Source organism: Oryctolagus cuniculus, chromosome 2, assembly GCF_964237555.1.
Source record: "Oryctolagus cuniculus chromosome 2, mOryCun1.1, whole genome shotgun sequence".
NCBI classification, from domain to species: Eukaryota; Metazoa; Chordata; class Mammalia; order Lagomorpha; family Leporidae; genus Oryctolagus; species Oryctolagus cuniculus.
In genome coordinates, this window is record NC_091433.1 from 159,124,804 (window position 1) to 159,697,144 (window position 572,341).

Genomic DNA, 572,341 nt, shown 5'->3' on the forward strand with positions numbered 1-572,341 from the left:
ACTATGCACTCCGAAATGGGATGTGGGTGTCCCAAGCAATGATGTAACCCTAGTGCCAACCCGCCACCCCTCACTAATCTTGCACCCATCATAGTCCCTTCTGAACTAAGTGGCTCCAGTGATGCTTTTTTTTTTTTTAAGATTTATTTATTTGAAAGTCAGAGTTACACGGAGAGAGAGGAGAGGGAGAGGGAGAGGGAGAGGGAGAGGGAGAGGGAGAGGGAGAGGGAGAGGGAGAGAGAGAGAGAGAAAGAGAGAGAGGTCTTCTATTTGATGGTTCACTCCCCAGTTGGCCACAATGGTCGGAGCTGCACCGATCTGAAGCCAGGAGCCAGGAGCCAGGAGCCTCCTCTGGGTCTCCCACATGGGTGCAGGGGTCCATGGATCGGAAGTGGAGCAGCCGGGTCTCAAACGGGTGCCCATATGGGAAGCTGGCACTGCAGGCCAGGGCGTTAACCCGCTGGGCCACAGTGACTGCCCCTCCAGTGATGCTTTATGGATGTAAATTAGATCCTACTGATCTTTGGCTCAAAATGAATCCCCATGTCACTGGAGAGTGAAAATCAAAGTCCTTACAATGACCCGAAGGCTTTACATAATCAGAACTCCCTTGTCTTATTCCTTGCTACTTACTCCCTTGCTCACCTCACTCCTGCCACCCTGACCTCCTTGCAGTTCTCCCAACAGGCAATCTCCTGCCCCAGGTCCTTTGCATTGGATTTCGCCTCTCCGTTCCTACATCACTCCGTTCCTACATCGCTTGCAAATCTTTACTCAGTGATGCCTCCCTGACCATCCTATTTAACAGGCAACAAGTCTCCCCCGTGTCATTTTCCAGCTCCCCACCCCATAGCATTCATCACCTTTTAACCTAAATGTTTATTGTGTTTGTTTCCAACTCCAACCACCATTGTGCGGGCTAAAGAGTGACACTGTCTGTCCCTTAATTTCAAATGGTTCAGTCAGAACCAAAAAGGGCTTCGGATCCACTGAGATCTATGTAATGATCTCAGTGGGACTGAAAAAACAAATTTTTTAAAAAAACTGTAATAATAAAACATTTTACGTGTACTTTACCATAATTAAAGCAGAAATTCAAAGTCTCAGAACCTTTGTGGAGTAACAAATATTTAAGACAATTTTATTTCATTTGTGTTTGTGTACTTATATGTAGTTGGACCCAAAGTAGAATGCATTTCTTACTAGCAGTCCGTTAAAAATATTAGAGAAAATTACTGTAGAGAAAGTTCCACATACACTCATCAGTCGAGATGCACAAGAGTTCAAGAGCAGCACTGTTAGAGGAAAAGCTGGAAATAGCCCACGTGTGCAGGTGGCAGCATGGACACCTAACTGTAGTGTATTAATCGATGGGATAATGAGCAACAGGGAATGACAGAATGACAGCCACCTGCTTTTATGTGGGCGAATCCCAAAAACAATGCTCAAAGGAGCAAACTGCTGGGCAATACACATCCAACTCCAGAAATAAGGCTCAAAACCAAACAAAACTGTATCTGGTTCAGTGACGCAGAAAACAAGGCAACTCAGAGACGCCATCGCTTAAAAAGTCATCATTCTGTCTGAGGAAGATCGGGCGGGGAAAGGATGCTTCCCAGCACTTGCCGAGTTACCGCTGCTCAGATGGCATCGCGTGTTTCCCGATCTTGTCCCTTGCCCCGGCGCCTCGAGGAGTGCGCGGCGCTGTCGCTTATTTCGGAAGGAAAGAATCTGACAACTCGCGCGAGCTGCGTAATACGCGTATCCTAACGCGGGGACGACGCCCCGACCACACAGCTCACGGTCTGCTGAAGGAGCAGGTGCACCCCGGCACACGTCCGTTCATTTGAGCCCAAATTCTTCGCGCCGCTTCGGTTAGGTTCCTGCCCAGTCCTCTTCCCCCAGCTCGCAGGCTCCAAAGGCGCCGGGCTCCTAGTCCCCGCAGCCGGGGCTGGTTTTCTCCCCATCTCCGCGCCGGGTAAACCGCGTGGGAAGAAGGAGGAGGAGGGCCCTGATTGAGGTAGACAGGCTCCTCCACACAAGGTGGGTGCAGAGCCCGCAGTCCAGGCTGCGCAGAAGTCCCGTGGGCGCGGTTCCAGCCCACTCGGTCCGCCCCGGTGGCTCGCCGTCCAATCAAATCCGCTTGTCACGCCCACCAGCGGTGACATCACGGTTGACCGGCCTCCTAATTGGAGGGTCTGCTCCCGCTTCATATCGCGATGAATCCTCCTCCAGGCCCTGCCTCCCTCTCTCCTCGGCGACCCGGTAGTCGATCACAGACCACGTTGCGGGCCACGGAGAAGCGGCAGAACTAGACCAGCTTCCGGGACTCGTCAGGACGGCCGCGGCTCGGCTCGGACGCCCACGGGCACTAGGTTCGGCTCCCAGGCGTGATGCCTGTCAGACCCGCGATGGCGCGCCACTCAATCTTCTCAGCGCAGCCGGCCGGTTTGCTAGGACCATCTGGCGGGTCGCACCAATTCCGGCCTTTTGGTATCGCCCGCGTAGGGCGACTGTGAAACTGATTTCCGGTCGCGTAGATCTCCATGGAGACAGCGCTTTAACCAGTTTGTTCACCTGTCATTCCTCCCACTCCACGTGGTTCGGAAATTGCCCAGAGAATGTTTGTGGGCGTCAGCCAGAAAGGTGTAGGTGGGAGTTAACCGCGTTCTAAAGGGAAGCTGTAAGTGGGACCCAGGAGCAGAGGTTGGTGGGCACCTCCGGCCGCCTAAGCAGGACCTTGGGGTGGAGGCTCAGTTCTCCTGGACACACGTGTGTGACACCCCGTGAGCTCGCATAACCACCGAGTCCATTTCTGTGTCAGTCCCGAGGGTTCCAAGATCAGATCCTGCTACAGCTCATCATTCACCAGAGAGCAGGCTCCCAGGTTGCCTTCTCAGTCCCTTCTCATTTTGTACCGTGGTCACTTCCCTAGGGAGTGAGCCTCAGCCATTCCCCTGGATGTAACTTACTGAATTCCTCCCTGGGCGATGCCAGGCCAGCTGCTTCCAATTTTAGTAGCATTTTTGGTTAAGTGGTTGCTCACATGCTATTAAAGCATTGCTTTACTTTTTCCTTTTTTTTTTTTTTACATCCCAAATGGACCATGGTTTCTTAAGTGTTAGAGCTAAGCATGTCACTTTGATGTAGAGTTGAATTCAGATATCAGATCGTCTACCTTTCTGCGATATATTCCTTCTATGTCGTCTCTGACCATTGTTTGTTAATTGAGTCATTGATTTAGTCATCAAATTTATTAAACACCCACTGTTTGCCAAATGCGGTGTTAGGAATCGAGAATCAAAATGAACAAAACAGATTAAAGTTGCTGCCTTCATGGAGTTTACTGCTAGGGGAGTCAGACAATATGCAATGTATGGGTTATCCCAATTTCAGTAAAGTGCTGTGAAGAAATGGAAGTGGTGTGTGTGTGTGTGTGTGTGTGTGTGTGTGAGAGTGGTGCCGTTTTAGATAGAGCAGTCGTGGAAGACTCTTGGGAGGTGATACGAAGCAGATCTGAGTGATGAGAAGGAGCCAGCCTTGTGCAGATGTGGGAGGATACCTGATTCCCCTTAGGTGGGAATAAGAGCCTCAGGAGGAGGTATGAAGCCCTGAGCTGGTGAAGAGGGGACCGATTTGACAACAAAGAGGAAGGCAAGACCGGATTATTTCCCGGGGGTGGGAAATGTCCATCCTGGGGGCTGTATAAGGCCTGTGAAATCGTTTGGTCTGACCCTGCCAAGGCAGCTGTAGGCAGGATGTGAAATTCAATACGTCTCATATAAGAGGCTAATTTTTTTTTTTTTTTTTGACAGGCAGAGTTAGACAGTGAGAGAGAGACAGAGAGAAAGGTCTTTTTCCGTTGGTTCACTTCCCAAATGGCTGCTACAGCTGCGCCAGCCGCCGCGCTGCGCCAGTCTGAAGCCAGGAGCCAGGTGCTTCCTCCTGGTTTCTCCTGCGGGTGCAGGACCCAAGCACTTGGGCCATCCTCCACTGCCTTCCTGGGCCACAGCAGAGAGCTGGACTGGAAGAGGAGCAACCGGGACACAATCCAGCGCCCCAACCAGGACTAGAACCTGGGGTGCCGGCGCCACAGGCAGAGGATTAAGAGGCTAATTTTTAAGTTGTTCATTTTGTATGACTCTCAAATAATGTTGTAAATATCCAAAAGACCTTTGGTAGAAAAAAAAAGTTTTCCCACCCCTGCTTTTAGGGGCTTGAAAACTAAACTTCTGAGTTTGGGTTTATTTTATTTATTTATTCTGACAGTAACTGGGAGCCTTTGGAAGTTTTTAAGCAAATAGGCAATTTGGCTTGGTTAGTGTTTAAGGTAGATTTGATGACTGGAGAGATGGAGGCCAGTGCAGAAGTGAGGACAGCGTTAGGAGCTCTGTCAGGCATCTGGGGGAAAAAAGTGTTCAGTCAGCTTCTGTTTGGATAGTCCCAGTGCTGGGAGATTCTCTGTTTACAAGGTAGCCCATTCCGTCATGGGACCATAGCGTTCTTTCATGCTGAGCCGGAATCTGTCTCCCTGAACCTTGGGCTGATTTTTCCTTACTCAAAAGAAATTAGTGGGACAAAGGAAATCTACTTGCTTTTGTTGTTCGGAGCTGTCCAGCAGCTGTTGTAAGTCTCCTGGCCTCCTCTTCTCTCCAGGCTCGACACCTTTGCTGTCTGAGCTGTTGACTGAAAGAGATGCCCCCTAGGCCCTTCAGACATCTGCTTGTTCCTCATCACGGCTCATGAAAGTGGCCAGCAGCACGGTCCATAGCGCTCCACGTGTCTCCTGACCTGTGCACGAGACTGAGCACGCAGGCACTGCCTTGGTCAGGCCGTCTGCTCGTGTGGGTTACAGCAGGGATTGAGTGCTTTTGGCTTGCATCTTGAGCTGTTTCAAACCATATTTCACCTCCCTCTGCTTTCCCATTCTGTACTTCAATGTGTGTTTTTCTAAGCTAAATCGAGCATTTTACCTTTATTTCTGTTTCATCTTGGTAAATTTCATATTACTAATTATTCCAATTCATTGAACTGTTTTTTTGTTTTAGGAGTTACTTTATTTATTTGAAAGATAGAGAGAGGGAGAGAAAAAGAGATCTTCCATCTGCTGGTTCATGCCCCAAATGGCTGCAGTGGCCAGGGCTGGGCCAGGCCAAAGCCAAGAGCCAAGAGCTTCTTCTGGGTCTCCCACATGGGTGGCAGGGGCCCAGGGACTTGAGCCACCTTCCACTGCTTCCCCAGGCACATTAGCAGGGAGCTGGATGGGAAGTGGAACAGCCAGGATATGAACTGGTGCTCATGGAATGCCAGCATCACAGACAGTGGCTTTACCTGCTTTGCCGTGACTCAGGCCTGGTTGAACTGTTTTCAGTACTGATTGTGTCATCCATATCCCCACAGCTTTGCGCCTTGTATACGTGCATAATGTTATGTCCTTTGATCTTTGTGCCAACAATCCTAAAAAATGCAAAGTGTGCCAAGATAAGATTCCTGTGGCGTTTCCCTAGTGACTTCTCTCCAGATAGTCTGGAGAGAATAGATTAGTGTATAGTGTATATAGTGGGGCTTGGTTAGCCCGTTCTAAACCCGTTGGTCTGTTGACTTGCAAGTACACTCACAAGCACAGTATACCAAAGTTTCCTTTACCAAAGATTTTGCAGGTATCAGCATACAATGATGTCTCCTGGAATGTCTGTCTAACAAGTCCTGAGATTAGTGTGACTCAACTGAAGTTTGGAAAATCTATGATGGTTTCTTTTGTTTTTATAGAAATGAGGGTTTGCTGTATTATAAAATATAAAGTAGTAGGTAAAAGTAACTTTATATAATAACATACTGTTCTTGAGGTTTCAAAAAATTATTCTTCTACAAAGGAGGAATCTTTGCTCCTCAGGGGGATTTGGAGACAATTTTTTGGTTGTTTCAACTTGGGGAATGGAGAGGAGGAGGGGTCCTGCTGGCATCTTGTGAGGCCAAGGGTGCTGTACACCTCCTACGATGCATAGGACAACAGCCCTCCACAAAGACTGGCCTGGACCAAAATGTCAGTAGTGCTGAGGTTGAGACACCCTACTTTAGACAATGCCTTAAACTCTTCTTTCTTGTAGTGACTGCTGTAAACTCTATTTAAAATGGGTGTGAAGAAGAAGAGAGACATGCAAGTTGCTGCATTGACCATTTGTCATCAAGACCTTGAAACGTTAAGATGTAAGTGATTTCTGATTTCACTTTATTATAAGATTAACATACAATATTTTCTAATTTACAAGCAGTATATTTTAATCTCTGAAGTACCACAGCACATAATGTTTAAACTCTTTCTATTTAATTTTTCTGTGTTTATTAAATTCAGTTTTGGATGTAAAATGGTTTCTAAAAGTTCTATTTCTACACTAAATTCTACCTGTTTTTTGGTTTATAATTTAAAAATTTTGTAAAGTGCATGACAAACAAACTCATTCATAACTGAGGTAAATAATTAAAATTATGTGTGTGTATTCTGTAGCTTTTGCTGATGTGGAAGGGAGAAATCTGGCTTCTTTGCTGTTACAATGTGCACAACTCACAGATGGAGTGTCACAAATCCATTATGTTAAACAGGTAAGGATGGGTTGGTATTCAGGGATACATCTTGAAGATTATCATGCTGCCATGAATTTGAAAAATTTAAATACTGACAATTTTTTTAAAGATTTTATTTATTTATTTGAGAGGCAGAGTTACAGACAGAGTGACAGAGAGAAAGGTCTTCCATCCACTGGTTCACTCCCCAAATGGCCACAATAGCCAAACTTAAGCCTATCTGAAGCCAGGAGCCAGGAGCTTCCTCCGAGTCTCCCACGTTGGTGTAGGGGCCTATGCACCTGGGCCATCTTCTGCTGCTTTCCCAGGCCATAGCAGAGAGCTGGATTGGAAGAGGAGCAGCTGGGACTTGAACCAGCGTCCATATGGGATGCTGGCGCTGTGGGATGGGGCTTTAACCTGCTGTGCCACAGCGCTGGCCCCTAACTGACAGTTTTGGCTCTCAATCATTTAATATCAGTTTATCATAGAGTTTTTCTTTTCTGTTCATTGTAAAAGATCCTTTTATTTAAAGCTATAATAAACGCCATATTCAGACTTTTTCCATAATAGGAGTTGTAAATAGATAGGAGATGCTTGTCTGTTTTTTTTGTGTGTGGAAATATTTTTTTTAAAGATTTATTTATTTATTTGAAAGTCAGAGTTATACAGAGAGAGAAGGAGAGGCAGAAAGAGAGAGAGAGAGGTCTTCCATCCGCTAGTTCACTCCCCAAATTGCCGCAGTGGCTGAAGCTGCGCCGATCTGAAGCCAGGAGCCAGCAGCTTCTTCCGGGTTTCCAACATGGGTGCAGAGGCCCAAGGACTTGGGCCATCTTCTACTGCTTTCCCAGGCCATAGCAGAGAGCTGGATCGGAAGTAGAGCAGCTAGGACTCGAACTGGTATCCAAATGGGATGCTGGCACTGTAGGCGGTGGCTTTACCTGGTATGCCACAGCACCAGCCCGAGAAATAATTTTTTTTAAAGATTTTTTAGTTGTTTGAAAGGCACAGTGACAGAGAGAGAGACACAGATCTTTCATCTACTGGTTCGTTCCCCAAGTGGCTACAATGCAAGGAGCCAAGAACACTATCCTGGTCTCCCACATGGCTGGCAGGGATCCAAACACTTGAGCCATCTTCCACTGCTTTGCCAGGTGCGTTAGCAGGGAGGTGGATCGGAAGCAGAGCAGCTGCGACTCGAACTGACATTCTGATGTGGGATGCTAATGTCATGAGCAGCAGCTGAACCTACTATGCCAATGCAGCAGCCCCTGTGGAGATAAATCTTAAAAAATTAACCTGAATATTCAAAAAATTTTTGCAAGTATATTTAAAGTTTAATTTAAAATATAAAGATTATCCTTATTAGTATTTCAATAGTAGGATTTACCACCTGAGCTTTCATTGTATTGTTTTGGAAAGTAATTAAATGTGTTTCTAGTTTTGTTTTTTTTTAATATTTTTTAAGATTTATTTATTTTATTTGAAAAGCAGAATTATAGAGAGACAGAGAGAGAGAGAGAGGCCGTCTGTCTGCTGGTTCATTCCCCAGATGGCTGTAATGGCTGGACCGGAAGTAGAGCAGCTAAGACTTGAACTGGCGCCCATATGGGATGCCGGCACCGTAGGCAGTGGCTCTACCCACTATGCCACAGCGCTGGCCACAATTTCTAGTTTTTCAATAGTGCTACAGATTTTCTGTACATTAAACCAGTAACAGATCTATGATTCTTTCTGGGTGTATGGATCAAAAAGGTTAATAAATACTAAAATAGATTTTTAAATCAGTTTCCTTAACAGTGCAGCATGGAAAACATGTTGCATCGTAGTGAGAACTTAGGAATATCTGTGACTATGTTACTTTACAATACTTGATATTAGAAAACATTATTTTAAATTTTTTGGTTTATAGATTGTGCCTTTCCTGGAGAAGATAGATAAAAATGGTGCGTGTGATCCCGTGGTTCGAAGTTGCTTCAGTGTTTTAGCAGGCATTTATCTTTCTTTGAGTCTAAAGAATCCCTTGAAGAAAGTATTGGCAAGGTAAGGGAAACTAGAAATTCCGTGTTATAAATGTTGAATTTGACCGAAAGTGACTGAAGTTTCTTCCTTGGTTTTATCAAACTAAACTGAACTATATCACTAAAATTTTATGCAGTCTCTTTCTTTTTTTTATTTTATTTTTTCGCAGAGTGGACAGTGAGAGAGAGAGACAGAGAGAAAGGTCTTCCTTTTGCTGTTGGTTCACCCCACAATGGCCGCCGTGGCCGGCGCGCTGCGGCCAGCGCATCGCACTGATCCAAAGGCAGGAGCCAGCTACTTATCCTGGTCTCCCATGGGATGCAGGGCCCAAGGACTTGGGCCATCCTCCACTGCACTTTCAGGCCACAGCAGAGAGCTGGCCTGGAAGAGGGGCAACCGGGACAGAATCCGGCGCCCCGACCGGGACTAGAACCCTGGTGCCAGTGCCACAGGTGGAGGATTAGCCTATTGAGCCGAGGCGCCGGCCTCTTTCTTTTTTCAATCTGTCTCAACTGTGTGAGAATGTAAAAAACCTTAGAGACAGGCCTTAAAAACAGGCTGTGGGCTTTGTTATGGACATAGATTGCTGACATCCAGCTTGATCCATTTGTATTTATTAGCTATATATTTTTAAACTATTCATTGAAAGGCAGAGTTACAGAGACAGGGAGGTGAGATCTTCCATCTGCTCATTAACTTCTCAAAGGGCCGGGACAAAGCCAGGGACCAGGAACTTCATGGAGGTCTCCCACATGGGGGGCAGGGGCCCAACTTGGGCCATTTTCTGCTGCTTTCCCAGGCACATGTAGCAGGGAGCTGGGCCAGAACTGGAGCAGCTGGGACATGAGCTGGCAGTAATATGGGATTCTGGTGTTGCAGGTGGCAGCTTAACCAGCTGTACCACAACACTGGCCCCAAGTTATGTTTATTTTTAAAATTTTTAAAAATTTTGTTTATTTTAGAAGAAGAGAGGCAGAGGTGGCTCCTGTCAGCTTTTCATTTTCCAAATGCTTGCAATGAGTGGGGCTGGCTAGGGCTGGGCTGGGGCTGAAGCTAGGAGCCTAGTATTCAATATAGTTCTCCTATATGGGAGAATTAGGAACACAAGTATTTGAGGTGTAACCTACTGCCTCCCAGGTGACATATTAGCAGGAAGCTGGAGTCAGGAGCTGGAGACAGGAGTCAAACCTAGGCATTCTGATATGGGACATAGACATCATAACCCACTTCTTAATTGCTAGGCCGGATATCCACCCCAATTTATTGGTTATATTTAAATCTGTCATTTTTTTTCCTCTACTTTTTCTATCTGTTCTTCTTCTTTTTGTAAAAGATTTATTTATTTGAAAGGCAGAGTTACAGAGAGGCAGAGGCAGAGAGAAAGAGAGAGGTCTTCCATCCGTTGGTTCACTCCCTAAATGGCCGCAATGGTCAGAGCTGGTCCAATCTGAGGCCAGGAACCAGGAGCTTCTTCTGAGTCTCCCACGTAGGTACAGGGGCCCAAGAACTTGTGCCATCTTCTGCTGCTTTCCTAGGCCACAGCAGAGAGCTGGATCAGAAGTGGAACAGCTGCCACTCCAACTAGTGCCCATATGGAATGCCGGTTCAATGTGAAAATTTTACACAATATAGAAGGATACAAAATGAAGTGTGAGGCTGCTATTTTACTCTTTCTGGCTTATCTTAGTTTCCTTGATAGTTGTCACTTAAACAATTTTTTTTTACTTAAAATATTCATTCATTAATTTGAAAGGCAGAGATGTCCATCTACTGGTTCACTCCCCAAATTCACATAACAGCTAGGGCTTGACCAGGTTCACCTGGGAGCAGAAATTCAATCCAGGTCTCCCATTTGAGAGGCAGGGACCTAACTGCTTGAGTCCTTACCTGCTATCTTGTGTTCGCATTAGCAGGAAGCTGGAATCAGGAAAGGGGCTGGGATCTGAACCTGTGTTCTCTGATAGGGGAGGCAGGCATCCCAAGTGGTGTCTTAACCACTGCCAAATGCTTACTTCTCACATAACATTTTTTTTTTAAATTTTTATTTATTTATTTTTTGACAGGCAGAGTGGACAGTGAGAGAGAGACAGAGAGAAGGGTCTTCCTTTGCCGTTGGTTCACCCTCCATTGGCCACCGCGGCCGGCGTGCTGAGGCCTGCGCACTGCGCTGATCCGATGGCAGGAGCCAGGTACTTAGCCTGGTCTCCCATGGGGTGCAGGGCCCAAGCACTTGGGCCATCCTCCACTGCACTCCCGGGCCACAGCAGAGAGCTGGCCTGGAAGAGGGGCAACCGGGACAGAATCCAGCACCCCAACCGGGACTAGAACCCGGTGTGCCGGTGCCGCAAGGTGGAGGATTAGCCTAGTGAGCCACGGCGCCGGCCTATCACATAACATTTTGATATCTTTCTAGACCATTTTTGGGGGGCCTTAGCATATATGTGTTATATTTTATTTTTTCTTTTTTGTACAAATGGGCATATACTCTTCATTATACTCTAGAGCTTGTTTTTAAAAAAAAATTTAAAAACATTTATTTATTTGAAAGGTGGAGTTGGAGAGAGGCAGAGAGAGAAAGGTCTTTCATCCAATGGTTCACTCCACAGATGGCCTCAATGGCTGGGCCTGGGCCAAGCCGAAGCCAGGAGCCAGGAGCTTCTTCTGCGTGTCCTGTGTGGGTGTGGGTGACAAGGCCCCCAAACACTTGGTCCATCCTCTGCTGCTTTCCTAAGCACATTTTCAAGGAGCTGGATTGGAAGTGGAACAGGCAGGGCTCCAATTGCCACCCATATCCGATGCTGGCATCACAGGTGTTGGCTTTACCACAGCACTGGTCCCTGCTTTTTTTTCTTAATGAAAGAATATCTTACAGATAATATAACCACCCCTCCACCCCCTTTTTTTCCTAAGTTGAAGTAAAAAACATGTAACTTGGGGTGAAGTGTTTGATGCAGTAATTAAAACAGCTGGGGTGCCAGTGCTGTGGTGTAGCAGGTAAAGCCATTGCCTGCAGTGCCAGCATCCCATATGGGCGCCAGTTCTAGTCCCGGCTGCTCCACTTCCAATCCAGCTCTCTGCTATGGCCTGGGAAAGCAGTGGAATATGGCCCAAGTGCTTGGGCTCCTGTACCTGAGTGGGAGACCCGGAAGAAGCTCCTGGCTCCTGTCTTTGGATTGGCTCAGTTCCAGCTGTTGCAGCCATTTGGGTAGTGAACCAGTGGATGGAAGACCTCCCTGACCCTCTCTCTTTCTCTTTCTTTCTTCCTCTGCCTCTCTGTAACTCTGCCTTTCAAATAAATAAATAAATAAATATTTAAAAAAAAAAAGTACCACCTGGAACATCCACAAACAGCAGGTGATGGCTCAAGCACTTGTGTTTCTCCCACCTACGTGAGAGACCTGGATTAAATTCTCATCTTCTGGCTTAAGCCTGACTCATTTCTGGCTATTTTGGACATTGGGACATGAACCAATGGATGAATGAGCTCTCTTTTTGTCTCTGTCTCTGCCTTTCTTTCTTTTTTTTTTTTTTTTAATATTTATTTATTTATTTGAAAGTCAGAGTTACATAGAGAGAGGAGAGGCCTTCCATCCGATGATTCACTCCCCAGATGGCTGCAACGGCCAGAGCTACGCCGATCCGAAGCCAGGAGCCAGGAGCTTCTTCCAGGTCTCCCACACGGGTGCAGGGGCCCAAGGACTTGGGCCATCTTCTACTGCTTTCCCAGGCCATAGCAGAGAGCTAGACTGGAAGAGGAGCAGCTGGGACTAGAACTGGCGCCCATATGAGATGCTGGTGCTTCAGGCCAGGACGTTTAACCTGCTGCGCCACAGCGCCGGCCCCTCTTTGCCTTTCAAATACAAAAAATTTAAAAAACAATCAAATTTTTGGTAAATATTGCTAGATGGTGCTCCAAAAAGCTATTTTAATCGATACTTTTGCCAACAGTGAATGAGAGTGCCTGTTTCTTCCTATTTTTTCAATTCTAGATAATATCAATCTTTAAATCTAATAGGTAAGATATACTATCTGGTTGTAATTTGCAATTCACAAATTATTAGTATGATTGAACATTTTTTAATATGTGGAGTTTTATTGACTAATTTTAATTTCATCTAATGTACATTTTCTTATTAGAAATGTTTTCTTGATTTGTAAGAGCTGAGTATTAGGTTGTATGTCAGATATATTGTTACTTCTCTTTAGACTTTCTTCATGCTATCTTGTCTTTAAGAAAATTTTTTGTTATGAACACTGCAAATTTTATTTGTACTGTGTATATATCTGAGTTTCATGCTTTGCTGATGTTTGCTTTCTCTAATACAAGATTATAAAGACTTGTTTATTCTCTCTTAGAATACTTTTTTTGTTTTACTTTTTTTTTTTTTTAAAGATGTGTTTATTTATTTGAAAGAGTTACACAGAGAGAGAAGGAGAGGCAGAGAGAGAATCTTCCATCTGCTGGTTCACTTCCCAATTGGCCACAGCTAGTGGAGCTGTGTCAATCCAAAGCCAGAATCCAGGAGCTTCTTCTGGGTCTCTCATGTGGGTGCAGGTGCCCATGGACTTGGGCCATCTTATACTGCTTTCCCAGACCTTAGCAGAGAGCTGGATCGGAAGTGGAACAGCTAGGACTTGAACTGGTGCCATATGGGATGTTGACACTGTAGGTGACGGCTTTACCCACTATGCCATAGCACTGGCCCCATTGTTTTACTTTTAAATCCATCTGAAATTAAGTTTTGACTGTTGGGTGAGGTAGGGATTCAACTTAGTTTTGTTTTCTATGTGGAGAGTCACCTAATCTGAACTGTTGAATAACCCATCTTTCTCTACATTTGGAATGCCATTTTATTATATTATATGTTGTATGCACATGTGCTTGATTTTAAACTTGGGTTCATACACCAAAACAATACTTGTTTCTGTACCATCATTTGATATAGTTTAAAAAAGTACCTATTGCTGCTGGTGCTGCGGCTCACTAGGCTAATCCTCCGCCTGTGGCACCAGCACCCCTGGTTCTAGTCCCGGTTGGGACGCTGGTTCTGTCCCAGTTGCTCCTCTTCCAGTCCAGCTCTCTGCTATGGCCCAGGAAGGCAGTGGAGGATGGCCCAAGTGCTTGGGTGCCTGCACCTGCGTGGGGGACCGGGAGGAAGCACCTGGCTCCTGGCTTTGGATCGGCATAGCGCCAGCCGTAGCGACCACTGGGGGGTGAACCAACGGAATGAAGACCTTTCTCTCTCTCTCTCTCTCTCTCTCACTAACTCTGCCTGTCAAAAACAAACAAACAAACAAACAAAAAAACTATTGCTTTGATTGAGATTGAGGTAAAATTGACATACATTTAATTTATCCATTCAATAGATTTTTATTGACTGCCTACTGTTTCAAGCATTTTTCCAGGAAGTAGAGATACAGAGAATGGAAGAGTCTAGAGCTACTGATGTTCCATTCCCACAGGTAGATAGCAAATAGACTAAATAACACATATAGTGTATTCGCTAGTGTGACTGCTATGGAGAAAAGGAAAGCAGAAGGGGAAAAGGGAGCACTGAGCATGGCTGAGGGTCTGATTTCAAGTGTGGTGGTTACTTTGTACAGTGTTGGTCAGATGTGATAAGGTGATATTGGAGACTGACCTGAGAGGGGAGGCAGTGATTGCTGGGTGTCAGAGGGAAGAGTGTTCTGGGCGGAGGAAATAGCAAGGGCAGTGACTTTGGCCTGTTGTCAGAAGAGAGGAAGGCCTTGTAGCTAGAGCTGTGCGAACAAGGCCCTGAGGTGGGTCAGACAGCTAGCGGTGGGCAGATGGCCTAGCATCTGGCAGGTCATTGTAACCATTTTGGCAGCTACTTTGAGAAGGAAGTTGTTGGAGGCTTTTAGGCAGAGAAGTAACGTGGTGTTTTGGTCGGATCACTTTGACAGCTCTGTTGGTAGTAGTCTAGAGGATGGGAGGGAGGCTAAATGGACTCAGAGACCAGACGAGAGATGGTAGACCAGGGAATTGTAGTAATGGTGGTGTGAAGTTGTACTTTTTTGCCTGTATTTTGAAGGCTGAAGTCAATATTCCTATATTTGTTTGATTCTCCTCCCTCCCTACATATGCAATACTACTAGGTTGTCAGATTTTTAATATTTTGTTCTTTTCTAGTTCACTGAATGGCCTACCTGAATTTTGTCTGACTGAGGCTATATACAGTTTTACTTTTCGTCTTGAGGAGGAGTTGAATACTACTGATGTATATTCTTATAGGAAAGTATTTGACAATCTGTCTTCCTGTATGGAGAGCTTTAACTTGGGTAAGCTTGTGCTTTTCTAGTACTTGTTCTGGCTCACACCAGTCACTACATCATTGCTTTTAAATAAAGTTCCTTTTAGTCCTGAAACTCCTTACCAGTGTTCATTTTTCTCCCTGCAGGCAGAGCGAGTGTTGATAATCTGCTTAAAAGTGGTAAGTCCTATTTGGCTTTGTTCCAAGAGGTGACGGATTATATGAGTCATTTTGGAATTGGCTCATTTGAATTTCTTGTCAATAGATGGAGTACCACAGACAACTGAGTTACATCATGTTCCTGCTTTCTGATTTCTGCTTCTATATTGTGATAACATTTTAGGCCATGGTGATTTAAAATATTTTCTTATACAGGAATTGCAGGTCATGGTTTTAAACTCTTGTTTGTCATTATGATCTCTGTTTCAGTGCTCCATTTTCTGCAGAAGAGTTTAGTTGAGATCCTGGAAGAAAACAGGCAAGTGCTGTGTATTTGCATGCTTGTGTATGTGCATACACACTGAGATTTGTGTATTGACTCTCTACGAGCAAAATCTTCAGAAAGTTCTCAAAACAGGTGTTTCCATCCCTCTTCATTAATATATGACCTGGTTATTTAAATTTATTTTTTAGAAGTTTACCATCTAATTTTAAGAAGTTGAATAGGGGTTAGTGTTGTGGCACAGCTGGTTAAGCCCTGCTTGCATCACTCATATCCCATATCTGAGTGCTGGTTCAAGTCCCAGCTGTTCCACTTCTGATCTAGCTCTGATCTAGCTCCCTGTTACTGTGGCTCCGCTTCTGATCTGGCACGCGGCTATTGTGGCTATCGAATGATGGCTTAAGTGCTTTGGTTCCTGCATTCATGTGTGAGACCTGCATTCATGTGTGAGAATTCCTGGATCCTGGCTTCATTCTGGTCCAGCCCTGGCTATTGTAGCCATTTGGGGAGTGAACCAGAACATGGAAGACTCTCTCTCTCTCTCTCTCTTTCACTCTGCCTGTCAAATAAATAAATCTTAAGAAAAGTCGAATTAATTATGAGAATAAATAAGAAAGGGAAGAGGTCTTTCACCCACTGACCTTTGAACCTTTGAGTTTTTCTTAGCATCCTGTTCTCATTTCGTAGGTAAAGTGTCCTCTGTTATCTCTTTGGGGATATTAATGATCTTCCATCCACTGGTTCACCCTCCAAATGCCTGCAACAACCAGAGCTGGGCCAGACTGAAACCAGGGACCTGGAATTCCATCTGGGTGTTCTGCATATGTGGTAGGGGTCCAAGTACTGGAACCATCATCTGCTGCCTCCTAGGGTGTGCATTAGTAGGAAGTTGGAATTAACCAGGAATTGGTCCCAGGCACTCTGATACGGGGATAGCAGGAGTTGTAAGCACTAGGATTAACGCCTGCCTCATAACATTTTTTTCACGGGATCACCGCGGGTTCTGCTGTGTTGAGAATAAACTGAGAGTGGCAGTGGTGGAAGCTGAGCAGTCAGTAGTCTGAGGGAGAGATGAAAGTGGTTCAGGCCAAGATGGTAGCAGTGGAGGCAATCTGTTTTTGAAGGTGCAACAACAGGATTTTCTTACCAGTGGGATGAAGAAGAAAGAGAAAGTTTGGAGTTGAACGAAAGTTCACGTATTTTGAGACAGCTGTTAGACATCCAAGTGAAGCTACTGCGTAGGCAGTTAGAAACACTCTTAGGGTGTGCATTAGAGATTAGAGAGGTCTGAGTTGGAGATTTTTTGCAATTGTTGTTACAGAGATTATAATTTATGAACTGCAGGAGGTTAGCATCAAGGGAGAGAGATGGAGAATAGAAGAGAACTAAGGACTTAAGGGAGCTTTAGCATAGAGAGAGATGAGCAAGCCCAGGTGTCTGTGAAAGAGCAGCGGTGAAGTAGAACATCCAGCAGAGCCTGACGTCTTGGAAGCCAGGTAAAGAAAGCTGGTTCAAGTTCCAGGCGTGTTGAAATTTGTAAGTTTTACCAGTTTTTCTTGTTTTTTTATACCTTTGTCATGTAAGAGAGAAGCTAAGTTAGTTATTGGTTGAGGAAGAGGAACTTACTGAGGTTATTTCAGAGTGTTGAAATTTGCAGTAAATGTCTGCATAATTGGAACGTTTGTGGGTATGGAAGGTAGAGGTGTAAATGTCTATCATAATCTGAAATTGATTTGGACCCTGTGATTGAGGAACATGTTTATTTTTGAGAAGTATAGAAATGGTGATAGTTTTATTTGAATTTCCTTTTGTAATAATGTCTTCTCTTCTTTGTAGAAAATTTGCTGGAAATCATATTGTTCAAACACAGTTGATGAATGACTTATTGGTAGGCATTAGAGTTTCAGTGATGTTAATACAGAAAGTACAAAGTTTCCAGGGAAATCTTTGGAAGACTTCCAGTTCTCCTGTATGGCAAAGTATGTGTAGGTTGCTGAGTATTTTCACCAAGTTTTTAAGTGACGGTAAGTGTAGCAACAAATGATGGTTACCTTTGGGGATTAATCGGCTTTTCCTAATAATGTTATGAAATATATATATATTATTGTATCTTATATTTGTGTTTATATTGATTGATTGTTGGATATAGTTGACTGAAAGATTGAATTTCTCCTTCCCCAACTTTTCAGAGTAGGGAAAGGCCCTGGATAACATAGTTTTTGTTTTTTTTTTTTTTTTTTTTTTAAAGATTTCATTTATTTATTTGACAGAGTTACAGAGAGAGAGAGAGAGGTCTTCCATCCGATGATTCACTCCCCAATTGTCTGCAATGGCCAGAACTGCCTGATCTGAAGCCAGGAGCCAGGTGCTTCTTCCTGGTCTCCCAGATGGGTGCAGGGGACCAAGCACTTGGGCCACCCTCTGCTGCTTTCCCAGGCCACAGCCGAGAGCTGGACTGGAAGAGGAGCAGCTGGGACTAGAACTGGTGCCCATATCGGATGCCGGTGCCACAGGCGGAGGATTAACCTAGTGTGCCATGGCGCCAGCCCCGATAACATAGTTTTAATTCTTTTTTTCTTTCAAATGTACCGATTCAGCAAGGGGTAATGTTAAATGTTCTTTTTTTTTTGACAGGCAGAGTTAGACAGTGAGAGAGAGAAGGACAGAGAGAAAGGTCTTCCTTTTCCATTGGTTCACCCCTCAAGTGGCTGCTACGGCCGGTGCGTTGTGGCTGGTGCCTGTGTCGATCCGAAGCCAGGAGCCAGGTGCTTCCTCCTGGTCTCCCATGCGGGTTCAGGGCCCAAGAACCTGGGCCATCCTCCACTGCACTCCCGGGCCAAAGCAGAGAGCTGGACTGGAAGAGGAGCAACTGGTACAGAATCCAGCACCCCGACTAAGACTAGAACCCGGGGTGCCAGCGCTGCAGGCGGAGGATTAGCCTAATGAGACGTGGTGCCAGCCAAAGGAGTTTTCTAAGCTGTGTGTATTACATGCAAGAAAGAAAACTACCTTAGTATTTGAAAGCCTCAAGTAGCAAAACAAGTCTTTAGACAAAATTTCCATATACAAAGGGAAGATCTGAAAAGATTGGTGCAACCCATTCAGTTTTCCTTAGCAGCAGGTGTTACAAATAATGACAGTAGTTGCTGATTGTGTGCCTGGTCACAGTATTCCTTCTTATGGCTCATCTAGTTATGTGAACTGTACCCCTAGAAAATTAAGCAGTGTATGAAAGGAAGTGACCATTTATAAAAGTATTTCAATAAATGAATTAAAATGAAGTGATAGAATATCAGTTTTGTAGCCTCCAGTGAACTAACATAGGCATTGAGCATCGATAGTAGCTGATATTACAGAAACAGAAAACCATACAGCATGTGCCTCATAGTCTTCCTGTTCCTACCTATAGCCTTCCCAAAGGGATTGAACTGGAGAATAATGCTGTTTCTGAGTTAGCTGCCAACTTGCAGCACAGGGGAACAGGATCAGTCAGCGACACAGCACCCAGACTCCAGGAAACTGTTCAGTGCCAGTGGCTGGGGGTCCTCAAGAGAGAGATTTTAGTAGAAAGGGACAAAGGGCGGCAGCTTTAGATGAAAGGCATTACATTTTAGAAAATTATCACAGTAACCATAATGTTTAGGAATCCACATTTGATTGCTACAGCTATTGAGGAAACACAAGGAAGTAATTACGGTGAAAAGCAGAAGAGTGAGAGAGGGGATTGTGACTATGAAGAGGTCTAAGAAAGAGCCTTCAGGGCTGGGGACCAAGTTCTGTATTTTGCCTTTGATGGAGGGGACCAGGATGAACACCTAGTAATTTATTAAGCTATACATCATTTTGAGTAATTTTTTGTATCTGTTTTATAGTTCAATAATAAGTTAAATAAAAAGCATTATGTAAAACATACGTAGCTACATGAAAAGCTAAATTATCCTTTCTTCCTTTACCTTCCATTCTAGATGGCAGTGTACATATGAATTTAACTTAATTAAAAGCAAATATTAATTAGCTCTCTTCAGAGCTCTCATTTGTAAAAAACAATAAATGACTGGTTTTGTTAGACTGATTGGGGAAAAAAATAGCATGTCATTGTTTCTATGTTTTTAACCATGGTAAATAGTGAAAGTTCTAGTTACTGCCTAATTATTATTTCCATTTTTCTTTTGCTCAGCATATCAGCTGGATATTAAGAAAAAATGATTAGGCCGGCGCCGCGGCTCACTAGGCTAATCCTCCACCTTGTGGCGCTGGCACACCGGGTTCTAGTCCCAGTCGGGGTGCCGGATTCTGTCCCGGTTGCCCCTCTTCCAGGCCAGCTCTCTGCTGTGGCCCAAAAGTGCAGAGGAGGATGGCCCAAGTGCTTGGGCCCTGCACCCCATGGGAGACCAGGATAAGTACCTGGCTCCTGCCATCGGACCAGCGCGGTGCGCCGGCCGCAGCGCACCAGCCGCGGCGGCCATTGAAGGGTGAACCAACGGCAAAAGGAAGACCTTTCTCTCTGTCTTTCTCTCTCTCACTGTCCACTCTGCCTGTCAAAAAAAAAAAAAAAAAATGATTAACGTTTTCTTAAAATATAACATACAAACAACTTTTCAGAGGATATTTGATTTTTAGAAGAGGAATTTGTTAATCTTTAAAAAAGCTTTAATTGGTTATATGCAGAGAAAACATGATTTCGTATGAGACTGCTCCTTTTCTGAGAAGTTGATGGCACCTAATCTCTGTTATTCTCCTGTATCTTAAAGCTTCATACATCAGTACAATATTTAGCTGCAAAACAGAAAGTTAAACTTAAGGGACTTAAGTAAGTGTGCCTACTTGCTCTTCCCACATAGCAAGTTCAGAGACAGGTGATCCAGAACTGCAGGAGATTCTAAAACCTAAACATCTTCTGTCTTTCTGCTCTGCCTTCTTTAGCATGTTGGTTTTTGCACCCATGTATTTGTTGTCTCATAATTGCCAAATGGCTGCTCTAACTCCAGCTATCATGTCTGTATTCAAGGCAGGAAGAGGGGCTACTTGCATCCTTACCTTTAATCAGGAAAAACCCAGGGTCTTCTGCTTATATCTCAATGGCCTGGATTCTCTCATGCGGCTGGCTTTAGTTGCACTGAAGATTGAGGAAGCAAGTATCCTGTCTTGCTGGGTCTGTCCCAGTCAAAGCCACCGTTTGTTATCGGGGATGAAGGGTACTTCATACATAAATCATAGTGGCTGTCATACTTCTTGTCTAGATTGTGTAAAACATCCTGTTATCATAGGCTAATAGAGATTAATTGCTTTGGGTGCAGTGCTAGTGATAGCAAAGTTTGTAATTAGCATTAATTTGGGTTCGGTACACAAGCCCTGCCATCTCTTTCAGGGAAAGTATTTGCAGATGAGAGTTGGCTGAGGCATCTGTGGAGGGGAGGGCATAGTTGGTATTGCTGCCAGTTGTGCTAGGAGGCAGTGAGTGTGGAGGAAGAGAGTGGATGTTGGAGAAAGGAATCACATTTATTGCATATCAGAAGGTCTGTGTTCATTGTTCATGTAAACATACAGCAGCTGTGTCAGATAGGAGCTCATTTGCCACATTTATGGAGGAGACAGCTGAGTCCCTGGGAGCTGAAATAATTTTGTCTAAAATCTGCTTTAGGAAGTGGTCCAGCTAGAAATTATTCCCAGGACTGTTTGACCCAAAAGCATCTGTTCTTTCCACTGTACCAGGATCTCTTTTAATACATGCTTACTCTTGCTATTTTTTTGCCAAATAGATGACCTCCTACAGACTATTCAGAGCACATCTGGATTAGCTGTTATTCTTTTTGTTAAGACTATGTTTCATCCATCTGAAAAAATTCCTGATTTGGTAAGTGCGTCTCCTTTTTAGAATTGTGCTTTAGGGGCTAATGTGGTGCAGCAGGTAAAGCTGCCAGCTGCAATGCCGACATCCCATATGGGCCACTGTTTTGTGTCCAGACTGTTCCATTTCTGACCTAGTTCCCTGCTAATGTCCTGGGAAAGAAGTGGAGGAGAGCCCAAGCGCCTGAGTCCCTGCCACCCATGTGGGAGACCTAACAGGAGTTCCTGGCTTCCACTTGTCCCAGCACTGGCCATTGCAGCCACCTGGGGAGTGAACCAGTAGATGAAAGATCTCTCTGTCTCTTCTTCTCACTTTGTAACTCTAACTTTCAGAATAAATAAATAAATCTTAAAAGAATTGTGCTTTACTGAGAGTTAGATGTATGTTTAACTTTTTTTTTAAGAAATGAATTGGGGCCGGTGCTGTGGTGCAGTATGTTAATGCTCCGCCTGCAGCACTGGCATCCTGTTTGGGCGCTGGTTTTAGTTCCCTGTGCTCCTCTTCTGATACAGGTCTTTGCTATGGCCTGGGAAAGCAGTGGAAGATGACCCAAGTCCTTGGGCCATGCACCTGTATGGGAAACCTGGAAGAAGCTCCTGGCTCCTGGCTTCAGACTGGCCCAGCTCCAGCCATTTGGGGAGTGAACCAGCAGATGGAAGACCTTTCTCTCTGTCTCTCCATCTGCCTGCCTACAACTCTACTTCTCAAATAAATAAAATCTTAAAAAAGCAATAAATTAAAAAATACATTTTTTACATAGTCTAGATCTTTATAATGGCTCTTTTACAAAAAAGACAGTTCCAAAAATTCATATAAAGCCAAAAAAAAAGTAACACTCACCTGTAAATCTACCTCACAAGGATGATGAATAACAACACATTTGATATATATATCCTTGTTTTCCTAGTGCTGTTATTTCAGTTCCATCTCTCACTAGTATCATAAATGATATTTATGTTACTATATTTATAATGACAATATTATGCAGAGAGTAATATGTGGATATATACAGTAATTGATAAATATGGGCTTTTAATTAAGAATAAATCAAATGCTGTACATTAGAAAATGTGCAAGAGTCAGTTTAGTGTGTTTGATCTACAAAGAAAGTGTTAATTTATAATTTAGGCCACAGTTTTTATATTTACTACTGTAAGTTTTTCCTCTTGATGTATTATCTAGGAACTTGTTTTATCTTTTTACGTAATCTTAAGTAAAATATATATGCATCATTCTGTCACACAAAATAATTATCATTAGATAAAATTGAAAATTTTTCTCAAGTCACTTCTTACAAAACATTCAGCTCTTCCACCTGCAGGTGGCGATGTATTATGTTCTACCAGTACAGTCAGATCAGCAGAAGGATTCATGAACATTGATTTAATTTTTCCCTATTTATTTATTTATTTTGAAAGTCAGGGTTCTGGAGGGAGCAGGAGAGATGAAGAATTTTATATCTGCTGGTTCACTCCCCAGATGGCCACAACAGAGTCAGGAACTTCTAGGTCTCCCTTGTGGGTACAGGGGCCCAAGCAGCTTGGGCCATCTTCTGCTACTTTCCTATGCCATTAGCAGGGCCTTGGATCAGAAGTGGAGCATCCGGGACAGGAATGGGATACCGGCGTCGCAGATAGCAGCTTTACCCTCTGTGCTATAACTCAGGCTTCAATTTTTTCTCTTTTAATATTGAAATAATAATTATAATATTTGTGACTATTTTATCTTTAAGTTTGTTTATTTTTTTCTGTGATGTTTCAGAGGAAAGATATTTTTAGATTTATGTCTTGAAATATCTCTTGGGAAGTTTCAAAGCCTTTATATGCTTTAGTTCTTTTATTCTTTTCCAGATAAGCAGTGTGCTTCTCCGTTCAGTGGACTGCACCAGTGTCCCCGAGTGGTTCATGAGCTGCTGCAAGAGCCTGTGTTGTGCCAGCCTCCCTGCATCAGCTCTCTTATTCCTGTGTCAGGGGACGCTGGCCATGCTGGACTGGCAGGATGGGAGCATGGGCCTGCGTGGGGAGGCCCTGCTCTTAGATACTGCACATGTTTTGTTCACCTTGAATTCACAGTGAGTTCTGATGCTGCTGTATCATGTTTTGTTTTGCTTGTAAGTCATTTAAGAGACGCAGCTGAGCTGGTATTATTAGTATTCAGTGACAGGTGGTCAGGGTAAATCCTAAATTAAAAGTGATACCTGTATAAGGAATGAAATGAGTGTGAAAGAGAAGCTGAGGTGAAGTGAGCAAGAGAATTATAGAAATTATTGGTGCAGGTTCATCTGCAATGAATATTTTTAAAATTAATTTTAACATTTAGGTCTTTGTACTAGTATCTTTGAAAACTATAAAAATTTCAATGCTCGTATGTGAAGTGCTTTAGAATTTCATGAAAAACTGAGATAGGCAATCTAATGTGATCTTCGTGTGTCTGGTAGATAGGATAAGAAGCCTAATTTGTTGAATGAGAAAGTTAAATTTAGGAAGTAATTTATATAAGATCATGTTGCTAATGAGAACTCAAGTTGGGAACTCTGTAACAAGGTCTTATGACTTCAGAGGAGTTTGGTTTTTTTTTTTGGTGTTTTTGAGAATATTGAATGATAGAGCTTGATAGAAATGAAAGTGTGGCTGAAGAAGGAAAGCTGCAATGTTGTAAAAATCATTTTCTATATGTTGGAGCTATAGTTTACATAGGATGCAAGTCATAGCATGTTTTCATCGTTGTAAAAAGAAACTCCATTTCTCCTAACCTTCCTCAACCCTAGACCCTCAGTATATTTTAAATCTCTGGTGAAACCATCGTCACAATTAAAAAATAAATGCTTCACTCACCCTCCCACCCCCATCACCACGTTTCCTTGTGTCCATTTTTGGATTATTTTTTATAAGGTGAGAAGATTCACATACAAATGTGAGATTTGTTTGGGCTTTGTGATTTTTTGTTATGGCAAATTTAATGCAGATTGAATTCCCAGTTCATTCTGTGTATTTAATATTTCTAAAGTCTAAATGATTTTAAGTGAAATTTTTCTTTCTAGTCGGTTTATAGTACTACGTCTCATGGCTTGTTTTTCCTCAGGATTAAGGAAGCGACGCTGGAGATGTTTCTGTCTAGAATCTTGGCATCTTGGACTAATTCAGCCATGCATGTCCTTGAATCAAGCTCCTCAGGCCTCAAGGACAGTCTGAGTGGTAATTCAGGCATCGCTCAGAGCCTTTTGGAATATGTCTATACCCATTGGGAACATCCATTGGATTCTCTGAGACATCAAACCAAAATCATATTCAAAAATCTCCTCCACATGCACCAGCTTACTGCAGAAGGGGCAGATTCAGTCACTGATCCTTTCTTTTTGGAATTGACTGGGAATCTTCTGCGATTGGAATGGCATATTAAAGGAAAGTACACATGCCTTGGCTGTTTGGTAGAGTCTATAGGAATTGAACATATTTTGGCAGTAGATAAAACCATTCCATCTCAAATCTTAGAGGTGATGGGGGACCAGTCATTGGTACCTTATGCAAGTGACCTCTTAGAAACCATGTTTAAAAATCATAAGAATCATTTGAAATCCCAGACTCTCAACAGTGCTTGGATTGATCAGTGGCATGAGACTTGGGTTTCTCCTCTCCTTTTTGTACTGTGTGAAGGACACCTGGATCAAAAATCTTACCTGATTGATTATTACTTGCCAAAATTATTGAATTACAGTCCTGAAAGCTTAAAGTACATGGTCCAGATTCTTCAGGCTTCTATTGATGCTAAAACTGGTAAGAAAAATGAATTTTTATTTCAGTAGTTTCTAGTTATGGTGCTTAAATGTGGGCAGATGTTGACCACGTTCATGTTACCACTTCTTTGAAGAGTAAAGGGAGGTATTATTGGTATCTAGTTCAAGTTGAAACAAATGTTCCTGTTCATAGCTGAATGGAGCTTTCAGGATAAAGTTGTGGCAGTAAGCTAAGGAGTAACTCCAGTAAAGGAAACCATAATAAGGGTTCCTTTATTACCAAGCTTTAATTCATTTAACTAAGTTTTTAGTTTGTTTTTGTGTTGTTAGTCTAGTAAAAGTTTGTGTGCTATATAATTTGCTTATTCAAGTGAGACAGTAATTAAAAATTGTCTTAGTCAAGGTTAAAAAGACAAGTGAATTGGCAGCAGCAAGTTTTTGCATCTGGGGTAGAGTCAACATTTGAAGACATGACCTCAAGAAACAGGCTGTATTGTTTTAGAATAGGATAGGAATTCAGTAACCCTGAAGGACTCAGTGCACTAAAGCAGAATTTGATAATTAATATGTAAGATGGTGATCTGGACTCATATGAATCCTAAAATTAGTGTATTCTGTTTCCAGGCAAGAATTTTGTGTCCTACTGCACAATTTAGGAAATATTTTCAGCTAAAATGGTTAAAAACTTTCAGTATTTCAGAGTTATCATGAGATAACAGGAACATTTGATTTTTGTACACAAAAATAAGCCATTATTTGTCATTGTTAACAATAATTGTTCTTGACTGTTTGAGAAACCATCTAAAATCATGAATCTGTTCTGTAATAAGATTGTCTTAATTTTTATGTCAAGGCACCTTGTGAACCAGGACTCCCTGTTCCCTTAATAATGGCCGATTTCCTAGTCTCTCAATCTGCCAGGTTCTTCGTGAGCCTCTTTTTATCTTCTTTACTAAATAATAACTCCAAAATATGCAGGGAAGTTCAGTGTTTATGTTTAGAGAAATGATAATCTTTGGTCATTGAAATGTTTTTCCTGTTCTTGGAAGAAAGCCATTTTGATTTTTGTGTTATTATTTTTAATGTCTTTACTTGTTCTTTCCCCTAATTCATTTTCTAGTTTAATTCTTTAAAAAAAGATTTATTTATTTGTGTATTTGAGAGGCAGAGTGACAGAGGGAGGAGAGACAGAGAGATTGATCTTCCATTCGCTGGTTCACTCCTCAACTGCCTTTCAACAGCCAAGGCTGGGCCAGATCGAGTTCAGGAGCCTAGTTCATTGTCTAAGTATCAAGGAAAAAATAAAAATAATAGCAGGGGTCAATGCTGTGGCATAGCGGGTAAAGCCGCTGCCTGCAGTGCCGGCATCCCATATGGGTGCTGGTTAAAGTCCTGGCTGCTCTACTTCTGATCCAGCTCTCTACTATGGCCTGGGAAAGCAGTAGAAGATGGCCCAAGTCCATGGGCACCTGCACCCACGTGGGAGACCCAGAAGAAGCTCCTGGCTCCTGGCTTCGGATTGGTGCAGCTCTGGCTGTTGCAGCCAATTGAGGAGTGAACCAGTGGATGGAAGACCTCTCTCTGCCTCTCCTTTCTCTGTATAACTCTTTCAAATAAATAAATAAATCTTTAAAAAAAATTAGCAAATTAGTTGTGATTCCTTTATGTTAATAAGAGAATTATGCTTGTTTGAAATTATTGACATAAGAATAATTAAACCATTTTAGATAATAATTATTTTATGTCCCAGCATTCTGGCACAGTGGGTTTTGCTGCTGCTTACAATGCTGGCATCCCGTTTCAGGATATTGATTCCTATCCTGGCCTCTCTGCTTCTGGTCTAGCTCCCAGCTTATATGTCTGGGAAAGCAGTGGAAGATGGCCCAAGTGCTTGGGCCCCTGCCACCCACATGGGAGACCCAGTTGGAGTTCCGGGCTCCTGGTGTCAGCCTGGTCCAGACCTAACCATTGCAACCATTTAGGGAGTAAACCAGTGGATGGAAGATCTCTCTGTGTCTCTTCCTCAATCTCACTCTGCTGTTCAAATAAATAAGAAAATCTTAAAAACTTACTTAAAAACAGGAAATTCATTTTATTTTTTCAAGGATTTATTTATTTGAAAGAGAAACAGAGAAAGAGGGAGAACCAGAGAGACTGATTGATTGATCTTCCACCTGCTGCTTCCCTCTTCAAATGGCTACAACATCTGGGTCTGGCCCAGGCTGAAGCCTGGAGCCAGGAACTACTGCCTTCTCAGGCACATCAGTGGGAAGGTGGATCAGTAGCAGAGAAGCCAGGACTTGAACCAGCTCTCTGAAATTGTATACCAGTGTCACAAGCAACAACTTAACCTGCTGTGCCAGAATGCCAACCACTAGAATAGAACTTTTAATTTGTGGTAGAATTTAATTTAAAATGTGACTTTGGTGTATTGAAACCTAACTTTCCTTGGAAGCATGACAGTTGACAACTGAAGATTATAGTAGTCACCGCATAACACAGGCATGATCTTTGTTATTGTGCTATTGGGACAAGAGCAGTCTTTTTCATCCTTAGGGTCTTGTAATAGCAGAGGGGCTCTGGGGGCTTTGGTGGCATGTCTGCGAACAGCTAGAGCTCATGGACATCTTCAGTCTGCAACTGATGCTTGGGAGAACCTTGTGTCCAGTGCAAGAATAAAGCAAGGCTTAATTCATCAGCACTGCCAAGTAAGGAATCAAAATAACTGGGAATGAATGTGTGCAATAGATCGCCAACTTTTTCATTCATTTAGCAATCCAATATAGAGACCTCTGTGTTATACCTAGGACTGTTTCCGTGGTCTTTAAAGAGGGTGAATACAAGGTAAAAAGTGTGTACCTTGTACTCAGGCTACTTAAAGTTTGGTTGTGGGGGATAAAAAAAAACTTAAAACAACTGGGGAGTCCTCGAAGACATCAGATGTGCCCTTATGCATGAGGACTTCCTTGGGACACTCTGAAGAGTGTTTGGAGTGAGTGGGTGGTGGGTGACTGGGAAAGTGGTGGATGTGGTTAGAAGAGAGGAAGCACATACAATGGAAGGACCCAAATATGCAAGGACTAGAGGCTGATTACGGACATTGTTTGGCAGAAGTGGAATGTTGTGCATTTTATGGAAAGCTCCAATGCCAGCTGAAGACTTCACTGGTTCCTAGTCTTCAATTGAATAAAAATAATCCAATCAGAGCCACTCAGTCTTCAACAAGGTGATGGCATTAATGGAAACAGAGATGAGTTTCTAATGGGGTAGTAAAAAGAAACCAGGAGACCCAATTGGAATGTACTGTGATGAAGAGCTCCTGGGGTAACGTGGTCAGTGAGAAAAAGGCATGGAGCTGAGCATTACCATAGAATAAGAATGAAAATTCCTTCATTTTTATAAATCTCCAGTTGACTTTTTTTAAAAAAAGATTTATTTTGCTTATTTGAAAGACAGAGTTAGAGAGAGAGTGAGAGGGGGGAGGGTCTTCCATCTGCTGGTTCACTCCCCAGTTGGCTGCAATGGCTGGAGCTGTACCAATCCAAAGCCAGGAGCCAGGAGCCTCCTCTGGGCCTCCCACATGGGTGCAGGGACCCAGGGACCTGGGCCATCTTCTACTGTTTTCCCAGGCCATAGCAGAGAGCTGGATTGGAAGTGGAGCAGCCAGGACTTGAACTGGTGGCCATATGGGATACTGGTGCTGCAGGCCAGTGCTTTAACCTGCTGTGCCACAGTGCTGGCCCCAACATTTTTTAATAATTTTTCTTTTTACGATCTATCTATCTATCTGTCTATCAGTCAGTCAGAGTTACAGAGAGAGAGGGAGAGACAGAATAATCTCCCATCTTCTGGTTCACTCCCCAAATGGCCACAACAGTCGGGCTGGACTTGGAAGCCAGGAGCCAGGAATATCTTCTAGGTCTCCCACATGGGTGCAGGGGCCCAAGGACTTGGGCCATCTTCTACTGCTCTCCCAGGTACATTAGCAGGGAACTGGATCAGAAGTGGAGCAGCTAGGAAACAAACCGGCTCCCAGGTAGGATGCTGGGGCTGCTTGCTATGCCACAGCACTGGCTCCAGGTTGACATATTTAAAAAAATGATGTTATGGGTAATCACTACAGGATCTTTGGGGCTTGGCTGTCCGTCTGAGGTTCATATGGATGGGCAGAAGTTTACTTCTGTCCTTTGGCAGCCCATGCAAATAATGAAACATTTCAAGTGGTTTAGATTTTGCATATGTCCTTAGAAAATTAATATTTTACTGCTTGATGTGTTTTAGGTACGAATAGACACTTTAGGTTTGCTTTGTGAAAGCAATCGAAGCACAGAAATTGTGTCCACAGAAGAAATGCAGTGGATTCAGTTCTTTATCACATACAATCTTAACAGCCAGTCTCCAGGAGTGCGGCAGCAGATTTGCTCTCTCCTTAAAAAGGTAGAAGTTCCCATGAGAAAGTAAAGGGAAATAGTAAACTTTACTCTGGAGATAGTTTTTATAAAGAGCCCCTCTTTTGGGATAGTGTGGGAATGGGCATGAGCTTGGGCTCCAGCATGCCTTTTTTGTGGCCTAGTCTATGACTCCATAAAACTTCTATCTGGGATTAAAATCCAGAGTGAGAAGTCTTTTTCTTTGGCTATAATAAAGTCAACCTTGAGCTCTTTTGTTGAAAGAAATAAAATCTGGAGCTGGATTTCTCAAGGTGTGAAGTGGTTTGAAGATCACTTTTGTAACAGGAGGAAGGATGCATTGTGTTTTTGTAGTATCTCTAAGGGCCTCAAAAAAAGGCCATTTCTGATTAGTTCAGCTTGGGTTAATTATACAGCACACATAAGGGGTGAAGAACTGGTAGAGTATAGAAACGAATATATTCTTTTTGGGTTCCTGCTGATTTAAATGAAATAGAGAAACTAAGGTTTAATGACCATGTTCTGGTTTATATTAGAACTTTTGTTTAAAAAATATAAATGTTAATTTTCTGTTCAAAGGAAACATGATAAATATTAAAGAGTTTTTTTTTTTTTTTTTTAAGAAAAAAATCCTTGTATTTTCCTTGCTTGAAGTTTTATTCTCAAGGATTCTGCCTTTTAGACTGACATTTAGTTTAATGTGTGGCTCACATATGCTTTGTTTTCTTTTCCTCAAAAGTTGTTTTGTAGGATACAGGAAAGTTCTCAGGTACTTTATAAATTGGAGCAAAGTAAATCCAACCATGAACTAGAGAATGAGTCAAGAAAACAGCACCCTTCTGATTCCTTACAGCAGTATAAGGTAGGTGATATGTTTCTAGGCATACAGATTTTTCGGAAACCTAAAAGAATTATGAATAAGGATTAAAAGGGACTCAATGGAAATCTCTTGGTGAACCCCAGTTCTATGCTTTTCTCCTCTATGCTGAGTGTGGCATGTATCTTCATGAGCTTTGGGCTCCTCCTAGGGCAGCCTGGGTCATATTGAGCTGACCTCAGTAACTTGGAGCTTATGTCTGCCAGGTGAATTTAGGACTCTAATGAAAGGTTGTTACTGCCCCTGAACTCCTCGACCTCTCCTGGGTGTAAGACTGCTGTAGCTGGGCCTACTTCCTCTTTAGACTGACCTCACTAGTTCCATGTTAGTGGCTCTTGGCTCATGGTTCAGCTATGGTGGGAGCTTGAAGAGAAGGGCTGTTAATAAATTGGCTGGAACTCCAAGCATGGTAACTCCTGTCTGGACTAGGCCTCATCCTGGCAATTTTCAGTTTCTTTTCAAGAGAACAGAATGAGTCTTTCTCTGGTTTCTTATCCCAAATCTAGCCTCTCAGTAGCAGACTCATTTTCTCCAAAGGCACAGTTGAATGCAAAGCTCATCTACATTATTTTATTTAGGGAAACAGATTTGATAAATTCATGATACATTTCAACTGTGATGTACTCATTGCCTCCTGTAAACATTAATACGCATGGCCTTCGTTTTTAATTTTGTATGTAAAAGATGGAAATCTATTTACTCGGTGTGGACATTTAGCTTAATGGTTAAGATGTCTGTGTCCATGTTGGAGTCCCTGGGTTCATGTGCCGGCTCTGGCTGCCAGTTCCAGCCTCCTGTCAATGTGGACCGGCAGAGGCAGCAGGTGGTGGCTCAGGTGGTTGTATCCCCACCACCCACATGGGACACCGCATTGGGTTTCCTGCCTCTGACATTGGCCTGGCCACTCACAGGCACTGCAGACATTTGAGGAGTAAAGCAGAAGATGGGAGTGCTCTCTGTCTCTCAAAACTCAACCAAAAACAAAACACCATCTATCCAAGAATATTCCTATTTTTATGAAATCAGCTTCATCTTTTTAATTAATTTTTTCCTTTTTTATTTTTAATTAAAAAATTTTTTAAAGTGAATGAATTTCATGTATTTCATGTATGAAGATTTAGGAGCATAGTAATACTTTCCAACCCCCTTCTCCCTCCCACTCTTTAATTTTTCAAAAGATTATTTATATGGCTGAGTGACAAAGAGAACAGAGGAGACAGATACACATACACATACACACAGATACACAGAGAGAGAGATCTTCCATCTGTTAGTTTGTTCTCCAAATGGCCACAATAGTCAGTTCTGGGTCAGTCTAAAGCCAGGAGCCAAGAACTCCATCCTGGTCTCCCACATGGGTGGCAGAGGCCCAAAAATACTTGGGCCATTTTCCCAGGCACATTAACAGGAACCTGGATTTGAAGTGGAGCAGCCAGAACTCAAACCAGTATTCGTGTTGCAAGGAGTGACTTAACTCGCTGCACTACACAGCTTTATCTTTCTAAAATCCCAGCCATGAAGATTAGAAAGTCACAGTCTGAACTTAATGATCCAAGTTTAGTCCTGATTGTGACGCTTTACTAGCTGGCTGATGTAAAAGTCTTCTCAAGTGTAAGTGGAGTTAGTAACATGTCTCCAGAGCCTTACTGGGAATCATTCAAAGGGATTTGGAGTATAAACCTAGCCCCTACTGTAATGTGCCACTTTTTTTTTGGCTTAAATCATCGCTCGATTTAAGAAAACAGCTCTCGGGGCTGGCGCCGTGGCGCTCACTTGATTAATCCCCCGCCTGCAGTGCCGACATCGCATGTGGGTGCTGGGTTCTAGTCCCGGTTGCTCCTCTTCCAGTCCAGCTCTTTGCTGTGGCCCAGTAGGGCAGTGGAGGATGGCCCAGGTGCTTGGGCCCCTGCACCCGTCTGGGAGACCAGGAAGAGGCACCTGGCTCCTGGCTTTGGATTAGCACAGTGCTGGTCGTAGTGGCCATTATGGGAGTGAACCAACAGAAGGAAGACCTTTCTCTCTCTCTCTCTCTCTCTCTCACTGTCTATAACTCTACCTGTCAAATAAATTAAAAAAAAAAAAAACAAAAAACAGCTCCCTTTTGCTTCTTTTCACATGCGGTACAATGACATTTGTGAAATCTCAATTAGGTACTTAGAGACACAGTTGTGAATTGAAGTTCTGAGTTTTAATGTATGCATGGTTTCTTGGTTTGTGCTTGTAGATGTATATCTTTTGAAACTTAGTCCTTAGAGTTCCAACTCTGGATCAGTCCCCTGCGTGTGATAGCTTCTCCTGACTGGCAGATCATCACTGTGGCTCGTGGAGGTTTCGACTTTGGTGCCGTCATCATCCTAACAGTAGGTTCCAGGCACAGTGCCAGTCAGTAGACAAAAGGCTAGGGGAGAAAAGGAAAATGTTAGTTCAGAAAAGAGGTCTTCTTGTCTAGTGGAGATTACTTCATACCTAAATACTATGAATAACTAGAATAGTTTTACATTTGTAAAATGCTTTAAGCCATGTTCTCATATAATACCCAATAAAAATATAATAATCTCCTATAAAAAGACTATAGGGTAAGTATTATTATCCCCACCTGACTAGTAGAAAACTGAAGCTTAGTAAAATTCAGTAACCTGGGCTTCTAATAGGTTAAACCTATGCCTGCAGTACTGGCATCCCATATGGGTGCTGGTTTGAGTCCTGGCTGCTTCACTTGTGATCCAGCTCCTTGCTAATGTGCCTGGGAAGACAGTGGAGAATGGCCCAAGTGCTTGGGCCCTTGCACACATGTGAGAGACCTGTAAGAAGCTCCTGGCTTCGGATCGGCCCAGTTCTAGCCATTGCAGCCATTTGGGGAACCAGCAGATGGAAGACTTCTCTCTCTGCTTCTCCCTCTCTCTATAATTCTGCCTTTCATAAAACAAACAAAAAAAAAGATAAAAGAAAATTCAGTAGTGCACTCAAGGTCCTTCAGCCAGTAAGTAGTAAAGCCAGGATCTAAATCCAGAACTGTCCTTTACTTTAAGGTCTCAATAGTTTTATCATCTAGTGACAGCTTAAGTGAAGGATTGGAAGTGCAAGAAAGCGAGAACTTGGGGAATGGTGAATTTACTGGTGTCAGTGACCTATAAGGTATTTGGGGGAATTGAGGAATTGGACGAGGGAAAATGAGTCAAGAAAATCCAAGAGAGAATGGGATAGTAGAGAATTGTCAATGGTAGGCAGGTTGTTTGGATCCTTACTGGGAGGCATTCAGTGACTAGGGCGTGTATTGAGTTCCCACTGAGTGTGTTGCATGCTGTGCTCAGGACTAGAGATCTAAACTTACATGTGTTTGCTGTCCCCATTGTGGTTATAATCTGCAGGAAATAAAAACTATATCTGAAAATATAAAGGACAATACAATCAGCATAAGATAATTTCTAAAGAAGAATTTGTCATGCTTTAATGTAAATACTGTTTTGTGCATTTATAAGTAAAAACAATGTAAGACATTTTTCAGTAATTGTTTTATTCCTTTGAGACCCAATAGAATTGCTAGACTAATAAAATCTTAGCGCTTAGGGAGCCTATAAGATAAATCCCCAATGCTGCACGTCCTTCACCAGAGACATGAACGCAAGGACATTTTCTAGTTAGCTGGGACTAGGGCTGCTTCTATGCTGTGCTCAGGCATAACGTTAACAGGGTGCTGGAAAATCACAGCTTTTCCTTATTTTTCTCTTCACCTTACACAGAAATTACCTTTGTCTTGTAAAAAGGCAGAGTGAAAGCGAGAGGGAGAAAGAGAGAGAGAGAAAGATCCATCTATCTTTCATCCTTTGCTTCACTCCCTAAATGTTCACAACAGCCAGGGCTAGGCCAGACCGAAGCCAGGAGCCAGAAGTTCCTTCTGGATCTCTCACAGCAGTGGCAGGGGCCCAAATATTTGGACCATCATATGCTTCTACCCAGGTGCACTAACAGGAAGCTGGATTAGAAGTGGAGGACCCGGGACTGGAACCGTAGGTTCCAGTAGGTAGCAGACATCTCAAGCAGCAGCCTAACCCACTATATCACAATGCCTGCCTTTCTTACTTATTTTTTTTTAAAGATTAATTTATTTATTTGTAAGTCAGAGTTATACAGAGAGAGAAGGAGAGGCAGAGGCAGAGAGAAAAAGAGAGAGGTCTACCATCTGCTGGTTCACTCCCCAAATGGCTGCAATGGACGGAGCTGCGCAGATCCGAAGCCAGGAGCCAGAAGCTTCTTCTGGGTCTCCCATGTGGGTGCATGGTCCTTGGGCCATCTTCTACTGCTTTCCCAAGCCATAGCAGAGAGCTGGATTGGAAGTGGAGCAACCAGGACTCGAACTGGCGCCCATATGGGATGCCGGCACTGCAGGTGGCGGCTTTACCCACTACGTCACCGTGCCGGCCCCCAATTTTTTTTTTTAAACAAGAGAAAGAAGACTTTATCCTAAGTTATTTGCTTTTTTAAAATTGTATTTCAGGGCCGGCGCCGCGGCTCACTAGGCTAATCCTCTGCCTAGCGGCGCCGGCACACCAGGTTCTAGTCCCGGTCGGGGCGCCGGATTCTGTCCCGGTTGCCCCTCTTCCAGGCCAGCTCTCTGCTTTGGCCCGGGAAGGCAGTGGAGGATGGCCCAAGTGCTTGGGCCCTGCACCCCATGGGAGACCAGGATAAGTACCTGGCTCCTGGCTCCTGCCATCGGATCAGCGCGGTGCGCCGGCCGCAGCGCGCCGGCCGCGGCAGCCATTGGAGGGTGAACCAACGGCAAAGGAAGACCTTTCTCTCTGTCTCTCTCTCTCACTGTCCACTCTGCCTGTCAAAAAAAAAAATAAATAAATAAAATTGTATTTCATTAAAAGTTTCCATTTTTTTGTCATTGATGTGAACAGAATGATAGAGCAGGGGCCTCAAAGAGGTAAATAGAACACAGGGAATAGTTAGATCTTTGTATCAATTATGTTGTTATAGCCAAATTTGTCAGGTTTTGTGTATTGGATATTTCTTTGGTTATTTTGAAACTTCTAAAAGTATGTGTACCTTTGATGGCTGGATGCCTCTGGTAAGGAAAGTCAGTATGTAGGCAACTCTAGTACAGATTGGAGGCTGAATAGATCTTGTTTTCACAGGGTTCATGAAAGTTGTGGGGTACTTTATGGGAAAGGACGTCAGGCTGAATTATCAAGCAGATTTAACATGCTTTATATTTATTTTTTGAAGGAGCAGTACTTATTGAGATGAATTCAAAGAACAAAGGATTCTTTTTTTTTTTTTTTTTTTTTCCTGACAGGACAGTGAGAGAGAGAGAGGTCTTCCTTTTTTGCTGTTGGTTCACCCTCTAATGGCCGCTGTGGCCAGCGCGCTGCTCTGAAGCCAGGAGCCAGGTGCTTCTCCTGGTCTCCCATGCGAGTGCAGGGCCCAAGGACTTGGGCTATCCTCCACTGCACTCCCGGGCCATAGCAGAGGGCTGGTCTGGAAGAGGAGCAACCGGGACAGAATCCGGTGCCCCGACCGGGACTGGAAGCCGGTGTGCCGGCTCCGCAGGTGGAGGATTCGCCTATTGAGCCGCAGCGCCAGCTAGAACAAAGGCTTTAAAAAGCAGTATCTATTGTTTCCCAGCTGTCAGGTAATCATGATTAAAATTTCTGAGGCTTCAAGCGGTGACAGATTCAGTAGTCTTGTAGGTGACTCCACCTGCTCATTCTATCATTCCAGAGCTTGTAATATGCATTGAGTTGCAGTACCAATTAAGTGGCATCCTCTTTATTTTGCTACCTGTATATTTTAGTAAGCTGAACATCTATGTCTACAAGTGTTACCTTAAATCTTTTTATTTATTTATTTGAAAGAGATTGGGAGAGCCGGCGCCGCGGCTCACTAGGCTAATCCTCTTCCTGCGGTGCCGGTACTCCGGGTTCTAGTCCTGGTTGGGGCGCCAGATTCTGTCCTGGTTGCTCCTCTTCCAGTCCAGCTCTCTGCTGTGGCCTGGGAAGGCAGAGGAGGATGGCCCAAATGCTTGGGCCCTGCACCCGCATGGGAGACCAGGAGAAGCACCTGGCTCCTGGCTTTGGATGTGCAGCGCGCAGGCCATATTGGCCACTTGAGGGGTGAACCAATGGAAAAAGTAAGACCTTTCTCCCTGTCTCTCTCTCTCTCACTGTCTAACTCTGCCTCTCAAAAAAAAAAAAAAAAAAAAAAAAAAAAAAGGCCGGCGCCGCGGCTCACTAGGCTAATCCTCCGCCTTGTGGCGCTGGCACACCGGGTTCTAGTCCAGGCCAGCTCTCTGCTGTGGTCCAGGAGTGCAGTAGAGGATGGCCCAAGTGCTTGGGCCCTGTACCCCAATGGGAGACCAGGATAAGTACCTGGCTCCTGTCATCGGATCGGCGCGGTGCGCTGGCTGGGGCGCGCTGGCTGCGGCGGCCATTGGAGGGTGAACCAATAGCAAAGGAAGACCTTTCTCTCTCTCTCACTGTCCGTTCTGCCTGTCAAAAAAAAAAAAAAAAAAAAAAAGAGATAGGGAGAAACAGAAACAGAGTTCCCATCTGCTGGTTTATTTCCCAGATGCCCATGATGGCTGAGCCTTGGCGGAGGCTGAAGCTGGGAGCTGGGAACTCAATCTGGTCTCTTCTGTAAGTAGCAGGCACCCATTTACCTGAGCTGTTATCTGCCACCCTCAGGGTGTGTGTTAGCAGGAAGCTGGAGTCAGGAACGGAGCTGGGTATGGAATCCAGGCACTCCAGTGTCGCAGGTGGGTGTTTTAACTAGAGTCTTAATGACCAGATTGAATGCTGCCCCTCCAACTTATTTTGACAAAGGAAGATCAATATATTTAATAGTAACTAGGCATAGAAGAAACAGCAGGTAAATAGAAAAAATGTAATGAGGATTGAGAACAGAGTTGTATGTTAGCACTGGCAATGGGACAGTACATCCACAGCTAAAAATAAAATACGGAAATGAAATGTAGCTGAGAATATTATCCCTACTCCCATCCCCAGCATGATGTCAAGAATTAATTTTATGACCTTACTTTGAATTTGCATGAAATGAGGAGTTACGTATTTCTTTTGGAAGTGATATAAACATCTTGAAGCACTAGCCTTATATGTAACCTGACTACTTTCCTGGGAGGTAACACGGGGTGTGTAAGATAAAGATTAAGAGAGAGGGGCCAGTGCGGTGGCGTAGTGGGTTAAGCTGCAGTCTGCAGCGCTGGCATCCCATATGGGTGCCTGTTCAAGTCCTGGATGCCCCACTTCTGATCCAGCTCTCTTGCTAATGGCTTGGGAAAACAGTAGAAGATGGCCCAAGTAGTTGGACCCCTGTACCCGTGTGGGATACCCTGAAGAAGCTCCTGGCTCCTGGCTTTGGATCGACCCAGCTCTGGATGTTGCAACCATTTGGGCTGTGAATCAGCAGATGGAAAATCTCTCTCTCTGTAACTCTGCCTTTCACATAAATACATAAATCTTTAAAAAAAAATCAAGAGAGAATAAAGTACAGAAGGAGACCTGTAAACAAAGCCAGTGACAGAATCCAAGGCCTTCTTCCCCAGTGGGCACTGAATAGACTGTCCTTCAGTGGTTTGTGTGGGTCAGACCTTGAAGATGATCTATACAGAAGCAGCCCATGCTTCATCCCCCCTTGGCTAATCCTGTCTACCGCACTGGTAGCTGGAAACCTTGAAGACTCTCCAGTGTGGTTCTTCCTGCCCTCTGACCTATAAGACAGGCTGAGTTGAAGCTGGTAAGGAGGCTTCAGTTGGCGTTTTTTGGAGTGCTCTTTCCCTGAGGCACCCACTTCCTGTCTCAGGCTTCCAAAGCCAGCCTTCTTCTAAGGGATAGACTGCACCGAGAACTGACTGACCACTCGGCTACTGTGGCAGGAACCGAGTTTTGAAGTAACTGACTGTGATGGGAAAGTAACGTCTACCGGCTGCAGTGTGCTCAGCCTGCTTCCCTGGTGCTGACTTGCAGGTTCCTTTGGGGTGGTTACACATTTCTTCCATTCTCTGTTCTCCTTTCTTAAGATTGACAGTGGTTTGTCCTGGCTGGCTAGCCACTGTCTGCTCTGCCTCTTGCATGGCTACTTCTGCCTGTGTAATTCTGTGCTTATAAAAGATGATGAGATCTGTTTCTTTTGGAAACTCCAGACCCCAGAGGTGTGACTGAAACACTGCGAAGTTGTTTTCTCGTGGCGTTTTGAAGACCGTCTCCTGAGGTTTCAGATTATCAGAAAGAGCAGAGTGATTGCAGACGTTCCTTGAAACAGCACATTTTTCCAGAGTGACACCCCCTCCCCCCGGAAAGTATGGCTACAGCTGGTGACAGTGAAAGGAGCCTAATCTTTTTGGAAATACTGGTAGCAGTGAAACCAGCCCATTCAAAACATCCAGTTCTCCTCACAAGAGCTGGAAATGGCAGGCCAACCAGTTTTGTTTTCAAACCCCTCTGCTCTCTTATAACAAACTAACAAAAACACCCACTCTTAAAGTGTACTCAATTATACTTCTAATTTTCTTTCTTTTTTTTTTTTTCAGAAATTTATGTCATCTATTTGTGACAGTCTTTTCGAAGCATTATTTCCTGGATCTTCCTACTCAACTAGATTTTCAGCTTTAACCATTTTAGTCTCAATAGCTGAAGTTTTTCCTGTTCAAGAAGGTATGTTTTTGTTTTTGATAATGTTTTAAGGAAAAGTTTTTTTTTCCTTTTTTTGGTCAAAATGCATCCTTTTCACATTATGCTTTACTTGCAGTTTCAGTTCTGTTGTCTTTAGATTTCTGCAGGAGGTTTTATTCTTACGATAGAATTCTTTGTATGAAATTAAGTTTACGAGTAAAGAACAGATGGGAGAGAAACTGTCTCCTTTTTCATCGTTGTTACTCACCTACTCGATTTACAGTTTTTATAGATTAGACTTATTGTGGCAAGAGTTCTTACTAATCTCTAATTTTTTTCTTGCTATTTTAAGATAGTGTCTGCTATATTCTTTAAGTTTTAGAAATTAAAGTAATAATCGTCTCTCCTGTGTTTAATATCCCACAGTGAGTCTGTGTGGTAAGTGTGGTTTCCCTTGTGTGCTATCTGTTGTTTTGGAAAGACAATATGAGCATGTCATTTCCAGGCATTCTGGTTTAATGACACTTGTTTTTCCTTCTGAGAGGTACTCACGAAAGTAAGCATTTAATGCCCCTCTTTGAGTAATTTTTTTTGCCTTTTCAACAAGAAATAATTCTCTTTATCCCCATAAATGAGTGTGTGTTTTTTTTGTGGATTTCTTGCTTGTGTTCAATGTTCTTGACTGTGGTCCAACAGGAAAATATCCTTAGCTGCCACTCTTCAGCAGGGGTGACCTGAGGACCAAAGAACTTTACACTGTAGTAGGATTCTCACCTATCTTTAATTATTAGGCAAAATGTAAGTTTTTAATGGGAGGGGGGAAGTTAATTGATGTTGATACAGGCTTGTATCATTTGAGGAAAATCATTTTTCCTCAAGTTTTTAATTTTGGAAAACATTCACACTAATGGCAAAGTTCTAAGAATAGTTCATTGAACAGCTGTGTGCCCTCTACCTGGATTAATCAGTTCATTTTTGCCATATTGACTTTATGTTCCTTAATTGATTTTGCAGCTGTAATGCAGTGATCCAGTTCAGGAAATTTCATGTTGATAAAATGCCATCATCTAGTATACATTCTTTTTTTTTTTTTTTTTTTTTTTTTGACAGGCAGAGTGGACAGTGAGAGAGAGAGAGACAGAGAGAAAGGTCTTCCTTTGCTGTTGGTTCACCCTCTAATGGCCGCCGCGGCCGGCGCGCTGTGGCCAGCGCACCGCACTGATCCGATGGCAGGAGCCAGGTACTTATCCTGGTCTCCCATGGGGTGCAGGGCCCAAGCACTTGGGCCATCCTCCACTGCACTCCCGGGCCATAGCAGAGAGCTGGCCTGGAAGAGGGACAACCGAGACAGAATCCGGCGCCCTGACCAGGACTAGAACCCGGTGTGCTGATGCCGTAAGGCGGAGGATTAGCCTAGTGAGCTGCGGCGCTGGCCTAGTATACATTCTATATTCAGATTTTGCCAGTTGTCCTAACAAATGGCCCACCAAATATTCCCACAATTGGGAACCCAATTCTAGACATACATTGCATTTCATTGTATGTCTCTCGTTAGCCTCTCTTAAGCTGGAAAGTTTCTTTTTTCATGACATTAACATTTTGGAAGAATTTGTCTCATTTGGGGCACTGTCTCATTTTTCCTGATGATATGATTTAGGCTATACATTTTTGTCAAGAATTTTGTCTAGGTGATGTGGTGTTCTTCTCAGGGCATCTTAATGGGCGCCACATAATGTTGTCTTGTCCAGGTACTCATAGTGATTCACATGATCACCTGACTGGCAGGAATGGTAAACTGAAAAATGACCTCAAGTGACATCCATATCAAGTTCTTAGAACCTATGAATGGGCCGGCGCCGCAGCTCAATAGGCTAATCCTCCGCCTAGTGGCGTCGGCACACTGGGTTCTAGTCCTGGTCGGGGCGTCGGATTCTGTCCTGGTTGCCCCTCTTCCAGGCCAGCTCTCTGCTGTGGCCAGGGAGTGCAGTGGAGGATGGCCCAAGTGCTTGGGCCCTGCACCCCATGGGAGACCAGGAGAAGCACCTGGCTCCTGCCTTCGGATCAGCGCGGTGGGCTGGCCAGCCACGGTGGCCATTGGAGGGTGAACCAATGGCAAAAAAGGAAGACCTTTCTCTCTCTCTCTCTCTCTCTCTCTCTCTCACTGTCCATTCTGCCTGTTAAAAAAAGAAAGAAAGAAAGAAAGAAAGAAAGAAAGAAAGAAAGAAAGAAAGAAAGAAAGAAAGAACCTATGAATGTGAAGCTTACCTAGAAAAGGAGGCCTTTGCAGCTGTGATTATATTAAGGCTTTTTTTGTTTAAGGGAAGATTAATTTATTTGGAAGGAAGAGTGACAGAGAGATCCTCCATCCACTCATTCACTTCCTAAATCCCTGCAATATACTAGGCTGGGCCAGATCAAAGCCAGGAACCTGGAACTTAATCTGGATCTTCCACAAGGGTGGCAGGGACCCAAGTACTTGGGCCATCACCTGTCTTCTGAGACTTATTAACAGGTTGCTGGATCGGAAGTGGTGGAGCCGGGACCCAATTGGCACTCCACTATGGAATGTGGTCATTTCAAGCAGTGGCTTAATCTGTTTCACCACAACACCTGCCCTTAAATTATGAATCTTGAATAAGATAATCTGGATTATTTGGATGGCACATAAATGCTATCATAAGTATCATTGAAAGAGAGAGGCAGAGAGAAATTAGACCCACAGGAGAGGAGGCAATGTGACAGTGGAGGTGGGGTGATGGCTCATGGAATGCCAACAGCCAGAAGAAGGAAGAAGCCAATTCTCTAGAACCTCTCCAGTTAATGTGCACCTACTGATACTTTGATTTTGGACTTCTGGCTTCCAGAATGGTGAGACAATAGAAGCCGCCTACTTGTGGTAATTTGGTACAGCTTTCACAGAGAAGGAATATAAGAATATATAACAGTTCAAGGGATTTCCATGAAATTACAACTGAACTTAGATTTTTTTTTAAGATTTATTTTATTTATTTGAAAGGCAGAGTTGCAGCGAGGCAGAGGCAGAGAGAGGTCTTCCCCGCTGGTTCACTCCCCAAATGGCGGCAGTGGCCAGAGTTGTGCCAATCCGAAGCCAGGAGCCTGGACTTTCTTCCAGGTCTCCCATGTGGGTGCAGGGGCCTAAGGACTTGGGCCATCCTCTGCTGCCTTCCCAGGCCATAGCAGAGAGCTGGATTGGAAGTAGAGCAGCCGGGATTCGAACCAGTGCCCATATGGGATGCCGTCGGTGCAGGTGGCGCCATACCGTAGTGCCAGCCCCCTAAACTTAAGATTTTTACCTGAGTGGTTACTTTATTTAACAAAAAATTCTCTGCACATTTCATATACTTTTAACTGTACCTAGGAACAGAAAGCTTAATTAGATTAGTGACTTTTCAGCCCAGATGATGTATATAATTAAAGTAAATATATATTACTTTAAAAGTGGAAAACTTGAGTCAATCACATGTAATTGGGCAGTGACTAATGTTGTAGTAATTATGTTTACTAAGCAACTTAGAGGGAAGGAAGATGGAGCCAGCCATACTCCACCAATGATTGGGAAGTCATCCTTGATTACAAGTGTGGAGATTTTATATTATTTTATAGAACGAGTATGATTTGATATTAGTCAAAATGATTTTTGCCTTCCCTCATGTATATCACAGACCAAGAAGAAGAAGAAGCCACATGCATTTTTCTTAGGTGGAATCAAATGTCACAATACTTATGGTAAAAAATTGTGTTCTTCAATTAGATTAAAAGGGTTTGTCAGCAAATACTAATTTAGCGCTTATTTTAGTATATATATTAGATGTGTATATATATATATATTTCTTAAAGATTTATTTATTTGAAAGTCAGAGTTACAGAAGGAGAGGGGAAGAGTCGGGGAGACACACACACACACACACACACACAGAGAGAGAGAGAGAGAATCTTCCATTCTCTGGTTCACTCCCCAGGTGGCTGCAATAGCCAGGGCCAGGCAAGACAAAGCTAGGAGCCCAGAATTCCGTCTGGGTCTCCTGTGTAGGTGGTAGGGACCCAAGCACTTGAGTCATCACTTACTACCTCCCAGGATGGCACCAGCAGAATGATTCATAGGAAGCAGAGGAGCTGGGACTTGAACCAGGCACTCTAATATAGGATGCAGGTTTCCTAAGTGGTGACTTAACCACTGAGCCAAATGCCCACCTCTAACATTTTTTTATTTTTAAATTTTTTAAAAAGTTTTGTTTATTCAAGAGGTGGAGTTACAGACAGAGAGAGGGAGAGACAGAAAGATCCTGCATCCTCTGGTTCACTCCCCAAATGGCTACAATGGCTGGAGCTGGGCCAATCCAAAGGCAATAGCCAGGAGCTTCTTCCAGATCTCCCATGTGGGTGCAGGGGCCCAAGCACTTGGGCCGTCCTATGCTGCCTTTCCAGGCCATTGTCAGAGAGCTGGACCAGAAGTGGAGAAGCTGGCGCAGCAGAGGCCCAACCCACTCTGCCGCGCCGGCTTACATTTTAGTAAAGAGAGACAAACAGTAGTTGACAATTAATACAGGGGGCCAGCTCTGTGGCATAGCGGGTGAAGCCTCCGCCTGCAGTACCAGCATCCCATGTGGGCGCTGGTTCGGGTCCTGGCTGCTCCACTTCCAGTCCAGCTCTCTGCTGTGGTCTGGGAAGACAGTGGAGGACAGCCCAGGTCCTTGGGCCCCTGCACCCACGTAGAGGACCTAGGGGAAGCTCCTGCCTCCTGGCTTCGGAACAGCGCAACTCTGGCCATTGCGGCCAACTGGAGAGTGAACCAGTGGGAGGAGGATCTCTTTCTCTTTCTGCCTCTCCTTCTTTCTCTGTGTAACTCTCACTTTCAAGTAAATAAATAAATCTTTTAAAAAAACGATACATAGAATTTCAGATGAAGGTAAGTTCTGTGGCAAAATATTTCAAGAAGATAAGGGGGAGGTAGAGAATATCTGAGAAAGTAGAGTGGTGGCTATGTCACGTAGTGGTGTCAGAGAAGGCTTCAGGTCTGAAGTGGGTCAACGAAGAGTCACAGAAGTTAGAAAATACTTTGAGGTAAGTGAGAAGAAAAACAAAACACAGCAAAAGCAGCACTGATAGGGAAATTTGTAGCTATAAATGTCTGTGGTAAAAAATTTCAAGTCAACAAGCTAACTTTGCACCTCAAAGAATTGGAAGGGAGCAAACTTAACCCAGGACTAGCAGAAGGAAGGAAATAAAAGAGATTAGAACAGAGATAAATAAAATAGAGAATCAAAAAACAATGCAGAGAATCATCAAAACCAGAATTTTTTTTAAAGATCAACATGTGATAGTCTGAGCTAGACTAAGAAGAAGGAAAAAGGTGTAAATAATTAAAATCAGAAATGAAAATAAGGACATTTCTGTGTTTGCAGAAGTAAAAAGTGCATGAAATTGACAGATTGCTAGAAATGTGAAAATCATGGACTCAAGAAAAAATAGACAATTTTAACTGACAAATATGTTGAATCAGTAATCAAAAGCCTCCCAACAAAGAAAAGTCTTGTGTGAGTGGCTTCTTTTGTCAATTTCACCAAATATTTAAAAAAAGATCGGGACTGACCCTTGTTATACTCTTTCAGAAAGTAAGAAAAGAGCAAACACCTCCTAACTCATTCTTTGAGGCCACCATTACCCTGATACCAAAGACACTGTAAGAAGGCTCAGACCAATAACCCTTATGAATCTAGGAGCAAAAGCCCTTAACAAAACACTAGCAAAGGGGTCAACGCTGAGGCCTAGTTGCTCAAGCTGCTGCCTACAGTGTCAGCATCTCATATGGATGCTGGTTTGAGTCCCACCTGCTCTACTTCTGATCCAGCTCTCTGCTATGGCCTGGGAAAGTAGTAGAAGATGGCCCAAGTTCTTGGGCCCCTGCACCCATGTGGGTGATCCAGAAGCAGCTCCTGGCTCCTGGCTTTGGCTGTTGCAGCCATTTGGGGAATGAACTGGCGGATGGAAGATCTCTCTCTCCCTCTTTCTCTCTCTACCTTTGCCTCTGCCTCTCTGTAACTCCACCTTTCAAATAAATAAATAAATCTTAAAGAAACCACTAGGAAACCAAATCTAACAGCATATTAAAATATGCTTCATGCCCAAATGGAATTTGTTTGAAGAATGCATCATAGCGTTTAAAAGATATGTCATCATTCTTTATTAATTCATCCTAACATTTGGTAGGACTTTGGATTATAGGTCAATAAGTTTTATGGGGAGTTCCTGGCTACTCCATTTCATCCAGCTCCCTGCTAATGCGCTCAAGGAAGCAGCAGAAGATGGCCCAAGTCCTTGATCTCTTGCCACCCACATGGGAGACCTGAATGGATTTCCAGGCTTCTGGCTTCAACCTGACCTAACCCCAGCCAATGAGGCCACTTGGGGAATGAATCAGAAGATGGACGATCTCTCTCTCTCTTTCTCTCTCTCTCTAACTCTCTCTCACCCTCTCTGTAATTGTGTGTTTCTTTTTTTTTAAAATATTTATTTATTTTTTATTTGAAAGGCAGAGTTACAGAGAGGCAGAGGTAGAGACAGAGAGAGAACGTTTTCCATCTGCTGGTTCGCTCCCCAGATGGCTGCAATGGCTGGAACTGAGCCAACCCAAAGCCAGGAGCCAGGAGCTTCTTCCGGGTCTCCATTGTGGGTGCAAGGGCCCAAGGACTTGGGCCATCTTCTATTGCTTTCCCAGGCCATAGCAGAGAGCTGGATTGGAAGTGGAGCAACCGGGTCTTGAACTGGCACCCATACAGGATGCTGGAACCACAGGTGGTAGCTTTACCCACGAGGCCACAGCGCTGGCCCCATCTGTCTTTCAAATAGATAAATAAATCAAATAAAAAAGATTTATCGGAAGATGTTTTCCTAGAGGCAGGTGTTGTCCGTGGGTTAAGCCACTTGACATGCTTGCATCTCAGGTTGCCAGTTCCAGTCCTGGCTGCTCTGTTTCTGATTTAGTTTTCTGCTAATGTATCGAGGTGGCCGCAGAAGCTAACTCAAGTGCTTGGGTCCTTGCCACCCCCATGTGAGACCAGGATGGAATTCCTGTTTCATGGCTTTGGCCTGGCCTAGCACTAGCTGTTGCAGTTATTTGGGAAGTGAGCCAGTGGATGAAAGAGCTATCACTCTGTCTCTGTTGCTCTGTCTTCCAAATAAATAAAAAGAATAAACATTTTATAAGAAGTTTAAAAATTTTTTATTTTCTAAAATAACTTAGGAAGCTCATGTATGATACCTTTTGAAAGACTGTAATACTTGTTATTTTGTCATTTAAATAATTAATGGAAAAGTTATTTTATGCTCTTGTGGGTAAAGTATGAAGTATGACTTCTTATACTAATTGTTTATAAGTCTGACCAGGTAGCTCGCTTCAGGATGTTGATTTCTTTTTCTTTTAGTTCATTTTTAAATCTCTTTTTTTTGTCCTTAGATGGAGTCCAGACAGTGTATCAGCTGAGTCATGATATTGATGCTGGTCGTTTCCAAGCACTACTGGAATGTTTTACCAGCACTTTTGAGGAAGTGAAAACTTTAGCATTTGATCTTCTGATGAAGTTATCAAAAACAGCTGTGCATTTTCAGGTATTTGTGCTTTTGATGTGCACATGTTTATGTGGTATATATATAAAGATTTTCTGTTTTAGTAGGAGATAAAGGAGTCTAAGGATTATCTTTGTTCTTTACGTCTGCCTGCTTGTGTCTTTTTTTCTTTTTTAACCCTTTTTTTCAGGTATCTTCAATACCTTGCTACTTTTGTGAGATGGTGTGATAGGAGGAAACATTGTAAAATAAAAAATCCAACTCAATTAGGTTTGCTTTTTTATTGCTTTATCAATAGGGGTGTGCAGGAGGCAGTAGATTTTGTGTATATGATTATTGGTGTACTTTAGTTATCTGGGATCTCCCAGTCCCCTTAGACATGTAATGTTTGATTAAAATCCATCACTTGCAATAGCTTGAGTTTTTAAAAGGAATCTCCCTGCCTCGTAGACTGGGAGACTGAGTGTAAACGAGGTAGAGAATGCGATTCTGGACTCCCGTCAAGCAGTGGCTGAGCTGATCCTGAAACCCAGCATACTGGAGGTCAGCACCCCACAAGGTGCTCGGTGTCTTCCAGTGACTACAACAGTGAACTGTCCTTTGTTCCATCTTCTTTAGGACAGGCTATCTGAGTGGCTGTTTGTATGAGTGGGAGATAGGAATCGTTGAGGCAGAATTTCCAGGCTGAGCTGAGTACTTGTTCACCCCACATGGATCTGGAGTGTTTGCAGGAACAGTCTCCCACTGTATTTGTGTTTTCCTCCATTGAGGTAGCTGAATGTAAAGGGGGAAGGGAGAGGGGCAGGCGTGTGGCACCCACATAAATGGAGACCTCAAGAGACAAAAGAAGTCTGCTCTCTGTCACCCTAGAACTTCTGAGGGGAAAAAGTACACTTTTGTGAGAGCAAAATGGATTAAAAAAAAAAGGCTTTATCAAAGTTCAATTTCCCAATTGAAATGATTTTCAAGGCTTTCATCTCTGAACTGATCAATAATAACCATTAAGTACTATGAGAAAACTAACCTTTGTTCAGAAAAGGAATGAATGTTCATATTGAGTTATAGTTATATGGCAGGCAGTGTTTAAAATCAAATTAAATAAATCTTTCTGTGACCGTTACTGAGTGTGTACTTTATTCTAGGATTCCGAGAAGTTGGAAGGCTTGTTCCAGGCAGCACTGGAGCTCAGCACAAGCCCCAAACCATATGACTGTGTCACAGCTTCCTACCTGCTGAACTTCTTAATCTGGCAGGATGCGCTGCCATCATCCCTGCCTGCGTACTTAACCCAGCAAACTGCATGCGAAGGTGGAGATCAGTCTGCTGCTGTGGTGGAAAAGAACGCATTAATGGGTTTGTGTTGAGTAAATGACCTTTTGCTCTTATTTATCAAAACCATTATCTTACTCTCTCACTCTTCATTTTGTTAGCATATCTAATGGTTAAACATTTACTTTGTGGTTTAGTATTTAAGAATTTAACAGCATATAAGAACACTATAAGTTTTATGCAAATAAGCAGATTACTCAGCTGTCATACTTGTGTTGAAACAGAGGATTCCTGTTAATAGATATGCAAATGCATATAAATAAAGCTCTTGTTTTAAAAACTACCAACTCTTTCTCAACCAAATGTGGTTTTCTTGTTTGTTTTGTTTTTGCAGAAAGTTTACCATGGCTGTAAGAGGATCATCTTTGTTATTTCTGTAAGAGCAGGTTTCCTTTGTGGGGGTGCAGGTTCTAACTGTCATACCCCTACACTGTTTTCTTCCCATATAGCCAGTTCTTAACCTAGAGTCTGAGATGGTTTAAATCTAGAGTCTCAGCAAGTATGTGTTGGGGATTCAAGTACTTACTTGTATGCTGGTAAATCTATTTTAGAAGTCTATAGGAAGTAAGAATAGATTTGGATTTAAAAAGATCAGGATGATGTTGTAGCAGTTCAGATGTTGCTCTTCAAATAATTAAAACATTTATTTTTAAAATGGAGGTCAGATACAGGAAGTTGGAAACTATTTTTTCCATGATGGTGGAAAAAGCCATGAAGTAGGGAACTCATAGTGGGAGGAAAGAAGGAGGCTATGGATAGTTCTGTGGGGAGTATGGCCATGTGTCTGGAGATAGAGAGGAAACAGTGCCATTTGAGCTGCTTTCATGGCTGGGTTCAACACAGACCCTGATAAGACCATTGGAGGACTGGGGAGTACATGCTTCACATAGGCTGTCAGTTAAAGACAATTGAGAACTTTGTGAAACATGTCAGGCATACAGAGAATACTTAAATATATAATGTTTAAATAGCAATAAAGGCTTGGGTGTTGGGCATGTTAGTTAAGATGCTGAATCCCATATTGAAGTACTTGGGTTCTATACCCGACTCAAGCTTTCTGCTAATGTTGGACCTGGGAGCCAGTGATGTTGGCTAAAGTAGTTGGGTACTTCTCATTCAAAGAGGTGGCCTGGATTGAGTTCTTGGCTCCCTTCTGGCTTCAGCGTGGCTCACTCATAGCCATTTTCAGTATCTGGGGAGTGAACAAGTGGATGGAAGCTCCTTCTCTGTCACTCTTGTACCCTCTGCTTCTCAAAATAAAAAAGCAATAACATGAAAACATCACAAGTTTATTCATAAGCTCGGTGATATCACTTATTGTAGGAAGTAGAATAGCACTAGTATCCTGGAAGTTTCCCCTTCATTCTACCCTATATTTTATGTTAACCCTTCATAACATATTTTAGGTTAATATTTCACATTTGTGATTTTACCAACTATGTATATATATCATTAAACAGTATATTATTTAGTTTTATGTGATTTTGAATTTTATCTAAATAGTACTTTGTGTATTATACACATTTATCACAATTTGTTAATTCATTCTCATGGTGTTGGACTTGCTGTTTTCTCTAAATACTTGATGCCACTGAACATGCTCATCTAGTTCTAAGGCACATATATGAGAGTTTATGGTAAACCAAAACAGATTTGGTCATAAAGTATGTGGATTTTCAGTTGTATAAGATGATATCAAATACGTTCAAATTATATGCCCATCAGCAAATTATGAGAATTGTGTTACATCACAATATCAGCATAATTTGTTATTGTCGGATTTTAAAAATTTATAGGATATAAATTAATGACTCATTGTGGTTTAATCTGACATTGTTCCGATTGCTAATGTAATTATCTTTTTTATATAGTTATACACTGTTCACTTTCCCCTTTGTAAAATCCCTGTTTGTGTCCTTTCTTCAGTTTTCTATGGGATTGTTTGTCTTTTTCCTATTGATTTTTAGGAGTTCTTTATATATTCTGAAAGTATTAATTTTTTAGTTATACACAATCCTTTTTTTAAAGTTGTCATTTTATTTTTATTTTTTGTTTTATTTATTTAAAAGGCAGAGAGAGAAAGAGGTATAGAGATAGGCAGACATAGACTGTCGGAGAGAGATCTTCATCGGCTGAGTTTACTTCTCAAATGCTGGTGATAGCCAGAGCTTGGCCAGACTGAAACCAGGAACTTAGAGCTCCATCTGTGTTCCCTCAAGAGTGGCAGGGACCCAAGCATTTGAATCATTACCTGCTGCCTTCCAGGGTGCAGGACACTGGATTGGAAGTAGAATAGGGTCTCCAACTCAGGCACTCTGATATGGCATGTGGGCATCTCAACTGCTGGCCAAATGCCCACCCTGGTTATACACAATTCTAAAATTTAAAAGATAACTGGGATACATAGTATCACATGCAAAATGATGAAATTGAACCTACTACTTCACGCTATATAGAAAAGTCAGCTCAAAATGGATTAAATGCTAAATTTAAATGCTAGAAACTATAAAATCCTTGAAGAACCCATGAGTGTCAATTAAAACAGTGGTTCCTTAGATATGACTCTCAAAGCACAAGCAGCAACAACAAAAATACTCAAAGATAAATTGGACTTCATCAAAATGTAAAACTTTTGTGCATCAAAGAATGCCATTAAAAAAGTGAGGAAAAGACAACCTGCAGAATAGGACATTTGCAAATCTTATATCCAATACGAGACTTGTGTCTAGAATAGATAAAGAACTTTTTCAGCTCACTAATAAAAGGACATAACAATTGAAAAAAGACAAAGGGGGCCGGCGCTGTGGCTCACTAGGCTAATCCTCTGCCTTCAGTGGTGGCATCGCATATGGGCTCGAGGTTCTAGTCCTGGTTGCTCCTCTTCCAGTCCAGCTCTCTGCTGTGGCCTGGGCAGTAGAGGATGGCCCAAGTGCTTGGGCCCTGCACCCGCATGGGAGACCAGGAGGAAGCACCTGGCTCCTGGCTTCAGATCGGCACAGCGCCGGCTGTAGCAGCCATTTGAGGGGTGAACCAACGGAAGGAAGACTTTTCTATCTCTTTCTCTAACTCTGTCAAAAAGAAAAAAAGAAAAAAGACAAAGACTCTGAATGACATTTCTCTAAAGAAGGATATGCAAGTTAACAATAAACACATGAAAATTTGCCCAGTATCATTAGCCTTTAGGGAAATACCAATCAAAATCATAGTGAGGATCCTGCACAGCAGGATGGCTATAATAAGAGAGGAAAAAATACATAACAAGTGTTGATGAAGATGTGGAGAAAGGACCCTCATGCATAACTGGTGTGATTGTAAAATGATACCTCTGCTTTGGAAAACAGTCTCTCAGTTCCCAAGAGTTGAAACAGTGTTACCATATGACCACCCTTCCATCCTTAGGCATTGTCATTGTGAACTTGCGCTGCTGTAACAAAATGTCATAGACCAGGTGGGTTAGAAACAGTCATTCCTCCCTTCTAGAGGTGGAGAATGATAAGATCAAGGTGCTGGCAGATTTAGTTCTTGGTATAGGCCATCTTCGAGCTCTCAGGTACCTCTTCACTGTGTGTTAAGGTGGTGCAAAGAGAGAGGGATTGAGTGCACATGTGTATGTGCACCCATCTCTCATTTGCCTCTTATTTGAACATTAATCCCAACATGGGGTTACCCTCATGACGGTTACCTGGTCTAAGTCTCATTACCTTCCAAAAGCTCTATCTTCAGATACTACCACATTGCTGGTTGGGTTTTCAACATGGCAGTATTGAGGATCCAAACATTCAGTCCATAATAGGCATATGAAAACATGTCCACATAAAGACTTGTAGAGGAATGCTTGTAACAGTCTTATTCATAGTAGCCAAAAAATGCAAACAGTCCACACACAGGTCTATCATCTGATGAATGGATAAATAAAATGTGGTATATCCCTACAATGGACTTTTATTCAGCTGTAAGAAAGAATGAACTATTGACCCATGCTGTAGCATAGAAGAACTTAGACATTAAGTGAAGTGAGAGAAGCCAGTCACAAAGACCATGTATATTGTGTGATCCCATTTCTACTCTATGTCCAGAACAGGTAAATCCATACAGGCTGGAAACAGATTAGTGATTACTCAGGCTTGGAGGAGGGTAGAGGGTAGAGTAGAGGGGAGTCACTGCTAACGGGTAATTGTTTTAAAATGGACTGTGGTAATGGTTGCACATGAGTGTGATTATTCTAAAGACCATTGACTTGTGGTATGTGAGATATTTATCTCACTAAAACTGTTGTTAAACAAAAAAACACATCCTCTGTCCAAATAGCACATGCCACAAGGGCCTAGAGGAAGAGTAGGAGGAGTGATTCAGAACTGTAATGGTTCCAGACAGTGAGGGAAAGAAGACACTCAGTTCTACCTTAATTAGAAATGGTCCATGGGCGGGATAACCCTGGAAGATCTCTTTTTGCTTCAGAAAGTCCTGTATAAAGTTTAGTTGACTTGGGGGTTTTCCTAGGAACTGTTTTTGTGTTCTCAAAATTATAAGTGTTTTAAAACTGGATTACTCGTGTTTTTTGTTTGCTTTTTCCAGTTATTAAATGCTTGATGGAAAATCTTGAGGAAGAAGTATCCAGGGCTGAAAACTCTCTGCTTCAGGCAGCCGCAGCGTTTCCAATGTATGGGCGAGTTCACTGCATAACGGGAGCTTTGCGGAAGTTACCGCTAAAGTAAGCGTCTCCACAGCTGTGTCCTGTCTTAGACATGCATGCATTTCTGGTTTTTTGCCTCTTACTGGAATGTGCCCTGGGATAGGAGTCTGTTGCCCTACAGACAGTTGGAAAGTAGATTTGAAAGCCTTCATGTGTGTACATATTTTTATGTCTCAGATATTTCATGTATTGCACAACTTTGAAACGAGTTCTTTCAACTCCTTGTATCTGTTAATTTCCATGTTTTGCTTTGAGTCTTAATTGCTCTCCGATCCCATTGCAGCAGCCTGCATCTGGTGAGCGAGTGGAGACCTGTGGTGGAGACGCTCATCTCTCTATCCTACAGGCTGTCTGCGGTGGTGTCCCCGGTCATTCAGAGCTCCTCCCCTGAAGGCCTTGTCCCCATGGACACTGATTCAGGTCAGCAAACAAAGAAGGCCACAGTACTGTGGTCTGATTCTTAGGTTTTCCTCTCCCTCTTTTTTTTTTTTCCTAGTTATTTCTTTGGAGAAATGCAAAGGCTAAATTGAGGGGTAAAAAAGAAATTATTATTTTTCCATAGTATTTCTATCTTTTTAGTAATAATTTTAATTATTGCAAAATAGCTACAAATACCCAACCCTCAGCACCAGGTGATGGGCAAGGAACTTCCTCCCCTAGGGTCAGTTGGGTTTGATAAGGCATTTTGTGGGAACACAGCCTGCTGGGAAGTTGCTGGGCCTGGGAGACAGGCAGTGTAAATTATGAGGTGAGCAACTAGTGGGAGTCCGGAGCAGGTGAAGACCATTCAGCAGACAAAGACCATTTCATTAAGAAAAGAAATGAGAGGAAACATTCAGCATGTCCCAGATGGAAGTCAGGGACTTTTGTCTTTTTTTCCTCCTCCCAGCTTTGGTGAGTGATCCCGCCAGAGATCGGTCTATGCAAGTCTAAGGCCTCGTGCTGTGTGACATCTCTCCCTTCCTCATATCCAGCCTGTCTCCACAGTCTCTCAGTGTTGCCTTAAGTAGCTCTGAAATTTTTTATTTTCATTCTATGTCTCCATCTTCTCACCTTTTCCCGGCATTTATCCTCTCTTGCTTGGACTCCTCAGGGGCCTCCTGACTCCTTTTCCTGCATCTACTCTCATGCTGTTTTCTTCTTGTTATGATCCAAAGTAGTTTTTTCTAATTCATGATGTTAAACATAATCCTTATGGAACCTTTCTGCCTCCCCCCACTCTACTGCCCCTTCCCCCATTTTGAATACTTTGGTGACCTCCCTGCAGATCCTGTAAGCTCTTCTGCTCTTCCAAGGAGCTTTCTGCCACACGATTGTAATGTGACAGGGCTCTCATCTGTGTTCTCTCTGCTTATTGCACAGTGCCTGGTAGAAGTGGATCCGTGTTAAAAGTTGGTGATGAACACATGGGTGAAGGAACACATCCTTGACAGGACAGGAGCTGAGCTCAGTGCAGGACGCCCTGGGTGGTGTGTGCCTGCACTAAGAGGCCAGAGGGACTGGCGGTGCTCCTTTGAACACACAGAGAGCAATGACTTTACATTTGGTATTGAAGTAGAGTTTGTAAATGCATTTTAGAGTGCAAACGGGAGACTTTTATTAGAACATATGGAGTATTTCATAGACACAGGCTGTTCCATACCTTGAAATACTGGGGGCTGATAGTTAAGGTAATCTTGAGTTGTATGTTTTCCACAGGAAATGTTAGGTTTTATTCTTTACTAAAAACAAATTGGAAGATTGCTGATAATTCATGATACTAAGAAGCAGAGTTGTTTATGTTGGTTGATGTTAGTCTTAGTACGAAATTTTGATCTTTTAGTTTTCTGACTTTAACAGTGGAAGGGAATAAGGAACATGTGATCTTAGAATTGATATGTGGCTCAGGCAAGTAGCAGTATATGCCCGATGAGAAATCATGACTATTTCTATAATGGGTAGAGCCTGTAGAATAGTGTGCTAAAATTTGGTTTGTTATTGAGGAGTTTTAAAATATTCCTTGGCATCAGACCAGGGCCACAGGCTTTTCCTTAATCCTGCCTTTTCTTTTAGATCTTTTCATTTTTCTTGCTCTTTCCCATGTTATCTGCCCTGTATTCTGAATTCCTTGGAAAAAAAAAATCCCCTGAGAACCATAAAATGGATGGATAGGTTCTCAGAATTTTATTCCATCCTCTCCTCTTTTTTTTATCTTGGCTTTGTTGGTTTGTTTTTGGACTAAATGTTACTTTTCATGGCTGTTGAGGTGACAAAATTTCAGGGAGGCAACAAATAAACTAAAGATTTTAGTTGAATGAAATTGATAGCAGTTTGAGTTATTCCTGTGGTGTCTAAAATATTAGTAGAAATAATAGATGTATAACAAATATCTGTTCTTTCACTTGTTAACTGATGTCAGATGAGTACCTGTTGTTATTTTGTTTGAAAAAGGGGGCCTGGCATTATCTGCCTATAGTTGAAGTGACAGAATTTGAAGATATTAAATTAGGTTATAGAATAAATTTTTATTTTGATCAAAATCTTTACTTTGAAAATAAGATTCTCTCCAAAGAATTTCATCTGACTGAGTGATGATCCATCTTCAAAGTCTGCTAACATCAGACGGAAATCTGGAAAGGATTTGACAAAATGTTCAAGTCAAATGCAGAACATAGCCAGCAGGAAGAGGCAGTGTGAGGAACCAGAGAGCTCTACATGGTGTCCTGACCATTCTGCTGCAGGTGCAAATGAGTTAGAGCTCATCAAAGATGATACTTGGCTGAATCCATTATGGTACTACTTGGTTCCTGATACTAATGATGAGTAGGGCAAGGAGAATAAGATGATGATGATGAAGGAGGAGGAGGACTGGGAGACATTGAAGACGGAGTGAGCATGAAGGTGAAGAAGATGATAGAGGGGAAGGAGGGGAAGATGAAGGAGAACACACTGATGTAGTTCAACTTTTTATTTTTATTTTTTCCAGTCTCTGAGAGAAAGTTGCCATCTTATTTTTATTTTTTTTGCTCTTGTGCTTAGTCTCCCTGTTTTTGAAATCTCTTCTCTACACCATGGTTCTTATTGTGGGGAAAATACCTTAAGTAGAATACAGTGGGAAAAGGATCTACCCTTTTCTTTTCCAAATTCGTTTGTATCCCTTCTTACCTTGGCAAATGCCTTACAAAATCAACCCTCCCTGTGCTCTGTGGAAAAAAAAGAAAACCTGACCCTGCTTCCTTCACTCTGCTGGATGCTGGATAGTATTAGGCCCCTGTGTAGTAGAGCACAGAATTCTAGCTGTTACCTCCTTTCTCTGTATATTGGATCAGAGAATCGCACTGTCTCCATGTGACTACAGACACTTGGCATTTACCAACTTGCATCTGCTTGCTTTTTCTTGTTTAAAAAAAAAAAAAAAAAGGTCAGCAGGGGGTGGATTTGAGGTGTTTGGATGGGTTAAGTGAGCGTTTTGACAGCTTGGCTGCTTCTTAAGCATGTTTAATTGTGATGGTTAATGGACATCCTTGCAATTTAAGCTGAAACTTTTTAAAATAAAATTCTCTCCTAATGATGACTTGAGCCCTGCCACTCCATGGGAAAATCAGAATTTGTAAGATCTTATTTGGAACTGATGTTCTCTATTGTAACTTTATTCCTGTTTATTTTTAAATTTTGTTTCACTGGAAAAGAAAGATGATGCTCAGTTGTTGTTTTTTTTTTTTTTTTTACAGAGTTAGACAGTGAGAGGGAGAGACAGAGAGAAAGGTCTTCCTTCTGTTGGTTTACCCCCCAAATGGCCGCTGTGGCCGGTGCTGCGCCGATCCGAAGCCAGGAGCCAGGTGCTTTTTCCTGGTCTCCTTGTGGATGCAGGGCCTCAAGCATTTGGGCCATCTTCCACTGCTTTCCCTGACGTAAACAGAGAGCTGGCTTGTTCATATGGGTGAAGCTCCAGTGCCGTAGGCAGAGGCTTAACCTACTATGCCACAGTGCTGACCCCCATCCATTCATTCTTTAATCTATATTACTGAACCTCTGCTGTGAGCTATTTTTGTTCTAGTGCTGCATCTTAGCAGTGAGCAAAGTTGTGTACTACTGGAAGTTACAGTTCCTCATCCAGTGAGTGAAGTTCAATGAACTAGAACTGTAAATCATACTGAGGAAGCAGTGTATTAAATTGTACATTTCAAAGACACATCTTTTTGTTTTTCTGGGCTGTTAAGTTTGCTTTTGTTGTTGACTTTTTAAAATCTCTTTTTGCCTTTCTGTCTTTAAACCTTGATGCTGTAGATAGAGAAATAACCTCTGAAAGTTTATTGTACTTCTTTCACAAGAGTAAGCACCATATAAATAATTTTCATGTTATTCACCCTGTGAATCCCTTCAAACAGTGCTGATTGTCAAGTCTTAAAAATTACAGCATTTTTGAGGGCAAGTACACCTAAGGGTATTTCATGTGCTATGGAGCCGGGGTTTCATGTGCTCTCGTCTCTCTCCCAAAGAATCAGCAAGCCGCTTACAGATGATTTTGAATGAGATTCAGCCACGAGATACTAATGATTACTTCAACCAAGCCAAAATACTGAACGAATGTGATAACTTTAACTTGGAGGACTTGACTGTCAGTGTGTTGACTCTTGATACTTCTGCAGAAGTCAAAGGTAACAGTAACATGGGTTTTAACCAGAGTTTAAGTAACAGATAAAACTAAGAGCTGGGACCTTAATCCAAGTCTCCATTGTGGGTGGGAGAAACCTAACTGCTTGAGCTATCACTAGTGCCTCTTAGGGTCTGTATTAGCAGGTATCTGGGATCAGGATCCAGAGCTGGAATCAAACCTAGACTCTCCAATTTGAGCAATTTAACCAGCATGCTAACTGGTTGATTAAATGCATGCCCCAATAAAGGGTTTTAAAACTTGGTTTTGGTAATTATTTGATCTTAGGAATGAATTTGTCAGGTTCCTCCCTCACCCCCATTTTATCTGAAAAGCAGAAGAGAGAGGCAGAGATCTTCAAACTGCTGGTTCACTCCCCAAATGCCCTAACAGACAGAGTTGGATCCATCCAAAACCAGGAGCCTGGGAATCAGTCTCCAATGTGGGTCACAGGGACCTAACTATTTGAACCATCATGTGCTGCCTCCCAGGGTGCACATTAGCTGCAAGCTGGATGTGAAGCAGAGTAGTTGGGACTCAAACCAGACACTTGATATGGGTGTGGGTGTTCCAAGCAGTAACTTAGCTGATGCACCAAACACCTGCCCCTCTTTGGCTTTTACCAGAAAAAGAAGTTGTTTTAACAAAAGCCTTTTGCTGGTTCAAGTCCTGGCTGCTCACTTCTGATCCACCTCTCTGCTAAGGCCTGGGAAAGCAATGGAAGATGGCCCAAGTCCTTGGGCCCCTGCACTTGCGTGGGAGACCCAGAAGAAGCTTCTGGCTTCTGGCTTTGGATCAGTGCAGCTCCGGCCGTTGCAGCCATCTGGGGAGTGAACCAGCAGATGGAAGATCTCTCTCTCTCTGCCTCTCCTTTTCTTTCTGTGTAACTCTGACTTTCAAATAAATAAATAAATCTTTAAAAAAACAAAACAGAACAAAAGGCTTTGAGTGCTAAAACCCACTATTACAAGTCAGATGATGTAAGAGGAATGATGTATGCTGAACCTGGGTTGGGCAGCAGTCTCTCCTAGTGGTGTGGTTCATTGTCTGCTGTGTGAGTTCTTAAAGTCAGGAGGCCTTTTAAAGGAACCACACCTTATTACTCAGCAAAATGTGACCTGCCTGGTTGTACCATGCTTCTAGATTTTGCATTCTTACAGCTTGTTTTGGCATTATTTTTGAGTTTCTGCAGTGCTGTAAAAAGTCAGCAGTCATTTAAGGTAATTTATTACATGTTCTACATTCTCCACTAGATGGGGATATTGCTTTATAAAAAGTTCTTGTGATTTTTTAATTATACAAAGTAGCATAGATATATGCTTAATGTAATAGCTTCAAAAAACACAGAGATAAATATACAGTTCTTTTTCATTTCCTCCCCAATCCCATTTCTTTTCTCTCTTTTTTGAGATTGATTTATTTATTTGAAAGAGTTAGAGAGAGAGATACAGGATTACACTATAAATGTCATTTGTTAACTTGCCTTTTTAACTTAGTTTGAAAAAATTTAGCAGTTTGTCTTTTTTTTTTTTTTTAACAGTCAGATTTAGACAGTGTGAGAGAGAGAGACAGAGAAAGAGGTCTTCCATCTGCTGGTTCACTCCCCAGGTGGCCAGAACGGCTAGAGCTGAGCAGATCTGAAGCCAGGAGCTAGGAGCTTCCTCAGGGTCTCCCATGCGGGTGCAGGGTCCCAGGCACTTGGGCCATCTTCCACTGCTTTCCCAGGCCATGGCAGAGAGCTGGATCAGAAGAGGAGCAGCTGGGACCAGAACTGGTGCCCATATGGGATGCCGGCGCTTCAGGCCAAGGCTTTAACCACAGTGCCGCTCCCTCTCCCCCTTTTTAAACATGAATACTAAAATACTCTTAATACTAGAATAAGAGAGTACATAGGGGTAATTATAGTTTATTGACAAGGGGTTTTAATTTTGTTTTGAAAGAAAATTATTGTTTTCTTTGATCTTAAAATTTCTATCCTGAGAGTGGTTGTTTAGTTCATAGTTAAGGCACCTACCTCTCACACTTGGGGAACCTGAGTTTGACAAGCAGCTCTAGTTTTTGACTCCAGCATTCTGCTGATGAAACCATGGGAGCAGAGATGATGGCTCAAGTAAATGGATTCCTGCTTCCCATGTGGGAAACCTGGATTAAGTTCCTGGCCTGTGGATTCAACCCTTGCTATTGCAGACATTTGGAGAATGATCTAGCACACGGGTACTCTCTCCCTCTTTGCCTTTCAATTAAATGAATAAAACCAAAAACGAAGTGTTAAGAAAGGAGTCATTAAAAAAAAGTTCTGCACCTTTACTGCTATAGTAGTTATCCTCAGCAAAATAAATTAGAAAAATTTTTATTATAGTCATCCATGTAATACTTTGTGAGTGATAGAAAGGCAAAGAGAGTTTATTTTATTAATTTCCAAAAATTACAGAGAGGCAGAGGCAGATAGCAGGGTCTTCCATTTGCTGGCTTACTCCCCAGATGGTGGCAATGGCTGGAGCCACCCTGATCTGAAGCCAGGAGCTTCCTCTGGGTCTTCCACACAGGTGTGGGAGCCCAAGGACTTGGGCCACCTTCCACTGCCTTCGCAAGCCACAGCAGAGAGCCGGATTGGAAGTGGAGCAGCCAGGACTCAAACAGGCGCCCATATGGGATGCTGGCACTGCAGACTACACCACAGTGCCAACCCCTAGATAAAGGTTTTAAAACAATATTGTATTTTATTTTTAAATTTATTTTTAAATAATTAAAAAGATAGTGTGATTCCTCCTCTTAGCCTGTACTCATCAATTGTTGCCTTATTTCTCCTGAATAAATTTAACATGTGACAATCTGTTTGTTCAAGCAGGTTATTCTTGGGGAAATTATGAATAAGCTTGTTCTAAGAAAACTGGGGTGAGTAATCAAGAGTGTCTAGTGTTGCAATAGGTTATTATTATTATTATTATTATTATTTTAAGGTAAAGAAGTAAAAACATGTGATGTAACTGCTCAGATGGTCCTGGTATGTTGTTGGAGAAGTATGAAGGAAGTTGCTTTACTTTTAGGCACTCTGTGCCAATTTCTGCCCATACAGTCTGCGCCAGAATCTTCTGATGGATTATTAACAGTGGAGCAGGTAAGGTAGATGTTTGCTCAGCTACACAAAATTTCTGGTCAAAGCATGAATCATAACCTTTTATTTATAATGCATCTTTATAAATAAAGAGTTTGAATTTTTCTTGAATAGAATCTTGCAGAGATCTTAGATTTCTAGATTATAGATGTTACAGATACCAGTTGAAGAAAGTTCATGATAATTTATTATACTAGACTTTGTAATACATTTTAAAACTATGGTATTTTAAGAAACATTTTTATTTAAGTAACTGTAGATTTTACCTTAAACTGCAGTACTATCATTTAAATTTTTATTTCTCCATTTAACATATATTTTAACTTAAATTTTAGCTGAAATTTTCTATGTAGTAAAACTCCACAAATCACTTACATTTTGCAAAGGAGTAACAAGTAACATACTGGTTGATTATGGATCTCATGTTTCCCACTATATTGATGATAAAGTTGTAGTCACTTTGGTGTTTTTGGCTGACTTTTATTTTAAGACCACAAAGTTGGTTCACCATCTGGGACTGTTCAACTGACTTGAGTGCAGTGTTTACAAGAAATTAGCTTACCACAAGCATTTCATTTGGAAATATTTTAGATTTATTAGATTTCTGTTTTTAATTGATTCCCTCTTCCTTTCCATATGGTTTCAACAAATCCATTTCCCACAGTTTTCCAGCAAAAGATATGTAACATGTACTTTCGTTTTTAACCTTTTTCAAATAAAGATAATTTTTTCCCTAGGGTGTTAGAACATTCAAGAACAAAACAAATATTGTAGTATGCTAATACTGATTACTTCTATAATAACCACATGACTGGTTGCATGGAAATAATGCTAATATTTTTATTCTCACACTCTGTGGCTCATGTGCTTCCATCTGGTTAGCAGCTGGGCTTGTGATGTTGCAAGAGCCTGAGATGGAGAAAGGCACAGGCAGCAGTGCACTGTGGGCATCATTGTGTTCTTTTCCAAATCTGATAGGCATTAGTGGCCAGAGCGTTGCTCAGAGTCATTGCTGGTGACTGGCCGGAGTGCTGGTGCCAGCATCTTTGCCAAGGAGTCCAGCCGTGATCAGTGATTGCTTACTGATGGTCGCCATCTTGCTACGAAGTAAACATGTGCTCGTGCCCCTGGACTTCTCACCTTCTCTCCCCAAGGACAAATTAAAATCTCTTGATTTTTGGGTTTGCTGGGTAGTGTTTAAAAACAAATTAAGGGAAACATGTTTTACTTTTACTGTAACCGAGAAAGACTTGAGAGCTTTATCTGAAAATCATTTTGCTTTGACATCTTTTACGTAGTCCCCAAATCTTATGAATTTATGTGGAGTAGCTGTGTTAAAATTAGAAATCAGTGTCAGATCAAAGGTGCATTTGTAAAAATACAAAAAACTAAACAGTAACAAAAAACTTATAAACCATAGGATGCTTCTGGTGACTGCTTGAGTATGAAGTAGAGTCTTGATCGTTTTTCTTTAAAACATCTTTCCCACTGTGATGGAATTGTCAGTGTTCTACGGCACCGTTGTATGGCAGCTTCACATACGTAGGTGAATAAAGAAATGAATGACTGAATGAAGAATCAAAGTATATGATTGCCGTGTTCTGACACTGAAACTCTGCTCTCTGTGGAAAACTTTGTTCCTGATCTTGCCGACTTTAACTAAAGGAATGCCTTGGTTTTGGAGGATGTAGTCAATGAATATCCAAAGTCAGCAAGAAATTAGTGTTATTTACAGTTTCAAAAGGGTGTCTACTTTTAAACATAAGATTTTATGCCACAAAATTCCTTTAAATTAAAAATACTCCCATGTATTTATTTCCTTTTTTTTAAGAATTAAAAATATAAGTGATTGAGAAGAATGTAATTTACATTGAGCTGGCTGAGCCACACATAAGGTACACTGCTTCCTTCCGAGGGCACAGTCACCCTGGCAGCTCTGGTTACCGTCTGCTGTGCCCAATGGCAAAACCAACAGTGTGGGAGTCAACATCTTCAGTGACTGTGACTGCCACAGACCTGGAGAGGCAGGGAAGTGGCTTCCCGACAGAATTCTGTTCTAGTTATGGGACAAAATGTGGACCTTGATTTCTTGTTATTTGGGGACCAACTAATACCTGATCTGCTTTCCTCTTAGTGGGTGAAGGAAGCTGTTTCTCACAGCCTGAAAAACTGGTATTCAGCCTGATGTTCCCTTTCATTCACCCTTTGTTCTTGAAGAAGCAATACCATTCCAGTGTAACAGAAGATTGTAATAGAAGGAAAGGAAGGTTTCTTTAGTACCCCAGTTCCTTTAAGACCTTCCTGGCTTTATGGCCTTTGTTAACTGGATGGCCACTAGGTCCGGTGTACTTGAATAGAATACCAGCAGGCCGACCAAGTGAGACTATAATTTGAGGATTTCTGTTGGCTGTGTGAAGAGGACTGGTGCTGGTTTATGATTCTGAGTTTTCAGTGCTGTCCTCACAAACTGTTAGAGCAGGAAGGGTTGCAAGATTACCCAGCTGCCTTGGACAAGAGGCAGGCGAGGCTTCTGGATGTTACCTGGTTTGCTTGAGATGACAAGGCTGGTTTGTGGCAGCTCTGGGACAGGAATCCAGTCCAGCTTCCCAGCCTGTGTTCTGACATGGCACACTGCTGCATTTGTTCTGAGCTACCCACTTCATTTTTCTTTAAATTGAATTTTCCCTGTGTTTTCAATGCCCAGGCAAATTTTTGCAAGCAGCAAGACAGGAGGACAACTTACTGTTGAACTTTCTAGCAAAGGTTCAGTTTCCCTGAGCACTGCTTGTCAAGCAGCATGCTCTCACTGGCTTCTCCAGGAGGAAAATGTGTTCATTCAGAGGCATGTCTGATTTTCCGCCTGCACTGTAATCACATAACGAAAGGTTCTTTCATAATGTCCCTGTGTCCCTGTGCAAGAGGCAGAGATAAAACCAGCTTTGAGAGGTGGAAGTCCAGACCCTTGAGAGTGAGCGGTGCATACTCCCTTATCTCACAACTTCCCGACTACTTGGTGTGTGTCTCACTTTCACCCTTGATGTTTTGCTGATGTAGAGCTTTTGCTTCATAACGTTTTTTTGGCCTCTTTTCCATGGAGTATTTGATACCTCATGTGTAGTGATGTTTTTAAACCAACTTCCTGTACCTAGAGTATCAACTTATATTTGTATTTTCTCCTTAAATATACCAAAGAAGAAGATCTTTCCATACCTGATTTCCCCCTCTTACTATTTATTGCCATGAAAATCCCATGAATAAAAATAGACTCTTTCTTCAGCTCTTTCTTTGGATTCTGTTGCCATTTGTGTGATGCTCAGTGCTGAGTTGGTACATTCCCTCAGTGTGTTTTGTTACTGTTTTAGATTTACTGTCCTGGACTACAAATGGAATGTACATTTATTAACATTCATAAGTCTTTTTTTTTATAATGCCTTTTTTTTTTTTTTTTTTTGACAGAGTAGACAGTGAGAGAGACAGACAGACAGAAAGGTCTTCCTTTTGCCGTTGGTTCACCCTCCAGTGGCCGCCACGGCCTGCGCGCTGCAGCCGGCGCACCTCGCTGATCCGAAGGCAGGAGCCAGGTGCTTCTCCTGGTCTCCCATGCAAGTGCAGTGCCCAAGCACTTGGGCCATCCTCCACTGCACTCCCTGGCCATAGCAGAGAGCTGGCCTGGAAGAGGGGCAACCGGGACAGAATCCGGCGCCCTGACCGGGACTAGAACCTGGTGTGCCGGCACCGCAAGGTGGAGGATTAGCCTATTGAGCCATGGCGCCAGCCCATTCATAAGTCTTAAGAATTGCCTTTTATATATTTCTTTTGTCAAACTTTAGTTTTTAGAAATTATGAATAAGTACATTGGCTTGTACTGACTGGATGTTACCATTGTTAAGCTTTGAAATGAAGTTGAGTATGAAACCTCATCATTTAGTTAGCTCTTTATTGACTGTCTTACTGCAAGGGTATTGTGGGAACATAAAGAAGTATAACATTTGGTTCTCTGGCCTCAAAGTACTTAGAAATGGAATAGGAGATACAAGAGACAGAAATACATTTTTAGGAAACACTAGACTAAAAAGCAGCAGTTAAAATGTCTCATGGTTAAGAATTTGTTAGAAAGCTAAGAATAAACATTCTGGTATGATGATGTCTGCAAACCCGGAAACTGACCTTTATTTTTATTATGCAGGAGAACAATGTTTGGACTTTGAAAAAAATCCGAAGTGTTAATAAGAAATAACTAGTAGAGAGCACACAGTTTAAAACATTGATGATCTTAGTAGAGTATGAACTTTTGTAAAATGTCCCATTTAACCTAAGTAGAAATAGAAACTCCTGACTGTTGACATGCTCAAGATTTTAAGACGTGACTGTCTCTTAGAGTCAGATTTTAAATTAAGGCTTAAGGATTAAATCTTACTACTGTATAATAAAAACAAAAATGGACATTTTTTTGGTTGCTACTCCATTCCAAGTACTCTGCTAAATACTTGTATGCACAATCGCACTCACTTCTCATAGTAATCCTGTGAAGTAGGTTCTAGTTTGATCTCCCTTTCCCAGGTAAGGGAACTATGCTGCTCCGTTAGTTTGCATTAATAAGGTAATGGAGTCAGTTCTGGTACTCAGTACTGTCAGCTACAGAGCCCAAGAACTTAACTGCACATGCTCTTTGTAGGAACGTCATACGTATATGTATGGATTTAAAACCCTTTGGGCTTATCTAGTTTACAGTGAATGTAATTAGCCTTGATTTTTCTACTCTTTAAAAGGCAAATTGAGAAATGTATTTCCATTTGTCCTTTGTGAGTGTTTTGCTCTAACTGAGCATTTGCCTCCCCTAATTAGTCTGTTGGTGAGTTATAGATGCCTGGAGATATAGCACGGAGCTGTCCTCCCCTGTGGAAATTTGCACCTTGTAAATCCATAAAGTATGTTAATTTGCCTATAGGAGTAGGTTTTATGAAAAGTTAGAGGCAAAATACATTGAATTTAAAAAAAAGACAGTTACTTGAATTTAGCTTTAAGAACAGAAATCAGTGATTGCTTTTTGGTATTTTACTTTAATTCTCTTTCAAACATCCTGAGATGTGTATTACTTATTTTTAAAATATTTTATAAAAGCATCGTCCAAAAAGAAAGCTTTTATGAACTTTATAAATAGGAACCCAATGGCATTTAAAGAAAGGACAGTGAATTGGAGTTTTCAGAGGAGTTTTGCATTTTTCAAATTAAATTTAAAAATTCTGTTTCTTTTTCTGACTCTAGTAATTTTGTAGCTGGTTTGAGTCAGCTGATTATCCACTGGCATGTTGTTAGCAGTGCCCTTCTCCTGCCTAGCTGCTCATAGTCCACACTGCCTAGCTGACTCTTCCCACTCTCTGTTAATGGTTCAGCCCTGTCTTGCAGCCCTGTCTTGCACTGTTCTCTAACATGAAACCTCTAGGTCATTCAACCAGGTTTACTATCCCTAGCTTGTGTGTGCTATATTCATTCAGATAAATAGACCCAGAGAAGTGTCTGGTAGGCAGCAAGTACTTAATGCTTATTCGTTCATACTAGCCTGTGAGTGTCTCTTATATTAATTACCCTCTTCCAATTTTGGTCTACCCAGGTACATTATCTTGTTCAACTTTGGGACATGAAACCTTTTCTAACTATTCAAATGCAGAAGGGTTTTTCATTTCTGGGAACTGTTAGGTTTCCACCTTGCCTACAGATTTTTTCTCCCAGTCTGAACTCCAAAGCCTGCGGAGGACAGACATCTTGTTTTCACCTCCTCCGTCCAGGCCAGCACGGAGCTGCTGAGCCTTTGGCAGGGTGCTAAAAATGCTGCTGACCAACAGGAATTCCGGACGTGCTTCAAAGGGGACGATTCATAGAATCCTGGGTATTACCTTTGTGCATTTGTTGAGTGATGGAAGTGCAAAATGAGAAAGAACTGTATCTCACTTTTGTCCTAAGAGTGTTATTCTGATTTCTGTGCCAGAATTACCCATGGTTGAAATTTATCCTTGATAAGAACACCCAATGGTCATACTTCTGAATTCTTTGATTTTATTATAGGTTCTTAGCTTAGGCTCCATTAAGGGGAGTTAGGATAAAGGGAGCAATGAAAATCTTACTGTTGCTAAAGGAGTAGATTATGAACCATTGTTAAGTCCACAGAGAAGCACGTTGCCATTAATATTTATGTCTTAACATTTTGGGAACAAATTATTAACTAAGGAAGTTAAGCCCTATATCTATCACTTCCTGTTTTTATTTTCTCATGCCTGAAACACATTCCTAGAAAGCTTGGCGGGGGGGGGGGGGGGGGACACTGCCATTGTGGCTTAGTGAGTAAAGCTGCTGCCTGCAGCACTGGCATTCCATATGGGTGCTGGTGCATTCTCCACTTCCAGTGCAGCTTTCTGCTATTGGCCTGGGAAAAGCAGCCTAGGATGGCCCAAGTACTTGGGCCCTGCCACTGCATGGGAGACCTGGATGAAGGTCCTGACTCCTGGATTTGGTCTTACCCAGCCCCCAGCTGTTGTGGCCATCTGGGTAATAAACCAGTGGATGGAAGGTCTTTCTCTGTCTGTATTTCTCCCTCTCTCTGTAACTTAACATTAAATAAATTATTTAAATTAAATAAATCTTAAAAATTGTTCATGGAAAAATTGAATTAAAAGATTAGTTTATTTAAAAAAAGAGCTTGTATTTCTCTAATAATAAAAAATAATGTCACAATGAGTAAGTTTAACCAGTGTTTTTTTTTTTAATCCCCATTTTGTAGGATTAATGAGCTTTAGGTCTGTTTTTAGGTTGAATTCAGATTTGTTTTTTAAGCTTTTATTTATTTACGTGAGAGGTAGAGTTACAGAGAGGAGAGACAGAGAGAAAGGTCCTCCATCCTCTGCTTCTATCTCCAAATGGCCATAATGGCCAGAGCTGGGCTGATCTGAAGCCTGGAGCCAGGAGCTTTTTCTAGGTCTCCCACGTGGTCGCAGGGGCTCAAGGACTTGTCTTTACTATATAGCGATCTGTAGGGAAGACTTAGATCAAGAGATAGCTGATTATATCTTTGGGTCCGAGTGTTATACAAAACCTGAATTTTCTAAAGCCTGTAGTCACCAAATTTAATAGTTTGAAAGCCCAATTTACCTAAACAATTTAACAGTTAATTCAATGTAGTTAATTTATTTTTCAATATTGGGTGGAGAAAGACAACATGCAGCTAAACAATTGGGTAGAATTCAGGCAAATTGCATAGTTTTGACTCAGTAAGCCTGTTCATTTTTTCAAGAGGCCTTTTCTACAAAATCTTGCATTGCCATTAATATTTGTATATCTCTAAAAGGTAATTATGAGGTATCATTTTTTTTAGAAGATTTATTTATTTATTTTCAAGTCAGAGAAAGATGGAGAGACACAGAGATCTTCCATCCATTGGTCATCCCAGATGACCACCAGGAGCCAGGAGCTTCTTTCAGGTCTCCTTTGTGGGTGGCAGGGGCCCAAACACTTGGGCCATCCTTTGCTGCTTTTCCCAGGCCATTAACAGTGAGCTGGATCGTCAGTGGAGCAGCTGGGACACAAACCAGCACCTGCAAGGGATACCAGCATCACAGGGCACGGCTGTACCCACTACGCCACAGTGCTGGCCCCGTAGGTGTTACTGTTTAATAGGTATGAAATTTCAGTTTGGGAAGATGAAGAAGTTCTGCAGATGGATGATAGTGATGGTTGCACAACAGTATGAATATATTTAGTGTTACTGAACTGGACACTTAAAAATGGTTAAAATGGTAAACTTTATATTATGTATATTTTACCACAATAAAAAAGGAAAATACTTGAAAGGCGAAATAAAAGATAAAAATATTTCATCTAGATCTGTGTGCGTGAGCATTGGCACTCTGTGTGATTTGCTGTTTCTGTTGAATAGTAGGAGCTAACGAGGATTCAGTGAGGTTTGGGAAGCTGGCATAGGGAGGCAGTTCTAGTTTGGTAGTTAAAGATGGCTGATTCTAGAGCCAGGCTGCCTGGGCCCATGTCCTGGCTCTACTGCTTCATCCCAGAAAGGCCTTCGTTTCCCCATTGTGAAATAGTGATAATGACAGTACAGATTTCATGAAATTATTTCATGAAGATTAAATGAGATATTGTAAAATTACTTAAAATGTTACCTGTCAAAGAGTAAGTGGGTATCTCGACCTGAGCTCCAACTGATATTATGGATTTAATACATTTATGTAAGCATAAATTGAATATTTTGTTTGAATTTTTTTTAAGGTAAAAGAAATAGGAGGTTACTTTAAACAGCACCTTTTACAGTCCAGGCACAGAGGAGCATTTGAACTGGCTTATACCGGTTTTGTGAAACTCACTGAAATACTAAACAGGTAAAACAAATATCCTTTTGTGTACGTTTTTAAAAGAACTAAATGTACAAACCATGTGCTTGGAGTAGAATTTAGTTGTGTCTTTTGATGTTTAACAGAATAAAGACATGGTTGGCTAAAGAAACTCTTGGGAGAAATTGTTTTCTTAGGGTTCATTGTGTGATTTACTGCAGATGATTGAGTGAAATGTCCAAACTGAGTCGCTGTCTCATTGAAAGGTGATTTGAAGCAAATGCAAAGATTTTGCTAAAAATAGCTTTGGAATTACTTTTTCTTTTCATTGAATGAAATGAATGTTTTGTCTATTTGAAAATTACTTGGCACTTGGCATAAAACAAACCCTGCAGGTTTTTGGATTTGCATGTGTTACACACAGAAACACGTAAGGATTTTGTCTCTTTCTTTGTAATTTTATCTTACATAAAATTTTTAAAGAATAGTAAGTAGGCCAAAGACTATAAAAGATTTTCCCCCCTTACTGGGAAAATGCTTAGGTAGATTTCATGTTTAACCAAATGTATTTTTTTAATTTATAGGTGCTGATAATTTCATTCATTCGTATAATAGATTTCCTCCAAAGAGCTTGTGAGGAAACCTTAAATTACTTAATGACTAAGTGTTCATGGCAAGTGTTCTCTAAATAAAAGGTAGTATTTTCCAGGAAAACATTTCCATTGCCTGGAAACTTTTTGAAATGAAGCGGAGTTCTGCCAGCCTTCTAGCCTCAGCAAACATTTTATTTTGGGCTGTTAAGACATCTACTCCTTGAATGTTTTTGAAACTTTTTTTTACACTCCTGGTAAAAACATGTATAAAACATTTTGGCAGTTATAGGCTGTACATAATGTCTTTGGATGATACTTAAACAAATGTCCTTGATGTCAAACTGCTGATCTTCAAACCATTTTGTGAGTTTTTCAACTTTATGTTTCTAGTATAGACATGACTTATGAGTATTTTTTTCTTACAATGCAACACCCCCCACTCCCTAGCAAATATATATTCAATACTAGCTGTGTGCTTAGTTCTGTGCTTGGTTTGGAGGATATAATGCTTCTTTATAAGACATGGTTCCTGTTATTAAAGAGCTTACGGTTAGTTTGGGAAATAAACAGGGTTGAAATTCAAAATATTTAGCAAAAACCATATCATGGGCACTGACTGGGCAGAACAGACACTGGCTGTGAGTACCCAGCATCACCGTGTATATATGGATGTGTGTTGGCTGAATACCAGCTCAGGAAGTAAGACTAACACCAAATTATGGGTGAAGTTTACAAATCCTGTAGGAACAACAGAGAGAGCAACAGGGATAGGCTATTAGGTCTCACAGAAGAGGTAGAATGTGTGCTAGTGCATAAGTAAGTAGATAGGAAGGAAAAAAAGGAAGCTCTGTGACCAAACGTTCAGAAGCCAGAATCAACTTAGGCGAGTAAATAAGCTAGCCTTCCTAGTGTTGGTGGTTGTGGTGGGGTTGGTAGGAAATAGCATATACCTGGATAGAGTGAGGCCAAATTATGGTGTGTCTTGAAAGTCAGTTTGCTGTAATAGGAACAGAGAGAGACATCAGCAGTTTTTATCTGAAATATATCATAAGCATCGTAGGATAAAGAAATTAGCAGTGATCTGTGACTTAAGCTCTTGGTCCTATTTCTGTTCATTTATTGGCAATGTGGTGCAGTTTTACAAAGTTTAACCTCCTTAGTCTGAACTTGTTCATTTCTAAAGTAAGGAAGAAAATATTTAGTCTAATGACATCTCCCAAGCTTTTGTTGTATGGGTCAAATAAAATAGATATTTTGAAAACTCTTTTGCGTTGTAGAATTTCCTGAAAACACAGACCATTATGAGATTGATGTTGGTTGTAGGGTGGATGTGTAATAGAAGTTTCTCCATTGGAAGTGTTAGTTTAAATAGATTGTAACGATAGATTACAGTGAGTAGAACCTGAGTTCATTTAAAACAATCTAGATCTGATGTCTTCCTCCCTGGTGGTGGCTAAGGGAATAGGGACAAACGTGATATTTCAGTTAACATTCAGCTTGCTGTGGTAACAATTCCATATATGACATATAGAATTATTTCAAGGGGAAGCTGTGGGCACAGCATATTACATTGCTTAATTTTCTTTTTCTAGAATTACAGAGAAGGGTTTAGTCTAGCAGTTAAGATACCCACATCCTATATTGGAGTGCCTGGGTTTGATTGACAGCTGTGGCTCCTGGCTCCAGCTTCCCACTAATGCACGTTACTAATACTGAGAGGTAGCAGTCAGTGATGGCTCAAATGATTGGGTTCCTGCCATCCTTGTAAGATATCCAGATTAGGTTCCTGGCTTCTGGCACTGGCCCTGCCGTTTTCCCTGCTCCAGACATTGTGAACATTTTGGGGGGTGAATCAGGTGAGTTCTCTCTCTATGTCATCTATATGCCTCACTCTCTCAGCCTCTCTTCTACACACACACACACACACACACACACACTGTCTCTCTCTCTCTCTTTCTCACACACACACATACACACACACACACACACAGAATTAGGGCAGGGCTCAGCCATGTGATTCTTCTTAGGTTAATTACTGAGTTTGGTTGGTAGCATTTAGTTGGCAGACTAACTGGTCAGAATGAATCCAAGATAGCTTTGCCTGCCTTTGTGCCCCTTGGTGGAGATAGTTAGAAAACTTGGCCTAGGCCGGTGCCGTGGCTCACTAGGCTAATCCTCCGCCTGAGGCGCCGGCAACCCGGGTTCTAGTCCCAGTCAGGGCACTAGTTCTGTCCTGGTTGCTCCTCTTCCTGTCCAGCTCTCTGCTGTGGCCCAGGAGTGCAGTGGAGGATGACCCAAGTGCTTGGGCCCTGCACCCCATGAGAGACCAGGAAAAGCACCTGGCTCCTGGCTTCGGATCAGCGCAGTGCACCTGCTGCAGTGGGCTGGCCGCAGCGGCCATTGGAGGGTAAACCAGCGGAAAAGGAAGACCTTTCTCTCTGTTTCTCTCTCTCACTGTCTAGCTCTGCCTGTCCAGAGGAAAAAAGAAAACTTTGCCTGGTTGGGACTACATGTGGTCTTGAGGTAGTTGAGCATCTTATATGCAGTAGGCTTCCTGCAGAGAGAATGTACCAGGAGAACCAGGCAAAAACCATGGGATCTCATGCATTGCTTCTGTCACATTCTTTTGGTTATATGTGAGTCTTTAGGCCAGCTTGGGTTCAATCTGCCTACCAATGACAAAGTGGCAAAGATCATATTGTAGAAGTATATGTGGGAGGCCAGCACCGCGGCTCACTAGACTAATCCTCCGCCTTGCGGCACCGGCACACCAGGTTCTAGTCCCGGTCAGGGTGCCGGATTCTGTCTCGGTTGCCCCTCTTCCAGGCCAGCTCTCTGCTGTGGCCAGGGAGTGCAGTGGAGGATGGCCCAAGTGCTTGGGCCCTGCACCCCATGGGAGACCAGGATAAGTACCTGGCTCCTGCCATCGGATCAGCGCGGTGCGCCAGCCGTGGCAGCCAATGGAGGGTGAACCAATGGCAAAGGAAGACCTTTCTCTCTGTCTCTCTCTCTCTCACTGTCCACTCTGACTGTCAAAAAAAAAAAAAAAAAAAAGTGTATGTGGGTGGGAGACATTGTGGTGGTCATCTTTGAAAAATGCAGTCTCGGGGCTGGCATTGTGGCATAGCGTGTAAAGCCACTGCCTGCAATGCCATCATCTCACATAGGTGCTGGATTGAATCCCAGCTGCTCCAGTTCTGGCCCAGCTCCCTGATAATGTGCCTTGGAAAGCTGAAGAAGATGGCCCAAGTGTTTGGACCCCTGTACCCATGTGGGAGACCCAGAAGAAGCTCCTTGCTCCTGGCTATGGACTGACTCAGTTCCAGCCATTGTGGCCATTTGGGGAGTGAACCAGTGGATGAAAGAGCTCTCTCTGACTCTCCCTCTTTCTCTCTGTTACTCTGCCTTTCAAAATAAATAAATAAGTCTTAAAAAAAAAATGCAGTCTGCCATGTGAACCAGTGAATGTGAGCGATAGCAGTCAGCAGGGAGTCCACAAAGGAAGACTAGAATCAATGCTAACAAAGCCAAAGAAACTGCAACAGGGGATTGGTTTGATAAAGATGAGTAAGTTTGCTTTGCATCTGGTAAGTGTGGGATAATGAGGGCATGTCCTGGTGGAAATATTTAAGTTAACAGTTGGAGATAGGGGATTAGTTTGGGTGCTATAACAGAAACAGAGATGTAGATTTGTGAATTTTCTCCATAAACATCATACTTAGGAGTGCAGTCTTTTGGGAAGAGCAGAAAATGAGAAAAGAACAAAGGATGAAGGACAGAGGTTTGTGTCCAACTGTGGTTGAATGATCTAGGTGAAGGCATTTCAGAGAAGTGGAATAGGGAGACTAGTGCCTGCTCTCTCAGCCACTCCTAATCTGATTTAAAGATCTCCTCACGACTGTCAGGATTGGCTTTTAACCAACCTGTCTTGCATTCTCTGCTTCACACCAAGTGGTTCTCAGTCCCTTGGAGATATTTCAAATCTGCTGGACAGAATGTTTTGCAGGGAACATCTTTACAGTGTGTGTGGCTCTTTTGTTTGGTTTTTATTTTTAAAAGAAAATTTGTTTCTTTTGGATTCTTTCTGAAAGCTTTTTGTAAGCTCTTAAGTTATGAGAAAAGTTGTTTAGGCATACAACATTTAAAAAGTTTGCAAAAAGAGATGTGGGCGCTCATGAAGATCTACAGAAATGGAGGCCAACTGCTGGCCACCTCTTGAACCTCAGCTGTGCTAAGGAAGGAAGCACTTAAGGAGATTAATGGATAAATAACTGAAGAGTTAAACATGAGCCACATTGTTTGAATTGGTTTTTAATGGGATTATTCAAAATGTCTTCAAATGTAAACTGACTTCACTATTATAAACAAGCATCTCAGAATAAATGGGAATGGGAGACACTATTCTTTTTTCTGGGAATCTTTTGGAAAAGCCATCCTTGCATACACATAACACATACACAAATAATATGTTGAGTTAATTTTCTGTAATCTGATTTTATTATGTAGTGTTTTCTTTTTAGTATTTGATAAAATATTCATGCTTTCTCTTTTTAAAATTTATTTTTATATATTTGGAAGACAAAGAGAGAGTAAGATCTTCCATCTGCTGGTTTCCTCCCCAAGTGTCTACAGCAGGCAGGGGTGGGCTAGGCTGAAGCTGGAAGCCAGGAGCTCAATCCCGGGCTCCCAGGAGGATAGCAGAAACTCAGTCACTTGAACTATGACTGCTGCCTCCCAGGGTGGGCATTAGCAGGAAGGTGGAATCAGAAGCCCTAGGCAAGTATTAAGTCCAGCCCTCTGATGTGGGATGCGAGTGTTAACTGCTGGCCAAACTCCTCGTATTTTTTTTTTTTTTTTAGCTTTATTTATTTATTTGAAGGGCAGAGTTACAGAGGGGTAGAGGGGAAAGAGGGAGGAGAGAGAGAGATCTTCATCTGCTGGTTTATTCCCCAAATGACTACAGTGGCAGGTGCTGGGCCAGGCCTAATCCAGCAGCCTGGAACTCCATCTGGGTCTCCTGTCTGGGCAGGTACTGGAGTGCCTGGGCCATCTTCTGCTGCTTTTCCCAGGTGCTTTAGCAGGGAACTGAATTGGAGGTGGAGCAACTGAGACTCCAGCCTGTGCTCATATGGGATTCTAGCATTACAGATGGCGACTTAACCCTCTGCAGCACGACAGTGGCCTCCTTATTTTTTTTCTCCTTCCCCCTTCCCCTCTCCTTCCTCCCCCTCCCCCTCCCCCTCCCCTTCCCCCTTCCCCTTTCTCCCTCTCCTGCTCCCCTTTTCTCCTCCCCCCTCCCTCCATGTCTCCCCCCTCCCTCTTCCCTCCCCCTCCCTCCTTCCCTCCCCTCCTCCCTCCCTCCCTCCTTCCTTCCCTCCTTCCTTCCTTCCTTCCTTCTGAGGAGTAATGAGATACAGAGAAAGGGAGTGAAAGGACAGAGAGCTCCTATTGCTGGTTCTCTCCCCAAATGCCCACAATGGCGGGGGCCTGGGGCAGGCTGAAGTTGAAAGCTAGCAGCTCAATCTCCATTTCTCATGCAGGGAACCAACTGCTAAAGCCTGCTGCCTCCCACAGTCTGCTTCACCAAGAAGCTGGAATCAGAAGTCTGCGCTGGAACTTGAACCCGGGGCTGATATGTGACATGGTTGTCCTAATCAGCCACTTAACTGCTAGGCCAAACACCCACATCCTCTTTTTATTTTAAGTGTACTCCTACACAATTAGATACTACCTTCTTTCTGGAACTCTGAACATTCATTTTTACAGCACTTATAATAATATTTTGTCATGTAGACACAATGACAGAGAAACCTTATTCTCAGGGAATAACTTCTAGCTCAGCTTTTTCTGTACAGCTAGTAATAGATCTGATAATAGAGTTTTTGTTGTTGTTGTTGTTGTTGTTGTTTTTACAGGCAGAGTGGACAGTGAGAGAGAGAGACAGAGAGAAAGGTCTTACTTTTCTGTTGGTCACCCCCAATGGCCGCTGCGGCCAGCGCACTGCACTGATCCGAAGCCAGGAGCCAGGTGCTTTTCCCGGTTTCCCTTGTGGGTGCAGGGCCCAAGACTTGGGCCATCCTCCACTGCCCTCCCGGGCCACTGCAGAGAGCTAGACAGGAAGAGGAGTGACCGGGACTAGAACCCAGTGTGCTGGCGCCTCAGGCGGAAGATTAGCCTATTGAGCCATGGCGCCGGCCAGTAGAGTTTTTAATATTACCTTTTTCTCCTTAATCTCTAGGGATAGTCATAGTTAATAATAAGAGAACCAAGTATCTGGTATATCTTTCCAACCTTCATTTACTTATTTATTTTTAAAGATTTATGTTAATTTATTTGAAAGGCAGAGTTAGAAAGAGAAATAGATATCTTCTGTCCATTGGTTCACTCCACAAGTAGCTGCAATAGCCAGCACTGGGCCAGGCTGAAGCCAGGAGCCTGGAACTCTATCTGGGTCTCCCTCGTGGGTGTCAGGCGCCTGTGTACTTGGGCCATCTTCTGCTTTCCGAGGCACATTAGCAAGTAGCTGGATCATAACTGGAGAAGCTAGGACTTGAACTGGCGCCCATGTGAGATGCCTATGTTGCAGACCATGGCTTAATCTGCTGCACAACTCCAGCCCCCAACCTTCTTTTTACCCCCTCTATTGCACCCTTCTCCCCGTGACTCTCTGATTGGTAATTCATTTTTAGATTTGGTCACTGCTGTTGCCTGTGTTTGCAACTGTGGCTTCAGACTAAGCCCCTGATGTTTTAGCCTGCAGTATTTGATGGTGGCAAGGGAGATTAGCATGGCTTCTGTCGATGTGTAACTTTCTCACTGGATCTCACTTGGCCAAATTATTTCTCAGGCTTAGAGTTTCTCTGTGCTTTAGGGTTATGTTCCTTTTAAAAAAATGTGCATGCTGTAGCCTTCCTACACACATCTGTCAGTGTTTAATATATTGAAATAATAAACATGAACCTTGGAATAATAAACAAAATACTTGACCAAAGAATGAATGGAGTGAAGAATTCAGCTTAAGAAATAATTATAAATTGGAAAAAAAATCTCTTAAGTTTGGAAAAAATAACCATACTGTTTGATGAAAAGATGGTAACATTTCTCAGGTAACAACAGTATACAACTAATCAGAAGTTAACAAAAAATAGCTGTGTTACCATTCATGGATGGATGGATGAAGCCATCGGAAAGTGATTTTGTAGTCGGTGCATTTGATTTATAGGCACAAAATAGTCTAATGACCAATTATTTGGGGAAAAATAGCATTTGTAATTTGATTTTGGTCTGTGGGTTTTATGCTTGTCTTAGAATGCTTATCCTGTAGCAGTGAGATAGCTCTGTGGATAGAAGTTGAACTAATCTATTTATGGAACAATAATTTGCTTCAGAGATCAGCTTAAGACAACACAAAGGCCTGAACACCAGAGATATCCTGGCCCATTTATTTCTGTTACTTTTAGTGGGGGTTTAGGCCATATGGCAGTTAGCCTAAGAAAACAACAACACCACCACCTCTTTCCTGTCCATATTTTCTTTTTATTTTAAGAAAAAAAATTTCTTGACCTCTTCTATATCATGATGGACATGAAAATCAGAAGCCCTCCATCTCTCCTCCTTCCCCAGAGTTCCCTGAGCACTCTGCTCAGTGTACAATGCTGCCTTTTAGTGTGCGATTGGGAAAGTCTGGGGATTTAGGGTATGGGAGGTTGAGGGAAATTGGATACATTTTTGGTAAGCTTACTTTAGAACTGGTAAACTGATCTCATAGGGATATTTTGTTCATTAATAACTTTTAGTGGCACTGAGTTGTTTGTGGTGAACTTTGAACCCCTTGTAAGAAAGTTACCATTTTATGATGTACTCAGAGGCTAAAGACACCGTGTATTTAGTATTTATTTGACATGATAGTCAAACAAAAGAGCTTTCAGACAGGATGTCTGCCCTTTGGGTGGAGAGACATTCGCTCACAAAAGCAGGATTTTGGAATTCCCCGTAGTTGTGGTTGGTGACTGCATACAGTTGGCACAGAGAACCTAGGACAGTTTGCCCAAGACCCTTTCCCTTTTCCTTGCTGACCACTAGATTGTGTGATGAGGAACCAAAACACACAACGAGGGTTTGCTGCATTGTTCTTGGGAACCTTGCATGGTTCCATTTTTACCTCTCAATTCCTTCATTATCATAAACACTAGCAACTCTATAGAGTTTTGAAATCGCTTCCTTATAAAGTAGTCTTTCCTTGCTGGGGAGCAGACAGAAGATTCATTGAATAGTCAGAACTCTACATTAGTGTGTTGTGTTATTACAGGTACCATGACCTCACCAACCTTTCTACACAAGCTTTTCAATCTTGTGCCTACCTCAGGCTTAGCTAATGTGCAGGCACTGGCACCAGCCCTAGTTCATTCACCAAAGATTTCTTAAACATTTCCTGTGTGCCTGATGCAGTGTTAGATGAACTTCTTTGGGCATTGAGAGGATGGCGTGGTAAGCAGTTACTGTCAACCTGGAGACAGTTACTAGGCTCTATATCTGAAACCTGGAATTCCTTGGAACTAAGAGGGACATGTGAGAGCCTGAATGAAGACTCAAGGCTTGCCTTGGGCCATGACAAGATGTTGTGGGGCATATTCTCATCAGGAGTTTGGGTACATATGTATTGTATGGTCATTGTTTTCTCTGTTTATAACAGTAACCCAGGGAATAATATCTCATTGAATTTGCAAATCATTTTAATAATGATTTTAATTTCATTCTTGGTTCTTAATAGATCCAATGATTTGCCCATAGCCACACAACTCATTAATGACAGAATGACAGAACCAGTACTAGAATTCAGAATGTTTTTGGAACTTCATTCTGTTTCAGAGATTAGCAGTTAAACAAAGATTTAGTGATCTCCAGGTTTACCTAAGGAATTGTGATAGATTGTCCCTGTAGAAGATAAAAATATTGGTACAACGTGGACCTTGTTCTTAGAGGAACTTCCAGCCTAGCTTTTTGTTGTTGTTGTTGTTTCACTTTTTTTTAAAGACTTATTTGTTTACTTGAAAGTCAGAGTTACACAGAGAGAGAAGGAGAGGCAGAGAAGAGAGAGAGGCCTTCCATCCGCTAGTTCACTCCTCAGATGGCCGCAATGACCAGAGCTCCACCGATGTGAAGCCTGGAGCCAGGAGCCTCCTCCAGGTCTCCCACACGGGTGCGGGGGCCCATGGACTTGGGCCATCTTCTACTGCTTTCCCAGACCATAGCAGAGAGCTGGATCGGGAGTGGAGTAGCTGGGACTCGAACCAGTTCTCATACGGGATGCTGGCACTGCAGGTGGCGGCTTTACCCACTACGCCACAGTGCCAGCCTCCAGCCTAGCTTTTTACTCTTAGATAAATTAGAGAATTTGCAAGGCAGAAATTAAAGACCAAGACAAAAGTTCTACTTGCTGAGCTTTCTGTCCAAGGTGATGAGAATAATAATTAATGCCATTAACTCCCCCACCCCCCAAAATAAAAAAAAAGCAAAGCAAGAAGAAGGGCTTAGTGGGAGGCAGGTTGGTGACTTGGACTTGTTGAGTTTGAGGAGGTGTTAGAAGGCTGCCCTGAGGGACAGTAGACAATTAGAAATGGTCAGAAAACTGGGAGAGAGTGGTTAGGGTAGGAGAAAGTTTGACCTGGAACTCTCTCAGCTTTTTAGCACAGGAAGCCCTGCATTCTGGGAAGCCCTCTGTCCCAGGCAAACAGAGGAGTTGGTTACTCTGGCTGGAGGTCTGTCTTTGAAAGTCAGCCAAAGAAAGGTAAGTTGAAGCTCTGTGCCTGTAGAATGTCTCCCAAAGAGCCGTCAGAGAGAAAGGAAAATGTTGGACTCTTGGACTCACTGTTGTGTCTGTTGTTAAAGCTCAGAGACACTGATGAAATTCAGCATAGTTTCTACTGCATGTTCGCAGGTGTTCATACTTTCTTTAGATAATATTTTACATGAACCTGAACTGTACCTAGGTTTGAACCCTGTAATTTGCTTTGTTCTTGAATCTAGGGAGAAAAATATCTCTTGGCAGCATTTAGGCTAATGGAGTCAGTTTTAAAAGGCTACCTGGAGCTTTCAGTAGGAAATACCTTTTGTGACCTTAATATGCAGAGATTTGCTGAATGTGTTTATACCTGTTCCCAGAAACGAAGGCGCTGACTCACCTGCTGACTTGAATGGTGGCACCTCTTGTCACTGGAAAACAGTTTTGTTTATGCTTTCTTTTCTAATTACTCTGTCCCTTTTCTTTGTCAGTCTGGTTTATTAGACGGCTGACTCAATGGAGTTAGTAAATTCTAGGTCATTCATTCATTCATTCATTCAATAAATATTTATTGAGCTCCCTATTGGGTACCAGACCTTGTTTTAGGTCCTGAGAATGGAAGAAATGGGCAAGAAAAGTGTGTGTTCCTGATATCCTGGAGTTTTAATTTTAAAGGAGATACAGAAAAAAATAAAGAAACTATTAGATAGCAGTATGCGTTTTGACATGATGGAGTTTGATGGTAAGGAAAAGTCTCTTTTCCCTCGTAGACTGAAATAATGTTTAATACAAGGCATGTTGGACAAGAAACAGCAACTTTTTGAGGAAGAGATTTCCAAGCAATGGAAACTCCTGGTGCAAAATCTTTGGTGTATTCAAGAATAGAGCAGGATGAGATGAGATTGAATTAGGTTGTACAAATACATAGAACTTTGTGAGCTAGGATAAGGAGTTTGCATTCTGTTCTCCCTGGAATACAATTTTTTTTTAGTTTCCAACCACATGGGTGTAAAAAATCGAAAGTATCTTGGGAATTATGCAAACATTAATATGTGTAGAGCATAGTAAGTCGCTTTAAGGTTATAAAGAAGTCCACAAATATGTGTAGTAGTGTTGTCTGGATGTTGGGAGAAGACTAGATGGGAAAATGAGAAACTTCCTGAATCTGCCTACAGCATACATGGAGATACTTTCTGTTCCTAGAAAGTGTACTGTTCTTCTCTAAGCTACCGCTATCCTTTCCTGATTTATTTCCTACCTTTACTTGGAACCTTAGATCACTTTGTTCAGTATCATTAGTAGGTGATTTTAGACTAGTGCATGAAATGTTTAAAGTACATAACTTGTGAAAGTAAGCACCATGTTTTGACATGGTAGGTAGATTTTCTTTTCCCAGTTTAAATTTAAATGATATGGTACCCCAATTTAAGGTCTCCCCACACTCCCCCTTCAAAGTAGGTATTCTGTTTGCTTTCTGTGTTAAAGGCAGCTATAAACTTTGTTATGCAAATCTTTAGACTTGGGTAAGTGTAGAATTCCTTATAGCAACCTCAGTAGGATGGAGGTTAGAGGTGATTCTAATATCAGATTTCTTTCCAACTACTTGGCCCTGAAAGCCTTACCCTTCCACCAGTCCCACCCTTCCTTCTTTCTTTCTCTTTTTTCTTTTTTCTTTTCTTTTCTTCTCTTCTTTCTCATCCCCCTTCCCTTCCTTCTCCTCTTCTTCCTCTTCTTCTTCATGTGCAGGTAAGTACATGCTATCCGGTATCCTCTGATTTCCTCTGAATACAAGAACAGAATTCTCATGTCTTTGTGTTGTGTGTGTGTGTGTGTGTGTGTGTGTTAAAGATTTATTTTATTTATTTGAAAGACAGACTTGGCTGGCGCCGCGGCTCAATAGGCTAATCCTCCACCTGTGGCACTGGCACCCTGGGTTCTAGTCCCGGTCGGGGCGCCGGATTCTGTCCCGGTTGCCCCTCTTCCAGGCCAGCTCTCTGCTGTGGCCTGGAAGTGCAGTGGAGGGTGGCCCAAGTGCTTGGGCCCTGCCCACCATGGGAGACCAGGAGAAGTACCTGGCTCTTGGCTTTGGATCAGCGCATTGCGCTGTCCGCAGCGCGCCGGCCGCGGCGGCCATTGGAGGGTGAACCAACAGCAAAGGAAGACCTTTCTCTCTGTCTCTCTCTCTCACTGTCCACTCTGCCTGTAAAAAAAAAAAAAGACAGACTTACAAAGAGAGGTGGAAATAGAGAGAGGTCTTCCATATGCTGGTTCGTTCCCCAAATGGCTGCAGTGGCTGGAGCTGAGCCAATATGAAGCCAGGAGCCAGAAGCTTCTTCTTGGTCTCCCTTGTGGCTACAGGGGCCCAAGGATTTGGGTCATGCTCTGTTGCTTTCCCAGACGCATTAGTAGGGAGCTGGATTGGAAGTGGAGTAGCTGGGCCTCGAACCGGTGCCCATATGCGATTTGGTCACTGTAGGCCAGGGTTGTTTTTTTTTTTTTTTTTTTTGACAGGCAGAGTGGACAGTGAGAGAGACAGAGAGAAAGGTCTTCCTTTTGCCATTGGTTCACCCTCCAGTGGCCGCCACAGCCATTGCGCTGCGGCCGGCACACCACGCTGATCCGAAGGCAGGAGCCAGGTGCTTCTCCTGGTCTCCCATGGGGTGCAGGGCCCAAGCACTTGGGCCATCCTCCACTGCCTTCCTGGGCCATAGCAGAGAGCTGGCCTGGAAGAGGGGCAACCGGGAAAGTATCCGGCGCCCTGAATGGGACTAGAACCCGGTGTGCCGGCGCCGCAAGGTGGAGGATTAGCCTATTGAGCTTCGGCGCCAGCCAGGCCAGGGTTTTAACCCGCTACTGCATAGCACCAGCCCTGTGTATGTGTGTTTTAAGATTTGTTTATTTTTTACTTATTTGAAAGAGTTAGAGAAAAGTAGAGATAGAGATAGATTTTCCATCCACTTGTTCATTCCCTAAATGGCTGCAATGACCGGGGGTGGGTCCGAAGCCAGGAGCCAGGAGCTTCTTACTGGTCTTTTACATGGGTGACAGGGGCCCAAGTGCTTAGGCCATCTTCTACTGCTTTCTCAGGTGCATTAGCAGGGAGCTGGATTGGAAGTGGAGCAGCTGGGACTCATATGGGATACAGGCAACTGCAGGCAGCAGCTGTACCTGCTACACCACAGTGCTGGCCCCTGTATTGTGTTTTGACCAGTACAGATTATTCTCTCCTTGTCATTGCCTATGTCATTTACTCTGTTATGTGTTATATAGTGTTTTCGGAATCTACAGATGTGGTATTGTGTTAAGAATCTGTTTAAATTATTGTTTATTACTGTTTTCAGATGATGATGATGATGGCTGATGATATTGAGCTTGAGTAAACGTGTACCATTATTTGGTACCAGTGTTAGGGACAAATTCTGGTTTTGTCCCCAAAATGAACTCTTTTGTTTTTTTACATTATTCAGATAATTTTTAAATGATTAGCAAATGAAAAATAAAAGAGAATTAAGAACCATGGTAAGGTAAAAAATTATTAACAATCAGCAAATATATAGTTTTGCTTTTATTGATATGTATTTTTTTTTCTTTTAAAAAGATTTATTTTATTTATTTGAAAGCAGAGTTGCAGAGAGAGAGAGAGGGAGAGACAGAGAGAAATTTTCCATCTGCTGATTCACTCCCCAAATGGCTGCAATGGTCAGGACTGGGCCAGGCTGATGCCAGGAGCTTCTTCTGGGTCTCCCACGTGGGTATAGAGGTCAAACACTTGGGCTTTCTTCCTCTGTTTTCACAGGTGCATTAGCAGGGAGCTGTATTAGAAGTAGGGAACAGCTTTGCCCACCATGCCATATTGCCATCCCTGGATTATTCTTAACCCATACAAAATGAAAATCTGGGGGCTGGCATTGTTGCATAATGGGTTAAGCCTCCACCTGTGATGCTGGCATCCCATATGGGTACCAGTTGGAGTCCTGGCTGCCCCACTTCCAACCCACCTCCCTGCTAATGCTAATGCAGTGGAAGATGACCCAAGCACTTGGGCTCCTGCACCCACGTGGGAGACCTGGGGGAAGCCCCTGGTTCCTGGCTTCTGCCAGGCTCAGTCCTAGCTGTTGTAGCCATTAGGAGAGTGAACCAGTGGATAGAAGATCGTCTCTCTTTCTATCTCTCCCTCTCTGTGTAACTCTGCCTTTCAAATAAATAAATGAATCTCTTTTTAAAAAGAGTGAAAGTCTGTTCATGTGGAAGGGACAGGAGTCTCCTCTCTAGTGCTAGAAGCCCTTAGTTATAACAACGTGGTAACTATGGTAAAGAAAGATGTAGACAGAGGCTTCCCCGGACTCAGTTGAGGTTACATAGGATTCATTTCCTGGCAATCCAGTCTTGATAGTTTTCTGGGAAATTTGCTTTGTAGATTGTCTTTCAGTGTACTTCATGTGTTAATTTGAAGTTAGTTGCTTTGTGTTTTCAGGTGAAGTCATTTCTTTAGGCCACCATGAATCATTCAGTTAATATAAGAAAAGACTTGATTAACAGTAATAAACTTCCCTTGTTCCCCAAGGGAGCTGGAGTACTTCCAAAGTGAATGAGGCACAGTTCATTTCAAGTCAGTCATAAGCGAGTTACCCATTGAATGGGTTTTCGGCAGACTGTTTCAGTTCCCCAGCTAGCTTTCCATCCTTTTCACTCAGAACTACTTCAACCCCCACCCTTAGGTAAATATGTAGGGACTGAACTCAATCTGAAAGTAACCTGAATAAAATAGGATTAGGATTAGGATTCTTAAAAAACAATATACTCTGGAAACACCTTCCAAAGCAACCTGAAAATGCTTTCTGAATTATGTGCTGTTTGGAATTTTTATTATAATGATCTGTTTCTAGGGCACAGCATAGTGCAAGGCAAATACCAGGTACTTAATAGATTTTTTTTTTTTAAATGAAAGAATGAAATCCACTGAAGCAAATAATAGAGAGTTGATGGTGTCTTTATCACGAGCCAGATCAAGCCAGATGTGTGACCGAGCATTCCCGGCAGACACCTTGAAGTCAGCCTTTTCACTAAGCAGGGACTTGGGTGCGATCTACGTTTTCATTCTCTCCATCACTTATTCCCTGTATGACCTTGGGCAAATTATTTAATGTCTCCTCCCACATCTTAGAAGGTGTATATTTTTGCCTTTTGGTTTGCTGGCTGTCATTAGAGGCTTCTTTGGTAGCTTTGTTTCTGCTCTGGGATCATTCTTCTCCATCTGAAGCACGAGATCAGATAGCAACATGTTGGATTTCCCACTCCACACTGCTATGGGGACATCACAGATCTAGTTCCTGACTTAGGAACCTGGTCCGCAGTTAGTTCCCTGTGCCCATGACTTTTCCAACTGCTGCAGCCCTGGCAACTGGCAGAGGCCCCTTTTTCAGTCTTTTTTCGTGGAGAGTTTCCTGAGGTAAGGTGAGTTTTTCCACAGGAGCTGGCTTCCTGTCCACCACTCTAATTCTAAACCTGAAGCCTAGTGGGTCTCTGCTATCGGCACGCTTACTGCTTTGCATCTCCCTTCAGTTGTACCCAGATGATTATTTTGTTGTTGAGCTTAGGGGGTTTGTATTTGTACATTTTGGGTCTGACTAATATGTATGTACTGTGTGTTGGAGGATGTGTTGTCAAAATGTAAGCCAGCTGTTCTTTCTCTGTCAGAAGATTAGTTGAAACTTTAAAATTTGCTTTTTTCATGCATAATAGTTTAGAAAACTATTATGGGGCCAGCAATCTGGCACAGTGGGTTAGGCTGCACTTGCAACACTGGTGTCCCATATCAGAGTGCTGCTTTGCCTTCTGGCTGCCCTGTTTCTGGTCTGTCTCCCTGTAAATATGCCTGGGAAAGTAGCTGAGGATGACCCAAGTTGCTTGGTCCCCTGCCACCCTTGTGGGAGACCAGTATGGAGTTCTGGGCCCCTGGCTTTGGCTTGGCCTAGTCCTGGCTGTTGTGGCCATTTGGGGAATTAGTAGATGTCAGAAGATCTCCCTTTCCCTCTCACATTCTCTCCCCCCTCTCTATAACTAACTAACTAACTTTCTTTCTTTCTCTTTGTTTGTTTGTTTCTTTATTTCTTTCTCTCTCTTTGTTTCTTAGTATTTATTTATTTAGTTGAAAGAGTTACACAGAGAGAGAAGGAGAGGCAGAGAGAGAGAGAGAGAGACAGAGAGAGAGAGAGAGGTCTTCCATCCACTGGTTCACTCCCCAGTAGGCCGCAACAGCCAGAGCTGCACTGATCCGGAGCGAGGAACCAGGAGCTTCCTCTGAGTCTCCCACATGGGTGCAGGGGCCCAAGGACTTGGGCCATCTTCTGCTGCTTTCCCAGGTGATAGCAGAGAGCTGGCTTGGAAGTGGAATAGCCGGAACTCGAACCAGTGCCCATATGGGATGCTGGCACTGCAGGTGGCGGCTTTACCTGTTACACCACAGCACTGGCCCAAACTCTGTCTTTCAAATAAATAAATCTTAAAAAAAAAAAAAAAAGACCTTATTATACACATTGCAAAACAAATTCAGTTATTGCTTCCAATGATCTTCATTGTACAGAGCAGGAAAGTGAGAAGTGGAGAGGGGATGTAAATTGCCCTGGATCATACAACTATTTGATGGCAGAGCGGGATTCTGAGCCACATAACTGGGCTCCGCAGCGTGTGTTCCTAACCACTGTGATATACTCCCTCTCATCTGTTGGTTGGGAAAAAATGATACTTGCTCATAGAGCTGTTGTGTTGCAAGGATGAGGTAAGATAAGGTATGAAAACCCTGCTCTTGTAACTGATGTATAGTGAGCATTCAGTAGTCACTGTGGCAGGTAGTATGATAACTTAATTTTTTTTTTTTTCCAGGCAGAGTTAGACAGTGAGAGAGAGAGACAGAGAGAGAGTTATAGACAGTGAGAGAGAGACAGAGAGAAAGGTCTTCCTTCTCTTGGTTCACTCCTCTAATGGCCACTATGGCCAGCACTATACTGATCCGAAGCCAGTAGCCGGGTGCCTCCTCCTGGTCTCACATGCAGGTGCAGGGCCCAAGCACTTGGGCCATCCTCCACTGCCTTCCCGGGCCACAACAGAGAGCTGGACTGGAAGAGGAGCAACCGGGACTAGAACCCAGGGTACTGGCGCTGCAGGTGGAGGATTAGCCAAGTGAGCCACAATGCCGGCCATATGATAACTTAAATAAAACATATACATTAGTTTTGTTTAAAATATAGTGTGCCTCATTTTGGTAAAAAGGGTGGAGATTCTATTATTGGGCTAAATTCTTGATGTAGCTGTGTGGCAAGACTGGCCTGCGAGAGATGCAGAAGTAAGAAGCAAGGGAATCAGGGATATATGATCCAGTGACAAAATCCAAATTGGAAACCAGACAACTAAAGGGTTCTGCATTAATGCTGATTCGATCCTGGGCATTCTAGAGCAGAACAAGGTTTAGACTAGATGGAAGGAGTTGGTGCTTTGAGCATTTCCCACAGCTCCTGAGCTTTCTGAATCCCTGGCCTTGGGCAGAGAGGGCTTTCTTGAGAGCCTTTGCCAGACTTGGCCTTGTAGCACATTCTTCAGGCCTTTGTTTTCAAATTCCCAAAATTAACAAGGAGAATGTGGTCCTTAGTATGTAATACTCAAAGGAATAAATAGGCTTGCATAACTGTTTACAGTTAGAGTAGCCAAGAATCTAAATCAGGGAAGTGCCTCTGGGGCCTTGACTTAAGCTGTTCCCCAGTCATTTCATCTATTTTCTCAGCCGCACATAAATGGGCCTTCCACTATTCTACCTACACACATCCTTCAAAGTCTAGCTCAAATGATATGATACTGTGTAGACCCCTGTTCACCTTATGCCTAGTAGTTGCCGCAAGTAAATTAGCAACTTAGAGAAAGGAAAGGTCCTTGTGAGGTGCAGTATTTGGAAGAAGCTTCAGCAGTTTGAATAAATAAGGATACATGTGGAGACATTCTTAGTTGGGAATATGGAAAAAGAGAGAGAGAGAGAGAGAGAAAGAGAGAGAGAGAGAGAGAGTGTTAGTATGGGAACCAGCAAAGGGAACAGATTTCTATATAGTAGTTTGGTTACATTTAAGTAGCGGGGTTGAGTCTAGGTCATAGGTGACCTTTCAAGCTAAGAGAGTTTGATCGGGATGGAAAAGGAGTTAGATAGATCAAGATTTGGTCATTATTCAAGAGCTAGTTCTTGCATGGAAGGGTGATTCTTGGAGAGAGCAGCCTACTCTGTTCCCAGGCCTGCCTGCCTTCTCTGGTTGGTTGATTGGTTTGTTAGAACCTCTTCTACATGCCCCAAATCTGCCCCTGATGCTGACTTCCTGCTAATGCACACACTGGGAGGCAGCAGTAATTATTTAAATAGTTGAGTCTCCCTGCCACCCACATGGGAGACCTAGATTGAGTTGCTGGCTCTTGGCTCTTGGCTTTGACTCAGCCTGCCCTAAGTTGTTGTGTGTGCTTGAGAAGTGAACCTGCAAATGGGAGCTCTGTCTGTGTTTCTTCCTGTCTAAATAAAATAAATATTTTTTCAAAGTATTTATTTGAGAGGCAAAGAGATAGAGACAAATAGAGGAACAGACCGAGAGAAGGAATGCCTCCCATCTGCTGGTATATTCCCCAAATGTCTCCAGTGGCCAAAAAGCTAAAATTGTGAGGTTGGAACTCAACTCAGGTCTGAGTGGAAGGAACCCAATTAACCTGCACTATCACCACTGCCTTCTAGGGTCTCTGTTAGCAGGAGGCTGGAGTCAGGAGCTGGGACTAGGTATAAACTCAGGCACTTTTATTTGGGATGTAGGGGTCTGAACCATTAGGCCAAATGCCTACCTCTGATTTCAGTTTTTGGTCAGAATACCATGTGAGGATGATACCAAACCAGCAATATTAGTAATAAAGAAATAATTCCAGGATGCTAGTGTTTTGGCACAGCAGGCACATCCCATATCCTGGCTACTCCACTTCCAATCCAACTGTGCTAATGTGCCTGGGAAGCAGCAGATGATGGGTCAAGTACTTGAGTCCCTGTCACCCACATGGGAGACATGGATGGAGTTCCTGGCTCCTGACTTCAGCTTAGCCCATCCCTGACTATTGTGGGCATTTGTAGAGTGATCCAATGCATGGAGGATCTCTTCCTTTCTCTCCTTCCCTGCTCTCCAACCCCTGCTTTTCAGTCTTTAAAAATATAGAAAGAATTATTCCATGAAACACAGGACATTTATCTTGATTTTTTAAAGAAATAAAATCCAGTGGTTGGGAAGTAATTTCAGTTTTCAAAAATGTAAAAGTGTGAGAAATTCACTTCAGTTGTGGAAAATTTCAAATGTAAATGTGTGTGTGTATAAGTACATGTGTATATATATATATAACTATATATATACATAAATACACACACAATCATATTTAAAAGTAGAAAGACTAATATAATAAATTGCTTCTTCCCATTACCCAGATTTTTTTTTTATTAGACAGAGTTAGTGAGAGAGAGAGACAGAGAAAATTCTTCCTTTTTCCATTGGTTCACTCCCCAAGTGGCTGCCACAGCCAGCGCATTGCGGCCAGCATGCTGCGCTGATCCGAAGCCAGGAGCCAGGTGCCTCCTCCTGGTCTCCCATGCGGGTGCAGGGCCCAAGGACCTGGGCCATCCTCCACTGCACTCCCGGGCCACAGAGGAGAGCTGGACTGGAAGAGGAGCAACCAGGACAGAATCCGGCGCCCCAACCGGTACTAGAACCCGGGGTGCGGGCGCTGCAGGCAGAGGATTAGCCTAGTGAGCCGTGGCGCCAGCCAATATGGATGTGTTCTTCTGTGTCCACGATGCTACCGACACATCCTGTGAATAATTCCTTATTGTTATCTAGTACCTAGCACATAACACATTTCCTCTGTTACTTTTTGACATTTGGTTTATTCATATCCAAATATAAACAGGGTTCACACAATGCATTTGATTGTTATGTTTTTGAATCTCTTTTGAGCTAGGGTTCATGTTTGTGATAGGTGGTTTTAGTGGCCAAGGGGGTGAGTGGGAAGAAACAGATTGAGGTGATGTGTTTTAAACGATATTGGAAGGAAGCTTGAAATCGCAGCCAACCGAGACTAGGGAGATTTGATTGTAGCCTATATGGCTGAAATATTTGCTAGGTTCTTAGCAAACTCTTAATGAATCCTTTAAAGTAGTATTATTTATATGTGTTATTCTATATGGAACATACAGCTAAATTTGAGTTATTGTTGTTTTAGTCAGAAACTGAAGTTGTTTATTTTACACTAAACTAGAATAATTGGGAAAAAATTCTAAATATGTATGTATGTTTAAAGATTTATTTATTTATTTGGAAGGCAGAGTTACAGAGAGCCAGAGAAAGAGAGAGAGGTCTTCATCTGCTGGTTCACTCCCCAAATGGCTGCAACAGCTGGAACTGGGCGGATCCAAAGCCAGGAGCCAAGAGCTTCCTTGGGGTCTCCCATATGGGTGCAGGGGCCCAAGGACTTGGGCCCTCTCCTACTGCTTTCCCAGGCCATAGCAGAGAGCTGGATTGGAAGTGGAGCAACCAGGACTTGAACCGGCATCCATATGGGATACTGGCACTGCAGGTGGCAGATTTACCTACTCCTCCACAGGGCTGTTCCCCCCCTCCATGTGTTTTTAAGACATCTAATTCTCAATATTTATTAGAAATCAGATATTTTTCTGGTATCTTTCTCAGTTTAGAAAATATTATTTTTTCCTTTGGACTTTATTTTCATATATTAATTTCAATTAAATTCAGTTATCTTCCTATGATAATTTGTGTACTTATCACTAAATATGCTGTTTCTTCAAATAATAGTATAGAGTCTGGTAGGACATAAGTGTAGATATTAGAAAAGGTAAATTGTGTGTTCTCAAGTGCCATAAATACACTCAATGTGGTAGAGCAGAAGCTCACTCATGCAGTTTTCAGAACAACCTTACAGCGTTCCCGCCTCTCTGCAGTGCACTGGCTTTCTTGATTCTCTCTAGGCTCTGGTTCTCTCTAGGATTTATTTATGGTAGGCCACATTGTGAGAGAGATGAAGTGGTTACTAAGGAATAGTTTAAAATGTTTTATTTGCGTATAATTTCTGTAAGTATAGAACATAAGTCACAGTAAACAATGAAGTTCTGTTTTCTTTGTTGGAAATCTTGAGTCTTAGCAGCATAAGACGTGTGAGGGCTTGACTAGCCTCTTCACAGCACTTGGAGCATGGTTGTGGACCTATGTGTTAAAGCTTCTTTAGCAGTCAGGCACATGCTCCACACACAGAAGTTGTGGAATCTTCAATAACTGAACCCTAAGACCCATGATAAGGAGAGTAGATGGAAAATACAAGGGGGACTTTTTAGTTCCGCACCTCCCACCCAGTGCAAGGGTGACTGTTTCCTGAAGCTGTACTTGTGTCAGCAGCTCGTGCATTTACCTTTTGGTGCTTGATAATTGCTAACGATGTTTACATATGCCTTGTAGGTGCCCTGATGTGAGTCTGCAAAAGCTGCCGGAACAGTGGTTATGGAATGTTTTGGAGGAAATTAAATGCAGTGATCCTTCCTCTAAACTCTGTGCCACAAGGCGCAGTGCTGGAATTCCTTTCTACATACAGGTACTTATCTATAGGACTGCAGTGGCTTGTTTCTTTGTCTTTTGATGGTAGTGTATTCTGATCCACTTAACACATGAGTGCGCATATTGCATGAGGGACATTTCTGTCTTTTCAGTTCTCTGAGACTTTGTTTTGCTGCATGGACAGTGTGTTCCTGTGGCATTTCTGTTCTTGGAACAAACCCTCTAAGAGGTCAATCTTGTAATGTAAACAGAGGGTGGTATAATGAATAATTATACCGCTTATGTATTAAGTAGGGAGACATCACTATGATACATTCATCGCTCCCTTCCAGGAAGTGCATATGTTACATTTTCTTAAAAAAAAAAAAAAAAAGTCTTTAGGGCTGGCAGTTTGGCATAGCAGGTGGATCCATAGCCTGTGATGCTGGCATCTCACTTGGGCGCCTGTTCAAATCCCTGCTGTTCTACTTCCAGTCCAGCTCCCTGCTGATGCTCCTGGGAAAGCATTGGAAGATTGCTCAAGTATTTGGTACCCTGCCACTCCTGTGGGAGACCCGGATGGAGCTCTTGGCTCTTGGTCTTCATTTCAAGACCCTCAAAATTCTTCCTGTAGGCCACCAATGTTAACAGATTCCTTTGACTCCATCCAGAAGATAATCATAATCTCAGTAATAGTTAACATTTATTAGTGGTTATTTCACATATATTACTTTTTTCAATCCTTTCCCTAGCCCTGTGATATAGGTATTGTTAACATCCATATATCCTAGAAGAAGGAGCTAGAGCTCAGAACAGTTAAGTTGCTTTCCAGAGGCCATGGGTATGGTCAAAGCCAGGCTAAGACATGGGTGTAGGCAATCTGACTCCTGAGCCCCTCTTCCTATGAGAATATGTCTGAATTAGTGTGTTTTTCTTTGGACCATAGAAAGAAACACTGTGAGCCCTTGCTTTTTCTCATGGATCATTATACCTTAAAGATGGCTTCGTATTTGCACACTCAGATACTGCTATCAATTGGAAAATATTTATTTTCACAATGTAGAAATTATCACCTTCCCGAACCCAAAAAATAAAAAGCAGTACCCTCACAATATTTAATCTGTCCTGTCTCAAAAGGCCTTTGTTTAATACAGAGTAAAGTCTAGGAATGGTGGAGTATAATAAAAGTAACAAGAAGTGAAATTAAGGCTCTGTGTCGCTAGGGCTCCTATGTCGTTTCCTTCTTTCTCCTATTCCTCCCTCAAAATCCCAAAGTTCCTCCATGGTTATTTTGGTGACAGTGGGTGTGAGTTGCAGAGGTTTTCGACAGAGATCATCGGCTTCGTTTTTCTGGACAGATCTTAGTGACCTTCAGAAATCCCCTTCTCCCTCATCTGGCCCCTGCTGTATTGGTGTAGTTCTCTCTCCTGCTTGTAATTCATTCTGCCCTGGTGTTCATGCCTTCGTTGTCAATCTGGGGATGAGTGTAAAGGAAGGAGCAAGGTCTTGCTGCCTGTTTGTGCTGTGTGCTCATTGTACTCTGATGCTCAGCTAGTTCCAAGTACTGGTTTTAGGGACAGATGATCACGAGGTGTACTTTCTCACCTCAGCCTTGGCACGAGTGTCACAACTTTGCCTACTTCTTTGGGGAAAAAACCCGATCTTCCCCAGAAGGCATTTCAGTAATTGTGTGTAGCTTTCTTATTTAATTTGAATAAAGTCTAAAGGAAAATATGCTTAAAGAGAGTCCCTATTTCTCTTAGCATGATTTAGTAGTAAAGTTATATTGTTTGTTCTGGAAATCTCTGTTTAGCATTAATTGTGGAGAAATATTGCTTAACTTTTGAGTTGACTATTTATGTAGACAGATATAAAATTTTTAAATAGTCTTTCTGAGCATAAATGCACTGTGAGAAATCTCTTTTTTAAAGTTTAAATTACTTATTTGAAATAATAACAGAGGGAAAGAGAGAGATCTTCCATTGCTGGCTCTTTCCCCACATGCCTGCAACAGCCAAGTCTGGGCCAGACCAAAGCCAGACGCTAGGAACTCCATCTGGGTCTCCCATGTGCCTAGCAGGGACCCTAGTACTTAGGCCATCATCTGCTGCCTCCCAAGGTGCACATTATCAAGAAGCTGGATGGGAAGTGGAGGTGGGACTCCTCCAGGCATTCCTAGATGGGATGCGGGCCTGTGGCAACTTGTCCTGCAGCGCCATAACACCAGCCTCAGGAAATTTCTTTTAAACCTCACTATTTTGTGTGTGTATATCTTAATATTCCTCTTTTATGGATTATAAATGCTTCAGAAGAAGCTGAATAAGTTAAAACTGTCATACTTGGGAACCAGTAACTACATACTTATGAAGAGTAGGTGTAGAGGGAGTCTGAAAGTATGGCTAACCTGACTTTTAACAGTTTTTTTGAGATATAACTCACTGTACAATTTGTGCTTTTAACATGCACAGGTCAGTGGTTTTTAGTATATTCGCAGAGCTGCACAACCATCACCACAGTCTGATTTTAGAGCATCATCCCCCCAATCCTCTATCCCCATTAGCAGTTATGCCCCCTTTCTACTCCCAGCCCAAGACAACCACTGTTCTAGCTTCTCTCTTATAGATTTGTCTATTCTGGGTATTTCATACGAGTGGAATCATACAGTATGTGGTCTTTTGCATCTGGCTTCTTTTACTTCGCATCATGTTTTCAAGGTCCATTCTGTAGCATGTGTCAGTATTTCACTACTTTTTGTTGCCTCAAGTGGTTTGATTTCTTATTTTTGTTTATTGCCTGTTGGCAAAGTGTTAGAAACAAGGGGAATGAGCCGCTGCTTGAAAATTCAAATGTAGGAGCCCTGTAGAGCTTGTAGTATTTTCGTCTCCTGGAGTTTCCAGTGCTGTGATTGTGAGTTGATTAGTCCTCCAGGTATACTCTTCTGGAAAGAAGTAAAGAACTGATCAATCTCTAGGGAGCCTCAAAATTATTAGAAGAAATTTAATCCAGTTTTTTTTTTTTTTAAAGAAAAGAAATTTAGAGTGGAATAAATGTGTTACCAAACTGAGTTGCATATTGTGGTTAAGCCCTGCCACCTAATTGAAGTCCTTAAGGAACTGTCAATAAGAGTCATTTCTCAGACTCTTAGAGTTAGGTAATTAGCAAGCAAACTGGAAGTGATCTCAGGAATGATGGGATTTCGCCTTAATCTCATTTTACAATGGTGGGCATTTGGTGCAACAGTTAAGATGCTGGATTTTCTTTCTCTTCTCTCTCTCTTTTTCATTCCCTCTCTCTCTCTTTCCTTTTTTATTTGAAAGGCAAAGATACAGATAGAAAAGGAGAGAGAGAGAGAGATCTTCCATCTGCTGGTTCAGGCCCCAAGTGACTGCAATGGCTGGGACTAGGCCAGGCCAAAGCCAGGAGCCAGGAGCTTCCTCTGGGTCTCCCACAGGAGTGCAGGGGACAAAGCACTTAAGTTCTCCTCTGCTGCTTTCCTAGGTACACTAGCAGGGAGCTGGATTGGAAGTGGAGCAGCTGAGACTAGAACCAGTGCTCTTGTGGGATGCTGACACTGTAGGCAGAGGCTTAATCTTCTGGAGCCACGGAGTCGCCCGTAAGGTGCTGTTTATGTGCCCACGTCCAGAATTGGAGTGCCTGAGTTTGAGTCCCAGCTCTGCTTCTGATTCCAGCTTCCTGCTCATGTGCATTCTGGGAGGCAGCAGGTGATGGCTCAAGAATTTGGGTCCCTGCCACCCACCCATGAGACCCAGATTGGGTCCTAGGCTCGTGAGTTTAGCATGGCCCAACCTGGCTATTCTCAGCATTTGGGGAGTAAACCAGTGGATATGAGATATGTGTCTCTTTTCTGTCTCTCTGCCTTTCAAATTAAATAAATTAAATAAATAAATAAGTAAATAATTTTACAGGTAAAGAATCTGAGTGATGAAGAAGTTAAGCCACTTGCCCAAGGCCACGTAGCTCAACTTGCTTGCCTAGATAACCATTTTTGTAAAGGGGATTTTGCATTTGGGGATTGATTCAGGAGCATGGCAAATAGGTATATGTAAAATAAGAGTCTCGTTAATTTTTGCCTTGTTTTTCCATAGGCGTTGTTGGCATCAGAACCAAAGAAAGGCAAAATGGATTTGTTGAAAATAACAATGAAGGAGTTAATCTCTTTGGCTGGGCCTACAGATGACTCACAGAGCACAATCCCCCAGGTAATAATGGAAATATACAAACCCTGCATGAAAGACAGTGTTTTTAAATCTTCACTGTATTTTTTAAAAATAATCTGCTAAAGATACAGAATTCTTGAAGATGGGCAGCTATTTGAAGTTTATATGGATACTTTTTTGGGTTATTCATCTTTCCTGTTCACAAAAGAAACCATTTCTTTAGTTGATATATTTTAATCTAATACACTATTTTTAACCTAGGATGAAAGCAGTCAACTTACCTAAAATATTTTATAATATTGCTACATCTAAAAGTTAGAAAATGAATATGTTATCACTTGTTTTTTTTGAGTTGGTGTCCATTTTTAACTTTTGGTCTATTCATATTTTAATTTTAGCTGGCATTTCCCTTTTTAGTCACTACTTGTATGTACAAAGTTGAATTAAACACTCCTTACAGCTCCACTCCATTGCTAGGTAGTAAATACCTATCAATTTCTTGTGCTTTGTAGTCTAGGCTTCCTCAGGAAATTCTTCACAGTAGGACCTTCCTATGTAACTGGAGGAGGCCATGTTCAGTCACAGAACTGATTGAGAACTGAAGTACAAGCAGTTTTATTTCAGCGCTTGTGAGCGCTGTTGAAGGGAAGCCCAAGGGCCAGAATGGCGGCTATTGGCAAAGGAAGGGGTTCACAAACATATGGCACGTAGTGGCCAATGACTGTAAGATACAGAATTTCTTGATTTCCTTAAGAAATTTGACTAAACTGTTATCAGTCATCTTTCCTAAATGATCATTTCAAAAAATCTTCCGATGAAGTATGAAAAATATAATTGAATCCATTTTCTTTAACTGTCACTTTAAATATGTACTGTTTTATAAGACCATTTTAAAAAATGGAATTTGGCTTTAAGAAGTTCTGAATAATTATTGCTATACTCTGCCTCAAAGCAATTAATGCCATTCTGGTGATCATTTTTTTATGAAACAGTGAAATTTAAAAATTTTGTCTCTTGACTACTCTTTTAGGCTTTAGTTGTTAATTTACTTTTCTCCCCTCAACTCCCTGGTTTATTTTTTATTATTTTTATTTGTGTTTCTTTGAAACATTTCAGCATACAAAAATGTATAGTATCTAACAAACATCCTTGAAACCAATCCTAGTTTAAGAAATTAAACATTATAGGTAAAATTACACATACCCTGTGGATTTCTGCCAGCCTCATTCATCTTTCTTCCCTGAGCTGTAGCCACTACTGGAGTTAGTGTTGTCATTCCCATGTATTTTTTTTTAAAATGATTTATTTATATATTTGAAAGGCAGAGTTACAGAGTAAGAGAAGGAGAGACAGAGAGAAAGATCTTCCATCTGCTGGTTCACTCCTCAAATGGCTGCAGTTTGGGACAGGTGGAAGCCAGGAGCCAAGACTTTCTTCCTGGTCTCCTACATGAGTGCAGGGGTCATGGGACGTGGGCCATCCTCTGACGCTTTCCCAGATGCACTAGCAGGGAACTGGATCGGGACTAGAGCAGCCAGAACTCGAATTGGATGCCAGTGCTGCTGGCCATGTCATAACCCACTGCACCACAGCACTGGCCCCTCCCATTATTTCTGTCATACATTTATGTCCGCCTTTTACATCTGTAGTATCAAGTACTTATCTTTTTATAGTTTTAGATTTTTCAATAAACATTATTTCTTAAGATTAGAAACTCTAGTTCACTTTGATTTCTTTACAAAATTGTTTCTTTGAGAGGCACACACAGAGAGTGAGGGCAAGACGGCTGCCGTTTTCTGGTTCATTCCTCAGATGCACATGATGGCCCTGGCCGAGCTGCATTTGAAGCCGGGAACCAGAAGCCCAATTACTTGATATTGCTGTGGCCTCCCAGGGTGTGCGTTACCAGGAAGCTGGAGACCGAAGGCCTATGTGTGATATCCGTCAAACCCAAGGACTCTAGCCTGGAATGTGAGCATCTCAGCTGCTAGGCCAAATGTCTGCCCTTCATTTTTTGTTCCTTTTCTGAACAGTGTTTCTTTGAGGGAGTGAACCAGTGGATGGGAGGAAGCACTCTCTACATTTCTCGGACTCTATCTGCCTTTAAATATTTTGTTTGAAAGTAAATAAATAAAAATTTTAAAAAGAATAGTATTTTTAAGAACATTCTTATAAATGGTGAGCATGTGTGTTTATTCTCTTGAATACACATGTAAGAGTGGCTGTTGGCTGTTATGATAGTCAAGTTACACTAGACTCAATAGAATAAGTTTGGGAGTTTTCCTTCTCTGAACATCTTATATAAGATTGTTCTTTCACGGTGCAGGTGCTGTGGCTCACTTGGTTAATCCTCCGCCTGTGGTGCCAGCATCCCATATGTTATCTAGTCCTGGTTGCTCCTCTTCCAGTCCAGCTCTCTGCTGTGACCCAGGAGGGCAGTGGAGGATGGCACAAGTGCTTGGGCGCCTGCACCCTCATGGGAGACCAGGAAGAGGCTCCTGGCTCCTGGCTTCAGATCGGCGCAATGCTGGCAGTAGCGGCCATTTGGGGAGTGAACCAACAGAAGGAAGACCTTTCTCTCTGTCTCTCTCTCTCACTGTCTAACTCTACCTGTCAAATAATTTAAAAAATTTAAAAAAAAAAGATTGTTCTTTCAATGTTTGGAATTCATTGGTAAAATCATATGGATATGTTTATTATTTTTATGGTTAATTCATTGGATTTTTTTTTTTTTTAGTGTCTAGGAGAATTAAAGATTTCTTTTTTTTATTTGAGAGACTTGAAGATGAGAGAGAATTCTCATCTGCTGATTCATTCCCCAAATGCCTGAAATGGCTGGGGCTGGGCTATGAGTGGAGCCAGGAGCCAGGAATATGATTCAGGTCTTCCACATGGGTGTCAGGTATCTCAGTACGTGAGCCGTCACTGCTGCCTCCCAGTGTCTATGTTGGTGGAAGGTTAGAGTCAGGAGCCAGAGCTGGACTCAAACCTAGCTACTCTGTCCTAGCACTTGGGCATCCCAGCTGGTAGCATAACCACTGGACCAAGCACTTGCCCCTCTCGTCTTATTTAATTTTCTTTCTCTCAGTTTTTTCTTCTATCATCTTCATTGGACACTTAGCACATTCGTTTTCAGTGATTTTTTTTTTAAGTTTATTTGACAGGTCGAGTTATAGACAGAGAGAGAGAGAGAGAGACAGAGAGAAAGGTCTTCCTTCTGTTGGTTTACTCTCCAAATGGCCGCTACTGCCGGCGCTGTACTGATCCGAAGCCAGGAGCCAGGTGCTTCCTCCTGGTCTCCCATGTGGGTGCAGGGCCCAAGGGCTTGGGCCATCCTCCACTGCCCTCCCGGGCCACAGCAGAGAGCTGGACTGGAAGAGGAGCAACCAGGACAAAAACCTGGCACTCATATGGAATGCTGGTACCCCAGGTGGAGGATTAACCATGTGAGCCATGGCACCAGCCCATTTTCAGTGATTTTTATAAGTATCAGCATATAAGATCCTATAAATGTTAATGTGTACTAACTTTATTATTCAGCTCTAAGTTTTTTTTTTTTAATTTTCTTTGGCCGTTAATTTAAGATGTGTCAATTTTAGAAGCATTTAAAGCAATATTTATAGCTTAATTCCATTGTGATCAGCATATGATATATTATCACTATTCTTTTGTTGAGACTTTGTGGCTAGATGAATAAAAAATACATATTTCATGTGTGCTTGAAAAGAATGTATTATTTGTTAGGTGCAGGATTCTACATATCTTCATTGTGTCAGGCTTTTTTATTGCATTGTTAAAGTCTAATTTTTTTAAAAAATTTTATTTATTTATTTGCGAGGCAGAGCTACAGAGAGAGGGATAGACAAAGAGAAAGGTCCTGCATCTGCAGGTTCACTCCCCAAATGGCCACAATAGCCAGAGCTGGGCTGATGCAAGTGCAGGTGCAAGGGACAAAGCACCTGGGCCGTGCTCCACTGCTTTCCCAGACCATAAGAAGAGAACCAGATCAGAAGAGGAGCATCTGGGACACAAACCAGCGTCCATATAGGATACCGGTACCATAGGCAGAGGCTCAGCCTACTATGCCACAACGCTGGCCCCCAAAGTCCAATTTTTAAAAAATGGATCTGTCAGTTTTGGGTGTTTTAAAAATTAAATCTGCTATTCCTTTTTTTTTTTTTTTTTTTTGTATTGTCTCTTCTTGCCATTCAGTCATTTTTTTGTTTTCGGGCTGTGCTGTTGGGTATGTACAGATTTAGAATTCTCATAATTTTCAACCTACAACTAATTTTCAGCTCTTTGTTCTAGGTTCATGCTTTAAACATCCTTAGAGCTTTGTTCAGAGATACACGTCTGGGAGAAAATATTATTCCTTACGTTGCTGATGGAGCTAAAGCTGCAATTCTGGGCTTTACATCACCTGTCTGGGCAGTAAGTGCTTTTGTCATTTATTTTCATTGACAGAATTAAGCTTGTTTTAGTAAACTATCCTTTCACTAGATGATAAATATATATATATATATATATATGTACACACTGTGTATTATCAAGGAGGGTTTTTAAAAGATAAACCTTGGTATCATGCTACTTTTTGATTCTTGATATTTTTATGGTTTCATTTATGTTGTTTGTTGGCTTATTAGCCATTACTCTTTTTTTTTATTTATTTATTTTAACTTTTATTTAATGAATATAAATTTCCAAAGTACAGCTTATGGATTACAATGGCTTCCCCCCCATAATGTCCCTCCCACCCGCAACCCTCCCCTTTCCCACTCCCTCTCCCCTTCCATTCACATCAAGATTCATTTTCGATTCCCTTAATAACAGAAGATCAGTTTAGCATACATTAAGTAAATATTTCAACAGTTTGCTCCCACACAGAAACATAAAGTGAAAAATACTGTTTGAGTACTAGTTATAGCATTAAATCTCAATGTACAGCACACTAAGGACAAAGATCCTACATGAGGAGTAAGTGCACAGTGACTCCTGTTGTTGACTTAACAAATTGACACTCTTGTTTATGGCATCAGTAATCACCCTAGGCTCTTGTCATGAGCTGCCAAGGCTATGGAAGCCCTCTGAGTTCACCGACTCTGATCATATTTAGACAAGGCCATGGTCAAAGTGGAAGTTCTCTCCTCCCTTCAGAGAACGGTACCTCCTTCTTTGATGACCCATTCTTTCCACTGGGATCTCACTCGTGGAGATCTTTCATTTAGGTTTTTTTTTTTTTTCCCCAGAGTGTCTTGGCTTTCCATGCCTGCAATACTCTCATGGGCTTTTCAGCCGGATCCGCATGCCTTAAGGGCTGATTCTGAGGCCAGAGTGCTGTTTAGGACATCTGCCATTCTATGGGTCTGCTGTGTATTTCACTTCCCATGTTGGATCGTTCTCTCCCTTTTTTATTCTATCAGCTAGTATTTGCAGACACTATTCTTGTTTATGTGATCCCTTTGGTTGTTAGTCCTATCATTATGATCAATTGTGAACAGAAATTGATCACTGGGACTAGTGAGATGGCATTGGTACATGCCACCTTGATGGGATTGAATTGGAATCCCCTGGTATGTTTCTAACTCTACCATTTGAGGAAAGTCAGCTTGAGCATGTCCCTCTTGGTTTTTTTATTTTAGTGGTTGCTTTAGGGTTTATGGTAGATATTTTTAACTTATTTCAATCTACTCTTATATGATATTTCACCATGTCATTTAAAGTGTAGGAACATAATAACAGTGTACTTCTGTTTCTCTTCTCCCTTTATATTTTTATTGTTCTACATTTTACTTTTATGTATGTTGAAAACCCACACTACATTGTTATTTTTGTTTAAACAGTTACCTTTCTTTTCAGTTTACCATTTAAACCATTTGCAAGTATACCCAATTCGTGTACAATATCTCACCCACACTGGTACATTTTCAGGACTTTTTCATATCCTCAACAGGGCATTAACTCTCCATCTCCCACCCCCTCAACCCCTGGCAACCTCTGTTCTACTTTCTGTATCTGAATTTGCCCGGTCTAATACTTCCTATAAGTGGAAATATAATATTTGTGCTTTTATTGGGTTATTTCACTTGTATAATGTTTTTAAGGTTTATCCACATTGTAGCATGTATCAGAATTTTTTTTTCAAGGCTGAATAATATTCTTTGTATATTTACTACATTTTTGTTTATCTTCTCATTTATTGATGGGTGTTAAAGTTGCGAATAGTACTATAGTGAATATTGATGTACACATGTGTGAGTTTCTGCTTTCAGTTTTTCTGGGTCTATCATAAGATAATTCTATGTCTAGCTTTTTGACGAACTGCCAACCTGTTTTCCACAGCAGCATTATATATGCTATCAGCAATGCACAGAAATGCCAGTTTCTAGACATCGTCACCAACATTTGTTGTTTTCCACTTTATTATAGTAGCCATTAAATTTTAAAATTTTAACTGACACATAACAGTTGTATATAATTATGGGGTGCCATGCAATGCATGTATATAATGTATGATAACAGCTATTTTAATGGGTACAAAGTGGTATCTCATTCTGGTTTTCATTTGCATTTCCCCACTGATGAGTGATGTTGATCTGGAAGCAGACAAATTCTTAGTTTCTCAGTGTGTTTTTTCTTTTGGATGCTATGGCTTCTGTGTATCAATGTGCTGAGTAAACACTATAAATATATTCTATCAGATGTTGAGAAAACAATACATACACTTAAAGGGAGAAATTAAACACTGATCACATTTTCTTTTGCAATATGATCACTGTCCAGAAGTCTTTGGATTCAAAACTCTAAAGATAGTGAATGTTACCCAGTACAATTGTTGAGTTTCAATAAGTAAACTTTTGTTTGTTTTTATCATGAGTCCTAGGAGAAATACCATGGTTCTTCAGTTTTCTTCTTGTGTCTTCTAGAATATAGAACGCATGTGGTTTGTAGATACTTGAAATTTGGCTTTTAAAAAGAAGCATGAAAGAGAGGAGAAGAGAAGCTAGGCCCTAATACATTACCTGCAGAGTGGAGTATTTACTAGAAAGGCCGCTTTCCAAGTAGTGAGCTGCACAAACTGATACCTGCATGATAAGCCTCTGATTGAGTCAGTGTGTTGCAGTGGTTGCCAAAGGCATGCAGTCTCCCAGTGCCAGGAGGGATCCTCAAGGTTGCCAACTCTTGCCTGGAAAATGGTGCATCTTCCTGTAAGACATACAGACTTCTGGAATTCTGTCTAGGAGCATTGCATAAGTGCTCTTGAGGACACTATTTACCTTTTGCATTACAGGAAGCAGAGACTACAGGAAGCAGAGAGGTAGGAATGTGTCTTGACCATCAGGACAGCTAGAGATCATAACACTGATCACCAGAAATAGCACTGTTTTCTTCAAACCATTGATTCCAGATGACCCAGGAAGTAATTTCTGTGAACGGGCTTTCAGAGAGTGAAACCTGGTGATTTTGTCAATGTCTTAGCAAAATCGAATATCAGAAATGAGTGATTCATTTTTTTGAGAAAAGCATTTTTGAGACCCTATGCAGTAACACCCGTGCACTACCTAAATTTTCAAAAGAAAGAAAAGCATATAAGAATAGTAAAAGTTACCTGTTAAACCACCATACAGATATATTATCCCGCTGGTGCATTTTCTTCCCCTTTTTCTGTGTGGCTTTTGTATGTGAATAGCACCCATGTGGACATCTATCCCCCAGAGGCTGCAAAAAAGTCCTTTTGTATAATTGTATTTCTTGAGATACTCCTGTGAGAGAATCTTTAGTTTCTGTTGAGGTTGTTTGTTTTACCAGAGAAAATAAACCTCATACTATAATGATCCATGCTGTTACTTTAATATATTGTTAGGCTTTCTTACCTATAAACCTAATCTAAGGAAGACCAAAATTATAAAGTAACATTTTACAAAAACAGTCTACCTTACCATTTTTATTGTAGTTGTTTAAAGAGTGTTTTCCTTAATACACATGAAGTATGTTTTGATCTGAAGACGTTTGGTTTATACACATCCTCTCAGGAATATGTCTGTGCCTGAAGTTGGCTGCATCTATACTTTTGAACTTGTAGTAAAGGAACAGTTTTCAGAAAACATTTATGTATATATTTAATTTGTTTTCAAGATTCCTCAATTTTTTTGTATTGAGACCATGGAGATCGCTCAATCTTTGCCACCTAATAGGTACTTTTAAAACAGAGGGAAAATGGAAAATTGTATTATTTTAAACGTATTAGGCATTAGGGACATCTACTATGTTGCAGATGATCTATTAAGCCCTCGAAATATAAGAATAAATAAGACATTGTATTTTTCATGTACCCGATATCGTTTACATTTTCTTAGTTCTGTTATCATTGTATCTATCATTTAAAAAAAATATTTATTTATTTCTCTGAAAGAGTTACAGAGAGAAGAGGAGGAGGGGGAGGAGGAGGAGGAGGAGGAGAGAGAGAGAGAATCTTCCATCTGCTGGTTTACTCCCCAAATAGCCTCAATGGCCAGAGCTGGGCTAGGCTGAAGCCAGGAGCCAGGGGCTTCTTTGGTCTCCCACATAGATGTAGAGGCCCAAGCTCTTGAGCAATCTTCTGCTGCTTTCTCAGGCCATTAGCAGGGAGCTGGATTGGAAGTGGAACAGCCGGGATACAAAGCGATGCCAGTATGGGATGCTGGCAGTTGTAAATGGTGGCTTAAACCACTGCAGCACAGCACTGGCCCCTATAATCCTCATTTTATAGATAAGGAAAACAAAGCTCAGAGAGGTGAAATAATTTTAAGGACACACAGCTATTATCTGTCAAATTCTAGAATATGTGCTATTGTAGAGGAAGGAAGGTTTTGCTGTTACAAGAATACAGAGAATGTCCACTTTATTTACCTTGTAGGGTTCTTTTCCTGTTTCCTTAGAAGACAAATGGAATTAGAACCTAGACCCTATGATTTTATTGAGTGATACCAACCCAGAGAAGCCAGAATGAAAGAAAACAAAAAAGAAATAAGGCAAGGAAAGAAGGAAGACATTACCAAGTGGGCCTTAGCCTTGCAGGAAGACTGAACTGATATCATGTCACATGGTACATCTTCCAGCCAGACCATGTGAATCTACCACCTCTTGGAACAACAGTCCTATCTCCCATCTCTCTCTCTCTCTCTCTTGTTAATGTTCACCCCTTGGGGCATTAACATAATCCGAACAGGAATTGGCACTACTACTGGGGAGCTACTAAGGAAGCTAGACACCATGTCCTGTGATGTGATATCTCGTCTGAATCTAGAGATTGCTGGATGAGTCAGAACCTCCATGGGTGTGGTTGGGACAGACATGGGGTTTGAAGCCCTGACTCCCACTGTTGCTGCAAAGCCCTGCATGAGAGAGTTTCCCAGCAGGGGAATGATGAGCTCTGACAGATGTGGTTAAAAGTGGAGACTGGATTGTAAGGTGGTAAGAAGGAAGAAGGAAGACTAGTCAGGAAGCTGTCGAACTAGTTCTGCCAAAATACCATGGGGGCCCACAATAGAGAAGTGATTAGTAGAGAATGAGAGATGATCATTTTGACATATATTTTGGAAACTAGTTAAAAACTTAAGTGACAAAGTAATTTATTGTGTGTGTGTGTGAGTAAACTGCTCAGAAAATTCTCAGATTATATATATTTTTTCTGAGCAGTTTTTTACTTGCAAATATGATTCATTTCTCTTTCTGTTCAGTGATTTTGAGACACCTGATCTTTCCCTGCAGCCTCACTGCAGCATTCAGAAACTCCAGTGAATGTGCCAGCGTCCCTCCAAGTCCCATCCTGGGTTTATATTCTCACCTGGTATATGTTCAGCTTGCTTCCTTCAGGCCAATTCATGAACAGCATGCCGTGGGTTTCAGAGGAGGATAAGAAAAAGGCCCTTTTACAGCTTCCTGGTAGTGCTGTGCATGTCCCCTGTCCCTCTGGCTATCAGTAAGCTGTCTGGTAATTGAGAGGCTATCTCAAGAGTACCTGTCCAAGGGAAGAGGGAGGAGGAGAGGTGGGAGTCTGGGTGGGAGGTGGGTATGGTGGGAAGAATAACTTTATTCCTGAAGTTGTACTTATGAAATGTATATTCCTTAAACACATAAATTAAAAAGAAAATAAAAAGATTACCAGTCAAGGGCTATGTAGTGCTGAAACCTAGCTGTGCTCTGCTCGTTATGCTAAATGCCTAAGCACCCAGAGGAAAATGTCCTTTTCTGCCAATCTACTTGTAGGTGCTCTATTGACTAGTAGAAGCCCTGTTTCTTCTTTTGTCTTCTTGCAAGAGACATGTCTTGGAGCAGGTCACCATGAACTCCAGAACGTGGCTAGCCCTCTCCTCAGAAATCCCAGCACAGTTTTCTTGGCTTAATGGACGAGGCCCTTAAGATCCTTGTTGTAATGTCTCTTTTCAAGGTCCCATGTTAGGAAGTAATGGAAGGCAAATTAGAATCCAAATCTCATTTTTTTTTTCAGAATATATTTGTTATTAACTTGCTTTATATACATTAGGCAAAATATTTTAAATGTCATATATGGATCCTGTCCTAAAGGACTTAACTGTGTATTGAGGGTAAAGATTGAAGGTGTGTAAATGACCACACTAAATACTGACAGTGTATGAGGGGCTCTCCATTCATACTTTTTGGATGTTTGTGAAGGAAGTATTTAGGTTATTTAAGAAAAAAATGTAGCTGGCGCTGCAGCTCACTAGGCTAATCCTCCACCTGCGGCACCGGCACCCTGGGTTCTAGTCCCGGTCGGGGCGCCGGATTCTGTCCTGGTTGCTCCTCTTCCAGTCCAGCTCTCTGCTGTGGCCCGGGAGTGCAGTGGAGGATGGTTCAGGTCCTTGGGCCTTGCACCAGCATGGGAGACCAGGAGGAGGCACCTGGCTCCTGGCCTTGGATCTCTGCCGCAGCAGCCATTTGGAGGGTGAACCAACGGAAAAGGAAGACCTCTCTCTCTCTCTTTCACTGTCTAAATCTGCCTGTCAAAAAAAAAAAAAAAAGTATATACATGTACCTGTGTGTGCACACACACGCATCGTTTTGTATAACCTGATTTTTTTTTTTTTTTTTAAGATTTGCTTATTTATTTGAGAGGCAGAATTAAAGACAGAGAGCAGCAGAGACCGAGAGAGGTCTTCCATCCACTGGTTCACTGCCCAGTTGGCCACAATGGCCGGAGCTGGGCTGATCTGAAACCAGAAGCCAGGAGGTACACCACAGCACCAGCCCCATCCAGATTTTCTTTTCATTTACCTAATTCTTCTGTAACTGACGTAAATCTGTGTAGAAGCTTTTTTGTGAAGGAAAGGAAAGAAAAAATCATTTAAAAGAAAGGAAAGAAAAAGTTCATATCCTCAATGAATATAAGAAAAAACTGGTAGCAGTTGTCATTTGCACCTGAATGGTGGAGGCTTGGTGGAGAAGGCCATGGGCAGCAGGAAGGTTTTTCTGGTTTCTTCCTTGTGTGGAGGATTGATTGTAGCTAGAATTCTGGGACAGCCCTTCTGATATCTCCATTTTCACCTTTGCTGTTCCTTACTCTTTCTGTCTTTACTCTCCTTTTAGCTTGCGTTCCCCTTCATTCACCCTGCCCAAAACTGACATGTTTTCAATGCCACTGCTTATTATGACGTTTTCAAAAAATATTAGTCCTGTTAATGACCTTTTGCTTCGTTCACATTAATATTTACCATCAGTGATTCATATTATCAGTGAGAGTGTGGTTTGTCAGTCACTCACAACCTCTTTCTCAATTCTGTGTCTACTTCGGCTTTCTCCTCATTAACTCCATCGTGGTGTGGGACAGAAAATATGAATGAAATACTAAAACAGGAAAAGCAGTACCTGAAGTAAGTGTCCTTCAGCCATTTAAACTATCATCAGAAGTATAGGGAAACTCTTCTACTATGCTAGTTATTTTGCTCTACATGTATAATAACTCTTTGTAATGTTCTGTGTGTAACTTCTGTGGTTGTAAAAGGGTATATATTTTTAAACAATTGAAAATCAATCTAATATGCCATGTGAATAAATGAAAAAAACCACTTGATTGCTTAAGTAGATTCAGAAAAGGCATTTGACAACTTCCAATATCATTTCATGATAAAAGCACTCAGTAGACTGGAAATGGGAGAGAACTATCTCAAACCAATGAAGGGTATCAATTGAAAACCCATAGCTACCTGGCTCCTGCCATCGGATCAGCGCGGTGCGCCGGCCGCAGCGCGCCGGCCGCGGCGGCCATTGGAGGGTGAGCCAACGGCAAAGGAAGACCTTTCTCTCTGTCTCTCTCTCTCACTGTCCGCTCTGCCTGTCAAAAAAAAAAAAAAAAAAAAGAAAACCCATAGCTAACAACGCACCTGATAGTAAAAGATGGAAAACTTCCATCTAAAATCAGGAGCAGGACAAGAATGTCCTCTCTCGTCACTTCTGTTCAACATTGTACTGGAGATTCTACCAAGGAGAACTAAACAAGCATAAGAAATAGAAGTCACCTAGATTGGGAAGGAAGATGCAAAACTATTTTCTGATGACATGTACTTATACATAGAAAATCTTAAACAACACACACACTACACACACACACACAAATTAGAGCTAATAAACAATTTCAATAAGGTTGCAGGGCACAAGATTGAAACACAAAAATTACTTGCACTTTAGCAATGAAAAATCCAAAAATGAAAATAATTCCTTCCTTCCTTTTTCTTTCTCATTCTTTTTTTCTTAATTTTTGAGATAACATTTTTAATTTATAATCAAAGGCTTAAGAACTACATTATTTATTTTATTATATATCACATAATTACATATGAAATCATAATTATATAATAAAATGGATAATACATTATATTAATAACATGTGATTAATATATGGTATGTAGCATATATTTTATGTAATTATATATTATATGTTATTATATATTACATATTATACATTATATTAATATATTTCACTCCATATTATTTATATATTCCATAGTATATAAACTTTGCATAAAATTATATATTAAATATATATATAAATAATAACTTATGTATAAATTATATATAAATATATAATTGTATAGTTATATAAGATTATATAATTATATATTATATATAATCACATATAATTATAGTATATATGTTTTGTATGTTGTAATATATGAAAATATATGCTATATTATATGTATAATTATTTATTATATAAAATAATTATATGTTACATATAATTATGCTTATATTAATCAAATGTAAATAAAAAGAAAAATAAAATAATTGCACTTATAATAGTTTCAGAAAGTATATATTGTATACTGAAAATTATAAAGCATCATTCAAAGAAATTAAGGTTGAAATAAATAGAAAGATATCCTGTGTTCATCATTGAAAGACCTAATATTGTTATGGTGACAGTGCTCCCCAAATCAATCTACATATTCAACATAATCTCTATTAAAGTCCCATAAGGCTCTTTTGGGAGACAGAAATTGACAAGCTGATTGCAAAATACATATGGAAGTACCAAGGATTCATAACAGATAGAACAATTTTGAAAAACAAAAGCAAAGTTGGGCAATTCACAGGCCTTATGGGACTGGAACTGTAGTGTAGTAGGTAAAACTGCTGCCTGCAGCGCCGGCATCCCATATAGACACTGGTTCAAGTCCCTGCTGCTCCACTTCCAATCTAGCTCCCTGCTAATGCACCTGGGAAAACAGCAAAAGGTGGCCCAAGTACTTGGGCCCCACACCCATACCGGAGAGACAGAAGAAGCTCTTGGCTCCTGGCTTTGGATCAGCCCAGCTCTGGCCATTGTGGCCATTTTCGGGAGTGAATGGGCAGGTAGAAGATCTCCCTGCCCCCCAACTCTGCCTTTCAAATAAATAAATCTTAAAAAAAAAAAAAGATTCACAGGTCCCAGTTTCAAAACGTACTACTGAAACAATAGTAAACAAGGGATTGTGGTTTTTGCATCAGGCTAGATATATAAATCAATGGAACACGATCAACTATCTGGAAATAAACCTCTCAATTAAAAACAGGATTGCCAAGACAGTTTAATGGAGAAAGAACATGCAAAAGAAGGAATTCAGTCTCTTATTTGTTATCATTCAAATGGATCAAAAACTCATGTAAGAGCTAAAACTATGAAACTTTAGAGAAGACCTAAGTATAAGTTTGTGTACCTTGGATTAGATAAGTTTCTTAGATATGACACCTGAAATATAAGCAACAAAAGAAAACAAATCTATAAATTTGATTAGATCAAAATTTAAAATTTGTGATTGAAAGGACATTGTCAACAAAGTGAAAAGACAATCTACAGTGGAAGAAAATAATTATAAATGATGTATCTGTAAAAGCTTACAATCTAAAAATATAACGAACTCTTACAACTCACTAATAAAACAGTCCAGTTTAAAAATGGGCCACAGAGGCATGCATTTAGTCTGGTGGTTATAGATACAAATTATGATGTCCAGGTCCCGTATTCGAGTACCTGGATTTGATGCCCAGCTTCAGCTCCTGACTTCAGCTTCCTGCAAATGCAGACCCGGTGAGGCAGTAGTGATGGCTAAAGTAATTGGGTTCTAGCCTCCCATGTGGGAAAAATGGATTGAATATGTGTCTCCTGGCTTTGGCCAGGCTTAGTCCTGGGTGTTGTGAGCATCTAGGAAGTGAGCCAACAGATGGAAGTTCTCTTTGTCTGTCTTTCTCTGCTGCTCACAAAAGAAACGAGAGAGAGAGAGAGAAACAGAGAGAGAGAGAGAGAGGACACAAATTTGAATACAGTTCTCAAAGCAATTATGCAAATGATTAATAAGCCCATGAAATAATGCTTAACATAAGTCACCAAGGAAATGCAAGTCAGAATCACTATGAGATACCATTTCATGCTCACTAAAATAAAGAGATTGGACATTAACAGGTATTCAGGAAAATATTGAGAAATTTGAGAATTGGCGGTATTGGAACTTCCATACATTTTTGGTGAGATTGTACAGTGGTACCACAACTTCGGCAGTTCCTGTAAAGCAGGAGTGGGGAACATATTTTCTGCCAAAGGCCGTTTGGAGTTTTATGACATACAAAATTATTAGCTTAAAAATTAGCTTGCTATAGGTTTCTTGAATTTTGTGTCCCACCTATAGTTGCCTTAGCAGGGGCAGACCCACTGATTTCATGGGCCTTATACCACCCCCAGGCCAGACATTCTCCCACCCCTGCTCTAAAGGCTGAAGAGTTACTTCATGACCTACCAGTAGCACTTCTTGATGTATACCCAAGAGAAACATGTTCACCTGAAAAACTTGTGCATGAATGTTTGTTACCATCATTTTTCCTAATGGTTGAAAAGTGGAAACAACTCAAATGTTCATCAAATTATGCATATAATTTTTTATTATTTATTTATTTATTTGACAGAGTTATAGACAGTGAGAGAGAGAGGCAGAGAGAAAGGTCTTCCTTCCGTTGGTTCACTCCCCAAATGGCCGCTATGGCCGGAGCTCCGCCAATCCGAAGCCAGGAGCCAGGTGCTTCTCCTGGTCTCCCATGCGGGTGCAGGGGCCCAAGCACCTGGGCCATCCTCCACCTCTGCCCTCTTCCCCCTGGCCACAGCAGAGAACTGGACCAGAAGAGGAGCAACCAGGACTAGAACCCGGCGTCCATATGGGATGCTGGCACCGCAGGCGGAGGATTAACCAAGTGAGCCAGGCGCCGGCCCCATAAATAGAATTTAAAAATGTGATATAAGCTTACAATGGGATATTGAAGAATAGCTTACTTACATATGTTACAATGTGGGCGAGTCTGAGCCTTGATTACATTAAAATGATGACCAATTTAAGATAATGAATTTTATGATATATGCATATATCTCAATGAAAGGAAAAGTAATTTTAAAGATCCTATTAGGAGATGTTCAGGCATAATGGTTCAGAAGCTTTTTGGGATGCTCACATCTCATATCAGAGTGCCTGGATTCAAATCTTAGGTCCATCCCTGATTCCCACCTATTTGGGAGACCCATCTTGAATTTCTAGCTCTTGGCTTTGACCTGGCCCAGCCCTAATCCCACCCCTGGCTATCGTGAGCATTTTGGAAGTGAGCCAGTAGATAGAAGATATTTCTCTCTCTCTCTCTTTCAAATAAATAAATAAACAGATATCCCTATTAAAGAATGAAAATTCAATTACCTTTGGAGGTTGATGTGTTTTGAATTCAGTATTCTGAAAACTGGTGAATATATGGAAAAAATCGTCACTGAATAACAGGGTAGGCAAATAGCTGATGAGAAAAAGCCTTTTTCCAAAAACTATATTTTCTGTGAATAAGTAATGCAGAAGACTACATAGAATATCACCACTTTGTTACACTTATTATAATCATCATTGGCTGTTGCTGCTGGAACTTTATGATTAAAGTCTGTGTGGCTATAATAAAATGTCACAAACGAGGTGACTTACAAACAAATTTATTCCTCACAGTTTTGGAGGCTAGGAAGTTCAGATCAAGGTGCTGGTAGAATTGTTGTCTGGGGAGAGCTTACTTTCCTGATTCAGAGGAGACGTACTTGCTGTGTCCTCACGTGGTATAAGGGATGAAAGATGTTTCTCTTGGGCCTCTTCTATATGGAGACTAATCCCCTTTATGGTGGGATCAGGGGGGAAGGTCCTCCATCACATCCCAAAGGTCCCAACCCCTAATAACATTACCTGAGGGGTTAGAATTTCAACATAGGAATTTGGGGCAGACACAAACATTCAGACTGTATGATAGTCCTGATGCATCTTAACTTTACTATAAGATATCCTATGTTTCCTGTGTCCAGCCTATTGAATCAGTCAAGGTGGTTTTATTTCTGGGGCATGTCCATTCACTTTGTAAATCGGTCCTCTACAGTTTTGCTGAAGGTGTGCATTCTTGACATCTCTGAGTACTCCAGTTTTTAACTTTACAGCATTTGGAAACCTTTGTCAGAAAGTTTTGTTTAGAGCAAGGTGGAGTTTGTGTTTTGGCTTTTCCTTTTGTATTTTTAAGAGATTCATAAAAAGAGACAGAGTCCTAAATATCTTTTTTTTTTTAAAGATTTATTTATTTATTTGAAAGTCAAGAGTCACACAGAGAGAAAAAGAGAGACAGAGGCAGAGAGAGAGACCTTCCATCCACTGGTTCACTCCCCAATTGGCCACAATGGCTGGAGCTGCACCATTTTGAAGCCAGGAGGCATCATTACTTTTGATGACTTTTCTACTTACATTGCTACTGAACATATCATATGGCCACGGCACACCTACCTCATCAGAAGATAAGCTCTGTGATGGCACCAAGTGTGTGTCTTCTAATTCTAGATATTCCCAATGCTGTGGTATAGTGCCTCACACCCTATAGAGAACTTAGTACATACTCATACTCTACTCCAATTTGGCAAGGAAATTGCGGAAGCTTGACAATGCCATGATATTCAAGATGTTTTAATAATATTTCAAAGCATCTTACCTTTGGTTTGGGAAAAGATACATTCATTATCATCTTGGAGAAATGATTCATGTTTATTAATTATATTGCCTTTTTTTGAACCTAGAAATTTTTATTTAAGGTATACAAACTTCATGAACTTCATATACACAAATTTAGGGACGTGGTGATTTTTTCTACCCTACTCTCCCTCCCACCTGCACTTCTACCCTTCTTCCTCTTCCCTCTCCTATTCCTGTTCTTATTTTTTACAAAGAGCTATTTTCAATTAACTTTATATACGTAAGATTAACCCCATCCTAAGTAATGAGTTCAGCCTCTCTTTTGGGTAATCTGTTATTTCAGGTAATTTTAAGGTTAAAATTACTTGAGTAGATTACTGGCATTGTGGAATTAATAAACAACATTTGGGGTTTTACATATTTTCTTGACCATACTAATTATATGGATTCTTTGGAATTAGGTCTTTAGGTATCTTGTAGGTAAATGGTTACAGAAAATACATGGAAGGAGATGAGATATTTTTTGAGTTACTTATGGTCAAGAGGGATATAAAAAATGAATTTGGGGGGCTAGTTGTGGTCTAGCGGGTTAAGATGCCATTTGCTACACTGTCATCCCATATGGGTACCGGTTTGTGGCCCAGCTGCTCCACTTCTGATCCAGCTCTCTGCTGATGTGCCAGGGAAAGCAGCAGAAGATGACTCAAGAGTATGGGCCCCTGCCACCCATGTTGGAGACCCAGATAAACCTCCTGGCTCCAGCCTGGCCCAGCCCTGTTTATTGTGGTTATTTGGGGAATAAACCAGTGGGTGGAAGATCTCTCTTGTGTTTCTCCTTTCTCTCTGTAACTCTATATTTCAAATTAAAAATTTTTTAAAAAAGTGAAGACTGATGTAATATAGCAAGTTAAACTTGTGCCTGTGGTGCCCAATCCCATAGGAGCGCTGGTTTGAGACCAAGCTACCCCACTTCTGATACAGCTCCCTGCTAATGCACTTGGGAAATCAGTGGAAGATGACCCTAGTGCTTGGGCCTCTCATCCATGTGGGAGACCCAGAAGAACCTCTGGGCTCCTGGCTTTGGCCTGGCCCAGCCCCAGCTGTTGAGGCCATCTCGGGAGTGAACCAGCAGATGGAAGATCTTTCTCTCTCTTACTCTGTCTCTCCTCCTTTCTTTGTAACTCTGCTTTTCAAGTAAATGAAAAATAGAACTTTAAAAACAAGTGAATACTTTGAAGTATCATTTGATAGCAAAAAGACATAATGAAAAGAATAGTAATATTAGAATTATGGGGAAAGGGGCTGGCGCTGTGGCTCACTTGGTTAATCCTCTGCCTGCGGTGCTAGCATCCCATGTGGGCGCTGGGTTCTAGTCCTGGTTGCTCCTCTTCCAGTCCAGCTCTCTGCTGTGGCCTGGGAAGGCAGTGGAGGATGGCCCAGGTGCTTGGGCTCCTGTACCTGCATGGGAGACCAGGAAGAGGCACCTTGCTCCTGGCTTCGGATCGGCATAGTGCTGGCTGTTGCGGCCATTTTGGGGGTGAACCAACAGAAGGAAGACTTTTCTCTCTGTCTCTCTCACTGTCTGTAACTCTACCTGTCAAATAAATAAATTTAAAAAATCTTTAAAAAAATAAAATAAAAGAATTACGGGGAAAAGCTGTGTTTTGTGCATCAACTTGGACTGTATGGCTCAGTTTAAGAGGAAGTCATTGAGTCAGTTACTATAGAGTTTTTTTCTGAAAGTTGTCTTGTTTTATGAACACAAACCATATTTTCCTTAGCCCTGTTCTAGCCAATTTTGTAATGATTTCGAATATGTAGTTTGAAAACTGTAAATGCTGTTTTCATGCAATGAATATTTCTTACCCTTACTGTGTGTTTATTTTTACATTAGGTGAGAAATTCATCCACACTTCTCTTTAGTTCCTTGATCACAAGAATTTTTGGAGTTAAAAGAGGAAAGGATGAACTTTCCAAAACAAATAGGTAAGCTCCACCAAATGCTAACTTTACTTTTTATATAATATTATCCTGGCCAAATATAATTTTTGAAATATTGCATACTTTTATAGATTGATCTAGAGCATAAATTATAAAAATACTATAATGAATTAACCTAGGCTGCCAAATTCTAAGCTCTTGAGCAAAAATATCAACTGTTTAATAAGTGGACCTTTCAAAGCAATAAAAATGTAACAAAGTATCAGCAAGGCCTGAAATGTAGAGCTTGTTTCTCCATGTAACAGCTAGGATTTTTATTTTGTTTATTTAATTCATTAATTTATTTTGAATCTTCTTTAAGTATCCATGCAGTATCCTAAATTACTTTTTCTTGATCAAGAAAGCAAGCACTAGCCTGTGCTGTATCATTAATTTTACAGGTGGAAGTTTAAATGTTTATGATAACAGTCATCAGAATAGGTCCCAGATTACCAGTTACCAGGGGGAGTAGTTACAGATGTTGACCATGGGGAACAAACAATGTTCTTTACTTTATGGTCTTTAGTTTACTCTCTAAGATGTTTTTCTCTTTATAAAACTTTTTTTAATGTTTGGAAGGAAACCTATGGAACAATTTGATTGTGGGTAGTTTTAGGTATAATGAACAAGCTCTGTTTGTTTTTAAAGAGAAGCTTTGAATGGTTCTTTAGCAGTTAACAGGACTTAATGGTAATGTGGTCGGCTTGCAGTTGTTAACACTAGATGTCACTGTGGTTGCACGTGTAATTATTTCCTTTCCGGTCCGCTTTGGCCCACTGGTCTTCCTCCTGAGGGTCTGGAGATAAGTTCAGGCCCTGCCAGTCTCCCTGAGAAAGTTACCGCTCTTCACATTTAGAGTCTAAGCTATTCTGTATTCAAAGAAATTTAATTTCTTGTGGTGGAACTAAGTCCTAGGAATTAGACAATGTTATGGAATATAGGAGTTGAAAAGTATTGAGTAAAAGTTTTATTATATGTTTGTTGTAATTCTAATGAAATCTTTGGTAGTTCTGAATTGTCATTTAAATTGCTACTTATCACCTTATAAAATTTTCCAGATATTTCAAAAGAAGGTAACTGGCTATGTCTATGAATCTCTTGAGTGTAATCAGGAAATACCAGAGTTTTATTTTTTTTAACTAAATTGTATTTTGAAAATAACTGAAACGTTATTCTTTTGGATGGATGATTATAATTTTTGCTCTGTTACCTGTTCTTAAATTCTTCCTGTCAGAAACTTAATACCACTAATATTTGTTTCTCCTTAGTTTTGTCTATTTTGTTAATAGCTCTACAGTTGTAAGGTTTAAAATAGTTGCTCCATTAGAAGTAGTTGAATAAATCAAATGTTAGGTTATCAAACAAGTGAAATTAATGTTTAAAACTTAACTTGAAAAGGAAGAAATGCTTTTAGTCCTTACGAAATAATTCTTGAATATGTATGTACATTTTATGAGGTGAGCAAATGATGAGATTTATTTCATGTAGGCTGCCCCTGAGGAGTGTGGAAGAATAAGGCAGTGGTGTCACACAGCTTTAAACTTTTTGCCAAAGTCGTGCTGATGGAAACCTGCATTATAAGTTCATTCCTCTTGGAAAGGAAATGTTGCAAAATATATAACTTTCCTAGAAATAGGTATATGAAATATTTGTATAATTGTTTTGTGTAAAGTTGTAAAGTGAAATGAAGGAATTAGGAAGTGAATAATATTTTTAGTGTGATGAACATTCCCAATAAGAGTCTTTATTTCAGTAATCTGAAGATTGGTGTGTCTCTCTTTATACATAAAGCTTCTATTCTCTGTTTAACCCTTGAAGAGTATATTTCTTGGCAGCTCCCTTTAGATTTGCTCTGCAAAACTTCTATTGTCCTAAATGTGCCATTGTTTGGGATGGTTTGTTTAATTATGTCACTTGTTGAAATGTTTATGTGTTTGTTCCCTATAATACAACCCCCCTAAGGGCAGAACGTTTCCCATCCAGTCTGTGTAGGGCTAATGGTCATTTTAAGAATATTGGTAATAATGATGTCTTGTTGGTTAGTTACTTAGCCACAGACTAACTAAGCTCAGCTGGTGACACCTCACAGACTGTTGAGTTTGCTTTCACAACCATGGATTGCCCTGTGCACACTCTTGAAAACCCTTGCTCTTGGTCAGAAGGGAGCTGGACATAAAAAGAACATCTGCCTTTTCCATCTAGTGGGGAAAAAATGTCTACTTGGAGTAAACAAACTTGGTTTCTAGGCATTTTGCTGCCACTGGAGATGACCTTAATAGACTCTCTTACCGCTTTGTACTTCAGTTTCTCCATCTATATTCCAGGAATAGTAAGATCTGTGCTGGGTACTTGGAAGGCTATTGTGAGGATAAAGCAAACTATTACAAGTTCATTTTCTTTGAAAATATTGGAAGTCCTAGGCATTTAAAAGATATGGTTTGCTTTTTTTTCCTGCTACTGCTGCTTTTATTGTTTCCCTCGTTTTGCCAATAGACTGAATCTTTTGAAAACAGGGTCATTATCTTACGGTTTTTATGTACCTACTGTGTAGCGTAGTGTTTGGCGTAGAGGAGGCACACAGAAATACTTGCTTAACAAATAAGTAAATTTTGTTACAAGACGAGAGATAGGCAATCTGGTTTCTGCTTCTGCCTTTGTTGCCATATACAGGATAACATTAGTTACCTCTCTGGGCTTTGATTTGCTCTTCTGTTAAGAGGTTTGGACTATTCCTGAAGTCTCCTTAAGTAAAGGCTTTCAATCATGTTATGAGAATAATCACAAGTTTGGTAGAATGCTGTATTAACAGTGCCCAGCACATGGTAGGGAGCAGAAGTTCCCATGTCGTTATATAAAGATAGGAGCAGGAGGCCTACTTCTCCACTTGTAAGTATGTGGAATCTATTTGTAGTAATTGAACTTTTGGGCTAATTAGTCTTGTTCTAGATGTGCTTTTTGGATTATTAAGAATGAGAAAAACAATTTTTACTTAAGTGTTTTTCAAATGATACTAAATTTTGATTTTTTAAAGCTCCTTTCTGTTGTTTATTCTCACCTGGCTGACTTGCCTTGAGAATGAATAAGTGATCCTATGTAAAATCAGAGCGAGTGCAGCTCTGTGATCTAGGGCATGTGCTGTGCTTGCTTGCTTGCTTGCTTGCTATTTATTTGAAAGGCACTGTTAGAGAGAGAGAGAAGAATACAGAGAGAGAGGTCTTCCATCCGTTGGTTCACTCCCCTGATGGCCACAATGGTTGGGGCTGGGCCAGGTGGGCCAGGCCAAAGCCAGGAGCTAGGAGCTTTTTTCTGGGTCTCCCATCTGGGTGCAGGGGCCCAAGCACTTTGACCGTCCTCCACTGGTTTCTTGTCATATTAGCAGGGAGCTGGATCGGAAGTCGAGCCGCTGGGACTTGACCCAGCACCCATATGGGGTGGGGGCACAACAGGCAGATGATTAACCCACTGTGCCACAATGCTGACCCCTGTGTGCTGTGCTTTCTTAAATAGCCTCAATCTCATGGGAGCAGGATCACTTTATTATTCCTTATAGGGCCAGAGCTAAACCCCCGTGCTCTTAAAATCTGGGGTTTTCCCTCTGGCCTCTGTTAACCTTCAACTATGCTAGTCCCAGCTAAATGACAGATGCCAATTTATAGCTATCTGAAAAGCTTTATTTTTGACTTGAAGTGTCTGCTTTGCCAAAACTTCAGAAGCTTAGCTCCAGAGGGGTATAGTGTAACTCTTGTGCTACCCTTTCATATTAGATCAGTAAGTGAGCCAGTAAGACCTGGTGAACACTTATCATGAGCTTAGTATTATACATGAGGAATATAAAACTTGGACTTTATTCAAAGAATTTATAGGTCAGCATGGGAGAAAAAAATAGTTGTGAATCAGATGAAAATAGAAGACACCATAAATTAATCACCTACATAATGTGGTATGAGTAATGCATGCCTTAGAAATTCATAAATGGGAGAACTGAATGGAGTATTTGGAGAGAAGCAGTGTTTTTTATAAGTCTGCAGGGATTAGTAGATTTGGAGCACAAGGAAGCAGGTGAAGAGAAACAAAAGAATAAACTTGTTTCCTATGTTAAATTCAATCTGTGTTCTGTCTTATTAAAGAGAGCTCATGTTCAAATTAATAGCTTATAATGGTCTAATACAATTTAAGAAGAAAATGTGTTTGTAAAAGCATCACTAGGTCCAAAGAAAATTATTTCCAGTGACTGTTAGGAGATGTTAAATTTATTTTATTTTCCTGGGTATAAATGACAGAATTATTTTAGTTGTTTTTCCTAACATCTCAGTGGTGTAGGTTTGGAAGGAACCTCCGAAGGGCATCTGACCCAGTTCATCCTGCTTATAGGCAGATTTGGAAGCCGTTTCCAGACAGACTGGCTTGCCTCCTGCTCTTCATGTTTTCTAGGAAAAGAGATTCCACAAGTTTCTGTGGTTACCCACTCCATTGTTTAGGAAAGAATTGGATTCTCAAAACTAAAATTGAGAGCTGTGGGGCACTTGGTTTTTTGTATCTTTTAAAGAATGTAATTATTAAAGAACTTATTTGCTTTGAACTACATAGTAGCTTGTGGCAACTGCCTGTTCAGCCAAATTGAAAATCAGGGTCTCTTTTGACTGTGACCAGGATAATATTAATGCCCGCAGACTCAAAGGATTCTCATTTTCTCCATTTAACACGTATTTGTTATGTTTTTACTCTGTGCCAGGCCCTAGGCTGAGTACTGGCTCCAGAGATGAATCAGGAGTATTCTCTGTGCCAGGGGAACTGACAATCTCCTGGAGAATATGGCAGCTGTGTGTTGTGCTGGAGTCTCTGTTTCACTTGTGTGGAAGGAAGAGAGAAGTTGTGAAGGGAGCAAGTGTTTCTTTAGTGCCTGTTGTCTGCTTGGCACGTGCCACACACTTTGCATGGGTCTAATGTAAGCCTTTTTATCACAGCCTTGGGAGGAAGGTAGTCCCATCCTGATTTCGCAGAGAAGAGCTGAGGCTGGTGAGAGTCAGTTATTTGCCCACAGTCATACAGCTAGAAAGTGGCAGTTCTGGAACACGACCTGAGTGCTGTCTGCAGAGCACGTGCCACACAGCACAGAGCCCCTCTTGAGCCATGAGTCATCGCTTTGGAGTCTGACTTTAGATTTTACATTGTCAAACTCAGTGGGAAATGCCCCTTCATTCACAGCCTGAATGTGGGCCAGTAACCTCCCGTCTCCCTCGTAGTAGGATAATTTTAGCAGGGATGGTAATGGGCCAGAGGAGAAGTTTGCTTTGAGGTGACTTTCATACCCTGTTTCTGGAGGTTAGAAGACAACATGGATTGTGTGCCATTTGGCCCATGACCGGCCTTTTCCTCAGGGAACTGCCCCACGCCTCTCCTCCCCCAGCACTACTGCAGACAGAGATGAGGGAAGAGAAGGTGCCTCAAGGTGTCTAATGTGCTGTAAAAACCAAAGTTAGAAATCTTAGTTTTCTGGTTGACAAATAAGGAATGACACTCCTGAAGGGTAACAGTGTTGGTGCTAAGAAATTCACCAAGATAGTTACCTCTGTGAAAATGGGGAGGGGATTTCAGAGTTTATAGTAATTCTTGATTATGGTGTGATTTCCTCCAGATTTTATCTAATGTTTTTCAGAGTCTGTGTTTGTATTTTTCATCCATATCTTTAATTAAAATGATGCTGATAATAACAATTATCATTATGTGCTTTTATCTTTGACCTAAGAAGTCATTCAGTCATTCTCATTTTACAGATGTGAAAATTGAGGCACAGGGCCATTGTTGTGGTATAGCTACCACTTACAGTGCTGGCATCCCGTATGGGCACTTGTTCATGTCCCAGCTGTTCCACTTCCAATCCGGCTCCCTGCTAATGTGCCTGGGAAAGCAGCGGAAGATGGCCCAAGTGCTTGGGCCTCTGCCACCCGTGTATGAGGCCTGCAAGAGGCTCCTGGTGTTAACCTGGTTGTTGAAGTCATTTGGGAATTGAACCAGTGGATGGAAGATAACTCTCTGTCTCTCCCTTTCCTTCTGTAACTCTGCCTTACAAATAAATAAATAAGCATTTTTTTTTCAAAAGGGGAAAAATTGAGATGCAGAATAGTAAAGTGATTTGCTCAAGGTCACAAAAGCTAGTGCTGCTGATATAATTTAATAGTTACTTTTATTTTTAGTTCAGAGTAATCTCAACTAGAATGCTTCTATTAGCAACAATAATACTAGTTTGAATTATTCTAGTATAGAATATAAGTTCATTCTCCCAGAGAGACATTTTAATCATAGGATCTTTTTTTAAGATATATTTATTCATTTGAGAGGTAGTTACAGACAGAAGGAAGGAAAAACAGAAAGGTCTTCTTTCCAGTGTTTCATTCCTCAAATGGCCACAGTGACCAGAGCTGAGCCGATCCGAAGCCAGGAACCAGGAGCTTCTTCGAGTCCCCCACACAGGTACAGGGTCCCAAGCACATAGACCATCTTTCACTGCTTTCTCAGGCCATAGCAGAGAGCTTGGAGTGGAAGAGGGACGGTTGGGACATGATTCAGCACCCATATGGGGTGCTGGCACCACAGGCAGAGGCTTAGCCCACTACACCACAGTGCTAGCCCATAGGATTTTTTTTAAAGATTTATTTATTTGAGGCCCGTGCCACAGCTCACTAAGCTAATCCTCTGCCTGTGGCACCAGCACCCCAGGTTCTAGTCCCAGTCGGGGTGCCAGATTCTGTTCTGGTTGTTCCTCTTCCATTCCAGCTCTCTGCTGTGGCCCGGGAAGGCAGTGGAGGATGGCCCAAGTGCTTGGGCCCTGCACCTGCATGGAAGACCAGGAGGAAGCACCTGGCTCCTGGCTTCAGATCGGTGCAGCACCGGCTGTAGAGGCCATTTGGGGGGTGGTAGAGGCCATTTGGGGGGTGAACCAACGGAAAGGAAGACCTTTCTCTCTGTCTCTCTCTCTCACTGTCTAACTCTGCCTGTCCAAAAAAAAAAAAAAAAAAAAAAAGATTTATTTATTTGAACGGCAGAGTTGGAGATGGAGATGGAGAGTGAGAGAGAGAGTGAGATCTTCCGTCCACTGGTTTACTCCTCAAATGGCAACAACAGCTGTGGCTATGCCAGGCCGAAGTCAGGAGCCTAGAACTCCATCCAGGTCTCCCATGCGGGTACAGGGCCCCCAGTGCTCAGATCAAATTTTGCTTTCCAGCTTTCCCAGGTACACTTGCAGGGAGCTGAATCAGAAATGGAGTACCTGGGACTTGAACCTGTGCTCATATGGGATGCTGTCATCACAGATGGACGCCTAGCTCACCACACCACAATGCTGGCCCCCGTCATGGGATTTTAAATATTAATTAAATGAAATTAAGAACCACAGTGTTTTGATATGGTCAGGAGATGTTATTTCTGCATTTTCCATAGTTGTTTGTAGAATATTCAGTCTGCCCCCCTCCTCCCTCCCTGCCTCCCTTCCTTCCTTCTGTATTTACTTGAAAGGCAGAGTAACAAAGAAGGAAGGAAAGACACAAACACACACACATACACACACACACACATCTTTCATCTACTGGTTCACTTTCCAAATGCTCACAACAGCCAGGGCTGGGCCAGGCCAAAGCCAGGAATCAGTAACTCCATCTGGGTCTCTCACATGGATGACAAGGACTGAAGTACTTGAGGTATCCCCTGCTACCTCCCTTCCAAGGTGTGCATTAACAGGAAGCTGGATTCAGAAGTGAAGCTGGGGCCAGCGCTGCGGCTCAATAGGCTAATCCTCCACCTGTGGCGCTGGTACCCCAGTTCTAGTCCCGGTTGGGGAGCCAGATTCTATCCCGGTTGCCCCTCTTCCAGTCCAGCTCTCTGCTGTGGCCCGGGAGTGCAATGGAGGATGGCCCAAGTCCTTGGGTCTTGCACCCGTATGGGAGACCAAGAGAAGCACCTGGCTCCTGGCTTCGGATCAGCGCTGTGCGCCGGCCACAGAAGGCTGGCCGCAGCAGCCATTGGGGGGTGAACCAACGGAAAAGGAAGACCTTTCTCTCTGTCTTTCTCCCACTGTCCACTCTGCCTGTCAAAAAAAAAAAAAAAAAAAAAGTGAAGCTGGGACTTGAACTCAGCCCCTCCAATATGGTAAGCAGACATCCAAGTTGGCATCTTAACTGTTGTGCAGAAGACATGCCCCCTCAGTCTGATTCTTTAGGCAGAGTAGATAAATGAGTAATTTGGGAGAATAATTAAGAGGGTTCTTCAAAAAATTCATGGAAAATATGTCTGATGAAAAACCTATGCATGAATTTCAAAGTTTTTTGTGCCAAAGTAAACAATCTATAATTTCATTTTCCGTGTACTTTCTAGAGTATCCTAATAAAGTATCAGGCTTGTGAAACCTTTGTTGAGAAGTTCTTAAAAATAGAGTGAAGTTTATACAGACACTTAGGCCTACTGGAGAGTTTCATGTTTCACTTTTTTATTCATTCTTAGGTTCATGGATTACAGGTTGGAAAACCACAAATAAAATTTTTAACCAAAAAGAAGTTCTTAAAAAGAAATATGTTCATGAACTTGAAGTGGGAATTAGTCATTGTGTTCTTAAATATTGACTTTTGCATGGACTGAATGATCTTTGTTTCTAAGTACTGCTTCAGGCCCTTGCCTTCTTTAATAACTAAGGCATTGTTGCCTCAGTCTGAGCATGTTCTATGGAATTTTGGCAATGCATGCATCCTCTTTCTGCATCTTAGTAAAAGCATGAGTAAATATTTTTTCTTACCTTTGGTATTTTTGTAGCTTACATTTTATATGAGCCAGACTAATATAATGTAATACCAGGATTACATAATTTAAGACGTCAGGATTGCTTCCAGAACTATGAGATGGAGTCTTCATTTATCAGGGGGTTTATAAGCACTATTGTACTTACTACCTGTAGAGAATTGCCACAGAGCTGTTTTCCAGATGCGAAAATGGAGTCAAAGAGGTTAAAGCTAGAGGGAAAAGTGTCTTTAGGACTTGAATAATATTTCTTCTTTGTTCAGAACTTGGTTCTTGTTACTATTGGTTTCAGTAATGTATTGTTTAGAAACTCCAAGAATTTTCAACTAATGTTACACACTGAACTTCTTTTTTATATAGCGTAATCAGTAGAGGTTTTCCACTGAATACTTATTATATACCTTGGCACCCTTGTATGCACAAAAGTAGTTTATGAGATGGTTTTGAATTTCAACAAGTTTATCATTTATTGAAAATAAGACCAACATATGAGTTAGTTTAAGAAATATTAGTATTGGGATCAGTGCTGTTGCGTAGTAGCAGGTAAAGCCACTGCCTGCAGTGCCGGCATCCCATATGGGTGCTGGTTCAAGTCCCAACTGCTCCACTTCTGATCTAGCCCTCTGCTATGGCCTGGGAAAGCAGTAGAAGACACATATTCATTTCGGGTATTTCTTGGTAGGATCAGAATGGCTCAGTGTTATTTGCAGTTAAATATACTATAAATCATCACAACTTGTCAGATAGAAATTTATGGTGTCCTACAAACGGCAGGTGATGGGTATACATGATTGTATGAAAACATCATCATATTAGGCCTTTTAAAATCCTATGATAATTAAAATGCTTCTTTGGGAAAATATACCTCATATTCTACATTAGAATATTCTGCCATTTTGTCAGAAGAAGATTAATATTTACTTTCTCAAAGACTTGATTATTGTTGTGAAGAAAAATTGCCTGCAACATAGTTGATGTGCTGATTAGCAAGTTAGTGGGTAACTTGTCAGACTAGGGTGGCAGCAGGGTTGGGAATAGAGCAGAGAGGAGAGAGACAACAGAAAGAGAGGCCTTCCATCCTCTGGTTCACTCCCCAATTGGCCGCAATGGTTGGAGCTGAGCCGATCTGAAGCCAGGAGCCAGGAGCTTCTTCCTGGTCTCCCATGTGGGTGCAGGGTCCCAAGGACCTGGGCCATCTTCTACTGCTTTCCCAGGCCATAGCAAAGAGCTAGATCAGAAGTGGAGCAGCCGGGGCTGGCGCTGTGTCACAGCAGGTTAAAGCCCTGGGCTGAAGTGCCAGCATCCCATATGGGTGCCGTTACGGCCATCTGGGGAGTGAATCAGTGGATGGAAGACCTCTCTGTCTCTACCTCTCTCTGTAACTCTGTCTTTCAAATAAATAAAATAAATCTTTAAAAAAAAAAAAAAAAGTGGAGCAGCCAGGACTCAAACTGGCACCTGCATGGGATGCAAGCACTGCTGGCAACGGCTCTACCTGCTACACTACAGCGCCGGCCCCTGTTCCACTTCCAATCCAGCTCCCTTCCAATCTAGGTTCCTGCTAATGTGCCTGGGATAAGCAGCAGAAGATGGTCCAAGTTTTTGGGCCCCTTCCATCCACTTGGAAGACCTGGAAGCTCCTAGCTCCTGGCATTGGCCTGGCCCAGCGCTGTACCTTGTGGCCATTTTGGTATTGAACCAGATGAGAAACATCTCTGTCTCTATTTCTCTGTCTCTAACTCTCTCTCTCATTCTGTGTGTTTCCCTCTATCTGTAACTCTGAATTTCAAGCAAATGAAATAAATATATTTTTAAAAAAGGCAATGCAATAGGTAAGAGTTTAAGATCTGCTAGTAGGGCTGGATTCTATACCTTTGGACTGTATGTGTTAAAGTAAATTAACCAGCAGACTGTGTTGTCATCCCTCATCCCCTAAACAATAGTTGTATTTAATATTTAACCTTAGACTCAAAATAATTCATACTTATAGCTGCTAAAATGCTTTAATGTTTTTCTGTAAGTAACAGAAGATTTGAATCAAAATTTAAAGAAGGAAAAATTATCTCACTTACAACCAGTAAGTTTTAAGGGGGATTGATTAATTTTGTCAGTGATTCAGGCTTTTTCTACATTTCTACTGTGTCATCCTTGACGTGATGGCATGGACCATAAGCAAATATCCTTTATGGCTGCAAGATGACTGCAGTTCCATCTCTTGTGTCCCAATGCTATAGTCTATATACAACATCCAATGGGCTTTGTGTGTCTCTATTTCTTTTTAAAAGCAAGAATACCTCTTCCTGTATGTACTTTTATGTTCCCGCCCCACACCTTATAGAAATCACTTCACAAATTGTTGGCCATGCTTAACCTCTTAACATGCTTCAACTTATTCCTGGAGAGGGAAATGGATCCACCGTAATTAGCTTACATTAATCAGGGTTCCCCAATTGAGTTCTAGGATTGGTGCCAGCCCTCCCTGAAGCATATGACTACTTGGAGAAGTGTGAATACCCAACAAAAGTCAAGTTCTACCCAAAGGAAGGGGGAGGTGGGGGAATGAATGTTGATTAGGCAACTAATGATGTCTGCTGCTACATCCTTCAAGGTTATTTCAAAAGCTTTGAAAATGTTTTCTTTAAGAATGATGACTTCGATATAATAAGATATATGTAGTATGTTGGCCTAAATAGGAAAATGTTTTATCTTTTATTTATAATTTCCTTCATGTAGTTTTTATTTTATTTATTTATTATTTTTGACGGACAGAGTGGACAGTGAGAGAGAGAGACAGAGAGAAAGGTCTTCCTTTGCCGTTGGTTCACCCTCCAATGGCTGCCACTGCCGGCGCACTGCGGCTGGCGCACCATGCTGATCCGATGGCAGGAGCCAGGTACTTATCCTGGTCTCCCATGCAGGTGCAGTGCCCAAGCACTTGGGCCATCCTCCACTGCACTCCCTGGCCACAGCAGAGAGCTGGCCTGGAAGAGGGGCAACCGGGACAGAATCCGGCGCCCCGACCGGGACTAGAACCCGGTGTGCCGGCACCGCAGGCGGAGGATTAGCCTAGTGAGCTGCGGCACCGGCCCCTTCATGTAGTTTTAAAAATACATGAAATAGTGAAAGTATCTGGATGTATGATTTTGTCTAATTCTTTTTTATTTTTAAAAATAATTATTCAAATAATGAAGGGCAGAGTTGACAGATAGAGAGAGAGATATCTTCTATCCACTGATCCACTCCCCAGATGGCTGTAACAGCTACGACTGGGGCAGGCCAAAACCAGGAGCTTGGAACTCCATCTGGGTCTCCCAGATAGGTGGCAGGGGCTCAAGCACTTGAGGCATCCTCAACTGCTTTTCTGGGCGCGTTAGCAGGGAGCTGGATTGGAAGTGAAGCATCCGGGACTTGATCCAGTGGGATCATCCAAATGGGATGTCAGCATTGCAGATGTTGGCTTAATCTGCTGTACCACAGCACTGACCCCTATAATTTATTCTTTGTAAGTAGTTTGCATTATAGAAACTTAACCCTGTGTCTTAGTCTATTTTGTGTTGCTGTTTGTGTTGCTGTAATAGAACTCCTAATGATGGGTCATGTGTTAAGAAAATGGATTTAGTTCATGGTTTTGGTGGTTGGATGGTCCAGACAGCATAGAATTGGTGTCCTGATGAGGGGCTTCTGTCTGCATCACAACATGGCAGAGAAGTAGAAAAGGAAATGGCCAAGTGCAGAAGGGCCAACTTCTGTAACAACCAGGTGTGGCCTTGCTCCAAACCCACCCTTCTGAGAACTAATCCAAACCTGTCTAATCCTGTAAGACAGCATTAATCTGTATATGAGATTGGAGCACCCATCCACTAGACCTGCCCCCCCCCCCCTTCTCTAACACCATTCCATTGGGCACCAAGCTTCTAGCATGTAAGTGTTTGGCAGACAGTCCTCATCCAAACCATAGCACCCAGGAATCAAGTATACATCTTTACATGTAAACAAAATATCACAGAACATTAAAATAGAAATTCTGATAGAATGCAATCCACTTCTATGCTCCCAAATGCAATTCTGCAATATGAAATGTTTTACTGGTTCAAAGCTAGTCTCTAACAAGCCAACAGAATGTTAACATTTTTTATTATAAACTCTAATTTACTTTGGAATTTGACCCATGTATTACAGCATTGAGTTTATTGTAAAGCTAAGTGATAGAAAGTCAAATGATTTTTCTAAGTTTCTTGGAATTGGGTTGGGCATTTGGTACAGTGGCTGAGTTGCTACTTGGGAAACCCTTGTTCCATATTGGAGCTCCTGGTTTGAGTCCCGGCTCTTCCACTTCTGATCCAGCTTCCTGCTAGTGCGCACCGTAGGAGGCAGCACATGATGACTGAAGGAGTTGAGTCCTTGCCGCCCATATGGGAGATTCAGTGGAGTTCTTGGGCTTTAGTCTGGCCTAGTGTAGGCTGTTGTGGGCATTTGGATAGTGAACCAGCAGATGGAAGATCCGTCTGTCTGTCTTTCTCTGTCTTTCAGTCTTTCAAATAAAATAAAAATACACGCATTGCTTCATGTAATTCCCATGATGTGACTGCACCTTAGAAAACCTCACCCTCTTTAAACATGTATCTTTTTACAACTCTTCCTCCTTCTATCTCTTCTACTTTTTCTAACATTTTTATTTATTTGTTTTTCTTTACTTGATAGGCAGAAAGGCAAAGGCAGACACAGAGAGACCTTCCATCCACAGCAGTCAGAACTGGGCCAGGCCAATGCCAGGAGCCCAAAACTCAATCCAGTTTTCCCATGTGGTTGGTAGGGACCCAACTACTTGAGCTGTTGTCTGTTGTCTCCCAAGATGCATATTAACAGGAACTGGGGAATTAGAAGCAGAACCAGGACTCCAACCCTGATCCTCTGATATGGGATGCAGGTATCTTAACCACTGTGCCACGCACCTACTCCTAACACTTGACCATTTCTTTATCTTCTGCTTTCTGTTTCTGTCAGAATGACAGTAAGTTATTTGAATTATATAACATCTGATAAGCACAGAGCAATATTGGTGATATTTGGAAATGAAATCATTTGTACTGAAAATGCAGTGTTACTGGTCATTGAGTGGTGAGTGCCTACTTTTCCCAAGAACCCTAGCATGGGTTGTCATCATTATCTTCATGCATTAAGGAAGCCAACTTGTCCTTAGCTTTCAACATTTCAAGGCAATAAATAAGATCCTTCTGATGGCATTCTCTTGTTTTGATCAGTTACCAGTATTGCAGTAACCTCACTTTCAGTTTCTTATCATTATAAAAATACCGTGTTTCAGTGGTGAAGTAAATAATTTCTGTGGGCTCCCTTTGGTGCCTCCATTTGTAACATTTATGTCTTTGGAAAAATGTATCTCAGTTGCCATGTGACTATTTGTAAGTCGTGGCCTTTCCACAGATGGACTTACCCTTCTTAAATACTTGGTTTTTTTTTATCCTTCCTGCTGTCAGCCCTGGCTACCTTCAGAACTGTGCCTTTATTCTGTGCCAAACTGGTTGGCTTGTTCATGACAATGAATTCTATGAGGTTCATGGCATTTCTGTGGATGTTTCCTTTTCTAGAAATCTCTTCTTGCTCCTGCCTCCATGCCCCTTAAATTGAAGTTTGATGATTTTTCAGGGCCAGTATGTACCAACACTCTTTAGAGGATTGAAAAAAAAATCAAGATAATGGATTCATGATTCTTGGCTTATTTATCTAGTCTGTGGTGACTTTGTGGACATGATCTGATATCTACTAATAAACATGTATTGCGCATCAACTCTTTGCTTGACTTAGTGCTAGGCACTAGGAGGGTACAAGAACAACCTATTTTTATTTATTTATTTATTTATTTGAGAGGTAGAACTACAGACAGAGGGAGGGAGAGACAGAGAGGTCTTCCATCTGCTGGTTCACTCCCCAGATGGCCGAAATGGCCAGACGTACGTTGATCTGAATCCAAGAGCCAGGAGCTTCTTCTGGGACTCCACATGGGTGCTGGGGCCTAAGCACTTGGCCCATCTTCCACTACTTTCTCAGTCCATAAGCAAGGGAGCTGGGTTGGAAGAGGAGCAGCCAGGATAAGAACTGGCGCCGATATGCCTCCCTATCCTATTAGGGAGCATACAGTGTGTAGGTAGGTAGTGCAGAGATTAAACTGCCACTCGGGATACCCACTTTCCATACTGGAGTGTCTGCTTACAGTCCCAGTTTCCTTGCTTCCCATATAGATGTCTGCTTAGGCTCCTTCTGGGAAGCTGGATAATGGCTTGAGTACTGGGGTTCCTACTGCCCATGTGGGAGACCTGGATTGAGTTCCAGACTCCTGGCTTTGGGCTGGCTCAGATTTGATGTTGTGGGCATTTCAAGGGTGAACCAGTGGATGGAGGATCTCTTTCTATCTGTCATTCCCTCTGTCTCTCTTCAAACAAAATGAAAATAAATACATCAATTTAAAAAGGCGATTAAAAGACACAAAATAAGGAACAGATAAATCTCATTGTGAAGTGACAGTAGTTATAAGGAAAAGAAGAGAATAATCATTAGGAATCAAATATCATAGTATTGTATCAGTATAACCCAAGAAGTAAGCATTTGATTATTCTTATATATCCTATGAGCTCTGTACCATTGCCTGTAGTTTCGTAATGCTTGGAGCTGTGCTCACCTCTTACAAGTAACTTCTCTGCTTCTCCAGGAAACTTTCTGATTTTTGATGTGTATCCTTTCTAATTAGTTACTCTATGATATGATTTTTGACAGGCAGAGTGGACAGTGAGAGAGAGAGACAGAGAGAAAGGTCTTCCTTTGCTGTTGGTTTACCCTCCAATGGCCTCCGCGGCCTGCGCGCTGTGGCTGGCGCACCACGCTGATCTGATGGCAGAAGCCAGGTACTTATCCTGGTCTCCCATGGGGTGCAGGGCCCAAGCACTGGGGCCATCCTCCACTGCACTCTCTGGCCACAGCAGAGAGCTGGCCTGGAAGAGGGGCAACCGGGACAGAATCCGGCGCCCCGACCGGGACTAGAACCCGGTGTGCCGGCGCCGCAAGGCAGAGGATTAGCCTAGTGAGCCGCGGCACCGGCCCTATGATATGATTTTTAATATTTTTATTCTTCTGGGGAGAACAATAAATGGTAATTTAGTAATAGTCACTGTAAGTTTTTGATCTGCTTACTTAGGAGAACCTTGGGTCTTTAGAGACCTGAGTGTACTTGTGAATGGAAGAAAAACACTTGTGCATTTTCAGTAGGCCTGTAGGCTCTAGCTCTTTTCCCACACCTATTTCTTAACACAGTTGGCCTTTTGTTACTCAGGTCTCTCCTGTTATCAGACCCATGTGTGAGATATTTTTTTCCTTGATTCAAAAAGAGCATTCTCCATCTGGAATTGTCTCCTCTTTGCCGTCAGCGTACTGCTGGTTTTTCAGATGGCTGAGTCTGGTTGGAACCTCAGAATCTTCCAGAGTCATGTGGATGACATGTGTCCTGGAGTCTGCTCTGGACTCTGTGTTTCCCTCTTAGTCTCTTTCTTTACACTGAAAGTATTAAGAAAAAATATGGGGAATATAGAGAAATTAGAAATAATCTTACCTTCTTCACCCATATGCAACCTTCGTTATCATTTTGGTGGATTTTCTTGCCATTTTTTCTAGCCACAAGTATTTAGGTTTTATAAAATGTATTTGTAATTAATTTATGTGCAGGTAGGTTTGTATACACCATTGATCACTTATGGGAAGGCTTTTTCATGTAGTTACATAAGCACCATACATTTTATTTTTTCATATATGCTTAAATTACATTTTTAATAATGGACAAATAATGGTTTACTTGATAATTCTATTAGTATTATTTGGTATTTTGCCCTGTTTTTTAATATTAATAATGGTATAGTAACTATTTATAAGGTACTTTAATATGCAGAGGTATTTCCTCAGACTATGTAATTTCTCAGTCATAGGGTATAACTGGTCTTCAGATTCTGCTTGTGTATTATCAGATTTCTTGACAAATTGATCTTTTTGGAAAATAGTTTTCCTGTGTCACTTTCCTACTCAGAAATTTTCACTAAGTCTCTGTAATAGCCTACAGTCTAAAATCCATACCCTTCTAATTGATTTTTTCCCTTTAAGAAACTTGTTTCTTTTTGTTCAACCAGTTACCTATATTGATATATATATATTTTTAAAGATTTATTTGTTTATTTGAAAGGCAGAGTTAGAGGCAGAGGCAGGGAGAGAGAGAAAAGTCTTCCATTCGCTGGTTCACTCCTCAAATGGTTGCAACGACCAGAGCTGGGCCGATCTGAAGCCAGAAGCCAGGATCCTCTTCCAGGTCTCCCACACAGGTGCAGGGGCCCAAGGGCTTGGGCCATCTTCTGCTGTTTTTTCAGGCCGTAGCAAAGAGCTGGATCAGAAGTGGAGCTGCTAGGACTCGAACCAGTGCCCATATGGGATGCTGGCACTGCAGGCAGTGGCTTTACCTGCTATGCCACAGTGCCGGCCCCTATCATTGAGATCTACATTCTGATTTTCCCACATATTATAAAATAATGCATGGATTATTCTCCCATGCATTTTGGCCTTACTTATGTTTCTGGATTATTTCTTTTGTAAGAAGGGTCAAATAGGAAGATACTAGATTAAAGAATATAAACTGGGAGCCAAGCTTCTTTTAAATATGATGATAACTGTTTACAAATTTAGCATATATGGTATTTCTAGTAGTGTGTGTAATTTTTTTAAATGTAAGCTTAAGGGAATGTGGGTGAGAAAATCCATGTTGTTTCAATTTGCATTGCTTGTATTACTTAGCAAGGTTGAACATTTGCCCATGACATTTGTTGGTTAACTGTATTTTCTTCAGCTTGGCATTCAAGGCCCTATATAATGTGGACTTTCCCCTTTTACCTTATCTCCTGTTGTTCAAACCCACAGATATGTATTAAGCTCCTACCAACTATTTTCTCCTATCCCAACAAATATCCTCTAATTAAGCTAATCTCTCTGTTATTCTCTTGAATATGTTATGCTTTTCCTTTAGGTTCTCTTTTGAAAAAATTGCTTATTTATTTATTTATTTGAAAGGCAGAGAGAGAGAGAGAACGAGATCTCTCATTTAATGATTCACTCCCTAGATACTCACAATAGCCAGGCCTAGACCAGGCCAAAGCCAGGAGCCTGGAACTCAATACAGACGTCCCACATGGGTGGCAGGGACCCAACTACTTGAGCCAGCATCTGCTGCCTCCCAAGGTACACTTTAGCAGGAAGCTGGAATGGAGAGTGAAGCTGGGACTCAAGTCCATCCAAATAGTAGCTTAATTGCTGTGCCAAATGCCCGATCCTCCTTTGAGTGCTTGTGTTCATGTTTTTTCTGTTCCTAAAATTCCTGTCCTTCCTGTCTTCTTACGTATGCTGATTTTCCATCCTTTAGGATCAGCTCAAATCTTTTTTCCTCTGGGAAGTCTTGCCTCTCTTGACTGTGGCTTGCTTGAGAGCAGGGTCTGGGTCTGAGGATCCCGTCGCGTCAGTGCCTGATTCCCGTCGCGTCAGTGCCTGATTCAGGGTCTGCCTTAGGTAGCAGCAAAGAAATACTGTATCCATTGGTGTTTCTGAGAAGGTGCATGCTGAGGTGGGCAGACCTAGATTTAACTTTTGACTCTGGAAAGTTACCAAGTCCCCTGAGCCTTGGCTTCTTCATCATCATAAGATGGGGGTCATGATAGTGTATGTGTCTCGAGGGTTGTGAGGGGCAAATGCTGTCGTGCTCAGCAAGTCCTAGTGTGCTGGTGTTTGAAGTACAGGAAGCTGAGGATTGTTTTAGATTCATAGAGCGCATGAATTGGTCAATCTCGCACTCGTTTTTCTCCCTTTCCTTAGGACTCTTCTTGGCCTGACCCAGACTTTATATACTATCTCTTTTCTGTGAATGAGCTTTGTACTCTCATACACCAAGTTCTTAATGGGAGGGATTGAATTTTGAATTTTTTGCGTGTCCTGAAGCTCTGTGGAATTGCTGATGGAGGGTAGTTGAGTAGCTTTGGTAGCAGTGAAAATGAGGGCAATGCAGGGATGCGGACCTTACTTTCAGTCTTTCACTAAAATCTTTATTGGACCTTTACTGGGAGAACTTTCTCCTAGGGCCTTTAAAAAAATGTTTAGTTTTGGTTTTTGTTCCACCAAATGGAGTTAGTTATTCAGTAGAAAATAGTAAAAAGATCCAAATTATACCACCGGATTTCACTTTTCCATATAGTGTTTCAAAGTGCTGTATTCATTAATATTTGTGAGAAACCTATGGTTAATACCACAAGAAGTCATAAACTAAACCAGATTTTCCCCCTTTTTAACTTTCACATGATTTGGATTAACAACAGTGTTACTCCCTAATTTACACCTGGGATTTCCAAGCATTCTCAAAAAGCTGAAACAATGATTCATGTTTAGTCACCATGTGACTGGCTATTTTCATCTTTTTAAAATATAAACAACCAAAAATATCCTGGATAAAGATCTCCACGTTTTTTAACTAGTGACAGATGCTATGATCAGTATTTCTCCTTAAGTCAGGCATTTTTTACATACACCTCAAGCCTTGCAATTAAGCTTTATGCCTTTCCAAGCATAACAGTTAACCAATAAACCAAAATATCAGCCTGGTCTGGCTTAGCTCAGCGGTCTTTTGATTTCTTCCAGTCTGTTTGATGTGGAGGCTTATTGAGATTTATCTACTGAGCTGTTCATGGTTTGTAGGGCTGAGAGCACTGGCTATATTATATAAGATTCCATTAGTGACAGCAGAGTGTAGACAGTCTCTACAGTGTAGGTAGTTTAGTTAGTTGTGGTGGTCATGGTTTTGCTGAAATTTTTAAGACTGTTGTCGAGCTTTTTTATTAGTACTCAATAATTTTTCTTATTTTTCTCTATATAGTGAGCCTCAAAGCAGATGTGATTTTGTTGGTCCAATCTAATCGAAAGTTCTTAACTTTCAGTCGAAATCTCTATGTATATTTGAAAACTTTTCTAATTATTTGAACCAGTTATCTGTAAGGGAAATAAAAATAGAAATACAGAGCAATCAATCATAAATATTTGCTGTATGGGGAGGTACACCTTATTCCATTGTATTGGCCATTGTAACAGCCGCAGTATACCCCACTGTATAACATGAAAGCTACAAAGGGCTTTCATACTCTTGATTTCATATTTTCCTGGTAGGCAGACACTTGGAATTTAGATTATTAATTTGCCACATGTCACATATCTAAATGTGAAGCAGAGCTGGTGTTCAAATTCAGATACGAATCCTAACCCTGTCATTTTTCCATTATATCAAAGCTTTATTATTCATAGTGTACAGAATTTCTAAAAGTAACCAAGTTCTGCAAGATCACTTTCCAGTGAATGAATCACATCTTTTTTTTTTCCTGAGCAGTAAAGTTACTCAGGGTTACCCTGCTAGAGATAAGAAAATCTAAGGTTTTATTGGAGGAATAATGGGATGCATTCACTCTTTTTGCCTCAGTTCCCACATGTATTCAATGGAGTAAATACCCCAGAGGAGTTTTGTGTGATTAAGTGAGTTAATACTGTGCATGCAAGGAGATTAGGAGAGGGCCTGGCCAGAGTAAATTGCGCCATACATTGAGCTATTGTTAGCATTCATTTACTCAGTGATGTTGATTGACCTGCTGCTGTGTGTCAGATAATGTGCTGGGCATTAGAAGAGAAATGAGTTGAAGTCTTTTTCCAAGGGTCTCAGAATCAAGCCAGTTGCATGAGTATTCTGTTACAGAGGCATGCAAGGAGAGATCTGGAAACACCCAGGGGGGATGAGTTGAGGCCATAAGAGTCAGGGTCTGAGCTTGAAGAGTAAGGAGGAGTCAGACATGTGAAGGAAAACGGTTGGGGGAAGGGGAGCCGGGAGGACAGATGACCATAGTTGAATGGCTGGTGTGAGAAAGTTTCTTCAACTCAGGGTTTCTTGGCAACTTCCAAAAGTGGTTATGCCCTGTGACTCTCCAGACATAGTGTTAGGTACTCGTTTAGAATAGTGAATCGTGGAAACCTTTTTGTGGAATATCTTGGGAAGAACTGTCTTGTAAACACACTTGGAGAAACTCTAGATAGCCCGAGTGGTGAGAAGAGAGGAGTGTGAGTTCTTGTAAGAAAGGGGTGGGCAAGGAGGATGTTGAGGGCAGTATTGATCAGAGAGATTAAGACAGTAGATTCAGCAAGGCATGATGATAGATGAGGGGACAGGGAGGGAGAGAGATTGTGGGATGATAGCAGATTTTTGAGTTGGACCGTTTTCTGGGCTAATAGTACAGCTGACAGAGGCAAGGATTTGGGAGCAGGAAGACACAAGTTCAATGTTACCACCATGTTTTGAGGTGCTTGAAGCACATCCTTTAGAACATAGCCATTTGGCAGTTAGATACTAAGGGTCTGGTGCTGTGAGTGCGGTCTGGTCTAGATGAAGGAGCAGTTTTGCGTAGATGGCCAGCAGAATGAATGAGATCACCCAGATGGGTGAGGATAGACTTCAGGAGGCATCCAACATTGACTTGATATGTGCAGGAAGAGGATCTCTCACCAGAGATTGAGTTTTTCAGTAATCTGGATCTGTGAATGTTTTGTTTGGAAAGTGCCTGAATCCACCCATGCAGGGAAACTTCTTTGTGGGCTACTCCTCCCAAGAATCTGGGTAGTTGTAGAGGAAGCACCGCACCCATACCCTAAGCTCTCCCAGGAGGGCTGCGTGCTGCCCCGCCCAGCCCTTCTGAACTCTGTGGGGGAAGGCTGAGCATGTTGCATTGTGAAGTGTTAGAATGCTAGATCCTTAAATGTAACTGGAGAAATAATGAAAGAGAAGTATTCCACTGGATTAAGCAAGTTCAATGGATTTTAATTTTCCTGATAAACTATTATTAAGAAATTGTTTTGGAGATTTACTCTCAGAGTAGGATTAGCTAACCTACATTTTTCATTTGGATAAGTAGCTCCTTAATTAGAAACCAAGATTTAGGGAATTGTTTCCCATTGCTTTATATAGTTTAGAGAAGGTATGCGAAACTGCCAATGAAGGTTTTCTGCATGATAGTGAGAAGCAGGGAAAACAAGAGGAAATTATAATATGTTAAGGGAAAGAATTCTGTTCTTCCAATGTACTTGCTTTTATCTTTAATTCTAGAAGTCTCTGCTGGCAGTTTTTTTTTTCTTTCCCTCCCTATTCTTGTCATGCCAAGAGTTGCATATTTTTGGCAAAATGTTTATTACTGGCTAGGAGTGCACGAGAAAACCTTTGCCAGAGAATTAAGCAAGCAGAAGTCTGTCAAAACAAATATTCTAGTTTGAAAATATAGTCCTGTGGGGGAAGGAGGTGGGGTGGATAGTGGAGGAGGCCAGGGCATGTTCTGGGGCTGAGTATTTATTTCATAAGAATTCTGGGTTCTGGAAGACTGTGTTTGTAAGAATGCTGGAGGAAGCAGGAGTGTGGCACATTTAGTGTACTGATGAGCGAGGAAGGGTTTTCTGGGAATTTCTGATTTGCTTTTGTGTTTGGTATTCAGTTTGTATGGCAGCCTTAGCTAAGAGTGAAATGTGTTAATAAAACATAGGCCTTTTCATTGAATTCAAGTGATATTTAACAAAACTTATGTTTACATGGAAAAACTCTCAGACCTGAGGATATTAAATACACAAACAAATATGCACATAAACACTAATCTGCTTCATAAGCATTTATTTGGCTAGGAAAGGCCAACTTTTTATCATTTCAATCTTAAAAATATGTGTGGATTAATTAAAAAAAAGCAAATCTTGTTTCTTCCCCTTAAATTTTCTTACTACTTTTATAGATGGGTAAATGCAAAGCCTTTAGATTTCTTTGCTACACAGTTGCTTGATGCCACTATTTTAGGAACTATTTTTCAAATTTGAGACATAGATTGACATAAGTACCCACTGGGGTGGGTGTAGATGCCAACCAGATTAAGCCTCAACCATGAAAACTGTTGCAAGCTGAAAATATTTTAGTTCTTCTATAGGATTTCTTGCTCATATATCTACATGCAACTGTTACTTTCCAAGAGAATTTTAAAAATAAAAAATACTACCTAATCTTGCAATAAATGATCATCCATGGTAGAATGTATTAGTAATGGAGAAAATAATATTAATAAATTATAATCCTGAATATTCTTATCTCCTCCTGGCAAATTTTAGACTTGCTGCCATAAGCAATTCAAGGAATATTTGCCTGCATCCAGAGTACTGGGATGAAGCCTTCCTGTTATTTGATTCCCAGATTTGGTACACTTTAGTTACTGAAAGAAAGATTAATTAATGTAAAATTTCTTTAATTTTAGTAATTCAAAAGAATAAAAGTTTTTTGAGGGCTTGAAAAGATCATGGTGAACCATTGGAATTTGCCTTTAGTAAATGTAACATTTGTTTTCTAAAGAATTATAACAACATACTTAAATTCCAGAACAGTAAGCAAAATAGCTTAAGTTCACTGACTTGAAAAAACATTCTTTTATACTGCACGGTTCTAAAATAAATACTTAAAAGAAACAGAGAGCAAGCCATTCTATCTTGGATTTCATTTTCCTTCAGATAGAACAGCTAGAACAAACATTCTTGCTAGTTAACATTGCCTGTGTTTTTATGAAGTTAATAACTGACCTGTCAATCACGCCCTATATAAATACGGTAGTTGAATGCTTTCTGCTTTAGAAGCACTTTGATTTACAAGAGCTGCCAGCCAAGATTTCCAAAGGACTCCATGGGCTGTTTGCTTTGATCTGTTTTGAGGGCTGGTCTCTTTATACCTGTTGGTTTGCTCTTTATGATACCTTTGTGTAATCAGGTATGGGGAGAGCAGATGTGCCGAATAAACACGTCTTACGGAAACCAAGGCTCAAGAGAAATCATGTAATTATGAACCAACAGCTCTAAAAGAGAGAGAGAGAGAGTATTTTCTTAAATGTTATGACAAGAGAACAGATGTTATGGTACTCTCCCTAGAGAAGCCAGAGATTTTCTCTTACACCTCAGCTGGGAGTGAATGGAGGTGGTGTGTGTACCCCCACCCTTCAAGCTTCTGCTCTCTTTTAAATTTGTAAATTGCTGAGATGGTGCAGCTCTTCTCGGTTGACTTTTGCCTTTGACCTTTTTTCATTTGCTCCTTCCCTAGGAAATGTTTACCACATGTCTTTATCCAAATAATCTGCTCTCCACAGGGATAGTTACCTTTGCAATTCGAACTGGAGATGTTTGTTTCATGATTTTGTTTTGGGGTCCCCCCTGCACACACTGAAAGGAACTGAAAGCCAAATTCATCTCAGTGTCCCCCCAAATACCAGAGCACTTAATGAGTGAAGGAGTGGCAGAAATTAAGAGAAAGAAAAGTTCCTTTGTCCTGTTTCTAAAATGACTTATTCTGAGTTTAACTGCTTTCACCTTTCAATTGAATATCACCCTAATGCTTTTTGTGTGTTATATGTACCTGTTGGTTTTTTCTCCAGAAATGTGTATGCCGGTATATACTGGAGAGGTTGTTAACTGAGTTTGAGATTTAAAAAGCTTTCCTTGCCTTTTTAAAGTTAGAAATGTTACCATCACCTGAATGGTGCTTTGGGAGCAGACGACTGAGAAATTCTCTTTGTGCCTTTTATATTGTTATTACTAATACTTGCTGGTCGCAACTTTCCCTTTGTGACACTGGCATGCACCTTAGGTTTTCAGCGGAAGAGTGCCTGAACATGTCCCAAAGCCTGCAAAGCAGCTCTCAGCAGCCAGAGTTTTCTCCCCTTGCTTTGTTGCTCAGAAAACTTTCAAGCTCTAGTGTCTTTAAATGTCATTAGTGTACTTTATTTGTGCCCTGTTCATGGTTTTCCATTGCTGGCATCTCTGATAATCTACAAGGTCTAAAAAAATGCAGCCCCAAATTAACCTGCTTCAGCAGCTTTCCTTAGCTAATCCCTTGCCAGAATAAAATTATGTGGTAAAGGTAAATTAAAGCTTGATTTTAAACTCTGTGTTCCCTGTACAAAGCCTCTGGGGGTCAGAGGTGGTCAAATTCTGGTGAGCGTGGAGCGGGTATAAACTTGCAGTGTTGAGGCAGAAGCTTCTAAAGGGGCATGGGACCGCCAAAGTTACCTTTGAACATCTTTGTGCCTTTGATTGCAGAACCGTTGTTGGAAGTACTGGTGCAGGGCAGCCAGAGCCGCCAGTAAACCAGGGCCAGCTGTGCCATAGACAACAGGGAAGAAGCTGCCTCCCCAAGTGAGGCATGCAGGGACAGTTCTGAAGGTCACTGGATCTTAAGTCGGCTGAGTAGCAGAGAGAGTCCCCTCCCATAGTTTCATTTTGCATTCATCCAAAGCTCAAACCTGTAATTAAATTTTCTAAACAAAGACCCTATTAACCCACACCATCCAGATTGATGACTAACAGCTCTTCCTTCCAGGTACATAAGGAAATCTGTAATGCTTCAACAAAATAAAGACCCTAGTCAGGTTTGGGGGCATGGCAAAGTGAGAGTCGCATAGCTCTAACTGGATTTGCCTTTCAGAAATCATTTTTCAGTGCTGCTTAAAATGGACCTTTCAGTGGTTACAGCACTTAACTCAAGTATAAGTGATTTACAGAATGATCTAAGACTTAGTCATAGTGTATGATTTTATTTAAATATCTATGAAAATATGCTGGTTTTAAAACTTTTGGCACATTGTTAAAAAAGAAATTCTCGCTCTGATTTTTTTGTGTGGGCAGTGTAGACTTACGTGAAACTTTTTAGGACAGACCCAAACACAGTTCATCATGTTACTCCTTTGCCAAAACTTCAAGTAGATTTCCAGTATTTGAGAAATAAGTTTCCAATTCATTAGCTTGGTGCTAGAGGTCTCCCACAGTCCAGCCTGCTCTCTTTAGAGCCTGCTGCCCTGGCCCTCTCTAGACAGGCCCTGCAGATGTCTGCCTCAGCAGGCCTCATGCCGTCCCTTCTCCACACACTTTCCTCCTCCTCCAGCAGCTTCCCCTTCGCTCTGGGAGAGGTGACTCCTGGCTGTTTTTTAAGGTCAGGACTCACCTAGAGTAGTTTCGGACCTCATCTCCTCTGCTTTTGCAGTCTGTCAGCATCCTGGTAGTGTCACCTCTTGTGAAGCTAGCCTTTCTGGAGCAGCCTCTGTGGGCTCTTCCCTACTGCTTTGACATAACAGTGCTAACCCATCAATTGTGGTGCATTTTGTTTTTCTATTCACTTCTGTCTTGTTCTATAAATTTAATTTTAAGTTCCTTGAGGCTTACAGTTGTATCTGGTAAGTGCAAGTGTCCTCCCGAGCATTTAGCATAACATTCAATACATGTTGGTGGGGCCAGCGCTGTGGCTCACTTGGTTAATCCTCCACCTGCAGTGCCGGCATCCCATGTGGGCGCTGGGTTCTAGTCCCGGTTACTCCTCTTCCAGTCCAGCTCTGTGCTGTGGCCCAGGAGGCAGTGGAGGATGGCCCAAGCACTTGGGCCCTTGCACCCCTGCGTGGGAGACCAGGAGGAAGCACCTGGCTCCTGGCTTCGGAGCAGGGCAGCGCCGGCCAAGGCAGCCATTTGGGGGTGAATCAATGGAAGGAAGACCTTTCTCTCTGTCTCTTTCTCTCTCTCACTGTCTAACTCTATCTGTCAAATAAATAAAAATTTAAAAAAAAAGTGAAAAAAAATACATGTTGGTGAGTTGGCTGATTGATTGGTACATGTCTGAGGCCAGGGCTTGATGAACGAGTGTTTGCAGTCTGGACAGCAAGCTATTTTCAGAACCAGTGGGTACCTTTGTACCAGGTTTACTTATTGGCTTGGTAGTGGATATGTTAGGCCCAGTTCTGTCCAGAAAATCTATTTTCCAAATCTTCGCATGAACAGGATGGTGTTACAGTCACACCCTGGAGCAGTTTTCCCTGAGCACTGCCAACTCTTTCTTATGCTGACTAGCTGACCCACAGGGACTGCTCCTCAGATCTTACTTCACATTTCTGGCTTGTTTTTTATTTTTAATTAAAGGAAAACTTTTTCTAAGACCCTTCTTGGACTAGAGACAAATGAATATTCATTAAATGTTTACTTTCTTGATATTAATTTACTTCAGCAGGTGATAACTCAGATCGGGATTATACCTTGACAGTGATCTGACAAGGTCCTTGTTCATGGTGGTTATTGACTTTTCTGGTGTTAACCTTTTAGATATAGCACGAAGCAAGCATATTGGTTTCCAAACCATATAAGGAACTGGCTTTATTTTAATTTTGTGTTTTGAGTTTGAGGAAGATGCATATTATGCCAAGTTGGGACTTTTGAGATTTTAGTGCTTAGCTCATTTGACCTGAAAATTACTGGTACTACTGCTTTATGTTTTCCAACAGTAAAACTGAGTTTAGAGCCGGTGTCGCGGCTCACTAGGCTAATCCTCCGCCTTGCAGCGCCGGCACACCGGGTTCTAGTCCCGGTCAGGGCGCCGGATTCTGTCCCAGTTGCCCCTCTTCCAGGCCAGCTCTCTGCTGTGGCCAGGGAGTGCAGTGGAGGATGGCCCAAGTGCTTGGGCCCTGCACCCCATGGGAGACCAGGAGAAGCACCTGGCTCCTGGCTTCAGATCAGCGCGGTGCGCCTGCCGTGGAGGCCATTGGAGGGTGAACCAACGGCAAAGGAAGACCTTTCTGTCTGTCTCTCTCTCTCACTGTCCGCTCTGCCTATCAAAAAATTAAAATAAATAAATAAATAAATAAAAAACTGAGTTTCGCTTAGTACTTGCCAGACACAGCATGCGTGAGACTTCTGAGAAGAGATTTTGATATTATGGACTTGTGCACACAGTAGTTGGTTCTTCACATGCACAAAGTGCCTTTTGAAACTCTACTCATCCAACAAGTGATTTTTTTAATGTCTGTTTTTATTTATTTATTTTCATCTATTTGAAAGATGTAGTGACAAAGAGACAAAGTTCTTCCATGTGCTGATCCTCTCAATGCCTGCAACAGCAGGCTTGGGCCAGGCTGAAGTTCTGGGACTCCATCCTCCACCTCCCATGTGAGTGGCAGGGCTGAAGGGCTTGTGTCATCATCTGCTGCCTCCCAGGATGCATTAGCAGGAAGCTGGATTGGTGTTCCAGTATGGGATACGGGCATCCCAAGTAGACACTTAATCCACTGCACCAAGCACCCACTCCATAACAAGTGTTTTCTGAACACCAGGGAGGAGCCAGACATTGTGTTAAGTTCAATAGAATACAATGATAAGCAGTCACTAGATATTTTGTTGTTTTGTTAATATTTTTAACTCAAATTTCTAGTCTGTTTCCATTTACTAGAGTGCTAGTTTCTTGAGGGTAGGTCTTTGCTTCATTCAGTGTTGTTTCTCAGACTCCTAGAACAGTGCCTGACATAAGCAGAAGTTGAGTAAATATTTGTCAAATGCACAAATTCAAGTCCACAATGAGGGGTGTAAGGGTTGCTATAAGAACACATTGGAAATACATGTAATCTGGGCTTGGTAGAATCCAGGGAGACACTCCAGAGCATGAAGGTGATGGCTGAAAGGAAGGCTGTGCAATATGTGGCTGGGAAAGAGAAGCGGAGGTGGAGGTGACTGCTCCTGATGCAAAAGCCTGGGGGTAAAAATGTGCAGAATGCAAGCGGGCAGCCTGGGATGAACTGGGAACTTTGTCAGCCAACTAGAGAGCGTGGAAGCAGAGAAAGTATTTTTTTTTTTATTTTTTATTTTTTTATTTTTTGACAGGCAGAGTGGACAGTGAGAGAGAGAGAGAGAGACAGAGAGAAAGGTCTTCCTTTGCCTTTGGTTCACCCTCCAATGGCCTCCGCGGCTGGCGAGCTGCGGCCGGCGCACCGTGCTGATCCCAAGACAGGAGCCAGGTGTTTCTCCTGGTCTCCCATGGGGTGCAGGGCCCAAGCACTTGGGCCATCCTCCACTGCACTCCCTGGCCACAGCAGAGGGCTGGCCTGGAAGAGGGGCAACCGGGACAGAATCCGGTGCCCCAACCGGGACTAGAACCCGATGTGCCAGCGCCGCAAGGTGAAGGATTAGCCTAGTGAGCCGTGGCGCCGGCCCTCAGAGAAAGTATTTTAAGCATAGGTGCGCAGGATTAGATTTGTTTCAGTATGATCCTTTTGCCTGATATGTAGAGACCATACTGCAGCTGGACTGGAAATTAAAGTTGAAGACCAGGAGATCAGTTTGTTTATTTGAATAGTTTTAGTTGTTAGAATAATGTAGACCTGTGGTACCCAGACTTTTGGATTTCATGAACCAGCAAAAAATTGTTAAAAATTTTTTGAGGATCAACATAATAGTCAGCCTTTTCACTGTGTTAAATAAGGACATTAAAAAACATGCTGTTAGGATCATTTCATAAAATAAAGGGCATGCACTCACATGCATACAAGAGTCACAAATAAATGGAAATAAAAATATTTAAATGGATACCTTTAGCTTTATACAAAATTTATTATGTTGCCCTGATTTTTTTTGCTTTTTCTCATGAATGAACACAGGTGTGTGGTCTGATGTTTGTAAACTTATGATTTAAACTAGGATAAACACGTTGGTAATTGGAATTAGGATAGTGACAATTGAGATGGGAAGTCATGAATAGAACTGAGAGATAGGTGGCATCAGCAGAACTTGGTGATTTCAGAGTCCCTCTGGTCACTTGTCTCACTTGATCCTAATGGTAACCATGTAAAGTAGTTAGGTTACTATAATTATCCCCATTTAATAAATGAGAAAACTGAGACTCATAAGTTAGGTGATGTACCTAAGTCACACATCTGATGAATAGCGGGATTGAAAGCACCATTCAGCTGGCATTGGACTCATGTTATGTGACACTCTACCTTTTCTGTTTGTTGTGTTCACATTTCAGGGAAGAAAGGGAAAGGAATCCTGGGCTCTCTGTGAGTCATGTCTTTTAGGTCAAAACATATGATAGTAAGCCGGCGCCGTGGCTCAATAGGCTAATCCTCCACCTTGCGGCGCCGGCACACCGGGTTCGAGTCCCGGTTGGGGCGCCGGATTCTGTCCCGGTTGCCCCTCTTCCAGGCCAGCTCTCTGCTATGGCCAGGGAGTGCAGTGGAGGATGGCCCAGGTGCTTGGGCCCTGCACCCCATGGGAGACCAGAAAAAGCACCTGGCTCCTGGCTCCTGCCAGGATCAGCGCGGTGCGCCGGCTGCAGCGGCGGCCATTGGAGGGTGAACCAACGGCAAAAAGGAAGACCTTTCTCTCTCTGTCTCTCTCTCTCACTGTCCACTCTGCCTGTCAAAAAAAAAAAAAAAAAAAAAAAAAAAAAACATATGATAGTCTGTCCTTAGAGTAAAACAGTGTTTTAATGATGACTCTTTGATTCATCCTTATCTTGCAACATCATCCATTACCCATTCTTGAACTTGAGTAACCCTATTTAAATTAGGCCAAAGAAAACTAAGAGGCTTCTTTGGCTGTATTTTCATTTTTATCCTGTACTACCCTTTGTCCTTTCTATAAATAAACCTTGGCCACCCTATTTATGGGCTTTTGTTGGGAGGAGGGTTGAAGGCAGTGGGGCTTTGAGTGTATGTAAGGATATTTATCTTCTATCACCACCTTTTATTTTCCAGTTTTCCTTATATGCTTCCAGATTAAAGTAATTTGATGCTTTATAAATTCCAGACAGAATGGAATAGATTCTATAATGGACTACCCCTTGTGGAAGGACAAAGAAAGGAAGTGGAAGAACAAAGCTTAGCTTGAGGAAGGAAAAAATGAAGCAATAACAATTTGAATTGGACAAAAGGAAAAATGTGTTAGAAAATATTTGTGGGTAGGTCCCTTTCAGTGCTTTATAAACAGCGTATTTGATGTATAGTCTTAAAATCCTCTGGCCTATGAAACATCAATTCAGTGTTAGTAATTTAAAATAAAATGGAATGCCAAAATTTACATGTGTAAACTATCAGTGACTAGTCCATCAATTAGTTATTTTTGTTTGTCTTTATATCAGTCATTTTTGTGTGCTCCATTTTTTCTGGCAAATTTGAAAATGTTTTTGGATAAATGTTAGGATGACTTTAAGTTATTTTAGTACAGACTCCACCACTAGGCAGTCCGTTGAAATTGCAAACAGTTATGAGAAATAACAATTTCCTTTTCCAAGGCAGAATATACTGTTGAAGAATCTGCACCTATTTGTGTCTGTGTCTGTGTGTGTGTGTCTGTGTTCAGCTCTGGAAATGTCTGTTGTTACTAATAGAACAAGCACATCAAAAGCAAGTATTGTTTTCTTGTAAGGTGGAAGTGGAAGAGTGTACAGTCTACACTCTTGGAAGTGGCAGTTGCGTATAGTATGTATCACCATTTTCATCTCCTTTAGTCACCATGCACATTGTGAGTATGTGTGTATGTATACTTTAGCTTTCTTCCTGGCTTTTAGTGCACACACACACACACACACCTACACCTAGTATTTAATTCCTGTAATGCATAGGTGTGAACTTGTTCCAGATACTATATAAAATTTTTTAGACCCAACCCAACTGGATTCATAGATTTATTTATTTTAATTTGAGATGCAGAGAAAGAGAGAGAGAGCTTCCATCTGCTGTTTTTCCCCCCAGAACTTGCAGCAGTGGGAGTTGGGCCAAAGTCAGGAGCTGGGAGCTTAATCCAGGTCTGGGTGGCAGGAACTCAACCAGTTGACCCATCCCATCACTGCTGCCTCCCAGGGTTTCCATTAGCAAGAAGCTGGAGTCAGGAGTGGAGCGGGGGCTCAGAAGCAGGCGCTCTGGTATGGGATGTAGGTATTCCAACCAGCAACTTAACTGCTGTGCCCTCCCTACTTTGTGCGTTTTTAAGTTGTTTGTAACCTGGTATCGTTGGATATTAGATATATTAGATATATATTAGATATATTAGATATATATTAGAATCACAGAGTATGTTCACCTTAATGGTGATTTATATTTATCTCCTCTGTTGCTTTCATCTTCTCTTCAAAGTGACTTTAAAGTGATTTCTTTAAAGGGAAAGGAATAGGACTGGGTGGCAGGAGTCATGGCCAAAGAACTGTGTGTGTGTGTATGTTTGTGTGTATGTGAAAGAGAGACAGAGACAGAGACAGATCTGTTGAGAAAGTACAGTGTTAGATTTGTAGATGTATTATCTCGTTTCTCACAGTGATTCCACAGAGTGGACACTATTATTCCCATTTCATAGAAAACAAAATAGAAAGGTACTCAGGAAGGTTGAACAGTCAGTCAACTGAGGTTACACTACCAATTCCTGCTACTTCTCTGGATGAGCTAATTCCAAATCTTTGTTCATTCTCTGCATCATGTTTGCTCATTTCAACCCCACCACAGAATAAACAACCTATGGAACATGGCTTGAGACTTTACTCCATGAAGTAGCAGTCTTTTCTAAAATAAAATCTTACAAAGTTGCCATTGGAAGTAGGCATCATGTTGGCAGATAAATAGTATTTGAACTGCCTTGCTTTATGTGGCACATTGTTACCTTTGTCTGAACCCAAGGCATTATTTTATTTTAAATATGATTATATAATTAAGGTGGGTATTTGACTTAGCATTTGTGAGTTTTACACATTTTTAAAGACTACTTGGAGGTATTTATATACTTCAAATATTTACTGGGAAGTATCTTTGCAAGGTTAGGTAAAACATTTTACCAAACTCCCAGTTTCAATGAGTCTCTGTTGGGAAAGGTTAAATAGCACTGTAGAGTAGTCTTTTGGCATTCAAGCAGTTCCTCTGCTCAAATAACAGCGAATATAATTGACGGTCTTAGTAATAAGGTCATAAAGTCAGAAAGAGTTACCACAGTGTGGTCAACATTGTGACCATAAGGAACAGTATGTAAAAGTTGGTTAGCTGAAGGATTTCCTGCCTCTGTAGAAACTATTGTGTCTCTGTTTCTTTAGAGTAATCACTGAATTGGAAAAAAGAGAAGAATCCTTTAATTTTGTGTTTAGAATTGGAGGACTCTAGATTCACATAGTGGAAAGCTTGAGTGTGAGTATAAAGCAGAACCTGTCCTTTACCTAAATTCGTTGCTGCCGTACTGCTCATTCAGGGTGGCCTTTGCTTGGGCCCTGCTTTCTACCCCTTACTTGACACATGTGGCACTTAATATGGTTCTGTTTTTAATAGACAGAATTGTTCTTTTGTGTTGGTATTTGTATTTGTGTTTGTGTTTGAAGGGAGAGAAGTATTATAGCCATACCAAGAAATACCTGCCACCTAAAATTTATAATCAGTAGTAGAATACAAAAGTTTTTTTTTTTTAAAAAAAGAATTCATAAAAGCAGATATAGGGATGAGAAGAAAACCTAAAAGGCTTTAACAAAAGTAAGTTAACATTTTCAGACTTGTGAGATACAATTGGTTATATTAAATAAGAACAGAATGATATTTTTAAAAGAACAATGTGAGAATAGGAAAGAACTCTCAAGAAATTAAAGATTATGATAGCCCGAGTAAAAGTTTCAACCCATTAATGGAAAGCACAATAAAAGAACTCTGTCAGAGGTTTAACTGGAGAGAGAGATAGAGAGAGAGAGAGAGAGAGAGAGAGAGAGAGAGAAATGGAACATTGAAGAGAAAAAATAGGAAAACTAGAATATTTACTTAAGGCAGTTCAACATTCAGCTTATAGGGATTCAGAAAGGAAAAAGAATAGTGAGAGCTAGAAATTATCAAAGAAATAGCACAAGAAAATTTCCTAGAAGTAAAGAAAGTGACTTCCAGTATATTGAATGAAAAAATAATTCACATCAAGAGACATCATGAAATTTCTAAAATTTTGTAAAGAGGAATAAAAGCAAAGCAATTCAGATATAAAGAATTAAGGATCAAAATGGCAGCAAATTGGAAAGATAGAAGTTAATGAAATACTGTCTTGCAAATTCTGAGAACATATGATTTCCCACTTATGTTTTCATTTGACTAACTTATTATTCAAAGCTGGAGATAAAAGGAAAATAATGTAAATTCATTCAAAAAGTTTTCTTTCAAATAAGGGTAAGGAAAACTACATCTTCTCCCTTTCTCCTTTCAGGACATAAATGAGTATATACCTAAATATTTTTTAAAAGTAAGTTCTGGGCCGGTGCTGCAGCTCAATGAGCTAATCCTCCGCCTGTGGCACCGACACCCCGGGGTTCTAGTCCCAGTCGGGGTGCTGGATTCTGTCCCGGTTGCTCCTCTTCCAGTCCAGCTCTCTGCTGTGGCCCGGGAGTACAGTGGAGGATGGCCCAGGTCATTGGGCCCTGCACCTGCATGGGAGAACAGGAGAAGCACCTGGCTTCTGGCTTCAGATCAGCGCGGTGCGCCGGCCACAGCGGCCATTTGGGGGGTGAACCAACGGAAAAGGAAGACCTTTCTCTCTGTCTTTCTCTCACTGTCCACTCTGCCTGTCAAGAAAAAAAAAAGTAAGTTATGAACAATATGATTCAATACACCTATCTTTGCTACCCCTCCTAAACAACCACATATATTATGTATAATTTATGTATTCTTATAAACTTGTATATAAATTATGTATGTATACATATATATAATACATATGATTATGTATAATTAATGTTTTTCAATTTTTATAGAGGGAAAACTTTCATGTTTTTCATATGTACAGTTTTAAAAGCATAATGGTACTCCCTACCCCCACCCCACTTTGTTTTTATACATTTATAGAAAAAGTATAGAATAGACAGGGTATGATTTCTCTTATTACCTACTCACTTGTATATTGCCTTCTTTTTAAAATGAGCAGATATTCATTGTAATTCACAGAATATATTCCAAAGATATGGAAAAAATAAAGCTGACTTATTCCTTCATTTAAAAACAATGTGGGATGCGCATGTCATGTCCATTCCTTTGGCTAAATGCTATAGAATATATAGTTGAAGTAGCACACACAGCCTTTGCCTTTGAATGCTTATGTTCTGGCTGTTAAGGGGAAACATGCATGGAAGGGAATGGCTCCCAGCCATGTCAAAAGTCTGTGTCTGTGTGATCTCAATGTGTAGGTTGCTCTTGCGGTGGAGCAGATGGCTTTCCAGGGTCTAAGAAGAGGTGGCAGCCTACTAACTTAAGAGTATTTAAAAACCAGCATTCATGAGAACACCAAACACAGGACCCTCATCTTGCATTGTTTAATTTAATAAATTTCATTTGCGTTTATACAGAAACCAACATACTTCCTGCTGCCAACTTCAGGAGCCAGAGGTTAGAATTTTTAATAATAATAACAATAATGAGTTATACTTATTCCAGATTAGTTTTTGGCTCTCCAAAAAACAAATGGCTAAGATGTCCAAAATGTTCCTGTAACAACTCTGCCAAGCTCTGACTTTTCCACTCTGTCTGGAGATCCAGCCAATCTGTTGAAAATTATCCTTTTTTTTTTTGAGTGTTTCCAGGCAGTTTGGATGGAAGACTCAATCCTTCAGTTTCAGATGGACATCTACTAAGTAGGGACTCTTTTCCATACTTCTATACCAGAGGAAAATCACACTTTGTATTCTGAGTTTTACTTATTTTAGTTGTGAATTTAGGAAAATATATATAAACTGGATATCATATCATACCTAGTGTTGGACAACATTGTGTATTAATTGAGAGTGTAACATTTGCCTGGTGGTGGTTTGGTTTTCTAGGGTTTTGTTTTTGTTTTGTTTTTCCTTGTAAATAAGTCCTTGCCTGAGAATATACAGGTTTACAAAAATCATGTTCACTGGGGAAATTAACCACCCATCTTGAATAAGAACAAATATACACTTTTCTGGTTTGATTTGATTTGATTTGATTTGCTTGGGAATTGGAGGTTTTTTAGAGGGTGAGGGATGGTTAGGGAGAATCTAGTGTGTTAGTAAGAGTCTCTTAATTTGAATACAGGAGAGACAGGAGACTTATTGGACCAAATGGAATTATCTGTGGTCCAGTGATCTCAGAAAATGCTTTGTAAGAGCAGATGGGTAGATTTTTAAAGATTAGTTTAGCTGGCAGTTGGCCTGCTCTTCTATCCCCCTTTAAATTCAATGAGTGGGCCTGGCACAGTGTGTGGAAGTAGAAGCTCAGGTGGGAAACGCTAATCAGACTTGACCAGGCTGATTGACAGTGGTGGAGAGATTCCTATATGACCCAACCATGGGGACATGCACTCCTTTGAAAACTAGGCTGTCTGAGTCACAGTGTGTGCTCTGCTTGTTAAGCAGCTGCCTGTAATGGAGATAGATGGATTACCCATGTAATAGAAACCCTGAAACATCCTGTGACTAGACTGGGAAACAGGAGGGTTGGATTCCAGACTTTTATTTGCCCCCAACCTGTATTTTAGCCCTGGGAGACTCAATTCCTTTGACTTAATAGCTTGGTGCATTGGTTTCCTCATCTATAAAGTGAAATGATTGGAGTAGTAGTTCTTTGGGAGTTCTTCTAGTTACAGTAAATTCCTTGATATTTGAGACTCCATTGGCACCTCCTCTTCACTTAAATTATATGAATTGGCAAATTAATAGTAGCTTTAGTAGAAATGTCTGTCTTCGTGGCATAGGGTAGAATCTTGACATAATTAACTGAAGAAAATGTTGGAGTAATATAAACCAAAACATTTATTTTGAAATATGGAACCTTATTCTTAATTAATTCATTAATTTTTAATTTGTGAAAGAAAAATTGCTAGGTGATGTTTTGATGGTATAGTAAATGAGGTAGATGCAGCTTTGTTTGAACGGTTTGCATGTTTAGTGCCTGTTTTGACTAAGGTTTTAATGCTTATGTGAAGGAATTTAGAGTTGCCAAGTGAGAGTTTCTTCAATTTTATACATATCTTCAGAGTCAGGAAGAAAGGATAGGGCCCCTGTGGTTGAAAAGAAGAGAACCCACTGGTAAATGGGACAGGATTTGTGGAAATGGGGTTCTAAGAAAACAATGAGAATGAAGCAGATATGTACTAGACACCATTCTAGGTGCACTGATGGATGGAGTACACATCTCTAAGGCTAACTTTGCCTAGTAAGCTCTGGTTTGTTTAAATTTAATAATGCATTTTTATTGTGAAAAATATACATAATATTAAATTTACCATCTAAACCATTTTAAGTATATAGTTCAGTGGTATTAAGTAAATACTTTCATATTGTTGTACAAATCCATCTCCAGAACTCTTTTTCATCCTGTAAAATCAAACTCTGCACCTATTAAACGATAGCTCCCCATACTCCACACCCTCTCATAATCACCATCCTTTTTTTTTTAAGAGTTATTTATGTATAAATAAGAGTTATTTATGTATTTATGTATTTGAAGAGTTACAGAGAGGCAGAGGCAGAGAGAGATCCAAAGAAAGAGAGAGAGGTCTTATTCTCATTGGTTCACTCCCACAAATGGCTGCAATGGCCGAAGCTGGGCTGATCTGAAGCCAGAAGTCTGGAGATTCTTCCAGGCCCCTCATGTGGGTGCAAGGGCCCAAGGACTTGAGCCATCTTCTGTTGCTTTCCTAAACACATTAGCAGGGAGCTGGATCAGAAGTAGAGCTGCCAGAACTCAAAACACTGTCCATATGGGAGTTCAGCACTGCAGGCAATGGCTTAACCTACTGCTCTACAACATCTGGCCCCAGTAGTCTAATTCTTAACAATTTGACAGATTTAAACAGTTTGGCAAAACACTACATTTGCAGGAAAACTGATATACATAGACATTTTTTCTATTTTTTTTATTTTCTTACTCCTTTATTTATTTGACAGAGTTAGACAGTGAGAGAGAGACAGAAAGAAAGGTCTTCCTTCTGTTGGTTCACCCCCCTAATGGCTGCTATGGCTGGCGCTAAGCCGATCCGAAGCCAGGAGCCAGGTGCTTCCTCCTGGTCTCCCATGCGGGTGCAGGTGCCCAAGCACTTGGGCCATCCTCCACTGCCTTCCCGGGCCACAGCAGAGAGCTGGACTGGAAGAGGAGCAGCCGGGACAAGAACCCTGCCCCCATATGGGGTGCCGGTGCTGCAGGCAGAGGATTAGCCAAGTGAGCCACAGTGCCAGCCCCATGTTTTTTATTTTCTTTGAAAAGTTTAGCTCCCACATATAACAGAGAACATGCAGTATAAGTCTTTCTGTGTCCAACTTATTTCACTCAACCTGATGTCCTCCAGTTGCAATTGTTTTGATGCAAATGATAGAATTTCATTTTTATAGCTGAATAATATTCCATTATAGATATGCCACATTTAAAAATATTTATTTATTTGAAAGGCAGAGTTATAGAGAGGAAGAGGCAGAGAGAGAGAAAGAGAGAGAGAGTCTTCCATCCACTGGTTCACTCCTGAAATGGCTGCAGTGGCTGGAGCTGGGCTGATCTGCAGCCAGGAGCCAGGAACTTCTTCCAGGTCCCCTACGTGGGTGCAGGGGCCCAAGGACTTGGGCTGTCCTCTACTGCTTTCCCAGAAGCATCAGCAGGGAGTTGGATCAGAAGTGGAGCCACCGGGACTTGAAGTGGCACCCATATAGGATGCCAGCACCACAGGTAATGGCTTTATCTGATACACCACAGCACTGGCCCCCACATTTTCTTCATCTGATGATGCACATCTAGATTGATTCAATATTTTGTCTGTTGTGAACAGTGCTGCTATAAACATGGTGGTGCAGATATCTAATGAGTTGCATTCATGTTTTTTGGGTTTGTACCCAGTAGTGAGATGTTGGATCATTAGGGAAGTCTATTTCTAGTTTTAAAGAAATCTCCATGCTCTTTTCCACAGTGGCTGCCCTAAGTTACCTTCCCACCAACAGTGTATGAGTTCCCCTTTCTGCACACTCTGGCCAATATTTACTACTTTATAGACAGAAGGGATTGTATCAAATTCAGAAGCTTCTGCACATCAAAGGAAATATTCAGGAGATTGAAGAGATATCCAACAGAATGGGAAAATAATAGCTACCTATCCTATAAAGGCTTAATATCCAAAACATACCAGCAACTCAAAAACTCAACAACAAAACTCACAGCCAATCTAGTTAAGAAATGGGTAAAAGACCTCAATAGACAGTTCTCAAAAGAAGACGTACAAATGGTTAACAAATACATGAAAAAAATGCTCAGTATCCTCATCCGTCAGGGAAATGCAAATGAAAACCACAGTGAGATATCATCTCCTCACTGTTAGAATGCCTGTTGTCCAAAAGACTTACAGCTTTTTTGTCCATCATTTCATGCATTGCTTTCTTCTTTTGTGTTTATTTTTTACCATGAAATGTTTTTAGTTCCCTTCTCATTTCCTTTTGTGTATGTGTGTATATTGTCTAGGTAGTTTCTTTATGGCTAACATGGAGATTACATTTAACTTCCTAATATTAAGGCATTCTAATTTGAATTTATACCACCTTAACTGCAATAACATGTAGTGACTCTGTTCCTTCACAGGTCTGTGCCCACTTCCCCTTTCACTTAGCTGATGTCACATATTTAAATCTTTATAAATTGTATTACCCAAGACATAAACTAATAGTAAAATTTTTGTTTATTAATTCCAAATTGTATGCAAAGTAAGATGTGAAGTTACAAATAAAAATTACAATAATACTAGCTTTTAACTTAACAACAGTTGTTTAGAAATATATTAGTCTCTTAAACCATATAGAATACCAGAAGTGGAATTATAAACCAAACCTTCAATAATACTAGTTTGATAATTATTCACATATTTGTCTCCACTGGTATCTTTATTTCCTTAGATGATTTCAAGTTATTGTCTAATGTCCTTTAACTTCGACCTACAGGATCTTGTTAGCATTGCTTGCAGAACAGGTCTATTGGTAACAAATGAACCCAAATTTTCTTTTTCCAGGCATGTCTTACTTTCTCCCCTCACTTTGGAAGAATAGTTTTGCCGGATATAGGATTCTTTTTAAATGAGAGGCAGAGAGAGAGAGTGTATGCACGTGTGTGTGAGAGAGAGAGCAAGTGAGCAAGCCAGGAATTGGAAACTCAATCCAGATCTCCCATATGGATGACAAAATCCCAATCACTTGAGCTGTCACCTGCTCTCTTCCAAGATTCGCATCATCGTCTGTCGTAGCAGTTCACTAGGCTAATCCTCCACCTTTGGTGCTGACACCCCGGTTCTAGTCCCGGTTGAGGCGCCGGATTCTGTCCCAGTTGCTCCTCTTCCAGTCCAGCTCTCTGCTATGGCCCAGGAAGTCAGTGGAGGATGGCCCAAGTGTTTGGGCCCTGCACCCGCATGGGAGACCAGGAGGAAGCACCTGGCTCCTGGCTTCAGATCCGTGCAGTGCGCTGGCATTAGCAGCCATTAGGGGAGTGAACCAGCGGAAGAAAGACCTTTCTCTCTCTCTCTCTCTCACTGTCTAACTCTGCCTGTCCAAAAAAAAAAAAAAAAAAAAAAAAAAAAAGATTTGCATCAACAGGAAGGTAGAGTTAGGAGCCTGAGCTGGTTATCAGATCCAGATACTTTGGTATGGTATGCAGGCATCTTAACCAGCATCTTACCTATTAGGCTAAATGACCACCCTCAGATACAGGGCTCTTTATTGACAGTATCTCCCCACCCCTCTTCAGTACTTTGAGCTTATTAGCCCACTACCTTCTGGCTTCTAAAAGTTTCTGATGCGAAATTAATGATTTTATTAAGAATCCCTTGTACCTGATGAGTAGCTTCTCTCTTTGGTTTGATAGTTTGATTATAATGTGTCTTGGATTGGGTCTCTGAGTTCATCCTACTTGGAGTTTGTTGAACTTCTTAGATGTTTATATTCATGTTTCACCAGACTAGGCAAATTTTAACCATATTTCTTTGGATAATCTACCCTTTTTTTCTCTTCTCCTTCTGAAATTTGTAACACATATATTGGTTTACCCAGTAGTGTCCCACAGATCCCTTAGGCTCTGTCCTCATTTTTAAAATCTTTTTTCTTTGTGTTGGTCCTCAGACTCAATAATTTCAGTTATTCTATCTTCAAGGTGTTTGTTCTTCAGCCTGCTTAAAGCTACCTTTCAATCCCTCCAGTGAATTTTTCACTTTTGTTATTGTACTTTTCAGCTCTAAAATTTGTTAGATTTTCTTTCAGTTTTCTTTTTCTTTATTGATCTATTTTATTTATAAAATATTTTTCTTGACTTTCTCTATGCCTTCTTTTATTTCTCTGAGAATCTATAAGACATTTGTTTTTAAGTGTTTCTATAACAAGTCTACCTTCTGATCTTTCTAAGGGACAGCTTTTGTTACCTTTTTTCCACTTTGAGTGGGCCTTACATTGCTATTTGTTTGTATGCCTCTGATTTTTGTTGTTGAAAACTAAGTTTTGAATCTAATAATGTCATAACTGTGGAAATAAGATTCTCTGTTTTACTCAGGATTTGCTGATATTTGTTGTTTTCATTCTTATAGGCTGGGTGTGCTGGGGATTAGCCTGAAATCTAAATTTAATTTCTTTAGAACTTTTAAAAGCCTGTACCTTTCATTGGATGTGTGAGATGGCTTTCTAAATTGTCCTGTATATATGGTTGCTTTGAGTGTTCTAGATCTTAAGAACTTGATTTTCCAAAGGGGAAAAGTAAAAAATGAAGGAGTAAGTTTAAAAAAAAAAAAAAAAGAAAGGAAGAAAAAGGTAATTGCTATTTAAATCTGAGGAATTAGCTTCAGACAGAGAGAGAGGGGTTTGTTGAGGGGGTGTTTGCAACAATGACTGCCAGCCTATGTGATTTTATCCCTAAAATCTGAAGAGTAATTATTGATCAGAACATAGATCCCCTGTTTTTGGAAGATAAGCTCCTTATTGTTCTACAAGCCTTGTGCAAACTACTCCTTGGAGCAAGAAAGCATTTGCCTGCCTTGGAACTCATACTGCTCTAAATTAAAATGGACTAAAATTAATGCAGATTACAACCTTTGAAGCCTTCAGGCAGTCTCTAGAGTTCCAAAATAAGTTACATTAGAAACATTCTGCCAGGAGAGTTGTTGTCTAGGTGAGGAGACAGATGGCTGGTGCTTCCTGTTCAGCCATCTTTACGGAATCCTCTTTTGTTTGCTTTCATGTTTTAAATATTGGGATAATATTTGGAAAAAAAATAGTGGTTCATTGATTCAAAGATTTAGAAAACAACTGCTTTGGAAAAAGTCAGTTATATTCATTCTGTACTCCCTTATCTCTTGTGTCTTAGCAGTTGTTACAGACAGAATAATAGACTTCCGAAGATATCAGGTCCTAATAACTAGAACCTACAAACATTATCTTGTAAGGAAGGGGTGGAGGTCTTTGTGTGTGTGATTACATTAAGGATCAGGGTTGGGGGTGGGGTAGGGTGGTTGTCTTGGGCCGTTGGGATAGGTACTGTTTGTAATAACTAAAGAGAAGGAGCCTTAGGGAGATTTGAAAGAATATGATAGGAAAACAAAGGACAAAGAGGCAGTGATTGGAGTGATGTAACTAGAAACCAGGAAATGTTGTAGCTGCCAGAAGCTGGAAGAGGTGAAAATGGGATTCTCCCAAGAGCCTCCAGAGGTACCCAGCTGACACATTGATTTTGGTACATTTTTATGCTCGTTTCAGATTTCTGGCCTCTGTAACTGTGAGAGAATATAGGTAAAGTCACTTGTGTTTTCCTCGTTATCAGCATCCCTTTTTTTTTTAGTATTAACTTTTTCAGAGACTAATTAAATGTCCTCAATAGGATAACCATGTTTCAGTTATGTATTGTTGCATACCAGGCCATGCCTCAATTTAGTGCCTCAATTTAGTACCAGTGATTTATTGTTTCCCACAATTCTGTGGTTTGGCTCTGGGATCAACTGGGAGGTGGTTCTTCACCATCTGGGGTTACCTGGGATTGCTCAGATGGCTACATTCATCTGAAACCTCACCTGGGGCTGAAATGGCTAACATGGCTTTACAGTCACATTGTCCAAACTGCAAGTTAGGGCATAAATGACTGCAGGTCTCTTCAGCCGGAGGAGTCAGGGCTTGAAGAGGGTGAATAAAGAAGCTGCCATGCTTCTTAAAGCCTAAGCCAGAACTAGCACAGCATACTTCCGCCATCTGTTATCAAAGCAAGTCAAAAGGCATTCTAGAGTCAAGGAGAATAGACCCACCTCTTGAGAGAAGAGTTATCTGTACCTAAGAGAAGATAGTAGTTTGCTGGTCATCTTTAGAAAAAGTCTATTACAAACTGTTAAGAAAATGATTATTGGAAGATTGTATCACATTTAGTAAGGATAACTACTATTTTGCTAAACTTTAATTATGTGCATATGACTTTTGCTTAATTGCGTGTGTGTGTATGTGACATTTATCTAGGTGTACTGGCTTGTAATGTAAAGTGTGATTTTAATTGCAGGTTGTGGTTTAAACATGTTGAGAAATACTGTAGCATAAGATAATGATTATGAGTGATGCAGTTGGGCTGTTCAAGTTTGAATTTCACCTCAGACTCTTCCCAGATGCGTGGCCTGGGTACATTACTGAGCTTTTCAAGCTTCATTTTCTTTCTGTAGAAAATGAGGTTGGGGGCTAGTGTTGTGTGGTAGGTAGAGACGCTACCTGTAATGCCAGCATCCCATATGGGTGCCTGTTTGAATCCCAGCTGCTCCACTTCTGATCCAATTCCTTGCTAATACTCCTGGGAAAGCAGCAGCAGATGGGCTATGTGTTTGGGCCCCTACCACCAACGTAGGAGACCTTGATGAAGCTCCTGGATCCTAGCTTCAGCCTGGCCCACACCTGGATGTTGCGGCCATCTGAGGAGTCCACCACTGGATGGAAGATCTCTCTCTCTCTCTCTCGCTCTCTCTCTCTCTCTCTAACCCTGACTTTCAAATAAATAAATCTTTAAAAGAGGAAAAAAAAAAGAAAATGATTATTGGATGAAACGATTTTAGAGATGATAGGTTACAACAAGAAACGTTTTCTAAGAAATCATTCCTTTCACTTCTTGGCCTTTTGGCTAAGATCAAGTGTAGAAATTATTCCTGATGAAAGAGAATTCATTTAAGCTGCCCGAAAGGAACCTTGTACACATGGGTTCAAGCAATACATGACTCACCAACTGGCTGTGAAATGAGTGGAAATCTGTTTCCAGTCCCACCCTTCCCATGGTGAATGGCTGTGCACTTCCAGAACTAAAACTTTTCACTTTCCTCCCTGGATATAGTACTGTGATAGCCAGTTTAGTAATTGGGAATTCTCTATTTCAAAAGCAGCCCCTGAAAGGGAAGGATTTAGAAAAGCATTCAACAAGTCCAAGAATCTCCCAACTATTTCCAGAGGATCAGAAAGGGAAAATGGGGAGCGTTGAAGGAGGCCTTAACCGAGTCAGTGCAGTCAAAACAGAGACCCTGGTGTCTTTAACTTCCTCCATGGCTTTCCTGAAGGTTACTAAGGGGACTCCTGGTAGATCATCACTGATTACAGTACTTGTTGGGCGTGAGCTTCTGACTATGGGACCTCTGACATTTCCTCTGGAATCACTCATTCTTTGGTTCAGTATTGTTCTAGGGTGACATCCTGATGTCAGCCCAGTCAGAGGTGGGGAGAAGATTCCAAGAACAGGGTCAGAGATGGCCTTTCTGGTGGGGTTCCAGACCCAAATTTCTTTTTATTAGTTGTTTCTATTTTATTAGTTTGCATTTGATCAGATCCTTTGAAACATGTGTGTGCTTTATCTTCCCTGTAGTTTTGTTTCCATTTGGGGGGTATTGTTTTTCTGAAGATGAGCTTGCTGTGTTGTCACAGTCACTGTGGCAAGGAGACAGATCCTTCACTCATTTCTCTCCTCTGGGGAGGTTTTATAGACCAGAATGTAGGCAGTAGCTTGATTTTAATAGTTTGTAGGATTCCCATTTGAAATACCAATTGAACCTCCAAGCTTTTGCCTTTAATATTCATTTCTATGTAATGACCACATGTATGGTGTTTCTTTGCTCCATGGCCTGAAAATAAGTCCTTTTTTTGAAAGATTGGGCCCAATTTTATGCCTTTGCAGCTGTTTACTATGCAGTTCCTTACTCCTGCACGTTTTGCCTGCCTTTGCTAGCTTTCTCTTTTTATGCCTTTGTACAATGACCTGCTGATCCCTATTCCTGAAATGATTGAGAATGATACAGAATGTGTCGTAGGAATTGGGCAATGCAGATACCTTCTTTCTCCTTTATCATGTCCTACCAAATGCTTTTTTCCCCTTTTAATTGCATGATTGTTTTCATCAGGATGTTTTTGTTAAGCTCCAAAGCATGCACTCTGTCATTTTAACTTTTCATATGTAAGTCAAATCTTAAGGCCAGAGTTCCTAAGGCAAATTGAAGTTTGCTTCAAGTAAAGAGTTCTTCAGGCTTTTTCATGGTAGTCTAGATTCAAAGCCTACAAAAATGGCCAAAGAACTAGACCCTCTACATTACCAAGATTAGATGTGGATGTGCAGACGAAGGGAAACTGAACATAGCTAGTGGAGCAAGTGTTCTGGGTTGGTACCCAGAAGCACCTATGGACAGACATGGAGTCAAACATAGGATAGGCAATGGTTTTTTAATTTTTCTTTGCAGTATTTTTTATTTTCCCTCAACACACAGTTGTGCTAGGATGATTTTTGTAAAGCTTTTCAAGTAAAACAGAATGATGCCCAGCAGGCATTTTCATTAATTCAGTGAATTTCTGCTGCCTGATTTCTTTGTTCCAGGCTCTCACTGGGTTGTGAGAATCTAGCACTGGCATAGGGAAGACAGAGGAGTGCTGGGATGGTGGAACTCATAGCTAATCTTGCTCCTGGAACCTTGTACTTTTCTGTTTGTCTTCAGGTGCCTGTCAGGGAGGGGCAAAAATGGCTTCCAATTATACTTGTAGGTTCTTTGGCTGGGCTATGGGTTAAACAGATTAACAGGAGAAAAACTTTTAATTATGTACACATGTATGGGAGACCCATAGAATATGAGACACAAATAAGGGACAGATTGGGGTGGGTATTTGGCCTAGCAATTAAGATGCCTTGAGTTTCATTGCTTACTCCGCTCCTGGCTCCATCATCTTCCTGCTAATGCAGACCATAGGAGGCAATAATCATTGGAGAACCAGTTTGAGTTCCAGGCTTCTGACTTAAGCCTGACCCATCCCTGGCTGTTACAAGCATTTGAAAAGTGAACCAGTAGATGGAAGTTCTTTCTGCCTCTCAAGTAAATAATGATTTAAAAAAAAAAAAAAAGACTACATGATTACAGTTTCTGTTTTTTTTTTTTTTTTTCTTTAAAGAGTTTATTTATTTGAGAGACAGAGTTACAAAGAGAGGGAGAGACAGAGAGAAAGGTCCTCCATCACTAGTTTACTTGTGAAATGTCCCCAATGGGCAGAACTGGGCTGATCAGGAGCCAGGAGCTTCTTCTGGGTCTCCCACACAGGTGCATGGGCCAAGCACTTGAGCCATCCTCTTCCTCTTTCCCAGGCCATAGAAGAAAGTTGGATCGGAAGTGGAGCAGCCCAGACACGAACTGGCACCCATATGGGATGCTGGTGCTGCAGGCAGAGGCTTAACTCACTATGCCACAAAGCCAGCCCCAAAGATTGAAGTTTATATAGCATTCAGATCTATAGATAGGAACAGGGCTTAGGGCTTCTGTGGAAGTCAGAGGCATGTTATGGGAGGGTGAGAAGAAAATATGTATGAACTATAAAGATGGACTTATTACGAAGATCAGTCTCAGTAAAAGTTGTCTCCTACTACAAGTAATTTTGCTAATGTTGATTTCCTTTGTACTTATAGAAACAAATTGCTTTTATTGGAGGACAGCTTTTCAGGGCTACACCTTTGTCTGCAGTTTCTCAAAATAATCAGCTCAAAATATTTCCTAGATGTATATTTTGGCATAACTGGTCTCCTATAATCTTACTTTGGGGTGGTGTGTTCTGAGCTCCACCATGCCTCTCATCTGGTGTGTGTACCCTTTATTGGATAGGATGGGGAATAACACCTTTTGTGTGGTCTTTCAGTTCCCAGTTTAAAGTTCTTCATTCTCATCCTTTTATCCTGACTCGTTTGGTTTCATCTGTGTCTGTCTGGTTTTGTTTCTGTTAACAATTTTTGATGAGCTTTGACTTCCTAGGAGCTTGGAGTTACAGAAGTGCAGTTTTTCCTTTTTTGTTATCACTTCTATTGTTTTCATAAAGTTTCTAGGCTGGGCTTTTGTTTTTTTGGGTGGGGGTGGGGGGAAAGAGAGAGAAACGAACAAGAACAAACAAATTGAACATTCCTGTCTGCTAGTTCACTCTCCGAATGTCTGCAGTGGCTGGGACTAGGTCAGGCTGAAGCTGAGAACTAGAAACTTAATCTGGGTCTCCTACGTGAATGACAGGACAATTACTTAGGCCATCAGCACTGCCTCCCAGGGTTTATTTACATTAGCAGAAAGCTGGAGTCAGGAATCAGAGGTGGGTATTGAATCTAGACACTCTGATATGGGACACTGGCTTCTTAACCAGTAGACCAAATGCCTACCCGATCTGGTCTAGCTTTGACCACGAACATAAACAGATTTGAAACTCCCATCATTGGAGAATTTGCCCCCAGGGCTTGTTATATTGGTAAAACTATGTATAAACCAGTGACACAAGCTTTATTTGTGTTTAAGAAAATGCCAGCCCCTGGTGGGATACTCAGCTTATTGACCCAAATAATGATTCTGAATGCCAGAGATTAGCTAATGATATGCTTTATGAAATTATTATTACCATCTTGAGTATAATTTCTTTTCTCCTTGCCTTTTTTTTTTTTAAGATTTAGTTATTTATTTGAAAGGCAGAGTTACAGACAGAGAGGGAGAGATAGAGAGAGAGAGAGATCTTCTATCCACTGGTTCACTACCCAGATGGCCTCAATGACTGGAGCTGGGCCGGTCTGAAGCCAGGAACCAGAAGATTCTTCCAGGTCTCCCATGGGGGTAAAAGGGCCCAAGTACTTGGGCCATCTTCTGCTGTTTTCCCAGACACATTAGCAGGGAGTTAAATCAGAAGGGAAGCCAGGACTTGAACCAACATCCATATAGGATGCCAGCACTGCAGGTGTTGGCTTAACCCACTATGCACAGTGCCGGCCCCTCCTTGTCTGTCTTAAGGACTCTGTCCTTTTGGCGTTCTTCACTTATTCACCATCTGTTTATTGAACACCAGCTGTGGATTAGATATCATACTTAGTATGGGAGATAGAGATAGCTCTAGGCTGTACCCATGCAGAATGTGTAATCTGCTGGGAGGAGTAAGCAAGTGAACAGGAAACTTCACGTGTGACAGGATGGGCATCTAACCTAGCAATATCAGGCCAGGAATGGGCATGGCAGGATCCCAAGTTTTCAAAATAGGTTAAAAATTATATGTGTTTGTTAATTTGCATTTTTCCTGTGTGCTGCTTTTAAGTCTTGGATTCAATAGAATTGAATAGCGTACATATAGCAGGTTAGGATCCAAGTTTAGTTTTGTCTGTAGATAATTGGTTATCTGTAGATACTGGTTACCTGTAGTCTACAGTATCAGCTCTTTCACAGATCAAATTTGTGTATGACTTTTCTTGTGCTGTCCATTCTAGTCTACTGGCTTACTTTTACCCACAGTGTCCTAATTACTGAAGTTTTATGATATTTCTAGCTATTTCAGTCTTCTAATCTTGTTCCTCAAGATTATCTCTGATAATCTTACTCTTTAAAAAAAAAAAAACAGATTTACTTTATTTATTTGAAAGAGTTACAGAGAGAAGTAGAGACAGAGAGAGAGGTCTTCCATCCACTGATTCACTCCCCAGATAGCCGCAATGGCCAGAGCTGCACCGATCCGAAGCCAGGGGCCAGGAGCTTCCTCCGGGTCTCCCACGTGGGTGCAGGGGCCCAAGGACTTGGGCCATCTTAGACTGCTATCTCAGGCCACAGCAGAGAGCTGGATCAGAAGGGGAGCAGCCGGGACTAGAACCGGTGACCATATGGGATGCCGGCACTTCAGGCCAGGTCTTTAACACACTGCGCCACAGCACCGGCCCCGATAATCTTACTCTTGACTATTGATGTATCTGCATACATTTAAGCATCTACTGAGGACACATGTATACACACACATACATGCATACTATTTTTATTGGAATTATACTTTATAATCAATTTTGGGAGAATTTCTTCTTTCTAATATTGAGTCTTCTAATCCATGAGCATGGCACATCTCTCCTGTTTAAGTCATATCTCTTCTTACAGTGTCTCTCTTAAAAATGATAGGTGATGGTGTTGTGGTACATCAGGTTAAGCTATCGCTTTCAACATTGGCATCCAATATCAGCGCTTTCAGATATGAGTCCACTTCAGATCCAGCTGCCTGTTAATGAGCCTGGGAAAAGCATCAGAAGTTGGCCCAAGTACTAAGGTCCCTGCCTCCCAACTGGGAGACCCAAATAGAGTTCTGGGCTTTTGGCTTTAGCCTGAATGAGCCCCAGCCATTGTGGCCATTTGGAGAGTGAACCAGCAGGTGAAAAATCTCTGTCTCTCCACTCTTTCTGTCACTCTGCCTTTCAAATAAATTAAATAATAAATATTTTAAAAATCTATATCAATCTAGAAGAAAGAACCTTGACCTCTGTTTCACATCACTGGATCACAGACCTGAACATAAAAGCCAAAATTATAGAACACATAGACTGTCTTTGTGACTTTGAAGTAACCAGAGGTTTCTTAGGCCTTAGAAAGCAAGAATCATAAAAGGAAAAAAATTGATAACTTATAGGACTTCATAAAAAAGACATTCTTAAAGACGTATAGGCGAGTGTTTGGGGCAACGGTTAAAATGATGCTTAAGACACCCGCATCCATGTTGGAGTGCCTGAGTTCCAGTTCCAGTTCAGTTTCCCAATTCCAGCTTTGTACTAACACACACTCTAAAACGAAGCAGCTCGAATAGCTGATTTCCTGACACCCATGCACGAGACCTGGACTGAGTTCCCCGCTCCTTGCTTTGTCCGGGCCCAGCCCCAGCTCTTAGTGGCATGTCGAGAACAATCCAGTGGATGGGAAATCTATCTCTGTGTGTCCCTCTTTCCCTTGCTCTCTGTCTTTCCAATAAAATAAATAATTTTAAAAAAAGAAAGCGAAAAGAAGCTGGCAAATCACTTAGGAGAAAGTGTATGCATATACAGGTGTTGAGGAAAAAAGCAACTTATTTAAAATAGGCAGTTCTTGAATAGCTACTTCACAAAAGGCTATGCCAAGGAGCAAAGCACACGAAGAATGCTCAGTTGACATTACTTGCCAAGGAGATACAAATCAAGGTCACAGGGAGGTACTACTGCCCACCCACTGACAATGGCTACAGAGAAAAAGGGATGGGGGAGACAACAGCAAATGTTGGAAAGGTTGTAGAGCCACCAGAACTCTCAGTTGTTGTCATTGGGAGTTTTAAAGTGTTTTTAACTACTTTGGAAAACTGTCAATTTCCTAAAATGTTAAATACAGTGCAACTTTATTCTCAGATTTTAATCCAAGAGCAGTGAAGAACTATGTCCGCAAAAAGCTCTGAACAGAATGTTCATAGCAGCTTTATTCATAATAGCCAAAAATGGAAGGCTCCCATGACTGTCAAAAGAATGAATAGGCAAACTTAAATACTCATACATTGGAAAACTGCTCAAAAGAAATACAATTAAAAATTGATACATCAAATAACATGGATAAATCTCATAAGCTTTATGCTGATTGAAAAAACCCAGACCCCAAAAATTATGTAATATATTATTACATTTGTATGAAATACTAGAATAGACAAAACCAAACTGTGGTGATAGAAATTAACTCAGTGGTTGCTTTGGGGGGACAGGAGTTGGCTGGAAAGGGGCACCAGGGAACGTAATGGCGAATTTTCTCAGTCTTGATAGGTTTGTGGATTACATGAATGTAGGCTGTGCATTTGTGGATCAAATGTCATTCCTAAGATCTGAGCATTTCGCTGTATATAAATATACTTCAGGTTTTTTTTTTTTTTGTACAAAAAATTACATTCTCTGTCTTTATTAATAGGAGCATACATTCAGAGCTTATCCAGGTAGGCAGGTTAGGGAATATTTATGGCTCTCCTTGAAAGTAGTTCTTAAATAGTTATGCTGACAAAATATTTCCTAGTTTCAGATTGAACTTTTTGGTCAGTTGTGTGGTCAGAGGACCTATTTTTAGGACACTGGCAGAGTCCAAGAGTAGTTTCTGGAAAGACGGAAAAGGTACCCCTTACAGTGTTGTCGGGAATTGGATCTCCAGACCCTCACAAGCCAAGTCTGTGCCTCTGATGCCCACACTCCAGACCAGTGGTTGTTAGTCAGGGACCACTTTGTCCCACAGGCTGCTTGGCAGTGTCTGGAGATATTTTGATTGTCGTGACTGAGGAGAAGGTATCATTGGCGCAAGGCTGAGAAATCTTTTTCTAGATATGCCCTTGTCGCTGAAGCTGAGTCTCAATCAGATGTTGACTGTCCTGGTAGTCTGACTCACTTGTGCAAACTTGATGTTTTCACAGATTACATATTTCCTCCCTGATAGACTTGGATATCTGATATTTGTAAACATACATAATGTTAAATTTGAGGTAAAAGTGCATGCTTTAAAGTACTTCCTAAACCTAAATTACATATAACAATTCTGTTGTTAAATTCTTAAGAAATTGTAGGTTTTGTTTAGAACTTTCTTTTGCTAAATATCCAAACAAATGCTTTTGTTATCTCCCTGTAAAACAAAGGCTTTATTATCAGATCAGAGGAAATAAATAATAGAAATGTATCTTTTTTTTTTCTCCCTCTGCAGAATGACAGGAAGACAGTTTTTCTCCCGCTTTCCAGAACTCTATCCTTTTCTTCTCAATCAGTTGGAAACTGTGGCCAATAAAGTGGACAGGTAAGAAAACAGGGTAGGGTGAGTGAAATCACAGGTGTGAGTGACTTCATTAATTAAAATTTTCCTTCTAGGGCAACAAATAATAATCAATTCCTTCCTTGTAATATATAGATAACTTTTTAGAAAATGTGCTTTTTCACAATTGCATCACGTTGGCTATCTTTTGATGGTACTTTTTTACCTGAAAAATTATGCAAAATCTATTTTTATATTTCATGTTTTTAAAAATCCTGTTTTACATTAAATTGTATCAAATTTAATCCTGTCTTCATTGTTATAGGAACTGGCTTCTTAAAAATACATGGTGATTTCTCCTTAAGAATTATTTTCTTGAGGCCGGCACTGTAGCACAGTGGGTTCAGCTACCATCTGCAGTGCCTGTATCTCATATGGGCTCTAATTCAAGTCTCAGCTGCTCTACTTCCAGTCCAGCTCTCTGCTAATATACCTGGGGAAGATGTGGAGGATGGCCTAAGTCCTTAGGCCCCTGCACCCACATGGGAGACCCAGATAAAACTCTTGGCTCCTGGCTCCAATCTGGCCCAGCCTGGGCCATTGCAGCCATTTGGGGAGTGAACCAGTGGATGGAAGATATCTCTCTCTCTCTCTCTCTCTCTCACTCCCCCCAACTCTGCCTTTCAAATAAATAAAATAGATTTTTTTTATTTATTTATTTTTTTTGACAGGCAGAGTTAGTGAGAGAGAGACAGAGAGAAAGGTCTTCCTTCCATTGGTTCACCCCCCAAATGGCTGCTGCGGCTGGTGTGCTGTGCCGATCCAAAGCCAGGAGCCAGGTGCTTCCTCCTGGTCTCCCATGCAGGTGCAAGAACCAAACACTTGGGCCATCCTCCACTGCCTTCCTGGGCAGAGAGCTGGACTGGAATAGGAGCAACTGGGACTGAATCCGGCGCCCCGACCGGAACTAGAACCTGGGGTGCCGGCGCCGCAGGCGGAGGATTAGCCTAGTGAGCCGCGGCACCGGCCTAAAATAAATCTTTAAAAAAAAAAAAAAAAAAGTAATTACTTTCTCCCTCTTTCTTAAATATGTGTGTTTACATATTGAATTTGTTTAATGCAGACCTATCCTTTTTTATTACTAGTCTGTAGTTTGCTATTGTGAAACTGTGCAATTATTATTATTTTTTTTTTTTTGGACAGGCAGAGTGGACAGTGAGAGAGAGGGACAGAGAGAAAGGTCTTCCTTTTTGCCGTTGGTTCACCCTCCAATGGCCACCACGGCCGGCGTGCTGCGGCCGGCGCACCGCGCTGATCCCAAGGCAGGAGCCAGGTGCTTCTCCTGGTCTCCCATGGGGTGCAGGGCCCAAGGACTTGGGCCATCCTCCACTGCACTCCCGGGCCACAGTAGAGAGCTGGCCTGGAAGAGGGGCAACCGGGACAGAATCCGGCGCCCCAACCGGGACTAGAACCCGGTGTGCTGGCGCCGCAAGGTGAAGGATTAGCCTAGTGAGCCACGGCGCCAGCGAAACTGTGCAATTAGCTAACTAATCTGGTCACCTATGATAAGATATGGTACTGATCTACATTATCAAAAATGGCCTGTGACCTAGGAAACACAAAGCACAGCCACTCAGTGGGCTTCCAGTCTCACTGTTGTCCTTTTAATCATATTCTGTAGCTGATAATGGAAATTTTAGGTGGACATCTTATAGCATGGGCTTTGCAGTCTTCTAATGATTTTTATACTTGTTATGAATGTACAGTATCTATAGTGGGAAAGTAAAATTATCAATGGATTATACTTCAGTTTATTATACATTTTCTCCCACTAGTAGTTTGTGCACACAACTTTTCTGGCCCTAATAACTGGCTGCCTGCTGATGCTGTCTTTAACTACATTTGAAAGCTGGAAAGTTTCCCATTTCAAACTCTGGAACCCATTTGCTGGCACCCCTTTGCTGAAGGAACAACTCTTATCGCAACAGCAAACTCTGCTTCAGCATATGGTGAGCTTTGAGAAGAGGATTTTGCACAAAAGCCCAGTCCGCAGTTTCCAGTCATTCCTCGTGATGCACATTAGGAAGATGTACAGTGAATAAAGGAAAAGAAAGAAAGGAAAATAGGCCTCTTGAAGAGAGTCTCACTTCATGCACAGAATTGTTGAATGAGAAGCAGTATTTGAAGATAGTGGCTCCCTTCTTAAGTTTTTAATCTTTGCTGTTCAATAATTGCTTTTCAGTGATGTGGGAGAACCAGACCGTCATCCCAGCATGTTTCTTTTACTTTTGGTGTTGGAGAGACTCTACCCGTCCCCAATGGATGGCACTTCTTCTGCCCTCAGCCTGGCCCCTTTTATTCCCTTCATTATGAGGTAATGTTGCACTGCGTGGAAACACTAGGGGTGGGCGTGGGGGCTTAATGTGAGTGTTTCTCTTGTTCCGATTTCAGAAATTGCAATCTTTTTTTACTTTGAGAGGGGTTTTATGAGTGCAGGGCCTGGGGCTTACTGCCATTGTTTGCAGCTGGTCTGCAGTGTTTCAGAGGACAGTACTTATATCATGGAGCAGGAACTCATTAGAACCTGCTTAAGTGATGTTTTCCTTGGAGCCCTGCCTGCTAATGGGCATGTGGTGTTGATAGGAGATACCCCCTTTGAAAAATATAGCCTGAGTGTTTGCATTATCCCTGTGTCGAGCCTGGCAGGCATGGAGCAGGCTTGGGGCCTGGGTAGATCCTCTGTCTAGGAGTTTTAGGGGCTATCAGGACTCCTGGCTCTTCACCTGGCGGAACCTGCTAAGGGGTGCCTGGAGAAGCTTGTAGACGGCAGTGCCCTGTGGCGCAAATTACCACTCATCTTCTTTTTCAAGCTTAGTAGTAGGGCCAGGCTTTTCTGCTTCTATAACTGATTTACCACTTGATCTGAAACATTTTTTGAGGTATCAGCCACCTTCTAATCACCTTTTTCTTTTTCTTTTTTTTTTTTTTTTTTTAATTTTTTTTTTTAATTTTTTTTTTTTTTATTTTTGACAGGCAGAGTGGACAGTGAGAGAGAGAGACAGAGAGAGAAAGGTCTTCCTTTGCCGCTGGTTCACCCTCCAATGGCCGCCGCTGCAGCCGGCGCACCGCACTGATCCGATGGCAGGAGCCAGGAGCCAGGTGCTTTTCCTGGTCTCCCATGGGGTGCAGGGCCCAAGCACCTGGGCCATCCTCCACTGCACTCCCTGGCCATAGCAGAGAGCTGGCCTGGAAGAGGGGCAACCGGGACAGAATCCGGCGCCCCAACCGGGACTAGAACCCGGTGTGCCGGCGCCGCAAGGTGGAGGATTAGCCTATTGAGCCACGGCGCCGGCTCTTCTTTTCTTTTTTTTTTGGAATATTTATTTTATTTATTTGCAAGTCAGAGTTACACAGAGAGAGGGGAGAGGGAGAGAGGGAGAGAGGGGAGAGAGGGGAGAGAGGGGAGAGAGAGAGAGAGAGAGAGAGAGAGAGAGAGAGAGAGAGAGAGAGATGTCTTCCATCAGCTGGTTCACTCCCCAGTTGGCTGCAATGGCTGGAGCTGTGCTGATCCGAAGCCAGGAGCCAGGTGCTTCTTCCAGGTCTCCCACGTGGGTGCAGGGGCCCAAGCACTTGGGTCATCTTAGACTGCTTTCCCAGGCCACAGCAGAGAGCTGGATTGGAAGCGGAACAGCCGGGACTCAAACCAGCACCCATATGGGATGCCAGCGCTTCAGGCCAGGGCGTTAACCCTCTGCGCCTCAGCACCAGCCCCTGATCACATTTTTCATTTTCAATCGAAGACCTCAATAAGTAGGCCTCCAAAAAGTACTAGCATTTTCTTTTTAAACATTTCAAAAGCCTGTCAGATTAGTTAGCTTTTACCTTTCTGCTTACTACTTGACAAAATAACATCTTCGTTTTTATGTATCTGCTGAAAACTTAAATGGACTTGGAGTAGAAGGATAATACCAAACTCAAGACTCTCTGTTATTTATGTGGTATCCTGGGTTGCACTTCCTGGTTTCACACAGCTGACTTATGCATTTTAATGTGAGAAACCATTAAACACGAGATTCTGGCATGTGATTGCTGTGGGCATTTGTTTGCGCCAAGCCCTGGCTGTGGCTGTCTTATCTTTGATCAGAGATGACTCACTCAGACTGGTTTTTGTTTCCTGATACACAGTTACCAGTCTCCCTCATCCAGCATTTGGTGATTCGTTTTAGGAATTTGGATGGTCAACTTTACTTGCAGAGGCCTTAAATAGTGTTCTTTCGTGAATACCTGGAAAAAAACCCAAGAAATGTTTTCAGAAAACAGATGCAAGGGAGAAAGCCATGTGCACAGAATCACCCCGCATGTTAGAAACAAGATATGCTGCAGAACCTTGTCATCTGTGTTGAGAACATTCAATTTGTAGGAGCTTTTTACTAATCAATCTATTATGTGTTGCATCCCAGAAACCAGAAATTACTACATTAAAAATATCCTTCCAAACTGTTATTTAATTAGCTTACATGCAATCAGAATGCTTTTATTATTATTTTAAAAGCACCAATTATATAAATGATTGCATTAATAGAGAAGATTTAAGTTTTTGCTTTGAAACCAGTGTTCTTACTGTATCATATTATAATGCAAAAGGTACAAATTAAGAAGTTTGCAGTCATCTTGTACTTCCAATGAAAATGCTATGGTCAGTAGTTGCTTTCTACCCAAATTAAGATTCATGGAGCATTACAAAAGCAAGAGTGCCACAACCAATTCCTCAATTAGAGAGTCAATAGCCTCTGATTTATTGAGTGTCCAGGTGTGTTACACAGTAGTATTTTTAAATTCTAAGATGTAAACATATCACCAAGGATCTTGCATATTTTGATTCAATGGGTCTGGGTAGGGGCTGACAGTCTGCCTTTCAGTCTTCCATGCCACTGCTGCTGGTCTGTAGACTACACCTTGAGCAGCAAGATGACGTCTGGGATATTAAACACCATGAGGGTCCGGCGCCGCAGCTCACCTGGCTAATCCTCCACTTGCAGCGCCAGCATCCCGGGTTCTAGTCCCAGTTGGGGTGCCGGATTCTGTCCTGGTTACTCCTCTTCCAGTCCAGCTCCCTACTATGGCTGGGAAGGCAGTGGAGGATGGCCCAAGTGCTTGGGCCTTGCACCCACATGGGAGACCAGGAGGAAGCACCTGGCTCCTGGCTTTGGATCAGCACAGCGTGCCGGCCGTAGCGGCCATTTGGGGGGTGAACCAATGGAAGGAAGACCTTTCTCTCTGTCTAACTCTGCCTGTTTAAATAAATAAAACACCATGATACCCACCCCTTCCTCCAGCATACACATGGTAAATTTTTAAAAAAATATTTCAAATTATTTGGTGACTTGTTATTTATTTATGTAATTTTTAAATTTATTTTATTTGAGAGAGTTACAGACAGTGACAGGGAGAGACAGAGGGAAAGGTCTTCCTTCCATTGGTTCACTTTCCAAATGACTGCAACGACCCAAGCTGCGCTAATCCGAAGCCAGAAGCCAGGTGCTTCTTCCTGGTCTTCCCATGTGGTTGCAGGGGCATAAGCACTTGGGCCATCTTCTGCTGCTTTCCCAAGCCACAGCAGAGAGCTGGACTGGAAGTGGAGCAGCCAGGACTAGAACCGGTGTCCATGTGGGATGCCGGTGCCGCAGGCGGAGGATTAACCTACTGTGCCATGGCACCGGCCCCACTCATGGATAAATTTTATAAACTTGACAGTAGTAGGATTTTACTTGGTTAGGCTGTGTAAGGAGTCTATAAGAAGTAGATTTTAACTCACAGATACAGAGAAAGAGTAAGTATTCTGAGAAATCAGTGGAAAGTAGACCAACCTTTGTCAAGCCCAGACCATTTGCCAGGTACTAAGGCGGGCATTTTTTTATAATGCGTCTGTAAGGAGGTGCCATCATCCTCATTTTCTCATTGAAGAAATTGAGGTTCAGAAAGCAAGCCAGTTAAAGAGCTGGAATGTGAATCCAAGAATACAGAGCTTGTCAAGAGTTTTAGATATATTCTTTCTATTCCACCATAATAACCAGCTCCCTTTTTATGTAGCCAAGAATTTTAGCTACACTGAATGGGCCAGTGTGTTCCTGAAATTTACAACTATGAGATATGGAGAGCTTCTATCAATGGTCAGTGCATATAAGTTCTCGCCATTTTTTAGGATGTAGAATGATGTTCCTACCAGTGATATTTTTATAATAGTAGAGATGGATGATTGCATTGATGAACACACATCTGTGGGACAGTTGCCTGGGGTAATAATGGTGATCCATGGCCAGATACAGAGGGGTACTGGCTCTCCTTTCTTGACCATCTTCTGCTGTGAAATAGAAAGGCCATAGATTTCGAGTTAGAAAATAGATTTGGGTTTCATCAACCTGTTACAAGAACAACCAAGGCTACCCCAGAATTTTTACTGGGGAGATGAACTGTGAATAGACTTTGTGAAAAAAAAAATGATGAATTTGATAAATCTATAAACATTAATGTAAATTATGCCTAAGAACATTATTTATGAAGAAAATTAAAAAATTGATCATAAAACCTGTCATTCCGCGCAGTATTTATGGTTCTAGTCATGATAAAGATGGGGCTGTTTGACTCGGGGCAAAGAGATGAATGTATGCACAGTGGATGCATGGTGTTCTGTTGTTGTAGCATTGTTAATGGTAATACATGTACTTGGAAGAGTCTAATCAGGCTCACACATACTCTGTGTTCATCTCAGAAAATGTTCAGCTAGTGGGGTAATGAGAAGGGTTGCTCAGACCACGCTGAAATGAAGAGTAAAGGCCCCACCCATAGCATTTTATTTTTTTTTTTTGATTTATGTATACTTACCTAGTCAGGTCTTCCTCTCTGTAAAGTATTGGTAAGTATTATTTGTGTCCTTACTCTTCTATCCCACATTTAAGAATATATCAAAGCTTATTTCTCTGTTGATTTTTTTTGTTGACTTGATCTTAGGACTTACTGATTGATAACTTTCCAAAGTCTTGGGTTTGTGTAGCTATGACTGTTGCATCATCTCGAAACAGGAGTAATATTATCCCAATATCTTGTTTACAGACTTAAAAACAATTCTGTGTATTTAATGTGCCTGATGCTGTGCTGGGTGCAGACATACAGCCCTTTCCCATAAGAATATGATGCCTTCAGTTTAAGTTCATTCACCCTTTGGCTCAAATACCTCAAAGCAGAGTAATTCATGCTTTACAAGGAACCCTGACTGGCTTTCTGAATGCAGATCACCATGCCCACTTGTCTGGCTTTCGAGAGACTCAAAAGTTGTTTCAGAGACTTAGAAGTCTCTGGCCTTGCAGCTTTGAATTCCCTTTCAAAAATGAGTTTCAAGTTTCAGCTGAAAAGCCATAGGAAACCCATATGCCCCAAACATATGACCATGGAATCCTGAACAGAACAAAGTCCCAGGACTCAAGAGAGAGGCCTGGTTCTGTTCAGGCTCTTCGCTTACTCACCAGCTGTGACACTTAGGGAGTGCTCTTCTCCCTGTCTGGACCACTGTGGTTAACTGCATCTATGAGGATCAATTGAGAAAGTGCCTCCTGTTGTTGACAGCTGAGACCTTAGCATCCCATCAGTATCAAAGGGGAAGAGCCTTACTGTGCCTTTTATTTGCTTTTCAGGGCACTTTTATTTATTTGTTTATTTTTCCTTTTAAAACTTTTATTTCAAGAGATACCCCCTCCATCTGCTGGCACAGCCCCCAAAGGCCCATAATCGCCAGAGGGCCAAAGGCGGGAGTCAGGGAAGGAAACCTTGGGCCCCCAAGTGGGTGGTAGGGGCCATCACCTCCTGCGTGGGGAGGTGGTAAAGGTGGGGGAGCATTAACAGGAAGCTGGAACAGAAGACTAAGCAGGGACTTGAACAAGGCACTCAAGAGGCAACTTAACTGTTGTTTGAAAGCCCACATCAGTGGCTTCCACCCTTAGCTTGCCTTCCTGTACCCAACTGTGGCTGCAAATTAAGCTGCACTTGAAGATCAGTTCATTCTATTAAGGGAGTTCCGCTCTCCAGAAAGAGTGGCTGGGTTTGATTCCCACCTCCTACTTTACCTACCTAGTATCAGGCCCAAGCTTCTGGATTCTACAACAGAATCATCTGTGTGGGCTTGGGGTTGGGATTGCTGACAACTCTCCAAAGTGGGACTTTAATGTCCAAAGCAGTGTTACTGAGCTACCCTCCCAGGACTCTGGAAAACATCTCTTGGGTTATTGGGACCCCCACAGCAGGATAGGTCGACAGGCCCCCTTGCCCAACCCAAACCAGACCTTGATGTTTCTCCATAAGCTCTGGGAAGAGCCCACCCATCACAGGCAGGTCCAGGAAGCTGCCATCGCCCTCCCTCAACCCCCTCCCCAATATACGGAGCTCATCTGTGGAGCTGAAGGGCTGGTGGCCAGGCCCAGAGTCTCCTGTGGGCAGGAGGCTTCGAGGAGGGCGGATCAGGAAATCCTGGTGAGCCTTCCTCAGCAGTGTTCACCGCACTTTTTTTTTCTTTTTAATATATTCATTTATTTTAGAGGCAGAGTTACAGACAGAGGGAGTGAGAGAGATAATGGTTTTCCATCCACTGGTTCAAATGGCAGCATTGGTCAGAGCTGGGCCAATCTGAAGCCAGGAACCGGGAGCTTCTTCCAGGTCTCCCATGTGGTGCAGAGGTCCAAGTGCTTGGGCCATCTTCTGCTTTCCCAGGCCATAGCAGAGAGCTGGATTGGAAGAAGAGCAGCCAGGACTGAAACCAGCATTCATATGGAATGCTACTCTTAACCCACTACGTCACAGCGCCAACCCTGTCTGAATGAATCTTAATCTTCTTCCATGCAGAAGCTGCCATGGGCTGGTTGGTTGGGTGGTTTTTTCGCTTGTGTGTTTGCTTCCCTGTCTACCCCAGATTTGGGCACAGTGTACGATTGTATAAAATAAAAGTGAAGCTAATTTAGAATTGAGACTTTTGTGTCTAATCAGATTTCTGTGTCTTGAAGTATTCAAGGGACTTGTAGTGCTACAATATTGGAGCCACATTTTGTATCCCTCAGGTTACTGGTTATGTGGCAAAGAGGCCCAGCTGGGTTTTGTGTTTTACTGGCCTCTGAGCAGTCTTGTGTTCTTATGTAAGCTTTGACTTTGCTTATATTGACTTGAATTCTCTGACCCTCTGCTTCCTTTTCTAGCAAGTTAAGGCATTGGACTAGAGGTTACCTATGTCTTCTCTGTCCTCAAGGGCTTGTGGCCCAAGATCTTTCTGAACTGTGAACTGTTCCCTGGCTTCTTCCAGGGAACCCCTGAGGTGGGCCACCCTGCAGTTCCCTGCTACAGGCTTTAAACTACAGCCAAAGGCGAAGAGCCTAGCTTGATTAGAAGGGGTGTAAGGCCGGCACCGCAGCTCACTAGGCTAATCCTCCGCCTTGCGGCGCCGGCAAACTGGGTTCTAGTCCCGGTCGGGGTGCCGGATTCTGTCCCGGTTGCCCCTCTTCCAGGCCAGCTCTCTGCTGTGGCCAGGGAGTGCAGTGGAGGATGGCCCAAGTACTTGGGCCCTGCACCCCATGGGAGACCAGGAGAAGCACCTGGCTCCTGCCATTGGATCAGTGCAGTGTGCCGGCCGCGGCAGCCATTGGAGGGTGAACCAAAGGCAAAGAAAGACCTTTCTCTTTGTCTCTCTCTCTCACTATCCACTCTGCCTGTCAAAAAAAAAAAAAAAAAAAAGGGGGGGGGTGTATGCATGTGTACGTGTGTGCGTGCATGCCATGTTTCTGTTCAGAGGCATAGAATTACAAATCAGCCAGAATATGTGCGGACAACCTCCCTGATGAGTGTAGCATGAATAGAGGAACCATGTAGGAAGGCCCATGTGCTTAAGACTATAGTTCTGTATCAGGGGAATCATCTTGATCACAGTTACCAGATAAGAGCTCCTTGCTGTGATTATTAAGAAAGAGTCTAAGGAGAGGAAGGGGTTAATACTATAATGGTACTAGAGAGTGAGCAGGCTTTTTCAGCCCCTGCTTTGGCTTGTTTCTGCCAGTAAGCTGGCTGGAAGGTCCCGGAGCCAGATCCAGCACTGTGTCCTGTGAGTGGGCACATCCTTGAATTAGGTAGATGGCAGCCTTGGGAACAAGTGAGCCCCGAACCATGTTAGTAAAGTAAGGGAAATGTGCGGCGGGAGTTTTGTGCCAGGAGCTTACAGAAGGATTTTCAAAAAAGAAGGAAAAGGCATATTTTAATACTGACTCAACAGTTGTGTTGATATTGATTGTCTTAGACTGGATCATTAAATGTATCCCTTGCAAGTGCTTCGCACTTTATTTGCTGAGAACTAGGAAGGATTCCCTAAGAATAAGTCACGCCAGAGTCAGCTCATTGTTTTGGTGGGATTACTAGGCTTGTGGATGAAGACAATGCAGCTTTATTCAACATTTGAATTACTCACTTAATTGAAGACAGACTAGATTTCGTGCTTATCAAATTTGTGTATAACATAAATATAATAGGTAAGGGAATCAAAATTCAAAATAATCTTCAACCATGGGAGTGATGAACGCAGTTTCAGGCACTTGGCCATTGCCTGTGTATGGCTGCAGGAGAAAGGGCTGAGGAGCTTTGTACCAGGAACTTTTATTTGCCGTGTGTACTGATGCTAGGCAAATGGTTGAATGTCATATTATTCCTTGTGCTCTTGTTTGTGTGTACATGTATGTCTGATAGTTCATGATTGATAAATAAGATCCAAAATGGCCTTTGAAGGCTGAATTGATGGGCTGAGAACATTAAGGCAATATTTAATAGAGGGATGTATCATTCTGATTTTAAAAAAATCAAAAGTGTACCCATACGAAAAGGGATATCTGGCTTCATAGCAGTTTGTATGGGGGAAAAAAGTCTAGGGCGATGGGATTTTCCTGGAGAGCCACGGGAAAACAACATGCAGTTGTTGCTGCTTCCAAAGAATCCCCTGAACTCTGCTGGTTGGAGCAAACCCACATTATTCTGTTCCGTGCTTTCCGTTTTAGTAGGGTCACTGATAAACTAATATTTATCCCCGGAGGGCGGGGGGGTGTGTGTGACCATGATGAAGAAGAAGCTGAACATCTGGAAACAGTTAGGCTGGAGAAGGCTTGGTTAGAGGCAACATGGGAATGGTCTTCACATACTTGAGAAGCTGCCATATGGCAGACAGCACTTAATTATTCTTTTTTGCTCTTAATGAGAAAGTAGATTTCAGCTTTTAATTTAAAGAATTATTTCATGAAAATCAGTATTCTCCATCAAAGAAATTAACAGACTTCCACATACTGAGCTGCCTGGAAGTGAAAGTAATCAGAACTTTCTAAAGGATGTCTGCAGTGCATCTGTCTAGAATGTCTTATTTCAGAGTGGCCGAACAACTTGGCTATGGGTTCTTGTTGAACAGTGAATGAAATGATAAACCTGCCTCTAAGCCTGTGCGATGTACTTGTACATTATTGTTTATAGGCTCCTCAGTCTCCCATAGAGAAGGAGTTGGGGTGCCATTCTTGGCCTGGCCCACAGGGTCATGGTGGTCTGTTTCTACATGGTGCCCCCCCCCCCCCCCAGGAATTAATCCATTTAAATTTAGCTTCTAAGTAACTTCTATAACTTTGTTCTGGATAGTTCTGAAAACAATTTTTTGGCCTATGTGATGTTATGTCTGAAAAGCATTCCTTATTAATTTAATTATCTTTTTTTGTGGTTGCTGTATTTTTCTTCATTCCAGATGTTGGCTTAAGCCACATTGTTTTCTGACAAGCATACAGAACATCCGAGTCTGAGCAGAGCTGCTTTCCCAAAGACTGACTGAAATAGATAACTCTTCATTGCCCAGACTTCCCAAAGGATCTTTTTTCAGCAGAGATGTCTGGAGAGAGACACAGGAGGAGTCCGCAGGGCTAGCGGTCACCTGAGAATAGGGCTTTTCTGGTGTGGTTAACATAGAACTTCCTCCCCTCTGGCTAGCCTTGAGCTCTGAAAACCTCCACTGCCTGTGGTTACTACTAACTGCCGTGAAGCTCAAAGAAGGGGACTCCAGGGAAGGCGTCTCCCCCACCATCCTAACAGTAGTTGGGTGAAAGAAGGGCCCTGCTGCCTCATCCCTCTGTGAGAAGCCCAGCCCCTTGATTTCAGTGCTGCGAGGGTCTGATAGCAGGTCAGGCTGTGGCGAGATTGTCCAGGTGCAGATGGTCTGTTCCACCACTCAGTTTTCTCCTTTCCTATAGGTGCCTCCTTTCTTTCACAGAATCCTGTAAGTGACCCCATTGTCATCTCCCTGGGGCTATTGGTTATGGAATGGAGAGATACATTTTGAAGAGAAGCCATGCAGCTCTCGTAGTGGCATGTTAGGCCTTACCAAGTGGGGATTGGCAGTGGAGACTAGGAGACTGGAGACTGTTCCCTAGTGCTGCTGAAATTGCAGCTGCCTGCTCCTTTTGACTGTGGCTTTCCTGAGCATCATGTTCATGGCCATCACAGTTTCCAGTCCCCATCCAAGGGTGGCTGAGGTTCAGCATGTGAAATAAAATCATGTTCTCTGTGTTGTATGGCTTTTTTTGCAGAGAGTTCTGGCATAGAAAGATATTCTGTCATCTGTCACCGATTTTTATCTCTCATGTTGCTAGAGAGGGGCCTGGCCAACTTCACTGGTGCCAGATCTCTTTAAGACCATTTTCTAAATATGTTTTTGAGCAAAAGGAGTGAGTAGTTCACCTCTTATGGAATGTATTGACAAAGCAAGCTGGAAAAACAAAACCTGTAGGGACCAGCTTTGCTTCAGTGTTATCTGTTACTTCAACAGGCCAATTCAGGTCATGTTAGAACAAGCAAGTTGATCTACGAATAGTCTCATTCTTAGGTGAAGTTTCTGACAATGATGATAATCCATGGCCTACTGCTGCCAGTCACTTAAAAGTTGGAGTCCAATCAGTTACTTGACTAACCAAGTATTTGTTAAGCATTCATTTTGTCCCCAGCTGCGTTAGGTCTTGTCTAAGATGCAAAGTAAAGAAAAGGTCTTCGTTGATGAAGAACTTACAGTCTGGCTGTCGAGATAGAACATATGCTGGTGAACCTGGCATGGTGTGCACTAGCCACTTAGTTATATGGTATATCCTCTTAAGACCAAGGCTTAGAAAGATGGGGGAGAGCATCCGTGGGTGAAGTCCGGGAAGCTTTCCCCAGTAGCAAGTCCTAGGAAGAATAAGAGGTTTTTAAAGATTCAGGTTTGTTTGTTTGTTTGTTTGTCTGTTTGTTTTGACAGGCAGAGTGGATAGTGAGAGAGAAAAACAGAGAGAAAGGTCTTCCTTTTGGCGTTGGCTCACCCTCCAATGGCCACCACGGCTGGCGCGCTGGGGCCGGCGCCCCGACCAGGACTAGAACCCAACCAGCACTAGAACCCGGTGTGTCGGCGCTGCTAGGTGGAGGATTAGCTTATTGAGCCGCGGCACCGGCCAAAGATTCAGTTGTTTTTATTTGAAAGTCAGAGTTACAGAGAGGGAGAGACAGAGAGATCTCCCATTTGCTGGTTCACTCCCCCAGATGGCTGCAGCAGCCAAGGCTGGACTGGGCCAAAGCCAGGAGCCAGGAGCTTCATCTGGGTCTCCCATGTGTATAGCAGGGACCCAAACACTTGATCCATCTTTTGCCGCTTTTCCCAGGCCATTTGTAGGGAGCTGGACCTGAAGTAGAACAGCCAGGACATGAATGAACTGGCACCCTTATGGGATGCTGTTGTCATAGGTGGAAGCATTACCCACTACGTCACAACACTGGCCCAGTTTTATGGACTTTCAAAAGTCACCCATATAAGATGTCATGTAAGAAATGAGGAGAGTTAGGCTGTCTACTCTGTAAAAGTGGAATCTAGCCAGGGAAAGATTCTGATAGTGAATTACATGTTTGATAACTTGGAGTCAACATAAAGAGCTTTCTTACCATTTAAACAAAGGGTGACTACCCAGAAAATTCACAAAACAAATGGTTTGATGTGTAATAGGAGAAACCATTGATGGTGAGTCTTTGGTAATTTTAATGATAAAAAAAGGATTTGCCATTAAAGGTTGCATTTAAGCCTTGTGCAAATAATGAATAGTAGGGAGTAAAATTTTACATTTAATAATATTTAAAAATTTTTAATATTTTATATTTTTCCATGTGGAGCTTTTATTTCCTTGGTTTTAAATATTTTCTCAAAACTTGTAGCCAAGGTACCCAGAAAGCATTTTTACTGAAGAATTGAAGGATTTCACAGTTCCAAGCTCCAAATGCTGCCTAATATGGAATCATCTTATCAACCTAATAAGGAACATTTTAAGCTCAAAAAATGTATTTTTTCTGTTTAAGCAGAAAATATAAATTGGGGATTAGAATAAGCAGGTAAAAATTAATAATGGTAGACTTACAATGAGGGCAGGGAAAAATAATGACATATTTTGTTTCCCTGGCTGGCTTCTTTTTTCTTCCTCTCTGGGCCTTGAGCTTCTCCAGTCTGTAGTAGTCTCCCCTACTTCTCAGGGATCCATTCTAAGACCCCAAGTGGATGCCTGAAACCACAGTCAGTACTGAGCCCTGTATATGATGTTTTCTCCCATCCTGACACATACTAATTTAAGGCCTTTTCCATCTTAACTAGGTGCGTCTCGTGTACGGTACTGTACCTGTTGCAGCTATTGTGTAGCAGAAACTAGCACAATCATCTCCTTCACAATTTCATGGACAGATGATTTGTTCTTACCATAGTCCTTAGCAGCTTCAACCTATGATTTCTTTTCCTTTCTTTACTAAGTGGAGAACTTCCACCTTTTCATTTAAAAGAAGCACGTTTATGGCTTTTCTTTGGCATATCAGTATGCGGTCCCAAAACAGGCAGTCTAATAGTGAGGTAGCTGTGAAGCGACTAACAAGTGGGTGGTGGATGCAGTGTGAATATGATGGATGGAGGCATGATTCATGTCCCAAGCTGGGCTGCACAACACAGGACAGCTCGAGAGTTCATCATTTTACTTCGAAACTCAGGCAATTTAACACTCAGGAATTATTTATTTCTAGAATTCTCCAGAAAGATTTTCAGACCATGGTTGCCCATGGGTAACAGAAACCACAGAAAGCTATGCCTTGGGTAAGTGAGCTACTATAATTATAGCCCAGATAAAGCAAGTCATGTCGGGCCTCTCATGTGTTTGCATTCTTCCACTACCTACCTGATTTTCCTCACACATCCGGAACATTTAGACTCTTGCCTGTCACCTCCCTCCACACCAGTTGTGGACATCCTCTCCTTTGCCATTTCTTCTCGTCTGTCACTTGATTTTGGGAGCATTGTTCATCACTAGTTCATCTGTCTGTTAAATGTGTTTTCTGAGGTCCTATAGTGTGCCCTTGTTCAATCCACACCATTCCTCTCATCATCGCATGCAAGAGGCCAACAGTCCTGCGCTGCCCGTAGCCCTCTCCATTGTTCCATGGCCAGAAAAGCTGGTCTGTTTGCAGTCTCCACGTGCCTCCCTTTCACTCATTCCTGAAGCCACTGCAGAGCTGTGTCTCGCATGCCTTCATAGAAGGTGCACCTTAGAGGTGAACTAGGAGTGCCCTTCCAGGTACCAAAGCCCTTGGCTGCAGTGCATTCCTCGTTTTTCCTGGTCTTTCTCTGGAGTGTGATGCCATGGTGAGCTTTCTTTTCCGTTACACTCTTTGCTTTCTGTCCTGCTCTGGTTCTTGGTTCTTTTTCCGCAAGGAGAGGTCCCTTCCTCCTGCTGCCTTTCAGACATGGTTGGCCCTCTTTATCCTGCCCTCAGCCCTCTTCCTTTTCTCTTTGTATGTACCCTTGTGGATTGCCACTCCCTATACTGATGAGTCAGGCCTGGATCTGGAGATTGAACAAATCCTTCTTCCTGTCCCACAGACATCCTAAAACTAGCAAGCTCAATTGCCTACGCACACTGAGGTTTGAGCAGCCCTCTCTTAGGGCCTGTACAATGGATGATACTTTGTTTCGCCTGCCTAGCTGTATATGATTAGAATGGGAACCTATCAGAATCAGAACTCAGGGTATGACAGAGGTTCAGCAGTCATTGACTTTTCATGCATACTCAGTAACCAAGGAGCATTGGTGTAAAAAAATCATTGGCAAAAAAATTTACAGTCTATTCTCATATTGCAAATCATTAGGGACAGAGGTCCTACATGAGGAGCAAGTACACAGTGACTACTGTGTTCCTTTAACAATTAACACTTTTTTTTATGATGTTTGTGATCATCTGAGGCTCTTGCCATGGGCTGCCAAGGTTATGGAAGCCTTTTGTCCCATAGACTCCATCAATATTTGGACACGGCCATAAGCAAAGTGGATGTTCTCCCCTCCCTTCAGAGAAGAGTTAATTTTCTTCCCAAACTGTACTCTATATGTTATGTGAGTGCATGGGTGCAAATTGTTGAAGTCTATGCTTAGCATGGAGTTGGTCCTCTGTATATAAAGTCATACTAAAATGAACCATAATGAAGAAGGAGATGGGAGAGGGAGAGGCAGGTGGGATGGGAGCTGGGGGAGGGGGTGGTGGTAAGGGGGAAAGAACCACTATATTCCTAAAGTTATATCTATGAAAAAATGCATTCATTAAATAAAAACTAAAAAAAAAAAATCATTGGCCTTTGGAAGCCCCATCATAAGTTTGAAATATCTGACTTTTTTTTTTTCTTATATTATCTTCAGTGTGAGAAACCACAGGTATTGGTCCCTTTCTCTGGAGATGGAACAGCCAAGGCCTGGAAAGAGTAAACTTAATGTGTTCACAGTCAAAAAGTGACTCATATGAGAGAGTCAGGGATCAATGCATGTATTCCGTCTCTCAGCAGATATTTGTTGATAACATGGATTGTGTGTCGGGTGCTAGAAGTTCTGTGGTGAATCAGACAGATGAAGTTTTTGGCATACTGAAGTATTCTTGTGCTGTGATGCTTCTGGCCCTTTTCTTTTTTGCTCTGATTTTTCCATCCTAATTACTAAGAATTTTTCTAGTAGTTAGCAAATGTTGACTATGGGCCTGGCACTGTTTTAAGACTTTTTATGTGTTAACTCATTCAGTCATCAAGACAGTATTATGAGGTTTTAACCATTGCTATTCCCATTCTACACAGAGAGAAAGTCAGGTGGTATGGAAGTCTAGGAAGGTGCTCTGGGGGTCTTCCTGTTGATAGTGCTCAGACTTGATTTGAACCAGGTGCTTTGGCTCTGGGCCCTGTCCTCACAGCCACTGTCTTGACTGTACCTGCTCCTAACCCCACAGATACACTTCTGCTCACCTGCTTGGGTGTGTCTGTGAAGCAGGACACAGTGGCTCTGAGCATGCCCAGGTTCACCTGTGGTTTCATATAATAGACATTGGGACTCACTCTGCTTTCTTCAGATGTTCCCCTCCTTGGGTATTGCATTGGCATTTGTCTCATTTTCTAATCTACACTCAGCAGAAAAGGAAGAAAAGTCGCAGTTAAACCCAAGTGGTTGTGACACGCTACTAAATACAACTAAAGTTCTGAGATTCTTGTGAAATACTGAGAATTTCTTACAAGAGAAATTTTTCTTATTGTAGGAAATTATGGGTCATTGCACAGTTTCAAGTGTCTTAGTAAAAAGCAAATGTGACTGGAGGCTAGGAAGCATGAAATCTTAATGAGATTATTTGTGGGCTGCTATTTATGCATACTTTGTAAACTTTTAGAAAATGTTTCCTATCCTTGGCTAGTGTGTCATCTTAAGTTTCCACTGCTGCAACTTCACCTAAGTTTTATAATCTTCAGGGTTGCGGAAACACAAAGAAAAAGTAATAGTAGCAAACATTTATGTAAGCATTTGAAGTTTTCAGAGTACTTTCACACCGCATCACTTACTTAATCTTTTTATTCTTAGAAGACAAAATCACAAGGATATCAATGCATGTTCAATTTTTTAAAAATTGCCTATGTTTTATTATGTGGTAATCCTCAGCTGGTTTGGAGGAAAAGTATGAATCAGTGAAGTGTTTAAATTATAGAATATCATGAACTGAAATGTTCATAAATGTTCATACATGTTGCATGGAATTGTCTTAAGGAGCCGCTTTACTGGGTCCCTGTCGATAGCCTCTGGGTAACCCCTCTTAGGAGGCTCTGAAGTGGGTTCACTTGCCCCCTTGTCCCTCTGTTTTGTGTTTCTTGTATGCCTCGTCCCTCTCCTTCCTTCACCAGCCTAAGGTTACCAGTGGAACCTGCCTGGAGAGTACTTTGAGGGTGAAAGGTGCCCTTGGGGACTTGTGCATCAGGGAGGATTCCTGGTCTGGGGCATTTGAGCCCCAACTACCAGCCCCTAAGAAAAGCCACATTTCTCCTCAATTTAAATGAAAACTAACAGTCCTATAGATAAATGTTGTTCAACCCCAGTCTGAATCATCATAAAATCAAAATTAGACATGGCACAATCATGGGGTTTGTCGCTCCCCCTCTTCGTGGAGGAACGACACTAAGCCCTGCCTAGGCTTCATATCCGAGTCACGGCACCATTATGTCGCTCCCCCTCTTCATGGAGGAACGACACAGGACCCTGCGCTGTTCTTTCGTCTGCTCGGCCCTCCCCGGGTTTGCTGCTGGTTCTTCCCGGGTTGGCTACTGTCCCTTCCACCTCCGTGGAAGGGCGGTTCCCCCTGCCACATTCCCCACTTCCGCAGGGGAGCGGCACACCGCCGGCCGGCTCTCTCGGGGGCTGCACAGGTGTTCCCCTTAGATGTTCCCCTTAGATGTTCCTGGTGCATGCCGTCTCTCTCCTCCTTTATAGTCCTCCTCTGCCAATCCCAACTCGGCTGCCCACACGCCGAGTACGCTGCTCTCCTCCAATCAGGAGCAGGTCCTGCTGTTTATTGGTTGAACTGGAGGCAGCTGTGTAGAAGCTGTTTTCTTCTCTCCCAGCGCCATATTGTGGGAGAGCAGATGCATAGAATAAGTCTTAATTCCAGTAACTTAGTCCAGTCCGGATTGCTCCCCACAGGGTTTTTCTGTTCCATCTCTAAAGTGTCCAGAGTATTAACAAAGTATGGATTTGTAGGAGATGTGCTGTGATGGGATTATGCCTGCTCCTTCTTGAGGATTGTAGGTATACAGGAAAAGGCCCTCTGTTTTAGTAGAAGCTGTAGAAATCTATCTAGGTGGCCAAGGGGAGACTGAATTGTTACTGAAGGATTGCCACAGACAAAATGATTTACTATTAAGCAGTGGACAGAAAATATCTTCAAATATTAATCAAGTGAGTCCCTTGGAGAACTGTCCTTTTGTGTGATGGATAAGTGGTGTGAATTTGTTTCCCAAAAGAATCTCTTTTTCCTATGTAACTAGAGTTTAAAACTCAGCTTTGTTTCGGTTTGGATAAAATGAAAAGTAAATTAATTTAATACCAGTTATAACTCTCATAAATTTAGTGAAGAGAAACATAAGAAATGGAATTTTTGTTTTGTAGCTGAGATTCAGTGTCAAAAATTAATATGATTCAATCACTTCTTGCTCTTTTTTTTTTTTTCTGCATGATTTAAGTCATCACAATTTAACTCATAGCCAGAATGAAAGCTGTACTTAGGAAAAACTTGAAAGATTAGAGAGTTGCATTCTGCTGCATGGCTTGAGAGTACCCTGTCCTGACAGAATCCCCCCTTGAAAGCTGGCCAGCAGAACAGCCTCCTTATACCCCCTTCCGTGCCTGGAACACTCAGCTGTCATGAGGCCCTGGATGTGAACCCAGGGACTCCACAGGATTTCTGCATAGCATGACAGAAGGGAACTAGTGTCACCCGGCAATGTGTGCCCTGGTTTAGAAGCCCCAGGCTGTGGGTTTTGGAATTGGCTGGCCACCCTGGCTCAACCTTGGATAAATATTTCTGAGTTCTAAGTAGAATGGGGAATTCAAAGCCTCGTTTTTCCTCAGTTCTTCCACAACCAATCTATGGCATGTTGTTATGAAGTCTGAGTGGAGTAGCCATGTTTGGAGAGGGAATAAGGGGGTACTTTCTACTACCAAGACATACTCCCCTAACAGCTCGCTCCTCTTGCCCTTAGGAATGAAGTCACTTGGAGAGCCAGATATAATCCCACTAGTGATAGCCATTAGCTGGAAGCAGCCTTCCCCTAGGGTAGTTGAAACCTCTATGAAAAGATTTGTAAGATCTAAGCAGTATCCTTACCCCCACCCCCTTTTCTCCTTTCTCCCTTCATTTTGAGCCGCATCTGGAAGAGTCACAGGTCATTCAGCGCATGGTTTTGATCCCTTCTAAAAGGGACTTCTCAGTGGGACATGCATTTGTTTCTTTGTTTTTGACAGGAAGATAAATAGAGCACCTTGGGGAGAAGATGCAGAACTTGGAACAAAGGCAGAAAGCAAGTGCCGTTTTCACCCTTGTGGCGAGGGTGAGGGCTGCAGCGACTTCTCTCTCGGCAGGCTGTGCTCTCCTGCTCTCAGTGAGACAGGCATGGCATTTTCTATTCACCTCTCCCTTCTGGCAGGGAAAGACTTGGAGTTCCTTTTACAGCTTTGACTCTTCCTTACCCCTTCTAGATGTAGTCCCATTTCCTTTCCAAGATGAAAGCTTCTCTTTGTCCCCTCCCAGAATAGTTCCAGGCAGCAGAACACAGTGAATCCTTCCAGATAAAAGACCCTGCTGATAAAATGCCAGATTGTTATCAGAGACTAGAAGTGAGGGAAGTCAAGTCCCTACCATTAATTACCTAGTTACAGCTTTGTTTATATCCTGCTCATTTGGGGCATGTTTTCCTTGGACAGTTTCTTGTCTGTGTTCTGAACTGCAGTCTGAAGTTTGTGAAAATCCCAAAGGTCAGGGAATAGTGGGTTCCTTATTTTCCGAAAGACTTAATGGCAAGGAAGAGAAGATCAAAGTTTCTATCTTCCATCTGGAAGGAAATAGACAAATGCTTGGTTTTATCATTCCTCACCTCAGTATACAAACCCTACTGTTTTCAGTGAATTCTGATTTTTGAATACCTATCCAAGGGGTTACCTGGAAATAAACCGACATTTATCTCTGAGAAGCTGTGAGTATCAACCAGTGGATGACTGGATATCCAGACATTAAGATCAGAATCCAGTGGAATCTAAAATAAAACTACTTGGTCAGTGTGCTGGATGCCACTGAACTGTGCACTTAAGAATAGTGGGGCAGTTATGATTTAAGATGCCAGTTATGATGCCTGTGTCCCTCACCAGAGTGCCTGGGTTCTATAACTGGCCCCTGGTTCCATGCTCTGGCTCCTGATTCCACCTTCCTGCTGATGCGGGCCTTGGGAGGCAGCAGGTGATGGCCCTTGCAGTTGTGTTCCTGCCACCCATGTGGGAGACCTAGACTGAGTTCCTGGGTCCCAGCTTCAGCCCAGACAGTATGGGCTATTGCAGGTATTTGAGGAGTGGACCAGTGAACTGGATCTCTGTCTCTGTGTCTCTGCCTCTCAAGTATTTTTTGAAGAATTGTGTGTAATGTATAACTTACCACAACAAAAATAAACACCTGAGACTTGCTTCCTGGCAGCTCCAGTACTTTGACCACAGATGGAAATACTGTGTGGTTGTGATGCATGGTCTGCATTTTTTGAATGGGATTGCTGTTGAACAGAAGGCATTATTGATCTTTAGGACTGTGAATATAAAATATGATGAACAGACCATTTTGCCACCATCATATGGACATACAGGAAGTGTGGTTTCAGAAGGGAATTCTTTCTGTCTTCAGAATAACTGACTTTAAAACACAAGAGCCACTTTCCTTCTGTAAGTGAATAAAAAGAAGTGGGAATAGGCTCCCTTGATGGTTGGGATAGTAATGTCTATGGCTCTCGTTATCAAATAGTGGCATTGAAATGCCCTATGACTAGAAGTAGTATTAGTAAGGTAACCTCATCTGTGGTATGTGGCAGCCATTAAGTGGCCAAGCACATATTTCTTCACCAAATTAAATTCATGTCTGACATTATGTTATCTTGTTAGGTTCTGTCTGCAGCCCCACCCATCTTTCTAATAAGACAACTGCCATGGGATTTGACCAGCCTTCCCAACTTCACTGCTGGTGGAGGTTGTGAGGGTAGACTCTTGTATTTTTCTCATTAAGCCAAGAAACTTCTCAAACTCTGCAGACATGTTACTTGATGACATAGCTGCAGGATGAATGTTAGGATTAAAAATAGAAAAAGAAAAGGAGGACGCGTGCACACACACACACACACACACACACCTGTACCTATTCCAAATCTTGAAACTTCTTTCTTGCTAACCCTGAAAGCCCTGAGCACAGAGCTGTGACTAAAGGCTGTCTTTTAAAATTTTTTTTTAAAGATTTATTTATTTGAAAGGCAGAGTTACAGAGAGGCAGAGACAAAGACAGAGAGAGGTCTTCCATCTGCTGGTTCACTCCCCAGATGATCGCAACGGGCAGAGCTATGCTGATAGAGAGCCAGGAGCTTCTTCCGGGTCTCCCACATGGGTGCAGGGGCCCAAGGACTTGTGCCATATTCTACTGTTTTCCCAGGCCATAACAGAGAGCACAATTGGAAGTGGAGCAGCTGGGACTTGAACCAGTGCCCATATGGCATTGTTGTCACTGCAGGCAACAGCTTTACCTGCTATACCACAGCGCTGGCTCCTAAAGGCTGTCTTTTGTTCTCTGTGAGTGTTGTGTACAGGAGTATGTGTACCCACGCATAGATGGTAGGTATTCACCATGATCAGCAATGCATTTCTCATGTTTAAACAAAAATTTTCCTTAGAAAATATAGGGACCTGGTAAGAAGTTAAGGTAAATTTAAAATATACAAAAGCTCACTCTGAGTGAAAGCCAGTGAAAACAAGCCCTGACCTTCTCATAGGTAAGACAAATTGGAATTGAAGAAAAAAAAAGTATTATTTAGGAAATAAAGACTTTGCCAGAAATAGCATGAGTGGTTAAAGCAGTCTAGTGTGAAAAGAGCATGTTTTAAAAAATTAGATTTCTTTGCTTTCTTCTTGACTAATTGTTTTGTCAGAATAGCCACTTGGATAATAAGTGAAATGCTTTGAAGTGTATAGGGGAGTGGAAAATCTTTCTGTACCTTGCGTGAACTGGTGATACAGATTATAAACTAAATGATGCCAAATTCCACCAGTTTCCCTAGGATCCAGATACTAGCAACTATAGCCAAAGCCATAGAAATCTACTGATGAAATCATGGAATGAACGGAAGTGATCCAGATTGTTTAATTTTCTTTTGAAATGCTATATTTATTAGACCATAGCACCCAAAAGTTAAACAGTATTAAATTTCACACATAGCACTTTATTTTTAATCTTAGGTTGAAGGTTATGTCCTTGGCGTGATTGAAGAATGACTCATGCATTTTGCACTGACTTTGTTTTATTTTTTTGATAGGCAAGGAGGCAAGGAGGAAATCTGGGGAACAAGATGATACTGAATTGAAGCTAAATTCCAGTGAAATATAAAGTATCTCTTGACAATTAAAAATTAGCAGTGGGAATTAGCAGCGATTTTCTTCTAGCAAATGTCTCAAACCATGTCATAGCTAACACCTTAGGCACATGTACACATCAGAGGATGTGAGTAGTATTCTTTATTGACAAGTTCCCCATCTTAAAATACACTCACATGAAATTAATATAGTAAGCCTTGGTCACAATCCAGGGAAGGACTTGAAAGTAATGTGATTCTCCTCATAATTAGCAACCTAATTAAATGCTAGAGAGCTTTGCCATATAGTAATGTACTATGCTTCTGAACAAAGATAACGCTGCCAATGAAATCGTATACTTGTAACACTAATATATTTTTAATTAGTGGTGGGGTATGTGTGTGTAATCAGTTGTGTTTCCTCTTCAAACCTTGCACAGCAGTCTCCATTGTGCATTCTTCTGGACTATATGAAATAATAGCACATGGAGTTGGCTTCTCTTTTCAGAATTTAGGATTACTTGAAAAACCAAGAGTTGAAAATTGCCATATCACTGTGGAGTAAACAAATTAAAAGGATGTTCCCAAGATGTTAGAAAGCAGGTTTAACCTACTCAAATAAAATGGGGTATTTTTTTTACCGTAATAATTACATGGAATAGTTTGAGTTGTCAAGTGTACTTAAAAATAGTAACATTGAATTTCTTTTAATATATGCTATTGTTGTTCAGTCCCTGTGGTGGTAGAAATATCTCAGAGTACAGACACACTGGTTTTTGCAAGACGGGATCTGGAACCAGATAGACCTGGTTTTGAACTGCAGCTTGTCCCTTTGTGAGCTATGGCAAGTCACTTATTCCCTGTGAGCCTGTCCAGAAGGGCAAGTGGAAGATCTGGAGCATTGTTCCGAAAATATATTTTTGTTTTTGTTTTTTAATTCCTACTTGATGAGTTGTTAGGGTTTGTTTCTTGATTTGGCTTTTTAACGACAGCACAAGAAATTAATTTTGGCCATAGAAGTTTAAAGGAAATAGCTGGGTTTACTTAATTCAAGGAAAAGAAAACTTGGGATACTTTGGAGATAGAGGCTAAGATGAGAAAACAAGAATGGATGTATAACTTAACTTTTCTAATATATGTGAGTTGTTTCTTTTGAAACAACTTTATGGACGTATAATTGACATTAAGTCAACAACACATGCTTAACGTGTGCAATTTGATAAGTTTGTTTACTCATAAAACCATCACCACTGTCAAGATAGTGACCATGTCCATCACCCTTTGTAATCCTTATCCAACCTCCCTTTCCTCCACTCCTCCCCACCTCGCCCCCTAATCCCCTGACTATGGCTGTTCTGTGTTCTGTCACTATAGACTTGTTTGCATTTCTTTGAATTTTATATAAATGGAATCATATACAATGTATTCTATTTTGTGTGGCCTTTTTTTTTAAAGATTATTTATTTGAAAGTCAGAGTTACACAGAAAGAGGAGAGGCAGAGAGAGAGAGAGAGAGAGGGAGAGGGAGGGAGGTCTTCCATCCAATGGTTCACTCCCCAATCAGCTGCAACGGCCGGAGCTGCGCCGATCCGAAGCCAGGAGCCAGGAGCTTCTTCCAGGTCTCCCACGTGAGTGCAGGGGCCCAAGGACTTGGGCCATCCTCTACTGCTTTCCCAGGCCACCACAGAGAGCTGGATCGGAAGTGTTACAGCCTGGACTAGAACCAGTGCCCATATGGAATGCCAGCACTTCAGGCCAGGGCTTTAACACGCTGTGCCACAGCGCTGGCCCTCGTTATGGGCTTTTCACTCAGTATAATTTATTTTGGGTTTCAACTATGTTGTTATATGTATAGGGGAACTTCAAAAAATTCATGGAAAATTGAATGAAAATATAGGTTTGTTTTGGTACCAAGAATATGTAAATGCATGCTTTTTTTTTTTTTTAAGATTTTATTTATTTGAGAGGTAGAGTTACAGACAGAGAGAGGGAGAGACAGAGAGAAAGGTCTTCCATCGGCTGGCTCATTCCCCAAGTGGCGCAGTGGCCAGAGCTGGACCCATCCAAAGCCAGGAACCAGAAGCTTCTTCTGGGTCTCCCATGTGGGTGTAGGGGCCCAAGCACTTGGGCCATCTTCTGCTGCTTTCCCATGCCACAGCAGAGAGCTGGATCAGAAGAGGAGCAGCCGGGACCAGAACTGGTACCATGTGGGACGCCAGCGCTTCAGATGCAGGTTTGGCCTGCTGTACCGCAGTGCCAGCTCTCATGATTATTTCTAATAACATGTTTTTCCCATGAGCCTTTTGAAGACCCTGTTATATGCACTTTCACATTTTTACACCAAAATAAACTTACTTTTTTAATTCCATTTTCCACAAACTTTTTCAAATCCCTTCATATCGTTTGTTTCTTTTTATTGCTAAGCAATATTCCATTGTACAGATATAGCACACAAGTTACTTATGTACTCACTTGCTAATAGACATCTGTATTGTATCCAGTTTGAGCTTTTACAGAAAAGCTGCTATGAACATCATGTACGCACTTTCATTTCTCTAGGGCAAACACATAGGAATGGAATGGGTGGGCTGTATGGCTGACTTTTAAAAACAAACTCCCAAATTGTTTTTTTTTAAAGTGATTGTACCATTGTGTATTCCCACCAGCAGAGTATCAGTTCCAGTTGTTCCATATTCTAGCCAGCACTTGGTATGTTCAGCCTTTTTACTTTTTGCTTTTCTAGTGAAGATGTAATGGTGTCTCATTGGGTTTTAATCTGAACTTCGCTAATGACTAAGGTGTTGAGCAGTTTTGCATGTGTTTCTTTGCCATCCATGCCTTTGCTCAAGTGTCTTTTCAAGACTTTGACCCATTTTTTAAATTGGGTTGTTTGTTTTCTTATTATTTTGATTATATTCTGGACACAAGTCTTTTAGGCACAAATCCATTTATTTTCCTGGCATGTTGAACCAGAAAAACAAAATTAAGTTGCAGCAAGAAGGAGTCTAATTATACTTAAGTAAGTACTTCTTGACTGTGGCAGACTAAACATGGGCATTAGGGCAACCAGAGGAGGAGGTAACGCTTTCCCTGGAGGTGTTTAAAAAAACCAGCCTGGCAGTAATCCAAGATGCTGTAGGCAAGCGGAAGTATGACTCAGTTTACCTAACTGCCATCTTCATATGAGAAGAAAAAAGAAAGGCATTTTTCCTGAGGTGGTTCTGTTCCCAACATCTCAACATCCTTTGCTGTTCTGTGCTATTTTTCTAGGAAAAACAAAGTGAATTTCTTAGAATTTTTCAAAACTTTGCATGTACTTTATGGTTTTTAAAAACGTATTCTTTCTGATCTTAGCTTGAAGTGTTGCTGTGAAACATGAGAAGGGTCATTCAGGACATTAATTAGCTTCAGCAAAAACAAATTGCAACCTCTGCAGAGCACTCATATTAAAAGAGATGCTCAAATTTCTCTCATCCAGCAGTAGCACCCATAATTGTTTTAGCTGATGGTATTGAGAGGATTCCTTTAACTCTCTGTAAAGGCAAAATAATTAGCCCGATTCTAGAGAAAAGGTTCTACATGATTAAAGGAGTTGGGATCGTCGTAGCCGCGGAAGGGAAGGGTAAGGGGTGCTTTAATGACAGGATTCCAATATAGTTAATGAAGGGTTTTCTGTGTGTAGAGAACACTGGTCATTTGTTCGGCAATGCCACGGAGGCTCAAACTAGAGAAAATTGGCTCCAGTTGTAGAGTGGAGGAGTGTGGTTTCGTTAGGCATAAAACTTTTATTATCAGCATCAGTATTATTATGAGATTAAGCAATGGAACAAGTCAAGAGAGGTCATAAAGATATTTTAAAATAAAAAAGATAGCTATCTGCCTGAAATGTTTAAATGTCCATTGAATTACAGGATTTTGTTATCAAGGGGGACTTTGGAGATCACTAATACCACTTTATGGATGAGGATGTGAAAGGACATTATGTAACTTGCCTGTGGCCATGTTGTTAGATACTAATAGTTTAATTTGAGGATGTTTTAAAAGTAGCCTCGCTTGACAGACACAAAGGAAACCATGGGAAGTGTGTCTGCTTCATAGTGGGTTTCACTTCACCACAGTAGTCACTTAATGACGATGATGATGTGTATGTTTTCCCCTTAAGCCCATGAAGATCCTGCCAATGTACTGACTTGTATGCATCTTTCCTTGTCACTAAAAATATTAGATATTTTTATTCTGGGACATTTTGAATTTGTCTCTAAATAAGTATTGTTTTGAGTGCCTGGACATCATGTGACCTGAGCCAATCAATATGGATAGAGGACAATGCAAACCCTCTGGGGAACTTGTCCCAGTGTAATATATGTATAGGACTCTTCATAATTGTTGATTGAAGGCTATGCTGCAAGGATTATAATTTGCAGGGCTGGTGCCATGGTGCAGCGGGTTTAGCAAGCCCTACAGCATGTGGGTGCCAGTTCGAATCTCAGCTGCTCCACTTTGGATCCAGCTCCCTGTTGATATGCCTGGGAGGGCAGCTGATGATGGCCTAAGTCCTTGGACCCCTGCACCCACATGGGAAACCCAGATAAAGCTCCTAGCTCCTAGCTTTGGCCTGGCCCAGCCTCAACCATTGTGGCCATTTCGAGAGTGAACCAGCAGATGGAAGATCTCTCTGTGTTTCTCCTTTCCTCCTTCTCTTTCTGTAGCTCTGTCTTTATTAAAAAAAAAAAAAAAAAAAAAAACAAAACAAAACAAAAAAAAAAACAAAACTATAATTTGACTATAATTTGGTGGATGACTTGGGTCCAAGTCCTGGTCACCAATTTTCCTTTTTGCAGGATAATCCATTATAAATATTCAGGATTTGTTTTACTAAATGCTGGTTAGAGCAGTAGGAAACATATTTAATTTACCAATTCATTATATGTGAGATCTGCAGATATTAATTCTAACATTGGAATTAGTGGAATAAATTTCTTATAAAAGGGCGGGCACTATGGTGTAGCGTGTTAAAGCCCTGGCCTGTAGTGCCAGCATCCCATATGAGTGTCAGTTCGCGTCCTGGCTGCTCTACTTCCAGTCCAGCTCTCTGCTTATGGCTGGGGAAAGCAGTAGAAGATGGCCCAAGTCCTTGGACCGCTGCATCTGGGTGGAAGACCTGGATGAAGCTCTGGCTTCTGGCTTCGGGTCAGCCCAGCTCCAATCATTGCGGCCATTTGGGGAATGAACCAGCAGATGGAAGACCTCTCTCTCTGAGCTTCTGCCTCTCTGTAGCTCTGCCTTTTGAATAAATAATAAATATATCTTTAAAAAATTTCTTATAAAGGATTCCATATCCATGACCACAACAGAAAGAATTGGTACAAGGCACTGTATTTGGTTATGATTGATTTTATTTGGTAACTCATCATTCTGTACCTGTTCTCACTAGACCATCAAGAATGAAAACATACGTCTCCTTGTATTAAGGGGGTTATCTGAGATAAAATATTTGAAAGTACCATTGCCCAACATCTAACAGACACTCAGTAAGGGTTCCTCTCTTCTCTTCTTTTCCTTCCTTGGGTTTTAGCAAGGATATTGTAATCTTTCAGAAATGTAACAGATTCTTCTCAAATGGGAATTAACATAACTGTTCATATTTAAAAGTTTTTTTTAATTAGCAATATGTTGAACACTCACTTGACTTACATGATGCTTTAGTTTTACAAGATTTTAATATAGCATTTCCGAGATAAATAGTCACATAAAAAGTTAAATTGGTCAAAGACAAGGTAAGGGGTTTGGCACAGCAGTTAAGACCTTGCTTGGTATGCCCACATTCCATATTTCAGTGCCTGCTGGCTCTGCTCCCAGTTTTAACTTCTTGCTAATGCACACCCTCAGAGACAGCAGGTGGTGGCTCAAGTGGGTAGGTCTCTGCCACCCATGTGGGAGGCTCAGATTGAGTTCCTGCCTTCTCATTTTGGACTGGTCCTGTCCCAGTTCTTGTGGGCCTTTGGGGAGTGAGCAAGCAGGTGAAAGATCTCTGTCTCTCTGCCTTTCAAATTAAAAAGAAAAAAAAAATGGTCAAAGAAAAGTTTACTTGGCACCTATGATTTGTCCAACCAGTGTTGAGCTAGGTTTAAGATGCTTTGAATGCCAGCATGAGGAACTTGTATTTCATGTAGCAATAGATTTCTTTGTTCCAGGATATTTGAAAGCTGAAAATAAAAAATAAAAATGACTTCTTTTTTTAAAAGTTTATTTATTTATTTGAAAGGCAGATTTACAGAGAGGCAGAAGCAGAGAGAGAGAGGTCTTCCATCTGCTGGTTCACTTCCCAAATAGCTGCAACATCTGTGATGCACCAATCCGAAGCCAGGAGCCAGGAGCTTCTTCTGGGTCTCCTGCATGAATGCAGGGGCCCAAGGACTTGGGCCATCCTCTGCTGCCTTCCCAGGCCATAGCAGAGAGCTGGATCAGAAGAGGAGCAGCTGGGACTAGAACCCATGCCTATATGGGATGCCAGCACTGCAGGTGGTAGCCTTACCCGCTGTGCCACAGTGCTAGCCCCCAAAAAATGACATTTTAAAATGGGAATAAAAACATTCTTTCTAAACCTTTTCCCTAAATATACAGTCAGGTTAAAAAATAAAAAAAAATTAAAAAAAAGTGAGTAAGTTCTGTCTTTACCTTGTGTAGTTTCTTAAATTGATCACCCAGCCCTGTGTGAATTGAAAAACCGCTTGCTATAAATACGGAACCCACTCGTTCTAAAGATTAATGGAGTTTCAACCATATTAAATCACTTTGAGATCTTGGCCTTTGAGTAGTGACCAACACCAAAAGGAGACTCAGCCTGTTGAGGACTGATTCTCAGGCCCTTCCACTACCTGCAAGGAAAGGAGAAGACATGCTACAGCCAGGGACTGCATTCAGGAGCCCTGTAATAGATCCATGGCTGTCTGGGGGTGCTCACTGGTCGGTCCTTTGTGGAGCCAGGAGAGCATCATGGTGAGTGCTTTGTGCCTGGGAGGAATGTGCAGCCCTTTCACTCAGTCTGCAGAAGCTGCCGCCCTCGGCCTCCACCTGCACCCGGCTTGCCCCAGCCAGAGCCCCCAGAGCAGATCCAGAATGCTGCTGCAGCGTTGCTGGAGACCAGCAGACAGGAGACCAGCAGACCGGGTTGCTGCTCACTGATACAGCATCAGAGAGCAGTCGCACAGAGGGACTGCAGGGGAGAATGTGCCGCAGTTTCCAGTGAAATCTAGTGATTACTTTCATTTGATTTGGAAAGTTTTATGTATGTTATGTTAGATCTTTTATATATTTTTCACTTTATAACACTGTTTTACTTTGTGTAAAGACTTAAATTAATGATTTCCTTTCATTTCTAGGAGATTTAATGTCTATGTGTTCGTTGCTATAAAGTCTTGTCCATCTTTTTCCCAGAGTCAAAAAAAGTTGTTGTTATATACATTTCAGTGCTCAGAGAAAAATCTCCTTTCCAGCTGTCTAAAACATATGGGTGGAATCTGAAAAACTTAATTTGAAATTGTATTTGTTGTTGTCTAGGCGAAGAAAGATGAAAGACTTAAATGACATTTCAGATGAGATATAATTTTCATACTTCATTCTGATGTGTTGATATCAGCAAGTAACGAGGGATTAACATTCAGAAATCAGGCATCCTTTCATTTATTGAAGACATATTTGTAATCCTCAGTAACTAAAATGTATGGCCCAGAGCTTTTTAAAGTAAAAACAGATCTCCCGGTTGGGAGTCACCGTTGCATTGCATCTGGGACCCTGTGTCCTTGCCACATTCTGTGGCCCAGTAGAAGTGTAGAGATCTCAAGGTGGTGGAGGCTCATTGCATCACTGAACATTTCCACATCTGGGAATTAACAGCCTGGGTGGGTAAAGGCGTGCTAGCTGAGAGGCGGAGTGCAAGTGACCAGAAAAGGATGCACCTTCTAAGACAAGCTCTGTGGTTAGGCTCGTCCCTAGTGGTCACACATTGCCATTTTCATTTGTTCTGTTGTGACTTACTGTTGTCAGCATTTCTTCAGGAAAATATTTTAATGTTTTGATTAACATTAATTTGCAAAATGCTTTGAGTTTTCCAGTATACACAGATAGGGAAACAGATTATCCTATCTGCAGATATATAGCTTTTTTTGTCCATCTGATCTAGAAATGTACAATTTTTAGCTTAGCTACTGTCTACTGCTCTTATTTTAAAAATTAGGATCAGGCATTTAGCATAGTAGTTATGTTACCACCTAGGATATGCTCATATCAGGGTGCCTGGGTATGAATCCAGGCTCCACTTCTGATTCCAGTTGCCTGTTAATGTGCATCCTGGGAGTCAGCAAGTGATGGCCCAAGTACATGGGTCCCTTGAACAAGCTCATGCTGATGGGAGCTCTCACTCTCTCTCTCTGCCTTTCAAATAAATAAAATAACATTTACATAAAAAAAAAATTTCTAAAAAGTCTTGAACCTATTACTCTTCCAAGAAAATTATTTGAACAAAGTCATGAGTTATGTAGAAGGTAGGATTGCAGTAAATACAACTTTTAAGTGGTAGACCAAGTTGTTCAGGTGAGGCTAGATCAATCCTTTGAGTTGAAAATTGGTACAGGAAGGACAAACAGAGAATCTGGCAACCCACTGCTGAGCTCACCTGAGGATGTAGAAGAGGGACTTCGGTTTGGTAACAAAGACATGCTTCATGGTCACTGGACATGCAGAAATGTCTGCTTTTTCAAACTCACTGAGTACAAACTTTGTTTTTTAGTGGTTTTTCTCTTTCATGCATGCACACATACCCACAACATGTACGTGTTTTCCTGAAGGCAGGATTTGAAGCTTTGAACAAGGAAAAACTCTTGTAGTAGTGCTAGAGTCAACAGAAAGCGGACTTGCCCTGGTCCTAGAGGATAAAGGTGGTGGGCCTCACGCAGACGAGTCAGAGGCCTGGAAGAAGCCAAAGCTGCCACCTCTCCGTCCCAGCTCTTTCAGATGGGAGGCAGAAGGGGGCCCTTTGTGTCTGTTTGGTATGGCACAGCTCTGTTTCCTCAGCTAGTTGTTGAAACAGAACACTGGGAAAAAATAGAGTCTGTATATGTGCTTAAAAGTTTTAAGTCTTTGAATTATCCTACCCACTAGATTTTTTTTAAGATTTTATTTATTTTATTTGAGAGGTAGAGTCCAGACAGCGAGAGGGAGAGACAGAGAAAGGTCTTGATTCCGTTGGTTCACTCCCCAAATGGCCGCAACGGCTGGAGCTGTACCAATCCGAAGCCAGGAGCCAGGTGCTTCTTCCTGGTCTCCCACGTGGGTGCAGGGGCCCAAGCATTTGGGTCATCTTCCACTGCTTTCCCAGGCCACAGCAGAGAGCTGTATTGGAAGATGAGCAGCTGGGACTTGAACTGGTGCCCATAAGGGATGCCGGCGCCACAGGTGGAGGATTAACCTACTGCGCCATGGTGCCAGCCCCAACCCACTAGATTTGATATAGCTACCAGTATTGATCACTTCCTGTCTAACAAAAATGGTGTTTTTACATGCATTATTTCATTTAAGTTTCACAACAGTTCTATTAGGTAAGTACTCTTCCCCATTTTACAGAAAATAAAAATGTAGGAGGTTTTCTGACTTGTTGAAGGTCACATACTAGTATCAGGGCTTAGATTTAAGCTTAGATCTGCTGGATGCCAGGACATGTTCTTAGTTCCTGTCCTATGTGCTCTATAATAAGGCACAGCAGATTAAAGCCCTGGCCTGCAGCACCAGCATCCCATATGGGCACCGGTTTGAGTCCTGGCTGTGCCACTTCCAATCCTGCTCCCTGCTAATACACCTGGGAAAGCAGCAGAAAATGGCCCAAGTCTTTGGGCTCCTGCACCCACGTGGAAGATGGGGAAGAAGCTCCTGGCTCCTGGCTCCTGGCTCCTGACTCCTGGCTTTAGATCAGCTCAGCTCCAGCTGCTGCTATAATGAGCCAGCAATGTGGGGGAGGTATTTAGGGGAGTGAACTAGCAGATGGAAGACTCTCTCTCTCTCTCTTTCAAATAAATAAAAAAAAATCTTAAAAAACAATTTAGAGACCCTGTTTCTCCTCTTAAAGCCTAGTAAACATGATGATGCCTGGGGGTAACTGTGGGGAATGTGAATGAGATGCACCCTCTGCTCTGACAGAGCTGGATATACAGTTGCAGAAAGGCACAGGGAAGGAAGTGATTGATGCCGGCCAGATGAGGTTCAGTTAAAATTCACAAAACAAGGTAATGCCTTGACAGATCTCAGAGAACGGAGAGGGTTCCCCCACAGGCACAAGGGTCAAAAGACATTCATTTCAGTGATAATGAACCTGCAGTGTGCACTAAGGAGTAGTCAACTTACCGAAAAATCGACAGGATGATTTTCTGAAAATAGTATAATAGAAGGCTGGGCCTCCTGCCTCTCTCCCAGCCTTCAGAGATACACTGTAAGCTGGGATTGTCTTGACTTTGGGCTGTGAGTATGGCCATTTCCCAGCTTCAGCTAGCTATCCTGCCTATGAAACAGGCCATGATGATGCGGCACTCTAGGGTGAATTTAGTGTGGAGCTTGAGGGTGGGTTGTTGGCTGGATCCTTAGACCATTCTGAGACTTTGAAGACTCTGGCTCCTGTGAATTTTCTGTCTGCCACTGTGGCTTGTAAGTTTTAAATGATTTGCTACACCCATCACAGAATACCAAGTCTCATCCTAAATCAATGCTCAATAAATGGTAGTGTTGTTGGCATCACTGTTAGTGATGTTAGTGTTCTGCTTCACAGTCTACCAGATAGAGACAGGCTGATTCCATAAATTTTTCATTCATACCTCAGTGTAATTAGGTTGTACAGGTTGCTTTGGAGACATTTGACTTTTCCCAGACTGGGGATTTTGAGGCAGCTGCATTATAAAGTGTTAAGAAGACTGAATCTTGCAGGTGGAATGCCCTGGTTAGAATGCAGGATTTGCCAGTTGCTAGTTTTATAACCCAAGAAATGTGGGGAATTCTCATTTTCTTCATCTTTTTTTAAGGATTTATTTATTTATTTGAAAGAGTTACACAGAGAAGGAGAGGCAGAGAGAGAGGTCTTCCATCTGCTGGTTCACTCCCCAGATGGCCGCAAAGGCCAGAGCTGTGCCGATCTGAAGCCAGGAGCTTCCTCCGGATCTCCCATGCAGGTGTAGGGGCACAAGGACTTGGGCTGTTTTCTGCTTTCCCAGGCCATAGCAGAGAGCTGGATTGGAAGTGGAGCAGCCAGGACACGAACCGGCACCTATATGGGATGCCAGCACTGCAGGAGTCAGCTTTACCCACTACGCCACAGCACCGGCCCCTCCTCATCTTAAAATAAGGATAATAACCCTGACCTTGTAATGAAAATGAGCCAAGTAAATGAAAAAGTATTTCTACAGTACATGGCCATTGCTGGCTCACAGTGGCACTTTGTCTGGTGCACTGAGGGACACTTGGTTCATGTAGGGAAAGGTGTGGGCCTGATGCTCTTGTCAAACCCAGGTGTTCTCAGGCCGACCCACTTAGGCATAGCCAGACATGATCTCCTTTCCACCCACCCTCTTTCTGGGGGAGCCACCTACAACAGCTTGTGTTTGCCTGTCATGGTCCTGAAAGTCTGCATTCCCCTGCCTTTGCCTCTAAACAGGGGAGCTCCTTGTGGCCTAGGCAGTGCCTCTGCTGTTTGACCATCTGGTAGTAACTCTGCGTGCTTGTTCGGTACCGGCAGACTCCCTGTGGTTCGCGGTGGGCAAGGGACACTTGGTGCTGTCCAGCCTCTTAAGCTTTGAAGACTCTCAGGAAAATGAACAGATTGTGCAGGCAGGTAGATGAGGCAAACGTTCAGCCACCACTCGGAAAACAGGTGAGGTCAGGAGGTGACCTCGGCGGAGTGGTCCTGTTCTAGCCCAGAGTCCTGTGTGTTAAACTCCCCTGGATTCCTGGAGTGTTGAATCCAAAGGCATTCTGTGTCCCACATTGGAAGGTCGTTGATCTCCTTCGGAAAGCTGTCCCAGCACTCCCTCCCACTTCCCTTTTTTTTTTGTTTGTTTTAAGGGAAAGGGTTTATTGGGGAAAACCCAGCAGATCGGAGGAAAGAGGCGAAGAAGGGAAAAGAGAAAGAAGGAGGGCGTAAAAGAGACCGAGAGGAGAGAAGAGAGAGAGCAGAGAGGAGCTGAGAGAGAGGGAAAGGAGAGAGGGGAGTGAGAGAAGCCAAGAGAGAGCAGAGAGACAGCGAAAGAGAGAGCAAGAGAGCGAGCAGGAGAGAACAGAGTCCCGCTTCCCTTTTATGTGCCACTCTACACAGGTGTGTGTGTCTCCTGGTGCACCATGGATTTGTGATCAGCAGGCGCTGGAGCGCCTCTAAGCTCAGACTCTCTGAGCGGTGTTGGTAGTCACCATCACTGTGTCTCGTGAAGCAGGACACACAGGTGACAGCCACTCTGTGTAGTCATTTACTGTGTGCAAAGGGACAACTGCAGATTCCTGACCAGGTCCAGGAAACATGCCACAAAGGTTTTGTTTTGTTTAATTTAATGCTTTTGGGGCCATTGTTATGGTGTAGCTGGTAAAGCAACCACCTGTGATGCCAGTATCCCATATGGGCACTGATTTGGGTCCTGACTGCTCTACTTCTAATTCAGCACCCTGCTAATGGCATGGGAAGGGCAGCTGAGGATGGCCCAAGTGTTTGGGCCTCTGCCACTCACCTGGGAGACCCAGACCAAGCTCCCAGCTCCAGGCTTCATTGTGGCCATCCAGGGAGTGAACCAGCAGATGAAAGATCTCTCTATATATCTCCTTCTCTGTAACTCTGACTTTCAAATAAATAAAGAATTCTTAAGAGAAAGGAAGTTTTAATAAAGCCCTATGCAAGGAATCCTTTTAAAAAATTAATCTTTTTCCTGCCTTTTTAAAAAATTTATTTGATAGGCAGTGACAGAGCTCCCATCTACTGGTTCACTCCCCAGATGTCCACAACTGCTTGAACTGAGACCAGACCAGGCCAAAGCTGAGCGCCCAAACCAGGTCTCCCACATGGGTGGCAGGGACCCAGGTACTTGAGCCATCACCACTGCCTCCCATGATCTGCATTAGCAGAAAGCTGGAGTCAGGAATCAGAGTCTGGTATCAAACCCAGGTACTCCAAAGTGGGAATCCCAACCAGTATCCTAACCACCAGGCTAAAGGCCCACCCCAAGAGTTTTGAATGCACATCACAAACTTCCTGAGATTGTATGGGAAATTATGTGTTTATGTTCATAAATCTTTTTCTCTTGTGAGAGAGTCTATGGTTTACATGAAATTCTGAAATGTTTTCATGGTCCTAAAAATGTTAAACAGCAACAAAAGCCACTTATTTGGAGATTTTCCACATACTTATAAGTTAAAGTTTGTGTTTAGATAAGCTAGGGGGTGTTTTTATGTTCCTTCAATTTCCAGGTGTGGGCTACAGCTTGGGGTGGTCAAAGAACTAACTCTGTTAGAACCCTGGACTGTACTTCTGGCCTGGACACTGCTACTTATATATCCTAGAGGGTTCACATAGCCTTTCTGAGCTTCACTTTCTTTTTCATCTTTGAATTTAGGTTTATAATGCCCTCTTGCCCTGCAGGAATATCACATAGTAAAGAGATTATAGGTGTGCAGGCACTTTTTTAATTGCCATGAGCTATACACTTGTGAGACTCAAATACTACTATTACAAGTGTGTCTTTTATCACACAGGGCAGAGAATACAGTGGGCAGTCACTACTTAGGTGGTTAAAATGGACAGGGAACTGGTTTATTATAGTGAGAGGACTGGAGCTTTAAGTACACCAGTGGTGTGTGTGTTTCTTGCAGATTCTGTGGACGCCCATATTCAGGTCCAGAGCACAGCTAGTGCCATTGAGGAACTCATTTTGCAAGAGTGTGAAAAGTAAAAACGAGCTTCGTGACCCTGAGTTCATGTGCTTTGTTTTACAGAAGGATGTGAGATTTAGAGAAGACAGAGGCTGTCCTTGTTTGAGACGGTTTCAGGCTTCACCTCATCATGTTTAATAGAATCCACAGAAAGAACTTCTTTGCTTTCATATCAACTTATTGTCTTACCTTTTAGAAGCATTACAGAATTCACCTCATGGTCTTAATTATCTTGAGTGGGGCCACTTAGAGGCCTGCACTTCCCAGAATATGCTGCTGCTAGACCAGACACAGGCCTGGTATGTTACAAAACCTTGCCCTGTTTGGCTGTCTGTACATGTGGGCTCTGCACATGTAAGCTCAACCAACTGCAGTCCTCAAATACGCCGGTAAAAGACTACATTTGTCTCAAACGTGTACAGATACTTTCTTGTTGTCATTATTCCCTAAACAATGCAGTATAACAACTACTTGCATAGCATTTACCTTGTTTTAGGTCTTACAGATAATTTAGAGAGGACTTACAGTATATGCAAATATGACACAATCTTGTATAAGGGACTTGAACATTCACTGAGCTTGGTAACCACAGGGAGGCCCAGAACCTGTGCCCTCCAGACACTGAGAGACAAGGGTATTTCTTTTGGAGTGTCCTCCACATCACTTCAGAGTCCTGGGGGTGAATTATTGCCAGTTCTGTTACCTGGACTGACTCAGAGAGCTAACTCTGATTTGTCCAGGTCACAAAACTCAGTCTCCAAAGCAGAATGAACACCCAGGTGCTCTAATTTTTTATCCTTAAAACCACTAGATTCTAAAGTGTCTTATTGGACCCTCTTCGTCCCCTAGTAACTGATGACAAAAGTAGATGGAGTTTTTTTTGTTTGTTTGTTTTTTGCTCAATGTACATATATAATACACAAAGGGTTTTCAAAAATGTTATGAAAAAATGTGTTACATATAATAAAAGAAAAAACTTGCACCAAAATAAGCTTATCTTTTAATTTCATTTTGTTGTGAACTTTTGGAAGGCCCCAAGAGAGAGAAAGAGAGTGTTTATAAATTTGACTGTAATCTATCCTTCCATTTAAACAGTTTGTAGTAGAAAGGAGTTTGAAATTACATTTAATCATTGCTTGATAATGAATGTTACTTAAGTATCATTTTAAAAAGCCGCTTTTCTCTCTCTCTCTCTCTCTCTTTTTTTGGTAGTTGCATTACTTTTTGTAAGATGTTTTGTTTGTGATGTTTTGCACCTGGTTGTGTGCATTTGGAAAGTACCCTACCCTAGAATATCTGAAAGCAAAAAAGTCCAGCCCTTTTCCCACTTTCCGTTCTTTCTGCTGTATGGATGCCAGATTCCTCTGGGAAATCATCATTTGCAAGAGGTCAGGAGCAAAAGGAGGGGCATTCTTTAGTGTACAGTTACTGCTAATTGGAAACTAAACATCTGTAACTATGTCAGAGTTATTTGTATTTGAAAAGAAACATTTATATACAAGAGCCTTTTCAGTAACATAAAACACTGTAAGGCAGAGTGTGTGTATGTATGTATGTGTGTGTATGTATGTGTGTGATATAGAGGGGTGGAGGACAGACAGCCGGGGAAGCTTCCGACAGATGCCTGCTGTGCTGAGTGAGATCATTTGCTGATTAAATCGCTAAGCATTTCAGAGTATTTCCTTTGTCAGATGAAATTTTCTTCCCACCCTACCCCAAACCCCTGCAGACCAAAGCAAATGTTTTACTGTGTTTACCAATTACCCATTAAATATTTAATCACGTTAAAGGAAAACTATGCGAGAAAATGTGTGAGTTGATGGAACCTAGTCAAAAAACAGTGGAAACTGCCCAGCCACCTACTGGAACCCTGGCCCTTTTTGTAGTGTGATGTGTCTTCCCACAGAAGGACGTGAAGTGAGCGCTTCTCCATCCTGAAACTACCCATCATTGGTGAAGCTCCCCTCTTGGGAGAAAAGTGACAGTGTCCTCACTTTAACCCTCTAACCCTCCTTCTCCCCACATCCCCTCCTCCCTGCCACTCTCGAGGTGAAATTCCCAGGTGATTGCATTTGTACAGAAATTGTATTTGTATTATCATGTTAGATGGACACTTCTGGGGTGTAACAGTTTGGTCATAGAACTCTATCCTTCTATGTGCTAAGCTTTCATAGACACATGGCCCAGATCAAACCAATGATTTCCTCTTGGACCACTGATTAATTTTGAAAATGGTCAAGAAGCTCTCTCTTCTCCCTGTAGAATTTACCTTCTTTTGATCTTCTCTATCCTAGTTTTGACATCTTAAGACATTTCCATCTGTTGCGTTACTATTTTAATTGGATATAATATCATGAGGTATTGAAAGTTGTGATCAAGAACTTATTTAGCCAGCACTTACCATATTGGCTTTTGCTCTCAGTCAGTCTTCTGTATGTGAAGGCTCCTAAGTGGACAGTTTGAACAAAATGGTTGTAGCTTCTCAGGTTCTGAGTCTTTAGAAACTTCAGATGCCCTTAGATGACCTGCCTTTCTGATGACCTTTGCATAATCTCAAAATACCACTTATCCATGGGTAGGAGTCCAGAAGCAAGGATTGAGGAGTTGGAGGTCCATTTCTCATCCTGTTTCAGTAAGTTCAAACCATGTAGTCTGCCATTTGTGGCACTCTGCAGTATGGCTTGACCCACTTTCCTGTCTTAGCTTCTGCTCTAATTCATAAGCCTTTACTTTAGCCACACACATCTCCCTATACCTTTATTCCTCGAGCATTTCTACCCTTGCTTTGTGCCTCTGTCCTTGGTTGAGACAATTTCCTGGCTTCTCTCAGCCTGCTTGAGCCCCATCTTTCCACGTCTGACTTCCTAGAGCTGTAATGTCAAGAGCACCTGCTTATCATTTTCCCCACACTATGTTGTAGAGAAAAGTACATTTTCAAATGTACTTTTCATCTTGCCAACCACAGCGTGGACTGCTTACAGCCAGTCGTGACTATTTGACTCTTGGCACTTATCACAGTGCTTTTACTCATTGTGAAGTGCCCAATGGATAGTTGTTTGATTATTAAGGGTAAGCCCCTCCCTTCCTCCCTCCCTCCCTCCCTCCCTCCCTCTTTTTTTTTTTTTTTTTTTTTGCTACTACCTATCTGTTGTCTTATTCCCATAGCTTATCTACATGTAATCCCTATGAATAGAATTATATATACTGATGATGTTTTGACAAAAGCAAATTCACCTGTAGAGCTAATGCAAATATGAGTACAAAGGAATGTCATTTGAAATAAGGGAAATATTTATTAAGAAAAAAATCTTTGAAATAAGGAACAGCTCCTGACCTTTGTTCCCCTAGATTTAATATTCCAGCCTGAGCTAAATAGAACATCAATGTATACAAATACACAGATGTGGAGATGAGTATTGAAAAGTCTTGTGTTCTGTTTCTTCCTAGGTGTGGTCACTCACCTGTCTACCGCTCCCGTGAAATGGCAGCTCGTGCCTTGGTCCCATTTGTTATGCTAGATCAAATTCCTAAGACCATCCAAACTCTATTGGCCACACTCCCCAACTGCACTGACCAATGTTTCCGGCAGAACCATATTCATGGGACACTTCTCCAGGTAGGTAAAGTTACTTTGTGGGACTTCTGTCAAATACCATAAGATGAACTTTCATATCTCATGTACTGTTTGATACTTAGGCTTTTACCTTTACCAGTAGAATTTTTTCTACTGCTGAAAGATCAGATATTTCCTTAAGCATGCTTTTGTCATACCGAACACTGTGTTACTCTGTGATTCTGTCACATTGTCTTTTACATTGAATCTTGTGTTTTCGACGATATACTTTCTCATTTAAACTCACCTTTCTGAACCATCTAGAGTTTCTCTTTTCCATCAAATATGTCTACAGAACATTCTGGGCCACTCCCTGTTCAGGGTGAAGCTAAGAGTATTCCTAGACAGAGAAGTTGGCCCAAGAGGCACAAGGAAAATTATACACGAGGCAGAGTATGCCTTGTAGCAAATCTGTACCTCCTGTCTCCTCTGTAGGGCAGAAGAAACTTTATTTTGAATAAGTATATAAATTTTTTTCGTTATTTTTAACATAATACTTCTTTTAGAAAAGACTAAAGCATGGCTGGCGCCGCGGCTCACTAGGCTAATCCTCCGCCTAGCGGCGCCAGCACACAGGGTTCTAGTCCTGGTCAGGGCGCCAGATTCTGTCCCGGTTGCCCCTCTTCCAGGCCAGCTCTCTGCTGTGGCCAGGGAGTGCAGTGGAGGATGGCCCAAGTGCTTGGGCCCTGCACCCAAGGAAGACCTTTCTCTCTCTCTCACTGTCCACTCTGCCTGTCAAAAAAAAAAAAAAAAAGAGAGAGAGAGAGAGACTAAAGCACAACAGATTGACTCCTTATTGAAACTGCTCTATTTAAGTCTTTCCTTGGGGACAGGTAGTGTTGGTGATAGCTTTTGTCCACATGGCTGTTGTGGTCACTCATAATAGGCCCAGGACTAGAGGTGGGATTTAAATGTCAAGTCATGTTCCTGGTCCATGAGCAGAACTGAGAGGTGGCCTTGAGGCCCCAGTTCATGTGGTTAGTTTGAGGTCTGTACTGCTGCCCTACGAGGCGATCTGTAGAGTGGTTCATGGCCTGGGACTCAGAGCCGGACTGCCTGGATAGGAACCTCAGACTCACCCCACACTGCCTGCTCATCAGTGTCTTCATTTTTGAAATGCAGATAATAGTAACGTATACCTCAAAGAGATTCTGCGAAGAGTAAATGAATGCATTTGGAATGGTTAGGATAGTGTCTAGTACATAATGATATACAGACAGTTCTTAGTGCTGTTATGCTTATACTTTGAGTGAGCCTATACTACAATGAAAAGTAATGTGGTTAGTAATTAATTTCCCCTAGGTAAGATTATAATATCAACCTATCATCATTCTTCCTTGGCTGTTTTATACATTCAACAAGTATTTATTGTATGACTGCTATGTACATTTGTGTCACCATCAGAACCATGACTGAGTCAGTCCCTGTGAAGGGGGCTGATGACAAAAGACGACCAAAGATAAGCAGTTGCAGCTCAGTGTGTTAAGTGCCACGTGAGCCCCAGGCAAGACTACCTGGCTTATCTTGGGGAAGTCAGGCAAAGTCCCAGAAAAAGTGCCATCTAAGCAGATACTGAAGGATGGTAGCCGGGTGAAGGAGAGAAAGAGTCCGCAAGGCAGAGTGAGCAGCAGGGAGGGAGACTCCTGGTGGGCAGGAAGTCAGCCCCATCTGGGAATTGCGGGTTGAGTGCACTAAAGTTCTAGGTTGGTGGTTCTCAGATTGGCCTTAGGACCTTTTCACACTCTCAAAAGTTATTGAATGTTCCAAAGAGCTTTTATCTGTCCGTGTCTAACTAGAGAATAGAACTAAGAACTTAGGAAAACACAAGAACTCACAGCATGTATTCCATTAGCCATCAGAGTGTTGACGTCATCACACACCTTGAAGCTTCTGGTAGACTCCACTGTGTACTCATGAGAGCGAAGAGCGAAAACAAAGGAGGGAATTAACATCTTCACATCATTATGAAAATAGTTTGATCCAGCCGGCGCCACGGCTCACTAGGCTAATCCTCCGCCTAGCGGCCCCGGCATACCAGGTTCTAGTCCTGGTCGGGGCGCTGGATTCTTTCCCGGTTGCCCCTCTTCCAGGCCAGCTCTCTGCTGTGGCCAGGGAGTGCAGTGGAGGATGGCCCAAGTACTTGGGCCCTGCACCCCATGGGAGACCAGGAGAAGCACCTGGCTCCTGCCATCGGATCAGCGCGGTGCACCGGCCGCAGCTCGCCAGCCGCGGTGGCCATTGGAGGGTGAACCAACGCAAAGGAAGACCTTTCTCTCTGTCTCTCTCTCTCACTGTCCACTCTGCCTGTCAAAATAAATAAATAAATAAATAAAAAAGAAAATAGTTTGATCCTGTAGACCTGCTGAAAAGATTGCACCAACCTGTGAGGGTCCCAGACTGTACTCTGAGATCCTCTGGTCTGTGTCTCACTCCCTGTGGGGTCTTTGATGGTTTCTTAAGCAGTCATGTCCTCTAAGTCCTCACTGTGTCCCTGTGATGAGGAGAAGGGCAGGGGTTTTGTCTTAGTTTCAAAGATGGGCCACTGAAGCCCACAGTGACCATTTGCTCAAACAACTTCAGTCTTTCGCTGCTGCCACACTCCGCTGCCTCTTTGAGGAGGGGCAGACACTAATGAGTAATGCAGAACAGGCTTGTCAGAGTGTGGGCTGCAGCTGAGTCCGAAGCAAGGCCGAGCGGCAAGGCGATCAGCCGTCAGGTTTCCTTTGCTGGAGATTCCGTCTCGTCCTTTGACCAGCTGTACAATGGGCCTCCCAGCCTGTTTCTCACACCTGCCCCTGACGGATCTGGCCTGTTCCAGACTATTCCACCAGTCTGCCCAGCCATAACACATGGTCCGTGGAGCTGTCTCAGGGCTGCCTTTAACGTGCTCAGATTTGCTTTTTCCCCTGGGTAGACTGTGAAGCCCGGTGGACAGGTGAAAGCCCACTAAGCCCGGGGCCACTGCTCCTCGGCATGGGTGGGACGAAAGGCCTGCTGAGAAAGTCAGTCAGTCGTGTGCTGGTCACCAGATTCCTGTCTTTAGCCAGGTCAGTCCACACTGGCTGGAGAAAAGGTGGCAGCGGCAGGTGACAGGCCTGTCGTGTCCACTCGGGCGCCAGGTCTGGGTTGTAATGGTGCTTTGGCACCCTGTGGTTCTTCGAGAGGAAAGCACAAGGGGTTAAGTTGGGAAGGACTCTGTCTCTTTCCTTTCTACAGCTTAGGGGTTCCTACTCAGCATAAAGCTACCTTTGAAATCAGTCAAAGGCATGCACCTGGAAAAGATGGTGGAGGCTGAAAGGAATGATAATCTCCATGGGACCTTCAGAGCCAGCTAAGTAAATATCAAATTGTTATGTTTTTTTCAAAAGCAGGAAATCTTTTTGTAATCAGAAAACAAATTCTTTCACAGAACATTTTCTTGAATTATACATTTTGACTTCTCTGAAAATGTTTACATAAATATATCAAACCTCAAAGTCTTTCTATAGTGTACCTTGAAAAGAAGAAATGTGCTGATCTCCGACTTTTCTCAGACCAGGGAAGAAAGATTCAGATTACAGGACATGCAAAAAAAAGAAAAAAAGAAAGAAAAGAAAAAACATGTGGGATTCGTTTCTTAATCGTTTTTAAAAACAGAGGCTGACAATTGCAGTGTTGAAATGGATGGGGGTAATGCACATTAGAAAAGGTGAGATTATACAGCAGGTTCATAAGAGCCGGGAGTAAATGACATTAACTCTCCATAAAGGCTAGAGAAGAGCCACGGACATGACCTCATTTGGGAACAGCACTGGCAGCGCTGCCCTGTCTTTGAAGTAGAATTAGCCGTCTGTTTTTGTGGCCAAAATTCTTCCTGTTGGGGACTTAGCCTCATTGCTAGGTTACTTGTCAGTCCTGAGAAATTGTACTGGAGTTCAGAAAGTGCTGTGTGGAGGGAGAGTGTGGCCAACAGTGATGGGAAAGCTTGATTCTGATCGTGGTACTTAATTCACACTTTGAAGTGTCATAAAGAAATGTTTCCCATTTGAAATAAGAGTTTGAATCTTGAGGTTTTTTTTCATTTCCTGTCTCTTTTGGCTATTTTTTCTGATGGTGTAATTACATTAAAGGTGATCCCTGCCCTTTCTTGAATTAAGCTCTTTTGTACAGATAAAGGGAAGTAGACCGTTGTGTTAAAGTAGAAGAACCAGTTTTGCATTTATCTGGCTCTTCTAGGCAAAAGCTCCTTTTATTCTTCAATGAATCCAAATAATTACTCCGCTTCCACACATCTCTTTAATGCTCCAGTCTACACTCTTCTCCTAATTCTGCTGTGGGCGCTTCTCATTTACCAGCGGGACCTTTTGAATACTTTAGTATTTTTGTGTTTTTCCTCCAGTTTGGAGCCTTAATTTCTGAACTTTGAGAATTTGAGTTAAAATCACTTTGTTGGCCGTGAAGCTGAACATCAGTGCTGCTACTTGGTTGACAGGAAATATTCACTGGGGGTGTCTTCCCAGGGCCAGGTCCACACATCTGCAAAGTTTACCATAAGAGAAGTAAAATGAATATTTCAGTCCCTCCTGCAGTCCATTTGAATCCTATGTGTGATTTCATTTTAATTCCCTTAGCAGACAAGCAGGGGAGCAAGATGGGTGTGATACTCTGTGTGTGTGTGTCGGGGAGGTGGGGCTCTGTCTCTAACAGGAAACTGTGGTGAGCCTGAGAGGGTAAGATACTAAGCTCACAAGCCTGTCTTTTTTCTGTAGAACCTGTTGCTTCTCTGATAGTTGATGTGAAGAACAATTTTTTATGGCTAGGGAAACCAAACAAAGAATCTATCGCTGCTCCTTTTTACGTTCTCGTTCAGTTGATCTTAAGTCTGATTGGATTTGATTGGATTTGGAAGCAGAGTAAGTCCATCAGCCCTATAGAGATGGACAGAAGAAGGCAGTGAAACACAGAGAAGCCACAGTGGGTGAAAGACTTCCTGTCTGTCAGCACTTAATCTTTGCTCCTCTGTTTAATACTCCCATCCTGAAAATACGGAATATCCTCTCTCCCCGCTCTGTGATGCAGGCTATGGCCAAGTCCACAGTTACCGTGCCTTCTGTCATCCTTAAATGTTTGACAAAACCTGTCAACCCTGGACAGTTATAGGAATTGTGAATCCCGCTTCTAGGAGCAGATGGAACCTTGTGGAAGTGGTTGAGGTTGGATTTAATTGAGCAGACACTGAGGCGGACTTACCCTGTCCTAGGCGCTGGTGAAAACACAAGCAGTTGCCTCCCAATGTGGGGAGCTGTGGGTTAGAAGCCAAGTGAGCACTCGGGAACTGAGAGCATATGCATGACAGAAATAAAGAGGAAACAGAAGATAAAGTGCCCAGGCACCGGGTTGAGTATAAAAGGAGGCTCTGGAGGCCAGTTCTGCTTTACTCTGGAACACCCCAAATGCTGTGTGTTATGAAGCATCAGGTTAAGCTGTACTCGCAACACTGGCATCTCATATCAGAGTACTAGCTTAAGTCCTGGCTGCTCTACTTCCCAGCCAGCTTCCTGCTAATGTGCCTAGAGGCAGTGGATGCTGGCCCTAGTACTTGGGCCCCTGTCACCCACATGGGAGACCTGGATAGAGTGCCTGGCTCCTTGCTTTGGCCTGGATCAACCCTGGCATTTTTGGCCTTTTGAGGAGGGAACTAGCAGATAGATTTCTCCCTCTCTGTACTCTGCCTTTCAAATAAATACATAAATAAATCAATTTTTAAGTGTGCTGTAGTGTTAAGGCTGGGGTTAGGCTTTTTATGCAGGTGACACAGCGTGAGGTCTAACTTAGAGGCAGGTCACATATTATTTTTGTGCAAATAAAAGCAAAAAACCAGCTAAGAGGTAATGTTAGGCTAATTTTACTGGCTAGTTGTGTGAAGCAATCGCTATTCATGTAGCCAAGGTCGGACCAGCCATCCTTCCTTGCTAAAAAGACCAAAACAGTGGAAGGAAATACAAAATTGGCAATAGAGGGGTAGACAAATAGAGCAGTGGTTAAGCTCCTGCTTCGGATGCTCATATTCTGTGTCAAGAGTGCCTAGTTCACGCCCCTGATACTCTAATTCTAATCCAGCCTCCTGCTCCTGCTGGAAGGCAACAGATGATGGGTCAAGTAGTTAGGTCCCTGCAGCCCACATGGGACACCTGGGTTGAGCTCCTGGCTCCTGGCTTCAGCCTGCCGTGGGCCTGGTTGCTGCAGGTATTTGGGAAATGAACTAATGGATAGATCTTTCTCTGGTTCTCTGCCTTTGAACTAAAATAAAAATAAGTAAAAATATTTGGGGGGAGGGCAGGGAACTGGCAATAAATGTTTAAGTGCACGTTCTGGTAGAATGTCTTAAAAAGAAAAAAATGCTTGTGTCCAGCATCTTGTTGCATCAAGTTAAGCTACCACTTGCAAGCCCAGCATTCCATATGAGAGTACCGCTTCCCATCTAGATCCCTGTTAATGCACTTGGGAAAGCAGCAGAAATGGCCCAACTATGTGGTTCCCTGACACCCATGTGGGAGACCTGGATGGAGTTCCTGGCTCCTGGCTTCAGCTTGACCCAGTCCTGGCTCTTGTAGCCATTTGGGGAATGAACCAGCAAATAAAAGATTCCCCACCCCCGTCTCTTTTTCTGTGTCTCTTTCTCTCTGATGCTCTGCCTCTCAAATAAATAAATAAAAGAGTACATCTTTAAAAAAGAAACAAGTATTTATAGAAAATATTTTTACTGATACTGTTCCATTAAAATTTGTGACTAAGGACCAGCTTTGCCACATAGTGGGTTAAGCTGCTGTCTCTCCTTCTCTCTGTGTAACTCTGTCTTTCAAATGAATACAATTAATTCTTTAAAAAAGAAAATAAGATTTGTGACTAAATATAATTTTAAAGAATTATTTCCATCTTTAAAAAGTATAACCATATAAGACAGTGCTTGATGCATTAAGAATTTTACTTTCTTTTCATGTTTCTTAAAAGAACAAAATTGTGAAACGCAATTGTGCAAAATGTTCAAGCTGTCCAGAAATGGAACATTACTTGATAAGTTCCATTTGGTGACCTAAGATACTGGCCTGTGTCCATTGTTGTTTATTTTATGCCCAGAAAATATAATTTCAGAATGGAAAATCAAGAACAAAAGCATGAAATTATGCTGATGTTGTAGGTTATAAATGGATTGCTGGTCAGTGTGCTTTTTTTCTGGAGTGAGTCATGATGTTAAAGAAAATATTCACTCTTGTCACTCATTGATGGCCAGATTGACCCCTTCTTTTTGAGGACTTGTGTGAGCGGGGAAAGAGAAGACCCTGCGTCTCTGTGAAGATCCCAGGGCTGAGGGAGGTGGAGGTGGAGCTGAAGATGGGCCAAGGTCCCTGCCGATTCCTCAGTTTTCTGGAGTCTGACAGTGGCCCAAGGGTGCTCCTGTGGCTGGGAGCAGCAGCATCTGGTTTATCCTAGGGTTCCAAGGAAAGATTATTTTCTATATATGTCTTGATGTGAAAAGGATTGGGAAGCACTGAGCTTTTAAAAAGAAATTTAAAAAAAGAACTAACTAAACCTTGTTAAATCTTACCTTTTGGCAATATATTCTTTTCTGGATATAAGCCCAGAAAAGTCATTTTTAATTAAAATGCTACTTTTGAAGATGAATTAATCCCTTCCTTATAAACATCTAAAAGCTTTTATTTGGTGTGTGTTACTGAGGGAGCGTTTGCTGGGTGTTGAAGACAGCTGTTCGCTGCCGGCTGCCAGAGCACGGGCTGTCGTGCACCGGGCGATGCCTGCTGCTCTTTTCCGATGCTCTGCACCCTGCTTGCAGGGAGGGCCATGTGCAGCTTAGAGGTCTGGTGGTCGATGTTTCCCCAGCGTCTTGTTACTGCTGAAGATTAAACTAGGGAAAGTCATGAAAAGGGGGCAAGCTGTGTGTGTGTGTGTGTTTGTGTGTGTGTGTGTTACTTCCCACAGTGTATGTGTGTGTGCCAGTTGAGTACCTACATAGGTGCATCTGTGGGGCAAGTGTTACGCCCATCCTACTGATGAGGGAAAGAGAGTGTGAAAGGGTTATGAGATTTCACTAAAGTTAGGCGAGGTAAATGGAATGCAAACCTCAGAGTGATGTGGGAGTGTGTGCAGAAGAGAGGAATAAGTCCATTTTCAGCAGTGTTGACTGTATGTGTTAACATGCTTCCTTCCTCAAGAGGTTCCTCTGGTCAATTGTGATCTTCCCTACCTTCCTATAGATCATATTAAGTATTCCAAGAACTGAAATTCATTCAGATTTTGAAGAGCAGAGTTCTGTCAGTTGTTACTCCTTGCACCTGTTCTGTTTGGAATTACATCTGCTCCCTCAGATCCGAGCAGAAACTTGATGAATCAGAAAAGGAACAGTATCACTCTGTCTCAGACAAAGGACTCTTTTACCATTTGATGGGGGAAAATTGAAGTTCATAAAGTGAAAGGAGATATAGGATCCTCCTGGATAGATTAATCTAGCGCTTTTCAAAGTTCATTTTTCTTCTCCAAACACACGCTTTCCATCCTCTTGGAACCATCCCCCTTTAGTGTTTGTGACTGAAGATCATTCTGAACGCACTTTAAAAACCCAACGAAACAGAGCATCACGGTGTGTGCTCACAGCCGGGCTCGTGTGATTTCTAGAATCCCCCTGAAACATCTGATGGTATGTGGTCTCATTACATTGTGGGATTTGTGTGGTGGTTCCCCATCCAGTGAAAATAGTATTCTTTGCTGCTGTGTGTTTTTAGCATATGCCAATCCATTAGACAAAAAGTAATACCTCATTGTTTTTATTGCGGTACCATCTTTGAGATGGCAGAGAATATGGACTTGTCCCGTAGCCCTGGGATTTATTTAGAGCACCTGGTGTATTTCAGTTGCTGAGGACTCAGTTGGCCACTTAAAAGCACTGCCATTGAGTATAGCCAGACAATTGGCAAGCACCCGAGAGACCTGAGGTAACATCTGCCTCTGGGCCTAAAGAAAAATTAAATACAAAAGCACGTTTCCTAGTTTAAGCCGCATTTTTTCTGCACTGTGTGTCTCCAGCCCTTCCCGTCCTCCCACAGCAGGCGTCTCAACCTCAGCACCGTGGACTCTTTGTCACAGGCAGTGGTAGTGTGTTTGATAGCATCTCCCCTCTGGTCATACATGCACCCCGCCCTTGGGACAACCCCAGATATCTCCAGACATTTCTACATGTTCCCTGAGGGACCAAATTGCCCCTGGTTGAAAACCTTTTGTTCAGTAGTACCTAAAGAGTGCCTATGGGTTTTCTCCATCATCCTTTGGGACTGGGTCTGGATACAGCTCATTTAGTTAGTAATGGTTATGAAAGAAATCATTCTTCTTGTCATCATTCTCTAAAATATAGTATAGCGACTGCTTAAAAGGTTTTATATTAGGTATTATAGGAAACCCAGATGATTTAAGTTATATTTCATAATGTTTTATGTACTATATGAAGAAGTGGAAGAGAAGAGCTCATAGGCTCCAAACACAAAAGAACAAGGAGTAGAAAAGCTGATTACCTGATCTGATCTGTTTATGCTGTGTAGATGTATTGACATATTGCACTGTACCCCATAAAGTGTACAAGTATTGCATGTGAATCGAACATTTAAAATAAATACATAAATGAAAAAAAAAAATACTGACCCAGACACAAGTTGTGGTTCAGTAGAATACACTGAGCTACGCGTAGGAACAAATGAATAGGCGGGCAACAATCAGACTGGAAATCAAAAAGGAATCATCTCTGTGTCTCTCTGCTCCACCCTCTCTCCCTGTGTCTTCTGGGAAAATGCCATGAATATACATATAAGCCAGCTCACTTTAAAAATCCCAGGTTCTTGGGGCCGGCACTGTGACACAGCAGATTAAAGCCCTGGCCTGCAGTGCCCAGCATCCCATATGGATGCCAGTTCTAGTCCCAGCTGCTCCTCTTCCAATCCAGCTCTCTGCTGTGGCCTGGGAAAAGTAGAAGATGGCTCAAGTCCTTGGGCTCCTGCACCCACATGGGAGACCTGGAGGAAGCTCCTGGCTCCTGGCTTCAGATCAGCACAGGTCTGGCCATTGTGGCCAATTGGGGAGTGAACCAGCAGATGGAGGACCTCTCTGTCTCTGCCTCTCCTCTCTCTGTTTAACTCTGACTTTCAAATAAATAAAATAAATCTTTAAAAAAATATCCTAGGTTCTTACAGTTTACTTCACGTCCCTGTCCAAACCTGCCTCTTATCCACTTGCATAATGTTCATTGCATAATGTAGAGTTGAAACTTAATCCTCAGGGAGCATAATAAAATTTTAGGTTCCATTTACACAGAGGAGCTTTGGAATGTAATGCATTAGTAGAATTTTCTCCCTGCTTCTCCTTGAAACACTGATGCGCTGCTGGGCACAGTTGCTGTCTGTGTCATCAAGCCTCTCCTGGAGGCAGTGCAGGGACCTTTCTGGAGAAGTCTTCTAAGAACTGAGGTTGTGCTGAAAATTGTAACCCAGGACATCAAAGCTGAGTTCGAATTGAACATAAATGTTTCTTCAGATTCCCAGATACAAACTTCAAATAGGAAGCTAGTAGATAAATCTAGATGTAGGTGCTAAAATATACATGGAGGTAGTAATTATATGACTTTTATTTTTTTAGAAAAGTCTCTTAAATATTCTATGTGCTTCTATATAAATGCCTAGGAAGCATATAGTAAATTTGACTTGACTCTCAAAAAATGTTATGACATGAAAAGTAAGACTTTTTTTTTTTTTTTTTTTGCCAGGCAGTTAGGCAGTGAGAGAGAGAGACAGAGAGGCCTTCCTTCCGTTGGTTCATTCCCCTAATGGCCTAAACGGCCAGGACTGCGCCGATCCAAAGCCAGGAGCCAGGTACTTCCTCCCAGTCTCCCATGCGGGTGCAGGGCCCAAGGACTTGGGCCATCCTCCACTGCCCTCCTGGGTCACAGCAGAGAGCTGGACTGGAAGAGGAACAACCAGGACTAGAACCCCGGGGGGGCCGACGCCGCAGGTGGAGGATTAGCCTAGTGAGCCATGGTGCCTGCCGAAAAGTAAGACTTTTAAAAACATGTCCTTCAGACTGTTTTTAGAAATTATCTAATAGGAGCCAGTGTTGTGGTGTAGCCGTTGAAGTTGCTGCCTATTATCCTGGCATTCCATATGGATGCCAATTCGTGTCCCAGCTGTTCCACTTCCGATCTAGCTCCTTGATAATGGCCTGGGAAAAGCATCAGAGGATGGCCCAAGCTATGCATGTGGGAGACCCAGATGAAGTTCTTTGCTTTGGCCTGGCTCAGCCCTGGCTGTTACGGCCATCTGGGGAAGGAACCAGCAGGTGAAAGAACTCTCTCTAGCTTGCACTTGCTCGCCCGCTCTCTCTCGCTCTCTCTCTCCATAATTCTAACATTCAAATAAATAAATAAAATCTTTAAAAAAAAATAAGATTTTCTAATAGTATGCATTTATTTGTCTTTTGAAGAAAAGGATAACTGCATAAAGTCTTTGTGTTTTGAATGAACATATGTTCAGAAAAAAATAAGCAAATCAAATCTTTCTTGAATTTCTCTTGTTACTGTCGATAATAAGTACTTTCTTTGCCTTGTTTTCACAGCAGGTGAATAGATTGGCAGTTGAGGTAAGACTTTGTACTTACAGGGGTAGATGTTGTGGCACGGTAGGTTAAGCTGCCACTTGAGATGTCCTGACTGCTCTGCTTCTGATCCAGCCCACTGCTAATGCCCTGGGAGGCAGTGACCTGGATGGAGTTCCTGGTTCCTGGCTTTGGCCTGCCACAGCCCAAACTGTTGCAGGCTTTTGGGTAGTGAATGAGAAGATGGGATATCTCTCTCTCTCTGTCTCTCTCAATCTGCCTTTCCTTCTTTTTTTTCTTTTTTCTTTAAATGTTTATTTATTTGAAAATCAGAGCTACAGAGAAGGAGAGGCAGAGAGAAAGAGAGAGATCTTATATCCACTGGATCACTTCCCAAATGGCCACAAAGACCAGGGTTGGGCGAGGCCAAAGCCAGGAGCCAGGAACTTCATCTGAGTTTTTTTTTTTTTTTTTTTTTTTTTTTTTTTTGTTTGTTTGTTTGTTTGTTTTATAGGCAGAGTGGACAGTGAGAGGAAGAGAGACAGGGGACAGAGAGAAAGGTCTTCCTTTGCTGTTGGTTCACCCTCCAATGGCCACCGCGGCCAGCGCACCACGCTGATTCGATGGCAGGAGCCAGGTGCTTCCTCCTGGTCTCCCATGTGGGTGCAGGGCCCAAGGACTTGGGCCATCCTCCACTGCACTCCCTGGCCACAGCAGAGAGCTGGCCTGGAAGAGGGGCAACCGGGACTAGAACCCGGTGTGCCAGCGCCGCATGCAGAGGATTAACCTATTAAGCCGCGGCGCCGGCCTTCATCTGAGTCTTCTATATGATTGCAGGGGCGTAAGGACTAGGGTCATCTGCTGCTGCTTTCCCAGGTGTACTAGCAAGGAGCTGGACAGGAAGTGGAACATCCAGGACTCAAACTGGTACCCAATATGGGATGCTGGAGCTGTAGGCAGTGGCTTTACCTGCCCTGCCACAGTGCCAACCCCTCAATCTGCCTTTCACATAAATAAATGTTAAAAAAAAAAAGAATTTGTACTTTCAGATTTTTGCCTTTTTTTTTTTTATCAAATGAGGGTAAACTATTGTCTTCCTGTATCTTCTATTTTTCCTTTTCCTTCTTTTCTTTTCTTTTATTTTCTAAGATTTATTTGAAAGTCAGAGTTACACAGAGAGAGAGGGAGGTCTTCCATCTGCTGGTTCACACCCCAGTTGGCCGCAATGGCCAGAGCTACGTGGATCCGGAGCCAGGATCCAGGAGCTTCTTCCCAGTCTCCCACATGGGTGCAGGGGCCCAAGGACTTGGGCCATCTTCTACTGCTTTCCCAGGCCATAGCAGAGAGCTGAATCAGAAGTGGAGCAGCCAGAACTCAAACCGGTGCCCCTATGGGATGCCAGCACTGCAGGTAGCAGCTTTACCTGCTGCACCACAGCACCAGCCCCCTAACATTTATTTGCTTTATGAATGGGACCTGCTTAATAGGCTTAAATTAGTGACACTCTGTAGCAGTTGTTAGGTATATACAGAAACCAGAGCCACATTCATATTGAATAGGTAATCCTCTATTTTCAGAAGAGTCTTAGCCATTTTTCTGTTTGGGATACATCGTTATTCTCCCTAGAGTGAAATTTCTGGTGAGGGGAAATATTTTTCAGTAATTTCTTGAGAATCCTATTTCTAAAAGGGAGGTTCTAAAATTGTTTGGAGTAATTTATAGAATTGTGACTTTGAAGAGTTTACAGGTACCTGAAAATTCCATCACCTTTTGTAATCTTCAAAGTGATCAGTATAATTAATATTTTACATAGGCTTGACTTTTCTTTTTCCTGTTTCACTACTTAAGCTTTTAAAAATTCTTTATTTCTTGTAGATAGTAAAAAAAGGTTTTACATATAAGTGTAAATCCATTTGTGGCAGTTAGACTTTATGCCTTTCCTTTCTTCTTATACATCTTACAGGATTTATAGCAATTTTCTTTTTTGTTTTTAAGATTTATTTATTTGAAAGGCAAAGTTACAGAAAGAGAGAAAGAATCTTCCATCTACTGGTCTACTCCCCAAATGGTCGTAGTGACCAGAGCTGGGCCAGACTGAAGCCAGGAGCCAAGAGCCTCTTCCTGGTCTCCCACATGGGTGCTAATGCTGTTTTCTTGGCACATTAGCAGGTAGGTGGATCAAAAGTGGAGCAGCCTGGACTTCAACCAGCGCTCATGTGGGATGCTAGCTCTACAGGCCATGGCTAAAATCATTGCCAGCTCCAGCAATTTTCCTTTCTAACATATTTCTGAAATACAGTTTCAGCCTCCTGCTTTATCATTTTTTTAAATGTTAAACATTTAGTTGTCCAATTACATAAACTGTTCTTATGCAGAAAAGCAGTATTCATTGTTCAGTTTGAGGGAAAACAGTCATTAGTTTTGATTTGCAGGTGTGTGTTTAGAGAACAGAAACATAGGATAGTGATTTATATTGAAATTCATGGTTGAGGCCGGCGCCGCGGCTCACTAGGCTAATCCTCCGCCTAGCGGCGCCGGCACACCAGGTTCTAGTCCCGGTCGGGGCGCCGGATTCTGTCCCGGTTGCCCCTCTTCCAGGCCAGCTCTCTGCTATGGCCAGGGAGTACAGTGGAGGATGGCCCAGGTGCTTGGGCCCTGCACCCCATGGGAGACCAGGAAAAGCACCTGGCTCCTGGCTCCTGCCATCAGATCAGCGCGGTGCGCCGGCCGCAGCGCGCCGGCCGCGGCGGCCATTGGAGGGTGAACCAACAGCAAAGGAAGACCTTTCTCTCTGTCTCTCTCTCTCACTGTCCACTCTGCCTGTCAAAAAATAAATAAAATAAAAAAATAAATAAATAAAAATAAAAAAAAGAAATTCATGGTTGAACATACAAACTTGTATGTACGTGTGTATACATTTATGATTAAGATACTTGAAATTCGAGTCTCTGTCCTTCAAAGGAAGCTCTTGAGCATGAATTGGACGTGTAATATAATCTGTGCCTCCCACACAAGAGGTGTGAGCTACTAGATTTCTGAAGAAAATCGATCCCAGTACTCTTTTGTCATAATCCCTAAACAGTGAGGGCTCTTCCTATGTATCCCACCCTCTCCTCAAGACCTCTGCAGCTTAATTAAAGAAGGAGGACCCTGATGTTCTGTTAGGTGTGTCTGCAATCATTGATTTGTCTGTTCTGGTTAAATGTGTAATTTATTTTGTGGTATTTTTAAAGTGTATTGATTGTATTTATTTGAAAAGCAGAATGACAGGGGGAGGAAGGGAAGGAGAGAGTGAGTGATACCTTCCTTTTGCTGATTCACTCCCCAAATGCCTGCAACACCCAGGGCTGGCTGGGAGTCAGGAACTATCCAGACATCCCAGGTGGGTGGCAGAGACCATGTACTTAAGCCATCACCTGTTGCCACCCAGGATACACGTTAGCAGGTAGCTGGATTGGAAGTTGAGGCTGGACTTGAACCCAAGCACTCTGGTAGGGTATAGGGGTATCCCCAGTGGCAGCGTAACCTGCTGTGCCACAGTGCCCGCCCCTTTGATTTAGTTTGTTAATTTTTCTTGTCTTAGTTTTTCCTCCTTGATTCTTCTTCTCCCTCCTGAAGGAGAGCACAGGAGTGCAGATGCACAATTACCATCTGTCCACTTCAGAAGTTAAATCATAGCTATCACTGCATTGGCCACAACAAGTTTGGTCATTAAAATTCATGTAGAGAAGGTGCAGGTGGCCTGGTTGTGTTAGAAGTTGAACTGGGAGTGGTGGTAAAGTCCTAAAAACATATACAATATAAGGTTAAAAAAATAAAGCAGAAATAACAGCAAAAAGTTTGCTTCAGAGTTTGTGTTCAAATGAATATTTTTTTGGCATTTTGGTATAGGTTGAAGGATTGACAGCATTTTTCATTGTATGTCTGTCTGTCTTGGTTGAACTATCAGAGGTCCAGTAGTTACGTGGAGTGTTAATCAGCACATATTCCTCGAGGAGGGCAGTCACAGTCTACACATCCTTGTCACTCAGAGTGTTGTGCTGTACCACTGTGGCATTGGACATGACCTAGCATTGGTGAGAAATGCAGAATCCTGGGCCACCCCAGCCTTCTTGAATCAGAATCTGTGTTTTCACAGGACTGCATCTAAACTCCTTTGCTTATTAAAGTTGAACACATACTAACCCAAATGAGCCTTTTTCAGGATGCTCTGCTGGGGTGCCAAACTAGTAGCTAAGTGGTTGGACTGACTGACCTTATCATTCAGTAATCCATTAGGCCTGTGTTCACGTGACCAATGGGGAGGTTCATGTGATGCTAAATATCCTGTGTATTGGTATAAAATACTGTTGGTAACCTTGTAGCTAGTAGTGTAAATCATATATTGTGGGGCCTCCGCTGTAGTGTAGCGGGTAAAGCTTCTGCCTCCAGTGCCGGCATCCCATATGAGCACTAGTTCAAGTCCTGGCTGCTCCATTTCTGATCCAGCTTTCTGTTATGGCCTGGAAAAGCAGTAGAAGATGGCCCAAGTTCTTAGGCCCCTGCACCTACATGGAAGACCTGGAAGAAACTCCTGGCTCCTGGCTGCTAGCTTCGGATCCTCACAGCTCTGGCTATTGTGGCCAGTTGGGAAGTAAACCAGCAGATGGAAGACCTCTCTGTCTCTGCCTCTCCTTCTCTTCTGTGTTACTCTGACTTTCAAATAAATAAATAAATAAATATTTCTTAAAAAAAGAAAAACATATAATGTGTTGTGTTCCTAAATTCTTTAATTTACTGAGAACATACTGAACTCACGGAGCAATAAGAGTGGCACCTTGCTTGTGTGTTGTCTCTGAAACACCAGTCCTAAGCATGTAGTAACCCTAACCCTAGGTTTTTTCATTGATTAGTGGTTTTTTTTGTTGTTGTTGTTGTTTTTGTTTTTTGTTTTTGTTTTTGTTTGTTTTTTTTTTTTTTTTTTTGACAGGCAGAGTGGATAGTGAGAGAGAGAGACAGAGAGAAAGGTCTTCCTTTTGTCGTTGGTTCACCCTCCAATGGCCACCACAGCCGGCGCGCTGCGGCTGGCACACCGCACTAATCCGAAGGCAGGAGCCAGGTGCTTCTCCTGGTCTCCCATGGGGTGCAGGGCCCAAGTACTTGGGCCATCCTCCACTGCACTCCCGGGCCACAGCAGAGAGCTGGCCTGGAAGAGGGGCAACCGGGACAGAATCCGGCGCCCCGACCGGGGCTAGAACCCAGTGTGCCGGTGCCACTAGGCGGAGGATTAGCCTGTTGAGCCGCAGCGCCAGGCTCATTGATTAGTTTTTCTGTGATTTTTCCATCTGCTGGTTCACCCTCAGAATGGCTGCAAAGGTCAGGGGTAGGCAGATAACAGCCAGATGCCTGGAACTCCATCTGGGTCTCCCACATTGGTGGCAGCAGCCCAAGCACTTGGACCATCTTCAGCTGCTTTCCCAGGAACATTAGCAGGGAGCTGGGTCAGAAGTAGAGCAGCTGGGACTCCAGCTGGTGTTCATGTGCTCAGCGTTTCAGGCAGTGGTTTAACTCCAAGTGCCCTAAGGCTGCCCACCTATTATTTCCTTTTTTTAAAAATTTCTTTGAGTGGTGGGCATTGTGGCTCAACAGGTTGAACTGCCTTTTGGGACACCCACATCCCATGTTTGAGTGCCGGTTCAAGTCCTAGATCCTCCACTCCCAGTTGAGCTTATTGCTAATGTTCCTGGGTGGCAGCTGATGGTATCTCAAGTGTTTGGGTTTCTGCCACCCATGTGGAGTTCATGATTCCTGGCTTCAGCCTGACCTAGTCCCAGCTGTTGTGGGCATATGAATGAAATCTTTCTGTCGCTGTCTCTTTCTTAAAGATTTATTTCTTTATTTATTTTGAAAGTCAGAATTACAGAGAATGAGGGAAACACAGAGCTCTTCCATCTGTGGTTCACTCTCCAGATGGCCACAACGACGAGCACTGGGCCAGGCCAAAGCTGAGAATTTCATCCTGGTCTCCCATGTAGGTGGCAGAGGCCATCTTCTGCTACTTTTCACAGGTCATTAGCAGGTGACTGGATTGAAAGTAGAGCTAGAACTCAAAAACAGTGCTAAAATGGTATGCTGGTGTCACAGGCTGCAGCTTTACCCACTATGCCACAATGCCAGCCCTTCATATGACTTATTCTTTAACCATTAATTACTTTTAAAGGTTTAAACATATTTGTATAGAGGTGTGATTGTTAGTTTTTCTTACAATATTAACTTTGTGGTCAAAGAACATAATTTATAATGATATTCCCTCTTTGAGATTTGTTTAGAACAGTTTTTATGGGATGGTAATATTTGTAAGTTGTGTTCTTGAAAAACTATGTAGTATTACTTAAATTTAATAATTTCTCATATGCTTGACTTATAAATTTATAAGCAGCATGTTGAAGTTTCCTATATGTGAATTTGTCTACTTCTTCATTAGTTCTGTGAACTTTAGTGTAGTGGCTTAAATGCTACTCTGGAAGTACTTAAAATCTTCATGATTTTTGTCCTTTTTTTGGAGACTCATTCATTTTATCATTAATTTCCTTTTTTATCCTTACTAATGGCTTTTCTTTAACCATGTTTTTGCCTAATACATTGTTTTAGTTTCAATTCTTTCTTATGAACAGCATGTATCTGATTTTATTTCTATATACAGTTTGATAATCACTGATTTTAAATAAGCTTTTTACTTTAGGATAGCTCTATATATACTAAAAATTTGCAAAAATAGTTCAGAACGTTTCCATGTACCCCTTACACTGTCTTTCTTCTTATTCCCATCATACATTACTATGGGATCATTTGTCACAACTGAGGAAGTAATTATTACATTACTATTAACTAAATTCCACATATTTTATTCAGATTTCACTAGTTCTCACCTAGTGTTCTTTCTCTGCCCATGTTCTCAACCAGGTTACCACATTACATTAGTTGTCATTTCTCTTTATGCTTCTCTGATCTGACAGTTTCTCATCCCTTCTTGTTTTTGATGATTGTAAAGTTGTGTTTTTTTTTTTTTTTTTTTTTTTTTGACAGAGTGGATAGTGAGAGAGAGAGACAGAGAGAAAGGTCTTCCTTTTTGCCGTTGGTTCACCCTCCAATGGCCGCTGGGGTCAGCGCGCTGTGGCCGGCGTGCCGCGCTGATCCGATGGCAGGAGCCAGGTGCTTCTCCTGGTCTCCCATGGGGTGCAGGGCCCAAGCACTTGGGCCATCCTCCACTGTACTTCCCTGGCCACAGCAGAGAGCTGGCCTGGAAGAGGGGCAACCGGGACAGAATCCGGCGCCCCGACCGGGACTAGAACCCGGTGTGCCGGCGCCGCAGGGAGGATTAGCCTAGTGAGCTGTGGCGCTGGCCTATTGTAAAGTTTTAAGGACTGGTGGTCACATATTTTGGAGACAGTGTCTTCATTTGGGCTTATCTGATTTTTTTTTTTAATGGCTAGGCAAGCATACGGATTTTGGGGAGGAAGACCAGGTTTCTCCATGTAGAATCCCTCTCCTCACTGCTCTTTCAACACCCTAACCTTTGGAAATAAGTTGCTAAGTGCAATCCACACTCAAGGGATAGAAAGAGGAATGTTAAGCTGCATATCATGGAAAGGGGAGTATCGTTAATTGTTTGGAACTCTTCTGTGTGGGATATTTGTCTCTTCTCCATTTATCCGTATTTTCAGTCAATCATTTATTTATATCACCATGGAAATATAGTTTTTTTTTATTTTGTACATTGGAGTATAATCTAATATTATGTTATTAATTTTATTGTTGAAATTGTTCCAGTCTTGGCCATTGGGAGCTCTTTCAGTTTGGCGCCTTATGTCCCTTGAACGTACCCCTCTCTATTTGGTATGTTTGTTGTTTCTTTTTTTCTGGTACTACCATGTGTTCTAGACTTACCTTATATATTCCTTTTCCCAGATCTAGTCATTTCTCCAAGGAGCCCTGGTCCCTTTTATTGGAAGATAATGTTAGAAACCAAAATCAAGGCACCTGGTGTGCTCATTGATACTGGGTTGTCATTGTTTCTAGGCCCTGTTAGTGGACAGAGCTAGGAAACATGTATACATATACTAAACCACTTATGCATATGTATCTATAATTATTTCTGTATTGATCCATTTGCCTCTACATAAAAATGTGATAGCTTTGGCTCTAATCCAGTGCTACCTGGTTAATGCTAGCTTTTCCTTTTGATTCTCTGTAATTTCCCTCTCCAACAATGAGAAACCTAGTTCCTATCATCTCTTAGCCATTTATTTATTCCTTCACTCCCAAGATACTTATTTAGATGTTTCAAAATTATTAGCCCATTCTACTGGAAGGCAAAAACATCCTTACCAAAATAGTGCAGTGTTTAAGTACAGTTCTTTTGTGTTTAATCTTTCAGTTTCTAGTCGAAACACCATTTTCCAAAGTTATTTGTAGTACAGCTAAATTGTTTTTCCACAGTTGGATTCTTTTGTCACCCTACCTTTTGGTTGATTTTTGGTTTTAACGTGCATACATTAAAGTTCACTGAGTGCTGAGGTCTGTGTGTTTTGACAAATGTATATAGCATCATGTGTCCGCCATTCCAGTGTCTTACAGATTAGTTCCATAGCCTAAAATATTTCTCGTGTTCTCCCTACTCAGATGCTCGCTTCTGCCCAAGCCTCTGGCAACCATTGATCTGTTTTTCCATCCTATGGTTTTTTTCCTTTTCCAGAATGTCACACAAATGGAATCCTACAGTATGTATAGCCTTTTCATTCTGGATTCTTTTATATAGGAAAATGCATTTAATAGTAATCCATATTTGTTTCTTTTGGATTTTTTTATTTTTATTGCTGAATACTATTTTGTGACTGGATGTACATGAGGGGTCTTCAAAAAGTTCATAGAAAATGCACATGACGGGGGCTGGCACTGTGGCGTGGTGGGTGAAGCCGCTGCCTGCAGTGCCTTCATCCCATATGGGTGCCAATTCGAGTACCAGCTGCTCCACTTCTGATCCAGCTCTCTGCTATGGCCTTGGATAGCAGTAGAAGATGGCCCAAATCCTTGGACCCCTGCACCCACGTGGGAGACCCAGAGGAAGCTCCTGACTCCTGACTTCGGATCGGCACAGCTCCAGCTGTTTGGGCCATCTAGGGAGTGAACCAGCGGATGAAAGACACCTCTCTGTCTCACTCTCTCTCTCAGCCTGTCCTTCTCTCTCTGCATAGCTCTGACTTTCAAATAAAAAAATAAATCTTAAAAACAAAAAAAGAAAAAATGCACATGATGGAAAACTGTGCATGTATTTAAAAATTTTTTGTACTATATAAACTTAGATTTTAATTCCATTTTCTACAAACTTTTTGAAGTACCCTTGTAGAGTTGTGTAAAAATGTTTGATTCTTTTAACCTCTCTACCACTTTTTCCTTTTGCAAGTAATATATCCTGTATCTATCTTGGAAGAGATTACTTTTGAAATTTTGAAGATACTGTCTTTAACTTTCCTCTCCAGAAACTGAGGACCTTGCAGTACTGTAATTCTAAATTTCCTTTTCACTATTGTCCATATTATTGTTATCTGCCGGGCCCACCTTATTTTTTTAATCAGTCATTAGTTTTTATTATTTTGCACCCAGTATTTATGTTTGCCAACATATTTAACTAATTTCTCAGTTTAGTATTTCTTGCATCCCAATCCTTCTTATTTCAATTTCCATCTTATTCAAGTACATCCTCTAGTAAACTTTTCAGCCAACATCTTTGTATAATAAATTCTATTTTTAAGATTTATTTATTTATTTGAAAGGCAGAGTTACTGAGTCGGGGAGGGGAGGGAACATCTTCCATCTGCTGGTTCATTCCCCAAATGGCTGGAATGACCAGAGCTGTGCTGATACGAAGCCAGGAGCCAGGAGCCTTCTCTGGGTCTTGCACTTGGGTGCAGGGGCCCATGGACCTGGCCACCTTCTGCTGCTTTCCCAGGCATATTAGCAGGGAGCTGAATGGGAAGTGGAGCAGCCATGACTCAAACCAGTGCCCATATAGGATGCCAGCATCACAGGTAGAGGCCCAACCCATTGTGCCACAACCTCTGGCCCCATAATAAATTCTTTTAGTCTTTGCAAGTCTGAAAATGCTTTACTCTTACCCCTAAGTGATAAGTTCATGATATAGATTTCTGAGTTGACGCTTGTCCCCCAGTACTTTGAAAATATTGCACTGTCTGTGCTATCTGTTGTCATAATGAGATAGCTATCATCAGTTTGATTGTCATTCCTTTGTAAATTATCTACTTTTGGTGGCTTTTAAGATCTTCTCTTTGTTACTGATGATGATCCTAGGTGTTCATAACTTTCATTATACCCAGAACTTACATCTTGACTCTGAACTTGCATCTTTGTTCATCTCCAGAAAATTCTTTTCCACTCTCTCTTCAGATATGGCCACCAAACACTTCTCTCCGTTTTCTCCTACTGGAACTTTTGTTACATCTGTTCATGCCTCTGAAGTTCTATCTCATACGCATCATTTCTCTATGTCTCTAGGCTCTTGTTATTTCTTCAAATATATTTTCCAGTTTGCTAATTCCGTTTGCAGTTTCCGTGTAGTGACACAGTAAAATAAGTATTTCACTGTGCTGTGAACTTTTCTCCCGCAGTGAAGGGATTTCTTTCAAGCCAAGATTTTTTTTTCTACAAATCTACCTCTTATTTCCTCATGACAATTCTGAGTTTTCTTGTGGCTTTTATTTCTTCCCTATGGTCTTTGACTATTTTATTTCAGTCTTTTTCAAGTTGTTGGTTTCCTATAGTTCCTAGCACTTTTGCCTGTTGCAGTGGCTGGTGCCTTTCCTAAGGATTGTAATTGTTTTCAGCTCAACTTCAGGGATAGTTGTTTTTCCTGGCAGTCCCTTTAGCACTGCTTGGTAGATGTGGTTAGTTCTTTGGGGTAGTTTTGTGTTTAACCTTTTAGAGCCTTCTCTACAGAGTTTATAGGTCAAGACCCAATATTACATTAGTTTCTTGTTCTGAAGAACTCACTTTCCACCTCTGGCTCTAAGGGTAACTAGATTCCTTACCTTATCTGCTGGCCAGTAGATGGGTTTTTTTGGAGAATGGAACAGTTCGAATGATTGCAAGCTTTGTGTGGGGCTCTCAACGGAGGCTCTAACACCCCTATTGGCCATTCTGCCTCGTCTGTCACTGCTCTGCCTCCGACCTCCTTTTTTATATCTGGCACTTGGAGACATTTTTCTCGCCTTTGAGCTTTGTACAGTCATGCATCACTTAACGATGGGGACACACACTGCCGGCTGCTGTCTCTGCTACCTTGTGCCACTCCACCAGCTCTGTCCTGCCTAGTGCTATCTGGCTGACTGATAGAACTTTAAACAAGTGGCGGGTCTTTCAGTTGTGGACTCAGAATGAGAAAACAGGCCTGAGGAGACCTCACTTACGTACGGCTAAGGTCCATGCCTTGTTCACCACTTAAATTCCCAGTGTCTGACACTGACTCTGGTGCCCCAGGGGCTCCTGCATCCCATGTGAGAAATCACAGTCACATGTACAGTTAGGAACCAGAACCACTGAACCTTAATTCTCTGGGGAAGCCCTTTCTAGGGCACTTAGAGGAGCAGACTGTCTTTCTCCAAGTCGTGCAGGGTAGGGGTAAGCATGCTGTGTGTGTCGCGGTAGCCAGAGCCTCTGCAGAGGCCCTTCCCAGGGATAGTAGTTTCAGACAGCTGACTTTGTTCAAGTGCAGTATTTGGGCCTCGGTCAGAAAAATACCAACAGGGTCCTCACTGCTGACTCCAAGCAGGTGTTAGTTTTGCTTCTAAATGGGACAGAATTAGGCTTCATGCATTTAACACATGGCCTTCAGGCACCGAGCTGAATGTTTAGAGTATGGATCTTTATCATGGTCTGAAACCTCCTACTAAATCTTTTCACATCAAGTTTAGTTTGGGAAAAGGGCATTAGTTCTGTGTTTTCAGCTATAGAATCAAAGAGAACTTTGAAAATGGCTGGAGCTAAATGGAAACCATTGAAAAGTAGATGATTTTCTTTCTTCTTTTTCCATGTTGACTCATCGTGAAGAGGGTTTGCTTTAGGGATGCGCGCAGAGAGCGTGGCAGTGTAAATGCAGTGAGACACAGAAGGCACCTTCTGAACTGGATCTGTGTGTGCCCCTAACAAAGTAGACAAGGGCATTGCTGCTTAGGTGTGGAATCCCTGGAGAGGACAGAGAGAAGGGCCAAGCTGTTTTCTGCAGGTATAGCTTTAACTGTGTGGTAAATATTGGCTCTGAGGATTTCACAATGTCGATCAGACTTCAGCAGCCCCTTTGAGTCTAAAATGACTTGCAGTTGGGTGGTGTTTCTTGTACTGGGCTGTGAACACTGACACTGATTTCACAGAATTCTCCTGCAAAATGTTCTGGCTCGCTTACTCCTTTTCAAAGAGTTCTTGCTGGTACAGGCCCTCTGCTGATTTTCTTTTGTTGTCTTACCATGGTCAACAGCTCAGGAATGGAATTAAAAGGGGGAACTCAGTTTCCAAAAATAGAAGTTTAAGAGGTTGACTGCTCAGTAGAGAGAAGTCAGAATAACCCGCATTGTATTCTTTTGGCATACAGATTTTCAGTTCCCTTCGTTGGGGCCCTGTGTATAGAAAATGAAAACAGGCACAAAATGTTCCTCTGTGTAAAATGATATTGAAGTCTGTACCATCTTCCCTTTAGTACTCCTTTTTTGGAGAGAATTTCCTGTAAGGTAGGTTCATCTTGGGTATCATCCAGTAATTGAAATAACAAGAAGCTGCCATAATAAAATGTGTATCAGTGACCCTAAGTGTACTTACCATTTTAAAAGTAAAAACATAGAAAGGAAATCTGTATTTTATTACAGTTACTTCATTCCTATTTGATATGCACAGTTCGTAATCTTGCATTGTTTTTATTGCTTCATTCATAACACTTCATTGGCAAACTATATTATTTTGTGGATAGAGGATGTTAGATTGGGTTTTTGATCCAGGAAGACTTTGACTTTACATTCTCTCCCTCTATTTTCTAGGTATTCAGCCTATGGCAAGTCATTTAAACTCTGAGCTAAAGCTTACTGATTTGCTAACTGGTGATAACATATAATTTGTAAGGTATAAGGAGTAGAGATTTTATATGTACAAATCACCAGTATAGTGGCTGATATGATATAATTTTAATAAATTATAAACATTTATTATAATCATTATTATTTTAAAATACTTCTGTGAAAGTTATATAATATGAAGGGAGTTAAAAATAAATGGACAGTTACTCCATGGATATTTTGATCCCATGATCATCTATTGGAAAAGAAGTACTATCTCCCCGACAGAGAGAGTTTCTGTGTTCTATGCTGATTTCAGTATGTAACTGCTCTTATTATCTAGATTTGTAGTTTCTATTGAACAGTTTGTTCATATACCAGTTGTTCACAGTAGCTTTTTAATATGTTTTACCACATAGAGGAGACTAATTCCCATTATTATTTTTCTTTTTCCATACCCTATTAACTTTTAGTAAGCTTGTCTTTTCCCCCATACACCATTTTTCTTTTTCATTGGGATCCCATTAAATGAATACATTAGCTTATTAACTATATATACTGTCTTTGTTATGCTGGTATCCTATTTAAGGATATGATCTGCCTCTTCATATGTTTGTTTCCTTTTATGCTTCTCAATAACATTACATTAAAAATTTATATATTTATTTATTTGAAAGACATGGAGGCCGGCACCGCGGCTCACTAGGCTAATCCTCCGCCTTGCGGCGCCGGCACACCGGGTTCTAGTCCCGGTCGGGGCGCTGGATTCTGTCCCGGTTGCCCCTCTTCCAGGCCAGCTCTCTGCTGTGGCCATGGAGTGCAGTGGAGGATGGCCCAAGTGCTTGGGCCCTGCACCCCATGGGAGACCAGGAGAAGCACCTGGCTCCTGCCATCGGATCAGCGCAGTGCGCCGGCCACAGCGCACCGGCCGCGGCGGCCATTGGAGGGTGAACCAACGGCAAAGGAAGACCTTTGTCTCTGTCTCTCTCTCTCACTGTCCACTCTGTCTGTCAAAAAAAAAAAAAAAAAAAAAAAAGAGAGAGAAATTTGCTGATTCTCTCAGCAAATGTCCACAACAGCCAGGAATGGGCCACACCAGTTCTAGAAAACTGAAACTCCATTCAAGTTTCCCGTGTGGGTGACAGTGACCCAGCTTGTTAAGCCATCAGCTCCTGCTTCTCAAGGTGCATATTAGCAGGAAGCTAGAATCAGGAGCAGAGCCAGGACGCAAACCCAGGTGCTTTGACATGGAATGCAGGTATCTCAAGTGGTGTCTTAACCTGCACACCAAATGCCCAATAACATTACATTTTAGTTTTCTTCATGTAGAATGTTTATTTCTCCTTGTATATTTTTATTGCTGTTATTAGTGGGTACTTTTTATGTTATATCTCTGACTTGTGCTGCTTTTACTTTTGAAAATGATTGAGGGGCCGGCGCTAAGGCATCGCAGATAAAAGCTGCCGCCTGCAGCACCAGCATCCCATATGGGCGCCAGTGCAAGTCCCAGCTGCTCCACTTTTGATCCAGCTGTCTGCTATGGCCTTCCGGGTCTCCTACATGGGCGCAGGGGCCCAAGCACTTGCACCATCTTCTGCTGCTTTCCTAGGCACATTAGCAGGGAGCTGGATTGGAAACTGAGCAGCCAGGTCTCAAATCAGCATCCATATGGGATGTGGGCTTTACCCACTACGCCACAATGCTGACCCCTCTATTTTCTTTCTAATAATACTTTGTCATCACTTACATATGCACTTACATGTATTTGCTCATTGACTCCTCAGCATAATCCTAGAAACTGAATTCTCTTTTATAATGAGGAAACGAGGCTCTGAGAAGATAACTTGCCCAAGGTTACCTAGCTAGAAAGTGCCAGAGTCAGGGTTCCAGAGCCTGTATTCTTATACCTTATGGTACCCTGGAAGCTCTAATTTTTAACATAATTTGTAAAGATCCTTTCTAATTTGTTTGTTATTGATTGTCTTGGATTTTCCCAAAAAATATTGCATGTTGTAAGTATTATAGTGATGTCAGTACAGACAGTACATTTCTAAAATTCATAGAAAGAATAAATAGTATGCAAATAGACAAAAAATTATTTGGATTGTGTTTTATCTACAGAGCAATTTCAGCGATAATTGACATTATTAAAGTGTAATTTTTATAAAGGGTAAAATCTTTAGTCTCAGGCAAGTATCAAATGAGCAGGTGTTAAATTTTATTTAACTAATAAATTTTTGAAGGAACTAGAAATTGTGATCAATTCAAAAACCATTTGAAAAATTACGATATTTGCAGGTAATTGAACAGGAATGTTAGGAGAAGATTGCTGAGTTAGATATTTTTAGCAGATCATAACTCTTTGGGCCTATCTGTTCTACTCGATAGAAATTATTTGCATTTCTACCCCACAGAAACCTACAAGTTCACAAGTAACTTCACTAAGTCTGGGATCATTAATCAGTAGTGAGCAATGAGATGCACTACATGCACTTCTGCAGACTGAGTATTGGCAAGCCATGGCTGACACGTCAAATTCTGTCCAACTCCTGTTTTGTAAATAAAATGTTATTCAAACACAGGCATGCCTTTGTTTATTAGTTCCTTTCTTTTTAAGGTTTTTATTTATTTCACTTTATTTGTGAGGCAAGAGGTAGATAGAGATCTCCCACCCATTGGTTCACTCCCCCAAGTGCTCATAACAGACAGGCCAACTCAGGCTGAAGCCAATTGTTTGGAACTCAACCCAGGTCACCCAAATGGGTAGCAGGGACTCAAGTACTTGAGTCGTCATCTACTGCCTCTCAGGGTGCCCGTTAGTAGGAAGCTGGATTGAAAGCAAAGTAGCTGGGACTCAAACCAGGCACTCTGATATGGGATGTGAGTATTTCCAAGTGGAGGTGGAGGCATAAGTACTATCCACACACCTGTGCCCACTTACATATTTTCTATGGATGCTTTTACTCTACAGTAGTAAAGTTGTGACACAGGCTATATGATGCATAAAGCCTATTATGTTGACTCTCAGTCCCTTTATGGAAAAGATTGCCAGCTGAGACAAGTCTTGGTTGATGAGTCTTATTTTGTTAGTTCTCTTCCAAAATATTTCATGGTGTTTGATCTTACTAAAAATGATACTGTCTTTAAATTTCAGACTCTTAAGTGTTCATTGTTGCTATGTAGGGAATATAGTTAACTTTTGTATATTAACCTGGTCTCCTTTGACCTTGCTTTACTACATAGATAATTATGTAATCTATGAATAAAGACCATCTTGTTTTTTTCCAGTTGGTATGTGTTTTATTTCTTTCCTTTGTCTTACTGCATTGTTTTGGACCTCCAATATAATGTTGAATACTAATAGAATTAACATTCTTACTTTTTCTTAATTAGGGGAGAAACCACTCAGTCCTTCGTCAATACATGTGACATTAACTATAGAGTTTTCCCTAAATGTAAACTAGCTGATCATCTTGAGACTAACCCTAGAGAAGGTGGTCTCCCCCTCAAGCAACCTCATCTCTCTCCATCCTCTTGAAGCAGGTTCTGAGTCATGTCTTACAGAGGGAGGAAGATTGTCCTTTCTGTTCATACTTTATTGAAAATTTTTGTCATGAATAGTTGTTAAATTTCATCAGCTACTTTTTCTACATCTATTGAGACAATCATTTTTTATTGTTGATATGGTGAATTACATTGATTTTTGTTTGCAAATGTTAAGCTAATGTCACATTGCTGGGAACCATCTTACTTAATCTCTTATTAATAAATTAAATAAAATCTCATATACATGTTCATTTTGTAGTTGTCTGAGAGTAATGATTTTACCTTTAAGAAAATTATACTTTAACAATGTCATTCTCCTCCAAATTGCTCTGAAGATTCAATACATTCTCAGTTAAAATGAATGTATTCTTTTGTTTTTTTTACCTGTTATCCTCTTTATTAATTACCAGATTAGCTCTGCTAATATTACAGGCTTTTGAGTCTAGAAAAAAAATATTTTGAAAAGCAAAGACAATAATTGTAGAGATTGCCATATCAAAATCTAAAACGCGTTGTAAAGCTGTATTAATATTATCATTCTGCATTAATAAAAAAAAAAAAAAAAGCCTGGCACTAAGTCATTAGCATCAGAGGACAAAATGATGAAACTAGAAACAGACCTTGGGTATATGCAAAAGTCAATATGTTATAAAAATATCATTAAAAACCAGTGGAAGGCCGGCACCGCAGCTCACTAGGCTAATCCTCCGCCTTGCGGCACCGGCACACCGGGTTCTAGTCCCGGTCGGGGCGCTGGATTCTGTCCCGGTTGCCCCTCTTCCAGGCCAGCTCTCTGCTGTGGCCCGGGAGTGCCGTGGAGGATGGCCCAAGTCCTTGGGCCCTGCACCCCATGGGAGACCAGGAGAAGTACCTGGCTCCTGCCATCGGATCAGTGCGGTGCGCCGGCCGCAGCGCGCCGGCCGCAGCAGCCATTGGAGGGTGAACCAACGCAAAGGAAGACCTTTCTCTCTCTCTCTCTCACTCACTGTCCACTCTGCCTGTCAAAAATTAAAAAAAAAAAAAACAAAAAAAAAACAAAAAAAAAAAACAAAAAACAAACAGTGGAGACAAATCTACTGAGCCTGTCCCTCTGTAGAGTAATCCTAGCAGCATACAGTCATGTCCCTTGGGAGTGATCTTGAGGTCTTGAGGTGCCTTTGCTTAGAGACTGGTCCTCAAATCCTGTGGGTTACTCCTGTCCTCTGAGTCAAGGGGTTCAGGGACAGCAACAGATTCCACCCTCAAAAAAGACTTTCCAGGATTGCTGTTTTCCTCTCTTTCTCCACTCTGGAATTGAACTGAATGGTCTTCTACTCTCTGCAAAGTGAGACCCAAGGACCCAGAGTAGAGGAAGAAGTTGCTCCTTTGGAGAGAGATGATCCAGCCTAAGAATAGTCTGAGGATGACTAGACTGAATTCCTCATGCAGATAGAGGGTTTTTTTTTTCCCAAAGAAACCTTTTTTTTAAGAAATAAAAACTTCACACATTTCATAAATACAACTTTAGGAACATAGTGATTCTTCCCACCATACCTACACTCCCACCCCCTTCCTCCGCTCTCTTCTATTCCTGGTCTTATTTTTTACTAAGATCTATTTTCAATTAACAAATTGTGTGTATATATATATATATATATATATATATAAACTATTCCTCAATAGTCGAGACAAGGGCTGTTCAAAGTCATTGCATCTCAAAGTTAATTTCACTTTTTTTTTAGAAACATAATTAACTTTAAATAAGAACACAAGAATGATACATCTTTTGCGAGCTCTTAGACATAACTATAACTTATGAGACATAAGAACATCCTCATCTTAATACACTAAAACGAGGGGCCGGCACCATGGCGCAGTAGATTAATCCTCCACCTGTGGCGCCAGCATCCCATATGGGCGCTGGTTCTGGTCCTGGCTGCTCCACTCCTGATCCAGCTCTCTGCCATGGCCTGGGAAAGCAGTAGAAGATGGCCCAGGTCCTTGGGCCCCTGCACCCACATGGGAGACCAGGAAGAAGCTCCTGGCTCCTGGCTTCGGATCAGCACAGCTCCAGACATTGCAGCCATTGGGGGAGTGAACCAACAGAAGGAAGATCCTCTCCCTCTCCCTCTCCCTCTCCCTCTCCCTCTCCCTCTCCCTCTCCCTCTCCCTCTCCCTCTCCCTCTCCCTCTCCCTCTCCCTCTCCCTCTCCCTCTCCCTCTCCCTCTCCCTCTCCCTCTCCCTCTCCCTCTCCCTCTCCCTCTCCCTCTCTGTAACCTCTCAAATAAATAAATAAAATCTTTAAAAAATACACTAAAATGAAGTAAATCTTTTAGAGCAAGTTTTACTACTAGCTCACTTAATACAACTCTTTGAGGATAGAGGTCTTGCATAGGAAGTAAGTGTACGGTGACTCCTATTGTTAATTTAACAATTAATACTCTTATGTATGGCATCAGTGATCACTTGAGGTTCTTGACGTGATCTGCCTAGGCTATGGAAACCTTTGAATCTACAAACTCTTTCAGTATTTAGACAAGGCAATAAGCAAAATGGAAGTTCTCTCCTCCCTTCTGAGAAAAGTACATCCTTCTTTGATGGCCCCTTCTTTCCACTGGGGTCTCACTGACTGAGGTCCTGATAGAAGGATTTACATCCTAGCTGGGAGCCCTTCTTCCTGCCAGCCCTTCCACCTGTGCATCTGAGCCTTGCTGGATTACTTTCCTCCCTCCACCCAGCCTCCCACTTTTCCTTTGGGGTGTTGGAGGACACAGAAACCACTTACCTTTGATTATAAGAATAATTGAAGAAACTTAAATTTGATAAAACAGGATACTAGTAGGAATGAATACGTAAATAACACCTAGTAAATCAAGAAGAAATGAAGAAAAATAGGGGAATGCATTTGGCACACTGGTTAGGTCATTGCTAGGGTTGCTGCATCCTGTATTGGAGTACCTGGTTCGAGTCCCAGTTCCTTTAGTTCTAATCCAGCTTCCTGCTAATGTGTATCCAGGGAGGTGACCTGGAATGAGTTCTGGGCTACTGGCTTCACCTGGCCTAGCCCTGGTTGTTGTGGACATTTGGGGAGTGAACCAGTGAATGGGTGATTTCTGTCTGTCTACCTTTCAAATAAAAGTAAGATAAATGATAAAAAGAGGTGGGGGGAATGAAATGTCTTAACTTGGAAGAACAATATTGGGCAAATAACTGTTTATGCCCAAATATATTGCTATAAGAGAGTTCCAATTCTGAAACATAAACTCTACAATTCTTTTAGCCAGTTCTTTCTAAGTAATGAGTTTTCCAAGAAAAATGGAGGTGTGATCCAAAGAAATGCAAAACCAAAGCAACAGTTCATCATGGAATCATTGACAAAAGGAACATTCCAAAGTTGTGATCTAAGTACCACTCTTTTGCAGTGTAGGGTGTGGGCTCACACATGTTCTTATGCAAAGACACGTGTGTGTGTATGTACACTCATCCCCTGTCTTAGGATTGATCTGCTCTTGTGATTGGTCTATTTGTCACAGCCTCTTACAGTGCCTCACTAAAGATCCTGCCTTAGATATTGTACATAATCTGCTTTCTCCTCTATTCTTTTCTTCAAGGCACCTTTTGACCACTGTAGCTTGGTTACTGATTGCCATGGCTGTCTTTGTCTTGGAGAATGAGACCAGGTGTTTTACCTGCCTAAAAGGCTTCCTCATCTCCTCCAACCTGTTATTCAAGGCATTACATACAATTCAGCTAAAAGAAAGAGTGCTGGCAGAATTCTCAGGATCTCCAACCCCCTCCCCAATACTCGGCTGCCTTGGATCAAAGAAGCAAAAATGTTCTGTCGAAGGGGCAGGTGGCATTATGTGAGTTAAGATACAATTTGGACCCATCTCCTCCAGCCAAATCATACCTGATGTTGGACAGTAAAAGATCTTAGTTCAGCTGCTTTGCCAAAGTACCATAGAATGAGTGGTTTATAAACAATAGAAACTAGGGGCTGGCATTGTGGGTCAGCAGGTTAAATCTCTGTCTATAATGCCATGTCCAGGCACATGTTGGAGTTCCAGCTGCTCCACTTCTGATCCAGCTCCCTGCTAATGTGTCTGGAAAAGCAGCAGAAGATGGCCCAAATGCTCCTCCACATAGGACACCTGGATGAATCTCCTGGCTTTGGCTCAGCCCAGCCCCAGTGATTGTGGCCGTTTAAGGAGTGAACCAGCAGATGGAAGACCTCTCTCTCAATAGACAGACAGACAGACAGATACATGACTTTCAAATAAATAAATAAATTTAAAAAAATGCAGGTGACTCTCACATGTAACTATGGAAGTTTTATAAGTGTAAAAATTTCAGAAAAAAAGCTACATTGAAAATGTTTATAGATTTTACTATTCAAATATTACTTTTTTTACTATTCAAATATTAGCTCTTACATATACTATAAACATTCAAACACTTAAGTAGAAGATTTGCCATATTGTAAATAAATATCAGTATACAGCTATAGATACTTATCTAACTTTCTAGATTTTTTTTTAATAAACCAACCTGTATAGCTTGATGTCTGTTTTTTTTTTTTTAAGATTTATTTATTTACTTGAAAGGTAGAGTTACAGAGAGAGAGGAGAGACAGAGAGATAAAGAGATCTTCTCTCTGTTGGTTCACTCCCCAAATGGCCGCAGTGGCTGAAACTGGGCCAAACCGAAGCCAGGAGCCAGGAACTTCATCTGGGTCTCCCATGTGGATGCAGGGGCCAAGCACTTGATCCATATTCTGCTGCTTTTCCAGGTGCATTAGCAGGTAGCTGGATTGGAAGAGGAGCAGCCAGGACTCACACTGGTGCCCATAAGGGATGCTGGTGCTGCAGGTGCCAGCATAACCTGCTACACCACAGCTCTGGCCCCCTATTTAGTATTTATCTGAAAGGAAACAGTTAGAAATGTTAACAGAATGATTTATCACAGATTTTTTTTATTGTTTTTAAGATTTTATTTATGTATTTGAGAGGTAGAGTTACAGACAGAGAGATACAAGAAGGTCTTCCATCCTCTGGTTCACTCCCCAAATGGCTGCAATGGCCAGGAGCCAGGAGTTCTTCTGGATCTCCCATGCCGGTGCCAAGGCCAAGAACTTGAGACATCTTCTACTGCTTTCCCAGGCCGTAGCAGAGAGCTGGATCAGAAGAGGAGTGTCTGGAACTAGAACCCACTACATCACAGTGCCGGCCCCTATCACAGATTTTAAACTTTTTCCTGTAGGAAACCAAGTCAATAATAAATAATTTTAGATGTAAAGTAGAAATTATTGATGCTAACAATAACATCAAGAGAGGAAGCACTTCTATTAATCTTTAAAATTCACAATTTTCATTGGGATATTAAAAATGTTAGATTTTTTGTTTAAATTCTTGAGTCATTTATGATATGAGGTACATGTTGTGTGTTGTACTTCCACTAGCTGTATAAATTTGTGATTATTTTGTAAAGTGTTTAACCTTAAATCCTTGATACAGGCTTATTGAATGAATTAATTAAATTAATACTTTTTGAATAATTCTCAGGAAATGACAAAGTTTCCTTCATTTCCCCTCTGTTTTCGTGTTGGTGGCATTAGAAATAAGTGTTTCTGGTAATATAGTGTAGGTTTAAGTGCTTATTAGACTGATACTCTGCTTTTGTCCCAGTGGAGGGTGAAGTACAGTTTAGATGGCCTATTTGCTTTTTGGTGACATGGAATGCAATATGGAAACCCATGTTGTAGGGGCTCCCTTCTGTGGGCCATGTTGGTTTGGTAGAGCTTCACACTACCCTGCAGTATAAAATACTCAGGTCATTAGAAACCCTCACTGAGGCTGGCACTGTGGCTTAGTGGGTAAAGTCACCACCTACAATACTGGCATCCCACACGGGCACAGGTTTGAGTTCCAGCTGTTCCACTTCCTGTCCCACTCCCCTCTCTTGCTCTGAGAAAAGCAGCAGTAGATGGCTCAAGTGTTTGGACCCCTGCCACCCACCTGGGAGACCTGGATAAGGCTCCTGCCTCCTGGCATCAGTCTGGCCCTGTCCTGGCTGTTCTGGCCATCAAGGGGATAAACCAGCTGATAAGATGATCTCTCAGTCTCTCCCTCTCTTTCTATAACTCTGACTTTCAAACAAATAAATTAATCTTTAAAAAAAAAATCACTGTAGAAATATAGGCTTAATGGCAGCTTTAATTCTCACTTGTTCATTGCAGCCATTTAGGGAGCAAACCAGCAGATGGAAGACCTCTCTCTGTCTCTCCCTCTGTCTATATTACTCAGCATTTCAAGTCAATGAAATGGATCTTTAAAAAAAAACCTGATTTTTATTTAGGTAGATTTCTTGAGCATTCAGATTGGTCTTTTCCCATTTATTTCGTTGTATCCAGGAAGTGTTAACTGTTTCTTAGATATTTGCCACTGCAGTGTCCTTGTTTGTTTAGCTGAGCACATAGTCATTGTAGCCTCCCAAGGGAGACTTTTTATTTTTAAGACAGTGACAACAGGCAGCCAGAAGATGGGAGAATGTGTTTGGATGAGTGGTGACAAAAATGCAACACCTAGGGACCAAGTTATCTCAACCATGAGAAACCAGGATGAGTTGTATATACTGGCCTGGGCTTGATAATCCATCACTTTGTTCAGGGGAGATAGTTAAACAATGGGGGAAGCTAGCACATAAACGTAGCTGCTGAAATGACAAGTGGTTTCTTAGTGCACCAGGAGAGGCAAGTGGTAGCAGACCCTCTTAGCAATGAAGTGGCCACATTGTGTGTGGAGGTTTGACAAACACTGAAGTAACTCAGTCCATGGACACTAAAACCATTTTAGTTTGAGAAACTGTGATGGTTTGATTTATTTTATTTGCAGAGGAATGGATATTTTCAGGGGTGACTTAGGGAAAGAATCAAAAAGTTTAAATTCATCAACAATCTCCCTTTTGTAGCAAAAGATGCATATTTTGGTTTCTTATTCTTTTGTTAATTTTTTTAAGTACATTTTCTTATTGAATAATTTTAATATTTTTAAAAGAGGTGTATTATTTATTTCTGAGGGTTCTTCACCTACTGCACAGAAAATGAGCACTGCTGTTTCTTATGTTATCAACAGTAAACATCTACTGTTAACATTTTACATCAATGTAGGAATTCCACCTCATATCCACCAATGCAACCGAATGTTGTAACAGACCATTTTAAACAATCATAATATAATCTTATACAATATAATCATTTGTTCAGTTATCTTTTTTTAAAGTTTTTAAGCTTTTAATTTAGTGTAATTATCTCAAGAAAAAACTTCATAATTAGGCATCTGTAAAAGCTCATCAAGCTGTGCACTTCAGCTTTGGCACTTTAAGTTGTATTTCAGTTGAAAAACTTTTAATTAGGAATTGATGGTTAGGGTTTAGGAATTGCGTTTGATAATAGATAATTTGGGGAATATTTCTTTATCCCAAAAAAAAGTTCCTCAAGGATGGAAGCTTATAGTTAATTAAAGAAAGAATTTTTTTTAAATCTACCTTCAATTTACTCTTTGGAATATTTGGCACAATTGTAAGTCCAGTGACTAAAAAAGAGCCTGTTGTGGGCATGTTTTCCAGAGTTCACTTCAAAGCAGAAGTGTAGCGTTCATTAATCTTGTGCTTTGATGGTGATGTTAGCTCTTTTGTTGCTGTAGAGTTTACCTTGGCCTGAGTGCTGGCAGTTAAATGGCACAGTGAAGATTACTGGAAAACATTAACTTGTTATTGTTAGTTGACACGGTGCTGAGGTTGATGGGAAGTAGTTTATAAATAGCTTTGTCTATGCATTGATTCTGAAATCTGCTCAGTTTCAGGGATGAATCTCATCATATGGATCATTCATTATTTACATTTGAAGTTTTTGTTTAACAGGGAATGGTTTCGTCCTTTTGAAAAATGTAGTACTGAATATAGCTGAATACACTTGTGTTTCCAGTATTAACTTCTTAAGTATCATTTGCTTAATTTACCTTTTTTAGATGTTCTAGAAGTGATAATCTCACTATTTAGAAAGGGATCTGCATTTCTTTCTATTTGATGTAACTCATTTATCTTTTAATCTAGAGTGTTCTTCTTGTTCTGAATAAATATGTTTTCAGATAAGCATCCTTGAACATTTGCAGTGTTCCATGTGAAACTTGTATCCGTTTCTGGGCAAGGTGTTCCTGCGTGCCCTTGCCTGAAAGCAGGCCTTCTAACAAGAATTTTTATGCTGCACTGTCAGATGCAAATCATTAACTCCGGGATCTCCCCAGCACAATGGTGGAAAGAACACAGGGTCAAGGCAGTAATCCACAAGGGATGAAAGGAAGTTGACTCTATTATGAGAAATCTAAGCAATCAGACAAGGTATAACAATAGTTTCTAGAAATCTGGCCAAGTCACTAAATAATTGCCATCCTTTTTCAGGCCAAGAGACAAGCCCAAGTTTACACTCAGTTTTCCTTGTTAGCTGACAGTGAGGGAGATTCAGAGCTGCTCAGGTGGTTTTTTTTTTTTTTTTTTTTAGAGCTGTTTAGGTTTTTAGTTGTTGTTAGTTAGGTGGGGACCTTACTGATTAATCAGTAGGATTTTAATTGAATTACAACTAAATGTTCAGTATTGTGCTAATTAAACACAGAATGGATATAAAGCAGGAAAATTCTTAGAGCTTCTCTGGAGTTACACCAACAAACCTGAGACAGGAGAGTTAGAGTGCAGAATCATGTGTTACTGACTTGAAGTCCAGATGACTTTTAAGCTCATACTCAGCATGGCTGGAGTAGCTAGAACTTTCCTGACTAAACACTAGATAACTTAGGCTGTCTGGTTAGGTGTGGTTACAGTGCTGGCTGTCAGGACCTTGACAAAAACAGGAGGATTTGATAGGCTGTCAGTTTTCCCAAACTTACCTGACACAGGGGTTACCTGGGATATTGATTCAGTTAGATTCCCAAGCCCCTGCCCTAGAGATTTTCACCTTGTAGATCTGAGGCCAATCCCCAGATCTGCTCTTTTGATGAGCCACCTTGGTGATTCTGATGATCAGGAATTTGGAAAACACTAGGTTATAGGTGGCAGAGAGGGACATAGTGTAGAAACCTGAGTTAATACAAGAGACAAATCATTCCTGAGTCAGATCCAAAGGATAACAAAAGATTGATCCTGAGAGATGGATCTTATTTGTCACTAGTAATTTGCCTTTGGAGTGAAAGGGCCATAAAGAACAATAAGAACATCCTGAAATTTCTAGCTCAAGCGTTTGATGGACAAAATGTGCTCTAGATTTCGTTTTGCCATTTATTTTCTTCCCCAAACCTGCTCCACTTTAGGAAGGGAGCTACTGGTCATTCCTGTGGAGAGCGGGCAAGAAGACATGAGTAAGGAGGAAACACTTGACGTAGCTCCTGGTGTTAGCTTGGCAGATGCGAGGGGAGACTCTTCCAAGTCTAAAGGGCAGCTGGCGAGACTGCCCAGAGCAGGAATGGAGGAAACAGGAGATTGAGTGAGCAATTTAGTGACATCATGTTTTGTGGTCAAGATCAAGGAGCATGGAGTAAGAGTTGTGGGAAACGAGGGCAGAGATAACAGTAATAATGCTAATCGCTCATGACACATCTTAGAAGGAGTGCATAGAAACTCCTGGTCCTCCTGCAGCCTCATCCTGAGAGATAGAGGGAGGAGGGTAATATCATTTCAGCTCTGCTGCTGGAGACCTAGAGCCATTCAAAGTCTTTGTTAGAGAAAGTAAACTATAGAAGAAAGTAAGAGAATTTGACCCAATAGGTTTTCTGACTTATGATGTTAGGTTGGGTAGGTGTTGGAAGGATGGAGAAGAGTGAAACAACCTTGATAGTGAGTTGAGCTGATGAGTTTAGTTATGGAAATCTTAGCAGATTTCAGCGTGGGCAAATGAAAGAGAGGTTATCGGGTGATTTAAAAAGTGGTGTGGTGTAGTGTAGTGAAGGTGCCGGACTGAAAACGCTGCGAGGGCTCTTAGCTGTGAGCAAAGAGAAGGTAAAAGAGATTGCACGACAAGTAAAGTTGGTAGGTGAACCCAAGTGTATGATAGAAAACAGACCTGTGTACCTCCTAAGATGACTTACAGATGACAACTCTGATCATAACAAAAATCTCAACTATTTCTTCTCCGGTAGGCACAATGCAGTTATGTGCACTGGAGAAAGTATTCAAAAAGTTTAACTTTGCCTAAAATTTTGGACTAAGGCTAAGGCTCTCCCCAACATAGAAGTAAAGTGACTAGAAAAGCAGTGGACTTTAGAAAAGCAATGAAATGTCTTTACCATTTGTTCAGATATTCCATTGTGTGTGTTGCTTAAAAATTGCTCCACCCCCAGTTGCCACTACCTTATAGCTTGCCTCTTTAATGATAGACTTCGCTATTTGTAATCAGCACCGATTACTATTGGGTTTCGGGGTTTTTTTGGTAAGGGGTAAAAAGTCAAAATAGGGTCCTAAGAGCATTTAATTAATTCAGGCGCACAGTACCAGTTGGAAATCTAAAACGTGTAGTTCACCTACAAAGCTTTTTAATAGATGAAGAATTCTATAATCAGAATATTTAAAACATGCCCCGGAAATAATACTGAAGTATTGAACATTGCTCTTTTGAACATAGGAAATATTTTTCTAATATTTATTATTTACTTGAAAGGCAGACTTACAGAGAGGGGAGGAGAAATACACACATGCACACAGGGAAAGATAGCTCTCCCATCCATTTGTTGGGCTGGGCCATGCCATTGAAGTCAGAAACCCAGAGCCTCTTCCAGGTCTCCCTCATGGGTGGCAGGGGCCAAGCACTTGAGCCATCTTCCACTGCTTTCCCAAGTGCATTAGCAGGAAGGGGAGCAGCCCAGTCTTGGAACTGGTGCCCATGGCATGGCAGGTGGAGGCTCAACCTGCTATGTCATAATGCTGGCCCCTATTTTTCTAATTTTTAATTGCAGTAAAATGCATATAGCACACAATGTACCATCTTAGCCATCTGTAAGTGCACAGTTCTATAGTGTTGATTACATTCATGTTGTTGTGCAGCCAGTACTGTTTCCCCAGCACTGTTTCCTCTTGCAATCTGAAACTCTATGGCCATTAACAATTCCTTGTTTCTCCCTCCCCGTAACCCTTAACAACTACCTTTCTGCTCTCTGGGTCTGTATTTGACTATTCTTAGTATTGCATGTAAGTGAGATCATACATGTTTATCTTTTTGTGATTGGCCTACTTCACCTTGCATAAGCGTCTAGCTGTTCATCTATTTTGTAGCATGTGGTAGCATTTCCTTTTTTTTTTTTTTAACTGCTGAATAAAACTTCTCTCTGTGGATGTACCACATTTCATCTGTCAATGAACATTAGGTTGCTTCTACCTTTTGGCTCTTGTAACTAATGCTGCTACAAACATAGCCACGTAAAGACCTCTTTGAACCCTGCTTTCATTTCTTTTGGATGAATCCTGTGGTAATTCTGTTTTTAATTGTTTGAAGAATTGCCATACTGTTTTCCATGGAAATGTAAGGAGTCTTAATTTCTTGTTTTATTCAAATGGCAGCTTCATTGGGAACCTTGGTGCTTTGCTCCTTAACCTCAGGTTTCTCTAACATTGCAAAGTATTGGACATCAACTTCTGCTTTCCTGTCTGTGCCCCTCTGCTCTGTTATAGACTCCTTCCCTTCCTCCCCCACTTTCCTGCCCCAATCCTATTGAAGGCATTCAGTCTCCTACCATATTTTTCACTGAAATTGTTTGAAGATCTGGGAAATTGTTTTGGGATTGGACGCCTGGGTGGCCATAAAGAATAAGTACTAGTTATACATATACAATTCCAAATCTACCCTCGTCATCTTTATCTGTAACCCCACATTCTGGAGCCAGCATTGTGATATAGGTGCTAAAGCCTCTGTCTTCAATGCCAGTACCCCATATGGGCACCAGTTTGTGTCCTGGCTGCTCCACTTCCTGTCCTGCTTCCTGCTAATGGACCTGGGAAAGCAGTGGAAGATGGCCAGAGTCCTTGGACCCCTGCACCCACATGGGAGACCTAGAAGAAGCTCCTGGCTCCTGGCTTCAGCCTGGCCCAGCCCTGGTTGTTGCAGTCATCTGGGGAGTGAACTGGTGGATGGAAGATTCTCTTTGTCTCTTTCTCTGTAACTCTGACTTTAAAATAAATAAATAAATATTTTAAAAACTTTCAAAAATTAAAAAGATAAAACTCAACATTCTTCAATGAGCCTTTGACTCTTTGCCATGCCTTACAAAGATCTATCATTAATTGAATCCCTATTCATCTGTGTATGGTTTTCTTAGTAATCTTCATTTGTTTGTATTTTACTTTTTAAGTTAAGTCAATTTCATTCATTCAAGTGGAATTTATAAGCCTTTTTAACTTGCTAAATCTGTGCCAAGTTAAAAGAACTGAAAGAGAAGCTGAAAGACAGATGCATCCCACATAGGCACCAATTCAGGACCTGGCTACTCCCCTTATCCAGCTCCCTGCTCTTGTGCCTTGGAAAGCAGAAGATGGCCCAAGTACTTGGGCCCGTGCACCCGTGTGGGAGACCCAGATGGTCTTCAGCCTGGCCATTGTGGCCATTTGGTGAGTGAACCAGTAGATGCAGGAATTCTCTGTCTTTCCCTCTCTCTCTAACTCTGCCTTTCAAATAATAAATAAATAAATCTTAAAAAAAAAAAAAAAGGGGAAAGAACTGAGAGAAAACAACTACAATGTAAGTATTGTCTCTTCTGTACATAAGCGTGTGGCCTCGTGGAATGCACGGTGAGGGGGAGTTGGCAAGGCTCTGTCTCTGGCTGTGCTGAATACGATTCACAGGTAGTGTTCACTGCATACAGTGCTTGCCGAAGTCCCTGGCTGTAGACCCTCCTCCCACATAGGATATGACTATTGCCTTGTGTGCCCTCCCCTCAAATAGACCATAAACTCCTGGAAGTAGAGATGATCTTCTTGTTTCACTCTTAAATCAGGCGGCACTGTTTTCCCCTAGGAGCACAGTAAATTCTTCATTTCCCGCTCTGGTCTAGCCGCAAACCTGACCCTCTGCTAATCTTCCTGTTGTCAGTAAATGGCACCACCATTTACCCAGTTTCACGAAAGAAAATCTGGGAAACAAGTTTTGAGAGTTACATCTATCCAAAGCCAGGAACCAGGAGATTGTTCTGGGTCTCCCATGTGGGTACAGGGGCCCAAGGAAGTGGGCCATCTTCCACTGCTTTCCCAGGCCATAGCAGAGAGCTAGATCGGAAGTAGAGCAGCCAGGACATGAACTGGCGCCCATATAGGATGCCGGCACTGCAGGCAATGGCCTAACCCACTACGCCACAGCACTGCCCCAAGAGCTACATCTTCTTTAGCCTGGCTTCTAATCTAGTAGCATCTACCTCTCTACTCTCAATATCTACGCTGCTCTCCTTGTGCACAGTATCCTTATCTTTTGCAAGGGTGATAACATTTATCTCATATCTGGCCTCCCTCCTTACACTCTCTCCCCCTTTAGTCTATTCTTTGTAGAGGGCAGACGGCCCTTTCTGAAATTCAGATGGCTTTAACTGAGTACCTTGCTTAATGCCTGCCTTACTGTCATATTTAAAATAGAAATTTCTTAGCATAGTTTGTCAGGACCAAAATGACCTGACCCAGCTTGCCTCTCCAGCCTCATCTCACACTGGCTTTCTCCTTTCATTCATCCTTACCCCCATGTATTTTCTACTAAATGCCAGGCCTTGTCCTGGCCTAGGGCCTTGAAATGTGCTCTTCTTTCTGTTTAGAAGTCATAGAACCAGGAGGAAGCACCTGGCTCCTGGCTTCGGATCAGTGTGGTGCGCTGGTCGCAGCGCACCAGCCGTAGCGGCCATTGGAGGGTGAACCAATGGAAAAGGAAGACCTTTCTCTCTGTCTCTCTCTCTGTCCACTCTGCTTGTCAAAAAAAAAAAAAAAAAAAAAAAAAAAAAAAGTCATAGAAGTAGTTATCAGCTAATATTTGCTAAGTGAACAGATGGATTAGGAGCTTCATAAACACATAGACCACCCCAGGTGCCAGCTCCCTAAAGCAGATGTAATACATGGTATCAACAAATTGACTAGAATGCCCAATGCAGTGGTGTCCAATCTGGGGCCCTGTTTCCCCACAGGGAACATTTCGTGGTGTCTGGAGATGTTATTGGTTGGCAGTGTGTTATCAGCATGTAATGGGTAAAGGCCAAGGGCCGGCAAACATCCAATAGTGCATACAGCACTATTATTTTTATTTTTTTTTTCAAAGCAGCCCCCGTAACTAAGGATTTTCTGGCCCTAAATGTCAGTAGTCCAAGGTTAAAGTTAGTTCTGCCAGGCTTTTAGTCTATCACGTGACATAAAGAGCTTCTCTGAAGTCCAGGAAAGTGAATCCTCGTGACTGAAGACCCCTCTCCCACCTTGGGACTGCGTGTATTTCCACAGGGGCAAATGCCCCTCGAGCACACAATCAGGAATCAAGATGCCCCTCTTGGTGGGTGTCTTACTCACTTCCTCATGACACTGAGCTGAACTCAGTCTTTCCATTTGTTTTTGTGATGGTCCCCAAAGTAGAAGGCATCCATCTGGATGAGGTAAGAAGTCTGACTCTTTCTCTTCTGCCACTTTTTTTTTTTTTTTTTTTTTTTGACAAGCAGAGTGGACAGAGAGAGAGACAGAGATAAAGGTCTTCCTTTTCCATTGGTTCACCCTCCAATGGCCACTGCGGCCGGCATGCTGCAGCCGGCACACTGCGCTGATCCGAAGCCAGGAGCCAGGTGCTTCTCCTGGTCTCCCATGCGGGTGCAGGGCCCAAGCACTTGGGCCATCCTCCACTGCACTCCCGGGCCACAGCAGAGAGCTGGACTGGAAGAGGAGCAACTGGGACAGAAACCGGTGCCCCGACCGGGACTAGAACCTGGTGTGCCAGTGCCACAGGCGGAGGATTAGCCTATTGAGCCGCGGTGCCAGCCCTCTCTTCTGCCACTTTAAAAGTTTCTGAGCGAACAGTTTTTTTCATGATAGCTAAGATCCTGTTGTTATGGAGACATGATTTTTTTATACTTAGAGTTTACCATTCACTTCAAGAAGATTGGGACTAACTACTATATTACCTTTAAAAACTGTTAGGAGTCTATCAGATTTCATATACATTCACACACATTCATACACCTTTTTTTTTTTTTTTTTCAAAGATTTATTTATTTATTTGAAAGTCAGAGTTACACAGAGAGAGAAGGAGAGGCAGAGTAAGAGAGAGGTCTTCCATCCACTGGTTCATTCCCCAACTGGCCACAACAGCCGGAGCTGCGCCGATCTGAAGCCAGGAGCCAGGAGCCTCTTCCTGGTCTCCCATGCAGGTGCAGGGGCCCAAGAAGTTGGGCCATCTTCTACTGCTTTCCCAGGCCATAGCAGAGAGCTGGATGGGAAGTGGAGCAGCTGGGTCTCAAACTGGCATCTATATGGAATGCTGGCATTGCAGGCAGCGGCTTTACTTTCTATGCCACAGCTCTGGTCCCCATACACCCGTCAATATGACTATGATGTAAGGTCCTAAGGATTCACTATATAAGTGTCCAGGTATCTATTCTGTGAGACTAAAATACCCAGCAAGGGTATTTTACTTTACTTAATTTGAATAAAATAAAAGCAAACTGGCCAGATTCACTCACGTAGTCTGTTTTCCCTTCAAGGCAGTCCAGAGAAGCTAGAAACTACCTCTGGATATGAGAGGTGATGGGGCATGCTCTGTTGCAAAGAATGTCAAGGATAAAACTCTTGTGGGTCATAACTAATAGAACTAATATGTTCAAGGCTCACCAAATTACTCTTCTGAGACACTGAATAACTTAATAACTCTTAAATATAAATCACATACGCAGAAAATTTAGCTTATGACCGAAAGGGCAAACTTGATAACAACTGCTATACTTCCTAAAGCACCTGAGGGATAATCATCATTTATCCTTGTCACTGTTACGGGCTAGAGTAAGATGATTAGTTAGAAAGCACAACTTCTGGGAAAATCATCAGAGACCACTAAGGAAAGGACTGCTAAAGAGCAGTCCTGCAAAAAGCAGGGGTCCAGTGGCCGAGTGGACACACCTGCCTGAGAACAGTGTAAGCAGACAGCTCAGAGGGGTCAGAGAGCTAATGGTGCAGAACCAGGGGACACAGGCGGCTGCAGAGAGGTGCAGTGAGTCTCCTTCCACATTGACTCAAGAGATGCCATAAATTACCCAGCAGAATTAAAACCACACACAAGGCATGCCGTCCCATTAATAAGGGTGACTAGTTTTTAAACAGTAATTACAGAGACGTTTTCACATGAATTATCTCTTGGACTTCACAGTAACCTCATGATGTAAGTTGTATTGCTGGCTCCATTTTATAAACGAGAAAATTAAGGCTCAGAGAGATTAAATGAGTTGCTAAGGTCACCAGGTAAGTCTTGACGACCAAGCCCGTGATCTACCGCTAGGCTGGGGCTTCTCAAGCTTGGTCCTGCCGACGTTTTGAGTGTGCGGATTCTTTGTGTGTGGGATTTAGCTATGCCTGGCAGGATATTTAGCAGCATCACTGACCTCCACCTGCTAGAGACCACTGTAGCTACCCTTTCAGTTGTGATTCTGTGAGACCGATGTTTGGCCTAGAGGATTAAGACACTGGTTAGGGTGCCTGTGTCCCATATCAAGAGTACCTGGGTTCGATTTCTGGTTCTGGCTCCAGATCTCAGCTTTCTGTTGATACAGACCCTGAACGGCAGTGGTGATGGCTCAGTGGTTGGGTTCCCACCACCCACATGGGAAACTTGGACTAATGTCCAGCCTCTGGCTTCAACCTGGCCAAGCCTCCACTATGGCAAGTATTTAGGGGAATGATCCTGTGATGGGAATTCTGTGTGTGTGTGTGTGTGTGTGTGACATATAAATAAATAAAATTTTATGCAAATGTTCTAATTGCCAGACATCTCCCCACGTTAAAATCATGCCAGGTTGAGAACAATTAATCTCAAAATTAAGTTTATCAGGTCAGGTGCTTGGTGCAGCAGTTAAAGTACCACTTGGGGCACCCACATCTCATATCAGAGTGCTTTGTTCAAGTCCCAGCTCCTCCACTTCCATATTCCTGCTAATGTGCATCCTGGGAAGCAGCAGATGATGGCTCAAGTACCTGGGTCCCTGTTACCTACATTGGAGACCCAGAGTGAAATCCAGTCTCCTGGCTTCAGCCTGACCTAGGTGTGTCTTTCCCTCCCCACCTCTCCCTCCCTCTCTCTCCCTCCCTCCACTTTTTAATTGAAATTAAAAGAAACAAAGACTAAAGCTTATCAGTATAGTTTAGTAGGTACCAAGAAGAATGTCTTAGGGCTGGTGTTGTGATATAGCAGGTAAATTTGACACCTGCAATGCTGAGATCCCATATGGGTGCCAGTTCAGGTCTTAGTTGCCCCAATTCCCATCTAACTCCCTGCTAATGGCCTAGGGAAGGCAGCAGAAGATGGCCCAAGTGTTTGAGATCATTCCACCCATGTGGGAGACCCAGATGAAACTCCTGGCTCTTGGCTTCAGCCTGGCTCAGCCGTGGCCATTGCAGACATCTGGGGAGTGAACCGGTAGATGGGAGATTCATTCTGTGTGTGTGTGTGTGTCTGTCTGTCTGTCTGTCTCACCCCATCCCAGACTCTTGACTTTCAAATAAATAAATAAAAATCTTAAAAAAAAAAAAGATACATTTACTTCAGTGCCTGGAAAAAAAGAATGTCTTGTTCGCTCATTGAAGTCAGTCCTAATAATTGGCTGGGAGGGCTTGTTGATAGGGAGAAGAATCCATAGAAACTTCTCTTTGAACTTTCCGAAGCCTGGTCCTCACGGCCTTCTAGCAATATAGTGAAAGGGAAAAAGGCAAATAGTTTATGGCTAGATGGGTGGCATGGTTAACTCAGAAAGTCATTGTTTCACTCTGCTAGTCATTCAGCAAATAAACTTAGTTCTGAGAGAATAGCTTCCTAGAGGTATCAGTGTTTGAGCTGAAACAGGTTCCGAGGGACGGGTTTCCTCAAGATGAGCTCAGAGGATGATGAATTCATATAAATAACATGCCATGTCACTAGGCCAGAAGTAGCACACCGATGACCCATGACACACACACATTGCAGTCTGGAGGAATTGCATTCATTGGTCATCTTACTTTGCATAACAACCCATTTACAAGCAGTCTTGCTGTTTACTTTCACTATTGAGTTAACTATTGCCTTGCAAGTACTGTTTATCTCAGCCCACAGGATAATTGCCTTAAATTTAAAATCAAATCAACAAACTTTTGCACTCCAGCAAGGCTCTGTAGGAGATAAAACGACATGGTTTACATAAAAAGATAAATAGCAATCAGGGCAACATATCTTAGGTGCCAAATGAATGGTTCAGATAATAAATACCATGGATGAGAGGGTGGAGAAATCACTGTGACCTGGAATTGTCAAGGAGAACTTCATAGAGAGACCGCGTGAGCTGAGCCTTAATGGATGTGTAGAAATAATGTGAAATCTGTGGAGTAGACTGAGACTTGTATTTTTGATTAAATCATGCAGCATGCCATGCACAAAAGAACCTTTTAAATGGTTGTTTTAATACCACCTAGATCTCATTATCCTGGAAAATATCTAATAACACATATAAAATCCAGTTGGAAGTTCATTCATGGTGGCTGTCCAGAGTTCACGGTATTAATCTGAGGGATCAAAGGAGGCTCATAAGGATGCATTCCACTGGCCCTTTGGATTAGATCTCTTAGAATCACCATTCTCTGGACAAAGCTTCCCCCTTAGTAAACTGGACTCAGGATTTGGAGAGACCCTCCTGCTTCCTGTCTGTGTGACTTTGGGTATTATACCTACTTAGTAGGACTGGAGAAGGCACAGTTATCGGTGAAAGGGCTACCCAGGCTTTTTGCTTAAGACACTGCCTGATTTACTCCATAAACCCCAGCCATCCAGTAGACTTTTATAATTCCACATAAAATGGATGCAGCAGATGTTCCTCTGCCTCTGCTGGAGGTGTATGAGTGGCAAATGAACAAACAAACTGGGGGAGCGGTGGGGTAGCCGCCTAAGTCTCCATTCCGAGGGGCTTAGAGGAGTCATTTTTTTTCCTTCCTCCATGTGAAAATATAAACAGTCGCTTTATAAACAGTTGTCACTTTCTGACTTTTAAAGAGTCACAGTCTTTTCCTTTTGTTTACTTTGATGACCTTTGAAATAAGCTGCAACTGAAAGAGTAAAAAAAAAATTCCATCATCATTTTTCAAAAAGAGGAGTCTGTGTATTACCACAGTGCCCTGGGAGCCAGCAGACAGCAGCGGCTGGGGCTGCTGGGGCCACGGGGGCAGCTCCTTAAGTCCAGTTGCCCCAAACCCCAGCCTGCACACCAGATGCTGAACGCCAAACAGTGTGCTGTGAGCCAGACTCTTTACAGGGCACATTTTACAGCTGCTCTAAAATCTGGAAAACGCAAATGAATATAATAGCTTTACATTTCCTTTGGCCTTGTTTGCTAAAGAAACAACATTAGAGATATTTATTGCTGCACGTTCCCATCTCCCCTCTGCACAGCCTTCTCCCCTCCATGGAGCTCTGCACAGACCTGCTGTTCTGGCTACACTGACCACAGAACCAAAAAGTCAAAGGAGGAGACCAGGCGGGCCCTGGGAATGTTGGACAATCTTTCCTGTATGACTCCTTGAGAAGGTCCTTTTCTTTCATTTTTATCTTTTGGTGCAAAGTACCACACAACTCCCTGTCCTAAAAATAAGTGTGTGAATTTTCATATTGCATATGGAGTTAGGGAATCCATGACAAAAAGAATGTATTTTAGCTTTTGTTGTTGCTGGTTCCAAACTAACGCAGTCTTCCTTTGCGGTGTTAGGATGGTTCTGTATCTTGATGTGTCATGGTTACATAAATCCATACATGAACTAAAATTGCCCTTCCCCCACAAAGGAAGGTGTGTAAAAAATGGCGAAAACGGAATACGGTATGTGATCTAATTAACAGTAGTGTGGCTATGTCTACTTTCTGATTTTAATATAGGATTATAGTTACATTAGGAATCACCATTGGGGGAAGTTGAATGAAAGGTATACTGACTACCATTTTTGCAATTTATGAATCTGTAATTATTTCAAAATAAAAGGTTAAATAAAACAACACATTCTTCCTGCAAAACTTTCTATAGTGCAAAAGTAATGCAGTGTTGAATGAAAAATCCCACCTGTTAACTTGGCAACGATAAAAATGGTATACTGTTTTTGCAGCTTCCTGTGTACTTAACAATATATAAATCTACAACATTTCTTGTCAGTGGATGTACAGTTTGACCATATATGACAGAATACTTGTGGGAATATCCTGTTTTGTTTTGTTTTGTTTTTTTTAAACTGGTCCACTGGTGCTGAATATCATTCGTGAGCATTTATGTCCCTGCCCACACTTGTCTGCAAAGTAAACTCTTAAAAGTGGGTATTGCAAGACCGAAGTCTTTATCAGTAGTCTCTGCCAGGCTTACAGGTTGCTGCCTTGCCCATCTCCAGTTGGCAGGGTAAAAATGGCATTGTATGTGCAACATGGCTCTACTGGCTACCTTCTTAAAAAGTGACAATTTGTATTCCACCAATGAGGATTGAAAGTGTCTGTTTTCTTACCCAGTTTTTAATTGGATCTAACTTAAAAAAAAAATCTGTGCTAAAGCCATGGGTTAACAAAATAAAACATTATTTTACTACACTTCTTTAAACATTAATAAAATTAAACATTTTCTCATATGTTTACTGGCTATTTGTATTTCATCTGTGAATTTTTTGTTTATATTCTTTGCTAAATATTTGGAGTTCTCAAAAGTATGTGCCAATGCATGAGATATTTTAAATTTGGGGGAGAAGCATAGTGACATTTGCCATCTGTCAGATGTTATGTGAGCTACTGGCTTGAAGTAACTTACAGTCATCAGCATTAGCTCAATACATTCATTTTGATGATGCTGTCTCTTTGAAAATTTGGTTTGATAGTTATTGTGTTGAGGGAGAGAGGGAGAGAGCACGAGCGAGAGAGAGCGAGAGCACAAATACCATGAGGAAATTATTGTGAGCCAGGACTGAGAGTGGTAGAACCCAATGATTATCAAGATTTGGGAAGTTACTAAGTAACCAACAGGTGCTTACAGCCTGTTAGTAAATAATTGTGGCTATTTGAGAATGAAATAATACACATATGTTCTTTTGATTTGTGTGTATGATTTTTCAAACAGCCATTAAGTTGTTAGGGAATAGATACTTAACTGGGTTGTTTGGACCTTGATACTTTATAAATGGAACTCTTACATGTTTCTTTGACCTGGAGCACACCATGGAAAAATTATTGAGGCACTAAAAGTGCTGTGAATTGTGAAAGTTTGGGAATCTCAACATTTTATTCAGTTACTTTTACTTTTGTTATTGATTTGCAAGCCCTTTGTTTCTTAGGGGAATTAATAATATATTACCCCTGGTTTGCCTTTGCTTTTGAATATTTGTAGTAGTTTTATACTTTTTTTTTAATTTGAAAGACAAAGAAAGAGACAGATCTCCTGTCCACTGATTCGCTCCCCAAATGCCTTTAACAGCCAGGATTGATCCATGCTGAACCAGGAGTTGGGAACTCCATGTGTGTGGCAGACACCCAGCTACTGGAACCATCACGTACTGCCTCCCAGGATGCACATTAGCAGGAAGCTGGAATGGGGAACATAGCCAGGACTTGAACCCAGGCACTTCCATGTGGAATGCAGACTTCCCAAGTGGCATTCTTAACTGCTGTGCCAAATACCCACCCCCAAAATTGTTTTTGCTATACAAAAGTTTTTGATTTGGTGGTGAGCATTTGCCTGCATCCCAACTCAGAATGTCTAGATTCTAGTCCTGGCTGCATTTTCTATTCCATTTTTCTGCTAGTGCATACTCTGGGGGGAAGCAGGCGATGGCTATAGTGGTTGTGTCCCTGCTACTCATGTGGGATTGAGTTCTGGGCTCCTGAATTTGGCCCAGCTCCAGCTATTGTAGGCATTTGGAGAGGTGAATCAACAGATGGAAGATGTCTCTATCTCTGTCTCTGCCTTTCAAATACATAAATTTTTTTTAATGTTTTAAGTTAAAAAAAAATGTTTTCAGTTTCAATGTTCTTGTATTTAGACATGCTGTTTCTATTCATGGCTTCATGTCCTTTCTTTAAAAATATATTGTTACTTGAAGATTGTAAAGCATTTCCCTGTTTCCTTCTGGCATTTTTACAGTTTCTTTTCTTTTACATTTGATTCTTTTCTTCTGGAATTTATCTCAGTGCAAGGCTTTAGGGAGGGATCCAACTATATTATTTTCCAAAGGACTGGTGTTTGTGTCTTTACTACTTATTGAATAACTTTTTTAAAAAAAGATTTATTTATCTCGGTCAGAGTTACACAGAGAGTGAAGGAGAGGCAAAGAGAGAGAGACAGAGAGAGGTCTTCCATCTGCTGGTTCACTTCCCAGTTGGCTGCAGTGGCTGGAGCTGCACCAATCCAAAGCCAGGAGCCAGGAGCTTCTTCCAGGTCTCCTACGTGGATGCAGGGACCCTAGAACTTCAGCCATCTTCCACTGCTTTCCCAGGCCATAGCAGAGAGCTGGATCAGAAGTGGAGCAGCCAGGACTCGAACCAGAGCCCATATGGGATGCCGGCACGGCAGGCGGCAGCTTTACGCACTATGCCGCAGTGTTGGCCCCAATGAATAACTCTTATCAGTCTCTCTACTACTGTTTATTTGAATGTCATTTTTAACATCCACTTAATTTCCATATGCAAAATTTCCAGCCGGTTTATTTCTGGAGCCTCTATTCTCTATGTCTCTTATAACACGCAAGTTTTCTTTCTTGAATATCATTTATGTGTGTGTGTGTGTGTGTATTTATTTTTATTTGACAGACAAAAACAGAAGTGGACAGAGAGATTGTCTACTGGTTCACTCTCTAAATGCCTGAGATGTGGCCAGGCTGAAGCCAGGATCTCAGAGTCCAATTCAAGTCTCCTATGTGGATGGCAAGAACCCAATTACTTGAGCCATTACAAGTTGCCTTCCCCGAGTGCATACTGGCAAGAAGCTACAGTTGAAAGCAGAGCCAGGAACCGAACCCAGGCACTCTGACACACAATATAGACATCTCAAGTGGCAGCTGAACTGCCATGCCAAATGCCCACTGCAGTTTGTGTGTCTTATTTCTTATACTACATCACAAGCTCTCCCTAGTTTGATTTCAGTTTTGCATCCTATAGACTTAACTCATCCCTTCTTCCTTCCTTCTCTCTCTAAATCTTTACAACTTTTATTATAGAAAAATTTTAAATATACACAAGCTGTAATGAATCCCTGTAATGAATCACTCAGCTTTAACAACTACTGATTCATGACTAATTTTGTTTCATTTATGCCACTACTTCCCCCCTCCTTTGTTTCTTTAAAATTCACTGTCTTGACTGGAGAAGTGATATGTGTTATTTTTCAGTAATAAGTTGTGTTACATCAAAGAGTTTTTTATTGATTCAGTACTGCCTTTAAGAAAATAGTTGGGGCCTGCATTGTGGAACAACAAGTTGAGCCACCGAGTATGACACCAGCATCCCGTCTGAACACCAGCTCTTCTTCCGGTCCAGCTCCCTGTTAATGACTGTGGGAAAGCAGCAGAAGATGGCCTGAGTACCCATGTAGGAGACCGAGGAGGAAATCCTGGCTCCTGGTTTTGGCCCGGCCCAGCCCCAGCTTTTGCAGCCATTTAGGGAGTGACCATCAGCTGTAAGATCTATCTCTGTCTCTCAAATAAGTAAATTAAAAAATAAAATAAAACCAAAAATGTAGAGCACCAGCCCAGAGATGATCCAAGAAAAATGTATACCCACTCCCTTGTTGATACTATTTCCTTCCAACCCCTTTGGGGAGAATTAAGAAGAGTGGCTTCTAAATTTAGAAGTGCCCCCACCAAAGGAGACTGATAGAATTCCAAATCAGATAAATGCACACTGTATTGAGCCCCTCTCCCTGCCAGACAGGGCTATGAAGAAGTAGAGGTCAGAGTCTTTTCCTTCCATAACAACCCTGATTGTGGGATTTAAAAAGTTAAAAAAAAAAAAAATTCCCATGAGCTGCTGGGCCACGGAAGAGGAAAAGAGTGTGTCTCAGGCCACGTGTATGGTAGTTGATGGAAGGTGTTAGGCTGGACCTGACAGTGCAAATGGAATTTCAGTAGGTCTAAGTGGAGAGGGTGGGGAAGAAATGGAAGGAGCATTCTGGACAGAAAAGGTGTCTGCAAACTGTCAATAATGGGAGATCATCCCCTGAGGCCACGGAATTGGTCCATGAAGTGGAGGAAGTAGGAAGTAAAACTGGAAAGTGAGGTTGAGCCTCAGTGCCAGCAGATTCTTTAGGAAGCCGAAAGTCACTGAAGGTCTGTGAACTTGGGAGCTTGACTTTAGGAAAATTTCTCTGACAGCTGAGTGTAAAATGAGAGTTGGAGGCAAGGAGCAGTCAGTTAAGTTGTTTTCATCATCTGGGTGCAAGGTCTTTTGGCTCCTGAACTGGAACAGTGGAAGTGTTAATAGAAAGGAGGGGATGGATTTGAGACACAAAGTAAATTTCCAGTCGCCCACAGACTCGGTGTTTTTGTACATTTTAGTCCTTAGAGATATTCATGGCCTGCTTCCTGTGATTCTCTTCCTCAGGCTGGAGTCAGCTCGGAAGTAATTACAGTTTGTAGTTAGCATCCTTTTCCTGGCAGCGGTGACACAACACAGTAAGGTGTCACCTTTTGGGAACTTGCCAAGACCTTCCTAAGGGTGTGCTCTCATCTGATAAACAGGCCTGCCCCCCAGCTAGGGTCAGGTTGGTGGGTCAATGTGGATGCCTCCTGCCTCCTTAGCCCTTTCTTCTAGGGCGTGGACAGGTTGAGGAACTCAGGTATCCTGCCTCCAGTCCACACTGACCCACCAACGCTGATAAGAGTTGAGCTCTCAGTAAAATATATATATATATATATATATATATACCCACGACAGAGGCTGGTACATACACCCACCATACATGGTGTCCTGCGTTGTGGAAGTTGGAGGCAAGAGGGACACCCCCAAGAAGCCAAAGGTCCAACTGAGGATCCAATCAATATGCCTAAAGCAGAGACCCAGTTCTGAACCGCATTGTAATGATTAGAAATGAAATACAAGTTGGAGAATGTTCCTCTCTCTTGCTTCCCCGCCTCATCCCACACACACACACACAAACACAATCTGCCTTTGAAATCATTTTTGCTGGTATCCGTTTCCCAGCAGTTATATGATTAGGGTTGTTTCTGTGAATTACAAAGTTTAGATTCCTCCCTCAGCCATCCCCCTTCCCACCCCACCCCCCTTGCAGTCTGACTTAAAGCCATAAAATACCTTCTGCCTGCTGGCCTCTATTTCTGTTTGTATGAATTAAGTCGACAGGATAAATATTCACATTCCCAGCTACAGGCTCAAACAGTGTTTGCCTGTTCTGCCCAGTGAGTCGAGCAAAAAAGGGGGCCTGACATCACCCTATACTGTACATTCCCGGCATAGATCATTTATTTAAGTCCCTGAAAAAATACAGATGTTTTACCAGCCGAAATAAAACCCTGTGTAAACACTGAGCTTGGAAAAATGTGGCAGTGACTTAGAGGGATTGGGGCAGTGCGGGAGGAGCCCGGGCGGAATGGCAGATGCAGGACTTTGAGCGCAGGCTGAGTGCAGCGGGGTCAGAAGTGTTCACCGCAGGCTGCAGGCTGCAAAAGGAAGAAAATAGAAGTTGTTTTTAAGAAAATACAGTTGCAAAAGGGGCTCTGTTGAGCTTCAGAGGTGGGGCTTGTTATCAATTATGGTCCATCCACTCCATTTAGAGATGAGCTTTGGAATAAGCATCTCTTTTCTCATTGGAGTTGTCCCTTGCGTGGCCTGCCTAACCTTGTCCTGTTATTGCTGGATCCTGCTGGTTTCTGGATCTCAGCTGCTGTTGATTTTCTGAGGGGGAAAATCGCCTGGAAGCCATGCTTAGTGAAGAGGAAAACCCATCTCAGTGTTGCATTCCCAAACAGCCATCTATCATCGTGATCTTGTCTAACACAAGTCACTATTTCAGTCTAGCAGCATAAACCAGACATATTTTACGGGTGCAGCACAAGTTTGGTTTTTTTTTTTTTTTTCTTCAGAGAACTGCCTTATGACTCTTTTTTGGCCCGTGGCATTTATTCAAAGAGCATCACATTTGCTATGTGGAGTCACTTAAGATTGGGAGCTGCCAGAGTGGACCCCATGCTTTGCACAGATGCCTGGGGCTCCCCTGAGCCTCTGTGTGTTCAGAGCGGGGGGTGGAAGACAGAGGGTAACTGCTTCCAGGTTCTGCAGACTTTTGCTCAGATCCTCATGGAGTTTCGTTCAAGATTTGCATTTCACACAAGACCCCACCCCCACCCCCCCAGCACTGTGTTTCCTGCACCTTCTCTTCGCTGCTTCTTCGAACAGCCCTCCTCGGGACAGGGCTGCCAGTCCGCCACTTGGCAGCCTCAGGTCTGTACTAGTCACAGTGACGCTCGTGGTTTGCACTCGGTTGTCTCGTGTGCTTTCGCTCTCTGGGTCATAACTGTCTTCAGGCAGTACAGCTTTCTCCTGTCTCTTTGGCTGATGACACCTTGAAATCCACTTCTGGTCCTTGTCCAAGGAGCCTGCTATGGCTCGGGGTACCCGTCTTTCCCCTGTTTATCACAGTGTGATCATTAATAGAGCTCTTGGGGCTGGTGCTGTAGTGTAGCGGGTAAAGCCACTGCCTGCAGTGCCAACATCCCATATGAGTGCAGGTTCGAGTCCTACTGCTCCACTTCTAATCCAGCTCTCTGCTATGGAAAGCAGTAGAAGATGGCCCAAGTCCTTAGATCCCTACACCCTCGTGGGAGACCCGGAGGAAGCTCCTGGCTCCTGGCTCCTAGCTCCTGGCTTCAGATCAGCACAGGTCTGCCCGTTGTGGCCAATTGGGGAGTGAACCAGCAGATGGAGGACCTTTCTCTGTCTCTCCTTCTCTCTCTGTGTAACTCTGACTTTCAAATAAACAAAACAATCTTAAAACACACACACACACACACACACACACACACACACACCAGAGCTCTTCTCCAGAGTATCCCTGTTTTGCACATCAAATTCCCTGACTGGAGCAGTCATCACAGAGATATTCCCAACCATACTTGTTCTGTCACCTTCCCTCATTCCCAGACCTGCTCTGGCTTCTCTTACATCTGGAAAGATGCCCCTTGCTCACCAGCTGCTCTGACCTGACCCCCAGTTCCTTGTCTCTGTCTTCCCCACCATGCCCTGCCTCATCAGCCCCAACAAGTTCTCTCAAATGTGTCTTCCTCTCCAGTCCACTGCTGCTGTGGTGTAGACTGGGGTGGGGTGCAGTATCACTAAATCAGGGTCTGACCTGTACAAGGCAGGTAAATGAACCAAAGGGGATGGGTATAAACACATGGCCTTCCATGTCCATCCTTTGTGTTCAAGCTTTTGATAGGGATTTGGGTTCAGTAAATATTTCATTTCTCTATTGATTCTACAAAAGTTTAAATGTGCAAACTAAGTTTAATGAATGGCCTTAGTGACCAGAATAGTAGTGATGGGGGAAGCAGAGAGCACACCTCTCATCTCAGAGGCCAGTTGACTGATGGCTATAACCAGATCTTTGATATTTCAAAAGAACTTGGTGGTGGCCGGGGGGCAGCATCATTGTGGTGCAGTGGGTTCAGCTTGTGCTTGTGACACTGGCATCTCACATCAGACGCTGGTGAGTTCCCACTCCCGAATCAGTTCCCTGCTAATGTGCCGGGAAAACCAGCAAATAATTGCCCAAGTACTTGGGTCCCTGTCACCCATATGGGAGATTCGGATGGAATTCTGGCTCCTGGTTTTGGCCTGGCCCAGCCCAAGATGCAATGGCCATTTGGGGAGAGAACCAGCAACTGTAAGATCAATCTTTCTCTCTCTCTCTCTCTCTACTATTCACGTAAATAAATTAAACCTAAAAAAAGAAATTCTAAAGTTAGGATGATTTTAACAGGAGATCTCCTCATTCATAAATATTGATTTAGAAGCCCTGCATGGGTTACATACACTTGTGCAGCCTCTGTGGCCCACTGGTGTTGCTCTGAGCCTCTGGCTTCCCCCTCCCCAACTTATCTAGACTCCTGAGCTGGTCCCGGGCTGTCTGCCCTTTGATTCTGCCTCCGAGTTCCAGAGTCCATCACTGAAGGTCTCTCCCCAAAGAGCTCGCCACTGTCTATGGGACGAAGTGCACGTTCCTTCACATCGCCTTTCAGATCTGTCTCGAGCTGACCCCTCTCTCCAGTGTGTCTCCCAGCACTGTGTGTGCACCCTGGCTGTGCTGTCTGCGGTCCCCTGAGCAGCACCAACATTTTTAGAACAATCCCAGATTTATGGAAAAATGGAGCTGGTAGTACAGAGTTCTTAGATATTTCTCTCCTCCCAATTTCCTCTTTGCTATTAATGTCTTGCATTTGCCTGGTACGTTTGTTTATTTTAAATTTTTTTTTTAAGATTCACTTTATTTATTTGAAAGAGTTACAGGGAGAAGTAGACATAGAGAGATCTTCCATCCACTGGTTCACTCCCCAAATTGCTGCAGTGGCCAGGGCTGAGCCGATCCGAAGCCAGAAGCCAGGAGCTTCTTCCAGGTCTCCCACATGGGTACAGAGGCCCAAGCACTTGGGCCATCCTCTGCTGCTTTCCCAGGCCATAGCAGAGAGCTGGATTGGAGGTGGAGTAGCCGGAACTCAAAACGGCACCCGTATGGGATGCTGGCACTGCAGGTTGAGGCTTTAACCCACTGTGCCACAGCACTGGCCCCAGTTACCTGGTATATTTGTTACAGTTAATGAACCACCATTGACACATCATGACTGAAAGTCCATAGTTCACATTAGGTTCATTCTTTTTGTTGGCAATCCCAATATTTTAGTTCCCTTTAGAATCTTTTTTCCTGTCTCCCCTGCTTCTATATTCTTTCCTGGATCATGGTAAGATTTGTTTTCAAGGCCAAATATGAATATCAGTCTTTCTGCAAAGCCGCCTCTGTTTATTTTTGGAATGGGACTGGAAGGGAGGGAGCAGGCAGAACACAGAAGCAAACCAACATTTTGTCAGGTGCCATTTATCAGTGTGCCAAATAGTATGGAGACTCTTTAAAATCTCTCTGTAATCCTGCAGGATAGATATTATTACAGTGGTCTGTCCTTATGAGCAGTTTTAGTCACTGAACTCACCATGGTACAAAAAAATTAAATTAAAAATTCCAGGAATAAACATTTCATAAGTTTTAAATAACTTTTGTTATAATATATTATTATAATTTGCCTTTTTAAAAATTATATATTTATTTTGAAAGAGAAAGAGAGAGGGAGGTATTCCATCTGCTGGTTCACTCCCCAAGTGGCCACAATAGTTAGGTCTGAGCCAGGCAGAAGCCAGTGCTTCATCTGGGTCTCCCACATGGGTGCAGGGACCCAAGCACTTGGACCATCTTCTGCTGCTTTCCCAGGCCTTTAGCAGGGAGCTGGATGCAAAGTGGAGCAGCGGGGACGTGAACTGGTGCCCATATGGGATGCCTGCATCACAGGTGGCAGCTTAACCCAGTACGCCACAGCACCAGCCCTTCTATTTTGTTTTCAGGTACTGTTGTTGATCTCTCACTGTAGCTAATTAATAAGTTAAACTTTGTCATAGGTCTGTATTTCTGTATAGAAAAATACCAGTATTATGAGGTTTAGTACTATCCTTTGGTTTCAGGCCCCTGCAAAGGGCTTGAACATACCCTCATGGATAGGGAGCTGCTGTGTATGCCATTTACCACAGGGAAATAGGCTCAACAAGTTGCCCAAAGCCCCATAGCTAGAAATTGGCCTACACTATGTCTACCTAGTTCCAAAGTGCTTCCTGCCTCCCCCACCCTGCCCCCCAGCTTAAATACGATTTTGGCTCCTGAGCTAGACATTTAAACCCCAGGATGATAAGTTAGGGGTCCTAAAAGGGTACAGTGATGGTGTTTAGGAGGTGGACCTAGCAGGGGGTCTGTGGGGAGCAACTCGGACTAGACTGAGTTACTGGAATTAAGACTTATTCTATGCATCTGCTCTCCCACAATATGGCGCTGGGAGAGGAGGAAACAGCTTCCGCACAGCTGCCTCCAGTTCAACCAATAAACTGTAGGACTTGCTACTGATTGGAGGAGAGCAGCGTACTCGGCGTGTGGGCAGCCGAGTTGGGATTGGCGGAGGAGGACTATAAAGGAGGAGAGAGACGGCATGCACCAGGAACATCTAAGGGGAACATCTGAAGGAACACCTGTGCAGCCCCCGAGAGAGCCGGCCGGCGGTGTGCCGCTCCCCCGCGGAAGTGGGGAATGTGACAGGGGGAACCGCCCTTCCACGGAGGTGGAAGGGTCAGTAGCCAACCCGGGAAGAACCAGCAGCAAACCCGGGGAGGGCCGAGCAGACAAAAGAACAGCGCAGGGTCCTGTGTCGTTCCTCCACGAAGAGGGGGAGCGACAGGGGTCCCCAGGTCACTGGGAGTTGGCCCAGCTGCTCCCTCTGCTTCCTGACTCACTGCGTGATCTCTCCCCTGCACCAGCTCTGCCATTGCTGTCTACCACCCTCATCAGGGCCTCCTGATCTTGGACTTGATCCTCCAAAACTGTGAGCTCAATAAACCTCTCCTCCTGTGCCCACTTTGGCAGCACATATACTAAAATAAACCTCTTCTCTTTATAAAGTCAGTTGCCTCAGGAATTTTATTGTGGTAACAGAAGCTGAGGGCTGCACTCTCCTGTGTGGCTGGGTGCTTATCATTAATCTAGTGTTCCTGCTTCCTGCATCAGATGAGGAATCCCCTGGAGTTAAGAGCTCTGTGTCTCCACTCCAGACACAGAAGTTGGTACCTAACAGTGCAGCTCCTGAACCCACGGTGTATGTCCTGAAGGAGTTAATAAAGAAAGAGGCACCAAATATCAACATGGATTCAACTGGGCAAATGCTTGTTGGGTTTCTGCTCAGCACAGGGTTTGTTGGAGGGTGAGGTCAAGCGTAAAAGGGAAAGTGACGGTGACCTTACCGTGTAGGTTGTGAATCGCCAGCAGGCTGAGTCAGGGAAGCTATTGACTTTCCATTTTTCCAGGACTGGAATGTCATCTGCAAAAGACCAGGGACTGCTTTGTCTCTGCTGCAGTGCCTAGCACAGGGCCTGGTGATGACAGTTGCTTAATGCCTATTTGTTGACTCAGTGTTTAAATCCTGTTGCAAGTTTGGGACCACTAAAATGACACTGCACTCCTCAGAGATCCCGAGTGTATTCAGTTAGTCCTCCTCAGCCTGGCAGCTTTGGCTTCTCTGTGCTTGGTTCACTACAGTCCAGCATGATGGCTGTTTCCAAATGGTCCCAGGCCTGGACCCAGCTACTTTCTCAGCTCAGAAGTTCTCCTGGAGCAGAACTTGAGAAAAGAAGGGAAGAAGGAGAAGCTGACTGCCTCTTGCCACACTTTGAGAGCTGATGGACAAGTGACCCTTCCTGGGAACTGCCTGGCCCTGGCCCTGTGCCCTGGCCTTACCCCAAAGGATGGCCTTGTTTTTCTTGAACCCAACACTCTAAATGTCATGTGAGGATAGTTGTGTACTTAAATATTTTCATTAGCTTTCTGTCTTAAAGAAAAATACCTCCAAAACACTAGCCTGCTTCATACATTTGCCTACAAAACTTTTCTTTCTTCCCCCTCCCTCCGTCTTCACTTCTCCCTCTCCTTCCCTGCCCCATTCTCTGCCTGGACTTCTTGGACCCTGTCCCTCATCCCTGTCTCCTCTTGGTGTTTTTTTTTTTTTTTTTTCCACCGAAGATCTCTGAGTGTACCTGTCTCTCCATTTGTTCCACATAAATGATCACCCCCCGTTCCTGGTGAATAACTGGGATCACAGTTATTATCTGGTGTGTGGCCAAGGTGACAGAATGGATGGACCTGTAGACTGATTTTCATAAGCCAGAGCTACCAAGCATTTCAAAAACAGTCTTGTTTTTGCCAGGTAAGGTGAGCAAATATAGGACTAAGTTTAAACAGCCATCTGGAGTTATTTTTGAAGTGATCGCTTCTAAATAAAAAGCATTTGAAAATCTCACAGCCTTCTTTACAAGTACATTCCAGAGTCATGTATTTTGCTGGTGTCTGCTGATTAATTACGATCCTGTGACACCATGAAAAGCCCTGGTGGTTGGTTTTGTGCAGCTGTGGAGAAAAGAAAGCAAGGCCCAGTGACTTTGCCAGTTCTTTCAGGACAGTGGGGATTGAGGCCGAGGGAGGTATTTTTCCCTCTGGCAGTCACCACATAAGAACAGAAGCCCCAGCCAGCCCCAGTTCTCCAGACTGTGTGCCGGGCGGTTTGGGTCCCTGCGGGGTGTGGTGAAGGAGTGACATCTGATCCTCCGCTCTGGAATAACACGTCCATTATTAGAGAGATCATTGCCAGCCTGCATTCTCCCATGCAGCTAACTTCTGCTTAGAAAAACAGAAGCAGTCAGAATTCATTTGGGTTCTCTAAACAGAAGGTGTTTGACATGTGTTTGGTGTGATGATTGCACGTGTCCCACCCAGGAAAACGTGCCACCTCGCCCGTGAGGTTCAGCTGTAGCGTGTTCTCTTATTGCTTCTCATGACTCCCTTCCTCATCTCTCAATTGTTTGTCAGCTGTGAGCCCAGCCCCTTGTTGATGGGAGAGAAAGAGAAGAACAAAATCGAATCTGGTTACGTAGGAAGAATCCTCTGCTTGAGTGAAGACTACAGTAGGGAAAGAAAACAAATGTCATTAAAACAGACTTGCTGTATTTATCTGTGCTCACTTTGCTCCACCCACCTCTTCCTCTTCATTTAGGTAAGAGGGCTGGAGACAAGGATTTCTCTCACACACATCTCTCTCCTCAGGGCCAGCTAAGGTCAAAGGATCTCTTCCCTACCCTCTGCTCGCCCACCCTCTACTGCAGATTCGTTCTCACAGACGCCTGGCGGGCATCATTGCTGCATGTGTACACACACCCTTTCACACAGTGTGTGCCACTTGACAGTTGAATCTGTGGTCTTCAGTCTAAATCTACACAGCTAGAAAGCTAGGATTTACTTGCTCTGTTTCTTTCTACTACTGCACTTATTCTAGGATACAATGCTGTGGAAAAGTAAGAAAGTGTGCCCCCTCTGCTCCTGACAGCTAAGGACAAATCTGCTCAAGACTCTAAATAGTTACAAATATCACTGCCCAGTATTTGCAAAGGCAGGCATTAGTGCCAACAGCGTACCGATGAACCCAGACTTGTATAAACTAATTTAGACTCTTGGATGGTTGATTTTTCCTACTTTGACTTTAAAAGGCACATCTTATTTTCATGTGAGACTGCTGACATAAAGATGTTTGCAACTGCTTTGCTTAAATCATTGTATAGGTTGTGTGTCGTTAGTAAGCCCTTGTAGCAAATGCTTGGTTGCAGAACAGTCACCAAGTGTTGGAATTGTGCAAAGAGCCCCAAGCTCAGGTACGGACTGTGGACCTAGGTTTCTCACCCACTGCTGTGTGCTCCAAAACTAACATGCGTTTCTGTAAAAAGACCAGAGCCACGTTCTGCATAGCTGTTTGTTTTCTCTGAAGGGACTATTTTGAGGAAACCTGAGAGGGAGGAACTGAGCATTGAGGAAAAATATATTTTCATGGTCCGATACTGCTTTTCTCTTTTTGGTTTAGGTTTTTCATTTGTTGCAAGCCTACTCAGACTCCAGACACAGAACGAATTCAGAGTTCCAGCAGGAGCTGACTGACATCACTGTTTGTACAAAAGCCAAACTCTGGCTGGCCAAGAGGTATGTTAAAACCCCACACAGGCAAGGAGTTAGCAGGGCTAGGAATGCATTGGAGAATTGCTGTTTCTAGTTGTGGGGAGTTTTAAAAGTCATTGGAATGAATTTTCTAAACTTACTGGAGTATTTATTCTTTTAGAACTTTGGGTTGTGGCAAAGAAAGAAAAATATTTTCTTGACAGTTTTGCAAAAACTGCTGAGTGACTGGGGGACATGTTCTATGGCTTTTTATCTGTCTACCAATCAGCGTGTTTTTATTAATATCTGCTATGTGCCTATTCCTGTGTTTGATATTATAACTATGAAAGGCAGTAACTGACTAAATTATGTGGTACAAACTCTTAGTGGCCATGGCAACTTGGAAATGAGACACTGGGGTAAGGCCTGAGCAGCTAGGTATGAATGGGAGGAGAGAATGGGAGTTCTGTTTTTAAGTGGAGAGGAGGGTGGCTTGGATTAAGCAAGGTGAAAAAGGGTGGAAGCATATTTTTTTCTTCCTCCTGGTCATTTTTATTTTGGAACTTAGAGAACATTTCCCATGTGAAAGATGAAGAAGGAAAAAGAATTTCTCAATTAGTAATAGTTAGGGAGTGCTGCCTGCAGCACACTGTTCCAGACTGATGTTGCAGACCTCTGATGTTGGTGGGACGATGTCAGAGCACAGCCCCCTGTACGCTCTCTAAGTCTCAGTAGGTCCCTGAGAGGCCCATGTGCTGTGTCTGGTTAAGACCCAGTATATCGGTTGTCTGATGTATGCAGCTCTCTTTTATTTTTAAAAATAATATATGCTTCTATTCATTTTTGTTGGACGGCTCATCTTAGATGGCAAGACAAGTAATGGACAGGCGGAGGCCTGCAGATCAGTTGAATTCAGCAAAGTACTGTCAAGTACCGGCCGCATGCCAGCCTTTGTGTCAGGAGATGTTGAGGATGCAAAGCCATAAAGGAACTGGTCCTGGCCTTACCTCCCAGCTGGTGGGAGGATATGTAAATAGATAACTTTTGTCCCATATGTTAAGTATAATAACAGATGTATGTAATAGGTACAGGAGTGGATCATAGGAAGAAGGGAAGGGCTGACACCGAACAAGCTGACAAGAGATGAATAGGATTTTGCCAAATGGCCAGCACAGGGAGGGCAATACCAGGTTTAGGCACTAGCATGGGCAGAGACGTGGTGGGATGAAGTGGCATGATGGATGGGGAGAACTATGATGACTTTGGACACGTGTGGCAGAGAGTGAGTCTGAGGAAATATGTGGAGGCCACATAGTAAAAGCTCCCAAAGGAAGCCTGTGCTGAAATGCAGCCAGTGCAAGTTCCCACTGGTGGGTATGGGTGTCTCAATGATTGTCTCAGTACCAGTAGCTTTGGACAACTCCCCGATGGGAAAATTCTGTAGTGTCTAAAATGCTGAAAAAGCTCATGTACTTCTCATTTTTAATCCACTTTTTGTTTTCTCCATTTTATTTGAAAATAGAAGTTGCTTGACCATAAACCATTTCCCTAACCCTCAAACCTTTTGCCTTCTGCTGGGTGCTTAGACAGCCACCCTGGGACATGTGTCCTGGATGAACAGGGAGGACTTGTGGCCACATTTGTACATTTACCAGTTTATCTGCCAATAGTCAGGTCTAGCTATTGTTTCTGGGGACCAGAAGTTGGGACTGTCCAGAAATCACCCTGTTGACCCTGCCCCGGGAATCCTACACTGCCACAAGGAGGAAGTGGCTGCCCTTTAGCTTGCTGCTCCTTCATGGGTCTCGTGGAAAGCATTACCACCGGCTTCCCGATCCATTCATTCCTCTTGGGTGGGAGTGACAGGCCAGCTGTCGAGTGGACCTCCGTGTTGTACGCCGCCTGGCGATGGTGTCCTCCTCAGCTGGAGAAGTCCTCTTGGCCTTTTTAAGCCTTCCCCTGTGGTTCCTGTTGCTTTTCATCATCAGTCTTCCCCGCCCCCCCTCCTCACTGCCCTTCTCTGAGTTTTCTCCATGATTTTTCAGCCCTAGAAAACAAAGGCATGAATCATTGCAATTCACTGGGTTTCTGTCTTCCTAGCCCGGAGTCCAAGAAAACCACTTCTCTGTTTCCAGTACAGTCAACTCTCTATTATCCAAGTGTGAATGTTCCGCTTCATGGGTGGTCTGTGGATGGATGGTTCCTAACACCAGGTTTCCTCTTGCTCCCCAAAACACTTTTACAAGTATTAATCAGGATGTGTTCTGAGCCTGGAATAGAGTTTGGAAGGAAAACATGCTGCCAGAGCACAGTGCATTCCAAAGCTTTGTGTCAGGTTTTCTATATTATCCACATCATCGACAGGGTAGCCTTCAGTTCCTGAATAGGAAATTGCAGAACCGCCCTGCCCTGCCCCTGAGATCCTCCTGCTGAGAGGTGTTTGTCTACACTGGGTCATTCCGTGCTCAGATGAATCCTTGTGGTCCCTTCTCAAAGCAGACCCTGCCTTCACTTTCTCACCTGGCTCTCCAAGAGATGTTAGGATGCAGAGTATTCCAAATTCAACTGCTGAAGAGGCTCCTTTATATCCCTCATAATTTACACATGAAAGAGGAATAAATATTCCTTTGAGCTTACTAAGGATTTTCTGTATCTTTTGAGTATAAGCTATGAAAAATGAATGCTCTTGCAAAAAAAAGTCGGTTTAAATTTTAGAACCAATGCCTTTTTTCTTCTATAATTTATTTGATCAATAGCCTGAGCTGAGTCGAATAAGTACAAAAAAGTTAGTGAATGTGTCATTTATTTGTCCTTTTGTTCCAAATTAAAAAAAAAAAATTCATTGGAAGTCATTGGATAACCAATTCAGTTTTTAAATTTTGACCCTAAAATTGAGGGCACATAAAATAAAGACTTTTGTCCTATATTTGTGTTTTGACTTTGCAAGATTAATAAGGATTTATACGAGGTGGTTTAGCAATAGCCATGGAGTTCCTGGGGAATTTTGGTGATGAACAGCCAGCTGGCAACATGGCCTGAGTAAAGGACTGGGCTCTCTGCTCTTGCAGGCTGCTTTTCATTCCAAGATGTCAGAGCCTTTATGGAAATCAGCTCATTAATCCTTCAAGTCCCTTCCTTCCCCTTTTTCCTCCACCCTCCCTCCTCAGTGCAGGTCGCTGTCTCTCATGGTGCTAAGGCAGTTTACCAACTACTGAAGGGAAGCTAAGCTGCTGACCCAGGCCAGGAACCCACCTAGGATGGGGATCAGCCGCTGGCCTGGACAGGCTGCCTGTGGGCACCGTGAAGGAGGAGCAGCCTCAGGCTGGGATTGCATGCCCGCCATTGTTCTTGCTGTTTGCAGATCCCAGCTGGGACAGTGGGCACAGGCCCTGCCTGAACAGGAAGGGCTTTTAGAAGCCTGGCAAGTAGGACTAAGAGGAGAAAAGATGTACCTTTGGTTGAGAGTTGCAATTACTATTAGAATCCTAAATTTTTTCAGAAATTAATTTGTTTATTGGTATGTCCTTTTATTATAAGAGGAAGAAAAATAAGCGTATGTACCCGTGTATGTGTGCATGTGTGTGCTACATGTGTAGTCCTTTTAATAAGCACAATGAGTTCAGTGTATTATTTGGACTGAATATAACAGAGAAATGATGACCAGAAAGAAAAATGTGTCCTTCTGAAGTTTTCTTCACTTATTGTCACTGAAATGTATGCTTATAATAGAAAATGATCAAATTGGAACTCACGCTGTGGCGTAGTGGGTAAGGCTGCCGCCTGCAGTGCTGACATCCCATATGGGCACCAGTTCCAGACCTGGCTGCTCCACTTCCAATCCAGCTCTCTGCTGTGGCCTATGAAAGCAGTGGAAGATGGCCCAGGTCCTTGGGCCCCTGCAGCCTTGTGGGGGACCCAGAGGAAGCTCCTGGTTCCTGGCTTCAGATTGGCGCAGCTCTAGCGATTTAGGCCATCTGGGGAGTGAACCAGTGGATAGAACACTTCTCTCTCTCTCTCTCTCTCTCTCTCTCTCTCTCTGCCTCTCTGTAACTCTGCCTTTCAAATAAATCTTTTAAAAAAAGTAAATAAACTACAAAACTTGAGAAAGAAGAGAATAAAAGTCTACTCTTCCCACAATCTAGTGGAAACCACTTTTTGTTTTGGAAACCACTATTGTTTAATGGTTTCATGTAGTTACTTCATCTTTTTCCTATGAGTGTTTTTTTACATAGAATAATTCTGTGTATGTGTTAGAGTTTCCTTCTTTCACATGGCAGTCAAAAAAGCATTACCTATTACATTAAAAGCTGTGACATGGCTGCTGTTGAAAACAGTATGGTGTTTCCTCAAAAATATGAGAATAAAATTACTATAGAATCTAGTAGCTCCATTTCTGGGTACATGCTCAAAAGAATTAGCGCAGCCTCAAAGGGCTATTTGTATGACCATATTCATAGCTGCATTATTCACAATGGCTCACACGTGGAAACACCAAGTGAGTGGATGATGAGTGGACAAGGAAGTTCCGACACAGGCTACGACGTGGAGGAATCCTGAGGACAGTTGTGCTAAGTGAGATGAAACAATCACGGAAGAACAAGTGCGGGTTCATGTTTTCTGCAGAAGGTACCCAGAGCTTTCAGATTCTTAGTCAGAGTAGACTGTCGGTTGCCAGGACAGGGCGGTTGTAGGGGGCAAGTATGGAGTTTCAGTATTGTAAAATGAAAAAGTTCTCAAGATTGATTGCACAACTCTGAACATGTGCTTAACATAACTAAACTGCACACTTTAAAATGGTTAAGACAGTAACTTATATATATATATAGCCCAATTTTTTAAAAAGATTAATGACAAATATTTAAAACAGAAAACTTTGTACACTATCACTCCTTTGAGATTATTGTCTTTTTTATGACAATTCTTTGTTTTCTTCCTAGTTTTACCACCCGTGCATCTCTAAACCAAAAATACCCCTGCCTGTTTCTGAATTACACATAAACTTTGAGAATATCGTTTCTTGAAGGTAGTATATTTTTGACATCTGAATAATCGTCATTTTTTTTTTACCTAGTTACTGATCTATTGTTCATCATTCAGGTTTTTCCTCATTTTTAGTGTCCTGAATAATGTTCCAGTAAAAATCTTTCTGTGCAATTGTGTGTATGTTTGTGTGTGTGTGTGAGTGTATGTGTGTGTATACACAAGGATACTTCAGAAAGTTCAAGGAAAATGGAATTATATACAAGTTTAGGGGCCAGCACTATGGCTCAGTGTATTAGGCCACTGTCTGCAGTGCCAGCATCCCATAAGGATGCCAGTTCAAGTCACAGCTGCTCCACTTCCAATCCAACACCCTGCTAATGCACCTGGGAAAGCAGCAAAAGATGGCCCCTGCACCCAGGTGGGAGACCCAGAAGAACCTCCTGGCTCCTGGCTTCCACCTGACCCAGCCGCAGCTGTTACAGCCATTTGGGGAATGAACCAGCAGGTAGAAGATCTATCTGTCTGTCTGTCTGTGTCTCTCTCTCTCTCTGTATTTCTGACTTTCAAATAAATAAATAAACAAATCTCTTTTTTTAAGAAAAAGATAAGTTTATTTTGGTACCAAAAATTTTAAAATCTGTGCATAGTTTTTTGATGGTATGCATTTTCTGTGAACTCTTTGAAGATCCACTTATGTTCATGGGCAAACTTATCTTTAGTTTCATGTTTCACAGACTTTTTTTAAAAAGATTTATTTACTTATTTGAAAAGCAGAGGCAGAGAGAGAGAGAGAGAGAAAGGTTTTCCATTTGCTGGTTCATTCCCCAAATGGCCATAACAGTCAGAACTAAGCCAGCCCAAAACCAGGAGCCTCCTACATATCTTCCATGCAGATACAGGGGCCCAAGGACTTGGGCCATCTTCCACTGCTTTCCCAGGTCATAGCAGAGAACTGGATCAGAAGTGGAGCAGCCAGGACTCGAACCAGCACCCATATGGATGCCAGTACTGCAGGCAGCAGCTTTTACCCACAGCACTGGCCCCTCCACAGACTTTTTGAAGTACTCTCATATCAGTGTGTGTGATTGTGGGTTATTACCTTAGCTTTGATTGCCAGGAGTCGACTAAATTGATCAAGAGGATATAACGATGTTTAAAGGTTTTGATAGACCCCAGATTGTTTTCCAAAAGGGGCCTGTCAGTTCATCTTCCCAACAGCAGTGCACAGGAAACTACCTCCAAAATTTTAACTGAGATTTTAAAAATTAGATTAAGGAAACTTACTTTTTGAATGCCTGCTCTGTACCAAGTTCTGTATGGGAGAGATTTATGAATGTTCTTTCATGAGCTCTTCTCAAATCTCCTGTCGTGTAAGGAAATGTGGTTTTCTACAGTGCAAACAACAGGGAGACACCCAGTATATAAGACACCTGGTTTAGTTATCATTTCAGCTCGCATGAATTAACAAACAAGTCATGCCAGTGTAGTGTGTCTCAGCTAGTTGTGCCTACAGCACAGAAATGCCATCCCTCAGCACTGGGTCATCTCGGCTGTTTAATAAGGAGTATCCTCTGGGTATTGCTCTGGCTGCCGCTGAGGCCCTGGCTTACTGTGCACCCTCAACCACAGGGCTCAGACTGACAGTGCATTCCCATCAATTTGGCCACAGACCTGACTTGTTGGAATTCTGCAAGTTTTAAAGTTTTTTGAAAAAATTATAGTAAGCCAAGATTTTGAGCTCCTTTTTAGAAAACCTGGTAGCACCAGGCCCAAATTGCCACATGGCTGCAGTGGACCAGTGCCCGAAGTGGCTGTTCTGTCTTGATGGAGGGTGTTCACTGGGGTTCACCACTGTCCCCACCCAGTGCGTCTCTCATGAGGTTACCTGCCCATCGCCAGGGAAGCAGGAGTTAGTGGCTCTTGGTATTAGCACTTGTTAAGTACCGTACTGATGGATGGGAGGTTTCACTCCAGGAGGGAATAGTTCGTGCTCATTACTACAAAGCAGAATCCTCGGGTTTTAAAGCCTCACCCCAGAATGTCTAATTTAGATATTTTAAATTCTATCAGTCCCCTCACAAGTGCCCTTTAGGCTCTGGTTGCTTATCCTGGAAGCTCATGACACAGTTTCATTTCTTGAGAAGAGGCTTAGAACAGATTATACCTTCATCATTTCATCCAGCAAATATTTATTGGGCACTACATATGCCAGAGTAGTAACTATTTGTTCAAACCACAATTTCAGTGTCAAGGGGACAACAAAGCAGTCTTATCAAATAGAATCATAGACGTAGGATTTAGAATTGGAAAGAACGATGAAGTTTTATTGTCCACTCCCAGTCTCACTCCCACACACAGGGGAAGCTTCAGTTCAGAGAGGCTAGAGGATTTGTCCATTCTACATAGCTACAGCTGGGCAGAAGTAAGATCCCAGCTGACAGTTACTAGCGTTTCTTGAGGACCTAGCTCCCAGCTTCTTGTCAGGCACTTTCTACTGGACCACACTGCCTCCATCTGTCCAAGGTTTTTATGTCAGAGTTTTGAAAGGTGGTAACTTAAGCAATCTCTGGAACAGTGCTTCTAAGATAGAAAGTGTGCCGCCCGAAGATGAAGACTCTGGTTCTCTGGGCCTGGGGTAGAGCTGAGATCCTACTGGGCCTGAAACAGAAGACACATTTTGAGGAGCAAGGGCCAGAGAGTCAGCCCCTGTGTCCATCCAGCCCAGTTAGAAGAACTGCCACTCTCACACCTTCATACTTAAGGACTTCTGGCCAAAGCTTAGAGCTATACAGTAGGGCTGAGACTACCGAAGGGTTCAACCCAGAATCCTCTCCCCATCTACCCTGGATGACCTGTGTGAAGCGCTGGTGGCCACGAGGCTCACTAGGGGAAGTCTTCACTCCCTTGCCCAGGCAGCCAGCCTGGTGGCGTCAGTGTCTGGTTTATTGGCATGCATCGGGTATTTATCATTTTGAAAAACAGCAGTCTGATATTCTGGTGAGAAAAACAGGCTCTCAAGAATACAGGAATAGGTCCTAAGGTTACTAGGAAAGCAACCTTGGGCATAAACTTTTGAGTAAAATAGTGCTAATGAGAGAGATGGTGACCAATGCTGATGTTTGTTGAAGACCTACTCTGAGTATCATGTATAACATCCAGTGATTTGCTTCCTCAAGTTGATTTTAATTTGCAAAAAAGTAACTGTGTGAGCCATCCACTTGCCTGTACCATTTCCCCTTCCCTCCCCTCGCACCCCTTCCACCCCTTGTGTGCTTTCACTCCTCCTCTGCCTCCCTGGTGTGTTTACTTCCAACCATGTCCCTGTCTCCTCCCCAGCCACCCTGTTATCCGCACTCTTGTCACTTCTCCCTTTTCTCTTGCTTACTGGTCCCCACTAGGCTGAGTGGTGTGCTCCTTGAGGGTCTATGGACTTAAATGTGCAAGGAAAATGTGCTTATAGAGACAAAGCTGAGCCTTACTTTTGTGTGGCAATCCCAGTTCTTCCCTGGGGGCGGGATCTGTGGCCTGCTGCAGGAGTTCTGGTTTAGAATTCTGTTTTGCTTTACAACGGCTGAAGGCAGCATTTATTTTCTAACCACCAGATTTATTCACACAAGAGACTCTACTTCCCAGGCAGAAATGCTGGGGTTTAGGTCTGATTCTGTTTTCCCACTGTCCCTTAGCCCCCTCTCAAATCCCTTGTGCCTTCCGGATGGGCCCCTTCCCCAAGAAAGAGGCCATTCTTTCGCAATGACTTGAAATAATAAGAGACCTCAGCTCTCTGCCACAGCTGCAGGTTGCTGTCTCACTTCCATGCCTCTGAAATGAATCCAGTCCAGAAGGATTGTTAAAATATTCAAATGATCATGTGGCATTTCAAGGGTATCATTTGTGGTCCCTGCCAAAACTGTACAGGAGGCAAGTCTTAACAGGGCTGGTTAGTCACATAGCAGGTTTCCAGACCTCGCTGGGTGTTGTGTTTTGCATTTTTGTTTGTTTCTTCTTTGCCTCTCTCTCTGTCTCTTTTAATTTTGAGGGGGCAAGGGGGAGAGGGGGGTTCTCATTAGGACCCTCCCTTTTGTCCTCCAGCTCAGCCTGTTCAAGTCACTTTGAGCCTCAAGCAGATTCAAAAGATGAGAGAAATGAAGTTGGAGTATTTTAGACCCAAGTTTGTTGACACTTACTTGCTTCTCTTTCAGACTTCTCAGGAATGTTTAAGGTCATGATATCTCAGGATGAGATCCTGTTTATGTTTTTTTAAAAACAGAAAAAAAATTAAGTTATCACATTTCAACCCAAACCAATCAAACAAGGTGCAAAACATTTTCTTCATCAAATATTCCTTTTAAAAATACAGCCTCAAGTTTTAAAGGAATAAGCTATTTGAGATTGAAGTGAAGTTTGAAAATATATGTATTGCTTGTTGACAGGCTGAGCTTAGGGAAACTAGCCTGTGTAAAAGCAGTCAGAAGTGATCAATATATTAGGCTGAGCCTTTGAACAAGGTGCCCAAGATCAAAGCTTCTTCATGTTGCAGCAAGAAATAAAAATAGTCCTTTTACCCAACTTGCACACCAAGAATTTAACCCCAAACTGCTGGTGCCTTCTACTTTTTCAATATGGAAATTTTCAAAACTGACCTGGAGACGGTAATTAGCTCAATAGAGGGCTCAGAAACGCCTGTTTTGCTTTCCTTGCGGCTGATGGCGCACTGGTGTGTTGCTGTTGGAAGACTGGGCGACACTGCCATTGCCTCGCTTGCAAAGGAACGCAGGCTTCCGTCTGCTCAGCACGTTCCCATAATATTATGAGAAGCCCTAACGTCGGGGGTTGTTTTTTCCTTTTAGCATGTAACATGTTCCATGTTTTGGATGAATCAACAGCTTCATTTCCTTCACTGAGCCATTCCCAGTTAATTAAAGTAACTTCAGATTCACAAACACTGCAAGGCAATGTAGTAGGCACAATGGGAAATATAAAAATTAATGATGTCTCTGTTTCAAAAACCATTTGAGAAAGACACAGGTATGGATTTAATTTACTATAACGAAGAGTTTGGTAAATTCTGGAATTAATCAAAGTGTGTAACAGGAGCTGAGAAGAGAGAAAGAAATGCCAGCTTGTAGGGGTACCTTGTTGGGGTATCAGGGAAGAAGGAGGGAGGAATAGTTAAAGGCTGAGTGAGGTTTAATTACTTCTTAGGTTGGAGAATGAGCGAGTTGATGCTGGTGTGGAGCCTTTGTTGCTAAGTGAGTTGTGATAGTCTCATTGGCCAAGTACAAAGAAAGAATCAGTACATTGCTCAGCATGGTGGCAAGTGTCTTGGATATACAGAAAAGGGCCTCAGTTCTCAGAGTTTAGTTATGGTCCATTCTAACTGAAAAGAGAGAACTTAGGCATATGAAATGGCCAACCATGAAGCACATGTAGAAGTACATATAATAAGTCCGAGAATTCAAAGAAGAATGTGGACTGGGATAGTCAGAGAAAGCTTTGCAGAAGTATCTGAGATGAACCTTAGAGCCGGGGTATGATTTGGGGACTCCAGCAGTGATGGGAAAAAAGCATGCCAGGAGGGTGGACACATGTGCAATGGCAGTTGCCAGGCATGCATGTGGTGTATGTGGGCTAGCAGAGAGATAGAATGAAGAAGAGAGGCTGTGTTTTGAGAAGTACAAGATTTGATAAGAGACCAGTTTTGGAAACCCGTAAATGTCAGCCAGAGAAATATGCACTTGATCCAAGAATTAAGAGGAAGTTGGTAAGCTCAGACCAACACTGGTAAGTTGGCTGCTGTCGGTATGCACTTGAAATACAGTGAGGAATGTTTTGAATCTTTCCAGGCTCTTGCAGTGGTCAACAAAATTCCCAGTCTCTCCTGGTGGTACAAAAAGCATCCTTAGTAGTAATCCTCCAGCTACCTGTGCCCGTCACCTGGAAGCCCCATGGCCTGCCTGGGCTGCTAGTAATGAGAACAGAAATACTTGTGTGCCCTTGAGACCACATGGCTTTTGTCTTTCTAACGCTGCTAACAGGGCTAAAGAATCACAAAATTTATACCAGGAAAAGGAATTGAGAGATCGTCTAGTCCAGTGTAATTCTTTCTTCGAACAGGAGCGCGCATAGAAATTTGAGAGGTTGAAGATTGTAGGGGTGGCAAAAATGGTTCAAACTGGAATGGGGCCTGGAGTTCACCTGCGTGGCTTTCCTCCTATTGGGAGCCCCAGAAGGGAATAAGAGAAGCACCCTGACTGCCTGTTTCAAAAGAGAGATCTAATCCAAACTGACATTTTGGAAGAAGTCACACACAAGCGGGCAGACAGCTTCTCTACTTGACAGATAGAGCTGACTCAGAAGGTGCTTGAAGGTAGGGACATAAAGAGCAAGTTTGATTTTCCTCTCCTTCCCTCTTGCTGTTTGATCATCGTAGAAAATCCTATAACCCCATGCACGGGCAGCCCGGAGACCTCTCAGAAGCTGCTCTCTCTGGAAGGGGCCCCAAGCTGCAGACCTTCTTGCCACCAAAACAGCTGTTCTAGGTCTCCTTTCCTCCGAAATCCATTCTCAGTTGGCTGGCTGCCACCCAACCCTACCCAACAAGTCATGCTAACATGGCCTACATTCTAATATGTAAATTAGCTTATTCTCCTGGTCAGAAAACTATTTTTCAGTAGTGATCTTTTGGCGACAGTACCTTTTTTTTTTTTTTTTAAGATTGATTTATTTACTTGAAAGTCAGAATTACACAGAGAGAGGAGAGGCAGAGAGAGTGAGAGAAAGAGGTCTTCTATCCACTGGTTCATTCCACAACTGTCCACAGTGGCCGGAGTTGCGCACATCCAAAGCTGGGAGCCAGGAGCTTCTTCCGGGTTTCCCATGTGGGTGCAGGGGCCCAAGGACTTGGGCCATCTTCTACTGCTTTCCCAGGTCATAGTAGAGAGCTGAAGAGGAAGTGGAGCAGCCAGGACTCGAACTGGCACCTGTATGAGATGCCGGCACTACAGGTGGTGGCTTTACCCGCTGCGCCACAGCACTGGCCCCTGGAGACAGTACCTTTAACTGAAGTCAGTAGCTGTGACCACAGGCCTCTGGCAACACGCAGACCTGGCGCAAGCACTGCTCTGCCCTACTGAGCAGATTCAGGCCTACTCTGTCCTCTCTAGCCAGGCTTTAGGCTGCCTCCAAGAGGGCTTGTGGGGAGCGCAGCCTGGCTTTAGTGAAGTGGCCAAGGGAGCAGCTCTGGGAGGGGCCCAAAAGGCTCACTGTTCTCTCCTCGCTGATTGGAATGGCCTGCAGGCCTCTGGGCAGAACACCTTCCCGCTCAAGGGAACGAACGGGCTCACGCCAGTACTCCCAGAACCAGAGGGGCCTGCGTCAGCCCTTGTGTTCCTGAGTGACCACAGGGAGTGTCACTTCCAGAACTGCTTGGTGAACAGAAAGCCCCCAGCCTAAAAGCACACTGCCCAGAAGCTGAGGCGAGGCAGCACCTACTCAAGGTTGGCAGGCTTGGTCTGGTCCCCCCCGCTCAGCCACTGGCCAGCCTGGCGCGGCCTGTAATTCCTGTAGGCCTCAGTTTTGATCTGTAATGGGAGTGTGAGAGAGATGAGAGTGAGGAGGGCATGAGAAGAGCTAAAGAGATACAGGAAATGTACCGATGGCCAGTAATTAAGTCCTGCTCAACATAGCTGGGCATGCTAGAAATAATGCCTCTTGTTGGACCTCACAGAAACAGCTGTGCCTGGAGCCCTGCTTCTCCCCAGACAGGCAACTAGGACATAGCACCAGCACATGTGGTTGCAAACCAAAATACTCCAATTGCTTGGCAGAGTGTCTCATTTTTCATCTGATTGTGTTTGGGACACATAGATACAATTTGTTTCTCTACAAAACCTTGATTCTATTCTTGGTTCTTGCCCTAATCTTGGGTGGGTCACTTGAGCTATATGAGCAACTTTGTTGATTTGTAAAAGTGAGAATAATAATGCCTATTTTTCTTCCTTCTGAAGAATTTTGTTAAGATAAAAAGAAATGGGAATATTTTTGAAGATAAAACTTTTAATGCAATTCAGTTGATATTGTTATTACCCTTGCCAAGGCTAATTTTCAAGTGTGTGCTCTGCCCTGTTCACAAGGTCACGGGTCTGTTGACTGTGCTGCTAGAAATTCTCACCTTGGGGACCGGCACTGTGGCGTAATGGGTAAAGCCACAGCCTGCAGCACCGGTATCCCATATGGGCACTGGTTTGAGTCCCAGCTGCTCCACTTCCAATCCACCTCCCTGCTAATGTGCCTGGGAAAGTAGCTGAGAATGTCCCAAGTCTCTGCGCCCCTGCACTCACGTGAGAGACCTGGATGAAGGTTCTGGTTCCTAGCTTCAGCCTGGCCCAGTCCTGGCTGTTATGCCCATTTAGAGAGTGAATCGGTGAATGGAAGATCTCTCTCTCTCTCTCTCTCTCTCTCTCTCTCTGTCTCTCTCTCTCTCTCTCAACTCTGCCTTGCAAATAAATACAATAAATCTTAAAAAAAAAAAAGTCTCACCTTATACTGTATACAGACTTTTCATGCAATATCCAGAAGTTTTCGTTCACCTCACTTATTTTTCCTTCTTTATGCTTCTAGAGAGAAGCACAGTTTGAAAAGAAAGGGGGCTTCTGTTGGTACTCTGTATCATAATTGAAGCTATAGATCCTCCAAGCTCCAAACTCCAAACTGTACAATAAAAGTTTTCTTGGATACTACTTTTCTCCCATAATTCCTAGCACATAGCTTATTAAGTTATTAACCAGCAATTTCTCTGGCAGCATATTAAACTTTACTTTTAAACAAGTCACAGAGGGAGGGAAACATGCATCTCTCATAAAAGGAATAAAAAACATACAGCCTCTAACACAGTTTCCCCAGGCTTTGAACAAATCCCAAGCCCCACACAAGGTCTCTTTTTCATCATTCCCTGCACATAGCTGGAGTGTTAGTACATTAATGAGAAAAAGATGCCTAATAGAGCGATGGAAAAATACGAGGGCCTCTGGAGTGTGGGGACGCCCTGGGGGTTCTCTGGAAGGGCAGGTGAGCCTGGCTGGAGGGAAAGGCGAAGCCACGGGGTTGGGGTTGCCGGCTTCCTCTCGAGCGCCAGCATTCCCAGGGGAGACTGTGGCTTCGGCCTCCACTTGAGAAGGGGACCCCAGTGCTCTGTGCAGGCTACCAGTTGCCTCCCTGGGACGCTGGGAAAGTGGCAGAGGCCCTCTGCTTTTACAGATCCCTGCCTAAGGGAAGCCCATTGTGCTGTGGTAGTGCATGGCTGAGGCCTCCGCTCCTTTTCTGGGTAGAGTCACAGCTCATGGTCGCTCACTGTGTGCATGGCAGTGCAGCAAGAATTCCCTAGGAATTGGTCAACCTCCAGAGCAGGGTCCTGAGGACAGCTTCACTTTAACAGGCAAATCCAAGTAGAGGGCTACAGGGCAGTGGATACTTGCAGGTGAGCACTAGCACTTGCAAAGCTCCGTACCAGCAAAGGCTGGCTGGGTGCTGCAGCATGCCATCGAAAACCAGCTCCGCATCACACCTGCCCAGCCGGGGCCAGGTAAGCCACAGGCCTGGAGAGCAGCCAGGCCCTGTGTGCTGCTGGCGGCTGACCCCGTATGCACATCTGAATTCTCCCTGTTCCAGTGGGGGAAATAACTTGTTTAAAAATACATATTCTGCAGTTCACAGCCATTTGGCATTTTAGTTTAAACAAATCCCCTATTGTTTCTCCAGGAATGCCGTGTGATGGTTGCTTGGCTGGAGGCGGGGGGAAATCAGAAGGGGGGGGGGATTCTTTTTATTTAATTTACACTTCCACATTTCTACGGCTTGGTGTGGTCTGCATCAAAGGAGCACTTCCTAAGCACAGCAGCTCTTCCTTTTCTAGACAAATGCAAGGAGAGGCGGCGTCTGCTCTGCGGACAGCCACTGCTGCCTTGCAGACGGGCGCTGCCAGGACTACAGAGAGCGCCAGCGGGGTCTCCGGGAGAGCAGAGGAAGGTCAAATGCAGCATCAAGTTGGATGGTCAAGGAGTGTTTCCTAGAGACAGGCTTTGAAGTGAGTTTCAAAGGAAGGGCCTGGTGTGGCTGGACATGTGTCACGTGGAGGGATCTTAGCAGGACTCTTCTCCCTCTCCTTTTACCATTTTCTCTCTCCTAGTCTTCGACTCTCCTTCCTCCTGCCTTTGGCTCACGCCCACTCCTCGCCTGCCTGCCCTCTCCTGACTTCTCAGCCTCTTTGTCTGGTTTTCTTCTCACCAGCCTGTGGTGGGCCTGCCTCTGGGGGGTCTCTAGGATGTTGCTTCATAAATGTCGCTGCCAGGCCTGGGGCAGGAAGCTGCTGGAGCCTCTTACTCCTTATGTCTGATAACAAAAATGAGCTGAGCTGCTGTGTATGGCCCAGGACGAGAGAAAGAGCCCCGCCAGGTGGGCTGTGATGGACCTCAGAGCTGTCAGCTGCACCTGTTTGATTTTCTGGAATTCCTTCTCTTTCTTTTCACCAGGCCAAATCCTTTCTTGTCTCCAGACCCCACTTCGGTGACATTGCCTTTGATTGTTTGCTGTGTGTTTTGTTGCTCTTCACATACAGCCCGCCACCCCTGCCCCCAAGACAGCAAGCTTGGCAAGGCCAAACCTTTGTCTCCTCCTTCCTAGGGAAGGGTGCCCCCCATGGTGGTCAGTCAGCACTTCTAGATGAATGGAGATAAGCCATGGTTCTAATCAGGGTGCTTTGGAAGTAGTTCCCTGGGAACCATCACTGTTGAAGTCCAGACCAGGTTTCTTGATTTAGAGTCCTTAACTGACACTGACGGCCTAAAGCCAGAACAGCTGGGGCGAGTATTATAGTACAACAGGTTAAGCAGCCCAATGGGATACTTGTCTATCATATTGGGGTATTAGTTCCAGTCTTGTCTCCTCTGCTTCCAATCCAGCTTCCTACTAATATGCCTGGGAATACAGTGGATGATGGCTTAAGTGCTTGGGTCCCTGCTACCTGCATGGGAGACCCAGACGCAGTTCCTTACTCCTGACTTTGGCCTGGCCCAGCCTTGACTTTTGCAAGCATTTGGGTAGTGAATCAGTGGAAGAAAGATTCCTCCTCCTCTCTCTCTCTCCCTCCCTCCCTCTCTCTCTCTCTCTGGCTTTACCTTTCAAATAAATACATAAAACTTAAAAAAAAAAAAAGGCCAGAATAACTGTTTCCAGCATCTGAAGATGGCAGGGCTTAGTTTATCCAAAGTGAGTCGTCTGTCTTCTTCCAGGCAACCCACCAAGGTTTTGTAGTATCGAGTGGGGACTCAAACTCTCCAGTGTGACTTGAGCTGATGGGGTCCCACTGGAGCTTTCCATCCTTTGAAGCTTTTGGAGCTTTTAAAGTTCTCTCCTAAGGTGCCCCCCTAGGGCCCCATGTTCTCCTACCCTCTATCATTTCTTGCTACTTCCCCCTCAACCACATCACCTTGGCACTTTTTATTCTCGAAACGTACCACGTGCCCAAGTCTTTGGAGGTGCTGCTTCCTGGGCCGAGGTGTCTGTGCCCGTGTGCTGCCTCCCAGGCTCCCCAGCCCCTCAGCTGTAGTCCTCTCTCCCACTCTCCTTCCTGTTACTCTCTCGACCTCTCCTTTGAGACACCCAGCATACTTCAGTATAACTAGCTGTGTTTTTCTTCTGCTAAACTAATAGCTTTCAAGTTTATTTTGCTTATTTTTTTAATGTGAAGGTAGACCAAGATCCCAGTTGCCTGGCCAGGGTTGGGCCAGGCCAAATCTGGAACCCAGGACTCATTCCAAGTCTCCCACATGGATGACAGGGACCCAGCTACTTGAACCATCGCCTAATGCCTCCCAAGGTACACATGAGCAGGGAGCTGGAATCAGGAGCAGAGCTGGGAATCAAACCCAGGCACCCCAACATGGGATGCAGGCGTCCCAAGCAGCATCTTAATAGCTAAGGCAATGGCCTGCCCAGCTTTCAAGGATTTTGGTTGTTTTTGTTTTTGGTAGCCACTCATAAGGAATCCCTTTGACATGTGGGCTAATGTAGATGTGTCTATCTGTGTATACACATATACATGGAATCTTGCCCCATTTGAAATATTGGTGATATCTATGTAAGATGTGAACTGTCTGGGGGGAAAATGCAGCAGAGAGGGAATTTACTCAAGATTTAGTGTGCCTAACGTCGGGAACGTTAGCTTTCAGCATATTCACCAACATTTCTGATACCAAGCATAACCTTATAGAATGGCTTATTACTTGGAAAGGAAAAGGAAAAAGGAACAAACCAGTTTTACTTAAAATTGTTTCATTTCATTAATTTTTTATGTCATATCAGTGATAACATTAACAATTCATTTTGGGCAAGGACTTTATTGAAACTCTCTATATAATAAACACGTTAATGAAACAGTGCTTATCCTTACCACTGTGTTATACTCTGGTTATGTATTTTTCCTGTCTCCATTCCTCTTTTCGCTTTTTTTCCCTCCGTCCCTCTCATCTTTCCTTGCTCCCTTTTTTGCTGGTTGCCACCCACTAGCTGATTTCATAACCAACTCAACAGATCATAACCTGCGGTTTGAACAACACTATTCAAGACTCTAAGTTCCTTGAGGGCAGTGACCATGTCACTAAATCATTTCATCTTCATATTTCCAAACCCTGCCACTATTCCTGGCTTTCAGTAACTTCTTAATCAGTGTTTTCTGAATGAATAGGCTTCAGTTAAAAAGATCTGCAGCCACTGGGATTCCGGAAGGGACAGGAGAAGTGAATAATTTATCACAGACTTCCCAGGAGCTCCCGCTGTCCTCTAGACACTAGGGCCTTTGTGGACATGTCTGGGAAGCGCTGCTCTTTCTGCCCTGCTTCTGCTTCCCCCCAGCTTCCAGGAGAGAGGGCAGGAGGTTTAATGAAGTTCAGAGATTTCCCAAGGCACAAACATATTAATCAGGTTCTCAGGTGGGTATTCGTCAATGGACAAAGGGTACAAAGAGTGGAAGAAAGCAAGATTCTTAATAAGTGCTTCATTTCACTTTCTATGTATAACCATAGCCTTCACAGTACCTGAGACTCCTTCTAGAAACCACTGTTATGCTGTTTTTCAGTCCATCTGTTAGACCCTGACCACTTGGGATTTTTTTTTTTTTTTTTGAGCACTATAAATCTTCATTACCATGCCCCATGCCAGGATTTTTCCATTTGGGGGTGGAAGAAAAATCCCCAAGCCCACCAAAACCCTGTGGCTTGGTTTCCTGTCCAGCTGGCTTGCCGTTTCTTGGGATTTTATTCCCATCATCAAAGTAGCTTGACGGACCAAGAACAAACCTCTGGCTCACCCTGAACTCACAGTGTACCGTTTCCAAGTCAGAACAAACACCAAAGTAATTGCAAGAGAAAAAGGAAGAAAAAAAATTATTTTCCTGACTCAGAAGCCAGTCCAGAGTAAAGCCCAACTCTGGGACTCCAGACAGGGCTGCTGTGTGGCTGTCCTCAGGGCAGAGCCGTGACCGGTAGGCTCCAGGCCCAATTTTCTCTCTGAGGTGTCTTGAAGAAGCCATGGGTAGACTCCTTTGCAGCATCAAATCCTGTCTCCTGGAATCGATCTCCCATGATCTCCTTGACAACTTCAGACTTGGCCCCAAGCCTCATGGACACAGGAATAGTCAGAGTGGTCCCCGAAGTGTCCCAGGAGGCCAGGAAGGCCACCAATCTTCGCAGCTCTAGGGAAGATGCAGGACCAGGGGCTCTGAAGATTGCCAGGCTGCCCTCTGTTCATTTAAACACTTTTTATAAAGGGGCTGGTGGTGTGGCGCAGCAGGTTCAACTACCACTTGGAATATCAGCATCGCTTATCAAGAGCACCAGTTCAGATGTGGGCTGCAGTGCTTCCAGTCCTGCTTCCTGTGAGTGTGCGTGGGAAGGCAGCAGAAGACAGGCCAAGTGCTTAGGCTTCTGCTGCCCAGGATGGAGTTCTGCACTCGTTGATTTGGCCTGGCCCAGCCCTGGCTGTTGAGGCTATCTGGGAGTAAACCAGCAGATCAAATTTTACTCTATGTCTCCCTTTCTCTGTCTCTCTGCCTTCAAATAAATAAAAAAACTCAAATCTTTAAAAAAATAAGAAAATTTTTAAAAAGATGTTAACATGGCTAAAAATGTTGTGGAGATGAGGCTGCTCATCAGACTTGAAAGGCAAGCCAGTTTCCCCAAAAACTTCCCCATGGCGTTCTTGATGGCTCTACAGAGGAACAGTGGGGCAAAGAAGTCCTGTCAGAGTTCAGTGAGTGGTACCCTAAGGAGCACCCAGTGAGCACAAAGCAGCCCATCTCTTGAGAGCCTTCATTTGTCCCTACTCTCAGTGCATTCTCTAATTGTCCCAAGCAGGGCTCCCCAGATCCCTAGGCAAGCCCAAGTGAATTTCTACCCACATCTGTGACCCTCTCAAGATACCTTCCCTGATGGGCTTTGTGCGTTAGACTCTCCCATCTGACATTGCCCAGTGGAATTACATCTCCATTTCTCCAGTCTACCCTAATGGTTTTTTTCTTAACTCCTACATCCTGTTCCAAAGCTTGACTTTTGTTTTTTCCTTTGTACCTAGACAGAATTCTTGGAAGTATGTCATCATCTCCTCCCCACACCTAGGTTAAAGCTGGATGCACAGGAGGCACTTGGTCTGCTGTCCTGGGCCATGTGCCCAGCCCTGTGCTGGATGGCCTGCCACACAGTGATGTCTCTGCCCCAGGGCCAGCCCTCAGCCTTCCATGAATGGCCCTTTCTTTGGCAAGGGGAGCTCTCAATTTTGTTAAACAGTGGAAGTCCTGGAATGGGGAATGATATCATTATAGAAGTTTTTGTAGACTGTGGGGCTTTCCATTGTGGATGGAAGAGTCACAACAGGAAGTTATGTTAAAAATAATAAATTAAAAAGCAAAACATATATCAAATAGATAAAAGTTTAAACATGAAATGGAATTTTGAAGAAACAAAATATGAGGGGCCAGCACTGTGGCATGCTGCCTGCGGTGCTGGCATCCCTTACGGGCGCCGGTTCATGTCCCAGCTGCTCCTCCAACTCTCTGCTATGGCCTGGCAAGGCAGGAGAAGATGGCCCAAGTGCTTGGGCCCCTGTACCCAAATGGGAGACCTGGAGGAAGCGCCTGGCTTCTGGCTTCAGATCAGCACAGCTCCAGCTGTTGCAGCCATTTGGGGAGTGAACCAGGGGATGGTTTACTCTCTCAGTATTTCCCTCTCTCTATCTGCAACTCTGCCTCTCAAATAAATAAATAGATCTTTAAAAAAAAAAAAAAGGAAGAAAATATGAGAAATAAAATCTTAGAGGGGAGTTGGACTTTGTAAGTATGACATAAAACCCAGAAGACATAAAAATATTAAAGTATTTATATAGAACTAAACATTTCTAAATTGCAAAAAATATTATTCAAAAGATATATGGGGGAAGGCATCGTACCATAGTATTTTAAGCCATTGCATGGGATGCCTTCATCTCATATTGGGTCCAGTTCAAGTCCCAGCAGCTCTGCTTCCAATCCAGCTCCCTTCTAATGTACCTGGAAAGCAGTGGATGATGGCTCAACTACTAGCATTCCTGCTACCCTTATAGGAGACCCAAATGGAGTTTCTAGTTCCTGACGTCAGCCTGACCAAACTCTGGCTGTTGCAGGCATTTGGGGAGTGAAGCGGCAAATGGCAGATCTCTCTCTCTCTCTCTCTCTTTCTCTTTCTGTTACTCTGCCTTTCAAATAAATAAACTTTAAAAAAAAAAAAAAAAAAGGAGAGACTACAAATTGGTATGGAAAAGACCAACAACAGATTTGAACACAGTTCACAGAATAGAAAATTGAAATATCTTTTTTTTTTTTTTTATTGATTTAAAAAAGCAGAGTGACAGATTTGGAGAGACAGAGAAAGAAGGAAAATCTTCCGTCTGCTGATTCACTCCCCAAATGCCTACAAAGCTAAGGCTGGGCCAGACCAAAAGTCAGGAGCCAGTAACTCCATCTGCATTTCCCATGTGGGTGGCAGGAACCCAAGTACTTGAACCATCGTCTGCTGCCTCCCAGGTGCATTAGCAGGAAGATGGATTGGAAGTGGAGATGGGACTGCATTCCAGGCACTCTGATATAGGATGCAGGTGTCCTAGGTGGCGGCCTGAACTGCTGTGCCGCAACTCCCATGCCAAAATAAACTTTTTTAAAAAGCATGCCTCACTGTTAATATAATTGCAATTTTAAATGATAAGGTTTTTTTTTTTTTAAAGATTTATTTATTTGAAAGGCAGAGTGACAGAGAGAAAAGAGAGATCTTCTATTCTCTGGTTTACTACCCAAAATGACCTCAATGGCTGGAACTGGGCCAAGCTGAAACCAGGAGCCAGGAATTCCATCCCAGTTTCCCATGTGAGTGACAGGTGCCCAAATACCAGAGCCATCTTCTACTGCTTTTCCAGGCAGCAGGGAGCTAGGTTGGAAGCAGAGTAGCCAGAATTTGAACCATTGCTAGGGTATGGCAAGCAGCAGTTTAACCTGTTGCCAGCCCCAAGATACTATTTTGTACTTACCATCTTGGTGAAGGTCAGAAAGTTTGACATTTGTGTCAGTTTCAGGTCTCAGGGAAACTGGAATTCTTAGACACTTTTGGTGGAGATATAAACTGGTACAACCTCTGGAGTACATCTTGTCAAAGTCAATGAAAAATTGAAAAGTGCAAATACCATGATTCAGCGATTGAGCTTCTTGGAATTTTACCTGAGTACACATCAATATGCACAAAACTGATGAGAACTATGTTTCTTACAGCACTGTTTTTGAAAGCAAAAGTGTCTTAAACAATCTGAATTTTGTCAATTGGGGACGGGTACAACTATGAAATGGAACAGTTAATACCTGTTAAGAAAATGCAGTAAAACGCTATGTACTGGACTCAGTGGTATCCAGAATCTATCGATGGGAAAGTGTCATGCTCAGAATGCAGTACATAGTAAACCACCATTTATGCAACTGGGTAGCCAGAGGTAGATGCTTCTAGATGAAAAGATTGTACCCAGAAGGGTATAGTAGAAAGCAGTTCTTGTAGTGATGGCAGCCCTGGAGAAACGGACTGGGCAGGAAAGAGACTTCATTGTCACTGCATGCCCTTTTGTACTGCTTGGATTATTTTTGTACCATGTATGTTACCTTTTTAAAAATATTTTTATTTTTATTTTAAGTTATTATTTATTTGAAAGGCAGAGTTACAGAGACGCAGAGGCAGAGAGAGAGGGAGAGAGAAAGAGGTCTTCCATCTACTGGTTCACTCCCCAGATTGCCACAATAGCTGGAGCTGCACCGATCCAAAGCCAGGTACCAGGAGCCTCTTCAGGGTCTCTCACACGGGTGCAGGGGCCAAAGGACTTGGGCCATCTTCTGCTTTCCTAGGCCGTAGCAGAGAGCTGAATCGGAAGTGGAGCAGCCAGGACACAAACCAGTGCCCATGTGGGATGCTGGTACTGTAGGTGGCAGCTTTACTCGCTACACCACAGCACCAGCCCCTAAAATTATTTTTAAAAGTAGCTAGGCATAGGGGCTGGCGCTGTGGCAGACTGGGTAAAGCTGCCACCTGCAGTGCTGGCATCCCATGTAGATGCCAGTTTGAGCCCTGGCTGCTCCATTTTCAATCCAGCTCTCTGCTATGGCCTGGGAAAGCAGTAGAAGATGGCCCAAGTCCTTGGGCCCCTGCGTCCATGTGGGAGACCTGGAGGAAGCTCCTGGCTCCTGGCTTCGGATCAGCACAGCTCCAGCCATTGCGGCCAACTGGGGAGTGAACCAGCAGACAGAAGACCCTTCTCTCTCTCCCTCTGCTCTCCTTTTCTCTCTGTGTAACTCTGACTTTCAAGTAAATCTTTAAAAAAATAAAATCTTTAAAATAAATCTTTAAAAAAAAAAAAGTAGCTAGGCATAGGTACGAAGTTGGGCCAGACCCAAGGTATACTCATGAAGACGCAGTTCACTCGGTAGTCAGAGTGAGCATATCCCGTAGGCGAAGCAAGTCTAAGGGGCTGACGTGGGACAGGTCAGCTACACAGAGATCTTGACACTAGAGAGTTTTGCTTCAGATCAAAAGAATCCACACTTTTCTTGTTGGGGCCTCCGTTCTAGGAAATGGGCAGTCCAGGACAGAGGTGGGACTGAGCTTTGGAGAATGATGAAACTGTTGGTGTTCGGGGAATGAGAAGGGTGGGTTTACGGATGGAGCCATGTGAACAGCCACAGCCAGAACACTCGCGCTGGTTTCAGTGCCACACCCGGTCTGATGGGGGAAGTCGAGGAGGCCCGGGAGGAGCGCTTCTACAGCCTCTGCCCTGGGCAGGCCCCCAGAGGTGCCTTTCCAGTGGGCTGTGCCTCTCTGAACTCGCACAGCGATTCACGGCAGGATGACCGGGTAGGTCCCACGTTACAGGTCAGGAATCTGGTTCGGGACACAGAGGTAACAGGTGACAAAGCCAGCACTCAGACCCGGGCCTGTCCCTCTGGTTTTCCTGCCCTGCTGGGTTACTAACCCGCCAGCAAGATTAGCCCCTTTCATGGTCGATATGAACTGAGACTCAGGGCCAGGCCCCTTCAGCTGTGTCCTTGTATGAAAGGCCTTGAGTTCTTCCTTTTGTGTGCAGACCCCCAGATTCCAGCCCACTCACTCTTTCCGCCACGTGATTCAAAGAGTAGAATAAGCTGCTTGGTTCACTGAATGAAGAAAACATATCGCTTACTGGGAAGAGGATGTGAGCCCCAGTGTTTCTTACTCTGTGTGTGTTTGTTGTTCCGTTGGTTAAGTCTGCAGATGCAGTTTTCCATATATGGATGCATTTTCTTTCTCCAAAATGCTAACAATGTTCATGACCAATGTTTCTTCCCCAGATTTTCATCACATAAGAAGGGAACATTAAAATATGGGCTACCCCACCCCACCTTGTTTTCAACTAACCAGGGAGGATCTCCGTTCCCATGTCTCCCATTCAGAGCTGGAGCAGAGTTGTGTCTGCTTTGTCCACACGTGGCCCCTGGCCTCCACCATGCACAGTGAGGTTTCTGTCTCTCTCGAGTTGCTGGCTTTCCTGCCATCCATGACCATCCATCTTTTTTAGTATTGGTCGTAACTGCCAAAGGCTCATAATTTGCCTGCCTGGAAAATGCCTATTTTCTCCTTCCTGTGGATTGATTTTCTGTTCCTTACCTTTCTAGGCAAAACCCATGTTTGGTGACCAGAGCCGTGTATATTGATATTCTCTTCCTGTTGACTTGCTGCCTCGACAAACCCACACAGGGCCAGCAGCCAGGTATGATTCACAGTGCTATTCTGGAGTGGTTGCAGGTCTTGGAAATGGAGGTGGGGCTTTGCACAACCCCACCACAGGCTCCCCCGACTTCTTTTATAAGAACAGCCTCACATCCGAATTAGACCGACTGTCACGTGGGTCCTCAGAGAAGCTTCTCAAGGAAACGTGTCCCTGTGTACTTGGCGCTCTCCCGTTTGATTCTGTTGGTCATCCAGGGAAGAGACGGAGCTGTAATCGGACATCCTCTGCATTTCTGAGACCTTGACTTGTTCCTCTTTTGCATTTCCTTGGAAAGCTCCTCACTCGGTAACTGAGGATCCGTACTGCTCTGTTGTATGGATTCGGTACTGGAGGCGCTCTTCAGATCCACCTCCAGCTGCAGCTTCATACGTGGGTCCTGGTCGTGTATGTTTCTGAAGATGGGCCCCAGCTCCCCTTACAACTGCTCTATTTTGATCATGAGTCACAAAGTGGGTGTTTTTTTGTTTTCGTTTTAAGGTAGAAGGGCAACTCCAAATAAAAATTTTTTTGATGTGTTTATATAAGAGGCCGCAGGAAGTGCTGTACATGAGTTCCAGGCCACAGACTGAAACTGATTTTCATCAACACAAACTGGAATGCAGGGTAATGAGCCTGCAACTGGTTAAAATCAGCCTCTTCTAATTGATTAGGCCTGTCTAAAGGAGGCTACAATTACAAAGTCGGATTCTGAGTACAAGCAGGCCAGGCCATTCCTCTGTTACATTTAGTCTGTCAGTGATTTGTTGTCTTCAGTAAATACGTTCAGGCTGTCAACGTCCAGCTCTGTCCATATGGAACCCCGTTCCCAAATTCAAACCAATTTGAACTGCTTTGCAGGGGGCGGGGGGCAGGGGTGCGAAACCATCTCACCCAGATCGTTGTGTGTTAGCCCACAAAGCCCCTGTGGCCATGCAGGGATAATAAGAATATGCTAGACTTTCACCAGCTCCGGGTCCCTGGAGAGGCAGAGCTGTTGCATCCGTTTGGTAGAATAGGATCGTATAACTTTATAGCTATAAACAGTCCCAGTTTATGCCTTTTATCCCAGCGTCATTATTAATGGTGCCCCCTTTTACTCTGGAGAGTATCCAAGTTTGCACCATAAATTGCAGGTTCCCCTGGCTATCAGGGGCCTGAGCTGTAGCCACTTTGCAGTGGAGTGCCTGGGGTCTAGAGATGATAAAGTAGACACTGCTGCATAGGTTGTCTTAGACTTTCACCGTTTCTGTATTTCAGCTGCAACATTCCACGTGGTTTAGTATTATTCCCTGCATCCATACCTAAAAGGGCCTTGGCCGTGACAGAATTCGCTGGGCTCCTCAGAGTTCTGTGGTTGACTGTAATCATTAGTCTGTTGGAATGGAGTTCCTAGCTTATTTAGTACTACCATTCTGGGTTATCCTTAAATGTAAAGTACCTTCTCTCTCCCACAACGTCTATCCTCTGTTGATGAGCTGGGCTCCATGAGGATGGCTTTGGCTTTTTTGAAACATCCTTTCCTCCAAACTGAACTTTATCAGTGTATTGCTCCTCTTTGCTTTGCAGAGTAAGGCATGAGGGGAATGGGGCACAAAGCCCCTTCTTCTAGTAGGACTGCCATAGCTGTTTTGTCCTGCTCTGTCTAGTATGGCAGCCAGTTGCCATCCATGGATCTTAGCATGTGACTGGTCCAAATTGAGATGTGCTGTAAGTAGAAAATGTGCACTAGATTGGGGCCAGTGTTGTAGTACAGTGGGTTAAGACATATGGGCACTCACTCTTTTGAGTCCCAGCTGCTCTACTTCAATCCAGCTCCCTGCTTATGTGCCTGGGAAAGCAGCAAAGGATAGCCCAGTCCTTGGGCCCCCACCACCCATGTGGGAGACCCATTACAGCCATTTGAGGAGTGAACCAGCAGATGGAAAATCTCATGCTCTTTCTGTCCCTCTATGTGTAACTCTGCCTTTCAAATAAATTAATAAATCTTAAAGTATGTATGTGTACACATACGCACCGGATTTCAAAGACTTAATATGAAAAAAGTAAAAGTTCTTGAAACTTTTATACTGATTATATAATGGAATGTTAATATTTTGACATTAGATTTTTTTTTCTTTTATTAAATATAGGCAGTGAGGGAGAGAGATAGAGAGAAAGGTCTTCCTTCCACTGGTTCACTCCCCAAATGGCCGCTACGGCCGGCGCTATGTTGATCCAAAGCCAGGAGACTGGTGCCTCTTCCTGGTCTCCCATGCGGGTACAGGAACCCAAGTACTTGGGCCATCCTCCACTGCCCTCCAGGGCCACAGCAGAGAGCTGGACTGGAAAAGGAGCAACAGGGACTAGAACCCGGCGCCCACATGGGATGCCGGTGCCACAGGCGGAAGATTAACCAAGTGAGCCACGGCACCAACCCCTGACATTAGATTAAGCTTAAGAATATATTATTAAAAATTTACCTGTTTCACTTTTGAAAATGTAGCTACTAGAATGGAAAGAAAAACATAAAATTGTCTTGAAATATATGAATTTAATTTTGACAAATGGAGAGATTTGAAAAATTTTTCATGACTTGTCACAAAACCCAAAAAGTTACCTTCAAGTAATGTTAGTGATAATGAAAAAAATGTGGCCACTAGAAAATTGTCTTTACATATCTGGCTCCTATTATATTCCTTTTGGGAGCACTGATTTTGTCCAGTCCTTTGGGTATTGCCCTGGTAAACCACAGGCTCCGTGGGTGTGTGTCTGTGCATCTGTCTACGTGAGTGTTCACATTCATAGACAACATCTACACACAGTGGTAGCAAAGTCTCCTCCTTTGAGGACAGAGTAGATTTGTAGAACTAACCAAGTGTCAAATAAAAGGTTAATTAGGATGGATAACACTGTTTGGGATAAAAAATAAACTGTGAGCTTAAAGTAGTGAAATCTATTCTTGGTGTGTCATAAATCATTTCCAAAGTCAGTTTGAGAAGTGGATGACTTACCTAGATGTATAGTTCTCAGTATACTTTCAAAGTAATGTTGTGGGGCAGACATTTGCCCTAGTGGTTAAGAATCTGCTCGGGACACCACTTCCTGTATTGGAGTGCCTGAGTTTAGTGCCGACTCCATTCTCAATTCCAGCCTCTTGCTTATGCACATCCCGGGAGGCAGCAGGTTGAGGACCTGGATTGCATTCTCTCTCTCTCTCTCTCTCTCTCTCTCTCTCTCTCTCTCTGCCTTTCCTTTCAAATAAATAGAATTATTTTTAAAAATAATGTCATGATATTACAGTTTTACCTTGTAAGCTCATTGAAAGAATAGGCCATGTCTTAAATTCCTTGTTTGCAACTAAGCACACAGCAGGCCCTTGTTGAGTGGGTTGGTTATGGGGGCATTGTGCTGCAGCAGGTTAAGCTGCTGCTATGGCCAAGCACCAATTCGGGTCACAGTTACTCCACTTCCAATGGAGCCCCCTGCTAACACACCTGGGAAGGCAGAACATGATATCTCTGCAACACACATGGGAGACCAGAATGGCGCTCTGGGCTCCTGGCTTCAGCCTGGCTGAGCCCCAAGCTATTGTAGGCATTTAGGGAGTGAATCAGCAGAAGGATGATCTCTGTCTTACCCTCTCTCTGTCACTTTGGCTTTCAAATAAATTAAATCTTTTTTTAAAAGATTTATTTATTTTATTTGAAAGAGTTACACAGAGAGAAGGAGGGGCAGAGAGAGAGAGAAAGAGAGAGAGAGAGAGGTCTTCCCCTAATTGGCCACAACGGCCAGAGCTGCACTGATCCAAAGCCAGGAGCCAGGAGCTTCTTCTGGGTCTCCCACATGTGTATAGGTTCCTTAGCATTGGGTCACCTTTTGCTGCTTTCCCAGGCCATAGCAGAGAGCTGAATAGGAAGTGGAGCAGCCAGGACTCAAACTGGCACCCATATGGGATGCTGGTACTGCAGGTGGCGGCTTTACCCACCATGCCACAGCACTGGCCCCTAAATTAAATCTTTTATAAATACAGGTTAGTTATTAGCTGATTGATTGAAATGCACAGTTTGCCTGTTTTTAGAACAGTAGCAGTTGTTATCAAGATACAAGTCTTATTTCCACTCACATATCAATCAGATGGGGATTCATTTTCTGAATTCAAATGACATGTTTATATCATGCATATATTGTAAATATGTATATAATAGCCCCCATTATTGGCTCACAAAGGCCATAGTCAATGCCTTTTAGACAGTGCAGACATTTTAGAATGCCTCATAGAGAGTGCAGCTAGATCCCTGGGTTTGAATGCTAGATCTGCCATTTACTTTGTGATGTTGGGCAAGTCACTTAACCTCGTTGAGACACTTTCTTCTCAAATGTTAACAGGGATAATAGTAGAATCTGTGTGTGAGAGCTGTTGTCCCTTTGTACACGTAAAGCCCTATATGTGCTTCACGTGGTACAGAGGTAGTGCTCAATAAATATTAACTACTATTTATACTATCAGTATAATAATGATTACTGTTGTCACCATCATTAGTTAGAAAGCACGCTTCTAATCCCATCACCTGCAGCCTGGCAGAATGGGTCTCAATCCCTTCCCTTTACAGTTGCCCTCATGTTCTTCAGCGTCCTTAGGCAGAAGGAATTACCTGCTGTGCATAGGTGGTCAGGAGTCCGCGGGGTTAGGGATGCTTCTGCCTCTCCGATCTGGAAAAAGATCATCTTTTTCATTTATTGCTCCCTTCATTAGCCATGCTAGCATCAGATATATGTTGCATGCCTGTGTCCAGCGGTAGAGATGAATGTGTCTTGGACTTAGAATTAATTCAGTAAGGGGCTACAGATACTAGAAGGAAGCAGGTCTGAGACACACTTGAGGCACTAAAGAAAAAGAACGGGCATTTCTCCTTGGGGGATAGGGAGGGCTTCATGCAGGAGGAGGTGTTGAGCAGATTTGGACGATGGACAAGGGGGATCCACCAGGTGGGCAAGGAGGAAGTCTGTGGTACAGACAGAGGGAAGAACACTGCCAAGGCCGTAGGGGCACACATCACACAGCCTTCAGGGAACTGCACCAGGCTGAAGGGAGTGCTGGGTCCAAGGCCAGGCCAGTGTGATGAGAAGTGAGGCCGAACCAGGCATTCTGATACAGGACTCCGGGCATCTTAACTGGCATCTTCATTGCCGGGCCACACATGGGCCCCAGGATCATATCATTTTTAAAACAAGGTGACATTCCTTTCTCTGCCCTCATCCTCGTAGGATGCCTAGGACCCTTGTGGAGCCAAGTTCCTGTTGTTGCTGGGAAAGAATGAGCTGAAATTTCATTCACTGAGTATCAGAGAGATTTTCCCTGGTACTGTGATGAACTGACACTAGGAGTTCAGGAGGTGGGTCGGGGGTGGAGAGTGGAGGACCAGACTTGAATTAAAAGCAGCACGATGCTAAAAATAGTCGTTTAGAATGGTCAGGCGATGGAGAGGTTTCCTTCTCTTGCTTTCCATTTTATTAACTTTATGCAGTGTAACTCTGTTCCATTCATATGTGTATTTGCATCTATTTGAATATTCAATGCAGTTATGAATCTTGAAAGGGATTATTTTAAAAGCAATGAAATAGCAATTTCAGGGCAGCTTTTTTAGGTGGAGGAGGATCTGCCCCCGGCCTCTTGGAATGCTATTCTGTAAGTGACCTTGGCAGTCGCTTCCTACCTCTGAAATGTCTTAGAGCCACACTGCTGGGCTGGGGGCATAAACAAGCCGAGAGACAGTGAAGGAGAAAGGCAGAGAAGATGATTAGAAAAGCTTAAGATAATGATGTGTTTTGTGTAATTCAAACTTTTATCTCAGGACTTCCCAATCATTTGAGGTTTCCTCAGCCATTAACTAGGTTTTAAAAATTCCAAATCTGGAGGTTTTGTTTGGAGTTTTAAAGTGATTTAAGCCCACAAGGACTCTCTGTCCCTGTATTCTTTTTCCTCTTCAGAATCCAGCTGTCATCATTAGTATATCTCAGTTTCCTGCTGGAAGGAAAATTACAGCCTCCAGTTGGGGTTGGGGGGATGAGGAAGCAGGCGGCTGCTGCCCCAAGGACTCGGAGCTGTATCACGGGCCCAGGCGGGGCCCATGAAGCCATGAGCTTCAATTCTAATTTTAAACCATCTTCAGTGATGTGCTCTCAGATGGGAAATTTTTTCCGTTGAAATATCTCCTTACTGAAGGAGACCTAAGTACTTAGCCCTTTCCCTCTGAGAGGCGGACTTCCTGTGTCTCCCTGCGCCCACACCCCTCGGCTCTCGTGTTCTTCACAGCTATTGAACTGACCATTTTCTTTCTCTACGTATTGAAATAAATACCCTACCCACTGGCACTTTAAGGCTCATTTTAAGCCGTCCTGGTGGGTTTGTGAGTGAGTTTTTCCTTTCCTAGTCGGCATTTTACAAATTTCATGCAGCCTGATTCTTTTATAATTATATGTATTATAATCTATTGAAATATGAATCTTGAAGAGTATTAGGTAACCCAAAAGAAATAAAGAAATGACACAGTGACAGTTGCATAGAAATGCTTTCAGTGGAAAAGGAGTTGTCTGGCTCCCTCGAGGACAGCTGCTTCCCTGCCCCTGAAATGTCCATAGGCCGCCCAGTACGCCCCCATTTGTAGGAAGCCTTATTTCTGCCATCATCTTCCCTGTAGAGGATGAATACTAATGACGCACATTTACTGAGCATTCAACTCTGCCAAGTACTGTGCTAACGAAGGAGGCCCTCGAGACATGAGACAGCCAGGGCACAGAGGACTGGCCAGTGTCTCCTGTGGACTGAGGAGCAGGGCCTGAGCTCTTCAGCCATGCACCAGCAGGACTGGAGTCAGGAAAGACCAGCCACCTTCTCTGAGGAGAGCCCCAGACCCTCCGGGGACTCAGCTTCGCAGGCTTCTGCCCCACTGCAGACACCCAGGGCTGCCAGAGAGGGATCCTCTCCAGGCATCTATGGCCCTTTCCTACCCGCGGTTGTCTCTCATCCAAGGGTATGTAGGATAATGCAGGAGCCCGCCCGGGACTGGAGCATGTTACTAGAAAGAGAGAGTGGCCATCTGCCCTTTTCCCCTTTGCAAGGGGACCTATGGCCGCTGCACAAAACACTTCCCAGTACCAGGCTGCCGGTGACTGCGTTTTGTGGTTTTTTTGTGAGTTGGGATTTATAGTTCAGAGCTCATCACTCTGCCAAGTGCAATAAACATTTTGTTTTAACTGGAATGCAACTTTTATTATTGTTATTATTTTTCTTCTAAATGCCTTAAAAGTGACCAGCTTTTGAGAATGAATTAGAATCCCTAAACAGTCTGAAGGCCGAGTCAGTGTGCTGTGTATGGATGTGCAGGGGATTAGAAGACAGGCAGTCATTTAGTACTGCTGTATTTATGTCACAGACGTGAGCTAATACAAGCCCTCCCACTGGCCAGCTTAGATGTCGATAATGGTTAAATGGTAAAACCTGTGAGAGGTATTCAACAATGCCTTGTATTTGTATGGCCTAACATGAATGATATATGTGTGACATGAATAAATAAAAGGTCAGTGACTTTTATGACATATTAACTTCCTTTACCTAGTTCCTGGGAAATCCAGCCAAACAATTACAAAGAATAAAAACACTGGCAACTTACAAACACCTGCTTTGATTATGTGGTCTAATTGGGTTAAATTTAACCAAATCCATCTGAACAAATTGAAAACAATTCTTATCTATTCCTCGGTCATGCACTTTTATCGGCGTTGGATGCAGATGTGTTTAATATGACACAGTTGCTGCTATTCTCTCAGCTCTGGGTGGGAGATAAAAGAGAACTGAGAGCGTATTTTTAGAGTCTTCTGGCGACTTTGTATTTCTGAGCTTGCAGCTATAAAATTTCAGGAGGAAAAAAAAATACAAGCTTTGTTGTCAATAAATTAGTTGGTTTTCTCCAAAATATTGGGACTGTCATCTGAACTGTTGGCTTTTGCCAAAAGTATCTTTCCCAGGGAGCAGTGAGCTCCTAAAATAAGCAGATGATTCCTAGCTGGCTTTCGGAAGGCAGAAGAATGCAGGGTGTGTTATTAGATTGCTGGGTTAACATGGTGTTTACTCCTTGTTAATTTTAAGCCTAGTGCTGACTACATAGGCCCACAATTCTTAGAATTTCAGAGTTTGAGATCATTTGATCTGTAGGTAGAATGGAAACTAGCAATTAAGTGACTTGCCCAAGGTCATACAGTTGGTCGGTGACAAACTCAAGGTTTCCTGGCCTCTGGCCCACTAGCCCCTCTCTGTGACAAAGTCAAGGGCCTCGTAATAGCGTGACAGTTGGACTGAGTGTCTATATCTGTGACAGACCATGTCATGAATCCTTCTCACCCACATTCCATCCAGGAGTAAAATGCCATTCAAATGAGTGAAGAAGGTACTTCACCAATTTTGTGTACTGCTGCCTTTCTCCACCCCCTGCCCCTCATCACAAATCATCTGAAACCAGTTGCCCATGTCAATTACATTGTTATGCAGGTAGATTTTGAAAGCCTATTCTAGATACTTCCTGTAGGTGGAAACACCCTTTTGTAGCCTTTTATGTCTGGATCTTTCACTTGACATGTTCTGAGGGTTCCTCCATGGTGTAGCATGAATCAGCACTTTTTCCCTTTATATGACTGAATTATATTCCATTGTATAGAGATCACATTTTGTTTCCATTCAGCAGTCCCTGGTAGTCCAGCTAGATTTTGTTGGTCTTTGCCAGCTGTACTGTACCTTGCAGCGGTACTCTTGGTGGTGTTGGCCCAAAGTCCACTGGGTGCAAGGAATGTCTTCAGCCTTATATTCTGTTTCTTACAGAGTGGCCCCCAAGTCAGGCACATTTCCAGAGCTCTACATCGTGGCACTGGAAAGGGATTGGGCTGAGTGGTTCTAGCCTCTCTCCTATAGCAGATGAGGCAGAAGAGATAAGCCCCAGTTACGTAAAGGAGTCTTCCCAGCCACCTGCTGAGGCTTAGATGACTATTACTCTGGATCCCATTGCCTGAGGGGGGCAGAAAAGCGCCAGGTCCTTTGTGGCTAAGAGGTTAAATGCAGGGGGGAGCTGCCTAGCGTACCAGCCAGGGTGGGGAGATTTCTGATCCCCAGCCTTGTCCTTCAGACAAATTCACTAAAGATCCAAAAGCAGCATATGCTTAGAAGTAACTTTGTGTCTTTGGCTTGCCATGTGTTTGTCCTGTTATTTCCTGACTTCCTCCCTGTGTTGGGCAAAGGCTGGGATAGCATAGTGGGTGGAGGGAAGAAGTGGGAGATGGTGGTCCCGCCCAGCGTCTGGTGAGCTCATCTTGAGCCATCCCACGTCCCTTGAGAACTCTTCCCACTTGCTGTCTCCCAAGCCAGCCTTGCTTGTTTTTATGTTTTGACTTGACAGGTCGCCTCCAAGTCGTATGTCGTATTCTCTACTACACGTTCTCCTTCCTCTGAGGGCTGCAGTGCTTGAAGCCTGCATGTCTTGGAGCTTTTGCTGGGGGCAAGGGAAGAGGGGAGTTTTCAAAGCCGGGGGCGGAATGGGGGCCACACCTGTGTAAGCAGGGATGAAGGGGCTCAGAGAACTGGAATCAGAAGTGGACAAGAAATAAACACCCAGTCCCAGTTGAGAGTGAGACCAAGGTTAGTCTCCAGACCCTTCCACGGCTCCTTCTGCGTATTTGTAATTGGAAGGGCCCTTGGGGTCAGGATTACAGTTTACTGGGAGGGGCAGAGGATTAAATAGAAGAATGGAATTTCCCTTCGATAAGGCGAAGCCAAGATTTATTAAATCAGTTGATTTTTTTTGTTGTTGTTGTTGTTATAGTTCCTATGGTTTCCTTTTCTCTACAAATATATTTTTTAACAGAGAAATTGCGTAACAGGACATTAACATTCACAGAGTGTACAAATTATCATCTGTGATTATTTTTAGAACCAGTTTATCAACCATTTCAGATAAAAACATTTGTTGGATCTCTGCCCATCTCTGACCAGAGCTACAGTTCTTTGAAATGGGAAAAGCAGAGGCCATCTCCCTGCACACTGAAAGTGGAATCTGCTTTGTGTTTTCCTGCCTCCAATTTTTTTAAAGTGGGTGGAGGAGCTAGGAGAGAGGGGGAGGATAGAGAAAACTTTGTAACAAGGAGATCTGCAAATTTTTCTCAACCTAATGACTTCAGAGAACCCAGAGCCTGCACCATATATGGGAGAGAGATTCATTCATACATTTGAAGCATGGGAGGAAAGGCGTGTGCATGATCCAGCAGAAGGAAGAGCCTGCTGAGACTTGGTGCAGCCGCCTCTCCATGGTGGCACTGTCAGCAACCTTGCCATGCACACGTGTCCTCCTGGTGACTTAACCTTGTAGAGTGAGACCGTTTTTGTTTGTTTGGCCTTTTCAGTCCTGATGGCTGCTTATAAAGAGAGCAAGTTTGCAGTGATTACTGGGGCCCGTAGCCATCTCTGCCCCTCAGAGTCTTCTATTTTCCCTGCCTACTCTTTTATGTTTGGCTAGTTCAGCATATGACATAACAGCGAAGGCCACGTGCTGTGGAGCAGTCTTGAGCTGAGCACTAGGGGAAGGGGTTGACTTAAGATTAGGGCCACGGTGCACAAAACCAAATACCAGTAGACCCCGGAGTTATGCACATGCAGCGTGGCCAGGTGCTTACACTGGGAGAGGCACAAATGATCCCAGGCAGTCTGAGGCACAGGTTCCCTGCACTGGCCACAGCAGAGACTTCCTTAGAACACAGGCTTGGGGCAGCAGGGGTCCTCTCCCAGAGTCGCTGAATCAGAAACTCTGGGGGTGAGCTGCTCAAGTTTGAGAACCCCTGGTCTGAGGCCACAGCACAACTGCCCCCTTCCTGTCCCCATCCTCTGCTCCTCCTCCCTCGCCGTCTCCCCTACCCCCTCTGCTAAGTGCTTAAATTCACCTGAGTTAAATAAATTCTCTTACAGTGTAACTCCACTGTACCCATAATTATGTGGTAATGATGTCATCCCCCCCCAATTTTTCAGAATACTCTCATTAAAGCTAGTTAGATTAACATGCATGATTTTAAGATTGTGTTGATTAAAAAAAAGCAGAGGGACATAGACTTTACATCTACTGGTTCACTCCCTAAATGCCCACAACAGCGGGACTGTGCCAGGCCAAAACCAGTAACCTGGAATTCTCTCCAAGTGTCCCATGTGGGTGGCAGGGACTCAAATACTTGGGTCATCACCTGCTGCCTCCAGGGTGTGCATTAGCAGGAAGTCAGAATGGAAATGGAGCTGAGACTCAAACTCAGGCCTCCACTATGGATGTGGGCATCCCAAGCTGAGTCTTAATCACCACACCAAACACCTACCCTATACTGATTTTTTAAGAGACTTAACCAGTGTGAGTGGCTCAGAAAATCAAAGGTGAGTGACTGACAGCCTGTCCTTTGAGCTTATGCTCCTCCTGCAGGCAGGAGAAAGACTTCCCTAAATCTCCCCCCCCCCCCAACCACCACTAAGGAACCTTTTATTTAAGGAATTCGAACTTCATGCATTTCATAAGTACAACTTTAGGAACATAGTGATTCTTCCCACCACCCTCCCACCCCCTCTCCTACTCCTCTTCCTCCTCCCTCTCCTATTCTCATTCTTATTTTTTACTAAGATCTATTTTCAATTAACTTTATACAGATATGATTCTTTTTTATTTATTCAAAAGTCAGAGAGTTACACAGAGAAAAGAGAGGCAGAGAGAGAGAGAGAGAGGTCTTCCATCTGATGGTTCATTCCCCAGTTGGCCACAACGGCTGGAGCTGCGCCGACCCGAAGCCAGGAGCCAGGAGCTTCTTCCAGGTCTCCCACGTGGGTGCAGGGGCCCAAGGACTTGGGCCATCTTCCACTGGTTTCCAAGGCCATAGCAGAGAGCTGGATTGGGAGAGGAGCAGCTGGGACTAGAACCAGCGCCCATATGGGATGCCAGCGCTTCAGGCCAGGGTGTTAACCTGCTATGCCACAGTGCCAGCCCTATACACATATGATTAACTCCATACTAAGTAAAGAGTTCAACAAATAGTATGGGGAAGAAAAAAACTGTTCCTAAACAGTCAAGACAAGGGCTGTTCAAAGTCATTGCATCTTTAAGTGTCAATTTCACGTCTATAGATTATCTTTTAGGTGCTCTATTAGTTATCACAGATCAGATGTAATATGGTATTTGTCCTTTTGGGACTGTCTTATTTCACTAAGTATGCTGTTTTCCAGTTTCATCCATTTTATTAAAAATGACAGGATTTATTTAAAATGATAGGATTTCGGTTTGTTTTTTGTTACCCACTAGTAACTATTAGTAGTAACTAGTAACTAGTAGTATTCCATGGTGTATGTATCCCATAATTTCTTTATCCAGTCTTCATTTGACGGACATTTTGGTTGATTCAATTTCTTAGCTATTGTGATTTGAGCCACAATAAACATGGGGTACAGATAACTCTTTCATATGCTGATTTCATTTCCCTTGGGTAAATTCCCAGAAGTGGGATGGCTGGGTCATATGATAGGTTTATATTCAGATTTCTAAAGTATCTCCATACTGTCTTCCACAGTGGTTGTATCAGTTTATATTTCTACCAGCAGTGGATTAGGGTACCTTTTTCCCCACATCCTCATCAGCATTTGTTGTTTGTTGATTTCTGTATGAAAGCCATTTTGATTTGCATTTTCCTGATGGCTAGTGATACTGAGCATTTTTCAGGTGTATATTGGCCATTTGGATTTCCTCTCTTGAAAAATGCCTATTTAAGTCCTTTGCCCATTTCATTTAAAAAAAAAAAAAAAGGTTTGGGGCCGGGTGCTGAGGCACAGCAGGTTAATGCCCTGGCCTGAAGCGCTGGCATCCCATATGGGCGCTGGTTTGAGCCCCAGCTGCTCCACTTCTGATCCAGCTCTTTGCTCTGGCCTGGGATAGCAGTAGAAGATGGCCCAAGTCCTTGGGCCCCTGCACCCGCGTGGGAGACCCGGAAGAAGCTCCTGGCTCCTGGCTTCGGATCAGCGCAGCTCCGGCTGTTGTGGCCATCTGGGGAGTGAACCATCAGATGGAAGACCTCTCTCTCCCTCTCTGCCTCTCCTCTCTCTGTGTAACTCTGACTTTCAAATAAATAAATAAACCTTTTTAAAGGTTTTTTTTTTTTAAAAAAAAAAAAGGTTTATTTATTTATTTATTTGAAAGCTAGAATTACAGAGAGGCACAGGCAGGGTAGGAGGAGAGAAGTGTCTTCCATCCAGTGGTTCACTCCCCAAATGCCCACAATGGTCAGAGCTAGACCAATCCAAAGCCAAGCCCAGGAGCCTCCTCCAGATCTCCCATGTGGGTGCAGGAGCCCAAGAACTTGGGCCATCTTCTACTGCTTTCCCAGTCCACAGCAGAGAGCTGGATGGGAAGAGGAGCAGCGAGGACTCAAACTGGCACCCATATGGGATGCCAGCACTGCAGGTGGCAGCTTTACCTGCTATGCCACAGCACTGGCCCCTCCTTTGCCCATTTCTTAACTGGGTTGTTTTTGTTGTTGTTGTTGAGTTTCTTGATCTCTTTATATATTATGTTTATTAATCCTTTATCAGTTGCGTACTTTGCAAATAATTTCTCCCATTCTGTCGGTTGCCTCTTTACTTTGCTGATTGTTTCTTTTGCTGTGCAGAAGCTTCTCAATTTTATATAATCCCATTTGTCAATCTTGGCTTTGACTGCCTGTGCCTCTGGGGTCTTTTCCAAGAACTTTTTGCCTATGCCAATATCTTGCCGGGTTTCCCCAATGTTCTCTAATAATTTGATAGTATTGGGTCATAGATTTAGGTCTTTAATCCATTTTGAGTGGATTTTGTAGGGATATTGCTTCATACTTTGTATGTGGAGATCCAGTTTTCCCGGCACCATTTGTTGAAGAGACTGTTCTTGCTCCAGGGATTGATTTTAGCTCCTTTGTCAAAGATAAGTTGGTATAGATGTATGGGTTGATTTCTGGACTTTTATTCTGTTCCATTGGTCTATCCATCTGTTTTTTGTTTGTTTGTTTGTTTGTTTTGACAGGCAGAGTTAGACAGTGAGAGAGAGAGACAGAGACAAAGGTCTTCCTTCCATTGGTTCACCCCCCAAATGGCTGCCACAGCCGGCGCGTTGCGTCAATCTGAAGGCAGGAGCCAGGTGCTTCCTCCTGGTCTCCCATGCGGGTGCAGGGCCCAAGCACTTGGGCCATCCTCACTGCCTTCCTGGGCCACAGTGGAGAGCTGGACTAGAAGAGGAGCAACTGGGACAGAACCAGCACCCCAACTGGAATTAGAACCTGGAGTGCAGGTGCCACAGGCAGAGGATTAGCCTAGTGAACCGCAGCGCCGGCCTATTCATCTGTTTTTATTATAACTTCCCTGTAGTATGTCTTGAAATCTGATATTGTGATGCTTCCAGCTTTGTTTTTGTTGTATAAGATTGCTTGAGCTATTTGGGGTCTCCTGTGTTTGCATATGAATGTCAGCATCATTTTTTCTATATCTGAGAAGAATGTCCTTGATATTTTGATTGGTATTGCATTGAATCTGTAAATTGCTTTCAGTAAATGGATATTTTGATGATACTGATTCTTCCAATCCATGAACATGGAAGAATTTTCCTTGTGTGTGTGTGTTCTCCTATTTATTTCTTTAATGTTTTGTAATTCTCATTATAGAAATCTTTGATAATCTTGGTTAAATTTATTTCATGGTATTTGATTTCTTTCTTTCTTTCTTTCTTTCTTTTTTTTTTTTTTTTTTTTTTTTTGGACAGGCAGAGTGGACAGTGAGAGAGAGAGACAGAGAGAAAGGTCTTCCTTTTGCCGTTGGTTCACCCTCCAATGGCCGCCGCAGCCAGCGCGCTGAGGCCGGCGCACCGCGCTGATCCGATGGCAGGAGCCAGGAGCCAGGTGCTTTTCCTGGTCTCCCATGGGGTGCAGGGCCCAAGCACCTGGGCCATCCTCCACTGCACTCCCTGGCCACAGCAGAGAGCTGGCCTGGAAGAGGGGCAACCGGGACAGAATCCGGCGCCCCAACCGGGACTAGAACCCGGTGTGCCGGCGCCGCTAGGCGGAGGATTAGCCTAGTGAGCCGCGGCGCCGGCCCGATTTCTTTCTTTCTTCTCTCTCTCTCTCTCTCTCTCTCTTTCTCTCTTTTTTGTAGCTATTGTGAATAGGATTGATCTTAGAAGTTCTTTCTCAGCTGTGGCATTGTCTGTGTATACAAAGGCTATTGATTTTTGTGTGTTGATTTTATATCCTGCCACTTTACCAAACTCTTCTATGAGTTCCAGTAGTCTCTTAGTGTGGAGTCTTTTGCATCCCCTATATATAGAATCATGTCATCTGCAAATAGGGATAATTTGACTTCCTCCTTCCTAATTTTTATCCTTTTGATTTTTTTTTTTTCTTTCCTAATGGCACTGGCTAAAACTTCCAGGACTATATCGAGTAGCAGTGGTGAAAGTGGGCATCCTTTCCTGGTTCCGGATTTCAGTGGAAATATTTCCAACTTTTCCCCATTCAGTGGGACACTGGGTGTTGGTTTGTCATAAATTGCCTTGACTGTATTGAGGAATGTTCCTTCTATAAAAGGTGTTATATTTTATCAAATGCTTTCTCTGCATCTATTGAGATACTCATATGGTTTTTGTTCTTCAGTTTGTTAATGTTATGTATTACAGTGATTGATTTGCACATGTTGAACCATTCCTGCATACCAGGAATAAATCCCATTTGGTCCAGATGAATGATCTTTCTTATGTGTTGCTGGATTTGATTGGCTAGTATTTTGTTGAGGATTTTTGTGTCTATGTTCATCAGGGAGATTGGTCTGTAGTTCTCTTTCTTTGCTGCATCTATTTCAGGTTTAGAAATTAAGGTGATGCTGGGTTCACAGAAGAAGTTTGGGAGAATTCTCTCCCTTTAAATTGTTTCAAATAGCTTGAGAAGAATGAGAAGAATTGGAGTTAGTTCTTCTTTAAACACCTGGAAGAATTCAGCAGTGAAGCCATCCAGTCCTGGGCATTTCTTTGTTGGGAGAGTCTTTATTACTTATTCAATTTCTATCTTGGTTATTGGTCTGTTTAGGTTTTCTATGCCTTCATGGCTCAATTTAGGTAGGTTGTATATATCCAGGAATCTATCCATTCCATGTCAGCATACAGCTTTTTGTAGTAATTTCTGATGATTCTTTTTATTTCTGTGGTCTGTTGTTACATTTCCTTTTTCATCTATAATGTTTTTGGTTAATTGGGCCTATGGCTTATCAATTTTGTTTATTTTTTCAAAAACCCAGTTTTTTGTTTCTCTGATCTTTTATATTTTTTGTTTTGATTTTGTTTTATTTCGTCTCTAATTTTAATTATTTCTTTTCTCCTACTAGTTTTGAGTGGGGTTTTTGCTGTTGTTTTTCTAGGTCTTGAGATGCATTGATAGCTCATTTATTTGATGCCTTTCCAATTTCTTGATGTAGGCACCAATTGCTATAAACTTTCCTCTTAACACTACTTTTACTGTATCCCATAAGTTTTGATATGTTGTATTGTCATCTTCATTCATTTCCAGAGATTTTTGATTTCTCTTGATTTCTTCAGTGACCCACCATTCATTCAAGAGCATATTGTTCAGTCTCCATGTGTTTGCATATGTTCTAGAGATTCTTGAGTTGTTAATTTCCAGCTTCATTCCATTGTGGTCAGAGAAGATGCATGGTATTATTTTGATTTTTTTGAATTTGCTGACACTTGCTTTATGGGCTAGTATGTGGTCTATCATAGAGAAAGTTCCATGTGCTGGTTGGAAGAATGCGTATTCTGCAACTGTAAGATGAGGAGTTCTGTAGATATGTTAGGTCCATTTGGTCTACAGTGTCAATTAACTCTGTTGTTTCCTTACTGATTTGCTATCTGGTTGATCTGTCCATTGCTGAAAGTGGGATATTGAAGTCCCCCATTACTATTGTATTGGAGTCTTTGTCTCCCTTTAGATCCCTTAGCATTTCTTTTAAATAGCCAGGTGCCCTATAATTAGGTGCATATAAATTTATTAGAGTCACATCTACCTGTTGAATAGATCCCTTAATCATTACCTAGTGCCCTCCTTTGTCTCTTTTAACAGTTTTTGTGTTAAAATCTATTTTCTCTGATATTAGGTTGGCTACACCGGCTCTTGGTTTTTGTTAGCATGGAATATCTTTTTCCAGCCTTTCACTTTCAGTATGTGTGTATCTTTGTTTGTGAGATGTGTTTCTTATAGTCAGCAAATCGATTTTTTAAAAAAAAAAAAAAGATTTTATTTATTTATTTGAGAGGTAGAGTTATAGACAGTGAGAGGAAGAGACAGAGAGAAAGGTCTTCCTTCCGTTGGTTCACTCCCCAAATGGCTGCAATGGCTGGAGTTGTGCCGATCCAAAGCCAGGAGCTGGGAGCTTCTTCCCGGTCTCCCACACGGGTGTAGGGGCCCAAGGACTTGGGCCATCTTCCACTGGTTTCCCAGGCCATAGCAGAGAACATACAAGAGGAACAGTGAGGACTAGAACCAGTGCCCATATGGGATGCTGGCGCTGCAGGTGGAGGATTAACCTACCACGCCACAGCACCAGCCCCGAGTTTTGTTTTTTAATCCATTCTTCCAGTCTATCTTTATTTATTTATTTATTTTTGACAGGCAGAGTGGACAGTGAGAGAGAGAGACAGACAGAAAGGGCTTCCTTTTGCCATTGGTTCACCCTCCAATGGCCACTGCAGCCGGCGCACCGCACCTATCCAAAGGCAGGTGCTTCTCCTGGTCTCCCATGGGGTGCAGGGCCCAAGGACTTGGGCCATCCTCCACTGCACTCCCTGGCCACAGCAGAGAGCTGGCCTGGAAGAGGGGCAACTGGGACAAAATCCGGCGCCCCAACCGGGACTAGAACCCGGTGTGCCGGCGCCGCAAGGCAGAGGATTAGCCTACTGAGCCGCGGCGCCAGCCCCAGTCTATCTTTTAACTGGAGAACTGAGGCCATTTACATTCAAGGTGACTATTGATAAGTAACAACTTTGCCCTGCCATTTTCCCATAAATATTCCCATTGTTTACTTTGGATTTTCTTTATACCTTTACTGGGAGATTTTCTGCCCTCACCTTCTTTCCTAGTGATGATCATGCTTCTTTGTGTCCCTAGCAGGCATCCTTAATCATCTTTTGTAAGGCTGGACAAGTGGTGACAAATTCTTGAAATTTCTATTTGTTATGGAAGGTCTTTATTTCACCGTCATTCGTAAATCAGAGCTTTGAAGGATACAGTGTTCTGAGGGTAACAGTTTTTTTCTCTTAAGACTTGGAATATATCTTGCCATTCTCTCCTAGCCTGTAAGGTTTCTGATGAGAAGTCAGCTGTGAGTCTAATTGGAGATCCTCTGAAAGTAATCTGGCGTTTTCTCATGCACATTTTAGAATCTTTTCTTTATGTGTTACTGTACAGAGTTTTACTAAAATGTGTCGTGGTGAGGATCTTTTCTGATCATGTCTATAAGGAGTTCCATGTGCTTCCTGTACTTGGATGTCCCTTTCTTTCTCCAAATTAAGGAAATTTTTTGTTATTATCTCACTAAAAAGGCCTAATCCATTCTCTCTTCCCGCACCTTCAGGAACTCCTAAGACCCATATGTTGGGTCATTTGATAATATCCCATAACTCTCCAACACTACTTTTTAGTTTTCTAATTTCTTCTTCCTTTTTTTGGGCTGACTAAATTTTCATGGGAACACTTTGCTCCCCGAGAAAGATGAAGCCCAAAGCAATCAAGATTGAGAAAACCAGCAGAAAATTTAAAAACTACTTTCTGACAGAAAAGTGCTGCTAAACTTGAGACTGGGGAGCTGAACTTCATTCCTTTGTGTCTTGCAAACAAAAAGCTCTCTCGTAGAAATGAAAAATAAGTACCACATGTTGAATGTGAGATACATGTGGAAAAACACATTCAGTGCTTCTGCAGGGAGAAATCCTGGTGGTGGAAACCATTTGCCGAACTCACACTGCTGTATGTTTGATCCCCGTAACAGCAGCTGTAGCTGTGGATCCGGGATTCACCCAGTGTTTTTCTAAAGCTCTCAGAGGATTACTGAGCTGAGAACCACTGTGCAAGAGGAAAGCAACACCTTTGTAGTCCCTGTAGCTTCTTCTGTTGACATAGTGGGCATTTCTGTCCCCCAACCTCCTGTTCCACCAAGATGAGCCCTCACTCTCATTCCAGGGGCTCCCTGAGCACCCCACCCAATTGGAAGCTGCACAATTGCAGAGCCTGGTCTTTCTAATTCATTGTTACACCAAGACCTAGAAGGGGCCTAGAACAGGCCCTGTACAGAGTGAGCCAGCCTGCCTGCCTGCTATGGACCTTTATAACGGACATTCCTTCTTTGTAATTGCTAGTGATTTTCCCTCGATGGATGTTTTTATCTGAAAGAGATAATGGGGTGTGGTGAATTTTCTAGCTCTTTACCACTGTGAAGCACTGGGCTGGAATCAGCTGGGCCATCCTTGGAACTGGAGCCGGCTCTGCACTCACCCACAGCCCTGGGACGTTGTCCTATGGGGTGTGCTTCTCAGCTGGTTGCAGCAGAATGGCTTGCAGCCTTCTCGAGAGTACAGTCATCTGTGTCCAAAGCCACACCAACTGAATCAGAACCTACAAGAGTGGGATTCAGACATATGTGGTTTTCAATAACCTCTCTTTAATAACCTTCACTTGAGGGCAGTGGTTTCCGAAATACAGTGCAGTAGCAGCAGCAGCAGCTGCAGCTGCAACAGAACCTGAGAGCTTATTAGAAATGTAGATTCACAGCCCCGTCCCGGGCCTTGGCCCTCAGAAGCTCTAGGGCGAGGTGCGGGCAGCAGCCTGTGTGCTAACCACAGCCGTCAGTTGGACAAGCTGTGTTCAGGAGTAACACTTGGGGCCATAATTGCTGCACAACACAGAATATTTTTCCCAAGCTAGAGTTTGGAGAAAGTGCCTGAGTATCATTTGATGATTTTCTACTTTATCAATTAGACCTAACCCCTCTTGCTGCTCCTCGGTTGAACCTTAATTCAAGGAAACCATTGGAAGGTCTCCCAGTGTCTGCTCCTAACTCTCCCCGGAGGGGCACCAGGCAGCCTTTGGGGCTCTTCTGAAAATTTGTTCCCTTTTTAACCACTTCCAGGGGAAAATAAGTACCTATTGCATTGATTTTTGGCATTTCTTAGAGCATTTGTATTCTCTTTACCTACCTCTTCCTTTGTGACCTTGGACAAGTAACTTAGTCTTTCTGTTTCCTCATCTGAAAATGTGGGGATGGTAATAACAGAACCTGCTTCATTAACGAGTTAATACTTATTCAAGTGCTTAGAGTAATACACAAGTGTCAATTATGAAGGTAGTTTTTATTCATAGCATTAAATAATGGGTATGTAATGTTCTATAATAACAGAATAGCACATGGTCAGATATGCAGTCAGTCTTCCCTGTCCATGAGTTCCACATCAACTTACTCAACCAGCTGTGGATAGACAAAGATTGCATCTGTACTGAACATGTACAGACCTTTCTTCTTGTCCTGACTCCTTAAGCCATGCAGCAGAACCCTGTTGACTTAACGTTTACATTGTATTAGGTATAAGTAATCTAGATGTGGTTTAAAGTATGCAAGAGCATATGCTTAGGTTATTTGCAACCATTATGCCGGTTTTGTTTTTGTTTTTGTTTTTTGTTTGTTTGTTTTTGACAGGCAGAGTGGACAGTGAGAGAGACAGAGAGAAAGGTCTTCCATTGCCGTTGGTTCACCCTCCAATGGCCGCCGCAGCCGGTGCACCGCGCTTCCGAAGGCAGGAGCCAGGTGCTTCTCCTGGTCTCCCATGGGGTGCAGGGCCCAAGCGCTTAGGCCATCCTCCACTGCACTCCCTGGCCACAGCAGAGAGCTGGCCTGGAAGAGGGGCAACCGGGACAGAATCCGGCGCCCCGACTGGGACTAGAACCTGGTGTGTCGGCGCCACAAGGCGGAGGATTAGCCTATTGAGCCGCGGCGCCAGCCCACTGTGCCGTTTTATATAAGGAAGGGGCTGAGCATTGGGATCCTGGAACCAATCTCCCAGATACCATGGGCCAACTGCACTTCACACAAGTCAGCTTTTACCCCTAAAAATTGGAGAGCACTAAGCATTTTGTAATTGTTGTTTTTGTCTTACAATTATTATTGTTCTGAACTTGTCATTTATCCTCCCATTAGTCTTAAATCTCCTTAATAACAGATCATTTTCCTTCTCAACTCTGAGTCTCTGAATCTCGGAGTACCTAATACATGCTCAGGAAACATTAATCAAATTACCCTACAATGGAGCCCTCCCTGAGCATAGTCCGTGCCTCCTTCTTTAGGGTGGCACCCTCATCCCTGGTTTGGGGGACATCATCCCTCTTTGAAGCCCCAGAGGAAGCAGGTGGGCCTCTGGGGCCCAACAGACTGCATCCCCTACCTGTAAAACTCTTTCAGATAATAGGTTCCTCTGAAATTATCCAGAATGGCCCTACTCTTTGTCTTATTTTTTACTACATTTTTAAGAACAGATCTCTCAGCCATGTTTGCCAACAAATGAAACTCCTTTTTTTTTTTTTTAACATTTTTATTTGAAAGGCACAGGGGCTACACTGTGGCGTAGTGGGTAAAGCCACCACCTGTAGTACCAGCATCCCATATGGGTGCCAATTCAAGTCCTGGCTGCTCTACTTCTGAACCAGCTCTCTGCTATGGCCTGGGAAAGCAGTAGAAAATGGTCCAAGTGCTTGGGCCCCTGCATCCTAGTGGGAGACCCGGAAGAAGCTCCTGGCTCCTGGCCTCGGATCAGCTCAGCTCCAGCCATGGCGGCCATTTGGGGAGTGAACCAGTAGATGGAAGACCTCTTTCTCTCTCTCTGCCTCTGCTTCTCTGTAACTCTGCCTTTCAAATAAATAAATCTGAAGGAAGGAAGGAAGGAAGGAAGGAAGGAAGGAAGGAAGGAAGGAAGGAAGGAAGGAAGGAAGCAGAGTTACAGAGAGAGGTGGGGAGAAAGAGAGAGATCTGTCCATCGAAGGAAGGAGGGAGGGAGGGAGGAAGGAAGGAAGGGTGGGTTACAGAGAGAGGTGGGAGAAAAAGAGAGAGATTTCCATCCATTGGTTCACTCCCCAAATGGCAGCAGTGGTTTGAGCTGAGCTGGGTCTCCCACATGGGTGGCAGCTGGCCATTCTCCACTGCTTTCCCAGGCACATTAGCAGGGACTTCAATTGGAAGTGGAGCAGCTACGATATGAACTGCCACCCATGTGAGATGTTGGCGGTGGCTTTACCCACCATGCCACAACGCCAGCACCATGAAATTCCTTTTAAATGCAGTGTTGTCCTCCGGCAGCAGTAGGTGGGAGAGGGAGGGGTGAGGTACCTGCAGACCACGGTGGGATTAGGTTTATAGGCATTGGACACAGAGATGACACAAGGCTGAGGATCCTAGCTGATGCTTTATAAAGAAAACTGCTTCTAGCTTCAGCTGGGACTTCTGCGGAGTCTGAGTTAAGAGCAAAGGTGTGTCTGCAACTGCAGGTGGTGGATGGTGGCCTCCATGGGGTACTCCCATGTGGGAGCTTGAGACCAGTCCCCAGTTTGTCTCTTGGGGCAGACTTCTTGAAACAATTTTGTGTGTTACATGAATATTCTATATTTTATATTTTAAATTTCTGGATTATTGCTAGTCTGTGCTACTTTTAAAAGAGATTAATTTATTTGAAAGGCAGAGAGAGGAAGAGTCAGAGAGACAGACCTTCGATCTGCTGGTTCACTCCCAAAATGGCCACAGTGGCTGAAGTGGGGCCAGTCCAAAGCCAGGAGCCTAGAACCCCATCTGGGTCTCCCATATGGGTGGCAGGGACACTAGGATTTGGGCCAGCCTCCACTGCTTTCCCAGGTGCATTAGCAGGGACCTGGATCAGAATTGGAGCAATCAGGACTTGAACTGGCACTCTGATAATAGGATCCTGGTGTCTTAGGAGGTGGCTTAACCCTCTGTACCACAACACTGGCCCCAGCCTATGCTACTTTTCATTTCAGGTAAGTTTTTCCAGATGTTTTTGTGATCTCTATTATGTTATGGTAGTTTTCTAAAGGATGGAATTATCAGTCAGAGAACAGTACCAATCCCATGTCCAAATTTCAGCCAGGCAATTGATGAAGTCAGCCCTCATATTCTTGTAGATAAAACACTGTGGGTAAAGTGGTACAGTTAGGAAAATTCAAAACTGAGAAATAACTGGAACCAAAGAGGGCTAGTTAACAAGTTGGTGAGAGTTCAGAGTGGGGTCAGAGGCTGGCACAGGCAGGGGCATGCTTTAATACCCCTAAATGGCTCTTTCCCCGTCCTGGCACAGTGAACATTTTTAGTAATGGGGTGATGTGGCTTTTATTCTGTGAAACTGAGATTTATCCAGTTGCTGCTGGATGACAAATGTGTTACCTGAGGAATCGGGTCCTGAGAGGTACCCACAGCTCTCCCTCAAGTCTTCCTGCCCTGTTGAGTCCTGCCAGTTTTATCACTTCAGTGACTGCTACACCCACCTTCTCCCCATCTCTTCTGTGTCAGCCCATTTTCTGCTGCTACAACAGAGGATCACGGCCCGGGCACATTATAAACAACAGAAGTTGGGGTGAGCGTTGTGGTGCAGTGTGTTAAGCTGCTGCTTGGGGATACCCTCGTCCCATATCAAAGCACTCATTCAAGTTACAGCTTCTCAGCTTTCTGCTAATGTGCCTGGAAGACAGCAGAGGATGGTCCAGGTACTCGGGTTCCTGCCGCCCTCTCTCTTCCTTCAAATAAATAAAATCTTTTTAAAAAATAAATACAGAAAAATAAAGTTTATTTGCTCATGGTTCTGAAGACTGGGAAGTCCAAGATCACAAGCTGCATCTGGTGAGGCCTTCACACTGAATATAACTTGGAGGACGTGCAAGCAAGAAGGCAAGAGAGGTTCGAACGCCTCCCAGACACACTGTCACGGTCACTGCCAACTCAGCTTCACAGTGACAGCACTGACCTCTTCAAGAGGGTGGAGCCCTCGTGGTCTAATCACCTCTTGATGATCCCCTCTTGATTCTGTTACAGTGGCAGCCTAGGTTCAACATGAGTTTCGGAGAGGACATCAAACCGTGGCCCCTCCCTTGCTGCGGCCATTGTCATGGCTCTCTGAGACCACTGCAGTGGGCCTTTAGCTGCTTTCCCTGCTTTGTACTGACACTCAGGCATAAGAACACCACCAGGACATTGTTCACCTGGTTTTGTTTACAGTAACCCCAGGACCGTATTCCCTGGCCTGTAGAAGAATGACCAGGCTCCTCCTCATGGTCCAGGAAGCTCGGTGTGTCTTGATCGTATTTCTTACCCAGCCGTGTCTCCTGCTCTCCCCCACGTCACAGTTTATGCTGTGTGGTGTCAGCACGTACTTCCTGGTGTGGTCCATTCTGTTTCATGCTGTTGAACCTTTGCTCAGGTGATTCCTCTACCTTTTGGTTCTAATGTATTTTCCCTCTGTTTTCCTTTGAGATTCAAATTATCGTTTATACTACTTAGTGGAATTATTTGTTCGTAAATTCTCTTTCTGAAACTAAACTATCAACTCGTTAAAGGCAGTGACCTTATTTTACTTAGCACCTAGTACACAGGCAATAGGTTGCTTTTTTGTTTTTTAATCAAAACTAAGACTATGAAAAGATCTCAGCAACTAAAAGGCAGACCAGAAAACTTAACAGAGATAAAATTTAACAGGGATATACTTGGGTTTAAAACAAACAAAGAAAGCGGGTCTTGACCTTAGTACCGGAGTGTAAGGTGGGAGAATGACTCACCACCATCGAGTAGACCATGTGAAAGAAGAAGGGCTGTGGTTTCAGTTGACTTTGTGCTCCATATGAGTCAACAGCACGAGGCACCTAGTAACACGAGTAACCTAGTGTGCTGAACACAGAAAGCAGTGGTCCTGCCAGAGAGCCATGATCCATTCCATGGGCCAGGGCTGTCCAAGGAGGGCAGCTGCAATAGTGAGAGGAGGTGAAGCCCCCCCTCCCTGCCCCCATGGGGAAGGGAGTGAGATGTTCCATTTGGAGAAGTCGGGCACAATGATTGTAATCAAATGCCTAAGGAGCTATTCCTCGGGGAGGCTCGAGTGGGTCTCTAAGAACGTTGTGACAGTTAGATCAGCTAATGATGACTCATGAGCTCTAAGTCACCGTAGGACTCAACCTAGAGCCTCTGGGAAGTGGGTGCTGTAGAGGAGACTTGAGCCCCTGAAGGAAGTCAGGACTAGATGCCCTTTTCTCCTGGTCACCACTGAGGCTCTTGAGTCACTGGGTCCATGTTTAGTGGAATGTCGAGGGTGGTGCCATGAGCACATCTGATGGTAATGCCTGCCACTTGCTGGGATAGGAATTGCTTCTGAGCCTGGAGCCTGAACCTTAGGGGGCTAGTCCCTCACCACCTTGTTTGAAATCTCCTCAAGAATAACATCTAACGGCCCCATCTAGTGTATTCAGAGCCTTCCATTGTCCTACGTGCTTTTGTGGAAAGTTGAGTAACGTGATTGTCTATTTCCCTTGCTTTTTTTCTTTGCTTTCTAGTTCTGGAGAGTCTCGGCTTCTGGGAAGAAGTCAGAGGAATCATTTCAGGATCAGAGCTGATAACAGGATTCCCTTGTACCTCCAAGGTGCCAGGCCTGTCCCAGTACCTCCAGAGCCTCACCAAACTAGCCATTGCTGCAGTGTGGGCAGCAGAGGCCAAGGCTGGAGAGCATCCAAGGGATGTTCCGATCTCCCTCTCTCAGCTGTTGGAGTCGTCCTTTCCTGAAGTGCGCCTGCTGACCCTGGAGGCCCTGTTGGAAAGGTTGTCTTCAGTAGCCTGTGGCTCAGAAGAGAAAGAACTGCAACCCTTGCTGTGCAATATGGGCGAGAAGTTCCTGCTGTTGGCAATGAAGGAAAATTGCCCAGAATGCTTCTGCAAGGTAAAGCGCCTGGTGTGCTGGCCAACCCCTTCCACGCCCTCCATTCTTTGGTGAAGCACCATGAAGGTTAGCATGGGCTGGGGCTCTCTAGGGGCAATCAGCCTCCAGAAGGTAAGGGCTCTCTTTGTACAGTACTTGTCATAGCTTCAGTCTGAACAGTGCTAAGAAAGCTGTCAACAACAGTGGTGTTGATGGTGGACATTAACTCTCTGCCACTCTCAGGCCACTCTGGGATGTCTAGGAAGCAAATCATTAGAAACTAACCATAGCAGGTGTCTGAGGAAGTCTCTGCCGACATGCCTGTTTGGATGCAGATGGCTGTCTGGAAAGCACCATCAGCAGTAAAGAGTACTGGCTTGGGAATCTGGGTGTCCGCCTGTGATCCCAAGTCAAGAGGGACCATTAGGTTTGCCATTGCTGTACCCTATCCCAGTCTGCCAAGAGTCTTACCAGGAAAATGGGCAGTCCCTGAAGCCTTTGGAAAGATAGACCCTCTCATCAGTGTAAGTGATTATTATTTGACATCTGGAGACTTTGCCTCTGAGTCTTTCTTCCCTTCTTTTTTTCATGGATTTGACTCTCACAGATACTGAAAATTCTCCATTGCTTGGACCCTGTTGAGTGGCTTCCCCAGACGGAACACTGTGTCCATCTAACCCCAAGGGAGTTCCTGAGCTGGACCATGGATATTGCTTCCAATGAAAGGTTTGCGCCCAGCGTTCCCTGTGCAGCCTAGGTGGGATGTGTGAGCCCATCTGTCATTATGGCATGAGCTTGCACACAGTTCTAGCCTAAGGGCTTACGTACTGTATTTCTTTCTAGTGTCAGCCGGGGAGCCATGTTCTAAACTCAAGCAATAGAATGATATCAGAGTTTCACATTAATAACAAAATATTAATTGCTTCTGGAAGCATTTGTGTAGCCAGGAGGTAGAGATTTCCAGTGTTCACATATGTCTGAATTACAGATTATCTACAAAATCCATCTGCATATAAAATATTTGATTTTCATTGTGTGTATGTGTGTATGTGTTTTTGTTTCCTTTTTTCAAGATTTGAAATTCAGAGTGTAGCTCTGAGACTTGCCTCCAAAGTGATTGCCCATCACCTGCAGGCACATGAAGAGGTAAGACTGATTGCATCCTGGGGCTGGGTTTTGTGCTCTCAAGGGTGTCCATAGAAGCAAACCATCTCAGGCAGTCGGAATCACTGTGACACGTGGGTTTTCCACTTCAGGTATGATTTGTGGAGTCTTTGTGCCCTGCCTTTCTTTGCTCTGGTCTTGGGCATTTTTCATTAATCTGTGAGGCTAGTAACACAGCCTCCCCACAGTCCACATATGTTCAAACCCCTTGTTTTCCTTCATTTTTCTAACTTAACTCTTTATTAAAGAAGAATAAACAAGTCAGTTCCAAGGATATTTAGGATTGCAACCTACTGATCTAAGTATGAAAATCTGTTGCCAGAAGCTGGCTGGTTAAGCCTCTATCTTTGGTACCGGCATTCCATATGGGTGCTGGTTCAAGACCAGCTGTTCTGCTTCTGATCCAAGTCCCTACTAATGTACTTGGGAAAGCAGTGGAATATAGATCAAGTGCTTGGGCCCCTGCACCCACCTGGGCAACGCAGGAAGAAGCTGCAGGCTCCTGAATCCAACTGACTCTGCATCAGGCTCATGTGTGTGCCACCTGTTTTGGATGTCCTCTGGGGAGGAACTGGAACTAAAGCAAGCACGTAATTCCTGGGAAAATGCCTCAAGACAGATATACGCATACTTAGTAGACAAGAAAGATCCCACCATCGCAGAATTACCAGTGGGAGGCAGACAGTCCCACAATAAAAGATATGGATTACCACTACCATCCTGTGATAGCGAGGGCATAACATTGTAGATTCTGAGTCCCAGCAGTAAGCCCAGCACTGAGGCACAAAGCTGAGCGGAGACTGGAGGTATGCATCTAATGAGCAAGAGAGTAGAGCATCTGATGCCCTCTTAGGGAGGCAGGCAAGGGCTCTGGGAACCAGAGGAGGGAGGGGTCCTGGGGGGCAGAGGAAGACATCATAGAGGAGACTGTTAAATTCAGAGAGCTTGAGGCTTGGTGGAGATAAAACCAGAGAATGAGAAATAGCAACAGGGAAACAATTTCCTTGGCTCTGTTATTCAAAGGCAGGCGAGGAGCTAAACCTAGGAGACATGCAGGAGGTGAGGGTGGAGGAGTTTGGAAGAAAGTAGGCCAAGACAGCCTAGTAAGTCCGTCAAAGACATCATTCTGATCTAATGCTACTTTTAGTTGTCATGGGCAACTGAAGTCACCGCTTGATACTTGAATGAAGTGATACTCAGTGAAAATTGGGAGCTTTCTAGGAAGAGGAAACCAAACAGAATTGTGGAGAAACACATAAAGAAGTTCCTGGAGGAACCTAGGCTCCTTTGTGCATTGGGAGTTAGCACCTTCCTCAAGGCCTGAGGTGCCATCAGCTGAGTGCCGGAGGTGATCTGACAAATCAGATCTTTCATATCTTTTATATTTATTATTTAATGTCTTTCATATGTAATACTGAAAGCGCCTTGGTTGATAGAGGACGTGTCTTCATCCGTTTTCTGCTGCTATAACAGAATCCCAGGAACTGGGTGATTTCTAAAGGAAAGAACTTTACTTCTCGCAGTCCAGGGGGCTGGGACGTCCAAGACCGTGATAGCAGCATGTGGCAGGGACCTTCTTGCCATGTCATAACATGTCAGAGGGCATCACACCGCGGGAGAGAGCGGGAGAAGGCATCACACTGCGAGAGAGAGCGGGAGAGGGGGAGAGGGAGGGGGAGGGGGAGGGCCAATGCAAGAGAGCTCTTTTTTTCATAGCAAGGCCACTCCCATGATAAGCAGCTTGCTCCTGTAGTAATGGCGCTTATCCCTGCATGAGGACCCCAGCCTCATGACCTCATGGCCTCTCCAGTGTTCATCTCCCAGTACTACCACAGAAGCAATGAAATTTCAACAGGAGTTTGGGAGGGGACAGTCAAACCATAGCAGGAACCAAAGTACATGTGGAATAACAACCCTATTTTTAGAAAAAGGAAAAAAAAATAAAATTTAAAAGATGACAACAATGCAGATACCTGTCAATGGATGGGTGAGTAAACCAAATGTGGTATATTCTACAATGGAATATTATTTGACCATTAAAAGAAATGATTTATATACCCTGAATCATGGATGAATCTTGAATACAGTATGCTAAGTGAAAGAAGTCAGTCAGGCACACACATAGAGATAGAGAGTAGATCAGTAGTTGTTTAAGGCCAAGGGAAAGGGGGGGGGGGGGGGTGGGGACATGATAGCTACAGGGTACATGGTTTCTTTTTATGGAGACGAAAAGGTTCTAAAATAGACTGTAGCAGTGGTTGTGTGTGTTTGCAAATACCCCAAAGTCCATTGGCTTTGAATGGGTGAATTGTCTGATAAATGAATTATGTCTTAATAAAGCTGTTACTGTGAAAAACAACAACAGGGCTTTGTTTAGACAGTTTTAGTATATTGCTATAAATTTTTTAAAAAGATTTATTTATTTGACAGGTAGAGTTACAGAAAGAGAGAGACAGAGAGAGATACCCCATCTGCTGGTTCACTCCCCAAATGGCCACAATGGCTGGGGCCAGGCCAGGCCAAAGTTAGGAGCCAGGAGCCTCTTCTGGGTCTAACATACGGGTGACCAGGTCCCATTGCATCTGAGCCATCCTCCTCTGCTTTCCCAGGCACATGAGCAGGGAGCTGGATTGGAAGTAGAGTAGCTGGGACTTGAACCAGCACCCATGTGGGATGCCAGTGTCACAGGTGGCAGCTTAACCCACTACACTCAATGCCAGCCCCTGGTATAAATATTACATAAATTCATAAACATTGTAGCTTAAGCCAGATAGAAGCAGTCCATGGTAGATATAGTGGCCTGACAGTGCTGGGTCCCTGTGGCTTCCATCTTATGGTCACAGGGGTTGATCCAGCTCCCCCATCTTGTCCTTACCCAACTAGCAGCAAAAGGAAACCCTGGAAATGCAGATCATGGTTACTTCCCTGGGATGCAGCTTCTACTCCAGTGGCATCCATTAGGTAGAACTTAACCCAGCTGCAAGGGAAGCTGCCAAGTGTGGTCTTCAGAGGGGTGCCAGAATTTGGGCTCTGTTCCTGAAGATCGGTTGTTAGGGACCAGGAGTTATTTGCTACCCAAGGCTTCCCCATAAATTTGGCCTTTACTGAAGCTGTCAAGTACAGTGATGTTGTGAAAAGAACTTTCTCTCAAGTTCTAGTGATTCCATGTTACTGAGAGACAAATCAGATTTCCTTCCTCAGGCTTGTGTCTTTTTCTCTAGTTGGAATAGAAAAGCAACTGAACTAACTTCCACTGAGTGGAGACTAATTTGCAGCCAGTTTGGTGTGGCTTCACCCTAACCCCATGTCAGCCCAAGGTTGCATTGGGAGCTCCTCATGGCTACATTGTGTGCTTTCAGAGCAGGCACTCCATAGCCCCGGAGCTGAAGCGGTGGGTTCGGCTGGTGGTCCTGTCCTGTGGAGACCATCTGCCCACAGAGTCCAGGCTGGCTGCTGCGCACATCCTCACCAGCACCACGCCGCTGTTCCTCACCAACCCCCAGCCCCCTCTAGGTAAGTGTGCTGGGTGTGGGGGTGCTGGGGGAGGGGTCTGTAGTACCATTGTACCTAGAGGTAGATTCTTTGAGCCGAAAAAGAAGGAAAGATGACTAAAGGCAGAATCACCGCGCAGGCCCAGGTTTCAGTGCATTCCCACTGTCTCAGTTCACACTCTAATCACTTCCACCAACAGCCTCTTAACTCGCCTCTGTTCTCTCGGTCTTATCCCCCAAGCCATTCTCCACAAAGCTTCCAAAGAGCTGCTGTGGTCTTTCTGAAATGCAAATCGAATCATTTCATCTACTGCTTAAACCTTTGAGTGGGTTCCCATTGCCTTCAGGATAAAACCTAAGCACCCTTTAACATGGTTCATAGGGCCCTTCCTGGTGTGTCCCTGGCCCACCCCTCCCACTTCACCATGCACCTCTCCCCACCATGGCCCCATGCGTCATCAGCAGGGAGCAGTGCTCCATAAACAAACCACTGCTTGACTGCCTTCTGTTTAGCTTGCAAGGCTGCGCCGAACTGTGCCCTCTTCCAGGAAGCCTGTCTCAGTAAGAGTGAGAAGTGCCGGGGTCAGGGTGGAGCCGTGGCAGTGAGGAAGAAGAGAGGACGGCTTCCACATTATTTCAGAAGGAGAGTCACCAGGACTCAGTGTTGAAGTCGAGACAAAAGGAGGACTCCAGGGTGAATCCAGGCTTCCAGCTTAAGTGGCTGGTTAGGCCGTTGCTTCCTTTCCCTGAATCTGGTGTTAAGTTGAGGGCATCTTAGGGACAGGTTTTAGATCAGATGGCTGTACAGGTCTCAGCCGTTTTCCAGTCTTGTTCTTCCCTTCCATGTCTCTTTTCTTACGACCACTGTCTGTTTCAAGAGTAATAATTAGGAAAGGCATTGATTGCATCAGGCATGTTTAAGAAAGCCGAGCTTGGGAAACAGGCGTTTAGTCTGGACCCACATTGGAGGGCCTGAGTCCGACACCCAGTCCCGGCTCCTGATGCCAGCAGACTGCTGACCCTGAGAGGCAGTGGCAATGGCTCAAGGGGTCAGGTCCTTGCCACCCACATCAGAGACCCAGATGGAGTTCCCAGCTCCTGGCTTCAGCCTGGTTCCACCTCAGCTGCTGTGAGCATTTGGGGAATAAACCAGTGGACAGAAGATCTTTCTTGGTATCTCTTCCCACCACCCCTAAACTGCTAATTAAAAAAAAAACAAAAACAAAAACTAGGGTTGAAGAAATCCTCAGGAACTGAAAAACATAGGAGCTTGTTTGTTTTAATTTTCAAAATTCTATTGTTTGGATTTTTGTTTTGTTTTCTTTTTATCTCTTATTTATCTATTTGAAAGGCAGAATTACAGAGAGAGAGAGGGATGGAGGGAGGGATCTTCCATCCGCTGGTTCACTCCCCAAATGGCTGCAACAGCCAGTGTTGGGCCAGGCTGAAGCTGGGAGCCAGGAGCTTCTTTCAGGTCTCACACGTGGGTGGGAGGGCCCCAGTACTTGGGCCATCTTCTGCTGCTTTCCCAGGTACGTTAGGAGGGAGCTGCATAGGAAGTGCAGCAGCTGGAACTCAAGCCTGCACCCATATGGGATGCCAGTGTTGCAGGCAGCAAAGCTTTTTGTTTTGTTTTAAATCATAGGTTTTAATAAAAAGTAAAATTCAGGACCTAAAACTGGGCTTCAATCATGGTGCGGCCCTCTCCTGCCATATTGAATCCCTGCTGTTGTGCCGTGATTGTCTTCCCCTCCGTCAGTGGAATCCCATTTTTGTTTACCTCTTCCACGGCCAGCCTTCAGGAATAAGACACGGCACCTGCCTCCAAGAAGCTTTTGGTATTAAAGACGAAAGGGAAGGATTGTTTTTCAGAGTTTGAGATTCAGATTTTATGTGTTCTAAGAATTCAGACCAAAGAAATGTCTCACTTTCCTGGATTTCTTCTGTTCATAAACTTTTCTTTGATACCCTTTTTCTTCTCAGTGACTTCCAGCCAATTTTCTTACCCTGTGAGGGAGGACTAAAAGGGGACTTCCATGCGTGTGGTGTGTGATTAGATGCAGAGGCAGAAGAACAAAGTTTACAGACTTTGGTCATGCTCCTCCATGACATGCATAACATTTTGTAGCACCTTTTCTTGGTGACTTCAACAACTCTGATCATGGCTCAGAACCAGCAAAATGTGTGTGGAACAACCTAGCATTGCTGGGTGTGATTGAGTCCTGGGCAAAGGCCATTGGTTTGTACTGAATTGCTGATCCAGTAGAACATTACAGAAGTGAGGAGGGTGATCCATGGTGGCTAATGGCCTGCAAGAACTGAGACAGGGGCTGGTGCTATGGCACAGTGGGTTAAGCTGCCACCTGCAGTGCCAGCATCCCATATGGCACTGGTTCAAGTCCCAGCTGCTGTACTTCCCATATAGCTCCCTGCTAATATGCCTGGGAAAGCAGTGGAAGATGGCCCAAGTGTTTTGGCCCCTGTACCCATGTGGCAGTCCCAGAAGAAGCTCCTGGTTCCTGGCTTTGGCCTGGCCCAGCCTCAGCTGTTGAAGGTATTTGAGGAGTGAACCAGCAGATGGAAGATATCTCCCTCCCCTCTCTATCTCTCCATAACTGCCTTTTTTTTAGAAAACAATTTTCCATATATAATCTCCTTTTTTAACATTTATTTATTTATTTATTATTGAAAGGCAGAGTTACAGAGAGGCAGAGAGAGGTCTTCCATCTGCTAGTTCACTCCCCAGATGGCCCCAATGGCCAGAGCTGTGCCGATCCAAAGCCACAAGCCAGGAGCTTCCTCTGGGACTCCCATGTAGGTACAGGGGCCCAAAGACCTGGGCCATCTTCTACTGCTTTCCCAGGCCATAGCAGAGAGGTGGGTTGGAAGTAGAGCAGCCAGATCTTAAACCAGCACCCATGTGGAATGCCAGCACTGCAGGTGGCAGCTTTACCCCCTACGCCACAGTGCTGGCCCCATGCCTTTCAAATAAATAAATAAATCTTAAAACAAAAAAAAGAATTGAGAGACAAAGGACATAAGCAGAGGTCAGCGTTGTGGCATATCAGGTTAAACAACACCTGCATTGCCAGAATCCTATATGGGCGTCAGTTTGAGTCCCAGCTGCTCCACTTCTGATCCAGCTCTCTGCTAATGCACTAGGGAAAGCAACAGAAAATGGCCCAAGTCCTTGGGCCCCTGCATCAATGTGGGAGACCTGGATGGACCTCCTGACTCCTGGCTTGGCCTGGCCCAGCTCTGGCCATTGCAGCCATCTGGGGAGTGAACCAGTGGATGGAAGACCTCTCTCTCTCTCTCTCTGACCCCCAAGTCCCCCATAGCTCTGACTTTCAAATAAATAAAATAAATCTTTTGAAAAAAGACATAAGCGTGCATGAGGATAAACCAAGGGCAGTGCAAAGTCATTAATAAAAAGGAAACCGACTAAGCAGGGAAGGATCTCAGGTACAACTGGCTGTATTAAAGGAGGAAATGTTCAGGAAAGGAAGTGTTAAACCCCAGAGAACAATTAGAAAGGGCAGATTCTGAAAGACTGAGCAAAATGTAAAGCCAGGCTTGTAACTGAAAGACGAAAACGAAACCCGATGTGGAGCCGTTGCTGTTCTTGGTTTGACTGCAGTGTTTCTGACTCTGGTGTCGGATTCCCCATGGACACATCGGGGAAGGAGGGGAGGGTTCCGAGGACAGGCCTGCCTCCTGCTGAAAGGATAGCCATGCTGTGTGGTGGTCTTCTCTGGCCCTGCATGGAGACCCGCTCCAAGCCAGCCCCACCCCACCTGTACCACAGGTGTCCTCTCAGCACCTTGCCCTCCTCCACCCGCCCTCAGGAAGTTTGTCTCAGTTCAGCAGTCCGCTGTGAGTCACAGCTGCAGGATTTCATTCTGGACTACTCACCGCCGTGTCTGGGCTCTGCTTTCTTGTTTGTCATCCATGACGGTACTTGGCACAGGCCGTCAGACGGTGCCCAGGAGCAATGGCACTCAGGTAGTGGACCCCACAGACAGTGACACGGGCTGCTGCCCTTATCCTGGGCCCTGATCCTTTTGTGATTCTTACCCCCAAAACATAATCTGGAATGATAATTTGTTGTCAGAATGTGTAAGCTCACAAGTGAGCTTTAGCCTCTTGGTTAAGACACCCACACCCCATATCAGAGGGCCAGGGTTCAAGTCTTGATTCCTCTTCTGATCTAGCTTCCTGCTAATGCAGGCCCTGGGAAGCAGCAGTAATTGAGTTCTTGCCACCCACATGGGAGATCTGGATAGATCCCAGCTCCTGGCTTGGTTTGGGCCAGCCCCAGCGATTGTAGGCTTTTGAGGTGTGAACCAGTGGATGGGTGATTCTCTCTCTCTCTCTCTCTCTCTCTCTCTCTCTCTCTCCCACTTTAGTAAATAAATAAATATTTTAAAAATTTTCAACTTTCCATAATTACAGGAATAAAGAATTTCTGAGTCAGTCACTCAGGTTAACACGGGGCTGGTTTCCTCAAAGCACTCTTAATGCATAAAATTTGAGTTTTGAGAATCATGACACCTGGAAACAGTTAGGCCTAAAGCTTTTGTACCCAGGCAGCACCTTCTGGGGGCCTTCCTGGGGCTGGTTGCCCCAAGAAGACCTGTCCTCTCTCCCATGCCCAAAGAAGATACTTCCTAACCTGCCCACCTAGAGCTCGTTCGCCCGCTTTCTCTCTCTCTCTCAAGTCTTCATATCTTGCAACACCAGGAGAAAAGGAACAGCTGTTGTTTCCATTCAGCACTGCTCCCTCCCACAGTGGGTTTGAGGTAGCGTTTGTACCTGCTTGTAAGTTGCATCCTGGGTAATCCAAATTCCTTTTGGTCTTCTAGAGTTGCAAGACACACTTGCTCTCTGGAGGTGTGTTCTCAACCTCCTGCAGAGCGAGGAGCAAGTCGTCAGAGATGCAGCCACGGAAACCGTGACGACTGCCATGTCACAAGAAAATACCTGCCAGTCAACAGGTACCTTGTTCTGATCCTTTTGTCTTGCCTGTTGCTTGAAAACAGAGTAGGTACACTCTTATGTATAGAGCCAGAGAGTGGCAGCTTTGTTGACCGTTTGGTCTGGTCTCCATTCTATGATTTTAGTGGGAAAGCAGCCGTAAACAGTAGGTAAGTAAATGGGCATACCTGTGTTCCAGTAAAACTTTATTTACAAAAACAGGCAGCTTCCCCAGATTTGATCTGCCATCCATAATTTGCTGACCCCTTCTCTAGGACATCCTAGAGAAAAGTTGTTTTGAAGGTAGAAATTTAATAAGCAATGCTGTTTGGTTTTTTGCTAGTTACATTGTCATCTGTTTTAAATAAGGCCATCTTGATTATCTGTGTTACATAACCCAGGAATCACAGATCCATCCTTTTGCTCCTACGTGAGTTTTCACATGCAACACAAACAGATGATTACTTGTAAGTTAAATTTCTCCTCTTCGTGGCTTGGCTCCTCATCTGCTGGTGACATTAACTCAGCAGACAGGAGGAGAGCAAGAAGAACAGCAGTTCCGCGCTCACATCCGCAGTGTGGTCTGGGCCAGCCCTGGCCTGGGGGTGTCTGCGCGTGAGGGCAAATGCTATGGGATGGGAGCAAAAAGGAACTCTGGCAGTGGGTAGAAGACGGGCTGCAGCGGGGCAGGGGCAGGGGCAGGTGGAGTAGAAGCAAGGTCGTGCCTCTGGACAAGTGGCCAGCTGGCAATGTGACTGCTCGGGTGGACCTAGGCTCCCTGTGCTTAGGACACATGTCAGGAAAGGTCTGTGGGCCAGCCAGCCCTCCCAGTGGAAAGTGAGACCATTGGAGGCAGGGAGTCACAAAGCTGAGCCAAGAAGTGCACAGCAGAATGGGAGAGGGAGGCCGTCAGTGTTTGTTACTGAGCCAGGGGCCCACGTGCCGTGGCCGGTGCTGGTCCCTGAGGCAGTGCACAGTGCTTCCTGGAAGCTTCCCAGAGTGTGTGAACTTTCTGGTTTCGGAGTGTGTATGTCTCTGCATACCTGGGAGCACCTGGTTTTTAGTCATCTCCCAGGGATACAGAGCAGGTTAGCCAGGAGCAGCTTCGCAGTCCCGGTGTCGTACAAGCACCTCCCCAGCCGCAAGCTGCCAGACGTCCTGGGAGTCTGAAGTGTCCCAGTACTGAGTCCGTCCTTAATCCAGTGGCGGCTTGTCTGGGGAGGATACTCAGTGCCCAGCAGGTGCTCTGTTTGTATTTGGTGGAATATAATGCTCGGGAGATTTCTCTCGGGCCCTCTCCACTAAACATGGGCAAGATGACTTCGTAGTGGATTTATAGGTGGGACTCTTGCCTCTTAATCTGTAGTCTTTGCTCTACTACTTTTTTTTGTTTCAGAATCTTTTCAAGTTCATTTATGGTAAAGATATACAATCGTGTTCTTCCTCCTTCCAATCTGAGTTTTTTCTCAAGAAGTAGAAATAAGTAATTTTATGTTTAGTGTCTTATGCATGTGAAACTCCTGGTGTGAGGAGGTCTCTGGAGGAATAAAAATGTAGCTATTTATCAGTATTTGTATTTTTCCTCTGGATCTAAAAAGGGGGGATATTAGGTGTGGAAAAGATAAGAATCCTCAACAGCGAAATGCAGTTTAGTTGTTCCAGATCCTGTACTGGAGGGGGAAAACCCCTATTAGGAACTTATCAGAACAACTGACACATTGGATCCTGTCTGTGGATTAAAATCACTATTATAGGTTTCCTGAGTTTGATAACTAGATTGTGACTTTGCAAGAGGAGATTTTTGCTCTTTGGAAGTATGTGCTAGAATATGAAGGACTGACAAGACGTGACACCTGTAACTTACTCTAAAATGGTTGAGAGGAAAAGAAACTGATTTACACATGTGAATGTTAACCAGAGCTATAGATTTGCTACACTCACATCTTTTTGCATGCTTGAAATTCTTTCAAAATAAAATGGTTTTATTAAAAATCAAGTTTTACAACTAGAAAAGGTCAACACAGTAAATATTGGCAGACCATTTGATTGATTTAAACAATTAATAATTCAGCCCTCAGAGTGACTTCTTTCCCCAAAATTATATTAAAACATCTTGCCTCTACTTTTTAAATCCATTTTGAATGAATTTTTGTATCCAGAAAAATCAAATTCAAGGCAGATTCTCCAAGTGTAAAGATCCCAGAACCTAATGGCACCATGCCGTGGCCTGCCCTCAGTCCAGGTGGCACTTCCCTGGGTGCGCTCTGAGCTGCCTGATGAGGGGTGCTCGCAGCCTCCGTGGCACAGCCTGGGTTTTCAAGCACACAATACGGGTCTCTGCTTCAGACCGCAGAGACGCCGAGGAGTGGGAACTGCCCCTGACTTTTCTCTTGAGTCGGCTGAGCTGACTGGCTCATCACAAGTGCGGGGTCTGGCTTCAGCATCTCCTACGGATATCTCGCTGGTGCTAACTCTTCGCATTCCTTCAGCACGCAAGGACTCTGTGGAACAGACTGCCCAGGGCGTTTTCTCTGGTGTTCCTTGTTAGTTATCACTATTGCATCTTGACTACCTTAAAAATATATGTTGTTTATTTTGTTCCCAAATCAGTGATTTACTAAATGCAACAGTAAAATAATATCATATCATCGCATCATGTTAACACTTTGTATCTTCTTTGAGAAGTCAAAATTACAATGAAAAAATTAGACTTCATTCCCACTTTTCCTCCAAATAAAGAAAGAAGAATCCAAGACGGCCACGTGTCTGAGACCTCACGTGGTAAATGAGGGCTCATGCAGACAGAGCTCTGCTCCCGGACTCCAGTAATTCCTGCTGGGGAAACACGGTGGCAGCTGAGGTGCACGCTACCTGTGAGGTCTTGGAAGGGTCTAGAACCGGGAGCAGGCCCAGAAGAAGGGATAAGTGGCACACAAAAACACAGAAGAAAAAGCCAGACCAAAGCATGGATTTGTGAGAACGTGGGAGCTGACTGGTTAGCAGTGACTGCACTTGTGTGATCAGAACACAGGCCAGGGGCTGGTGCTGTGGCACAGTAGGTTAAGCCTCCACCTGCAGTGCCAGCATCCCATATGGGCACTGGTTCATGTCCCAGCTGCTCCTCTTCCAATCAGCTCTCTGCTTATGGCCTGGGAAAGCAGTAGGAGATGGCCCAAGTGCTTGGGCCCCTGCACCCACATGGGGGACCTGGAAGAAGGTCCTGGCTCCTGGTTATGGATTGGCTCAACTCCAGCCATTGCAACCATTTGGGGAGTGAACCAGCAGATCAGAGATCTTTCTGTCTGTAACTCTGCCACATAAATAAATAAGTGCAATCTTTAAAAAGAAAGAAAGAAAGAAAGAAAGAAAGGAAGGAAGGAAGGAAGGAAGGAAGGAAGGAAGGAAGGAAGGAAGGAAGGAAGGAAGGAAGGAAGGAAGGAAGGAAGGAAGAAAGAAAGAAAGAAAGAAAAGGGAACATAGGCAAGGGAGAGGAACAGGAGATGAACCTAAAAAAGGCTGGGTCACCCACACTTGGGATGGCCTTGAAGGCCAAGCCAGTGGCCTGCCTCAGTGGATGATGGGAGGCTGGAGAGGGTTCCCAGAGTCCATTGTGATTGGAGGTTTGGTCCCAGGGTAGAGGCATGGGGAGGTGGAGCCTGATTGAAGGTCCTTAGGTCACTGGGGCGTGCTCTTGGCAGGTAGTTCTTGTGCTACCCTTGAGTTCTCAAGAGAGGGTTGTTATTAAAGGAGCAAACCTGCCCCCTCCCCAATCCTCTTTCTCTGCCTCTGGTCAGGCTACCACTGCTTGGCCTACCTGGCACACTTCCACCATGCATTCCTCTGTGAGGTCCCGCAGAGGGGAGAGAGGGCGCCCACCAGTGTTGAGCTGACACCAGCACTGTGCCTTTGGACCTCCAAAACCATGAGCTGGACAGAGCTCCTCTTCCCGAGTGCCCTGCGTCAGCATTTCACTCGAGTTGCCGGAAGCTGACCAGTGCAGAGACCCACTGGGAGCAGGTAGTGGCGGTCCTCAGGAGTGAGGAATTGGAGAGCAGAAGAAGATGCACTTGGGGAAGTTTGTGGTTAGACTTGTGGGTCTCTGTACTGGTCAGACTGCTCGGGAAGAGGAGCTCTGTCTGGCTCATGGTTTTGGAGGTTTCAAAGGCACAGTGCTGGTGTCAGCTCAACACTGAGAGAAGGGTGTATGAGCTGGCTTGAGGATTTCAAACCTGTGAGGTATCCAGGGGAAGCCCCTTAACAACAGCGCAGCTGTAGAAGTTGGGCTACGGCATTCCAGGAAGTAAAACTACCAGGAACCGGGAAGGGCATTCAGGCTGCAAGTCATTGTGATCTGGGACAAAGTATTCTTTAGGCCTTGGAGAGACTGGCAATGGATATTGAGAGGGCCAAAGGGAAACTTTATCTGTGGTGGGAACAGAGTGAACTGTCCTGGCTCTGCCCTCTATAGAGCACAGCCCAGCTATCCTGGGAGCCCCAAGACTTGTTGACAAGTTTGGTCCCAGTGGGCACTGGCCTGGACCTGTTGGAGAAGAGGCAAAAGCGCGTTCCCCTGGTCCCGAGTGTGTCTCCCTAGCATGTCGTTTTGCACAAGGTTGGCTTTGGGTACAAGTGTGTGGCGTGAACTGCTGGTTAATGATTCTAGGAGGCCAGAAGGGTAGCTCAGTGTTTTGATCACCCCCCTAGAGCTGGACCCTGGCTGTCCTGCATGTGCTTCACACACCACGAGTCACAGCCTCTGAACAACTCTCGGTGGAGCAGTTTACACATATGATCTGAGGGATCCCACGAGGCTCTCCCTGACCAGTCACAGAACCTGCAGAGGGGCACAGAGGAGTGGTGTTTGTAGGGCTTAGGAGCAGGGGTTGAAATGTGCCCTAGGAGAAGTACATGAGCAGGACTGCACTGAGGCCTGACCTTACTCCCTGCCCTGCTTTGACTTGACCCCAGCCTTTTGCGTGCTCAGGAAAGAGTTCCAGTTCAAGGACAAGAAACCCCGAGAGCGTCTCCACCAGGCAGCTCTGTTTCCTATGCCGTTGGGATTTATTGTCAGATTTTATTGGCGCCAGGGCTTCCCTGTGGGGAGAAAACAACCTGGGCAGCATTGAACTTTCTTTAAATTTGTGTGGTTCTCAGGTTGGGCAGAGTCTGGATGAGAATGACAGGGGAGGTACATACGCATCAAGGCACCTGTGGAGGAAGAGGGCATAACAGACACGTGGCTGGGCTGTGGGAGGGGCACTCCCTACAGGGCTGAGTGGTCAGGACCGTGGCTGGGGCTCCCGCATGGCCTTTCCTTCCGTGCGAGGGCCCTTTGACGCTGACGAGGGTGGCTGGTGGAGTTCAGCTTACACTGCTGCAGAGACTGGGGAATGTGAGCATGGGTGGCTAGATCAGGAGACCCACCCCCACCACCCAGGCAGAACCCACGTGTCCCACTGAGCAGAAACCAGCCCCTGGGCACTGGACGGGCCAGGGGTGCAAGTGGGCAAGAGCCTGCCCTCCTGTGCTCCCCAGACTGGCTCCCTCTGCAAGAGGATTTGTAGCTTCTACCAGTCTTTGCCACCTGATCCAGATGGCCTCCTCCATCCCTGTTTCCATGTGTGAGACTCAGAGAAAGATGATAAGGGACCAGCAGGCTGCTTGAGTTGATCCAATCCCTGTCCCCACCAAGCCCCTCACCCGCAAAATGTCGTGTAATTTCTGCTCGCCCTGCTGAGTAGGAACGTTCAGTGGCCATGCAGTAAATCCTGCCTCCTTCCAACACCGCCGCCCTCCAGCAGTTGCCCTTTCTCTGAACAGCCATGGCACCTGGCCGTGTGTCATCCTGCCTTTCTGCTCTTTTATTGTTTTCTCTTTCATGTGCTTCAGTGTTATCTCTCCATCGAGCCCACGAATTCGGAGATTAGAGACTGTCTTCCATGAGGTCTACCATGGGCGCTCAGTTAGTGTCACTGGCTTGATCTTTCACCACCGTCAATCCTGAGTTCTGTGAGGAGAGTGAACGTGCCCTTGGGGACAAGGAAGAGCTGGGGGCCCACAGAGAGACCTCCCCCGCTGGCCCTGCAGAAGGGCAGTGGTGGTCGCTGACTGAGACGCAGCGGAGCAGCAGTCTTCCTGGAGCACTGTCTGGGGCTCGTAGTCCTGTAGGATGTGGCCTTTCCTCACTCTTCTGTCTGGGGCCCAGACTGCAGCACCAGGGAGCCAACCCAGGGCTCCAGGGGCCATGGCCCTGGGTGAATTGGGAGACACCAAAGAAGCCTCCGGTGCTGGGCACTGTGACCTGTGGAGATGTGGAAGCAATGGCAGAGCTCACAGCTCTGGAGGCGGGAAAGCACAAACCCGAGTGAGACGTGCAGAGCAGAGGAGTGGGCAGATAGCATGGCGAGGCTGAATCCAGATGGCCACATAGCCCGGGACGAGGCAAGAGTTGCCCAGCCTACTCCCATGCACACGTGCACACACGTGTGCCCTCATGCCCCCCAGGGCTCGAGAGCTGGTGTGAAAGTGTGAGCACCCCTCACACACCGCAGCCCTTGACCAGTCAGGCGGGGCGGGGAGTCCCAGGTTTCTGTGACACTTCCAGTGGCCCGGACGGCAGCTCAGTCAGCACACCAGGGCCTGTGGGACCTGTGGGGCCTGTGGGGCCTGTGGGGCCTTTGAGGCCTGTGGGACCCGTGGGGCCTGTGGGGCCTGTGGGGCCTGTGGAGATTCGTGCTGAGTCTCGATGCTTCACCCCCAGAACCTGTAAGGCTGTCCACCAGCCCCGGCCCAGCAGAGGCCTCATGCGTTTTTCAGCTCAGGCCCTGACAGGGCTTCCAAAGGCATCACTGCTTCCTGCCTCAGCCCTCCACTGGCTTCTCTCACAGTCCGCCCGGGGGCGCTGCCTCCAGAGTGGCCGGAGTACGGCTCCAGACTGCAGCTCACATTATGTCCAGGCTTCTTTGTGCCTATTTAAAAATGATGCACTGTTTTCCGACCCACCTCTCGTTCCTCCCCATATGGTCTACAGGTATTTCTTTCACTGTTTAAGTAGGAGGCAAGAGGGTCACATCCAGCAGTTTGCAGTCAGTCAGTCAGTCAGTCAGCAAAGACTTTGAAAGCACAGTCGTGTCTGCTGGGCCCGGGGTCTGGGCCTGGGGATTCAGATGGTGGTTAGGGTAATTGTGCCCCACATCAGAATGCCTGGGTTTGAGTCCCAGCTCTGGCTCCTGACTCCAGCTTCCTACTAACATGGCCTCTGGGAAGCAGCACTGATAGCCCAAGTGATTGAGTTCCTGCTCTCAGCTGACTTCAGCCCCACCCACCCTCACCCCACCCCGGCCTTTGGGGGCATCTGGGAAGTAAGGGAGATTTCTCTGTGTGTGTTTGTGAGTGTGTGTGCATGCATGTGTGTGTGTGTGTGTTTTAAAGAAGCAAATAAAAATTTAAAATAATAAAACCACCAACCCGGCTTTCCTGCCTGTACTGTTTGTAGTCTGCTCTCCATGTGGCTAATGATTGGCGGGTTCTCCTTAAGGGATAAATCATGATGCTGGTCTCCTGCTCAGAACCCTCCCTTGGGTTCCCATCTTCAAAAAAAAAAAAAAAAAAAGATTTATTCATTTATTCGAAAGGCAGAGTTACAGAGAGAGAGAAAAAAGGGATCTTCTGTCCGCCGGTTCACTTCCCCAGATGGCTGCAACACTCAGCTCTGGGCCAAACCAGAGCCGGAAGCCAGGAGCATCCTCTGTGTCTCCCACATGGATGGCAGAGGCCCAAGGACTTGGACACCTGCTACTGCTTTCCTAGGCACATTAGCAGGGAACTGGATTGGCAGTAGAGCCACCAGGATAAGAACCAGCATCCCTATGGGATGTCAGCATTGCAGGTGGCAGCTTTACCCGCTCTGCAACATTGGCACCAGGTTCCCATCTTACCATGAACAAAACCCAGACTCCTACAGTAGCATATAAAGCCTTACCTCCCCCACCCCTGACTCCAGCCTTGTTTGGAATTCTGAAGTTCACCAAGCTCATTTCAGCTTCAGGCCCTTTGCGCTAGCTGCTCCCTCCACACGGAATGTCTTCCATAGTCCACATGACTGCCCCCATCATTCCATTCCAATCTGCACTTCAGTGTCCTCTCCATAAAGGGCCTGCCTTGACCACTCAATCTACAGTAACCATCCAGTTAATGTGCTATCACTTCATCCTGCTGATTTCACTCTCTGCAGTCGTTTTTAATTTTCATCTTGTCTCATCAGAATAAAAGTCTCAAGAGAGTAGATTTTAGTCTGTTTATTCACTGCTGTATTCCCAGAACGTGGCACATACTAAATGGTCAATAAAATTACTATTGGATAATTGATTGTGTGAATGGAGGAATGTGTCAGTCAAGACAGTTACAAAGGGGTGGGTGGCACAGTGAATTAAGCCACTGCTCCCATAGGAGAGTGCCGGTTCAAGTCCCAGATACTCTGCTTCCAATCCAGCTTCCTGCTAATGTCTCTGGGAAGCTGTAGGTGGTGGCTCAAGTACTTGAGTTCCTGCCATCCATGTGGGAGATCTAGACAGAGTTCCTGGTGCCTGGCTTCAGCTTGACCTAGCCCCAGCTGTTGGGGCCGTTTGGGAAGTGAACCAGCAGATGGAAGATCTCTGTCACTCTGCCTTTCAAATAATTTGTTTTTAAAAAGCAGTTGCACTGTAGAGATATTAGCATTTTTAGACCTGGCTGGGGGACAGGAGCGGAGCTATGTGGATTCTGTGTTGTGGTAAAATTATGCTGAGTGCTGGGTCTTTTGCAGATGAAGTCAGCTACTGTAGGCCCTACCTCTTCCCTAAGACATCAGTTGAACAAGGGACCGACTGAGCATCTACTGAGACTGGGTACAATGGCAGAACTTGGAGCAGCTCCCTCTCTCCCTTGATATTCCCTTCTGTCTTGTGTGGGGTGGAATTTCTTGGGCAAGAATTTCAGCCCTCAGACCCACACACCAAGCACAGGGCTGGCTTTGGGAATTGCTCCCCAGGGGCAGAATTGATAGCAGATCATCAGGCCCTGCGTGGGGAACTAGGGCCAGTGCAGAGGAATGAACCTGGAGGGCCTGGGGGAGGCAGCAGCTCTGAGAATGGCGGCCCTGTCCTCTGGGCCCCTGACTGTCCTCACCATGTGAGCAGGCCTCATTCATTCCTCCTAGCACTCTACAAGAGGCTTTCCTGTTTTCTCCATTTAATTCTGTGTGTGTGTGTATATATACATAAATGCATATGCATATATACATATATATACACACATACACACACACACACATCAGAATTACAGAGAGAGAGATCTTCCATCTGCTAGTTCACTTCCCAAATGGCCACAATGGTCAGAGCTGGGCCAGGCTGAAACCAGGAGCTCCATCCGGGTCTCCCACATGGGTGCAGGGGTCCAAGTACTTGGGCCATCCTCTGCTGCTTTCCCAGGCACATTAGCAGAGAGCTGGATCACAAGTGGAGCAGCCAGGACTCAAACCAGTGCCCACAGGGGATGCTGGTGCTGTGGGCTGGGGTTTTAACCCACTGCAGTGCAGTGCTGGCCCCAACACTGGGGTTCTAAACTCAGTGTTGTGTCTGAATCATGGCCTAAGAGAATAGACGGGGGGAGCCCAGAGCAGAGATAAACTGAGTTTGTCGCAGGGAAGGCGGGCACAACGAGGCAGCAGGTGGGCCCACAGCAAGGCTGCGTGGCTGCCTCTTCTCCAGTTTCCCTCCCTGAAGGAGGGACGCGCAGGAGACTCCAGGAGTTCAGAGCCCCTGATTTTCGGATGTGGAAACAAGCCCGGGAAAGCAGTGGTTTCCACGGGGTCATGTAATTAGCAGAAAAATGAGACCTAGATTTCCTGAGAGCCCGTATGGCTCTTCTCTCTGCTGCCCTCGCCCCCCAGCCCCAGGCCTTGATTTCTATAAAGGAAGTGACAGAGATATAGGGGTGCTCGCTGAGAAAGGTCTGGACTCCTGGGGTGGAGAGCAGCGGTCGGGATGAGACGATGCTGTGGGTAGGGGCACGGGAGACGGCCGCTGCGCTGCTTTGGACGGAGGGTGTGGGAGCGCTCGGCAACACGGGGGTGAGAAGAACAGAGTGTTCTGGGGAAGCAGGCATCTCCCAGCAATAAAACCACACCCTGAATCCGGCCTTGAAATTCTGCTGCCCCGGTCTCTCTGGGCCTCCCTGCCCTGGCTGCATAGGGTGTTCCTCCGTAGCATTGCTGGGGCTCCGGGCAGCAGTGCAAAGCTAGGGAGGACAGTCCTAGCCCCAGGCAAACCTGTGGCATCACCAGGTGGAGCATGAGGGAAGCAGCTGCAGGAGGAGAGTCGGTGAGCAGGAACTAGTTGTGTTTTCCCATTTACTCCTTCAAAACAGAGATGCTTGATTCAGGCAGGCCCTCAACCTCGGGCTGTCACAGTGAGCCCAGGGCCGCGTCCCAAATTGCATTTCCCATCCGTTGCTGTTGCCTGGGAACCTGGGGCCCCTGACGTTCACCTGTGTCTCGGCGAGTGCGTCACTGGCAGCTGGCTCCCATGATGTGCCGAAGCAGATGCTAACGAACGCTCCTGCCTCCAATCTGGAAGGAGCTTGCGGGTGCCAAGTGAGCACCCTGGCCAGGCCTGGTTGCTGGGATAATGGGCTTGTTTCCGTGGCCTCCCAGTGACTAAGCCCCAGAGGGACAACACCAGGCTCCTTTTGAGGAAATGAGGGTCACTTTCGCATCATCTTGCTGCTCCTGAAAACCAAGCTCCCTGGCCCAAGGTGACCAGCCTCTGTGGGAGGCAATAAGCCACAGTGGGGGCCAGGGCCATCTGGTGCTGGCTCTGTCTTCCTCATTAGTTGGGGCAAGCTCTGTAGCTGGTGCTGTCCGTCCTGCTCGTGGCCTCAGCCTTCCTCCTCTGTGCTTTCTTTTCCTTTCCTTAGCTAGGCCAGGGCAGGGTGTATTCTCTTTGCACACAGCAGGCAGTCTTCCTTTTTGAACCTGAGCCAGGGTCAGGAGTTGAGGGTGAGCTGATCAAATGTACCCCCATTCTCATTCAGCTCTGGTTAAAGATGACTGAAGAGGCTGCTGACCAGCAGTTCCCCCCCCCCCAACACATATACACACACACAGACTCCTCATGAGCCTTGTGGTCACATTACCTATAGCTAGAATCTTCTATAAAGATAACTCTTTAATTGGGAGAGGGTGTATCTAAAAGAGACCCAAGAAGGAGGAAATGGAGAGTTGAGTGGTCATCTCTGTTTTTAAAAAAATTCTTTGTTTATTTGCATTGTATTTGAATGGCAAAGAGACAGAGATTTTATTCCATCTGCTGGTTCATTCTCCAAATGCACGAAACAGTCAAGGCTGAAACAGGTCAAAGCCGGGAGTCTAGACCTCAGTCAATGTGAGTGTCAGAGACCCAGGTACTGGAGCCGTCACCTGCTGCCTCCCAGGGTACGCGTTAGCAGGAAGCTGGATCTGAAGCAGAGCATCCAGTACTGAACCAGGCACTCTGATATGGGGTGCCGTGTACCAAGCAGCACCCTGACCTCTGTGCCACGTGCACAGATGTTATCTCTTTACATATGCCCTGCCCGCTCCCACCTCTGGGCCTTGTTCTTCAGCCTGGCGCACGCTCGCTGTGCTGATCAGCTTCTCTAAGTAGTGCCCATCGTTCGAGGCCCAGCCATAGGCCCTCGCTTTCCACAAAGCCTTTCAGGCCTGGTGTTCTCTTCCCTTTTGTCAGATCCGCACTACTTAGCTCTTATGTTATTTCTTGGGTATACATCAGCTTTTTATCTTTTTAATGTTTACATTTATTTTGGGAGTCAGACAGATGGAAAGAGAGAGATCTCCCATCTAGTGGTTTACTCTCCAAATGCCCCCAATGGCCAGGACTGGGCCATGCCAAAGTTGGGAGCTAGAAACTCAACCAAGGTCTCCCACATGGATGGTAGAACCCAACTACTTGAGGTATCACTGCTGCCTTCTAGGGTCAGGGTCTACATTAGCAGGAAGCTGACGTCAGGAGCCTTAGCATAGTATCAAACCCAGGTACTTCAACATGGGATGCACGCATTTTATTTTAAAGATTTATTTATTTATTTATTTGAAAGGCAGAGTTATAGAGAGGCAGAGAGAGTCTTCCATCCAGTGATTCACTCCCCAGATGGCCACAAGGAGCCAGGAGCTTCTTCCAAGTCTCCTACATGGGTGCAGGGGCCCAAGGACTTGGGCCATCTTCCACTGCTTTCCCAGGCCACAGCAGAGAGCTGGATCAGAAGTGGAGCAGCCGGGACTCAAACTGGCGCCCATATGGGATGCCAGCACTGCAGGAGGCGGCTTTACCCGCTATACCACAGTTGGATGCAAGCATCTTAACTGGTGTCTTAATTGCTGGGCTAGACATCTGCTGCCACCCATCTGCTGTAAGGGCAGAGGTCTCCATCGCAGCAGAGCTGGCGTGTTCAGTTCTAGAGCAGCTCACGTCAGGCTGACATACTGCTTCTGTGGCGTAGCTTGGTTTTGGGGTTAAGGTGGCCCTGGGGTTTGAGGAGGGTGTTTCTCCTTGGGGCACAGTCACCCTCACAGCCTGGCTGCATGCCCCAGGAGCCCCGGTGATGCCAGCCGTGAGCCCATTAGGTTATGGCTGGTCGACAAGGGCTCTCCCCAAGCCATCCAGTCCCATTGTACGAGGAAATGGAAAGTTCCCTGTTCTCTTAAAAGCCAGTCCTGGAACATAGTGGTCCTGCTTCAAAGTCAAGGGTGTTCATTGTTTTCAAAAGTAAAAGAAAGGCAAATTAGATTCTCATCCCACCACCACCACACACAATCTCCCTCCCCTCCCCCCATCCCCCTCTCCGTGTGTGTGTGTGTGTGTGTGTGTGTGTGTGTGTTCCAAGTGAGACCACTTAGGAGAAAAACTGGCAGGAACCTACTCTGTTAAGAAAATTGGTTTCTGCTGTGGGGTGGGTGGGGTGGGGAGTGGCGTTAGGAAAACGTATGGAAGCTGACATAAAAGATTCGGTTTGTGTTTGGAAAAGGATTCAGGTTGTTTTCAGGTTTGAGTTACAGCTTGGATGTGTTCAGAGCAGCACAATGGAGCGGCTGCGTGACCCGCAGCCTCTGGGGGCGTCCTGCTCAGCATCTCCTGCCTGGGCGGAGTCGGTGGTAACTCCACGGAGAGACCGGAGTGAGAGCAGAGGTTTCCAGAGGGAGCCCAGCTGCCTCGGGCACCCAGGGAAGGGCCCCGTGCACCTTCTCGCCAGAGCAAGTGGGTGCTCAGGTTTTCAGCCTGGGGACTCTCACCGCTTCTCTAACTTCCCTAAGCAGCAGGAGGACCGTGGCTCTGATTGTGCATCCCGTTCTTGTTTTTACACTCTGTTTTTATACTTTGAAGCTGTGGCTATAAAACGTACCCCCAGAAACGCTGGCTCTGCACCCACAAGGCCGGGAGTCATTCAGAGGCAGCGTGGGGGCCGGGTCAGCCCCCTCCCACTCCTTGCCGTCCAGAGAGGGGAGGAGTGGAGACTGGGCAGCAGGCAGGCTTCCAGCCACGTATTTCAGACTTGACTCTGAGAAGTGGGCAGGAGTCCTGCAAGCACACACCGAGGGGTGAGCACCCTGAGCTCCAGCTTTAGATCCAGGGTGGATCCCCTGCCGCGCGGCCGGTTCCCAGGCCCCCTGCTTTCCCCCGCCAGCCCTGCAGTGCTTAGGCAGACGCTGTGAGCAGAGGCTCGCCTCCCTCGCTCACCCCCACTGCCGAGAGTGGCACGCGTCCCCAGGACTGCAGAACCGGAGAACGGCCTAAGCAGCCTGCAGGGGCCTGACCTTCCCGCCAGCCTCTGGCCTTCTTTCTCCCCGGGCCCCGCCCTTCCCCTTCTCCCAGCCCACAGTAGATCTAGGAATCTCCTGACATTGTGTCCACCTTGGCCACGGCTGCACTGGGTCTTCTTGAACAGGCTTGACCGTAAATCTTAGATTGTTTTCCACCTTTGAAGAAGCCGCTTCTATCAGCAAGTCATTATTCACATGTGAGGGGTAGGGAAGAGTTCACCCAATTCAGACTTCAATTTCTTTTTACTCTGTTGCACAACATCCACTCCCCAGAAACCACAGAAATGTTTATAAAAATTAGCTCCCCGTAGACAAGGTGCCCCATAAAGTAGCCTACTAGAACCAGGGCCAGCCGCCTAGTGGGGGGAGAAGGGGAGAGTGAGGGTGGGTTTGCCTAGATTGGAGCTGGCTGGCTCCAATCTTTAGGGGAAAGGAATTTCAGAAATTCCAGAAGACTGAACACCACTGTTCGGGGTGTTTGGGCGCAGCAGATTAAGCCTCTGCTTGAGTTGTCAGTATCTCCTGCGTATCCCGGTGCTGGTTCAAGTCCCAGCTACGCTGCTTCCCATCCAGCTTCCTGTTACTGCATTCTGAGAGGCAGTGCATGATGGCTCAAGTGCTCGGGGCCCTGCCACCCACCTAAGAGACAGGATGGAGTTCTGGACTCTTGGTTTTAGCCTGGCCCAGCGCTGGCTGTTGTGTGCATTTAGGGAGTAAACCAGCGAATGATCTCTCTCTCTCTCTGTATGTCTCTCTCTCTCTTTCTCTCACTCTCACTCTCACTCTCACTCTCACTCTGCCTTTTAAGGTGATGAAAATAAATAACATTTTTTTAAAAGGTTGGAGCTTCTTTAAAAAAATAAGTAAATAAAATGGGACTGGCAATGTGGTCAGTGGGTTAAACCACCACCTGCAATGCCGGCTTCCCCTGCTGGAGTGCCAGTTCAAGTCCTGGCTGTTCCCTTCCAAGCCAGCTCACTGCCAACACACCTGGGAGGCAGTGAAGATGGCCCAAGTACTTGGGCCCCTGCCACCTACAAGGGAAAGCTGGATGACGCTCCTGGCTCCTGTCTTCCACCTGGTTCAGCCCCAGTCATGGAGCCCTTTTGAAAGAACCAGCAGATGGAAGATCTCTTTCTCTCTGTCTCCCCCTCTCTCTATCACTCTGCCTTTCAAATAACTAAAATTCCCACTGTTCTTATTTTAGACTGGTAGACTTGGTAGGTGGGGAGATTTGGGGAAACAGAGGAGATGTTTATAACAAAAGGCTTAACTTAGCTGGTACTATAAGTTAAAGAATATGGTATAATGTAGCTAACGGTCTAGAACATATCTCAGTGTCGTTATACCATACAGAGAGAAGGGAAGGTGGATATGGAGCATATGGAAAAGAAAGAAGGAATCAGGGAAAGAGAAACGGGCTCTCAGCCAGGGCCTGGCTCTTTCTGTCTCTGCTTCTCGTCCGCAGCCTGTTTGCCTGTTTGCCTGCGTGCTTGTTCTCACATTCCCAAGGTGGCTGTTGAACCTTAGCTATCACTGCACCTTCTGGGAGGAAGGAGGGGCAGGAACATCCGTTGTTCATATCCCGAGTCCTTTTTTTTTAAGTAAAGATTTGTTTATTTTATTTATTTGAAAGGCCGAGTTACAGAGAGAGAGGAAGAGACAGAGAGAGAGAGAGAGAGAGAGATCTTCCATCTGCTGGTTCACTCCCCAGGTGGCCGCAACAGCCAGAGCTGGGCCTGCTGGAAGCCAGAAACCAGGAGTGTCCTCTGGGTCTCCCACATGGGTGCAGGGGCCCAAGGACTTGGGCCGTCTTCTACTGCTTTCCCAGGCCATTACCAGGGAGCTGGATCGGAAGTGGAGCAGCTGGGATTCGAACTAGCGCCCATATGGGATGCCAGCAGCTTTACTGTTATGCCACAGCACCAGCCCTTCAAGGTTCCTTTTATCCAGGACAAAAGAAATGTTCCCAGAGCCCCCAGCCTGTATCTCTGCATGCCTCCTGGGCCGGGTCTGTGTCCATGGTCACCTTGGGACTTGTTAGCACGGAGGAAGGGGGATTGCTGCTGAGCAGGCCCCAAGGGGAGAGCAGGAAGTGCCATGACAGGTATAAGGGGCTGTGAGGTGACCATCAGGAGGGCTGGAGAAGCTGGAACTGGGACAAGGGAAGGGCCAGAGCCTCAAAGGCCAAAGATGCTGTGGATGAGCTCTCTGGGAGTCTTGCCCACTTCTAGCAGGAGAATGTGGAGATGAGGGCACATCAGGAGAAGCAGGGCAGCCGCAGTGCCCTGGCACACAGGGCTTCCCACTGTGCTGTGTACACAGACCGCCAGGAATCTGCTCAGCGCGAGGTTGTGGTTCCATGGGTCTAGGCAGGGCAGGAGAGTCTGCAGTTCTTACAGAATCCCAGGTGAGGCGGACGTAACTGATTAATGGACTGTACCAGGAAATTTATTTAAACATAATTTAAAGGCTTCTTTATATGTTGAAGTGTAACAATTTATTTAACCCATTACTTATTTGTAATTATGATCAATGGACTGTACCAGGGTGATTGCAAGACCCCAAAGGATGCTCTTGCAATCAGTGTGCAAATGTGTCTGTTAAGCTTTTAAAAATAATTACTAGTATAATCAGAATAAGAATGAAGACTTTCAAATCATTAAAAGGAAAAAGATAACTCTTAGATTTTTTTTTTAAGAAAAAATCAAAGGCAAAATACATCTTTTGGGAATCCTGGTGTCTGCATGTAACAAAAAAGCCAAAGAGTGATTTAAACACAGTGGAAGTTTCTCTGTGGGGTAAAAGCAGTCTGCAAGAGGAGTCCAGGCTGAGTGGCAGCTCTCCGTCGTGAGAGACCTAGGCCCAGGCTTCTCTGTCTCTCTGCACCTGGCTTCCATCCTGAAGGTCACCTCTTGGTCCTTGGAGGCGGCCAGAAGCATTAGCCATCCTGTCCTCACGGCAGATTAGGAAAAGGGGAAGAAAGGAGACGGCACAGAGTGGAACCATCCCCCTTTTCAAGAGCCCTCCCAAAGTCCCATAAAACTCTTTTGTTTACTCTTATTGGCCACAACTCATAACATAGCCATATTTAGCTGCAAGATGTGCAAAGAAATGTGGTTCTTTTGGGCTGGGCGCATTTAGCCTGAGCTCTCTTACCAAGGAAGGAGGGAACACATCCAGCTACCTGTCAGTTTGATACAGGAGATGCACCTGCAATAACATGCCTTGGTTGGAAATAAAACGATGCATAAAGCTATTCCAGGCGTATGGCAGCAAAAAGGAAGAAGGGGTGGCAGTGCCTGTGGTGGCAATGAGATGATCGGCGTCTGATTGCATGAGTCACACCGTGTCCTGCCAGACTCAGAAAATGTTTCTTAGGTTCGAGTGCTTAAAAGAAGGGGGAGTAATGTAAGCAAACCTCACAGGGAAAACACTGGGTAGCCGCGGTACGCTTGCCACACAGGGAGTGAGTTCCAAAATGATGGCAATGTACTCAGAGTGGATGCAGGTGGAAGGAGAGTGGGGTCTAATTAAAGTCAGGGCTGTACCTTTATGTGAGCATTTCTCCAGAGGAGCTGGGTTGACCACCACAGCAGAGATGTGCAATGAAAGGTGAGGTCCATTATGCAGAGGGTGGTGCTGGGTGCCAGTATTGGTGAGTGAGACATCAGAGCTCCACGGCTAACGGGTCTTGCACTAGTACTGCCTGAGCTCTGGGTCTTAGGAGAAGCAGCAGCCTGTCTGTGAAGCTCTTGAGCGTATGTGTATTTCCAAGCCCCGTGGTTGCAGTCAGTAAAACACTTACGGGGGTCTGATAAGGTCTGATGAGACTCCCGATGGGAGGAGAGCTCACACCAAGTTGTTGAGTACGGGGGCATGTCTCACGTGGCTCTGTCCAAGGCAGAGAACACACTCACAGTCGGAAACAGCAGGTGCAGACTCCATTAAAGTATGTGTGGTCATTTCAAAGTTACATAGCAGGTGGCAGTAATAATATTTGGCAGGGAAATGTGTGGTGATGAGCAAGGCAGGAAGCGTTGGATGATAATAAAGGATGGGATCCCAAAGAAAGTGTAACAGGCACAAATCTTTGAACAGGCCAAGTGGCATCAAAATCCAACAAGAAACACAACAAAAACTTTTAGGAAAAAACTATTAAAATTATGATCATAGCAGGATATTTTGACTTCCTTTCTCTGAATTTAAAAGGTCAACTAGACCAAACATAAGATTATAAAGGATTTGAATACTATATTTAAAAATTCAGGTATAAACCCTGTTCTCTACCAAGAGAAAATAAACATCCATGTCAAATTACTATGTAATATTTACAAAAATTGGCACTTTATGTCACCAAGAAAATTTAAATTTCATAAAACAGGAAATTTTTTAAGCATTTATTTATGTATTTATTTACTTGAAAGGCAGAGCAACAGTGAAGCTCTTCCGTCTGCTGGTTCATTCCCCAAATGGCTTCCTGGTTTCAGCCTGGCCATTGCAGCCATTTGGGGAGTAAACCAGAGGACAGATTTCTCTCTCTCTCTCTCTCTCTCTCTCTTTCTGTGTGTTTGTGTATGTCTGTGTTTGTGTCACTCTGCCTTTCAAATAAGTAAATAAATCTTTAAAAAAAAAAAAAAAAGTGAGGTCCGGTGTTATGGTGTAAAGCCTCCAACTGTGATTGATGCTGGCATCCCATTTGGTTGCCAGTTGGAGGCCCGGCTGCTCCACTTCCAGTCTAGCTCCCTGTTAATGCTCCTGGGAGAGTAGGGCCCTGCACCCTGCGGGACACCCGGATGAAGCTCCTGGCTCCTGGCTCCAGCCTGGCCCAGGCCCAGCCATTGCGGCCATTTGGGAAGTGAACCAGTAGGAGATCTCGATCTCGCTCTCGCTCTTGCTCTCGCTTTGTGTGTGTGTGTGTTTGTGTGTCTTCCTCTCTCTGTGTAACTCTTTTAAATAAATAAATAATCTTTAAAAAAAAAAAAACACCCTGTCATTTTCCCCACATGTCACTGGTGCAGAATGGAAAGATCACTGTCCCTTAGTAGGGCTGCCACACTCTCACTCAGGCAGCACTGTCAGTTGGCACATTTTTAGGGGAGCTTAACCATATCTATAGAAATGTTATTGCACACACTGGTTGAGTCAGTCATGCCAAAACTAGGAATTTACCCCATAGAAATATTTGCACAATTGTGCAGAGCTGTGTTTAATCTGATTCTTTTCAACCTTGTTTATAGCTGGGAAAAAAACGAGCAATCTAAATGTCCATGAAAGGATTAAAAAATAACTTAGATATCTCCACAAACCATGTAGTAGTTAAAAAGAATAAATTTATGTGAATTGTCATACTGTTACCTGAAAAAAGCAAGGAACAAAACAGAATTTCTGGAATGATTCCACTTTATAATAATAATTATTATTATATGTAAATATGTAATATTTTTAGAGTCTCAAAGGCTATATGTTACACATTCCAGACTCTGCTGCCTGTGAGGCCTGGCAAGGAGCATAAATGCATGAGGTGCATTTAGACTCAGCAGTAGGGACTGGCAGCAAGCAGCAAATCACCTGCTCTCTCAGTTGTCGCCAGTTGTCAGGATGCGTCACCTTGCCAGCGTTCCCCAGCCAGGGCCCACGGCTCAGGCCTCGGAAGCAGCAACCCTGTGTCAGCCCCACGACAGCCTCTTTAGGGCCCTGTGGCAGAAGCAGCAGCAATCCCACCGCTGACATCACCACGGGCTCTCTCCGGAGGAGCCTGGAGCCTTTTAGTAGAAGGCAGCCTCATTGCCCCACTCCCCTTGGCGTGGGGCAGAAGGCTCTGTCATGAGTTTAAGATTTTTCTCAACACCCTGGAATTTAGGGCCTGTGTTGTGTTCTGGGATTGCTGGTTCCTTAGTGTTCCTGCAAGTTTGTTGTCTATCTGGGACCTCCAGATCTTCTAGAGGCCCACACGGAACAGCTTACCCACAGTCCCAACAAGAGCCCAGTGTAGAGGGCCTCTTTTGAGAGTCTCTGTGACCCTTGGCAGGGAGAGGGGCCCCAGCACTCGGCACTCTCAGGGAAGAGAGGCTGGAAATAAACAACCAGCAGAGGACAAAACTCAAGGGCTGATACCTGCCTCCCCGCTGTTGATTTCTCCTGTTTAGCAAACACTCTGTGCTGCTTCACTCCCCATTTCTAAAAGTGACCTTCAACTTGATTGTCCCCCTTGACCTTCTTTGTAAATACTGGCCTGGTCATTGAGGCTGCAGTCCAAAGAATGGTTTGGTCTTCAGTATAGGGTTGCTAGTTTTAGCAAACAAAAATACAGGATACCCAGTTAAATTTGAACCTCATATAAACAATGAATAATTTTCTAGTGTAAGTCTGCCCATGCAGTATATAGGAGTACTTATATAAAAAGTTATTCTTTGTTTATCTAAAATTCACACCCAGCTTGTGCCCTGTGTTTAATCCAGCAGCCTTTCTCCAGGGGCTGTCCTGGCTCTCGCTCTCCAGGCGCCATCTTAGAGGTCAAGGATAAAGACAAGTAGCGCCGGCGCCGTGGCTCAATAGGCTAATCCTCCACCTTGCGGCGCCGGCACACCGGGTTCTAGTCCCGGTTGGGGCGCCGGATTCTGTCCCGGTTGCCCCTCTTCCAGGCCAGCTCTCTGCTATGGCCAGGGAGTGCAGTGGAGGATGGCCCAGGTGCTTGGGCCCTGCACCCCATGGGAGACCAGGAAAAGCACCTGGCTCCTGGCTCCTGCCAGGATCAGCGCGGTGCGCCGGCTGCAGCGGCGGCCATTGGAGGGTGAACCAGCGGCAAAAAGGAAGACCTTTCTCTCTGTCTCTCTCTCTCACTGTCCACTCTGCCTGTCAAAAAAAAAAAAAAAAAAAAAAAAAAAAGACAAGTAGCAGTCACAAGAGGTAATTGGCTTGCCAGCGAGCACTGTCCGTACTTCAGCAAGTTCTCGCCCCTGGAGCCCACTGGCCCCTACTCCTGCCTCCAAGCCTCCTCCCCAGCTCTCACTTGCTTCCCTGCTTCTGAGCTGGCCTAGCCTGCTGCCTCTGGACTTGCTTTCTGTGGCTCTCCCCTACCCTCACCTCTGCACCTGTCCTCATCTTGCTCCCAGTGGTCCACAACATGTCATTAAAGTTCACATATCTGAGTGTTGGTTATAATTACTAAATAAGGCTCAGTGTTCCTTGCTGTCATTTAAATAGCTGGAGAATTTAACTTTTTTATGTGCTTCATTTTGCTTTTATTGATAGGTGGCCTTAAGTTCACTTTTAGCCATGTGAATCATTGACCTTCATCCTGAGCGGGAGGAAAGGGCTCTCATGTCCAGAATGAACTCATTCTTCCTAGAACAGACACCAGTGGGGAGGGTGTGCAGTGGGATTATTGAGGCGGGGGGATTGGGGGACCCCACTGAACTGGCCCATTCAGGGAGAAGGAGGTTCCGAAGCCTCCTTACTGCCCCAAAAGCTAGCCTGGTGGGATTCAGCACCGCTGACCAGGGCCGCGCACTTCTCTTCACGGTGCGTCACCTGGCTGCCCGCCAGTAGCAGCGTCTGCTAGGGAGGAGCACAGTTTGGGGCCAGTAACGAGACCCACGCGGTCTTCTGCTTTCACCCTCTGCCTTGCGTAGTGGGAGCTAACACCTGAAGGAAACAGGTAGAGTCTGGATCATTCTCTGACCTCTACCTACATTAGAACCGTCTGGTTTCTAATCGCTGCCTTGGAGGGTTCGATGTCTATGTTCTCTGCCTCTGTTTCCCCTCCAACTCTCCTCCACCAGCAGAGGAGCCTCTACCCACACCAGGGAGGTGTCTCCCCGCTTTGAAGCACAGGGCCATTTGGAGAGAGAATGCTGATCTGGGAATCAGAGTCACCTCTGTTCTGACCCAGGTGGTTCTACTTTTGGTCTCAGTTTTGTCATCTGTAAAATGGAAGTGATTACATATCTCACAGAGTTTCTGTATTAACATAGGAAGGAAAACAAATGGGAAAAGGTGAACCAGGTTCCATCCCCAGTCCAAATGCTAAATGGTATTGATTTAGTACTGGAAAACAAGAAACCTGCTACTTAAAAAAAAAAAAAAAAAGATTTATTTGAAAGGCAGAGTGGGTAGAGGGGGTTAGAGAGAGAGAGATCTTTCATCTGCTGGTTCTTTCCCACAAAGGGCTGCGAGGGCCGGGGGTGGAGCAAGCCAAAGCCAAGAGCCAGGAACTCCATCTTGGTCTCCCGCCTGGGTGGCAGGTCATCATCACCTGCTGCCTTCCAGGCACATGAACAGGGAGCTGGATCAGAAGCAGAGCAGTCAGGACTCGAACTGATGCTCCAGTATAGGATGTCAGCACAAGTAACAGCTGCACCCATTGTGCCCCAGTGCCAGCCCCAAAACTTGCTGTTTGTTGTAAGCTGGTGTTTCATTTGCCACGTTAAAGACCCTTCCCACTTTATTTTTGGAGCTGTCTTTTTGTTCCTTCTGCCTTGGATTTGCGAGCACCTGGGCGTTTTTTCAGGCGGGGGAGAAGACATCGGAGACTGAAGGAGTCCTTGACATTTCATCATCGACTGCAGTGGAAAGGAGTGGGGCGCTTTGAAAAGTCTGACCGAGTGGTTTGTGTCCGGGTTGAGATATCTTCTTGACCTTGTAAGGGAGGCAGCCGCATGAGTCTGCCAAATGGCTATAGCTCAGAATTGTTTGGCATCAGCTCTCGTACCTTTGAAGGGAATGGAGTAACAAAGCCTCACCCACCTGGAGCAGAACCCTGTCAGCCATCGAGTGCGGAGGCCTGACCCTGCTGGAAAGCCCTGATGGGTGAGGCCCGGGAGCCCCAGTGCCCAGAGCGTGTGGGAAAGCGAGCAGCAGCAGCCACAGCATTCCAACCCTGATACTTGGACGGAGCTGGTGCATTCCCTTGGTTACAGCCATCAGGGGCTCAGAAAGGCCGAGCGATTTAGCCATTTAGCCAGAACCTTCTCCCATCCCCTCACCACCTTGAAATCCCCCCTCACCCTCCCAAGTCCGTCACCTTCCCAGCCACAGCCCTGCAGTGGGAAACAATGGACGCAGCCACACCCGCGTAGGTGCAGGTCCCTGTGTCTGGGAAGGGAGGCAGGCGCAGGATCAAAGCCTCTCGCAACCCAAGAATTCCTCAGCAGCTCCAGTCCCTTCATAATTATGGTTTGGAGATTTGCCAGAAAGCAAAACCACTTGGCATGCCACATTCAGCAATGAGTGCTCTCTGTGTTCACAATGGTCCCTGTGCAGAGCAAATAGGCACCTTGAAGAAGAGGTAGGATATTTATATGTGTACGTAAAATAACCTGCACCTACCTGCACCTAAAGATGCTTTCAGGGAAAAATGTGGCACATCTGCTACACTGGTACCTACTGTATGAGAAGGTTGGAGAAAGGCTATGTACTCTGCCCACCTCCATCCCCACCTCCCTGGGTTCGAAAGAAGTCTTTGTTTAACACAGAATTTCTAAAACCTTTTGTTGTTGTTGTTGTTAATTTTTAAGTTTGTGGTTTTAAATATCTGCTAACATTCTTTAAAAAAAAAGTTTCCCAAGGAAATCTTTTGGGACATGATGGCCAGTAGGGGCAGGAAGTAAGGATTTAGACCGGGGGAGAGCGGACGGAACAAGCGCAGAGCCCTGAGGGCTGAGGAGCATGCTTGCTAGAGGCCCAGGTTTCTGCTTCTCTGGGTCTGTGTGTGTTCAGTTTGTCCAGCCAACAAATGTCACTGCGGGAGATGCGAGATGAATGGCTGCCTAAGGGAAAGTGCATTGGATCGGCACAGTTGCAAGGGGCAGTTAAGGGAAAGATGGAGAGCATTCCAGAAAGAGTGGCAAAGTGTGAGGCCTGTTCCAGAAGGAGGAAGCCAGCATGGCGCAGGTCATCACACGCATGAGTAGCGTAGGGTGAGGTGAAGCTGGGAAGAGAAGGACCTTTGGATCAGGCAGGGCTTTCAGGTGTTCTCTCCTGTCTCTCACGTGATGGTCAGTCTAACCCAGCCCACGTCAGCACAGAGGCCCGTCCTGGGACCTGTCACTGAATTCCAGGGCTAAGACTGGCTTCAGATGTGGCATAATTCAAGGGCTCAAACAGTGTCCCCCTGACCTGGTTGCTTGCCATAGCTCCCTCTGCTTCTGGGTGTTTCCATTTTCAGATTGGAGTTCATAGTGACTGTAGCAGCTCTAGCCTTTACAACTTCACTTATTCAAATCCTGTGTCAGTAAAGTTCCACTGCATTTTATTGGCTCTCATTGAGTTCTAGGCCCGTCCCTGAGCCAATCTTGAGAGCAGGGAAAACAGTGTCCTAATTGGCTCAGACCTGGGGCAGGTGTCCAGGCCTGGAGTGAGGTGGTTAGCCTCATTCAAATCCCATGGCCTGAAAGGTGGTGAGGAAGAACCAGCTCTCCAGGGAGAGACTGAGGCACAGCTCTCTAAAAGAGGGTGGAATAGAAGCTGGGCAGTTAAAACCTGGAATGCCAGGCCAAAGAATCTGGATATCATTTACAATAGAGATTTTTGAACAATTAAGTAATATGATCAGAGCTATGAATTTACATTAATTTGGCTACAGTTTAATAGCAGCCATGTGCTTGGCACGTGGTAAGGGCTTAATAAGTATACATTGAATGAGTGAATAAAAAAAGGACAAATGGGTGATTAGGAGGAGGGGAGAGAAATTACAGATGGGGGCATTCTTAGAAGTCCATTGTAATAGTTTGGAATGAGAATTAGCAAGAAAACCATCAAAATTAAGAAGTTTCAATGTCATGAAACACACATAAGAAGAAACCATCAAGAAGATAGGGTTGGTCAGCTGTGCCAGACATTCAAATGGTCAGGTGAAGGAGGATGAGATTGAGAAAATATCAGGAGTGAGAACTGAGAGAGAAAATGCAATTGGGGGGGTGGGTGCCGATGTCAACTCCCAGGAGTTTAGAAGTAAATAGGAGGTAGGCAAATAAAACCAAAGGGCCCAGGTGTGGGCTACTGTGTGTCACCGTCTGCCTCCTCATCCTCTTCCCCTCAAGTTCAGCAAGCAGGAGCCTCCCTCCCCTCCACATAGCCTCCAGGCTGCACCTTATGCCGCCTCTGTGACCATTGTCCAGCCACAATTCCCCCTTCTCCCTCGGGTCTTCATGCTCTCTTGCGCTGCCTCCAGTGGCTCGCTCTCACATAAATGTTTACATTACTCCTCTGCCCTAAAACCACATTTCCTAGACTCTGCTCTGCCTTCAAGCTAATATTTCAAAAGAATGATTAGAGAAACTTTGAGGCTGGGGAGGACGGAAGTTTGGGCTTACGTTGGAAATCCTTTGTAGAATTCACGATTATCTGTTGAGAATGAGCAGTTGGTTAAGGGGTGGGATGGAAGGACGGGGAGAACAGTTTATGTAGAGGTTCAGTTAGGAGTCACCAGTGACTGAAAGAATGGCCAAGGGCAGCGAGAGCCCAGCTGAGATGGAGCAGCATGAGTTATAGAGAAACTGTCACGCAGACTGCCTCTGTTCTGCTGGACTGAGTAGCTCCAAGGAGAACCGTAGGGTGGGTCCGGGGAGGGGTGGTTATGGAGTGGGTCCGCCTGACAAGGCAGCTGGAAACCACGAAGAGTATCACAGAGCCAGGGAGTCCTGGGATGCAGAGAGAAGCAAGAAATGGCCTGCGAGAATGGGCAGAGTCAGGAACGCGGTTAGGGTAAGGGACGGGTTCAGTGGAAGAGGTAGAAGGTGAAACAGTTGTGTTAGGAATGATGGGGCTGGCGTTGTGGCACAGTGGGCTAAGCTGCCGCCTGCAGCACCAGCATCCCATAAGGGCGCCTGTTCAAGTCCCAGCTCCTCCACTTCTGATCCAGCTCTGCTACAGCCTAGGAAAGCTGTAGCATCTTAAAGGTTGGAAAATGCAGAGGATTTGCTCACAACAGAACAGATTCAGATTGAGAGAGCTGTTTTTCGTGGTAACTTAGGGAAATGGCTCACATGCATGGGCCCCTGCACCCACACAGGAGACTGGAAGAAGCTCCTGGCTCCTGGTTTAGGTCTGGCATGGCTTTGGCTGTTGTGCTCATTTGGGGAGTGAACCAGCAGATGGAACCTCTCTCTCTCTGTCTCTCCCATTCTCTCTGTAACTCTGCCTTTCAAATAAAATAAATAAATCTTAAAAAAAAAGAAAGAAAGAAAGAAAGAAAGAAAGAAAGAAAGAAAGAAAGAAAGAAAGAAAGAAAGAAAGAAAGAAAGAAAGAAAGAAATGTTAGGCCATGTGGAATGGGAGTCATAGCATATAGACTATGTGGTTTAAATTCCAGATCCTAACCTGGGTCTTTATTATGGTTCATTTATAAGATGGAGCTCATAAAACCTTCTTTAAAAGGTCATTGTAATGAGTACCTAAAAACACTTAGGGTAATGCCTCATGTCAAAGTGCTCAGAGAACATCGGCAGTGACGCTGAGAGTGTTCATTTCAAAGTGATGATGATAAAGCCTAGAACTTGAGATCCTGAGTTGAAATAACAGTAAGTAGTGACAAGTCCCCAGATGTACATGATGTTGGCAGCCGAGTGAAACTGGAGATGGAGAATCGGCATTGAAGAGGTTGAAGTGTGGTAAAACCAGATATTGGCAGGGACAACTTGATGGCCGTTGAAGTCATTGACTGCGTGGGATGCTAGCTGAGGTTGGGGTGGACTTGAAGGAGAGTGTTGAGTGATGGGGAGGGGCTGGTTAGGAGTGGCAGGAGTGTGCTGGTCTGTCCACGTCCAAGACCGGGGTAGATGGATCAGCCTTGATAGGAGAGCTGGGAGCCCAGTGGCATCTGGCAGCAGGAAGGAGAAACGTGGAAAGGATGGAAAATGCAGAGGATTTGCTCGCAACAGAACAGATTTGGATTGAGGGAGCTGTTTTTCATGGTAACTTAGGGAAAACTACTCCCTGCGCCTGGGACAAGCCTTCATCAGGCAAGAGGGGAGGGAACAGATTCCTGAGAAAGTCAGTCGGGGGAGGCTGCGTCCCCTCACCTTGAGTGTAAGGCGTGTGGCATCAGACAAGCTGGCTCAGGACTGTGGGCAGGCGCTGGGCCTGCGCAGGCTGGACACAGTGCCTTGCAGGCCTCACCACAGCTCCCACTCTGCTGCAGTTCCCAGCTCTGACAGACAGAGGCCCAGCAAGCTGGGACTGGGGGCTTCTCTCTCAGAGAGCCAAGAGCAGCAAAGGGAGCGGAAACAGGACACCAGCAAGCTGTGGCCGCCTGCTCCTCCAGGAGCGCCGCTCTGTAATGTAATTGTACGCAGACATTTTTTTCACATGATGTCAGGGAACAGCCTCCCTTAAAAGCATTCATGAAAAAGCGTGACTGTGAAACAGACTCGGCAGGGAAATGGAAACCAGACGAGTGGGTAAAGAGATTTTCCCTTTGCTGCCCTGCGATCTGATCTCTGCGCTTGGCATAAAACTGTTTCATGGGATCCACTTACATGGGAGTCACAGGTGACTTCACGTGTCTGGCTTTGTTACCCAGCATGACGAGGGGCAGGAAACCACTCCTCCGTGGTGATGCAGGCCACCCTCCAGGCTTGCCACCCTTCTAGCCCTTCTTGTCCTGCGTGAGCCCAGTCCCAGCTCACGGCGGAGGAGCAGGAGCCCCTTTCCACTTTCTTTGTAACTCTCTGAACACCTTCTTCTGTGCACTGTCCCACGCCTACTTGGCATGCGGGCCTGGCAGAGGCGCTGTCTTACCTACTCCCTCTTCAGGGGGGAAAGGATCCCATTACCCATTGCCCTCCCTTACTCCTCCCCATGGAGTCCTTTCCCCTTCTTTTTTTTTTTTTTTTTTTTAAGATTTGTTTATTTTATTTGAAAGGCAGAGTCACAGAGAGGCAGAGGCAGAGAGGGAGAGAGAGAGAGGTCTTCCATCTGCTGGTTCACTCCCCAGCTGGCTGCAATGGCCAGAGCTGTGCTGATCCAAAGCCAGGAGCCAGGAGCTTCTTTCAGGGTCTCCCACGCAGGTGCAGGGGCCCAAGGATTTGGTCCATCTTCCACTGCTTTCCCAGGCCATAGCAGAGAGCTGGATCAGAAGTGGAGCAGCCAGGACTCGAACCACCACCTATATGGGATGCCAGCACTGCAGGCGGTGGCTTTACCCACTATGCCACGGCTCCAGCCCCTCCCCTTTTTTTCAGCTTTCTGTTTTTTATTAAGGTGAAATTATATGGCTCACCACTTCAAAGCATTTCAGCGGCATTCAGTGCATTCACAATATGGCGTAGCCCGCGGCACTGTCCAGGTCCACACATTTTCATCACTCCACAGAAGAACCCTAGTTGCATTCAGTGTTCCCTCCCTGTCCCCCAGCCCCTGGAAGCCACCAGTCTTTCTGTCTCCACGGGTCTCTGTGAACTAAGTGGAATCCCATCCGCCCCCTACGTCTTGTCTTCCTTCATCAGGCAGAATGTTTACAAGGTTCCCGCGTGCTGTTGCATGAATCAGCACTTTATTTCTCCTTATTGCTGAGTAAAATTTCATTGTTTCGACTCCATGGCGTGTATTCCTAGAGGCGGGAGTGGGAGCCGGATGCTAAGCCCCCGTTTCGCTCTGTGAGTACCTGGCGGTGCTTTCTTGCTGAATGTTCCCCCAAGGTCCGCTCTGACAGGCATAGCAGGCCTGCAGCACCCTGTCCCCGCCTCCTGCGTCACTGAGGATTGGCACACTGTCCTTGGGCTGCCAGGTCCGAAAAGACTTCAGAGAGCAGGAGTCTGTGGAAATAAGGTCACAAGTGAGATGCTGGTCATCCCAAGAAGGAGCCGTGGGGCAGGGTGGGGAGCGTAAAGGGCATCGAGAAGATTCTAGAAAAGATCTGAGCACAGCAAGGGAAGCCCTTAGCGTGACGGACGGTGCGGCGGGCCTGCTGTTTGCCAGGGGGACGGGGGTGACAGGAGAAAGCTGTACACTTCCTTATCCCTGCAGCCGTGCGGTCACAGGGGCCCAGCAGAGGGGTCTTTCACGGACAGAGGTGGGACATTTGGGCTTTGTGGAGCCGCTTGAGGCTCTGAAATGGAGGCCTGATCAGGCAGGATGGCCTCAGGCAGAGCAGCCGGACACACCGGAAGCCAGCAGCCTGCTTAGATGGCCACTGCTGTTCCTAAAGGAAGTGGCAGTGGGATGGAGCAAGTCTGGGAGGCATTTCCGGGGGTACAGTCATCAGGATGGGGGCTGTGGGTGCCGAGGCGAGGGCGGAGAAGAAAGACAACCAGGAAGCATCGAGGCGAGAGCTGCAGAGACTGCGCCACGGCCAGGGGCTGGAGGGCTGGGCCGCCTGAGACAGAACTGAGGGCCGAGGCCGCCGCCTTTCTCTCCCTTCAGGCCAAAGGAGAGTTCACTATGGATGCTGTGTGCTTTGCCCTCGCCACTTGGACTTGGAGGACATTGTGACTCCGTGAATACAAACTTGCATCTGGATTATACCAATACTGGTTCACCGTCATCCAGAAATTATTTTCCATTTTAACTCCATCAGATCGATTTAACTCTTTGATCAATTCTCTAAACAGAAAACATCTTTAACATTGCCCCGTCTTTTTTTTTTTTTTTCATATCTATTTATTTTATTTGAAAGAATAACAGAGAGAAAGCCATCATCCACCTGCTGATTCACTCCATAAATACCCCTCAAAGCCAGGAGCTGGGAACTCCATCCAGGTCTCCCATGTGGGAACCCAAGTACTTGGGCCATCTTCCGTTGTTTCCAAGGCAGAAAGCTGGATCCGAAGCAGAGTAGCTGGGTCTCTGATGCAGGCGTCCCATGGAGCGACTTAACCCACTGTGCCACAACACCCACTCCTCCCTTATTTTTCTTAAGTATCAGCTCTTTTCTGTGTAAATTTGGTAAAGAAATTTTAATTTTTGCACCAAAATTTGAGTCAGTGAGCATTTTATTTACCATGCCCTGTTTTAGACTTTGTCAGTGATATGTTTTAGTTTTATTTCCACCAAGTTGTAATTCCCTGGTAGTTGTTGTCATCTTTATTTGAAGTTTTCTGTATTGCTAACAAAATGACTTTTTCTGTTAAGTTTTTGGCTGATTATTTTTTCTGGCAACGTTCACAGCAAGGTCAGAAACAATCCACCCCTCCCCACAGTCCCGGCCCCGCCCTCCGCACCGAGGACTGGTGGGAACGAAGGGGGCTTTTCTGGGCGGTGGACTGTGTGGTCTTAGCCAGGATGAGCTTCCTAGCAGCTAATTAAAATCCCGCCTGCAACAGTTGGGTCTCCGGGAGCCTAGAGCCTGGCTGCCCTCCATTCTCCAAGTCCGCTCCTTGGCCTGTTCTCGACAGGGTGATCTCTTGCAGGCCACCCCCTTCCCTTCCCTCTCGCCCAGGCTTCTGTGAGCTCAGCCACCGCACTCCTGTGAGCCTGGGCCCTGTCAGCAGCTGTTTCCCAGGCCTCTGGGAGGGTTGGATGGTCGCTCCAGGGAGGCTGCTGGGGGTATGTGGTCAGAGGGGGCAGATAGGAAAGTCCTTGAGAGGCCTGGGAGTAAACTCAGTCTCAAGATAGAAAATTCCCAGAAACTGAAATCATAAGCACTTCATGTTTTGAGCACTGTTTGTAACTCTTAAAATCACTTTATGAGTTTAAAAGTTGTTTATACAGTCATATGCTATTTGTTTGCTTATTTATTTATTTATTTATTTGAAAGGCAGAGTGACAGAGAAAGAGGGAAGGAGGGAAAGAGAGAAATCTTTAATCTACTTTCATTCCCCAAATGGCCGCAACAATTGGGCTAGGACAGGCCGAAATCAGGAGCCAAGAGACCATCCGGGTCTCCTGTGTGAGTGGCAGGAGCACAAATACTTGAACCATCTTCTGCTGCTTTCCCAGGCATATTAGCAAGGAGCTGCACTGGAAACAGAGCAGCCAGGACTCAAACTGGCACTCCAGTGTGGGATGTGGCATAATGGACTGGGCCACTATGCTGTCCCCATTACATATATAGCCATTAAAAAAAATTATGCATTTGTTTGAAAGGGTTACAAAGAAGGGAGTAGAGGGGGAGATCTTCCATCCACTGGTTCACTTTCCAAATGGCCACAACAGCTGGGGTTGGGCCAGGCTGAAGCCTGGAGCCAGGAGCTTCTTCTAGGTCCCCCATGTGGGTGGCAGGGGCCCAACCACTAGGGCCATCCTCTGCTGCTTTCTCCAGGCTATTGGCAGGGGGCTGGATGGGAAGTGGAGCAGCCAGGACACAAAGTGGCGTCCACATGGGATGCTGATGTCATAGGCAGTGGCTTTACTCGTTTTGGCACAATGCCAGCCCCAACATAACCATCCTATTTCGTGTAAAATATGCTCTAGAATGTTAGCACAGTGATGGAATCCCCTGCTGAGTAGAGGATGGCCCAAGTCCTTGGGCCCCTGCACCCGCGTGGGAGACCCAGAAGAAGCTCCTGGCTCCTGGCTTCGGATCAGCACAGCTCCGGCCATTGCAGCCAATTGGGGAGTGAACCAGCCGATGGAAGACATTTTCTCTTTCTCTCTCTCTCCCTCCCTCCCCCCCTCTCTCTTTCTTTCTGTGTGTAACTCTGACTTTCAAATAAGTAACTAAATCTTGAAAAAAAAAAAAAAATCTCCTGCTGAGCATTTCTCAGAGCATGTCCCCATCCTTAAGCGATATGTGACTGTATCTTGATTGGTTTGCCCCATTACCCTATTGTATTCTATTAGGGCTATGGAAGACTGGGGCCAGGTGGCAATGCCTATAAGGAGCTTTCTAGCTATGGTACACAGCTGGGAGATGATAATGTTACAATCCTAAAGACAAAAGCTTGCTCCCTGAATTTCTCTGATCTCAAATGTGGAGTCTGCAGTTAGACTTTGGGACCGTGCACACCCACTGCCCGCCGTACTCTCCCAGTGTGTTGAGGGGTGCTAGATGGCCCAGTGCCCTGTGCTCCTGACAGCTTTGCTGAAGTGCAAGCAGATATCAGTCATTTAATGGTTTCTTCCTGGGTCCACCTTGAACCCTGGGGAAGAAGGGAACCAGGCAGCTGACAGTGAGGGCCAAAGAAGCTTCGCAAAGAATTCAAAAGTGTTTACAGAGCTCAGGCTGATAAGAAATTCCCTGTGAGTGAACCATCGGATGGAGGACCTATCTCTCTCTCTCTCTTTCTCTCTCTCTGCCTCTCCTCTCTCTGTGTAATCCTTTCAAATAAATAAATAAATCTTTTAAAAAAAATTCCTTGTAAGAACAAAAAGTAACAGGAGGAAAATAAAGTAAGCAAAACTCAAGTGATGTCCCAGGAAGGAAAAGGAGATTTCGAGATCTGTGCCTGCAGAGCCACTGAGCCCCAGGCAGGCTGAGGAAGAGGAGGCCGATAGAAGGGGATCTCACCCCTAGAGGACTTCCCACTCTGTGGCATCGGCCTGCCCTCACTGGCTCAAGACTCAGGGTCAGTGAAGAGAAGGGAGGGGATCTGATCGGCCCCTTCCAAAAGTGCTTCGGCTAAGTAGCCACAGGAGAGAGGAAGAAGGCACAAGACACCATCCATCTGGTGTTGGAACTGACCAAGGCCCGTGAGAGGCTCAGCAGGGTGAAACCAGCCAGGAGCAGGTACAGGGGAAGGGGCTGAAGAGAGCAGGATGAGGCTGACTGCACCGTGCCCAGGAGGGACCTGACACGAGTCAGGCCAAAGGAACCCTTGCCTAGCGCAGGCCGAAGTGGGCTGGGCTGGGTCCCTTCCTTGCTCTCCAGCGCTTTTACAAAACACCGGGGCTCTGTGCTCAGGCCTTTGTTATCCTGCTCCAGATCCATCACACATGCCTTCCCCTCCCCCGCTGCGCTCAGGAGAAGGCACCAGAAGCAGCACTGCAGACTTGCGTAGCCCGAAAGGTTTAGAGGCTGCTGGGCTGCCAGCCCTCCTCCCCGGGCTGTCGTCTCAGAGCACCAGGCTGCACAGGCCTTGTTGCTTGTGGGTGATGTTTGTTCCAATCCATGCCTCCTTCCTTGGTGATTCAAAGTGAACCCCTGCAGGGACTTCTCTAAGCTTGGAGCTGAGTGCATCACTAACCTGCTGCAGTTTATCCAGCCCTTTTCAGGGAAATAGGATCCCACTGAGTAAGATGGGCATACTTTAACTCTTAGAAAATGCTTCTTTCTTTTCATTCACATTGGCTATCTCCATTTGTAAAATCAGTTCAGGGAAACTGTGTTAACCCAGAGACTTGAGGTGGGCACACATCTTAAAAATTAGTTATTTTAACTTTAAAGTTTTTTTTTTCTTTTTAATATTTATTTGAAAGGCAGAGAGATGGGAGAAGGGGGAGGGAGAGAGAGAATCTTCCTTCTGCTGATTCACTCCCCAGGTGGCCACAAGGGCTGGGGCTGGGCCAGGCTGGAGCCAGGAGCCAGGAGCTTCCTCCAGGTCTCTCACATGAGTGCAGGGGCCCAAGCATGTGGGCCATCTTCCTCTGCTTTCCCAGGCCACCAGCAAGGAGCTGGATCAGAAGTGGAGCAGCTGGGACATGAACCAGCACCCATGTGGGATGCCAGTGCTACAGATGGTGGCTTAACCCACCACACCATGGCACCAGCCCCAAAGGTTTTTTCTTTTTGTTTGCTTGTTTTTTCTTCAGTCATTTCTGTCAGAGGATTTGTTGGGATAGCTCTTCACCCAGGAAGGCTGCTTCCCCTCCTGCTCCCTCTGTCCCACATCTGCCCCTGTGGAGCCCGGAGCCTCTGGCTCCTGATGAGCATGGAAGAGTGCCTCTGGGAAGGGCTTTGATGAAGGGACTGTTCATGGTTGCGGGAAGCCTAAGCAAGATTTCTCCAATGTCGCACTGTGGACATGCCGGTGCGGTCTTGGCACTGTAGGATGTGTAACTGTGTCCCTGGCTTCTAACCCCTATATGTCCTCCAGAGATGTTTCCCTGGGGGGCGGGGGGCAGCAGCATCTCTGGTTGAGGACGTAGATGAAGGGGAGCAATAGTGATGTTGAGGTACCAGAGAGAACAGCAGGACATTGCTCCCCCACCCCCAGAGCTGAAAGGAGAGGGAATGGTGCCATGAGGAGGGGCTGCCCAGAAGAGGCTCTGGCTGTCACGGGAGAGGAAGCCAGGGCCAGAATCTGGGAGACTGCAAGAAAGAAACACCCCAAACTGCTCTGTCTTCCTGCTGTCCCGTATATCAGTGTCCCCGTGCCACCTGAGGAGTCCACCTCAAAGTGAGGTGGCTAGAAAACATGGGCCATGTGGTCCATAGGGTCAGCGTCGTGGGGCACCAGACAGGGTGGACAGGGGAGGGGGGTGGATCTGGAGGCAAATGGAAAATAATCAGTCTGTTCTTCCGTTCATCCTGGACTTTTTGGCAGCCTAGCAAAATGGTCAAGAATGTAGGCTCTCAGGGGGCTGGCGTTGTGGGGTAGTAGGTAAAGCCGCCACCTGTGATGCCCACATCCACCGGTTCATGTCCCAGCTGCTCTACCTCCGATCCACCTCCCTGCTAATGGCCTGGGAAAAGCAGTGGAGGTCTCCTGCCACTCACAGGGGAAACCCAGATGCAGTAGATCTCTCCCTCTGTGTCTCCCTTTTTCTCTGTAACTCTTTCAAATAAATAAATAAATCTTAAAAACAAAAATATAGGCTCTGGGCTCTGTCAGGCTTGGGTTTGTGTCTAGCCCTACCACTTAATACTTGTGTGATGTTGAACGAGTTACTTCTCTAATCCTCAAAACCTTGGCTGTAAAATGGTAACCACTTCTATCTTCTTATAGGACCTCACTCTTACAATCTTGCTGTTTTCCCACTGGGGAAACACAAGTCACTTCAGTCCAGTGCTAAGTGCAATCCATTGCCTGGCTGGGATCTGCTGAAAGCCCAGTGCTGTTTTGATGGACAGTCCTGGGAGAGAAAAGACGTGGGGCCCAGCCCTCCCTCACCATCTGTGAATACCTGAGCACTGCACAGATGTGAACAGAGAAAGATCCACTGAACACAGGCCCTGGGTGGGTCCTGGGCGACGGGTGGGCCTGCCAGAGGGAGAATGGCCAGTAATCAGAGCCAGGAGAGCTGGAGGGAGAGGCGGGGCCTGCACAGCAGCAAGGGAGACCATTGAGAGGATGACTGCGGTTGGGGGTCTCCGTGTCCTCACCTGTCGAGGCAGAGGGCTGGCGTGGGGTCAGCTGCATTCCTCAGTTCTCCCCCACTGAGGTCACAAACTCACCTGCCCATGGGGGCCCAGCAAGTGATGACACCTGTGCATCTCTGCGCCCTGGTGTTTGGCTGGGTTCTGCCCCAGGTGGTCTTTCTTTTAAACAATGAGTTCCAGGGCTTAAAAACAAAAGGAAGGAGGGGAGGAGGAGGGTCCACCTGGGCTGGGGAAGGTCTGGGTCTCCCTCCAGCTGTAACACTGTGGCCAGCTTGGGAGTAGAGGGAAGGGCTGGCCGTGGTCATGGAGCACAAACGGGAAGTGAGAGCGTGGGCAAGAGCCCCAGCGCTACACAGCCGCTGGCACATGGCCCAGTGCATGCTGGGACTGGGCTGCTCTTGAAAGCTCTGACTGGCACATTTGTGCTTTTTTTTATTTTCTTAAGATTTAACTTATGATTTGAAAGGCAGCATTACAGAGAGAGAGAGAGAGAGAGAGAGAGAGAGAGAGAAACAGAGAGTGAGCTTCCATCTGGTTCATTCCCCAAACAGCAGCAAAGACCAAGACTGGGCCAGGCTAAAGCCAGGAGCCAGAAGTTTCTCCCGGGTCTCCCACATGGGTGGCAGGGCCTAAGCACTTGGGACATCCTCTGCTGCTTTCCCACACACATTAGCAAGGAGCTGGATTGGAAGTGGAGCAACTAGGACTCGAGCCATTACCCATAGGGGATGCCGGCTTAACCCACTACGCCACGGCGCCAGCCCCACATTTGTTCTCCTTGGATGACATTTTTGAAGCATTCAGATAAAGAACAGAGACCAATGCCACAACACACTTGTTCCCTGACCTGAACGTCGTCCTGCTGGGTAGAAGGACCGCCCCCTCTGTCCCTCGGGATCCTGACTCCTGTGCACCCTTTTTCTCCAGTAGGGGTCATCTGGGAGCTCTTTTTGGTGGCAAAGGTTGACATGAGAGCATTTGGCCGCATGGTCATGAAGTTCACTAACGGCCTGCCTGAAACCCACCAGGCCCCAGCGGCAGAGGGTCGGGGAAGCAGGGGCAGAGGCTTCCAGGGAGAGCCCTGGCAACAGCTGTGAACGGCAGAGCCAGCAGCTGAACCAAGCTTCAGTTCCACACTGAGTCTCGTGACTAATTAAAGTACAGGCTCTCGCCCTGCTGAGGGGAAGTGAAGATGTCTACAGAAAAGACTAGAAAGAGTGAGGTTATCTGGAAACAGCCTAGTGAAACTTGAACATATTTTTACTCAGAAAGAAAAGAAATCCGAGTAACACTCAGATTCAATCAATCGCCGCCTTGGCCTCGCCAGGCCTGGCCCAGCCCCTCACAGACGTTCCTCTTCCAGGCAGGTCTGGTTTTCCTGCTACTCCAACTCCGGGCCCCTCCCTTTCAGCCCAGCCGAAGTCCTCCCACCTCGTGCCACGTGTGTGTTTTCCTTTTCCAGCCTTTCGTTCCTGCTAGTGCTGCTGTCATTCATCTCTCGTATGCCAGCGTCCTGATGCTTCTTTACTCTTGCCCACCCTCTCACTTCCCACAACAGCCTGGGCTGGACCCTGGCAAAGCCAAGAGCCTGGAACCCCATCCAGTTCTTCCACACAGGTAGCGGGGACCCAAGCACCTGAGCCATCATCTGCTGCTTCCCAGAATGCATTAGCAGGAAGCTGGATCAGAAGCAGCGTATCTGTGACTTGAGCCAGCACTCTGATCTGGGATGTGGGCATCGTAAGTGGTGGCTTAACCTGCTCTGCAGCCTTGCCCGCTTCCTCCTGACACGTATGTGTCAGCTCTGCACTCTCTGTGAGAAGGGACTGGGGGTGTTTGTCATGTGTCTCCCAGTGCTGCCTGCCAGCAGGTGGGCAATAAACCCTTGAGGGGAGATACAAGCTCGAGTTGATGAGTGAGCATCAGCTGAATGGGTGGGTGGAGAGCTGGTTGGATGACAGAGCCAGGCAAGTGCCTGACACAGGACCCTCCAGTGCTGCAAACAAGGGAGAGTTCAACCCATTGCCATTTGTGCAGTATATACTGTGCTGACTTGTTCTCCGCAGAGAGGAGACTTGAGGCAGCGGCCCTACAGAATCACACTGTGGACCTTTATTCCACAGTCTGAAATAGCTTTCAAGGTTGGCACCTGGAAAGAATCCAAGTTGGCATTTTCATTTTAATCATACCATTGAAAATGGCCCCAGGGACTGGCGTTGTGGCGCAGTGGGTTAAGCCGCCACTTGCAACGTGGGCATCCTATACTGGGGCACTGGTTCTAGTCCCAGCTGCTCCACTAACAATCCAGCTCCCTGCTAACGTACCTAGGAAGGCCACAGAAAATGGCCCACATTCTTGGGTCCCTGCTACCCTTATGGGAGACCTGGATATTGTTCTGGGCTCCTGGCTTTGGACTGGAACAGCCCAGCCATAGCGACCATTTGGGGACTGACCTGGTGGATAGAAGATCTCTCTGTGTGTCTCTCTGTCTCTGTGTCATTCTGCCTCTGAAATAAAATAAATCTTTTTTAAAAAATTAGAGAATGACCTCAGCGCCTGTGACTTAACCTGTCTACCTGCCCAGAAGTGAATGGGAACGTGGGCTGGGGGGCCAGCCCCGAGGTGGGCCCTCTGCAGGAGGTGGGAAGGAAGCAGCACAGGACAGTCAGACAGGACTAGAGCTCTCGGCAGGAGAGCCTTGCTGCCGCTGGCAGCAGCCCTGGAGGCACAGGCTGGCTCCCCCTGCCACGGTCGCTCGAGTTCTCCATTCACAAGGCTGGAAGGCCTGGGTTGCCAGTTCTAAATGTTGATTTGCTGGGTTTGCGACACGATTCCAAGTGACGGGATGTTAATCACCTGGTGCAGACGGCCAGTCAGGAGCGTCCCAGCAAACCCCACCCATTTTGAAGCTCTCCAGGAGGCTCCAGGGCACATTGCATCTTGCCGTAGCTGCATAGCCAGCAGGAAGAGGAGTCTCCGAAATTATTTATTTCCCACACTGACCTCTTCCCGCCCATCATCCCCATCCCTTGGGATCGGGGCCACGCCATTGAACACCCAATGTCCTCACTGTTGCCTACGCCGCTGAGCACTGTTCTGCTGTGTGGCCTTGCCACATCGTACTGATCCGTTCTCTGGGGGAGGGGCGTTTGAGGAGCTTCACTGTGGGCTGCCGTACCCACATCAGGTGTTTGTGTGGACACAGTTGTTCTCTCTCTTATGTTCATTCCCAGGAGCGGAATTGTTGGGGCATGCTAGGCTGAGGAACTGTGAGACTGTTTTCTAAAGAGGCTGCATCATTTTCTATTACCACCAGCATACATGTGAAGGGCCCGGTGTCTGCACACTTTTGCCAAAACTTGTCTTTTTTATTGCATTGTGGTTCTGCTTTGCATTTTCCTGAGAGTTGATGATGCCGTGCCTCTTTTCCTGTGGTTACTTGTCATTGGTATGTCTTCTCCAGAAAAGATAGTTACATCCTTTGCACACATTTTAATTCAACTGGGCTTTTAGCATTGAGTTTTAAGAGTTGTTTATGTATTCTAGACACAAGTCTCCTGTCAGATATGATTTGCAAATATTTTCTTCCCTTCTGTGAGTTGTCCTTGAACTTTGTTGATGTTACCCTTTGAAGCATAGGCATTTTGATGAAGTTCGACTTTTCTTCTGTGGTTGTATTTTCAATGTCATGCCTAAGAAACTGTTGCAAGTTTGTATGTATTTATTCTATGTTTTATTCTATTAGTTTTATAATTGTAGCTCTTACATTAGGTGTTTGATATACTTTTTTTTTTTTTTTGACAGGCAGAGTTAGTGAGAGAGAGAGAGAGACAGAAAGGTCTTCCTTTTCCGTTGGTTCACTCCCCAAATGGCTGCTACGGCTAGCGCACTGTGCCGATCCGAAGCCAGGAGTCAGGTGCTTCCTCCTGGTCTCCCATGCGGGTGCAGGGCCCAAGCACTTGGGCCATCCTCCACTGCACTCCTGGGCCACAGCAGAGAGCTGGCCTGGAAGAGGAGCAACCGGGACGGAATCTGGAGCCCCAACTGGGACTAGAACCCAGGGTGCTGGTGCCGCAGGCAGAGGATAAGCCTATTAAGCCGTGGCGCTGGCCTGATATACTTTTGTAGTGCAGAGAGATCTTCCATCTACAGGTTCATTCCCCAAATGCCCACAGCAGCCAGAACTAGGCCAGGCTGAAACCAGGAACCCAGACCTCAATCTAAGCCATTTGGAAGTGAGTAACAGGACCCTAGTAGTTGAGCCACCATCTGCTGCTTCCCAGGGTACATGGTAGCAGGAAGCGGGATTGGAAGTAGAGGAGCCAAGACTTGAACCAGCATTCTATCAAGGGATGCTGGCATGCCAAATACCTGCCCCATGTTGATGTTTGATTTGACATTTATATACGGTGTTAGGTAGGAGTCCAATTCCCTTCTTTTGCATATCTAGAACCAGTTATCCCAGCATCATTGGTTGAAAAGACTATTCTCCCCGAGCTAATTGTTTGGCATCTTTGTCAGAAGTCAGTGGGGGGTTGGCGCTATGGTGTAGTGGGCCAAGCCTCTGCCTGTGGTGTCGGTATCCCATGTGGGTACCAGTTCATGTCCTGGCTGCTCCTCTTCTGATCCGGCTCCCTGCCAATAGGAAAGTAGCAGAAGGTGGCCCAAGTGCTTGGGCCCCTGAACCCACATAGGAGGCCTGGAAGAAGCTCCTGGCTTCAGATCAATCCAGTTCCGGCCATTGCAGCCATTTGGGGAGTGAACCAGGGATGGATGACCTTTCTCTCTGTCTCCTCCTCTCTCTGTAACACTACCTGTCAAGTTAATAAGTAAAATTTTAAATCTACCTCTCAAGTAAAATAAGTAAAATTTTTTAAAAAGTCAGTTGAGGGGTGCAGTGGGTTAAGCCACTGCCAGCCATGCCAGCATCCCATACGGGTACCAGTTTGAGTCCTGGCTATTCTACTTCCATTCAGCTCCCTGCTAATGTACCTGGGAAGGCAGCAAAAGATGGCCCAAGAGCTTTGGCCCTGCCACCAACATGGGAGACCCAGATAGAATTGTAGGCTCCTAACTTTGACCTGTCCCAGCCCTGGTCATTGCAGCCAACTTTTTTTAAAAAGATTTATTTATTTACCAGAGAGGCACAGTTACAGACAGGGCCGGAGCTGGGGGGGGGGGGGGGTGTCTTCCATCTACTGGATCACTCCCCACAAAGCCACAAAGTCCGGGGCTGAGCCGATCCAAAGTCAGGAGCCAGGAGCTTCTTCAGGGTCTCGCACATGGGTACAGAGACCCAAGGACTTGGGCCATCTTCCACTGCTTCCCCAGACCATCAGCAGGGGGCTGGAGTGGAAGTGGAGCAGCTGGGACTCGAACTGGTGCCCATATGGGATGCAGGTGCCACAAGCAGATACCCAACCCACTCCGCCATAGCACCAGCCCCCATTGTAGCCATTTGCAGAGTGAACCAGTGGTTGGAAGATGTCGATCTTCCTTTCTCTCACCCCTTGATCTCTATATCTGTATTTCAAATAAATAAATAAATAAATCTTTTTTTAAAGAGGCAACTGGGGCTGGTGTAGCATAGGGGCTAAGCTGCTGCCTGCAACCTCGGCACCCCATATATGTGCATTTGAGTCTTAGCTGACCCACTTCTGATCCAGCTCCCTGCTAATGAGGCTGGGAAAGCAGCAGAGGATGGCCCAAGTGCCTGGGCCCCTGTACCCATATGGGAGACCCAGATGAAGCTCCTGGCTCCTGGCTTCAGCCTGGCCCAGCCCCAGCCATTGCAGCCATTTTGGTGTGAACCAGTAGATGGAAGATCTCCCTTTCTCTCTTCTGTAACTCTGCTTTCAAATAAACAAACTAGATATTTAAAAAAAAAAAAAAAAAAAAAAAAAACACAGCTGACCATAAACGTGAGGGTTTGTTTCTCACCTCTCAGTGCCATTGTTTGTCTTCTCTCTTCTGTTGATTTATATCGATCTTTATGCCAGTACCGCACTGTCTTGGTCGCTATAGCCTTGTAGTAAGTTTTGAAGTCAGGAAGCTGAGCCCTCCAGGATCGTTTCGGCTATTGTGGATGCACAGCAGATTCCTGAACACATGTGCTGCTTTCCTGTCTCCCTGATGGACCAGTCAGCCTGCGAGGGCCTGGCTGGCCTGCATGGTTCAGTCCAACATTCCTTCACACATCACTGGGCCAGGAGAGATCAAGGCTGTTCTGGCTGGGCTGCCCTCACCCAGGGCAAGGTAGGAGAGGGACCTTGGTGGCATGCACCTAGTCCCTCCAACAAGAGATCGGAACCCAACTATTCCTTCTTCCCCTGCCGCCCCAAAACACTCCAGCTTTCCCTCCTCCTCGTCCTCAGCCCGCAGGGGGAGCGTTTACAATAGTGAACACTCCATACAGATCCCCTGCTTGCAGCCAGGCACCAGCTCATCCCATCGCTCTCCTGCCCCTTCCAAAACGATGCCGGAACGGGGCTGGCTGTCCTGTCAGATGGGCCTTCCCAGCGCCAGCCCTGGTGACCCTGGGTATGCATTTTGTGGTTTTTTTCAATATTGATTTATTGATTTGAAAGAGCATCAGAGGGAGTTGGGGGAGGGGGAGCGCGAGTGCACTTTAATTTGCTGATTCACTCTCCAAATGGCCACAACAGCCAGGTCTGGGCCACACTGAAGCTGAAGCCAGGAGCCAGGAACCCCATCCGGATCTCCCACAATGGTGGCACGGCCCGAGTTCCTGGGCCATCATCCATTGCCTTCCCAGGCAGTTAGCAGGGAGCTGGATCAGAAGCAGATGCCAGGGGCTGGCACTGTGGCATGGCAGGACAAGCCTCCACCTGCGGCGCCAGCATCCCATAGGGGATGCAGGGTCCCAGCTGCTCCACTCTGATCCAGCTCTCTGCTGTGGCCTGGGAAAGCAGTAGAAGATGATCCAAATGCTTGGGCCCCTGTACCTGCGTGGGAGACTGGAAGAAGCTCTTGGCTTTGGATCAGCCTAGCTCTAGTCATTGCAGCCATCTGGGGAGTGAACCAATGGATGGAAGACCTGTCTCTCTGTCTCTCCCTCTCTCTGTCTGTAACTCTGCCTCTCAAGTAAATAAATAAATCTTAAAAAAAAAAACAAAAAAAAAGGTGGATGCCAGCATTGCAAGTGGCGGCTTAACCCGCCGCACCACTGGTGCCCCTCCCTGTTCTTTATGCACCCAGCATGTCCTGAGCTGCAGGCACTAATTCTGCTGGTGGATGAAACTTTTCTTCTTCCCTACAGAGCTTTCAACCTTTGTCTTCAGAAAATTTATTAAAAAAAAAAAAAATGTGGGCGGTGGGGAGTGAATCAGAGGGTAGGTTTTTCTGTAAGGTCTCAAAGCAGCTGACCTACTGAAGGTTCCACAATCTAAGGGCTGATAGCTTGGATCTTTTTTCAGAACATGACTAAAATGACTAAAAGGGATAAAATCAATCCTGACTTCAACTCCAAGGGTGCTGCAGGCTGAGGGGTGGCAGGCAGGCAGGCCCTGGGACGGTCTCCACTAACACGGCTTCCACACTGGCTACATGAGGACACCTCCCACACAGGGTAGGGACCCAGTGAGAGTCAAGTGTGTGTATCATCAACAGTGGTGCCAGTCACTATTCACGGAGCACGTTCGCCGTGCCAGTCCCCATGCTAATGCCTAAATTAAATCAAGTGGGATAAAAGAAAATATGTCATCATCTCCAGACCCATAAACAAGTATGTTTTGAGCATCTTCTGCCTGTTGAATCCTCTTTTCAGTTCTCTGGGGGTTTGAAAGAGGTCACTGGATTTAGACCCATCTCCCCATACAGATTCTCAGCCAATTAAGAGCCACACAGATGAGTCGGGTGGTGGTTGTCTTGTAGGCAAAGGCCTGGCCAACACATAGCTCAGGTCTAAGCCAAAATGCACCTGCACCTCTCCACCCCCCACACCCTCCTCCTCTTCCTCTTCCCCGGGTTAAATCCCGGTTCCTGGCTGCAGAGTTAGTAGCAGGGAGTACAGGGACACTAAAGGGCAGGGATCCTGGGGGATTTATCTGTGCCTCTGACGGTCATGAAATCAGTCGTTTTGGCTGCTTACATGAAGCTAGGTTCTGCTTTGCGGCCTCTAACTTGTCCTGGCCCCGCTGCAGGATCACCAACCCTGCTTATCTCACCATGAAAACCTGCGTCTGCGGTGGTGATGCTCATTCTCCAAATCTGAGCTCTGCATGCACCACGAAGCTTATTAACAATTCTGTTTTCTTTAGTAGCCACTTTTTTCTTATTTGAAAAGCAAAGGGACAGAGAGAGAAATTCCATCTGCTGGTTCACTCCCCCAGTGCCCACAACAGCTGAAGCTCAGCCAGGCTGAAGCCAGGAGCCAGGAACTCCAACCAGGTCTCCGATGTGGGTGGCAGAAACCCAAGCGCTTGGGCCATTGTCGGCCTCCCAAGCACATAAGCAGGAAGTTGGATCAGAAGCGGAGGTGGGACTCAATCCCAGGCACTCCAGCATGGGATGTGGGTGTCCCAAGCTGCAGCTCTCCACAGCACCTGCCCTGCTTAGAGTTCTGTGATTGCACACAAATCAGTTAGCCTTTCTGAGCCCTAGATTCCTTAGCTGTACAGTGGGGGTGGCAATTCTGCACTCAGAGAATGTTGGAAAGATTGGAGATGGAGCAGTGATTCAAAACCCAGCACCTCCTGGGCCCTCAGCGGGGCCACCCTCAGCAGCCTGATTCAGCACCCTAGAGGGCTGCGCCTTCTGTTGCACACTTTCAGCCTTCCCTGCCTATGCTGAGCCGGTCTCCTTGGGGGCCAGATGGTCAGGAACGCGGCCGCGAGCTGAAGTGGGAAATGCGGAGTCAGGAGAGCTGAGGGCTGAACAGAAGTGTGTGATCGAAAGGCAGGCACTGGAGGGGCCGGCGCCGTGGCATAGTGGGCTAAGCCTCTGCCTGCAGTGCCAGCATCCCATTTGGGCTCCAGTTTGAGTCCCGGCTGCTCCACTTCCAATCCAGCTCTCTGCTATGGCCTGGGAAAGCAGTGCAAGATGGCCCAAGTGCTTGGGCCCCTGCACCCGTGTGGGAGACCTGGAAGAAGCTCCTGGCTCCTGGCTTCGGATCAGCAAAGCTCCAGCTGTTTTGGCCATCTGGGGAGTGAACCAGCGGATGGAAGACCTTTCTGTGTCTCCCTCTCTCTCTCTGTAACTCCACCTCTCAAATAAATAAATTAAATCTTTAAAAAATAAAAATTAAAAAGAAAGGCAGCTGTTGGGGCAGGAGGAGCTGTTGCAGCCCGTTGTCTGAGTGAGGGGATTCCAGGCCTCCTCCAGGTTGGGATGGCAGGGGCAGGGTTGTAAGCGGAAATGTCAACACCCTAAGCCTTCCTACAAACCCATATTTAGGACTGCCTAGGGCCGGTGGTGAAATCAGCAATGGTTTCCCCAAGGCGCCCCACTTCCTCTTTCTGCACCCCACTCCTACTCTGTTGGTGGATTCAGGCCAGGACAGAGGGCAGCAGAACACGAGCCTCACCCAGTCTCCCGGCTGCTTCTGTAGAGTCCGCGAGCTACAAATAGCTCATTTCTTCAGTGGTTGAGAAAATCAAAAGAATATTATTATTTTGGGGCACATGAAATTCAAATTGCAGTGTCGGCAATCAAGTGAGCTTGGAACCCAGCCACACCCGTCCTTGTACGGATTGGCTGCGGCTGCTTTGGGCCGAGTTGAGGAGGTGTCTCAGACCTCGTGGCCTTCCAGGTCCTAAATGGATTGAGGACGGGCTGCATATACAGTGGCGGTCCCACCGAAGTCTGCAGCCTGGTGACACTGCGGCCGTCTAGTTTGTGTTCGTGGGCTCGGTGACATTCACACAATGACAAATCGCCTCACAGTGTGTTTCTCAGAGCGTATCCCAGTAGTTAAGCAAGGGATGATTCGTCCTGACTCTCAGGCCCTGTAAAGAGAAGTAAGCGCATGCTCTGCTCTAAGATGTTAGAGATTCAACGTGATATGTGCCCAGAAGGGTCTGTTTTCCAAGGAGGGGGCCACCCAGTGGGATGGGCAAGAGCAACGAGATGCTGGCGGGGAGGGTTCCCCATGAAGGGTGGCGGGGAGAGGGCTGTGTGGGCCCACAGGTGGGGCTGCTCTGTCCACACTGAGATGGGGGTCACAGAGACGGTGGGCTTCAGGCCTGTGACTCCCTCTAGCTGTGTAGACAGCAGGACTCAGGGCACTGAGACTCCCTGCCCCAGCTTCCCTGCTTGGCTGGTGGCAGTGAGTCCCAGAGCCCCGTGGGCCCCGTGGGCCCCGTGGGCTGGTCCTGAGCAGCACCACCACTGCTCCCCTGTCTCCTGTCTGCAGAATTCGCCTTCTGCCAAGTGGACGCCTCCATCGCTTTGGCCCTGGCCCTGGCTGTCCTGTGTGACCTGCTCCAGCAGTGGGACCAGCTGGCTCCTGGACTGCCCATCCTGCTGGGGTGGCTTTTGGGAGAGGGTGACGAGCCCGTGGTCTGTGTGGAGAGCACAGATCAGGTAAGCCCGGGGTCTCGGGGCAGGGTGGCAGGGCTCGCCCAGTGAGCTTGTGAAAGTGTGCTTTGGGACACTTAGCACCAGCGGGGACGTCACCTGCCGGGCGCTGCTGTGGGTGCTGGGCACGCTGCCATGCTGCTTTGGAGGGTTCAGATCAGCCAGGGGAGAGAACTCTGGAAGAAGCCCCTTGGACATGGGAGTTTAGTTACAGAGGCTTACTAGTGGGTGTGAGTTAGCCAGGGCCACCCCCACAGTTAGGCCTGAGAGTGGCGTGCTCAGGGGCCTCCCAGGGACTTGCTGCTTGGAGAAAACGATGAACCCCTTCTCTGGAGGCACGCGGGGGCAGTCCCGGGGAAACGCAGCCCGGGAGCCAGAATCCACGGCCACCAGTGGCCGACTCAGCTGGCCTTCTTGTCACCCTGCAGGCCAGCAGTTCAGAGGCAACCTGTTAGGGGAAATGCAGAGCCGTGATAAAGCGTTTGTGATAAAACCACCTTGAAAGGCTGCGGCCTCACAGCGACCCGGCCCCACGCGCAGACCGGGCTCTCGTGTTGGGCGATCCTGCGCTCATCACACTGCCGCCGGGCTTTCCCTCTTCCCTGCCTCTCGGATGGCCCAGGGCTCACTCCCTGCCCGGAGCTGCCCAGAGCCCCCTCGCCACATCAGGCCCCCAAAACACCTTGGCTTTGAACCACAAACACATCCTTATCAAAGGTCATGTTAAGTCTGGGGGAAATTCCTCTGTGTCGGAGCGGCACAGCAAGTGAAAATAGAAGGTGGCCTTCAAGGCTGCAAGTGGCGCACACGTGTGGGTGTGGACGGGCCACAGTGGGCCCTCTGGCAGCTGGGGGAGGGGCATACCTCTTGGGCATCTGGCAGAGCTTGGCTGGTCCGGCCTGGGCTTGTCACCACTCCCTGGATGACTGCTCTCGGGTGTTTTCGTCGGATGTAGGTGGAAGACGACCACCTGTTCGAGAAGGCGGAGGTCAACTTCTGGGCCGAGCCCCTGATGTTTGTGAAGCATCTCTGCGAGCACCTCCACAGTCTGCTCTCCAAGACCGGCTGGCGCCCCCCCAGCCCCGACTGGCTGTGTCACCTGCGGGGGACGCTGTCGGGGCAGCGCCAGCTCCTGGCCCAGCTCTTCAGAGAGCTCCCGCCCGCTGCAGAGTTTCGGAAGACAGTGGAGTTCAGCAGACTGCGTGTTCAGGAGGAGAGGACTTTGGCTGGCCTGAGGCTGCTGGCCTCTCTGGCCGGGCAGGGAGGAGACCCCCAGCTCCCGGGGCTGCGGGAGCCCCCGCAGAGGCGAGTCAGTGGACCCTCCCGGGAACAGAAAGGGTGTTGAAGAGAAGAGACAGGGGGCCGGGGGTGCCTGTTGGAAACGTGTTGAACAGAAAGCTGGTTTTTCTCCGCTCCAGGCCTGGCCCACTTCCGTGGCTGGTCCAGTGTTCCGTGGCTTCTTTCTTACTGAGGAGTGTTCCCTCAGTTCATTCATCCCAGGCAGCCTCGTTTATTGCAGCTACTGTAGGAAGTGAGGCTGCCCCGCTGAATCTTTCCTCTGTTCCCAGGTGCAGGCCACCTGCAGGCCTGCGGGAGCCTCTTCCGTCCCCCGGGGCCTCTAACATCCAAGCGTAGCCACCCAGCATTTCTGTGAATCGACTACACAGAACTGAGTTCTAACACACCCATGAGCCCCGCCGCCCCTTCTGGCTGTTTGTAGGCGCTGGAGTCGTTGGCAAACAGCCCAATTGGTCAGGTTTCTAAATTTTATTCCATTTTAGCAAAGTAGAAATATGTTCCACATGTTGGATCCTGGGAGAATTAAGTAAGGATCAACCTCATAGAAATAATTTTGTTTTTATTGTCTGCATGTATAAGTCCTGCAGTGACCTACACATTCCATCCTAATTATTCAAAGAGCCATTGAGAGCTCCCCTAACCACCCCCACCCCATACCTATGCGAATGCTAGGAAACCTGACTTTGGCACGCGGTGAAAGCAAATTGGAAGGAACCTGGAGAAAGAGAGCCAGAGTAAAGAACTCAATGCCTATACTGTGTACCATCATTTGTTTGGTGGCAACAAGAACGATTCCCATCTAAGACCCGGGGAAACACAGTTCTCCATTGCACTGATCTGTTCTGAGAAACCTTAGGGTTTTCTGTTTTTCCAAGTCCAGCCCAAGCACTCTTCCTGACACAGCCAGCAGGTGGCGCTCTTGCATACTTTTTGCTGCTGCTCTTTTTTCCTTAATCTATAATTTCAGAGTAAATGTTTCCCACAGGCTGTTATCTTGAAATGCATAGCTTAGATGGGCCATAGCTTCATCCACATTCATTTTCAGCCTAGGTATCTGAAAAGGCCATTTTGCTCATAGCCTATAAACCAGTTCAAGGTTTTAGGGTCTGTAAATATTTTTAAGTACTTCTCAGAGGGGAGGTCATTTCAAAGGATCTTTTTGTATGAGGGTCTGACGGTGCACGTTAGAGAAGAGGGATTTTCACATGTCCGTCTCCTGCGGCAGAAAAGGTGATGTCTCGAGTGTAATCTGTCTCTGGAAGAAGCTCGCTGCCACTGACATGCAGCCAAGGCCGAAGCACAAAGGCCTCCGCAGCAGGGCAGGAAGAAAGTTAACTCAGCGCCAGAGTCCTGTCCTAAAGCGAACAGGAAACTCCCTGGCTGGTTTTGCAACCAGGCAGCCCCAAATGTGTTTTTTTGTGATCCTGAAATAATTACCTAGCTAGGCATCTGTGTAGCCCACACCTGATGGAAAGTTGCCAACCTCACACTTTTCTGTTCTAAGACCTGCCTGGTGAGAAGTCAGGGCCTTAGTGGCGTGACGTGGTGATAAGCACGGGAGAATAATGACGAACCCGGCCCAGCAAAGCCCAGCTCACTGGAAAAGGCCAGTGCTCCTGTTTTCTCCATTTCAAGTGAAATAAAAGCAGTTACATAACGATGGGAGTATTTTGTACACGCAGGTACTCCGTACCAAAGCATGTTCCTACCATGTTTACATGTCGTCCCCAGAATCCTGCCACCACGTCTGCAGAGTGGGTGTTCTCGCTGCTGCGGCCTGGGAATTACCCCCGATTTTGATCTCTGCTGGCTGCAGCCAGCCTCGAAGGCAGGAGGAACAGATGTTCCCACTGGTTTTGTATCTGAAATCTTGTTGCTCCCCTAACGGCAGTGGTTAGGGGAAAGGCTGTTTTACACTTTGCTGATGCATTCCCCAGGAGAAACAGAAGGCGGACAGGCTCTGGAGGCCACCAGACAAAGCTCAAAACAGGGCCAGCCCTCGCCCAGCCACGTGGGGCAGCTCTCACCTCTCCCACGTCTCTGCCTGCCCCTGGCTCCAAACTCTAGGGGCCAGGACTTGGGTGCTCGCCCCGCTCCCCAGCTCCGCCACACTCACTATTCTGAGGACCCCCACCCACAGGGCCTGGCTTCCTCTTTATGCTTTGTCACTTTCATGCATAAGATGGCTTGTACTTGTTTTATCTTTTAGACACCTTCGCAGATACCTCATTTGCACCTTGACAAAAGGTGAGAGGTGAGAAAAGCATGCATTTTATCTTGAGTTTTACAAGCAAGGAAACCCAAGCACCAACTCGCCATGTGATTCGCTCAAGACCACATGCCGGGGGGTGGGGGGGCTAAACTCCAGCCCTACCCTGGACTCTAGCTCCCTGGGCAGGGAGGGGAGCAGAGCATGGGGAAGGCACACAGGGCCCTGAGCGACCCGCCTAGCTCGTTTTGTTCCAGGTTAACTGACACAATGATCACCAAAAGGAACGAACTTAGTGCGGACACAGCAAGTGGGGAGATCCACTCGGGGAGGGGTGGGGGCCAGGTAAACTTCCTTCCCTGAGCGCCCTGGACCTTCCAGCTAAGCGCGGCTGGGGTGCAGGCTGCCAGGTGGACGACAGCGCGGGCCTGGCCCCAGCTTTTTGGCAGCCAGTGCAGACTGAGCGAGAAGGTGCTTTCAGTGGCTTTCGCCTCTCGGCGCTGCGGGCGGGTGTCTGCCCCGTACCCAAACAGGGACGGCGCACCCTTCGGCAAACCGCATTTCTCAGTGCAAACTGTTGGGGCGTGGAGCTGAAGAGCGAAGGGGGTGCCCCACCGGGGCCGCAGGTCTGGCTCGGCCGGGGATGGGAAGTGGCCTGGAGCGCGCGACAGGCCCAGACTGCGCTGGGCGCGGACCCTCGGCGGCCGCGGCACCCCCAACGCCCCGGGAGGCCGGCGGGAAGCTACCTCCGCGCCTGCACGGCTCACCCAGCTTCTCCCCGCGTCCTCCGAGTCCGCTCCCCCGCCCGGGACGCCCCGCGCCACTCCACGCCTTTGGCCCCGGCTCAAGGTCTTGTGATGTGATTAGCAAAGCCAGCGCCTTGTCCTCAGACACTCAGCCCTGCCCGGCAGGCCCCGGCGCTCCAGCCCTGTTTACTGAGCCTGGGCGGGGAGAGGGGCGGAGAAACCAGCTCGGGAGCCTCCGGGCAAGACGGCGGCCGGCCGCCCGCGTGGCCGCTGCCGCCCCCACCCCCAACGCGTCGCTCCACGTGCAGCCCGGCCGGAGCCCCCGCCCTCCGTCCTGAGCACCCTTTGCAAACCAGACGGGCCTCGCGGACGGTTGGCAAGATTCGCGCATTTTGCAATTCCCGCGCCCAACACAAAACCCAGAGTAGCAGATAATAACTTGGCAAATCCGCCTCGCAGGAGCGGGCGGGGACAGACCCGTCCAGGACTGCAGAGCCCTGATCACGTTACACGTGCTGGGGCTTTCCACCACGGCAGCCCCAGCAGAGGGCGAGAGCCGCGTCCGCCGGCCGCCACCCACCCAGCAGCACCCAGCCCGGCCGAGCTCTCCGTGCCGCCCCGGGCGCCCCGGCGGCCGGCCCCGCCCCGAAGTCTCCCCGCTCCCTCCCCCCTCCGGAGGAAAAAAATTGGCGGCGGCCAATGGGAAGCCGGGAAGGCGCCTGACGTCCGCGAGCCGGCGGGCGGCGTTGCCTGGAGACCCCGGCGGGGTCAGCGCGGTGTCCCCGCCCCCCGCGCGCCCGCCCCGCCGCGGCCGGGCGCGCGGGCTCTATATAGGGCGCGCGCTCGCGGGCCGCCGAGTTCCAGCAGTCCGCGAGCTGCCGTCGGCTCCGCGCGGGGGGCGGGCCGGCACCCCGGGGCGCGGAGGAGCGCGCTCTGCTTCCCTCTCCTCTTCCCCCCCGCCCCGCTCCGCACTCCAGGGCAGCCCCTGCCCGGTCCGCGCCGCTTCTCCGCTCGCCCCGCGGCAAACTTTCGGCCCCTGCCCGCCCCTCGCCCGTTATTCGTCGTGGCTCGAGGCCGGCCGCGCCGCCCCGAGGGCTCCTCCCGACCTCCCCGCCTGCGGCTCCGACCATTACGGGACCCAGAAACATGTCGACCACACTTCTGTCCGCCTTCTACGACATCGACTTCTTGTGCAAGGTACGCGGGGCAGCAGGGAGGGAGAGGCGGGCGCGCGGGCCAGCGGAGGCCCCGGGCCGTCTCGGACGTGGCGCGTCTGCCGCCCCCGCGTCGGGGCGACCCCTCCGCGCCGTGACTTTCCCGGCGGGGAAGAGTCCCGCCGCTTGCAGCCGGGTGTGCTCGAGCCTTGTGGGCGGGGAGGAGCCGGCGGCGGCCACGCTGCCCGGGGCTTCCCGGACGGTGTTTGCGCCGCCCACCCGGCGGCCCGCGGGCTGCAGATCACATGTCGGAGCCCAGCGCGGCCAGGCTGGGCGGCCTCCGCCCTCGCCGGCCTTGCTCGCAAACTTGCTGCTCTTTTGCGCGTGTGTACGGGTGGAGGAGGGCGGAGGCCGAGGCGAAGCCTGCAAAAAAAAAAAAAAAAAAAAAATGGGGCGAAAAGGAGCTGGGAAAGAAGAAGCCAGAGGTTGGGGCTGACTGTGCAGCTAGCCTCCCCGTCCGTCTTTTCATCCCTTCCCCGCTCGCTCTCCCCTCCCCGGCAGACGGAGAAATCCCTGGCCAACCTCAATCTGAACAACATGCTGGACAAGAAGGCGGTGGGGACGCCCGTGGCCGCCGCCCCCACCTCGGGCTTCGCGCCGGGCTTCCTCCGACGGCACTCGGCCAGCAACCTGCACGCCCTGGCGCACCCCGCGCCGAGTCCCGGCAGCTGCTCGCCCAAGTTCCCGGGCGCCGCTAACGGCGGCAGCGCGGCGGCCGGTGGCCCGGCCTCCTATGGCACCCTCAAGGAGCCGTCGGGGGGCGGCGGCGGCGGCACGGCCCTGCTCAACAAGGAGAACAAATTCCGGGACCGCTCGTTCAGCGAGAACGGCGAGCGCAGCCAGCACCTCCTGCACCTGCAGCAGCAGCAGCAGCAGCAGCAACAACAGAAGGGAGCCGGCGGCTCCCAGATCAACTCGACCCGCTACAAGACCGAGCTGTGCCGGCCCTTCGAGGAGAGCGGCACGTGCAAGTACGGCGAGAAGTGCCAGTTCGCGCACGGCTTCCACGAGCTGCGCAGCCTGACGCGGCACCCCAAGTACAAGACGGAGCTGTGCCGCACCTTCCACACCATCGGCTTCTGCCCCTACGGGCCGCGCTGCCACTTCATCCACAATGCCGACGAGCGGCGGCCCGCGCCGTCGGGGGGCGCCTCCGGGGACCTGCGCGCCTTCAGCGCGCGCGATGCGCTGCACCTGGGCTTCGCGCGGGAGCCGCGGCCCAAGCTGCACCACAGCCTCAGCTTCTCGGGCTTCCCGTCGGGCCACCACCAGCCCCCGGGGGGCCTCGAGTCGCCGCTGCTGCTGGACAGCCCCACGTCGCGCACGCCGCCGCCGCCCTCCTGCTCCTCGGCCTCGTCCTGCTCCTCCTCGGCCTCCTCCTGCTCCTCCTCGGCCTCGGCGGCCTCCACGCCCTCGGGCGCCCCGACGTGCTGCGCCTCGGCGGCGGCAGCGGCGGCCGCGGCCGCGCTGCTCTACGGCTCCGGGGGCGCCGAGGACCTGCTGGCCACCGGCGCGCCCTGCGCCGCCTGCTCGGCCGCCTCGTGCGCCAACAACGCCTTCGCCTTCGGCCCGGAGCTGAGCAGCCTCATCACGCCGCTCGCCATCCAGACCCACAACTTCGCCGCCGCCGCCGCGGCCGCCGCCTACTACCGCAGCCAGCAGCAGGGCCTGGCGCCCCCCGCGCAGCCCCCGGCGCCGCCCAGCGCGCCCCTCCCCGCCAGCGCCGCGGCCGCCGCGCCGCCCTCGCCGCCCTTCGCCTTCCAGCTGCCGCGCCGCCTGTCCGAGTCGCCGGTGTTCGACGCGCCCCCCAGCCCCCCGGACTCGCTCTCGGACCGCGACAGCTACCTGAGCGGCTCCCTGAGCTCGGGCAGCCTCAGCGGCTCCGAGTCCCCCAGCCTGGACCCCGGCCGCCGCCTGCCCATCTTCAGCCGCCTCTCCATCTCCGACGACTGAGGCAAGAGGGCGCCAGTGAGGAGGAGGAGGAGGAAGGGAAGGCCGCCGTGGGGGAGCTGGAGGGCGGCGGGGCCGAAGGCCGCAGGCCCGACCCGAGAGCCTGGACTCGAACTGTGTGCGGGGAGGGGTCCGCACTCCTCCCCCCCGCCTTTCGGTTTCCTCTTTTTTTTTATAATTATTATTTTTATTATTATTATTACCAAGTTTTCAAGTCTTGTTGAGCAACAAAAAGCCAACGAACTTTTTGTATGGATGAACAAAATGCAACAGGGCAGTTGTGATGCGAATAGAACAAAAAAAGCCAAACCTTTGAAACTCTTTTAGGTCTCCGGTGAGACTGGGACTCACGTCCGCCCAGCACAGCAGCTGCCAGCCACCATTCCAGTCCTCACTTGAAATGCGGCGGGTCCGGTCCGGATGCAGACCCCTGCCTGGAACGGGGGCCGCCAGCCACCACCTTGCTAACCTATGGGCTTTTAGAATCCAGTATTTCTGCCAAGAATATGCCTTGATAGGAGCCCTCATAGTTTCGTTTCGTTTCTTTCTTTGTTTTTTTTTTTTAACATAGTTAGGCGTACATCTGGGGGAAGAAAACAAACCCTTGCATTCCAAAGTTTCATACTGGTTACTGGGTTCATTGCCACCACTTAGTGGATGTTTAGTTTAGAACCATTGCTGTCTGCTCTCTGGAAGTCGTGGGCAGAGCTTAGTTTGTAATCGTTGGGGAATAACTGCTGAATTTTTAGCTGTTTTGAGTTGATTCGCACCACTGCACCACAACTCATGAAAAAAAAACTATTTAACTTATTTATTATCTTGTGAAAAGTATACATTGAAAATTTTGTTCATACTGTATTTATCAAGTATGATGAGAAGCAATAGATATATATTCTTTTATTATGTTAAATTATGATTGCCATTATTAATCGGCAAAACGTGGAGTGTATGTTCTTTTCACAGTAATATATGCCTTTTGTAACTTCACTTGGTTATTTTATTGTAAATGAGTAAAACAAATCTTAATTTAAGAGATTGTATGTAATATTTATTTCATTAATTTCTTTCCTTGTTTACGTAAATTTTGAAAGATTGCATGATTTCTTTACAGAAATCTATGTTGATGCTGTGGAAGTAGTTTGAGGACTATCTTAGGAGTTTTCTTAGAATGTATAATGGTTGTAGCCCATCCAAGTTTATAGAAAAAAAAAATGACCATGCTTTGCAATCAGGCTTAAGTGTGGCATGCTTTTTTTCTAATTCCACCTTTATAAACTAGCAAAAAAAAAGTATTTTGTTTGCTTGTTTCACCACTTCTACTGTGACACTCTGGAGTATACAGACATGTAGCAATAATGGGGGGGGGGGGTAGTCTCAGTGCCTTCGAAAGGGCCCGAACTTGCCTTAAATCTTCCTCAACCAAATAAGTATTTTGTTAGTGCTTGAGAATCTGAATGTAGGATGGGTTCAACTGCACAAAAGGAAGAGATCTTTACCACTTTTTTTATAGAGATACAAAGAGGCCACCTCTTAGCGCTGAAATGATATCTAGTACATGAATATGCCTTGTTTGATTACAGAAAATTCCAAAACTTGTACTATTCTATTTTTTTCCGTGTAGAAGGGCAGGGACGTTTCCCGAGCCTTCGTGGACAGCGGATGAATGGGCGGTCGCTCTAGTGTGTGTAGGTACAGGTGGCTGGAGCACCACGCGCGCACCCTTGGACTGCTCTCGCGGAAGTAGGTGTTTGAATGTAACAAGAGAAGTCAACTTGAGTTGTAATATATTTTGGGGAATCAGTTCACTACAAATTGTGACTGTAAACATTGTACTGTAAATGTTTTGTAGTTTTCCCCCAATAAAATTTTTGGGAAAAAAACTGGTCCTGTGGAAGCAGTTCTCTTTTTAAGCAGCAAAGTCTGGCTCGCTCTGCTGTGGGCATGTCAGGCACGGCCCAGGTGTTGGGCGTCGGAGGGGAGCACGCTGGTGGAGCCTAACTCCACAGGAACCTGTGTTTTTTATGACGAATTCCTTTAGCTGAGGGGAAGTAGTTACTGGGACTATGAGTGGCACTGGTTAACTGTCCCCTTTGCTAATAAGATGCATCCCGGCCTGGGCCAACGGGCTGAGCCTGGCGGGAGCCCTCAGGGGGCGTGGTCTGCATGAGTCACTGAACGGGTCACGTGGCCGCAGTGGCAGCTGAAGGTCCTTTTTTTTTTTTTTTTTTTTTTCCTTTCCTGCTGGGACGCCCAGGAAGCAGAACTGCTTGGTGGGGAAGGGGCAGAGGCTCGCTCTGCCAGCCCAGGCCCACTGGGCCTGGGGCCTGAGCTGAGGTGGACAGCCAGGCCAGCCTGGGTGGGAGAAGGGTGGCTTTGGCTGGACTTCGGAAGGCTTGACAGTGTCCTTGCTGGGAGGGACGGGCAGGAGGATTGAGCAGATTAAACTTGGATCTGGGTGATGTTTGTTTACGCAGACAACTTCCTCTGGGAGTGAGCACAGACAAGTTACTTATGCAAGAGGAGTTGGTGTCGGGGCTGGATGTGTCTAAGTGACCAGAAAGCCGGTCTCTGGAAAAGGGAAAAGACTGCATTGATTGCCTGCTGATTCTCAAACAGTTGAACAAAATCTTGCTGTGATGACTCCTCCATTCTTCTCTTTAAAACACTACTTTAAAAACTTCAAAAATGAGGTTCATAAATCATGTCTTTTCTTCCCCATCCCCCTTCCCACACACACACGGCCTAACACTTCGCAAAAGGAGGTAAGAGATTCAGCCCCGGGTTGCTCACTTCTCTGCAACAGCTGGGCCTTATCAACCCCTGCCTGCACCCCTCCCGTGGGCCCTGCATCAGCCTGGGTCTCCTGTGACTCACAGCTGAGAGGGAGGGGCGGGGGCGCGCTGGTGCAGCCCCAGGCCTGGGGCAGCTGGTTCGCGTTAACGATGATTGCACTGGTGTTAACTGGAGCGTTTTGGGGCTTGGCGCGCTCTGCCAAAGGGGCTGGGGAACTGAATCAGAGTTCTCCCAGATGCAGGGGCGGGGGCGGGGGTGGATGGCTGAAAGTCTCCACTGGGGGGGGGGGGGGGGGAGTTTCAGGGCAAGGGGGAGGTGCAAAGACCCTGCAGGCTCCCTGGCCTCTCCATCATGAAGAAAATGCAGCAAGGAGGAAATGTCTACAGCGTGGTGCTGTTTAGGCCAAACTGCATTTCAAAGGCCTTGCTTCCACTCCGTTCCCAAACTTACTTTTCTAAACCAGCACTGTTTCAAACTTGGCTTGTTGGAAAGACCGACTGCTGGCAGCTGAAGTTTGATGTCTTCAAAACCTGGGGTGGGGGTAGAGGGTGTCGCCAGGCGGTTTCCTCTTGCTGCAGCCCTGTGGGGGGCGGGGGGAAGGGCCCCGGCTGGGGTGGACAGCAAAGCACAATGCCATGGGGGCCTGACTGCCCCTGGCAAAGCTTTCTTGCAAGTGAAGGAAATAGAAGCAAAAAATTGCTCGCAAGGACTAACAGGGCATCCCGGCCTGGGGAACGGAGCTGGAGCGGATGGAGTCCAGGTAAGTCCTTTCCTGCTGCGTTGTGACAGCAGGCGCAGACTGTGAGAGTGTGGCATCTCCCAGACGAAAGAACAAGGTGTGTTTTCAAGCAGCCCGCGACCGTGTGTCACCTGAGCTCCAGAGCAAAAATGCTTGCGCGTGCGCAGCTCCCACCGCTCATGCTGTCTGAATCCACTGCTGATTGTGTGAGAGGGACACACACACACACACACACAGCGGCTCCAGCCATGGGAGGAGATGGAGGGCTGTGAGCCCTGGGACAGCTCAGGAGCCCCGATTGCAGGGCCAGGCTTGGTGGCCGTGATGCGGGAGAAGTCTGACGCTCCATGTTAAAACTTGCCTGGACACGGAAGCGTCCCTCAGAAAAAGCCTCGCTTCCCATTTCAGAGCACCGGTTCTGGCTGCTCCACTTCCAATCCAGCTCCCTGCTAATGCGCCTGGGAAAGCAGCAGAGAATGGCCCAAGTGTTTGGCCCCCTGCGCCCACGTGGGAGACCCGGAAGAAGCTCTTGGCTTCAGCCTGGTCCAGCCCTGGCTGTCCTGGCCATCTGGGGAATGAACCAGTGGATGGAAGATCTCTCACTCTGCCTTTCAAATAAGTTTTTAAAAAAAGAAAAGAAAAAGCCCAGGTGAGCCTGCAAGGGAGGAAGCCTGCTAGAAAGCTACCGACCTTGGAGGGAGCCGTCCCCAGGAACCCACTCCACTCCGGCTTATTTGTGGTGACAGCGAGGGCAGATGTGACTGTCACCAGGTTTGCTTGAAACCGGAAGTTGCACAACCCTGAGAGGCTGACTGGCTGCGGGGTTCAGGCCGGGCAGGCTCACCTCCGGCAGGGCCCCGGCCCCTCTGTGTTGCTGCTGCCTCATTGAACTGTATTTCTGTTTTCTTGTTCGCACTCCCAGGGAGCTGTGCAGAGCTGTGGCCATCTGGGACAGTTCCAGTTCCCTGCTGCCAGGAAGGCCAAGGAGGGAGGGTGGGGCCAGGGCCCCGTGGTGCATGGTGGCGGGGCAGCCTTCCCCGCTAAGCCCTGCAGAGGGAGGTGAGAGAGCCCAGCAGCTGGAAGCCACAGCTCCAACAGGGCACAGTCCTGTCCAGGCAGTCTTGGGCAGACCTTGAAGTATATGTCTGCGTATCCAGGGATGGGGAGGGGAGGTCCATGGAGGTGTGCCCATGTGCTTCTCCATCAGTGTGAGCACACCAGTGTGTGTGTGTGTGTGTGTGTGTGTGCAGCAGGTGTCTGTGTGCACGTTGTCCTGCTATGTGTTATATACATGTAGGCAGGTACTCTGTGTGTGTGTGAGTGTGTGTGCTCTATACGGATGTTGAGATGTGTCTGGGGTCTATAGGGGTGTGTTGTGATGTGGGGGTTCAGTGTGTTTGCAGGTGTATGTGTACAGGAGGGTACCTCAAGAAGTTTGTGGAAAAATGAAGTTCAAAACTTTTTGTACCAAATAAAAGTATCTTTAAATCGCACTCTCCATGAGCTCTGTGCCTCACCGTGTGTGTGTGTGTGTGTGTGTGTGTGGTGGGCAGGTGTGTCCATGGGGCTGTGAGTGGACCTATGTGTGAGGGTTGGTTTCGGTTCAGGTGGCCGTGTGGGGAGCTGAGAGCATTGCTATGGGTTTGGGTCTGCATGTGTGCAGGTATTTCTGTGGGGGACGGGGCGTTACCGAAGTCTAAAGAGGAAACACAGGCCTCTTTCAAGTTTAAAAACTGCATTCAAAACCCGGAAGTGAGGCCACTGGGCTTCCGCTTCCTGCAGGGCAGCGGCCAGGTCAGAGCCGAAGGCGGGGTGGCTGGAGAGGCCCCAGGCCCGCAGGGACCCCAGCCCCACCTTCACTGCCCGGCACACCTGCGCTCTGCTGGCTGCCTGGGACATTTTTAGAAACCATTCTTTCTCTGGCGGTGGGGAGGGCGAGCGGGGGGCCCTATTTTCCTCTGGTTAGAAATAGCTCTTGCCAGATAGGAATTCTTGTGCCCCGGGAGTGAGAGGCAGCTCCGAAATAGAAGGAAAGATATTGAGGACTCGAGACAGACAAGAAAACTCCTGAGCTTGCCGAGACCGAGTTTAAAATATTCCTCTAAAAATAAGCTTTGTTTTCCTTACAGATTCCTCTGGCAATCGGGCCCTCGTGTCGGGGTGCTCGCCGGCCTGGGAAGCCGGGCGGAATTTTTAAAAAAGCGAGTGTTTCCCAGCTGTGGCCTTGGAAAGTTCTGTTTGCCATTTATTAAACTCCCCGTTTCCGGCTAATGAAAATTATTCTCAAATAAAAGTCCGTGGCCCAGCCGCATTTGATGGAACCCAGAATTCCCGGTGACCTCCGTGCAGAGACCATGGTGGCTGTGGGGTGGCCGGAGTCCCCTCCACACCGCCTTGGAAATGCAGGCCCGGGGCCTCATCTTCCTGGGTCCCGCCCCTCCCTGCCGGCCCGTGGGGACAGTGAGAAGGGGCTGCAGGGTAAGTGGGTGCCCGCTGTCTGCTTCCCCAGGGCCGCTAATGACCTGAGCAGGGGTGAGCACGCCGAAGGGCAGGGACCTTGCCTGAGGCCAGTGACCAGGTGGATGCTCTGCTGCCTGGTGGTCTCTCCCTGGCCTGGCTCCTGCGGAGGGTTCAGGTCCAGCCACGACCAGGGTGCCAGGACCAATGTCAAGTCCCAGAGTTGGGTGGGACTGGATGGCCATCCAAGACCACCTGCTAGGCAGATGGAAGTCGGAGCCACGGTGTGTGATTTGGACTTGCTGGCTGTCCCCTCCCACTGCTGAGGGCCAGGAGGCTGGGCCTGCTGCCCAGGGCACGGTTTATCTGCTGAGTGCCCGCTCTGGGTAAGCCGAGGGTGTTTTCAGGGAGCCCCTGCACGGCTGCGCCACCGTTTGTCCATTCACTGGTCAGCTGAGGGTCATTCCAGCTGTCCCCACCTTTGGGCTGCTGTGGACACCTCCCACCGGTGGTGGGGGGGAGTGGGGGAACACACGTGCTTTCTGTGCAGTGTTCGCGTAGGAGCGGAGCTGCTGAGTCGTAGGGCGAGCGGATACTTAGCTTTTTGAGGAGCAGCTGTGTTGTTTTCAGAGTGATGTGTTGGTTCTTATAGAATCGTCCTGTCAATGTCTGTCACCTGCTATGGACCTCGTCTGATGTTCTATAACAAAGTTCTTCACGTGTTCACAATCACCAGCGAGTAGAAACAACCCAAATACCCATTGGCAGATGAACGGATAAACAAACGTGGTATGTCCACACAATGGGCTATGACTCGATCATATAGAATAGTGAGGTGGGGGAGAGGGGGAGGAAGGGAAGGAAGTACGGTCATCTTCTTGGAATTGTATCTATGAGATGTGTTCTCTTTCGATTAGTATAAATTCTAAAGTTAAAAGAATATCTAGGCCGGCGCCGCGGCTTACTAGGCTAATCCTCTGCCTTGCGCCGCCAGCACACCAGGTTCTAGTCCTGGTTGGGGCGCCGGATTCTGTCCCGGTTGCCCCTTTTCCAGGCCAGCTCTCTGCTGTGGCCAGGGAGTGCAGTGGAGGATGGCCCAAGTGCTTGGGCCCTGCACCCCATGGGAGACCAGGAGAAGCACCTGGCTCCTGCCATCGGATCAGCGCGGTGCGCCGGCCGCGGCGTGCTAGCTGCAGCGGCCACTGGAGGGTGAACCAACGGCAAAAGGAAGACCTTTCTCTCTCTGTCTCTCTCTCTCACTGTCCACTCTGCCTGTAAAAAAAAAAAAAAAAAAAAAAAAAAAAAAAAAAAAAGAATATCTAGCGAGGCCAGCATTGAGCACATTGCATTCAGCCACTGCCTACAACATGGCATCCTCATGAGTGCCAGTTCCAGTCTCGACTGCTCCATTTCTGATCCAGCTCCCTGCTAATGCGCCTGGAAGCAGCCAATGATGGCTCAGCTACTTGAGTTCCTGCCGCCCACGTGGGAGACCCAGATGGAGCTCCTGGCTACTGGCATCAACCTGGCCCAGCCCCAGCTGTTGCAGCCATTGGGGGAATAAACCAGCTGATAGAAGATCTATTTCTCTCTCTGTCACTCTACCTTTCAAATAAATAAATGAGACTTTGTACTGATATATACTACAACATGGATGAACCTCAAAAACATTATGCTAAGTGCAATAAGTCACTCGTGACTTTTACTAAGTGAAAGAAGTCGCATTTATGGGAAAATTAGGCAGATCCGTGGATACCAACAGTGGATGAACAGTTGCCGGGGCAGGAGGCCCAGAAGAATGGGGACTAAGGGCTGGAATGCAGGGTTTCTTCTTGAACTGATGGAATGTCCTGGAATTAGCTTGTAGTGATGGCTGCAGAACCTTGTGAATATACCTGTACTCAAATTTGTACATGTCTACACTTTAACGCGGTAAGTGTTATAATATATGAATTATATATCAACTTTTTCAAAAAGTATTGTCATTGTGGAGTGGGCATTTGGCCTGGCCCTTAGCATGCCAGGACACCCATATCCCACGTCCAGGTGTGTGGATTCTGACTCCAGCCTCCTGCTAATGCAGACCCTGGGAGGCACCTGACACCAACGTGAGAGACTTGGATTGAGGTCCTGGCTCTATACTTGGTCCTGGCCCAACCCCAGCCAATGCAGGAATGGGGAGGGGGTGAACCATCACATGGGAATGATAGCTATCTCACTCTCTCTCTCTCTCTCTGCCTCCTAAAATAAAATGGAATAAAATTGCAGCATTAAAAAAATATACTCACTAGCTGAAATCCAGGTTGTGAAGAGGAGGACAGGGTACTAAGGGAGCCTCTGCGAGGTGCACTGACCTCACCCAGGGCCAGACAAGCCCTGAAGAAGAAAGAAGGCCAAAGGGCTGGTGGAACAGCTTTTCAGACACGGGGCAATCAGTGCAAAGGCCCTGTGGTGCTGATGGTGGTGAAGTGCAGCTCCACAGGAGGGAAAAACGGCCAGGCTGTCTGGGGATGGAGGGCAGAGTGGAGTGGCACGGGGTGGCGTGGAGCTGGAGCTGAGCCCCTGAGACCCTTGGCCTGTTCCCTGCTGCACACCAGCTCCCCCAATGGACCAGCAGGGATTTGATTCAATGATTTTTATATTTTAGTTAAATGTTCTTGATCCATGTTTTTTTAGACTTATTTGTTTGAAAGGTAGAGTGACAGAGAGGGAGCCAGAGAGAGAGAGAGAGAGAGAGGTCTTCCATCCTCTGGTTCACTCCCCAAATGGCTGCAACAGCCTGGGCTGGACCAGGCTGAAGCCAGCGGCTAGGAACTCCAGCCAGGTCTCTCCCAGGAGTGCAGAGGCCCAAGCCCTTTGGGCATCACAACCTGCTGCTTCCCGCAGCGTTAGCAGAGAGCTGGCTTGGAAGGCAAGTTGCTGGGGCACAAGCAGCAACTTAACCCACAATTAATTTTTTCAGTAAAATAATTGCCCTCAACCTGCCCTCCACAATCCAGGAGGCTATCACTGGTGGGGGGCGGGCAGCGGGTCCCCTGGTGCTGTCAATCACTCTGGTGTTGGTCAGCCTTGAGCCCAGTTTGCAGCCTTTTTGGACTTTGGTTGCTTTATTTGGAAAATAAGGTTAGCAATAATAAAATGGATTAATCCATTGTTGTTAAAACGATTAAGTGAGGGGCAGGTGCTGTGGCCTGGCCTGTGATGCCAGCATCCCATATGGGTGCCTGTGTGCGTCCAGGCTGCTCCACTTCCTATCTGGGTGCCCGCTAATGGCCTGGGAAAGAAGCAGAAGATGGCCCTGGCCACCCACCTGGGAGACCTGGAAGAAGCTCCTGGCACCAGCCTGGCCCAGTGCTGGTCGTTGCGGCCATCTGGGGAGTGAATCAACAGATGGAAGATCTTTCTCCTCTCACCCTCTCTGTAACTCTGACTTTCAAGATGAATCTAAAAAAAAAAAAAAAAAGCTTCAGTGAGATAATTCATGCAAAGCGCCCTGCCCAGTACCTACAGTGTTAAGCAAGAAGTAACTGCCAGCTATTATTATTACTATCACACCCCCTGCACCTCCTCCCCAGGGTGCATACCCCCTGCAGGTCTCTTGGAATGCCTTAAAAATTCTAATCGCTACTGTTTATGGAGGCTTGCCCTGCACTAAAGCTTTACACATGTTAATGGCACTCCTAACAGCCCAAGGCTGAGGTCTCTTACTGTGCCCATTTCAAAGATGAGGAAGCTGATTCTGCTCCTGTGCCCTGGGAGGCGCACAATGGCTTAAGTGTTTGGGCCCTGCCACCCGTGTGGGAGGCCTGGATGGAGTTCCAGGCTCGTGGCTGGAGCCTGGCCCTGCCCTGCCTGTTGTAGGCATTTGGGGAGTGAGCCCACAGGTGGAAGATTTCTCTGTGTGTGTGTGTGTGTGTGTGTGTCTGTGTGTGTCTTTCCCTCTCTCCATCACTCTGCTTTTGAAATAAGTAAATAAATAAATGTTGAAAACAATATATCCATTCCCACCAAAGCAGACCCGAATCCCACGCTCCCCACCCACCCCCCACCCCCGCCCTGGGGACTGTGAGGCTCAGGGCACCAGGTCCCTAGAGAGATCCTGTCCAGCGGCTTCACAGGGAGAGCTAGAGGGCCTGTGGGGCGGACAACCAGGAGTTTGCAAACCATGGCCCTGTGCACCCGGAACCATGGCAGGGGCTGCAGCAGCAGAGGGCTGGGGCCAGCATCACCACTGCTGGGGAGGGGCCTGGTCACTCAGCAGCTCCAATCGCACCCCTCTGCTGCTCCCTACCTGTGCAACCCTGAGCAGTCCTCTGGGGTCGCACTGGGCAGGACACTGCAGTTCTGATGATACCAAGCCCCTCTGAGGGTGACCATAGACTAGCCCGTGGACGTGTCCAGGGCAGTGCCCAGCTCGGGGTCCTACGGAGGAAAGTGCTGGCTGACAGAGAGCACCCGGGCTGCCTGGGTTCACAGGCTGGCCCTGCCCAGGGACCATGCACAGCTGCTGATGCTCCCTGGGTTCCATTTCCTCCTCTGCAAATGCCAAGGCCTCAAAAGGTTATCAGTGCTGTGCAGTGAGAATAGAACCCAGGGTATGCAGAGTGCAATTCCTTGCTTTGTCATTCCTTGATTTTTCTTTTTTCATGCCTCATCAGGGACCCAGTCTGAGGGGAATCAGGAAGGCCTGGGGCCTGCCCACCAGCGGCTATGGGCTACGTAATTAGGATAGGTGTTGTGGTGCAGCCAGTTAGATTGACACCTGGGGCGCCCACATCCCACATCAGCATGCCTAGGACCCAGTGCCACTTCTGCTTCTGATCCAGTTCCCTGCTGGTGCACCTGAGAGGCAGCAGAAGAGGCCCAAGTGCTTGGGTCCCTGCCATCCACATAGAAGACCAGGATGGAGTTCTAGGCTCCTGGCTTTAGCCTAGCCCAGCCCTGGCTGCTGTAGGCATTTAGGGAACGAACCAGTGGATGGAAGATCCCTCTCCTTGTGTCTCTCCCTCTCTCTCACTCTGCCTTTCAAATAAATAAAGCATTTTTTGCATAAACTTAATTCATTAAAATTGAAGAAAAACTTACTGCCTCAGTTTAAACCAAATTTGTTTTATTTATGTATTTATTTATTATAAAGATTTTCTTTATTCAAAAGGCAGTGTGTGTGTGAGAGAGAGAGAGTAGAGAGAGATCTTGCATCTGCGGGTTCACTCCCCAAATGGTCACACGGTCAGGGCTGATCCAAGCTGAAGCCAGGAACCAAGAATTCCATCTGGGTCTCCCATGTGGGTGGCAGAGGCCCAAAGACTTGGGCCATCTTCTGCTGCTTTCCCAGGTGCATCAACAGGGAGCTGGATCAGAAGCAGAGCATTTGGGACCTTAACAGGCTTGTATGATGACTTAACCTGTGCACCACAGTGCCAGCCCCTAAACCAAATGTTAAACTCACTGCATTTTACATGCTCCATGGCCCCGGGTAGCTGGGAGCTGCTGCACTGAACAGCACAGAACATTTCTGTCATCACTGAAGGTTTCTTTCATAGAAGAAAGTACTGCTAGGCAGCACTGCTGGTCTAGAAGATTCTATTAAAATGTAAACAGCTATGTCAGGGAAATGCAAAACAAAAACACAATAAGGTTTCACCTCACCCCAGTTAGAATGGTTTTCATACAGAAATCAACAGACAACAAATGCTGGTGGGGATGTGGGGGAAAAGGTACCCTAATCCACTGTTAATGGGAATGTAAACTGGTAAAGCCACTATGGAAGACAGTATGGAGATACCTAAGAAATCTGAATATAGATCCACCATATGACCCAGCCATCCCACTCCTGAGAATTTATCCAAGGGAAATGAAATCAGTAAACAAAAGAGTTACCTGCACCTCCATGTTTATTGCAGCTCAATTCACAATAGCTAAGACATGGATCAACCTAAATGTCAACCAGACTGGATAAAGAAATTATGGGATATGTACACTATGGAATACTACACAGTGGTTAAAAAAAAATGAGGGGCCGGTGCTGTGGCACAACGGGTTAAAGCCCTGGCCTGAAGTGCTGGCATCCCATATGGACACGGGTTCTAGTCCCAGCTGCTCCTCTTCTGATCCAGCTCTCTGCTGTGGCCTGGGATAGCAGTGGAGGATGGCCCAAGTCCTTGGTCCCCTGCACCCACATGAGAGACCTGGGAGAGGCTCCTGGCTCCTGGCTCCTGGCTCCTGGCTGCTGGGTTTGGGTCAGCACAGCTCCAGCCATTGTGGCCATCTGGGAGTGAACCATCAGATGGAAGACCTCTCTCTCTGTCTCTACCTCTCTCTGTAACTCTTTCAAATAAGTGAAATAAATCTTTAAAAAAAAAAATGAAATCCAGTCATTTGCAACAAAATGGATGAATCTGAAAAACATCAATCTTAGTGAAATAAGCCAGTCCCAAAGGGACAAATACCATATGTTCTCCCTGATCAGTGAGAACTAATACAGCACCTAAAACAAAATCTGTAGAAGTGAAATTGACACTTCGAGAAGGGATGACTTGAGCTGCCCTTGTCTTGACTGTCGAGGAACAGTTTCGTGTTTTTTTTTTTTTTCCTTCATCCTATTTGTTGAACTCTTTACTTAACATGGAGTTAACCATCTGTGTATAAAGTCAATTGAAAATACATCTCAGTAAAAAATAAGAGTGGGAATAAGAGAAGGAGGAGGAAGTTTGTAACTATAAAGCTGTATAGTTATGCATACATTCCTATGGTCTTACTTCTAAGGGTACATTTTAAAAACTTGACATGGGACTCCAATCCCACTAATCTTGGTGGTAAAAATGTCATCTTAATTGTTAAAGTGATAATATTAAATGTTAAACATATAGATAGGATTAAGTGTTAAAGTGATCATATAAATACGATCAAGTGCCTGTGGACTGTGAGTGGCAGCGGGGAGTAGGGAAAAATCGAGCTCCATCCAACTCCCCACAGTGCAGGGCACCTCGCAGCTGTGCCTGGAGCTGGGACCCGCCTCCCCTCAGCTCTGCCCGGAGCCGGGACCTGTCTCCCCTCGGCTGTGCCTGTCTCACAGCTGGGCTGCTCAGGCACCCGGTCACCCACACCGGGACCCAGCATCCTCCTCCGGTCTTTTCTCTCCCTTCCCTCCACCCCTTGTGCCTGACTGCCAAAGCCTGCTGACTGTTCCCTGCCTACGCCTGGCCTTTGCCTCCATCTCTCTGTCTCTGCTGCCTCACCCCTACAACTCAGGCCTACTCATCTCTCACTGGGACGCCGGGCCAGCTTCCCAGAGCCAGTTTCTACAACACTCGAGCATGTGTGTGGCACACACTGCTTGAGGGACTGGCATTGTGGCATAACAACTGAAGCCACCCTTGCAACCCTGGCATCCCATGTTGGAGTGGCGGTTTGAGTCCGGCTGTTCCATTTCCAATCCAGCTCCTTACTGATTTGCCTGGGAGGCAGGAGAAGATGGCCCAAGTACTTGGGCCCCTGCCATCCACGTGGGAGACCAGGATGGAACGCCAGCTTGGCAAATGGAAGTTCTCTCTCTTTCCCTCCCTCTCTCTGTTACTCTGCCTTTCAAATAAATATATCTTAAAACACACACACACACACACACACACACACACACACCACTGCTTGGGCTGCATCCCAAATTAGATTGCCTTGGTTCGAGTTCTCCCTCTTCTGATTCCAGCTTCTGCTAATGCACACCCTGAGAGGCAGCAGAGGATGGTTCAGGTACGTGGGTCCCTGCCAGCCACACAGGAGACTTCTGGGAGACTCTGGTTGAGTTTCTGGCTCCTGGCTTCGGCCTGGCACAGACCTGGCTTTGAGGATATTTGGGGAATGAACCAGCAGATGGATTTCTCTGTCCCTCTGCCTTTCAAATAAAAGCAAATATAAAAGTTTTAATGTAAAAAATAAATAAATACAACACTTAGACAATCGTGCCCTTCCCTGCCCTGCTAAGGGTCCATCACCCGTGGCAAATCCAGCCTCCCAGTGGGCCCTCTGAGGCCTCCCTCCTCTGCCCGGTGCTCCAGCGATTCCTGCCACGGTCACACCCTTGGGCCTCCCCCTGGGAGGCACCCAAGGTCCCCACTCCCCCCTCTGCCTTGCCTCCTCCTGCTGTTTCCAGCCAGGCTGAATCTCAAGGTCAGATCTAAGCCCCTCCCGCGGCTCACCCCGGGCCCGTGCAGGCCTTAATTGGGGCGCGTGTCACGTTGTCCTACGTGGGCTGGCTGTGTCTCTTCCTCTCTGGCTTGCATGTTCCTCAAAGCAAAAACACGGGTCCCTTCTTGTGCCCCCAAGCCTGGCTCCTGTGAGATTGACACTGCGCTCTCCTATTTGACGGACGAGGAAAAGGAAACCAGAAAAAGGAAGACACATGTCCCTGATGCCTCTCCTCGCCCCCACAGAGAGGGCAGAGTGCCAGGGGCCGTTCAGTGCTGCCTGGGAGAGAGACCTCGCATCGGTTTTTTTCCTCTTATTCCAATCTGCTGCCTGCTTGTTATGAGTAACCAAACAGCGGGCATTGAAGTGCAGTGTGTGTGCATGGAAAAATCCCTGACCCCTCCTCCCAGGGCCATGCAGGAAAGATGACCGTTGGGTAACCACGTTGTGCAAAGTGCTCCACAGCATTGCCCATGCTGCCGTCTATAAATCCTGAGACACACACTTTCATGTGGGTTTTGGTTCACAAAATGGGCTCCTACTGTCAGCCGTGCCCCGCTCCCCCCTGCCAACACACACACACACAAAGGCCGTTAGCAGCCAGGGCTGAGCTGGTCTAAAGCCAGGAGCCAGGCACTCAGTTCAGGTGTCCCACGTGGGGGGCAGGGACTCAACACTTGAGGCACCACCTGCTGCCTCCCAGGGTGTGCACTAGCAGGAAGCCAGAATCAGGAGCGGAGGCGGGACTCGAACCCAGCCACTCTGACATGGGATGCTGGGGTCCCAGCGGTAGCCTAGCTGTCCCGCCAAATGCCCCCCATGCCGGCCCCTGCTTTTAGCAGCTGCACAGTTTCCGTGTTCCGAGGGGCCTGGTGAGGGAGGTGGAGGCGCTGCCCCGTTTCTCTCCCGAACGATGCAGTGTGAACACTGCTGTACTCACGCAGGCCCACCCGCGGGTGACTCCGTTGGGTGAATCTCTACAAGCAGCCTTGCGGGTTCCAGGGCCACTCATGGTTTCTATGGAGGGCGACATGCACTTAGAAGCATGAAACCCGCCATCCCTGGGACCCTGCCCAAGGTCGCCCGGACACCCCACCTCCCCGTGCCACTGCAGCTGGATCCCCCTCTCTCCCTGCACATCCGTTCGGAGTTTCGGGAGTCCAGCCAACAGCCACTCCCCCCGGGCTCTGGTCCGTCTCCCTGCCCTGTCCTCCGTTCCTTCTTGCCGGGTGGGTGAGGGGGAGGCCGGCTCTGTGGTGCAGTGTGCCGGCGATGCCAGCATCCCGGCTCCTCCGCTTCCAATCCAGCTCCTGCTAACGCGCCTGGGAAGGCAGCAGAGGATGACTCAAGTTCTTGGGCCCCTGTACCAAGTGGGAGACCCCGATGAAGCTCCTAGCTCCTGGCCTTGGCCTGCCCCAGCCCTGGCCGTTGCGGCCAACTGGGTAATGAGCCAGCCGGTGGAAGATCCCCACCCCCCTCTGTAACTGCCTTTCAAATAAAAATAAAAATAAAAAAGACAAACCCTTCTGGGGTTGTCACCACCTGGGTTGTCACGTGGAGCCCTGGGACAGGCTCAGATCCGTCCCACAGGGCTGAGAGCACCTGGGCCTGAGTGACAAGGGGGTGGGCAGGTGCCCCCCTGAAACCGTGACGGCGGGGACAGTGGAGTGATCCGCAGGACACGTGAGCATGTGAGACCCCGTGGGGGAGTCTCCGAGTGAGTGACGGCGGGCATGACTCGGCGCGCCAGTGAGCTGCTCGGTGGTTGTGTCAGGCGTTATGTAACGGGGCCCTCCCTGGGGCCATGAAACCACAGTGGTGTAACCGCCAGGCCGGCGGGAGGGAAGGCAGGGAGAGGGGACACCGCTTCTCCGCCTCCGGGGCCCCACAGGGAGGGCCAGGGGTGACAGCTGCGGGACAGGAGAGAGAGGAGAGTCCGGCCAGGGTCCCCCTGCGCCTCCCTGTTCTGCCGTGGCCATGACCCCCAGTCGCCAGGCACAAGCCTTCCTCACCCCCCCAGAGGCCCTCAGGGTACCAGTGTCGCAGGGGCCGATGCCTGGCATTGGAGCCCATCGGCCTGCGACAGACCGGCGTGGGCCGCACAGTTCACCTGTCCACACCCACACGGTGGATTCAGGGCCAGCTGTCCCCCGCTACACACACACTTCAAAACTTCATAGAAAATGGAATTAAAAAATGAGTTTATGGAGCAGGTGTTTAACCTAGCATTAAGACGTCTGCATCTCATCTTGGAGAGCCTGGGTTCAAGTCCTGGCTCCAGCTCCTGCTAATGCAGACCCTGGGAGACAACCATGATGGCCCAGGTGAGTGGGTTCCTGCTGCCACCAAGAGGACACGGGAGACCTGGATGGGGCGCCCAGCTCCCGCCTCGGGCCCTGGCCCAACTCAGCCTCACAAGCGTTTGGGGAGTGAACCACCAGACGGAAGCTCTCTCTGAAGGTTTCTCTCTCTCTCACTCTCTCTGTCTCTCGAATAAAAAAAGAAAATGATATTTCGTGCAAAAAAAATTGAAACTCATGCATAATTTTTCCGTAATCCACGTGTGTCCAGTACTTTCTGAAGATTCCTCGTACTCCAACATGCACCTGTTCCCTGAGCCTCTTGCCCAGCTCCATGACAAGACCTCCCTTCCGGCTCTGCACTCCCGAGGCGCCGCTGGACATCTGGCCAGGCACAACCTTCCCCTGTCCTCTGCCTGCTCAGTTTAGTAATAACGGCCGGTGTAGCCTGGCACAGCCTCCTCGTCGTCCCCAGCCTCTTCCTCGGAGATGTGTTCACACCCATCTCCCACGGGAGGACCCCAGCAGAGCGGGGCTGATCACACGGCCACACCACACGCTGGCAGCAGGTGTGGCCTCTGCGGTGGGCTCAGCCTCCGTGGCTCGACTCTGTCTCCTCACACCCCCAGGCTCAGAGAGGACAGAGCCTGCTTCTGCCTCCCGCCGCCAGCTTCTCCAGTGCAGAACCGGCTGGGCAGCCGCTAGCTACTCAGTAGGGGCTGTGGCCTGCTAAGTGGCCAGCGGCTGAGGAACTGGTTCCACAAATTGAATGGGATCTTTTAGTCCCATTAATAGAGTGAAATGCTAGGAGCAGGGCCTCTGGAGGCTCACAACGCTGTTACCTCAGGCAACTCACGGGCCCTCCAGGCCTCAGTCTCCTGATCTGCAGAATGGGAACAGCGTGGCTCCTTGCTCACATGGCTGCTGAGAGGATTTCCCGCCGTCATGTGTGATAGGCTCGGCTCGGCGCCTGACGTGGGCTTGCTGGTAGGCGAGCATCAGCTGCTGCTGCTCCCCCTCGGGGTTCTGCTGGGGCAACCACTCCCCCTCGCCCCATTTTACAGGCAGGGAAACTGAGGCCTGGAAAAGGGCTTGGCTGAGATCCCGTGGGCTCTGCTGCAACTGTGAATGGCCTAGAACGCCTAAGCCAACAGGGCAGCAGTTCTTACCTGGGTCAGTGCAGCTCGGAACCATTAAAGGGAGCCAGCAGCCCACAGGAGCACCGGTTCAAGTCCCGGCTGCTCCATTTCCGACCCAGCGCCCTGCTAATGCACCTGGGAAAGCAGTGGAGGATGGCCCAAGTCCTTGGGCCCCTGCACCCACATGGGAGGCCCAGAAGAAGCTCCCAGCTCCTGACTTTGGCCTGGCTCAGTCCTGGCTCTTGCAGCCATTTGGGGAGTGAACCAGTGGGTGGAAGATCTCTCTTGCTCTGTCTCTCCTCCTCTCTCTCCCTGAAACTCAAATAAATGAATATTTTAAAAAAGGTTTCTGATCAGCATGAGAGCAACAAGATGGGCACCTGCATTCATCTACCCTAGCGAGGGGAGGGGTTAATCAGGGAGGGCTTCCAGGAAGAGGTGGGCATCAGGGCAGATTTGTCGCCTGTTCCACAGGCTCAGAGTACTCAGGGGTAGGTTCAGCCTGGCACCCACACTCCCTCGACCTTGGGCTTCCCTCTGGTGACAGAGATGGACCACAGGCTTAGCTTTCCCAGGGGAAGGAGCCACAGGACGCACCTCCCTCCTCTCATCATGACTCAGTCCAGCTCCCAGTCCTCAGGGGATGCCTCGCTGCCCCCTCAGGGTGACCTGGGCCATGGGCCCCCTGGCCTGGCCTGGGAGCCTTGGGCCACTCCTCAGTGCTCAGCCCCCTCCTCCCTCAGGGGGCTGTGGGCAGTCACCCCAAACTCCATCATCTGCTCACCCGGCTGCATCCTCACGCTGTACCTGGCAGCCGAGGCAGGGCCCCCACACCTGGCTCTGCCCACCCATCGCTGCTCCATAGGACCCCCCCCATTGTACACACTGTGGGGTGCACAGGTGTGTCTCTCTTCTCCAGCTCCAGGGATTTGGGGGTCTCAGGGGAAGGGCAGGGGGATCTTTTTGACTGTGTCCTCACATCTGGCACATAGTAGGTGCTTAACAAACACACGAAGGAATGACTGTTAGTTCCACCGCCTGCCCTTTGCACACTCGGGCTAGCTGTCCTGGCTCCTGCCCCGCTCTGTCCTGCCCAGCTGTCTCCTCTCCAGGCTTTGGCTGAATCACGCCACCTCTTGCAGAGAGGCTTCTGGAATTACACCTGTCTCCAACACAGCCTTCCGTCGCTGAGCTCATCACAGGGCGGATGGTGCCCTGCCCCCACGTCTCTCCTCTAGGCTCAGGTTGATTTCAAAGGAAGCAGAGAGGCAGGTCAGGCCAGCTGCCTGGGGCTGCGCGGGACCGGTACGGATAGTCCGAGGTTTGGAACACCGGGGCTCCTGGTCCCCATGAGTTTTGTCCAAGGGCAGGAGATGGGGCCTGTAAGGGCCTTTTGCTTCAGGATCAACTCCAGGGTCGGCTCAGGGCTGAAACAGGAGGTGTCTTACAAACCAGGTGAGCTGCTTGGCCTCAGACACCCGGGGCCCGAAGCGCCATTCTGGGGGCCTCAAGTGGGCTGCAGGTTCAAGAGCCCCTTGACCTTGGGGCCCTCCTCTGAGAGTTCTTTGGAAATTGTCATCAAGCAGGCTGGTTTCCTTGTGAACGCGCAGAGCGAGAAAGAGGAGAAGATTCTCTTTGGCAAAGTAGAAGCGGAGCCAGGGCGGCAGGTGATGAAAACTAGAAAGTTAGAGAGTGGTGCTGACTCAGGGGACAGCTGGGGCCTGGCGGGGCTACAGGGCAGCAGGAAGGAAGGGGGTGGCCAGGGGGAGGCGGCCGGAGGCTGCTGCAGTGGCCGCTGGCCCACCGGGTGCGGCGGAGGCAGCATCCAGCTCAGAGCCGGAGCGGCCCTGGGGGGCCAGGATTGGCCTCTTCTCCCCAGCTCCCTGCCCTGCCCCACCCTCAGCTTTGCCTTGTGGAGAGGGGAGAGTGGTGGAGGAACCAGAAGGGCCTGGGATGAACCCACACAAACACAGCGGTCGCAGCCACGGGGCGCGCAGCTGTCAGGCCCTCCTTGCCTCGCACTGCATCCCTGCAAGTTGTCCTGTGGCCACGCCTGCTGCTGGTGAAGCTGGAGTCCACTGACAGCCTCTCAGCGCTGCGCCCCACGGAGGAGGAAAGATGCAGGGGGCTCGAGACCCCGGGACAGCTCGCACACCCGTGCGGACTGGAAGGCCCCTGCACCTGCTCGCCAGCTCGCTCCAGTCCAGCCCTTCCAGGCCCTGGAACTCCCATGTGATCTTGCCGCCCTCCCCCCAGCCCTGTGTTCCATTAGGCAGCATCGGGGGTGGGGGGCGAGCCTGATTCCTTTCCACCATGTTTCCTGCTGGCCAGCCAGCTGCGTGAGCTCAGGCAGATTCCACACTCTCTCTGCGCCTCTGTCTCCCCGCCCATCCAGTGGGGAGGCTTTGTCCCATCAAGTGGCTGCTGGGTTCCTAAGCCAGGCAAGTATCTTTCCACCTTTGCATCCCCCCTGAAGACAGCAAGCTCTCCCGGTGGAGGAGACGGAGGTTCAGAGAAAGAAGACTTGCCCAAGGCCCCCAGGCCTCCTGCCTCCAGGGCCTCCTCTGCCTGCCTCGGGGTAATTGCAATTGATTTTTGGGCTCTGAAGTGGGCCAAAGAGATTCTGGCCCAGGGGTAACCGAGAAGGATTGGGAAAGAAGTGAGTGAGGCTGAAAAGCTCTCGGCCAGGGCTGGTGACCAGGTGGAGGCCTGCTGGGCGCGGGGCTGAGAAACAGCCGAGTCCTGTGCACCGTGGGCTGGGTCTGCGAGCGCTGGGCAGCAGCTAAGCGTGGGGGAAGTCAGAGGAGCAGGAACACCTTGCCGGTGTCACCTCCGTGTCCTGGCACCGCTGTGTGCAGGCTACGCAGCAGCCTGGGCACTGGTGGGCTCCAGAGCGAGGCTGGAGAAAGAATGGAGGGCAAGTCTGACTTTTTTTCGGCTTTTTGTTTTTGTTTTTGTTTTTAAGAATTATTTACTTATTTGAAAGGCAGAGAGAGAGAGAGAGAGAGAGAGAGAAGGAGAGAGGGAGGGAGGGAAGGAGAGAGAGAGATAATCTTCTATCTGTTCACTCCCCAAACGGCTGCAACGGCCAGGAACTGGGCCAGAAAGAAGCCAGGAGCCTCTTCTGGGTCTCTCACGTGGTGCAGGGATCCAAGCCCTTGGGCCATCTTCTGTGGCTTTTCTGGGCCATTAGCAGGGAGCTGGATCAGAAGAGAAACAGCCAGGACTCGAACAGGCACCCCTATGGGATGCCGGCACTGCAGGTGGCAGCTTAACCTGCTGTGCCAGCCACAGCGCCAGTCCCTCTCTCACATCTCTGCCTGCTTGTGTTATTATTTTTCAGACATCAACAGCTGTGACCTGCACTTGGATTAGGAGCCATCCTGTTGTTTTCTTGCAGTGTCAAGGGACGGAAAGTCGGAGGGGAGTGTGAGTGCAAGTGGTTGTGCTGGGTCTCGCTATTTGGGGCTGGGCCTGAGGAGCCTGGAGGATGCTGGGGGAGTCACAGCCCTGAGGGGGGGTTCCTGTCTTGCTGACTCTGCCCCTCCCCCCTGGCTGGGGTGACCTCTGAGGGGCCCAGCCATGGCCTGCGGCTTAGCAGTCCTCCTGCCTGTCTAAGTACCACATCTCAGGCCTGGGGATCTCCTGGGGGCTGCCAGGTTGGGGAGGGGACGCCCCAACTCTCTTCTTGATGGCTGGTGGAGTTCATGGTCACTGCTGGCCTCCAGGCCGAGCCACAGCTGTGGACCCCAGTGGCCAGAGAAGCCTCATGCCCACCTCAGGTGGGAGGGGCTGAGAATCTGAGCTCGAGGCTGGGAAAGCGACTTGCCAAGCCAGCCGTGAGCTGCGGCCGGCACAGAGCCTGGCGCTCAGGTACCTCCCTAGTGCTCAGTCTCTGAAGGGGACTCACAAGAAAGGAGTAAGTGTGATCGCAGGGTCATGTGAGGAGAAACTTGCCCCGAAAGTCATCCAGGGGAGGGCTGGCATTGTGGCGTAGCAGGTTAAGCTACTGCCTGCGACACCAGCATCCTGTAGGAGTGCAGGTTCGAGTCCTGGCTGCTCTGCTTCTGATCCAGCTCCCTGCTAAGGCTCCTGGGAAAGCAGTGGAGGATGACCCAAGTGCTTGGGCCCCTGCACCCACGTGGGAGACCTGCCATTGTGGCCATTTGGGGAGTAAACCAGCAGACGGAAGACTGTGTGTGTGCGTGTGTGTGTGTGTGCGCGTGTCCCTCTCTGACTGTAATTCTGCCTTTCAAATAAATAATAAATCTTAAGAAAGCAAAAGTGACCAGGGTGAGTGTTGGACCTAGTGGTGGACAGCAGTGCCTGGATTCCTGGCCCAGCTCTGGCTCCTGCTGGTGCAGACCCTGGAATGTAATGGCTGGAGTTTCCAACTCAGGCTTTGGTCTAGCCTAGCTCTGGCTATTGTGGGTATTTGGGAAGTGAACCAGTGGACGCAAGTGCTCTCTCTTGCTCTTAAATAAATAAATAGGTGATCTAGCTTGACATCATACATCATTAGGAAATTTGCAAATAAAAACTGACACAACGGGGTGCTGCCACTATCCATCTCTCAGAAGGGCCGGATCCCAGAATGCTGACATCACCAACTGCTGCATAGGGAGAAACAGGGACTCTCCTTCATTGCTGGTGGGAATGAAAAATGGACCAGCCACTTTGGAAGACTGTCTGGCAGCTTCCTTTTTTTTTTTTTTTTAAGATTTATTTATTTATTTGAAAGTCAGAGTTACACACAGAGAGAAGGAGAGGCAGAGAGAGAGAGAGGGAGAGAGAGAGAGAGAGAGAGAGAGAGAGAGGTTTTCCATCTGCTGGTTCACTCCCCAGTTGGCCATATGGCTGGAGCTGGGCTGATCCGAAGCCAGGAGCTCCTGCTGGGTCTCCCATGTGGGTGCAGGGGCCCAAGGACTTGGGCCATCTTCTGCTGCTTTCCCAGGCCATAGCAGAGAGCTGGATCAAAAGTGGAGCAGCCCAGACTCAAACGGGCACCCATATGGGATGCTGGCACTGCAGGTGGTGGCTTTACCTGCTACACCACAGCGCCAGCCCCCTGGCAGCTTCTTACAAAGCATACTCCTATGGAAAATCAGCCTTGGTGTTTACCCAAATGAGCTGGAAACATACCCCACCCCCTGCCAACTTGCACACAGATGTTGCCAGTGGTTTCACTCCCAACTGCCAAACTTGCAAGCAGCCAAGATGCTCCTCCATAGAGCAGTGGATAAGCAGCTCAGCCAGACAGGGGACTCAGCCAGTGCCAGGAAGAAATGAGCTCTCAAGCCATGAAGTGCCATGGAGCCGGGCCTTGCAACGCCAGCATCCCATATTGGAGTCCTGGGTCTAGGGGTTGAGGCCCGGCTGCTCCTCTTCCCATCCAGCTCCCTGCTAATGCACCTGGGAAGGCAGTGGCTATTGACCTGAGTACTTGGGCCCCTGCCCCCACACAGGAGACCAGGATGAAGTCTCAGGCTCCTACATTGGCCTGGCACAAACCCAGCTGTTGCAGCCATTTGAAGAGTGAACTAGCAGATAGAAGATCGCCTACTCTCTCTCTCTCTCTCTCTCGCTCTCGCTCTCTCTCTCTCTATGTCACTCTACTTTCCAAATAACTCTCAAAAGGAAAAAAAAGGAGGAACCTTCAAGGCCTGTTGCTGAGTGAGAGAAACCAAAGTGAAAAGACCCTGTCCTATGTGATGCCCCATCTCTGACTTTCTGGAGAAGGCAAAACTCTGGAGACAGAAGTCAGAGCTTCGGGGGAGGGGGATGAACGGGCAGCACGTGGACTCTTGGGGTGGGTGGTCATGTGGCATCGGACACTGGGCCCCCCACAGGACGGACCAGGAGTGAGCCCCAGGGGAAGCTGTGGACTTTGGGTGACAGCCATGTGGCAGGTTCATCAATGGCAACTCTGCAGAGGGCTGTGGGTAACGAGGCAGGCAGGGGCGAATGTTCAACTGTGCCCTGAAATTAAAATTCTGAAAACTAGCATCTCTTAATAAAAAGGGGTGGGGGGGGGGCTGGGAGTGAGCATCCCAAAGATCTCCTCCTGGCACTTTCCCTGGCTCTCACCTCCGGGCGGGGGGTTGTGGGATGCTCAGCTCCTTGACCAAGGTGAGGAAGTGAGAGAGGCCTTGACGGGGGCCCCCACCGAGCAGGGGCTTCAAGAGAGCAGGCGGGTCTCTGCCCCCTCCTACCTCCCCACACGCTTCCTGGCGGAGCCTCAAAGATCCCCGGCCGTTGGCCCCCTTCTCCCCAGCTTCCTGTTTGGGGTCCAGAGAGACGTTTGACCGTTTCTGCAGCTGAACCGGGAGCCCCTTGGCCTAGCGGGAGGGAGGCTGCTTGTTGGGGAGCAGCCAGGGGGCTGTGGGCTTGCGGAGAGGGGAAGGGGCCCCAGCCCGGAATCTCCTGGATGCTCAGATGCCCAGACCTGCAGACCGGGAGGCTGGCGAGTTCAGCTCCTGCAGGGTACACGCGGGCCAGGCTGCCGAGCCTGGAACGCTACCCTGGCTCCCTGCAGCCCACGCGGGCCGGCTGTCGTCCCGGCTCTGCAGTCACATCCACAGCCCAGAAGCTCGGCCCCACCACCCACCCCAACCTCCAAACTGCTGGGGTCCTGGTGACTAGCCGACGGCCCCACAGTCAGAAAAGCCCGGAGCTAGGGGACCGCAGTCAGACGTGCTCCGCTAAGCACCTGTTCCTGGAAGCAGCACAGAGAGGCTGAGCTCCAGGAAAGGGCTCCCGGGGAAGAAACTCTCAAGTCAGATGTTCAGGGTGAAGGCAGTGAGTCCGGCAGAGAGAGGTGGGAGGTGATCCTGTTCGTGGAGGCCCTCAGGCAGGCAGGGACCCCATGTGGGCAGGGCTGTGGGGAAAGGAGGTGCCGCAGGAGGGAGCCAGAGCGGCTTAGGACAATGCAGCCCTCTCACCCCACCTCCCCTACTCCCACAGCCGGGATTGGGGACTGACCCAAGGCCAGGGTGTAGGCCTGGCCCTGCCCCTGCTGGACCATCCCATCCAGGTGAGCCCAGGCTGCTGTCACAACCCTGCCCCATGGCTACAGGGTGGGGGTGGGACCAGACCCACATGGCCCAGAGGTCAAAGCCCTACAACTGGGGCTTGGAAAGGCAGGCCCTGCCCCCGGGGTCCTGATCACTCTTCCTGCGGGCCAGGGAGGGCAAGGCAGCAAAGGGGGCTGCAGAGCCTGAGGGGCATGCCCACGTGACCCCGCTTAGACAAGGGACGCTGACCCTCTGTCCCCTTGGTGGGGTGTGCAGAGATGGGGTTGGGGGGCTGCTCTTTGGGGGCATGCAAAGGGGTGCTGTGGAGTAGGGGGGTGGAGTACCAGGCATCTGCGTCTGCAGCCCCAGGACAGACACATCTTTTGCCACTGTTCTCAGCAACCTGTGGGCTTGCTGCGCTCCCACTGTGTACTGGCAGAGAACCGTCTCCCTCGCAGGACCAGGGCCTTTCTGAGTTGGCAGCTTAGCCTCACTCATCAGACTGGGGCGGGCTAGGAGAGAAGCCAGGTCCCCTTTGAGACAGGGCCAGGGGTCTCTGCCCCTTCCTGTTCTCACCCTGGCTGTTCCCACATTCTTTGTCCAGGTGACATAAGGCCCGGGCCTGGGTTGTTCCGAGGGACTCCGCCTCTCGCCTGCAGGCCTGTGGAGCTGGCCATGCCAGGCCAAAGCTTGTCCCCGGGTCAGTGAGGACTCCCTCGGGGGGCCGGGGCTCAGGAGGGGCTGATGGAGCAGAAGCAGGTGGGGCCAGATGCATGATTTGCCAAGTCCAGTGCAAATTGAAGAGTGGGGACCTCTGTTCTGCATTTTAAACACGAGGCGGGCATCCACCAGGCTTTCAGTCAACCACAGGGCCTTTCTGAGCTGGGGCCCCGCGCCTCGTCCCTGCAGCCGGTCCTGTAAAAGGGACAGGCGTTCCAGAGGGAGCACTTGGAGGCGAAAGGAAAGGAGCTGGAGCAAGCACCCACAGGCGAGAGCACCTGGCCCGGCCGGACTGCCGAAAACCAGAGGAAGATGGGGCTGATTAGGTCGGCTGGCGCCAGACCCAGGGATCCGGCGCTCTGGGACTAGAAGTCAACCCCGAGGTAGATTCCTGAGCCACAGGGAAGCAGCAGGGGCTGGCCAGGGAGGCAAGGGCAGCGGCCTGGGAGGGCGCGTGGAAACCTACAGCGAAGACTCAGGTCCAGACAGGGCAGAGGCTTGCCCAAGGTCAGCCAGCAGAGGTCCAGAGCCCAGCCCGGAATCTTGTCTTCGGTTCTGTAGGACATAAGCAGAGAAGTAACAGACGGGGTGGGGGGAAGGCAGCTGGCGTGTTCTGAGGAGCAGCACCCACCCTCCCCAGCACCCCCGGGGCCTGCGCCTTCTTCTGGTCCTGCCTCTGTGTCTCCTGTCCCCCTCTCTTGGGATCCATCCTCTCGCTTCTCTGCTACCTCCTGTACATGCCCCTTGGAGCTGTACTCCCTGGATGGCCCCTAGGGAAAATCCCTGCCCTCCCCCCCAGTCCAGCCTGGTTGAGCAGTGACCAGCAGTGGGGGGGGGGGGCATGGAGCAGGGGTCCCTGCTGCAAGAAAGAGGGCTAGGCCCACAGGAAAGGACTCCTCCAGTTTCCTCCAGGCCCCAACTCCGTCCCCCCAGCCTGCTCCCCCATCCAACCTGGTGCTCTGTCCCCTTCCCACTCCTCCTGTGCTCCAGGACCCGCCCGGTGTGTCTGGAGACCTCACTGAGGCTTCAGTGCCCACAGTTCTGTTACATCTCAGCGCTCTTTGGCAAAGGGACTTCTGAAATAGCTCATGCAAATGTATGCAAAAGAGATGTAAATTTTTAACATAAGCAGTCCCAGTTAAAACCAATCTGGGCTTCAGGTATTGCTTTCTTCCTCTGTGCTCGGTGTGATGCATCTACAACTTGAGAGAGAGAGAGAGAGAGAGAGAGAAACACTCCTTCCCCATAGGGAAAGCCAACTCAGTGTGGAGGTTCTGGGGTGGGAGGTGGGAAGGCTGTTTATGGCTAAACCAGCTGATTTCCTGGGCTCCAGATACCCTGGGGTCAGTGTCAAGGGTGGGGGAGGTGGGCTCTGGGCAGCTGTGGTCCAGAGAGAGAGAGGTACAGGGCAGAGAGAGAGAGAGAGAGAGAGGCGAATGGAGGATGCCAGGGATGAAACCAGAGGCTATGGCATGGGGCTGGCACTGTGGCACAGCAAGCTAAGCCATCACCCTGTGACACCAGCATCCCAAATGAGTGCCAGTGTGAGTCCTAGCTGCTCTGCTTCTGATCCAGCTCCTTGCTAATGTACCTGGGAAAGCAGCGGCAGATAGCCCAAGTGCTTGGGCCCCTGCACCCATGTGAGAGACCTGGATGGAGTTCCACGCTCCTGGCTTCAGAACGGCCCAGCCCTGGCCATTGCTGCCATTCAGGGAGTGAGGCAGCCGATGGAAGACTTCTCTTTGTAGCTGCCTTTCAAGTAAATAAATAAACAAACCTTTAAGAACAATAACAACAAAAAAAACATAAGAGGCTGTGACCCCAGAAGGAAGCCCCCACACTGCAGGCACGCCAGGGCCCTGAGGAATCAGGAAGAAGCCCCCGGAGCCGTGGAGGTGCTCGCCCTCGGCGGCCTCTGTGTCCCTGCCTGCAAGCCCAGTGATGGGTACGGAGACCACCGCACAGTGTGGTTCTGAGCCGCTCTTGTCTGGTAAGATGGGTTACGGCCTGTAGGGAGAAGGAAGAGAGTGGGTCCTTCTAGAAGTTCCTGCAAGAAGCTTAACAAACACCTTAAAGGGATGAGCCTCATTTTGGGGGAAGTTGGAATCCCCTGTCCAGAGCGCTTGGTCTCCGGTGGAGACTGCACCAGGCTGACAGGGAGCACCTTTGCTTGCAGGAGCGGAAGTCACCTCCACAGGCCGGGAGGAAGTCACAGGGACAAAGGAAAGACTCAGCTGGGAACCCGGGCTGCAAAAGAGCTGGGCTTGGTGGAGGCAAGCTGAGGGAAGAGTTAAGGTCTTTGCATTTTGGTGTAGCTGTGAGCTCGGGCAGACTAGCCCCAGCCACTTCCTGGCTGTTTAAAAGTCCCCCGGCCCTAGACCAGCATGCAGGCTCTGTTTCCCTATCTGTAAAATGGGTACAGCGCCTGTCACCAGGGAGCGGATGAGTAGTGTGGTGGCTTGAGTGAAGAGTTGCACTGTTCTAGAAGAAGACGGAGTGAGCCCCATGCCGGGCAGTGTGCGGTCCCTGCAGTGGGGAGCCTGGCCACTGGGCTTGCTTACCCAGAGCAGGCCTCGGGCTCTGGGTGATGGCACTGGCTCCCACCCCCAGCCTCTGGAGGGCCACAGCCGCTGTGTGGTTGAACTTCACAGGGTCATTCTCACAGATGCAGCCAGTTTCCTGCAGCTGTGCAGCCCTGACTCACCCAGGCCTGAGCCGCTGGGAATGCAGAGGGCCAGGTTAATCTCAGCAGCTTCCTGGAGGCAGCCACCTAGTTCCTAAGCGCCAGAAGGGAGAAAAGAATGGCTTGTTGGGAAGGTGCGGCTCCTTTGCGATTCTTCGATTCTTCGCCTGGGGCTGCTGCAGCCCAGGGTGTTGGGATATGGTATGTGCAGGTTCACAGGGGTCTCTAGGGTAGGGGAGGAGGGCGACGGGGGGGGGGGGGGGGGGAGATAAGAGCACTGATAAGTGTTGGAATGTGGCCTGCTGACCCTCCCAGCCCCAGGACCACGCAGGCAGTTCCTCCTCCAGAAAGCCCATCAGGAGTACTTCCAGTGGTGTGGCGTGCAACTGTCCAGCTACGGGGAAAGTCCCTGGCCTGTGCTGTGGGGTATGGGTGAGTGGGGTGGGCTGGGCCTGAATCCCGGCGAGGAGGGGGAGTGCCTGGGGAGGCAGCAGCCAGAAGCGAGGGGCTTAGAGGCCCCAAGTAGGGCTGGCCCACAGCAGCTGGGAGGTATTTTTAGGTAGGCTCAGGTGCAGCCAGAGACGGTCTGCCCTGGCCCGACAGGTGGTTAATATTTAATCCCTCCTTAATCACGGACTCCCTGGCGGGCTGGGGAGGAACGGGGCTGTGGTGAAATCAGTAACCACAGACCAGACGGGAAACAATGTCCACGGACCTCTGCCACCGAGGGGCTGGCTGGGGTCACCCCTGTGCCTCTCCTTCCCAGGGGAACCTCGGGACAGGGAGAGGGGAGGAGGAGCCCACGAGGAAGAATCCTCCTCCAACTTGGCAGCCCTTGCAGGTGGGGAGCGGCTGCAGGTGCTGTGCGTTCAGGCATGAAGGGCTAGGGCCCTGCCCCCTCCTCCCGGGCCGGTGACCTTGGGCCGCCCCAAACCTCACTTTCCTCACCTGTACACTGAGGATAAGTGCTCCTCGCTCGAAGGCTCCTCCTCGTGAGATCAGAGTGAGATATGGGTGTACAAGGAAGTCCTTTATAAGCTGAAGGATGAGACAGCAAATGAGCAGAGAGCACACCCATGAGCGCTTGCGTGTACACACCCACGCGCGCACACACACACACACACACAGCACAGTGGAGGGCAGGCCAGCATGCTCTGGTTCGGCTCACAGCAGTGGAGTGTGTTTGAATTCAGTTCAGCCAGGGCCTACTTCCAAGCCGATGTCCCCAGCCCTAAGTCCAGCTTCAGGGGCAATTTGCAAAGCTGTCAGCCTCACCCTTGGGAAGCAAAGGTGACAGGCTCCAGGGCTGAACCAGAACAAAAACAGGCAGTGTTCGGCTGGAAGGTCAAGGGTCAGGGCCGTGGGGGTCAGCGGGCTGGGGGCGGGGCGGGGCAGCGTGGGCTGAGGGGGTCAGAGCAAGCTTCAGGGTTGAGCTGGTGCAAGCGGAGGACCCGGGAGAGTTGAGTCGGAGCTGGGGGTGGGGACAGGGTGGACTCAGTCCCGTGTGAGCTAACACGTACGGGGCAGGGGGTGGGGTGGGGGGTGGCCTGCACTCACACCAAGGGCATCACAGTAGCAGACTGAAGAGATGTACAACTTGTCACGAGGGTGCCCGTGAGTCACACACATGCTCAGAGTGGGCAGCCCCCCACCCCACCCACGACACACCAGCCACGTGCTCGGCTCTGGCTAACTCAGCAAACTGCTCCCCAGTTTGTGCACGTCCTGGGCTGAGCCGACATCCTCTGAGGCCTGAAGACTTTTAGGGTCCTGCAGTCTTCATGGTGAGGTCATGGTCTCCACTTCGAAGCAGCTGCAGGCCCAGCGGGGTGCAGGAGAGCCTGGCGTTGACATGCAGTCCCAGTGCGACCCCACCTCTCTGGGGGCAGAGGACACAGGTAGGAAGGGGGCCTGGGGCAAGCAGGGAGGGCTTCGTGGAGGAGGAGTGCATGGGGCTGGCCTTTGGGAAGTTGGGACTGAGGGGCAGAGAGATGTCCTGGGAGCCACTGGCATCCCCAGGAACCAAGCCCCTAGCCCTCCTCTAGATGCCACCCACCCATCCCACACCTAGGCTGGCCCCAGCCCCCAGGAAGCAGCTCTTACAAACAGAATCTTGTGCAGCCCTGGGCTCCCTCCACAGTGGGGCTCTGAGGACCAAAGGGACAGGTCCCCCCGAGTTCTCGAAGCAGCCACTAAGACCCCAGCCAGCAGCCAGTCCTGCCATGTGATCCTACCCTGAGGAGCCTCTAGTCCTGGGTGGCCAGGACAGATTGCCAAGGATCCAAACCACAAGAAACCAAATTCTGCCTCTGTCTGTTGCCGGCTGTGTGACCTTGGGCCTGTTACCTGACCTCTCTGTTCCTCTATTTCTTTCCCTTTTTTTTTTTTTTTAACTTTTATTTATTTGAAAGGCAGAGGGACACAGCTTTATCATCTGCTAGTTCACTCCCCAAATGGTACAGGCTGGGCCAGGACAAAGCCAGGAGCCAGGAACTCCATCTGAGTCTCCCATGTGGGTAGCAGGGGCTCTAGTACTTGGGCCATCTTCTGTTGCCTTCCCAGGTGCATTAGCAGGGAGCTGGATTGGGAGTGGAACAGCCGGGGCTCAAACCGGCACCCATATGGGATGCCAGCATTGCAGGTGATGGCTTGACCTGCTGAGCCACAGTGCCAGGCCCTGGGCCTCCGTTTTTTGTCTCCACCCTGGGAATGATAAGGGTAAAGCCCTTGCTGCCGGTGGTGGTTGTGAGGGCTTGGTGAAATCCAGGGCCCATGGCAGAAGGCAAGTGTGTCCCTGAGTGGTGTGCTCAGGAAAGCTTCCTGGGGGAGGAGGTATGTGAGCAGGCAGGACCAGCAGGATCCCCAACCATCTGGGGGAAGGAAGGTGTCTCTCGCCTGCAGAGGCAGGAAAGGACCCAGCATGGTTGGGGACCACAGGTTCCCAGCGGTCACGGCCACTGCTAAAGAGTGGAAGATCAGGCTGTGGAGCGGGGGACCCCTTGGAGGCCCGTGAGTGGCGCCCCATGACGCTAAGGCTGAGCGTGGCGGCCAAGAGCAGGCCTTGTTGGAGGGGGAGAGTGCACAGGAGGCCCTCCCAGTGACAGGGGCCCAGCGAGAGGCAGGCCCGCAGCCCTGGGTCAGGCGGTGCTGGGAGCTGGCCCGAGTCTCCCCCTGTGGCTCTGGTGCCACAGCGGGACTCAGCTCCTCCAGAGCAGCTTTCCTGGCCAGAGTCCACCCCAGGGTCGGGCAGGGAGCTTCAGGGCTGGGGTTGGGTGGTGGGGGACAGGCAGCCCGTGGCTTGGCCTCTGTCTTCCTGGGCTGGCCCCTCAGCTTATCTGAGCCAGGGCAGGGCTGGAGTGGGCGCGGAGAAGATCCTCCTTGAGCAGGGTGATAAAGGGTGCAGGCCTGGCCTCTGGCCTCCTGGGAGGGGGCAAATGAGACTGGGCTGCCCCTCTGCTCCCCGGCTGGTGGGATGCAGCCCCCACCTTCTTCCCTCCTCCCACCTTCCCCAGGGGGCAGGAGGTGGGAGAAGAGGCACAGGGCAGTTGGCGGTGGCCTTGGGAACCCATTCAGGGCCCTGCTGTGGGCAGAGGTCCATCTGTGGGTTAACGGTAGGGTGCTCGGCCCACTTGCCCACTTGCCTGGGGCTTTCCCAGTTTGGCAGCTGAACACCTGCCCTGGGAAATCCCCTAGTCCTGAGCAAATCCAGACGGCTAGCCTGGGACTGTCCAGGCTTCCAAACCCAAAGTCCCTCATCCTGGGAGCTCCCGAGGCCTGGAGAAGCTGGGAGAGTGGCCACCCCAGGGAGAGATCTAGGGCCAGGTCATCCAGGAGGCAGACAAGCAAATGGGGGAGCAGTGACCAGTGACGGGGACTCCTTCCCTGGAGGCATCCTTGCCAGGTGGGGGCTAGGGCAGCTGCAGGGGGTCCTTGGACCCCTACTCCTCTGTCTCCTGGAGAGAGGCCCGAGGCCGGAAATCAGAGAGGGGCACCTGCTTGGTGTTCAGGGCCCTGCCCTCATTGCCCTGGCTCTGTCCCGCACTGGGCTTGTGGGAGTCAGGGCAGGTCCCTGGGCCTGGACAGGACAGGCGTGCTGGGGGGGAGGGGGGAAGAGCAGACTTTCAGGATGTGTTCCCCGGAGGGCCCTGAGACCTGAGAGTGGAGGCAGCGGCAGCACGCAGCAGCCTGCCTGCCTCGGGGGCCCAGGCCTCCCTGTCTCCTAGCCTCTGCTCAGCTTGCTTGTCTGCCATCCTGGCCCCTAAGGAAAGCTGGACCTCGATGGTGCCGGTGCTGACAACACAGAGATATGGAAATCCCAGACACAAGCAGCCGGCACCCCCTCTCAGACAGGGGAGACGAGGGCAGAGCCTGGGGCTTGGCAGGGAGCAGCCCCAGGGGTGAGGCTTCATCTCTGTCTGCAGGCTGAGCTGTGGGGCCGGGGAGGAAAAGGCGCTGCGGGTGGGAGATGGTGGGCGAGAAGGGGCTGAGCCGGCTGTCTCTGGAGCCACTCTGCCTGGACTGGACTGGGAGGCCAGCCTCCACTGCTGGCCTCCAGGGATCCCAGCTGGCAGGGCTGGGAGGACAGGCTGTCTCTGAGGATGGCTGCCGTCTTGCTGTTTCCATCAGGGTAGGCAAATGGGCCACTCTGGGCCTGCCTCCCAATGGGAGGCCCTGGAGGCCCTCTCTGCTTCCAGAAATCCTGGCACCTCCACCCCTACCCCCTCTATTGCCCCCCATTCGATTCTCCATTAGCTGCTTCTTCCCCATGGTCCTGGTCCTTGGCTCGTCACCCCTGACCACCACACCACTGCCTCCCAGATGCTGGGCCCCAGGGATGGGACCCTGGATGGTGACTGTGATTCCATGTACATGAGGGCGGGGGTGGGGGGGGCTGGTGACAGGTGCTCAAGGGCCAGCCCTAGGCCCATGTGTCCCGGAGGTGGGGTGTGGGGGCAGACAGCCCAAAGGCTAGACCAGGGACTGCATGTGTCTCTAACTCAGCCTTCCCTGCTTCCGCAGCCAAACTGTGTGGACAAATGGTGCTGAGGTTGGGCCATGACGGAACCCCCTCAGACAGGCTGGCCAAAGGGTCCAGTCCGCGACGGCCTGGTCTGCGGGGAGCCAAGGGGGACCCGGAGGCCGAGGCCGAGGGAGGGGGGAGCTGAGGGCCTTTGAAGGGAGGGCGCTTTCATCGCCCCCAATTAAACCATTGCCGGAAGCTTTTAACAGCCCCATCAGGCCTTTTAAGGAGCGCCCTTTTGTTAGGCAGCCAAGCTGTTATGCAAAAAGAGCTGGGCCTAGGATCTCAGCACTTTTTGCAGGCCCCCAGGCCCTCCGGCCCCAAACTCCGGGCAGCGGCCAGAGAGGCTGCCTGCTCGGGAATCAAAGGCTGGGGAACGTGCTTTGATCTGGGGAAACCCCGTCCTCCCAGCTCCCACAGTGTGCAGCGCGGGGTCTGGGGAGGCTGCCCCTCGCCTCCCCGCCGCTTCCACCTGCCCTGCGTTCTTGCACTGCGGCTCAGAGTGTGGTCTACGGGCATCTTCAGGGCCTGTGTCGGCAATGCAGGCCCCGACCTTCTGAATGCTTTTTCCCTCCCTGGTGAGGGCTGGGCAGGCTGAGAAGTCCCCCGCCTCCCCCCTGGAAGCAGTGGATTCAGCTCTAAGTGATGACGTCAGCCCTTGCCTCCTCCCAGATTCCCTGTACCGCACCTATTCAGACAGGACAGCAACACAGCCCCTCTGTAAACAGCTGCCCCTGCCGGCCCCATGTCGCTACAGGGCTCCATTTGGTCACTTGGGTGACATCAAAACACTCCTCCCTTGGTGTCCACATCTGCTCCCTCATCCCCGGAACAGCCCGAGGAAGATGGCCCAGGCCTTCCCTTTACACAGAAGGAGGCGCTGAAGGCAGAGGTGGGAGGGAAACCCAGAGGACACTCCGGGCATCACTCTTCCCAGGTTGAGCAGGTGGCCACAGGGGGCCATACAGGGGGCACACGGCACAAAGGCACCTGGCCTGGGGTCTGGGCAGGGGTGGGCTGGAGCGCCCCTCACTCCACTCACTGGAAGTGTTCTTTATAAAAATCACTCGTGTGTAAGTTTCATCACACATTTTATCATACTTCCATTTTATGTGAAAGGCAGAGAGACGGAGATGGACCTTCCATCTGCTGGTCCACTCTCCAAATGCCGCTGGGGCAGGAGCCAGCCTGAAGCCTGGAGCCAGGAACCCCACTCAACTGCTTGAGCCATCATCTGCTGCCTGCCCCGGGGTGCGCATTGGCAGGAAGCTGGAAGTGGAACTGGGACTCAAACCTAGGCTCTCTGGGAGGGGATGTGGGCGTCCCAAGCAGTGACTTTACTCATGCACCTCAACGCCCACCTCTCCGAGGGTCTTCTCGAGTGGGTGAGGCCACACGTGCTGGAGGAAGGTGGGGGAGAGGGGTCTTGGTCTCATGGCATGGGCACGCAGAGCTGAGAGCTTCTAGAATGCCCCATTGCCTCGTAGAAGCTACAGATCACCAAGCACCTAGCACGTGGCCTGGTGCTTTCTTTCCCACCCCCGCTGGGTCCTCCCCACAGCCCCACTCATTCTCACAAGGGAGACTCGGCCCTTTGGCCGCTCTCCTTGTAGCTGGTTCTTTAAAAACAGAACAAGACCCAGATGAGGCAGGACAAAGGCCCTCGGCTGCCGCGCAGGGTGGACAGCCAGGCTCAGCGGGGGCAGGCTGGGAGGACCTGGTTCAGAAGCATTTTCTGCATGTTTTCAGCTTTGGAGCAACCCGCCCCACCCACCCCAGGCAAGTCTCGCGTGGTAACCAGGACGAAGAGGGCTCCAGCCCACTCTGCTTTCTCTCCAGGGTCTACAGCAGGCGGGCAGGGGGCCTTGGACCCCATGGGGCTGTAGGACAGCAGCAGCTAAGCAGGCTGTGTCCTGTAGAGCTGGGTCTCACCAGCTATTCCTGTAAAGGGCCCAATGTGAACACAGCGGCCGGCGCTGTGGTTTAGCAGGTTGAGCCACCACCTGCAACACCAGCACCCCATATGGGTGCCCGTTCAAGTCCCAGCTGCTCTGCTTCCACCCAGCTCTCTGCTAATGTGCCTGGGAAAGCAGTGGAAGATGGCCCAAGTGCTCAGGCCCCTGCACCCACGTAGGAGACCCCAATGGAGTTCCTGGCTTCTGGCTGTGGCCCGAGCCAGCCCTGGCTGTTGTAGCCATTTGGGGAGTGAACCAGTAGATGGAAGACTCTCTCTCTCTCTCTCTCTCTCTCTCTCTCTCTGCCTCTTCACCCCAGGTGGTGACTGAAGACCTTTGTCCCGACAGGACCTGTCTCATCTGGGTCTTATTCAGTTTTCAAAGAGCCAGCTACAAGGAGAGCAGCCGAAGGGCCAGGTCGCCTGGGTGAGGACGAGTGGAGCCGCGGGGAGGACCAAGCAGGAGCAGCAAAGAAGGCTCCAAGCCTGACGCTGGCCATGTCCTGGGTGCTGATGGAGCAAGGACATAAGCTGCAGCCACTATGGGTTCTTATAAGGAAAAGAGCGCAGATTGGTGTCGCCTCACACGAGGCGCCAAATGTAAGGACAAGAGGCACAGAACAGAGAGGCAGAATACGAATTCACAGCCAGACTGAATTTATTCAAAGAAAATAAACTCACAGAGGTCGAGCAACAGCCATGGACTGAACACGTGGCAGAGGTCCAGGTCTTAGGTGGGCTAGGGGTGGGGGTGGGGGCAGTAGGTGGAGGTGAGCTTCTCTATACTGGTTCTTCAAGTTTGGCCCATTGGCTTTCAAATTTATAAATAATTTTCTTTAAGAAAGAAATGTAAGAGGCCGGCGCCGCGGCTCACTAGGCTAATGCTCCACCTTGCGGCGCCGGCACACCGGGTTCTAGTCCCGGTCGGGGTGCCGGATTCTGTCCCGGTTGCCCCTCTTCTAGGCCAGCTCTCTGCTGTGGCCAGGGAGTGCAGTGGAGGATGGCCCAAGTGCTTGGGCCCTGCACCCCATGGGAGACCAGGAGAAACACCTGGCTCCTGGCTTCGGATCAGTATGGTGCGCCGGCTGAGGCAGCCATTGGAGGGTGAACCAACGGCAAAGGAAGACCTTTCTCTCTGTCTCTCTCTCTCACTGTCCACTCTGCCTGTCCAAAAAAAAAAAAAAAAAAAAAAAAGAAAGAAATGTAAGGCTCTTGGGGCTCACAGCTCAGCCACACCTAACTCATGGGTGTGACTATTTCAGTAAAACTTTATAGACAGTGAAATTTTAATTTCATGTGGTTTTCATGTATGCTGAAATGCTGCTTTTCTAGATTTTTTTTTTTTTTTTTGCCTGATTGTGTAAAAACTGTTCTGGCTCCTAGGACTTCCCCAAAGCAGAGATGAGCAGAACTTGGCCTGTGGGGTATAGGTCAGCTGTTGGTCTTGGATTCGAGTCCTGGCTATCTCCCTCGCCAGTGGTGTGACCCAGGCAGGTGAGTGACCCTCTCAGCCTCTGTCCTCTCTGTCAGAGGGGACAGGATGAGCCCCTCAGTGACAGGCTGCAGCAGCCACTTCCCACTGCCACGCGTGAGCAGTGCAGCCGGCGGTTCAGAAGTCAGGCCTTGCTTCCTGGAGGAGGGCTGGCGGAGCCGGCTGGTGACGGCGCCGAGACCCTCTGGGCTGGAAGGACAGCATGTGGAGAGGACAGGCATCCATCCTGGTGTTGGGGATGGCCATGGAAGGCTCTGAAGAGGGCCCCCCTTCAAAGGAACGGGGTAGATCCGCTTGCAAGGACTGGCTGGAGGCAGAGGGGAAGACATGATAGGGGAGAGGCATGTAACGAAGTCACTGGTAAGTCCACGTGACTGGCAGCTGGGGTGGCCCCCGGGAGTGTCGGGATCAGTAGATGGAAGCATAGCCTGGCGCTGGTTCTGAGCCCTCTGTAGGCCCTAAACGTGCTCCTCTTTTTGACTGCAATAGTTTGGGGCAGGGGGACTGGCATTGTCATTGTAGCAGGGCAAGCCACAGCCTGCAGCGCCGGCATCCCATACTGACACCAGTTCGAGTCCAGGCTGTTCCACTTCTGATCCAGCTCTCTGCTAAATTGCCTAGGAAAGCAGCAGAAGATGGGCGAAGTGTTTGGGCCCTTGTACCCGTGTGGGAGACCTGGATGGAGTTCTAGTCTTCTGGCTTTTTTAAAAATTTTTTTTAAAAGATTTATTTATTTATTTGAAAGGCAGAGCTACAGAGAGAGAGAGAGAGAGAGAGAGAGAGAGAGAAGTCTTCCATCCACTGGTTCACTCCCCAAATTTCTGCAAAGGCCCATTCAAAACCAGGAGCCAGGAGCTTCTTCCTGGTCTCCTACGTGGATGCCGAGGCCCAAGCACTTGGGCCATTTTCCACTTCTCTCCCAGGCTATAGCAGAGAGCTGGATCAGAAGAGGAACAGCCGGAACTTGAACTGGCGCCCACATGGGATACCAGCACTGCAAACAGTGTTACAGCCCTGGCCCCCCAGGCTCCTGGCTTTGACCTGGCCCACCCAGCCCTGGATGTTGTGGCCATTTTAGGTAATCACCAGTGGAAGAAGATTCTCTCTCTCTCTTCCTCTCTTTGTATGATTCCGTCTTTCAAATAAATAAATCTTAAACAACAACAACAATGTTTAAGGGAGCTGCCTGCTGTTTTGCTGACCCAGCAGTTACTCTCCCCGTGGCACTGCTAGGTCAGGGTAGAAACCAGTCCCTTTGCTTCTCCATGCTGATTGGTGCAGGGCTAGATGCCGGAACAAAGCTGAGCCAATCAGAGCCCTTCCCTGAGAGGCTCTGTCCACTTGGGGTCCCAGAGAACATAAGTCCCTGTCTAGTGCAGGGAGCATCCCGATGTGACACACGGCTGGGCCCCTGTCACGTGGGGGAAGCCAGGGAATCTGCGAGACAAGCAAGTTGATCCCTGCAGGAAGCAGAGGTGAGTCAGTGAGAGTTTCCCCCACTCCCAAGGACTGCATGCCTGCCCACCCGCCTGCCTGCCCGCCCTCTGCGGGCACTGATGAGGGAGGCCTTCCTCTGGCTTCAGGAAATCCAAGTCCTCTGCATAGACCCTCTGGCTCTAGAACTAGTTCAGGTTTCCGTGCCTCCCAAGTGTCCCCGCTTTCCCACCTGTCACTTGCCGTGAGCACTGTGTGCTAGTGCAGGTGCCTCACATCCATCCCTGCGTGCTGTCCTCAGTTATGCTGGGAGCCATGGGCATCGTGAGCTCCTTTTTTTTTTTTTTAACTTAGCTGTCCTTTTTTTTTTTTTTTTTTTTTTTTAAGACTTTCGTTTATTTATTTGTAAGAGTTAGAGAGAGAGAGAGAGAGAGAGAGAGAGAGAGAGAGAGATCTTCCACCTGCTGGTTCATTCCCCTAATGGCCACAATGGCTGGGACTGGGCCAGGCCAAAGCCAGGAGCCTGGAGCTTCATCTGGCTCTCCCACTTAGGTGGCAGGGGCCAAGCACTTGCACCAGTCTCTGCTGTTTTCCTAGGTGCGCTAACGGGGAGCCGGATCAGAAGCAGAACAGACGGGACTTGGGCTGGTGTTCTGATACAGGCACGCCAGGGTTGCACACAGAGACTTCCACTGCTCCATTACAATGCTGGCCTCCTTCTTCCCATTTCACAGAGGGTAACACAAAGCTCTGACTCCACCTGGTACTGAAAGGAGGTGCTCTTCAGACCACAGGCCTGGGTCCTCCTTGATTGGCAGGCATTACTCCCCACCCCCCATCTTCCCATTCTCATGTTTTGAGTTCGATCTTGTACCCTTCCCTATTTCCAATCCAGAGGTTCAGACTCACCATGGTGGCCACCTGCCTGCTTGGTAGAGATTATTGCAAACACAGATCTCTAAAGCCAGACTCCTGCTCTCCCCTGCTCCCAGCCACTCTGGCCCGCCCCTGGGTTTCCTCTCTCAGGAACCCGCCCCACCCTGCACCCAGTTTGCAGCGTCGAAGCCGAGGTGCTGCATTGGCTGCCCTCTCCTTGGAGCACTGTGGCTGCCTGAGCTGCCTGAGCTTCCTGACCCCTTCTCTCCAGCTCCCCTCTCCCTTCTCGTCCCTCTGTGTCCCCTGTCCTCTGGAAGATGGCCTCCTCCCTGGGGTCCCCAGATCTGCTCCAAGCCACCGTCTATTCAGTGGCTGGAGCTGGTGTTTTTGAGAGCTCTGAACCGTGTCCTCCCAACTTCTTATAGCCACTTGGTGGTCCTAGTCCAGTGTCTCCCCTGGCCTGTGTGCTCTCACTGGATAAACCCATCCTATGCTCCCATTTCATCTGGATATGGCCTCCTTGCAGCATGAGGAGACCACACCCCTAGGACCCCAGGGCCTTTGTGCGTGCTATGCCTGCTGTCAGCACAGTGTCTCCTCCCTCCTTCTTCAGCTTCTTCACTCTTTGCTACACTTCAGGCTCTGGCTTAAAGCTCAGGGGGATAACTTTCTCTCGAGACCTCCAGGGAATACAGTCTCATAGCACCCTGACTCTCCCTGGGACTTAGTTATGTGTGTGGGTGTGTGTGCAATAGTTATCTCCTTTGCTGGCCCTTTACTGGCATTTTTCTTTTTAAGTTACCATTAACTCTTTACTCGAGAGATGGAGAGATGGGTGAGTTTTGCTGGCATCTGGGAAAGAGAGCGATCGCTCTGCGAGCGCAGGGGTCAGGTGTGCCTTCCTCACCACTCAGCACAGGGCCAGGCACTGAGCAAGTGCTCAGCAGTGTTTGCTGGGACGAACGAGTGTGGGACAAGGGCTTGTCCAGGTCACACTGCTGGTGACTGGAGGCGCCACGACGTCAGTGCCAATCTCTTGGGCTCTGAGATGTGGCGTGTCAATGCCTCTGCAATATGTAGCAGCCCCCTGGAGGGATCCAGGGAGGAAGAGGCAGGGAAGCCTGGCCTTGGCCTTGGGCCCTTTGAATCATCCAATGTGGCTACTCCTGATGCATCCCAAGTGTCCCCAGCGGAGGTGACAAGCCACCCCTTCCTCTCCTGGCCCTGCCTCCTTGCTTTCACGTATCCAGGGAAGATAAGAACAGGATGGAGAGAATATGGTCAAGGTCCCTGAGCAAAAGATGTCGAGTGGGGCTTGGAAGAAGCTGCTGAATGGCGGGAGGCCGGAGGGGAGGGGATTCTCAAGCACTTGGGCATCAGTAGCCACAGAGGAGCTGCCCAGGGTCACACAGTGGCTTAGGGATGGGGGTGGGGCTGGAAGGAGGAAGCAGACGCCCAGAAAGGAGCCCTGGTTCCACCCCCAGGCACCTAACTGCAGAGTTTGCTGGTGTTGCAAGGTGGAGGATGACTCTCTCTGCCACAGACAAGGAAGCCTGGCTCCAGAGAGGGAAAGTCTCTGGCCCAGTCTCTGAGCTAGCAAGTGTCGGCGTTAGGATCCGAATCTGGAACCGGGCTGCAGACATCTGCTGTCTGCGGTGGCCGTCTGGCCCAGTGTCTGGGGTGCGGAGCCCGGTTCTACACTAGGCTGCCCATTCCAGCTTCCTGCGGGTGCAGACCCTGGGAGACAGCAGATGATGGTTGGAGTAGTTGGCTCCCAGCCATCCATGTAGGAGACTGGATTGTATTCTCAGCTCCTGGCTTTGGCCGATGGGATCTCTCTACCTTTCTCTGCCTTTCAAATAAAAAATGAAGGCCCTGGTGTTGTGGTGCAGTGAGTTAAGCTACTGTTAGAGACACCCCAGTACAGGTTCCAGTCCTATACTGGAACTGGAAGCTACTCTGTTTCCCATCCAGCTCCCTGCTAATGTGCCTGGGAAAGCAGTGGAAGATGGCCCAAGTGCTTGGGAGACCCAGATGGGGTTCCTGGCTCCTGACTTCAACCTGGCCCAGCCCGAGGCCATTGTAGTCTGTTGGGGAGTGAACCAACTGATGGAAGTTCTCTCTCTCTCCCTCTCCCTCTCTACCCCTGATGCTCTTCTTTCAAATAAATAAATAAATCTAAAAAAAAAAAAAAAAAAACAAAAAAAAAACCCAAAAACCAGAAAACAAAAACCTAAAAGAAATGAGCTACTTGGGGAAGTCCAGATAAGAACATAAGAGGAGGACTGTGTGGCCAGGGGTTGCAACACCGCTACCCTGCCGCCATCACTTCTCCCCTGTGGGCCCATCCCTGGGGACATCTTTTTGAAATTCCAAAAGTTCTTGCAGGAAACAAAGATGCCTCTCCAGGCTTGCGGCCCCTCAGGTGCAGAGGCTCCCGGCTGGCGCCTGCCTCCCTCCAGGATTCCCCCATGGCTTCCATCCGAAAGGAGCTCAGAGCACCCATCCTGCTGGGCCCATTGCTGCCCAGGAGGGGGCCGGGCAGGGGGAGGGGAGCCAAACGGTTTTTCCATGCATCGCTCCTTACAGATGCGAACATTATTTATAGCAGCCCTGCAGAAACATGAGCCTAGCCATCTTCAGAAGCCACTGTTTCCCCAACATTTTAGAGGGAGAAGGTCAGGGCTGGCTCAAGGTCACCGGCAGGAAGTGGATGCAGTGCTCCGGAGTCCTGCTGTTCACCAGCATCCTCTTTGGGGCCAGGGGGCTCTGCGATCCTGCTCCCCAGCCAGGCCTCTGCAGCAGATAACAGATCCTTTCTTTTCCACACAAGGCCAGTTTGTTTACCTCAAGGGAGAGTGCGGGGAGTCCCCCCAGACAAAGGAGGTGCAGGCGGAGATAACCCAATCGGTCCCGGCCTGGTGGAGGCTGTGGGGAGGGCCGGGATGGAGCCCAGCCTGCTCTGCGGCCTGGGCTTCGAGCAACTGCCTAAGCTTGGCGGCCTGCTGTTTGTTGCAAAACAATGAATCATCCCTGGGGGGTGGGGAGCCTGGGGTTGGGCAATGGGGGTGGAGAGGCCTCCTCCCCCTCCCAACTTTTCTCAAGGTAGGTTCTACCCACCCCCGCCCTGCCAGCCCCGCATCTTCAGAAGGTTCAACCAATTTCCTTTTTTGTTGTTTGGCTGTGATAGGAAAAACAGTGAAAAATAGAAAGTGCCCGAGACAAGAAAGCACTCTGAAAGCTGAAACCTGAAACCCGGCGGCCAGGCCAACACCCCAGCTGGGAGGTAGCCAGCGAGCCCAGATTCCATGGCCCGGCTCCTTCCCGCCGCTGGCCCACGATGGTCCTCAGAGAACTTGGAGGTCCAGGCAGGGCTGAGTGGGGACTGGTTCAAGGTCACGGATGATGCAGATGGTCAGCGTGTGTGGCAGATCCTGTGGAAGGGTCTCAGGGACCCTGTGCAAGTGTGGGGAGACTCGTTTAAAAACAAAGCAAAGCAAGATGGAAACCCGGCCTCGCCCAGGGCCGTGCACTTCCAGGTGCACCTGGTACCAGAGCCCCCTGCTCACTCTCCAGAGGCACATCAGGGCGTGGGACAATTCTCTCCCCTGGCCCAATGTGGCTACTCCTGATGCATCCCAAGTGTCCCCAGCGGAGGTGACAAGCCACCCCTTCCTCTCCTGGCCCTGCCTCCTTGCTTTCACGTATCCAGGGAAGATAAGAACAGGATGGAGAGAATATGGTCAAGGTCCCTGAGCAAATTCATTAATTCATCAGAACCTCGTTGGGCTGCTGGTGCGCCAGACTCCAAAGAGCCGAGAGGGAAGGGAACGGTTTTCTGGGGAGCCAGCTGCGCAGACAGATAACTGCTCTATCACAGGGCACTGATCAAGACTTATCTGCCATGTGTGCCGTGGGACAGAGGGGCCTGCCTTGACTCCAGGGACACGAAGTCTTCCCAGAGGAGGCAGAAAGTGCTTGAGTCTCAAAGGCCAGGAGTGGCGGGAGAGGGCACTCTGGGCCAGGAGTCCTCTTGTGTGCAAGCCCCCTGGGTGCAGCACGCCCTGGTCCACAGAGCCACTTGCCAGCATTACTGAGTTCCTGCCATGGCACACCCTGAGCTGGCGCCTGGGGAGGTGTGGCGTGGGGGCCTGCAACGGCCACAGGGCACACCTCTCCTGGAGGTGGGGCAGGGGGTGTGTGGTGGGGGTGGGGACCTTCATCCCCGGAAGGTGGAGGAAACCCAAACAGTGTGGCACTGCAGCAAGCACCTCCCTGTGGCATGCACCTCCCAGAAGCCCCCTCTCGGAGAGGACTTGCTCATCCCTGCTTTACACGGAGGAAGCAGTTACAGCCCGAATGTCGGGGCCAGGGAGCCAGGAGTTTACTCAGCGGGCAACAGGGAATGAGTGAAGGTTTGGAGGGAGAGAGTGACATGGTGGGTCCTGTGCTTTGGCACAGTACCTCCAGGGGCCACTCGGAGTCTGTATCAACAACACAACACAAAGGCGCGTGGCTGCTCAGGGACGTGGAAGCCCCGCCTCAGCTCTGCCCTGGCCTTGGCTTCCGGAGAACGGTCCTCGCTTGCCCTCTTCCCAGCAGTGGCTGCCAGGGAAGCCCAGTGAGCGGCCATTTATCTGACAGACACTTAGCACCTGCTGCGTGCAGGACCCGTCAGCCTTGGATGTAAGGGGACGAGAGGGGCAACACAGTTCCTGGCCTCAGGGGGCTCAGGAGCTGTGGTCAGCTTCCAGGAATAGCACATGTGCTGTCCTCTCCCTTCTAGCCTCCCACAGCTCCAAGAGGAGAGGGTTTTCTGTACTGGCTCTTTTCTCATGGTTTAGGCACCATTCTCTCCGCCCCTCCCCTCTCCCTGGTGCTCCCAGGCCCCTGGGACACTCAGAGCCTCATCTGTGTTCTCACAGGACCAGGTATAGCACTCAGTACATAGCCAAGCAGCCACCTGGTATTTGGTGAGACTATTAAATCTCAGTGGAAGAAAGCTATTTTCCAGCTACAGTCTGACCTTGAACCCAGAAGACACACCAGTGTCTTAATTTATCCAAACATTTTTTCCAAAGATGTTGTTGATCCCTAGAGTCCCTGTTAAAGAGTAAGGCTGGCTGAGAGGGCCTGTTTGGTGACACTGCTGAGCCTTTTTTTTTTTTTTTAAGACTTACTTTCTTTATTTGAAAGGCAGAGTGGCAGATTGAGAGGGAGAAACAAAGAGAAAGAGATCTTCTACTCACTGATTTACTTCCCAAATGGCCACAAAGGCCAGGACTGGGCCAGGCCAAAGCCAGGAGCCAGGAACTCCATCTGGGTCTCCCATGTGGGAGGCAGAGCCCAAGTATTTGGGCCATCTCCTGCTGTTTTCCCAGGCACACTCCCAGGCAGGGGGCTGGATGGTAAGCAGAGCAGCTGGAACTCAAACTATCACTCCCTGATGCCCAGCCTCGCAGGTGGCGGCTTAACTCGCCGTGCCACAAGGCCAGCCCTGCTGCTGAGCCTTTAAGGCCACGTCCCTGCACAGTGGGGTCGGCAGTCACCCCAGGTGAGCCACGAAGCACAACCTATTTCAAACTAAAAGCTGACCGAGCCGATGCATGGGAGGGCTCTGTGAGGGGCGGGTATCCTGCATTACCGTAGCTTCTCCAGATTTTGTCGAGGTGGCTGAAGTCTGGGCAACGTAGATCTCAGGCTTGGAGGGGAGGGACGCTGGGAAGCAACTCCTGCCCTCTGGGGGCTGCAGAGCAGGTGGCTCAGGAGTGAGAAATGGAGCAGGCCCTGGGAGCCCAGGGAGCAACTGGTCGTGGGAGGTTCATAGCACTGATGCACGCTTTAGGGGCTGCTTTTATTTCTTGCGCTTGTATGTTTTTATTTCCTCTTCGCTTTTCTTTGAGGTTTACTACAGCTCTCTGTGAAGTTTCAGCTGCCTCAGCTGTGTGTGTGTGTGTGTGTGTACGCACGTGCGCATGCACCCTCCCTGGGCAGGAGCTGGGATCCACGTCCGGAAGTGGGGGGTGCTGAGGCCTCGGGTTTTAGTGAGGGGCACTCACTCCCTCCCTCCCTGAGCGTGTCCCAGCAGCAGGGCGGCCCAGGTCATGGCTGGGAGTATTTCTTCCTTTTATTTCTGGCAAAAGTTGCAGGAGGGGAGTTCCCCTTCTCTGTTTGTTTTTATTCTGTTGTTTTCTTAAAGAGAGGAAGGAAAACCATCATCACTTTTTCAGTTCTGTGAACAATAAAGGCAAGCAAAGAGGATGTTCGCGGCCGGGGCCGTGGGGGCTGGGCCGGCACCTCCTGCTTGCTCCCTCAGCCCGGGCCCCACCGTGTGCAGGGGTCCAGCGGAGGCGCTGGCGCTGCCTTGGAACTGCTTTTGATCTGTGTGAGGCGTTTCTGTAAACACGGGCGTCATCAGATCTGCTTCACAGGTGAGATGAACAACAAAACGAAAATGCTAACTTGTGAAAGCGCGGAGCCTGGCGTACACAGAGCGAACACTCCAGAAGTGCCTTTCCCTTGCTTGCCGCCATGGAGGGCCAGGGCACGGCTGGGGACCGCCCTCCTGCTCTCCTGCTACTCCGTATCTGCTGGGACAGCGGGCTGGAAAGAGGCTGTGAGGAGCACAGGACAGGCGAGGCCCGGGGCTTGTGTGGTCCCTGGAACCGTCTTCTGCTGTGCTGGGAGCCGGGCTGGCTTGGCCCTGCCCCCTCCTGGCCCTTTGGTCCCTCCAGCTCCATGTGTCTCCAGGTTGTACCTTGCAGTCCTGGGGCAGGCCCCTTCTTTGAGAAGATTGGGTGGGGGGGGTCAGGGGTTGCCAGATCAGACAGAAAGGGAGCCCCACCCTGGGCCCCAGCTTGCTCTGAAACTGAGCCAACACACGCCAGCTCCAGGGCCTTGCCCCCTTAGGCTGGAGAGCGGCTCCTGAGCTTTTTAAATACAAACCCTCTTTTATAGGATGGCAGCGTTTTGCAGGTCTGCCCGCCACGACAGGAGCTGTACTTGTAGAAATCCTTTGAGGAAAATCAACAGAAGTAGCTCTCAGCAAGCAAGCAGGCAGTTAGGCTTTCTAAGGAGGGTGTGCTGTAGTCAGCATTTGAAGACTGTCCCTCATCAACTGTAGAAGGTTCTGGAACCTAAGGGCTTGAGGCTGTTGGGGAGTCCCTGAGTCTCTGAGCACACAGAGAGCCCTGGCATCCCGTGGTTTCTCCTCGGCACCCCCGGGGCTGCCCAAGGGACACTGAAACGGCATTCACAGGCTCCGATACAAGGGCCCAGCAGCGACCGACAAGAATGCAGAAGGGTTTGCAGCACTGGGACACTGCCTGGGCTGTCTGCCTGGGCTTCTGTCCCTGTTCTGCCTCAAACCAGCTCTGGACCCTGGTCACGCATCTTGACTTCTTTGAGCCCTGGTATTGCCATCTGCAAAATGGGGTCGATGGTAGATGTGAGATTTTGTGAAAATGAATGACGGAGTGAACTCACCAGACCTCCTTAGCACAGGGCACAGTTGGTGCTTAGCTAATATTATATTTAAAAGCAAACAGACAAACCCACAAACACCTCCAGCTTCCCCCCACGCAGTTGCTGTGTGCTGTCCCTGGGCTGCGCAGGTCCCTTCTGGAACGGCTTCCTGTGTCCTCTCCATCCTGGAGGCTCCGCCTTCGCTGGGCACGCTCCTGTGGGCTGTCCCTGCCCCATTCTCTCTCAGCACGCAGAGTGTGCCCCTTCTGCGCTGTCCCTGGTCGGGCCTTGTGGCCCCAACAGCAGCATGCCAGTCTCCCCTCACTGTTCCCTGGCCAGGCCCAGCCCCTGCTCCAGGCACCAGAACCCTGGTTCCAACCACATGAAGGAAGGCACACGGAAAAGCCATAAACCTGAGGCCTGAGCAGGCTGTTTGTCCCCCAGCCGGGGACGGGGACGTGCTGGGGGTGTGCCAGGCCGAGCGGAAGTGAGCATTTCAGGGGCCCAGGGATGAGCACCGAGAGGCGCTGGCATGGGCAGGGGAGGGCAGGAAGGAGGCCCATTAACACTGGGGCCCCAGCCACGCTTCCTCCCGCACCGCGGCCAGGGTGCACACAGGCGCGTTTGTCCCGCTTCACTGGGGCACTGTGCTCGCTGGGGCACTGGGCTCACTGGGGTACTGTGTGCTCGCTGTCCCAGGTGGGTGAGTGCTTATGAATGGGCAGTGCTGGGGGGAGGCAGCACCTCCTGGGTCTGGGACCACCCCCCGGAACCCACAGCCAACCCTGGAGCTGCCTCCCTCCTGGCAGTGCAGGCACCCACTGGTCACGTGTGGGGAGGGGGTCCTAATGGTTTTGCCCCCAGGGACCCCCTGGTCATGGAGTTAATCCTGGGGAAGGCAGCTATGTGTGCAAGGCTCAGAATCCCCCAAGTGTGCCTTCTCTGCATGGTGCATGCCGGGTGGGGGGGACTGTGCCAGCCCCACACCCTGGGGCACGAGTGGCCAAGCCTCATCTCCCTGAGGGGCTCCAGGAGGCAGTGGTGCCTGGGTGAGGCCTGCAGAGAAGAGAGAAAGAGGACAGAGCCCATTGTCCCTTGTCACCCACCCTACGACCTCAGGAGTGCTGGGTCCCAAATTGAGCGCCCAGGGACAGCCTGCCTGTCCCTTCCATGGAGCCCAACCCATGTTAGCCTGGGGTTTTAGTCTCACGGAGGCCTCTACTGCTCTGCCTAAGGCAAGTGGGTGGAAAAGTCCCATGTCCCACAGACAAACCCTCCCGCCTGTCACAGGGCCTCAAGCCCCTCTCCTCCCCTGGCCTGTGCTCTCTGTGTGTGCATGCGTGTGTGTTCAAGCTGGTTTTTTTCTCCCCCATTTAACCAACAGGTGCAGGCCTGTGCTGGCTGCCTGTCAGCGCCCCCTATAGATGGACCGAGGAGCTGCAGCCCCTGAACCCAAGGAGCCCCTGCTGCCCGGTTTCCTTGGGAGCAGGGGAAGTAAGGAGGAAAGGAGCACACCCCACTACTCCAGGCTCACCTGCGTGCAGGGAGCACCTCCTTGTAGAGATCCCGTGGCATGTGGACCGCTGGGGGGGGGGAGCAGCCAGGCCCCCCAGGAAATCTGATGAGCTTCCCCATCCCCTGGAGACCCCCCAGGAATGTCACACTGCCCCCCAACCACAGCCACCAACACTTGCTCTCTTGGGTTGATCTCTGACCCTGTGGCCTGGCCAAGGGAAATGGAATGAGGGTGTGACTAAGCCACCCTCCTCCCCCCCCCCCCCCCCCCCCGGCACACAGACATACTTCCTGCATGCCCAGTACCTCCCTTCTCCCACCAGATACCCACACAGGCACACCTTGGGCGCAAAATGCCACCCCCGCCCATAGCACAGACACAACACGTGCTTCTGCGCCCACTTCCCGGGCCCCCAGCCACAGCCTTGTGCTCGCACACCCAAAGATGCCGTGTGAGCTCAACTAGCTCAGACATTCAGAGGCACCTGTGGGCCCCAGGCACCCACGCCATGGGCAGCCCCCGCCTGGCCCCTCACCAGCCCTGGTGTCGCTGGAGCACTTAGTTCTAGCTTGTGCATTTTGAAAAGCAGTCGTGTGTGTCTGTGAGAGACCCAGAGAGAATGGGCAGGGTGTTGGCCAGCCTGCCGAGAGGAGGAGGAAGGAAAAGCCGTGACTCACATCCAGCTGAACAATGCCCCGTCTCAGCGCTCAGGCTCGGGGGAAGGGCCCGTTTGTCAACACAGCCGAGGCCTGCCCGTGGGACAGTCAGGTGAGGTCCTGTCCCCAGGCCTCTCAGGGAGGGGAGGGGGCGCCCTGTCTGGAGACCGCTGCCGTCCGCTGTCTGCACGTTGGAGGGTGCGCACCGCCTCCCGCGTTTCCCAACACCGGCCTGTCCCTGGGCACTCCGCTCCAGTGGCACTTCCCACCAGTGTCCTCTGTGGCTCACCCCCCACCTCGGATGGTGGGTGCGCCTCCCAGCTGTACCGCGTGCAGCTTGCAGCCTCCCTTCCAGCGCCCCCTGCCTGCAGAGCCCCTTTGCTCCCCTCTCCCGCACTTCAGGCTCCGCCCCTTCCCTGCCGGCCTCCTGGCCCTCAGCCCTTCCTGCCCCAAAGCACAGTTCCTTTTCCTTGTTCTCTGGGGAGTGAGCCACCCCTCCTCCCACTTCTAGCAGGAGCCCCGGAAGAGCAGGCCCCAGAATTTCCTCCCATCAGGGAGCCCAGCGTGGCTGACCTGGAAGGCAGCAAGCACCCAGTCTGGTCTTGAGGGATGGACAGGAAGGGACTGAGGAGGACTGACAGGGCGTCTGAGCTCTCCTTGGTCTTCTGCCCAGTAGGCACCTGCTGCCTTGGGACTGACTCCCCTGGGCTGGGCCCCGCCCATCCTGCTGCACCTGCGGGGGCCCAGGCATCAGGCATCCAGCATTTCTCACCAGGCCCCCCCAACCCCTTACACCAAAGCCCCTCCCCCAAACAGCAGCCGAAGGGCCCCAGCCACAACCAGCAGGGTCGGGCCTTGCCTGCTGCCCACCTGCTTGGTGCCAGGCCTCTGCCAGCTTTTCCCGTGAGCTCACTCATGCCCACAGGAGCTCTAAGATGTGGGGCTCCCAATAGCCTCATTTACAGCTGGCAGGCCGCAGAGCCCCCGAGAGAGCCTGGGCCCCTCCCACTATAGCCACTGCCCCTCTGCAACCCCTGTCTCTGTTCCTAATTTGCCCTCTGACCATAACCTTCTTTGAAAAAATATCATATGGGCCGGTGCCACAGCTCAATAGGCTAATCCTCCACCTGCGGTGCCAGCACCCCAGGTTCTAGTCCTGGTCAGGGCGCCGGATTCTGTGCCGGTTGCTCCTCTTCCTGTCCAGCTCTCTGCTGTGGCCGGGGAAGGCAGTGGAGGATGGCCCAAGTGCTTGGGCCCTGCACCCCATGGGAGACCAGGAGAAACACCTGCCTCCTAGCTTCGGATCAGTGCGGTGTGCTGGCTGCAGCGCACCGGCTGCAAGCGGCCATTGGAGGGTAAACCAACGGAAAAGGAATACCTTTCTCTCTGTCTCTCTCTCTCACTGTCCACTCTGCCTGTAAAAACAACAACAAAAAAAAAAAAAGAAAAAATATCGTTTGATTTGAAAGGTAGAGAGACAGAGACAGACACAGAGGGAGATCCCCTCTGCTGGTTTGCTCCCCGACTGCCTGCAACAGCCGAGGCCAGGCTGGCTTGAAGTCAGGAGCCTGCAATTCACTCTGGGCCTCCAATGTATGTGGCAGGGACTCAGGTCCTTGAACCCTCACCTGCTATCTCCCAGTGTGCACATTCACAGGAATCGGGAACAGAACTGAACGCAAACCCAGCCATTCTGATGCAGGATTCGGGCATCCCAAGTGGCAGCTTAGCTGGTGCACCAAACGCTCACCCCGAGCTCCCCTTTCTCCCTGCTTTGTCTCTCAGAAACCTGGCCAGTTTCCTCTCCTGCTTCCCCTTCACCCCACCCCACCCCCATTCCTTTGCCTAACTGCATCTCCTCTGATGCGCCTGTGGGGCAGAACAAAGCTTGCCCGTGGTCTAAGGAGCCAGGCTTAGCACTCATTTTTGGATGAGGAAGGCCAAAGCCTGGGGTCGGAAGCTGGATGGAGACCTGTCCTCCTCCCTCTCCTTGGCACCAGCAGGGGCTCTTCTCACAAAGGACTCCTTTTTGTAAAGATTTATTTTGTTTATTTGAAAGAGAGAGAGAGAGAGAATTTATATCTGCTGGTTCACTTCCCAACTGGCCACAATAGCCAGGGCCAGGCCAGGACAAAGCCAGGAGCCAGGAGCTTCTTCTGGGTCTCCCACGTGGGTGCAGGTGCCCAAGACCTTGGGCCACCTTCCACTGCTTTCCCAGGCCATTAGCAGGGGGCTGGATCAGCACACGAAATGGCACCCATATGGGATGCCGGTGTCGCAGTCTTGCCAGCTACACCACAGCGCCAGCCCCAAAGGACTCTTCTTGTCTGTTTGTCCCTCTCTTTCTGGAATTCTCTCTCTGTGTGTGTGTGTGTGTGTGTCTCTCTCTCTCTCTCTCTCACACACACACACACACACACACACTCTAGCAGCTTGCTTGCCTCAGAGCCTACAAAATCCCCATTGCAGACGATTATGGAAAAAACAGGTAATAGGCACCGGGAAATGCATGGGACAGACTCTGCTTGTGGCACAAACTCAAGTGTGTGACCCCAGCCTGCAGGGAGCATGCAATTATTCGGTAATAAATTGCATTCCAGCCCCAAGCCAGCTGTCCCTGGCTTCCTGCACCCCCTGCCCCACCCCGTCTCCCTCGTCCCTGCCAGACCCGCAATATCTCTGCGGTAGTCGGGAAATCTGGTTGTGATTTTCAGGCCTAACCAAAGTCAAGGCTAGATTCCTCGATGCCGTCAGTTTTGCTGGAAGATAAGGACTGACCCAGATTCTTGTGTGCTGATGACATGTGGGGAGGGTTCTGGGGAGTGGGGGGATCAGCTCTGTGCCACACTGGGCTTTGGGGAGCAGCTGTGATGACACAGAGTTGGGGGCACAGATCTGAGGGGCTGCAGCTCACCTGGCCCCTAAAGTAAGCATTGAGGGGAGCTTTCGACCATGCCACTTCTGGGTGGCAGTGATAGGAGCTAGCGTGCGCGTTCTCACAGCCTCTTCTTGCTGCCTTGGTGATGGTGGGTGGCACCGCTGACATGGAGCTTCCTGTAGCCGGTGTCTCTGTCACCCCCTCTGTCTGGCAGAATCCTCCAGGCGATCGGCAGTGTTCTAAGCCCACTGAATCTTGGGATGCTTGTTACTGCCCTGCAGCCTAGCCTCTACCTACCTTCTACCCGTGACCTACCTTGTAGGGTCGATGAGAGGATTCAGTAAATCACGTACGTGATGAGCGGGGCCAAGAGCCCCTGAATATGCCACTGCTGCTTCCTCCTCTTTCTCCGTCTCTTTCAATGTGATTTCATTTTTAGCATCACTTTGGACCCATTCACAAAAGTTTGCCCTGGCCCATTACGTGTGTGGTACAGGAGCAGAGCCATGGTATGGGTGGACAGATGTTCACACTGTGCCAAGTGCTGAATTCCCAGTGGGAATCCAGAGCTGAGAGGGGCCCAGGGGAGGGAGCCATACGTTTGACGGGGACCTCAAAGGTGAAACCTGAACCAGACACCAAAAGGTTAGTTTGATTCCTTCAGGTGGAGCACAGGGTGCACTTACTGGGCACCTGCTATGTGCAGAATTGGTAGTTCAGAGCTACAGTGTCTATGCATGTGCTGTTGTTATCCCCATTTTAGAGATGAGAAAACTGAGGCCATTGAGGCTGTAGAACTCACCCGGGGCCAGGTAACTGGTGAAGGGCAGAGTAGGTACACAGACAGAGGCGTGCCTCCTCCTTTCTGACCTTCAGTCTGGTGCCTCCCCAAGGAGCTGCATTACATGACCCCAAGGATACAGGTCCAGGATGGCAACCCATGCTCCTCTCTGTGGTCTGGCAGAGGTTTTGAAAATGCAACTCAGGGAAAGTTGTGTCCCTGCTCATGAACGCTCCATGGCTCTCTCCTGCATGCTGGATGAGCCCGGGTGGTCTCAGGCTGGCTCTCTGGGGCTTGTCCCCACATTTCCAGGGCCTCTGTCTGCCACCCGTGCACATCTCTAGCGTCCTTGCTGGTGCACAACGTTTCTTTTTTTAATATTTACTTTTTATTTATTTGCAAGGCAGAGTTACACACACACACACACACACACACAGAGAGAGAGAGAGAGAGAGAGAGAGAGAGAGAGGTCTTCCATCCTCTGGTTTACTCCCCAAATGGCTGCAACAGCTAGGACTGGGCCAGGCTGAAGCCAGGAGCTAGGAGCTTCCTCTGGCTTCCCAAGTGAGTGCAGGAACCCACTTGGGCCATCATCTGCTGCTTTCCTAGGCACATTAGCAGGGAGCCAGATTGGAAGTGGAGCAGCCAGGACTCAAATCGGTGCCCATATGGGATGCCAGAGCTGCAGGTGGTGGCTTTACCTGCTACACCACAGCACCGGCCCTAGTGCACAACATTTTCTTTTTTTTTTTTAAAGATTTATTTTATTTATTCTGAAAGACAAAATTACAGAGAGAGGCAGAGACAGAGAGGTCTTCCATCCACTGGTTCACTCCCCAGATGGCTGCAATGGCCAGAGCTGTGCTGATCCAGAGCCAGGAGCCAGGAACTTCTTCCAGGTCTCCCATGTGGGTGCAGTGGCCCAAGGACTTGGGCCATCTTCTGCTGATATCCCGGGCCATAGCAGAGAGCTGGATCAGAAGAGGAGCAGCCGGGACTAGAACCAGCGCCCATATGGAATGTCGGTACTTCAGGCCAGGGCTTTAACCTGCTGCACCACAGCGGCAGCCCCAACAACATTTTCTGCTCTTGAGTTTTGCTCACATTATTTCTCCTGCTTGGAACGCCTTTTCCAATGTGTTTCACATGCCCTAGGCCTGCATTGGCTCCCAAGTTCAGCCCAATTCCTACCTTGTCTCTCTGCTGAGATGTCCCTGCTGGTGTGGAGACTTTGGGAGGATGTTGAGTTGACTTGATCTGGTTTGACTGATAAGATGAGAATGGTTAGTTCCACTAGAGTGCAGATAACTGGGACACATAAGCGCCCAGATTTCCAGTCATACGTGTGTAAGATTGATGGACCCATGTAAATATGTTGAAGGTGTGTGCCGAGACTAGTTTTTACTGATAGCAGTCCAGAAAGTCTGGAAACCACCGCCATATAGATTACAGGAGTTGTTGGGATTGGCTGTTTACCAACCCAGGTTTTACTGTCTGTGAAATGGGCATTATTTGATGCCTACTCCATGAGGTTAATGGGATAAATCTAGTTAAAGAAACAGCACCTCCCCGGTGAGCCTGGAGTCCCAGCCCGGGGAGGGCCCTGTGGGGTGTGCCCAGGCCACCGCTGGGTCCTGACACAAGAGGAGGAAGGAGGGAGGGGACGCGGGGCGGCCCCTGCTAGCGGAGACTCCAGTGGCTTAGGTAGGCTGGGCTGAGACAATCCCAGTGTTTGATAAAGGGTAGGAACTCTTCTCCGGCCAAGTAAATATTATAAGCAAAGGCTGTCTCCAGGGAGCGGCTTGCCTGCTTCTCCCCATTTGAGGGCCAAAGTCCCCGTGGGCCAGTCTGGAGGCTCCTTTTATGTGACTGTAAAGTCATCCAGAGCCTGGCAGGGGCGAGCCTGGGCGGGCGCTGACGCGCAGGGCGGCATTGATGTGGTCAATGATTAGCTTTTATGCCTGGCCATAAAGACAACCGCCCAGCCCTCTGGACAATGCCCCCTCCCCACAGGGCCTCTGGAGGGTGGGCGCACACACACCTGCCACCCGGGGGCCATCCCACTGAGGTCTCTGAGGACATCCTGAGTGGGGATCTTCAGTTCGGGCCAGGAGCCCCCAGAGGTTTTGGGGGTGGGGCCTTAAGAGCAGCCCAGTGAGAAGCAAAACACGACAGAGCACTGTCCAGGCCCGGGGATCCTGTCCCAGGTGGATCTGTGCAGGGGGGAGGGGTGGCCACCCAGATCAGGTACTGAGTGTATTGGGGTCCTGGGAGAGTGTCCTGGGACAGATCAAAGTCCATCCTCTTCTCCCAGGCAATGCTATGAGGGCTGACGTGCAGGTCCCAGGGGACCGTGGCCAGGCCAGACCCAGGTGTTCTGTGACATCAGGGCCCAGGTAGGACTCTCACGGGTCAGGAAGGGTTCAGGTCTCAGGTCTCAGAGAAGGTGTTCCCCGGAGGCTCCTCGGCCACTGCTGGAGAAAGACCCAAGGGTGCAGCCTTCTGTGGCCACAAGGCCCACTGTCCTTCCAAAGGCCCATCCCCCTGGAGTGTGGAGGCCCCGCCACGCCATGAGGGGTCAGGGCTGGGGCAGAGATGGCCAGATTAATATTCTACTCCCAGGCCGATAAGGCCCAGGGACCTTTGTCACGATGACCAATGACCGAGGCTGGAGCTGGAGCGAGGCCGCAGCCCCTGGCAGGTGTCCCCATGGGGTGCCGTTCATGCCATCGGGAGGCTATGTGCCAGCCTGGCTCACCTTGGGTTCTGGCACTGCTTTGCTTCCCTGCACCCCTCCTGGTGTAGATGGTGAGGATCCCGCCGGGGATTCCGGGGCCAGACCCGGGGCAAGTCAGGCTGCTATCTGAAGAGGTTATTACGCTGGGCGGTCATAAACGGCTGTGAAATTGGAGTGGAGCTGCTTTGAGCTCGGGCCAGGAGGCTCCAATCAACCTTTGGTTCTGATAAAGATAAGCAGCCCAAGGTGATAACGCATGAACGAGAAACTGTCCACAGGAGCTCAGGGGTGCCCAGCCACGCCCACTACACCTGAGATCCCAGGTTGGGGAGGACGAGGGCTCCTGGCTGCTTCCCAACCTGACTGTCACCTCCCAACCTCTTTCCCGCCAGCTGCCCAAACCCTTCCCTGCTCTCAGCATGGCATGCCACGATATAGCAACACACAGCATGGCACGTGGAACATAGCAGCACGTGAAACAAGATGTAGAGCAAGCGAGCGCACTCGCACGGCAGAAAGTGCTCTGAACCGGAGCCAGGCGCTCTGCGACCTCGAGCCCCATTTCCCTCTGGTCCTCAGCTTCCCCTTCTGTCCAGCAGGGCAGGAAACCAGGCCTAGAGTTTCTGCTCTTCTGCTGCAGAATGTACCACGCGCCAGGTGCGTTGCTGGGGCCACCCGGAACACAGCCGGCTTACGGGGGCGGGGGGCGGTCACCCAGAGGGCTCCTGGAATCCCTCTATCTGCTCCTGCTCTGCGGGCCCTCGGGGTCTATTTTTAACTCAGTGCCCATGAAATCAGGGTGAGGCTGGGGCCAGGGCCCGATGGTCCAGCTCCCCTCCCTCCCCTGCCACATCCACCACACACACCAGTGGCAGCTCACGAGTGAACCCAGGCACAGAGCCCAGGTTGGACCTCCCACAAGCTGGAGGAGTTTCTAGCAGCCGCCGCCGGCCCCACCTCCCCCTTCCCCCCAACTCACCCAGTCCAGGCAACTGTTGGGAAAGGTGTGGACAGGGCTGGGCCGGCCGGTGCTGGGCCCAAGAAGCACCCTATTGGTCCTTGCCAGGGAAGGGTCCCCTCTGCAGAGGGGCAGGGCCATGACTCAGCCACCAGCTCTCACTGGGAAGAGGGCCAGACTGGTCCCTGTGGGCTGAAGTCACGGCCGCAACAGAAGTCACTTCTTCACAGGGTGGTGGCTTGAGACTGGGGGCTGCGTCTCCTCTCTGGGGCCCCGGATCAGGGCAGTGGTGACCAGAGTGCACCTGCTTCTGCTCCCCAATCTGAGCAATGGGGAGCGCTACTGGCATCTCTTGGGAGGCTCCGCGCATCTAGGCTCAGGTGTTGATGCAGTAACTGCCTTATTGATCAGGAAGGGAGGGAGGGGCGTTTCCAGACACAGTGGAGAAACAGAGAAGGAAAAATGACCTGAGTGGTGAGGTTGGTCCTGGAAGCTATCGGGAGTCCCTGTGTGCCTCTCTCTCTGCGTGCAGGGGGGCTGGAGCAGGCCAGGCCGAGGGGTGCACATAGTGGGCCTTTGCAGCAATGCTGAGTCCAGCCCCAGGAAGAGGGCACCAGGGCGGACCCAGGAGGGGAAAGTCCCTGACATGGTCACCAGGCCTCATCCCAGCTGCAGGGGCCGAGGGAGGGACCCAAGACTGTGTGGCACTTTGAGACTAGGGTGGGTGGGAGGAGACCTTGAGGGGCTTCAGAGCAAGTGCATTTGAGGAGAGGGACTGGGAGAGGGACAGAATGGGGGAGGGGTGGAGAGAGGGCTGTAGGGCTGGGGTGTATGCCAAGGAGCAGTCAGAATTTGTGCCCATGGTGGGCTGACAGCAAGGAGCACAGGCCTTGTTCCCAGGCTGGGCCGGCTCTGGCCTCCAGGACCCAGAGGTGCAGGGGGCTCTGCAGGAGAGGCCAGGAGGCGGCACCCCACACCTCCTGTTCTTGCTCAGCCTAACGCTCCCCACTGGCTTGCCGCACACCTGAGTGGATTCATCCGGTGGGAGCCTGGCTGGGTGCGAGGGCGCATGCGTACATGTGTGTGTGCACGAGTATGCGCATGTATGCAAGTGTATGTGTGTGCATACACACGTGTGTGTGCATGTAAATGTATGTGTATGTGTGTGCACATGTGTGTGCATGCGTGTGTGTGTACCTGGGGCATTTCTAGATCAGCGAGTACACAGAGGCCCTGCTAAAGGTCACCCTGTGAGGGCTAAGGGCCCAGCCCATGCTCTCAGGCCCTGGCACCCAGATAGCATCTCTCCCCGAAAGCTGACAGGCCTCTGAGTCAGGCAGGGCAGGGGGAGGGGCCACCAAGGGGCTCTACCCTCTTCTGAGTCTCAGGGTGAGGGATACTTGCTGGGGGGCTTCCTGCCACCAAAACCACGGCCAGCCTCCTTCGTCCACTGGGGGCTGGGGGTCAGCAACAGGAGAGGATATGCTCTGGCCCCTCCCATAGCCCCCCACAGCTGGGAAGGTCTGCAGTGGTGCTCCAGGAAGGCTGTGACCACACATGGCACTGGGGGGGGGCAGCCTGCAGCACCCATGCAGGGGAGAGGAAAGCTTGGGTCTGAGCTCTCTGAGGGCCCGGGAGCAGCCCCTGCAAATGCCAAGGGCTACGCCGGGCTTCCTGGTCCCAGGGTGCAGCCTCTTGGGCCATGGCTGGGACCTCTCTCGGCTACAGAAGCTGCCTTTGAACTTTCTAGGAATGCTGGCCTGGGGTAGAGCTGCAGGGGGAAGGGAGGGTGTGGGCCAGAGGTTGTGTGTGGGGGGAGAGATATGTTCCAGAATAGATTTGGACCCAACCCTGTTCCCACGGCCTCATGCCTGGCCACTCAAGAACCAGGAGGTCAAAGGGGATGTACCTGGCAACCCTAGAATGAGGTAGGCTGTGTGTGTGTGTGTGAGAGAGAGAGAGAGAGAGAGAAGGGGAGATTCGTTGGTTCATTCCCCAAATGCCCACAACAGCCAGGGCAGGGCCAGGTGGAAGCCAGGGATGTGGACGTTGCAAGTGGGGATTCAACCCACTGTGCCACCATGCATGTCTCTCAGGTTTTTTTTTCCAGTAAGTTAAAGGGGTGCTTTTGGCCTAGTGATTATGACAGAGTGAAGCCACCCACGTTCCACACTAGGGTGCCTGGGTTCAATTCCCAGCCCTAGCTCCTGGATTCGTTTTCCCGCTCATGTAGGCCCTGGGAGACGGTGGGGATGGCTCAGATAGTTACAGAGACCTGGATTGAGTTCCTCACTCCTGACTCCGGCCGTGGCCTAACCCCAGCATGGCAGACGTTTGAGGTGTGCATCAGCAAGTGGATGCTCTCTTTATCTTTCCATCTTGCTAATAAATAGATTTTTAAAATAAATAAAAATAAGTTTAGCAAATTAAGCAACCACTTAGGACACCTGTATCCCATATCTAAGTGCCAGTTCCAGACCTGGCTACTCTTTTTTTTTTTTTTTTTTTTGACAGGCAGAGTGGACAGTGAGAGAGAGAGACAGAGAAAGGTCTTCCTTTTGCCATTGGTTCACCCTCCAATGGCTGCCATGGCTGGCGCACTGCGGCCGGCACACCGCACTGATCCGAAGCCAGGAGCCAGGTGCTTCTCCTGGTCTCCCATGCGGGTGCAGGGCCCAAGTACTTGGGCCATCCTCCACTGCACTCCCGGGCCACAGCAGAGAGCTGGCCTGGAAGAGGGGCAACCGGGACAGAATCCGGCGCCCCGACCGGGACTAGAACCTGGTGTGCCGGCGCCGCTAGGTGGAGGATTAGCCTAGTGAGCTGCGGCGCTGGCCCCAGACCTGGCTATTCTGCTTCTGATCTAGCTTCCTGCTAATGTGCCTGGGAAGACAATAGATGGTGATCCAAGTGCTTGGGTTCTTGCCACCCACACGGGAGACCTAGGTGGAGTTCCAGTGTTGTCCAGGCCTGGCCATTTGCTGAACCAGGGGATAGAAGTGTGTGTGTGTGTGTGTGAGAGAGAGAGAGATAGAGAGAGAGAGAGACTCAAGCCTTTCAAATAAATACTTAAATCTTTAACTTACAGAAGAGGGAGGGGCCAGCAATGTGATACAGTGAGTAAAGCTACCACCTGCAACACTGGCATCCCACACGGTGCCAGTTCGAGACCTGGCTGCTCTACTTCTTATCCAGCTCCCTGCTTATGGCCTGGGAAAGCAGCAGAAGATGGCCCAAGTGCTTGGGCCCCTGCATCCATGTGGGAGATCCACGGGAAACTCCTGGCTCCTGGCTTTGATCTGGCCCAGACTTGGCCACTGTGGCCACCTGGGGGAGTGAACCAGTGGACAGAAGATCTCCCTCTCTCTGCCTCTGCCTTTTTCTTATAACTCTGACTTTCAAATAAGTAAATCTTTTTAGAAAAAAGTTCCAGAGGAGACACAGTGAAGTGTTGTGGCGGAAATTGTAAGATCTGGATCCAAACAACCTGACTTGGAAGCCTGGCCGCCCGCCTCTAGCTGCTGTGGCTTCAGGAAGTTAGTGGAGCTGCCTCTGTGTCTCAGTCTCCACAGCTGTAAAATGGGCACCAGAGCCATGTCTGCCTCACAGGGCCATGGCGAGGACAGTGTGAGCACCTACAAGAATCAGGGTTAGAAATGAGCCTGATACCCAGGACACACTCGAGGACACACCCTCTGGCCCTGGCAGAAGGCGCGAGAACCCAGGTCAGTCAGCCAGTGGCTGCCAGCGTGGAGCTCTGGCCAACTTGGCCCATGTGGGGCGTGGCAGGGCAGCCATCGTCAGCACATCCAAAGTCCCCTGACCTGTGGCATGGCCCAGGGCCTGCCTGGGCACTCCCCAGCCCTGAGGAACACCCTGGAAAAGTGGTGGGGTCTCCTGAGGGGGTCAAGCCCCCAGCCTTGACTGAAATCCCCTTGCATTGGCCTCAGGACCCCCAGCCCTCGCTGAAGGGTGCCTCCCCCACCTTTCCATGGCAAACAGAGGCCATAAGGGTGCAGGGCCCTCTGCAGCCTCCCTCCGTGGCTGTAGTCATGGGCGTGCCCTTGTGGGCTCCAGCCCCTCCAGCCCGTGGATGCACCTCTGTTCTGACCAGAACCCCAGCACGTGGCCCAGCATGGCCCATCGGTCACCAGTTCTTAGTGGACTTGCGGGCAATGGCTCTACCCAGCTTGTCAGTTAGTCAACAAACATTTATTTGAGACACTATTGTATATCACACTATTAAGCTTGTGGGGTACAGAGGGGTATTTTTTTAAAAGATTCATTTTTATTTATTTGAAAGGCAGAGTTAGAGAGAGAGAGAGAGAGAGAGAGAGAGAGAAGCAGAGAGAGAGAGAGCTCTTCCATCCTCTGGTTCATTCCCTGAATGGCCACAACAGCTGGGGCTGGGCCAGGCCAAAGCCAGGAGCCAGGAGCTTCATCCGGGTTTCCATGTAGATGCAGAGGCCCAAACACTTGGGCCATCTTCCACTGCTTTTCCCAGGCCATTAGCAAAGTGCTGGATTAGAAGTAGAGCAGCCAGGACTGGACCGGCACCTATATGGGATTCCAGCACCGCAGGTGGCGGCTTTACCCACTGTGCCACAGCGCCGGGACGGCCCTGTCTTGAATGAAAGGAGGGGAAACGAGTTCTTGGCTATAGGAAGAGTGAGACAGGGTGTGAGGAACGAAAGGCCTGCCCAGGGCATGAGCAGGAGGCAGGCTCGGGGCTGAGATCAGCAATGACCCTGTGGGCACCTGGGTCCCCGGGGCCGGGGCCATGAGTTGTGCAGTGAGCCTCGGCTTCCTAGTGACCGCTTGTGCTCAGTGGGTCTGAGCATCCAGGTGGCCCCAGGCGCTGTAGACAGAATTGTATTTTCACCTGGAGTTGCGCAGTGGGTGGCCCTGTGGCGGCCGGGGGCGTGGGTATTCATGACCGTGTGGGTACCTGCGTGGTCAGCAAGTGTCTGTGGGACTGTGAGGCCACCACGGCCTGTATGCACATGTGTGCGGGCATCGGCCAGGATCAAAGGGCTTAGCCCCTGCCCATACCTCACCTGTGCACACCAGCTTGGGCTGGGCTCCCCGCAGTGGCAAAAGCCAGGATCTTACCTGGCAGAAAGGCGAGTCTCTGGGCACCAGGCCAAGCAGGTGTTGGCTCCCCGGGAGCCTGGCCTGGAGAGGATGCAGACAGAGGTGGGGTGGGGGCTCTGGGAGGGAAGAGCTCAGTCTATGGGCCCTTGTGGGCTTCCAAGAGTGACTTCCGGAGGAAGGTCTGGTGTCCCTCTTGGCCAGCTCCCCCACAGTGTTCATCCCCATCTGGCCATTGCAATCCTCCATCTGTGAGCCACCTTCCCCTGGCCTTCAGTCCATCTGTTAGTCTATCCATTTGGCCTCCTGTCTGTCCTTGGTCCCCTCTCCCATGGCCTGTGTGTTCTCCACTCATTGTCTGCAGGCTCCAGCCAGGGGCCTGTCCCAGCCCACGACACCCCCTCCTCAGTCCAGGTGCCCCAGTCTGCCCAATCAGCCTGCCTGTCATCCAGTGGGGGTTCTGAGGTCCCAGCTCAGACATGGTGCTCCTGGGCCAGTCCTGGAACCCAGAACGGTCACACCAATCAGCTCTGCCCCAGGGGTCCACTCAACTCTCATCTGCACCAGACTCCTCTCCTCCAGGGAGTCCTCCCTGATCGCCTACTTGGGGTGCCCCGCTCCACCACCAAGCTCTGCTTGTGTCTCCTTAGGTCTCAACTGGTCACTGTGGGAAACCTGGCCACTATCTGACGGGGATCTTCCATGACGTGGGCCCCACCCAGAATCCCATTCCCTCAGTGAGTAAACAGGAGTCCTCGCTTACCTCTCAGAGGCGCGAAGCTACTGTTTCCCAAAGTCCTGAGACTGTTCCCCCGACCCCGGCTTGGAGTCGGAGCATGGGGCAGCCAGAGAGAGAAGCAAGGCCCCTTCACACTGCCCAGTCCCGGGTAGAACTTGGTCCCAGGGCAGGCGTGGGGGCAGCAGGGGTCACCAGTCCCTGCATGTGCGCGTGCCAGAGTGTGTGGCGGTCGCTTCCAGAGCAGGGCACTGAGGTGACAGCAGGGAACAGGCCCGGCAGGGCCCTGTGCTGCAGAGGCTGCGGGCCGTGTTGGGGAGTGTGAGTGTTTGAGGATGAGGGGCTCCCATTGAACGGGGCCAGGCCTGAGCCAGGATGTGCACAGGTTCACTCGAGAGGGTGTCTTGGGGATCCACCAAGCCCATGCCAAGGATTCCGGGTCTGTGCAGGTTGAGAACCTATGTGCGGGTATGGGCCAGGTTGGGAGGCCATGGGGCAGCCACACTTGCCTGATTCCCAAGCCGCAGGGCTCATGACAGCCTGTAGATCCCACACACACCTGCCTAGGTGCCCCACTGCGGGGGAGGGCCCAGCCGGGCTGCCTGCAAAGGGCACCTGTCTCAGCCGGCACCACCGCTTCTCTGCCACGCAGGCCACACTGCAGACAGAGCAGCCCCGGCCTCTGCCTATCCAGCGTGGGCTGTACCAGGGCTCCGCTGGTGGATGGAGAATCCTACCCCCTTGTCTAACACCTGCAGCCCTAGCTCCTGTGCAGGAGGCCCGGCTCTGGAACCCTCCGAGGGCTCAGTGGGTGCAGCACGCCCAGCCCAGTCACCCCAAGAGGTGGGCCGCCCGGACTGGAGGTGGGAAGAGAAGGGAGTGTGGGGGGGTGATCTCTCATCTCACCACGTAGCTGGGCGCCTCCATCACTGCCTCCTTCCAGGGGGCGTGTCCTGGCTGCAGGTGCTCCAGCCAGAGAGGCAGAAGCTGGGCTGCCAGCGCGCCCCCCTCCCCGGCCTGACACCTCCTCATTCTCTGTCCCCAGTGTCCCTGTGTCTGCCTTTCTCTCTCTCTCTCACTTGTCATCTCTGAGTTCCCAACAGCCTACACTGAGCACCAGCTCCACAGGAGCCTGCGGGTAAGCGTTTTACCCAGAGAGCTTCTCATTTCGCTCTCCACGCAACCCTGCCGGGTCGGCGCTGTGATTGCCCTCGGCTAGGAGGCATCAGGTCGGCCCAGCAAGGAGCGCAGAGCGGGGCTGGAACCCAGGCCGCGGCCCCTCCTGGTGGTGCTCTGCCCAGACCAGATCGGGGTCTCTGTGCGTGGGCTGAGCTGGGGGAGGGAGGGGACATGGAGAGACACATTTGGGACTCCTGCAGTGACCGTGCCACGGCCTCCCAGGCTGACTTCCTGTCCTCTCGTGCCTCCCAGGCTGCCAACCCTCAGTGGCTCCCTACAGGCATTTTCCAGAGCAAGCTCAGGGTCCTCTCGGTCTGGTGGGTGTCCATGCCAGCACCATCCTGGCTCCTCCTCTGCACCAGGCCAGGCCCTGCTCAGGCCGCCTGCCCTCTCGTGCTGCTGCGGGCTGAGAAGGAGAGCCCTGGGCCCCCAGACCACCTTGCTCCATTTCGTCGGCATCATGTCCCTCCAGGCCGGTTTCCCTTCTCTTTACAAACGAGGAGACTGAGCTCAGCGGACGTACACAGCTGGTACCCGGCACAGGTGGGGTTCACAGCCAGGCTCGTTGGTCTCCCCCCAAGTGGAGATCTACACGGCGTGTAACTCAGTGCCAGCTGTGTGCCCAGGCCAGAGGGGAGAGGCAACACTAGGTGAGGGCTGGGCATACGGACATGGGGTTCAGACGCGACTTCCCACTGGAGGGAGCTGGGACGTCCTGTAGTCCTCTGCCATCCCCTCTCAGCCTAGGTGGGGAGGGAAGGCAGACGGGGAGGAGGGGCAGGTGCAGAATCACTCACCTCCCAGTCTTAAAGCCTTCACACGTGTGACCCGGGCCCCAGATGGTCCTTTTCAATGAGCTCCATTTCCCTTTAAAAGAGGGAGAGGGCATGAGAGAGGAGACAGTTTGTCCTGCAGTTTCGGGCCTCACTGGGGACAATTTGTCCCTTTGCCTCCCTCTGTCTTCCTCCTCCCCCACCTCCTGCCCCCAGTGGTCCAAAGGCCACAGGTAGCGTCTCCTCCATCCTCAGGGCCATGAGCACTGGGCTCCTCCAAGTTCCTGGGAAGCCAGGAGGATGGAGGGGGCACTTCTCACTTTTGCTCTGTTTAGTTTCATTTGTTAACCGTAAGTACATACCTCTTTTTTGATTTCATGATACAAAATCCAGTTAACAAACAAGTAACGGAGCCCCAGAGGAATGAAAGAAATCACCAGATGAACAGATAAATGAGTGGGTTCTAGGTGTCCCATAGGGGAGGGGCTCCCGCCCCCTGGGAGAGAGGACACAGCAGAGAGCCAGGGACCTCTGCCCCTGTGCGCTGGGGGAGGGCTTCCCCCGGGGGCCCGAGGATGCAGAGGCTGAGCAGGAGGAGGGGGGTGGGGGTGGCAGTGGAAGGTGCACGGGGTTTGTCCTGATGGGGCCTCTTTCCACCCCATCCCTACCCCTAGCTTCTCCCTACAGTATCTCGAGTCTGCAAAGTTCCAGCTCTTATCGTGGTACCTGGCATATAAACTGTGGCAAAAAAAAAAAAAAGTGGTTGATGGAAGGGACTCAGTGTTAGTCACTTACATCTCTTCCCAACACCTGCCCCCACCCCAACAAGAGATGACTCTCAGGGCTGCTGTGTACAGCTGTGCAGGCTGCCCACTGCACAAGTCCGGGAGGCGCTGGTACAATTCTCGCTGACTGCCAAGTGATTGATGCTTCCTGGAGCTGCACGGTGCACTTGCAAACTGCTGTTTCTACCTCTTCTAAGCTCTGGGGGGGGGGGGGGGGGGGGACTGCCACCACATTGAGTGAAAGGGCAGCCTCCCCCACTCCCTTTGTTCCAGTGCCCAAGGCCCCTTCCTTTGTCCTTGTTAAGAAATTTTTTTAAAAAATTAATTTACATTTTATTTGAAAGGAAGCAAGACAGGGGAGAGAACGAGAGAGCGCGCACGCTTCCTTCTGCTTCTGGAGCCCAGAACTCCACCCACATGGCTGATAGGGACACATGCACTGCTTCCCAGGGCGCGTGCTAGCAGGAAAGTGCATTTGAAGCAGAGTAGCTGGAATGCTGAACAGGCACTCCAGTGAGGCAGGCGGGCCTCCCACACAGCCACTTAACCGCCCACCAAACGCTGCCCCGCCTCCGTTCTGCTCCAAGCTGGGCTTGAAGTGGCTCAGGCAGATCTGGCCGGTGACTCTGTCCCGTGCTGTGGAGAATGACCCTGCGAAAGAAAGCCCCGGGCGCCCCTCTGGGTCTGCTCCCCGGGGTGAGAAGGGAGTGCACGTGTCGGGGGCAACTCTTGACCACTTCCATTGGCTTGCAGGGACCTTAGGGGAGATTCCAGGTTGAAGGACGTCCTCCTGGTAGGACCTGGCATTCTCAGGGGGGCCAGGCCCAGCGCCCTGGCCTGGAAGGAAGCAGCGAGCTGGAAGCAAGCGGACTGTGTCCTGGCTCTGATGCTAATCACTCCGTGCTACTGAGCAAGCACAAGGCCCACCTGGGCCTCGGCTTCCCTCTTGACGTTTTAGCTTAGGCCAGACGGTTGAGTGGCAAGCGCTAGACCACGTTTGTCACTGCCTTTTCATTTTCTCTGTAATTTTTATATTTTTGTCTTTATTCTCTAAAAATATTATTTATTTTACTTGAAAGGCAGAGAGAGAGAGGGGGGGGGGAGAGAGAGAGAGAGCGCTCATTACTTCACTCCCCAAACACCCACAATAGACAGAGCCAGGCCATTTGAAGCCAGGAGCCAAGAACTCCACTGGATCTGCTCTGTGGGCAGCAGGGACCCCGGTACTGCTGCCTGCCAGGGTGCATGTTAACAGGAAGCTGGAGCAGAAGTGGAGAAGGGACTCGAACCCGGGTTCTCCAGTATGGGACGCAGGTGTCCAGGCAGCATCTTAACCAATAGGCCGAACGCCCTCTCCCTCTTTATTCCTGCTGGTTGCTGCCAACATACGCGCTCATGAAAGTTCAAACCAAACTAGGCAACCCAACCCTGGGTGACAATTATCCCTAAGTCACTGTGCAGGTTTTTTTGGGGTGACTTCTAATTCTGATATAATTTCAAGTCTTCAAAAAAGTTGCTAGATGACAAGATTAGGGCAGACTCTGCAATAACTTTCACGCAGATTCGCCACGCATTAACATTTTGTTCATGTTGCCTTACTATCTCTGCATATGCACACGAGTGTGTGTGTGCGTGTGTGTACAGTTTCCCCAAATTCCTCAGTTTGATAGTAATTTGCAGACAGTGTGCCCCTTCACTGCCAAATACTTCTGGGTATATTTCCCAAGAACAAGGACATTCTTTTCCAAGGCAGACTTACACAACCCCGCACAACATGAACAACATCAGGAAAGTCAGCATTGATGCCATACTATTATCTAATCCCAGGGCCAGGTTCAAAGTCAGTTGTGCTATGACCTTGTCAGAAAAATCAGGAGTTTTTCAACAGAGCTAACGTGTATGAGGGCGCTTCAAAGGGTGGTGGGAAATGAAGGTCCCGTACTGGAACGCTGGTGTGAGTCCCAGCCGCTCTGCTTCCCACCCAGCTTCCTGATGGTGCAGTCTGGACGCAGCAGGTGATGGCTCAAGTGCTTGGGCCCTGCCACCATGTGAAGTTTTGGGCTCCTGGCTTCATCCTGTCCCAGCCCTGCCTGGCTACTGTGGGCATTCGGAGAGTGAACCAGTGGATGGAAGATTTCACTTTCTCTCTTTCTCCTCGCTCTCTCATTCTCTCTATTTGTGCTTCAAATACAATGAAAATTACAAATAAAATTTAGGGGCTGGCGCTGTGGCTGCAGCCTGCAGTGCTGGCATCCCATATGGGCACTGGTTTGAGACCTGGCTGCTCCACTTCTGATCCAGCTCTCCGCTATGGCCTGGGAAAGCAGAGGAAGATGGCCCTAGTGCTTGGGCCTCTGCACCTGCATGGGAGACCCGGAAGAAGCTCCTGACTCCAGGCTCCTGGCTTTCAGCCTGGCCCAGTCCTGGTCATTGTGACCCCCCTACCCTGCCTCTGCCTCTCTATAAGTCTGCCTTTCAAATAAATAAATAAATCTTAAAAAAAGAAAATGGCTTTATTAAAAAAATAAAATTTAAAAAGTAATCTCAAATAAATGTGTTTTTAAAGTTGAGCCGATTTTGGCACAAAAAATTGACATCCATGCATATTATGAAAAAAACCTATGCGTGCATTTCAGCCTGGCTCAGACCGGTCTGCTATAGGCATTTGGGGAATGAACCAGGAGATGGAGGATCTCTGTCTCTCTGTCACTCTCTTTCAAATGAAACAAAAATAAATTAAAAAGTTTAAAAATATGCCCTGCCCTTTCCTTGTGTTTCTGTTGGTGTTTAAGATATTGCTTTTTTAAGATTTATTTTATTTATTTGAAAGACAGTTACAGAGAGAAGGAGAGTGAGAGAGAGAGAGAGAGAATGTCTTCCACTCACTGGTTCACTCTCTAAACGGCTGCAACAGCCAGAGCTGAGCCAATCTGAAACCAGGAGCCAGGGCCTTCTTTCTGATCTCCCACATGGGTGCAGGGGCCCAAGGATTTTGCTGCTTTCCCAGGCACATTAGCAGGGAGCTGGTTCAGAAGTGGAGCAGCTGGGACTCGAATCAGTGCCCATATGGGATGCCGGCACTGCAGGCTGGTGCTTTAACCCACTGCACCACAGCACCAACCCCAAAATGTTGCTTTTTAATGAGTTGATGGTAAGAGTAGAAAATGGTTTTTATTTATTTTCAACTTTTAAAATTTTACTCTGCAAAATAAAATGTGGGTGACTTTAGGTTGGTCCTCAGACTTCTGGCAGAGACCCCAAGGTGTGGGCCCCAGCTGCAGCTGTTTTCAAATTTCACCTGAGCTCCACGAAGAGTGCACCTGTTCCTAATGCTGGGGTGGGAGATGGGACAGGCAGCCGCAGGCTCTGCGCCCCCAGCAGGTGGTTCCCCCGACTCAGTGGATCTTTACCTTCCACAGACTCCACCTCTCTGTCTCCCCAGCAGCAGAGGCCCTGCTACTATAGAAACCAGAGCTCCCTGATCCCAGCCTCCTTTGCATCTGCTGTGGGCATGTGACCTGGCTCAGCCAATCAAGGACACCCACCCCAGAAAGCGGGCTCTGAAGCAGGTGATAGGTGATACAAGGAGGCAGGGTGGGAAGGACTGGGCCCTGGTGGGGCAGCAGCAGTAGTGTTGTCAGGGGCAGTGAGCCTCAGGACCAGCCCCAGGGTCAAGTACACTGCTGTCCCCCGTGGGCTGGCCGTGGTGCAGCATGATTGGGGCTGGGATTCTGGCTGCAGTCCAGACCTCCGTGGTCCCCAAGCCTGGCTCTCTGGTTAACATGAGGAATCTACAGGCTTTCTGTCGCCTACAGCCAAGGACCCCAGGAAGCCAGTATTGATGGGGATGGAGCGCAACAGGGCCTGGAGTGTGGCCCCATCTAGCCCTGGTAAGCAGTGATTCTGAGGGGTGGGCAGCCACAGGCTGAAATGTGGACGGAACCTTGAGTGCCAGGTGCCACGCCCAGGCAGGAAGTGTTGAGTGGGGTGGGTGGCGGGAAATGCAGGATTGGCAAGCCTGGAGCTGGGTCCTGAGCTTGGGGCTGGGAGGGGGGAGCAGGGCTGGGTCAAGTCTACCCCTCCCCCAATGCCTTTTCACTCCTCTCTATGTGTCAGTGTGTTGGTCAATCAAACAGTTCAGGGATGGACGTTGTTATCGCCCTTTTAGACGTAAGGAAAGGGCACAGAGAAAGACTAAGTAACTTGTACGAGAGCAGGAGAGCTGAAAGGGCCAGGGTCAGGGTTCGAAGCTGGTTGTCCAGTGCTGACCCTGCCGCACTCAGGAACCTGAATGCATGCTCAGAGCGGAGAGGAAAGTCTGCTCAGCCTCGGAGTTTAAGAAATAAAAAAAAATACTTAAGAGGGAGAGAGAACCCACGCGAGTGCTTCCATCCACCGGTTCACTCTCCAAATGCCTGCACCTGCAGAGAGCACAATCCCCCATCCCCTGCGGGTAGCAGGAGTGCACACAGCTGGGGCTGCGTTAGCAGGAAGCTGGAGTCAGGAGCCAGAGCTGGGAATTGAACTCAAGTCCTCCGGTGTGGGGTGCAAGAATCCGAATCTGCATCTTAACTATTGGGCCAGACACCTGCTCCAACTCCAGCTTAAATATATATATATATATATATTTGAGTACTTTATAATATATATATTTTATATATAAAAATATATATACTTGAGTACTTTATAATCTAATTGCTGTAAGTGCTTTGTGAGGCAGTATTGTTGAGTAAGAAAATTGGGGCCTGGCTCCCTCTGTAAATACCAATCATCCTCTTCTCTTTCCCCACCTGTGAAAAACGGGGCCCAACAAATGCGCGCCAGCACACACGGCTCAGTGCCTACTCGATGACTTGTCTGCCTCCCCTTACTCCGAGCCCGGCTTTGCTCCAGTGTTTGTCCCTCTCCTAGGCCCGAGGTTATGGCTGAGGCAGTGGATTCAGGCACGAGATGTGGCACGACTCTGGCCAACGGCCGATGAGGGAGCTTCCTGGGACTTCTAGGACAAGTTTCCCTGCATCTTAAAACGGGGTGCAAGGAGGCGTCGCTCCCCACTGTTGATCTGTTTCTGCAGCTGTGGACGTTGTTGCGTGATGCTGCGGTGCCTGGGTGGTGGCAGCCGTGTTGTGACCACGCTGCGAGCTGACCCAGGACAAGGCAGCTGAAGCATTAGGGAGAAAGGAGAGAGTCCTGGGTGGTGTGCTGAGCTTTGGATTAACCTCTCTGGAAACCGCCTTTCCTCTGGACTTCCTGCTCTGTGAGACAATACACTTCCCTTATCTGCCAAGTCTAGGGAATACAGCTGCTCTGTGTCTTGTCGCTAAAACAGCTTTACTGAGGCGTGAGCCCGGGATCAGCAGAATCAACACCCCGCACCCTCGGCTGATGTGTTAACGGCCACCGGCAGGAACGACAGTCATCCGTTACACCAGGAAAACCAATTCCTTGACCCAGGGAGGCCCTGGGCATTCCTTTCACTGCAGGTTTAGAGGGGTGGGGAGGTAGCCTGGAGCCGAGGCCCTGGCTCTGCCTCTCATCCCAGCACCAGGGCTGCCTTCGTCCAGGGGGGGCCCACCCCCCTCCTGACCTGTTTCCTGTGGGGTCAGCAGAGACAGGGGCTGGGGGAGGCAGAGGAAAGCAGCTTTATTTACTGATTCGGGATGGAAACCAGATGTCCGAGGGCCCCGCTGGGCCCAGGCTCACTCTGGACAGAGGCTGGGCCTGTTCTCGGCTCTGACCTGTGTGCCAGCCCCCTGTTCCCTGCCTCCTGTCCAGCCTTAGCTTCTCGAAAGCTCTGATACCCACTTTGATGTGTCGTCGTTGTTAAGCAACCTTTAACCCCTAGCTCACCCTCAAGTGACCAACTCTAGGAGGGCAGGAGGAAACACCCCCCCTCACCCCCCCCCCCCCCCACTGGAGCCTGCAGCGGGGCCCGCGTGGCTCCAGCTGCAGCCGTCTCGGGCTTGCACCCGCTGTGTCAGTTGTCAAGTGCTGCATAGCAAGCCCCACAAGCGTAGGGGCTCAAACCAACAACTGTTTCTTAGCTCACCGTCCTCACCCAGGCTTAGCCGAGCAGCTCACTGATCTCCACATGCTGGGGTGTTTTGCGAACCGGGGGTTGCCAGGAGCAGGGAGCATGCGCAGAGGAGACAGCGAGGCACGTGCTTGTCCCCCCCCCCCCCACCCCTCTTCCATCCTCTCCCGCCATGGTCCTCTTTCCTTTCCGTTCTGCCATACCCGTGCGTGCGATGTCAGGCAGAGCAGTAAAAGTTGAGTGATTTTGTGTGGTGTTTCTTGTAAGAATAAAACGTATTCTTGTATGCAAATACGAGGCACGCCACCCACATCGCCTAACGCTTGATTGTACATGCGCACAGGGCTCTCCTATTCGCATGATATACAGCTGCACGGCACAAGGCACTCAGACTTTTTTTTTAAACATTTTAATTTCTCTTAAGATAACATTAAATAATCAATAAAAAACACCATGATGAGGTCAGAGAGACAGACCAGCCAAGAAAGGAAGAAGCTTCATAGTTTAGTACCTCTAACGTTTTTCCTTGCGGTCTGGTTTGACTCCTGCAGATCACATGGCTAGCCCCGGAGCCAGCTGTCTCTTAGGAGCATCACTTTCGCCACAGTCTGGTGGTTAAAGCAGGTCACAGGGGCAGCCCCAAGCCAGGGTGGGGGCGGTGACCATCGCGGGATGGGGATTGGGCTCCTGTTGAAGGGAGGCACAGGCTCTAAAACAGAGGGGCGAGGTGGGCATGGCTGTGTTTTCTCATTGTGGGACTCCTCGGTTTAGGATGGAAACAATCCTATTCACCTCCCAGGTTGTTTCAGAATAAAGGAAAGTAGTGGCTGCAATTCCTCCCCAGGGTCACTCCCTCCCCTTCATCCTTTAAATTATTTATTTGAAGGGAGGAGAGATACAGAGAGAGATCTCCCGTCCACTGGTTCATGGTCCAAGCACCTGCAACAGCCAGGACTGGGGGAGCCAGGAGCTGCAGACTCCATCCAAGTCTCCCTCGTGGCTGGCAGGGACCCGCATACCGGGGCCATCACCTGCTGCCTCCCAGGGTGTGCAGTAGCGGGAAGCTGGCGTGGAGAGCAGAGCCAGGACCCAGACCTCGGCACTCTGGTATGGGATGCGGATGTCCCGTGTGGCAGCTTAGCCACTGCGCCAAATGCCACTTCCCCTTCTGCCGTTCAGTCTTGGCTTCCTCAGTGCTTGCCTGTTCGCCATGTCCTTGTGTCCCAAGGGCCAGGCACTGTTCTAGGAGTGAGGGATCACAGCAGAAAACAAAACAGGCGGAAGTCTCTGCCCCCACAGTATTCATAAGAGACAGGCAATGGATAAGGCAAATAAAGCGAATGTTTAGGGATCTGCATTGTGGCACAGCAAACCTGCCACCTGTGATGCCAACACCCTGTATTGTCGCTCCCCCTCTTCGTGGAGGAACGACACAGAGTCCTGCCTAGGCTTCATATCCGAGTCACGGCACCATTATGTCGCTCCCCCTCTTCGTGGAGGAGCAACACAGGACCCTGCGCTGTTCTTTCGTCTGCTCGGCCCTCCCCGGGTTTGCTGCTGGTTCTTCCCAGGTTGGCTACTATCCCTTCCACCTCCGTGGAAGGGCGGTTCCCCCTGCCACATTCCCCACTTCTGCAGGGGAGCGGCACACCGCCGGCCGGCTCTTCTCGGGGGCTGCACAGGTGTTCCTTCAGCTAGATGTTCCCCATAGATGTTCCTGGTGCATGCCGTCTCTCTCCTCCTTTATAGTCCTCCTCCGCCAATCCTAACTCGGCTGCCCACACGCCGAGTACGCTGCTCTCCAATCAGGAGCAAGTCCTACAGTTTATTAGTTGAACTGGAGGCAGCTGTGCGGAAGCTGTTTACTTCTCTCCCAGCGCCATATTGTGGGAGAGCAGATGCATAGAATAAGTCTTAATTCGAGTAACTTAGTCTAGTCCGGATTGCTCCCCACACTGTATGAGCACTGGTTCGAGTCCCAGCTGCTCTGCTTCCAATCCAGCTCCCTTCTAATGCACCTGGGAAAGCAGTGGAGGATGCCCAAGCCCTAGGGCCCCTGCACCCATGTGGGAGACCCTGATGGAGTTCCAGGCTCCTGGCTTCAGCATGACCCAGTCCCTGATGTTGTAGCCATTTGGGAGTGAACCAATGAATGGAAGATCTCTCTCTCTCTCTCTCTCTCTGTCACTCCTTCTCTCTGTGACTCTTCAAATAAAAATTTTTAATGGAATTGAAAGATTTTTTTTTAAAGCAAACATGTAATATGTTTGGGATGAGATTAAGAGATGGGGCCAGGTGGAGGGAGCCCTGAACAGGGCACAGGGTTGGCTGGGGAGGAGGGGACACGAAGCTATCCCGGCAGAAGGCAGGGCCAGTGCGATGGCTCTGGGAGGGGAGCCGGTGTGGGAATGCGAGAAGGTGGGGAGGGCCCATCTTGCCGCCTCTGGGTGGGATGAGATGCATTGAGAGGTCTGGAGGGAGGCGTAGTGGCTGCAGGGTGGCCCAGAGACTGTGGCAGGGATGAGCGTGGAGACAGCTGGGATGGTGGCCTGGCGAGGGTGGTCGCAGTGGACGGGGAGGAAGTGGCTGGATCGGTGACAGTTGTTTGGAGTTAGGTCCCTGTGCCAGCCACAGCCACACGCACGGGAGGCCTCATGCACACGGATGTGTTCCATACACAGAGCGGCCCTGGGTACCGCCACAGCTAACCAGCTCCCGACACACCACAGGGGAAGCCCGGCTGCGCGGGGCCAGGTCACGCCTTCCCTCAGTCCTGGCTGGTCTGGTCTTCCTCAGGGTCTTTGTTCTGGCCGTTTCCTTTGGTGCGTTCCCCGCAGACCTGCTCGGCTCCCTGGTCCCCAAGCACCTGTTGAAGTGTCACTTTCTCGTGGGCCCTGCCTGGGCCACCCAGGTTACTAGAGGGCTCTGCGTGCACACACACAGTCGTCGCCTGCTTCCTGTTGCTGTAGCAAAACAGCTGAGTGCAACACATTTCTCTGGCACTCGGCGCTGGAAGTCTAAGCGCTGGCACTCTGCTCGGCTCCTGGCGAGGGTCTGGCTGCTGTCACCACGTGCAGAACGCCGTGCACCTGGGTCTCTTCCTCCTCTCAGTACCAACGCCACTGCAAGGGCCCTGCCCTCGTGACATCATCCACTCCTAAGCCCCTCCTAGAGGCCTGGCCTCCAGATGCCACTGGCATGTGACTGTGGGGACCCAGTTTCCAACATGTGAAATCTGGGGGGCGAACATCCAAAGCCTTGCACGTGTGCACACACGTGTGACTACACACACAGAGCTCTGCTCAGCTTTTCCCCACAGTACCCACTGCCTGTTGTCTCTCCCACCTCCACATGTGGGTCCCTCAGAGCAGGGGTCTTGGCTCCATTCCCCAAGGTTTCCCAAGTGCCTGGAGTGGCGTGGGCTGTTGACATCGGTCCGGCTGTTGAGACAGAGAAGGGAGAACTGTGTAGGAGAAGTGGGAGTGGCCTGGCTGTGCCTCGGAAGAGAGGGAAGTAGCTGGGGGGGGCACAGTCTCTGGCCCTCTGGACTCATGCTGGGGCTGGGGGAGGCCTAGCTCCCTTCTGTCCCACCAACCGCTTGCCTTCCTCCTGGGCAGTCTGCCAGGGGTGGGAGCTGCACCTCCACATCTGCCCCGCACACGCATGTTGGCAGAGCTGCGTGCGCCGCCTACGTGGCCCCACTTCCTGCCCGGCCCCTGTGCACGCGCCACTGACGTGGTTGTGGTTTTGAGGCCCCGGAGGTACAGATGAGAGTCGGGGCGTCCTGTCCTCTGTGGCTGCCACAGCAGGTAGGGACGGGGACGGGCTCCCCCACAAACAAGCCCCCGCAGAGTGCCTCTCTCCCCAGCCACATAGGCACACATGCGTATGCACGCACACATGCACAGATGGTGGCCTGGGATGGGGCCAAGGGAGATGCCCCCGCCTCGCCTCTGAACTTTACCTCCAGTGCTCTGCCCAATACATGAGCACCCCACTTAATTCTCATCCCTGGGGATCGGGTGCCACGTTAGCCCAGCTCATCTGGCCGGGGCCCCAACAGGCTTGTCCCCTGCCCAGAGAGCTGACCCGGCTCTCCAGAGCCTGCAGGGCCCAGCCCGACTCTTGGGTCTGGCACCGCAGGCCCGTGTGCCGCCTGCTCTGCTCCAGGCATCCCTGCTTTGATGGCAGATGCATGGCCTCAGGAGCCAGACACCCACGCGGGGCCCACTGCCAGCTCTGCACGAGCCAAGGTGAGTCCTGCAGCCTCTCCATGCCCTCGCCGAGTCAGTGCCGGGCTCAGTGCTGTGCAGGGAAGTGTCAATACAAGCTAGCTGCCACCAGGACTGTTTCCTGCCTCAGAGCCGGGAGGACCCCAGCAGTGGCCTCATCAGGCTTTGCAATGCAGCCCTGACTGTCCAGACTGAGCCAGCTGCCTCCTGGTCACCCAGGAGCTTGTGGGAGTCCCAGGGCCCCCAGAGATCCTAGTGTGGAGTGGGCTAGGTCAGGGGCTTGCATGTTGGCCTGCACCGATGAGCCTGGCAAGCAGCTCCCCCAGCCCCAGGCTGTCCACCTGCCAGGGATGCTCTCCCGCAAGAAGAGTGCCCGTGTGGCTGCTGGCCCCGCCCCCAGTTCCTGAACCTCAGTTTCTCCAGCTGTGAGAAGAGCTATAGGTGCTCCCGTGAGGGGGTTACTGTCAAGTGGGCCATGCATGTCAAGGTCCCTTGCAGCCAGCCAGGCCAGCCGGCATCACTCCCCTCACTGTTCTTGCCTGCGCCCACACTGGGGGCACCTGCTTGCTATTCTAGCAGGGTCCGAGAGCCCACACTCCCAGCAGGCCTCAGGAAAGGCCTGTGGCACACGGTGGGTGCTGGTGGAATTGCTGCCTCATTGCCTTGGCCCTGGCTGAGCCGAAAGGTGGCACAGTGCCAGAGTCTGGGGTGGACCGCGCTCCCCCAACACAGCCGGAGTGAAGGAGGAAGGCAGAGAGGAGAGGGCCCCTCTGGAGGAAGCTGAAAGCTGGGCGGTGGTGTCACAGGCCCCGCCCCTTCACCCCCCACCCCAGCCTGGGTTGGCAGGTGCAGGTAGACACAGGGGTCCTCACCCCGCTGCTCTTTTATGAAAAGCGCCTCTTCTAGGGCTTTCTAGGACAGCCCTAGAAAATATCTACGGAGCACCTCCCATGTATCGGGATCTCACATCCGTGCCCTCGTTTAATCCTCAGCAATGCCCTGGCACGTTCTAGGAGAGGGAACCGGCTCAGAGATGCCAAGCATCCTGCCGAGGTTGCACAGCTCCCAGGCGGCCGTGCTGGTCTTCCCACCCAGGCTCCCGTCACTCCTCGGGCCCCCGCTGAGTGCATGATGCCGGCGGAGAGCCCTGGGCGAGCCAGTCCACCAGGGCCTCTTGTTTGTTAGGGGAGAACATGGATGCCAGCCCTGGGAAGTGGGCGCTGCAGGCTCCTGGCAGAAGCAGGCTGGGTCCTGAAAACTTCTTCTCACGTTGGGTGCCTGGAGGGTCCCCTCCCTCACTGCCTCCAGGTCTGTGCTCCGAGCCCAGGTCTTGGGACGGAAGCCCGTGTGGATGGTGCCAGCTGAGGCAGGGCCCTGCCCCCTGCCCCCTGCCCCCCGCCCGGCGCTATTCTCCGCTGTGGCACTTGCCCTCACTTGGAGTCTCAGGTATCAGGCTATTTGTTTCTTCCCCAACTGGAACGTGACCCGCATGAGCTCAGGGGGCGTCTGTCCCGTTCCCTCGCCTAGAATAGAACCTGGCACGAACTCAACAATTTTTTTGTGGAATGAATGAACGAGTGAGTGAATGAATGCAGTCAGGTGGTGAAAGAAGCCTCAGTGGAGGAAGTTGGCCGTGAAGATGAGCTTGTTCAGGGCAAGGTTGTTCTAGGTGGCTGGGGGTGAGGAGTCACTTAGGGAAGGGAGGGGGTGGGGCCGCCACAGGCAGCCGTGCAGCCTGGCTGTGACCTGCAAAGTAAGGGGGTGCCCCTTCCAGTTGCACAGTTCTTGACTTGGACAACTGTTCATGGTGCCCCTCCCCCACCAAGAGATGGGGAAAGGCAGGGCCGGAGGCAGCAAGGGGGCTGTGTGTGGGGGTGAGTCTACAGGTGCTACAGCAGGAGGAACGGGCTGTACCCCTGCGAGGACGCCATGTGGTCGCGGTTAGCAGCTTGCCATCCGGTGTTGTCTCTACACAGGCTGTCCCACCAGGGCCAGCAGCCGCTAGAACCTGGAGCAGCCAGCAGGACACAGGAGGGAACCGAGCCCGGCCCACCCTCGAACACACACCCAGCTGTGGTGCGAGGGCGGGCCGCTTCCTCTCGAGGCACAGGACACCGTGTACCCAGAGCTCTGGGGAGCAGAGCGCAGGACTCGGCCCCTCCCCCTCCCCGCCGGTTGCCCCTTGGCGGTGGGGCTGCCTGCGGTGAGTCACCTTGCCCCCGCTGAGGCCGGCCAGGCGGTGTCATCAGCGCCTCTGCTTTCTTCATTGCGTGGCTGACATCACCAGTGCCCGTGCCCTCCCGCTCAGCACCACCACCTGCAGGGCTCCTTCAGGGGCTGCCAGGGCAGGTGCACAGGACCTGCAGATACTTAGCGTCGCTTCCTGCTGTGCCCCACACCACACCTGGGATCACCCCCCAGGACATGATTTCTGGGGTCCCATGCAGAGAGGCTGCACACCCGCTCCCTGTTGGCCTGGGGTCTCCTCGCGGGTGTGTCCAGTGGACTGTGGGACAGTAACCCCCAGGGCCAGCCCTCTGCAGGCCACACCTCTGCTCCCGGGTCGGTCTAGGGCAGGCCCAGCAGCCTTGCAGGCTCGGGGCCCCAGGCTCAGGCTGAGCCACCCACTGGCCTCTGCTTGCCTCTCTGCTGGCCAATCTGCCTTAGAGCCGCCCCTCCTGCCTCTGCCCCCTCTCCCCGACACCAGGCTTACCCTCCAGCCTCCCCTCCCCTCCCCTCCTCACCTTCTCAGTGCTACCTGCGGTCAGTGGCACCTGGAAGGGGCCTTCGGGACAATAGAGGGTGAGAGAGGTGACTAGATAGGTGCTGTTCCCCTTCAGCCTGCCCCGCTCTCTTCCTCTGAAACCTGGCGGGATGGGAAGAGAGAGGTTCATCCCCGCCCCCTATCCCCTCCCCCCCCGCTGCCGCCCACGGGCAAGAGGGAGGGCCCCCGCTTCCAGCTGACCAAGCGCACCCTCGGTGACCCGGGAGACAGCTCCTCCAGTGTCACTGCCAGGGCCTGGGACAAGGGGAGGTCTGTAAACTCCAATTGGACCAAAGTGAATTAATTGTTCCTTAGAAGCAAAAAGAAACACAGCAAACTGCCATTGAGGTCATGCCCGTGACCCTATCAGCAGAGGAGCCAGTCCTGAGGGTGGGTGACAGGCACACCTGGGTGGGGCAAGCCGCCCACTCCACACGGTCCGGCAGAGCAAGGCGTCGGGGTCTGGCTTGCTGCTGCGCATGCGCACACCATTCTTCCACCCTTCGGAACACTGTGGCGTCCAGAGACAGCCCCGGGGGAAGCAGCCTGGCTCAACCACATGGCCTGGGCCCCCGGGACTTCTGGTCTCCTCCTGGTGAGCACCGTGAGGTGCTGAGTGTGGAGGCGTTCGGAGCTGTGGTAGCTGCCAGGGGCTGTGCTCTTGCACACAAGGGAAGCGGGAGCGAGGGCGGGAAGAGAAGAGATCTCAGGTCTGTTGGCTCCAGCCGGTCTCAGATGTGTTAGGCTCCCGGTGCGTCCCTAACGGAGCGCTCATCTGTACGTCCAGCAAAGCGAACACCTTGAGAGTGATGGGCACCATGGCTGAGCTCGGCCCCTGGATCCTTTCCCAAGCTCTAGAACCCAACCTGGCCGGGTCTGGTGGGTGTCCTGTTGTGGTTCTTCCTTCTTGGTGGACTGAACTCAAATTCTGGGGGCCGGCGCTGTGGCATAGTGGGTAAAGCCCCAGCCTGCCGTTCTGGGATCCCATATGGATGTCGGTTTGAGTCCGAGTGCTCCACTTCTGATCCAGCTCTCTGCTGTGGCCTGGGAAGGCAGTGGAGGATGGCCCAAGTGCTTGGGCCCTTGCACCCGCATGGGAGACCTGGAGGAGGCTCCTGGCTCCTGGCTTCGGATCGTCCCAGCTCTGGCTGTTGCGGCCATTTGGTGAGTGAACCAATGGATGGAATCTCTCTCTCTCTCTCTCTCTCTCTCTCTCTCTAACTCTTTCAAATAAATAAATATTTAAAAATATTCTGGCAGCTGTGGTGGACGGTGTTGCCTGACTTTGGACGTGGTTTGAGCCCAAAGCTCACCTCCCTTGCTGTAGCCCAAATACCTCAACTCGGTTGTCCCAGCTGGAACCTATCATTCCCTCCTCGGCCCATTCCTCCACCGGCTGCTGGATCCCAGCTTCGGCCGCACCGCCCCAGCTCCCAAGCCAGGAGCTGAGTCACCCTTGGCCGCGGCATCAGATCAGCTGCCTCATCCGTGGATTCTAACCCTGGGTGTGAGGCTGCCCCAAGTCTCAGCCTCACTCAGTTCCTAGAGTATTTCAGGCCAGCCTGCCTGCCTGCCTACCTGCTCTCCCCCCCCCCCCCAATTTATATATTTATTTGCAATGGCAGAGAGAGAGGAAAAAGATCTCATACCTGCTGGTCCACTCCCCAAAGGGCTGGGCCAGGCTGAAGCCAGGAGCCAGGAGCTCCATCTGGGTCTCCCATGTGGGTGGCAGGGGTGCAGGCGCTTGGGCCATCTCCCACTGCCTTCCCAGGCACACTGGCGGGGAGCTGGATCAGAAGCAGAGGAGCCAGGACTCAAACCCAGTGCTCTGATATGGGGCACCAGTGGCGTAAGCAGCAGCGCACCGCGGTGCACCATGGTACTGAGCTTTTCTGATGCCACCGTGCCCTTCCCTCATGGTGGCTCCCCGCAGGCCACTCCAGCATCCTGCTTGGGCACTGCCGGACACAGCTGGGCCTCGATGGCCTCCCTGCGTCTGCTCAGGTTCCTCCTGCCAGAGCCTCCCTCTGCGCCTCTCTTCCCCCTCCCCGCCCCGCCAGGCCTCTCCAGGCCACAGCCAGGAACTTATCCTCTCCCCCCCAGCCCCCAGCCCTCTGAGAGCATGGTGGGCGTGCGCCAGGCACACCTGGGAGTAGCCACAGGTCACTTTTTCTCCCTGGGTCTCCTTTCCTTGGCCATCAGCAGGACGGCTCTCAGAGCCACCAAATGCTGGCCACGGAGGCGGTAGTGGGTGGTGTCCGTGGCATCGCTGTGGCTAACTGCCAGGACCAGGAGCAAGGTACATCAGTGGCTCCCTGCCCTGCCCACCCCTCGGCCCCATTAACTGCTGTCCCCTCAGCTAGACAGGCAGTGAGCGAGGCTGCCTCTAACCCTTGCTACCACTTCCTCCGGGCACCCAGCCCTGTCCATGTGGGGCTGCCGTGTGCAGCATCCTCAGAGCTCCGCTCAGCCTGGGCACGGTGTGGGCGTCATGCTCTTCTCCCTGACTACAGGGGTTTGCTCAAAGCCCTAGAAGTTGTCCCAGGCACAAGGGGAGCAAGATGCTGACCTGGTCTTCAGGTCCCAAAGCCACGACTCCATCCTCTTTGCCCTGCTACCGCTGCATAGCCTTAGTCTTCTCATCTGCAAAATGGGCATAACTGCTTCTCCTCCTCCTTCAGCCAGAGGAAGGAGCCCTGTGAGGAGCTGGAGAACCTGAGGTGTACAAAGAAGGCAGGTGAGGCTGGGGTGGCTGATAGAACAGGAGTCCTCACCACCAGGCGCCTCCCTTCCAGGGCCAGAGTCCTGCCTGTGCCTGGGTCCACAGCGCCCCCTGCTGGCAGACCAGCCCAGAAGCTCCCTGTGGGCAGCTTGCCTTGAGCACTGGAGAGTGGCCTCTGCCCTCAGGGAGCCCGTGGTGGGGGGAGCCATGCCCACGTGTGAGCAGGGAGCGCCCCAGGCCACGGTGCTCTCTATGGCCTGCCAGGAGGCCTGGCTGGGTGCTCCAAGCCCAGAACAGCCCCTTATTTAGGACTACACCTGCCTCTCCTCACCCCCACAGCAGCCCCCCGGTCCTCCCAGCCATGCTCTGCACAGCCCCGGCCTCTCCTGCAGCCTCTCCTTTGCCTGCTGTGCTGGGCGCGTGGGATTGGCCCCACCCCGCCATCTCCGCTCCCCTCCTTTATCCCCAGTGTCTGGCCTGCTCCCTGGCCTCTGAGACGCACCCTGGGAGGGAGGGAGCCTTCGCAAACAGACGGACTCCAGATGAAAACCCCGCCAGCCGTGCCACCTTCTTTCCTGTCCCTGGATGGTCTCCCGCTCACCCCGACCCTGGGCTCTGCTCTTCTCTGAAATTGCCTCCTCCCCTGTTGTCTATGTGAGACCTATACAAAATTCTTCCTCTTCCAGGAAGCCCTCCTGGGTGGACCCCAGCCTCTGATTTCTCCTGGCTTCTGACTTTGGAAGGATCTCCCAGCACACCCTGCTTTGTCCTGGGAACATGCGTCATCCCATCGGCCTCCCTAGAAGCTGCAGACCTCGGGAGGGAAGACCCACGTCTGCTCTTCTCCTGCCCCTCTGGTGAGACTCAGGGGCCGCTTCGTATTTGCTCTGATGCGTCCATTTAAATCAGTGGTTCTCCACAGGGCGTGGTTGTGCTCCCAGGAGATATTCAGCTGTTTCTAGAGATAATTGGGATCGTGACAAGGGGGTGGAGGGATGGGTGTTGTTGTGGTTGGCGAGTGGAGGTCAGGAATGCACAGACCTACCCACCTACCCCTGCACCAGGAGCTGTGCGTCCCGGAGTGCCAGCAGCGCCGGGTTGAGAAGCCCTGAACCACATGGGTGTTCAGATTCGGTGTTAGGAGACATAGCAGCCAAAAAGGGGCGGGGGTCGCGCCGGAGACTGGTTCAGCCAGGAGACACCAGCCTTCCCTCTCTGTGCCTGCCTGTTGCTTGCGACCCTGTGAGCAGAGGCTGGGGAAGGGGCTGGGAGTCGGGGGAGTGCTTTCAGTTTTGGAAGTTGAGTGTCCTTGGCTTCCTCCGGCTGCAGGCTGAGGGGGCACTGCCCTGTAGCCCCCTCCCCAGGCGTTGGCGGGGGGGCTCTGTTGGCCTCCCCGGCGACAGCTGGAAGGACGGGAAGACTTTGATAGGCTCCGGCAAGGCAGACTCCAGGGACTGACGGGGCAGGCAGCAGAGGAGCCTGCAGCTGCGGACAGCTGTTGGCCAGGCCCCAGCGCAGACGTGGAGGCCGGGCAGGGTGCTCCCCCTGGGCTAGGGGTTAAGAATGTCCCTGAGGCTGGTGGCCCGGAGACAGCACTCTCAGAGGCTGTCCAGGGCTCTCTGCACTCTGGGTGGACGCCCGTGGCCCAGGGCTCCTGCGAGCTGAGTGGAGGCGGCTTCCTGCCTGGCTCCTTTGCCTGGGGGCCTGGCTCCTTTGCCTGGGGGCAGGGGAGAGCCAGCCCTGCCCACCTCCCGCCCCAGGCCCTCCGGCCCTCTTAGCTCAGAGGTGGCCTGGGCTCTGGCTAGCGAGGGGCGCTTCGCTCCCAGACCTCACAGATGTGCCTCCTGGAAGGCAGCCCAAACCTGACTGGAAGCAGAGCTAACTTGGGGTGGCTCTGTCAGCCCACAGCCCTCTAGAATGTTCCACAAGGAGAGTAGCACCTCCTGCGGAGGGGTGCGCGTGCATGCGTGTGCACACGCGTGTGTGGTCACACGCTGCGGGCTGGGCTGGAGCATCTGAGGTCTTACTGTGTGGTTTCATGGGTAAGAGACTGTTCTGGAGTTAGCCCTGGGGCCAGAAGCTGGGCCCCCCCCCCCCAGCCTGTGTCCCTGCCTGTGGGTGGGTGTGGTTAACAGGCCCTGCTGTTGGGTGGGGTCTGCGTGGGGACCGCGGCGCTACAGTGCCGCCGAGAGTGGTGTTTGCTGCTATGGCGGTAGCTGTCGTCGTCATCAGTGTTGTCACTGTGTGGATGAGCATCTTGGATTCCAGAATCTAGAGTTCACGCCATCTATAACCTGATGGAAAATCCAGCAATTGCTTGGGGAGCACTGTCAGCACTGTCACCTTTGTTTTTAATTTTTTTTAATGATTTTTTATTTTCTTTGAAAGGCAGTCACATAGAGAAGGAGAGACAGAGTGAGAGAGAGAGAATCTTCCATCCACTGGTTCACTCCCCAAATGGCCACAATAGTCAGGGCTGGGCCAGGTTGAAGCCAGGAGCTCCATCCGCGTCTCCCACATGGGTGACAAGGGCTAAGGACTTGGGTCCTCCTCTGTTGCCCTCCCAGGCACATTAGCAGGGAGTTGGATTGGAAGTAGAGCAGCGGGGACTCAAACCAGCACCTGTATCGGACACCAACATTGCAGGCTGCAGCTTAACCCACTATGCCACGGTGCCAGTTCTCATTTTTTCTTTTTCAAAGCGGCTTTGTAGAGCTGTCCTTGGGGGAAGGCTCAGTCCCACAAACACCTTGGACACTTGGGGTTCAGGATGAAAGCCACAGCTGTGGGGTGGCTGGGGCACAGCTGAGCTCATCTGTGTCCTTGTCACCTTAGCAGCAGGTGTGTGGAGTGTGTGTGGCAAGTGTGTGACCAGGCTTCGGAGTGATTGGAGCACTGTTTGGGTGTGTACGAGTGTGTGTGGCAAGTGTGCACAGTCCTGGTGGGGGTCTTTGCAGGCTTCATGCATGCTGAGCGTGGGCCACGTGGGAGGTCTCTCGGTGCTCAGTGTGTGGGGTGTCTCTACGGGTGGCCCACAGGGTTTATCTGCCTCACTGTTCCCAGGTGAGTGTCTCAGTTCCACTGCTGTGTGTGTTTTGTGGGTCTTTTGTGAAATTTTAAAATTTCATTTTATTTGAGAAGTGGATGATGTAGAGATAGAGATAGAGATAGAGATAGAGATAGAGATAGAGATAGAGATAGAGAGAGAGATCTTTCATCTGCTAGTTCACTCCCCAGTGCCCACAACAGGAAGGGCTGGGCCAGGCTGAAGCCAGGAGCCAGGAACTACATCTGGTTCTCCCGTGTGGGTGGCAGGGGCCTAAGCACTTGAGCTATCGCTGGCTGCCTCCCATTAGCAGGAAGCTGGGATTGGAAGTGGAGAAGCCAGGACTGAACCCGGGCTCTCTGGTCAAGAGGCATCTTAACCACTGCACCACACAAACACTGTTTGTGGGTTCTTCTTCTTTTTTTCTTTTTTATAAGGATTGTATTTATTTATTTGAGAGGCAGAGTTATAGACAGAGAGAGGGAGAGATGGAGAGAGAGGTCTTCCATCACCAAAGCCACGCCAATCCAAAGCCAGGAGCCAGGAGCTTCCTCTGGGTCTCCCAGGTGGGTGCAGGGGCCCAAGGACTTGGGCCATCTTCTACTGCTTTCCCAGGCCATAGCAGAGAACTGGATGGGAAGTGGAGCAGTCAGGACTCAAACCTGCACCCATTTGGGATGCCAGTGTCCCAGGCAGAGGCTTAGCCTACTACTGCACCTCAGCACTGGTTCCTGTGGGTCCTTCCTAATGGTGTCCTTGAAGGGTGATTTGCAGGAGCTTCAGTTGGGTGAGGGGCTCCAGAGCTGGGCTGAATGGAGGCTGCGCAGCTCACTCCCCAGGGAGGGCTGGGCTTGGGGACCATGGAGGGTCTCTGCATAGGGGTTAAGGGCTCTGCCTTCCTCAAGTGCCTTCTAAACCTGACCGTGAGCAAGGAGGGACTGAGGGTTCACCCAGGACTTGTGCTCTCATTTACGGCCTGGGAGGCTGAGGGGCAGTGTCAGCAGTGGCGGAGGCGTGGTCCTGGGCCTGGGCATGCTGTCAGGTGTGTCCCCAGCTGGGGGACGGACCACAGGTAGAGGCAGCTTGGGCACCGTCTCCAGTGGGCCCGGGCAGCGATTGCCCGGGGAACAAGCCTCTGGGAGGCAGGGCTGCAGGTGAACAGGGAAGGTTCTGTTAGTGCAGGTTGTGTCCCAGATGCCGCACGGGAAATACTTACGCTGAGCAAGGAGGCTTCTTCGTGGAGCTGGAGTGCAGTGCTGCAAGCCTAAATGTTCATTTGCTGAGCCGGCAGCCGAGTGCCAAAGGGGCCCAGACGCTGGTGGGAAAATGGGGAGGCTGAAGCTGTGTCCCGCCTGAGGCCAGCCAACCCTGGTCACCCCATGTCAGCTCATCTTGTGGAAGGTTTCGTGGGCCGCAGGCTCATGTGAGAACGTGGGGGTGAGTCTGAGATCCGCGGCCTTTGCCTGCTGGATCCACGTGGTCCGGCCCAGTGGGCCAGCGCACAGGGTCAGGAGGGCTCAGCGGGGCTCCAGCCGCCAGACTGGCCAACCCCAGCTTTCCTTCCCATGTGGCAGCTGTTTTTCAAGTGTCCAGAGATACTATTGTGATGAACAACATGCACATTTGTTGCAAGGCAAGCATTACATAATGGCCTTTGGCTAGTAAAGGTCTTTCTCAATCAAGAGAACACCATAGAGTAGAATTGCTAGTGGAGAGGGACTCTGTGGGTGTGCACTGGGACCTGAATTTCAGTACGGAACGAGAACCCCAGATGGCCTTGCATGTACCCTGCACCCAGGCACACCCGGTGAAGCCTGAGGACCCCTTCTCAGAATTTGGTTTCCGAATGCATGAAACCAAGGCTGCGGCACTGCCAAAGTAACTGGTGATACCAAAGTGTAGACGCCAGAACACTAAAGCTGGCAGGGGGAATTAGGCTTAGGGGATGAACCACTGGTTAGGATGCGTGTGTCCCACCCAGGAGCACCCAGGTTCAATTCCCTTTTCTGGTCCCGATTCCAGCTTCCTGGGAGGAGGTGGTGATGGCACAAGTAGTTGGATCCCTGCTGCCCATGTGGGAGACCTGGATTGAGTTCCCAGCTCCTGGTCTCCGTTCCCCTACTCTCTGGCTGTTGTGGGCGTTTGAAGAGTGGTCTGGTGAATGGAATCTCCTTCTCTCCATCCCTCAGAAGTAGAAACATTAAAAAACATAGGAAACACCCTATGATAAAGTAACATATGGGCTTCTTTGTTGAGACTTGCACAGTGGTCATTTTGAAGTGAAGATGGCTGTAAATGGTACTTTAAAAAATCTGGGAGCCAGTGCTGTCACAGTGGGTAAGGCCACCGCCTGCAGTGCCGGCATCCCATATGGGCGCCAGTTTGAGTCCCGGCTGCTACACTTCCCATCCAGCTCTCTGCTATGGCCTGAGAAAGCAGCGGAGGTTAGTCCAAGTCCTTGGGCCCCTGCACCTCCACGGGAGACCCAGAAGAAGCTCCTGGCTTTGGATGGGTACAGCTCTGGCTGTTGTGGCCATCTGGGGAGTGAACCAACGGATGCAAGACCTCTCTCTCTCTCTCTCTCTCTCTCTGCTTCTCTGTAACTCTGACTTTAAAGTAAATAAAAAAATCTTTGAAAAAATAAATCTGCCACGGAGCCAGCATGGTGGCACAGCAGGTTAACCACCGCCTGCAATGCCAGCATCCCACATAGGCACCAGTTTGAGTCCTGGTTGCTCCATTTCTAGTCCTGCTCCCTGCTAATGCACCTGCGAAAAGCAGTGGAGAATGCCCAAGTCCTTGGGTCCCTGCACCCATGTGGGAGACCTGGAAGAAGCTCCTGGTTCCTGGCTTCAGCCTGGCCCAGCCCTGGCCATTGCTCACATCTGGGGAGTGAACCAGTAGATAGAAGATCTCTCTCTCCCTCTCTCCCTCTCTCCTCCCCCCTCCCCCCTCCCCCTTTCTCCCTCCCTTCTTCTCTCTCTCTCTCTAACTTTGCCGTTTGAATGAATAAGTAAATCTTAAAAAAAAAAAGTCTGCTACAACCCATGATACAGTCACAATTTCGCAAATACCATCATAAATTTCCCTACCATTATTTTGATAGCAAATACTCAATTCTAGTTAGAGGCTAGTGAATATGCAGATACATATTTTCCCGCTCAAACTCACATGCCCTTTGAGGTGGGCATTTGGCACAACAATTAAGATACCACTTAGGATACCCACATCCTGGCTGTGAGCCCCTGCTCTGTGGTCTATTCCAACTTCCTGCTAACGCACACCCCAGGAAGGCAGCAGGTGATAAGTAAATAAATCAATAAAGTTAATATTCATTAATAAACTAAAATCTAATTAATTTAGTTAATTTAAAAATTCATTCATTAATTAAAAATATTCACAAACCCTGAATTCTGTTCTCAGAGCTCTGGGGGGAGAGGAGCATCTATGGACTGAGGCTAGGAACACCTGCTCTGGAGGGAAACCTCAGGAAGATTAGAAGAGGAGTGGGCAGGAGTCACCCACACTCCGATGGCATGGGTCAGTGTGCAGGTGCACTCGGTGGCTGCCCCCAGGAGCCTCAGGGAAGACCCTGGTGTGTGCCCATCCACGCTGCCTGGCCCACAGTGCTTGGGTCAAACACCCCCCCCCCCCAAGGCTTTGCTCAGTGTGGAGGGTGTGGTCAGACTTGGTCCATCCTGGGCAGGCAGCCCAGGGCCACTGAGGCCTGGGATGGGGGCTGTTCTGGAGGGAAAGCCAAGAGGGGAGGGCCGCAGGCAGAGCTGGTGACCAGGTGAGACCAGGGCCCTGGTCCTGAGCAGAGCCGTGGCACCTTTGGAGTGAGAGGGAGGGACGGAGCCTGTAGTCATGCCAGGGCGGCTTTTGTTTGGATGAGATGCACAGGGGAGGGAACCATGAGGAAGTTTCTGGAAATCTGTGCCTTTGGCTTCCTTCCTGAACTTCCTCTCCACACTACCCCTCCTCCCACCCAGACCCAGAATCCAATTTCCTCTTCTTTCAAAGTACAACTCAAAACAGATTTGCTTTAAAATCTATTTATTTGTATTTTATTTGAAAGTCAGGGGGAGAGGGTTGGAGGAGTGTGTGTTGGGGGCGGTATCTTCTATCCATTGGTTTACTCCTTGGCTGGGCCAGGCTGATGCCTGAGTCTCCCACGTAGGTGGCAGGTACTGGAGTACTTGAGCCATCACCTGCTGCCTCCCAGGGTGTGCATTAGCAGAACTCTGGATTGCAGATAAAGGAGCCAGGCCTCGAGCAGGCGCTCAGAAATGGGGTCCCGCGTGTGGTGACGAAGCAGACTGAGTCCTGCAGGGGAAGCTGAGGAGGCGAGCTGCTCTGATGCTGTGAGGGGTACACGTACAGCACATGGAGGGAGCTGGATCTCCGGGACACAGCTCGAGGTTGGTGTCCCTTCCCCATCCCACCTGCCCCTAGGCGGCTCCACCCCAAGAGGACCATTCAGAGACAACCACATAGCAACCCTAAATTCTGATAGGGATTGGCGCTCTGTGACCTATGGCAGATCATCAAGGCAGAGGCTAAGAATGTACATTCCTGGGCTCTCCCCCCCACCTCCACCACCAACCTGGGTGCCTTGAAGTCTGCTAGTGGCTGCTGGGACTTCTGCCCCAGTTCCCTGGCGGGTGGCCTGCTTGCTCAGAGAGCTCCGGGAGCCAGTGGGTGTTGGAGGCCTCTCAATGCTGTAGAGATTGAGCTTCAGAGCTGGGCTTTGAGGCCTTTAAACAGTGCCTCTGAGAGCCTTGGGCATTCTGCAGTGGGGAGGTGGTGGCACGGGTGTGGCTCAGCCTGTGTAGCATGTGGTACACTCTGGTAGTGCCAGGTGATGGAGGGCACGGGGTGACACGTGGTGTGTTGGGGTCAACAGGCATATGCCACTACTCAGGTGGCATAGACATGATACTCCCTGACCCCCCACCATTCATGACCAGTGACCAAGGAAACAGATCGTCCCACAGAAGTCCCTGGCTTTCCATTCCTCCAGGGCAAACTATCTCTGGTTCACCATGGCCACCTCTGTTTGTGACCTTAGAAATGCAAAGGCCTTCTCCACCAAGTTCTTTTGTCCTTAGAGACAGATTTCTTTAAAGACTTTATTTATTTATTTATTTATTTGAAAGAGAGAGAGAGAGAGGGAGAGAGAGATTGATCTTCCATCCTCTGCTTTACTCCCCAGATGGCTGCAATGGCCCAGGACTGGGCCAGGCCTAAGCCAGGAACTTCTTCCAGGTCTCCCCTGTGGGTGCAGGGCCCACACCCTCGGGCCATCTTCCACTGCTTTCCCAGGTGCATTATCAGGGAGCTGGATTAGCACAAAAACAAATGGGATGCTGGCACATGATGATGCTTTGAATGAATGCTTTGACTACGATTTAAATTTATTGATCGAATTAAAAAGATTGCCTTTCATGATGTGAGCCTCAGCCAAGAGATTGAAGGCCTGAGCAGAACAAGGTGGCTCTTCCCTTGAGCAACAGAATTCTCCCATCCCAGGTCAGCAGCTCCACTGACGGCAGCAGCCTGCTGGACGCAAGGCTGAAGCGGCGCCCTCAGCTCTGCGGAGTTTGCACTTGCCAGCCTCTTTGATGACTTGAGCCACTACCTTAAAAATATTTCTTCATTTACTTATGGGGGGGGGGGTTGAGAGAGAGTTACAACCCACTGTTCCAACCTCAAATGCTTGCAATGGCTAGACGGGGCTGGACTGAAGCTGGGAACTGGGGACTCAGTGTAGGTCTCCCTTGAGGGCGGAGCAGCCCAACCACTTGAGCCATCACTGTTGTCTCCCAGGGTCTGCGTCAGCAGGAAGCTGGAGTCAGGAGCCAGCGGCAGGTACTGAACCCAGACACTCTGATATGGGATGTGGCATGTTAACTGTTAGGCCAAAGCCCTCCTCTGGAACCATTATCTTATACTAATTTTCTCTCCGCATGTGTGTGTGTATTCCATCTATTTATCTATATGGTAGGTTCTGTTTCGATTTTCCTAGAGAATATTCACCAGTGTTGGTACTGAGAGGGAGGTGCTACTGTGACAAATTCCCAAGTATGCGGAAGTGGCTTTGGAACTGAGCATGGGCAGAGACTGAAAGGGTTTTGAGATGAACACTAGAAAAAGCCTGTTCGGCCTTGAAGAGACTGTTGGACGACAAGAACAATTCTGGTGAGGGCTCGGAAATAAAAGAGGAGAGCCGTAGAGAAAACGTCTATTATCTGAAAGAACACACTTACCATCATGAATAGAGAACATTACATGTGCTTCTAGGGAGGTTTCAGTCAGAAATGAGGAACATGCTATTTCAAATTTCAAACTGTATTTCAGAAAAGCAATGCTTGTTATGAAGTGCCAAAGAATCTGGCTGAATTGTAGTTTTTATAAGTGATGACCTTAGATATTTAACAGAGGAGATTTCTCAGAAAAGTATTGAAAATGTAGCCTGGTGTCTCCTCATTGCTTATAATAAAATGCAATCAGAGAAAGAGAAATTTAAAGAATTACTAGGGAAAAAATCAGTACTCAAAGATTTGGAAAATTTCCAGATTAACCATATTACAGAAGAAAAATAAAATGAAAATGTTTCTCTTCCCGGTGAAAACACTAAGCATGTGGCTAGAGATGCAGAGAGACAGAGAGAGATTTTCCATCCTCTGGTTCATTCCCCAAATGGTCTCAATGGCCAGAGCTGGGCCAATCCAAAGCCAGGAGCCAGGAACTTCTTCCAGGTCTCCCATGTAGGTGCAGGAGCCCAGGCATTTGAGCCATCTTCCACTTCTTTCCAAGGCCATCAGCAGGGAGCTGGATCAAAAGTGGAGCAGTGGCTGGCGCCGCGGCTCACTAGGCTAATCCTCTGCCTGCGGCGCCGGCACACCAGGTTCTAGTCCCGATTGGGGTGCTGGATTCTGTCCCGGTTGCTCCTCTTCCAGTCCAGCTCTCTGCTATGGCCCGGGAGTGCAGTGGAGGATGGCCCAAGTCCTTGGGCCCTGCACCCCATGGGAGACCAGAAGAAGCACCTGGCTCCTGCCATCAGATCAGCACGGTGAGCCAGCTGCAGCGCGCCGGCCGCGCCGGCCATTGGAGGGTGAACCAACGGCAAAGGAAGACCTTTCTCTCTGTCTCTCTCTCTCACTCTCCACTCTGCCTGTAAAAAAAAAAAAAAAAAAAAAAAAAAGTGAGCAGCTGGGACTTGAACCAATGCCCATATGGGATGCTGGCACAGCAGGTGTCAGCTTTACCGGCTATGCCATGGCACCAGCCCCAAGGCTGTCTCTGCTACCAATCTCTTACGTTGATCTTGTGTACTCCTTAAGCTTTGGTCACATCCAGTTTCTGGTGTGATTTCTGTGATTGTTAATTTTATATGTAAACTTGATTGGGTCATGGGGTGCCCAGATATTTGGTCAAATATTGTTCTGGGTATTTCTGTGATGATGTCTTTGAATGATCCTTTGAGTGGGGTCTAAATAATTCCAGCTGGGATTAAAGGGGCCAGGAAAAACGAGAGGAAATGAAGGCAGCCTGCTGGACCTCTGGGGTTCCACACACAGAGTCCATGCACAGAGTCATGCAGCTCTGAACAAGCTTTCTCCTTCAGGACGAGGGTGGGAGGACCCTGGAGGTCATTCCGAGGTCATCAGGGCTACCAATGCCATCACAGGCCAAGGGGACCTGGTTGCTTCCTCTGCAGCTTCAGAGGGTGGGGCCGCCTCCGTGGTTTCAGTGGGCCAGGGGCAGGTCCGCCCCCAGAGCAGTGGGACTGGTTCTGTTGCTCCAGGGGGCCCGGGGCACAGCATCGAGCCCCAGTGTCTCCTTCTTGACCTCTATGAACTGGTGGGATTTTCCTTCCTGGGTTTTGGATTTGAATTTGTGACTCCTCCTTTCCAACTTCTCCCCTTGGCACTGGGCTTGCCACCGCTGCATTTGGGAAGCAGGTCAGCTGTTGGATTTCATGGATTCACAGCGGGAGAGGAACTGTGCCTCAGAGCGCATCGAACCTCAAGTCTCACTGCTCTCTGGTTACGATGTCTTGGAATTAATGCTGGAATGAGTTAGGACTTTTGGAGTGGGGTGAATGTGTTTTGGATGTCAAGAGGACATGAATTGGGGGGTAAGGGTGGAATATTATAGACTGAATTTTGACTCCCCAAATCCACATGTTGAAGCCCTGTGTCTCAATGGAACCGTATTTGGAAATAAGACCTTTAATGAGGTAATTAAGTTAAGTGAGGCCATGATGCTGGGGTTCTACTCTGATAGGGTTACTGTCCTCTAAGAAGAGGAGGAGACACCAGAGACCTCTTGCTCCTGGTATGTGTGCACGAGAAGAAAGGCCTTGAGAGCAGACAGCAAGATGCCACCATGTAGGCCCAGGAGGCCTGGCCAGAAAGCAGCCCTGCTGGCACCTCGCGCGTGGACTTCCAGCCTCGAGGCTGGGAGAGAGCGTACGTCTGGTTTTCAAGCCGTCCAGTCTGCAGCATTTGATTAGGCAGAGCTATGTGAGTGAGGAGTCAGGCAGACTTAGCTTTCAGTTCTGTCTTTCAAGGATTCATTCATTCTGCCAGCATTTAAGGTCAGCTCCCTGTTAGCCGCTGTGTCCAACGCTGGGTTCTGAAGGTGAGCGAGATGGACACAGGGACTATGTTCATGGCGCTTAAACTCAAGTGCACGAGATGCCCGTTCACCATGTAATTACTGAGACCCACCAGGGATGAGAGCTCTGCAGGGTGCCACTGGACAACAGGGTCACAGCCAAGTTCAGGAAGAAGTGACAGCAGATCTGGGCTCTGAGGGCCATTAGGGATAAACCAGGAGAACGGTGAGGAAGGGTGTTCCGTGCAGAAGGAACAGCATGTGCAAAAGATGCTGTTGCCAAGGAGCTGGTGGGGTTTAGGGGTCTGGCAAAGGCCACCCCGACCAGAATGGAATGTGTGTGTGTGTGTGTGTGTGTGTGGAGGGGTTCAGGCTGGACAGGGCTCAGGAAGAGGCTGGTTCTCACGGGCTGGGTAGACCTTAGCAAGGCCTTTTTATAAGCGGCCTGGGAAACCTCTGGGCTGTCTTAGCCTGGGAGTTGGCATGGTCAGCTGCATCTTCCCAAAATGCCCACGGCTGCTGCCTGCTAAGCAGGGTGCCCTGGAGCAGGAGCCGTGTGGACAGCAGCCAGGGGTTCCTGGCAGAAGTCCTGGAGGAGCAGGCAGAGGGCTGGGACCACTCAGTGGCAGTGGAGATGGAGAGAAGGGCATGATTGGAGAGCGACTCCTACAGGCAAAACAGCTGGGCATTGGTGCCCAATTGTATATGGGAGGTGAGGGCGAGGGAGGAGTCAGGGAGGACCTATACTTCCTGGGTGAGCAGCCCAGCGGGAGATAGTACTGTCCCGTCGGGGAGAGAGGATGAAGAAGGCCAAGTCAAGGCCAGGACAGCCGCTTATGAAGAGTGCAGACCTGGGTGGGTCACTTTGAAGCATCTGTGTGCCTCCATTTCCGCATCTGATGTAAGTGATGCAAGTGAGGTGGTGTCTGGCAGGGTGCGCTCAGAGGCGCTGCCCCTGAGTCCCGGAGCCCCCATGCTTCCCGGTGCAGCGGCTCAGGCAGACGCTCCGGCTCTGGTGTGAAGAACAAGGAAGCCTCGACTGTGTCAGGGTGGAGCCCTGCCCAGAGTCACACACTGTTGGGACCAGGCTCACAGAGACGGAGCGGGCAGAGCCTTCCCTCGCTCGGCCAACCCTTAACGTGACTCACACATCCCAAGGGCAGAAAGGACTCCTGCACAGACTTTCCGTCGTCCCTGGAGGTGTGGTGTGGGGGGGGGATCAGGAGTGACAACGTCCCAGCTGGGCACGCTATTAGCAGAAGACAGAGTAGAGCAGGAGACAGAGGCAGGAGGTGAAATGCCAGTCGTGGTAGTAGCCCATTTCCAAAACATACGGTGCCCACAACACTTTATTTTCATTCCCTGCCAAGTCCACGATGCTGTGATTGGCAGGCAGCCTTCCTCTGAGTGGAGATTGCGGCACCCAGGCTCCTTCCAGCTTGTGGCTCTGCTGTCTTCGAGGTCACAGGTCATGGCAGATTGGAACGAGAGATGCAACGAGGCCTTCGCTTCCTATTGTCTTTAGCTCGGAGGAGACACATTGCTTCTGTTCACAGTGCGGTGGCCACGCCTGACAGCAAAGGAGCCAGAAAAGTCATCTCCAGGGGTATCCAGGAAGAGGAGAGGGTGAGCTTTGGTAGCCGGCATCAGAGTCCAGATACAGCAGGTCAGAGGTCACCTCTGCATCCTGGATATTGTGTTCTAGAGTCCAGAAAGACCATCCAAATGGACAGGAACCTGAACTGTGCCAGCCAGGCTCCTGGAGTCCATTTGGGACAAGGCCTCTCTGCCAAGGTGGAGGGGAAGAGCAGAGAAAGACTGTCCATCGGCCTGCTGATTTCCCCAGGAGGGCAGAGGCCCAGCCCCAGGCTGAGCAAGTTGTGGGAACTGGCCGATGCTTGGCAGGGCCACCTCTGGGTCATGGATACAGCTAGTGGCCAAGGCAATTGAAATACTTGTCCTGGGTGCGTTGAGTGAGTTGGCTGTGAGGAGCTGGGGGGGGGGGGGGGCAAAGCTGTCTGAATCTTATCTAATAAAATATCTGTGGCCTGGCAGAAAAAGGGACACGTGTGTGAACTTTAATAACGCGACATCAGTGAAGGGACAGCCTCACTGAGAAGGGATATTTGAGACACAACACCACTGAGACTGGAACTTGGACTTGAGGAAGCCAAAGAGAGCAGCAAGTGCAACAGCCGTGTGGTGGGAGCAGGCCTGCTCGGTCCAGGGCCCCGCTGCCACCATCCTGGCCAGAGGCGAAGAAGGGAATAGTAGGTGGGGGCAAGCGGCGAGATCTGTTTTGTAGGGACAGCCCTCTGTCCCTCTCTTCTTTGCTTTCTCGGTTTTCTAGAAGGAGTATATGAATGTATTTCTGAACTGCAACCCCCACGAGGGCAGGAAGGGAGCCTGACTGCTCCCCACCCTCACAGCAGGCTCAGGGCTGCCTGTCCCCAAAGCCCCCTTAAAAGTGGCTGTGTCCTTAATCCTCAGACTTCCCAGGCTGAGCCCAGGGCTTGCCAGTCAGCATGGCGCTCACCGGTGTGCAAAGCTTCTTTGTGGTCTGGACACTCCTGTCCCGTTCTCGAGAGGACTCCTTTGTGTACCCAGCCAAAGGACTTGGAGCTTTGGGGTCAGGATGTATGAGAGACTCAGCCCGGCCCTAGCATGAAGGGCTCGGAGCTCCACTGCGGACAGCCTCACTGGTTCTGTTTCATCCTGGCTGTGCAGGGGTGCCCAGCGGGGATCCCTGGCCCCAACCAGCTTTGCCCAGGCGGGGAGCGCTGGACTCTATGTGGCACACTCCTTGCCGTGCGTGTGGGAAGGACTCCAGGAGCCTCCAAGAAGTGTGCTGGGCTTGGTTGTGGGTGTCCTTCACCCACAGCCCTGCAGCCTTTGTTGAAGCTGGGAGCCCAGGACCTTGCCAGCCCCCAACTGTTACAGACAGGTGCGGCTGCTGCTGACAGCCCCACGTACTCCGATGTATGAGGGCCCTCCGTGTACACCTTCCACAAGCCCTACTGTCTCAAATTCAGAACCTACACGCAGGCTTATTTCCCAATCATGTGTTTTTAAGAGTCATGCATTTCCTGCACTCTCTTGCCCAAAGCCTTTTTCCCACTCACCTGTGACCAGTCCTGCAGCAGGGTGGTTACAACAGGGCTGGGAGAGCATCGAGTACGTGACACCTGCACAGGCCTCCGAGCCCGTAAAACAAGGACAATCCTAGTGTCCACCCCATAGCGTCATCGTGAAGCTCAATCCAGGTAACCACAGAGGGGGCTGGGCATGCAATAACTGAGCTCTGAGCCTTCCTGTTCCTACCTCCTGCAGCCCTGAGCCCAGCACTCTTCAGCTCTGAGCAGAACACGAAAGCCCTGCTTACCCGGGCCTTGGGTGGCTGGGTGTGGGGGCGGTGAGTAGCTGCGACCATGAACGGTGCCTCTGCAGGTGCCAGGGACCCACAGCTCCACCCTCTCCCAGCAGTGCCGCCTCCCAGACCCTTGTCATCGGTCCCAACCTCCACTGCCTCCCGCTGCCCAAGTTTCATCAAAAGCTCAGTTGAGAGAAATGAAGTTCACGGGGGTTATTTAAAGGCCACGCATTCCATCCATTCTTCCAGAGGAGGGTTATCCCCGAGCCAGTCGGACTCTCACGAAACGGAGTCGTTCTGGGAGCACATGACTTGGTCCCCACGCAGTCCCAGTTGAGCCGCCCTTCACAGCGTCGGCGACTCCGTCCTGCTCTGATGCTTCTCCCTCACGGGCGGTCTCAGCTAAGGGTCCTTTTTGAGACCTCCAAGCAGAATACGGTTTAGGCACCCATGGCCAGTGATGCTCTACCTCCCCCGAGGGACCAGCCTTTGCACTCATGGGCAGTGAGGCTGGTGAAACCCCCTCGCACCCCCCCCCAACACTTTGCTTGGGTTGCCAAGACACTCAGGGCTAAACTCAGCTTCAAGAATCTTAGAGGATCCCTGGGCCCTGCTATTTGAGGGAGGGGACTCCTTTCCCAGTGCTGATTTCTAACAGCTGGAATTGCGATTAGGCATTTGCATCTATCTGGTCAACCTCTTTGATAGGGCTCAGCAGGAGAGAGTCGAGAAAATAGTCTGCTCCCTGGCAAACAGGTGACGGCGGTGGCCAGGGTGAGTGGGAGACAGAGTGGGAGGGGGCAGTGTGGATGTGGAGGGCACAAGGCCTGGGGGCCGTAGGACAAGTGCCCCTTTCTCAGCCATGGTGGTGGCTGAGCAGGGTCTGGCTTCACAGAGCCACGGGGTGAGCACGAAAAGAGGATTTTCCATGAGTTTGAAAAGAGAACCACAGCCCTTGCTCAACTTGAACTTCTCCCTGTGCCCCACCCCCCACCCCCCACCCCCGGCTTGCTGGGTATTTCTGTCCTGTTGTGAAATACTGAAACTTGCAGTGTCTCCTTTCTCTTCCTCTTCGCTCCCAACCCATCACGCCCACCTTGCCTTTTTGTTTCTGAACAAACCACGCTCATCCCTTCCTCCATCCTGACTGCTGGTCTCGGGGGCCGTGATCCGGGTCGTGCACTGTGACTCCTCCTGACACAGGTGCCCAGCACCCACAGTTTGCTGTTGGTGCAAACAATGAAGGCTGAGTTCAGATCCTCCGGGACACAGCTATGTGGAGTCAGGAACATGAGCCTTTTGGAACTACTTTTATTGCCGTATTTTTCACTTAGTGTAGTGAATCCCATGTCTCAGTGCATGCGCATTTTTATTGTTTGTCTTAGCAAGGTCCCTTCACCCTTCTGTCAGTCCAGGTCTCTCCATCCCATCTTGGCACTATCGATGTTTCAGGCCTGCTCATCCTTTTGGTGTGTGTGTGCAGGTTCTGTGCACTGCAGGATGTTTGTAGCACCCCTGTATGTAGAGTCATGTATGGCACAGAAGATCACCCCCAGGGTGAGAGCCATTGTCACATGCCTCACCGTGAAAACCTCTCTGCTGCATTAGCTGTGTGCTCCTGTTTGCATACTGCCCTACTAATTGCCTGTTCACATCTTTGCCCAGTTTCCTATTCAGGTGCCATCTTCTTTGGATTTGCAAAGGGTGGCCTGATACATTCTAGATGTGAGTCTTATGTTGGTCTGGCCTTCTGTTGTCTTCTCATTTTCCATCATCTGTTCACTAAATCTCACCTTGCACGTGAGGTCATGGGCACAGAGCTACAGAGGTCAGTGTTCCCATAATAGACAGTGGTGGAGCCAGGCCCAGGCCTCTGTCTCCAGAGCCCTGGCTCATATCCTGGGGTTCCAGCAGTACCCATTCCATCTGAATGTGACTTCCCAGGATGGCACACAGGGGCAGGTGCTGCAGCCCAGGGGGAGGGAAAAGGAGGGGAGTGGCTTGCCTGAATATCTTGGAAATTCGGTTTAATGTTTCCTTTGGACTGGGAAAGATCAAGCAATTTTGCTCAAGCGTCCAACAGGAGACCCTAGTTCCAGACAAAAGAGGAGGTAGGGGATCTGAGAGGGTCTGCTTGGGGAGGGCTGTTTGCTCGCTGCCTTGGGAGAAGACAGGGCTGCCAGACTCAGAATTGGCAGATTTCTGGCTCTGGGCTTCCTGTGCTGGGCCTGTATGGGCAGCATTGCTGTCTGTGCCCCGGGCCCTGGCAGAAGCCCCAGGGGATGACTGATGGAGGGGGAGGGGGTGCAGTGGAGGGGGCTTTGTTCCCTAAATGCCATTCACATGACTCTGTGACCTCAGCCTCCTTCCCCTTTCTCTTGTCTTTTTCTCCTTCACTGCATTCTGCCCTGCTTTGGTTTCCCTTCTCTATTTTCCTCTTCTCAATCTGCACAAAGCCCTCAGAGGGCTGGAGCCGAGCTGGGGCCCCTCTTTCTGGCTGAGGTTGGTTTCCAGCTTTTGCACGACAGCCTGGGGGCTTTCTGCCCTGGAGGTCCACGGGGATGCCTCGAGGTCCCCTGGGAAGGAGCAGGCAGGCCGGCCCTGTTCCCCTCCTCACAGGCCCTGGACGGCAGGCACCTGGTCTAGGCGACAGTCTCTCCCCTGCACCCTGACATACGTTCCTAGTTCTCCCCTGATCTCTTCTCACCAGCCTCCAGATCCTCCTGGGCAGAGAACGTGGGACCAGCAGGCAGGCCGAGGGGTTCACCCTTGTCTCCCAAAGGCTTCTTCCCAGTGGTTCCTACCCTCGACTGCTCAGTCAGATGCCCCGGTCCTGGGTAACTTTGTGAACAAGTGGGTGCCCAGGCCCCAGCTGAGGTTCTGAAGCCACTGATTGGTCTGTAGTGTGGCTGGCCACACGCATGGTGGGACACCTCTCCCTCCCCACCCCCACAGCTGTGATATGTGGCCAGGATCAGAGCATAGTGAAAACAACACTGAACGCCATGCCGGCAGCCTGGGGCTGGAATCTGGATGCTCGCTCGGGCTTGAAGCCATGGGAGGGGCATCCTGAGGAGAAAGGACCAAGCGGAAGAATTTGGGGTGTGGAAGGAACCAGGACACCCAACCGAGCTCTCCTGTCTTTCTGCACATGAGGAGCACCAGTCAGCAGGTCAGGATGAAAGCCAGCCAGCCCTTGGGCTGCCTCCGCCCCCAGCCTTCGCTGGCTCCACTGGGCCCCTCTGTGAGTTCTTGGGGGGACTGTTTCTCCCCATTGCTGCCTGGAAGAGGAGACTTGGCTGCAGAGCCGAGGAGGGAGGGAGGGAGGGGCAGCCTCGGCTCCAGCGAGAGGATGTGGGTCTCAGCCAAGCTTCGCAAGAAACTTTTGCAGAGCCGTTGACTTTCCGCAGCTGTTTTATAGGCCCTGTGGACTGGAGGGGGAAGCTGGGCTGTATTTAGAAAGTTGTCCACAAAGAGGAATGGCGGGGGTGGGGTGAGGGTGAGGAGCGCAGGGAGGAGGGTGGGCGATCTGGGAGGGGAGCCAGCAGGGGCCTGAGGAGTAGGGTGTGCATTGGGTCCACATGCTGTCACCCGGGGAGCTCTGGGGTTGGGCTGAAGGGGAGGGAGAAAGAGAAGGAAGGGGGCAGGGGAGGGAGACAGTTCCAAGGGTGTGAGCCCGGCTTTTTCTCAGGTTGGAAGCAAGGCTGAGTGTGCTGGGAGCATGCCCAGCCCTGCCGGACGGCTTCCTCTAAAGGGCAGTAGGGAGCGGGGAGGGGTTGGCTGGGGGGCGGGGAGGTCAGGATGGCCCAGCCCCAGGGCAGGGAGAGGTTGAGAGAGACACTCGGAGATCTCTCTGGGGTCTGGGTCCGCTGGGGCGCTATAACAGAACACCCTAGACAGGGTGCTTCTCAACTGGTGGGAAACTCACAATTGTGGAGGCAGGGATGCCCAAGATCAAGGTTTGGCAGACTGTCTGCTGAGGGTGCCTTCCCACCTTGGCCTCCACGGGGGAAGGATGAGTGAGCAGCCTCCTTCCTGAGGACACCAATGCCCCCAGGAGGCCCCACCTCTGGCCCTAACCACCCCCCACCCCATCGCCCTGGAGGAGGGAATTCCAGCCTAGGAATCTGGGAGCGCGTGAGCATCCGGGCAGCGGGAAGTAGCCCATCCTGAGGGCCAGGAGTGCCTCCGGTTCCTCCTGCGCTGAGCCGCAGGCCACCCTGGGAGCAGCAGGGCCTACTGCTCTCCCTCCCTCACTGCTACCTGCAGGGTGCTGCCCTGTGCGGGGACCCATGCCCAAATCTGGGGTGGGGGTGAGGGGTACCCCATAACTTCAGGCCAGAGCTCTTTTACAGAGGATCCTGCCCCTGTCCCAAGCACCCCCCAAACACTGAACCCTGGGCCAGGACCACGAAAAGAGAACCTTGTCCTAACTGGTACTGCCTTTCTCAGATGTGGCAGGATCACCAGGCAGGGCAGCCAGCTCTGAAGTTGAGAGTTAACGAGGCCTGCATTGGTTCTGACTCTGTAGCTAAGCAGCTGGGATCAGAGCACAGCTCCCAAGAAACTGCTCAGTGCACCCTGGCAACAAAGCAACTCAGCCCTCCCCATCCCAGTGTAATTCAGCTCAACGAGACTCCCATGCGCTCTGTTATTCTAAAAGTAGTTATTGAGTACCAGGGACGAGTCAGCCACCATGCGCGGAGCTGTGGAAGTAGAAGACGAAGTCCATGTCCCCAAGGAGACTGGATTCTTTTGTAGGGACTGAGGTTTCGACACACATCTGCCACTCTACTGAGCCCATGAAGGCGGCCGGGAGAGGGGAGAGAGACAAGGCCCTAACCTGTGACCTCACTGGGGAGACAAGGGTCCTGTATATGGGACACCAAAGGATTAGGAAGCTCATCATTGACCTTGGTGGCCACAAGTGGAAGTGAACGTGGCCAGGTTCAGGCTGTGTGTGCCTGCACATGCTCCGGGTGGACCCGACATGGCTGTTACTTTCCCGGTGTCACGGGAGGACAGAGGGATTTGACTAGGTGGGCCTGACTGCTAAGTCACCTTGACAAACTGCACCAGCTCCGGCACGAGCGGAGTGGGCTGGGACATCTACACGGACTCTGCTGTGTCTCTGTTCCTTCTCACCATTGCCCACCCCCTCTCTGCTCCCTTCTCCCACCTCTCGGAGCAGGGAACCTTCCACAGAAAGCAGCTGGGCTCTAGGCTTGTTGGAATGCCTGCATTTAGGAAACAGTGCAAGTTGCAATAAACACCACACATCCTTAAGATCTTTAAACGGTCTTGGATTCACAAATCGCTGTAATGAGGAGAGTAAAAGATGTCTCTGAGCCCGAATATCTGTGTGTGTGGTGGGAAGGGGTGACAGGAGAGCTGAGTCCCATGCCTGGATACAGGACTTGGAATATCAATGTTATGTGCATGTGTGTGCATATGTGTGTGTGTGTGTATCCACCTGCTGCTGCCTACTGGTGTTTTTTTTTTTTTTTTAATTTCAACCTTCAGAAAAATCATAAGAACATTGCAAGGAATTCCTACATAGCCTCTTCTCAGGATCATCCATTATTTATATTTTGAAATCCTTTCAGAAAAGGTTGGAAACATCCCGTCCCTTTTCCCATAAACACTTGAGCAAGGATGTCAAGAGTGTTCTCGTCTTCTTCAGACGGCACTGGATCATCCTACATGTGAAGTCATGGCTATTCAACCACGCTCTTCTGCCTCACGTCGCCACGCTGGTGGCCTGGCCGCTGGGGCTGCCCGGGTCCCAGTGTCCCCTCCAGGAAACTCTGCCGGCCCGGGCGGCTGAGCTGGACGCAGTTGCTCTGTCTCCTCAAAGGTCTGGCCAGGCCTTCGCTGAACTCTCCTTCATCTCCCTGAAGCTCCCGCACATTTTCCCGCCCACAGGCGTGAACGGCGCAGGAGACCGGCTGTGCGCCGTCCAGCATGGCGAGGTGGAAGCAGAGGAGAGCGTGCCTGGGCGGCCTCTCTGGGCCCTGGAGAGCTGCCTGGGCTTCCTCTGCACACTCCGCGGGAGGAGCTGGGCCCTACGGTGCGGTCTGGCTCCGAGGCCTGTGGTCCTGCTCGGGACTGGCAGTCTTAGGCCGCGGAACATTTTCCAGGGTACAGCTAGGGGACAGAACGTCTCTGTGAGACAGGCTGGGCCGGGCAGGCATTTGGAAAGGCCCCTGCTTGTTCTGGGAGGTGTTCAGGACGCTGAGGCTTTGGAAGTCCATGGCAGCTCTTCACAACGGCTTCTGGCTCTGGGAGAGGGAACGGACGGGTGCCTGTTTCCTCGGGGCCAGCGGCGGCGCTGAAGCCCAGCACTGCTGACCTGGGAGCTGGGCGAGGAAGCCAGCCAGGAGACCTGGCCCTGCAGGCCTCAGTTCTGCCGTTCCCTCCAGTGGGCCTCGGCACCCGCCCTGACGCAAAAACCAACAGGGCCTCTGGGCGGCTCTCAAGGGTGCCTTTGATGAAGCAGGTAGGAGAACCCCCAGTGAGCCCACGGGCAGAATGTGCTGGAAGCATCTGCCAGACCAGTCTCCTGCCCTTCGAGGCCAAGGGCGGGAGGGCTGGGGTGAGGCCTGCCGGGTCAGGGACTCTTGGGCGCGTGCCTTCTGTCCTGCTTTGTGCACCATCAGCAAGTCCAGGGCCAGTTCCAACTCTGTTTTCCCGTGACCTCGGACGCCTCAGCTGGCCTGCCAGGGCCTGGCTCCTCGTGTGCAAGGGGAAGAGCAGCGCCTGGCCATCGCCCTCTCGGAAACAGGATCTGAGGCACGTGTCTTGGGCAAGCCCCTCGGGGTGGCCCGTGCAGCGCAGTCCCCCAACCGGGGAGCAGGCTCCGGGCGCGCGGACCCGGGCCTGTGTTCGGCAGTTTTTCTGGTGTCCAGGAAGGCCCGGCCACCGGGCCACCCCCACGCCCCACCCCCACCGGGAGCCGGGCGCGGGTCCCGAGCGCACCCCCTCTCCATCCCTGAGCGCCAGGCTCAATGCGCCGCATTACCATTTCCATGGCGCTCTCCTCCAGGGGCCCCATGGAAATCACGAGGCTTTCTGAGGAGCCGCGCAGACTTCAGAAAAGCCCCCGGGCCCCCTGCCCGCCCGGGCTCCCCGGGCCGCTAATCCGGCGCGCAGGGGCCGGCACAGAGCCCCCAGTCTCCGCGCCGGGCGCGCGCTCTCCCCGGGGCCGCCGTTTCCCTGCGGCCCAGCTGGCTGCAGTTTTCAGGGATGACAATGTCCCCGGGGGAGGCGCGCCGCGGTGAATGGGCGCCTTTGTCCCGGGCCCTGTGAAGCCCGATTAATTATGCGGCGCGCAGCGCGGGGAGCGCCCGCTGAAAGGCCAGGGCTTGGGAGCGCGATCGCCCGCTCCGCGCCGCCGCACAAAGGGCCGCGAATTAGAAAACCGGCAATTACCCCGCATTTTGTATTTGCCCTTGTCTCGCTGACACTGGGGACCGCCCCTCCCCGGGCGGCTGCACTTTGAGGATTTTCAGGCCCTTTCTTGGTAACCAGGAGCGACCAGGCCGGGGGCTGGGGGCTGGGGGGCGCCAAGAGTCCGGTGGGATCGCGTGCACGGGGGTGGGAGGGGCGGCCCGGGGCGCGGGTGAAGGGGTGTGCGGGTGTCGCCCCTGGGGGAGGTATGGGGCGCCGCCCGCTTCTTGGCGCTGCAGAGCCGGAGCCTGTCCCGAATGCTGATTCCCAGGCCCCGCCGAGGGTAGAGGAGGAGGAGGGGGACTCAGCCTGTCTGGGGTTCCCAGGACCCTGCGTTTCAGCACAGATAATTATAGTTCTAAAAATTACAGTGTAGTGGGGAAAGGAAATACACAGGTCTTAAGTGTCACATCCCGTGAAGACAGAAGCATTCCATCACTCCAGACAATTCTGCGGCACCCCCTCCCCACTGCTGTTCTGATTTCTGCTCTTGTTCCTGAAGTTCAGGTGTTTCTGAACTTCACCATCAATGGAGTCCTACAATACAAGGCTGCTTCGTGAAGTTCATGGGCAGTGTATACTAGGAAAGAAAACTGCATGATTTCAAAACTTTTTTCACCAAATAAACTTATCTTTTAATTTTTTTTGTGAACTTCTAGAGGCTCCCTGTTCAGTACTTTTTAAAAGAATAATTTTTTTAAAGATTTATTTATTTATTTGAAAGGCAGAGTTACAGAGAGACACAGAGAGAGAGGTCTTCCATCCACTGGTTCACCCCCCCCCCCCCATGGCTGCAACAGCCCGAACTGTGCTGATCTAAAGCCAGGAGCCGGAGCTTCTTCTGGGTCTCCAATGTGGGTGCAGGGGCCCAAGGACTTAGGCCTTCTTCCGCTGCTTTCCCAGGCCATAACAAAGAGCTGGATCGAAGTGGAGCAGCTGAGACTTGAACCAGGGCCCATATGTGATGCTGGCACTGCAGGTGGCAGCTTTACCCACTCTGCCACAGCACCAGCTCCACTGTTTTGTTTTTCACTTTCCTCACTCAGCATAATGATTTTGAAATCTGTCCATATTGTGTGTATTTGCTTGTTTAATATTTAAAAGGCAGAGGCAGGTGGAGAGAGAGAGGGAAATCTTTTGTCTGCTGGTTCACTCCCCAAATGGAAACAACAGCAGCCTAGGCTGGCCCAGGCGAAGCCAGGAGCCTGGAACTCCACCTGGGTCTCCCACGCATGGCAGGGACTCAAGTACTTGATCCATTATCTGCTGCTTCCCAAATTCACATGAGCAGGAACTTGGATGGGAAACAGAGGCGAGACTGAAACACAGGCCTGCTGTGGGACACAGGCAGCCCAAGCAGCAGCTCGTCCTGTTGCACAACTCCTGCCTCTGTTCTGTGTGTTTGGAGTATATTTCATTTTTATTAAGCAATTTGCTTATCGGTTCGCCTACTGATGGCCGCGTGGACTGTCTCTAGTTCGGGACTGTTGTAAGTGAAGCAGCGAGGACCAGTTTTTACACGTGTCTTTTTATGCATGTAGGTTGTTTTGACTTGTGGGTAAATACCTAAGAGTGGAATCGCGAGATCACAGGGCAGTTCAGCTGTCATAGACACTGTCAACCTGCACGGAGATGCCGCCAGCGGCTCTTGGAGGGCTGCCAGGTCACACCAGGGCCTCGGCTCTGAGCCCACCCTGGCATACCAGGGAGGGAGCCCAGCGGCTGACTCTCAGGGGGACTCCACCCTCTATGATCTTCCCAGCTCTGGCCGTGGCTGACCTGTGCTGAGGCAACATCTGTACCAGGCTGATCCAATCAGGTTCTTTCTCTGCAGATTTTTCATTAAAAAAGTATTTATTTTATGTATTTAAAGGGCAGAGAGAGAGAGAGAGAGAGAGAGAGAGAGAGAAACAGAGATCTTCCAACTGTTGGTTCATTCCCCAAATGGCTACAATGGCCAGGGCTAGGCCAAGCTGAATCCAAGAGCCAGGAACTCCATTTGAGTCTTGTTCATGGGTACAGGGGCCCAAGCACTTGGACCATCTGCCACTGCTTTTCCAGGAGCATTCGCAGGGGGCTGGATCGGAAGTGGAGCAGCTGGGAAACGAACCGGCTCCCACGCGGGATGCTGGCATTTCACCACAGTGCTGGCCCCCAGATGTTGTAATTTTGAACTGGCAGAGCCTGGGGGCTGATGGGATGGAGCTGTCCTGCGGAGAAGTGAAGACATTCATTGACTCCAGATGCTCAGGTCCTTGGGCCCGCTGTGGCTCTGGCCTTCCCTGAAGTGTGATGGTTCAGCCTTTCCTGGAAAGTTCATAAATACATTCTGTTTGTCAGCCTTGATTTCTCTGACGTGGCCTACGGGGTGGGTTAATGTGTTATTATCTTCCAGCCTTCCCCCGGGGCTGCTGCAAATACTGACGGTATCTTTATTGAGTTAGGAAAAAGTGCCCCCTCTGGGTAGACAAATTAGGAAAAGATGGCAAGGCAGGCCCGGCTCCTCACCAGGGTGAAAGGTTTGGCCGGTGGAATGCGGGGCTGGGTTTCTGGCCCCACGCCACTCGATTCCTTGGTCGGGCTCCTTTGTGCAGTACACAGACTATGCAACCACTCATGGCGGCTCTGTGTGTTCCCTTGTTGATTTGTCCTCGTCAAGTTGTTGTTCCAGACAAGATTTACTTTAAAGCTTGGTCTGTCAGGCAAACTCTGCTGAAGACCTTAATACTCACGACAAGGATGTGAATTTCGATTGCTGTGTATAGAAATCTCTTCAAAGTCAAACCTTAAAGGAAACGTTGGAAACCCCACATCCTGGTGCAGTGTGCAGGGGCCTCGCCTCCTGGTGAACAGTCGCTGGGCTGTAGGGGACACCTTTGTCCAACACTAGACAGACGTGTGGGGCACACCACGGGACAGGCCTCCTTCCCGTGTGCACAAAGCCAGCTGGAAGGTGTGAAGAGGATCGCAGAGGCCGGTTGACAAGGAGGTGTCTGCAGGCCACAGCCAGAGCGACACAGAGACCACACCGCAGGCACCGATGGCCACGGGAAGGCGGGAGCACCTTGAACAGCGGCGGCTGCAGCTCTGGTGCGTGAACGCGCATGGCAGCCAGGCAGCCACTCCACGGCCCGGGAGCTGCTTGCAGATACTATGAGTTCTCTTATCGTCCGAGAGAAAGCGGAGTTCCGCAGCAGCAAGTCAGGAACTGTCCCAAATCAGGGGACCCTCCTCCCCCTCTTCTGCATCACAGAGACCATCTGTGTCTATGACCACAGGAGGCGGTGTAGACCTGCCAAGGACGTGCTTCTCAGGATGTCTGGGGTCAAGCTCAGTTTGGCTGCGCTCAGCTGTGTGGCCTTGAGCACCTTGCTCACCCCCTTGTGTGATCGAAGCATACCCGCCATCCTTTGAGTCTCCCCCCATCAACGGCAGAGTCGAGGTCCCTGCCCTTTGGAGCTGGGTGGGTATTTGGGAGTGGCTGGACGAGGGGAGTGTGGCGGAAGTGGCTCTGTGTCACTTCCAAGGCTGGGTACGGAATGGCGCTCAGTTCTGATGGTTCCTTTTGTGCTGTCACGTGGGCAGCCTTCAGCTGCCATGAAAGGAATCCAGCTGGCCCAGGCTGCCTTGTAGAGAGACCACATTCAAATTGAGAGATGGTGCAGCCATCCAGCCCCATGCAGTGGGTGTCTTTCTAGCCTGGGCCCCCGAAAGTGGGTGAGGAAGAACCGAAGCCAGCCCCAGTCGCAGCCGCAGCCACCACCTGATGGCAAACTCACAGGAGATCCAGAGTGGGAGCTGTCTGGCTGAGTCCCAGGCAGCCCCTGAATCCCTGAGCAAACCATGTGACTGTTGTTCCAAGAGCCCTGTCTGGGGTACTTTGTTAGGACGGAAGAAATAGCCCATAGAGACTTTTCTGTCACCCCGAAGTGGCTGGAGGCCACACCAGACCTGAGTCCCACAGCTCAGGCCGGGGAGGTGGGCTTTGAAGGTGTTGCTGTTGCAAGCCTGGGTGATCTTCCAGGAGGCTGCCGGTGGGGGCTGAAGGAAAAGCTGGACAGTGTAACTGGAAGCAGGAAGACAGGGAACTTAGCTGTGCGGTGGGAGACAGTTTAGCAACACTGTCACTTGCAGTGATGTGGCCAAGAGAACAGGAACCTCATGAGCTACTTGTTTGGGCTAGGAGGTTTTTTTTATGATAAATTTGTATTTTATTTTTAAAGATTTTATTTATTTGAAAGGAAGAGTCAGAGGGAGGGAGGGAGGCAGGGGGAGAGAGAGAGAGAGAGAGATCTTCCACACACGGGTTCACTCCCCAGATGGGTGCAGGACCTGAGGACTTGGGCCATCCTCCGCTACTTTCCCAAGCACATTAGCAGGGAGCTGGATTGCAAGCAGAGTGGCTGGGGCTTCGATATGGGGGCGCTGGAGTCTCAGGCGCCAACTTAATCTGCTGCGCCACAATGCTGGCCCCAGTTTTAGTTGCATATGAAAAGGGCAGAGAAAGCTGAGTTACATAGGAAACTGTCACTTTCCAGCAAAATTTATGAAAAACATAGAGCCCAGGACTTGCTGGGTTTGAAATCTGTTTCTCGTTCTCAGCTTCCACAGACGGCGAGGGTTCTCAAAGAACAGAAGTTGTCAGCACAAAGACAACATCCCTAGTGAAGCTGTAAGAATCTTTGTTAAAACATCAGTAAGAGAGGGGCTGGTGCTGTGGCGTAGTGGGCAAAGCCTCTGCCTGCGGTATGGGCATCCCACGTGGGCACCAGTTTGTGTCCCGGCTGCTCCTCTACTGATTCAGCTCTCTCTCTGCTTATGACCACCTGGGAAAGCAGTAGAAGATGGCCCAAGGGCTTGGGTCCCTGCACCCAAATGGGAGACCTGGAAGAAGCTCCTGGCTCCTGGCTTTAGATTGCCCCAGCTCTGGCTGTTGTGGCCATTTGGGGAGTGAACCTCCCTCTCTCTGTCTGTAAGTCTACCTCTAAAATAAACAAGTAAATAAAATCTTAAAACAAAACAAAACAAAAACAGAAAGAGGAGCAGGTGTTTGCTGCCACCTGGGATGCCTGGTGCCTGGTGCCTGGGTTGAAGTCCTGGCTCTGCTTTGATTCCAGCTTCCTGCCAATGCATAGCCTTGGAGGCTGCAGGTGGTGGCACAAGTACTTGGGTTCTTGCCGCTCATAGAAGTGACCTGGATGGAGTTCCCAGTTCCTAGCTTTGGCCTGGACCAGCACCAGCTATTGCAGGCATTTGGGAAGTTAACCAGTAGATAGAAGATATTTTTCTCCCTCCCTCCCTCCCTCCCTATCTCCTTTTCAAATTATAAAAAAACAAAACAAAACAAACAAAAAAAAAAAACAAAAAAAACTCTTTAAAAAGAACCTTGGGGGACCGGCATTGTAGTATAGCCAGTAAAGCTGCTGCCTGCAACGCCAGGATCCCATATGGATGCCAGTACATCCTGGCTGCTCCACTTCAGATCCAGCTCCCTGCTAATGCACCTGGGAAAGCAGTGGAAGATGGCCCAAATGCTTGGGTCCCTGCACCCACATGGAAGACCCAGATGAAGCTCCTGGCTCCTGGCTTTGGCCTGGCCCAGCTTTGTCTGCTGTAGCCATATGGGGAGTGAACCAGCAGATGGAAAATCTCTCTCTGTCTCTTCCCCCCGCCCCCCGTACCTCTGCCTTTCAAATAAACAAAATAATTCTTAAACAATGTTAATGTTAATTTTTAAAAAATTTTGTTTTATTTATTTGACAGATAGAGTTAGACAGTGAGACAGAGGCAGAGAAAGGTCTTCCTTCCATTAGTTCACCCCCCAAATGACCGCTATGGCAGATGCTGCGCTGATCTGAAGCCAGGAGCCAGGTGCTTCCTCCCGGTCTTCCATGTGGGTGCAGGGCCCAAGCACTTGGGCCATCCTCCACTGCACTCCCGGGCCATAGCAGAGAGCTGGACTGGAAGAGGAGCAACTGGGACTAAAACCGGTGCCCATATGGGATGCCAGTGCCGCAGGTGGAGGATTAACCAAGTGAGCCATGGCGCTGGCCCCAAATGTTTAATGTTTCTTAAACTCTATCAGATAGACAAAGGCCCTGTAAATATTTCAGCAGTGTACCTCTCATATCCTCTTCTTAGACGATAGAGCTCCTGAGAGTCACGAGGGAATTGTCCCCCCAACAACTTCACACATATCTTTTTTTTTTAATTTATTTATTTTATTTGAAAGGCAGAGATAGAAAGAGAGAGAGGTCTTCCATCCGCTGGTTCACCCACACCCCCAAGATGGCCGCAATGGCCAGAACTGTGCTGATCAGGAGCCAGGAGTTTCTTCTGGGTCTCCCACAGGGGTGGAGTCCTTGGGCCAGCGGATCCAAAGCCAGGAGCCAGGAGCTTCTTCCGGGTCTCCCATGTGGGTGCATGGGTCCAAGGTCTTGGGCCATCCTCCACTGCTTTCCCAGGCCACAACAGAGAGCTGGATCAGAAGTGGAGCAACTGGGACACAAACCCGCACCCATGAGGGATGCCAGTGCCACTATTTAAAAAAAAAAAAAAAAAAAAAAAAAAGACCTCTGGACCCCCAAAAATCTGTGGGAAGAAAACATACTGAGAAGGTTATTCGGTGCAAACACCAGCCATTTTTCAACAGAGAAGGATTTAGAAGATGAACAGAGCCAAGAGCCACGGAGAATCATTCCCAGGCAGTAGGATTGAGCCCTAGTCAAGAAATTGATGCTGTGTGCCTGGATAGATTTCAGAACTGCTACGGACCAGTGACTGCCATGTGCCTCCTGCACGGCGTGTTAGCATGTGTTAGATAGTGGCTATCCTATGCCCGTCCCATCGCTGTAGGTTGCGTGGGGACAGAGCAGATAACGCATCCCTTCAGTTCACAGAGCTTTAGACAAAGGGGAGTAGAACTCTGGGCACCTGCACATGAGGACCCTCCTCTGTCCCTGGACGGCTTAGCTGATGGCATCCAAGCCCTCTTGCCAGCACCTGATGCCACCAGGCATGAGACTTGGGGGTCATTGGATGGGAGTTGGGGGTATTTTGCATGTGAAAAGAATATGAATGAGAGTAAACTATGGTGGCTGTAGGCATGGTGTAGGTTTGTAGTCAAGAAATAAATTGATACCCTGTAATTGCCTCACCAAACCAAGGCTGGGCCAGGAAAGGTGACACAGCTGTGCCCTGCTCTCTCTCAGGATACACACTGAGTTGTGGCATAAAAAATTCACCTGTTCTAGGGTGGCCACGTGCGCAAGCTGGTGGAGGGAAGCCGCCCAGAGCCAGGAGCAGACTTGTGAGTGAGGAACCCTGAAGACCCCATCCTCATGAGACCCCACAGAAACCATGAATGGTGAGAAACAATTGTTTGGAGCCACTACGTTTGCTTGGTTTGATATTCAGCAACTGATAACCTCTGTCCTCATCTGTGAAGTAGGGCTAACGATCAAGCCAACTTCAAAAGGGGGAAAAAAGGGGTCTGTGTTGTGGTGTAGCGGGTAAAGCTGCTGCCTGCAGAGCCGGCATCCCACATGGATGCCAGTTTGAGTCCTGGCTGCTCCACATCCGATCCAGCTCTCTGCTGTGGCCTGGGAAAGTGGTAGAAGATGGCCCAAGTGCTTGGGCCTCTGCACCCACGTGGGAGACCCAGAGGAGGCTCCTGGCTCTTGTCTTTGGATTGGCCTAGCTCCGGCCATTGTGGTCCTCTGGGGAATGAACCAGTGGATGAAAGACCTGCCTCTCTCTCTCTCTCTCTGCTTCTCCTCTCTCTGTGTAACTCTGACTTTCAGATAAATAAGTAAATCTTTAAAAAGGGGAGGGGGTGAGTGAAAGTCTGTAAGGCACCAAGCGCGGGATGTGCTCAGGCAGTACAGAAAACGCCTGCTGCAGATCTTGCTGATCTTCCCCGAGCTCCCCGGTGCTGCTGTCCTGATGGTGGCCAGGGATCAAAGAGGGCGTGGAGCTCAAGGACACTCTATTCAGGAAGGCCCCATGTTTCTGACTGTGAATTGTATTTTTAAACAAGATTGAATTTGATTTTTAAAAACAAATTTATTTATTTATTTGAAAAGCACAGTTACATAGGGAGGGGGAAACAGAGACACAAAGAGATATCTTCCATCTGCTAGTTCACTCCCTAAATGGCTATAACAACTAGGGCTGGGCCTATCCGAAGCCAGGAGCCAGGAGCTTCCTCTGGGTCTCCCACATGGGTGCAGGGGCCCAAGCACTTGGGCCATCTTCTTCTGCTTTCCCAGGTGTATTAGCAGGGAGCTGGATTAGAAGTGGAGGAGCCAGTGCTGTGGCTTAGAAGGTTAAGCCTCTGCCTGCAGTGTTGGCATCCCTTATGGGTGCCAGTTTGAGTCCTGGATGTTCCGCTTTCAATCTTAACCAACTGAAGGCTTTTTTGGGAGGGTGGGTGGTGGTAGCAAGTCTCCAAAGATAGCTGTTGACTACCTACACCTCCTGATACTGTCTTGCAGCATTTCCTCCCACACTGAGGCTGGTCCCAGCCTGTAACTCACCTTAACCAACAGAATATGGCAGAAATGATTCAGTTCTGGGACCAGCCTTAGCGTTCATAAGGCCTGGTGGCTTCCACCTTTGCACTTTGGCCAGGCCTGGGTATCAGGTCAAAAGTCTGGATGCCCTCTGGGAGAAACCTGCACAGGCAGGGAGAGGCCCTGAGAGTCCCTGGAGAGAGGGGATTGCAGCTGGACCCAGCCTCGCAGGCCCTGCCAGGGTGCCAGCTGTGTGAGTCCACCTTCTTGCCTTTGCCAAGTTCTGCCTGACTGTGCAGCATGAGGGACCCTAGTGAGACTGGTAGAAGGACTGCCCAGTCAGCTTATAAAATCACGAGAGAAGCTAGGTGTTTGTCATTTTAAGGTGGTGTTGATAACTAAATGGTGGTGTCTAAGGTGGTGCCTGGCATCCGGCAGGTGTTCCTTGGGTGCTGGCTGAATAAGTGGATGAGCCACGTCATTCTTCTCCTCCCAGGCCTGGTCCCCTCGCCGTGCCCTCCCAGCACAGTGCTTGCTCTCCTCCGCCGCCCTCCCTCTGCCCCCCCCCCCCCCCCCCCCCGCAGAACAGAGATGAAGACACACAGGGTGCTCTGGGGTGCGCAGAGCCCGCCCGGAAGGTTTCCTCTGTGGCACTCCTCTGCTTCTTGCTGCGGGGGGCAGGTCCCCGTGTGTTGCAGGGAAAGCAGAGAAGAGAGATCGCCTTTGGGACTGATCGCTGCTGGGTTGGAGTTCCAGCTCCTCCTGTGTCCTGACTGCGAGACAGTGCGCTGATCTCACCAAGTTCCTTCTCTGAAAATGGGCTCACTGTCCATCAGCTTTAGTGCAAACAGTGAGTGTGCCTCCGCCATCCAGCCCCCGTAGCCTGGCAGGTTGCGGGGTGGCTGTCAGTGGATCTGAGACATGGGTGCATCTCCTAACCATGCCATAGCGTGCAGTAAAGCCAGTTGTTCTCCAGAGCACGCATTACCTGTGATGCCATTTGAAGGAAGGCAGAATTCATTCATTAATGGTGAGGGAAATTCGCGAGTGGTCACCTCTGAGGGGAACCGGTAATGAGTGGGCAGGGGCTCCAAGGAAGCTTCGCTGGTCTCTGACATGTGCTGTGTTTCGTCCCCATGGCGTGCATGCACGGAGCCGTGCTGTTAAGATCGGTGCGTTTTGCCGTGTGCCTTGTGTCTTAAAGAAGCGGAGAGTGTGAGCGTCTCCTGGCAGCGGGCGGGAGTGATCTCCAGGAAAGGAACGCTGTCGCTCCAGGTCCTGCCCCTCCTGCCCCTCCTGCACCCGGAGCAGCCGTAGAGAAGGAATGGCTGCACCTTGCACCGCCTGGCTGGCACCCCCAGCTTGGCTCCAGGCCGAGTTCCAGGGTGGGGACTGTGCTGGGGATGAACTACCCTTCTGTTCCTGCCTAGGGCTCAGCGTCTGGGCCATGGGGTCCTGGCCACCCTCAGGGGCTTGTGAGTGAGAGTAGGGTCTCTCCCCCAATGCGCACGCAAAGAGCTTTTGGAGGAAGTGGGCAACAGGAGCACATCCCGGGCTCGCTGGGCCTGGTTCCTGGAAGGAGGATGGTGCCGAGGGCTGAATTCAAGAGCGGGGCTGCTCCCAGCCCTGCTGTCTGGGCCTGGGAGCCACGACGTCCCTCAGAGTTTCCATTCTCTGTGCCGCAGCTGCTGGTTACGTGTTGCATTCAAAAGGCTGTGCAGGAAGCAGCGGCCTCCACATTCCAGGGCGTGTAGTCATCCCTTCTCCTGGCTGGGATTTAGAACTGTTCTTCAAACCACTCTGTCCTCAGCTGGACTCCCGGGAGGAAGTGGGTGGGTCCCTGGGGAAGGAGAATCCAGGCCTCAGTTCGGGGACAGAGTGAGGAAAAAAGATTAGGGCCCCCATAAGTAAAGTCCTGGCGAGCTCTGCTGAGCAGAGGCCCAGGGATCCGGCGGGGGGCGGGGGGTGCCTGGTGGGCGGTGGCTGTTGCTCGCCCCAGCCGCAGACCTAGCGGAAGGCAGAGGCTCCGGGACTTGTGCTGTGTGGCGTGGGGCAGAGCGGGGTCAGTGGCACTTCACACTCACTTTGCTGGCTGCCCCCAGGCTGGGCGTGTCATGCTGGAGCTTGGGGCAGGGAGAGAGCCTCTTTAGCAGGTGCTGCCGCAGATCCAGCATCCCAGAGAAAGCACCCTGCCCGTTCATCAGGGTGCCTGCGGTGGGGGTCTCAAGGCAGGGCTCCCTCCTCTGGTCATGGAGAGCCCAGAGGCAGATAGTAGAGGAGGAGAGCGAGGGGCTGCCCAGCCCAGGAACAACCTCTCCTCTAGCCACTGGGCAGCGGGAGGAGGACCCTAGAGACAGAGCAGGTGGAATTCTGAAGATGGGCCCGAGACTCCCCAGCCTAATCCCCGTGTGTGATGGGAGCAAAGCTTGTGATTCTAGGACGGTCTATGTGTGGCAAAATGGACTTCAAAGACCTGATTAAGGCGATGAGCCAGTCGGCCCTGAGTTCCTGCAGCGGGAGAGCTGGTCTGCGGGCCTCGTGCAGCCCGGGCTTCCTCTGGCTGGTGGCAGCAGAAGTCAGGGGGGATGACTTAAAAGCGATGGGGATCATGTGGCCGGGGCCTCAGAGAGCAGCTTCTAGGAGCTGAGAGGGATCCCTGGCTCATGGCCAGGAGGGAAACAGTGACCCCAGGAGCCTGGTTCTGCATAACCCGGATGAGCTGGGGAGCAGCTGCCCACCCAGAGCTGCTGGGTTCGAGCCCACTCTGCCCACACTGTGGGTTTTTGTCCTGGGAGACGCTAAGTGTGGCGGAGCCCACCTCGATGTGTGCTCTGCCGAGCCGTGGAAGCGTAAGCGTGGTTGGTTTTCATTGCTCATGTGGTGGTAATCTGTCACTTTCTCCCTCCCTCAGGAAGGCACTCGGGGAGGGTCGATGACTCCTGCTTCGCACACGGAGCAGGGCGGGGGCGTTGCCCTCTCTGCAGGTGTCGGACGGCGGTTCAGCGTGAGCCGCTCTTGAACCGGCCTAGGGTGTCCTGTCTTCCGGGAAGGGTCAGAAGGCCTGCGTCTTAGACTCCCCTGCGTTGGTAGCACCCGTGCTGCAGCCTGCAGGGCCGCCAAGCCATCCCAACCCTGCCACCTCCCAGGTGCCCTGGGCTCCAGGAAGGCAAGAGACAGGAGCTGGGATCTGAGGATCCCCACCCCCCTCCTGGGTTCTCCGGATGGCCGGGCTGGGGACGATGAGACTTTCACACAGGCTTCCTTTGTCACGTGTTGGGAGCCCAGGAGTGTTCACAGTGAGGCAGGTTACACATCTGCTCTACTGATTAAAAAGCCCTCACGAAGGTTTTCTTGTTCCCGCAGAAGGCCTGTTCTAAGAATCACCTCTAATTCTTCCCAGATGGCCCCGGGAGGGTGGGACTTCGGGGAGTAGGAGGCTGTGTGTCTGGCAGACCTGGGACATCTGCTTTGTCACCCACCCCGAAGGGAGGGTAGGGGTGGGTGTGGTTCCCAAGAAAGTTTTTATACCCAAATAAACCATCTTCCATCTGCTGGTTCACTCCCCAAATGCCCACAACAGCCAGGGCTGGGCCAGGCGGAAGCCAGGAGCCCAGAGCTCCATCCAGACCTACCTCGTGGGTGGCAGGGGCCCAAGTACTTGAGCCATCACCTGCTGCTTCCCAGGGTGTGCACGAGTAGGGGGTTGGACTGGAAGTGGAGCTGAGGCTCAGATCAGACACTCCGATAGGGAATGTGGGTGCTTGCCCCCGTGCCAGTCGACCACCCCAAGCTCATCTGGTAATCCCACTCTCTGAGAGCCTTTTGAAGTCGTCTCATGTCAGGGGCCTGGGGCAGGGCAGGGGTGGATACAGTTTTCCTCTCTGCCTGCCTTGCATGACCACAGAAGGAAACTTTTGGCCGGGGGTGGGGGGGTGGGCAACCAGAAATGAATTTTTATTCCCATGACAAGCAGAGCCAACAGCAGTGCTCAGTCAGCAAACTTGGCCTGTGCGCCCACCCACCCCATTCTGCTTCCTCTCTCTGTGTCCTGTTTCCTGCCCCCAGCCAGCTCAGGGCCCTGGGGCAGGCCCGCGGGAAGAGATACAGTGCCGTGTGCATGAAGGAGGGCAGAGCCTCCTAGGGCAGATGCTGGGCCCTCGGGCTCTGAGGCAGATGGGCCAGGGGCACTCTTTCAATTTTATCTTTTAATTTATTTGAAAGGCAGAATTATAAACAGAGAGAGCGAGAGACAGAAAGAGAGGTCTTCCATCTCTTGGTTCACTCTTCAAATAGCTGCAAAGGCCAGGGCTGGGCCAGGCTGAAGCCAGGAGCCAGGAGCTTCCTCCTGGTCTCCCATGCGGGTGCAGGGCCCCAAGGACTTGGGCCATCCTCCACTGCTTTCCCAGGCCACGGCAGAGAGCTGGGTTGGAAGAGGAGCAGCCGGGACTCGAACCTGTGCCCACGTGGGATGGGGCGCCCACTACGCTGGCCCCCGGGGGCACTCTTTTTGGCAGGGGAGGAGAGAGCTGCTCAGTCCCTCCAGGTGTCTGGCAGGCGGGGCCCAGGACCAGCCCGGCTGTATGAGCGTGGGCCTGCTGCATGTCTCGGTGCTGACTGGGTTTGTGGGGATGGAAGGTTGCTCTTAGGCCTCGCCGATGGAACTCCAGTTGCTCAGCAGTGCATGGAGAAAAATATGCTTGATTTAAACTGCTCAAAGTGTCTGCTGCAAGGCCAGGGTGGGCTGTTGGGCCTGGGGGCAAAGTGTGGGGCCGTGGGAGTTACCTAAGTGTTTGGGGGGCAAGGCTTGGGAGGAGCTTGGGGGTCTGGGCCCTGGGCAGTGGCTCGGGGTGGGGAATGGCTGTGCTTTCTCTGCTGTTTCCTGCTCAGAAGTGTAGGACCCTAGGGTGTCCTGGAAGGAGGGTTTCTGGAGGCCACACAAGTCTCTGGGGTTGGGAGCAAAGCTTGTCTCTCCTGCACCCCTCAGGGCTGCTTCCAGGGCAGAGGCTGACGTGGGGCCCTCTTCCCCGGGCTGGGGCTCAGAGGCCGGGGCCAGGCGCTGCCCTCAGCTGCTCCACCCTCCTCCCTCAGGGCTGCGGGCTCAAAGCTGAGCCAAGCAGAAAACAGACAGCCTCTCTCTGCCTCTCTGTTCCCACCCCCGTCCTGACAGAGTCTGGTTTTCATCACCCATTAATCACGTGGCTTCCCACAGCCTGTCTGTCCATCCACACTCCCAGCTCCCTGCGCCCAGGCAGGGGGACAGACACACAGACAGGTGGACAGTCTCTGACTTGCAGAAGTTTCCGGCACACGGGGAAGAGGCGCACTTCCCGGCGCCTGAGAGGCCACCCCTGCCCCAGGCTGGCTGAAGCTGCCAGCCCGGCCCCTCACCCTGGCAGCAGGCAGTGGGGCTGGTCTCTGTCCCGCTCACCAGGAAGGAAATGGGTTGGAGGGCTGAGGAATTCTAATGAAGCTTCCCCAGCTGGCAGGCCGGCTGGCGAGTGAGAGCTGGCACCGCCACCCCCACGGTGGCTGGTGCCAGCCCTGCCCGGCCTGGCCTGCTTGATGCCCACCTGCTGCTGTGGGAACCCTAGTCTGCGGTTGTCATGCAAAGCCCCCAAAGATTCCCAGGCACCAGTGTTCTCGGCCCCTCGTGCCTCAAGCCAGTGTGATTTCTCTGCAGGAGGCAGGGGCTCCATGCTACCTTGTGGAACCCATACATTCAAACATCATTGCACCCCCACTGCGGCTCTGGAGGCCTGGCACGGTCTGGCTGTGCCCTCATCCCTTGTGTGGCTTTGGTCTACTCACCTTTCTGGGCTTTGGTTTCTTTGACTATAAATGGGGTGATAATTCCAGTTCAGCCACGTCTCTGAGGGTTACCTCCCGTTATTACTAATTAGAATACCTCCCGCTTAAGGCTGCTGGGAGTAAAAGAGGATGTGCAGTTGGCTGCAGAGAGCACATGGTGCCCAGGAAGGCACTGGCACCCTCATCCCGGGATGGCTCTTCTCCCTTTCATGCCCGTGTCACCCTCCTGTCCACAGGCACCAGGACCTCCCTGCTGACCTGGCTCGAAGCTGCCTTCCAAACAGATTTGTCTTTTAAAACAGGGAACCAAGGGCTGGCGCTATGGCAGAGCAGGGTTAAACCACCACCTGCAGCACTGGCATCCCATATGGGCATCAGTTCCAGTCTCTGCTGCTCCATTTCCAGTGCAGCCCCTTGCTAAAGGCCTGGGAAGAGCAGTGGAAATGCTCAAGTCCCTGAGCTCCTGCACCCACGTGGGAGACCCGGAACAAGCTCCTGGCTTTGGCTTGGCTCAGTCCCAGCTGTTACAGCCATCTGGGGAGTGAACCAGTGGATGGAAGATCTCTCTTTTACTCTCTGTAACTCTACCTTTTGAAAGTAAATCTTAGGAATGAAACAAAAGAACCCAGGGGACTATGGACATATGAATGTCTCAAAGGCACGTGATTCTCCTGGGAATTACAGGCGCAGCTGTGGTTGAGTGGGGGAGAGTCTTGGGCAGGAGGACGGCTTTGGTTTTGGTGGTTGCCGGATGACCTCTGGTGGAGGGGCAACTCTGGCCATGACCCTGGAACTTTCTCCCTCCCAACCCCGGACTTGGCCCCCTCCCCAAGTGTGCTGCCTGGGAGCTAGGTGCCTGTGGCCAGTGGGGCACAAGAGATGGAGGCGCTGGCAGTTTTTGGTGTCTGAGGGATTGAGGCTTGAAAACCAGCTCTATTATTTGCAGATAGGGTGACCTTGGCTCTGTTTGTTCATCCACAAAATGGGATCAAAGCAGTGCTGCGTACTTGGTAGGTCTGTGGAGGAGTCATGTAGGCTGTGGATTTAACACGGTTAAAGTGCTTGCGCACAGTGTCTGCCAGAGAGGGAGCCATTCCATGGTGGCCAGCAGTGTTGGGGAGCCCCCAGATCCCCTAGTTCCTGCGGTGTGGCTACCTACTTGGGATCTGGGCTGAGGACGGGTGGCAGCACAGCACAGGGCTGGGAGTGGTGGTGGCGGGGAGGAGTGGCAGGTAGCCACCGTCTCCCTGCCCGTGGCCATCTCAGCCAGAACCAAGTCAGAGTGGGGACCTGCTGTGGTCTTCCCTCCCTGGTCCCACACCCTGTGTTCCTCCAGAACTGTGTACCCAGACTCCAGGAGTCCCCAGCCCTGGCTACACTGCAGCCCTACCCCGAGGCAGGCCTCTGTCTCTGGAGCCTCTTGTCTGCTTGTCTGCCCCGGTGGGTGGGAGCAGCCTCACAGAGGATCAGAGGACACTGATCCCCAAAAGGTTTCCACCAGCGCCAGAATGCCGTGCAGTGGCCAACTCCCAGCCGTCACCACGCAAGATCGCAGGATCTGCAGCAGGCGGGGAGGCCCTCGGAGAGCAAAGCTCGCCAGAACCAAGGACTCTGAAGTCCTAGGACTCCTTCCCACAAATCCAGGACACACATCTGCATATCATCGCACCATGGTTTGCATACATTTGCATCTGAGCCCACCTCCACAACCCCCCCACTCTTCCTTTTTCCACAAGGAAGATGAAATCTTTAGCAAGCAGCTTCAAAGTGTAGTGGCAAAGCCCTCAGACCCAATTGCATCCATTTTGAGTGTGTTTGGAGGGCCTGAGGCTTGTCCTAGCCCATAACAGGGGCCTGCAGGGAGATGGGAGCTGCGGGAAATAGAATCCTTGCTCTCAGGGTGCTGTAGCCTCCCTGGGGAAATGCAGGGTGAAACCCAGGGTAAAGCACCAGACAGGGTAGACTCAGGTGCACAGCAGGTGCATCTGGTGGGGGTGCTGAGCGCTCAGGGTTGGCTGGAGGGTCTTGGGAGTTGAAATCCTGGGGCCCAGCGCAGGGCTTGCACGTGCTGGGCACGGTGTTAGAGAGGGGTCTGCGACTTCAGTTTCTGGGGTCCTGTGGTCCTCTTCAGATCAGGCCCTACTAACGGTGGCCTTCCATTGTGCCACTGGTGTGCTCTCAGTCTCCACAGACTGGACCGAGCCTGGGCCAGAGCCAAAGGCAGTGTTTGGTGAGGCGGCTGGAAGTGGGGATTCTGAGCTAGCAGGAGGGGTGTCGCCACTCCAGGCCATGCCCATTCAAATGATGCAGGTGAAGGAAGAGGGGTGCAGGGCTGCTGGCAGGCTCAGGAGTCCACACAGGAAGAGGGCAGCCGGGGTATGACCACCATGCAGCCTCTTGGGACAGGCTGGGCCGCACTGGGCTCTGGGCTCTGGGCTCTGGGGCAGGAGTTAACAGTCAGGGGCTGCGGGGCTGGCTTGGAGGCCAGTTGCCAAGGTTCAAGACCCGACTCCACCTGCAGATGACCAGCTGTGTGACTTCAGGGAGGCCATGCCGTTCCTCAGCTGAGGTTTCCTCACTTGTGGAGTGAGCATAACAAGGTCACTGCCTGGGGCTGGCATTGTGGCATAGTCGGTAAAGCTGCTGCCTGCAAGGCCTGCAACCCAAATGGATGCTGGTTCAAGTCCTGGCTGCTCCACTTCTGATCCTTATCCCTGCTAATGGCCTAGGAAAAGCAGTGGAAGATGGCAAAGATGATTGGGCCTCTGCTACCCATGTGGGAGACCTGGAAGAAGCTTCTGACTTGGCCTGGCTAGGCCTGGCTGTTGCAGCCATCTGGGGAGTGAACCAGCAGACAGATCTCTCTTTGTCTCTCCCTCTCTCTGTAACTCTGAGTTTCAAATAAATACATAAATAGTCTTTAAAAATAATGACATCTACCTCGCAGGACCAGAGGACACTGATCCCCAAATGCACATGGACCTGGCAGCAGCGTCTATGTGCAGACTTGTGGGGACCCCAGGAGGAGGCCAGGCGAGGGCCACGTGGGTCAGCCTGGCTGGAGCAGGGGCTGCCCAGGGAGGAGAAGGGGCCAGGCTGGGCCGAGAGGCAGGTGTGGTAGATGCCCAGAGCTGCCCAGGGCCTGGCAGCCTCACCCCTCTGTACTGCTCCTGCGCAGATGCTGGGAATCAGCCATTCTGCTCCTCAGAGGGGCCCTGGGGCTAGGGGTGAGCCACATCCTTCAACTCTAGACCCCCAAATGCAGACGTTATGAGGCAGTGGGCTAAGCCCTTTGTGGGATACCTATCTCCCATATAAGAGTGCTCATTTGACTCCCAGCTCCCCATTTCCGACCCAGCTCCCTGCTAATGCACCTGGGACGCAGCAGGTAGGTGATGGCTCAAGTCTTTGGGTTCTTGCCAGCCATGTGGGGGACCCGGATGGAGTTCCTGGCTCCTGGCTTTGGTCTGGCCTGGTCCTGGATGTTGTGGGCATTTGAGGAGTGAACGGCGAATGGAAGATCTTTCCGTCCCCGTCCCTCTGCCTTTCAAATAAGCAAAAACAAATAAATAACCATTAAAAAAGATGCCAGCAGTCTTTAAGGCCCACATGACAGGATGTTGTGTTGCCTACGGTGACACTTAAAAGCAGTGCCCTAGGACTGAGGTTTTCTTTCTCTGCTTTCCTTAAAAGGCAAGTGCAAGAAGGAAGGGCACTGGGTGTCTCCACATGATGTCTGCAAAGTGATCAGACCCCACTGCCAAGGCAGGAGGCCTGGGGGCAGCAGGGAGACTGGGGGTATGCGGGGAAGAGGACCAGGGTGCTGACGGGGCAGATGGAGGACGGGCCAGGTATGTGGAGACACATCAGAGGAGCCTGATTTAGGGAGACACAGCGTGCACAGGCAGATGCACCCCTGGGTGCACGTTCCTTCTCAGACCCTCAGACTGTCATCAAAGAGACCCAGAGAGCGGCGAGCCAGCCGGGAGTTTTCTGGAATTATTCTCCTATGAGAGACTGTACATGAGTCTGGTGGGAGTACACTTGAGCTGGTTGAGTTTCCCTCCTAACTGGAGCTGAAAGAGGGACTTGGCATCAGCCCTCTGCTGCTCAGCTGTGGCGGGGGGAAGAGGGAATGGGCAGATGGGGTATAACTCACATCTGCTTCTACCCTGGGTTCCTATCCCAAGGCCCAGCCCTGGTCAGGGGCCCCCCGGAAGGGTGGTCTGAGCTGGTCTGGCTTGTGCAGGCTCAGTTGGAGGGACAGGGGCTTGCCTGTGCTTCTGGGCCACCCCAGCTTGGTCGGGTCTCTCAGACTCTCTAGGAAGAATGCTCTGGGCCCTCTCTGTTCCACTCTTGACTTTGTTTTTCTTTCCTGGGCTCTCTCCCCCAGAACTCCTCCTGTGTGCATGAGCTGGCTCCTTTAGGGCTGGCCACACTGTGGAGTTCACCGCATCGAGTGCACACTGGAGACATCGCTGTGTCTACACCCGCGTAACCACCAGATAAAGACACGATCATTTCCAGTTCCACAGGTGCTCCCCAGTCAGGACCACTCCTGGAGGTGGCTGCTTGTCTGCCTTCTATCACTGTAGATTCGTTCTGCATACTCGACCTGCATACAAGCGCTATTGTATGTATCGTCTCTTTGTATCTGGCTTCTTTCACTCAACCTAAAGCCCAGGAGAGTCACCCACGCTGCTGTTGTGGCAGATGCTTCTGTCGGGTTTGATCACTGTGTAGTGCTCTGTTATGCGGGTGTATGGCCATCAGGCAGCCATTCTACTGGGGATAGCTATTGGGCTCCCGTTTGAGTACTGTGATTAAAGCATTCCTGGGCATGTGCTTTTGTTTCTCTCGGAAGTGTAGCTGGGGATGGAATCGCTGGGTGACTTGGACTTTCAAGAGGTCATTGTGCATCCTGATCACCAGCCAGGCTTGGGGACATGATGGCGTTAGTGCCGTCCCAGGTGCAGCCTCTTGGGAAGGTCACATGGCAAGGAGGGGGGACCTGGATGCCTCACCCTGGTGGGCTTGTACCTTTCAAAAGACTGGCAGTGCTGCAGAGGGAATGAGGGGGTCTTCTTCAAGGGCTGGAAGGGAGGTCGGGGAAGCACGGGACCTAGGGTGGCAAGGCAGGAGGGATGGGGTTGCCCAAGATGCACAGGCCAGCTGAGGCTCCCGGATGAGTGGCCTGTCCACTGTCACATTGGCCAAGTATGTGGCCAACAGGTATGTCAGTGCAGGTGAGCCTCTGCCAGCTCGCGCTGTCTCAGTCCCAGCTGGCTGCCCTCTCTTTGCAGGAGGCCCTGGGGGACAAGCAGCTACTCGGGTCGTGGACCTGCTGGTGCTCTGCCCTGAAGGCACCCTCCAGGTAACCTGTTCTCAAGCTCTGCTTCTGTGCTTGGCCACCAAGTTCTGGCCCAGTCGCCTACCAGGGAGACATACAGAGGCCTTAGACAGCCTGAATCATGGCCATGAGCTGGGGCAGTAGGGGTGGGGAGGGGGAAAAAGAGAGGGACAGTGCCAGCCCAGGGGGGCTGGTATTTCCCAAGACCCCATGCCAGGACCTGCTGGTGAGCCAGCCACAGGTCAGTGGAGGCAGCCCCTAGAGAACATTCCTGGAAAACACGCTGCCCTGAGTAGCACCCTCAGGCTTTCTTGGCCAGCCCAGTGTATTCAGCCTCAAGTTGGCAGGGCCTGGGATGCCTGGGAGCATCTGGTGAGGCCTCAGCAGGTCAGGGGAGGTGCAGCTTTGGCCTCCTGGCCATGGTCATGTCCATGGAAGATTCAGGATGGTGGGGTTCTCAACTAATACCAGGTGTGGCTCATGGTGTGAAGATACTAGGCTGTGGACTTAGGGGTTCTCTGACTTTGTTCCAGGCCGGGAGAGTGGCTGGGTGTGCGTGCATGCGTGTGTTTTGTGTTTGTGTCTGAGTCATGTGTGCGTGTGTGTGAGTTCTATTACTTAGCTATGCATGCATTCATTCTGCAAATATTTACTAATTGCCTATTGTGTGCCATGGGGGATTCCACAGTGAATAAAAGACCCTGCCCTCAAAGGAGCTCATTAGAGCAGAACATGTCTCTGTGGCGTGTGTATGCACCTGAAGGCATGTGTCTGCTGGAACACATGGCTGCCTCTGTGTGTGTGTATGTATGCGCGCGTGTGTGTGTTATGCCCGAGAACATATGTGTCTGAGCATGAGTGTGAAGGGGAGAGAATTACTCATCCACTCAGAAGAGTGATGAAGCAAGGCCTCTCCCAGAGCAGTTATACTTTCATAAATACAAATAATCAGATAATGAGTTCATTTCCGATCTCCAGTTTGATGCCAACATTCCAGTGAAACAAGACCCGCTGGCGGGCTGGCTGCGCTCTGTGTGGCTTGGATTAGCTGAAGAAAGCATAGGGGAGGGGTGGGACAAGGCTACGGGGGAGAGAGGGATGTGGGGGTGCCCTACAAACCAAGGAGCCGCTGCGTGTGCCTGGGGCAGAGAAGCCCCTCACCCTCACCCTCACCCACACCCACACGGCAGCAGACCCCCCAACAGCATGCATGCAGATGGCCTCAACTTGCTCCCCCCATGCCTGTGGGCCCAGCTACAGGCAGTCTATGCCGCGTTGTAAATGCAGATGGCCCCGAAGCAGGGGCCCGCACGCTGCTGTGACTCCCCGAAGGCCCAGCAAACGCCCTCTCCCTGGATGCTCGCACCAGTGCTGTGGATGCCGGCTGGGAGAGCAGGGAGCAGGACACAGAAAGAGGCTGTGGTCGGAGCCTCGAGAGGAGGCAGAGACCCAGACCACAGCCCCTGCTCTCGCTCTGCAGCCCGGGAGTCACGTAGCTGCCTCAGCCTGGCATTCCCAGCCTCGCACAATGACTCCCACAGCCCAGCCCAGTCCTCCTCATCCATGTCCTCTGTCCCTGCCTGCGCCTGCTTAGGCTGTCCCCTCTCCTTGGAAGGCTCTTCCTCCAACCCTGCATGTCCAAGTTTACGCATTCTTGAAGACGCAAGTGTCACCCCCTTGGGGAAGGCGTCCCTCGTCCTGCGAGCCGGGACTGCTGTCCCGCTCTCCTCAAGGACACGAGCACTGCCTCTTATCTGTCTCCTGTATTTCCTCCTGGACTCTAGGTGCCAAGAGGTCAGGATCTGGGCTTCCTGCAGCTGATTTTCCTGCACAAGTCCTGGCCAGCCTGGAGATAGGGGTGTTCCTGGAAGCTGGCCAGAGAGGTAAGCTGAGCTGGCTTTGCTAGCACACTGCTGGCCTGGCTTGCGGGAACCCTTGAAGGGTTGTGCGCTGAGATATGCCCCTGCTCTGCGTCTGGGAACCAGTGCCACACAGGAATGCCTTGGCAGTTGGAGGGGGGGGTGCTGAGAAAAGGGTGCTGGGGGAGGGGGAGGGAGAGAGGGAAATGGGAGGGGCTTTGTCCAGGAGGCAGCACTTGGACCCCACATGGGGGCACCTTTGAGATATCAGGGAATGACACTGGGATGAGGGGACGGTGAGGATGGTCACCGCAGGGGTAGAGGCTGTTCATCTGCGAGTAGGACAGCGTCCAGAGTCTGTCTGTCCGCCTGTCTGTCCTGCCGTCCACTATTTGCTCACGCACTCATGCATTCAATGAGCAGCACTGCGTGGCTCTGGGCCGACAAAGCCCCCGGGGAGCCTGACAGCCCTGATTTCGTCTGCTGCTCACAGCAGCTGTGTGGAGAGTGCACGATTATCCCAGAGGTGGAAGCCGAGCCTCAGAGACGCTGAAATCCACGTTCAGGGTCACGCGGCTGCCGAGGGCCCCAGCCGGGGTTTACACTCAGCTCGGGCTCGAGCTCTTCCCACGCCAGGGAGGACAAATGGTTTATTTCTCCCGCTCTCCATGGCTTCAGGCTGAGCTGGATCATGGCCCTCGGGCAGCATGATTAAGCCTTGTTCTTTGTCCGAGAAGTTCAGCCCGTGTCCCCACCCCGTGCCCCCACGGTAATTTTGCGATCAGCCAGCTGTCTGTGTCTTCCAAAATCCACACTGGCCAGGCGATGAGCAGGGGCAGGGTCCTAACCCAAAAGAGCAAAACGCCAATTGCTAGCAGAGAGGGGGGAGTTTTGCTGGGCAGGGGCCTTCTCCCTTTGCCAAGAGATGGGGCCGGCATGGAGGGAGGAGCTGAAAATGTTCTTAAAATCACCCCAGAGGTGGCGACTGGGCGTGGTGGAGGAGCAGCCGGCTGGGGGTTTGGAAGCCTGAGTGGTTAATAATCCAGGAAGGTTCCTGATGTGAGTGGCCAGAGGAACAGGAACTGACGCACACCAAGCGTTCCCCCGCTGCACCGAGGATCATGCCACTGCTGGTGCAGAGTTCTCACGCTGTTGCCTGCACCACGCTGAATCCTAAACTCCTTGGAGCCCTTTTGTCTTGCTTTGGTTTTCCCATGTGCTGGGCCAGGGGCCTTCTTGGTCTCCACCAGCAGGTGCTTTTGGTGACCCCCCCCCCCACCTTCAGCCTCACCTCCCTGACTGTGACCTCCTGGGTCCCCACTGTATCATGCAGTGTATTTCCCCCTCACTCAGCTTTGGTGGCCTGCAGATTTGAGAGTCCTACTGTCCACACCCTCGTGCGAGTTCCTGGCACACAGCTGCAAGGGCTGGGCCCAAGGCCGTCTCCATGCGGCTGCCAGCCTTAGAGCCTCCCCGCCAGGAGGCACAAGTCCGTGAACCTGGACTGCTTAGGCCAGGCCTCCACCTCAAAGGGTGCTGCGAGAAGCTCGCTGGAATCCAGCCACAGGGGCTGTTCACTATCCTCCCTGGGCCTGCCAGCAGGACACCAAGCCGCTGGGATCAGAACCTGAACTCAGTGCTTAGTGTCCTTTGCACAGAGACCCACAGTTCAGTGCGTGTCCAGAACCTCGACGGTAAGTTCACCAAAAGGTTTCTCTCTGCACCCCCTACTCCAAGACTCGGGCCTGCCTTGGGGTCCAGGCTACAGAGTGATAGTCTTGAGGCCAGGGGAACCCTCGTGCATACGTGTGACCCACTGCCAGCGGGGAGGGGAGCAGGCTGGAGGTTTGGGTCAGGGGTCCGTGTGATTGTCAGTAAGCCCTGGAATGAAACTCCTCCCTTCCCTCTGGTGCCAAGAGCCGGGCTGCAGCCTTGTGCTTCCCTGGTGGGCCGGGAACTTGAGCCTGCAGCTGGTGGGGCGCAAGGCGGGGAAGAGGACTCAGGCTGACAGGTTCTGGGCCTGGCTGGGAACGCGGAGCTGGAAATTTGATCGGGCGCTGAAGCGGCTCCAGAAGTTTCCCACATTTCTGCAGGGCTTTCTCATCGGAATGTGGGTTTCTTTGAGTAATCTCTCCCCCACACCCCCGGCTGAACCCGTCCCCCAGGCTGACAGGGCGGTGAAGGGACTGGCTGGGGCAGGAAGCGAGCTTTTGCTGTGCTCTTAGTGTTTCAGGACTGGACGTCTTCGTTATGCTCAGTTACAGGCAGGGAGAGTGGGGGAGCCCTGGCCGAGAGGAGGATGAGCCAGCCCCAGGACGCCAGGGTGCTCCGTAGGGCGGCTGAGGTCTGGGGTCAGCACTGCTGGCGTGTCTGGCTCTCAGGCATCTTTCCTGGGTTCACACTGAGCAGGAGGGCACCTGCCCTGCAGCCAGTCTCTTCCTCTCCTGGGCTCGGACGCCCTGACGTCGGCTCCCTCAAGGCCTAGGGGACAGAAGGGCCTGCCCCTGGCTCCTTACCTCTGCCTCCTAGCCACGGGCCTGCGGCCTCAGCCCTGCCCGCATCCCAGTTTAGGCCAGGAGCGTTGAGTGCTTAGCCAAACAAGCCCGCCCCCTTAGGAGGGGCAGGAAGCTGCTGCCATCATAGAAGCTTTTCTTGTTTTGTAAACACACACTTTTTTTTTTTTTTTTAAATGCTTATTTATTTATTTGAAAGGCAGAGTTATAGAGACAGGAGAGACACAGAGAAAGAGATGTTTTCCATCTGCTGGTTCACTCCCCAAATGGCCACAATGGATGGGGCTGGGCCAGGCCAAAGCCAGGAGCCAGAAACTTCATCTGGCCCTGCCATGTGGGTGCAGGGGTCCAAGGACTTGGGCCATCTCCCAGGCACATTAACAGGGAGCTGGATTGGAATTGGAGCAGCAGGGACTCAAACTAGCCCATATGGGATGCCGGCATCATAAGCAGTGACTTAACTTGCTATACCACAACACCAGTCCCCCACATTTTTAAAACAATTTTTATGGGGCCAGCCTTGTGGCGTAGTGGGTAAAGCCACTGCCTGTAACACCAGCATCCCATTTGGCTGCCGGTTCAAGTCCTGACTGATTCATTTCTGATCCAGGTCCCTGCTAAGGCACCTGGGAAAGCAGTAGAAGATGCCCAAGGGCTTGGGCCCCTGAACCCGCATGGGAGACCTGGAAGGAGCTCCTGGCTTCTGGCTTCAGGCCGTTGCAGCCATTTGGGGAGTGAACCAGTGGATGAAAGATCTGTCTCTCCTCTCTCTCTCTCTCTCTCTCTAACTCTGCCTTTCACATAAATAAATCTTTTTTAAAAAAACCAATATTTATTTTCATTTTATTTGAAAGGCAGAAAGAGAGAGGGAGAGAGAGATCAAATGCCCACAACAGTCAAGGCTGGGCTAGGTGGAAGCTAGGAGCCCAGGTCTCAATCCAGGTCTCCCATGTGGACAGCAGGGGCCCAACCATGCAAGCTGCTGTCCCCTGGGGTGCACATCAGCAGGAAGCTGGGATCAGAAGCAGAGCAGGACATGAACCCAGGCACCGAGATGTGATGGGGTGTCCCAATCAGCATCCTAATGGCTGCACCAAATGCCTGCCTCTGAAGTTTTGGTCTCAGAAAGGAGGCAGCCAAAGGGGGAAGAAGGAGACTGCATCAGGCTGAACTGGCCACACCGCCAGGGCTCAGCATGGAGCCCCGGCAGCAGAACCTCCTTCCTACTCATGGTGCCCCCCCAGGAAAGTCGGGGGCCTGGGCGCCTGTCCTGTCTGTCCCAAGCTGTCTATGGACGAGAGACCTCTGCCAGGCTTCTCTGCCTTGTGGGCAACGTGCCTCACTCACCAAGCATCAGGGTGCCAGGTAATTTCCTATGGAAATAGCCACGTAGAGATGGACATTGCTTTGCAAATATCAGACTTGCTCCCAGATGCTCCCGCTCTCTCCACATCCTTCAGACAGATGCTCCAGCCCTCCGAGCGCAGGTTCTTCAGCTGAGAAATAGGACAGTGTCAACCCTAGGCACTTGGTGTGGGCCTGGGGTGGGGGTGGGGTGTGAGGAAGAGCCTGGCAGAGGCTGAACCTTCCTTGTCCTGTAAGAGCAGCTGTCGCAGAATTGTTCAGAGGCCACCCTGCCCTGGCCGAGCTGATGTGACCGTCTCAGCGCCCTGGCCACCTGCTTGTTCCCCTGGATCCCAGTGGTCTGGAGGGTTCCTGCCCAAGCCTTGTCCAGCCCACAGATCCCAGGGCAGTGCCTCCTTCATGGGGACAGCCTGCAGCAGGGCCAGATATTGCGCAGAGGCCGGGCAGCCTCCATCAGCGGCCTAACCCTTTCCTGTCACTGGCCCAGGAGGAGCAGGGGCGGAAGGGTTGGGGGGGGGGGGGACGCAGAAGAGGGACCAGGACTTCCTTCTTCCTGAGGCTCTGAGTACCCAGGAGGAGACAGTGAGGGCTGACCCGCAGGCTGGACCGGTCCACACCTGGGTGAGTGTGGCCCACACCAAGTGTTCACACCTGAACATCCTCCTTGGAAGGCCAGATCTCGCCTTTGTCTTGAAATACTCAGGTCCGGCCAGGCTAGAGAGAGCCCAGGAGAGCCTGTGACACAGAAGGCCCTGGGTCCTCCTCTTCCCTCCGCGGGGGCTGACACCAGCCCCTCAGGCTGCCCTGAGCTTCCGAGATTGCTGGGGGCTGCAAGCCCAGAGCCCCAAGGAAGGCAGGCTTCTGGGCAGGAGACACACAGTCACAGCCACACTTGAGTCCTGCGCCCCAGCCCTGGGGAGGGCGCCCTCACTTCCCAAACTTCCCAGGTGGCCACCCGCCATAGGGGTGAGGCCAGGGGCTCTCTGTGTCTCTTGCCTTGTCAAGACCCTGCCAACCTTGTCATTCACTGATTCACTCATTCATTCGTTCCTCACCCAATTGCTGAGTCCCAGCCAAGGCTCGAGGGCAGGCAAACCTCCTCCTCCTGTGTGACCACAGACAAGCTGTCTCACCTGCGGGACCCAAGGCAAGAGGTGGTTAGGAGGACCCCTCCCAGCTGCCGCCCCCCAGAGTGCTCAGTGAGCACCTCCCACGGCAGACTCTGGCTTGTCCCTCACTGCGGTGTCCCCTTCCCTGCCTCTGCCTCTCAGCCCCAAGTGCCAGGACGCAGCTCCCCTGCCGGCCAGGCCAGGTGCACAGAGGCCCCCATTCTCCGGACCCGCGTCCCCTGGCCCTGCTCCTGGGGACCCTGCCCCGCGACCTCACGACCCCTCCGTTCGCGCGGGCAAAGAGGGGCCTTTTGTTCCGGCCGGGCCGCCGGGCTGCGCGCTCCCGCCCTAATCCGGCTAATTAGCGTCCACAGGGCGCGCTCGCCCACCGCTTTCCCACGGCCGCGAAGAAAGCCCCTCAGTGCGGCGGCCGCGCGAACAGAGGCCGATTCAGCGCCCGCCGCCCGCCGCCGCCGCGCTCTGCGCTGCCAGCCCTGCCGCCTCCCCCGGCGCTCCCTGGCCGCCTCGCGCTCCCTCCGCCTATCTGCTCCGTCCCCGTGGCCCCGTTCTCGCAGCCTGGGTTCAACTTGCCCCTCACTGGGGCTACTGGGGGCCCTCGGCCAAGCCCAGCCCCAGGCCCTCTCGTGGGCTGGCCTGGGTCTGGGAACAAGTGCGCTAGAACTCCCGGGGAGGATGTGTACAGAGGGCGCTGGGCAGGTGAATGGGTCCTTTGGCCTTGGTGGTGGCGGAGGGGGGGGGGGGCGGGGGGGTAGTGTCAGGAAACTCCTTCGTTCGGTCGTTCGTTCATTCATTCATTCATCAGCACACACTAACTAGTGTTTATTGTGTGCCAGAAAGTGTTCCAAGCAGCAAGGAGAAGGCCAGGACCAAAGGAGGACCCTCTCCTACATTCTAGCGGGGAAGGCAAACCAAACCCCGAGGGTGGGAAGGGCTAAGGAAAGACACAAAATCACGATTGCCGTTGCAGGCGGTGAGCAGAGGATCCAGAGTGGCCTCTCTGTGTGGGTGACACTTTGGTGGGGACGCGAGGTGATGACGTCATGGTGCCCCTCCCCCCACCAGAGCTGCAGTGCCCTGAGGAGGGCCAGGCTGGGCAGGGCACAGAGGCCAGGGAGAGAGTGCCTGGAAGACCTGTGGCCCAGGAGAGCTGTTCTTCCTTGGTCGTCTTGTCTTTTCCTCGCCACTGTCAGGGACTTTTGAATGCACACACGAGGAATAAACCACACAGCCCCGTGGGAGGGGTCCTGCCGGGGCAGGGGTGGGGGGAGGGGCTGGCAGGCTGTATCCTGGCAGAAGTAGTGCTTCCTCTTTGTAGAAAACCAGGGGTTTCTTTACATTGAGGTAGTTAAGGAAAGAGGATGGGAGAGCTATAGCTCACAAAGCAACACAGTATTACGTGTTCAGGCAACAGGAAATTAAGAGAGGGACGTGGCCTCCCGTGGGCTTGTGCAGGCCGAGATCACGAAAGAGAGACCACAGAGGGTGGGGCAGGGCAGGTGGGCACATGGAAGACCCCGGCCAGGGCGGGGGTTGAGGGCCCTGAGGGAGCCGGAAGCCCCAGCCAGAGTGTGCTGGCTAAGTGCAGGGTGTGTGTCATGTTTGTGGGGACAGAGGAGGCCTGCGCCCGTTCTCAGCCTCTTCCAGCAGCCCGCTGCCCCGCCCTCACTTCCTGGGCTGGTGGAGCCCGGCCCTGGCTGAACTGCCCCTCCATCCAACAATCCCCTCATCCCAGCTAGCAGCACAGGGCCGGCCCGGGCTCGCAGGCCAGACAGCCTCAGGCCTTCTTCCTGTGGGCTGTGCTGTTGAGGCCAAACACCTGGAACCCTGGCTGGGCTGGACCTGGGGGCTTTCTTCATAACCCTGCCCCTCGCTACTGGGGGGCCTCTCTCACTGGAGAAAATCATAACACACGCACACACACACACACACGCACATGCACACGCGCACACACACACACACACGGCTTCTGCAAGGACAGGTGGGACAAGGGCGTGAGATGTGTGCTATTGGCCAGTGACTTCCTGTCTCTTTAGACCAGCGCGTTTCACGTTTTGATCTATTACCCACATGTGTGATCAGAGTGAGTGCATACGTGTCCTTGCAGTGTTGAATGCAGTGGTCTAGTCTGTTCCTTTTCGTTCCCATTGGATCTTGAACTACAGTTTGAGAAACATTGCCATTAAGTCACAGAATGGGTTGTAACAACTTTGTGGTCTCACCACCTGGAGGGGGCGCTGGGGAGCTGCCCCACTGGACGTACCTACCCCGACTCCAGCATGGCCTGCCTGCTCCTCTGCAGGTGACTTGAGCCTTCATCCATGCCCCCCTGGCCTGCCCCCAAAAGGTTCCCGCAGACCCCAATTGGCCTCATGCCAAGGCGACATAGTCTGCTGGGCTTGGACAGGGTCTTGGGGGTCCCCTTGTCCCTCATTTAACATAGGAGGAGCTGAGGCCCAGCCAAGGACCGTGGTTTATCCCAGGCCACCCAGAGAAGAGGCACAGAACCAGGACCAGAGCTCACATGTCCACCTGTCTGCCCATGGCTTACTTGCACGTCCAGCCCCGTTTTTCTGCCTGATGCCCAGCGTTCCCTCTTCCTTCCATTTCTGGGGTCTGGGAAGTACCCCTGGGCTGAGTGCAGAGGGGATAAAGCAGCAGGATCAGCCTGGAGTCTGCACACAGGAACCATGCGGCCAAAGGCGAGCCTGTTAACACCTGCAGGGACGGGGTGTTTGGCCTGAGGGCTGAGAGATGCTGGCTGGAATGCCCATGTCCCGTATCAGAGTGCCTGCGTGCCAGTCCCACCTCTGGGTTCTGACTCCAGCTTCTTGCTAGTGAAGACTCGATGACCTGGGTTCCTGCCACTCATGGTAGATCCAGATTGAGTTCTGGGCTTCTGCTGTGGTCTAGCTCCCCCCAGCCACTGTGGGCATTTGGAGCATGAACCAATGGATGGGATCTTTGTCTTTCTTTCTCTCTTCCTATCAAATCAATAAATAAAAATTAAAACAACAAAATGCTCGGAGCAGCCTCCTCTGGACAGTGGAAAAGATGTTTTCTGCTCTTCTCAACACAGAAGAGTGCTGCTTTGCAGGTTAAATGTGATGTGCACATGACAGACTTTGAAAAGCCTTTAGGTATACTTTAAAGTTGAAGAGTCCTTGAGGTTGGGGAAGGGTTGAGGTGAAGCCCAGGGCTTTCTTAAGAGGGTGAAATTATTTTCTTGGGACAGTGAATTTATTCTGTATGATATTGCTGTGGTAGACACACGCACTGGCCAGGACCCACGGAAGGAAAGAACAGACATAGCGGGGGGTGGGGGGGGAGTCAAGGGTTGGAATGGGATCCCAGGAAGGAAGGCGGGACATGACAAAGCTGCCTCGCTGTGTCACACACACCATGCAACAGCCTCCCTGAAGTTGGAGCTGGTGAGGCGGAGGAGTTTCTGAGCTAAGTTGCTTCGGAAATTAGTGGGATCTGCAAGACTAAAGAAACCTGGTGATGGAGCCATTTCCCAGGGAATATGGCTCAATTCCCAGCCCACTCTGCATGCATTTTGAAATTGAACAATTAAGTACACGGATGGTATATGGTAGATGGCCAGAGCTAGGTTTCTCACTGCAGGTGTGACGGGTCGCAGACAAGCCAGGGGAGCAGGCTACTCCTGTGACAATGACTTCTGTGGTGGTGGGTTACAGTTGTAACATCTGGGTAAAATCGGCTTTATCTTAATGTTGATGCAGATGGTCCAGTATAGAAATACCCATGGACAGATGTGCATTTAGTTAGCTGTGCACACGGGGCAGAATGCACGCCTGCGTTGCCATGCTCTGGCAGCTGAGGGGTCTTGGAGCAATGAGTACACGGGGTCTCCAGGTCTTGCTTTCTAATCTCATTTTTCCAATAAAAGGGATCAGGACTCTTTAGAGAAATGGCTAGTTATAGGACTGGGACAGGAAATCCACAAGTTGACCCTGCGACATCCTATAGGACTAGAAAGTAAAGATGTCTAAAGAAGAGATACAAATGATGGGAGTGTGTCAAAGGGATACAGGAGCCAACTGAAAGAGCTCCGGTGGCCACAGCACGTAAAGAAACACAAGGGCAGCATTTGGTCAAGAGGTGACACAGGTTAAGGCACCTGGGTCTCACGTTGGCGTGCCGGGTTTGATACCCGGCCCTGGTTCGCGACTCCAGCTTCCTGCTACTGCAGATCCTGGGAGACGGTGATCTTGCCTCAAGTGACTGGGTTCCTATCACCCTCATGAGAGACCTAAATTGGGTTCCCAGCTCCCAGTTTTGGCCTCAGCCAAGCTTAGCTGTTGTGGTCATTTGGGGGGTGAACCAGTGGGTGGCAGTTCCGTTTCTCTGTTTCTCCACCTCTCTCTCTCTCTCTCTCTCTCTCTCTCTCTCTGTCTCCCTCTTTCCCTTGCAAATTAAAAAAAAATGATTAAAATAAATGTAGTAGTTTGGATTACTACCCAAAGTATAAAATAAATTCTGTGAGCCCCTAAATAAATGATTAACTAAATAAACAAATGGGGGAGAAGATACAAAGCTGCTGTGTTGAAGAATCCAGATGACTTACATGCAAGGAGGAGCGGAGCTCCCGCCTCCTGAAAGTGGGCGGTGCCTAATAACTTCCACACAGTGAGAGGCATGCAGAGGGGAGGGAGGAACTTGTCTGCGGAGAAACCTGGCAAACACCGCCTCAGCCAGGCCTCAAGAGGGACCATCCCGCTGATGCGACGTGGCTTGCCGGCGTGGTCTTGCTTCCCCAACCCCATACGTAAGCCCAGTCTAACCTTGAGAAAAACACAGGTGCTCCTCCACCCAGTCAAGGTCAGAGTGGCCGTTTGGCACAGTGGTTACCAGGCCACCAGGGATGCCCACATCCCGTCTTGGAGTGCCTGGGTTCCGCTCCTGTCTCTGCTCTCCATTCCAGCTTCCTGTTACTAAGCGTCCCAGGAGACAGCAGGTGATGGCTCAGAGAGTTGGGTCCCTGCCACCCACGTGGAGACCCAGACTGAGCTATATTAATAATGCTAATGATATTGCAAGGCTGATGACAATGAATGAATATTGGTTTATTTGTTGTGGCGAATGCCCCGTACCACTGTAAGATAATAATAGGGGAGGCTGTGGGAGGGGTATGGAAACACTCCAGGCCATCTTGGAAATTTTTTCTCTCAGTCTCGGCGTAGTCTAAGGTACAAATGCTATAGAAAACAGTGAATGCCTCATTATGTTAATTACTCACAGTTTCTGAGGAATTGTGGACAAATGGAGCTAGAAGAAGGCCTTGGGGAAGGGTATTTCAGGGGCAGTGCTGCAACACAGCAGGTAAAACCACCACTTGTGGCACTGGCATCCCATCTGGGTGCTGGTTCAAGACCCACCTGCTCCACTTCCGATCCAGCTCCCTGCTAATGCACCTGGGAAAGCAGTAGAAGATGCCCTGAGTGCTGGGGCCCCTGCACCCACATGGGAGACCCAGAAGAAGCTTCCAGCTCCTTCCTTCAGACTGGCCCAGCTCCTGCCCTTGTGGCCATTTAGGGATTAAACCGGTGGATGGATGATCTGCCTCTGTGTTTGTCTCTCTCTATATATAGAACTCTAACTTTCAAATAAATAAATAAGTCTTTAAAATGTTTTTTCAAAACCCAAACAAGTAAAAAAGCAAATAGATCGACTTTTAAAATCAACAAATGCAAATAAACAAAATGAGACTGAAATCCTGTAAGAAAAGCATAGGAACCTAATCAAGACTGTCAACAAGTGACTGCTCCCTTCTGCGTCCTCCCGCCCACCCCCACTAGGATGGCTCCTGGTCCACCCCTTCATACAGAAGGCCCCAAGACTCTCTGCCAATTGCTGTATCACGCTGACACTCCCTTTTGGGAGAAGGTTTTAAGAAGGGCAGAGAGCACTTGGGGAACTGCTCAGGAGGAGGAGGGTTGTGGAAGAAGCTCTGTGCATGCCCCAGCCCGGGAGGAGGGGACAGAGGAAGGGCTCCTTGCACAGGGTTTCCTCGGCCCTTCCTGATCCGGGAGGGCCCCTGGAGGAGGTGAGCAGGTGAGGAGTCTCTCTGTGCTGGACTCCTCGCCCCCCGCCCCTTCCCAGCAAGCCCCATCAAACCTCTGGGGCCAGCTCTGCTCCACCCCCAACCCCGCCCCAGGGACAGCCCTGCAGAGCTGTTAAAGGCCAGCTCTGGAATCAACCAAGTTCTGCCACTCTGCCTCTTAGCAGCAGTGGGGCCTGGAGGAGTCGTCTGTCCTCTCTGAGGCTCAGAATAGCGCCAGGCGCTGTGGCAGAGGTCAATTGAGATAGTGCCTGCGAAGACAGGACCTGGTCCACGCCGGGGATGTGGCCAGTGGGCTGCAGTCAACCTACCTTCCAGCGAGACCCGGTAGTCGGCCGTGTCTCCCTCATCCCTGGGAACCAGTCCTGCCCTGCAGCCCAGGCCCACTGTGGCAGTTCTAAAACCTGATCCCCAAATGTGTAAGCCTCTCTCCATCAAGAGGTGAGGTTTCTGTCTGCTCCTGTGAAGTCTGGGCCATGTGGACACCTAAAACCTCAACTAACAGAAAATGGCAGAAGCGATGTTGTTGCCGGTTTCTGAGCCTAGGCTTTAAGGCAATGTCAGCTTCGACTTCCTGTCGCTTAGGACTCTCACTCTTGGAAGCCAGCCACCATGCCGAGAGGAAGTCGGAGCAGCCTGCAGAGAGGCCATGTGGAAGGGACAGAGGCCCTGGCTTGCAGGCCTGGCGGAGCTCCCAGCCCGCAGCCAGCTCTCGCTCGCTCACCACGCACAGAATCGTGCCTCCCCAGATGAGCTGCCCCAGCTTCCCCCTGCAGTGCAGAAACCAGCCTTTCCCAAGATGCTCATGTAGCAACATAAGCTGAATCAATGACTGGTGACGTGCTCAGCTACTAAGTTTTGGGGTTGCACAGCCCCATAACCTGAACATGTGATGCCTGGGTCCAGGACTCCTCCTTTTTCTCCTCCTCTGTGTGCTCAGTTGCAATGCAGGTTGTGGTGTGGTGGTTTAGTGCATGGAGTCTGGAGCCAGATTGCCTGGGTTCAAATCCCAACCTTCCCACACAGCAATAATATGATTCTAAGCAAGCTACCTATTCTCTCTGGGCCTCAGCTACTTCATCTATAAGATGGGGATCATGATAGTAGATATTATAGAAATGTGGGGAAGATTGAATGTACTAATAAACACGAGGCCTGTAGAAAATACCTACCAAGTCGAGGTGCCAGCCCTCCTGGGTCCTGGGGCACTGGGCTGCTGGGAGCTCCCTGGGATCTAAGATGAGCCTTGCCTGGCCATTGGGGCCCCCACCTGACTGCCCAGGTGTCACCAGTCTGCCTCCCCAGTCTGTGAGCTGTCATTCATCTTGCAGGTGCCAAGCTCTGTCCACGAGGTGGCCTTGCTCCCTCCCATGACCCTTCTGGCCCAGCCTCTCTGGCCCACAGCCCCTCCCTGCACGTCCCTGACCCTCTCGGCTGACTTCGCTCCTCTTGCTGGGCTGTTAGGGAATAAGGAAGAGTCGCTAGGTGAGGGTACAGACCCCCCTGTGGGAGCCAGTACACCGGTGTGTGGGTGATGAGTTTAGTTCATAGTTGCACTGGGAAATGGAAGCTGAAGACATTGAATCCATCGCAGAAATGAGTCCAGAGTGAATGGGCCGCGGCAGGGCAGGTTTCGTGGTGGGAAGCAAGAACATTTTTACTGTCTTTCCCAGGAAGAGCCTGGCAGCGTGGGCAGGTCCCCAGGAAGCTAAGGTTTCCACTTAACGAGGTTTAGCCAGAGAAGAAGGAGCACGCTCTGGGAGACTTTCCCACGCCTCCTGGCGCAGATTCTGAGGACCCAGAGCGCCTCGGCTTGGGGGCCCTTCCCCAGGACTGGGTGGGGGCAGCACACCCCAGCCCCTCCTCAGAGCTTTGCCTGAGCACTGAGGGGGTGAAATTCCCCCGGGGCACAGGGGCTTTGAAGGGGCAGAGCACAGGGACCGGTACCTGGCGGGAGTGATGCCTGCAGGACCGGTGCCAGCTCCAGCTGCTCTGCCCCTGAGCCCACCAGAGCACCATGGCTTCAGGCTGGGGAAAGCCACGTTCACCTGGCTGGGGACCTGTGGGAACAGAATGCGGGGCTGGGTCCTTACCTCCTCTCCCTCGGAAATAGGGAGGATGGAGAGAGCCTGGGCCCATGGCGGCTGTCGGGGAGGACAGGGGCCCGGTGGGAAGGGGAGGCAGGAGTGTAGCCAGGGAGGCGCTGTGTGGAGCAAGCCACCCTAGCCCAGGGGGCACCGAGGGGCCTGTTCCAGGATGGGTTGAGGGGGCGGGGAGAGAAGGGGAGCTGGGCAGAGCGGAGAGACCCTGGGTCCAAATTGGGCCCTGCAAGTGCACCCCCCCGCACCTGCTCACAACAGCTTCCACGGGAAAGACCGTCTTGCTCACAGGGTATCCTGTGAATCAGCCAGAGGAGCCAGAACTCAATGCAGTGCCAGACTTAACTGCCCTTGGTGTGGAGAGACGATCCTGTCTGGGGGCTCCCAGCCCGGTCAGAAGCTCTCAGTCCTGGCTGGCTGCATGGTGGAGTCTCCTAACGCTGGACTCCACTGCAGACCCACAGAAGCCAGGCAGCTGGTAAGGCCCAGGTGGCGGGGTTGGAGAGCCTGGGATCAGCCCCACAGAGGACTCTTCCACTAGCTGCACCTTGCTTCCCGTGCCCGCAGCAGGCTGGGGGCAGCAGCCAGGGCAAGATGGAGTCGGGCCATCTCTAGTTGTCACACACCCCTCGTGGGGCTCAGCAGATGTCCTGGCTCTGAACAGAGGCTCCGGCTTTCTGCCCCCCAAGACTGAAGTCTCCCAGCCTCTGCTGCCCTTGTGCGTCACCCCTCCCCCCCGACCAGGCCCAGCAGACCCATTGGCCTGGCACAGGCCAAGGCCCTCTCTCTCAGGTCTGGTGTGCAGCTGGCAGGAGGCTTGGATTCTGTGAGCAGCCACATTGAGATGCTGCCCCTGTTCTGCCCTAGTTCAGGATTTCAGAGCCTTAAGGCACCCTCCCTGGCCTTTTCCTGCTCCTGCTGTCACCCTGGAAACCAAGGGGGAGGGCGGGCAGGGTTGGGCATGGGTAGGGAGCTGTGCTGGCTGGCTGAGCGGAGAGAGGCCTAGCAGAACCAAGGCTGGGCTCAGCCTGGAGAAAGGCCTGTTTCCGAGGTTCCTGGCTCCAAGGGGGATGTTTTTTCTGGTTTGTCTCCCCCGATGAGGGTGCCTTTTCTTGTCTGCGCAGAAGTGTCCTAACTGGTGGCCGATGCATCGAGCTGCCTTTTGAGCAGCTTGTGGGGTTTGCTCCCAGAACTCCCCGTGGTGGCTTGCTCTGGCTCTGCCCCAGGCATCCCAGCAAGACAAGGAAAAGAATCACCCTCTCCTCCCAGATCCAAGCCAGCCAAGACCCCCAACTGCGGCTGGGACCGGAAGGCGCGGCAGGTGGCTGCGTGGAATCAGCCTCAGTTCCCTGGGCATCCCCTGCGCCCAGGAGCCCGTCACAGCCTCCTGGCCAGGGGGTTATCTGTGAGAATCAGCAGTGAGATCCAGCGGCCATGCTGAGTGCTCCATGACTCTCAGACTCCGCGAGCCTGGGAGCGCTCTCTCCAGCAGTCACGGCTGTGCACATGTCACACAGCCAGCGTGAAACTTGAGGGGAGGCACAGGAGGGGGGCCCTAAGTGAGAGGCCCTGCTCCAGATGCAAGGGCATTGTCCTGGGTCCCGGCCCCAGCTCTGCTGCTCTTTTTATTATTATTATTGTGGTTTTGTTGTTGCTGTTGTTGTGTTTATTTATTTATTTATTTATTTTGAAAATCAGAAATACAGAAAGCGGAAGATCTTCCATCTGCTCGGTCACTCCCTAGACGGCAAGGGCTGGGCTAGGCTGAAGCCAGGAGCCAGGAGCTTCTTCCAGGTCTCCCACATGGATGCAGGGGCTCAGGGACTTGGGCCATCTTCCACTGCTTTCCCAGGTGCATTAGCAGAGAGCTGGACCAGAAGTGGAGCGGCTGGGACTCAAACCTGCGCCCATACGGGATGTCCGCGCTGCAGGTCGGGGCTTTAACCTGCTGCACCACAGTGCAGCCCGTCTGCTGCTCTTGTATCACCTGTTCTTGGGTGTCCGGCCGCCATCTGGAGACAGGACTCTCGCCCTTCCCAGCCAGGGCTGCAGGTGGGTGGGAGGGCAGGTGCCTCCCTGGCCGACAGCTGCTCCCGCTGAGAGGGGTGATCAGGATGGCCTGGCCAGGCCCCTTCACCAGGCTGCAGTCCCTGTCCCAGCTGCTGTGAGAGTTGATTGCTAAGGCTCAGGGTTGCTCGCTTCTGCACAATCTGGGAGTGGATCCACTCCCAGGTACCCACCCCTGACCCACCATCTTGCCCTACTCACTGCCTGACCCAGGCTACCACATAGCAGGCCCTCAGCCTTCAAAGGGGACACAGCAATCCACAGTGCTCGGAGCTCCCATGGGGTCATGTTGAGGCTGGAGGCCACCCTCTGCCTCTGTTTCTCCCCTGCCCCACCCTCTGCCTTCCCTGTCCTGCTCCTATGAGTGCTACCCAGGCCACTTCCATAGGGATGCTGCTTCTAGGACCCCAGCCCAAGGCCCCAGCAGGGGGGCAGAGAAGCTTAGGGCCTGAGCTGGTGTGGGCGGAGGTAGGTAGTGGGCGGGGGGGGGCTGCTCCACCTTTTGCCACCCTCGTCTCACTGCGCCCCCTGAGCCTCCCACTGGGAGCCACCCATCGGTAGTCCTGTCCTACTGATACAGCAGCAGAGACCGGAAGGGCCCCTCTCCTCTAAACCTTGGGTCACCAAGGACACCGAGGGCTTCTTCCAGGCTCCAAAGCTAGTGTCCTGCCTGCTGCCCCACAGACAGCCCCCCTGTCCCTGCCCTGGGATTGGCAGAAGCCAGACCCTCAGCAGGAAAGGACTTGAGGACATTAAGACCTGGGTCCTCCCCTGGGGTAGGGAGGACAGGAGCAGCTGGCCTGGCCACCCAGCTGGCAGCTGGACGGGGCGGGGAGGGGGGGCTTCCTGCGTCCTTCCTTCCCCTTTCCTGCTGGGAGGAGGGGGCTCCCAGCTTCCTTCCTTCCTGCTGACACTGCCCTTTTCTGAGCGGGTGGGAGCGTGGGGACACGAAGCACTGGACACAAAAGCAGGGTATGTGGGAGCTGTCCAGGCACGGCCGCTGGCAAAGCTGGGGACTCGCAGGCCAGAGGGCTTCTTGGAGCCTGTCACTGCACCATGTCACACTCCCTCTGCTCTGGCTTCTGAAGAGAGGGAGGATCTTGGGCACCTGGGCTCTTCCCACCTCTGCACACACACGCCTGCCTCCCTGGGCCTTAGGGGAAGGGAAATCTCCAGCAAGGTTCAGGGGAGAGGCTGGGGGCCCCAGCTGGCGGGGGGGCCGAACGAGGAAGAGGAAGTAGCGGGTGTTTTGCTGACGGCCTAACACCCCATGTTGGCCTGGCCTGTCTCAGCAGCCTGGTGCCTGCATCAGTGGGTAGCTTACGGGCTGCAGCCACTGCTTCCTGTGCCCAGCCTGTGGGGAGGCTGCAACAGCCATGACTGCCAGGACCAGTGAACACTCTGAACCCGAGACCTGTTCTGATAAGCTCAGGCTCGGCCGGCGGAAGGAGGTGGTGGCCCCACAGCCCCAGCAGCCGGCCCTGAAAGCTATGTTTACCCCAAACCTTCCTTCCGCTCGGGTGCAGCCAGGAAAGCTGCAGCCGTCTGGGCTCTGGGGCGGGGCAGGGCATGCTGAAACAGGAGTTGACTGAGGCTTGTGGGCTTGTGCAAGCTTCCAGCCCCAGTGCGGAAGGGTGGGAGGAGGACAGTTGCAAGCCTTCTGGGGGCAGCTTGGCAAGGCGGATCTCAAGCCCCAGAGATGAACACAGCCTAGGATTCAGCACTCCGCTTCTGGGAAGGGAGCCGGAGGGAGGACGAGTATGTTCAGGTGAGGTGTGTGCACCAGGACACTTATCTCAGCCTCGGTTACAGCTGACCCAGTGCTGGGAGGTTGGGACAGGCACACGCGGAGAACTTGGCAGCTGCCATGAACATTCTGGTACATGGCCTTGGTTGCTGCCACACACGATTCTCCCGGGTGTAGACGAAATTCCTGGGTTCAAAGGACTGTGAGGTTGGAGATGACGCTGCAAAACTGTGTTTGTCCCAACAGCAGTCCCACCCCCGGTGCACGAGAGGCCCAGTTCTCCAGCATCTTTGCCAGCACTTAGTACCGGCAGCCTGTTGAGTTTTGGCTCTTCAGCTGAGTGTGTAAACGTGTTGACTGTGGTTTTAATCTGCATTTCCAAACATATGGCAACAGAAAAATGGACAAATTGTATGTATTTATAACATGAAAATCTACACGGCAATAAAAAAATGAACTACTCATTCACACAACTATGTGGATGAACCTCAAGACATGATCACACACACCTTGTATGCAGAAGAGCACACCCTACACAGTTCCATTCATGTGAAATTCCCAAACAGGCAAAACTAACCTAGGGTGATGAAGGTCAGAGCAGTTGCCTACAGGGCTGGGGGAGGCATTGACTAGGAAGAGAGTGAGGGAACTGTCTGGAATGTTGGAAATGTCCAATATCTCAATCTGTGTAGTGGTTAAATAAGTGTTTGCAGATGCAAAGTTTTATCAAACTTGTCATGTTTTTAATTTGTTGTATGTAACACATACTCACATAGAAGAAGATGTTTACATATTCAGCAAGCGGCTGGTGTAAGGCACAGCATGTTGAGCCACTGCCCGTGACACCACCATCCCATGAGTGCCAGCTCAATTCCTGGCTGCTGCACTTCTGATCCAGCTCTTTCTGATGGGCCTGTGAAAGCAGCAAAGATGGTCCAAGCACTTGGGCCCCTGCCACCCACTCTGAGACCCAAATGGAGGTACAGGCTCTTGGGTTCAGCCTGGCCCAGTCCTGGCCGTTGTGGCCATTTGGGGCGTTAACCAGCAGATGAAAGCGCGCTCTCTCTTTCTGTAATCTGCCTTCCAAATAACTAAAATAAATCTCTAAAAAAATTCATCACAAAGAGGAAAAATAATATAGACCTATATTGATTTGCCTGGAATTATGTTCAATATACATTAAGTGGGAAAAGTAGGTTGAAAATCTTGTGGTCATCTACAGATTCTCTAGCTAATTGTGCTTTGGAGAAAGTTAGGTGTATCTCTCACTTTAAGCTAACATATAATTGTAGGGTTTACATCTAAAATGTTTCCTTTGCCAAGGTTCCAAAGTGCATAGGAAACATCATATATAGATATGAAACAAACCAATGGTTCTCTGATGTGGAAGCCAAATATTACAGCTCGCAGTACACAGTTTGAAGAACTGAAGAAATGTGTATCTACAGGGCCATGATAAGACAGGAGAATCTGAATTATATTACATGGAAACAGTTGGAGGGATCTGGGGATATTTAACTTGGAAAATGGAAAACATAGAAGTGGTTACTTTTGAGAATTTGAAGCCTATTACCATATGGGTCTCATACTCCCTCAGTGCCATTGGAGAGAGTAACAAAAAGAAGCAAGGTGGACATCATTAGAGAGAGGGGCTTCTACCACTGAGGGGGTGAATGAGCTGGCCATCAAGGTTCCAGACATTCTCTCTCTCTCTCTCTCTCAAAGATTTATTCATTTATTTGAGAGGCAGAGTTACAGAGAGAGGGAGAGACAGAGAGAAAAGTCTTCCATCCACTTGTTCGCTTCCCAGATGACTGCAATGGCTCAAACTGGGCCAATCTGAAGCCAGGAGCCAGGAGCTTCTTCCAGGTCTCCCACGTGGGTGCAGGGGCCCAAGGACTTAGGCCATCTTCTGCTGCTTTCCCAGGCCATAGCAGAGAGCTGGATTGGAAGAGGAGCAGACGGAACTAGAAACGGTGCATTTATGGGATGCTGGCACCACAGGCGGAGGCTTAACCCACTATGCCACAGTGTCATCCCCTCTCTTTTAAAAAATTATTTATTTATTTGCAAGGTTGGAGACAGATCTCCTAGCCACTGGTTCACTCCCCAGATGCTCCCAACAGCCAGGGCTGGGTGAGGCCAATCCAGGAACCAGAAACTCATTCAGAGTCTCTCATGTGGGTGGCAGGGACCCAAGTACTTGGGCCATCACCTGCTGCTTCCCAGGATGAATTAGAAGAAACAGGAATCAGAAGCGGAGCTGGGACTTGACCCCATACACTCATTTTTGGATATGGGTGTCCCAAGCATTGTCTAGCCTTTGCACAATGCCTGCCCCTATTCCTTCCATCTCTGACTCCAACAGTCAGACGGTGAAGGAAAATGGTACAACCAGAGCCACACAGGGAAGCGATGCAACTAGAATCATAATCCTGCCCTCCAGCAGGGAGAGTCTACAAGAAAATCTGCGGAAAAGAACAAAAAATGTTAGACTGCTTGCAAAAAAGTCATCAACCCTTCCTTCTAGCCCTGCAAGAACACCCTTGCCAGCGTGGCTCTTCAGCGCCTCTCCTCAAGAGCCCGAGCTCTGGGACTTGCTTTGGCCGCTGGACCGTTAGCAAACGTGAAGCAAGCAGAGGTTGGAAAGGAGAGCTTCCGCTCTGGGCCTGCCCTCATTTGCTCTGTGGTTGCCGCCCTGTGACAACTCCAGTTAGCCTGCCCATCAGGCTAAAGTCCCAGCGCTCCCACCACCCCCAGCAGATAAGCAAGCGACAGCGAGTTCCAAACCCCAGACATGGGAGTGAGACCATCCCACCAAACAGCCCCCAGCTGACCCCCAGCTGCCTGCAGCCACCCAGGAGAGGCTGGGTGGGGCCAGCGGAAGTGCTGCCCCCAATGAGCCCAACCCACACTGCTGACCCACGAAATCATGAGCTGCTACACGCTTGTCTTAAGCCACTGAGATTTGGGGTGGGGTATTAGGTAGTAAAAGTTAAACAATGAGCATCTTCTATGTTTTTTTTTTAAAGTCATAGAAATCACACATTTCAAAGATTCTGGAGGCAAGGAGTAACTTAGTCATAATATATTTCCAAAATTAGAGAGCAGGTGTTTAAGCTAGCAGTTAAGATGCTTCATTCTACACTGGAGTACTTGACTTCAATCCCTCACTGACTTCTGCCTCCAGTTTCCCACCTATGCAGACCCTGGGAGTCAGTGGTGATGGTTCAAATACAGGGCTTCCTGCCACACACATGGGAGACCTGGATGGGGTTACTGGCTCCCGGCTGTGGCCATTCCGGGAGGGAACCCAGCAAATAGGAGCCCTCCTCCCCGACCTCTCTCTGTCTTTCCCTCTCTGCCTCTCTTTATAAACAAATAAATAAAATTAGGATACTCTCAGCCTTGGATGGAGATAGACAGGTTCCTGACAATATGAAAGAGAGAGATGTAGTAGGTATAAGGACAGCAGCAAATATAATGATTGCTAACATTACTGTGCAGGTGCACACCAAAGACCTTCCCCTACTTACTCATGGAATCATTTTAACAAGCCTTGAAGTCTGCTGTAAGACAGAGACGTGCCCCCTGGAAGATGGGGAGGCTCAACCCAGGCTGGTGCTTGTGAGGAGCGAGGGCCTCTTGGAGCAGTCATGGAGGGAGGACGTGTTCCCTTGGAACACCTGCTCACACCTCCCGGAGTTCTTTTCCACTCCGCAGCCTCCTTCCCCTTGAGCCATCCCCACCTGTCCTCTCCCTAGGAAATCTTCAGGGGGCTTCTACCTAGTGTTTGGTAATTTCCAGACTTCCAAGTCAGAGTCCCTCCTTCTAGACTTCCCACCGCCACTTCCCACCCTGCCCCACTCCCCTTTTCCTTCCAAAGCCAAAAGTTACTTTGGAGTTGCCCTTTGCACAGAGACAGAGACCAGGGAGCAGAAAAACTCAAGAACTAGCCCAAAGTCATCCAGCTGATCCCCCCTCGGTTAGCAGACCATGGACTTCTGAGGTCCCAGCCCTACGTTGTCCTATCATGTGAGAGTATTCTGGAGCTGTCCATGAACTTGATTGGGCTCTGGACTTTGGGCTCCAGGGTCCAGAGAAATGAAGACAATTCTCATAGTCTTTGAGCTGATGGAACCAATAAAACCTAAGGTTTTACCCAGTGGTGACAGTGTCGTTTTTCCTGTTCTACCTTGGCTTGCTCTATTTTCACCCCTTACTCTCTGAAATAATTTTGTTGTGAGGTGGCTGGGTCCAGGTTCCTGTCTCCAACACATGAAAGAATTTAAGAAATGCAGGGAGACACAAGATTTATTTGCATGCAAAAGCAAAAGTACACACTTGGGACAGAGTACAGGCATGCTCAAGAGAAAGTTGCCCTCCATGAGGTTCAAGTCTATCCCTTAGGAACAGGGAGCCATAGCAGATGGTGTCTGCGGTGGAGCTTAACTGCATATTCAGAGGGAGAGTTTGGGGCAGGGTTTGAGTACCACCCACTTCCTTGTCTTTTTTGGACAACTTGGAAATGTCGTGGCATCAGGTGCGTGATAAGAGCAGGTGTTTCAGCCATAGTTTTGATTGTAATGATCCTATAATGAGCTACAGGTCTTCGTGGGGACGCAGCTGGCAGCCATGTTGAATAATTTGAGCCGGTGCTGGTTCCTAGAGGTGAAACTGTGGAAGCTGTAGTTTTCCACTTCACAGAAAGGGGGTGCAGGTGGGGTTGCAGGGTAGGGGGGGTTGGTGGCCTTACCTCCTCCTTGCTAGCCCCTCCCTGCCTGTAAGGATTTCAGTCTCTCCCAGGGTTGGGCTTGTCCACACTGCTGGTGGACGTGAGAGGTCGGGTTGCTGTTGTGTGCAGCTGGGTGGGGGGATCTGCATGAGTGTGCGGGGACACGTCTGTCTGTCCGTGGAAGCCAGCATCTGTCTGTCTGGGTGTGATGTGACTCAGACGCTGAGGCTCACATTTCTCAGCACCCCCCACCCCTCCATCACTGCCCTGTAGCTCTCACAGCAGCTGTGTCCCCCCCTAACCCCCCCCCCCACCACCACAGGAAAAGAATGTCCCTGGCAGCCACGATGCCTGCCCCAGGCTGGATGCGGCAGCACAGGTGGGGGTGCCATGTCCAGCTGGCCCCAGGACAGGGCCGAATGCCCAGGGATGTTTCCCCGGAGCGTCCCCAGTCCCTGCTGCCCATAGCAGCTGCTGCTCTCTAGCATAGCATTGTCCTAAGAGGCGCTGCAACCCAGCTCTTGCCGGGGGCTCAGTCCATAGACTGAGTTGGCTGGTGATTCCCAGAGGACAGGACTCCACCACCTATGCATAGCCCACCCCCAGCACCTGTGTGCATCAGGAGCTGTGGCCTGGCCAGGGAGCTCTCAGTATGGCCAGGAAGAAATCCCCTTGCTAGATCTGAGTGGCCGGGGGTTGGGGTGGGTGGTGGGACTTCTTGGGGAAGGGCACGGTGATTCTTAGATGTTCAGTGGGAATTAAAAACTTGACACCATTAATTCTCATGACAACAGCAGGTCAAAACTGATCAGAGTCATGGGAAATGTTTAGAAACATAATTTTGGTGGTTTGGAGAGGCATAGTTGTGCTCTGGGGGGAAGGAGAGGCAGTGACACCTGCAATGGGTGGGTAGGCGGCCGAGGAGAAGGTGAGAGGGCAGTCTTGGCAGAGGCACTGGCTGGGCAGAGGATGGCCACTCTGGGAGCCCTTCTGGTTTTGTTGTGGGATCAGATCTGGTGGCCAGGACAGCAGTGATGGGAGAGGCCCTTGGTGAGACCCATGGGCCTAGGAAGGTTTCAGAGAGGAGGGGACAGAGACAAGGAGAAGGTCGAGGGCCCATGTGGGACGACAGCTTTCATGAACTTGGGAAGGCCTCTGCTCCCGGTCTTGAACCTGAAGGCCAGAGGCCCAAGGACTGGGGGCCAGAGTATCTGAGACAGGAGGGACCCTGAGCTTGTCTCAGCAAGGATGGCCAGGCCTGAGAATAGGGACATGAGGACATGAGGACTCAGCATGGCTCAGGAGACTCGGGTGCTGCCCAGCCTCCATCCAGCTCCTTCTGCAACTCCCAGGGGAGTCCCTGCCCTCACTCAGGCTGCACCTGAGCAGCCCAGAGGTGAGCAGGAAGCTCTGTGCTGTGTGACCTCACACACATCTCTCCCCCTCTCTCTGGGCCTGATTAACTAGTAAGGCTAGAGGGCCATGTAGAGGATTGCGGGACCTGCCCAGGCTCGGAGCGACAGATGCAGGGATCACTTGGTGATGTCTGCTTTGTCCTCTCAGGTGGCCTGGTAGCACATGTACCTCATATCTCCCATCTTCACAACACCCTTGGTGACATCCCATGCTCGAGCACTGGCCTGAGGACAAAGCCTCCACTGGGAAGTAGATCTCCCATTCCATCAGCCTTCCATATGTTTGCCCAGGGCCAGACATCTGCATAGAAGACAGGTGTCTCTGAGCCCCTGGCACCTGGCCTCAGGTAGACAAAGGCAAAGCCAGTCTGATAAGGAAGAGGAGGGAACGAAACACTCTCAGATCAGGAGTTCTTGGCCCATTTATTTTCTCTGGCATTTTGAGAAACTTGTGTCCCACTCCTCTTGTTTATAGCTAATAAGAAAGAAGTTTTGATTGTTGTTTTGTTTGTAGCTGAATCAGACAAACATTTGTAAGTACTGTCTAGAAAGAAAAGAACAAGGGAAACAGATGAATTGTACAATTTGGTTTAAATAGAACCCCAAATCTTAAGAACTTTAATTAGAAAATAAGAGTATATTTGTGGAGCTGGCACTGTGGCCAGTGGGTTATACCACTGCTGTGACACCAGGCATCCCTATCAGAGAGTGGGTTCAAGTCCCTGCTGTTCTGCCTCCAATCCAGCTCCCTGCTGTTGTGCCTGGGAAAGCAATGGATGATGGTCCAAGTACTTGGGTCGCTGCCACCATGTGGGAGACCCCAGTGGAGTTCTGGGCTCCCATTTGGAAAGTGAACCACTGGCTGAAAGATCTCTCTCTCTCTCTCTTTTTTTTTTTTTTTAAATTTATTTATTTATTTGAAACTCAGAGTTACACAGAGAGAGAAGGAGAGGCAGAGAGAGAGAGAAAGAGAGAGAGAGGTCTTCCATCCGCTGGTTCACTCCCCAATTGGCCGCAACAGCCAGAGCTGTGCCAATCTGAAGCCAGGAGTTTCCTCCAGGTCTCCCACGTGGGTGCAGTGGCCCAAAGACTTGGGCCATCTTCTACTACTTTCCCAGGCCATAGCAGAGAGCTGGATCGGAAGTGGAGCAGCCGGGTCTCGAAACAGCGCCCATATGGGATGCTGGCACTGCAGGTGGTGGCTTAACCCTCTATACCACAGCACTGGCCCCAGATCTCTCTCTCTCTCTCTCTCTCTCCTTGACTTTCTTCTTCCCTCTCTCCCTCTCCCTCTTCCCTCTCTGTCACTCTGCCTATCAAATAAGTAAATATTTTTAGAAGAGTATGTGAACTGTATATTCTATTGTATACTTGTCAATGTGTGTCTGTATGTAAATGTAGTGTATGATGATGTCCAAAGTGCTTACGTGGCATCACTGTGATATGAATGTGGATTTAGTGTGTGCATGTGTTATGCAGCAACTATGTTTACAGAGCATGCAGATGTATGACAATACTTCAAAAATTCATGAAGATGTAATTAAAAGATAAGCTTATTTGGGTACAAAAAGTTTTGAAACCCATGCAGTTTTTTCATAATGTGCATTTTCCTGTGTGTTCAGTGTACGTATAGGCATGGTGCGTAATGTAGACAGAAAACCTAGAAAAGGTAGGTATGGTATGAATGTGTGTGTCACGTGAGTGCACGTGACCCGTGACATGTGTGTTCCAGGTATGCATGGGGCATCCTTGCTCTGTGAGGCACTGGCCTTGAGCAGGGCCCGGCAATGGCGTGAAGTGACATTGAAGTTTGAAACAGCTGCCGGTGGGAAAATGAGCACAGCCAAAAATGAGCGCCAGGACCCCTGCACGTGCTTCGGGGCTCCCTCTTGCAGGAGGCTCTGGGGATCCTCCTGCTGGGCTCCCCGGCTCTGGGAAGCGCAGAGCGGTAGCAGTTGCTCACTGAGCCGGGTTCGGAGGCGCCACAGTAGAGAGGACGGCGGAGGGGACAGCCGACAGCCCGCCATGTGCCTGGCGGAAGCCATGGCGGCGGCTGTACTTCAGGCTCGGGTTTGTGGAGCCGGGTTGTTGATCTCAGCGCTTCCTGCCACAGCGGAAGTGCACAGGTCGGGGGCAGCGGCTGTGAATGTTTTTGCAGAGTTGGGGAGGGGCAGACCCCAGGGGTGAGGCTGTTCCTGGCGCGGGGCCGCTCGCTGGTAGGTGTCCAGTACAGAGCTGTGTGGCCCAGAGGGAACCTACGAGAGCGACAGCCTGATTTCCAGCACCCTCGGAGCGGGGCTTCCAGGGCAGGGCTGGGGCGGACATGTCTGTCCGCCCTGCTGCCCTCTTCCCTGCTGCCGTTATCCGGCCTCTCCCCCTGCAGCCCCAGTACTTCCCACGGCCTCCCGGTGCCATTGTTCGGTTTTCTCCGGACCCAGGCTGGCCTCCACCCTCCCTCAGACCAGAAAAACGGCATGGTGGCGGCAGACTGTGGGGAAGGGACAATTCTGGGGTTGAGGAGAAGAATTAGATTTCAAATGCGGCTGATCAGAGCAGCCTCAAGGGAGGAAGCCAAGGTTTAGGAAGAAATGGGGATGTCCCCAAGGTTACATGGAGAAGTGGTAGAATAATAATGGCCACCACAGCTCTCTGCTGTGGCCAGGGAGTGCAGTGGAGGATGGCCCAGGTGCTTGGGCCCTGCACCCCATGGGAGACCAGGAAAAGCACCTGGCTCCTGGCTCCTGCCATCGGATCAGCGCGGTGCGCCGGCCGCAGCGCGCCGGCCGCGGCGGCCATTGGAGGGTGAACCAACGGCAAAGGAAGACCTTTCTCTCTGTCTCTCTCTCTCACTGTCCACTCTGCCTGTTAAAAAATAAAAATAAAAAATATAATGGCCACCAGAATCACGGCTCCAGCAGTGTCTACTATATGGGTATACATGGGATACTGGAGTAATGTAAAAAATATTAACTAGTGTTTCTGCCAACATTCTTTAATGTATTTATTTATTTGAAAAGTAAGAGTTACAGAGAGAGGGAGAGATCTTATTATCCACCGGTTCACTCCCCAAATGGCTGCCACAGCTGGAGCTGGGCCAGGCTGGAGCCAGGAGCCTGGAATTCCATCCAAGTCTCCCACGAGGGTGCAGGGGCCCAAGCACTTGGGCTATCTTCTGCTGCTTTCCCAGGCACATTAGAAGGGAGCTGGATTGGAAGTGGAACAGCCGGGACTCGAACCGGCGCGCATATGGGATAGCAACATCACAGGCAGTGGCTTAACCCACTGTACCACAACACTGCCCCTCCCCACCACCCCATATTTTCCTGTGTTCCTTAGCTCCACCCCCACTTCCCTCCGCTGGTGTGCTCTGAGCATGCAGAGAGGATGTGAGCAGTTGCATGGCTCCTGGGGTTCCTGGGGGGGACCCAGTGGGGCTGCTGCAGGCTGAACCCCAGGAGCCTGGGTGGGAAGCCTGGGCTGCACCGCTCAGCTTTGGTCAGCTCAGGGAAGAGGCTGGAATTCTTGGACTCTGAGGTGCAGAAGCCAGAAGGAAGGTCTTCTAAAAGAGAAAGTAGTCATTGAAATGGAAATGTGGTGGAGTGAACAGGCTTGAGACAGGAGAGCTGAGAATCCATCCCAAATGCAACTCAAAGAAGTGAATCAGTAGGAACTAGGACAGTTGTTTGTTTGAGGGTATGAAAAACGGAATGGGCGTTCACCCTGTGCCAGGTCAAGCTCCAGAAGAGGGAAGGTCTCCTTCTCTGTGGATCGGGACCCTCTGAGGGGCAAGTCCGCCTGCTGAGCCTGATGTTGGGGAACAGCTGCCAGACAGTGCCCGCTCACAGCACTCCGGGACCCTGGCCCCTCCGGTCCTCTGCCCTTGAAGTTTCACTCGCTTTATTTTTAGATTTCTTCCCATTTTTGTCTGTTCTTTTTCTTTTCTTAAATATCTACGTATTTATTTACAAGGCAGAGTTATGGAGAGAAAGCGGGGGCGGGGGGGGGGGTTCTTCCATCCGCTGGCTCATCCCCCATATGGCTGCATCGGGCCGGAGCTAGGCCAGGCCAAAGAATTCCATCCCGGTCTCCCTCATGGGTGGCAGAGCTTAAGCACTTGGGCCATCTTCTGCTGCCTTCCCAGGTGCATTGCAGGGAGCTGGGTTAGAAGTGAGGCATCTGGGACTCAAACCGGAGCTCATATGGATGCTGGTGTTACAGGTGGTGGCTTAACCTGCTGCGCCACAGCGCCGGCCTCTGCTCTTTTCTTTTTCGTCACATATTCATGAGGAACTACAAAGCAATGGCTCTTGCTTAATTCTGCTTAGGATGCCACAGGGAATTTTATGAACAGCCGAAATGTACTGCTCACAGTTCTGGAAGCTGGGAGCTCCAAGATGGAGGCGGTGTCTGCCGAGGGCTTGCTCTCTGCCCCAGAGATGCACCTGCTTGCTTCGTCCGTGGGCCTCTTCCACAGGGGCTCTCATCCTGGATGTCAGGGCTCTGCTCCACAAAAGCCCCACCTCTGAATGCTGCCACCTGTGGGTGTAGGCTCCCATGTATAAATTCAGGCTGTCCCCAGAGAACCTCGGCTGGAGTGAAGTTAGGAAGCTGCCCCACCCACCCTCCACCCCCAAAAGCTTCCACGCCGCTCTCTCCAAGGTTTACTCCTGGGAATGCTGCTTGGTGGTGATGTGTCCCATGAAAAAGCACTCCGTGGTCCTAGCTGGGAAACACAGAACTCCCCCTAGAGTGCGCTGGGTCTCTCCAGGACCCCTTGGAGACTCCTGTTGACCTTGAGCGCTGGGAGTGTCTCCCGGGGCAGCAGATGCACTGAGTTCTGGCACGCTGGCTGTGACATCCAGGTGGCCTCCGCAGGCTGGTGCTGTGCAGAAGGCATTGGGGGAGTCCTAGTGACGACTGTGGTTTCTCCCCACCTCGCAGAGCTCCACACCAAGACAGGAGGAGGCAGGAGCACGAGGGATTACACACAGCACTCTTCCGAGCCCTGCCTCAGGGTTCAGTCAGTCCCGTGGGAAGCCAGCCATGGCCAGGCCCTCTTTCTTCCTGTCTCTATTGCAGACAGACGTGGCCTGGCCCAGCACGGAGAGGGGAGCCCAGGTCCCAGGGGAGTTCTGCCTCACATATCTCTGTCTGGGGCTGAGCCAGCCCTTTGACCCTGGCCCAGAGAAGCCTGGTTCCCACCTGGAGGCCCCCTTCTTGGTGGGCTGTGCGGCTGCCCAGGCCTCCTCTTACCCGCAAGAAGAACTCCTGGAAGCTCAGTGCTCCGGGGGCAGTGAGGCAGGATGTCTCCCCACACCTTGCGGGAGTAGCCCTGCCGCCAGCCCTCCACCTCCAAGGGCTCTCTGTCCTGCAGCCCACCAGGCCTGCCTCCCCCACCTCAGGCTGCAGGAGCCGCGCTGGGGAGGAGGGGCAGGCTCCCTGCAGCTCTCCCAGGGACCACGTCTGGGCCTGGCCTTGTCTGGCCACCCCTGGTGCCAGCTTTCCTTTCTTTCCTACCCTGAGCCAGCAGCAAGGGGCTGGGATGCCACAGGGACCCAGGCAGCTCCATGTCTGGGGATCCCGGGGGTCGCAGTTCTCGAGCATCAGTATAATATTTTTAGCTGCGCTCCAGCTGGGATGAGGAGCGCCTTCCTGGGATACTTGGTTAAGCTCCGAGAACCCTCACTTGTGAGCAAGTGTGCTCCACGCGGCTGTGGCCCCCTAACTCTGCTCCCTTTGGCTCAGGTCCCCCATCTCTCCGTCTCCATCTCTGCCGCCCCGACCCTGCCTTGCCACGGTGGGGCTGCTGGTCCCAGGAGAAGGAGGCAAGGCTGGAGACTCCCCAGCTGGCCCGCCCTTTTGGACCCTCGTTCTTTCTGTCCTCGGTGACTCTGTTTCTATGGCTACAGCCGATGCCCCGGCCATCCTTCCTGGGGGGAAGTTGGACAGGAATTTCTGTGCTTTCAAAAGTCAGCATTGTCTTAGGGGCACCAGCAAAAACTCCAATCGTTTTGCCTGAGAGTGGACGTGGCTTAGGGGGACGGGAGGGCCTAGAGGGGGCAGGAAGTGCCTGGGAGTTCTGCGTCTTCCTCCCACTGGGGGCTCCCTGTGGCCATGGCCATGTCTCTGGGCCGGACCACCTAGAGGGCCAGGGCCCTGCCTCTGCCATCTGACTGCCGCACCCCCGAGGCCTGAGCAGGCCCTGAGAACTCAAGGCAGTTACAGATTTTTGCAGTTCCTGTCTTTGGTCCTGCCCAAGCCACCCCATCCTGCTTCCCCAAACCCCCCTGCGACCCTCAGGCCTGTGGAGATCTGAAAATTCTACCCCCAGCCCTGACCCCAGCCCTCTGACCCCATCAGCCTGGCTCCCCTGCTCAGCTACGCCCCACCCCGGCCTGGTTACTTGCAAATGTCCTCCCCACCCCATGTGCTTCTGAGTCTGCGCCCCCTCCCTGCCTTGGCTGAGCCATTGCCTGGGCCTGTGGAGCCCTTCACACCTCTCCTCTCACCAGCTTTTCCTCCGCCTCCGCCTCCCGGCAGCCTGCCCTGCCTGCCCTGCCCCCTGCCTGCCTCCCTCTCTCCATCCCTCTCCCTTGTGCCCTTCAGGGCAGTGCACCAGTCACTTAGTGGGGACTCTAACACCTCCGTGCCCAGCCCCGCGTGGAGGACACACGCTGGGGACGGCAGCATGATGGATGAGGCTGCAGGTGGCTTTGTTGCCCGCTGGGGCTACAGCGAGGAGACCTCCCCTCGGAGAAGCCTGATATTTTCCAGGAATTTCCTGAGGGAGGGGACCCAGGCCGCTGGAATGAGAGCCAGCTGTGGGGCTGAGGCTGGGCGGGGGAGGGGGCTCGGGCTTCCCTGCTGAGTCAGCGAGCATGCCTGGGTAGTGTACAGGCTGAGTCAGGGCAGGGGGCCGCGTGGGGGCTCTCAGTCTGCAGGTGGGCCAGGGGAAGTGAATGTGGCTGAGACCCCTTCTCCCCACCAGCCCCACCCCACCCCCCTCCACCTGGAGCTTGCGTAAGGGACCGCTGGGGATGGATGCAAGATGGCAAATGGGAAGAAGCCTCTGGCAGGCGCTGGGCTCCTGGAGGCAGAGGTGGGCCCGCTGCAGGGAGTTGGCTTGGGCGGCCCCAGAGCTCCTGCATCTCAGCCCCAGCTGCCGGCTCCTCCTTCCTGCTCTCATCCCGTCCCTTTCTGAACCAGTCTGGCTGAACTGCAAAGCGTATCTGGTGTTTGGGCCCCTTCTGCTACGGACCTGCTGGGCCAGGCAGGCTGTGCTTTCTCCTGAACCGGAAATCCTCGCTCGGACCAGACGGCCTGGCTTCTCCCAGCCATGAGTGGAGGTGTGGCCAGAGAGCCTGGGGCAGGGTCAGGGGGGTGAGGCCTGGAGGACAAGGTCGAGCCCCTGCCAGCCTGGGAGGGGTGCCCAAGAGCTGCCCTTTGGGGGCCACTGCAAGGGGCCCTGGTTGGAGATGGGGTTGGGGTAGGAGCAGCAGGGAGTTGGAGGCAGGGTATGTAGTCTCACGGGGGCACACGCATGCGCGCGCACACACACAGTCCTTTTCTGTCCGTATCCCTCAGCATTGAGCCTGGCACCCTATGGAAAAGTGAGTCCTGATGCCAGCCTTGTAGGGCCCTTGTCCTGCTCACAGTGCTGGGTGGGAGCATCCCCTTGGGCAGTGGGGCCGTTCGCAGACATCTGTAGCAGTTACCTCGCCGCGGAGGGCAGGCGGAGCCTTGCCATATCGGGCTCCCCTGGCCTACCCCTCACCCCTGCGTCTTTCAAAGAGCCCCTGGGTGCTACGCCTCTTGCTCTAGGTCAAGGCTGAAAGCCCCAGGAGGCCCTATCAGCAGGGTACACTTCAAACATCCCCAACAGGGACATGCAACCTGCAAAGGGATTTGCTGGGATTGTGATAGCTTGCGAAGGCATACAAAAGGAATCCTAAGGATTTGCTTTTCTTGATGAGAGTGGCCAAAGTGACATCAGATATGGCCAGCAGGGTCCTGGGCCAGCCAGTGTGTGCCTGTGCAGGCCGGGCGAGCGAGTGCTGGGCGTCCCTGCCAGAACGGTGTCTTTGAGCTGCTGCCCCACTGTCAGGCGAGACCAGTTTGCCTGCTAGCCCCCCCAAACTTAGGTTACTTGAGGAAGCAGCCCTGTCCCCTCACCTGTTTCTCACGAGCGGACGAGAAACGGGGGGCAGAGAGAGCACCTCTCGCCAGAGGCCCCAGAGCACAGTCGTCCTGCCAGCCTCAGCCGAGGGGTGAGAAACCTACAGCTGAAGCTTCCTGGGTGCCAGTCTGGGAGGCAGGGCTCGGGAGGCCCCGGCGGGCCGAGGATGGGAGAGGGGGCTCTGCTCCCTCTGCGCACTCTCCCCGTGGGTCACTGCCCCCCACTGCTCCCCAAACATGGCTAGAAATCCAGTCTTTGGCTTCTCTTAGCAGAGCACACTAAAAATCCAGGACGACCACACCTAGGGGCATTAATAATCCTGAAGGGAAGAAGACCCAGCACCCAGAAGATGTAGAAAACCAACGAGGCTTCCGCAAGCTGGGGAGTCCGCTTGGACCGCAGCCAGGCTCCCTCCAGTGTCTGCCAGGTTGTGTCCCACCAGGCTCCGGATAAAAAAGTACCCCAGTGCACCCCCAGCCAGGGCACTTGTCTGCATGCACTCACATCTTGCACACATGAGAGATTCCCAGGACCTGAGAAGCCCCCAGACTCGAAGAGTGGCAGGCTCTGCTTGTAGCCCCCAAGGCGTCTTCACATCACTCTACCACATCTGCCCCGATGGAGACACTCTGAGTTACCAGTGATTGACTTCGCTATTGAAAAACCAGCCATGGGAGCAGGTGTTCAGCCTAGTGGGAAATACGCCTGCATCCCACATTAGAGTGCCAGGGTTCAGTTCGCAGCTCCAGCTCCTGACTCCAGCTTCCTGCTAACGTAGACCCTGCTTGGGAGAGATTGAGCTCCCACTCCCAGCTTCAGATCTGCCCAGCCACTGTCATTGTGAGTCCTCTCTGTCTGTTGCCCTTCCTCTCTCTGATCCTAGATGGTGAAGATGATGATGATAACAACAATAACAGTAAAACCAACAGCACTTAAAAAACATGAGTCTAAGCCTATTGTAAAAAATATGAAAAACCTAGAAAAGTGCCAAGAATAAAATACCTTGTAATCTTGCTAGATAGGCATAACCATTATTATCACACACACATTTAAATAAAATATTGTGCATGTGTGCACATACAAATGCATATGTCTATATAAAACATTGACTTTTTTCCATATAAATTACATCATAAGAATTTTCCTGGGTAATTAAAGTATTCTTTGAAAATATACTTTTATTAAATTTTTTATGTTTAAATTTGTATTTATTCAAAAGCAGAGAGACAGAGATAAAGAGAGACATCCCATCTGCTGGTTCACTCCCCAAATGCCCACCACAAATGCCCACCACAGCAAGGACTGGGCTAGTTCAAAGTCAGGATCTTAGAACTCAGTTCAGCTGTCCCAGGTGGGTGGCAGGGACCCAAGTACTTGTGCCATCACCTGCTGCTTCCCAGGGTACATTTTTGCAGGAATCTGGAATTGACAGCAAAGCTGGGATTTGAACCCAAGAATTTTGATTAGGGATATTGACTCTTAAAAAAAAAAAGATGTATTTATTTATTTGAAAGTCAAAGTTACAGAGAAGGGGGAAGAGACAAAGAGAGATCTTCCATTTGCTGGTTCATTCTCCAAATGGTTGCAATGGACAGGGTTAGGCCAGACCAAAAACTAGGAGCCAGGAGCTTCCTCCTGGTCTCCCATGTGGGTAGCAGGGGCACAAGCACTTGGGCTATCTTCCATTGCTTTCCCAGGCCATTAGCAGGGAGCTGGATCAGAAGCAGAGCAGTAGGGACATGAACCAGCACCAATATAGGATGCTGGCATCCCAGGTTGCAGCTTTACCTGCTTCTCTGCAATGCCACTACCCTCTTTCTGGAAAAAAAAAAAGATTTATTTATTTATTTGAAATTCAGAGTTACAGAGAGAGAGGGAGACACACACACACACATACAGAGAGAGAGAGAGAGAGAGAGAGCTTCCATCCACTGGTCATTCCTTAAATGGCCACAACAGCTAGGACTGGGTCAGGCAAGAGGAATCCAAGAGCTTCCTCAGGGTCTCTCATGTGGGTGACAGGGACACAAGGACTTGGACCATCTTCTGTTGCCTTCCCTGGTGCATTAGCAGGGAGCTGGATTGGAAGTGGAGCAGCCAAAGACATAAACTGGTGCCCATACGGGGTGTCAGCATTGCAGACAGTGGCTTAACCCGCTGTGCCACAATGCTGGCTCCTGGGTGTGGACATCTTAACCACTATACCAAATACACACCCTCAAGTAGGCTCTTAACCTCTGCACCAAAAAGCCACCCCTGTAAATACCATTTTAAATGGCTTTATAGTAGTATCCCATTGTATGGCACTTTAATTATTAAACCAGTCTCCTATTGTTAGGCAGGCAGGCTGTTTCCAGTGTGTTTGCTATTGTAAATAACAATTTAATAAGCACTCTCACATATGCATCTTTGCAAACAGCTCTGATTATTTGTTCAGTTAAAGTCTTCAAAGTGGAATTACCAAGGAAGGCATGTGAGTGCCTTCAGAGTTCCCGGTGTCTGGAATTAATGTATACTAATTATTTTGTGTTAACTTGGGGGTGAGAGTTTGGCTCAGTGGTTAAGACACTACTTGAGGTGTCTGGGTTCAAGTTCCAGCTCTGTTTCCCATTCCAGTTAGGAGGCAGCAGGTAGTGACTTAAGTAACTGGGTCCCTGCCACCTACATGGGAGACCTGGATTGAGCTCCAGGCTCCTGGCTCCCACCTGGCCCAGATCCCACTGTTGGGACAGAATTTGGGGAGTGAACCAGTGGATGAAAGATCTCTGTCTCTGTCTTTCTTTAATATCTCTCTTGTGTGATTTTCACACAAATGGATAATAATTTTTACAAAATTGTATTAATGTGAACCATACAGACAGGATCCATTCAGTGCCTCATCACTCAGAACATGCAATTCTGTCCCACAAGCCCCCCAAAGCCTGTGGGGCTGCCCCTGGCTGTACCTGGACCCCTGGCTACCACACGGCAGCTGCCCGCAGCTTCCCAGAAATGTCCCGGGAATTGGGGAGCCGTGAGGAGCTGAGCAGAGGGAGCTCAGGGTGGGGTCATCACTGGGGGCCCCAAGGCCACTCAGTGGGGGGGATTTCCTTTCAACTGATCCTTATGGCCCCCTGGGAATGTGACAAAGCCGGGGCCCCCACTCCCCCCACCCCCAGATGGGGAGTCTGAGGCCCTGAGCAAGGCCAGCAGAGACCAAGTGAGAGTTGGGACTCAGGAATGGGGCTCCCCAACTCTCCCCACACCCAACATTGCCAACCACTCCACCGGGGGAAGGGGTGCAGGCCCCCAGGGAGGCAGCCAGGGCTCACCCCCCGTCTGTTTTCAGCAGAGATTTGTTGAGCACCTGCTATGTTCCAGACATGGTGACACAGCTGTGAGCCAGAGAAGAGGCCAGTCTCCTGCCCTCCATGTTCTCATGGGGGAAACAGAGAGGAAGCCCCGAACCAAGTCGAACAGTGTTCAAAGCTACGAGAAAAACCGAGCAGGGTCAAGGGGATGGGTGAGTCCCAAGCAGGGTCGTGGTGGGGTGGGTACCTCTCGGATGGGGTCGATCTCGCTAGGCTGAGATCTGAGCCAAGGCCCGAACGAGTTGGATGAATGAGAGCCGTGGGTATCTGGAGCCCACGGGACAAAGCCAGGGCCGAGGTCCCGAGGCTGGTACAAGTGGCGTGTCAAGTAGAAGCCAGGAGGCCGGGGGGCTGCAGGAGGGTGAGGGAGCGGAGAGCACAGGGAGTGGGGTCCCGGGCTAGCCGTGGTCCCAGCCAGATGAGGGGCTACTGTGTGTGAGCGCCTACAGGCCCAGGCACCCCCCAGGGCACAAGTCTTTAAGGGGGCTGGACCCTGCTGTGATGGCCTGGCCTAGGCCAGAGAATGGCAGAGGACAGCCTCTGCAGCTCTGATGCCCTGGTCGCAAAAACTCTGAGGAGGGAGGCAAGTTCAAGACCTGGATCCCACTGTGCCAGGGGGTGAGGGTCCAAGTTGACTAGGCCAAAGGCCTACTTCAAAAGGGTTCACAACCCCGTGGGGCCAACAGATGGGCACAGGTAGCCAGCCCATGGCGTGACCGAGAGAGAGAAGACTTCCTGGAGGAGGTGATGTTTGCATGGGGCATTGAGGGATGAATAGGTGAAATGGGTCCCGACGGACAGGAAAGCAGGAGATGTGCTTTGGTTAGAAACACCTGCTCGTTGGGGAAGGGAAGGGGGTGCCCTCCAGAGCTGGAAGTTGAGTGTGCAGCCCAGGCCTTGACTGGGAGTTACTCCTGGGGCACAAGAGAGGGGGAGAGCGAGAAGAGAAAGGGTGCAGAAGAGAACTCTGGGTCACACGAACATGTGGAAGAAGCAAGTGATGGGGAAAAGATCAGACAGCCAGGAGGTCAAGAGAGAGGCCTGCGAAGGGCCCCTGGTGGGCGAGAGCTGGTCCCTGGAGGCTGCGGCCGGGGCCTGGGTGGCAGAGGCAGAGGTCTCGGGGCTGCGGCTCAAACCACCACCAACTGATGCTTCAAGCAGCACGCGCCGTCCTCTGACAGTCCTGGGGGTCAGAAGGCCAAAGCCAGCATCCCCCGGCTGACACCAGGTGTCTGGGGGCTGGCCGCTGCTGCAGCTTCCACAGAAGCTCTCCTGGCCACCCCCCCAGCTACCCCTGCCGGCTTACCAGAGCATGGCCCCCACTCGGCTGCCTTCATCTCGGCACTGTGTCTGAGTCCCTTTCCTCCTATGCCCTCTTCTAGGGCACCCCTGTGTGCGTCAGGCCCACCCAGATAACCCCAAGGGATCTCCCCATCTCAGGATCCTGAATTTCACTGCCGCTGAGACAGGAACTCCTGGGGGTGGGAGCGGGCGGGGGGCGTGACTCAACTTGCCTCCTGGTCCCGCAGGTGGCCCTCGCTCAAGGTGTCAGGGAAAGAGAGGGAAGGCAGGTGGGATGGAGATGGCCGAGCAGGTCAACGTGGCTTTCAGGATTTGTCTTCCTGAGCCTGTTACGCTCCTGCCCCTCCTCCTTGGCCCCCAAACCCAGGCGGAAAATTAGAAACAGAATCTGTGTTGTCACTTGCATGTGCTGCTGTTTCCGGGACCCCAGCCACCCCAGGCCCTTCCAGGCCGGCTGAGCTACGAATCAACATTTCTCACCCACAAAGAAGAGCCGCCCCGAGCCACCCAGAGCCGCGGGCTGGTGCCCTGGAGTGGGCGAGGAAGCCGTATGTGTAGATTGAACACTCAGGATGGGTTGTGTGCCTTTTTGTTTTACTTGTCTCTCCTCTTTCTCTTCCCTTCAGTAAACTGGTTTTCAACTTTGTTTTTCAGTGAAAACCATTTCCTGCTCGCTGTGGACCAGGTCCAGAGGCTGCGCCCGAGGCTCCCACGCCAACCGTCCAGTGTCCTTGGCCGAGGGCAGGGATCTCGCCGCCTTTCCCCCTTCCTCAGCCAAACCCTCGAACTCCCGCAGCCGAATCGCCGGAGGCCAGGAAAGACCCTCGCCTGTCCCTTGCAGCAAGAGTGACAGACGTGGGCAGAGGCCATGTTCGTCCCCACAGACAGCCTCGCTTCCCTGCTCCACTTGCCTTTCCCCAGGGCAGCTGCGGACCGGGCCTGCATGGGAGCCAGCCCCCACTACCCACCAGAACCAGCAGCCCCCAGAGAGCTGACAGGGACCTGCAGGAGCGGGCGCTTCGTGGTGCCCGGCAAAAGCCTCCTGGGCAGAGGACACAAACATACTGAGGACAGAAAACAGCTGTTGGCCCAGGATGGCAGGGTCTGGGGTGGGGTGGCGGGTACGTGTCCCTGGCCCGCGGGAGTCCCTTCTCTGGTGGGAGCCGCGCCTCCCGCCAGTTGCCACCTGGTCAGCTCGGGAGATGTGGAGAATGCATTTCACAGTGATTTCCACTGGGCCGTGGCACCGAGACAGCTGCGGGGGGGGGGGGGGGCACAGCTGGTGCCGCCCTCAGCCCGCCACTGAGTGTCTCTGGAGTGATGCCTCCGCCCCATGGCGGGTCTCAGGGTCTCACTTGCTGTGGCTCCAGGGGCCACGGGAAGGTGTCTTTAAGCTGAACCCCCATTTTCAAGGGCAAGACTTGGCTTTTATTAAAAATAAAGTCCCATCATCATTTACTCCAGTGGCTCCCAAATCAGGCTAACCAGCAGGATCTTCCAGGATGTTTATTAGAAAATAAAGATAAATCAAGAGTTTCAGACCCCATCAGTCAGATCTCTTAGGGTCAGCCCAGGCTGGGGTCCAATTGCTTTCCTGAGTCCAGGAGGTTGAGCCCATCGAGTGAGACGGGGAGGGCGGAGTGGTGAGGGTGGAGGTGAGGGGAGTCATGTTTGCAGACCGGCTCATCAGAGAGGAATCGTAGCTGCCCACATGTCCTCGCGCTCAGCTTCAAGACAAACCTGTGTGCTGTGTCTGATTATTGTCCCTGTTTTGATGATGAAGAAACGACCACACACACACACACACACAGCCGGGAAGAGGCCGCGCCAGCACTCAGACCCAGATCTGTCTCTCAACTGCTCGGCCATGGAAGGGATAATCTGAAACCTCGGTGTCACCTTGGAGTCAGGCCACCGAGTGACATCACACAGCTGCTTTCTGGACGCGCGTCTCTGGTGGCTCTCTCTGTGTCAGGGGCTCAGCTGGCCCTGGCTCAAGTCCCTCCACAGCAGTTCACCATGCACCTGGGGACACAGACGTGACCAGGACACGGCCCTCATCAAGGCGACCGGTGCATGGCAAAGGCACCGGGCTGGCATCGGAGAGGGACTCGTGGTCTCAGAGCTCTGACAGGGAACACAGTGTCCTTCCCGAGCAGGGGGCCTGGGCTGCCTGAGGTCTGGGCACCTGGCCAGACAGACGCGCTGGCACCCCCACGCCAGCTCCCAGCCCTGCGGATGCCTCTGTCTGCCCGACGACACTGGTGGCCGCGCCTCGTGCCCCTCTGCTTCCTGTCGACAGCCAGCACCGTGTCCGGCACACGCAGGTGCTCAGTGAGGCAGCTGTACGCCCATTGAAAGGCCCAGGCACTGGGCTGAAAGGTTAGGGATTCGCAGTGAGCCTCCATCTCCATGGAGCGTACAGCCTCACTGGGGAGGAAGACAGGAAACATAATTAATCCATTACCATTGTGGTGAAAGCTGGAAGGAAAAACAATAAGGTGGTTTAGGAGTGGTGTGTGTGTGTGTGTGCGTGTGTGTGTGTGTGTCTCACCGAGGGATCAATGAAAACTTTTCCTCATCAAAGAACATTTACGGGGACCGGTGCTGTGGCGTTGCGGGTAAAACTGCCGCCTGCAGTGCCGGCATCCCATATGGGCGCTGGTTTGAGTCCTGGCTCCTCTACTTCTGATCCAGCTCTCTGCTATGGCCTGGGAAAGCAGTGGAAGATGGACCATGTGGGAGAACCAGAAGAAGCTCCTGGCTCCTGGCTTCAGATCGGCGCAGTCCCGGCCATTGTGGCCATCTGGGGAGTGAACCAGCAGATGGAAGACTTCTCTCTCTCTCTCTCTCTGCCTCTGCCCCTCTGTAACTCTACCTTTCAAATAAATAAATAAATCTTGGGAAAAAAATAGGAGCAAGACTCAACAATTAGGGGAGAGATAAATAGATAGATAGATAGATAGATAGATCTATATAAAGAACATTTACTCTGAGATCAGAAGGATGAAGAGGAGACAGAAGGACATGGGCAGTGAGGAGAGAGTAGGGAAGGTGCCCCAGGCAGAGGGCGATGGGGACGCTTGGAGGCTGAGCCAATGGGGCATCCCCCAGGGCTGCCTCTGGCTCAGAGGTCTTGGTGACAGACCCACTGTCTTTGTACGGACACCAGGATTCTGCCCCCCACATTGCAGATGGGCAGTCGAGGACCCTGTCCTAGAGAAAGGCAGAGTTGAAGCCCTAAACTAAGATGGAGCTGGAGGGAGCTCTCCCCATGCTGTGGGCGCGCCTCGGGCACCGGATGCAGGGCAGACAGGGCCTCCCTTCGGATGACGAAGAGCCGCAGGTGGGTGACCCAGAGATGCGGCGCTGAGCAGAGAGCACTGGGCTCCAGCCCATTTTGCCAGAGGTCTAATGAGGCAAGAGGCCCAGGGTCTTCCAGCAGTGCTGGAGAGGCCGGGGGAGGCTGAACGTGTCCTAACCCCCAGGACTTCCAATGGTGATACCTTAACATGCAGGTGCAGGTCAGCGAAGGAGCCCATGCTGGGGACTGTCTAGGCAGGCCAGGTGTGATCAGATGGGGTCCTAGGAGAGGGTGCAGGACCGGTGGAAATGAGACATGATGCTGTGATGAAGGACCAGAGCCGGGAGCCATGCTCTGGGAGGGGCTGTGCACCCAGCGGTGCAGGCGGTGCCCTGGGCAAGGCCAGGGAAAGGACGGGAAAGCCTTCTCCTGGGGAAGCTGCAGGAGGGGCCAGCCCTGCCGACACCTGGAGTCAGCCCCGGAGGCTGGGTTTGGGCTTTGGAGAATGACTGTGTGCTGCCTCAAGCCACTCTCGGGGGGACCTGTTACAGCAGCCGGTGGGGACCAATACTTGCGCCCTGGGCGTGAAGACTGGCAAGGGCCGGCCTGCTCTGCACATGCCAGGAATCCCCAGCCCCGTGCCGGCTGGCGCCGCAGCGGTGGCCCACGGACCAGTGCTGGGTCGCGTGCGTGTGTGAGAGAGAAAGGAAGAACACGTCTCCCTCACACGTCAGGGCTGCTCCGGGTGGGCCATCTTCCCAGGCTTGTCAACATTTTTCTCTCCAGGAAAACAGAACACAGTCTGCACCGAGAAAGTCAGCATTTCACACGCGCACACATGGATGGACTTTGTGGTCCCAGACAGACATGCACGCCACACTGGCTCCCGGCGCCTTCGGTTTTCTCAGAATAGGGAGTGAGGCTGGGGGGACCGAGGGAACTGCCCACAGCCGCATGGTGACATCTGTTTCCCCACAGCTCTCCCGGCCCCTATGGCCCTGAAATCTCAGGGAAGATTTGACACACGTCTCAACAGTGGGCAGCAGCTGGACTTTCCAGCCCCATTCCAGATGTGGGGCTGGCTGGCAGGGAGTTTGGCTTTGGAAAGCATCGGGGAGGCCAAGCGCCCCCTGAGACCCTTAGCGCTGCCTGCCCTGCCATGCACGTGTCTCCCTCCTCAGGGTCCTGGGTCTGGGCTTTCAGCGGGAGCTACAGAGTGCCTGTGCATGGGATTTGCACATGCGTGGCAAAGGCTGAGGGGACCAGGGAGCTGGCAGGCGGGAGCCCCACGGAGAACAAGAGGCCCGTGGGGCTGGGAGAGGGGCCAGGGCAGGAATTCAGAGGGGAAATGGACAAGGTGAGCTGGCGAGGGGTGCATGGGTGAGCGGACCTGGCCTCAGACGGAGCCAGGTTTGGATATGGGGCAGGCTAGGAGGTGCTGAGGGAGACGCAGGGGGCCCAGGTGAGGCAGCAGTGCTGTAACAGCAGGTGCCCAGCCTGGAGCCACTGGGAGGCCTGGTGCGTGGTGCCCATGGCTGCTCAAGCCCCAGACAGGACTGCTTGGCATCACAGGACAGGAGTGAGGGTCCCTCTGGGTGCCTCAGTAAGCAGCAGGAGGACCGAGAACGCCACTCGCTCTTGCTGGCCTGTGACTGCCCTTTTTGGTGGACAGAATGATGGCTCCCCAGAGAGGCCCACGCCCTGTCTCCCAGAACCTGTGAATGTGTGACCTGACAGGCAAAAGGACTCTGTGGACGAGATTATGTGTCGAATCTCGAGATGAGGGGATTATCCTGGATTATCGGGAGCAGCAAGTCATCACCGGAGTCCTCACGAGAGGGTCGGCGGCAGTGAACAGGGCGGCTTGAAGACGCCACGTGCAGCTGGCTCGGAGGGTGCAGGAAGGGGCCGCGTGCCCAGGAGTGCAGGCAGCCACTGGATGGGAGCTGGAAAAGCCAAGGAAACAGCTTCTCCCCTGCAGCCCAGGAGGAGCCCAGCCCTGACGATGCCTTGGTGTTAACCCAGTGAGGCTGATTTTGGACTTGTGGCTTCCAGAGCTGCATCATAACAAATGTGCATTGTGTTAAGCCAGTACGTTTGTGGTGCTCCGTTATTGTTGAAATAGGAAAGTGACACAGCTTCCCATCACATGCTGGGCTCCAGACTCTGGCCCGGTGCTCCATACAAGGGTTTTCAACACAACACAGGGGCCCATTGCCCCAGCTCTGGCTGAGCACTGTGCAGACCCTGGCAGGGGGGCCAGAGGAGCTGCTGCCGCCAGCCAGGCTCCTGGCCAGGGTTGGTTCTCCCATGGCCGCCACCTTCTTTGCTCACGGGTGAGCCAGCCCTGGACATGTTGTCTCCCCGTGGGCCCCGCCCTGCCTCCCCCTCCCCGACCCCTCGCTCTCGGGCTCTGGTCTCCCTCCCAACCAGGGGGACAGGGTCTACAGACTGCAGAGGAGCGACTCCGAACAGACGGCGCTCTGGAAAGCCTTGTCTCTGGGCGCTCAGGTCAGCAGCACCTGCTGTCAGTGGGGTTTTAACAAACAGACTGGGGGACTGTGCTGGGCAGGGGGCAGGAGACGTCCAGGCTGGGTCAGCGTGTGTGGGCAAGGGACATCCCCGACCCCAAGAATGTTGATTTCAAAGCACACCCCCACGCAGCCCAGCGTCGCCAATCCAAGCAGTGGCATCTATTCACAAACTCTACAGGCACCCACACGCACACAAACACACAGGCCCACGAGCAGTGCATCTGCAAGGAGAAGTCAGATACCACCCAACACAAACAAGCAGCTGTGCACAGGCACCCACAGACACTTTACACGCCCACAAATGCAGACGCGGCCGCATGCATGCCCACAAACACTGACACACCCATGCGCGAATACAGGCCGCCCATGCATGTAGACACCTGGACACCTGGCAGCTGGGCAGCAGGCCCAGAACGGCCCGTGGCTGCCTCCCCCACCAGGAGCCCTCCTGTGCTCTGCTCTGCTCTGCTCTGGAGACCTCTGCTGGTGGAGCCAGGCAAGGGCTACCAGGCCCTCCCCTTGGCCGTGGCGCCCAGCCAGGCTGGACTGAGGCTGTGGACAGAAGGGGAATAGGAGAGCAGAGGGGCCCGCAGGCCAGTGCCCAGGTGCTCAGCACCGCAGCTGCCGCTTGGCCCCCGGAACTCTCTGGTCTTGGCTCCAGTGTGGAAGGAGATGTTTCTTCTCTAAAAACCTCCCTTGGGCTCCTTGCCAGGCCAAGCCTGCCCAGTGCTGCCAGTGGGCCCTGCTGGTGTGCCTGGTGCAGAGGAAAGGGCCCTGTGCTGGCCGCAGGAGCAAGGCTCTCCACTCTCCCGCACTCCAAGAGCTCACGCTGGTGCCCCCGTGCCTTGCCCGGCCTGGGCTGTCTCCCAGAGCTGCTGGGCACACAGCTTCCCTCCCAGCCACCCGCTGGGTCTCTGACATGGTGTGTTGCAGCTCCCTATCCCAGCTCCACCTCCTAGATGTCCTCCTGGGTCCCACCCTCCTGCTGCCAGTGGCTCCTTCGCATTCTCCTGCAGGAGGTAGACAAAGTGAAGAATATAGGTCTTGGGAATAAGACAGGTGAGCCTGAACTCCCATCTCGGCTCAAAGGTGGGACTTCCTCGTTCGCCACAGACCTCTCCGGGAGCTAAGCTAGCTGCCCTCAGCCCCAGTGGCACCAGGTGGGGTGGACATGGTGATAGTCTGAGGGCAGGGGATGAAATGAGACAATGTACGTGTGCCTAGCACCAGGCAGCTGCTCAGGGGCCATCTTTACCAGGTACCCCAGCATCATAGGAATGAGAGGGAGACAAAGAAAACTGCCCAGGACTCCCATAAGGGATGCTTGGAGGCTCTGTTCTGATGCGCTACTTGTGATGGGGTGTCAGGGGGCCGGGATTTGGAGTGCTTTGTTCCCCAGTGGGTCCCATGTTGGAAGGCCGGCCTCCATATGGTGATGGGAGAGGTGGTAGAACCTATGAGAGGTAGGGCCTGGGGCAGGTGATTAGGTCACTGGGGGATCTCCCTTGGAAGGAGTTAATGTGGTTCTCATGGAACCCTGCTTAGTTCTTGGGAGAGTGGGTTGTCGTAACCAAGACCATCCCTCCCTGGTCTCTGGCTTCCTGTCTCTCCACCTCCCAAGTTGTGTTGCAGCCAAAGGGGCCTCACCAGAAGCTGAACAGATGGAGGCACACAATCTTGGACTTTGAGCCTCCAAACCTGGGTGCTAAATAAACCTCTTGTCTTCATAAAGCCTCTAGCCCCAGGCATTCTATTATAGTGACAGAAGTCAGACTGATACGGCAGGGGTCCCGAGGAGCAGGCCAGCACGATGACAGGCAGTCCCTCAGAGTGGGAAGAGGCTATGCAAGGTCTGGTTTTATCGAACTGGGGTCGGGTCAGGGCTGCCCAGGGAGACGGGGAGCTGTCCGTAGGGGCCCTCCTACCTGTCCACTCTCTCACTCCTCCGGGCGGAACTCAGCTTGCACCACAAGTAGGGTTGATAGCAAAAGAATGTGACTTTTGCAGGACACAGAACTAACTATTAGGTTGCCAGGGCAACCCCCTTGTGTCTGTTGAGTCGATCCCTCCGGCTCGTGGCCCTACGGCCTCTCTCCAGCCCCTCCACTCAGCGCTTCGCTCTCTTCTTCCCCACCTGACCTTGACCTTGTGCCCACGGCTCACTTAGCCCCTCTCCTCCTGGGCATTGAGCGGGGGTCAGCACTTCCATTTCCTGGAAATCGCATGGTTGTCGCCTCTCAGCCAGCAGCAACAGCAAGGGCAAGGAGACACCACTTTGCCCTGGAAAGTGTCTCAGCATCCTTCCCCACTTCCCCGTGAGCTGTATTTCAGAACATTCCAGAAGGCCCAAGACTCAGTGTTATGAATGCGCTTCAGTTTTCCAGGTCGGGCCACAAATGCCCATTGAACAAAGCTCAGAGCTGGGCTGCCACACATGCACCAGGGAAATAATCCTGCTGATCTGAAGATTTATTTGTTTGAAAGGCAGAGTTGCAGAGACGGAAGGACAGACAGAGAGAGAGAGAGAGAGAGAGAGAGCTTCCACCCGCTGGTTTACTTCCCAAATGGCCCAAACAGCTGGGACTTGGCCAGGGCAAAACCAGGAGCCAGGAGCTTCCTCCAGGTCTCCCACATGGTGCAGGGGCCCAAGCACTTGGGCCATCTTCCACTGCTTTCCCAGGCCATAGCAGAGAGCTGGATCGGAAGAGGAACAGCCAGGACTCGAACCGACGCCCATATGGGATGCCGGAACTGCAGGTGGATGCTTAACCTGTAATTTGTGTTTTAAAGGCGGCCTGAGAGAGAATGAGCTGAAGTGAACTGATCGATCATGGTCGAAAGAGCCAAATCGAGAAAAGAGAGATGATGATGGCACATGGGTGACCCCGCCGCCCAGGCAGTTCCAAGGATGGCCACTAGGTGACACCACAGGCCCAGCACAGCTTGGTTGCTGCTGGCTGCAGGTGGAGGGGACCAGGAGCCTGAGGGCAGAGGGGTGCCAGGCAGTGGTTCTGATGGGGCTCCTTTCTGCATGCATGGGAGGAAGTTTGCCCCATGCACCTCTCCTGCCTTCCCCAGCCACCACCCCTGGCTCCCCTGAGGGGTTTGTGCAGGTGTGCAGGATGAGGGAGGGATGGGAAGGTGCCCAGAGAGCCAGGGGCCAGGGAGCGGAGGGTGAGGGAAGGGACAGGAAGGAGGGCTCAGGCAGGCCTTGGATAGAACCTTGATAGCGGAGGGGACAGGAAACAATGAGCCTTTATTCAGAGTCCGCCCCCACTCACAGGTCCTGGCAGAGGGAGACCCAGAGGCAAACCCAGGGGCCCCGCCCACCAGCTGGAGGCAGGTGATTCAGAGCTCAGGTTTGGGCTGATAAAGCCCCACCCCACCCGCTGAGAATGGGTCCTTTGTGAGGGTCACCCCTCCCCAGCCCTCTCCTCACAGCTGGGCTGGCTGGAACAGGCCCAGAGGAGGGCCTGACAGCAGAGAGCCCAGTAGCCTCTGCTTGCGGTGAGGTGCTGTTGGAGAACCTGGCGATGCCACAGGGCCCTTGCACGGCACAGCTGTGCAGGAGAACGAGACAGCAGGGCTGGAGCCCACGTGTTTTCTTCCAGGTTCCCAGCCTCAGCTGTGTCCCCTTGCAATCCACTCATTGCCCCAGGGAGGAAAAACCTACCGCTTCCAGTAAAGTCAGAACTCTGAATTGCAAATGGCCAAAACCCAGCTTGAACCAGTCAGCCGAGGACGGAGCAGGCCCCTGAGGTGAGGGCTGCTCACCAGCTGGCCAGATGATATTCTTTCATCTCTTCCCTTTGCATCTCTGAGACTGGCTGCACCTTTTGCTCTGTGGCTGAGCTTTGTATGTTCACCCGTCCCCCCCCCCCCCCCCCAACCAGGAGAAAGATCACAGCTGGTTCAGAGTTACATCCTCAGTCTCCCGGCCGAAAGGGAACTGCTCCATTGGCTACCACTCTGATTGTATCCTCTTGAGTCACGTGCTCAGCTCTGGACCAATCGCTGTGGCCAGGGCAGATGCATAATTTTCCCACATTGGGTCTCTCACTCATCCTGTGGCCAGGGTTCATGGGGCTCAGGGCAGACAAATGCAATACAATCCTTGTTGTGCCTTGTGGATCCCATGACAATCTCCCCCTTACTCTCATAGATCAAAAGGTGTTTTCTGGACACGTGCCTGCCTGGAATAAAAACCATGTTGCCCAGACTCCCTTGCAGCTAAGGATAACCGCGTGTTGAAGAGTTCTGGCCAATGGGATGGGACAGAAACACTGTGTGCAACCTCCAGATGGTGCCTTCACAAGGAGGCCATCCTCCTCTCTTGGTCCTCTTGCCCCTGCTTCATATGGGCGAGTCGTCTTAGACCAGACAGGTGAGGACAAAGCAATGGCAAGTGACTTAGGAGAAGCCGGAGTCCCTGAGACTGTTTGGGCCCTGTTTATCCCTGCTTATCCTACAAAAGAAGAGAAACCGCTGTCTTGTTTGAACCACTCATTGTGGGTGTCTGCTTTATTAGCCCCGTCTACTTTGCCTGCGGCGCCGGCACCCCGGGTTCTAGTCCCAGTCTGGGCGCCGGATTCTGTCCCGGTTGCCCCTCTTCCAGTCTCTCTACTGTGGCCCGGGAGTGCAGTGGAGGATGGCCCAAGTCCTTGAGCCCTGCACCCCATGGGAGACCAGGAGAAGCACCTGGCTCCTGGCTTCGCATCAGCGCGGTGCGCCGGCCACAGCGTGCAGGCTGCAGCAGCCATTGGAGGGTGAACCAACGCCAAAAAAGGAAGACCTTTCTCTCTGTCTCTCTCTCTCTCTCTCTCTCTCTCTCTCTCACACTGTCCACTCTGCCTGTCCAAAAAAAAATTTTTTTTAAATAAAATAAATAAAATTTAAAAAAATATTAGCCCAGTCTACATCCTGTGAAATAGAACCCCTGGGAAGCCACTTGGTATGATTAGAATATGACTTGTCCCCCAGACTCATGCAGGAGTTTAACCCACAGTCTTGTATGATATGAAGCTGGTGGAAACCTTATCTGATTGCCAAGTTTAGAAGCACGGCCTTTGGACAGTGGCTGGATTAAGTCACGAGGACAGAGCCCCCAGGAGCACGTCCCCATGGCTTTATAAGGGTGGAGAGACCACACAGACACAGACAGGCACGTGCCTTTGTCCGGTGGGAAGTTAAAAATTAGCCTGCGTGTGTGCGTGTGTGCATGTGTGTGTGTGTGTGTGTGTGTGTGAACGGCCTGAAGAAAAGCTCCCAGGAGAATTCCTCTCCTCAGGACCAAATGAGTTACCTGACCTAGTAACACGGGGCAATAAAACCTGCCCAGACGCCCTAGGGGAAGCCCCTCTTCTGCCTCCAGCAGACCTGGGGAGGAACTTGCTGATTTGCTCTCCACAAAACCTTTTATCCTAACGGAGAAGGGGGAGGGGATAAAGAGCCTCCCTTAAAAACCAGGCATCTAAACAAGGACTGCAGCTCAGCTCTCTGCTCTCTGCTGAGCCCGCCTGCCCAGCCCAGCCCAGGTGTCCTCCCTCCATTCAGTCGTGGAACCTTGCTCCCTCCCAGTCCGAGTGACTGGGCGTCCTCTCTGTCCCTTCCATTCTGACGGATGCCCTGTCCCCAATAGAGCCTTGTCGCTGTGCTCTCTGTCTCATGCCTGAATTCTTTCTTGGGTGAAGACAAGAACCTGGGGCTCTTCTCCAGTGGCACCTGCTGTCTCTTGCCACACGATGTTCTGCGTCACCTGGCGATTCTGCCGGATGCTGTGTTAGACCTCGCACCTCCAAACCATGAGCCAAGCCAGCCTGCCTCAGGTCTTCCCTTACAGTAATGAGAAGCTCAATACTATTCCTCCGCTGTGGGCTAAAACCTCTATCTCTTATATGGGAAACAATACAAATAGTGTTAGGTAGGAAGTCAGTTATGAGCTTATGTGTGTGTGACATAAAGGCCTAAAGAGAAGACATCTATGTCCAGCATATGCATCTGCATCTCAAAGTCATCCTGACAATGTTTCAGGGGCAGCCCGGTCTTCGAATCCTGCCCTGCCCCCTTCTACCTGATAACCTGCCAGGTGGAGGTCCCCGCCCTTTCTGCCTGACAAATCTTCCACAATCTCCCAGATGCAGCCCAGTATCTGCATTTCAAACACCCTGCTCAGAATCCCCATTCTCTAGGGGGTCCTGCTCACCCTTCCTCTGAACCCAGGATGGTACCAGCTAGGCTTCCTCCTGTCTGAAACCTTCAAGGGAAAACTCAGATAGGAACTTCTTAATATTTACAGCCATAAAATCCTTTGTTTCAGGAGGAAATGTGTGAAGACAAAGACCCATCTCCTTAAAAACCCCCAGCCTCAACTGAACTGCACGCTCAGCCCTCTGCCTCTCTGCTGAGCCGCCCGCCTGGTCTGGCCAGGTGTACTCCACTCAACCATGTAACCTCACTCCTTCCTCCCCCCTCCCCCAGTCGGAGCGACTGCACTCTTTCCCAGGTCCTGTCTGGAGAGGTGCCCATCCATCCTTACGGATGTCCCTTCCCTAATAAACCTTGCTATTTTACCTCCCACTACTCTCTGTCTCACACCTGAATTCTTTCTTGCGCGAAGACAAGACCCCTGCAATTTCTCCAGTAACACAGGGATCCCTTCCCACCCTCATTCCAAGCTTGCAAAATTGAGTGGAGCCCAACCAGGAAAGTCCAGAAGGAAACAAGGCCTGGGACCACAGCAATGCAGGCTGGAGCTGGGCTGGAGCTGGGCTGTACAGGCCGGGCTCTGTGCGGGCGGGGCTCTTCCTCTCTTTCTGTACGGATTGTATTCCAGAACAATGGTGGGCAGGCCCACGTCTCTCTTAGCCCTTCCTGGGTTCCCAAGGAACCCTTCACTCCTTCTTCCTCCTCTCCATGTCTCCTCCCTTAGGTGGGGGCTCTCCGGAGCCAAAGCAGCGTCTCTCCCCTCGGATAGGGCTCCGAAGACGGTGGGAAGGCCAGCCGGTCAGTGCACCACCCTGGGTGCCATCACACCCCGCCTGAGCCAGCAAGAAGGCGACACTTGGCTTCCAGGCCAGAGCGCGGGCCCCATCTCTAACCACATTGATTCTCTGCACTGCTGTCCCCTGACACCAGGGCTAGACCCAAGGGAACGGACGCGGTGCCCTGCCCATGAGGAACTCCAAGCCTGAGTGACAAGCACAGCTGATGCCATTGCCAGGGAGCCAGGGCAGTGAGAACCAGGCCATTTCGAGAAATCTACAGCTGCCTGCAGCTTGTGAGGCTCAGCCAAGGCCAAGGTCAGCAGGAGCCAGTCACTGCCCGCCTTAACTGAGTCCCGAGGGGCTGCTTGCTTCAGCTCATCTGCCTTACCCCTCCCCGCCCCTCCCCCTGGAGCTCTTTTTTTTTTTTTTTTTTTTTTTTTTTGAGGAGGGGGGATTAGGGAGAAATTTTCTTCCATTCATTGGATCACTCCCCCAAAAGCCCACAACAGCCAGGGCAGGGCTAGGCCAAAGCTGGGAGCCCAGAACTCAATCCTGGTGTTTCATGTGGGGGTAGCAGGGATCCAAGGCCTTGAACCATTGCCTGCTGCCTCCCAGGTGCACATCAGCAGGAAAGTGGAATTGGAAACCGAGGCAGGACTCAAACTCGGGCACTCGGATGTAGGACGTGGGCTTCCCCGTGGCATCTTAACTGCAGTGCCAAATGCCCAGCCCACCCTTGCCCTGTGGTCAGCACACTCCCCTCCAGCTTCATGCTGCTCTAGGAAGCCCTGAGCCACACAGCCCTCTCAGAAACCATGCAGGGACCAGTGTTGTCGGGGAGGGAGGAGGGCCTAATGAAATAGGATTCCATGGGCTGTCACTGCATTACTCTCTTGCAAAGTGTACTGGACCCCCCTCCTAGTCCCAACATGGAATCACCTGTACTGATCGTGTCTTATTCTTCCCATCACGGAGGAAGAACTGCCACATTTTCTTAGTCACAGAAAAATTCCATCACTGCCAGTCATCATCAATTCCTCCCTCTCTAACACATCCCCCAGCATACGGTCCTGCTCTGGTCTCTCCCACCTTGAAAACAAAGCTTTATTAGTGAGGATAAGAGTTAGGCTGCTGAAACAAAGAGATCCCAGGGCAGCGCACCAGGCTAGCAGAAGGCTAACCCTTGCCAGAGCCGCCAGGGAAGGGAGTGACACAGTAGCTGCTCCTGGAGGTCGCTCTGCCATCCTCAGTCTGCTTTTCCCTCCAAGGTGGACGCTCCAGCTACTGGCAGAGTTTCAACCTTCCAACCAGAAGGAAAGGGAAATGAGCCAGAAAGGCTCGGGCTGGAACTGCATAGGTCACATGCACTCACATTCCCGTGCCTTAGCCTTAGTCATAGACATACCTACCTGCAAAAGAAGTTAGAGAACAGAGTCTTTATCTGGACAGCAATGTGTCCAGTTAAATATTCCACTATCACTGAGGAAGCAAGAGTGGATATTGAGGGAAGGCTGGTGATTTATTCTGCCACAGTCTGTATCTTTGGCCTCTCGAATACATGCGCATGCTCTTTCCAAGCATGGAACATGCTCTGATCCCCTTCCCAAATGCAGAGCCCACAAGGCTTGCATTACTACAACCAGCTCAAGGTCAGGGTCCTCTTGGCAAGTGTCTGATCTTGGTACGAGATTCAGATATTGGTCTAGTAACATGCAGACTAAAAGGCCAGACACCTATTTGATCCCTCCAACAGCCAACAACAAACACACATGTACACACACACATACATACACAGAGAGTATACAACAGGGGTAGGAACAGGAGAAACACAATTTAGGAGGAGACAATTGGAAAACACGCAGCCATCAGCAGATCCCTCTAGACAAGAATTCCAAAGGCCCCCCTCCCCCCCCAGGGGACCAAGTTCACTGGCACTGACTACCAGGAAACATCTTCCTTATCCATCATTCTCTGTGGTCCCTGGCCCTGCCTCCTGGGAGGTCGCCCAGGGCCCCACCTGGAGAGGCCATTGGAGACCACGGCCTTCTGGAGTGGGGAGAACACGGCCTTCACAGCTGCTTCCTGCGTGTGCAGATCCGGAAGCTCTGGACTCCCTGTAGGAGCTGAGCAACCCCAGACGTGCGCAGAGCAGGCTCGCAGTTGCAAACATGAAATTTAAAACTCCACTTTCGATCGTACTGAAAGGAATAAACTGTGTGGGACTAAGTTTGACAACGAAGTGTAGGACTTGTCTATTGGAACTGCAAAACAGCATTAAAAGAAATTAAAGAAGATCTAAATAATAAGACCCTGCGTTCATGGATTAAAATTCTTTAATGTGGTTAAAATGGCAGTACTCTTGAAAGTGACCTACAGATTCGATGCCATCCCTATGAAATCCAGCTGATCCTGAAATGCATATGGAATTGCAAGGACCCGGATTAGCTAAAATAATCTTGAAAAAGGACAAAGTGGGAAGATTTACAAGTCTCTGTTTCAAAACATATGATGATGATGAAGCTATAAGACATCAAGATAGGCTCAAACTGGCATCCCGATACACATATAGGGAGCCGGCACCGTGGCGCAGCGGGCTAAGCTGCAGCCTGCACCACTCGCACCACCTCATATCAGAGCACCAGTTTGAGGCCTATCCAGCTCCCTGCCAATGCACCTGGGAAAGCTGCAGAAGATGGCCCGAATACTTGGACCTCTGCCACCCACACGAGAGGCTCAGACAGAGCTCCTGGCTTCGGCTAGGCCCAGCCCTGATCCAAGTGGCCATTTGGGGAGTGAACCAACGCATGGAAGATCTCTTTCTCTCTCCCTCTCTCTCTGTCACTCTACCTTTCAAATATATTTTAAAAAATTAAATATAGACATACAGATCAATGGAATAGAACTGAGAGTTTAGAAATAAACCCTCATATATGAGGAACCTTCAAAAAGTTCGTAGAAATATAACATAAAAAACTGCATGATTTTTATTCTTTTGTCATCAAAATAAACTCTTTTACTTCCATTTTTCCACAAATGTTCTGAAGTATCCTCAAATATGGCCAACTGATTTTCCAAAAGAATGCCAATACAATGCTTGGAGCAAGAACAGTCTTTTCAGTAAGCAGTGCTGGGACAACTGGATATTCACATTCAAAAGAATGGAACTGGATCCCTGCTTCACACCACCTACAAAGTTAACTCCTCATGGATCACACATCTAAATAAAACTGCTAAAACTGTAAAACCTTAGGATGTTGGTTTCTTAGATATGATGTCAAAACAAAAGCAAAATGAAAAGAAAAAATAAACTGGATGTCATCGAAGTAACAAACTTTTTTGCTTCAAAGAACACCAGCAAGAAAGTGAAAAGATGACCCAAAGATTGGCAGAAAATATTTGCAAATCCTGAGTCCGATAAAAGATTTATACCCAGAGTATATAAAGAAACCTTAAAACTCAACAGGAAAGAAGACAACCCATTTAATTTTTAATGTGCAAAGGATTTGAAAGGACACTTCTCTGAAGAAGGTATGTGAATGGGGGATCAACAAGGAAGCTGCTCTGTGCGTGGTCCTTAAACTGCAGACGCATGCGCGCATGTCACTTACTGGCTTGTCCACCTGGGCGTGCCCTGCCATGCCAGCCTCCCCTGACTTAGGCTGAAGTCCTGAGAAAGCAGCAACACCCCTGAGCAGAGCCAGGCTGCTGGGCAGACTCCCCTCACCTGTCGGAGAATCTCGTCTAGGGTTAGAGCCACGGCCTGAGGTGCTGGGAAGCTGCCTCTCCGAGCCACGTGGTGCCACTGCTGCCATTGGGAGCACAGTGGCAGCTGCAGATGCTGGCCCCTCAGTCCCTCTAGATGACTGGCACAGCAGAGAGGCCTGCGTTGTCACCTCCGCTCGAACACTGCTGGCTCTATTCTGAATTTCTCGCTTACGGGGTCTTGCTAAACGTGAAAAGAAGCCAATACCCTCCAACAAGTGGTTCTTTCATGCCCTAGAGCTAGAAGCTCAGGAGGCGTGTGACTGCCTTCCAAGATATCCTAGGAGAGAGTGGTACCCAATGTTTTGCATAGCGTGGGTCACCAGCTTTCCAAGCCAAATATCTGCCCAGAGTCTGACAGCAGCCCCAACGCCTCATATTTAATATTTTCACACCAACACTCTACTTCTAGACATCGATTCCTATGTTCATCAGAATATGGCTTAGACTGTTGCCACAAAGAGATTCTAAACTATCTAAACAAGGGAGCAATCCGTTTTCCTGTCACCTAAGTGGATGGCCCAGGGTTGCTATGGTGGTTCAATGATTTTGGAGTTCCCAGGTTCCTTCTATCTTGTCATTTCCCTGTTTTCATTGTTCTCATTGCTACTTTCATAGGGACAGCACCATGCCTCCTTGTGCATATGACAACAGGAGGAAGAACCATGTGGATCTCTCTCTTTTTATTTTTAAGATTTATTTGTTTGTTTGTTTGTTTGAAAGGCAGAACTACAGAGAGGCAGAGGCAGAGAGAGACAGAGAGGGGTCTTCCATCTGCTGATCCAGGTAGCTATACAGCCAGAGCTGAGCTGATCTGAAGCTAGGAGCCAGGAGCTTCTTCCGGGTCTCCCACACAGGTACAGGAGCCCAAGGACTTGAGCCACCTTCCACTGCTTTCCCAGGCCACAGCAGAGAGCTGGATCGGAAGTGGAGCAGCCAGGACTTAAACCGGCACCCATATGAGATGCCAGCACTAAAGGCCAGGGCTTTAACCCACTGTGCCACAGTGCCAGCCCCCACATGTGGCCCATGTGAGAGAGAAGAGGGCGGGGCCAGCAGCTCACTCCCACAGTCTCCAGGAGAAGGGGGCCTGCCCTGGAAGCCTAGGCCAACGCTGACCATGGGCCCAGCAGAGAGAGGCCCGAGTTCCCCTGTTGCACCTTCATTTCCCCGAGAGGTCCAAGTAGAAGTGGTACAGACAAGACCACAGGGCCTGCCTTCCCTGGGCACATTTGTGTCCCTACACAGGAACCACCTGGGAGGAGGAGAGAGGTGGGAGAGGAAGAGGAGAAGCCAACGAGAGGAATGGAGAAGTCCAGAGACAGGCAGCCGCTGAGAGCGGGGCTAGGCAGGGGGGCGGTGGAAGGAAAGAAGTTACTTTTCCTTTTTCTTTTCTTATTTTTTTTTAATTTGAAAGTCAGGGTTTCAGAGCAAGAAGAGGGGGGCAGAGAGAGGTCTTCCATCTATTAGTTCATGTCCCAAATGGCCGCAACAGCCAGAGCTGGGCCAGGCCGAAGCCAGGAGCCAGGAGCTTCCTCCTACATGTGTGCAGGGGCCCAAGCACTAGGGCCACCTTCCACTGCTTTCCCAGGTGCATCAGCAGTGAGCTGGATTGGAAGTGGAGAAGCCAGGACTCAAACCGACACCCATATGGGATGCTGGCATCCCAGGCGGCAGCCTTACCTGCTATGTCACAGCGCCGGCCCCCAGAAGTTATTCTTTTTGAGCAGCACCCTAAGTCAATGTTTAACCCTGATCTAGGCCCAGGAATGCTCTATCTGAGACATGCAATTACAGGAGGTTGGGTTACAGCCCCAGCACTGGCAAGGGCTCAGTGGCAGGAGATAAGAAGGTGGCACCAGGAAGGGCTGTGTGTGTGCTAAACTGTGGGCTCCCAGTACACCCCCGGGCCGGCTCACAAGGCCTCCATTGTTGGGGTCTGGCTCCCAGCCCATCACCAGCCAGATAGGAGCTGCTGTTTTGACAAGGCAAGAAAAGCACACCCCAAGTTCGTAGAGATGCTGTTACCCCATCCTTATCAGGCAGGGGGAAGGGAGCTTGCACAGCCAATGTTGATCCAGAGGAAAAAAAGGAAAAAAATATTAGCGATCAGGGCAAAAGTCAGTTCCGGCAGCAGAGGCAGGGTCAAGGGTGCCAGGTCTGGCCTGGCTGGGGTTTCCGAAAGTGTGGAGCACCTGAGCGAGGAGGCCCCGTGGTGTCCCACCCTGCTCTATGTTGCTGTGGTGCGGGGGCAGGAGCCAGCACGGCTCCCACTTCCCAGGGCTCACTTCTGCAGCCGAATGTAACCAGGAACCCACACGCACAGGCTCAGCTGCAGGTGCCGTGGGTTTGGGCTGCTGAGGCCCAAATGGGATGCGCCTACAAGTGCACGGGTGGGGTCGGACAGAGGGAAGGGGACAGGGCGTGGGGGGAGCAGTCAGGTAAGGCAGCGAGGGCTGGGGCTGGGCTGGGGGCTGAAGGTGAAATGCAGGTTATTACTAAGAGGCTCCCGTGTGAGTCCCAGCACCTCCCGCTGGCTGACTCCAGGCAAGGAACTTCGTCTCAGCGAGCCACACTAACGTGGGGTTGGGGGCAGGGGTCCGGTGCAGTGGCTAAGACGTCTCTTGGGATTTCTGCTTCCCATATCAGAGTGCCTGGATTTGAGTCCCAGCTCAGCTCCTCCTCCTCTTCCTTCTTCTTCTTCTTAACTTTTGTTTATATTTATGAAATGCAGAATTACAGAGAAAGAGAGGGAGGAACAGAGGGAGAGATCTTCCATCCTCTGGTTCAATTCCCAAAGGGCTGCTGTGGCTGGGACTGTGCCAGGCTGAAGCCAGGAGCCAAGGAGCTTCTTCCAGTTCTCCCAAATGGATGCAGGGGCTCAGGCACTTGGGTCATGCTCCACTGCCCTCCCAGGTGCATTAGCAGGGAGCTGGATCAGAAGTGGAGCAGTCAGTTCAGGAACCGGCACCCCTGTGGGATGTCTGCATCGCAGGTGGTGGCCCAGCCCACTACGCCACAATGCTGGGCCCCCAGCTCAGCTTCTAATCCAGCCCCCTGCTAATGTGCATCCTGGGAGGCAGCAGGCAATGGCTCAAGCACCTGAGTCCTTGCCTCCTGTGTGGGAAATCTGGGTTGATGTCTGGGTTCTTGGCTTCGCCTTGGCCCATACCCTGCTGGGCATTTGGGCAGTGAATCAGAGGATGGGAGCTCTCTGCCTGTCTCTCTGCTTCTCAAATAAGTGAATAAAATAAATAAAGAACTAACATGGGGCTGATGAGAGGGACCAACCAAGAAGGTTAATATTGAGGATGGGAAGAGAGACACAGGCAGGCAATGAGCTCAGGACCCTCCCTGCGTGTTGGCACACAGTGGGCCCTGGGCAACTCCATGTCACCCATCAGTGCTGGCAAAGGGCAGCCTAAGGTGGGAAGTGAGATGGACAATGTGGTGGAGGGGCCGGGGTGAGGCCAGTCGGTGAGGAGGGGGGAGGGCACGAGCCCAGACTGTGGTGGGGTGGGGGTCATCACACACCCACCCCGCTGTGAGGCCGGGCGCTGGGGCGAGTGGGCCACAGTTGTGCACGTAAGTGTCAGCACTGTTGTGCCCTGTGCGCGCACTTCCGAACTCAGTTCCGGAAGGGAGGAGCAGAGCTGAGCACGTTCAGGGGAAAAGTCCCTAGAAAAGGCGAGGTTGTGGATCTGCCGCCGCAAATGCGAGCATCAGGAAGCCGACTCAGCCAGGATTAGACATGGCTGAAGACGGAGTGAGGGTGTCAGGCACGGCTAGCTGCTGGGGAAAACCCGCAGATTAGAGAGGGGCTGTGGGGTGACTGACCCCACGTCCTGTGCGCGCGCCTAGGGAGTCTGCCACAGAGCTGCCACGGCTGGCCGGGGAGGAAAAGAGACTGAACGCGTCTTCTTGGGCTGCCGCCACAGTGCCTTAAACAACAGGGTTCTGGGGCGTGGCAAGTCCAAGACCAGGGGGCCAGCCGACCGGGCTGCTGGGGAGGGCGCTCCTCCCGCCTGCGGACGGCAGCCCTCTGTAGCTGTCTCTTCACGGGGCCCCTCCTGTGCGTGCTAGCAGAGAGATTTCTCACGGCTCTCCCTCTTACAAAGACACCAGCCCAGGCCAGCGCCACAGCTCACTAGGCTAATCCTCCGCCTGTGGCTCTGGCACACAGGGTTCTAGTCCAGGTCAGGGCGCCAGATTCTGTCCTGGTTGCTCCTCTTCCAGTCCAGCTCTCTGCTGTGGCCTGGGAGTGCAGTGGAGGATGGCCCAAGTGCTTGGGCCCTGCACCTGCATGGGAGACCAGGAGAAGCACCTGGCTCTTGGCTTCGGATCGACGTGGTGCACTGGCTGCATTGGGGGGTGAACCAATGGTAGAGGAAGACCTTTCTGTCTCTTTCTCTCTCTCACTGTCTACTCTTCTGCCTGTCAAAAAAAAAAAAAAAAAGACACCAGCCCAGGAGGATTAAGGTTGCAGCCTTACAACCTCACTAACCTTAATCACTTCCTCAGAGGCCCCGTCCCCAAATACAGCCACGGTCGGGGTTTAGGGCTGTAATATCTGAATTTTGGAGGGCCACGGACATTGGGTAACAGAGGCTTCCTAATGCGGTGTGCAAGATTTGAGGCCTCTCCTGGGGCTGCGGGACAGACCCAGGCATGGAGTCCTCCTCCTCCTCGGGCAGTTAAAGTCGACAGCACAAGAAGAGCTACGGTCCACTATTCTTAATCTAAGTGGAAAAAATAGCTTCTGTCAGTAGAGGCTTCCTGATGGAAGCGCTGTGCCCACATGTTTGATTTAGTTTAGTCTTTTTTTTTTTTTTTTTTTTTTTTGACAGGCAGAGTTAGACAGTGAGAGAGAGAGACAGAGAGAGAAAGGTCTTCCTTCCGTTGGTTCACCCCCCAAATGGCCGCTACAGCCGGTGCGCTGCACCGATCCAAAGCCAGGAGCCAGGTGCTTATCCTGGTCTCCCATGGGGTGCAGGGCCCAAGCACCTGGGCCATCCTCCACTGCACTCCCTGGCCACAGCAGAGAGCTGGCCTGGAAGAGGGGCAACCGGGACAGAATCTGGCGCCCCGACCAGGACTAGAACCCGGTGTGCCGGCGCCGCAAGGTGGAGGATTAGCCTAGTGAGCCGCGGCGCCGGCCTTAGTTCAGTCTTAACCACTGGAGATAGCAAGTCTGTGCTTCTCAGCTTGAGAGAAAAAATGTAATTATAGAAAAAGCATACAAGGGTAGCCAAGAAGTACTATCTTTTGTCCCCGAACCATGAATTCCTAATCTTTTAAAAAGAGATCTATTTATTTGAAAGGCAGAAAGAGAGAGTGAGTTTCCATCCATCCACTGCTTTACTCCCCAAATGTCCACAACAGCAGGGCCGGACCAGGGCCCATGCCATTGGGCCATCTGCTGCTGCTCTCCCAAGTTCATTAGCAAGCTGCATCAGAAGTGGAACAGTCAGGATTCGAACTAGCACTCCAACATAGGATGCCAGTGTTGCAAGCGGTGCCTTAGCCCACTGCACCACAGCACCATCTCAACTGGCTGGTTCACATCATCATAATGTGCTGCTGTTGATATCCATGTGGTACTGAGGGCTGACTAGCAGGCACGATACTTGGAGAGAAGAAAAACATCCTTTTCTGGAGCCTATGTGCCTGCTATCTTAGAGACATAATCTCACGCAATCTTTAGAAGAACCCTGAAAATTAGCATTAGTCCCATTTATTTCCTTGTTTAGTTTAAGGTTAGGTTTGGGGAAATTTTTTCTTGTTTTACAAAGAGGGGGACTGAGGCTTGGAGAGTCACATGACTGGAGATTCTGCAGCCAGCAAGGGGCAGGGGGGCATTTAACACAGCTTATGGGAAAATGGAAGTCAAAGACGATGTGCATTTTCTACAAACTTCCCTTGAAGAGCTGGGACTGGAACTCAGGCCTTCTCACGTCAATGCCCACATCCCTTACATTCTTTGCTGACGTGGTCTTGCAAACCCAAACCCATGAGGCAGCCACAAGAGCCCTGTGCTCACAAGCACGCAGCCACGTGTGCTCACACATCATTCCCTTGTGTGTGGTGCTCACAGGCAGACCTGCACCTGGCCCCTGCTGGCCATCACCCTGCCCACATCCAGCCACAGGTCAGCTGTTTGGTCCCAGCGAGGGACCACCTAGTGGAAAGGATACAAAGGGGTCGGCGGGCCCAGCACAAAGTCAAGGTGATGCCTGACTCTTCTTGATACCAGGAGCTCCACCAACGGGGCCTTCTTTGCCTCAGCCTTTGCTAGAAGACAGAGACGACGTTCACAGCTTCTGCTCCCTTCCTCCCCGGGAGTACCACCTTGCAACAGAGTCACAGAGAGAGGGAGAGAGAGAGGTCTTCCATCCGCTGGTTCACTCCCCAAATGGCCACACCGGCCAGGGGTGGGCCAGACCGAAGTCAGGATCGAGGAGCTTCTTCTGGGTCTGCCACATGAGTGCAGGGGCCCAAGCACTTGGGCCATCCTCCAGGACTTTCCCAGGCATTAGCAGGGAGCTGGATCAGAAGTGGAGCAGCGGGGACTCAAACTGGCACCCATATGGCAAGTGGTAGGTTAACCCGTTACACCAAATGTCAGTCCCTCCCCTACTTAATTTTTAAGACTTAAGTATGTTACCTCCCTCCAGGAAGCTTCCTTTGACTCCCAAAGCCAGGCTTGCTTCCCCTTGCCTGAGTTCCAGAGATAGGCTGAAATTCCCCATGTCTATCAGACTGGCAGCTCCCGGGGGCAGGTGCAGAGTCCACTGCCGCTGTGTCTCAGGGGCACAGTTCACAGTCGGCTGTGAAATTTAGTAAATAAAAACGCAGGATGCCCAGTTACATTTGAATTTCAGGTAAATAATGAATAACAACAATAATGGATAAAAATATTATAGTATTTTTTTTCTGGCTACTCAGTGGTCAGAGTATTAATTAAGACATGAATGACTGACAGTGCAGGGAAGGGAAAACAGTCTACATGGAAGAAAATACGAGTAATCAGTTCTGGAACAAAAGACTCGCATAGAAGTCAGGCAGCGACCGCGCACCAGTGTGCTCCAAGCAGTGCCCCGTGCCCAGTGAGCGCCCATCAGGAGCCACCGACACCGGCTCAGCGAATTCAGTGTGGAGGGGGTGCTGTTGGATGCCGAAACAAGTAGCGAGGTTGTCAACACAGAGATGGGGGTGTAGCTCTGGCACTGTGGCATAGCAGGCAAAGCCGCTGCCTGGGACGCCAGCATCCCATACAGGCGCTGGTTTGAATCCTGGCTGCTCTGCTTCCAATCCAGCTCCCTGCCTGTGCACCTGGGAAAGCAGCAGATGATGGCCCAAGTTCTTGGGCCCCTGCACCCACATGGGAAACCCAGATGGAGTTCCAGGACCCTGGCTTTGGCCTGGCCAGCCCCAGCTGTTGCAGCCATTTGGGGGATTGAACAGCAGATGTAGGATCTCGATCTCTCTCTCTCTCTCTGTCTCTCTCTCTCTCTCTAAGTCTGCCTTTCAAATAAATAAATATTTTTTAAAAAGGCCGGCGCCGCGGCTCAGTAGGCTAATCCTCCGCCTTGTGGCGCCGGCACACCAGGTTCTAGTCCCGGTCGGGGCGCCGGATTCTGTCCTGGTTGCCCCTCTTCCAGGCCAGCTCTCTGCTGGGGCCTGGGAGTGCAGTGGAGGATGGCCCAGGTGCTTGGGCCTTGCACCCCATGGGAGACCAGAATAAGTACCTGGCTCCTGCCTTCGGATAGGCGCGGTGCACCGGCCACAGCGCGCTGTCCGCAGCGGCCATTGGAGGGTGAACCAACTGTAGAGAAAGACCTTTCTCTCTGTCTCTCTCTCTCTCTCATTGAAAGAATTGGAAAGTGTGGAGAGGATAGTGGATTTGCTCAGAGGGCATTTGGAAGGGTCAGCACTCGGCCTGCCAGCGTGGCCATGCGCGGATGTGATGAGAAGTGGAAGCTCTCCTCCCAGGCGTCACAGGATCCTGCACTCACCTCCGGCAGGGGCAGCCCCGGCAGCCGAGGCCTCCCCAGAGGGCCCAGTCGCCCCTCCGCAGCACTTCCCTGGGCTTTTGCCTGAGTTGATGCCCAGTGGACCCAGTAAGTGCAAACCCCGGTCTCCCCTTCTCATCCAGCGAGCAGAGGGGCCGCCAGTTCCCTGAGGGTGCGTAAGGGCCAGAGTCCCACGTCCCCCATTAGACTGGGGCTCCCCTGGAGCACCTCTCGCAACAAGGCCGGGGGAGTTCCCCCAGGCCCCGGAGGCGGGCGGCTGGGCTCCCAGGTCCCAGGCTGCCAGGCCCAGCGCTCCAGGAGGAAACAGGCACCCGTTGTCCGCCCAGGCCTGGCAGCACAATGGGAGCCTGTGTCCAGGCAGCAGCTGTGTGTGGCTCTGACGGTGGGGGATAGCGGGCTTGGAGAAGCTCGCAGCCCCGGGGACCCCGTCTGTTTCAGGTGCCCCCGAGTGGGACCAGCCCGGACCTGCACACTGTGTGTCCACACCCCTGGGCCTGACCTGGGGACACAGGGGTGCCTGGGGCTGGCCTGCAGAGTCTGCAGTTCCATGCACCTGTGAGTCTGTGTGCCCTCAAACAGAGGGCTTCCTACGTGCGGGGGCACACGTGCCCATCAGGGTGCCTTCCGCAAGAAGGCAGCTAGGGAGGGCATAACTGGCCGTCAAGCTCCTTTGAAAGAAAGGTCCTGGGAGGCTGGGACCGTAGCTTTGTCCAGCGGAGACGCGGGATCCGCCCTCACACGGGTGCAGGCAGGGCAGGGAGAGTCTTCTGTAGGGCATCGGCTGCCCAGATGCTCCCTGGGGCCTTGGCCTCGGTTGCCACCTTCACTCGGCCCCTCCTTACCCCTAGCCTCTTCCTCCTGCTGCTTCCCTGCCTCCTGGACGATCAGACCCTCATCTGGGTTGGGACCCTCAGACAAGTAGTGCAGGCGAGAGGACAGGACCGGCCAAGGCTCTTCCAGGTTCAGCACGGCCCCTGAGGACTCAGCTGCATCCTCCCAGCCCTCCCACCACCAATCAGAGTTCACCCAGCCCAGCCCGTGCTCTCAACCCTACCAGAATCAGGAAATGAGATTCCAACTCCATTCAGGTGAACCCGACAAATATTTACAGAAGATCTTCGCTGCGCCAAGCTCTGGGAAGCCGGGAGGAGTGGGCAGAGGCTCTCTGCTGGGCCCTGCCTCCCAGGATGACCCCAGGCTCAGGACCAGCAGGCCCCACAATAGGACTTGGCTCTGCACCCTCACCAAAGCTGCTGCCGGAGCTCCAGCCCTGCTCCCTGCCTCTGATGGGTGTATGGGGCGGGGGGCTCCCAGGGAAAAGGCTGTGCCCCCACCTGCCCAAGTACAAAGGAGCCCACTGAGGGACACCAGAGGGGGAGGGGCAAGGGATGAGGTGTCCCCTGCCCCTTTCAGGAGCTGAGGAGCTCCAGAGCCTGCACCTGCCTTCTGATGAGAAAGGCCGGGGATTACTCCCACCACCCCCATGCCGGGCCCCCTCTGCCTTCGCTGTCCCAGTGGGCAGGCAGGAGTGGGGCTGCTCATCGGACAGAAGTGCCTGCCTGTCTTGGTCCCCGTGGTGAATGGCAGTCTGATCCCTCGGGTGAGGCATCAAAATAGTGAGTCGGTTGTTTTTCTCTTTAATCTGGACTTGAAGAAGGACTTAGCAAACCTCTAATGAAAGGATGGACCCTGTGCTCCCCTTTAGTCCCCATTTCAGCTTGTCCTGAGTTCCAGAAGGTTCTGCAGGAATTCTGGGATTGTGGGTATGGGGGGCACCTTTGCATTCTGGCTCACTTTTGGAGGATGGCATCGCTGGTCCCCGAGAGTTGGTGTGTCGCCAGTGTGCTTGGTTTTATGAAAGCAATGCCATAAACCGACTATTTGCACACTTCACAAATGAGAAGAGCACACAGCAAACTCCCCTGGAGGGCAAGTCCTCTGGGTGTTGAGTTTAAGGACAATTTGTGTATTTTTGCTTTGACAGAAAGATCAGAGTCACTGACCTTTTCAATGACAAGTGGCCGTTAGTGTCGCTCCCCGTCTTCGTGGAGGAACGACACAGGACCCTGTGCTGTTCTTTTGTCTGCTCGGCCCTCCCCGGGTTTGCTGCTGGTTCTTCCCAGGTTGGCTACCGTCCCTTCCACCTCCGTGGAAGGGCGGTTCCCCCTAGCCACTTTCCCCACTTCCACGGGGGAGCGGCACACCGCCGGCCGGCTCTCTCGGGGGCTGCACAGGTGTTCCTCTTAAATGTTCCCCTTAGATGTTCCTGGTGCATGTTGTCTCTCTCCTCCTTTATAGTCCTTTTCCACCAATCCCAACTCTGCTACCCACACACCGAGTATGCTGCTCTCCTCCAATCAGGAGCAGGTCCTGCTGTTTATTGATTGAACTGGAGGCAGCTGTGTAGAAGCTGTTTCTCCCTTCTCAGCGCCATATTGTGGGAAAGCAGATGCATAGAATAAGTCTTAATTCCAGTAACTTAGTCTAGTCCGGGTTGCTCCCCACACGTTAGTAAAAGACAACTCTATTTCAGACGAAAACAGCCTGTCCTATCAAGGTATGGGAGACTTCTCACCAGTGAGTGAAAGGGAAACAGCTTTTCACCTGGAACGTACTGGGGGAGAAAGCATTTGAAAATGGTAATTCGAAATGTTTCCATCATAAAGTGAATGGGGGGCTCAAAACTGTGTTGATATATCACTCACTCTGCACATTTGAAAAATAGGCTTAGAAAAGTTTCCAAATAAAAGGTTTAAGAGAATTTTTATCTACTAGAGAAGCAGAGAGAAATAACTCTCACCCTCTGGTTCACTCCCCCAGCTTGAAACCGGGAGCCACAATCCAGGTCTCTCACTTGAGTGGCAGGAATTCAAGCACTTGAGCCGCCACCGACTGCCTCCCGGCATCTGCATTAGCAAGAAGTTGGAGTTCGGAACTTGGGGCCACCTGTGGAACCCATACGGAACAAGGGCACCAACTGCTGAGCTAACGCCCACTTCTTCCAGAGAATTTCGAATCAGCCTATTAAAATCACAAAGACACAAGACTTCACAGTGATTTTGCAGGAACAACTGTCTAACATTGGGAGAGATGAAAATTTATTAGCTAAATGTCAATTCAGTTGCACAATCGGTGGATGACATGTGAATGTTATGATTTAATGAACACAGTGAATAATTTGCATTTATCATTTGGTGAGATATCTCATAAAGTGATGGCCATTATGGACACGTTGAACCAAATTGCCGTACCACCAAAGTGTTAAAAAAATTGTAGTGCTTTGACCAAAGACAGAATAGTGAGCATTTTAATAAAAAAGAAACTTGATAGCACCCTTGGGCCTGTGGATCCACCCAGCCAGAGTGTGTCCAACTCTGGCCTCCCTGTTTCGTGAGATCATAAATGTCCTCATTTATTTAAACTGGCACAAGTCAGAGTTTCTTTTCACTTTGCTTTTTTTTTTTTTTTTTTTTTTTTGACAGGCAGAAGAGTGGACAGTGAGAGAGAGAGAGACAGAGAGAAAGGTCTTCCTTTGTCATTGGTTCACACTCCAATGGCCGCTGTGGTCGGCGCTGCGGCCAGTGCACCACGCTGATCCGAAGCCAGGAGCCAGGTGCTTTTCCTGGTCTCCCATGGGGTGCAGGGCCCAAGCACTTGGGCCATCCTCCACTGCACTCCCTGGCCACAGCAAAGAGCTGGCCTGGAAGAGGGGCAACTGGGACAGAATCCGGCGCCCCGACCGGGACTAGAACCCAGTGTACCGGCGCCACAAGGCGGAGGATTAGCCTATTGAGCCACGGCGCCAGCCCCTTTTACTTTGCTTTTAAAATTCATTTTTTTTTTTTTTTGACAGGCAGAGTGGACAGTGAGAGAGAGAGACAGAGAGAAAGGTCTTCCTTTGCCGTTGGTTCACCCTCCAATGGCCGCCGCGGCTGGCGCGCTGCGGCCAGCGCACCGCGCTGATCCGATGACAGGAGCCAGGAGCCAGGTGCTTTTCCTGGTCTCCCATGGGGTGCAGGGCCCAAGCACCTGGGCCATCCTCCACTGCACTCCCGGGCCACAGCAGAGGGCTGGCCTGGAAGAGGGGCAACCGGGACAGAATCCGGCGCCCCGACCGGGACTAGAACCCGGTGTGCTGGCGCCGCTAGGCGGAGGATTAGCCTAGTGAGCCGCGGCGCCGGCCAAAATTCATTTATTTTTAAAGGTAGACACACAGAGGCTTCACTTCCTAAACAGCTGAAACCTGGAACTCCATCCGGGTCTCACAGGTGGATGACTGGAACCGAGTATTTAAGCCATCACTGCTACCTCCCAGGGGCCACATTAACAGGAAGCTGACATCAGGAATGAAGGCAAGACTTGAACCCAGGCACTCTGATAAGGGACCCGGCTGTCCCTAGCAGTGTCTTCGCCACATTGCCAAATGCACACCCCCCAAGTCACTATCTCTATCACTTGTGGTGGGAAGCTGCCTGATCCACCAGCTGAGCAGCCGGTCCCACTCTTGCCTTTAGCCTGAGGGCTTCACTGGAGCTGGCTCCTAGGGTGGCATCTCCAAGGGAATTCTGGGTTGCGAGATCAGGGAGAGAGAACACCAGCCCAGCATTTGCAGTCTCCCTCCCTCCCTTTCTGCGAGCAAACAGGAGCATCTAAGAATGTCCTAGCCCGTGATCTAATAATAATGCAAGCAATATCAATGGCTAATATTTGCAGAACGTTTATGTGCCAGGCTCTATTCTAAGTGCATTGCATGTCATTCCATATCACCTGAATGACAGTCTGATGGGGTATTGCTGCTGTTCTCCATTTACACGTGCGGGCCCTGAGCCTCCGAGAGGTCGTCCCAAGTCACGGAGTTGTCAACGCCAGAGTGGGAATTTGAATCCAGGCAGTCTTGTTCCATGCCTCTAAGTTTTTTTTTTTTTAAGTCAACTTTATTGAGGTACAACTGGGGTACAAAACCCTGCAGATATTTAAAGAATCCAATTGGATGAGTTAGCACATATGGGTACACCTATGAAATCCACACTCCGATCAGGGTAGGAGCCGTAACTAGCCATCACCTCTGACAGTCCCTTAATGCTTTCTTGTTCTATTTTGGTTTGTTATAAGAACACTTAACATGAGATCTACCCTCACCTATGCCATTCTCCCTCTTTTTCTCCTTCTTCTCTTCTTTTTTGCTTTTATAAACTTTTATTTACTATTTAGTGTATCCAGAAAGTATTCAATCTTTTTTCTAAAAAATATTTTTATTTATTTGAAAGGCAGAATGACAAAGAGAAGGAGAGGGAAAGAGAGAGAGAAAGACAGCAATATTTTCCATCCACTGGTTCACTCCCCAAATGGCCTTAATGGTGGGGCTGGGCCAAGCCAAAGCCAGGAGCCTGGAACTCCATCCAAGTCTCCCACAAAGGTGGCAAGAGCCCAAGCACTTGGGCCATCATGCACTGCTTCCCCAGGTGCCTTGGCAGGGAGCTGGACCGGA

General features: G+C 48.2%; 2 protein-coding genes, 5 long non-coding RNA genes and 1 pseudogene across 17 annotated transcripts; 4 read left to right on the forward strand and 4 right to left on the reverse strand.

Moving 5' to 3' along the window:
* Window positions 1-2,218: 2,218 nt before the first annotated feature.
* THADA (THADA armadillo repeat containing) lies at window positions 2,219-377,667 on the forward strand. Of its 7 annotated transcripts, XM_051842959.2 has the most exons (38): window positions 2,219-2,375; window positions 6,108-6,207; window positions 6,506-6,600; window positions 8,474-8,604; window positions 14,735-14,883; window positions 15,003-15,035; window positions 15,285-15,333; window positions 17,134-17,321; window positions 21,057-21,151; window positions 22,996-23,216; window positions 24,227-24,918; window positions 27,435-27,586; window positions 29,160-29,315; window positions 30,027-30,149; window positions 38,713-38,836; window positions 46,269-46,420; window positions 47,521-47,731; window positions 52,283-52,418; window positions 52,684-52,820; window positions 56,879-57,037; window positions 59,994-60,151; window positions 68,423-68,532; window positions 90,384-90,516; window positions 94,565-94,678; window positions 98,945-99,067; window positions 114,017-114,108; window positions 165,778-165,867; window positions 168,065-168,196; window positions 206,746-206,914; window positions 269,098-269,213; window positions 293,410-293,504; window positions 319,194-319,573; window positions 320,160-320,278; window positions 320,626-320,698; window positions 324,076-324,229; window positions 329,073-329,204; window positions 374,548-374,717; window positions 375,667-377,667. In XM_051842959.2, the coding sequence occupies exons 2-38, from the start codon at window positions 6,132-6,134 to the stop codon at window positions 376,054-376,056; spliced, it is 5,829 nt and encodes a 1,942-aa protein (XP_051698919.2). In that variant the 5' UTR covers window positions 2,219-2,375; window positions 6,108-6,131; the 3' UTR covers window positions 376,057-377,667. The 7 variants fall into 7 exon arrangements, 6 of the variants coding, with proteins under 6 accessions (XP_051698919.2, XP_069925294.1, XP_069925295.1 ...); XM_070069193.1 differs by lacking the exons at window positions 374,548-374,717; window positions 375,667-377,667 and adding an exon at window positions 349,498-349,573; XM_070069194.1 differs by lacking the exons at window positions 269,098-269,213; window positions 293,410-293,504; window positions 319,194-319,573; ... (4 more) ...; window positions 374,548-374,717; window positions 375,667-377,667 and adding an exon at window positions 254,816-255,019.
* Window positions 37,901-38,555, reverse strand: LOC127490333 (E3 ubiquitin-protein ligase RNF212B-like; annotated as a pseudogene).
* Window positions 276,448-278,969, reverse strand: LOC127490335 (uncharacterized). Its single transcript, XR_007918262.2, has 3 exons — window positions 278,792-278,969; window positions 278,336-278,394; window positions 276,448-276,809 (listed from the first exon to the last, which is right to left on the reverse strand). It is a non-coding gene; the product is annotated as an uncharacterized lncRNA (long non-coding RNA).
* LOC138848638 (uncharacterized) lies at window positions 373,782-375,699 on the reverse strand. Its single transcript, XR_011386668.1, has 2 exons — window positions 375,576-375,699; window positions 373,782-375,159 (listed from the first exon to the last, which is right to left on the reverse strand). It is a non-coding gene; the product is annotated as an uncharacterized lncRNA (long non-coding RNA).
* A 2,159-nt stretch (window positions 377,668-379,826) lies between the features above and the next one.
* ZFP36L2 (ZFP36 ring finger protein like 2) lies at window positions 379,827-383,160 on the forward strand. The gene is made up of 2 exons (XM_008254731.4): window positions 379,827-380,162; window positions 380,681-383,160. The coding sequence occupies exons 1-2, from the start codon at window positions 380,112-380,114 to the stop codon at window positions 382,130-382,132; spliced, it is 1,503 nt and encodes a 500-aa protein (XP_008252953.4). The 5' UTR covers window positions 379,827-380,111; the 3' UTR covers window positions 382,133-383,160.
* Window positions 383,161-404,494: 21,334 nt separating this feature from the next.
* Window positions 404,495-411,193, reverse strand: LOC138848821 (uncharacterized). 2 transcript variants are annotated; one of them, XR_011386929.1, is made up of 4 exons: window positions 411,103-411,193; window positions 410,176-410,379; window positions 409,063-409,219; window positions 404,495-408,026 (listed from the first exon to the last, which is right to left on the reverse strand). It is a non-coding gene; the product is annotated as an uncharacterized lncRNA (long non-coding RNA). The 2 variants fall into 2 exon arrangements; XR_011386928.1 differs by having other exon boundaries at window positions 409,063-409,223.
* A 51,524-nt stretch (window positions 411,194-462,717) lies between these two features.
* On the forward strand, window positions 462,718-545,160 carry LOC108176363 (uncharacterized). 4 transcript variants are annotated; one of them, XR_007916609.2, is made up of 4 exons: window positions 462,718-463,093; window positions 506,182-506,280; window positions 540,917-541,087; window positions 542,892-545,160. It is a non-coding gene; the product is annotated as an uncharacterized lncRNA (long non-coding RNA). The 4 variants fall into 4 exon arrangements; XR_007916606.2 differs by lacking the exon at window positions 462,718-463,093 and adding an exon at window positions 504,129-504,421; XR_007916602.2 differs by lacking the exon at window positions 540,917-541,087.
* Window positions 479,316-482,573, forward strand: LOC127488766 (uncharacterized). Its single transcript, XR_007916614.2, has 3 exons — window positions 479,316-479,388; window positions 480,233-480,449; window positions 481,730-482,573. It is a non-coding gene; the product is annotated as an uncharacterized lncRNA (long non-coding RNA).
* Window positions 545,161-572,341: the final 27,181 nt, after the last annotated feature.

Coding starts and splice junctions, on each gene's coding strand:
- THADA (XM_051842959.2), top strand. CDS start 6,132: ATGGGTGTGAAGAAGAAGAGAGACATGCAAGTTGCTGCATTGACCATT. Junction 15,036..15,284: donor TGATAATCTGCTTAAAAGTG/GTAAGTCCTATT, acceptor TCTCTGTTTCAG/TGCTCCATTTTCTGCAGAAG. Junction 24,919..27,434: donor TTCTATTGATGCTAAAACTG/GTAAGAAAAATG, acceptor TTTCATCCTTAG/GGTCTTGTAATAGCAGAGGG.
- ZFP36L2 (XM_008254731.4), top strand. CDS start 380,112: ATGTCGACCACACTTCTGTCCGCCTTCTACGACATCGACTTCTTGTGC. Junction 380,163..380,680: donor ACATCGACTTCTTGTGCAAG/GTACGCGGGGCA, acceptor CCTCCCCGGCAG/ACGGAGAAATCCCTGGCCAA.